This window comes from Apiospora hydei, assembly GCF_038363865.1.
Source record: "Apiospora hydei strain CBS 114990 chromosome Unknown utg000004l_segment0_segment0, whole genome shotgun sequence".
Classification (NCBI taxonomy): Eukaryota; Fungi; Ascomycota; class Sordariomycetes; order Amphisphaeriales; family Apiosporaceae; genus Apiospora; species Apiospora hydei.
The window spans coordinates 7,910,102-8,364,734 of NW_027117363.1; the positions used below are offsets into that span (position 1 = coordinate 7,910,102).

General features: G+C 53.2%; 128 protein-coding genes across 128 annotated transcripts; 61 read left to right on the forward strand and 67 right to left on the reverse strand.

Moving 5' to 3' along the window:
* Positions 1 to 898: 898 nt before the first annotated feature.
* PG997_004988 (uncharacterized protein) lies at positions 899 to 2,926 on the forward strand (the record flags this gene model as incomplete). Its single annotated transcript, XM_066809303.1, has 6 exons — positions 899 to 1,435; positions 1,505 to 1,652; positions 1,726 to 1,958; positions 2,003 to 2,073; positions 2,226 to 2,425; positions 2,496 to 2,926. 6 exons carry the CDS (start codon positions 899 to 901, stop codon positions 2,924 to 2,926), a joined length of 1,620 nt encoding a protein of 539 aa, XP_066672921.1.
* Positions 2,927 to 4,778: 1,852 nt separating this feature from the next.
* On the forward strand, positions 4,779 to 5,156 carry PG997_004989 (cryparin; the record flags this gene model as incomplete). Its single annotated transcript, XM_066809304.1, has 1 exon — positions 4,779 to 5,156. The coding sequence occupies one exon, from the start codon at positions 4,779 to 4,781 to the stop codon at positions 5,154 to 5,156; it is 378 nt and encodes a 125-aa protein (XP_066672922.1).
* Positions 5,157 to 5,750: 594 nt separating this feature from the next.
* On the forward strand, positions 5,751 to 6,377 carry PG997_004990 (uncharacterized protein; the record flags this gene model as incomplete). Its single annotated transcript, XM_066809305.1, has 3 exons — positions 5,751 to 6,041; positions 6,099 to 6,198; positions 6,304 to 6,377. The coding sequence occupies 3 exons, from the start codon at positions 5,751 to 5,753 to the stop codon at positions 6,375 to 6,377; spliced, it is 465 nt and encodes a 154-aa protein (XP_066672923.1).
* Positions 6,378 to 6,504: 127 nt separating this feature from the next.
* Positions 6,505 to 8,775, reverse strand: PG997_004991 (Helicase associated domain-containing protein; the record flags this gene model as incomplete). The annotated part of the gene is made up of 1 exon (XM_066809306.1): positions 6,505 to 8,775. The coding sequence occupies one exon, from the start codon at positions 8,773 to 8,775 to the stop codon at positions 6,505 to 6,507; it is 2,271 nt and encodes a 756-aa protein (XP_066672924.1).
* Positions 8,776 to 9,533: 758 nt separating this feature from the next.
* On the reverse strand, positions 9,534 to 11,032 carry PG997_004992 (synaptosomal-associated protein- 23kDa; the record flags this gene model as incomplete). Its single annotated transcript, XM_066809307.1, has 5 exons — positions 9,534 to 9,593; positions 9,646 to 10,221; positions 10,277 to 10,357; positions 10,426 to 10,868; positions 10,933 to 11,032. 5 exons carry the CDS (start codon positions 11,030 to 11,032, stop codon positions 9,534 to 9,536), a joined length of 1,260 nt encoding a protein of 419 aa, XP_066672925.1.
* A 1,380-nt stretch (positions 11,033 to 12,412) lies between these two features.
* PG997_004993 (GTP-binding protein) lies at positions 12,413 to 15,599 on the forward strand (the record flags this gene model as incomplete). Its single annotated transcript, XM_066809308.1, has 3 exons — positions 12,413 to 12,434; positions 12,906 to 12,984; positions 13,043 to 15,599. 3 exons carry the CDS (start codon positions 12,413 to 12,415, stop codon positions 15,597 to 15,599), a joined length of 2,658 nt encoding a protein of 885 aa, XP_066672926.1.
* A 355-nt stretch (positions 15,600 to 15,954) lies between these two features.
* PG997_004994 (uncharacterized protein) lies at positions 15,955 to 16,557 on the reverse strand (the record flags this gene model as incomplete). Its single annotated transcript, XM_066809309.1, has 2 exons — positions 15,955 to 16,245; positions 16,492 to 16,557. The coding sequence occupies 2 exons, from the start codon at positions 16,555 to 16,557 to the stop codon at positions 15,955 to 15,957; spliced, it is 357 nt and encodes a 118-aa protein (XP_066672927.1).
* Positions 16,558 to 18,283: 1,726 nt separating this feature from the next.
* Positions 18,284 to 20,530, forward strand: PG997_004995 (uncharacterized protein; the record flags this gene model as incomplete). The annotated part of the gene is made up of 5 exons (XM_066809310.1): positions 18,284 to 18,347; positions 18,458 to 18,669; positions 18,735 to 19,213; positions 19,297 to 19,724; positions 19,779 to 20,530. 5 exons carry the CDS (start codon positions 18,284 to 18,286, stop codon positions 20,528 to 20,530), a joined length of 1,935 nt encoding a protein of 644 aa, XP_066672928.1.
* Positions 20,531 to 21,623: 1,093 nt separating this feature from the next.
* Positions 21,624 to 22,477, forward strand: PG997_004996 (proliferating cell nuclear antigen; the record flags this gene model as incomplete). Its single annotated transcript, XM_066809311.1, has 3 exons — positions 21,624 to 22,005; positions 22,094 to 22,392; positions 22,460 to 22,477. 3 exons carry the CDS (start codon positions 21,624 to 21,626, stop codon positions 22,475 to 22,477), a joined length of 699 nt encoding a protein of 232 aa, XP_066672929.1.
* An 866-nt stretch (positions 22,478 to 23,343) lies between these two features.
* On the forward strand, positions 23,344 to 24,502 carry PG997_004997 (pyridoxine kinase; the record flags this gene model as incomplete). The annotated part of the gene is made up of 4 exons (XM_066809312.1): positions 23,344 to 23,408; positions 23,552 to 23,631; positions 23,719 to 24,049; positions 24,094 to 24,502. The coding sequence occupies 4 exons, from the start codon at positions 23,344 to 23,346 to the stop codon at positions 24,500 to 24,502; spliced, it is 885 nt and encodes a 294-aa protein (XP_066672930.1).
* Positions 24,503 to 26,301: 1,799 nt separating this feature from the next.
* On the forward strand, positions 26,302 to 29,307 carry PG997_004998 (nop14-like family protein; the record flags this gene model as incomplete). Its single annotated transcript, XM_066809313.1, has 5 exons — positions 26,302 to 26,316; positions 26,629 to 26,724; positions 26,775 to 27,750; positions 27,798 to 28,523; positions 28,598 to 29,307. 5 exons carry the CDS (start codon positions 26,302 to 26,304, stop codon positions 29,305 to 29,307), a joined length of 2,523 nt encoding a protein of 840 aa, XP_066672931.1.
* Positions 29,308 to 31,186: 1,879 nt separating this feature from the next.
* PG997_004999 (uncharacterized protein) lies at positions 31,187 to 34,228 on the forward strand (the record flags this gene model as incomplete). Its single annotated transcript, XM_066809314.1, has 6 exons — positions 31,187 to 31,444; positions 31,521 to 31,682; positions 31,757 to 32,065; positions 32,121 to 32,561; positions 32,874 to 33,649; positions 33,703 to 34,228. 6 exons carry the CDS (start codon positions 31,187 to 31,189, stop codon positions 34,226 to 34,228), a joined length of 2,472 nt encoding a protein of 823 aa, XP_066672932.1.
* A 643-nt stretch (positions 34,229 to 34,871) lies between these two features.
* PG997_005000 (uncharacterized protein) lies at positions 34,872 to 36,171 on the reverse strand (the record flags this gene model as incomplete). The annotated part of the gene is made up of 4 exons (XM_066809315.1): positions 34,872 to 35,302; positions 35,428 to 35,679; positions 35,750 to 36,065; positions 36,133 to 36,171. The coding sequence occupies 4 exons, from the start codon at positions 36,169 to 36,171 to the stop codon at positions 34,872 to 34,874; spliced, it is 1,038 nt and encodes a 345-aa protein (XP_066672933.1).
* Positions 36,172 to 38,426: 2,255 nt separating this feature from the next.
* Positions 38,427 to 39,757, forward strand: PG997_005001 (uncharacterized protein; the record flags this gene model as incomplete). The annotated part of the gene is made up of 2 exons (XM_066809316.1): positions 38,427 to 38,744; positions 38,846 to 39,757. The coding sequence occupies 2 exons, from the start codon at positions 38,427 to 38,429 to the stop codon at positions 39,755 to 39,757; spliced, it is 1,230 nt and encodes a 409-aa protein (XP_066672934.1).
* A 1,444-nt stretch (positions 39,758 to 41,201) lies between these two features.
* On the forward strand, positions 41,202 to 42,236 carry PG997_005002 (uncharacterized protein; the record flags this gene model as incomplete). Its single annotated transcript, XM_066809317.1, has 2 exons — positions 41,202 to 41,362; positions 41,456 to 42,236. 2 exons carry the CDS (start codon positions 41,202 to 41,204, stop codon positions 42,234 to 42,236), a joined length of 942 nt encoding a protein of 313 aa, XP_066672935.1.
* A 3,675-nt stretch (positions 42,237 to 45,911) lies between these two features.
* On the reverse strand, positions 45,912 to 47,017 carry PG997_005003 (CORD and CS domain-containing protein; the record flags this gene model as incomplete). Its single annotated transcript, XM_066809318.1, has 2 exons — positions 45,912 to 46,804; positions 46,912 to 47,017. 2 exons carry the CDS (start codon positions 47,015 to 47,017, stop codon positions 45,912 to 45,914), a joined length of 999 nt encoding a protein of 332 aa, XP_066672936.1.
* A 441-nt stretch (positions 47,018 to 47,458) lies between these two features.
* PG997_005004 (uncharacterized protein) lies at positions 47,459 to 47,842 on the forward strand (the record flags this gene model as incomplete). The annotated part of the gene is made up of 2 exons (XM_066809319.1): positions 47,459 to 47,659; positions 47,717 to 47,842. The coding sequence occupies 2 exons, from the start codon at positions 47,459 to 47,461 to the stop codon at positions 47,840 to 47,842; spliced, it is 327 nt and encodes a 108-aa protein (XP_066672937.1).
* A 225-nt stretch (positions 47,843 to 48,067) lies between these two features.
* On the reverse strand, positions 48,068 to 49,642 carry PG997_005005 (HpcH/HpaI aldolase/citrate lyase family protein; the record flags this gene model as incomplete). The annotated part of the gene is made up of 5 exons (XM_066809320.1): positions 48,068 to 48,601; positions 48,657 to 48,682; positions 48,744 to 48,836; positions 48,941 to 49,190; positions 49,571 to 49,642. The coding sequence occupies 5 exons, from the start codon at positions 49,640 to 49,642 to the stop codon at positions 48,068 to 48,070; spliced, it is 975 nt and encodes a 324-aa protein (XP_066672938.1).
* Positions 49,643 to 50,543: 901 nt separating this feature from the next.
* PG997_005006 (uncharacterized protein) lies at positions 50,544 to 52,401 on the reverse strand (the record flags this gene model as incomplete). The annotated part of the gene is made up of 4 exons (XM_066809321.1): positions 50,544 to 51,420; positions 51,469 to 51,989; positions 52,046 to 52,074; positions 52,179 to 52,401. The coding sequence occupies 4 exons, from the start codon at positions 52,399 to 52,401 to the stop codon at positions 50,544 to 50,546; spliced, it is 1,650 nt and encodes a 549-aa protein (XP_066672939.1).
* A 1,267-nt stretch (positions 52,402 to 53,668) lies between these two features.
* On the reverse strand, positions 53,669 to 53,914 carry PG997_005007 (uncharacterized protein; the record flags this gene model as incomplete). Its single annotated transcript, XM_066809322.1, has 1 exon — positions 53,669 to 53,914. The coding sequence occupies one exon, from the start codon at positions 53,912 to 53,914 to the stop codon at positions 53,669 to 53,671; it is 246 nt and encodes an 81-aa protein (XP_066672940.1).
* Positions 53,915 to 55,877: 1,963 nt separating this feature from the next.
* Positions 55,878 to 61,873, reverse strand: PG997_005008 (uncharacterized protein; the record flags this gene model as incomplete). Its single annotated transcript, XM_066809323.1, has 4 exons — positions 55,878 to 56,254; positions 56,797 to 58,447; positions 59,950 to 60,542; positions 60,619 to 61,873. The coding sequence occupies 4 exons, from the start codon at positions 61,871 to 61,873 to the stop codon at positions 55,878 to 55,880; spliced, it is 3,876 nt and encodes a 1,291-aa protein (XP_066672941.1).
* Positions 61,874 to 61,925: 52 nt separating this feature from the next.
* Positions 61,926 to 62,456, reverse strand: PG997_005009 (MOSC N-terminal beta barrel domain-containing protein; the record flags this gene model as incomplete). The annotated part of the gene is made up of 2 exons (XM_066809324.1): positions 61,926 to 62,326; positions 62,381 to 62,456. The coding sequence occupies 2 exons, from the start codon at positions 62,454 to 62,456 to the stop codon at positions 61,926 to 61,928; spliced, it is 477 nt and encodes a 158-aa protein (XP_066672942.1).
* A 705-nt stretch (positions 62,457 to 63,161) lies between these two features.
* On the forward strand, positions 63,162 to 65,082 carry PG997_005010 (cell division control protein 18; the record flags this gene model as incomplete). Its single annotated transcript, XM_066809325.1, has 3 exons — positions 63,162 to 63,216; positions 63,273 to 64,873; positions 64,927 to 65,082. The coding sequence occupies 3 exons, from the start codon at positions 63,162 to 63,164 to the stop codon at positions 65,080 to 65,082; spliced, it is 1,812 nt and encodes a 603-aa protein (XP_066672943.1).
* Positions 65,083 to 67,438: 2,356 nt separating this feature from the next.
* On the forward strand, positions 67,439 to 70,008 carry PG997_005011 (uncharacterized protein; the record flags this gene model as incomplete). Its single annotated transcript, XM_066809326.1, has 2 exons — positions 67,439 to 67,909; positions 67,966 to 70,008. 2 exons carry the CDS (start codon positions 67,439 to 67,441, stop codon positions 70,006 to 70,008), a joined length of 2,514 nt encoding a protein of 837 aa, XP_066672944.1.
* Positions 70,009 to 70,483: 475 nt separating this feature from the next.
* PG997_005012 (uncharacterized protein) lies at positions 70,484 to 72,746 on the reverse strand (the record flags this gene model as incomplete). Its single annotated transcript, XM_066809327.1, has 4 exons — positions 70,484 to 70,758; positions 70,835 to 72,176; positions 72,233 to 72,488; positions 72,712 to 72,746. The coding sequence occupies 4 exons, from the start codon at positions 72,744 to 72,746 to the stop codon at positions 70,484 to 70,486; spliced, it is 1,908 nt and encodes a 635-aa protein (XP_066672945.1).
* Positions 72,747 to 75,092: 2,346 nt separating this feature from the next.
* On the forward strand, positions 75,093 to 76,040 carry PG997_005013 (Alpha/Beta hydrolase protein; the record flags this gene model as incomplete). Its single annotated transcript, XM_066809328.1, has 1 exon — positions 75,093 to 76,040. One exon carries the CDS (start codon positions 75,093 to 75,095, stop codon positions 76,038 to 76,040), a length of 948 nt encoding a protein of 315 aa, XP_066672946.1.
* Positions 76,041 to 76,257: 217 nt separating this feature from the next.
* On the reverse strand, positions 76,258 to 77,325 carry PG997_005014 (uncharacterized protein; the record flags this gene model as incomplete). The annotated part of the gene is made up of 1 exon (XM_066809329.1): positions 76,258 to 77,325. The coding sequence occupies one exon, from the start codon at positions 77,323 to 77,325 to the stop codon at positions 76,258 to 76,260; it is 1,068 nt and encodes a 355-aa protein (XP_066672947.1).
* Positions 77,326 to 79,225: 1,900 nt separating this feature from the next.
* On the forward strand, positions 79,226 to 82,158 carry PG997_005015 (uncharacterized protein; the record flags this gene model as incomplete). The annotated part of the gene is made up of 3 exons (XM_066809330.1): positions 79,226 to 80,942; positions 80,998 to 81,829; positions 81,867 to 82,158. 3 exons carry the CDS (start codon positions 79,226 to 79,228, stop codon positions 82,156 to 82,158), a joined length of 2,841 nt encoding a protein of 946 aa, XP_066672948.1.
* Positions 82,159 to 83,346: 1,188 nt separating this feature from the next.
* PG997_005016 (uncharacterized protein) lies at positions 83,347 to 84,165 on the reverse strand (the record flags this gene model as incomplete). The annotated part of the gene is made up of 1 exon (XM_066809331.1): positions 83,347 to 84,165. The coding sequence occupies one exon, from the start codon at positions 84,163 to 84,165 to the stop codon at positions 83,347 to 83,349; it is 819 nt and encodes a 272-aa protein (XP_066672949.1).
* Positions 84,166 to 88,399: 4,234 nt separating this feature from the next.
* PG997_005017 (uncharacterized protein) lies at positions 88,400 to 89,928 on the reverse strand (the record flags this gene model as incomplete). Its single annotated transcript, XM_066809332.1, has 3 exons — positions 88,400 to 88,988; positions 89,089 to 89,389; positions 89,439 to 89,928. 3 exons carry the CDS (start codon positions 89,926 to 89,928, stop codon positions 88,400 to 88,402), a joined length of 1,380 nt encoding a protein of 459 aa, XP_066672950.1.
* A 1,471-nt stretch (positions 89,929 to 91,399) lies between these two features.
* PG997_005018 (uncharacterized protein) lies at positions 91,400 to 95,266 on the reverse strand (the record flags this gene model as incomplete). The annotated part of the gene is made up of 2 exons (XM_066809333.1): positions 91,400 to 94,043; positions 94,212 to 95,266. 2 exons carry the CDS (start codon positions 95,264 to 95,266, stop codon positions 91,400 to 91,402), a joined length of 3,699 nt encoding a protein of 1,232 aa, XP_066672951.1.
* A 7,993-nt stretch (positions 95,267 to 103,259) lies between these two features.
* On the forward strand, positions 103,260 to 106,718 carry PG997_005019 (uncharacterized protein; the record flags this gene model as incomplete). The annotated part of the gene is made up of 1 exon (XM_066809334.1): positions 103,260 to 106,718. The coding sequence occupies one exon, from the start codon at positions 103,260 to 103,262 to the stop codon at positions 106,716 to 106,718; it is 3,459 nt and encodes a 1,152-aa protein (XP_066672952.1).
* An 848-nt stretch (positions 106,719 to 107,566) lies between these two features.
* On the reverse strand, positions 107,567 to 108,621 carry PG997_005020 (uncharacterized protein; the record flags this gene model as incomplete). Its single annotated transcript, XM_066809335.1, has 2 exons — positions 107,567 to 108,087; positions 108,162 to 108,621. The coding sequence occupies 2 exons, from the start codon at positions 108,619 to 108,621 to the stop codon at positions 107,567 to 107,569; spliced, it is 981 nt and encodes a 326-aa protein (XP_066672953.1).
* Positions 108,622 to 109,944: 1,323 nt separating this feature from the next.
* Positions 109,945 to 110,637, reverse strand: PG997_005021 (uncharacterized protein; the record flags this gene model as incomplete). The annotated part of the gene is made up of 1 exon (XM_066809336.1): positions 109,945 to 110,637. The coding sequence occupies one exon, from the start codon at positions 110,635 to 110,637 to the stop codon at positions 109,945 to 109,947; it is 693 nt and encodes a 230-aa protein (XP_066672954.1).
* Positions 110,638 to 128,487: 17,850 nt separating this feature from the next.
* Positions 128,488 to 129,906, forward strand: PG997_005022 (uncharacterized protein; the record flags this gene model as incomplete). Its single annotated transcript, XM_066809337.1, has 3 exons — positions 128,488 to 128,566; positions 128,633 to 129,125; positions 129,216 to 129,906. 3 exons carry the CDS (start codon positions 128,488 to 128,490, stop codon positions 129,904 to 129,906), a joined length of 1,263 nt encoding a protein of 420 aa, XP_066672955.1.
* A 2,460-nt stretch (positions 129,907 to 132,366) lies between these two features.
* Positions 132,367 to 133,784, forward strand: PG997_005023 (uncharacterized protein; the record flags this gene model as incomplete). The annotated part of the gene is made up of 4 exons (XM_066809338.1): positions 132,367 to 132,767; positions 132,857 to 132,991; positions 133,072 to 133,190; positions 133,318 to 133,784. The coding sequence occupies 4 exons, from the start codon at positions 132,367 to 132,369 to the stop codon at positions 133,782 to 133,784; spliced, it is 1,122 nt and encodes a 373-aa protein (XP_066672956.1).
* Positions 133,785 to 134,338: 554 nt separating this feature from the next.
* Positions 134,339 to 137,361, reverse strand: PG997_005024 (RNB-domain-containing protein; the record flags this gene model as incomplete). Its single annotated transcript, XM_066809339.1, has 3 exons — positions 134,339 to 136,453; positions 136,476 to 137,107; positions 137,166 to 137,361. The coding sequence occupies 3 exons, from the start codon at positions 137,359 to 137,361 to the stop codon at positions 134,339 to 134,341; spliced, it is 2,943 nt and encodes a 980-aa protein (XP_066672957.1).
* Positions 137,362 to 139,136: 1,775 nt separating this feature from the next.
* PG997_005025 (uncharacterized protein) lies at positions 139,137 to 139,518 on the reverse strand (the record flags this gene model as incomplete). Its single annotated transcript, XM_066809340.1, has 2 exons — positions 139,137 to 139,272; positions 139,433 to 139,518. The coding sequence occupies 2 exons, from the start codon at positions 139,516 to 139,518 to the stop codon at positions 139,137 to 139,139; spliced, it is 222 nt and encodes a 73-aa protein (XP_066672958.1).
* Positions 139,519 to 147,231: 7,713 nt separating this feature from the next.
* On the forward strand, positions 147,232 to 150,241 carry PG997_005026 (uncharacterized protein; the record flags this gene model as incomplete). The annotated part of the gene is made up of 4 exons (XM_066809341.1): positions 147,232 to 147,310; positions 147,964 to 148,056; positions 148,411 to 150,024; positions 150,075 to 150,241. 4 exons carry the CDS (start codon positions 147,232 to 147,234, stop codon positions 150,239 to 150,241), a joined length of 1,953 nt encoding a protein of 650 aa, XP_066672959.1.
* A 4,740-nt stretch (positions 150,242 to 154,981) lies between these two features.
* On the reverse strand, positions 154,982 to 155,500 carry PG997_005027 (uncharacterized protein; the record flags this gene model as incomplete). The annotated part of the gene is made up of 1 exon (XM_066809342.1): positions 154,982 to 155,500. The coding sequence occupies one exon, from the start codon at positions 155,498 to 155,500 to the stop codon at positions 154,982 to 154,984; it is 519 nt and encodes a 172-aa protein (XP_066672960.1).
* A 528-nt stretch (positions 155,501 to 156,028) lies between these two features.
* Positions 156,029 to 156,886, reverse strand: PG997_005028 (uncharacterized protein; the record flags this gene model as incomplete). The annotated part of the gene is made up of 1 exon (XM_066809343.1): positions 156,029 to 156,886. One exon carries the CDS (start codon positions 156,884 to 156,886, stop codon positions 156,029 to 156,031), a length of 858 nt encoding a protein of 285 aa, XP_066672961.1.
* Positions 156,887 to 159,520: 2,634 nt separating this feature from the next.
* Positions 159,521 to 160,739, reverse strand: PG997_005029 (uncharacterized protein; the record flags this gene model as incomplete). The annotated part of the gene is made up of 2 exons (XM_066809344.1): positions 159,521 to 159,901; positions 159,969 to 160,739. The coding sequence occupies 2 exons, from the start codon at positions 160,737 to 160,739 to the stop codon at positions 159,521 to 159,523; spliced, it is 1,152 nt and encodes a 383-aa protein (XP_066672962.1).
* A 1,040-nt stretch (positions 160,740 to 161,779) lies between these two features.
* Positions 161,780 to 163,345, forward strand: PG997_005030 (Zinc finger CCCH domain-containing protein; the record flags this gene model as incomplete). The annotated part of the gene is made up of 6 exons (XM_066809345.1): positions 161,780 to 162,410; positions 162,468 to 162,579; positions 162,627 to 162,682; positions 162,735 to 162,745; positions 162,835 to 163,104; positions 163,166 to 163,345. The coding sequence occupies 6 exons, from the start codon at positions 161,780 to 161,782 to the stop codon at positions 163,343 to 163,345; spliced, it is 1,260 nt and encodes a 419-aa protein (XP_066672963.1).
* A 1,072-nt stretch (positions 163,346 to 164,417) lies between these two features.
* On the reverse strand, positions 164,418 to 166,512 carry PG997_005031 (uncharacterized protein; the record flags this gene model as incomplete). Its single annotated transcript, XM_066809346.1, has 5 exons — positions 164,418 to 165,290; positions 165,358 to 165,663; positions 165,829 to 166,147; positions 166,218 to 166,348; positions 166,438 to 166,512. The coding sequence occupies 5 exons, from the start codon at positions 166,510 to 166,512 to the stop codon at positions 164,418 to 164,420; spliced, it is 1,704 nt and encodes a 567-aa protein (XP_066672964.1).
* A 900-nt stretch (positions 166,513 to 167,412) lies between these two features.
* PG997_005032 (uncharacterized protein) lies at positions 167,413 to 169,155 on the reverse strand (the record flags this gene model as incomplete). Its single annotated transcript, XM_066809347.1, has 3 exons — positions 167,413 to 168,399; positions 168,464 to 168,722; positions 169,145 to 169,155. 3 exons carry the CDS (start codon positions 169,153 to 169,155, stop codon positions 167,413 to 167,415), a joined length of 1,257 nt encoding a protein of 418 aa, XP_066672965.1.
* Positions 169,156 to 170,373: 1,218 nt separating this feature from the next.
* Positions 170,374 to 171,542, forward strand: PG997_005033 (uncharacterized protein; the record flags this gene model as incomplete). The annotated part of the gene is made up of 3 exons (XM_066809348.1): positions 170,374 to 170,776; positions 170,835 to 170,946; positions 170,999 to 171,542. Coding segments are annotated over 3 exons (1,059 nt in total), but the record flags the coding sequence as incomplete, so codon positions are not given.
* A 1,458-nt stretch (positions 171,543 to 173,000) lies between these two features.
* On the reverse strand, positions 173,001 to 174,542 carry PG997_005034 (uncharacterized protein; the record flags this gene model as incomplete). The annotated part of the gene is made up of 4 exons (XM_066809349.1): positions 173,001 to 173,315; positions 174,188 to 174,258; positions 174,324 to 174,348; positions 174,504 to 174,542. The coding sequence occupies 4 exons, from the start codon at positions 174,540 to 174,542 to the stop codon at positions 173,001 to 173,003; spliced, it is 450 nt and encodes a 149-aa protein (XP_066672967.1).
* A 564-nt stretch (positions 174,543 to 175,106) lies between these two features.
* PG997_005035 (uncharacterized protein) lies at positions 175,107 to 176,497 on the reverse strand (the record flags this gene model as incomplete). The annotated part of the gene is made up of 3 exons (XM_066809350.1): positions 175,107 to 176,291; positions 176,346 to 176,405; positions 176,459 to 176,497. The coding sequence occupies 3 exons, from the start codon at positions 176,495 to 176,497 to the stop codon at positions 175,107 to 175,109; spliced, it is 1,284 nt and encodes a 427-aa protein (XP_066672968.1).
* Positions 176,498 to 177,174: 677 nt separating this feature from the next.
* Positions 177,175 to 178,819, forward strand: PG997_005036 (uncharacterized protein; the record flags this gene model as incomplete). Its single annotated transcript, XM_066809351.1, has 2 exons — positions 177,175 to 177,673; positions 177,726 to 178,819. The coding sequence occupies 2 exons, from the start codon at positions 177,175 to 177,177 to the stop codon at positions 178,817 to 178,819; spliced, it is 1,593 nt and encodes a 530-aa protein (XP_066672969.1).
* A 4,243-nt stretch (positions 178,820 to 183,062) lies between these two features.
* PG997_005037 (adenylate cyclase) lies at positions 183,063 to 190,339 on the forward strand (the record flags this gene model as incomplete). Its single annotated transcript, XM_066809352.1, has 6 exons — positions 183,063 to 183,253; positions 183,810 to 184,177; positions 184,434 to 184,722; positions 184,794 to 187,026; positions 187,151 to 190,066; positions 190,136 to 190,339. 6 exons carry the CDS (start codon positions 183,063 to 183,065, stop codon positions 190,337 to 190,339), a joined length of 6,201 nt encoding a protein of 2,066 aa, XP_066672970.1.
* A 1,225-nt stretch (positions 190,340 to 191,564) lies between these two features.
* PG997_005038 (uncharacterized protein) lies at positions 191,565 to 192,362 on the forward strand (the record flags this gene model as incomplete). The annotated part of the gene is made up of 1 exon (XM_066809353.1): positions 191,565 to 192,362. The coding sequence occupies one exon, from the start codon at positions 191,565 to 191,567 to the stop codon at positions 192,360 to 192,362; it is 798 nt and encodes a 265-aa protein (XP_066672971.1).
* Positions 192,363 to 193,020: 658 nt separating this feature from the next.
* On the forward strand, positions 193,021 to 193,740 carry PG997_005039 (uncharacterized protein; the record flags this gene model as incomplete). The annotated part of the gene is made up of 1 exon (XM_066809354.1): positions 193,021 to 193,740. One exon carries the CDS (start codon positions 193,021 to 193,023, stop codon positions 193,738 to 193,740), a length of 720 nt encoding a protein of 239 aa, XP_066672972.1.
* A 1,421-nt stretch (positions 193,741 to 195,161) lies between these two features.
* Positions 195,162 to 196,076, reverse strand: PG997_005040 (translation initiation factor eIF3 subunit; the record flags this gene model as incomplete). The annotated part of the gene is made up of 2 exons (XM_066809355.1): positions 195,162 to 195,875; positions 195,936 to 196,076. 2 exons carry the CDS (start codon positions 196,074 to 196,076, stop codon positions 195,162 to 195,164), a joined length of 855 nt encoding a protein of 284 aa, XP_066672973.1.
* A 4,018-nt stretch (positions 196,077 to 200,094) lies between these two features.
* On the forward strand, positions 200,095 to 201,431 carry PG997_005041 (Alternative oxidase; the record flags this gene model as incomplete). Its single annotated transcript, XM_066809356.1, has 3 exons — positions 200,095 to 200,130; positions 200,477 to 200,940; positions 201,002 to 201,431. The coding sequence occupies 3 exons, from the start codon at positions 200,095 to 200,097 to the stop codon at positions 201,429 to 201,431; spliced, it is 930 nt and encodes a 309-aa protein (XP_066672974.1).
* Positions 201,432 to 206,301: 4,870 nt separating this feature from the next.
* On the forward strand, positions 206,302 to 211,053 carry PG997_005042 (uncharacterized protein; the record flags this gene model as incomplete). Its single annotated transcript, XM_066809357.1, has 8 exons — positions 206,302 to 207,459; positions 207,515 to 207,737; positions 207,779 to 207,926; positions 207,989 to 208,477; positions 209,663 to 209,992; positions 210,125 to 210,258; positions 210,353 to 210,966; positions 211,015 to 211,053. 8 exons carry the CDS (start codon positions 206,302 to 206,304, stop codon positions 211,051 to 211,053), a joined length of 3,135 nt encoding a protein of 1,044 aa, XP_066672975.1.
* Positions 211,054 to 215,753: 4,700 nt separating this feature from the next.
* Positions 215,754 to 221,505, forward strand: PG997_005043 (uncharacterized protein; the record flags this gene model as incomplete). The annotated part of the gene is made up of 6 exons (XM_066809358.1): positions 215,754 to 217,562; positions 217,652 to 217,960; positions 218,008 to 219,122; positions 219,164 to 219,375; positions 219,430 to 221,137; positions 221,208 to 221,505. The coding sequence occupies 6 exons, from the start codon at positions 215,754 to 215,756 to the stop codon at positions 221,503 to 221,505; spliced, it is 5,451 nt and encodes a 1,816-aa protein (XP_066672976.1).
* A 1,245-nt stretch (positions 221,506 to 222,750) lies between these two features.
* PG997_005044 (quinoprotein amine dehydrogenase beta chain-like protein) lies at positions 222,751 to 223,767 on the reverse strand (the record flags this gene model as incomplete). The annotated part of the gene is made up of 1 exon (XM_066809359.1): positions 222,751 to 223,767. The coding sequence occupies one exon, from the start codon at positions 223,765 to 223,767 to the stop codon at positions 222,751 to 222,753; it is 1,017 nt and encodes a 338-aa protein (XP_066672977.1).
* A 1,134-nt stretch (positions 223,768 to 224,901) lies between these two features.
* Positions 224,902 to 225,192, reverse strand: PG997_005045 (uncharacterized protein; the record flags this gene model as incomplete). Its single annotated transcript, XM_066809360.1, has 1 exon — positions 224,902 to 225,192. The coding sequence occupies one exon, from the start codon at positions 225,190 to 225,192 to the stop codon at positions 224,902 to 224,904; it is 291 nt and encodes a 96-aa protein (XP_066672978.1).
* Positions 225,193 to 225,500: 308 nt separating this feature from the next.
* PG997_005046 (uncharacterized protein) lies at positions 225,501 to 227,706 on the reverse strand (the record flags this gene model as incomplete). Its single annotated transcript, XM_066809361.1, has 4 exons — positions 225,501 to 225,851; positions 225,917 to 226,273; positions 226,425 to 227,352; positions 227,477 to 227,706. The coding sequence occupies 4 exons, from the start codon at positions 227,704 to 227,706 to the stop codon at positions 225,501 to 225,503; spliced, it is 1,866 nt and encodes a 621-aa protein (XP_066672979.1).
* Positions 227,707 to 228,382: 676 nt separating this feature from the next.
* On the forward strand, positions 228,383 to 229,250 carry PG997_005047 (uncharacterized protein; the record flags this gene model as incomplete). The annotated part of the gene is made up of 2 exons (XM_066809362.1): positions 228,383 to 228,515; positions 228,643 to 229,250. The coding sequence occupies 2 exons, from the start codon at positions 228,383 to 228,385 to the stop codon at positions 229,248 to 229,250; spliced, it is 741 nt and encodes a 246-aa protein (XP_066672980.1).
* A 634-nt stretch (positions 229,251 to 229,884) lies between these two features.
* Positions 229,885 to 230,673, forward strand: PG997_005048 (uncharacterized protein; the record flags this gene model as incomplete). Its single annotated transcript, XM_066809363.1, has 1 exon — positions 229,885 to 230,673. The coding sequence occupies one exon, from the start codon at positions 229,885 to 229,887 to the stop codon at positions 230,671 to 230,673; it is 789 nt and encodes a 262-aa protein (XP_066672981.1).
* Positions 230,674 to 232,681: 2,008 nt separating this feature from the next.
* PG997_005049 (uncharacterized protein) lies at positions 232,682 to 235,854 on the reverse strand (the record flags this gene model as incomplete). The annotated part of the gene is made up of 4 exons (XM_066809364.1): positions 232,682 to 233,811; positions 233,867 to 234,899; positions 234,951 to 235,186; positions 235,233 to 235,854. The coding sequence occupies 4 exons, from the start codon at positions 235,852 to 235,854 to the stop codon at positions 232,682 to 232,684; spliced, it is 3,021 nt and encodes a 1,006-aa protein (XP_066672982.1).
* A 737-nt stretch (positions 235,855 to 236,591) lies between these two features.
* On the reverse strand, positions 236,592 to 237,109 carry PG997_005050 (uncharacterized protein; the record flags this gene model as incomplete). The annotated part of the gene is made up of 2 exons (XM_066809365.1): positions 236,592 to 236,976; positions 237,054 to 237,109. 2 exons carry the CDS (start codon positions 237,107 to 237,109, stop codon positions 236,592 to 236,594), a joined length of 441 nt encoding a protein of 146 aa, XP_066672983.1.
* A 721-nt stretch (positions 237,110 to 237,830) lies between these two features.
* PG997_005051 (uncharacterized protein) lies at positions 237,831 to 238,091 on the reverse strand (the record flags this gene model as incomplete). The annotated part of the gene is made up of 1 exon (XM_066809366.1): positions 237,831 to 238,091. The coding sequence occupies one exon, from the start codon at positions 238,089 to 238,091 to the stop codon at positions 237,831 to 237,833; it is 261 nt and encodes an 86-aa protein (XP_066672984.1).
* Positions 238,092 to 240,376: 2,285 nt separating this feature from the next.
* On the forward strand, positions 240,377 to 241,074 carry PG997_005052 (uncharacterized protein; the record flags this gene model as incomplete). Its single annotated transcript, XM_066809367.1, has 2 exons — positions 240,377 to 240,545; positions 240,614 to 241,074. 2 exons carry the CDS (start codon positions 240,377 to 240,379, stop codon positions 241,072 to 241,074), a joined length of 630 nt encoding a protein of 209 aa, XP_066672985.1.
* Positions 241,075 to 241,274: 200 nt separating this feature from the next.
* PG997_005053 (methylthioribulose-1-phosphate dehydratase) lies at positions 241,275 to 242,292 on the reverse strand (the record flags this gene model as incomplete). The annotated part of the gene is made up of 3 exons (XM_066809368.1): positions 241,275 to 241,371; positions 241,426 to 241,938; positions 242,072 to 242,292. The coding sequence occupies 3 exons, from the start codon at positions 242,290 to 242,292 to the stop codon at positions 241,275 to 241,277; spliced, it is 831 nt and encodes a 276-aa protein (XP_066672986.1).
* A 1,596-nt stretch (positions 242,293 to 243,888) lies between these two features.
* PG997_005054 (uncharacterized protein) lies at positions 243,889 to 245,864 on the forward strand (the record flags this gene model as incomplete). The annotated part of the gene is made up of 5 exons (XM_066809369.1): positions 243,889 to 244,041; positions 244,170 to 244,461; positions 244,521 to 244,810; positions 244,861 to 245,304; positions 245,361 to 245,864. The coding sequence occupies 5 exons, from the start codon at positions 243,889 to 243,891 to the stop codon at positions 245,862 to 245,864; spliced, it is 1,683 nt and encodes a 560-aa protein (XP_066672987.1).
* Positions 245,865 to 246,344: 480 nt separating this feature from the next.
* Positions 246,345 to 247,420, reverse strand: PG997_005055 (uncharacterized protein; the record flags this gene model as incomplete). The annotated part of the gene is made up of 3 exons (XM_066809370.1): positions 246,345 to 246,989; positions 247,049 to 247,232; positions 247,299 to 247,420. 3 exons carry the CDS (start codon positions 247,418 to 247,420, stop codon positions 246,345 to 246,347), a joined length of 951 nt encoding a protein of 316 aa, XP_066672988.1.
* Positions 247,421 to 249,325: 1,905 nt separating this feature from the next.
* On the forward strand, positions 249,326 to 251,067 carry PG997_005056 (uncharacterized protein; the record flags this gene model as incomplete). The annotated part of the gene is made up of 2 exons (XM_066809371.1): positions 249,326 to 249,600; positions 249,657 to 251,067. The coding sequence occupies 2 exons, from the start codon at positions 249,326 to 249,328 to the stop codon at positions 251,065 to 251,067; spliced, it is 1,686 nt and encodes a 561-aa protein (XP_066672989.1).
* Positions 251,068 to 251,578: 511 nt separating this feature from the next.
* Positions 251,579 to 251,818, reverse strand: PG997_005057 (uncharacterized protein; the record flags this gene model as incomplete). Its single annotated transcript, XM_066809372.1, has 1 exon — positions 251,579 to 251,818. The coding sequence occupies one exon, from the start codon at positions 251,816 to 251,818 to the stop codon at positions 251,579 to 251,581; it is 240 nt and encodes a 79-aa protein (XP_066672990.1).
* A 3,603-nt stretch (positions 251,819 to 255,421) lies between these two features.
* Positions 255,422 to 257,279, forward strand: PG997_005058 (uncharacterized protein; the record flags this gene model as incomplete). Its single annotated transcript, XM_066809373.1, has 4 exons — positions 255,422 to 255,665; positions 255,762 to 256,664; positions 256,724 to 256,870; positions 256,921 to 257,279. 4 exons carry the CDS (start codon positions 255,422 to 255,424, stop codon positions 257,277 to 257,279), a joined length of 1,653 nt encoding a protein of 550 aa, XP_066672991.1.
* Positions 257,280 to 258,954: 1,675 nt separating this feature from the next.
* On the reverse strand, positions 258,955 to 259,774 carry PG997_005059 (60S ribosomal protein uL29; the record flags this gene model as incomplete). Its single annotated transcript, XM_066809374.1, has 3 exons — positions 258,955 to 258,966; positions 259,078 to 259,443; positions 259,772 to 259,774. The coding sequence occupies 3 exons, from the start codon at positions 259,772 to 259,774 to the stop codon at positions 258,955 to 258,957; spliced, it is 381 nt and encodes a 126-aa protein (XP_066672992.1).
* An 858-nt stretch (positions 259,775 to 260,632) lies between these two features.
* On the forward strand, positions 260,633 to 261,378 carry PG997_005060 (uncharacterized protein; the record flags this gene model as incomplete). Its single annotated transcript, XM_066809375.1, has 2 exons — positions 260,633 to 260,701; positions 260,767 to 261,378. 2 exons carry the CDS (start codon positions 260,633 to 260,635, stop codon positions 261,376 to 261,378), a joined length of 681 nt encoding a protein of 226 aa, XP_066672993.1.
* A 784-nt stretch (positions 261,379 to 262,162) lies between these two features.
* On the reverse strand, positions 262,163 to 263,330 carry PG997_005061 (uncharacterized protein; the record flags this gene model as incomplete). Its single annotated transcript, XM_066809376.1, has 2 exons — positions 262,163 to 262,781; positions 262,891 to 263,330. 2 exons carry the CDS (start codon positions 263,328 to 263,330, stop codon positions 262,163 to 262,165), a joined length of 1,059 nt encoding a protein of 352 aa, XP_066672994.1.
* Positions 263,331 to 263,969: 639 nt separating this feature from the next.
* On the forward strand, positions 263,970 to 265,589 carry PG997_005062 (2-oxoacid dehydrogenases acyltransferase-domain-containing protein; the record flags this gene model as incomplete). Its single annotated transcript, XM_066809377.1, has 2 exons — positions 263,970 to 264,153; positions 264,238 to 265,589. 2 exons carry the CDS (start codon positions 263,970 to 263,972, stop codon positions 265,587 to 265,589), a joined length of 1,536 nt encoding a protein of 511 aa, XP_066672995.1.
* A 2,084-nt stretch (positions 265,590 to 267,673) lies between these two features.
* PG997_005063 (thermoresistant gluconokinase) lies at positions 267,674 to 268,439 on the reverse strand (the record flags this gene model as incomplete). Its single annotated transcript, XM_066809378.1, has 2 exons — positions 267,674 to 268,108; positions 268,167 to 268,439. 2 exons carry the CDS (start codon positions 268,437 to 268,439, stop codon positions 267,674 to 267,676), a joined length of 708 nt encoding a protein of 235 aa, XP_066672996.1.
* A 4,058-nt stretch (positions 268,440 to 272,497) lies between these two features.
* On the forward strand, positions 272,498 to 274,789 carry PG997_005064 (dipeptidyl peptidase 3; the record flags this gene model as incomplete). Its single annotated transcript, XM_066809379.1, is given in 4 exon segments — positions 272,498 to 272,622; positions 272,722 to 273,761; positions 273,827 to 274,122; positions 274,139 to 274,789. 4 exon segments carry the CDS (start codon positions 272,498 to 272,500, stop codon positions 274,787 to 274,789), a joined length of 2,112 nt encoding a protein of 703 aa, XP_066672997.1.
* Positions 274,790 to 275,411: 622 nt separating this feature from the next.
* PG997_005065 (60S ribosomal protein eL6) lies at positions 275,412 to 276,426 on the reverse strand (the record flags this gene model as incomplete). Its single annotated transcript, XM_066809380.1, has 3 exons — positions 275,412 to 275,564; positions 275,622 to 275,957; positions 276,316 to 276,426. 3 exons carry the CDS (start codon positions 276,424 to 276,426, stop codon positions 275,412 to 275,414), a joined length of 600 nt encoding a protein of 199 aa, XP_066672998.1.
* Positions 276,427 to 277,005: 579 nt separating this feature from the next.
* PG997_005066 (proteasome complex subunit Rpn13 ubiquitin receptor-domain-containing protein) lies at positions 277,006 to 278,479 on the forward strand (the record flags this gene model as incomplete). The annotated part of the gene is made up of 4 exons (XM_066809381.1): positions 277,006 to 277,056; positions 277,116 to 277,185; positions 277,244 to 277,742; positions 277,969 to 278,479. The coding sequence occupies 4 exons, from the start codon at positions 277,006 to 277,008 to the stop codon at positions 278,477 to 278,479; spliced, it is 1,131 nt and encodes a 376-aa protein (XP_066672999.1).
* A 2,448-nt stretch (positions 278,480 to 280,927) lies between these two features.
* Positions 280,928 to 281,823, forward strand: PG997_005067 (uncharacterized protein; the record flags this gene model as incomplete). The annotated part of the gene is made up of 2 exons (XM_066809382.1): positions 280,928 to 281,394; positions 281,457 to 281,823. The coding sequence occupies 2 exons, from the start codon at positions 280,928 to 280,930 to the stop codon at positions 281,821 to 281,823; spliced, it is 834 nt and encodes a 277-aa protein (XP_066673000.1).
* Positions 281,824 to 282,530: 707 nt separating this feature from the next.
* PG997_005068 (uncharacterized protein) lies at positions 282,531 to 283,658 on the forward strand (the record flags this gene model as incomplete). The annotated part of the gene is made up of 1 exon (XM_066809383.1): positions 282,531 to 283,658. The coding sequence occupies one exon, from the start codon at positions 282,531 to 282,533 to the stop codon at positions 283,656 to 283,658; it is 1,128 nt and encodes a 375-aa protein (XP_066673001.1).
* A 2,144-nt stretch (positions 283,659 to 285,802) lies between these two features.
* Positions 285,803 to 288,412, forward strand: PG997_005069 (uncharacterized protein; the record flags this gene model as incomplete). The annotated part of the gene is given in 4 exon segments (XM_066809384.1): positions 285,803 to 285,937; positions 285,955 to 286,215; positions 286,311 to 288,275; positions 288,341 to 288,412. 4 exon segments carry the CDS (start codon positions 285,803 to 285,805, stop codon positions 288,410 to 288,412), a joined length of 2,433 nt encoding a protein of 810 aa, XP_066673002.1.
* A 1,063-nt stretch (positions 288,413 to 289,475) lies between these two features.
* PG997_005070 (glycine cleavage system t protein) lies at positions 289,476 to 290,915 on the reverse strand (the record flags this gene model as incomplete). Its single annotated transcript, XM_066809385.1, has 1 exon — positions 289,476 to 290,915. One exon carries the CDS (start codon positions 290,913 to 290,915, stop codon positions 289,476 to 289,478), a length of 1,440 nt encoding a protein of 479 aa, XP_066673003.1.
* Positions 290,916 to 291,770: 855 nt separating this feature from the next.
* On the reverse strand, positions 291,771 to 292,672 carry PG997_005071 (ADP-ribosylation factor GTPase of the ras superfamily). The gene is made up of 4 exons (XM_066809386.1): positions 292,445 to 292,672; positions 292,106 to 292,350; positions 291,974 to 292,039; positions 291,771 to 291,919 (listed from the first exon to the last, which is right to left on the reverse strand). Exons 1-4 carry the CDS (start codon positions 292,590 to 292,592, stop codon positions 291,827 to 291,829), a joined length of 552 nt encoding a protein of 183 aa, XP_066673004.1. The 5' UTR covers positions 292,593 to 292,672; the 3' UTR covers positions 291,771 to 291,826.
* A 2,039-nt stretch (positions 292,673 to 294,711) lies between these two features.
* PG997_005072 (EMP24 component of the COPII-coated vesicle) lies at positions 294,712 to 295,479 on the forward strand (the record flags this gene model as incomplete). The annotated part of the gene is made up of 3 exons (XM_066809387.1): positions 294,712 to 294,909; positions 295,005 to 295,212; positions 295,274 to 295,479. 3 exons carry the CDS (start codon positions 294,712 to 294,714, stop codon positions 295,477 to 295,479), a joined length of 612 nt encoding a protein of 203 aa, XP_066673005.1.
* A 1,697-nt stretch (positions 295,480 to 297,176) lies between these two features.
* PG997_005073 (uncharacterized protein) lies at positions 297,177 to 297,431 on the reverse strand (the record flags this gene model as incomplete). Its single annotated transcript, XM_066809388.1, has 1 exon — positions 297,177 to 297,431. One exon carries the CDS (start codon positions 297,429 to 297,431, stop codon positions 297,177 to 297,179), a length of 255 nt encoding a protein of 84 aa, XP_066673006.1.
* A 4,384-nt stretch (positions 297,432 to 301,815) lies between these two features.
* On the forward strand, positions 301,816 to 304,508 carry PG997_005074 (uncharacterized protein; the record flags this gene model as incomplete). Its single annotated transcript, XM_066809389.1, has 4 exons — positions 301,816 to 302,486; positions 302,553 to 302,825; positions 302,882 to 303,772; positions 303,824 to 304,508. 4 exons carry the CDS (start codon positions 301,816 to 301,818, stop codon positions 304,506 to 304,508), a joined length of 2,520 nt encoding a protein of 839 aa, XP_066673007.1.
* A 4,747-nt stretch (positions 304,509 to 309,255) lies between these two features.
* Positions 309,256 to 310,939, forward strand: PG997_005075 (uncharacterized protein; the record flags this gene model as incomplete). Its single annotated transcript, XM_066809390.1, has 2 exons — positions 309,256 to 310,076; positions 310,192 to 310,939. The coding sequence occupies 2 exons, from the start codon at positions 309,256 to 309,258 to the stop codon at positions 310,937 to 310,939; spliced, it is 1,569 nt and encodes a 522-aa protein (XP_066673008.1).
* A 2,618-nt stretch (positions 310,940 to 313,557) lies between these two features.
* On the reverse strand, positions 313,558 to 316,724 carry PG997_005076 (uncharacterized protein; the record flags this gene model as incomplete). Its single annotated transcript, XM_066809391.1, has 4 exons — positions 313,558 to 314,427; positions 314,490 to 316,102; positions 316,144 to 316,159; positions 316,218 to 316,724. The coding sequence occupies 4 exons, from the start codon at positions 316,722 to 316,724 to the stop codon at positions 313,558 to 313,560; spliced, it is 3,006 nt and encodes a 1,001-aa protein (XP_066673009.1).
* A 973-nt stretch (positions 316,725 to 317,697) lies between these two features.
* Positions 317,698 to 319,466, reverse strand: PG997_005077 (cytochrome P450; the record flags this gene model as incomplete). Its single annotated transcript, XM_066809392.1, has 5 exons — positions 317,698 to 317,897; positions 317,923 to 318,180; positions 318,290 to 318,438; positions 318,495 to 319,006; positions 319,047 to 319,466. 5 exons carry the CDS (start codon positions 319,464 to 319,466, stop codon positions 317,698 to 317,700), a joined length of 1,539 nt encoding a protein of 512 aa, XP_066673010.1.
* Positions 319,467 to 319,971: 505 nt separating this feature from the next.
* On the forward strand, positions 319,972 to 323,376 carry PG997_005078 (uncharacterized protein; the record flags this gene model as incomplete). Its single annotated transcript, XM_066809393.1, has 5 exons — positions 319,972 to 321,527; positions 321,704 to 322,385; positions 322,484 to 322,804; positions 322,876 to 322,937; positions 323,064 to 323,376. The coding sequence occupies 5 exons, from the start codon at positions 319,972 to 319,974 to the stop codon at positions 323,374 to 323,376; spliced, it is 2,934 nt and encodes a 977-aa protein (XP_066673011.1).
* Positions 323,377 to 327,130: 3,754 nt separating this feature from the next.
* On the forward strand, positions 327,131 to 329,463 carry PG997_005079 (uncharacterized protein; the record flags this gene model as incomplete). Its single annotated transcript, XM_066809394.1, has 8 exons — positions 327,131 to 327,177; positions 327,227 to 327,313; positions 327,387 to 327,738; positions 327,804 to 328,026; positions 328,080 to 328,142; positions 328,223 to 328,309; positions 328,369 to 328,927; positions 328,968 to 329,463. 8 exons carry the CDS (start codon positions 327,131 to 327,133, stop codon positions 329,461 to 329,463), a joined length of 1,914 nt encoding a protein of 637 aa, XP_066673012.1.
* A 2,011-nt stretch (positions 329,464 to 331,474) lies between these two features.
* Positions 331,475 to 333,272, forward strand: PG997_005080 (kelch repeat protein; the record flags this gene model as incomplete). Its single annotated transcript, XM_066809395.1, has 3 exons — positions 331,475 to 331,960; positions 331,987 to 332,541; positions 332,583 to 333,272. 3 exons carry the CDS (start codon positions 331,475 to 331,477, stop codon positions 333,270 to 333,272), a joined length of 1,731 nt encoding a protein of 576 aa, XP_066673013.1.
* A 456-nt stretch (positions 333,273 to 333,728) lies between these two features.
* PG997_005081 (NADH-ubiquinone oxidoreductase 24 kDa subunit- mitochondrial) lies at positions 333,729 to 334,812 on the reverse strand (the record flags this gene model as incomplete). The annotated part of the gene is made up of 4 exons (XM_066809396.1): positions 333,729 to 334,100; positions 334,233 to 334,301; positions 334,334 to 334,666; positions 334,690 to 334,812. 4 exons carry the CDS (start codon positions 334,810 to 334,812, stop codon positions 333,729 to 333,731), a joined length of 897 nt encoding a protein of 298 aa, XP_066673014.1.
* Positions 334,813 to 335,460: 648 nt separating this feature from the next.
* PG997_005082 (uncharacterized protein) lies at positions 335,461 to 336,359 on the reverse strand (the record flags this gene model as incomplete). Its single annotated transcript, XM_066809397.1, has 2 exons — positions 335,461 to 335,918; positions 336,047 to 336,359. 2 exons carry the CDS (start codon positions 336,357 to 336,359, stop codon positions 335,461 to 335,463), a joined length of 771 nt encoding a protein of 256 aa, XP_066673015.1.
* A 2,385-nt stretch (positions 336,360 to 338,744) lies between these two features.
* Positions 338,745 to 339,158, reverse strand: PG997_005083 (uncharacterized protein; the record flags this gene model as incomplete). Its single annotated transcript, XM_066809398.1, has 2 exons — positions 338,745 to 339,065; positions 339,138 to 339,158. The coding sequence occupies 2 exons, from the start codon at positions 339,156 to 339,158 to the stop codon at positions 338,745 to 338,747; spliced, it is 342 nt and encodes a 113-aa protein (XP_066673016.1).
* A 492-nt stretch (positions 339,159 to 339,650) lies between these two features.
* Positions 339,651 to 341,764, reverse strand: PG997_005084 (major facilitator superfamily domain-containing protein; the record flags this gene model as incomplete). The annotated part of the gene is made up of 9 exons (XM_066809399.1): positions 339,651 to 339,856; positions 339,935 to 340,073; positions 340,140 to 340,418; positions 340,526 to 340,918; positions 340,981 to 341,085; positions 341,142 to 341,217; positions 341,271 to 341,296; positions 341,358 to 341,433; positions 341,499 to 341,764. 9 exons carry the CDS (start codon positions 341,762 to 341,764, stop codon positions 339,651 to 339,653), a joined length of 1,566 nt encoding a protein of 521 aa, XP_066673017.1.
* A 3,549-nt stretch (positions 341,765 to 345,313) lies between these two features.
* PG997_005085 (cmp deaminase) lies at positions 345,314 to 346,052 on the reverse strand (the record flags this gene model as incomplete). The annotated part of the gene is made up of 2 exons (XM_066809400.1): positions 345,314 to 345,541; positions 345,681 to 346,052. The coding sequence occupies 2 exons, from the start codon at positions 346,050 to 346,052 to the stop codon at positions 345,314 to 345,316; spliced, it is 600 nt and encodes a 199-aa protein (XP_066673018.1).
* Positions 346,053 to 346,626: 574 nt separating this feature from the next.
* On the reverse strand, positions 346,627 to 347,802 carry PG997_005086 (mrna capping enzyme alpha protein; the record flags this gene model as incomplete). Its single annotated transcript, XM_066809401.1, has 1 exon — positions 346,627 to 347,802. The coding sequence occupies one exon, from the start codon at positions 347,800 to 347,802 to the stop codon at positions 346,627 to 346,629; it is 1,176 nt and encodes a 391-aa protein (XP_066673019.1).
* A 755-nt stretch (positions 347,803 to 348,557) lies between these two features.
* On the reverse strand, positions 348,558 to 350,149 carry PG997_005087 (uncharacterized protein; the record flags this gene model as incomplete). The annotated part of the gene is made up of 3 exons (XM_066809402.1): positions 348,558 to 349,568; positions 349,635 to 349,712; positions 349,829 to 350,149. 3 exons carry the CDS (start codon positions 350,147 to 350,149, stop codon positions 348,558 to 348,560), a joined length of 1,410 nt encoding a protein of 469 aa, XP_066673020.1.
* Positions 350,150 to 353,098: 2,949 nt separating this feature from the next.
* PG997_005088 (secreted lipase) lies at positions 353,099 to 354,298 on the reverse strand (the record flags this gene model as incomplete). The annotated part of the gene is made up of 1 exon (XM_066809403.1): positions 353,099 to 354,298. The coding sequence occupies one exon, from the start codon at positions 354,296 to 354,298 to the stop codon at positions 353,099 to 353,101; it is 1,200 nt and encodes a 399-aa protein (XP_066673021.1).
* A 3,220-nt stretch (positions 354,299 to 357,518) lies between these two features.
* Positions 357,519 to 362,265, forward strand: PG997_005089 (uncharacterized protein; the record flags this gene model as incomplete). Its single annotated transcript, XM_066809404.1, has 2 exons — positions 357,519 to 357,857; positions 357,925 to 362,265. 2 exons carry the CDS (start codon positions 357,519 to 357,521, stop codon positions 362,263 to 362,265), a joined length of 4,680 nt encoding a protein of 1,559 aa, XP_066673022.1.
* Positions 362,266 to 364,997: 2,732 nt separating this feature from the next.
* On the forward strand, positions 364,998 to 367,473 carry PG997_005090 (uncharacterized protein; the record flags this gene model as incomplete). Its single annotated transcript, XM_066809405.1, has 3 exons — positions 364,998 to 365,121; positions 365,362 to 366,067; positions 366,168 to 367,473. The coding sequence occupies 3 exons, from the start codon at positions 364,998 to 365,000 to the stop codon at positions 367,471 to 367,473; spliced, it is 2,136 nt and encodes a 711-aa protein (XP_066673023.1).
* Positions 367,474 to 368,487: 1,014 nt separating this feature from the next.
* PG997_005091 (uncharacterized protein) lies at positions 368,488 to 370,438 on the forward strand (the record flags this gene model as incomplete). The annotated part of the gene is made up of 6 exons (XM_066809406.1): positions 368,488 to 368,553; positions 368,630 to 368,973; positions 369,039 to 369,212; positions 369,286 to 369,575; positions 369,657 to 369,938; positions 370,092 to 370,438. The coding sequence occupies 6 exons, from the start codon at positions 368,488 to 368,490 to the stop codon at positions 370,436 to 370,438; spliced, it is 1,503 nt and encodes a 500-aa protein (XP_066673024.1).
* Positions 370,439 to 371,117: 679 nt separating this feature from the next.
* Positions 371,118 to 376,634, reverse strand: PG997_005092 (BP28CT domain-containing protein; the record flags this gene model as incomplete). Its single annotated transcript, XM_066809407.1, has 4 exons — positions 371,118 to 371,435; positions 371,479 to 372,027; positions 372,081 to 376,197; positions 376,258 to 376,634. 4 exons carry the CDS (start codon positions 376,632 to 376,634, stop codon positions 371,118 to 371,120), a joined length of 5,361 nt encoding a protein of 1,786 aa, XP_066673025.1.
* Positions 376,635 to 379,237: 2,603 nt separating this feature from the next.
* Positions 379,238 to 381,162, forward strand: PG997_005093 (ubiquitin carboxyl-terminal hydrolase 19; the record flags this gene model as incomplete). Its single annotated transcript, XM_066809408.1, has 3 exons — positions 379,238 to 379,430; positions 379,482 to 379,976; positions 380,015 to 381,162. The coding sequence occupies 3 exons, from the start codon at positions 379,238 to 379,240 to the stop codon at positions 381,160 to 381,162; spliced, it is 1,836 nt and encodes a 611-aa protein (XP_066673026.1).
* A 460-nt stretch (positions 381,163 to 381,622) lies between these two features.
* PG997_005094 (Hydroxyethylthiazole kinase) lies at positions 381,623 to 383,486 on the forward strand (the record flags this gene model as incomplete). Its single annotated transcript, XM_066809409.1, has 4 exons — positions 381,623 to 381,908; positions 382,052 to 382,187; positions 382,277 to 382,864; positions 382,925 to 383,486. 4 exons carry the CDS (start codon positions 381,623 to 381,625, stop codon positions 383,484 to 383,486), a joined length of 1,572 nt encoding a protein of 523 aa, XP_066673027.1.
* A 539-nt stretch (positions 383,487 to 384,025) lies between these two features.
* PG997_005095 (Hydroxyethylthiazole kinase family-domain-containing protein) lies at positions 384,026 to 384,968 on the forward strand (the record flags this gene model as incomplete). Its single annotated transcript, XM_066809410.1, has 4 exons — positions 384,026 to 384,059; positions 384,127 to 384,175; positions 384,250 to 384,303; positions 384,446 to 384,968. 4 exons carry the CDS (start codon positions 384,026 to 384,028, stop codon positions 384,966 to 384,968), a joined length of 660 nt encoding a protein of 219 aa, XP_066673028.1.
* Positions 384,969 to 385,466: 498 nt separating this feature from the next.
* Positions 385,467 to 385,853, reverse strand: PG997_005096 (uncharacterized protein; the record flags this gene model as incomplete). The annotated part of the gene is made up of 1 exon (XM_066809411.1): positions 385,467 to 385,853. The coding sequence occupies one exon, from the start codon at positions 385,851 to 385,853 to the stop codon at positions 385,467 to 385,469; it is 387 nt and encodes a 128-aa protein (XP_066673029.1).
* Positions 385,854 to 386,092: 239 nt separating this feature from the next.
* PG997_005097 (uncharacterized protein) lies at positions 386,093 to 387,923 on the reverse strand (the record flags this gene model as incomplete). Its single annotated transcript, XM_066809412.1, has 5 exons — positions 386,093 to 386,824; positions 386,863 to 387,146; positions 387,247 to 387,437; positions 387,502 to 387,757; positions 387,824 to 387,923. 5 exons carry the CDS (start codon positions 387,921 to 387,923, stop codon positions 386,093 to 386,095), a joined length of 1,563 nt encoding a protein of 520 aa, XP_066673030.1.
* A 2,932-nt stretch (positions 387,924 to 390,855) lies between these two features.
* Positions 390,856 to 392,764, forward strand: PG997_005098 (5-aminolevulinate synthase; the record flags this gene model as incomplete). Its single annotated transcript, XM_066809413.1, has 2 exons — positions 390,856 to 391,177; positions 391,245 to 392,764. The coding sequence occupies 2 exons, from the start codon at positions 390,856 to 390,858 to the stop codon at positions 392,762 to 392,764; spliced, it is 1,842 nt and encodes a 613-aa protein (XP_066673031.1).
* Positions 392,765 to 393,922: 1,158 nt separating this feature from the next.
* PG997_005099 (uncharacterized protein) lies at positions 393,923 to 394,183 on the reverse strand (the record flags this gene model as incomplete). Its single annotated transcript, XM_066809414.1, has 1 exon — positions 393,923 to 394,183. One exon carries the CDS (start codon positions 394,181 to 394,183, stop codon positions 393,923 to 393,925), a length of 261 nt encoding a protein of 86 aa, XP_066673032.1.
* Positions 394,184 to 395,334: 1,151 nt separating this feature from the next.
* PG997_005100 (uncharacterized protein) lies at positions 395,335 to 397,077 on the forward strand (the record flags this gene model as incomplete). Its single annotated transcript, XM_066809415.1, has 3 exons — positions 395,335 to 396,011; positions 396,098 to 396,207; positions 396,296 to 397,077. The coding sequence occupies 3 exons, from the start codon at positions 395,335 to 395,337 to the stop codon at positions 397,075 to 397,077; spliced, it is 1,569 nt and encodes a 522-aa protein (XP_066673033.1).
* A 369-nt stretch (positions 397,078 to 397,446) lies between these two features.
* Positions 397,447 to 399,708, reverse strand: PG997_005101 (uncharacterized protein; the record flags this gene model as incomplete). Its single annotated transcript, XM_066809416.1, has 2 exons — positions 397,447 to 399,371; positions 399,570 to 399,708. 2 exons carry the CDS (start codon positions 399,706 to 399,708, stop codon positions 397,447 to 397,449), a joined length of 2,064 nt encoding a protein of 687 aa, XP_066673034.1.
* Positions 399,709 to 401,400: 1,692 nt separating this feature from the next.
* On the forward strand, positions 401,401 to 405,084 carry PG997_005102 (DNA polymerase family A; the record flags this gene model as incomplete). The annotated part of the gene is made up of 3 exons (XM_066809417.1): positions 401,401 to 401,715; positions 401,775 to 402,944; positions 403,006 to 405,084. The coding sequence occupies 3 exons, from the start codon at positions 401,401 to 401,403 to the stop codon at positions 405,082 to 405,084; spliced, it is 3,564 nt and encodes a 1,187-aa protein (XP_066673035.1).
* Positions 405,085 to 406,038: 954 nt separating this feature from the next.
* PG997_005103 (uncharacterized protein) lies at positions 406,039 to 406,566 on the reverse strand (the record flags this gene model as incomplete). The annotated part of the gene is made up of 1 exon (XM_066809418.1): positions 406,039 to 406,566. The coding sequence occupies one exon, from the start codon at positions 406,564 to 406,566 to the stop codon at positions 406,039 to 406,041; it is 528 nt and encodes a 175-aa protein (XP_066673036.1).
* Positions 406,567 to 409,651: 3,085 nt separating this feature from the next.
* Positions 409,652 to 411,888, reverse strand: PG997_005104 (uncharacterized protein; the record flags this gene model as incomplete). The annotated part of the gene is made up of 5 exons (XM_066809419.1): positions 409,652 to 410,054; positions 410,087 to 410,958; positions 411,028 to 411,265; positions 411,334 to 411,703; positions 411,768 to 411,888. 5 exons carry the CDS (start codon positions 411,886 to 411,888, stop codon positions 409,652 to 409,654), a joined length of 2,004 nt encoding a protein of 667 aa, XP_066673037.1.
* A 575-nt stretch (positions 411,889 to 412,463) lies between these two features.
* On the reverse strand, positions 412,464 to 414,145 carry PG997_005105 (uncharacterized protein; the record flags this gene model as incomplete). The annotated part of the gene is made up of 8 exons (XM_066809420.1): positions 412,464 to 412,632; positions 412,713 to 413,014; positions 413,121 to 413,145; positions 413,204 to 413,355; positions 413,388 to 413,498; positions 413,572 to 413,704; positions 413,766 to 413,853; positions 413,911 to 414,145. 8 exons carry the CDS (start codon positions 414,143 to 414,145, stop codon positions 412,464 to 412,466), a joined length of 1,215 nt encoding a protein of 404 aa, XP_066673038.1.
* A 932-nt stretch (positions 414,146 to 415,077) lies between these two features.
* Positions 415,078 to 415,347, reverse strand: PG997_005106 (uncharacterized protein; the record flags this gene model as incomplete). The annotated part of the gene is made up of 1 exon (XM_066809421.1): positions 415,078 to 415,347. One exon carries the CDS (start codon positions 415,345 to 415,347, stop codon positions 415,078 to 415,080), a length of 270 nt encoding a protein of 89 aa, XP_066673039.1.
* Positions 415,348 to 415,442: 95 nt separating this feature from the next.
* On the reverse strand, positions 415,443 to 416,535 carry PG997_005107 (uncharacterized protein; the record flags this gene model as incomplete). The annotated part of the gene is made up of 2 exons (XM_066809422.1): positions 415,443 to 415,787; positions 415,942 to 416,535. The coding sequence occupies 2 exons, from the start codon at positions 416,533 to 416,535 to the stop codon at positions 415,443 to 415,445; spliced, it is 939 nt and encodes a 312-aa protein (XP_066673040.1).
* A 4,284-nt stretch (positions 416,536 to 420,819) lies between these two features.
* PG997_005108 (uncharacterized protein) lies at positions 420,820 to 421,860 on the forward strand (the record flags this gene model as incomplete). The annotated part of the gene is made up of 1 exon (XM_066809423.1): positions 420,820 to 421,860. One exon carries the CDS (start codon positions 420,820 to 420,822, stop codon positions 421,858 to 421,860), a length of 1,041 nt encoding a protein of 346 aa, XP_066673041.1.
* Positions 421,861 to 421,946: 86 nt separating this feature from the next.
* Positions 421,947 to 422,693, forward strand: PG997_005109 (uncharacterized protein; the record flags this gene model as incomplete). The annotated part of the gene is made up of 1 exon (XM_066809424.1): positions 421,947 to 422,693. One exon carries the CDS (start codon positions 421,947 to 421,949, stop codon positions 422,691 to 422,693), a length of 747 nt encoding a protein of 248 aa, XP_066673042.1.
* Positions 422,694 to 423,838: 1,145 nt separating this feature from the next.
* Positions 423,839 to 426,684, reverse strand: PG997_005110 (uncharacterized protein; the record flags this gene model as incomplete). The annotated part of the gene is made up of 3 exons (XM_066809425.1): positions 423,839 to 423,913; positions 423,964 to 425,606; positions 425,679 to 426,684. 3 exons carry the CDS (start codon positions 426,682 to 426,684, stop codon positions 423,839 to 423,841), a joined length of 2,724 nt encoding a protein of 907 aa, XP_066673043.1.
* A 456-nt stretch (positions 426,685 to 427,140) lies between these two features.
* On the forward strand, positions 427,141 to 429,204 carry PG997_005111 (uncharacterized protein; the record flags this gene model as incomplete). The annotated part of the gene is made up of 3 exons (XM_066809426.1): positions 427,141 to 427,544; positions 427,597 to 427,903; positions 427,960 to 429,204. 3 exons carry the CDS (start codon positions 427,141 to 427,143, stop codon positions 429,202 to 429,204), a joined length of 1,956 nt encoding a protein of 651 aa, XP_066673044.1.
* Positions 429,205 to 430,037: 833 nt separating this feature from the next.
* On the reverse strand, positions 430,038 to 432,291 carry PG997_005112 (amino acid permease; the record flags this gene model as incomplete). The annotated part of the gene is given in 4 exon segments (XM_066809427.1): positions 430,038 to 430,175; positions 430,192 to 431,080; positions 431,150 to 431,443; positions 431,849 to 432,291. 4 exon segments carry the CDS (start codon positions 432,289 to 432,291, stop codon positions 430,038 to 430,040), a joined length of 1,764 nt encoding a protein of 587 aa, XP_066673045.1.
* A 1,194-nt stretch (positions 432,292 to 433,485) lies between these two features.
* PG997_005113 (uncharacterized protein) lies at positions 433,486 to 438,817 on the reverse strand (the record flags this gene model as incomplete). Its single annotated transcript, XM_066809428.1, has 6 exons — positions 433,486 to 433,542; positions 433,654 to 434,081; positions 434,139 to 436,156; positions 436,203 to 437,886; positions 437,948 to 438,547; positions 438,616 to 438,817. The coding sequence occupies 6 exons, from the start codon at positions 438,815 to 438,817 to the stop codon at positions 433,486 to 433,488; spliced, it is 4,989 nt and encodes a 1,662-aa protein (XP_066673046.1).
* A 921-nt stretch (positions 438,818 to 439,738) lies between these two features.
* Positions 439,739 to 448,935, forward strand: PG997_005114 (Serine/threonine-protein kinase TEL1; the record flags this gene model as incomplete). The annotated part of the gene is made up of 11 exons (XM_066809429.1): positions 439,739 to 439,787; positions 439,855 to 439,902; positions 439,967 to 440,009; positions 440,061 to 441,452; positions 441,506 to 441,846; positions 441,900 to 444,117; positions 444,635 to 446,365; positions 446,415 to 446,489; positions 446,639 to 447,872; positions 447,920 to 448,841; positions 448,916 to 448,935. 11 exons carry the CDS (start codon positions 439,739 to 439,741, stop codon positions 448,933 to 448,935), a joined length of 8,073 nt encoding a protein of 2,690 aa, XP_066673047.1.
* Positions 448,936 to 449,408: 473 nt separating this feature from the next.
* On the reverse strand, positions 449,409 to 450,077 carry PG997_005115 (uncharacterized protein; the record flags this gene model as incomplete). Its single annotated transcript, XM_066809430.1, has 1 exon — positions 449,409 to 450,077. The coding sequence occupies one exon, from the start codon at positions 450,075 to 450,077 to the stop codon at positions 449,409 to 449,411; it is 669 nt and encodes a 222-aa protein (XP_066673048.1).
* Between the last annotated feature and the right edge of the window lie 4,556 nt (positions 450,078 to 454,633).

Below are 454,633 nucleotides of genomic sequence, written 5' to 3' on the forward strand. Positions count from 1 at the left end.
CTACCTACCTACGGGTTATAGTTGAGATGCATGCATGCCAGCCATCAACCTCCGGATCTCTTCATCGCTTTGCACCCCCTCCCCGCGCGCGGGCACGGAAAAAGAGAGACAGGCACTCTTATCTTGCTTACCTATGGTGAATACATACACCTATGCATGCAAGCTAAAACTCTCGGCCCGCTTTCAGCTTTCTCAGCAGCGCCGCCTGTGATTTGCCCGTGCCAGACAAAAAGGTCTTGGCTTGGCTGTGGGGTCGATAGTCTCTGGTTGGACCGTTTACGAATTCGACTCGAACCTCTACATGCTGCGAACCTCATTCCGCCGAATCCCCCGACCGCCATTGGTTGCGGTTGGGCTCATCTACCAGGATCTAGGTTGTCTTGTCGTATTCACAGCCAGGCATGGCAGCAATCCGGTCTACCTAGTTGGCTGCGCACGGAAAGATATGCACTTCCTTTCTTTCCCTCGTGTGGAGATAAGCGAATATCCGGCCGGGCTCGGGTGCGGGCCAAGGTATGTATGTAGGTATGGATGGGTGCGGGCTGGCCATGCTCATTAGGTGAGCAATATACCTAGTGAGGGAAAAAGGAAGACAATGCGAGGCATGTGTCTTCGTAAGGATTTCGCCGCCGTACGTCGATCCTTGCACCGCATACACGCACCCAGCAGGACTATGTGACTGCAGGCTGTCATGGTAGGTTGATATACGTGATTGCCCCGGCTGTAGACTGGGCCCGATTCATATCGCATGTTTGCCTTGTGTTCAACATGGCACAGGCCCATGCCGCGATGTTCCTCCTTCAGAATCCCAGCTCGGACTATAAGAGTCCCAAGTATCTTGCGATGGGTTCCTCCCCTTGATTCAGAGAGCACACATTCGCAACATCCTCCGCCTGCCATGACCCGCCACAGAGTATCCCATTACGCCAATGGCACCTCCAACGGAGCTACGTCTCAAACGGCAAAGGCCCCTTACGCCGTCGTCGAGAAACCTCTCGGCAGTACCAAGCACGTTCGCATCGTGGGCATCGGTGCCGGACCCAGCGGGCTTAACCTGATCCGAACCCTGCGGAAGCAACTGACCAACTACGAACTCGTCATCTACGATAAGAATCATGACGTCGGCGGCACCTGGTTCGAGAATCGCTACCCAGGGTGTCGATGCGACGTCCCCAGCCACAACTATCAGTTCTCGTGGCGACCGAATCCGGAATGGTCCAACTTTTTCGCGCCCGCCGAGGAGATCCGGCAATATCTCTGCCGCATCTGTGACGAAGAGAACATGAGGGATTCCATCAAGACGCAGCACCGGGTATCAGGGGCTTGGTGGGACGAAGCGAGAGGGATGTGGGACCTCACTATTCTGAATGTGGTGACTGGGCAGGAGTTTCGGGATGAAGCAAACTTCATCATCGACGGTTCCGGCATTCTGGAAGTAGGTCCCCCCGCCCGGCAAGGGCTGGTTTGACCACAAACTGACAACACGAAACGCAGTAACTGGAAGTGGCCCGATATTGAGGGCCTGCAGACATTCCAAGGACAGCTAATCCATACTGCCAGCTGGCCAGAGAACTTCGACCATGCTGGCAAGACTGTTGCAGTTATCGGCAATGGTTCTTCCGGTGTCCAGCTTGTGCCTGCAATACAGCCAGGTATGTCCTCCGCACATCGCTACACCAAGAGGGGGCTCAGTAGCACTGATGCTGACAACGCGTGCCACTCTAGATGTGAAGAAACTATACCACTGCGTCCGTACCCCCACGTGGATCATCCCGCCACGGATCATGACTATGAAGGTCTTGGGAGGCCCGGTGATGAAGTCCGTTTTGGGAGAGGTTGAGATGGACGACAAGGAGAATTTCAGCCAGGCTCAGATCGAGAAGTTCAGGTCGCAACCTGAGCTCTACAAGCGTTTTGTCAAGGCTGTGGAGAAGGACATCAACGGAGCGTTCCCAATCGTGAGGACCACCATGCCCATTTTCGATTTACTTGCCGCGTGCAGCCTAACATGACCAAACTCCAGGTTCTGAACGGGGGGAAGATGCAGGCTTTTTCGACCGAGAAAGTTGTGCAGTATATGACAGCGTGTCTTGGCGGCGACAAACAGCTATGCGAAACGTTAATACCCAAGTTCCCCTTGGCACGCGAAGAATCACGCCGGCGCCAGGCTATCTCGAGTCTCTACGGGCCCCGAACGTCGAGCTACTCTATAACAACATCTCCAGGATCGTGCCCGAGGGCATCGAGCTGAACACGGGAGAAGTGATCAAGGTAGACGCCATCATCTGCGCTACAGGCTTCGATAACTCGTTCTGCCCCCGGTTTCCTGTCGTCGGAAGGGCCGGTAACCTCCAAGACCGGCTAAGGACGGAGACACCCAAAGGATACATGTCGTGTGCTCTACCAGGCGTACCCAACTACTTCAGTAAGTACCCTACATAATCCCGATCAGATTGTTACACGAACTGTCATGACTAACGCAATGACTCCTAAAGCTTTCCTTGGGCCGAACGGACCAATCGGACACGGAAGCGTCTTCACCCTGACCGAGCACATCGCCAAGTACATCACCAAGGTCATCCTGAAGTGCCAAAGGGAGGGCATCAAGGCCATCGCGCCCTCGGACGCGGCCGTAGACGACTACAACCAGCACATCGCCGCGTTCATGCCGCGGACGGCCTGGCAGTCGTCGGGGCGCTCCTGGTTCAAGAACGGCCGCGAGGACGGGCCCGTGACCGCCCTCCATCCGGGCAGCCGTATCCACTTCTTCCACATGCTGGGGCAGGTCCGCGGTGAGGACTGGGACTACGTCTACGACACCCCTTCGCAGAACCGGTTTGCATACTTGGGCAATGGGTTCTCCACCAAGGAGTTGGACCCGGAGTTCGACTCGACCTGGTATCTCGATGAACCGGATAAGCTCTGATTTTGTACATACCTATGCTATTGCATATACTACTAATACGGCCGGCATACGGTGGGAATAGGAGCGACGGTGTTGGGTTGGTGGCTACACTCCATATCATTACCTGCAAATAGGCGCAAGGTAGCACGCTCTCGCAATACATAACGACCTGATGACCCGACCCTCTCTCTTACTGATTTTTCAAGTAAAAGCCATCCATTACCCCTCAAGGAAGTCTGGGGGTGCCCTTTTGGTCGTAGATTGGTCGGCTTACTTCTACTGTCGCTCAACGGCGTAGGACCATGCTTGGTGACACATGTCGAGTGCAAGCATGCATAAGTAGGTTATATAGCATACGTGTATCAAAGCCTCAGCTTACTTGTCAAGAACCGCCACGTACAATACACGGTGCCACCCCGTACATGGATAGACCCGACTATGTGCATGCGTTTATGTGCTACACCCTTCGGCTTTCATTGCCGACTTGCCCATATGGCGTACGCAAGTGGCGTTTTACAACAAACTACTACTCGCTGCGTGTATAAACTTGGCTCCCATCATAAAGGGGGCTGTCTCAAATTTGCCTCCAGGCAGGCTGAGTTGCATGTACATACGCTTGGTCTAAGTAAGCCCACCTGGGGCCTGGAGATGGTGCAATGACTGGCCATGCCCGATCGTCCCAGAGCCTCACATCAGATTTGACATTGTTACCGGATCTGACGTGCACTGCTACCTTTCTTTCTTACCAGCTGGTGATGAGGCCACACCTTCTGATTGGCCCTTGCCATTCCTCGGAATCTGCGATCAGCCACCACACCATTATGCCCATTGCATTCAGCTCTGTCTGCACTTTGCAGATATGACGAAGTCGGCCGAGCGCGATGTGCTTACCCAGCATCTCTGCATGCACGTGTAATTGCCATTGATCGAATCTCGAGGGGGAAAAACCTGGTCGTCGACTTTGCGAATGCAACATCGAGCGGGCCAAGCTCACAACCTACGCCGTCTCGGGGGCCGCTATTGAGGATACCCCTGCCGATATGCGGCCGCATGATATAGGTGACGCAGCGCCTCGAGCCGGCGAGCTTTTCCGGCGATTACAAGTGTAATTACAAGTGCAGCCATCTTAATGCAAGGGCGAAGTTACGCTCAGTGATGTGGCTTATCTCTTCTTTCGGCTGGATGTCGAATTGATTGGTACCGCAGGGTGAATCGATGGACGGGGTTGAAGTTGATCGTGTAGTTCATCCCGTGCCTGGGAACACACTCGTTTTATATAACCAGGTCCTGGTGCCTAATTCCTTATGCCCAGGGGCATTCCCTCCGCAGACCATGACCGAGTTGCGTTACTATCGTGTGCCAAGACAATATCGTCTTTTCATCGTCAGTCATCGATCTATCATACGATAAAGGGGGGATGATCTCGAGAACTCCGGTATGCAAGGGGTGATATTCGATGAAGTCATACTGCCCTCGGCGCGTAAAAGATGCCATCGTTATCTCAGCCCTCGCTCAATCGGGCTCCCAGCTCCGGCTCGGGCCCCGGCAATGCGACAACGGCCGTCTACTATCGGTATGCATGACCGGCTGAGCCAGTAGCCCACCTATGATAATTGATCGATCTTGCCTTGATACCCGTGGGGGTGGGTTGCATTTGCGGGTGTTCACAGAATCGCTGGCGCCAATCTTCATGCCCTGGGAAGAAAAAGCTGTACTTCTAGCAGCCTGGAGCACTGTGATACGTAGTGTATATAAACACCAGATCTCAGCCCATATTTCCTATCGTGTTGGTGTTGAGGGAGGCATCAGCGACCCGAAGAACCAACATCAACAACATCATTTACCTACCAAACCCCCAGCTACCACCATCACAATGAAGTTCTTCGCCGTCGCCGCCACTGTTTTCGCCGGCCTCGCCCTTGCCGCCCTTGCCGCCCCGGCCGCTGAGCAGCAGCTCGACTCCCGCCAGGCGTATGTCCCTTGTTCCGGCCTGTATGGCAGCCAGCAATGCTGCGCTACCGACGTCCTGGGCGTTGCTGACCTGGATTGCGGCTCGCGTAAGAACCCTAACCCTAACCCTGACTCATTTCTCCGAAGTTACGAGGGAGCAAGCCTTGTTGAAGAATACCACATGCTGACTGATCCGGGTTGTTCGTCGCAGCTCCCAACCCGTTCGAGACCGCCGATGAGTTCAGTGAAGTCTGTGCCGCCATCGGCCAGCGCGCTCGCTGCTGCGTCCTACCTATCGTGAGCTTCCCCTCTCCTCCCCTTTACGTCGCTTGTGCAAGGGGTCAGTATATTAACATGATGATCAGCTCGGCCTCGGTGTCCTGTGCCAGACGCCTTCTGGCGTTCAGGGTTGAAGGGGGAGATTTATCGTAACGGGCAGTGATGGCGCAACGTTGTGAGATATTTCTACCCCGGGATGGAGGAATATAACAAAGAGATACCTTTTTACGAATTACACACATTATTGAAATCGGATTTTGTACTTTACCACACATCAAGTAGTAAAGGCTGCATTAAGTTGGCCAAAGAATCGCTCATTGATGTTGATGACATTACAGTGCGTACGTGATACTGTTGAGTATAAACACTGTGCCGTAACTGACCCACCCGATCGTTGACTTGCCGAAAACATGCTGATCTCATTCATCCATAGCGATTGTTACACACAGTACGGGGTCTCATGCATGTGAGAGCAACATCCAACAAGTCGTATAATCTTCTAACATTATACACCTAACTCGAGCCGTATTATACATAACACTTATACCCACACACCCATCTCAACCCCTCAGAAACGAGTTGAGGTATCATAACCGACGCACACCAACCAGCAAACATGAGACCCTCAATACGGACCCTCGCCCAAGCCGCCTCAGCCCCCGGCGGCGCCAGCGCCGCCAACGCCCTGCGGCCCGCGCCCATGATGGCCCTGCTGCCGCCCATCCCCCTGTACCGCCGCCTGCTGCGCGCGCACCGGCACCACCTGCCCCCGGAGATGCGGCTCCTGGGCGACGAGTACATCAAGGCCGAGTTCCGCGCGCACCGGAACGTCGACAACCCGGCACACATGGTATGGCGCCCCCCTTCCCCTACCCCTAAAACCAGAGACGGAATCGTTTGTGTGTGTGTATGTGTGAGGATAGGTGAGGTACACATGGCTAATCGTAGAATATGGTATATATAGATTGGGTTCCTGACGGAGTGGCAACTCTACGCACAGAAAGTCGAAGGCGACGCCTGGAAGGGCGAGAAGATCGATCCGGCCAAGGTGGAGAAGATGAGTGGTATGTCCTTCCCCTTTTTCAAGTAGTCTCTTCTCTCCTCTCCTATCTGGTCCAACGGTTCGATCATCGCTTTGCTAATGAGTCTCGACTAATCCCCGAGAACAGACCAGCAGATCGGACAGATGTATGAGCTGATGATGGCCATAAAGAAACAGAATGAGAGTGATGATGGACAGTAGGAGGGCAGGGCACATCAAAGTATAATATCAAGTTACCAGTGTACTTCATTGTAAATGCATCCGATGTATCTATAGTCCACTACTTGTAGAGTAATCCCATGTATTAGTTTATCCCATGTACCGGCGTCTACTTTGTCAACGCCTGAACAACCCAGTCCGCCTGAATAGCGCTGACCTTCTTAGCATAATTCTTTTGCGTAAACACATGCTCCAAAAACATAATCGCCTCCTTTTTCTGCCCATGCAGCACGCTGGATGGGTGGATGGCGACCAGGTGCTTTCCGTGTGTCGTGACGTAGCTGCTGTCCGGTGCGAGAAGAGCACACTTGGTAACGAATCCAGTCAGAAAGCACTTCAGCAGGGCCTCGGCTTTCTCAGGGGACAGGGGCTCGAAAGGCTGCGGATCAGGTGGCGGCTTCTCCTTCAGTAACTTCTCCTTGAGGCACATTCCGCGAAGCTGGGTCCGAATGTTGAGCGCCTGCTTCATGTTACGCATGTTGATCTTGCGCTTCATGCACCACTCGACGCGGTCCGCGTGTTCCGCCGTATATCGTTGCATTGCCGTAAGATACGTAAGAATATCACCCTCCCGACGGTAGAGCTCCTTACGAAGCTCCTCAACCTCTTCGTGCCCCTCATCCATCTGCAATTGGTAGAAGATGCTCTCGCCCGAAGTGATGCAAGAAATGATGTCGATCACTTCTAGAAGACAGTCATACTGCGGTTCGCACGCTGCCAAAAGTACTCTCCCGTATTGCGCTGATACAGGAAACAGAGCGAGTTTTCGACCAATCTCGGTAATCGATCCGTCGTCAGCTATCGCATCCAGGAAATGGAGCTGTACCAGTGCTTTCTCAACCGAGTCGATATCAGGAAAGTCCATCAACGGGAACGAGAACACGTCGTTGATACCGCGAGCCTTCATGGTCAGAATCGCTCCAAGAACGTCATTCCGTAAAATCTCGGGGAGATCAGCTTCGGTGAGCGATTCGTAGGCTTCCGCCGTGAACAATCTGAAGCATTTGCCGGGACCTTCACGACCAGCACGACCAGTTCTCTGGGTGGCTGACGATTTCGAGATGGGCTTGACGAGAAGAGACTCCATGCCCAAACGCGAGCGGAACTGCTTGACTTTGGCTTTTCCAGAATCAATAACAAAACGGACCCCAGGCACGGTAACCGAAGTCTCGGCAATATTGGTTGACAAAATGACCTTGCGTGTGAATTTCGGCGCAGGTCGGAACGCGGCCTGCTGCGCTTGCATCGATAGTTGACCATACAAAGGGCATGGCAAGAGCTTGGGGACATTGGAAGCAAGACTGGCGGCATAGTCTTCAATTAGTCGTTGCAGAGCCTCGATATCTTCTTGTCCACTTAGAAACGCGAGGATATCGCCCGGAAGAGGTTCTCCCTCGTGGATCTGAGTAATCTGTTTGTAAAGCGCGTCGCGGATATTTGGCACAGGCCGTTCCGTGTGCTTGATCTCGACCGGATACTGGCGTCCTTTGATCCGAAGAAGCTGTACGGACTGCTTTGACTCGTCTGAATCAAAGAACTCTTGTATTCGTTCAACATCTGCCGTGGCGCTCATGATGACGACCTTCAGTGGGATACCTCCACGTCCCTCCTTGTTTCCAGCAACAATCTGCTTGAGGAAACCGGCAATCATGTCCACATCGACGCTCCTCTCATGGATTTCGTCGACAACGACAGCGCTGTATTGCCTTAAATTGGGGTCGCGCAAAAGCTCCTGTAGGAGCATACCTTCGGTGAGGAACTTGATCTTGGTGCCCTTCGGCACGTTGTGATCGAAACGCACCGAGTAACCGACAGATCCCTCCTTGACTCCTGGCGCAAGAGGGGTGCCCATTTCGCGGGCCACGCGATTAGCCAAAGTCGTAGCTGCGACTCGTCGCGGCTGGGTGATCGCAATCATGCCACCCACGTTCACGGGATCGTTCTGGCCCGCGATCTTGACCTTCTTCCGGCGGCACCAGTCCTCGTTGCAGAGGAACTGCGGCACTTGGGTACTCTTTCCGGAACCCGTCTCTCCCATGATCATGAGCACATCTTGGTTGCCTCCGATACTTGAGAGGATCTCCTTCTGATGGGCCCAGATGGGCAACGCTTTCCGCGCCTTCAGCAACGGCGTGTCCTGCTGAGCCTTGGGCTTGCCACCATTGCGTTTCTTCGTGTTGGTGCCATTCTTGTCGACCTTGGGCTCCTCCGGCGGCGGCTGTTGCTGCTCATCCTCCTGCTTGGGTGTGGGTGTTGGCGCTGGCGCTAGTTGAGTTTTCACTTTGTTAAAACCAAAGTCCACCATTCTGCCCCCAATGTTAATGAGCCCATTTTCACTTCCATTTTGCTTCCGCCGCTTGGGCGGCCTTTCCTGTGCCATTTTGCGTGTGTTGTGAGAATGAAGTTCTGATGCGCAGGCTTGAAGAAAAATGGTACCCAGAATAGATTTGAGTTTAGCGTCTTGTTCCTGGATCGCTGGTGGAGCCGCACAGGCTACAGCTGCTCACCTCTAAGTAGTAAGCGACGCCGAACGACCTCAGCCAGGCCACTCAACGCCCCGACTCCCCAACTCACCTCTGGGCAAAAGTTATGCCTGACATATTCCTACATATTCGATGGGAGGCTGCCAGGGATATGTATAGTGTCGCTCAGCTTCTGTCGGATCTGGAACCTATTACGATCATCAAGGCTGCGCCCAAAGCGGCAGAAGCTGAACGATACTCGGGGGTAGTTTACATGCACTTGATCCGGGAAGTAATAGGACAATGATTATACCGCGTACTCCTTGCCGGCACGAGATAACTTGGCGACGGGGTAGCTATCGATACTTGGTAATAAATAATGTAGCTCAGAGGCACGAAAGAAATTGTGTATTCATCTCAACGCTTTAGTTACGAAGAACTGGTCTGAGATGTCCCAAGTCCGGTCTATTTGAGCAGCAAAACACACAAGTCGAAAATGCAAGTGACGCCTTCATTGTATCAATCTCATCGTCTATGGCCAGGACCCAGCTATCCAATGGTATAGCTGCGGATACTAGTCCTAACCGAACCATGTGCCATATTCTAAACCCAGAGAGAAGCCTCCAACTGGGGCACATGCTTTGCTGACACCTGCTAAAACGCCTGGTCCTCGTACTTAACGGATGCGCTTCAGTCTCTCCGTATTGAGCCTGGCAGCGTCGTCGAGACGGACACTCTATGTGGTTGTTAGCATATATTCGTCCATAGGCTTTCGTATAATGACGTACCTTGTCACCCAGTCGGTCTATGAGGTTGTTCTGACCCTCAATCTCCTTGCCCATCAGCTTGGCCACGCTGTTCAAGGTCGAGACGTGACCAGCAGTTCGCTCCATAGCGTCATCAATACGGTCCTCGTTCTGGTCGTCCTCCGAATCATCTTCAAATGCATACTTGGACTTCTCCGCTTTGCTGGACCGCGACCACTTGTCCGTGCTTCGTTGGGCCTTGTCAATCTCCTTGAAGCCCTGTTCCATGTGCGCGTTCGCGTCATATCCAGCCTTACGAGTGGCATCGCGCATATCTCGGTCGGCCCGGTGCTGTTCCAAGGTGCGTGCCTCCATCTCCGCGGTACGTTTGCTTGATGTGAACGGGTTGTTGACGTGCACAGCGAACATGCTTCGGTTCAGACTCTTGAGCTTCTTCGTTGAGGCATCGGCCTCGCGTGTAGATGTGCTGGCCTTGTCAAGGAGCGTCTCGGTGTAGTTGAGGCGCTCGTGCTGAGCGCCAAGTCTAGCGTAAGTGCCCAAGGCCGTTTCGACGGCTTGCGCGGCGATACGTTCCGAGTTCTCGGCAGAGTTGGCAGACTAGGATGATCAGCTAATGCGGCCAGTAGTAGTAGACTCCATGGTTTCAACTTACCGCCATCTTGGTCTCTTTGATCTGGCGCTTAACATCTTGGACCTCCTCCTCTTCTTGTTCCTCCGCCGTCAATTCACGGTGCTATTTTCCAAGACGTTGTTAGCACGCACTATCCTCTGGTGCCATGGAGCGAGGGATTTGATGCTTACCTGGCCGTAGCCTCCGTAGCTGGTACTGGGAGTTCCGTAATCTCCAGCCCCAGGTGCAGCAGATGGTTGCTGTTGCCTCTGGTCGGCGCGCTCTCGTGCCCCTGAAAAGAGAGCATCTCTGGTGGAGTCCGCATCGCCGCCGCCGAGGCCACCGTAGCCCCCGGGTCCTCTAGCGCCCCTGCCCGCACCTCCGGAGTCGTACCGCGAGCTGCCATAGCCGCCAGCTGAACCGAACTTCTCGTTCGAGTATCCGCCCGAGGGTTGTTGGTTGTTGCTGTATGGAGGTGGAGCAGTCTCGTTCGATGCGGAACTTCCGTTGCGATTGAGCGAAGGTGCTCCGCCACGTGGTCCTCCCGGAAGACCACCTGGGGCGCCACGGGGACCGCCAGGCAAACCGCCGCCGACCGGTTGGTTCTTGTATTGATTGTATGTCGCCTGGGCACCTGTAGTAGGATGTCAATATACACGGACAAGCCGCCGGCAAGGGAGGAAGTCGGTCGGCATTACCTGTCATTGGCGTCGCGTAAGGGTCGTTTCCTCCTCTGGCGTAGGGGTTTTCCGAGCCCTTCTTGTCATCGTCCTTCTTGCCAAAGCCAAATCGCCCCATGTTGTAAGATTTTTGGATCTTCGAGCTGGAACTAATCGCGTGGGGTGGGGGAGAGAATAATCGATGCAAATGCAGTCGTCGCAGCACGGATGTCTCTGAATTCGAGTTGTTGTGAAGAGAAAGCAGTAATGTTTGCGCGAGTGAGCGGAATGGGTATTAGGTAAAAGGCGATATTGTTGTTGTCCAAGTATCCGTCCGCTTGCTTTATCAAAGGGGGGTGAGCTGGGCTGGGCCGACTTTAAAGGGTAATGGTGGGGCTTGAAAGGTGGTTTTGGTTTGTCTTAGGTGCGTTTCGCAAGAAGCACCACAGGCACCCTCCAGCAAAGCCTGATCCACTGATCACCCAAACCGCCTTCTCCAGTCCCCTTTTTCAGGGTTCTCGCTTGCACGTTGGGCGCTTCGCTAGCCGGCACACACACCTGCAACAGTTGGAACATGCAAGTCAGTGTCAGTGTCAGTGTCAGTGTCCCTGACTTCCCCTTCTCAAATCTTTCGATGCTGCTACAAATCAAATGATTCTTTTTCTGTTTCCCTTTGTTCATTCATACCTAAGAAGGCCACTTGCTCCTTTCCTCGACATTCAACGTGCGATGTACGTACATATTGGATGCGTACATAGTTCTAAGCCACCTTGTGGTCGTCAGGCACCTAAATTTACATCCCTCTTGACCGGGGTACGGTGTATGTGCTAAGGTACGATACGATACGATGTATGTAAGGCAGACGTTTTCTGGAGGTCGTGTCTGGTGGTGGCAAGGCCGAACCACATGCTAGACTAAAGCTCAGCCACGGGAGCCAAAAGGCGATTTCAGCAGCAAAGCCCCCACTATTGGGATTCTGGAATACGGGGTGCATGCCCATGCCTTCCATTGAAGTGGTGTAAGAGGACCGATCGGTAGTGGCACGCATTGATACGTCTTTCCCAACCCGAATTTAAGAAAGCAATTGATTTATTTCAATTGAAGATTGAACAGAAATTAAGGCCAGATATCAGAAGTGACCACTTCATCCCCTAAAAATACCCAATTTCAATTGGAAGGGTTCTACGGAAGGCCATCCATTGCCTTGTAATTTCCAATGCGATTGCAATATTCATTCGATTTGCCGATACACATTTGCTGGGGCCAGCCAGTTTGTTGTACCCATTGATGTAAGCATAGGGGATAGAAGAGAGGGAACCTTGCTGCAGAAAGATGCATTGCCACCTGCATGCACATAAGGTGGTCTGTCTCCTCATCGGTATAGGGGACAATATCCATCAATAGGAAGTTATGTGCCTTGCTGCTGTGCCTTGCTGCTGTGACTACCAATCGTGGGAATCTCAACATCGAAAATAGAGAAATGGGTGATTGAAGCACCAAACTCGGATGCTTTTCAGAAATGGGGTTCAAAGAATCGGCCGGTGTGACTGGCTCACCGTTACTGCCCCATCCCCAGCGAGCGAGTGACGTGGTACCTCCCCTGCATGTTATACTCTGGCACTTCCGGCCGTTGCTCTTTCCTGATTGCTTACTTACATCCAACCCGGAGTCGGAGCTATCACGTCGACTCATCTCTGAAGTGTCCGGTTTATTGTTTGGCTTTTAGATGCTTGGACTTGCGAGCTTTGCTTGATTGCGTCGCATTCATTCTTATATACCGCCCTTACACTGGCGACCTCACTCCCAATTGTTCACTTCCCGAGATTATGCTTACCAACTTCTCTGCATAATTGATACAGCCCAATTTCTCCAATCCCTTGAAGTTCCCAGGAAACGTCGAGGCTATTTAAGATTCAGCATCCCATTGCCTGAAAATGATAACTCGTATAGCACAGTGCCTTACTGCAATAAGAAACAACCCAAAAAGATATATTTTCTGAACGGCGTAACAGTCTCATTTGGGATTGGAGCGACCCAATCGGTACTGGCCTGGAAGGAACTTTTGGTATTCCGGAATAACGACGGGTATCGGTAAGGGAGTCCCGTGACAAGATGGCTTCTATCTTTACATTCGACCCGAACCCCCTAGGGTGTCATCGCCTTGGCTAAGGACTGAGGAGTCTGCAAGGAACTCGGGGACGGGTGGCTCATCTCCTAGCAGCCATGATGAGTCGAACCAGGCTGGTGAGACGGTCATCGACCACCTGGATGCAGAGCCGCAGGAGGGCCCTATCGAATACAAACTCCATCTTCTGCTGCGCGGGCGTAGAAAATACGAGGTGATGAGCACCAGTATCAAAGCATCTGGTTCCCGGTCGAAACCTTCACAGCAACCGGCAGCGAATAAGAGTCAAACCCGGCAGACAAGGCTGCAGCAGCTCACAACACAACTACTATGGAGGCTACAGCAGTCCGCGCCGTATCATGCAAAAAATAGGGGCGAGCTGATCATTCCCAAACTACCCGAAGACCACGAAAACCTTGAAGTCTTTAAAAAGCCGCAAAGACTACTTCCTGGATTGGAGGAGTCGAATGGTGCACTGTATGAGATAGGGGTGGCCGATGATGGCGCGCTCATCGGGCTTACCAATGATGAGATGGATGAGAGTATGACGACACTGAAGATCATTGCGGCAAGCTTAGGTTGCCGAGTCGAGGTGCAGCGGATGAAGGTTGTGGGCAATTGCGAGTGGATCGAGCAGCAATTACCAGATAACGAGTCGCCGGAGGAAGAGATTCGACACCACGACGACCTCTGGGTAGCTGAGGCATTGGTCATGCCTATACTCGAGCCTCAAAAGGACCTCAGTGACGACGGTGACCAAGCGCATGAGCAACAAGGCTCCTTGGTGTCTCCTGCAAAAGATGCGTCGCAAACAGAACAACTCCGCGTCTCGATTATTGGGCCGACTACATCCGGGAAGACAACACTACTTGGTACGCTCGCAAATGGGACGCTCGACAATGGTCGCGGGAGCAGCCGAATCAATTTATTAAAACACCGGCACGAACGTGTTTCCGGCCAGACATCGTCAGTTGCTCAGGAGTTGATTGGCTACAAGGACCGAGATATCTTCAATTACGCCAGTGTTGACATCGAGGCGTGGACAGACATCCACGACCACTCCGAAACTGGTCGTATGGTTTTCTTCTCTGACTCTGCCGGCCATCTGCGTTTTCGCAGGACCATCATGCGAGGCCTGGTTGGGTGGGCGCCTCACTGGACGTTCCTCTGCATCACGGCAAACGGTGGAAGTGTTTCAGCACGCGGACCTCATTCCTTGTCTGGCACGACCGATGATCTAGGCGACATGGCGGACAGCCTTAACCTCGCGTTGACTCATTTGGATCTCTGTCTACTATTGGAGATCCCGATGGTCATCGTAGTAACCAAATATGATGTTGCTGTCAAAGATGCTTTGAAAAGTAACCTCAACCAGGTCTTTTCCAAGATCAAGAATGCTGGCCGAACGCCAAAGCTGCTGATGCCAAAGGCAGCCAGCGGCAGCGTGCTCACCGAGATCCCAGTCTCCAGCCAGCAGCAAGTTCTGAACGAAGTGGTAGAACCAATTTCCAAAGCTACGAGTCTGTTGTCCATAGTGCCTGTTGTCCTGGCAAGCGCAGTGAAAGGACAAGGCATCGATTTGGTCCACGCGCTGCTAGCGAGTCTTCCCATGCCACCTCCACCAACAGCACGAGACTATGTTCCCCTAGCCTTAAACCCCGAACAACCAACGGCACTCTTCCACATTGATGACAAATACGAGTTAGAGTCGCGTGTCGTACAAACATCGACCCGTGCCTCTGATGGAAAGGCCATTGTGGTTGCTGGCTATCTGCGCTTCGGTCGGATGTCGGTTGGAGATCGAGTGGTGATAGGGCCTTTCCCAGCAGAGGACGATGAAGCCCGTGGCCAGATCCCACGCGATCATCCTACTCCAGGTTACGGCTTGTCTATATCAAACCCTTCATCCAGCGAGCTTGCACGAATAGCCTCGCGAAATACAGTTCCAGCTTCAGCCGTCAAGGGAGAGTGGCATAATGCTAAAGTGGTCAACATCCGTAACCTACGGCTCCCAGTACGAACCATGGGCCCTGGGCAAGCTGGCACGATACAGATCGTATTAGACGACGTTGACGCCCCCGCAGATCGCGATTCCGAAGTCGAACAAGTGAGGGCATTCTGTGGTCTTATTCGGAAAGGCCAGATTCTGGCGATTCCTAGCCAGCACATGCTAGACACTGGACTTTCCTTACAGGCAGCTTCGGGTTTCACTGCCGTCTTCAAGGACCCTAGAGTCGCCAAATTCACAGGGGGCGGTGGTACACTCGTCAACGTCTATGTTGCTACTGTTCGGACAGCTGCGCGCATTGTACGAGTATCGAGTCAGCTACCCGACAGAGCTAGCCAAGCAGATGGAGAGGCAGACGACGTCTTCAACATGGCCGACAGTATCGAACTCGACCCTGCTCATAGCGGCAAAGACGACTTGGACAATTCGACCTCGCCCGAATATAGCGTCATGTTAGACCTTCTGTCGAGTAGGGAATGGATAGAAATGGGGTCTCAGGTGGTTTTAATGGAAGGAGGGAATAGCCCGGGCCTGGAGGGTTATGTTGGGAAGGTCATCGAAATCGCCGAGTAACATCACATACCATGAAAATGGCGAGTTCTTACAAATAGCGATTTCCTTTAGTATAAGCATCTTGGTTACCAGTCAGTTTAGAATAGTAGAATACCAGCGAGCCATCACTCTGTCAGCATTCCCTTTGCGAGCTTCCTCCTGGCTCCTATCAAAAATCAAAGTCATGTAAAAGTATAATAGTCAGTACTATAGTTGATCGCCTGCCAGGTTAGAGTGACATAAATTACGAGCAATGGACATTTCTTTTGGTGTTTCTTTCTATATTTTAACCAAGTATGCTACCGTTTCCGGTGCTATAATCATGTCAAGAAACATCCTTGAACACCCAAGCCAATGACTCAATTCCGATTCTTTTTTAAGCCCTCACTAGACCGTAAAATAATGTCCATGTCAAGATATAGCCAGCCAGTCCACCGAAGACACCGCCGGCCCAGAACTCGTATTGAGTTCGGAAATATCTGCTAGTATCGAAAGCTCCCAGGCCGGACTTGAGTGACGTGGGGGCCACGCGGAAGGTGTAGAAGAGTATCGTCGTCAGGATGGTGAAGATGAAGTAGAACAGGAAGCCGCTGTAGGATTCAAGGCCCAGGATGCCGGCCGCGACGCCGAAGATGGAGGCTGTGAGGGACTGTAGGTTCGAAAGCGCCTGCGCACACGAGGACGATGATGTCAGTAACCAGTGCTAGTACAGTTGCTTCTCTCTCTCTCTCTCTCTCTCTCTGTTCTTCCTGTTTGCGACGACAGGTGCGACAGTGGCTGCGCCGCTGTCTTCGGGTCTGTGTTTTGGTCGTCTGCTCGTTTTCGTTCTCGTTTCGGCCAGCTCTTTCACGGCCCTCGTTTCATGCTCGGCCACACCACAGAGAGGGATGTGAAACAAAAAGAAAGGCCTTACCTTTGTGTTGTGCATCACCGATTCCGGCACAATCGGCGCGACCTGGAATTCCCGCTCAGTAGGCATGTTGGCTGTAGTTGCGCTTTCGTTTCGCCTGGTTCTATGCTGGGGGGTTGGCTGTTGGCTGCTGGTCGCTTGCTGCTCTCGATCTTGACGTTGGGCCGTTAGTTGGTCGCGGCTCAATCGGAGAGGGCCCGGGCTGAGTGGGCGGGCGGGCGCTTTCAGTGGTGCAGGGTGCTGCTATTGGTGGGATGTTAGGAGGCCTGGCCGCCTGTGGAGGGTCTCAGCCACGCCGCAAAGGCCTGCGATTTTGGGAAGTTTAAGGACAGGCTGGCAAACGCTGAGGCTGACGAGGGGGCCGGGAATTACTGTAAGACTAATAGGGTGCAGCTATTGGAACTCTGTGATGATCTCATTTGGAATTTGGGTTAATTGACAGATTGACAGTCACCTTTGGCGCCGGTCCCTAGCTTTCTAGTGCAAATGACGGCAGCAATACCTACCAAGTACGTGTAGTACTAGCTGACTTTGACAAGCGATGAAGCAATAGTCGACGTGTTGGGGAAGAGGCTTGAGCCCGGAACCGCTTTTGCTAAGGCCGGGCCGTGGACGTGCGCCCCATTTTGGGACATACGACTTTATGAAGGTGCCGAGCGTGCACAGCGAAGATGCTTGCACCTCCTGGCGATGTGCCGCGCCTGACATATGTTAGCAGCAGCAGCCAGTGGCCCAGTGCCAGCCACGGAACGGCAAATAACCTTGCAGATTAGGTGTACAGTAGTCGACGAATGCGGGCAGGGCTCAGCTCGGTACGTTTCAGGCTTCCAGCAAGATGAGATAGGGCAAAAGAAACGAAAGGGCGGCCGCCTATCAATCGGAATGCTCAGCTTCACATGCAGTCCATGCCCCGAAGGAAAAGACAGTGCTTCGTAAGCCGAGGGGAGGAAGGGTGCTGGAAAGGGTCTCGTGATCCCCACCGGCAGGAAACAGCAATTTGCTGTCATTGGACATAATTTTAGGACTTCTCCAAGTATCCGGGTACGGCCCTGGCATCATCAATGGATCTCGCGGATCATCATCCATGATCCAAAGTAACATGGCAACGATGGTAGCTACATAACTCGTGCGCCTCCCCCTACTGCAGCGGCCTGGCCTAAGCCGTACCCAGTAAGGGGCCCCGAGCACCTGAGCACCGAGTTTCCAGAACGTCGATGATTCGACTTCGCCCTGCGCGCGCTAGGCCAGCCGTCGTTAATGAGTCGCTCGGTGGGTAGCATGGGGAAGGTTGGTCCTCCACGGCTTTTCCTTACTCGAACAGGAGGCTCATCTCGGACACTTTAAGATGAAGCTGGTGACATGCCTGCACGGTTAGCCTCCTCCCTCCATAATACCTACATGTACAATGCAACATATCCACCGCGACGGTCTGTTGAATAAACAATCAACCCATTTCACCCTTTTCCCGCCGGCCCAGCAATCGACAATACCCTTTCAACCCTAATCCTAGTGCCGGTGCTCTGTCTTGCCTGTCAAAGGGATCGACAATCCCATCTAACCCCAATACATACCGCAGCTTTCTTGTGTGAATATCTCAGCAGCTGTCCCGGGCTCCGTGACTGCAAACCCTCTACGGCCAGGACCAGGCACACCCACGGCATCCCCTCTCCCTCCGCCACAACGACGACGAATCTCGAGCGCCCATGGTAGCGAACCCCCGTGCCACATTTCGATTTATCCCCCGTAAGATTGCTGCGACACATGGACCACAGCGATCGTGCAACCTCGCAATTACATGGAGACCTCTTATGAGCCGGGCGGTCCTCACGACGAGTACCAAACCTCTTTTGAGGGTCAAGGTATGATAGCGATACCATGGCTCTAGATTTAGCCCGTTCCATGAGCCTGCGCCAGCGCGCCCTCAGGAATCATATGGCCTGCAGACGTCTAACACTACCCGAATATCTAGGCCATGGCGTCGTAGACACCGATCACGAGTCCTCCGACGACCACGCCTCGAGGGAGCAATCGCCGGACTTCGAGATATCACCGGCGACGAGCCCGAAGCCGAGCTTCGCCCCCAGCGGCCAGGCGAAACCGATACGGAGATTCAAGAATAGGATACCCAGCCCTCTGAATTTGGACATACCGAAGTTGGACAAATTTCAGCATGCGTACACGGTAAGGAAAAAGGTCCCCTTCTTGCGAGATGCGTTCGTCGCGACTGAGACAAGTCATGTTTTTAGAAAGCAGTGAAAACCACGGTGGACGGTCATGGCAGCCGCAAATTCCTCGAGCAACTTCAATGGATCATCAACTCGTCGCAACTCCTCGATACGCACACGTTACCAGCATTCGCCTCGACGCCTCTCCCGGTCGATATACCCGTGCCCGACGCACGCGAGGGCAGTCGACCATGGTCATCGGAAGGCGCCATCGTGGCAGCGGCGCTTGGCATAGGGACGGCCTCTCTCGTTCGCTGGTTCTACATTGGGGGCGTCTTTACCTTCACACTCACGCGGCTGGTGGTGGCGGTGGTTTCTCTGTGCTCGGTGGTTTTTGGCTTCAGTGTGTACATGCGCCGGCAGTGGCTCAAGTACATACATGTGCAGACGCTATCTCAGGTCAAATTGTTCATCCAGAACTCGGCCGAGCTGGATAGTATGGCTGGGGCAGCTATAGGCTTCATCACCGAGGTCGAACTTATTGCGCGTGGCTACCGTCTGTAAGTTGCACTTTCGATATGATCTTCATCTGGGGTCCGCCAGTCTAACCAAGGATACAGGTCACTACCTCTCCCCCTATCAGCCGGATAGAGGGCAACGGGCAGAGCGTCAAGAGCGTCAAAATCAGGCGGGAACTGAATGCTCAGATGCTCAAGATAATGAATCGATATTTCACGACAGCTCGCGCGATCAGGGAATTCAGCAACCAAGATCTCCTGCGTTTCCACGAGCAAGGGAAACAATGCGACCCCGAAAGCATAGGCGCTGCTCTTGATGACTTCAGGAACACAAACCCCGCCGTTTCTCAATTTACCAGCAAGCTCAAGGAGTCATATGTCACTGTTCAAGGACTCCGCAAGATGTTTCTGCTCAGTCTGTTCTGCCTCGAGCCGCAAGATGCAAGCAGCGATTATCTGCGCTTCACCACGGCACTGGAAGGTCTCCGGCTCTGCAACGACGTAACGGAGAGCGCCACTGCGCAAATCCAGAGAGCGCTGATGGCCGAAGAGAGTAAGTTGCAACACCAGTGATATCATACACCAGAGCTGAGCTAATATGTGGCAGCATTCAACCTCAAGAGCCCGGGTATGCCCCTTAGCCCAGACCGCGAGAAATGGAAGCATCAAGTGAGGAAGATAGGATTATTGAACAATAGTATCCGAGGTCTTCAAGCAAAAATGGTCCTCTTAGCTGAGGAATCCAACAAAGTCATCGACGACGAACATGGCGACATGTCACATCTTGGATCCACGTTCATGAGCCAGTACGAAATGATCGGGAAGGACCTGAAGGCTCTGATGGAAGCATGGGAGACTGGGAAGGCAGCAGTGGCTTCGGCTATCAACCGGAATGAGAAGAAACGAGTTTCGTCTGCCAGCATGCTGTCTCCAGTAACTTCCGTGAGCGAACTCGCATCGGTCTCGGAGGAGAGTGATGGTCCGGATGCAGCCCTCAGGAGACTCAATGGCGACCACTCGCCGCCGACAGAGCCCGGTAGCCCGGCCAACTTTACGACCGACCCTGTGGAATATGAGGCGATAGCAGAAACTGCCACTAAGCCGAGAAGCACAATGACCCGCGAGGAAAGGATAAAGTCGATGCAAGAGGAACGGGCATCCAAGATCCTGGCTCGAGAGAAGGCGATGGAGAGCGGGTGGTTCATGGGCGAACTCAAGAGCGTCTTGCAACACCGTGGCGAGGATACCCTGAGTGCCGGCAACAACCGCAACAGCAAACGGAGGAGTATCGGTGCCTCGGGGACAGGGGATGGTACGAGGCCATTAACCTTGTCCGCCATTTTACCTTCGCAAGGCTAGCATTGCCTCTCCCGCTTGTGACTCCGTGAGAGGGGGTTGGTTCGTCTTCCTTGTGACTTTTTCATGACCACACATTAATTACGCCCTGAGCTGTTTCGGGGCGTACGAAACGCATTATGACCTGTGATTTTTATACGGGCTGCATCAAGGAGTTGGATTAGACAGCAGACTGTTGCAAGCCTCGTACGACGACGGCGGACTTGTTTTTCATTTTTTCTCTCTCACATCTTTTTCTCTCTTACTTGACGAGTTCTGGCGCTGGCAGGGGCATTTTGAGCAAGCAAGGTATATGCATTCGCTCTGGGTCGAACAAAAAATAACCAACTTATCCGATCGTTTGAATTTTATTATGTCGATTTTTGTATATAGTTCCTATGCAACAGTATCTACATACTTATAGCCAGCCATTACATACTCAGATAGACTATAATGTTTCAGAAGCATGCATAATACAAAAACAAACAATGCTGAGGAGTCTTGAGACAGTTGCTGGGGAAGGACCGTTTGCTAGGTCTTGGATAAGAACCTAGGTGATTTACTCACTCTTTAGCTCTCGGTCAGGTTGCTGAGAGATGTTTTCAGCAGGACATGCAGCCAAGAACTCAAGGGGTACGGGTATCTACCTAAAGTACATGGCATGTAGCGTAGGTGGCCTAAAGGAGGCGCGGGTGCTTTACGCGAAAAGGGAGGCTAGGGCAATCGAGCGCGTCTGAGCCAGGCAGTCAATTAAGCATTCAACGCGTAAAAAGCCCACTTGGGACGCGTCGGGCCCCAGCAATCCCACCCACCTCTGGGAAATATCGTCTGCCTGCTACTCGCTTTCCAGACCGAAAGCTGAAGCTGCCACAACCACCAACCTCAACCACCCCAATCTCAACCGCATTTGACGCGACGTTTCTTGATACCCATCTACTTCACTGTTTCATTCACCCTGCAACGTCCATTGCAAGGCTTCTTTATTTCTCTTTCTAGAATACCTAATTCATTCACATCACCGCCATCATGTTGGAAGCCAGACTCGAGCAGGCTATGCTGCTGAAGAAGGTGGTGGACGCCATCAAGGACCTGGTGCAGGACTGCAACTTCGACTGCAATGACTCTGGCATTGCGCTGCAGGCCATGGACAACTCCCCATGTCGCCCTCGTCTCCATGATGTTCAAGGCCGACGCCTTCAGCCCCTACCGATGCGACCGCAACATCGCTCTCGGTGTCAACCTGGTCTCGCTGACCAAGGTTCTGCGCGCCGCCCAGAACGACGATGTCCTGACCCTCAAGGCCGAGGATGCCCCCGACTCCCTCAACCTGCTCCTCGAGAGCGTCGAGGCCGACCGCATCAGCGAGTACGACCTGAAGCTCATGGACATTGACCAGGAGCATCTCGGTATCCCTGAGACCGAGTACGCGGCAACCATCCAGATGCCCAGTGCTGAGTTCAAGCGTATCTGCACAGATCTGATGGCTATGTCCGAGTCCGGTAAGCATTTTTAAACTCTTCCCGGCTACCCTCCGGTAACACCACAACTACACTTGGTTCATATATACTGATGCGCAAATCTTCACAGTAACAATCGAGGCAAACAAGGATGGCATCAAGTTCGCGGCAAACGGTGATATTGGCAACGGTTCCGTAACACTTCGATCACACAGCAACGTCGACAAGCCCGCCCAGAATGTCGACATTGAGCTGACCGAGCCCGTCACCCTTACCTTCTCCCTGAAGTACCTGGTCAACTTCTGCAAGGCCCAGCCCCTTTCCGAACGGGTCCGAATCTCCCTCTCTAGCGAGGTTCCTCTGTTGGTGGAGTACTTGTTGAGCAACGACAAGAACAGCGGTCACCTGCGATTCTACCTGGCACCCAAGGTATGCCACTTCAACCCTATAGCCTATAGTGCTGTGCTGTATACAGTTTTGCTAACCATCTCTCTAGATTGGCGACGATGAGTAAAGAAAAGGAAAAAAAGAGCGTTCCAGAGTTAGTGACGAGGATCATGAGATAATACCATTTGGTTGGCAACAAGGCGTAGGTTAGACTGTTGAACCCATGCTGCCAATGCAGTCTAATATGAAGAGCATTGGTTGGTATACGAGCTATGGATTCAAATTTTGGGAGTTTTTGTGTGTCACATGGGATTGACCAGGTGTCTTCACTACCTACCTCAGCTACCCCAACACTCGGCATGCCCAGGTCTGTTTACCGGCAGGATGGATGGTCGAAACCTGGCGGTTGGGTCGCAGAGATGATGCAGGGGAAACGCACATACGACTGGGGCTCGAGGCTGTCTTGGGACATAGATATGCACCTCGATGCCGAATAATGCCAACCCAATTCCACCCACCACAGCCTTACAATGAATTCACAGCGCATACGAAGACTTGACACACTATGCTGAGTATGATGTTATTCCGATTTGGATTTTATCTCTGTCTGTCGCAAATGCGTTCGCGTTGGCTACGAGACACAAAATACTGTCTACAGTTGCATATCGTAACATTAACCCTCCTCTTCCAGATGTTAGTAATGCGGGGCATTTGCATGGCGGGGTATTCGGAAAGTCACCTGGAGCCATAGGGAATTTTCGAGTCATCGTCCATGCTCTGGGCTGATAACGGTTTAAAACGGCCTTGTCTAATTGTATTTCCACCTGTAATTCTTGCTTGAGACAAATTAAAGAGCATTTCAAGCATCTCAACTACGAGAACCAACCGTGAAGCCTAGAGGAACAGCTGCAGGCTACGACCAAGGCTACCCAAACGTTACGTCAGACAGTATACACCGGTAAAAAGACGGCCGCATCAAGGGCAGTTTAAAGAATGAATTCAGAACCGCCGGTGCCGGAGACGAGTGTTCTGGCTGTCGCAAGTCATGTAGGGGAACAGTTCGTCCACTCACAAACGTCGTGAAGCCGTAGCTAATCTCGTCGCGAAGGTTGTCTCGGGGTAAGTCCCTCCTCCATGCTATCATGACTGCTGCTGCCACTAGCCTCGCGCGTAGCCGCTGCTGACAGATCTATCTGCACAGTAACGTTGGAAACAAGATCGCCGTCTTCGTCCTGCAGTCGCTGGGCTGTGACGTCGCGGCCTTGAACACGGTACAATTCAGTGAGCGCGCCCACCGTCCTCGCACCCCCTTATACAGACATACATGTCTCCTTAGCTACACTAACTAACCGCGTTTCGCGCCGAAAGGCAACCATACCGGATACAGACAATGGAAGGGCACCCGAGTCACGGCGGAGGAGATCACGGAGCTGTGGGATGGCTTGAAACAGTCGTACCTCGACCGATTCGACATGATGCTGTCCGGATATGTCCCTGGCGCCGCCGCCGTGGAAGCTGTGGGTAACATCGCCAAGGAGCTGAAGAAGAAGTCGCAGGCGAAGCCGGGGAGCTTCTTCTGGGTCCTCGATCCCGTCATGGGCGACAACGGAAAGCTGTACGTGGCGGACGATGTGGTGCCGGCATACCGGGGCCTGGTTCACCACGCGGATCTGATATTGCCCAACCAGTTTGAGGCAGAGTACATCGCCGTCGCATCCCCATCGCCGTTGATTTTACTAACAGGCGCCATGCTAGGTTGCTCTCTGAAGTCAAGATTACCGATTTTGCCTCGCTCCGTACAGCCGTCGAAACCCTGCACTCCAGATACAACCTTCCGCATATCGTCATCACATCCGTATCGCTACCCCTGGATTCTCACAAGGCCTCGCCGGACGGCTCGTCTCCCTCGCGCACCATGTCCGTGGTCGGCTCCACACGTACATCGACTGGCAAGTCGCGCCTGTTCAGCATCACCTTCCCCGTTTTCGACGCCTACTTCAGCGGCACAGGCGACATGTTTGCGGCGCTCATGGTGGTCCGGATGCGCGAGGCCGTCGCCTCGTCCTGCTTGAAGGATAAAGCCAGCTGGCTCAGCGAGGATGACGTGGACGCGCTGGAGCTTCCCTCGCTAAGGCCGCGGAGAAGGTGCTAGCGAGCATGCACGAGGTACTGAGTCGCACATGCGAGGCCATGGAAGCGGAGTTGAGCGCGGAGCCGGCGAAGGAGGAGGGACTGAACGAGGAAGAGCGTGCCAAGAAGACGCATTTGCTAAAGTCTAGAGCGGCGGAGCTGAGGTTGGCTAGAAACTGGGGGTGCCTACGGGGTCCTACCATTGAATATCGTGCGGTGAAATTGGAATAGACTGAGGTCCAAAGGAAAGGCATGTGTATCATTGCATCAGCACTGGACCGGCTTACTAGAAGGCAAAGGGGCTAGACCAAGACTACGGCGGGTTAGACACTGGATTGCATTCACGGATAGTTGGGTGTATTTTCTTTTTGCATTTACTTTGGCAATTGTTAGCTCATTTTATGATTTATTGGCCACCTCCTATATGGCAATGCTGACTTTAGTCATCATCGCTGTCTAAACCTCTATCCTCGGTCTTGAGGTTCCATGTCCGGGCTATCGACCCTTTTTATGAAAAGAGGTTTCGGCGCTCTATACGCCTCACATGGTCTTCTAGCATAGTATTCTCATCCATTGTCGTTACACTTCGCCTCGGGAGCCAGAGCGATTGCTCAGCTCAACCGAGAACATGGCTCCAAGCCCCCGATGGAAGGAAGCGAATTTGCGTCGCCTTGTCTCCTTTCCCGAGAGCTGGTAGGGGCTAATATGTCCTTCTTATTGTACGTGCATCCGGGTCCATGTTTTCGGGTTCCGGAAGCTGACAAGAGGAAACGAAAGCAGCAGGGCAGCACCTTAGTTGGCGCCGGTGCTGCCGAAGCCGCCGGCGCCGCGGACGCTCTCCTCGAGCTCGGCGACCTCGACGACCTCGGGGGTGTAGATGCGCTCGATGACGAGCTGGGCGACGCGGTCGCCCTCGGCGATGGCGAAGTCGGCGTCGGCGTGGTTGAAGAGCAGGACCTTGACCTGGCCGCGGTAGTCGGCGTCGATGACGCCGGCGCCCGTGTCGATGAAGTTCTTGGCGGCGAGGCCGCTGCGGGGGGCGATGCGGCCGTCTGGGTTGGGTTGCGTGGGTTAGTAAGAGGCATTGAGGGGCAAAGGGGAAAGGGGAATGGGGAATGGGTAAGGGGGATAGGATGGGGGTGCGTACAGGTACCGGCGGGCACGGCGATGGAGATGTCAGTGTCGACGAGGGCCTTGCCGCGCGCGGGGATCGTCGTGGCCTTGGCGGCGTACAGGTCGTAGCCGGCGGCGAAGGCGCTGCCGCGCGTGGGCAGCTTGGCCTTGTCCGAGAGCTTCTTGATCAGCAGGGGCGGCTCCTGGGCGAGGGTGGGCACGGCGGTGCCGTTGTTGCTGGTCTCGGGGGCGGCGGCGGACGACATGGTGGCGGCGATGCTCTTGTCGTCGGCGGTGGTGCTGGCGTCGGTGGTCTTGACTCGCTTCGCGGGAGGGGAGGTGGGTGGGGAGGTTGCGCTGGGGACGGTGCTCATGTTCCTGCTTGTCTTGGGTTGCTGGACTCGGTGGTTGATGCTTGTGATTATACTGGTCCTGGGATAAATGGAGGGCGAGGACACGGGGAGGGTAAAGAATGGGATTGGGATAGTAGAGGGTACTACTGCTGCTACAGTGTGGGCTGGAGGGGCAGCAACGATCTGGGTTAAGGCGGTCAACACAGATTGTTGCTTCTGCGCGAGGAGACGCGTCGGGACGCGGGGCATCTTCCGGCAGTCAATTGAGTTTCAAAGCTGCGTCAATTGGGAATAGTTTTACTCATTCGTTCAGCTATATGGTCTCTCGGCTAAACAGAATTCTTTCATCGCTAATATGCCACTTCGTCCAGTACACAATCGTGCTTTTCCACCGTTGCCCCCCAGACACGTCGATGCCAAGCCTGGCAAGTTTAAGTGGTTTTTCAGATTTACAGCTTGGGCCCAAGACCCCTGCTATTTGCCCCACCCGCATCTGCGATAAGATAAGACTAAAAAAGTTCAATGCAATAGAATACTCCATCCAGTCTTGTACAGTTTGAGAAGCAGGCCAACGACGGACTGTTGCCCAAACTCCAAAACACCGACTTCAAGATGGCCGGGTCTCAGCTCAAGAGGCTTAAAGCCTCCTTGCACAAGGAGGGCCTGATTGGCCCTCAAAAAGTCCAAGAAGGACAAGAAGCGCGATTCCAAGTCCGGTGTCAAACGCATGGACAAGAGGGCTGCACTGGAAGGCATCCGAGAACAGTTCAACCCCTTCGTACGTTGCCCTTGGCTATACAGCAGTTACCTCGGCTAATAGGCAAATAGGACCTCAAGCACAACGTCAGGGGACCCAAGTTCGATGTGACGAGTAACCGGCCAACAAATAAAGCAATCCATGGCCGCCCGATGGAAGCCAAGACTGCAAGCGAAGAGAGGCGTCGGCAGACGTTGACGGTCGACGAACAGCGGAAGAATAAGGTTGGAGGAATTGTCGATCGCCGTTTTGGAGAGAACGACCCGACGCTGGCCCCTGAGGAGCGCATGCTCGAGCGTTTCGCGCGGGAGACTCAGTCGCGCCACAAGAAGAGCTCCATGTTCGATCTGGAAGATGACGAACCCGCCTTCGACCTTACACATGGAGGCAAAGCGCTGTCGCTGGACGGACCTGCTTTGGTGGACGACTTCCAGGAGGACATGGGAGGCCTTTCCGACGAAGACGAAGATAGTGAGGGGCGGAGAGCCTACCTCAAGCGGAAGGCGCTTACAGAGGGTGAAGACGTCGATGTCGACGATGCCCAGCCGGAGAGGAAGAAGACGAAGCAGGAGATCTACAGCGAGATTATGGCCAAGTCGAAAGCTCACAAGGCCGCCCGACAAGAGGCTAAAGAGGAGGACGAGGATATTCGAGAGGAACTCAACAAGGAGCTTAACAACATAAAAGAACTCTTGTTCAGGACCAAGGATCCTCGAAACAATGAGCCTCTCGACAAGGCCGCCGAGGACGCCGAGCGAGTGAAAATGGAAAAGGAGTACGACTTACGGGTGAGGCAAATGCTTCAGGACCGAAGGGCGCAACCGACAGAGCGAACCAAGACGGATGAGGAGCAGGCTGCCGAAGCTTCTGAGAGGTTGCAGAAGCTTGAGGAGAAGCGACAAAAGCGCATGCGAGGCGAGCAGGAGAGCGAGAGCGAGGACGAGAAGGAAAAGGATACAGAAGAGGCAGAGCCCACTGCTGATTATATGGAAGAGGACGAAGAGGACGAATTCGGTCTCGGCGCTGGCATTGCTGAGAAGTCAAAAAGTCGAAGATTCGACCTACTGCAACGGAATTGGGCTTCGATGACGAAGACGACTTCTTCATTGAAGACGACATCGTAGCCAGCGGCTCTGAGCTTTCACTCGAGGAAGAGGAGGATGAGGACGAATCCGATGAAGATGGCGAGGACGACGATGAGTTCACAAAGGGTCTGCTGGGCGAGACTGGGCAGAAAGACCCAGCGTTCAGCAGCATGGCCTCAAATACGGGTTCTAAGCACGATCCGGAAGGAGTACCGTACTCTTTTGCGTCCTGCCCAGAAACCCATCAGGAGTTCCTGGATGCTATCAAGAATGTGCCGGTCGAGAAGCTACATGTCGTGATTGTGAGGATCCGTACGATCTTCCACGCGCAACTGGACTCCCAGAACAAGGCGAAGCTTGGCAAGTTCACTCTGGCCTTGATCCATCACTTACCATACTTGGCTTCCCAGCCGAAACTGCCGCCTTTCAGTGTCTTTGAGCAGCTTATACGACACATCCACTCCTTAGCGAAGACATATCCGATCGAGGTTGCTTGCGAGTTCAGGTCTCATCTTGAGGACTTCGCAAAGACGAGGCCGCTCGACCCTAACTTGGGCGACCTCATCATCTTCACGGCCATTGGCACAGTATTTCCCCCCCTCGGACCACTTTCATCAAGTGGTAACGCCGGCGCAGCTCGAGATTGCACGGTTCCTGGGGCAGAAAATACCAAAGCAGCTATCAGATCTTGCCAGAGGCGTCTACCTGTCAATCTTGATCCTCCAGTATCAGCAGGTCAGCAAGAGGTACATGCCCGAGCTCATCAACTTCAACCTCAACACACTCCTGGCTTTGGCACCCCAATCTAGGAAAAACGTCCCATTCCCCCGTTCACGAATTACCTGGTGGCCTTCGTGTGAGCAATGCCCAGGCAACAGAGATTCGTAAACTGAACTGCTACGACTGTGTGGAAAGCGAACGGTCGGCCAAGGAACAAAACGCCTTCAAGATCGCCATCATTGATTCGACAGTCAAGGTGCTTGAAGCCGCGGCAATGCTGTGGGCGGACAAGACATCTTTCTTGGAGACTTTTGAGCCGTTCAAGCAAATCCTCGAGCATTTGGCGTCGAAGTCGTGCCGGACGCATTTCCCCGAGGCCCTGAGAGTCCGCATGCGTAAAGTGCAAACAAAGATAGACCAGATGCTCAAGCTTGCCCAGATTCAACGGAAACCTCTTGAACTGCATCATCATCGTCCCTTAGCGATCAAGAGCAGCATGCCCAAGTTCGAGGACAGCTTTGATCCCAACAAGCACTACGATCCCGACCGCGAGCGAGCCGAGGCGGCCAAGCTCCGCGCCGAGTTCAAGAACGAGCGCAAGGGCGCCATGCGCGAGCTCCGGAAGGATGCCAACTTCATGGCGAGAGAGAAGCTGCGGGTCAAGAAGGCCAAGGACGAGGCGTACGAGAAGAAGTACAAGAGGCTCGTGGCAGAGATCCAGGGCGAGGAGGGCCGGGAGTCCAACGCGTATGCGCGCGAAAAGGAGGCCCGCAAGAAGGCGGCCAAGAGGAACAAATAGGTTACTTGAATTATGTATTATTGCTAGGAAGGCCCTGGCCAATATATACCACCGTGGCGTTCAGGTGCTACGTATTTTCTTCTGTGCTCAGAGCCGCTTCGTCTTAGTTGCTTCATCATGATGTCTTCTTGTTTGCGAATATGCCTAACGATGACAAGCTCGTGGGGCAAGGAGCAAACACCAGCTCGTTTGATCTTCTCGTGCATGTACATACCTCATACTTACACATGTCCCCCTGAGCGATTAGAACTTGATTGGATACGATATACAGTACCCACGCTGCGATCTGTGTATTGGAGAGTCTTGGAAATTCCAGCCCTTCAACATCCCATGTAATTTGTCCGGCTGATAGATGGTAGAACCTGGGTAGTCCGTTTATATTTAAGATATGGTATGCATTAATTGACGATAGGCATGTATTCAATGCCGAAACGGCTATATAGGATGTTGCGACGACTTCCATATTGGAAAGAGAGCCAAGTGCACATGCTCAGTGTGCAGGCGGTATGCATCTAGGATGCAGGCAAAGAAAGGCAATAGCAAACGGAATGCTTCAAGCACGGCGATTGTCCAAAGGCTAATGCTCACGTGATAGGATGTTCATGATATTCAGATATTCGTGCAGCCTTTGATGTGCGCTTCATTCGAATAGCCTTATCTCCAGACAGGATCATGGGCTGCATCGACGACGAGTATATCTCCAGAAATCATTATCCCCCTCCTCTCAGGGCCAGAAGGAACCGCCTAACGTCAGACCAAGACCAAAACAATCGACTGTCATAGCGCCGTAGCTTTCTTCTTTCTATGAATGGACCGTGAAGATTCCGTCTCGGTGGTGAAAAACTTTGGTCTGCCCCAACAGCAATGCATGACAATCGGCGAGCACTACAATAGTACAATACGCGTTATACACTCACATCTCCTTTGAGCACGTCCTTGTGGCTCTGTACCAACTTCCTTCCCTCTTTCCTTGACCACTACCTCTCCAAGTCTGTACAGCGGACGTGCCGAATAATCCGCGAAGTCCTACAGTACTTATTCTATTCCCCAACAACACTCCTATTACATGTCGGCACTGTCCTATCTACGAGCCTCACGCACTTCCCTACAGAAGCTACAGCTCATCTCAACTCTCACCAGGTACCTCATACCGGTTCTTTGCCAGCCTGCTGCTGCCAGATCGCGGCGACACTACTGCTACACCTGAGTAAACATTCTGGTGCTCAAGGCGCTCACGTCGTCTGTGGTATCGAGGTAAGTTGGTTTCTTGAACATTAGCAATGCCCCATATCGTTGCCTCCTCCCCATCACATCATCACTTTATATGTCGGTAAGTTATTGCCTAGAGGCTTGGTCTCAAAGAGATGTAAGCCTTCGCCTTAACCAATCAAGCGACGAACGTGCCTTACATATTCCCTGGAGCGCAGCTTCCTCCTATGCTTTTACTCATGAATGGAGACAACAGCACAGGCAGTTCAAGGTGAATCTTCGCGTCGGTTTTCTGGAGTCCTTATAGGAAGCCGACCGAGTTGAGCTGTTCATCGCCGTCAAGCACGCTACTGGCTCTTGCATTTACCTGCAGCTCGTATCGTGTTTGTCCCGGTGGGACCTGCCTCTTTCTATTCACCGCCGACGCGCCTGCATTTTCATTATTCGTATTGCTGTTGTGGCCTATAAAGCCTCTCCAGAAAGGAATACGAAGCTCACCTTTCCTTCAACACAGGCACAAATCAATCTTCACCATCTTACATCCACCAACCCGATACGCACATTCTATCAGTGGTTTACAGCCCACTACCAACTAACGAAGCTTCCTGCCAGGCGACATCTCACTCATTCTGCCTTTGGATGATTCGCAGCTTCGAGCCAGCTGCCAGCCATGTCGGTCTTTACTGACACGGCGTCGGTCGTGCCCAATCCCAATGCCCTTCGGACAATGAGAAGGTACTTCCCAGAGTGGACAGAACAAAACCTCACAGCTCCACAAGAGGTTCCTCATCGCGGATCCTCGCAAGCAGAGTCGATCAGCGCAAGCGGAAATCGTCACGGATACCAAGAATTCCTTCTCTCAAGCAATTGGGTTCTTCGCCCTGATGGTCTTCGAGAGTTCTTCTCCGAATTCACGAAACGTTCCCTGGTAAGTTGCTGCCCACGCCAGGGAGCCTCCAACAATACATTTGAGATCCCCACTGCTGTACTGACTGCAAATGTAGAACTCGGAAATCACCTGGGATGCCACGTTGGGCTGTTTCCGAGTCAGATTAATCTCGAGAGAAAGTCTCGATTTTATGACTGCCGTCCGAGAGATCTTGGACTATATTGTGCAGCCGGAGATCGACAATGTGCCAGAGTCGGAAAGATATGGCGCATTTGGCGTGAGTTTGCCTAGCCCACCCTCGTTGCCTTTTTCGCTAACCCGTGCCAGGGGAAATCGAGCTACAAAATCCAGCATGTCACCGACTGGAGAACTGCCGCGTTTGGCGAAGATGAGTTGAAAGCATATGATAAGTTTTCGTATCCTCGGGAGCTCATGGAGCTGGGACACCAGGACACTTGGCATATGCCCACTGGTCAAGTCAACGCCGGTGTGACTATTGCCCGTCTTCTGCCGACGAACCGACTCATGGACGAGCTTCAGAAGTCTTCTCGTTGCACCGTGATGGTCGGAATGGATGGCAAATCTCTCCAGGTTGGCGGGATGACTGAGAATGATGTCGAAGTCGCCAAAAAGAAGATGGATAGATTGTCGAAGTATTATGTGAGTCGCAGAGTTGAACATGAAACTGACGAATAGAAGGTTGACCATGTCGCAGGGATTGACCTCCGACTCAGACATGCCGGGTCGGCATGTCCTTTACGCAGGCAGCGATGTGGCCTACATGGCCGAGATGCGTTACCTATTCCATGTCAACGAGGGCCTGCTATCCACGATCTTTCTAGATCGTACAAGGTGCCTCATTAAGCCAGGAAAGACAACCTATAGCAGGGTTTTCTCCAGGGGTAGCGTGGTGACCAAAGCGCTCTATGACTATGCCTCGAAAGGGTACCAGTCGATGCCACAACCCAACATCACTCCCGCTTTCGAGAAGAGCAAGGCCGCATCAGCGTTCATCCCTTTCAAAGGATATAGATACTCGGCCAAGACCAGCACCTGGGTTCCTGACGACTTGTCCGCTACTGCTTCTCAGCCATCAAGTGCTGTAGTGGCCGACTTTTCTAGCGTCAACCCCCAACTTTGCACCCAATGTTGCCCCGTGGGCAGAGAAAATAGTTCTCGCGAACGGTAGAGATGAGAACTCCCCAATGCCTACGAACAACCCATCGCAAGCGTCCCAAGGTCCGAATTCACGAGGAGAGGCGAAGTGGGGTGGTGCTCATGAGATCGATCCCTTCAGCACGCACAGCTCAGTGACTGCAAGTCCCCAGACAACTAACGCAAGCAGCTTGCAGAAGAAAGCACCCCTTCGAGATCTTCTCGATAGTAGTCCCATGCGTACACCGCAACACGCTGGGCTAGACAAGGCAAATATATGTCTCTATAGTGAGGGTGACAAGCGCCTTATCAGTTTTTCGCCCGAGAAAGACAGTGCGGCCGCGCACGTGTCATGGCGGATGCAGCCCCTTTGCCCTCAACACGGATCATCGATGGTGAGCAACAGTCCAGAGAATTCCACGCTACGATGGAGCAACGGGCACCATCCAAAAAACCACCGATGCGTCAGACTCAGGGTTCGACTGCCCAGAGACCGGACCCTAGCCCGGACGTGATTGGAAAGGTCTCTAACAAGTTGGTGAAGATCCTGGAGCCCTTGAGAATGTTTCAAGGTGCCGTCTCACTAAAGGCTGAACTGGGTCGCTTCATCTTTACTAATATGAATCCTGCACACGTCAGCTTGCCGCATGATGTCACTGGGCCCCCACGGTACAAATCCCCGGACGAGATGGAGATGAGTCTGGAGCGTCACTCTAATACCCAAGCTCTTCTTTTCACCAGAGTAATCAGCTTGTCTGGAGGGGACATGAACTACATTGCGGACCTGCGAGAGCCCGGAGATGAGTCGTCTCGTGTGTGGATGCCGTCGCGAAGGTCCGTTATATATGAGTTCAGATGCCAAACATCGACTGTGGATAAGAAGTCCAGGAACTGCTTCATTGTTGACGTCAACTCTGAGAATTTTTCGTTTCGTCTTCGCCCTGACCCTGCAGAGGGCAGTAAAGGTGGTGCCTTCATGCACTGCTTGGGCCGAACGTTCGACATCCAATTCACGGTTGACACCGCTCCGAACCTGACGGAAGACTGTAGCTATTTCGCCCAGGAACTGGTAGAGTCGTTGACTGTCAAGTAAGTCTTATCATGAAGCCTGGTAATACATGAGACTAACCGTTAATTCACAGGACCAACGGCACCGGTGTTCCGCAGCTATCCTTCATCAACCATGGAGACTGGCATGCCATGGTTCGCTCGGTCAGAATCCGACGCGCAGCGGTTTATTCCAACAGCAAACACCAATGTGAACTGGAGATCACCCAAGTGACAGATATGAGCCACAGAGTAGACTCTGTCAAGAACAAGGTCAACTACCTCGTTGCGGAAGAGGGCGGAGCATCTCCGACCCTAGGTATATTCCCCGTTTTCTACGAGGCCTGCATCAAGTCAACAAAGGCCGAGCGGGCCTTTGCCGAGAACAAGTCCCTGGAATTTGCCGAAGAGGCAGGATGGTCCGGGAAAGACCTGAAGGCCGCCGGCGTCTTCAAAGACCTGATCTCGTCGGCCACCAGTCTGGTGAAGCGAATGGACAGCATCGGCTATTGGTGCGACAACCAACAGAAGGCCATGCTCCATGGAAGACCTCCCATGAGCACTGCGGAGGTGGGCCAGCGAGCAAGCGATCAAGCTCCTCCCCAATACAACTTTTGGTGAGGGCGGACAGAAATCCTGTTCCATGGTATCAAGAATTGTGTACATCCTTTGGTGGAACTTGCGATGGATTTCATGCATCACATTCATAACCTCTACCTTTTGCGGCCAGTCAGGTAGCCATGCGCATCATGTAGGACTTTTACAGCGACGAATTAATTGACAGAATCTCCTCACTATGGACTTGCTGCTACTTCGAATTGACATTGTTCGTGAAAGTTTCCAGTTTGCTGACTGGGATAGTTATAGTATCATATTTATTCTCATTGATCTCATATAACTATGTACAATCCCAGCCCACTCACTATTCCGCTTCCCATCGCCGTTGGCCGAGTCTTTGACCAGTTTCCACAGCGCAAGCATCGAATCGTCCGCAAGGTAGCAGTCCGATGTCGTGGGGGGTTCTCTCACTACCGAAACAAAAACAGCCTTTCTTCATCCAGCTCGGGGGCATATCACCAGTGGCCGCAATTTTGGCCGGCCATTGGCTCGTTCCCCCTCCCCTCACCCTGACTTAATTCCTCTTCGCCTTGGTCCCCCTTCGCCAGAAGTTCAGGCCCGAACCCTCGGTCTGGCCTCTCTTCCTCGAAATCACCTCCGCGGCTGAACCCTGGTTCCCATGGTTGCGATCGCGATTGCTGCCCGCCTAGAGCATACTGAGATCCAACGGGACGCTGCTGCCGCGCCCGGCGCGGTACTTCTTGGCGCCGCCCTGGAACGGCCGCGGCTTGGGCAGCGTGGCCTCGTCGACGAACCTCCAGCGGTTGTCAGTGATAATGATGCGCTCGCCGCCGCCGCGGGGTGTGGCGGTCCCGCTGCCGGCCGTCGTGTTGGACCGCGTGGGCGAGGGGCTCTTGTTGCCGTTGTGCGAGATCGTGTAGGCCGAGGGGTCGAGCAGCGAGGTCCGCAGGTTCGAGGGCGCGCGGGACCGGCTCGGCGGTGCCGATGGGGGCGGCGCGGGTGGTGAAGGAGCCGATGATGGCGGTGGAGGCGGGGGTGCGGGCGGAGCTCCTGACGGTGATGAAGAGCGCCCGGCCTGCAGGGGCCGCTTGCATGGCAATATTTGGGGCCGGAGCGCTGCCTGATGGTGCCGCCGGGGAGGTCTCGGGGCCGACGATGGAGGCGGCGGCGGTGGTGCCGGAGGTAGTGACGGAGCCGATGACGCCGGTGGTGGAGGGCTCGGGGCGCGGTTGAGGGCTTACGCGAGCTCGGCAGTGGTGGCGGTTTCTTGCCGATCGGCGGTGGTGGTCCTTTCATGGATGCTGATGAGCTGGGCCGAGGCACAGTGCTGGGTGTCTTTCGGAGGCTCGCCACCGACGGAACCGAAGGAATGGAGCGCCCTGGTACAGCTGGCGCAGCGCCGGGCGGGGGCCTCGGCGCCGACGGTGGTTTGGGAGCAGATGATCGACTTGATGAGGACTCGGTATCCGAGAGATATGAGGCACCCGAATCAGCTGCGCGTGGTGATCACCCAGTCAGTTGCCAGAATCCACGGTAGGCTTCGATATCCACTCGATAACTTACCTCCTGTGTCTACTCCGCCCCGTTTCTTCAATTTGGGCATGCCCCCTGCGAACAAGCCGCCCAGTTGCGGTGCCGGGTCTGCGGGAGCTGCGGCATTCTGACCGCCGTGGTCACTGTTGCTCCTCAATCTGTTGGCACCTGGGACTGGCGGAGCACCAAGACCCGGGACTGGAGGCGCACCTCCCGGGATTGGGGGCGCGCCACTGACGGGGGCAGCGCCGCCCCCTGCCGGTTTCCCTACTACGGGTGCCGATCGGTCGTTTGTTACGGCTTTCTTGAGAGCCTTGCCCTTTGTGATGTCGGTGAGCAGAGCGCCCTATATGGGTAAACAGTCAGCCAAGCCAGCTCGTCTTGTAGGTCCCGGGGTAGTTTTGGCAGCGTACTCGCCCAGCGCCGGTCTTTGGTGGCTTGAAGCCTCCCATTGGGGGAGGGGAGGGCCTCCTGCGCCTGGCGGAGGCGGCGGCGGCGGCGGTGGAGGAGGCATGTCGGCGGTGTGGTTCTCGTTCTCTTTATCTAATGAGCGTCGTCTCTGCCGCGTTTCGTTCCGGGCGAGTTGTCGCAGGAAAGGATGTCGGTGCCAGTGCCACGCAGGCGGCTTTTCGAGTAGGGTGTGTACTGTACTGTATACGGGTCGGGTCGTACGGGTTATTTGGCTAGCGAGAAATTACCCAAAACGAGTGGAGTCAAGGTCGATTTGATGAATGGAATCAGATACTTGACTTGGAAAAAAGGGACAGGAATGAATTAACGAGAACTACGATATGGACCTGTCTGTACGTAATAGCGTGGGTTGCCAAAGCGAAGAAGAAGAACTGGAATAGACCGCAGATCAACAGACAATTGATACTCATGCGTCATCCAGCAAATCGAGGCCTGACGTTGCGGTTGCGGTGGAATGGTGGTTCGGTCGAATTGCAGCCTGGCCCATCCAGCCGCCAGCCCCAGCCTTACCTAACTTGCGCTCTTACGTACATGTACTTACGCGTTTCCATGTTCTCGAATGCGGCTGTGCACACTCTTGGAAAGTCAGTGCTCCTTTCAATTGGCAAGGCAGTCGCAGTGAGCGAGTACTTGAGTACATGCGCCTAATGGTCCAGTTGGGCGCTGATCCGCGGCCCCGTCGATTTACTGGGGCCCGTGGGGGGATAGCGCCGGCAGACTGGTCAGTGGTGACTGGGCTGCAACTTGCAAGTGCAGGGGGAGGGTGGCTGTCAAGACTTCTCCATCTACTGCTGCCTGAATGCCACCTGATACCAACTTCGTTTATACTCAGCTCTTCTTAACAGGCAGGATGCATTTCATGGGTTCGACCATTGCCATTAATGCCTTCACAGTTATAGAACAGTTACACCTAGCGGCTTTGGAGGCTGGGGGTACCCTTCCTATGCGGGTTTGACCTGAACATCGTTCTGGGCGGTCCATTCAGTCATCCTGTCTATGGTTATCCTCGTCTTGCCTGCCACGACATGGATCGTTACGATAAAACCATGGGGCGTTTCCCCCAGATCCTCCCTCCCCTCTTGTAGTCAATGCGCAGAGACACAAGTGGAAGGAAGTGAGTGAATCACCAAGAATAGGACTAAACGATAACACAGGAAGCGATGATTGGCCCGAGGTGGTTATCCGTGTGAGACACACTTGAACACAGATATCGGTTTCACGACATTCAAATGACGGGCAGATATCTACATCTGTCTGCTGTACGCAGTGGCAAAAACTGTGTTTTCCTTGTCGGGTTCGGTGTCGTCGATCGATTCCAGCCCTGAACTCAAAGGTCAGCGTTTGTTTGCTCTTGGCTGTTATGAGACGAGCAGCTTCCAAGCATCGATCCGTCCATCTCTCACTGATGACCGGGAGACGACGTGGTGTTTGCGCCAAGAAAAACACCAAGACTCTGAGCCGCCACTACTAGGTTTATTGTTTTCGTGGCCCAAGACAAGAGTCATCCATCGAGAACCGCTACTGACGTCCGCGGGCTTGGCCCGAACTTGGCAAATTTACAGGACAATTGCTTTTTTACGCCTACAGAGAAAAGACACATTCCATGTGAACGAGTAGTCGGGTGGGATCGCTCCTATTCTCTCCGCACCGCTTCCGCATCATTGGTATCAGTCTTGGGCTATGGAGAATAATCGAGGGGCCCAAAAGTCTGTGGAAGTCGATAGCATCTAACCAGGAGGGCAGTTGTGGTTGCTTTTCTCTTGCTATACTCACCAAACAGGTGAATTACCATTTGATCTATTCAGCAAGAAGTATCATTGACTGCCTTAGAAACACACACACATCACAAGTAGATATAACAGATATAATAGATGGCACGATGATGTTGAACCATTGGTTGTAACCCCTGTTAATGAATGGATGGAATATTTGGGCGATCTTGCTACGCTAAAGTTGGGGCGGGCAGGTGGGACACGAAATTCGGAGCAAAAAGAAAGAGCGCCGATCCACTCGCAGCGCACTTCGCGTGCTCCAAGCACCAAGCACCAATCTAATGCTGGCGATGCCGACGTCAAGCATCAAGTCTGTTGCTGCTCAGTAAACACTCGACCCAGCATCCATCCAACACCGCAACTTGCTCACTCATGTGACCGCGCACATCCCGAGCCAAGCGTTTGCAGGACGTCCGGTCCAACAGAAACAGAGCAATGCCTCGACCCCTCCGTATTTGCCAGCTATGCGATGCCGTCGCAACTCGTCGCATGAGAACGACCAAGGCCGCCTTCACTGCGCCAACCCCCTCAAGTCCCGGGGAGTTCTGCTTGGAGCCAGCCGCGGCATTGCGACAAGAGCGAGCACGCCAGCCAACTCGTCATGGCAAGCGTCTGCCGTCACCAAGAGCCCCAAAGGCAGCAAGACGCCCGTCGCGTCTGAGTCAAATGCAAACTCTGCGCGCCTTGGCAGCAGAGGGACGCCATCGAATTCCCGTGCGTCGAGAGCGGAGCTGTCATCCCTCACCGATATGATGGCGTATCTGGAGAACAGCAAAGTCAAGGTTACTGGGCACGACAATAGAATACCCCCGAGGCCGACGTAAGTGCGGCTTTGCAAGCTTGCCGCGTCGTGGCAGACTACATCACGGATGAATCGGTACAGCCTCAAATCAATCACATGGTGACAGAGTTGGACTCGACCGCGGCCAACCTGCTCTCGCTGGATGGAAACGAGCGCAAGTCGGGCGCCCCGGTGCCGTCCTCCCGCTCCAATACGGGCGCTGTGGACGGAAACATCTCCACACAAGTTAGGCAGATGATCGACAAGATATCAGCTGCGGCATATGCGACTGTAGCTCACCCAACCGTCTTCATCACGCCAAGCCTGCTGCGACAGTATGTCGAAGTTCAGACTGTCCTGGGCAAACCTGAGACCCTGCCCAAAGTTTTCCAGCTCTATGCTTCCAAACCTGTGCCAAGCGAGGCCTCTGGCTCTGTCAGCTACACGAAGCAAAACCCCAACAAGGCGTCCAATGCCATAGACCCAGAGGTAATCGAAACAGCGCTTGACACGGCGGTGGAGGCCAAAAATCTGGACGCTGCAGTGGGCATCATTGAAAACAGCTACACTACCCCGGCTTTTATCCGAGCAAAATTGCTTCGAAAGGCCCTGGTCCCATGTTCTGCGCTGGCCGCCACACCCCTCGCCGCGTATGGCTTGGCGTCCAACTTCTCCATCTTGCAGAATGCCATGGACCCAGCTATGGCCACCAAAGTAGCCTTTACTGGCATTCTGGCCTACGTCGGGTTCACTGCCTCCATCGGAGTGGTAGCCATGGCCACTGCCAACGATCAAATGAAGCGCGTCACGTGGGCCCCGGGTATTCCCCTGCGTATGCGCTGGGTCAGGGAAGAAGAAAGAGCGGCGCTGGACAAGGTGGCCTGTGCATGGGGGTTTCAAGAGCAATGGCGTCAAGGTGAAGAGGAAGGTACCGAGTGGGAATCCCTCCGTGAGTATATTGGGCAAAAGGGCATGGTTCTCGACAGGACCGAGTTGATGGAGGGAATGGATTAGTCCCCGGGCCCCGAGGCGGGAAAGGAAAATAAAGAATAAAAACACCCCGGGTTTGATGGGCGCCTATCCAGAACGGTTCCACTCAACTGAAGTTAGCACAGTTGTGAGTCGAGTTGAGTTGAATCGAGCCGTGGCTGAGTCAAGCCTAGTCCGGCCAGTTCGGCCGAATCGGAATTTTATTCCGAGTTGCTGTTGACTATGTGTAGGTAGCTAAAGATCGGTAGGTCCCTACATTCTGACATTCTGGTAATATCTCTGGCTTTGTCGTGATGATGATGATAGAGAATACGTACGTATGCTACCCGTCTGTACTCTCTACTCTGACCTGTGGGTTTGGTCAGCATCTACTCAGCAGCAGTACAGTGGTTGAAATGCTGACCTGCCCGAGTGTAGCGACTTCCCGCCATCTAGTCAGTAGATGTTTGACAATGTGGTTTCTACCTAGCCACACCAATGGATACCAATGGATACCAATGGATCTGTCGGTTTCAATGTATACCTTGGACGAACGTGATTGGCTTGCATTAGGCGAGTGACGTACTGAGAAGGCACGTCTAAGTGCGAGCATCGTCACTAGGATCTTGGGGATCCACCAGGATGCACTCGGGGCAAGCCAGGGCCCCCAAGAAGAAATATGCAATGCTACTCCGATGGGAGTTGGGTAGAGATCTCTTGGCGCTGCTTGCATACTACGACGAGCGACGGCATCCCATCCCCGCCAAGGCCAGGATCAGCAACATTGTCCCACTCATCCTCAGCCGCCAAGCAACGACATGTCAAGTCTGAAAGGGGATAATGTCACACAGTCGGTAATCCGAACTCTATCTGCCCTGGACCTGGTCTTCCACCTGCCGCCAACACCATCAGATGCGGCTATCCACTTGGCAGCTCGGAGCGTCTGGGCGTTTGGTCCGGGCAAGCCACCGGCTTCCTTGGCTTCCCCCTTGCCCTTGGGCCCTCCTTGGGGCCCTACGAGCTGCTCTTTCCTCTGGCTCTGCATACGGTTTGATGAGTGAGCAGGTAAACCCACTATAAGGTTTCACCCAACCAAGGGTCCTGGTAGGCACGCCTGTTCTGTGAAGATACTACGTGCGGCCCTCCGCCTCCATCGCGCCAAGGACGCCCCCGGGGATGACATGAACGAAGTACATTCTTTTCCTCGTCGCTGGGAGGATGGGTCTCACCCCAGGATTGCAGTCTTCCCTGGTACTATATACATGGGCCTGTATCCCACACTTTTTCCCCGATGTTGCTTCTGGGTCTGTATCCAGTGTTCTAGAAGGTGTCGACGACACAAACAGCAAAGACCAAACGGTTTCCCAACGAGCTGCTTGCACTTAACTTAAATATCACTCTTTATTTATCTCTCTCACTCTCTCCATCTCTCCCTCTCCGCATCGCTCGCCCGCTCTAGAAGAGCGTTCCGCCTCTCAACGACGACGAAATGGCTGGCCACGGCGGTTTCCAACCCTACGACCCCGGTCGATGTAACCACTACGCCAGGTTCGCCTCGCACCTCGATCGAGTCCATTTCGAAGGGCTGTATTGGGTTATGTTCGTCCTCGTCATATTCCTCTTGTTTCTTGCATCTTGGATTTACCAATGGTACGTTAGTCTAAACGAGGGTGCTCTCTCGCCGCTGGAGCTGGCCAATATCCCCCACTAGGAATGCCCGATGCTGATAACGCTTCTTCTTAGGACGATGTGGTACAAGGAAAAGCCCAACGCCGACATGGACGTGTATCGGCAAAAATTGAAGCGCGCCCTGGTGGCCTGCATCTTCATCTTTCTAGTTTCTGCTGCTACCATCGTCATCGAAACGTTCTGCCTCCTCGCCCTCCAATTCTGTGACGGAGAGGATCTCATGTCGTTGTACTGGTCGACCTGGACCATGATGCAGGTTGGCTCCCAGATCGCTATCGGTGGCGTCGTGCTGGCACTCTGGCATACCATTTGGAACGTGAAGCACCCCATATGGGCACTTGCCATGGGTACACCGGTTCTGGTGGTTGCTGGCCTCGGCCATGTTGTCTCCCTCTGCCTGCACAAGTTGTACAAGAAGGCCAAGGCGAAGCACCAGGCGCACAGCACACGCGGTACTTCTATCAAGGAGCCTGAAGGATCCGAGAAGGCTGCTGCGAAGGATGGGGCTGCCGCGGAAGAGAACAGTGGCGGAACCACCCTCAACGGGGATGCGGATGTAGAAGAAGGCGGCCAGCGGTCAATCTACCGGAACTCGCATCGCCCCAGTCTTATCAGCACCATTGGCGGCGAGGAGCGCTTCTTCTTCGAAATCGACGTCGGGGCCGGCAACGCTGAAGTGATTCGGCAGTGGCCCAGCTTCGTGAGCATGAGCGAGGGCCGCGCCTTAATACAAGCCGTCCTTATGCGCCCCGGCAGCGATCCATATCTCGACAGCCGCCCCTGGTCACCACAGATGCCAATGTCACCACAGAGCCGTAAGGGCTTGTTGGGTTGAGCAAGTCGCAAACAAGCCGAGGAGGATTTGCTATTTGTCGCCTTTGCTTTTGCTTTTCCTTGAGCTTGGGCTATGGGAGTTCGCCTTTGTTTACTGTTGGTGCTGCCCAACTCTTGTCCCTCGCTTTTGATGAGATCGAGTATTAGGGCATTACCTACTTGAGAGGGGAGGATCCATTGGACCCCTGGGTTCGTCGTTCGCTTGTCTATATCGTAGGGATACTTCACAGATTCACGGATCAGGGAGCGTTGGGTAACAAATCCCGAAGAGCAGGAGTCATGAGCACGTTTATTCGTTATGACTTATGGGACATGGCATTTACTGGGAGCGAAACATTGCCACATGTGTTATTCTGGCACGGGAAATCATTGATTAAAGGATTATTTTTTTGTTTTTATTATTATACCTGTTCCGCCAACAGCGCGTTGAACATGCGGTGGTAGTCAATATTGAGGATGAGGGCAAGGGGACACAGAGAGGGCTTGTCCGAGCATGGAATGAACATGACAGAAGAGATAAAATACAATCTTAACACTACTCGCTCATGATGTTTTTCGTGTTTTGCGAAGTGTTTCGCCCAGGCTGACGAAACAAACGACCTAGAGCCTGGTGACGAACACCAGGGGGATCGAGGAACCAATTGCCACCAAAAGACGTGACGTGCACGAGTCAGCAAATTGTTCAACAACAGCCCGTCATCTCCTTTCCCGGCCCATTGGCATTCTTCAAGAGAGAAAGAGAGATAGATAGCGATATGACTGGCATGATGTCGGGGATATTGACCAACCGCAGCACCCGGGATTCCCAACACAGCCGCCTCATATCGGGAAAATTGTTCTCAGGAGAAAAAGAAAGCATGCACCTGGGATATAGCGGAAGGGGCCATCCACGTGCAGAATGAGGCGCAACTGTGAGCTACCGTGAGGAACCAATGATTCGTGGGCCCAGTACCACGGGTCTGTTAATCTGGTGCCCGACATATGTGTGCTCCTGCATGACATGGACATCCAGGCCTGGTTCTCGTCTCGTCCCAACTCCCAGGCGTCCGCGGTGCCGGGTTACTGGCCGCCTCCTGGCTATTGTCGATGAAGGCCCAATGGGTTCTAGATCGGTCCAAAGTATGTACGCTCTCTATATCTGGTTGTAGATATACATCCCTTGATACTCGAATCACCACACAAAACCAAATTGCTATAGCTCCCGGGCCCCGACTGGATAGATGGCTGGATAGAAGCTGAATGCGACACAGTTTCTTCCGGCTTCTTCCTGCTCGGAGACCACGGGCCGTCATTTCCTCAATGACGATCGTATACGCAGGACGTGCGCATACATGATAATACAATTTTTTTTGCTCTTACTGGGCATTAGGTATGTACCCGACTGGACTTCTTCGTCGTCGTCGTCGTCATGGGTGTTTAGACGCGCCTTGGCGACTCACTTACAGCACTGCACAGCCTCCACCAGGTAACGCACACACTAATCTCTCTTATCTACCGGTATGTCTCTGCCTCTTTGGCCTTGGCGGTGGGTGTGTGGTGGTGCAGCGTAAGATAAGTAGGTAGGTAAGAAGGTCCTGGGATGCAGTGCGATAAGAGGGTGCAGATGACGAAACGCCCACGATCTGTCAGCTCCCTTCTCTCTCTCCCACATTTACACGCTCACACACTCGCACGCCTGTCGGCTTGCCTGCCTGGGCTGGGGTAAGCACACATATGCTTCAGCAGCCGTACGCAAGCGGCCGCACGTACTGGAAGTCTGTCTTTTGCATCACACACCGAGTATGCAGATCGCAAAAGGCCCAGCCGAAGCCCAGCCCAGCCCAGCCCCAAACGAAACAAAACGGGCTCGTGGAACCACACGATTTGGTCCGAACGCCATCACCCATCTGTAAATACTCAAGCTTACAGTACATACTTACTTTTACCAATGATAAGCCCAAATTTTTCCATGTTTTTATTTTTATTCTGGTTGTGTCTTGTGGGAGCGCCTGTGCCGTTGTTGTTCAACGTGATACCAAAAGGAAGCACATACGTAAATCTTCGGTAGTGGCTTATGATTAGAAAGAAAACAAAAGCCAAGAGAAGACAGCCCCTTGTTCTCCTTATGCTTCCTTTTTTGGCTCCCTTTGCCAAGGGGCTAGATAAAACCATGGCGAAATTATCCGGGTGTGATTGCGTTGGTTGTTCGATGAATGGGAAACACCATCCGGGCAGGCAAATCACAATCGATGGTGCAAATCGAAGAAACAAGGCTGCGAGGGAGAGAGCGGAGCGAGATCGAGAAACAACAGAAAAGAGGCTTAGAGACATACAGAAAGCCATGCAGATTCTAGACCACTTCCATGATCTCCCCAAGCCATCAAAAAAACGGACGGGATGTAACAACGGGAGGGACATCCACACACACACACACCATTCCCCAATGGATTTGATTTGATCCCAGTCTCGTTTACCCCCTGCCCCCCTCCCCTTTTTCAACCTAACCGCGCATTACTTGTGACTAACAACCTTAACTCTAAATGCTTAAGTAATAGAGAGTTTCAATTCTGAGGCTCACAGCTGGAGGTTACATGGGTACTACTGTAGGTGTACGTACATCTTGCTGCCGGACCGTCAGAAAAATGCCTGCCCACCATCCAATTGGCATCCGCTATTTAGCGAGTGAGCTCGGCCGGCACCCCGGTACCACTGCCGAGCGAAAATCTCACGACCCGGTATGTAAGAATGAAAAAAAAGAAACATAAGGAACGAATAGTAATCAATTCCGCGAGGGGCACGTGTTGCGGATTTTCAGCAAAGAGAAAGAGACGTGGCTGTCCGCTCATGGTGTCGCTCTGTCAGGTCACATGTATACTTCGTATGCCGGTCCTCTCCTTGGCCTTGGCAATTTCTTTACCTTGGCCTGGTCAGATAAGGGAGTCCCTCACTCCAGGGTAAGTCGCGGCACCGACGGCCGCAGCATCAAACACGTCCCCGCATTATTGATTACAGAGGTCCGGCTCCAACTCCGGCGGTGCAATGTCCCCTGAGTGGCAAAGAAGCGTTGCGCTCACCAGGATACTCCGTGCTGTATATTAGATCTATGGTTTAATTAGGTAAACCGGCTTGTCGGTTATTCATGGTAGGTTAACGAAAAGCTGCACTTTCGCCATCAAGGGGATACGTTCATCTCAAGTGACTCATTTTTATTCTTTTCTTCAGAAAGGATACACACAAAGGTGCATGTTCGCTAGTTCCGATTCATGACCGTTCGCTGGCGGATCTAATCCATGACCACAGCCTGAAGATGTAGACTAAAACATAACATAAGCTTCTACTGATGCACCGTCTATCGCGGTTGTGCACAGCCTCAAAGAGCACATGACGATCATCGCAATGGCGTCGGTCATCCACCGACTAGTTGATGATCGTTTTGTAACGCGAGTTTGCTAGGTTGCCCATAAGCGCTGCCAAGCCACCGTATTCCAGCAGCTTCACGGGTCATTGCTGTCATGTCGGCCCAAGATCTGCAACGGTCCTACGCCCAAGAGTCCAAGACAATAGTTTGTTGCACAACCAGCATCTCAAGACTCGCCAAGACGGCTTCGGGTGTTTTGTTCATCTCTGTTTTGTTTGTTCCGTCTTTTTGTTCTTCGGATGAAGAGCGTCGCAATGCACTTCGTCATCCAGGACTCGCTTACACTCGCCCGGCACGGCCAACCTGCAGAATTTCGCCAGTCGTCCGGTCATCGCTGCGGAGAACAGGCCAGCTTGCGCCATCGGCTTTGTACAGACTGACTTCGAGCTTGGTGCCCAGGATCTTGAAGCTGCTCTTTTCCATGTCGATCGCGCCGTAAAGCGGGACCGTAGTCTTGTATCGCTTGGGCACCGCATCGCTCGTGACCAGGTCCAGCACCAGGCCCTTCTCCTCAAACTTGACCGTCGCTGCGTCCTTGTCGATCTTCTTGAGGAAGAACGACGCTATCACTGTAGAGGGGGTCTGGTAAAAGTCGTTTCGTACCGTCTCCAAGGACTCCTCGCCGCCAGATTGGGATTGTCCGCCACTGCCATTGCCCTTCTTCTTGTCCTGGCCGGAGCCGATGAACAAATGTCGCGGGGACGTCTTGCAGCCCTCGAGTTTCATGAACTGGTCGAATTCCAGTACGCGCCGCTTGCAGCAGCTGTAACCTTTGCTTCCCTCGTGGAAGATGGGGGCGCCGGGGTGATGAACACATTGCTCCTCGTCCGATCGAGTCTGGCCCTTTTTGTAAGTGGAGTGGCAGCCCTTGCGTCGGCACTCTTTGCCTTCGGGGATCTCCAGAGACGGCTCGTCGTCTTCGGACTCGGGCGGTGGGGGCGGGGCCGTTGGTGCCGGCTGGGGCGCGAGCGGAGCACGTGTAGGCAGATCTGTCGGGACCTCGGCCAGCTTGGATGAGAGAGACTGGTCCAGAGCGCCTGCGGGCACGTCCCCGACCGCCTTCTTTTCTATCTCCGGCGGCAGATCGGTAGTGCTGTGCTTGCCTTGGGTGCAGGGCGGGATCTCCAGGAATTCGTCAAAGGTCAGGACCCTGGGCTTGCAGCATTTCCACCCTAGTGGATCGTATATGTTTCAGTAAAAGAAGAAAATGTATACGGTATACGTGAAGGCGCCATCAAGGTTCGCCTTCGGGCATTGGATGCAACCGCTGCCTACTCACCTTTCTGCCCCTCATGGAAAACGGGCGGGCCCGGATGGTAATTGCAGACCTCCTCCGGGTCGGAGTACTCCTTGCCGCAGCCCTTGTGGACGCACTTTTGGGCCATGGTGTTGTCGGTATATGGATACTGAGTATGCCAATTCCAATGTACCAAAGAAGAAGATGGCTCAAGCTTGCCGTAGATCTATTGGGGAATTTTTGGGATGGAAGTGAAGGAATGCCATAGAAACAAACAACAATATTGTTCAATTGTTGGAGGGCAGCCTCACCGCCTTCCGATATTGGGCGTAATTGGGCGATGACGCCGTAGCGATAGGGATTAAGCTGGCAAATGGCTTGTCAATTGCCAACTGCCGCCCCTGCTACGGACTGGTTTCGGGGGCTCCACCTTCGATCAGGAGATCCCATATGCAAGGCACAACCAACTTTACAGTACCTACCTAGCTTTAGGCACTATCTCTTCACTGCACGCTGCCACCGACTATTCAAACACCTATTTACACTTGTGCAGCCTCGTCTTCCCAGGCACCCCCAGACAGCCGGCAGTATGCGTGCCACTACCAGATTGTTTCAACACGCGACTCGCATCACGCTGTTTACGCGTGACAATTGCGGTCTCTGCGTCAAAGCCAAGTCCATTCTGTCCGAGGTGAAGGCATCCCGCCCATTTGAGTATGCCGAGGTCGACATCATCAAAGACGAGTCCATTCCTCGCTGGAGAGACCTATACGAGTTCGATGTTCCGGTGGTACGTAGATGGCCATGAACTAGCAACTCGTCGAAACACTAATCCCCAGGTGTGTAGATACACGTGAGCAAGGCTACCGCACCGAAGGAAGACCCTAAGTCAGCCTCCAAGGCGTTGAAGCTTATGCATCACCTCAATGCTGTAGATGTTCAAAAGAAGATGGATGAAGCCGAAGCGGCTTGAATCCTCCCTGGTTAATCTACATACAAAGTTTCCCCCTAAGCCTGTCCGTTGCCTCTTACATCGTCCTTGAGAAGCTCCCCAAACGGTACTCAGTATGGGCAATGTCGCGACTAACACATGACTGTATCTACACATACTTCAACTGCTAATGGAACCGGTCCTTGGCAAAATCCAAGCGATGGTGCGCATTGGTGCAGTGCTCCAACTATCAAGTTGTCATCCCTCCTAGTATCTGCCTTCTGCTGATGGTGCGTCAAGACCACGAGCCGAGTTCAAAGACACAGACATTGTTTGCTGCAAGGCAGTTGCATCCAATGCGACGCTGATCATATCAAAGCCTTTGTCCGCATACTTCTTGGCCTGTGGTCCACTCGTCGCGAAGAAGGCGGCTTTCTTACCAGCTACGTGGGCTACCGCCAGAATACGATCAATGGCCTCTTCCAGACCAGGTTCCATCACGCCGTCGAGTATGGGCAGACCAATGTTGTTACCCAAGTCAAACGGTCCAACAAAGAGCAAGTCAACGCCCGGGACGGCTGCAATCTCCTCGACAGCTTCGAGCGCCTCCTTGGTCTCTATCTGCACCATGGTGAGAAGAGAATCGTTGGCAGTCTGGAGATATTCCGTCATGGTTGGAACCGGCGTGAAACGCTCCATTGCGAAAGGGGAGCCCAGACCGCGCTGGCCCACTGGCGGAAATTTGGCCGCGGCCACGACCTTCCTGGCCTCTTCAGCTGACCGTAGCAATGGTATCAAGATCTACATCCACTGTTAGCCGTCGTTTCGCACTTGTTCGGGCTATTTATTGACTGACACCATGAGCTCCCGCGTCAAGTGCGCCTGGTACCCGCTCGCAGTTAGATCACAAGACGACAACCTTTCTGTTCTTGGATGAACATACGCTTGATCATCCAGCCCTGCATGTCCGGCAGTCTCACTAAGGGACTAACTCCACAGCTCGCGATAGCTGGAACGGCTTCATGCATTGCAGCATCTGGACGTTTCCTTGTCAGTGACATTATACCGATTCCAATGAGACTGCGGCCTCACAGAGAGAAAAGGGGGAGAGAGGGAGAACGCGGGCCATGCTTGGCTTACCGTCGATGTTGCCATGCTCGCAGTCGACCATGACCCAGTCGATACCATCAGATCGCGCCAAGGTTCTTGAGATGTTGGCACCGGGGAAGGTTTGCCAGAGCCCCAGCGACGCGCCGTCGCTGTTGGCTAGGGCCTCCCTCGCCTTGCAACCCTGGAGCATGTTATTGCTGAGAGCTCGTGTCTGAAACTGCCTGAAAGGGACTCGTTTAGGCACAAGTGAAGGCAATCTCAAGCTCGTTGACAGCAAGCGCTGCGACAGAAGTATACAGGGATTCATAGGACAAGGTCTGGCTGGCAGTCCAGACGTCTGCGATGTTCTCTCTTCTCCTCATCCCAATACAACCATGTCATGTCTCCTCATCGAGGTTCGGGGCAATTATCTCCGCAAGTTCGGATGTACCGACTAGAGGAAGACAACCCCCACGTTGGGGGACCCTTGGCATGCCACTCCCCGCAACGTGGGGGATAGTGCCGGGAATGTGGCTGTTGTTATCTCCAGCGACCTGGGCGAAACGCACGAGTCATCTATGTATATAATTTCATAAAACGGCTCTCGTTTCACTGCTTGGACATTGGGAGAAAGAATCGCAGGTTTCCCTAAATGCCAAGATTGCCCTCTGTAACACTTACGCGGAAGAGTGACTGCGGTGCTCGAAGTGCGTATCCATGCACAGACGTTGTGTCCTGGGATGGGAGGGCCATTTCCGTTTCACGAGCCCCCAGTTTTCAGAAACCACGACTTGTTTTGGCGCCCTGTATTTATTACCTGACGTCGACTATGAAAATAGCCTCGGTACTCGGTTGTCTTGTGGTCGCGCCGGCGGCGTCTCCGTCGAGGGGGGCCTCCCGATGCGGAGTTGGACTGCAGGGACGCCGACACCCGCGGATGATTCTCAACAAGCATATGGACCGGGTCACTTCGATACCCCTGCCCGCCAAGATCCCCCCTTTTTATGACGGTTCGCCTCGTCTGGGGTTTGCAGCATATTTGGGCCATACTCAGGTGGCTCTGCTGTTTCGGGTTCATCAAGTCGAGAGGTCGCCCAGCCGCCCAGCCGCCGGGCCGTTCAGCCTTGGGTGTTGATGTCAGATTTCTTGTTTCCATTGATGTCACCCGATGTGCCGACGGGTCCCCGACGTGATCGGATGGCAGAGAGAACGGAAGCCCCGTGCCCTTTGTGCAGGCCGGTTAGGCTTACTTGGTGATTGATGTGTGTGCTTATCGTGAGTACAGGATAATATCCCGAGTTTGGTGGTAGTTTGACCGACTACTGGGTACGGCATGAGGCCGGGCCAGTCACTAAGACGATAGGCAGGTACAGAGGACGAGTGTGATTCGGCGCGCAATCGTTTGGGGCATCTTGCAAGTATATTCTCAATGTCTTGGGACTCCCTATTGTACACTATCTTACACTACCCAACCGGGTAGAAACAACAGGGGGTATAGAATCTAAACGAAAACTCGAATGGATGGAAGTAACGCCCGACACCTTTAAAAAGCAATATATGACACCTGTTGTGTCCATTTCCTGTAGCCCATTGACCGAAAAACTCCATAGATGTACATGTATATAACTCCTGAGCTGCGCGCAGCGCCTTACCTTCACTCCTTCGATGGCAGGCACCAAGCGTGCAAGTGCCGCCCGGTGAAGTAGGGCACCAGGCAGTCGCGCCACGCCAGGTCGCTGGCCGTGGTGCGGTCGAGCCGGAGGTCGAAGGTGCGCAGCATGGTCGAGAGCAGGATGTACATCTCGCACCACGCGAGGTTCTTGCCGGGGCAGCTGCGGGGGCCGCGGCTGAAGGCGACGAACCACTGGTCGAGGTTGTCCTGCTTGCTGGGCTTGTCGTCTTGTGGTTGTTGGAGCCACCGGTCCGGGTCGAAGTGCTCCGGGTTCGCGAACAGGGCCGCGTTGTGGTGCACGTGGTAGATGGACATGCCGACGGTGGCGCCGGCGGGGACGCCGCGGCCGGCGATGACGGCGCCCGAGGCGGGGGTGACGCGGAAGAGGGGCGAGGCGATGCCGGGGGCCATGCGGAGGGACTCCTTGATGGTCGCGGTGAGCAAGGGCAGGGTCTCGAGGACCTCGAGGCGCGGCGCGTTGTCGGAGTCGGAGTCGGAGTCGGAGTCGGGCCAGACGCTCCGGATCTCGGCGAGGAGGCGCGCGTGCAAGGCCGGGTTGCTCAGGATGTGGAAGAGGCCGAACATGGTCGGGTCGGCGACGGTGTGGGTCGCCTCGAACATGAGCGTGTTGGCCTCGTCGAAGAGGACGGCGGCCGGGTGCGCGTGCTGCTGCGCTTCGGGGTCCAGGAGGCGGTGGTACACGGTCGCGTGCGGTTGGGACTTGAGGATCTCGGGGTGCGCGATCACGTTGGCGACTTGCTGCCGGACCATTTCCTGCGTCCGGGGAGGCCTACTAGGTCGGGGTAGAGGGTGCCGATGAGCCTGGACAGTGGTGGTAGGATGGTCAGTTTCCTTGTGCCTGTGGATTTACAACGAGGCAAGGGAGGGATAAGTTGCAGAAACTCACCAGGAGGGTAGGTGCAGGGCGATCTTGCGCAGGAGCGGGAAGTGCTTCATTACGACGAAGCCCGGCAGTGCGGCGTCCATGGCTACGAGCAAGGGCGCCTTGAACTCGGGGACTTCGAGGGCGTCGAGGGAGGTGCCGAAGCAGAAGTCCGTTGCGGCGTCGAGGGCCATGCACCGGAACGCCATGAGCAGGTCCGAGGACTTGCCCTCTTCGTTGCGCTTCTTCAAGACTTGGACGAGGTGGTCCACCTGTGTGTAAAATAGGTCAGTACGTGGGGCCTCGTTGGAAGAGACAAGGAAACGAGGACGAACCTTTCGTCGGACCAAGCCCTGTAGGTTCGAGACTGCCCGGTGGGAGAAGAGGGACTTGAGGACGGCCTTCCTCTGTTTGGCCTCCTCGTACGGGATCAGGCTGACCATGGAGTGGTCGGCGCCCACGGACTCGTATTGGACGCGGTCCTTGTCCCATCGCGCGGACGGGTTGTAGATGTCATGGTACGCGTTGGCGGACGAGAAGTGAAGCTAGGATTGGGTTAATTTCTCTTCCTCTGAACACAATACTGGAAGGTTCAACATACCTCGTTTGGCCTTATCCGAACCACATCGCCTGTGTACATCAATGTGGTCAGCCTTCCTCCCGAAACACTTCGTTGATAGCCCAACCACGAAGCGAGCCCGTCTAGAACTCTCGACCGCCCATGGCATACGTACCATATTGCTGGTGCAACTTCTGGAGAAGGTGTACAGGCGACTCTTGTCGAAACACCTCCATGTACAGCTTCCACCCATTGCTAGCCCGAGCCGCCAGCGGGCCGGGGAACCTCCTCAGCGGATGGAAGTAGACATTGTACACGGCCGTGAACAGCGCGTAGAGGATCCAGCCGAGCAGACCCAGCTCGATCAGGGTGACGACGTCCACCAATCCTGATAACATGTTTGCAACAACCATAAACCTCGCTCTCGGGAAATGTACCAAGTAAGAGTAAGAAAGAACTCTGGTTGAAAAACGAGAATGACGAGAACAATGACAATGACAATGACAGTAGCGTTAGTCGTAGTGAGTAGGAATGCTGAGGCAACCAGGCCATAAAGACAAGTAGGATCCTCGGACAGGATTTATATAGCCTCCATTACCATAATGGAAACACAATAATAGGCAGATGCTCTGCTGCCCCCTGCCTGCCCCTGCGCCCCCCGTCAGACTTATACATCGTTGGTCACCTGATAAAAAGAGAAACCGAGTCACCACAGCCGCCTCTCGACACAACAACACACACTCCCCTCACCCCCGGCATGGCCTGTCCGGGTAGCCAGCCCATTTGCGGGGGGTCATAGGGTCGGGGTTGGGGTTGGGAGGAAAGAGGGCAGTATTGGGGTTGGGCTTGGCGGCCATGACCGAAGATCAATAGAACCAGCAATCGGATCCTTCACTATGCAGGCGGCATCACAATGTATACCCGCCCTTGTGTTTTTTTCTCTTCGGGTCTTGCCCGTATACGATGTTCATCCCATTTTGTCTGGAGGGATAAATTAGCAAGCAGTCGTTCCATGGAAAATTGTCCGCCCAATGTAGCACCAAAAAACGCCACAAGGGCCTCATGATGATAATGTCGGTATGTCAACATGCAGCTCCCATGTCCAGATCCAAATACGCAAGTTCGGAGAAAAGAGGAGAGAGATCTCACATTGCGATCTACGATTTGTTTTCTCGCTCAGTTCCGGACTCAAGTTATTCGTGTACCAGGTATTCTACGCAAATAGCAACTTACTCACCACCCCTCCTCCGTAAGCGCTAAGTTGAACTTCCGGAAACAGCAACCTTCCTGATAGCAACCCAACATCATCATCATCGTCGTCGTTTTCGCGCTTCTAATCGTTTGGCTTCTACGACAGTTTGCTCAGCTGTGCTATTCCAGAGAAGGTAACCTCACCTCACATCATATACGAGGGGGCACCGCCTCCTGCTTCTGCATTTGGAGTCCACGGCCGGAGTGGGCTTGAACGTGACTGGTCCGTAGTCGCGATATGTGTGTCTGCGTCAGACAGGGCGGGTGACTCGATTGGACGGACCTGACTGTGCTGATCGAACCTACCAGGCACACACGCACAGGGCTGCTGTCAGCTACCCTCCATTCGGTGACAAAAAAAACGTGGTTTATTTTAACACACCCACACCCACACTCACATCTTGCAGCAGTTGGTCACTCCACAGACTGCATCCGACCAGGGATCGCAGATACGCCATCGGTCGTCGCCGAAGCCCCTCGTCGACTATCGGACACACAATGGTCAGCATCGTCACTCGTTTGCTTGCTTGCTTGCTTTGCTGCATACTTTCCATCCAGCCAGCCTTTGGCGTTGGGCTCGGAAGTGGCGCCCAGCTCGCTGCCGACAAGACTTTTGGAGTCGCAGTCGCAGTCGCCGCGCGCACAGTTCAGCCCGGTCATAGGGTACCAGCTGAGCGGCTCGCGAATCAAAAATTCGCCTTATGGCTTGCAGGGGTTTCGGCTGGGCGGTTGTGCAATGTCAGCAAGCAAACACGTTTTCTTTCTTCCTCTCCGTTGACCAGGGGGAGGGGGGCTTTTGTACCACCCCATCTACGTAACAATATGAGTGCATCGAGGCTGTCGATTATCGGGCATTAGCGAGGATGCCAGGCCAGAGCCGAGCCCTTCAGCAGCCAAACAATAATAGGCATTTCTGTGCAACATGCACCCCGGTTGGAGAAAAAAAGCCCGGCGTAAAGTAGGGGTAAGGGGGGAAGCGAGATGGTGCTGCACACCACACACCCTTGTATTTAGGATGTGGCTTCCCACCCATCCCCCTGCCAATGAAGATCTCACATTATCCCGCAGCCTTGGGGGCCGATCCCACGTTTCTTTTCCAACCTACTACTACTGCCTGCCTGCTTGGTGGAAACCACCAATGCGGCTTGACCTGACGGGCCGGGATTGGATTGGAGCTGAGAGCAAACAGTGAGCGAGAGAGAGAGAGGCTAACGTACAGCCATAGCTAAACTTGGAACATCCAAGGCGCACATGGGCTCGTAATTCGGGACCGCGAGAAATAAAAGGAGAGAGAAGGCAGACACAAACAGGGCGACGACACCTCAGCTGATCTTCTCGAGGCGCTGCAGGCTATGGGATAAGAAACGAAAATATTGAAATCGGAAGACAACAGGTTACAAGTAGGTAATGTCTTCTTTTCAGCGCGTAGCCACGTATCGGAACGCATACGTATCGAGTGCAAAGCCGAGCAAGCTCAGCCAGCCAAGAGCCAATGGCTCCATCTAGCACATGATGCTGTTGGTGATAAGTCCTCTGCTTATTTGCTTCCCTATCCCAGGCAAGTGAAAATGAAGCGTAGGGCGCACCAAAGACCCTGATCGGGCCAAGCCGCCGCCCTACCAGGGGCCCGGGTAGGGCTGGCTGGCTGGCTGGGCCTCTGTCCGGGGTAGCACCAACGAAGGGACAAAAAAGCAACATTGAATGGGGGCGCGTGTTTGGTTCGGTAATCGCGACCAGAATGACGTTACCAATAATACTCGATGGAACTCCATCCCCGTGATCATGGACTAGTTCTATGTGATCAGCTGATGGCACACAGCACAGCCTACGGAAAGCGAACATGAAGAAACAAACCCTGATCCCGAAAAGCCGTGGCCGCTTTATTCATCCATACCTGCGTGTTCCGGCGAAATCGCCGAAGACGCCAGGAAATGCACCTTGCCAACACCCATACCCCCAACACGAAGTTGGTCCATGGCCTCCTTTATCTTCAAGGCATCTTTACCTACGGTAGCCTTTGCATAATTATCCATCCCTGGTATTTCGTTACGGCCCGCAGCAATGCTTCATACAAGGCTCACCTGAAGCAATCTGCACCACCGCAGCTGCAGCCGTTGTCTAACACGGTATCAATATGTTGGACCCATACATGATGCTACCCATCAAGGCCTATTGGGTATGCGGCAATCTATTCAAGACAGGATGAGATGCAGTCACAGTCATGCCGCCGACTAGAGCTCAATCAACGTCGAATGAAGTTGGTGTTGATTTATTAGCAGACGAGACACCCAATTTCTTTAATTACAGAATTCGAACATTTCCTTCTATCGGATTCGACCCAAGGCCGACCTTCCAATTTTTTGTTGTTTTGCTTTCTTGATATGGTTGACTGATCAGTGTTGTATGAGACGCTGGCGGGAAGGGTTCAAACAGATTCCGTGTTCTGATCTTGAGCCGCAAAGCACTCAGGTTTGCCACACTCTCGCCAAGCGCATGTGTTGTGCTCTTGCCGTTCCCATCTATATTATCCCTTCAAGAGGGTGCGCAGGAAACGTTCCGGTGCTTAGGAACTCTATGTGCGCGGAGTCAATCGCGCCCGGACCCGGGGAGATGGTGGAGTTGATCAGGATCCCGGCTGGGGGCGTCCGTTCCGGCCACCCTTCTTCCCCGGAGCGCCGAATCGATCATTCAGGAATTGATTCCGAAGCCTTCGGATTTCGTCCGGGTCAGCTTCAGAGGTGACACCGGGACTACTACTGCTGCCAGCTCCGCTCGCACCTGCACTAGTAGTCGTCATGGGCGCTTCGGGCGTATAAGCAGAAGACGGGGAGGACGTCTCTTTTGTGTTCGCCGAGGCGGAACCCTGCGTCCCGCCGACTGTTCGGCTTTCTGAGGCTAGACGGGTCGGGGCGCGTGGCGCGGAGCCCTTGTGGTCGGAAGCAGGCTCTGAAAGAAGGCGGAGATTGAATCGGCCATCTTTGGCTACTTCAAATCGTCGACCTGGCTAAGTGATAAGGTCCCGATGGGTCTGCAGATGTTGATCGTTGTAGCTGCAGTTGTTTCTCAGCGGCCAGGTAGATCTAAGTTGCGAGTGCTAGTAACAGGCGAACAAGGCCGAATCTTCAACGACTGCAAGATGTCTGAAGCAGTACCGTGCAATGAACGAAGAGACCGACTGAACTGACCGAGCGACTGCTGTTGATTGTTATGTCGAAGTGGGATGGCGGCACAGTGGCCACTAGCGAAATTGCAGCCTGCTTACAGCCCCCGCCAAGGCATCCATCGCGTCCTAGGCAGACACGGTTGCCTTGCAATCATGCGAGCCAAAAGCAAGTTGTGGCGCCGAAAGCACTGCCGCGGCTAAACTGCAAAGATTCCCTATACAGTTGGATAGTGCGATCTTGCTGGCCTAGATCTTGATAGTAGGGTATCGGCATACTAATCCTTCGAGATGTATGATTATCTGGGTAATCTTTCAGGTCTAGTCGGATTGAACGTCTGAATTACCCCCCAACGCCGTTCATATTAGGTTTGGAGCATACGTAGAGCACTGCCCCCATGCTTTGGGAACTGCTTAACCCCCAATGACGCGTGTAAGCCCTGTTTGTCACGTCCAATGTGGACATAATCACAGAGTAAATACATTCCGGACCTCAGTCGACTTGAGGGTACAGGTAGATCCAGCAGATCCATCAGCATCGGCTGGTTTGCCTGGTTTGGCGAGGCCACGGTCCTCTCCACAAAGGCCAGCAGTACCTGTGCAGTATCATCATCAGAAGATGTTGCCTCTCCGTTGGGAGACGGATCGATTGAGTTGAACATCCGCGTGAGCACCTCAATGTGCGACAAGACTTGCTCGCTTCCACGGTTCGGGTCGCTTGGGGTTTCTTCGTCCAGGTCGGCACCCCAGATCTCGGGAGGAATCGTCTCGCCCTCGTGCAAGGCAACCATGACCGGCCATTGCAACCGAGGCCACCACTCCTCGTCGTCGGGGTCAAAGAACGAGACAATGCCCATGACTTCGCGACGGGCGACACCTTTCAACCACCATACCCCGCTGTCCAGAACTTTGAGCAGCCCGAAGAAGGTGGCAAGGATGACCAGTGCTCGAGGTCGTTTCGCTTGCAGGAGTTCGACATAGCGCTTGGAAACGGTGGCGAGGAACACCATGGGCGCCCCGGTGCGCGGTACTTTGTGAGCCCAGTTTAGGACGGCAACCGCATGCTGATAGGCCTGCCGGGTTAGCGTACGCGAATGTGCGTCAGGTTCGAGGGTGTCCAGTTCTTGATCGAGCCCGTCCAGGAGGTGGCCAAAGAAAGTCGACTTGGTGGCGCTAAGGTTAAGGTTCAAAGAAGGCTGAGACTGGATAATGGGTATTACTATCCCGCTGGTCCGCAACCACTGCCAGCTCGTGGCCACAATCGTCTTGACACCTTGAAAGGCGTGGAACCACGAGATGGGCAGGACATAGCCGTCGCTTCGCTCGCGGACGTCGCCGCCATCGTCCCGGGTGAATATGCGCGAGGCTGTAGACTGAAAGGCAATCAGGGCTGCGGTCAAGAACAAGGCTTCGGCGTTCGACTGGTTGATGCCTTTGCTCAGTGCAGCACTGTACTCGGAGAGACTGGCGGCCATGTATGAGTGGCTCGCACGAATGAGCTCACGGTCGTTGGGCGACTTGAGGCGGAGGTGCAGGGCCGAAACGGCAAGGAGACCATCCGCTAGGAAGCTGGCGCCAGAGAAGGCGAGGTGCGGAACCGTATCCCTCCAAACCGCCTCGATGTCCGGATTCGCGAGAGACAGTGTTTTGGATGTGATGGTAGTATAGTTATGCAGGAGCCTCAACTCCATCATGCGATTGTTCTGCGAGGCTGGACTGATTGGCGGCGGATCTGGATTTCGGTATAGGGCGATCGGTCTAGGATGTAGTGACGGGCTCGTATGGCGTGAAGAGGTAGGTATAGAAATGGGGATGTCGGGAAAGCTAGGCGAAGCAGCGGCCGTGAAGACGGGCGAGGACGTTCCCAGGGAGGAAAGAACGGGCGAAAGGCCCATGGACGAAGGATCAGGGGAAGCAGCCGAGGTAACAGGCGTGTCTGGCACGACCAGAGACTCTGCAATGTCTGGGTTCTCGAAGTCGCAAAGAACGCCATGCTTGAGGCAGTTGCCGCAGCGTGGGTGTATTTCGTCGCACTATTAGAGCGACGGTTAGCAAGATATGCGAAAGACGGCATGATGGTGGTTCCAGGGTGGTGCTGGGAGGTTCAGGTAACGTGCTTTGATCTTGCGACTCTTACAACGGCGGCAACCTCTCCTCGACTTCTTGTGCGATCTCCGTGGCGGCATTCTCTGACGTTGTTTTTATAAGTTTGCCGAGTTGTTGCTGTTTCTCCTGCGATTCCGTATCGAAAGCTGATTTGCGATCCATTCAAAGGCGGGCCATGATCAGAGAGCCGTAGGGAATCAGTGCAGGGTTTCGGGCAAAGCGGGTATGCCCATGTCAACGTCGCTTGGACGTTCGTTCCGTTGACCCAGATTGACCCAGACCCTACTGAACAACGGTATGTGGTGGTTTATTATTCTCCAGCAAGAGCGTAGTGCAGTGTAACATAGCGAAGGAATAGGCTGAGAAGGGTTCGGGAGTTCAGTAACAAGTAAGTAGGGGAAGGAAAGAGGTGCAAGTGCAGTAGTGTAGGACGTGCAGTGCAGTTCGCTTCTTCACCGTTCATCGCGGCATTGGAAACCCAATCACGGGCAGGCTAATTCGCAAAAGTACCCTGATTGACGTGCCAATCCCCATCAATCAATCGACGGATCGTGGGTGGATTGATTGGACTTGGACTGGACGCCTAACCTTTCCTACCTGCCTGCCTGTGGTGTGGCTGAGCGCTGGCGGCCGTCAAGGCAAGACATTCCAGCAACCGTAACTTTGATTCAGCGATGGCAACCCCCGTTTCGACGTCCCATAATAGGCACTTCGGACGCTAGAAAGCACCCCCGACGCGTGGATGCTCGGAGGCTAGGCCGCATTGGAGGTGTCGAGTGGGGTGCGTTCGTCTTCGGGTTCGATTTTCGATCTGCTGCAGAATGGGTTATGCCGGTCGAATGGCAGCCAATATGTGCTTGAAGCTATACCTAAAAGCAGAGTAGGTAGCTAACGTGTTTGGCCGGGAGCCCGTTGGAGATCTCGGGGCTGGCCACCCATCAGCATATGTTGTTGTTGGTGTTGCTCAGGTCGATGGTGGTGGACACCCAGCCGGCAGCTGTAGACTGCACAGGCCTTCAACCCCCGCCGCATTTGGGTGGTCAAGGTGGTACGGTACATATGGCAGACAGCCCTGGGCATTTGTTCATTGAATGATTGGTCTGTGATATGCTCGTCGGTACAACTACATACATCGTACTTTGCTCCTCCTTCCCAACGTCTCGATCTGGCAACAGACTTTCAGTGCGCAATACCTTCACCACGTCACGGCTATGAAGTCAAACACACAGCCAGTATTCTGAGCATATCTTGTCGGGTAAAACCCTCTAACTGTTTTTCCATAATTCAAGGGCCGGGCGACTCGTATTGCACGCCAAGGATCGGATATGGCCTGGTTGTTTAATATATGGGATGCTTTCTATCTTGTTAAGCAGGTTAGCCTGCCATGGGGCAGCCTACATGTATATGATCAGCAGCAATCAACCGATACTTTGTCGCCAATCCTTATCGTTGGGGCCAGAGCCAGAGCCCTGGCATCGTTGGCAGCGCCATCGTAGCACATGTGTGTGCCGAAGAAGACCTTGCCGTTGAATCTTCTGGTTTTGCTTAGCGTCGCGAATGGCTCTTCGCTCTTGACTGCGGTGTCTTGGTGGATGCAGACCATGTGACATCTGCGGCAGGAGCCGAGCATTTGGAACCGATGGTTCCCTATTTTCAAAGAGGACCAATGATCCTCTGTGTACGCAAGCATATCATCTTTTTGATCAGACGAGTCTAGAACTATATTGGCCCGGAATACATCTGCAGAGACTCCTTCACCACCCTGTTTCCGTATCTCCGTGTTCAATGCTCTGAGGCTGGCTGTATTGACAGCAAGGAGCGGGCTCTCATTCGAGAGCAACATCCGTCGTTGGTCAACCTCGGAGTCGGAGTCTGGTGGTGTATCTATCGCTGTCGGAAAGGCGCCGGGCACTCGCCGTTTCGTTTTGTGATATCCTGCTTGATGGTGCTGGAGCTGAGCCTTGACATGGCGCATGCTCTGGCCTTGGCCGCCTGAGGGGAATCGAGCCAGAATGCACGGCACTTCAAGGATTTCAGAGAAGTAGGTGTTGATCTTGGCCGATGTATACGCGCAAGCAACAATCTCCTCGCCGCAAACCCGCGATGTGCGCCATTTTGTGTCGCAAGACTCGAAGTAAGCTGGGTCTGACGACAAAGGTACTGTAATCTTCAAAGGGGAGGTGTTTGGGTGTCTCGCCGGTATAGGATATCTCTAGAACACCCTTTTCAAAGTCAATGCATGGCCGCAAGAGAGCCATGCGTGGGTAGCGCTTCTGGCTCAAGGCTTGACTCGTGCCGAGGTGAAGTAAGCACCATTCTCGATCCCACGCTAAGCCTTCTGGTTTGACCTCCCATGGCTGCTCTTCTGGGATATGGAAACCGCCACAGCTCTTTATGGGAAATACTGTGATGCTGGCTACCACGAGATCAGCTGCCGTGGTGGACCTGGACTCGCCCCTAGCTTGGTTGAACATTGTCCCATCTGAGGATCGATAGAACTCGTAAATGAAAGCCACAAATCTGTCCACGTCGGAGACTGTGCTTATGGCCCCAAGGCTGACGCGAATGGTGCCAGTAGGTTTTCCACCCAAGACATCATTGTCATCCCCGCACCGGAATCCAGAAGAGAAGTTTTTCTTCATCTCCCATGGCTTGAGATCCAAGGCAGCCGCGACACCCCCCGGATTACAGAGCCCGCCTGTTCGTATGTGGAATCCTTTGAGCACTGCCGTTTTCTCAAATTCGGTCAAGCTGATCCAAGCACCACCTTCATCTCGGATATTGAAAGTTACGATGGGCCCAGAAACCGCTGATCCAGCAACGTGCTTGACTGCCGGAGAGTAGACTTTGCAGACACGTCGTCCATTGCCATGCCGCATACCATCCAGCTTGTCGTGCAAGCGTTGTGCTAGATAAGACGTGTGCAGCGATATGTCAGCCATGGTACCAAATAGACGTCGATGAACTCCCAGGGCAATTCCCAATGCCACTATGCTGTGGATAGGTAATGTGCCGTCCTCAAGAGCTTCATGTAGGTTTTGACTCTTAGGGGCGTGCCACTGTTCTCCCACGCAGACGACCATATCAACGGTGCCGCCTCCAAAATATTTTCGATGCTGGAAGACCGGCATTGCATCCTTCCGGACCACCAATGCCCCCAAGTCCGGAAAGCCAAATATCTTATTAAAGCTCAGGGCTGTGAAATCAGGGGCGTTCTTTTGGTCTCCGAGATCGAGGGGGGCGGTTGTCACATAGGCGGCGGCATCAAGCAATGTATAAAATCCAAAGGAAGTAGTATTCTTTTGACGCCGCAACTTATGAGACCAATCGAGTGGAAGCCGCGCCCCATCCATATTGGATTGTGCAGGGTATCCAAATAATAAGGGGGCTCCAGCAGACACTATCTCATTCGGGGAGAGGGGCGCCATCGACCAAGTTCTGCACCGTGTCGGTATCGACACAGGAGCTGGCTCTGGATTCTTGCCGAACACCCACCAAGCTGGTATGACAAGCTTGGTGATACATGAAAGAGAACCCGCCAGGTGCGGATCGTAGGGCCTCTGCAACTAGTTTGATCCCTGCGGTGGCGTTTGCAACAAAGACGACATCGAATTCTGTCGGATCTGCATTAAGCAGCTGCAGAACCTGAACTCGAACATCGTCAATGCGAGCCGTGGATGACTGCGATGAACTGCTTGCAGAGTGCGGGTTCCCGTAGAGGTTCGTAGTCATATCCACAGCAAACTCGTCAACGAGAGACTTTGCATACAAGGTTGTCCCGGCATGATCAAGATAAATATTATCATCTGCGGCGGCAGGTCAGTTTGGAGCCCGCGGCGGGATGCGGAGGGTGGACTCACCTTTCAGCATGGGGTATTCCTTTTCTCGAAGCGCTTCAATGCGACCATTATAGGCCGAACCGTCCTCGTCTGCCATCCTGGTCATCCTGGCGCAACAGAAGAAATCCCGCCTAGCAACGTGGATCTTTGTTCAGCAAGCATACTGCGAGGTATGTTCGCATGATAGCTATTTATCCCAACATATTCAAACTGGCCATTCGTGAGGTTGCCTACTCAAATGCGGACGAGGTGAGGAGTGGCGACGTCAGACTTGACTGGGAATGGAATGATAAGGGAAGTGGATTCTGACACCGCAATCCAGCATAAGCCGAGCGCCCGGTTGACCGCGGGAGACAATTCCACTCTCGGAGGTCGCCCTGTTCCATTCTCCAGCTCAATGCTTCGGGTACATGCACTCAGGGGTCAGGCGCCATAGAAGCTTGGACCGAGAAGTGGCGCGTCTGAAGAGGCTAGAGAGGTGCACGTGCCGCGCATCGGGTGCAAAGGGCTAGCGTGACGCGGTCCTGGGAAAACCACTTTAAACCCGACGCGTTGATCGCGGATGGCCCGAGACCTGGACGCGCTGCACCGCGCTTTCTCGTTTTTACTTAATAGAACGCTAGCATCTTGAGACAGCCAGCCTAGTACTTGCTCCCCTTTCACATACATTGGGTGTAACTTACAATCCTGCACATTCACGACCATCTGCCTCCTTCCTTCCTGCCCAATTGTACTTTATAGAGTCGCTGTACGTTCCTTACACACGCATACACACACACACACACACACACACACATAAACGATGGCACGTAGTGTACTTGGAAAGAGGACCCGAGCCTCAAGAGAGCCTGGAAATGGTAAGCGCAGTCGACAATTGTTCATTGCACCAACCCGTTACTGACACCCAACACAGATGTCGAGCTTTCCGCAAAGAGAATCACACGCCAGACTCGCAGCCTCCTGATCAATGACGAGAACTCAGACCCGACGACGGTCAGCATTGCAGAAGACTCGCAGGACGCAGAATCAACAGGAGTGGTGGAAATCACGGAGGAGTCTCTCGCCCGCACGCCTTCCTCCAAGGAACCCACTTGCCCACCACCAGCGAGTACGAAAAGCCAGAAGGGCGACCGCAACCCCCTCACACCAAGCACGCCTCGATTCCGCGATGCACTTGCCAAGGCGCCTGTCACCCCTCGTCACCGTGTGATGTCCGTGGGGAAATTCTCCAAACGACTTACTCCCCAAACACCTTCCACGCCAACCTCGCAACAAACAATCTACCATCTTGCGCGCCAACTATTCTCCCGCAGCTCCGATCCGGGTCAGTTGGTTGGAAGGGACGATGAGCGCCACCAACTGAGGGAATTCATCGGCCGATGCTCGACAGCCAAGCCAAGTGGGTGCATCTATGTTAGCGGACCTCCAGGTACCGGCAAGAGCGCAATGGTGAACGAGATCACCCAAGAAGTGGTCAAATCTCACAGCGTGAAGAAGGCCTACATCAACTGCATGAGCATCAAATCTTCCAAGGACCTGTATGCGACTCTCCTGGATCTGCTCTGCGACGAGGCCGATGCTGCAGAGGCCGATGCGGCTGCCACCCTACAAAAACTCTTCGTCCCCCGCAAGAAGACCTCCGATGTCTATCTGATCGTCTTGGATGAGATCGACCATATTCTGACGCTGGACTTGGAAAGTCTCTACCGAGTTTTCGAATGGTCGATGGGGAAGAACTCGCGACTTATGCTGGTCGGGATTGCCAATGCCCTAGACCTCACGGATCGATTCCTGCCCCGCCTCAAGTCCCGAAACCTAAAGCCTGAGCTTCTTCCGTTTCTCCCATACACCGCCCTACAAATCAAAACCATCATCACGGCGCGGCTGAGATCCTTGGTGCCGGAGGGAGCTCCGCTGCCCTTTATCCACCCAGCGGCGATTGAGCTGTGTTCGCGCAAGGTATCAAGCCAGACGGGGGATCTGCGCAAGGCATTCGAGATCTGCCGCCGAGCCATTGATCTTGTGGAAATGGAAACCAAGCAGAAACACGAGTCGGACATTCGGGAGAAGATTCTCCTGGCCAGCCCCTCGCGCAAAGTCTTGGGAGAAAACATCAACCTGTCATCGCCATCTAAAGGCACACCACGAAAGGGCCATGCGGAGTCTCTGCTTGCCTCGTTGAAGGAACTTACCGTGGAAACAGCCCCTCGAGTCACAATTTCTCATCTCAATAAAATAACCGCAGCGGCATTCAGCAACGGAACCAACCAGCGACTCAAGACCCTCAATCTCCAGCAAAAGGCAGCATTGTGCTCCCTGGTGGTTTTGGAAAAGCGCAATCGGGCATCCAAGGCGTCTGTTCTGACAACTCCGTCCAAGCAACATGTTACCGCTCCCAGCATCAAAACACTGTACGACGCATACTGTCTTTTATGCACACAGGACTCTGTGCTCCATCCCCTCTCCAGCTCCGAGTTCCGGGAAGTGATGAGCAGCTTGGAGACTCTGTCGTTGGTGAGCGCTGTGGATGGCAAGACGGGATCTTTTATTGGGACACAAACCCCGAGCAAAGGGGGAAGAAGGCAGCATTCGGTGCCAGTGCCGGACTTGCTGACGAGAAACGGGTAGCTAGCTGTGTCGGCGAGAAGGAGATGGAGCAGGCAGTGGAGGGTATCGGTGCTGGCATTTTGCAAAGCATATTGAGCGGGGAGGCGTTAAACTAGACTTGACGGTTCGGTCTACGTTGTTTGATTAGATGGGTGCTTTCAGCGCGGCGTTCTGGCTAGTTCTTGTCATTGAAGCATGGTGGGAGCTTTGCATATAGACGTGTACGTCCTTGTATCACGGATCGGAGTTTGGCGTTTTGATACTGAAGAGGGGATGCTTGTATAAGGCAGTACATAGTGTAATACTGGAACAACCAACCGGCCCTTGATTCAAATGGCCATTTAGATTTTCTCACGTTTTATGCCCCTGGCTAACTGGGACTCCTTGCGTGAAAAACGTACCAAGCTTTGCCAAGCTGAACATCGCCAACGGGGCTTGCGCCATCATGCCGGTTGCGTGTTACACTAAACTTAAGGGTTCTTCTCCTGAAAGCCACAAGACGGGAGGGGCAAGCAAAAGGATTCCAATTGATACTTCAATGCAGGGTCTTGTGAGACCAAATATTTACTAAGGATTATGTTCATCGATTGTATCAAAGCGAAACCAAACGCCTCCAGGCAGCTAGTAATCCCGCTTAGGCCTTCCTTCCTGCTTACGGGCTGCTTATGGCTTACGGGCCATCTCCGCCGCTTCTGATTCGCCGTTTGGGTTTTGCAGATGTAAGACTGCGAGCTGCCTATGTTTCTCTGCGTCTACAAATATTGTGACAATTCAAAAAGCGTACAACACTTGATGAGGCGAAGTTGCGTTGGACTGTATTTGCACCTGTCATCTTGGCTTTCTGTCCTGGACCAAGGCTTTCTTTACAATATGCACTTGACTGAATGCCCGACTAATACAACGTTTCATACCGAAAGATGCAGGCGCACCCGCAGATGGACAGGAAGTCTGGCTTTACTGTCAGCAGCCAAACATCAACACAACACATCCGGAGCTTTGCGACGGGAATAAGACAAACAGACTACATAAGCATGGACACCCATCAATCCGCTGCTGGAACAACTCTCAGTCGTGAGCTGTGAAAAGCAATGACGGAAAACCAGTTGCAGTCTTCTTCTTACCCACCCACATCCCAACCTGCTGCGTTTCATCTCCTCTACCAGCATCCACTCCGGTCCCTTCTTCAGCTAGGTAGATCCTGCTCGGTGCATCAGTGTATGTCATGTCATGTACTTGCATCGGTACCCAAACGCGTCAGATACTCATGTTCGTAGATATCAGTGGTGGTGAATACGTTCTTTAGTAACACCTGTCAAATAACACATTGCAGAGGTGTAGCGTATCACCAAAGCAGCCATCTGGTGGGTAATCCGGAAAGTTACTGGAAGCTTGCATCGCTGAGTTGCAAACTGCAGCCAGGCAGCAAGCCGATGCTTTTCTTGTGGCACCTCGCCAACTATCTGATGCATGGTCTAACCACCGTTAGACGGTCCTAGTTCGACCCGACGGGGACACCATCGTGCTACCTATTTATTTTAGGTACACGCTACCAGCCATATCGTCCGATTTGCAGCAGAGAGAGAGAGAAAGGAAAAACCAGGGCGGCACCTTTCCCCAACGGAGAGGTACGAGTAATACTGCCCTGATCCCACGTGCTGTTCAACGCCCGTACCAGATGATGGGCATTTGTTTTCGACAGACCACAACTGGACGATGTGACGATGCTTTACAAGCATTGCTTCTTGTCTCTCGGGCCCAACATACATGTCTGCACGCTGGGAATAGGCCGGGATTAGGCGGGCGAGAGCAGAATCTCCGGATTCTCGTAAGGTTGTTCCGACCGCTTGGCTATATGTACCAGCCAAGTACCCGAAACGTGTGGTGACAAGCGCCAGGCGTGGATTTTCCTGGCCCCCGCGATTGCACGTCCAGGCAAGATGTGAGAAAGCCCGAAGGCCCCCCCAGAAGCCAGAACCCCTCGAGTTATTAATACCTAAGCTGATGGCTCTATCTCTTGGCACCCGCTGCCCAGTCTTTCTTACCAAGACCCTCCTACAGCTTGGCACATGCAACACCCAAGCCCTTGTGAACCCGAACTGATCCAAGAGATAATTGAATCAATCAACTGATTCTCGGCATTTTTCTGCCCGCCGGCTGTTCTTGTCCCCTCGACCAATTCCCTCCCTCTGGCCGTCTCGCTGTCGCTGTCGGCGTCGCTGCCTTGACTGCGCGCGCAGCCTCTCCTTTCGGCCGGGTTCGCTCACCCCAAAGGTGGCCCAGCCCATCGCCAGAACGCCCGTCCCCGACCGAGTCAGACGCGTGGCCCCCCCAGGAATGGTCGCGCGACAACATCTCCAGCGCACCAACGACGACTCCATTTAGAACGAAGCGCGAAACGAACGACGACGACAGACCTCGTGTGGTGTCATGTGTGGCACGCACATCGTCATCCGGGTAATAGAATCAGCATAGATGGGTGCTACCGTCGACCGTACTGCCGACCTGCCGCTTGAAGATCAGCCGTCAAAGGCCTCGTCGTTCTTCTCGCGCTGGACCCTGCCCCTTCGCTCCCGAACCCGCAACCTCGCCGACTTTCATGTCCGACCCGACGAGCCGCATCGCCAATACTCGGCCGGCGACCATGTCACGGGCTCCATCGTCCTGACCGTCATCAAACCCGTTCGCATCACACACCTCACGGTCGCCCTGCATGGCTTCGTCCGCGTCTTCAAAAATGCCGGGGCCGCCGCCCAGCTGGCCCCCATCAATCCAGCTCACATACCCCACGACGGAAACAAGAACTTCCGGTACTACGGCAATGGGCAGGCCTCTCTCTTCCAGGACGAGCAGGTACTTTGCGGCGAGGGCAGGTTGGCGGCAAGGAAATGGGAATTCAAATTCGATCTCATCTTTCCATACAAAGGACTGCCAAGCAGTATTGATGTAGGTTCCTCTTTTGCACCCCTCACAATTTTGGCTTGTTTGCTCATCGCTGGTAGTTTGAACGGGGTACAATATCATATATGATTACTGCCACATTAACGCGGCCAACCACCATGGCACCGACAACAAGTGTTGAAAGGAAAATCTCACTGATAGAAAAAGTTGACATCGGTTTGCTGTCGCCGCCGCGAGAGAGGAACGTAACAATGCAAGCAATGCATAAGCGGGCGAAACGGAAGCGAACCGCCAACTCGGCGGCAACAGGGACAAACCAAAGAGACTCCGCCTCGACGGATACTCCCGAGCCAGCTTCTGACATGGACTCGACAAGGGCCAACGAAAACTCGAATGACGGTTCGGCCACAGTTGATGATCATTCCCGGCCGTTGTATGACGGGTTAGGCTTACCACGCAGCCCCATTCAAAGTGACATGCAGAGCGAGATCAGCGGGGAGAGCGCTGCTAGCAACGCTAGCAACTACTTCAGGGGGACCGATGTCAGCGCCGGGTCAGTCAACGGTAGCAAGTACTCGGGACCCGTGGCAGAGGTTGCAGGTCGCGAGATTACCGCAACCGTGGAGCTCCTCAAGGGTGGTTGCTTGCCCGGGGATTTGCTACCCGTTAGGATCAAGATCCACCACAACCGTCGCATCAAGAGCCTCCACGGCATCATCGTCACATTCTACAGACAGGGGCGCGTCGACTATGCACCGCCGGCATCCATGTTCAAAGAACTTTCCGAGGAAGATGCAAAGCGTCTCGAGCGTGAAGAGTATTATCCTAAATCTAAGACAGGCTTAGGTGGCCTTTCTCTATCATCCGCAGGATCTTGCAGCGTGTTCCGGAAAGACTTGTCCCAGTCAGTTGCACCTCTGATTATCGATCCGACTAGTTTGTCAGCCAATATCACAACGTCAGTGAGGGTACCGGAGGATGTCTTTCCAAGCATAAGAGGTGTTCCGGGTGGCTTGATTAGTTTCAAGTACTATGTGGAAGTGGTGATCGACTTGGGCGGAAGGCTAGCTGGTCAGACCCAGCTTGGCTCGCAGCCGCCGGGTCGTATGGGGTCTGTTTCTGTGCCCGCCGGGCCTGCTTCTCCTTTGGTAGGCTCTCACGAGAACAACATAAGCAGGCTGGCGAACTGGAACGGGACCATCGTCGATACGGACCACATTCGTCGTGAGAAGGGTGTCATCTACGTTCCGATCGAAGTCGTGGTGGGCAGCGTTGACAGCAATCGAACACGGGGTAAGGCCGTGGCACGGCCTACTCTGACTTTGGAGTCTCCCTCCAACCAGGGGTTTGCCCCTGAATCGGATCAACCAGACTATACTTGGCAAAACGCCCCCGAGGACGAGTATTACGACGAGACGGGAGAGTACATATCCCCGTTCGAGGATACACATAGTTACTTCCCCTCTCCACATACACAGCCAACATCATACCATGATCTCCATCGGCAAGAGTCACATCGGAGAGACTCGCAAGAACCGCAAGCGCCGGCTTATGTAGCACCGCCGCAAATGCCGGACCAAACGGCGTTGACCGACAAGGAACGAGTACGACAAGCCGAGATGCGCCTGTTACCCAGTCAGCCCCCTCTCGCGGGGTCGGAGTCTACGGCTGGGCCCTCCCGTCCCTCAGCACCATCAGCACCAGGAGACCACTCATCGTCTACTGCCGGAGCAACAGGGCCGTCTTTCTTGCCACCTATAGACCTTGGCGACAGTCTAGATGGCCCTTCAGCGCCTACCCTGACAGACCTATCGCTAGTAGCTTCTTCCCACCCGACAGAGGACAAGCAGGAGATGGAGAGGCGCCGCCTGCTGGAAGAGGCCAGTGCGCCCCCAGACGTGCCGGAGGAGTATACCAATGGCGGGCCCTCGGCGCCGGTCATGGATGCGGCAGGTCCTTCTGGAAGCCATGAACACGAGCCTTCGGCACCTAATTTCGACGAGGGAGGCTCATATGGCTCACACGACATCCTCGGCAATATCGCGGGCCCTTCCAACGGCCACCCCCTTATAGGAATAATCATGGGAGGGAACCGCTGCCAAAGTATGAACGATGATTTGATGCCTGGGCGTTGTTGGGCGTAATAGACTTCATGGAATTTAGCATAGCGATAGTTGATACCTCGGGGCTGCGGTTTTTTATAAGCAGCAAGCATGCACAAATCTTGTTTTTACAAAAACGGAGTTGTATTTAGTAGTAGCATATCTTGCATGGCATGAAGCGGAGGAAAGATCTCCTCCACGGTTGGACACCGAATGGATGGGACAACAAGACGATTCTTGTTCATGGGTCACCTTCGAGTGTAGAGAAGAGAATAGATGCTTATCTGTCTACCTATGTACTCATACTTCAAACATTGATGACGCATCCGGTTGCTTCCTCTGGCAATTGTAGAGCAAGTCAAGTTTAGAAGGCTGACCCCAGAGCATTCCTGCAACCCCCATCCGATCAGTCTCCTCAGCCAGATTCGCTGCTTGAAGCCAGTGCTCTCGGTCCATGAAGACGCGTGTCTGTCCAGCGAGTCTGATCCTCATCGTCGTTGTCTGTTCCCTTGTTGATTCAAGGCATCCAGGGACCATGCGCCTCTTTGTCCTCGTCGTCGTCATCGTCAATGACAGCCCGTATCCTCCTCCTCCTCTTCGGCAAAGGGGGAAGCCTGCCCATGGCCCGCCAGGCGTACTTCTTCGAGGTCTCGTGGTTGGTCGCCACGACGAAGAAGCGCGGGCCTCGGAAGTCGGTCACGAGGTGCTCGAGGCCGCTGCCGCGGAGGAGGGCGCAGGCGCCGGGGCGGTAGGGGACTTTGAGGCCGAGTTGGGGGAGGCAGAGGTTGCCGCCTTTATAAGGAAAGGGGAAACGTGGCGTTAGCAGTTAATAAAGTAAATGCGGGCGTCGGAGACAAGCCATTCTTACCTGTATAATTCCCCAAAGTCACCAGTCCCGCCAGGCCTCCCTTGACATCGCCGGTGTCGCGGTGCCGCTGGGTGTGGGCATTGACGCCCAACACGAATAAACTGCAGAAGTCCTGCTCGTTCGTCGCCGTCTTGGCGGAGTCCGGGAGCGCCGCGAAGAGGTCGCGGCACTCCTGGTAGTGGACCGGGTCCAGGGGCTGGAGGAGGAAGCGGACGAGGTCCGACGCGGTGCCGAAGATGGCGCGCATGAAGCGCGGGATCAGCTGGGCGCACCGCTCGTTGTCGAAGCAGCGGCCGGCTCGCGTGTCCTTGGTCTGGTAGATGTCGCGGCCGTGCCAGTCGCCTTTCAGGGCCCAGCAGCCGTAGTGCGCGACGCCCATCTTGGCGTTGGGCAGGGTATGGATGGTGGCGCGGCCCGGGTCGAGCTCGGGGTGCCGGTGCGTCAGGAGGTGCCGGTCGAGGGCGTGACGCTTGGTCTCGGGGCGGGGGATGGGCCGGTAGAAGGTCATGAGGTCGATGGCGCGGATGAGCTTGTCGAACACGTCGTTGCCGTACAGGGACTGGACTAGGCCCTCGCGGTTGACGAAGACTGGCCGGCGGTTCTGGTCGAGCACGATGAACAGGTCATCCTCCACCAGTTTCCACACGGACTCGGAGGCGGATGAGTCGACGAGGTAGCTCCTGAAATAATCAGTGTCGTAGCGCCCATTGTTCCATGTTGGTTTCCAGTTCGCCCTGATGACACTGAGCACAGACTCCAGCTCGGGATGGTCCTGTCGTAGCTCTGCAAGGTCCCTAATGTATTGTCGCTGTTCTACATTCAGGCGCAGCCAGAAGTGCTCTTGCGATACGGAGCGCAGTGTAGCGAGAATACCACGACCGGAAAACCCCTCGAAACTGCTTGTGGAATCGCTCTGCTCGGAATCTTTTTGGCCACGGTCCGGTACCAGTCCGGGAAACTCCCGGCGTTTCTCGAGATACAGCCGTGCCATGAGAATTTGTTGCTCGGTAATGCTCATAACGGGCTCGGTGAGGACTTGCTTTGTCCGCGAAGCAGATGATTTGGCCCTTCTGGCATCGTCGTAACTCTTCTCGTTGTCCACATCCAGGTCTTTGGCCCACAATATTCTTGTTCTCTTGGAATCCAAGGAGAAGCAGAGCTCGAGCGATTCGGCTGTATCCTCAATCACTTCGTAGTCCCCATCGTCCGCTACTTTTTCGGCGAGCGTGACGGGATCGGTATTCGGAACTTGCGACAAGAATGCAGCGAGGCGGGAGATTTCCGCCGAGCGCAGCCTTGCAGCCGAGACGAGATCCTCAAAGATTGGCTTCAGGACTTCAGTCTGGAAACTCTGCGTTAGCACTCCTGTCATATTTCACATCAAACAGAAGGGCTTACCATATCCGAATCTAGCTGGTGCGAAACATTACCTGTCCACGAGGAGAGGACGCCGTACGGGTCCCCTTGGATGACGTCCGTCCGCTTGCTGAGTCGAACCAGTCCGGTCCGCTCACGCTCTTCATCGGTTAGCTCCTGGTAGGTTTTGGTCTTTGCAGCAGACTTGCTGCTATTGTCCACTTCTCCCAAGAGCCACTCGATGGTCTCGCCTTCGGGGATGTGAGGCGGCGCCTCGGCCTCAAGATATGGCACTGCACTGGGAAGCAAGTCGCAACGCGTACGAAGCTTGTGAAGATGAAGCAAAATGGAAGAAGATCAAGTCAAATCGAACAGATGGGCCTACCACTTTAGTAGATAAGGGGGCAGGCAGTAGAATGCCCCAGATGCAGTACAAACAAGCATATCTAGTCGTTTGCAGGTAATCATATGTATGTTTGTCCCCATCACAAACTAAAAATTGTTGTTACGAATTTGCGTACTGTTGCTGAGGAGGGGAGAGTAATTCGAACTGCATGCCGTTAGAGGCTTGGATAGGATATACGACGATGTAAATTCACTCGCAAAGTAACCATATGAGGAGCATGTTGGCTTTTTCTATTTTCACACTTGCCAGCCACATTCCATCTTCTGATATACCGCTGGACTTGGTGTAACTTCAGCCAAGGCTTGGTCCCGGAGATTCTTCCTATAGAGTGCAATGTTATTGTCTACATTTCGCTGGAAGTAGCACTCATACAAGTGACAAGGACTATAGCAGCTTGAAACCCAGTTGCTGAAATTCTTGGAGTTGTCAGTGTTCAAAGAACTGCACACCTACATTATAATGTACATTTCCTATACTGTTGTAAAGCTAATACAAGGCCTATAGATAAACCTAATGCTATGGGTTCCAGGTAAGACGAGGTTATAGAGTTAGATTGCAAATCATATATAATTAATGGTGTTGGTTTTATGGAATGACTATGACTTTTGTCTAGTGTTGTGTAGTAATGTATAATTTTGCAAATAATTGTTTTATTAACAACGTCTCTATAGCATAACCAAATTAGTAGATTCCTACGACAAACACGAACAACCAATGACAATACAAAGCCCACCGCCTGGCCAGTCTTGATATATCGCTGTCCTCCCTACTCAGCCATGTCAATATCTTCGCCCAGAACGAGTTCTGATGCTTCCTCTGGTTTGGAGAGCAACCTCCATGCTGCTTTCCGCTGTAGGCTTCACGGCATCACATCAAGCAGTCTGAATCGGAAAGAACCAGGAGACTTGATGTCTAAGTCCCAGCTCTGGTCATCCACTGAAGGATGTCTCAGTACCGGCGTTTCCTTGCTTGTTTTGTTTTATATAATGACGTATGCCCCTTTGCAAACCTTGATATCAACCGCAATCAGCGGTGTGCAAAGCAAGCCATCAGGATGGAAAGGGGGTTTCTCAAGATCGAAAGTATGTATCATATGCAGCCATTTCGTCATCGTCTACTTGTAAAAGAACCGAAAGCGCCATTGATGATGCTTCCATAGGGATATTCTCATCTCCCTGTGGCCCTGACATCTACACATGGTGATGGTGTAACAACGTAAGGGAGAACTTAGTGGTAACTGATATAAATAAAACCAAGTATCGCTATCATTACATACCAAGGGGGAGAGCGCGGAAATGCCGAAATCTCGGCTGTTAACGGTTCGTTGCCTAACTTAGGCTATACGGGTCGTTACATATCTCACGGCGTACAGACATAGGCATATATGATATCAGTCAGCCTCATTGTCCATCTCATCTCACACAAGCCGCCTAGGTATAAACAAAGGGATGAAGTTTGCTTTTTCCCCCTCTCTCTTCACCGATCCGACTTGTGGCTGAAGTATAATTACCGGGAATCAGGATTATACGTCTGTGCAGACACCCTTACTAGTCCCGACATACCCTTGTGCCCAACCAATCAACAAAACAAACCCCCTGTCAGATTCGCCCTGCCCTGCCCGTCAATCGCCGCTTACCGGGCAATTCCCCCGAGCAGAGGGATACGCACTCGGATTGCTATACCCGCCGGCCTGGCTCCCAGTCTGCGTGCCGAGAAACCCTAGTCGAAACAAGCGATGCCGAGTATAGGACAAATAGTCACGAGTGCCGGCGGCCGACTCCACCGGCGCTAAGAATAGGAACACATGATTATCCCTTGCATGCCAGGAGAGATACACGAAGGTTTCTGAGAAATGACAGGAATGGACTCCCTGGATCACGAGATCGATCCTTGGTTTTCAATTTGTTTCCTTTTTCTCCCCTTCCCCCTAGTCCAATCTGCAGTTCGTTCGGGAGTTCCCATGCTTTCCCATATGCGGGTTCCTGTCGTTGTAGTGTGTGGCCAACCGGTCAATTGCTCTGCAGGCCATGATAAGCTTGCACTTGCACACACCACCACACACCATGCAGCCAGCCGCCATGACAACCTATAGTAGTCGTCGCCCGCCGGTGGTGGCACAGGCTCGAGACCATGCAACAGACAAGATGGGTGGCCATGTATATCCGACAATAACATCATCTCGAGTCATCTTTGCTTCGCGAAGGTCGTGCCGCCGTGCAACCCGTGCAACAGAGCTAGTAATTTCTTTTTGGATGCCGTCCCGCCAGGCGACCAGGCGAGAAGCAGGAGCCACCCGCCGTTACACGACTCGCCTTATTTTTTTTGGCAATATCGAAACAGCAAACCTTAAAAAGGCACGCCACTTCCGCAGAATTTTCACGCGTCTGGAATCCATCGATTTACCCGCCTCTTTCCCTCGTTTGAACTTCCGGATGGTCTTCCTATCCTCCTCGTCGTCCTCCAGCTATCCTCACAACAAACGCAAACGCCGCAAATATGCCGGGCCCCCAGCTGCTCCAAGCGTTTCAGGAGGAATTCGACAGGCAGGAGCGGTGTGCATGCTGGCCGCGAGAGTATACAGACGCCGTACTCCATCTTCGACAACCCCGGGAGCGAGGGGCACGGGAGGCCAGAGAGTGCCTCATGAAGGCACGGAGTGAAGGCAGGGTCACGGTCGAGGAGGCATCCTTCTCCCGCTCAGCGCCAAGGACGGGCGTCATCAAGGTCACGGCCGTATACCCCAGTGGCAATGGCGACCCCAACAGACCTTGCATAGTCTTTTGTCACGGCGGAGCCATGGCCGGGTCAGATCGTTACGTGGGGCTTCACGTAAACGGTCCCAAATGGGCCGAAGCGCTGGGCGCCGTCACTGTGAGCGTCGAGTATGAACGAGCCCCTGAAAACCAGGGTGTGGGTCTGGCCAGAGACTGCTACGAAGCTCTGGTATGGTGCTGGGAAAACATCGAATTCGACCACGGCCGGTTGCTTCTATATGGGGCCTCAGCAGGTGGTGCACTTGCTGCCGGGGCCGCCTTGACCTTGGTCCACGAGCAAAAGACAAAAACCGGCTTGCCCGAGCTGTGCGGCCTGTTTTTGGAGGCCCCGATGCTGGACTGGAGATGTGACACGGCTTCCATGCACCGCCTAAGCCAGAACGGGCCGTTCTTCAACCGGGAAGCGTGCGCCTTTGCATGGCAGTCGGTAATACAGGGCAAACAAGTCGAGTTTTCCGACGTTGTGTCCCCCCGCAGAAGCAAGGAAGAACGACATTGCCAAACTTCCTCCAACAGCCGCCTATGTCGGGGATATGGACCCGTTACACGACGAGGTGGTTTGCTTCATGGAAAGATCCGGAAGACAAGACTTCACACACCGCGTATTTCAGGGGGTGCCTCACGGTTTCGACGCCATGTTACCCACAGAGCCTATCTCAGTCCAGGCTAAGGACTGGAGGCTGCAGTGGATCAGAACCAGGTTCGGAATCAGCTGATACTTGGGACATCTGCTCCTGTTGAGCTTGTACAATAACCCGTTTTGGTCTGGATTCTTCCGAGTTCATTGAGCCTGGAGTTTCGGTGTAATTATTGCTTTACATCCCCATGTACCACCAACCATCATAGACTATATATTTCACCCGAGAGGCCAGGTAATATTAGGAGAATCAAATTTGTGGCGATGGCTTGCAAATCGCTGCTTTCAAGGCCCGATAATCATCTTCGTTCCACGTTCGTAGTTGTTCGTACCACGGCTGCGGACATGGTAAGCACGGGGAACGGTACCCGGGGGAATAGCCCATGACCTTGAGCCTGAATTGTTGGAGATTGGCGAGGTGGCGCTCCAGCACATCCTTGCGCAGCCAGTCCCATAACTCCCCCGGCTTGACGGGATGTGAACCGGCGACGGTCACATTGAGGTCCAGCTGTTCCAGTCTCGGGAACAGCTTCTGAAGACTGCGTACTGCTTGCTCGAACGACTCCTGTTCCTGTGGCGACTCCCACCCTTGCCAGCCTACGACGAGGCCGACGTGGACGTACCGGACGAGTCCCAGCCCCTCGGGACTCGCGTTCCGGCCGAAGTAGCGCAGCATCTCGGCGCCGATGAGCGAGATGGTGTTCTCACCATACAGGCGGTGCAGCAAGTCGTCGTAAACCGTATGGCAGGTGCGCATCAGCTTGGAATAACAAGGCGCCCTGAACCAAGTCCACGGCACACCGTAGCGCGAAAATCGCTCCAAATCGTGTCTGCCGCCGTCGGGACACCACCACTTTTTCGAGTACAGCAGCCCGAAGGCGCGCACGTCGAGGACGGTGCGCACCTCGTCGCCCTCCGGCTCCTCATCGTCGTCCCGGATGCGCTGGCCGGGCCGCCAATTGCAGGGCTGTGGGTGCCACTCGGGTTTGCCTAGGTGCGGCTCGACGAGGCACGGCTCGCCGAGCGCAAGGTCGTAGATCTGGAGCCGGAGCTCCAGCGGCAGGTGCAGGAAGGACGCAGGACTTGATGCGGCGAGGCCGTTCTTCTGCTGCTGCGTCTTGGCGATGGGCTTGCGCTTGGGGATCTTGCGATTCTTGATGCGGTGTCGGCGCCAGGCTACGCTGATCTTCCCTGGGGTCCTCTTGGCGTGTTTGGCGCACAGATACAGGCCGCGGAGTGGATAGTATATGGAGTAACAGCAGCATTGGGCGGGCCATAGCCACAATGCTTCTTTCCATCCTTTCGCGCGGATTGGCATGGTTGAGGGCGCGCTCGACTGCTGCTTGATTGAACAAGACTTGTGGATAGAAGACGTCAAGGCGACGGCGAAGGCAGTCCCGGACAAAGTTGGGTGAGTGATTGCAAAGAACCGATCGAAAAAGAAGTTGAGTTCTCTCAATGATACAATGTATGTGCTTGCTCCCCAGGTTTCAACGTTGGAAGGCGGACTGTTTTATATGGTGTAAGTGTAAGTAATTGAGGAGGTGGAATTGACAAGTTCTACTCAGCCGCGAAGGATCCTGGCTGTTGTAGGACGCCACACAAGAACCCGGGGCCTTCGTCCTAGAGATTTGGCTTGGCATTTGTTACTTTGACTTTCCTGGACTCCAAGTAAGTTGCTAGTCGCAGTAGCACTGCAGCAGTAGATCGTCCGTGGCAATGGCAAGAACCCGCGGAACGGTCCCTTGAAGCTTCAATGTTGGTTACCATCTAGAAGTCCTGGATCATGACCACGAACATATTTTCTAGGCTTTCGTACAAGACTTCCCGTGGCTGATCAACAGGCCACTCTACCTATCCAACTGGACGCTATCATATCCAGTGGAAGAGATGTTTTCGAACGATGTGCAACTGGCACCATCTTATTCCTGGTCTGTAACTACAGTACAGCCTAACCTGGTGCATTGTTGGTGGAAGCAGCGCTTTCGCCAGTAAGGGGATACCAGTAGGAAAACCAGGGTTTGCACACACATGATTGGCCCTCCTGTATACCTACCAAGGTAATATTAACCCTCCTTCGAGTTTATATAGCATCAACGTCTTTTCCCGAAGACCAAGATGCGGCCTGGCTATGAGTGCTGCCCCGAAGCTACTTATCTAAGCCGATGATGCCTTGCGGGTCTACTCCTCTGGACCTGGAGTCCTAGAAGGATATGCCGAACTCTGGATGGTTATGATTGATTCATTGCCCGAGTTTCTTGACCACACTCGTATGAAACAGACTTGAAATCCGGGCAGCACGTGACAGACAAGCCTCAGGGGCGGGAAAGGGCACTGACAGCTATTGGCCCCCTGGGGGTTAAGCCGATCAATTGGATAAGTGACAGGACTTGGCGATCTAGGACGCGACTTGCATACAAACAATTGATTCCCCACACTTGGCTTCGGTCCTGGAGATTGTGTGCAATGAAGTTGGGCCAAGCTGGCGTGCTCCCCTCGAAGAATGGCAGTTGTTGGGAGTTGGTTGCGAGCATTCCCGAAGTGCGAAAAAGTCAGTCGATGTTGGAAGGTTTGGCCAGCACCTGCATTCTCGGCCAAGGAAACTCTTTCGAGCTACAGGCGTATGGTCGAGTTTGTTGGTGTAACAGGACCGGCTCAAGTACTCCGGACTGCCCAACCCAACTCCATGGTGAAGAATTCTGGATGAGTTCCCTTCGTTCGGTGATTCTCCTCGACAAGCCGCTGTCGTTTCTGAAGATGTTGCGCTTATATCAATGGAAAGTCGCGTTGAGGCTCGTTCGATGGTTTGATGATGTGAGAGCCGAGTCGTGACGTGACGTCTCTTCCGAGGAATAACCGCCCAAACAGCAACTCTGTTAGCTTCAGGGTGTGACGGTACCCCGGTTTGCAGGCCCAAGTGCAAGCTTTTGAGCTTTTGGCAGGTAGCGGGCTATCCACCGTGTAACAGGCCAGGGGGCCAAAACTTGCTGCTAAGCTAATACTCCTCCTGCTCACCCACCCACCACCTTATCTCTGCCCAGCCAGTCCTGAGTCCTGAGTCCTGACGTCGGCGACGGAACTCTTTGAGCACCGTTCAACCGGCGAAATCATCTCTCTTCTCACCGGCCCATCCTCACTAACCTGGGGAAATTGTTACCACCCGGCCCAGTCCCAGTCCAGTCCAGTGCTTCGGGAGACTGAGCTCCATTTGCTCCGCCATGGACGAGCACCAAATTGATCCTCGACTGCGCGAGGACTCAATTGTCGTCACTAACCCGACCGATGCACAGCAACCGCCCTTGCAACCGCCACCTGCTCCTGCTGCTGCGGCTGCTGCTGCGGCCGCTCACCAACACCAACACCATCACCAGCATCACCAGCACCCGCAGCAACAAATATACCAGCCGTCGCAGCCGCCTAGTAATAACCACAGCTATGCAAGCCAGCCACCTGCAGACGTCGCCGCTTCAATCATCGAATCCCCTAGTGAAGGCCCATCCCCCGTAGGGCCTCCGTCCGCCCAGACCTACGGTGGACCTCAGACTCCTCTGACACCCACCGCATCGCATTTGGCGCTGAACCATGAAACTCCCGGCACCGATCCGAACGGCGGGAACCCCAACGATCCCAACGATCCCAAGCGCCCGCGCGCATGCGAAGCCTGCCGCGGATTGAAGGTCAAATGCGAGCCCGATCCGGCCAACCCCGAGGGGCCCTGCAAGAGATGTGCCAAAGCCGGTCGCAATTGTGTCGTCACTCAGCCTACGCGCAAACGCCAAAAGAAGACGGACAGCCGGGTCGCTGAACTGGAGAAGAAGATCGATGCCCTGACGGCCAGCTTGCAGGCCACGCGCGGAGGCGTCCCCGGAGGTCCGGCTCATCAACCATCGCCCGAGGAACAGAACGGGTTCATAAATGCGCAGTACCAAACTGCCCAGCGCTCATGGGGACCACCTCCGGCGCAGAATCCGGCACACCAATATGCGACAGAGAAACATGACCACATATTTACTCCGCCGGCCGCAGCTGGTCAGAAACGGAAGTTCGCCGAATCAAGAGACCATTCTTTCGATGTCGCGCGGGATTCCCCTGGGCGATCTTCGAAGGGTCACGACTACTTCAACCCCGATGTTGTCGATCGCGGGGTCCTAACAATGGACCAGGCCGATGCCTACTTCGCCCGCTACAACGACCACATGATAGCGCATCTGCCTGCCGTGGTTTTCCCTCGCGAGATGACTGCTGCGGATTTGCGAAAGTCCAAGCCGCTCCTTTTCTTATCCGTTATGGCAGCGGCGTCTTCAGAGGTGTACTCGGTTCAGCGACCCTTGGTCAAGGAGCTGACCCAAATATTTGCCGAAAAGGTCATAATCAATGGTGAGAAGAGCTTAGAGATGGTCCAGGCTCTGCAAGTCTCTGTTATCTGGTACTACCCTCCTGAACATTTCGAGGAACTCAAGTTCTATCAGATGGTTCACGTTGGCGCGGTCATGGCCATCGATGTTGGATTAGGGAGACGGCGCAACAACCCGAAATCGAGGTTTGTGCCCTACACATGGCAGAACCACCCGCTAAGGAAGGACCCCCTTCCGGACCCGTCGGCCATTGAGTGTCGACGAGCCTGGCTGGCCTGTTATTTCCTAGCTTCCAACGTAGCTATGGCTCTACACAGGCCCAACCTCGTCAGATGGACGTCGTTCATGACGGAGTGTATGGATATTCTGGAGTCCTCGCCAGAGGCTGCTCCCACCGACAAATATCTCTGCCATCTGGTATGGACTCATCGTCTCGCCGAAGAGGTCGGCATTCAGTTCTCAATGGACGATCCCAATGCTATCGTGAATGTCGCGGAGCCCAAAGTGCAGTATGCACTACGAGGTTTCGAACGAGACTTGGCCAAGTACAGCGAGAATATTCCACAGTCGGCAAAACAACGTAAGTTGAAACACGAGTTCCCCCGTACAAAAAGTCTGAAGCTGACCACTTATAGCTTCCTTATCACTAAGCTTCCATGTTCTGAGCCTCTATATGCACGAGATTGCCCTTTACGTGGAGAAGCCGAACGAAGGAATGCAAAACTTCAACTCCGACTCCTTACAAGACCCCGTACCGGGCCTTAACGAGACGCTGACGGCCGCTCATATCGGAGCCCTCTCGTCTTGTCTGACGGCCATTGACGGGATTTTCGAATCCTTCCTCTCCATGGATGTGCAAAGCATACGGTGCCTCCCTGTCTTCAACTTTGTGCGGGTTGCTTACGCGGTTGTTGTTCTTATCAAGATGTACTTCAGCGCCAGCACACCCAATTCAGAGCTTGGCAAAGTGATTAATAAAGACCATATGAAAGTGGAGGAGTACATCGAGAAGCTCCTCGACAAATTCCGCGATACGGCCACGCACGAAAAGTCCCGCCCCGCGGGCAAGTTCCTCGTCGTGCTGGTCATGCTTCGGAGTTGGTTCCAGAAGCAAGGGAAAAGCGACCAGGTGAAACGGGAGCAGCTGGCAACGGATGCTGGCAACAGCAACAGGCCGAATGAGAATGCGGCCTCTCTTCCCCAGCAACAGCAGCAGCAGCAGCACCAAGCACAACAACAAAACCAGCAGCAGCACACCCCACAGCAACAGCATGCAACACCACAACAGCAACCGCCCAACCAGTATAATCCTGCCAACACACCATTACAACTACTTTCCGAGATCGCCACCGGCAACCAGAACAACAACAGCACCAGCAACAATAATAACGGAGCCGCCAACACGACAACGCCAACCAACCTCCCGCCCTGGCTGACGGGCGGCACGAGCGGCCCGCAGCCCTTCATGTACGACCCGGCCACGACGGCGGCGGCAGCCGGGCAGCCGGGGGGGCCCCGCCGTCGAACATGACCCCAACTTCGTCCTCGGCATGCAGAACGTCATGCCCTACCTCAACAATACGCTGACGTCGGACTTTGACTACAACTCGCTCGGCGACGGCTTCGAGCAGGCCATGGACCTCACCTTTGGCGGCTTCAACACGGGCGCCGCCCCGGACGACTACATGCGCTGGGACACGCTCATCGGATCCATGACCGGCGAGGGTCTACCGGGGGCCGGCGGCAACGGTGGTGGCGGCGGCGGCGGTCCCGCTGTACCTTTTCACTTTGGATAGAGTAGTCATGGGCGGCGAAACTGCGCCCTCCTGCCCCTGTCTCTCCTCCTTCTACCTGCGTGGCGTGTAACATCGACACGTTAGTGGCATCAGGGAGAGAGTATTGTACGAACAAGGCTTGCCACGGGCTCCGAGCGAAGTGTACGTGAATGTAGTTGAGAGCGAAGAGTTCGCGTGGAATATTATTAGATGTGGGGTTTCCTTGTGGGAATATTCAACGCCCTGTTGGCGTGGATATCCTGGGCGTTTGACATCCAAGCAAGACGTGGTACATTATGTGGGTGCATGGAAGAACGGATGTCTACTTTTATTATCACATTACATTGGTTTGTAGCACGGAGTTGATGGAAATCGGCCTTACCTCTCATATCTCAACGGTAGCAACAACACTCTTATCAAGGCCATTGATGTCCCAAGCCAACCCATCCGCATTCGCATTCGTTTCACGGAACTCGCAGGCGTGGTTTTCATTACACAGTGACTCGGTTCTGAAACCATGGCTTTTGCCATTCATTTCTATTCGTAACCCAGCGAAATGTTCATGCCCTTCTCGAGTACCCTTGATTCAACTTGATAACATCCGGTCTTCCGTATCATACAAAGCTTCGCTGGAACATACTTGGCCCATCCTCCTTTTAGCCTAGAGCATAACGCCACAAACATGTAACCATTTTGCGAAGAATCAACTCTGCTTTGTTCGGCGTCTTCTACGCGTTGAAAGCAAAGTGCGATGCATGCCTCTGACCGATCGTCTTGCAAGTTCTCGTTCTCTCAATCGATCCAATCTGAAACCGCACGAGTCATCTATAGACACAGCGTGTTTAAGGCGGTTGTGTGTTGCCAAGGTTTCTTGGCTTGTGCAGCGAGACTGCTAATTGTGTTCCTGCATAGACCATCCATAGTCCAACGCCAGAGGTCATTATTGAAGCGAATGACGTCAGTGAAAGGGGCGTGAAACAGAAACGACAAAGGCGAAATATCTGCAGGCTGGATTGCAAGGGCAAACGGCTTGCCGTCTGTTGCAGAGTATTTTGATATTGCATCGTGCCTTTGCATTGAGGTGTTGAGGAGTATAGGCTGTCGATGGCATTTTCAGCCACTGAGTTTTTCTTTTTCCCTTTTTTCCGTTGATTATTCAAGCGACGAGCACAATTGAAAGCGCTGGCGCTTGTGACTGATGATGCCTCATCAGTCCATGTAAAAGTCGCCCTTGAGGATGCGCTCCTGCATGGCGTCAGGCTTGCGCGGGGGAGGCTTCGGCTTCACCGCGGCTGCTTGCTGGGGCGGGGCCGGCATGTCGGAAATGGACTTGGCTCGGTCATGGAAATTGTTGCTTGCCCGAGGCGGCGAGCCATTGCCGGTGGATGCAAAGGAGGGGCGAGCGCCCGATACGCTGGACTCAGCGCGAGATCTAAGTTGCTCGGACCAGTTGTAGCCTTGGTCTAGACGAGCAGCAAGAATCATGTCAGAAGGGGTTCTTGCATGTAAAACAATGCTTGCCTGTGTACTGCTTCTTCGGCCGACCGACATCGGAGCCGAAGTGGACAGTGACGGACGAACATTGCCACCAGAAGAACATCTCGCTAGGTTGGGCCTACCAGTAGAGCCGGGGCTTGTGCCACCAGGCGTACGCATCGAACGCATTGCTTGTGCACCAAAACTCATACGACGAGTAAAAGGAGTGGTGGGAGCGGTGCGGGATGACTCATCGTCCTCGACGGCGTTCTCGTCAATCGAGTCTGAACCGTTGGTGGAGATGCTTCCACGTCGCAGGGTTGCGAATGGCGTAGAGCCCGGAGCAGGACCAGTGCCTGAAAGACCAATTGTGGTGACAGACAGGCGCCGGTTCTGATCTCTGTTTATTGCCATGGGGGCGGTACCGCCGTTGGTGGATTGAGACACAGAGCCACTGCGTTGGAAGAGGTTGGAGAAGGCTGTCGAGGTGACCGACGGTCGACGGTTACGAACAGCCTCATGGGGAGGGCTGCTGTCTCTGTCGTGGGACATGATGGCGGGATTGCAATCGCAGCAGGAGAAATTGATAGAGTAATAGTTTCCGCGGTTGTACGAGATTGCGGTGTGATGGCTTTGGTTGTGCAATAGATGGAAGAGGTGTGTAGGAGGTAGGAGGTAAGAGGGAGGGAATCAGAAGATGGGAATCCCAAAGCTGATATGTATGTGATTCAGAGGATTATGTCGAGAGTAGAGAGCGAGTCCGAGCTCCCGACTAACGAGGTGCAGTGGACAGAAACCCAGGGTAAGAGGTAGCAAAGTAGCCGGTACAAAGTCGATCAAAGGGACCTGGACGAATCAAAGAGCTGACGTGCCCCCTAGTCGCTTTGTCGAAGTCTACTTTGTAGCAGGTACTGCTACTACTACTCACTACCCGCGGAGGCAGTAAGTGTGTATGTATTGGAATGCAAGTCAGGTAAGACACCCCCAACACATTCGAATTCGACCCCCCTCTAGGTCAAGCAGAAGATCAGACGTCGGATGGTTCTTGGGAAAACCAAACAAGCCTCGTCTGCACCGGCAGCGAAACGAAGCCGTAGCAGTTAAAGGCCAGGCCAAGTCCCAGTCCCTAACCTGTAGGGAGTGCGTGTAAACGAACGGGCTTGGTGGACGTCTGAAGGGGCAGGGGGAGTGAGGCCAGGGAGAGAGGCGGGGGTAGGGGTAGGTAGAGTGCTGCAATCCGTGGTACTCGTCTGCACTTCTGCGCCGCGTGATTCCAGAGGACGAACCAACGACTTGGGCTGGACACACTAGGATGGACCTCAAGTGGCCAAGTATGTCAGAATGAAGACTGGAATGGGTTGATGATGATGATGGTGATGAGAGAGAGAGAGAGAGAGGAAAAGATCGAGAAGATGAGAAAACCAAAATGCAATTCCAAGTCGGAATTAATAGCAACCTCCAAGAAACGATATTGCCTGTTCGAAATGCCATCCCACTGCCGTTCGATTGCTGCGTAGAAGGGCCGGTCTGTAGGCCATTCTGCTACAATGAATCACATCAATGGGCTGATGCTGGGCTCATTCATGATGCTTGTTCGGGAGAGATGGGGCATCTACGAGGGGGTCCACAATCTTCAGAAATGCGCCAATCACAGAGGCCGGAGGCGCATCATGGCCGGTGCTGCAGCAGGGGACCTTCCAGTGGGTGCACGCTAAGCTGCTAAGCAATGGTTCTTGTAGCAGTACCTGTTAGCGATTCCGGTGCGGAAGACAGCGTTTCCCCTATCAGCCAAGGCCCTATTGGCAGCGCCAAGGGTGCCAAACGAGCCAGACGAGCGAGCTAGTAGTAGGCAGCACCAGTCGCTGCCCTCCCCCGTGTCCCCTAGCCTCCCACCTCCCTTGCTAGCGACCGGTGTCCCTGACTCGCCGAGTCGTGGCTCGCCCTCCGCCCCCCTTGGCTTTTGCTGGGCCTGTCTCTGGCTCTTGGCTTGCAGCGACGTCACCTCCCCAGTGAATAGGCTAGTAGCTAAGGTACCGCTACACGCTGCATCCCCAATCCACCTGTGCCAATGGATCTCACGCCTAATCTCGCTGGCCCTCACTAGTCAAATGCGGGGAGACGCGCTAGTCAGTACCCAGTACCTTCCACATACCTAAGTTTCTCGATGCTGATAACGAACAGAGCAAGTGCGGGTTGACGTCTAATCATTATCAGTCCCCTTCCTGATGAAATTCTAATTAATGCTGATCACCGACCCGCTTGCATCATATTCCCACCACGCCCCTCGCTCCCATTCGCCGTCTCCTGAAGCCACGCTTGCGATCAGCGAGAACCGTTGCTCATCAGTCTCCTGCCCTATCCTCACTTGGGCCCTTCTAGCCATTCTAGACGGTTAGACTTCCAGCTCCGTCATGCCTTCTTCTTCTTTCGCCTTGCGCTTCTTGCCAAGATAAATGCACCATTGATTGCATTATCTGTTGCCTACCTACCACTACGCTTTTCAGCACAGCACCCTCGAGAAAAACATGGACTATTACCTCGCACTATACCCTTTCTTGCCTTTTATTCCCGATCTTCCTCGAAGGCTGCTCGAAACTCAACCTTGTTCTATCTTTGTTCTCGCGAATCTGCGATAGCTCTTGCAACTTAAAAAAGCGGTACAGTAGCTGGATGATAAGGTATGCACAGGGACCCTGCTATTCGAGGTGTGTGCACAAGGGTTTATCTTCTGGAGGAGCCAGAGAGGCGCTTGATTGTGCTGGCTCGTTTGCTTACGTTTATCAATGTCAAACTGTCTTCTAAGACATACAGACAATTCATCGCTGATCCGGCCCATGACATGACTGGAGCACAAAGACCGGAGCGCACCCCCTTAGTTAGGCCACTTACCCCAGATTTGACCCTCCCCTCCGCTCCACTCACACTCCCACTCCCACTCCCACTCAACTTCACACGCTCTCTCGCAAGAAGGTCCGCTCCCTTGCAAGGAAAAGGGGAAGGTGACATTAGGCTGGACTGCTGGACCTCCAACACGCTTGTTGGCGGCTCGCCGCTCGACACCATACCATGGCTTTGTTGCCAACTCTATTTAAGTTATGCCCTCTGAACGCCAATACATGCGAAGCAACCGTACTACTAGTCTCGCGGCTAGACAACCTGGCTGCAGGACGAGTATTGGACAAGCTCGTATATTCTGGCTAGGGCACCGTCATCATCCCCCCCCCTACCCCTCTGGCGACAACAATACCCCGGAACACGTTGCCGCGTGTGGAGGCATCGCGTGCAGGACGTGGCCACCATCTGAAGCTACATACGTAGTTATTCAAAGCCCGCCCATATCAAGCATAAGGGTGCGATGCGGCAATGCCGTGGGAAACTGGAGAAAAGCTGGGGAAAAGATGGAGACGACGGAGGCCGGTCCAGCTTCCAACAGGCTCGCTGTCTTGCAGTGGTGTTTTATGTGCGAAGTATGTAGGTAGCAGGTAACCTGCAGCCTGCAGCCTGCATATCGTACTTGCCCGCATTGGGTTCGCTCCATGCCCGTGGGCTATTTTTCGCAGCTCTGAATCCGGGGAAGCAGTTCCATGTCGTGCCTGGACTGTGTCTGCTCGTGTTCAGGACACGAATATACTCGCTCTCGCTGGGGGAGCAATGGAGTATAAAATCAAACCCCTTGTTTCATCACGACACACCATACCGTCCGGCGTTCTCAGGGCCCCGAACCCCGCATACCACTAAGCCACCCGTTCCATCCATCCATCCATCCATCCCATGAGCTTTTGCGAAGTCGTCAAAGTATGCGGGAGGCGCGGCCAGCGGGCAGTAGGCATCGGGTGTGAGTTGGAGTAGCGCAACACCTTGCCATTACCACCATAGCCAAGTATGCTGCAATCTGCTTAGGACGGACGTCTCGTGGGCTGCTCTCCTGCAGGCCTGTACTGCAATTCTGCCGATCACTGACGTGTTCCCTATACTTCCATTGCGATCAACCGCACATATTCTCGGGGGCGGCCAAATGCCCGCGAACTGTCTCACTCTCAGCTTGCAGTTTGAGACACGAGTGCAGATGCGTTGACCTTAATAATGTGTACTGTTGTGCTGACTGCTGGTCTTTTTTCATTTCAGCCCAACAGTATCAATATTGACCTTCCGATACGCGTAGCATTCACCAGACACGACACGATGAGGATATTTCCCAAGGATATTTCCCGGTCGATGACCTCATTGGTGAAACGGGTGTCTGGGTGTTGTCGATGATATACCAGTGTCTTCTACACAACCTCTCCGTCATGTTCTCTTCTTTGCCCCTGTTTGACATGGAAGACCGGATTGATGCTCCATTATCGAGCATGTTCTCCTCCCTGGGTACGTATAAAATACCCATCACGAATCCCCATGTAAGGTCCTTAGTAAGGTCGAATGTTACGTCGGGTCAGGGTCACGCGACATGTCAGACAGACCCTACTGCATGCTGTGCGTGCTTGCGGATGCCGAGTTCGCATCCAGCTCACTTGCAGACTCCGTAGCGTGACCGGCATCCAACGGCTTATCAAAATATGGCAGGAATGGTTGTCTGTGTATTTGGGGTGAAAACAAGGGAGAACGTACCCTTCTATAACCGTCTAAGTGTCCGAAGGGCAGAAGGACAAGAAAAAGAAGCGAAGAAAAGATGAAGAGTGAACCCCCCTGTGCCCATCATAGTTGAACGTCGTCGCAATCCCAGGCCGAGAACTGTCATCCAAACTGATGGCTGGGTTACATGTAAGTCAAAGCATGCCCACCCTACCTATCCCCGGAAGAAGGCCTGTACCACGTCAGCCACCTCGCAGCTCTGGGTGATGGGCAGCTCATGTCCAGCAGCCAGCACGGCATACTCCACCCCGTCCCTCCCCAGCACGGCCACCGCGTCCTCGATGGTCTCCTCGGGCACGATGACCGGGTCTTCCGCGCCCAGCACGAGCAGCACCTTCCCCTTGACGAGGCCTCCCTCTTCACCGTCGTCTGTCTTTGTCTTTGTCTCCGTCTTCTCCTGTTGACTCCTTCCCATCGTCGCCATCGTGGTAACCTGTTGTCGTCGTCCCCTCCGCGCCCCGGCGAGCAGCTCCCGCAGCACGACCCAGTCCCCCTGCGGCGCGTAGATGGGCGCGTGCCGCATCGTGCTCGCGAAGGCGTGCACGAAGCCCGCGTGCGCGTCGAGCTGGTGCGCCACCACGTCCGCCACGCTCACGCCCGGCCGCCGCCGCGAGATGGGCGCGCTGTCGAAGCCCTGGCCGCCGTTGGCGTCGCCGCCGGTCGACGACGGCGACGACGACTTGCTCTCGGCGGCCATGACGTCGGTTTGGGATGATGAGGTGTCGGGGCGGATGCGGCGGCGGCTGTGGGGTGTTGTTGTGTGGGGTCAGCTTGCGGCGGGCCACTAGATGTTTGGGAGGGAGGAAAGGAGCGGCAGGCAGGAGCAGGAGGAGAGAGACTTACACGATCCACTTGACCAGCGCCTCGGGCAGCAGCCCCGACTGATACAGCAGCCATCCCTTCCAGTCGACGTGGTGCGGGCGGATCAGGCCCGCACCCGCGATAAGCGTGAGCGACACGACGCGGCGCGGGAGGTAGCGGGTAAAAGCAACGGCCAGGCAGCCGCCGAGCGAGTAGCCGACGAGGTGGAAGCTGTCCCAGTTCAGCTGTGACGACGCCAGCATGAGCAGGATCTGCGTCATGTAGAGCCGGGCGCCGTAGTCGACGTCGGCGGGGGCGTCGGAGTAGCCTCTGCCGAAGTAGTCTGTGTTCAAACGATGCAGCGGCCGACGTTCAGCAAACAGGGTACTCACCTTCTGAATTCCAGGAGAAGGAAAAGGGGGACAACTCACCAAACAACATGACTCGGTACCCCCGCTCGCTCATCTCCCACGCCAGGTCCCCCAGCGAGATGGTAGGCGTGCTGATGCCCGCGATAAGGAGCACGCGCTCGCCATCCTCGGGTCCCCACTCATAGACCCGGACGGAGCCGTACGGCGTCGCGACGTCGCGGGCGCCAGGCAGGGCGCCGTCGGGCGGGTAAGGGAGAGCATCGCGCTCGGCCTGCGACATTCCCCTCAGGGCCGCCGAGGTCCGGGGCGAGAGGATGATGTTGCCGCTGCTACCACCCTCGGTTTGCACGAAGAGCAGCCGTCGCAGCCAGGGTCGTGCCAGCAGGGCACAGAAACAGCAGCACAGCACGGTGCCGCCTGGGAACAGCTGACTTGATGGCGAGGAGGGCAGCCATGTCGAGAAAAGGCTGCTCAGTGGGCCGGCGAGCGGGGTTCGGCTGCTGTGTATCATGATTCTAGATCTGGATCTGTGGTTGGGGGAGTTGCCTCAAGATGGTAATGAGAAGGACGTAGTAGAATACTCGTTTGTTTGCTGAGCTGTGGAAGGATATCAACTCATCATACCATGGGATCGCGTGGTCATTATATACACATGCACGCACACACATCAACAGCTACCAGCCTTTCCCTCAAAAGATAACGCAAACTATTATTCAGCTGTACGTACGTCGATCCCGAAGCCTCATTGTTAAGGGGCTGACGTGTGTGTTGGGGAGGCGGCGGCTTGTCCTTCCTCTCCCGCTGTTTCTCGAAGTTGTTGTTGCTGGCGCGAGTGGGGGCAAGAATAAGCGCATCCGTTAAGCCGCCGTCCCGCCGCTCACCGGGGCCGGCCCGAACGGTATACATATCACGTACTACGTATTACGTACGTTACGGCCGCACAGCCCCCTATCGAATATTGCAAGCGAGAAAGGGAAGATAGTGCGATGGTGCTGTTAATAATGCTCTGATGATTCGTCATGTGCAAGACGCTGTCTGCCCAAATGGAACGGCCGTAGCCCTATATGCACAAAACTTAGATTACGCCTTGTCAGCCCAGATGTGGTGGTACACATGGTGCCGTCAGACTCCCGCGGCACATCCACAAGGCGCTTTTCGTACATCACAGCGGCTCAAGGGTCCAAGACACAGACAGGAAAGGTACAAAGGTCAAAAGGTGGTGAAGTTCATGATGCTTTCTTTATATTCAGACAATTCCAATTGCCGGGGCTCGGGCTCAGAACACCGCGAGCCTGCAATCGAGTTCAGGCTATGTACAGGCTAGATTCGTTTTCCTCGACCCGTCAGGCCGCGAACCGAACGCCGTTGAACGTGAATCATAGTTCTCCCTCGCAGATGTTTCGCCAAGCGCTGTGCAACATGTCGCATAATAAGCTCAAATCCAAGCTGTCGTAAAAAAATAAGTGCCACCCAACGCCCAAAATCCGACTTCCGCTCATTTTTAGTGTACATCGAGTGCCGGGGAATCGCTGCTCGCCAGAAGGAAAGAAAAGAATAGACTGCCTTTGCCGTATCACCCTCGGCATCGACACTCATCTTTCAGTGCGTCCCGGCGTGTGAGACCCCTTGCTCGAACCCGTCACTAATGGGATGCTCTACCCTGCTTTTTGTGTGTCTAGCCAGGTCCGCACTTTCTCATATTAGACAATAGGAAACGACGCCACCACCTCTCCCAGTACACACGGAAACTCTGAGTAAGGACAGTTGGCCATTCCAGATCAAGGAAATCCCGATAAATGCTCGCCGATAGATGGTATTCGGACGTGGGTATGGAAAATAAAAGGAAAGAAGAAGAAAAAAGCATGGGATATCTCCGCCGAAATAGTGTTCATCGAGTCGAGTCGGATATTCTCGACGGTATATAAAGTGAAAAATTGTCCTCTCCTCAGGTACGCGTGAACGCCACGCGATCTTGTTCACGCTTACATCCGGGTCTCGTCACGCAGACGGCTTTTTGATCCTTGATGGTTGAGCATGTTGTTCATCATCAGAGAACTCTCTCTTCGCTTCGTCTTGGCAACGAAGTTTTGTTCGTAGCCAGCCTGAGGCTGCTCGTATGGCACTGGATAGAGCGGTCTGTCATATGCAGGAGCTTGTTTACTCATCGCAGCAGGCTCATAGGTCGCTGGCAGTCCGTAGCCATTGCCCTCGTAGGCAGGGCGGGCAGTGCTGTTGTAGAGGTGCGCACCGGTTTGCTGTGCCAGGTATTGCGGGTCGTACATATTCGGACGTTGAGCTGGCTGTGCCTGATTCGAACGAGCTGGCGGAGGAGTTGGCGTTGAGCGCTGCTGCTGCTGCACATCTCCTACGCGCCTGTGAGGAGACGCTGCTGCTCCGCCAGTACCGGTGGATGGCCGCCGAGACTGGGGCTCGACTGAACGCGTGTCCGATTCGGAAGCAGGGGACGGGAGTTCGTACTCTTCGGGGTCCATGCCAAAAATGCCCTCGTAGTTCTGCAGAAGCAGAGCGAAGACTGGAGCAGGTATGTTGAGTGTTGGCGAAAACACGATTCCGACATTTCTGACCGTCATCTTGTTCACGTCGGAGTTGTTGATGATCTTGATGAGGAAGGCGATCAGGTACCGGAGCAGGGTGCCATTCGCTTGTGGAAGGTGCTGCACCAGTTCAGCCAGTGCCGCGATCTTCTCCGGGTGGCTCGACATTTCTGTAACGGACAGGAACTGTAGATGCAGATCTCTCGTCAATATCGTCGTGGGAAGCTCCCGCAGATACAGCTTCAACAGAGAAGCTACTGCGTGGATGTCGTAGTATGTTTCGTCCGTCAGGAGATTGACATCCCCCTCGACATTGAAACGCTCACGAAGCCCCTTGATAACGACATTCGACCCGCTGAGTCGGAAAATACCCTCTTCCAGGATGGCGTTCTTGGCATCGAGGTATTGAATGCATCGGAATACGACCGAGGGCAAGGGTACGTTGACATCGACGGGGCTGCTGAACCTGACGGCGTCGCCAAGCGACGAACCAAATACCTGATGCTGATTGATTCCACGAAGCTCAACACCTTGGACAGAGGATCCAACGCTAGACCCGAAGAGCGATTCTTGGTCGTCAGTCGATGTCCGTTGCTTGGGGCCAAAGCCGAAGAAACTTCGCTTCCTCTGCTTCTTCTCTTCCAGGGTTGGTCCAGGCGCGCCAAGCGAAGACTTCGACGGCATCTCTCGCGGTGCAGGCATTCCTCTTGCGGGAGGTCCCATCCGCTCCGGAGGGTCAGGCGTGGCGGAGGTCTTCCGTCGCATGGAAGTAGCGCTATCAGGAGGAGCATCGGCTTGCTTGGTGCCTTCATAGCTGATTCCAATCACGTCTTCTTGGCTGGAAGTGCGCACAGCCTGGGGCTTTGAAGTACTGCTCCTCGATTTCTTCCCGCCGTTCGAAGCACTACCGCGCCTGTCTGTATGGCTGGTCTCAGTCTCAGGGTCACGGTAGTCGATCCAGCGCAACAACGTGTCGACCCACTGATCGCGCTCACTGTCACTCTCGGCGCAAAGCACATGTTTGACGTGGCTGGTAGAGTCCTTCTTCTTCGGCTCTAGCACCAGGAAGGCATGTCGATATTGGTTATCGAGCTCCTCATTGTTGGGACCGCGAGCCGGGGATCCATCTTGATTTTGCTGCTGCGACTGTTGCTTTCCGATCTGGGCTTTCTGTAATTTGATGGTACCTAAATGGGCGCCACCGGGAGTCTCGTAGTACTTCAGAAGAGGCCCATCAAGAACAAAGAACCGGGCTTTCCAGCCACCAAAGTTCTTGCCTCGTTTAGTCAGATAACCGGTCTTAAACGGCCGTCCGCCTGCGCCCGTCTTCTGGGCGCTTGTGTCGACCTTCGCCTCGGCAACGGATCCGGTGTCATCCGAATTTGGAGGCAAGATGTTAGTGGATAGATATTTGCACAGTTCCAGCGCAGTCGGCGTATCCAATGGTGTGTTCAACGCCTCCTCGAGATACAAGTCCAAGGCAATGCGCCTGGCATCCAGCTTAGCAGGGGCGTGTCCTGTGAACAAGGAACGATCTGGTGTTCTGCTGGTGAAGGCCTGGCAAGTCTTCAGTCGCGAATCAAGCTTGCCGAGCGACGCAATGTCCTTCTCGACGCGCCAAAGCTCACCTCCTTCTGACCGTAAGAAGACAGCCAAGGTGAATACAGGGTCCTCCTCCAGCTGAGTGAGCGAGATCAGACTGGCTCTGGATGGCTTCATGCGAGATGAAGCAACCTTTACAGTAATAGAAGGAAGTGCATTCGGAGGCAAGAGAAGATCCGGGTACTCCTCAGTCACGAATCCCTTGTAGACCTTAGTCCGCGTTGGGCTATCCAAACCTGCCGTAGGGCTGGTTTGGACTGGCTCAATCCTCAGCTTCGATACACTCAGCGGAGCAGGCACAGACCCGGGCGAAATGGACTGATTAGAGCCAGACGTGTGGGGCGGGAGAGGAATCGGTTGCCGAGGGGCGCGTGGCGAAAGGTGGCCCGCCGACCCTCCAGCCGACAGAGTAGGCGACTGGAGTCTATCTGGCCGAGGACTGGCGGGAAGTCCAGGACTCGGTAGAGGGCTGTTAGGAGGAAGTTTTTCTGCTCATCTCCACTCAGCATACCAGCAAGAGAGACGGGTGCTTGGCTGGGAGGAGCGAGTCCCGCCGTATTATTTGCGGGCGCTTCGGATTCGGCCTCCTGTGGAATCCCTTTTTGGCTCCCCTTCTTGCTCTTCTTTGACAAGCTACGCCTCTCGGCCTCTTGTAAAGCCAACATCTCCCCTTACTCTGTCGTCTTCCTCTCTCGTGCGCCTTCGTCCGCGCTTCTCGGGAATGGGCAACTCGTCCACCTCCAATAAAGAGTCGAAATCCGAATCTGTATCATTCTCTCCTTCTGGCGAGATGGAAACTGGCATGTTACCCTTCTTCAGTGTTAACGGCGCTGGCGGAGGCTTGCGTGGAGGCGGGGCAGATGGCGGGAAGTGCTCAAGAAGAGGGCTTCCCGCAACCTTGGAAGACTTTACCGGCGGGGCAGGAGGCGGCATGCTCGGCGGATCGCTCGGTGGGCTTCGCGCAGGAGGCAAGCCCACGCTCAAGGGGATATCCTCTCTTTCCTCCACAGCCTTCTTTGCCGCGTTTGCTGCGTCGGCCACGCGATCCTCCTCTTCGTGATCAAAGTTGCCGAGAGCGTGTTCCGATGGCTTAGGCATCGCATGTGACGGGTTGAGGAGCTCGCCGACGGCCGATGTAGGCCCATTGGACAGCTGGTCAGCAGGTGGTGTGATTGGGTACGGCGCCATGGCCATGTCAATAGGAGAGTGCTTGACGCTGTCCGAGTCCAGGTTAGAGGGCGAGGCTGGCACTTCAGCAGTTTCTTGAACAGGAACGGCATTGACGTCCAAGCGAGGGATCACAGGCGCCTTCGATGAAGACGATGCTGGAGGTGCATCGTACGTGGAGCTCGAAGCAGCCATCACCTCCTTCATCTTCTTTCGGTACTTCTCCTTGTCTTTCAGGGCCCGCTCGAGGTCCTTGTTCAAGCCCAGAATCATGGCTCTCTGCTTGTCGACTAGCCGCCAGAGCTGAGCGTTCTGTTGCGATTGCGATTGCTTCTCCTTGAGCAAATACTGAATCAAGGCTTCAGGGCTGCCTGCTGTTTTGATTAGATTGGCGACCTCAGCCGGCCCGGGTAGGGCGTCGGTTGGGACTTTGGAGGACATGGTCGACGCTGACGAGTCGATAGAAGCCGTCCGCGGCGGTCCTTGGATCTTTTCGACCTGGGCGGAACTTGAGCCACCCGCCATGGTAGGCAGCGAATTGGCGGGATGGCCAAGGAAAGGCGTCGCGGTCACAATAGGCTCGGAGAGGCTACTGGTGTCATTCGGGAGAAACGGTGCGTGAATCGATCTGTAGATGTTGCCCTATGTTAGACTATCCGCGTATACTAGTGTGGTGCACCTAGTATAGTGTGTGATTCGGCTCAACCCAAATCTCTGGGCCCCATCGCATAATAAAAAAAAACAGTGAAGAACAAGTACGAACCCTGAGAAAGGTGAGATTGGCGTCGCTGGAGGAGATAGTTGCCCCTGTGAGAAAGAGGAATTCTCGAATGTGCGAGACCGCTTGAGGTTGAGATGCCCTATACGGGCAACGGCTGTTTGTTGCGCTGGCCCTCTGAATTCCTGCGTTCCTGGCGATTGCGGGAACGAATCATGGATAAGTGGTGAAAAGGCTGGTCGGTTTGGGCCTGCGCTAGGTGGGGGGAGAGATGGCGAAGTTGGTATTTAGAGGACTGGGTGCGGCTCTTCGTTGCGATCTGGTGGAAGGCGGGGAATCCGTGTGTCAGCGGTTGATATCTCTCGAAAGAATGCACCGGTTGGTATTTGCTTCTTCGTCCCACTGACTGGGCCGGAAGATTGTCAGGTTGGGCTGGGGCGGGTTGCACAGGTCTGGCCGGTTGCAAGTACAGCAGCAGCGCCCAAAGGGAGTGGGGGAGAGAGAGAAAGAAGCTGCCTGGGGACGGCGTATAACTCGAGCCCTCCAAACGAATCAAAGAAAACGGGTTTACTGTCACGCAGCCTGTGTCGCGAATAAGGAAGAGAAAAGCAGACAAGCTGTGGAATGGGAGAAAAACAGAAAGAAAAGACTGGCCGAAGAAGCAACCGGGTTATGCGGGTCGCAGGCCAGGTACAGCAGCAGTGCAGGAGCAGGGTATAGGGAGGGTAGTGTGTAATGTAGGAGGAGTGCCAGTGGGAGTGCAGTTGCTTGGTTGCAGACAGCCCGGACTGGACTGCAGTGCAGGACAGGGTGATGGAGCCTCTGATTGATGACAGGATGGGTGGATGAACGAATGGATGGCTGGACGGCTGGATGGATCTGGATGTAGCTTACTTTGTGCCCAACGGCGATACTAACGGCGAATGGCTGTCAAGGTCGAGGGCGAGAGGGTCGGGAAGCACGAGGTTCACCTGCTGAACTCTACCAATGGTCGGGCTGTCCTGGTCGGGAAAGTACGTCGAGTAGCGACGAGTGTCGTGGTCCGGGAAATAAGTCGAGTAGCGACGAAGTTGAGAGGGCGATGGGTGGCCATCGCTACAATGGAGCGCATGCTGCGACATGGTCCACAATGCCGCTCTCTCTCTGCCCAGGGGACAGAAGCCTCCGACAACCAATTAATGATGCGGAATGTTTGAGGGTCAGAGCTCGGCTCTTGCAAGGGGGTTTGAGACGTCCAACGGCCCTCTCCAAGGTGGGCGGCCCTGCTCTCAGCGTCGCATGTATTTTAAAATCGCCTGCTGCACGATGCCGCAACTTCACACACGACTGGCAGCACAGGTCGGTCAACAGCTCGAGGTATAAGAGAAGGAACCGAGCTTAATAAGGATAAGGTAAGGAGCATATGACGAAGGATTAAAAGAGTGAACGAATGGAGTGCCACTCAGCAGCTTATTCCAGCTTGTGCCCGAGTCTTTTCGTTTGGCTGGAAGACGAAGGCTTGTAGCAAGCAAGCAATCAAGCAATACCTAGAGGCGGCGGGCGATCCGACTCGGTTGGTACTGTACTGGGGGCTTGGGGGCGTGGGAGAAAAACACACACACACACACAGGACCCCTATAAAACAGCCGCGACTCTCTTACACTGGAACTCACGAGCAAAAAGAATGATGATGTTAAAAGAAAGAACAGAACCGTTTTCTCCCAAGAGGATCTCAGGGTCCTCTTCAACAGTTATGAGAATCCATCTTGAACACCAGTTCTGCCATCGCCGTCGTACTATTGTTGCCAATCGACCGAGCCCGTGGCTAGGTAATTGCATGAGGTTTAGCTGCAGCGCAGATACACAGGCGGCGCCACTAAAAGCAGATTGCTCCCAGCACCGGGCTCGATTGGCAGGACGGATGTGGCCTAGCTCGTTTGCGTGATCCGTCACGATACCTAAGCGTCCCTCATGAACTCATCAATTCCGCAATTGCGCACTGACCGGCTGGGGGAGGAGAATGATAACACCAAACCTTCAAGCGTTGATGGGAGTGTCAGAATATGCTTCATGTACCTGTGCGAGCGACGGCATGCACGTGTAGTCCGCTGCCATTCCCTGACGCCAATCCCAATGACAGGCGGTCGGTGGCAAGTGTTAATGTAAGCCTTATACCAGTGCGCTGGCTGGCATATGGTTAATCTAGATCCAGCACCAAAGAAACTTTTGTCAAACAGCAGCACACGGACTTCCCAGGCAAAGCGAGGGCCTAGGGGCGCCACAAAATGGAGGTTAGCAACTTGCACCAAGTATAGCAAACATCCAGGATCAATACGATTCCGTCTTCAGCTTATTAACCTACGACGCGATGCATTTGCGTGCATGACTTATACCCAGACTGAACAACCAATGCCGGCCGAGTATGTCCGTATCTATCGTGGCTTACAGAAGACAAAAAGCGGTCCGGAGTGGGTTGCATTGTGCATGCATTTGGCTGAGCAGGAAGGACTGAGAGCTGAGACTGGCTGATGAGGATGAGAGACAGTTTCTCCATTTTCCCAGATTGTCGCTGTGCTATATTAGTTGCGCGCTTCGCAATACACTTTAACGGTCGGCACCTGGGGAGTCTGGACTCGTCCCTGATGTTTAATTAACCTTCTTATTTGCCAGATCACGGACAAGCCGTTCGTTTCTCTCAACGCGCAAGTGTCGCGCCTCCTAAGTGAGTAGGTAGGCAGTGGTGCGAGTACGTTAGGTAAGGTAAGGTACATGATGTAGCCACTGATCAATCGATTTGAGGCGGAGAGCTCGACCACAATAAACTGGCATGGGGCTCCTTGCGCCTGCAGGAAGCTATTTTTGACGGGCTCAGATTGATATGCACATTTGAATTTCCAGCATGGAGCGCAGGGGTAAGGCTAGGGGAACCCGACAAGGTCTGGAAAGCACCTAGTTTGCCCAGGACCGATCTCAATCTGCGCATGTGCAAGACAGGCGGCCTATGTATGTAGCATGATACTGTCGGTCTCGCCAATAACTCTACCTCGTCTTCGCGATTGCGGTCTTCTGGGTAACGTTACTCGTATCAGATGAAGGAATGAATTGGCAACTCTGGTACCGTACACCCAAGTGCATGCATCATCCCCCGCATCTCGCATCTAAGCCCGCGAAAGCCGAAAGCGTACCTGCAGAAGCAGCCGCCTTGGCCACCCACCCGTGATGCGGTCTAATCATTATGCAGGGGAACGGGGATTTCTCTGCCGGGCCTGGCGGCTTGACCAACAAGACCACATTGCGCATGCTTGGCTTGCTCAGTTGATCGTGTCACCCGTCTTGCGATCCGGATCTTCGCGGTTGAATATGTGTGCGTGTCTGTGTTAGTATCTTCCAAAAGAAGCTAAAGAAAGGACCATGTCACGTCACTCACCAATCGTAGGGAGGGAAAAGCTCGGATTTCCTGAGATTCATCACATCAGTTTCCGTACGATGTCACCCCCAAAACTCCTAAAAATCCTCCGAGAGACCGAGGAGGCCTTCCCTGTCCTCTGGCCAATACTTGGCCCTGCCACCTACTGAGGCTGGTTCGCTACTCTCTCTCTCCCCCAGCCCCGAAATGTCTTGGGAGAGCCATTGCTTGTTACTACCACTCAGCGACTATGTACCTGCCAAATGCTGGGATGATGCCCGTCTGTCGATCATATCTCGAAGATGCACGGGGTAGATTGCGAAATCAAAGGAAGACCCCACTGGACTGGGTGGATGCTATGTATTACCAAGAAACCAATCTACTGCTATTCTGGGCTACTGTGCTGAGCGGCTCAGCTCGATGATTCGCGCAAATAATCAATCCTTTGAAGAAAAAGCACGGGGCCCCGAGTCTGCATTGTACCGGTATCACATCCCATAGCTATATCTGGCCGAGGGCGACGAATCAGGAAATAGCCGCCGGGCGCAACCTGGGGAGCAAGGGAGCCGGCATTCGCTGACACCGGCCAATCACGACTCAGCCGACTGAACAGGCGGGAGAAGGCGGTGTGATGGAAGTTAGAAGTTGAACGAAACCCCCTTACAAATACCACGATATTGCCCGTGTTCTGCAAGCCTGGTTTTCTGTCCTGGACGAGACTTGCGGGATCGAATGTCACGCTCAAGATTACTGTGCTGCAACAGTCCGGGTCCGTCGTAACAATTACTATTTTAGCACTAGGCTAGCCAGGCCCTCACTACTTATAGTCCCATTATAGTGATCATGCGCCTGTATCTGTAGGGGACCATAGCGTCGACCCTTACTCAAGGGTGGGCCTTTTTCAGCCTACAGAATTCAGGGCCATAGCATTTTAATATCTCATGTAAGTAGGTAAGTTAAGTAATTACTAAGGGAAGAAACACGCGCCGTCGCACGCGCATACACACACACACACACGCACACAAACGCGCAAATAACGGAAGCCTGTGCGCGTTGCTCGTCAACGCCGCCGCCGTCGTGCGACGCTTGACTCTGTCAGTTGGCGAGCGTCCGGACGGATAGGCTGGCGAACGACTGGAGAAGTGGCTGCGAGATGCCGGCAGATCTACCACATAAGCAGCCAGCCCGGGACCCTTTTTGCTTGGCCCTTTGCCCCTTTCTGATAAGCCAGGCCTGCTGAGAGCCAATCAGCGCTGGTGGGTAATCCCCCTTCAAACCAAGAGGGTTCGCTCCATAGCCATAAGCGACGTAAAAGTAAAATCTCCTTTCCTCCTCCGCATTTCTCTCGGGGGACCCTGAATGGAGACGGAGAAAATGGTCTCCGTGTTATATCCGCGAGGCAGCTGGTTCAGTGACATGGCGATCTGCAAGAACCCTCCCTCAGCCTTGCTCTCTCACTTTGCACCGCATCGGGACAGAGAGTGGTCACCGGTCGCAGCGTATTACAAGCAGATGCCAATCACCCCCCAGCCTCGCGGAAGCATCTTGGGCCTCCTCTCCGCCAGCCTTGGGGAGGGGGATAATGCTAAGGAATATTTCCCGTAGATTCGATACGCCCGGAGCACGGGTGTTAAACGTCCCCAGTCTGAGGTACGCTTTTGTAAACACACACAGGGAAGAGGGCGCGCGCAGAGCTGAGAGGGGACATCAGCCCATCCCACCTGCCAGCTCTAACAGGCAATCAGACACACTCTCCATCGCCGGTCTTGTCGAACCCCATCATCCATGGCAGCCTTCCCGAGGGCTGTTCAGCGCAGCTCGAACGGTTTGCGGCCCTGGGATGGAGTTTTGCCAAGCTGAGGTTGCTTGCAAGACCCCCTGGCTGTTTGGAACGGCGAAATGTGTGCACGGCTGCTATAGTTATTTTAGCGAGAGGGCTCTCTCTCTCCCTCTCAATACCACCTCCCCATACCACCCACTCACTACTTAGTACTCAACAGCCAGAAGCAACCACAACCAGCCAGCCATCGGGCATGGGCAGGCGGCGCATTGCTACAAGCTTCAAACCAGCGGGGATGATCATCGAGAGCGGAGGCGTATTGTTTTACCAAGGCCATTGGAAATGTTCATGCGAATATCAGATGACACCTCCCAAGAAAAGAATATGTGGGCGGCAGCACAGAGCCAGAGGAACGGGGACGGGGACGGGGGCGGGTTGGCAAGCTGCTCAGTGCTCACCTGGTTCAGACCTGCCTCACCGGCAGGTCGCTTCAGCCGCGGGCCCGCCAGCCCGCCACACGAGCTAGACGGGCAGAGCAAACCAGGAGCCAGCCTACCACGGGCGGGTTGGTAGTTGGGGCTGCTTGCATTGAATTCTTCATGGGGAGGCTAAGGTAGCATGCGTTCATGAAACGGCGAAACAAAAATGGAAAACGCCTCATGACGAACTGGCAAAACCCGACGTACGGTTTCGGGTTGGTTTCAGGAGCGGACAACCCCAGCTTGGGCCAGCATGCCGTCATGTCCTGCACACCTGCACACCTGCGTCTGCATCGCCAATTGGCTGCTGCGACGCAAGCATAGCATACACGTACATAAGCGATATGCAAAACACTTGTGGTGATATGGACCATTATGCTTTTGGGGAGTGCCGTCCGTCGTCGGTATCTGCACTGCACTGCACTGCACTATGGGCCCTACTACATATCGTTTGCAGACGCTGCTGCACTGCAACTGGATTCGAATGGGGGCCCGTTTTCCCGAACTGTCGCGCAAATCTTGGCACCTGCAAATGGCTCATGGGCCCGGATAGACGAAGGCCCCGACCATGAACGACGACATCTGGCCTAACAACAGGCAGAGAGAAGAGAGAAGCAAGGTGAACCTTTCGACCCGACCGACCTGTCGTCCGATTCGTGCGGCCGGAATGGAGGGGTTCCGCTCCGCATCGCCCATGTAGGAAAGGAAGGTATCAATCGTGTATGATCCATGATCCCATCCCATTCACTCACTGCTGTTCCCGTGATCCCGACCGCCCTCGACCTCTCTGCTCGAGCCAGGCCTATTGGGTTATGTAGAATGCTACCGTCCATAGCATAGCGTGTTGATTTGCAAAAAATGGCACGATCTGTCATCTGGCGGTCAAAATAGGCCTACCCAGGTCCCAGTTGTCGGCAAATCCACCCCTGACCAGCCTGACCATCGAAGTAACGGACCCTTCCCGTCTAAACTTCCGGGTCATGCTACCTTATCTGAATCGCGAGTTTAAAGTTTGGATTTTGGGCGGTGCGATGGGCCACTTAAGCTTTCGGGCCACAAGTCAAGATGATATTCAGGTTCTGGCCAGGAACGCGACAAACTCAGAAAAAAGAAGAAAAACCACATGCGATTAGCTGTCTGGTGCTCGTCTTATCAAGGAGCTGGCGATCATCGTGCCGTTCGCTCTGGAAACGGTCGGCTCGACGAACTAGGTTACGAGTTTCGGCGCGGTTAGGATTGCTTGCTCGGTTTCTTGTAGAGATGAGATAGACAAGTCTGTGTTTGAGCAACATCGAGCAAGATATACTGGCTTACACTTCCATGTCTGACCGAAAAAGGCTCTTAGTTCGAACATGAGCGGCCAGCATTACGGCTCAGTAATAAATCGCAAACTGACAAATGAAGTAAAACCTGTCTACTATCTCTGCATCCGGGTGACACTTTTCTCCGTTCTATCGAAGTGATATGCCCATTCTTGTCTTGGACTGATTATGTTGTTTCGGCCGAGTCTTGCTTCCCCTTAATATTTGCACACTTGCCTCCATCGTGAACCCCATACTCTTGCCACCCCTTTTTCCATCCATCCCCTTGAGCGAAACCTGGGATCTCACGTCCTTCCTGGCTTATTCCAGGATGCATTATGGATTCTCTATCCCGGGTTGGTAAGCAAACCTTCTTCGCTTCAGTGCCGTCCTTCTGCCAGTGAGTACGAGATGGACTTCGCACAGATGATGACTCCGTATCGACAAAAACAAGTCATCGTTTCCTGTGAGCCAACTCTTGTCCTATTCTATCACATACGAGAATAAACGGAGGTCAGTGGCGGTCGTCATGGATTGCAACTGTGGTTCAGAGAAAAGCCGTAACTGCGAACCGTGAAAATCCGAGAGCATATATACCCAAATAGACTACCTAACCTCAATGGATACCTACAAATGAGTCAGATATGGTATTGGAAGTATAAATCCTCTTTAGATTTCCAGTTGCCCACTGCCAAAGCCTTTCGGAGAAAAGTCGAAAAGGGCTTTTCTGAAGGCAATAAAAGCAGCGCAACTGCAGGCAATGTACGTTAGTTAGAGTAGACAGCAGAGAATGCAATATTCGTCTTGACTTTTCAGAGACCATTCAGAGAGCAGCACTCCCCATTAGCAGCAATAATGAACGGATCACCGAGACGAACGACCGGGATGGCGCATCAACCGCTCACCGGGTATCGCTACACCATCGTGGGGAACTTCCACGACCTCAAGTCGAAGCCGCGGATCGTCATCGAGCCAATCGAAGGTCGCCACCCCCGTGGCGTCGACTCCGGTGTCCTGGCCGTCGAGACCATCCGGCTCGAGCGCATAATCCAGGATGAAATTGACCAGATCAACGAAGAACGGAGGAAAAAGAACATTTGGTTCGACTCCCAGTATGAATGGAACCCGCAGGAACAGGCGTACACAAAACAGCCAGATGCCATGCGCCCGATACTGACCAAAAGGCCTATTACTCTTGTGCGAGCACCTGGCCAGAAGCAGCAAGGGGCAGAGGCAAAACCGGCAGAAGCGAAGCCAGTAGAGGAGACCGTACGACAGGTGAAGAGTGACAATGCTCTGCACAAGCAGGAGGATAAGCAACACCCAACCACAATTAGAAGGGTTCGCACTCACGAACACCCACTGCACAACCACCACCGAGGGCATGGACACAGACCTGCACATGGACATCACTCCAGACACGTCCAACCACAGCACACTCACGGCCACCAAGCCCAACCCCATCATCAACCTCATCGTCAACCCCTTCATCAACCCCTTCATCAACCCCTTCATCAACCCCTTCATCATCAAAACCAGGCTTGCCACCGAGAACACCATCATACGCATGGGGAGGGGACCCAAAATCAACACCACCATCAGAGCAACAACATGCTGCAAGTTGCTCAACGAGCAGGGCTCCCAGATGTACACCGTGAGCCCGAGTTTTATATGGAAGACTTGTTCCCTGAGGACGACGACCTTTCTCGCTTCATGATCTTCGATGACAAGGGCGCTCCGCTCCACAAGATTCCCCCAGGAGACAAGCCTGCCCTACAGCGCCGGCCTGCCCAAAGGCCTCCCATCCATCGGGTACACTCCTCGAAAGGCAAGCTTGCTCGTCACAACCCACCACGCCCACCGCTGCGGCCGATCTTGCGTCGCACGGAAACGTATGTTGAACTTCTCTCCAAACATGGTGCCAAGCATCGCGTCAAGAAAGCTGTCAAGTTCGGGCCGTCACCACCTCATAAAGGGGACGACAGCGGGCATCCCACAATCACCACTGGCCCTCATGAGAGGGAAGCAAGAACAGATAGAGACAGCCGGTCCGAAACGAAAGCTTCAGACCATGGTGACCCAGAGACGCCGCAGCGCGAAGTCAAGCCGAGCCCTTCTCGTAACGAGGCTATCCAATCTACCAACCCAGACGAACGCCCTCCAGTTGCCCGTGGTAGAAGACCAGCTTCACGTAGGTCGACATTTGTCGTCGGACCTGCCAGCTCAAGCCCTCCTTCCGACTCTGGAACTCCTCGCGCTGCTGCCGCAATTACCACTGATAGCCAAGAGATGCTGCAACATAAAGCCCAGGCCAGTCCTTCTCGCGACGAGGCTACGATGCAGTCTCTCAACCCAGACGCTCTCCCTTCAGTTGCCTGTGGTAGAACTCGAGCCCGACGTAGGTCGTCATTCGTGATCGGTCCTGAGAGCCCCAGCACTGCTTCCGATTCCGGAACTCCTCGCGCCGCCGCCACCGCCATCATCGCCGATAGGAGTATCGGTACCGAAGCCACCGGCAACCCACAGCGGGAACCAACCGCTGCTGCCGCTACCGGTCAAGGAGAAGGGGGCGAGGATCTTGACATAGCGGAACGTCTTCGTCGTGATATGATGGCCGCAAACAACGAAGACGTCGTCTGTTCCTCACCCTCCTGTTCGGACGCCGAAGAGAAAATGCAGATGAACAAGGAGAGAAACCGGAAGTTTCAAGCACCTCTACATCTACAGCATGTTCCACCACCTCGTCCTACAACCGAGCCCAACAGTGGTGGTAATCCACAGCCCCCTGATGATACCCCTAACCACAAAGATGACGAAGAGCCCAAGCTCGATATAGAAGAGCGGATGCGTCGTGAGATCATGGCCGAGGACAACGAAGACGCCGTCGGTTCTTCCTCGTCCTGCTCCGGCGTCGACGAGAAAATCGAGTGGAACAAGAAAAGAAACCGGAACCGATTCCAAGGACCACTTCAGCTTGTTCAACCTCGTCGCCCCTCCGCTCAGCCCCGATGCAGTCGCCCACGGCAACCATATACCGCTTGGAAATTCGGCAAGGACCGTCTTGACTTAAAGGAGCGACTGCATCGCGATGTAATCCCCGAGGAGAACGAGACAGACGAGGAAGCCAACACGAAGGCGCAACCCCCAGAGCATCAATGCCAGGAAGTCTCACCCCCATCGCCTCCTCCGAGTTCGTCCAAGACTGAGATCCCACCGGAACCCTCTGCCGCCCACCAAGCCAGCAAGAAAGAAGAAGAGGAAGGAGAAGACCTTAACCCCAAAGAGCTGCTTCGGCGCGCCATCATGAGCGAGGACAACGCACAGGCCGTTGGCTCATATGACAGCGAGACTGACGACGAGGAGACTCCCAGAGCGCACCCTCCACCACTAGGTCTGCAACGGCACCAGAAGCAACGAGAGCTGTCTGGTCCCTCAAGCAAGTCCAAGGCCGGCAAGCAAGAGGACGTGAGACAGCGACTCCTGCACTCCATCGCCGACACCGCCAAGGGGGGCAACGAGCAGCCCACCGTCCAGGAGGAGAAGGAGGAGAAGAAGAAGGAAGATGACAAGGGGAAGGCAGCGGAACGGGCTATTCCTGCTCGCAACGCCTCTCATGTCTCCGAAGGGGAGACCAAACCCAGCTCTCTCCTGACGCAAGGCCTCATGGCCCAGCGAGCCGCCGCCGCCTCCGCCTCCCCTGCCCATGTTCCTGCCCCTGCCCCTGCCCCTGCCCATCACAACATCAACGAAGGCCCCATCTGGCTGCCCTCCCGCCACCTCCTCCCCCACGAGCCGGGCTACGTCCCCCTCACAGTCACCATGCAAGTCCATCCCGAAAACGCGGCCCGGCGGGGCATCCCCGAAGTCATCACCCAGGTCGTCCAGGACGTGCCCGCCATGCTGGAGGCGCAGCAGCAGCAGACGCACCAGGCGCAGCAGCAGATGGCGTGCTACACCCGGATGGGCCGACGGCCGCTCATCCCGGTTCGGCGGATCGAGGACGTGGACGACCGGCGGAAGGAGGCGTACGAGCAGACGAAGCGGGAAGAGGAGGCCAAGAAGAGGCAGGCGCTCGCGCAGAAAGGCGGCAAGAAAGGGTGGAAGGCCGCAGCGGCACCACCACCGGCGGTAGTGACGGACTTTGCGGTGGCGGCTGCCGATTCGGCGGCTGCTGCCGCTGTGGCTGGTGGTGGTTGTGGGCCCACTCGGCCTCCGCACAGGGCCTACTGTACCGGCAATTACGTATCGGATCATCGATACGATGACCTGCGCTCAGAGCCGCTGCCGAACATGGGTTGGAGTATTCACTGGTAAAAGAGGGGGTAGAGAGATTATCTCGTGTGGGATACTGGCTGTGTGGAGTACCGACCGGGTTTCTATCTCGCCAATGTAGGTTGGCGAGTCTCCTCCTTTCAGTCCAGGGCGAGCAGTAACGGAGCCATGGGTCAAAGGTCGATAGGTGTTAGATGCCTCACTCGGCTTGTTTTGATTTTGAGGTGTTGGAGTTTGGATGGATAGACAAGGTAGATGATACCCTTTGCTTTCACCGAGGAGCTATTGGCGCATATGGAGCTGGAACGATTGGATTACGACACTTGCTGGAACCACCATGTGGGATAAATAGCGAGTCAACCTGAAGAATGTAGTAATGATATAACTACATATCATAAATATTCCTCCCCTTCTTAATGCAGCGTGACATAATATGCCCAAGGGAAGGGGGAAAAAAGATATAGAAAAGAAAATACCGGACGTAAGAACACCGGCACAAGAGACAGGTGAGTTCTTCGGGAAGCAGCATTTAAGCACGAGCATGGCAGACATCAAACAGGAGAACCCATGAAGTAGACATCTCGCACACAGTGCATGTAGTTTAATATATACATCGTATTGTATGTGCATCGTAATGACTATCAACAAGTGAATCGCGAAAGTGTCGCATCAGGGGGTATAATTCTCGTCTCAGTAGTAAACAGCATTCATGCTAAACGCCTCTTCCTTGGGCTCCAAAATCCATAGTCCGCGGCTGAACCATTGCTCAAGTAGGTTCGCCTATAATACATAATAAAACTCCCAATTTCATTTTGCCATTATCCTTGGCACTCCTCCTGTCTTCATATCCTCGTATCTTCGTATCCTGTTTCCTCCGCTCCTCCCCATTTTCAGTGCCACTGGAGGCGGTTGGGGTTGGGGTTGGACTTAAAGGACTTGCGTCCATGTCGATTGCCACGGAAGAAGCGCTTCTTCGTAACGCCACCGTTGTTTCGTCCTCTTCCCATCTCGACCGTGGGCTCGACCTTGTTGGCTGTGGCCCGGATGGCGCGAGCATACTCCTCGCCCTCAGGCGTCTTGACGTACGACTGGAAGACCGTGTGGCGGACCAGCTTGGGTGCGACGGCCTCGCCGGCATCGTAGAGCATCTTCCACAGGGCGGCATGCCACTCGTGGCGGTTGGCGAGCTTGACAGCGCGGATCAGAGAGGCAAGGTGGGCGCGCTCGTCCACGCGCTCCTGGCTCTCGGGAAGGGTGATGAAGTGTTGCGTGAGTTGTTTGGTGACGGATGCGGCCTTGGCGGCAGCGATGTCCTTCATGGCGTCGATGCCGAAGTGGTGGCCGATCAGCCAGATCTTGACGCAAGAGAGGTAGGACATGTGGAGCTCCCATGCATTTTCGCGAGTCCAGGCTGTACGGTCATTTAGTTAGTAACTAGGTCACAAGAGTATGACTTGTTGTTTTTGCTGGGATCAGATTACTTACCACCGCTGTAGCAAACCTCCAGGGTGGCGTAGAAAACCTCGGGCGTGTCACATTCGGAGAAGGTGGACACGCTGACGACCTCGGGTTGCGGGCAGTTCACTTGAGATTGTGAAGCCTCGTAGTCTTGCAGAAGATTGCTGAAGACCTTGGACCCTCGCATGAGCGTATGGGTGTTGCAAGGGTACTCCATGTTTTTGTATTCCAGAACGACATCGTCGATGTCGGTAGGATCAACTTCATCCTGGGCAGAGACCTCATCGTCGACAATGGCCGTAGCGGTTGCCTCAGCATCACCGTCCGTACCAAGGTCGAGATCGAGGTCCATGTCGATATCGATGTCGATATTTGTGTCGATGTTTGTGTCGATGTGGTCGTTGAGGTCAATGCCGTACTCGTCCAAAATCGTGGCCGCGTCCTTGACGACGAAGGCGTTGAAGGGGTGCTCGCTGGGCTCGTACATGGCGATTTGTTTTAATGTCCGTGAAGATGATGGAGATGGAGATGTTTGTTTCTCCTGGACAGATGGGATGTGCGACTAGGACAAGCAATGTTCGCAAAGACGAAGGAGGTGACGATGTTTGTTCCTCCCTCTGAACAGATGGAATGTATGAATAAATAGGACGAATGATATTCGTGATGATGATGAAGGCGTTGGTTTTTCACCTTCGTAACAGGTCGAATGTGGTGAGGTCGAATGCTCGAATGAGGTACGATGATGTTTTGGTTCTGGTTTGGTCGATGATGGATATGATGAGTGGAGGGAAAGTGAGGGAGGGAAAGAGGGATTAATTTATAGGTTTGTCAAGAACCCGAGAAGATGGATTGGTGCAGGTTACAATCACCGAGTTCGAGTGGGAACAGGTCAAGTAGAAATAAAAAAAATCAGGACGACAAGACGTTTCTCCGTTGGGAGTCTGATTGTTGTCCCACTTCGTCGTCAAGTGATCGGTAGGTTGGTGACAATCCAGGTTGTGGACGAGGGAAAGGTACTCGTTGCAAAGCATAAACCGAACTGAATTACAGTACGTCGTCGTAAGAAGCGGACCTGATTGATACGACAATCAAAACAGGAGAAAATCCTACTCGAGTCGAACTTCTCACTTTCTTACTTCCAAGACGTGCTGGGTCCTTCTCAAGCCCCTTGGCATATTTCTGCATGCTTTTCTTAATGATATTCGACCTTTTCTGCTCTGCCTGTTTCTCATATCTATTTTACAGAAACTAGAAACGACATATCCAGAAAGCCTTCTACGCAGCAAATTGTTGACACAGGTGAATGTGGTTGAGCATCATGTGTTGGTGGATGAACCATCACCGAGATTGAGACGACGATGCATCACAGTCCTATTGACCAAGCTAGGCTTACCAAATCCTACTTGATGGCACTACAAATACGCCCGATTCGTCCAGTGTCACAAATGCTATCTTGTCATTTGGCACTCCAGAGTCAGGACAGTAGAAGCATTGAAGTGAGAGTCAGATATGTTCATGTAGATTCATGCTACCAATAGATATGCCCATATAAAATAATTCCATGCAAACATACGCTTGCTCGACTGAATAATAATGGTCGACCTCATGATGTACGACCTCATCACCACATCTAGAACATGTATCAAATCAAACATCGCCTCCCCAGGTCGTCTCCAAAAATACCGCGATACGCCGTCAAACTCCATGCTTCCCTAGTTGTCCAATTTCCCACACAATATGAAATCCCTTTCCAAAACATAAGACTCATGAAAACATAACAACATAATCCACCCGACAGGCAGGTCACCATCTAGTCGTGGTGGTAGTAGCGTCTCCGCCGCCTGTCCTCGACGACAATCTCCCGCTCCTCGCTCCGCCGGCGGGGCTCGTAGCGACGAGGCGCGTCCACGTAGCGGAACGTCTCGTACTCGGGCTCGGCCGGGACCGGGACGGGGTAAGGCACGGGCACGCGGACGGGGACGAGCTTCTCGCGCTCGATGTAGACCTCGCGCTCGCGGCTGTCGTAGCGGTCATGGCTGTGGCCCCGGCTGTGACTGTGGCTGTGGCTGCTGTGCGACGACGCCTTGCTCTTGGCCTTGTGCGACTTCTTGCTGCGCGGCTTCGAGTGCGACGGCTCCACGTCGACGGCGATGACCTCGATCTGGTCGCAGTCCGGCGACGGCGAGCGGCACGGCGGTGGTGGTGGCGGCGGCAGCGGCTCAGGCTCAGGCTCACATGGTGCCGGGGGTGGAGGTGGTGGAGGTGGAGCAGGAACGACGATCGGCGCTGGTTCTGGCTCGGGCAGGCAGGGTGGTGGAGGCGGAGGGGGCGGGGGACAGTAATGTCGCGGAGGAGAGTAATGGCGTGGGGGAGGAGAGGGTGCAGGGACAATAGTGGTGACCCTCTGCCTGACGGTCTTGCTGCCGTTGAAGGGAGGCTCGAGGTACAGCACCTTCTTGTGCTTGTGGTGCCTCTCCCTCCGGGGCGCTTCAGTGGTATACATGGTCAGAATGATGAACCTGATTGATGTTTGCGTGTCTGATGGTAAAGAGGGAAGTATGTAGGTAGTTGAAGAGATGCGGAGCGGAGGGGGTTATGCAAAGTAAAGAAGCGGCTGGGAAGGTTATTATGCACACACCTGTTGAAATATAATAACAGAGCATGTCGGTCTCGGCAGTCTGCAGTTACGAATCCAAGGTTTTGGCTTGGTGGTCGGACCGTTTACGTCACCGTCTTGTCGGGGGGCTTGGACGGGGGCTCAGGCGCTAGAGATGCGCTGCAGGGACCGGGGTCTGAAAGAAAAACACGAGAAAAGGTAACGAGGGAATGCTCGAAAACTTGATGGAGGACGTGGTCAAGCAAGGGAAATCTTGAAGTTGTCGCTAGATGTCCATGCGAAAAGACCACAGTGGCGATGGAATTCGTCGTTGTTGTGTGCCAGCTTTCATCAAACCAGTAGAAAAACGACCGAAATCGACTCGGGGAGACAGGAGGCCTATATATGTATGTGCAGGTAGACTCGTCGACAGCCTGCCTGCTGCGCATCTCCCGAGTCGAGGGCGACAAAGTTGGATAGAATGGAACCCCATGCTGATATCTGCACCCGACCACCCCACACTGACTGCAACAGCCAAAAGCATGTCCGCATGTCTTAGACCTTGACCCCGAATGCCCTCTCGAGCGCGACTTGAGGCCATCACGGCCAACATGCCCTGCCCTGCCCCGGTGGGGTGAATTGGGCAGAGCGGCCATTGGCCCAAACGGGCAATCAGGAGGGTCGCTAAAAAGAGGCTGGAACCCTGGAACTGCGAAGGGTGCCACTTTGACCACTCGGGACTGCGATCTTGACCAGATGACGTTGGGCCCGCATGACCCCAACAAACGACCAAACCCTCCCTCCCTCCCTGCGATCAAAATGCCTTCGATTCTTTCGAACCTTCCAACCGCCCTCGGCTCCTGCCGTTGGCCGGCAACTGCACAGGCCCGCTGATCTTGACCTGTCCCCCCGAATACACCCAGTCACAGCGAAACATTTCCGGCGATTTGGGCGAGGCTGATATCTGGCACATGTCACACCCTGGACCCTGAACTGCACGACATGGTCCGGCCTGGTTCGTTGGGTGATGTGGCAGCAATCACTACAGGCAATTTGGCGATCGCGCCCTTTGCCGATATCCACCCTGCGCTCCCTTGGAGTTGCCTTGAAGTTGCCTTCAAGTCTCGATCTACCAGGAAGGACCTTGAACCAATGATCGAGCCCAATTGCCAATCCTTTGCGGTAAGGCTGCAAAATACATTGATGGCGGTACTGCTGCTGCTGCTGCTGCTGCTGTCGCTCAAATGAAAAATAATACGTCTAGAGATAACAATACTTTTTGTCGGTCCCGTCCTGCCACCGTCGTCAGCTTGTCCGACGTGGTACGCGTAGCACTCGAGCAAGCCGTCGTATCTGCAGCTGCAAGCACACCGGAGAGCGGAACCTCTAGATCCCCGTAAGGATTTCTTCTTCAACGCCAGCACATACCAGTATACCGAGGACAGAGGCTTGGCATAGCCGGCGAAGAGGCTGTGGTGGCATCTTCCTCGCACCCGGTGGCGATATATGGGCATTAACGCAGCGGCCTGCGACCCCGTCCACATAACCCAACCAGATGCGTCTCTGGCACCGATGCTTACACGGTAGCACGGTAGAATGCTTCCAGAGTATACACAGCTGCATATACAGGAGAGGTATCTCCCGGTTTACTATACTGCATGACTCGCGTTCGCGGGCAATAATTCTCTTGACGCGTAACAGTCTCCGTCGCTTTTGATGCCGTTGCTGCCCAAATATCTAGAATCGTATGGTATGGCTATAGCACGTGAGACGCAAAGTCATGCTTGACTTGAATTTCCATCTGTTTCTTTAGTGATCTAGAGTTGCGACAGAACTCCCGGTCTCCGCTAGGCTATAGAAACTCGGGCACGGGGCCCTCCAGACTCCGTAAGGGCCCGCGGCAGCGGTCGCATCCGTGGAGGCCACGTCGGCGGAAGTAAACAGGCTGCTTTTGGGCTGCGATGATTCCAGAAGGATCTGTTCGTAGATGGCGCTCTGCTGATGGACACGTTGTATTGCTTATTCCAGTGCGAAAAGGACTTTGCAGCTGGAAACGACCATCCACTACGTTCAGTATACGTTCACAGCGGCAGCTCGAATTTGGGCCAGGTAGATCACTCCAGCCTAATAGTACACAATGAAACCGTGAGGGTAGCAGTGCATCTCTGGCTCTATCTTCATCGTTGTTTGTAGCTTGTTTGCGAAGTTATCACCTCCCCGCATCATCTGCCGTTGCTTCAGGGGTTCGCGGTGACGTCGACCTGCTTGCTTGCTGTAGACTCGATCCAGGTGGTTCCCTGTCAATCAGGGGTTCGTCCGCCCTTGCCACGTCACAGAGTCTTCCACTCCCGTGGAGATAGGGGGCTGTCATTGGCGAGGAAAGAGGTCCTCGCCAATGATACCTTCAGGGTCTCTCACGCCCAGGATGTCTGTGGTAGCACTTGACTGGTGCGGCCGCAGGACCTACCTTACACAAGCTGGGTAGGGGTTCTGAAAATCCTGATCGAGGGGATCTTGATCTCTCGCCCTACGCAGAGAAGACGGCCATCGATCGAACTGCGTGGGTGTCGCATATGATAGCGTGTCATGGAAGTTGGTCATTGCTCGAAGCTTCGCTGAGTTGAACTGATGCATGCCAGCAAAGTGAGTGGCAAATTTATTCTACACTGCCTGCACAGAATTATCTTCACCATATCGATCGTGTCTCGCAGACGGGCATTGCTGGCACTAGCTAATTCGCCAGGCCGCCAGTTATTCCTCGCTCGATGCCCTACTGTAACTCCGTGTTGATGTGGTGATGCCTTCTCAGTGTATACCAAACGTAGACGGATGAGTATGAAGAAGGCTCTTGTCAGACTTCAACACGTCGATGTCTCTGGTCCCCATACTCTAGGCATCGATGCTCGATCCTCTGTATCTGGCTGCCACGCAGGACCCTTCTTCTTTGCAGCCTGGTATCTGCCGCATATGTATACAACCCTTCCAGGTGAAACCACAGCGTAGTCGAATCAGCTGACGGGTGACGTCGTCATGCGTTCCTCTTCCGTCCTTTGATTGACCAGCCTTTGCCGGGCTATATATGCTGTTCGATGGCATGAGTCATGCCATCGAGGGAACGAAGGACGGGAAGAAACACGTTACACCCCTAGGGGGAGCTCAGGTTCATCATGACGGAGGTGGTCGATGTCCGCTGGGTTCCACCAGGGGGCTACATGCTACAGTCCTGGCTCTCACCGATACGAGAGCTAAGAGTAGTTCGCAGTGAGTAGCTTGCTCGATACCATCAGGAAGGTTGCGACAGCCAACTTGCTGCAGTTTGACGTCGAGCGGCTCAATCAGCCAGCCACAATATCACCCATAGCCGTCCGGCCGTCATCATTTCGATCTTCATGTCCATTTGCTGCAGCAGTAGCCTCGTCTCATGGTTGATGGAGTCTTCTTATCCTCCTCGAGGCAAGAATAATCAGCCTCGGATCTCCCCAAAGTTCTCCAGTAGGCGTGGCAAATTCAGATAGCCGTAGTGCAGAACCTCTTCACAATGAATCCGTGCTGCCACATGTTGACTGTGATGAAATGCTCGGGCAAAAGGCGCCGTAGGCCCCGGGTATGATTGGTCGGGGCCGTAGCGCCCGTCCTGGGCTTTTCGCGATCAGCCCCTGAGCTGTGACGACCCCTTTCCGATCATGAAGACCAAGCTCTAACACTGAACAAAGGCATTCTCAATTTCGATTTCGCCAATAAATAAACTGTTTATGTTTCATCCCACGTGGTTCTGCTCGAGACCACAGTGTTGTCTATCTCTAGGCATTGGAAGCTGCCACTGCCACCTGGGTCTAGCATGCGAGGACGCTGTTAGTTCCAAGTCCCCGTAGCGCGCAACTGACTTTCACAAGCTCTTATTGGACTACCACGGCCCAATTCAATCGTAATACTGTAGTTCCAAGCGTCTTACAAAGATGCTTTAGCGTACCGACCCGACACCAACGAGATACCCTCCCGGGGCCGCAAGGCGCGGTGCTGGGGCCAGACTGTATCACCCTTCCGGGAACCCTCTCACCCGCTGCTCCCTGGTGTCCGTAGGGTGTCCAGGTACGAGTATAAATCAGGCCAGCTCGATGCTAAAGCAAAGTCTGTCCTGTCGCAGCCTTCAATCGAACATGACGGCGCGATAAATTAACGGGTAGATATGCTGACATCCAAGCCAATGCATGACCGAGGCGGCTTTACCGGCGTACATAGTCTCTCGCATGGCGGCAGTTGTCGCTAATGTTTATAACGCTGTAACATCATGGCTCTTGGCTTTGAATGTCACATCATTTACCTCCTAACATCGAGTGGTCTCAGACTAGTTAGTGCTATAAATCAAGCTGGAAAGACTAATATCACCGGATCGCTGAGTGTAGCTTAAGCGCTGTCCTCGTCGAGCCCACCAGAATCATAGACCATCCCCAAGGGACCAAGATACGGAGGAAAAGGAGTCCCTCTTTCTCCTTCTTCTTGCTTGCGTGCGACCGTCTGCTTGGAGTCAGCATAGCCAGCCAAGGTTCGAATATGTAACGATAGTCCGGGAAGCCCTCACGTTGAAATGAACAAGCATAGCCTGCCTACCTAGCAGTTGGGCATTGTGATAAATTAGACACGCCCTAGGGATTGAGGGTAAAACCAACAATATCATCGGCGGTGCCCAAGGCTATGATATTCCTTTACTGTAACGCTGCCCTCTAATACAAAACCCGTATTGTACAGACCATGGAGAATTGAATACGACCGGGACTACGTTTTAAACGTTCGACTTGATAGGTACGATATCTTATTGGACATTCTGACCTCGACACGGCTCGTGCGGGTCCGTCTATCATTACCACGAAGTGTTGTACGGAGGGCAATATTACCGTTTTGAAGGGAATAGGGGGTCGACAGGCGTCTGGGATTGGAGTACGACGTGCCTGAGCTACCTATTCGCGAGAAGCGCACGAAGTCACCTGGTCGTTCCGGGCCACTGAATGCCAAGCCCACGACTCCTCAATGTGGTACCGATCATGCACTCATTGAAGCCCTCAAGCTCTAACGGGAGACAGTACCGTCTGGGGAGAGTCGCTGGGCGCTGGCCACAGAGACTAAATTTAGGCATCGACTGGGTCTGCCTTCGTGGCTCTCATTGCTGGATAAACAAGAAACACGACATGCAAAAGCAAGAACATCTGGAACGTGCATCCATGTGCGAAGATGCGTTACCGTTGGTATACCCCGGCAGCATCTTATGGGCACCGATGATGACCAAAAGAGAGGCCTCTCTCCCTGATGCCTCATCACACGCCAGGGTCAAGTCGGCACTGCAGAAAAAGAACTGGGATTCCAAACGGGCAAAATTACGTCCGAGGATAGCTCGCTCACGCTTCCTGCTGCAAGGTGGATTGCTGTGCCGTCCTTCATCCCAGGTTCGACGAACAGTGATCTCGGTTTCTACATGCAGAGGTCAAGGGGCAGGTGGCTGGGGTTCACTGCCCGTATGGACTTCGTAACATCACGCCGCATTTGCCGGTTGCGAAACACAGAAACGCCAGAGCCTCTTCTCTACGCCGGATCCATTCCGTCTATCCACTGAGTGTATATTGATCCGTGGCGGTGATCCTAACCAAACACATGCAATGGGCACAGACAGCACGGGGTTGGGTGGGTGTGTTGTGTCGGGGCCGACACCTGTTCATCTAAGTGATACGTTTTGTAGAGCCCGCCCACAGCGACGTCTCGAGAAGGAATATGTCGTGCAGACTCTATTTTTCCCATCTTTGGTAAAGGCAGCGAGTGACAGTGGCCTCCACTTGATGAGTGTACTCGCGGGGGAGGCACAGGAACAACTTTGTTCATATTTCACCTTGGTTCTGAACATCGTCGGTCTTCGAAACTCGATTTAGCTGATGGATCCGTCCCCTTTCGAGGGCCGTGTAGGAAAAAGAAAAGACCGTTTCCACATGGCTACATGGATAGCCTTCTCAGTTAGGCAGGGACAACAGTTTGTGCGAAGGGCCTGCGTACTTCGAAGCAATAGCCGCATACTCTTCTTACCAAAAGCACTCACCTACGTATGCACGACTTACATGCCATCGACCAAGGCAGACGCAAATGGGCTCTCTGGGAAGGGGAACTTTCAGATCTAGACCCGATTATCTTGGGAAGATGGGCTGGGCTAGAACATGCATGCTTGATATTTGTCGCCAGCTGTGCCACGTAAGGTCGATTATCAATACCTAGATCGTGGCCGTGGCCAGTAGAGAGAGGCGCAGAGCTCGTGGGATTCAGGGGTCGACTCTATCACGGCATTATCACTCACGCCGCTTTTGCGGTTCATGGTGAATGCTGCTGCTGGCTGCTGCTGCTTTGATCCCCTGCTCGTGCGGGTCACGGGGTTCGTTTCTCCGCCAGAAGGAGCATGCGAATTCCGGGCCTGGGAGTTTGAACAAGGTCGCTCGCGGCTCCGCATAGCTACAGCAGCAACTCGCCGAGGAAAGACAGACCAGGCCAAGATGATGACGAGAGCGTCCGCCACAATAGAGACGGGAGTGGTGTGGAGGTTAGAGAAAAGGGGGCTCGGGCCCCTCGACTCTTTACCAGCCACCACTACACACATCTGTACACCCACCCGCGTGCAGCCTTCCCGTAGATGACCAATAACAAAGCAATGGTCACTTTCGGGTAGCCATTATCGCCATCTTCACTGTCGGTCGTTGGTTTACGGGTTGAACTACTACTAAACTAACGAACTGCCCACCCTGGCCGCATACGTGAACCACAAATATCCGTTAAAGCCAAGGGGAGATGAAAGGGCCTTCTCGAACGTGGGCAAAAACCTTGGTCAGTTACCCTGTCAATAACATGCCGCTATAGCAGAAATCCAATTTCGAAGATGGGTGGTCCAATCCCCATCCAGTTTGGCAGAGAGGAGGAAGTAGGCAGACAGGAGGACTAGGAGGAGTGGGATATAAGCGGGTAATCGCGGTATCCTCCTGTTCTTTCTCGCACACGCCTTTTCCCTGCGTGTCGTATCTGGGGCCGAGATGCCAAAGCTGCAGTGCTACGATGCGATGCTTGGCAGGCAAATACCAGTTTCATGATACCCAACAATAGCAGATTGTTGGTCGCGATTTCTCCCCATCCATCCCCAACGTTCAAAGTTGGCTAGCGTCGGCAATATCAGTGTCTCATTATCTACCAGGACACACTTTACTTTGCAAGCACGCAATATGAGTATCTTGGATTTGCGACTGCTCTACGTATAAAGTTGTTTTCGGCAGCTCGAAACCGCATGGAAATGGATGCAATTTGCAGATTCGAAACCACGTGTTGTAACTTGAAGGGGGAGATTAGGTTCTGTCATCAGCGTCAGGGATAGCACGAGCCAATGGGTTGGTTGCACCGGAGAATTATCACCGTCCACGAAAGGACAATGACACCCTCCCATATCGAGAGACGGCATATTCCGAAAGCCAGCATTCTCCCTTCACTTCACATCGTTGCAGCGTATGGTAGCAGTCACGCCTCGACATGGTCGCTCGGTCCAGCTGTTCTCATTCATGTCGAGAACCCCCGAAGGATACCTACCTACCTACATTATGTACGTGTAGTGATGATGAGCCGGCATATCCGTGAAAAGAAGGCCCTGCCTGGAGATTAGGACCCTTGGGGCGTGGGTTCGTCATTTTCGATTTTTCTTCAAGGCTTCGAGAAAGTGCGGGTAAATGCGCAGAACGATTTCCTGGAGACTGCCAATTGCACCATTGGCGACAGGGTGCTTGGGTCGAACCACTGTCAAATGATCTGCGGGAACAGTTGAAGAATTCGACTGCAGCCTCGCTCGCCGAGAGGCCCGTCCGCTGGAACTGGATCTACGATGGCTTTGGTTAACCCTCCGAAGCCTTGTACCAGCAACGATCAAAGATTGGACGAGCCAATTTACACATACAATGCATAATGCCGCCAATACTGCTTAAGACACGGACTATACTGCTCAACTGAATTTCCTCGCGGGGGTCCAGTCGCATTCGAAGACGATGGTTTCCAAGTTCCAAGGCAATCCGACGTTGTTACTGTGTCATACTCACAACAACTTCAATTGGCGAGAGTGGCGTTTGGCTCTTCAATTTGAAGGCAGTGACCTAAAGAGACGAGCCGATGTCAATGGCCAGATGATTCGTCAGATACGACGAAGCCAAAATAATAACCGATTCATAACCGACTCTGATATGGCCACCTCTGACGATACCGGGGCTCTCGGCGTCCCGTAGGCGAGTGCTCTTCGGTGTTTCCTGTAATTACTTGCAAGAAATGGAGAATAACCATGTCTCCCCAGGCTCTCACCAGTGACTGAGTCAACACCTGCTTTGAGGTATTGATGTGACAAGTCAGTAGCCGTTATCTTTCAAGTCTGCCAAAAGCGGCAGCGCCCTTAACCCGTCCGCAACTGCACCAACGATGCAGGGGGTTCGTCCTCATCAGAAGGATGGACCTGTAGCTGAACCTGACTTGCTGATCCCAACTGCCGTGGTTTCGGTGACCAAACGCCACCACACTAGATAGCGAGCGAGGTGCAAACACATGACGGCGGTGCGGCCTAAAATGAACTTCGTAGCTTCGGAAGAGAGAGAGTTAGCTGAGCCATTATCGAAGCTTATCGTCCCCTACGGAGCAGTAGGGTCGCACTGCTGCAGAGTGTGATCATCAAAGCTGACGAGGCGGATGTCTATACACCAGCGATGCTCAATGCAATAGCAATTGAACAAGCTGATTGGCTCCCCGGATCAAACGCGATGGCGGCATGCCCTCCCCCTCCCCTCCCCTCCGGGTAATCCAGAGCAGTTAATGCAGAACTGCCGAAAGATCATACTTGCATCCTATCTTCAGCTATGCGGCTGAAATGGATTTGACACACCAACTTGCACCTGCTGATGCTTTCAAAAGCCTGAGGACGGACATGACAACATAATAGTCAATCCTCCGTGCCTCTTGAACCGGGGTAAAAGCACGCTTCGGCGCCATCGCTCGCGCCTAGTTACCCACTCTAGCGACAGGGCTTGCAGCAACCTGTCATTCCCGTCGGGGTTGACACCGCATTTGGAGCAAGTCTTCTTTCGGTAGCTTGAAAACGTAGCCAACGCGGCGAAGACTCGCGGAAGGCAGCTTGGGTAGCCCACGGCTGGGTTCGCACAGGGTAAACGATACAAGATAGTAACCGCCTGCGACCATCCATCCATCCTCTACACTGGCCCTTTTTTAGGCCGTCGGTCCAAGACCTGGGTACTTGTGCTCCCCTCCACACCACCAACTGGCATCGGCCAGCTTGGCCAAGGAAGGGGCGTGGTAGTGGTGGACACACGAGAGAGGTTTGCTCCGGGGGGGGGGTCAGACCTCGCCCTCATTTCGATTGTTGCCAGTAGCGCAATGTCAAGCTGAATTGCCTCTCTCTTTGTCTGCCACCTGCCTGTGTCTGTCTCGAAAGTGGCGGTGAGTTGTGCTAAACATGGGAGCCTGGGCTGCCCAGCCCAGGAGTCTGGAGACACTCATCGGTTAGCGGGCCTTGTTTTCTTCTTCCTGCTGCAAGAAACCTGCCAAGGCTAGAGCTCGTACGATTAAACTAGTTTTAACTTAATACCACACCGCTTTAAGCTGCTTATTAGTATATTATTAGTAATATTTTTATTAATTGATTAAATAATAACACATTAGTGTATTTTTTAATGTTTTCTTTTTTCGAGTTTATTTTTTAAGCGCTTTTAAACGATGTAAATTTCGTGTATTAATTGTAACGTTAATATAAATACGGCGAAGGGTTAAATATATTATAATGCCTTACGCCGAGTTAAAATAAAAGGGATAGTAAAGTTTTTTAATTATTATAACCTTTTTAATAAAAGAGTTTAATAAGTAATTAAAAGAGACGTTTTTAATTATTTTAATATTAAAAATATAACGTGGTTTACTAGTAAGCGGGATATATTACATACCGGGACACTTTTTCCACTTTTCGACACTTTTATATAAGTTTATTTAACTATAACGCGCTTTATTAATTAAATTCACTCGCTATCCGATTCGCTACTCGATTTTATATCCTTTTCACATGTTCGCGTATTATAGCCTGTCTCGCCGCAGATCCCACAGCGCCTGCCGCCCGTCGCGCGCCTCTTCGATAAACCACCATTTTCGCCTTCATCAGTCGCTGGCCGCTTCCTTTTGCCTTTTCGTCCTGCAGCCTTCGAGATTCCTTAATTGTAAGGGCTCCTCCAAGCTGGACTCGCGATTTTTTAGCTCTCCGGCGCTTTGAAAAGGCTAAATTGGCCTTTGTAATATGCGTATTTAATTCTTTATAAGGGTTATTTTATGCACGATTATATATATACCCTTCGTTATTTAGTTCACCGTTTTTAAAATTAGTGTTAGGGAGCTTTTTTAATAGGTAAACACCCTTTTTTTAATAAAAAAGAGTGCTTAATTATTTATTAAAGGTTAAACGGCGTTTAAAAGTTATAAGTGCTAGCCGTCCCCGAACGCGACGGGCTAAGTGTAAGTATTTAAAGACGCATATTTAGCTTATTAATTACCTCGTTAAGGTTATAAGGTACTAAACTAAATACGCTAAATCTAGATTTAATATTAATTTCTATAAAAATAGTAAAATACGCGGCCTTAAACGCGATAAAAAAACTCGAGCTTCGTAATATAATTAATCGAGGTTTTAATAAATAGCTCGATTTTCTTCGAATACGCGCGCTTTAAAAGCGAATAAAATACTATATTTAATAGTTAAAATAGATAAGAAAAGTAAAGAGGCATACTAAGCGTAATAATGCCGTTATTTTTATAGTATACCTCGAATTCGATTAAAATATAACTTTCGTGGCCGTCGAGGATTAAAAAGCGATATAAACTTTTTATTCGCGACTTAGTATACTTATCGAAATATTTAATTTAATTTAAGCCTATTTTATTATTTATTTAATTATTCGAAGTCGGTTTAATTACTTAGTTACCCGGTAAATCGTATTTAATAGCTTAGTTCGCTAGGTAATATTAGCCTTAAATAATTAAAAACGGCGAGATATATTAGCTTTATAAATTAATGCATTTAATCGCCGTTAACTATTCCCGATTACTAAGCTAAACCGATTTCGCCTTCTCACGCCGATCGGCGCGTATTACGACGAGGGTTAACCTGATTATGCTTATTATAAAGCCGGTTTTATCGAAATTATACATGTCTTTATTAACGATGCCGTATTTAACCTTAATATTCGCGACTAGCTTAAACTAGCCGGAAATAACGTTTAAATCCTCGTAAAAGGCCCTTTAGTAATCGTATCGACGATTTATTCTAGTTTTAAAGTCTAGGTTACGGTTAATAAATCGCTTAACCTAGTGCTTGCCAACGCGTTCGCCGCCGCGCGACGCGGTAAAGAGATTAGCTATATTTTTTACACTAAGTATATTAAGAGGTATCCCTCGGGTATCTAAATTAATTATATAATTATAAAGCACCTCTTTTTTAATCGGATTTAATTTTCGTCGAAAGTGTCCGATTTCGCGTTGTGAAGGTCGGCCGTAAAATCGGTAGTTTAAAGAAGTTCGTGAGATATTAAAGGCTTTCGTAGCAGCTCTTTAACTAATATGCTTTACGGGGTTTCGCGTCGTTTAAATCGCTAAATCGATCCGTTCTTCTAATAAAAGATTAAGTATTATAATTATAGAATTAAAACGTGTTAAAATTTAAAAAGTATAGTCGGTCGGAAAAGTATCCCGGTATATAATATATCCCGCTTACTAATAAACCACGTTACTAGTTATATTATTATTAAATTTAAGTTTAAAGTAAATAATTTAATTAAAAAGGACTTAGTTTTTAATTATAAAAATACCTTTACGGTTTAATATTATTTTAACCTCAATTCTTATACTTTTTATAATAATTTTTAAAAGAGGAAGAATTCTTAAGGCTTTTAATAAAGTATTATTAAAAGGATTATAAATCGCTTATTTACTCTTAAAAAGGTTTAATTAATCGATTAATATATAAAGGATATTAAGTAAACCGGTATTATTAATTAAATATATAACTTAATATATTAATCGTAGCTTAAAATCATTATTAATATTAACGTATATATAAAAACGAGCGAGTAAACTATTAGTAAAAAGGTAACTAAATATTTTAAGTAGTATAATCGATTCGAAAAAAAGAAAGATAATTAAGATGAGAAGGCGAGAAAAATGCGATAAAATTAAGCTATATAAAAGTATTAAAATTAAAAGTGGTAATTAAAAAGCTAAAAAACTATATAATTATCCTTAATAAATAACATTTTAATTACCTTAAAGAGCTAGTTAACCGCGTTAAAAAAAACCGTAGTATATTAATCGGCTTTAAATTATAATAAAATAAACTTAATATTAAAAAACGTTATTTTTATAGCCGCGTAAAAAGAGGTGTTTAAAAAAAAGTTTATTAATACTAATAAACTAATAAAAAAAGGAAATTAATTAATAAAGAGGATTTTTAAAAAAGTAACCCTTATAATATTAACGTTTTTATATATTAATTACTATTAATTATAATTTTAAGTTTAACCTTTAACTTTACCACGTTAATTTAAATAATAACGGGAAAATAAATAATAGCACGTATATAGAGGCTTTATAAAAAGTTTTTAAAGAAGTTAATATTTAGTTCGACTTTATTAAGTATATATTATAAAAAGATAAAGATAATTCGTATTAATTAAAAAAAATAACGTGAAAAGAGAAATATTACATCGAATTATATTAAAATATACCTTAATGCCTTAAAACTAGTTTAATCGAGAATTAAAGCGTTATAATAATAATAAAATATTACATTAAAAGATAATTAATAATATCGAGTAAAATAATAAAAGTAATTAAAAAAGAATAAAGTAATATTAAATAGTATTTTATTAAGTAAGTTTATAATAATATACTATAAAAAGAAAAAGACTTAAAGTTAATAAAAAAAGTAGAATTAATAAGTAAATAAATTAATAAATATATTAAAACACTAGAAATTAACTTAAAATAGCTTAAAATAAACTTAAAAAAAGCTTTATATAAGTGCATAATAATGCGTTATACATTAGTATAAAATAGGCTGGTTAATATATTATGGTGTTGCTAAGACTAGTTTATTTTTACGAGGGGTAGCAAGGTTAACAGCTGTCGCCCAATAGGGCAAGTAATAAGTAACGACTCGCTCGTGCTGCCTTGTGCCCTGTGTGTTGTGCCGCGTTCTGGGTCAAACCAAAACACCATGACGGCTTGTTAGAAGACATGCGAGGAACTACTTTGACTTATGGTTGACGGGCGCGCATTACTTACTGTACTCCTAGTCGCTCCTAATAACGTCTCCTAACAACCGTTAATGGTGATGATTTCTCCAGCTCCACCCGCCTACCCACAGCAGTTGGGTTTCGGCACGAGGTGCGATCCGAACATGGGATTCCCCTGCAGGCAAGTCCCCATATAAAATTCTCCATACTCGTTTCGCATAGATGAAAATCCTCAGTGTTGGTCGGGAACTACTCCGTACCTCATAGTCATCAATAGATCGATCTACTACTTACCGGTAACATAAGGCGGGCGGCAGCGATACACATACATAATTATTACCTGGCCGCTCCGTGAAGCGAGTGATCAATTGACCCGCGCATTATTTACCTACCTACCTAGTTAGTAGGTTGTATTGTGATGCAGGCAAGCGCTGCCCTGTCTTTCTGCATTTCGCTTCTGCGCCGGCGGCCGGCTGCTGTTACAGCGATGCGGATGGTGGCGTGCATACCATTGTCTTGGGAGTTCTTTTTTTGGACCAAGAACCGCACCTCTAGACGCCGTGACCGCCTCGACAACGCCGATGATGCCGGCCGATCTTCAATGATACGCACTGCAATTCCATCCTGTCTGTCCGGGGTAATAACGCATGTCTTTTCTCGAGCATTTGCGTACAGCCACTGCCCGAATGCGACGGCTAGGCCAGCCACTTCTGGGCAGAGGATTATAAGACACACACACACACACACAATGATATGGTTCTCTCCGATGCTCTCTGTCCCTGTCATACTTCAGTAGCGCAAGAATGCATGCATGGGCAGTCATGTGGCAGTAACCTCCACACCATCAGCGTCGCTAGTAATACGGAATCGCAACCTCCATCACGAAGTCGTGATTACCGGGGCGTGAAGTCTTTCATGAGACACGCTGTCCGCGTCGATGCTAATAAACATCTACCCATGAGTGTCTCAACCTTCGAGATGGTGGGATGAAGAGAGACAGGAAGAAAAGAAGGAATAAGAAAGAGACAGCAACTCAATGTTCGTTAGTACGTATGTAAGTATGCATAGCCTGGCCGTCCGTGATAGGCTGGTGTGCTATATGCAACACGCTGTAACGGGTTAAAGTGGGTGCATCGTCTTCTGCACCGCGGTGCCATATTCGGAAACAAGACTGATCAGACCTCAATTGGGAGTCGTGCGGCTGTATGGTATTGCAGTGTACACACTTCGCTGATCACAAACATAGGCGCTCGCGGCGCGCTCGGCTGATTCCTTATCTGGGTTGCTATCCAGGTGTGCGCGCATCTGCATGCAATTCTAGCACGATCACATACCCTTGTTTATCCCTTCGCGTGTCCTTCATACTCGGGTTCCTGATACCCGACAGTGAGTGGTGAGAATGGCTGGTAGCGACGCAATAGTTGGCGATGGTTAGTCATAGTTACTCTATTGGTACATCTATATGAACGATGTGCTAAGATGCCCACCTGCAGAGGGTGACTAGCAGTGGCCAGCCGAGTTAATCTGCGTTGCATATCATCTTGCATATTTCTTGAAGACATCTTATCTTATCCAGCCACCTGCCACATGTCAGAAGTCGTGATTGACTTATTACTGTAAGACAAAGCAGAGGCTTTCACAGACACACAGACAGGTACGGGTTCGGGATCTGGAGGTCGGTTGCTGCAAGCCGAACATCAATGACCCAAAACAGCCGAAAAAGTCTTGGCGAGGTCGAACTTTTTGGGTAGCACTGCCCGTCGATCACGAGGGTCGGCTGGGCTGACAGGGGTTGGGAAGTCAGGAAATTACCTACCCAGTCAGGGTGGCAGGTGGTCGTGACGATGATGAGATGGTCGATTTGCCTTTTTTTCTTTTGCTTATTTCTGTGCGTGATGTGTTACAATCTATCGGAGATGGACCGTTGAACGGTTCTGGGCTCTCTCTTGACGAAATTCAATGCAATTGGTAGCACACCACGTTCGGTGATGTTATCGTACACCGTAACTCTGCCAGCCACCACCCCCAGCAGCAAGCCCGGTTGGGTTTGATGCAGGTCTGACTCTGGTCGGCCATGTGTGTTGTCAGGTACCTTGCAGCAGCGCCATCTAGGTAGGTATCTCGTAAGCCTCCTCAAATTGACACACGATCGGAGGTGGCTTGAAGAGGTGAGACTTGCTCGGCCGGGAGAAGGAAGCCATCCACGCGTTGGACCCAATCGCGGTTGTCCACGCCGAACATCTGACAGGCTTCCTTCATGCAACTTGGTGTGCGGTGAGATCACGACGATTGTCGGTAAGTTTCAAGGTCAAGCAAACGCAGATCACCCAGAGACAAAAACAACAACACGGCAACAACAGCGATTGACTGGCCGTGGATCCAAGAAAAGACGCAACACGGTACGATGTTAGGTTACAGAGCTACACAATGCCATGCCATGTCATGCTAGGTACATAACATAGGTTCGCAGATTTTGGGCGTGGGCATGCGAGTCTCATGCACACCAATGTAACTCTCGATTCGTGTGTGGTGGCATCTCGGGGCAGTCCGATTCCGAGCTTCTAGGCCTAACTACTTCCTATACTAGGCAAATGTAAGATATCGACCTCAGATCATCTTGACGACGATGATGTGAGTGGTATCCATTAGGGCCATCCGCGATCTGTTGTCCCAGGAAGCAGAGCAGCCCAACTGACGGGCTAGTGGCCTCGGATAATTATGCTTATGAGAGATGTTAATATCGCGAACTTATCGATAGGTACTGTATCAGTAATCCAGGCACGAACCATTGCAGCCGATGGGCGCTGGCCGTGTTTCGAACCGGATGGGAAAAGCCATTCCATCGTTGTCATTCGCCAGGACCCTCCTCTTCGCTGAAGCTACTGCTAGCTTGCCGGCCACCCCTACCAGCCCAGCAGCCCAGCAGCCCAGCAGCCTAGCAGCCTAGCATCCCAACATCCCTGCCAGCCAGCTATTTTCTCACGCCTCCCACCCCACCACAATATGCAAGTCAGTAAAGTCACTAACGAGCAAAAGCTGCTCTTGCAGCTCCCATTCGTTCCTGGCCCTTCCAAGCCTCTGGTTTCTGTGCCTGGCCTCTGGCGAATCGACGCCCATGGCCTGAGGCTCGCAGGCTCGGATGTGACAAAACACCTGGCACCGTCCAAACCTTGTACACGATGACTGGTCCTTCGACTGGTTCGACTGCTTCCTTGGGTTCCTTGGGTTCCCTGGAAGCAGAGCTGAGCCCCGGCCATCACGTTAGGGTTGGTCCTAGAAAGGACACGCAAAGGACCGGACTCATCGCGACAGGCATGCCACGCATGTCGCACCGCACAGGCTCTGCTGCTGCTGCTCAGCACTAGCAGTAGCATACGAATAGCAACATGTCTGCATGTCCTACCTTTCAAGGTTGGGCGAAGTGAACCACTCCCTAGCCGAACGCGCTCCCCACCTTCAAGCTTCTCCCGCTTCGTGGTGGTCCTCCTCAGGCACAGGCACCGAATCTGCACTGGACAGGCTGGCCCACGAGGAAGATGGGGCAGACATCCCTGGGCCACCTTGTATATGCGGATACAACCCTGTCCATGTTTAATGTTGCTTCTGTCATTGAATGTCCGATCACACCGCAGTGATCGCCCGCAGCTCTTCGGTCAGGGATGCCTCTGCCAGGTCATTCATAATCAGCTTGGGTTCCGCCCAATGGGCAAGCCTCGTGAAGAATGCTTCGAAACAAGCCACCACCCCAGGGCTCCATCGTGGTGCTTTAGCATTATTTCGACCAAGCACCCTCCTTGGACACTTTAAGTGAATCCTCCCCCCAGCTATTTCTGTGCCGCACGAACAAGAGCTCTTCCATCGTCCGAAACTGGGAATCTCGAGCTCTGGTTCAACCAATCCCCTAGCCAAGGCCAAACAACGGCTACAACTGCCGTCCCTCCCAGCCAAGGAAAACCGCGCTTCCGTCACACATTACCTACCTACCTACTCACACTCGAGCTGCGGGCAAGCTCTCGTCGGCTCGCTCCACTGCTGCTATCGAGCTAGCCCGTTCGACTTATAATGCAGAGGACGCCTGCCCTTCCTTTCATCACAGGAGTACGGTCCTTGCGGCGCCCAGTTTCACCACGGGCTCCATAGAGAACCGACAAGTCTGCAATTCTCGCCATCCTCTTCGATCCTATAGCCTAAAGCTTTATGAACCATACTGTTAGTTGACCCCAGTGTTTCCTTTGTGACTTCACCATCGCGATTTTCAGGCAGGCCCTTCCCCTACCTATGTCCGCAGGGAATGACCCTCGTGGTTTTTCTATTTCTACTTTGAGCTGCCGTTTCTCCCCGTTCACACGCAACCTGTTACGACCATCTGCCTTGATGGCATGACGTCTACTTGGGACGACTTGTGAAGGTCAACTCAAAGCGAGTCATGGCAGTGTTCTCACTGTTCTCAGCAGGCGTCGTCGAACGGGCTTCGGCTACGGAATACTACCACGGCGGCGATCATGGTCTGTATAACTGATAGCAGCGGAGCGGTCATACTGCTTGTGGACTATATACTAACTGTTCTGAAGGACACCGAACCAATATTACGGCCAAAGTCTTACCTGGAGGTGCTGGAGGCCCAGGTAGACCAGGCTCGAGACCAAGACCAGGATTAGCCTCACCAGTCATCAACCCGGCTCCAGATAGGCCGCCGCCGCCTTCGCCGCCACTACCATCACCAATCAAAGTTGTCGGAAAGACGACTACATCGCCCAAGGCTACGACGACGGTGGTGCAGGAAACTCAGTCGTTGACACAGGTGACGACGACTCCATTTGGAACAACGACGCAAATCACTCTGACTACTGCCGAGCCCGCTTCTTCTACAGTACTCATTGCATCGCCACCTTTGTATATTTCTACTGGGTTTTCGTCCACGACTGGACTCGTGACATCTGCGTCACTTTTATCAACCTCAACTTCTATTTCGTCCACGGCTCTGGGGAGATCTGCTTCGCCGTCAGAGTCGCCAGTATCTGATCCTATGGCAGCAGACAACGATAATGCGGCCAACGACCGCACGTTGGTGATTACCCTTAGTACGGTCCTGTCGGTAGTGGGGGTTGCCGTGATAGCGATAGCGTTGTATTTTTTCCTACGGAATCGACGCAGACGCTCACCGCTGTTCAACCGCGGTATTACGCCCATTCACGACGATGAGATTGCGACCTGGAAAATCAACAGGACTGCGAGTGAAAAGAGTGCAGGACGTTACACGACGCGAAACTCGACGACACAGGACTCGACGGGGCATACGCACAAGAAAACCCCCAGCCAGACTCCAAGTCTCATCCAATATCAACAACCTCTTGGGAAACAATCCTTCGATTCGATAGCCCAATCACCAAGGTCGTTCATCCAAAGGCAGAGCATGGACCTGCCCCAATCGCCGCAAAGTGTTATCTTAGCCAAAGCTCCCAATGCCAGATCCGGGTTGACGGATCAGGCAATCCCGGGAGATGACCCGTTTCTACCGGCCCCCAAACGGCAACCGTCAAGGCTACACAAGCTCCCAAGCGCGCCGCCACCCACCAGTGGTAACATGCGGACACGGAGCTCCAGAAGCAACAGCATGCGGAGCTTTGGCGATGTATGGCACGGCGACAACACGGGAATTCCACGGTCACCGCGACCATCAACTGAGGCCCATAACACCATCACCAGGACCACGTCGTCTAGGATATATTCGTCATCGACAATACCGCCCCGGATGTCATTGAGCAACCTTAACGAACCAGATCATTTCAACGGGCTCTCGCCCCCTCCTCTGCATAGTACTGAGATAGGGCGGGCCATCGGTTGAGATGCATCTGCACCCAATTTCCTTTTGTATTTAAGATGACTGCGGGGAACAATGATTACAATTGTTTCATACCTGGGGATTGCGGCTCAGCATGTAACCCCCGGGAATTACGGCCATTTAGCCATGCTTTTCTGGCTGGCCCCGGTCCGATTCAGGCCCGTGCCACTCCTTGAAACACCTCAACCCGGTTCACTAGAACGGTTGGAAGGTGAACAGGGGATTTTCTAGATTCTGGGCAACGAAACCTCCGGGCATGACGGCTGCTTGACGAACGACCTCGATGACAGACCCGAAACGACCTACCTTCATACCGTTTTCCTTCACCAAGGCGGACAAGCCTGCCACAGATTCGACCCGTTAGGCCCTGAGGGACCTTTTCCCTTTTTATTTCTCAAGCAACCATTCCCCCTTGGACTTGCGCGATAGTACTAGACAGTACATACAGACACCTCTTACCACCACTCTTCTTCTTATATACTACACTAGGGATTTCAATGGAGTTGCAAAGGACCAAATTACGATTTGAGTTGCATAGGAGGATATACCCCACATTTTCTTACTGTCTTTATATGTTTTATTTTTTTGCCACCACTTACTTCACTCAGTACCTTCTTCGTGAGGTCTCGGAACTTTCTTTGCTGTTGACACAGGAGCTGGAACGAAAGAAGCTTATATTCTTGGAGGATTGCCATGTCCGGGCTTGCTGGACCAAGGGAGCGATCATGTTAGATACAGTCCTGGTGGGGGAGAAAACCCATTCTTACTTACTCAAGTACTTGCTTACTTACTTACACGGCATGGATGATGACATATTGTTCCATAGTCAATGAAAAGGGAGACGAGGTGACGCACTTGCGATCTGCCGCTCCCAATTACCACTTCATATATTGGGCCCTCCCGGTGTACTTTCCCATTTGTGCTTGTGAAAGATCCATTACTGACGATACGGACGGGGCCATCCGTCAGTGATATCAAAGCCCAACTCCAAATTACGGGACGAGAAATCAGGCACGAAGGAAGAAATTTGGACCCCGGTATTTAGTAGAGATGTGCAGAATACACCAAGACGTGGGTATGAAACGCAAGGCGAAACAGCTAGATATGAGAGATAAGCTTACACTTTCTCTTCTCGGTATCCAACAGACAAGCGAGGCAGCCCAGGGTCGCAGGGTCCCATGCGGCAGAAGACGGGAACGATCAAGCCTTGCATAAGATTCCGTGCATATCTACCCGGATTCTGGGAAACAACCCCCCCTCCCTTTCCCCTCTCACCGAGACCAGGGGTGGTGCCACTCCCTTTGCCAAGTGAGGTCAGAAAGGGGACCAAATGGAACGATGGGCAAAACGCAGCGGGTTCGAGATGGATAGAGAGAGAGAAAGAGGCAGTTTGCTTGCCGCGCTGGACGAGCGAGGTTACATATATTACATACCTCTCCGGGGCTCCGCCGTACCAGAAACCGGGGCGGGTCTCGGGGACCCTGAAAATGCTGGACGTGCGCGCGAGCTGCGTGCGACTTGGTCAGGAGCTTGCGTTTTTCCTTCCCGCTTGGCTCGGCTCTTGAGAATAATTGAGTTGTTGTAAATATTTGCGTCATCAGAGAGGGCCCCTCAAGGTGCGAAATGCATGTAGATGGTGAACTCTGCGATGAGATATACGGCAGTTGTCGAGATCCTCGGCCACTGGAGCATCATGTCTTGAGAGTTGTAGGTGTAACACGCTTCATGCCGGATATAACATAATCGGGGGTGTTTAGATTGTATGTAATGACCAAAAGATGTATCTTGAACAGACATTGCCTAGGGTTGGACTAGAGATCAACCTAAAGCGTGCATCTTTTGGTTCCTGCACGTTTTGAGGAACCAAAACGTGCATTCTCAAGCAGGGCATATTCTGTTCAAGTAACCTATTAACGCGTCCAGCTCTTCTCCTGTAAGTCGAGACGCGTCTGCCCCGCGTTTTTGGTTAAATGGATTTTGAGGCAAGTACCTGCCGCGCCGTACGCATACGGAAAGTACATCAATGATGCATGTGGGCAGGAGCAAGAAAAAGCACTTGAGAGGCTAAGAGGTACTTGCCAAAACCCAACGTCGTACGAAAAAGAAAACCGTCCAACAAATGATCAATTCGCCCTTGCCGTCTGTCACAAAATATGCAGTTGAAAAATTCATAGCCCCTCGACGACAGGACTCACGATCAGACAGACATCCACACGATTGCATATCCAATTCTGACTGTATTTCAACGACAACCAGTTTGAGACTTCCATCGTACGGGTGCAGGTGTATGTACACTCGTCTTCGTCTCCACCATTCGTTTCCTGACTTGGGAATAACCCAGCAAAGCTCGACATCGTGATTGGCTCCGGATCCGCAACGCGACCGACCTAAGTCTTTTTTCCCAGGGCCTGGGCTTGGTCACGTCAGGTACTTTATCCACCCTCTTGCGCTTCTCTCGACGCCATGCCGCGTAAAAGCGATCCCCGTTCTTCTGCTGCTACTAGACGGAACGAGAACGTGTCTCTGGCCACGTTCGTCCTCGCCGACGACCACCAAGACGCAGCAGCAGCAGCACAAGAGCCGACGCCGAACTCGTTCCAACACGGAATCCAACCGCCCTTTGCCCACACCATTCCCGCCCCAGCAACAGCAGCTCGCACACCGACACCCAAATTCCACCCCATGTTCGCCCCGGCCGCCGCTCCGAACACCATGGCATCGTCAGCAACGCCAGTAGAGGAGATGGACACGGACCGGCCGAGCGAGTCGGCGCCGCCCTCGGACAAGAAAGGAGGAGCCGACAGTAGTAAAGATACTATCGCTATCGAGGTACGACTTTCCTGGAATGCCCTGGGCCTTGCCCCGTTCCACCACTTGCGAGCCGAACGAGGAAGGAAGAAAATGTAACCAAACTACCGAGAGCAAGAAGAGGGTACTGACCGAGCTTAAACAGGACCTCAACCTTCCGGAAATCCATCATCACGCGCCTGGCCAAGGGCGTGCTTCCGCCCAATACGCAGATCCAGGCCAATGCCATATTAGCCATGACCAAGAGCGCGACCGTCTTCATCAACCACCTAGCAAGCGCGTACGTACAGCCTGGTGTGCCGAAAGATTTGGATTATAGCTATCGTGCGTGTGATGTGTACTGACGTTGCTTTCGCGCAGCGCAAACGAACAAACCCTGCATTCAGGCAAGAAGACCATACTGCCAGACGATGTCTTCGAGGCCCTGGACCAGATCGAATATGGTCAATTCCGCGATCGGCTGCAAGCTGAGTTCAAGAGTACGCCCTCCTCGTCATTTCTACTGCCGCTACATAACACCCTCTACTCCTTGGTGGAGAAGAGGAACAGGGAGAAATCGTGTCCGTGGAGCAATGTCATTAACATGTAGGGGAAAACCCCTAACAGAATTCAACGAAACGCGCACCACAAAACGTAACACTTATCGCCGCCGCGTAGCCGCCGCCAAGAAAGGTCTGCCTCTCCCAGCCGACCCCAACGCCTCAATGGTGTCCAATGCAACGTCGGAAGGCGTCACGGATGTAGGCGACATCTCCACGGCCTCTGCTGCTGGCGCCGCCGGTGCCGGAGAGGCGGGCTCTTCCGACCAACAGCCGCGGTCTAAGAAGGCCAAGACGGGCGGTGCGCCCGGCGAGGACTCCCAGATGGACATGGACGATGAGGCCGGTGGTCACACGGAGCCCGAGGATGAGGTGGATGAAGAGGACGAGGAAGAAGACGGGGACGAGGCGAACCAGGACGAGGAGGAGGGAGACGAGGACTCCGAGGAAGAGATGCAAGATGCGATGGAGGAGCGCGAAAATGCCGGCGAGGACGACGAGGCGCTGGATAACGGCGACGACTCCGATGCTTGAAGAGGATGAAAATAATCCCAGGCACGCGAAACAACAAAAATCACACAATATCAGAAAGGCGACTAAACCTGGCTTGGTGCGTGTGCAATTTATGGCCCCGGGCGGTGAAGAGAACTCTGCCCCTTAGGGTCCTGGAACGGAAGATTATAGGGGTCCCAGAAGGCTTTCAAGAAGGGAGTGCAAAGAGCCCCTGAGCATGGTTCTCCCGCTGTCACACGTCTGCGTCTCTACAAGCGACTACAACGTGGCATCAGGAACCAGGCAACTAGAAAACATATTCCAGCGCACCTTCCAGGCCCAAGCGACGACCAGGGACAAATATTGATGGACTCCGGTTGATCTCAATGGACTCGGAGATAGCCATCTGGTGGAAACAGCGCGAATTGTCATGACCAGTGTTTTGTAGTTCTAGCGAGACTCGGTTGTTGAATAATGAGAAACAACTCAAATGGTACCATATAACGGCCCATAGCATGAATACATTTTTTAAATACCCTATCTAATTCCTTAAAACCTCGCATCATTACTTAAGTGCGAAGTCCGTCCATTCAATCTCAGCCTATAACCTTGACCAACACCATCTTGGCCCCTCTCTTGCCCGTCGCCTCGTCCTTGGCGTCGCTGATGCGCACGACGACCTTCTGGAAGAGCTCGACCGACAGCTCGCGGCTGCCCGACGTCTTGAGGACGTAGTTCTCGGCGTCAAAGGTGCTCTCGGGCTCGGGCTCGGCGAGGTCGCGGAGGCGGATGACGGACTCGATGCCGAAGCGGGGCACGAGCACGACGAAGCCGTTGCTGAAGATCTTCATGACGAACCCTTCCTCGTCGGCGACGCGGCCCTTGAGGGCCTGGCCGACGTAGTACGCGATCGAGGCGCGGCCCGCGAGCTGCGCGTTGCGGTGGCGCACGTTGATGTTCTTGCAGACGGCCTCGAGCTTGCCGCGCGACCGCACGGCCGGGTGCATGGGCTCGTAGTCGATGGCGGCGGCGAGCTGGCGGTGGGCCACCAGGTCGGCGTACCGGCGGATGGGCGAGGTGAAGTGCGTGTAAATCTCCGAGGCCAAACCGTAATGCCGGAACTCCGGGTAGGCCTGGGTGCCGGCGCAGAAGTACTCGGCGCTCATCATGCAGCGCGTCGCCATGATGCGGATCAACGTGTTGAAGAAGGGCTCCTTGGGGTCGGTGCAGGCGTCGAGCGAGTCGGCCAGCGCGCGGGACGAGTCGCAGCGCAGCTCCAGCCCGCGCTTGATCTTGAGCTGGTTGGACAGCTCGTCAAAGTTGGTCTTGGGCGGCGCGCCATGGCGGCGCAGAATCGCCGTCTGCGGGAACGACTGGTAGATCTTATCCGCCACGCTGATGTTGGCGAGCAACATGAACTCCTCGACCAGGGAGTTGGTGTCCAGCAGCTCCTTGGTCTTCACGTCAATCGGGTCCGAGGTCTCGGACTCCATCTGAACCTTGACTTCAGGCGAGGATAGACTCAGAGCACCGGCGTCCATGCGCTTCTGCTTTAACTTCTTGGACAACATGAGCAAGGTCCGCATGCCTTGAGTCAATTCGTCTTGTTGGGACGCATCGTCAATACGCAATTGCGCCTGTTCGTAGCTGAAAGCCTCCCGAGACTTGATGACCGACTTGGTGAAACGCACATTCACAATATCGGCGTCGGGGTTTAGTTCCCAGAGAGTGGAGAAAGCGTACCGCTCGACGTAGGGCTTCAGGGAGCAAAGGTCTGTTCCCAGGAGCATCGGCAACATATCAATACGCTTGTCCACAAGATAAACTGTCGTTCCACGAATGCTAGCCTCATGGTCCATGGCGTTGCTCGGCTTGACGAAATGCGAGACATCGGCAATGTGAACGCCGACTTCGTAATTACCGTTCGGTAAAGGCCTTGCGTGTAGAGCGTCGTCGATATCTTGGCAGCCAACAGGATCGATACTGCAGATGAGGAGAGGACGAAGGTCCTCTCGGCCTCTCCAGCCCGGATCATCTGTGCTTGCCGGTACTTTCCAGTCATGTCCTTCTTTGGGGAGACAGTCCAACACTGTCTTAGGGAACGGACGGTATTGGACATCATATTCGAGCAACAACGCCTCGGTCTCGGCTGCCTTGGTCTCTAGCTCTCCCAACGAGCGTACGAAATGGCCTATCGGGTGTCTTGAATCTCGGTCCCATGAATCTATGGTAACGAGAATTCGCTTCCCCAGAAGCTCTCCAGCTTGCCTCGTCCGGATTCGGATCTTGGGGATCTTCTTGTCCATAGGGACCAAGAAGACAGACTCTTGTTTCCGGCCCTGCTTTGCGGATTGGCTGACTGAGGACTGGTCGACGTGGCCCACATACTGGCGCCAGTTGCGCTTGATCACACCGACGACCTTTGCTGTTGGCTGTGCCCGTCCTTCGGTACTTGTGCTGTGTGTCTTCTTGACCTCTTCCTGGAGAGCGCGTCGCTCCTTCTCTGTCACAAGGTCTTCGCCTTCGTCGCCATCCGCATTCTCGTTCTTGGTCACAGTCTCTTCCTCGATGATCTTAGTGGAAGGCTCCTTCCACTGGTCCTTTGGTAAGACTTCCACTACAACCACGTCACCGTCGACAGCCCGGTTGATGTTGTCTCTGCCAAGGACAATTAGCGCCTTGGGGAACGCCGGGACCTTGATAGAGCCCCTCTAGATAGTTATATGGTGACACGTTGAAGATGCCCTGGTGGAGCATGCCGTTCTTGACACCCGTCATCATTTTAGACAGGCTGAAGTGCTCAGGATAAAGGAAGTCTCCAGCCTTCTTATCTCTGGAAATTCCCTTCTCCTGAGACTCGGCAATCATATCTAGTAGTCGTTCCCCATTCTCTAGGCCGCCAACATAGTCTCGAAGACGGGTAGCCGGGGTTTTCTCTGCCTGGGCCTTCTCGATGTTGCCTCTGTCGTCGGTGAGCATGACCACGGTAGGCAGCTTTTTGCTCTTCGTTTGCGCCAAGTGCGAGTTGTACCACTGCACCGCGCGCCGCACGGCTCTGTCGTTGCGGTCATTGATGCTCTCGCCCTCCTCCCGGGTAACGTAGGTCTCGAGTCTGAACTCGTTGAAAAAAACGTAGAAGCGCTTGTCCTCGCTCTTGGTCAAGCCGATGAGACGGTTGTAGAGAGGCAATGACCTGTTGCGCAGCTCTTCCAGGACGGTCTGCAGGATAATGACATCATAGAAGGCGGTGCTCTGCTCAAACAAATCCATAGCATTCAGCAAGGCATTGGTGTCTGGCACCAGATAATGGCCCTGAGGATACTCCTTGGTTCCTGCAGGCTTATCGGACAGCACGAACGGGCTCACTATGACGGCGTTAGATGGGTTTAACGGACAAGCAGGTGAAGGGTGAAAAGAACTTACCGACGCCAGCAGCGTTGGCGGGAGCCGTGTTTCGACATTTCGAGCATATCTTGGACGAGCAGGGGATATCTTGTCGTAGGTAGACCTCGCGGACAATCTTCTGGACCTTGCCGCTCTTGGTCGAGCGGACGTAGACCTTGCTGGAGAAATTCGCAGAGTCCTGCTCGGACTCCAACGATCTCTTGAGACTGGTCATTTTGGGCGATATCAAATGACCACAATCAAGGCTATCCGACGTCGTGCTCTATATTACGTTGACCCTGCGATTCGGGTCGATTAATCAATGCAGGTGAAGCTCTAGACGCCTGAAAAATGGTCTTTGATGCGACAGAAGGTTGAAAACGCGTCAAACCCACGAATCAGAGACCCGCATTGGAGAAGTGGAAACATTCAAAACTGAGCTCTTATCAGCCGCCACCCGCTATCAGTACCTAATCAATCAGTAAAGTACGTACCGCTTACCTGCTAACGCCTAGGTAAGCAGCAGCTAAGCAGCAGCAGTCAGCAATTTACCCTTCTGCGGGGTTGATTTTGGGTGTGACGCCACCCACCACCAGGCGGGCAACTTGAGGAGTTGGTCCTCGTTAAAGGCAATGTACTCTTCATCTACTCTAAGCTGAATACTGGAGTACATCCAACATAAAAGTACATACTTGACTCACTGTGAATCCCGATATTCTGGGCCAAGGGAGCCCTAGGACCTTATAGTAAGGTATTATCAATTAACTATCGAATACCAGAGTGCTTGTTTGCTCACCTATACTAGCCACTGCATATAAACCACAGCAGGGACCCGTATATCCACCGCATACCTTTTCAAGTGCATCTATCTCTCTGTCCCGTCCATACAGCCATTTCATGTTCCTAGATGCTGTGCCTAACGGGATGTATGTAGTACCCAACGCTTTGCGACCTTATTATCTACTCCGAGGCACATATGTACGTACAGAAATCTGACACTCCACACACCAGCAGCACAAACATATGAGTAATACATAGCCCAAGCCTAGCGGATGATCCCATGCATGTCGTGATACGACGCGATATTCGAGCCGCTTCGACCGACACAATGACATCTTCATAGGAATGCATGTTTCAAACCTGTGAACCCCAGCCCCCATGTGATCTGCGCGTACCTCGCACTTCTGCCGGCCAATTCACCCATATTGCCCATCTGTCATCTTTGCACACGAGACGAGAGTCCGTGTTTATTCCCATAGCAAACCAAAACAAGCCCTGCGAAGATCGGATCGGCTGAAAGCAGTCGCTTGCCAAAAATAGAGTAGTATGTATATAGGTTTACATAGCAACACAGCACCGGGCGAGTTTATTTAAGCGACAAACTCAGGTAAGAAGCATAGTCAGCGATAATAGTCTCTGAGACACTCGACATTTTTGGTAATTCCGAGGGCAATCAAGGTCCCAAGGTTCACGCACTTCAGATAATCAAGGTGTCTAGCGTGTACTAGCTTATCCTCTACCCAGGTAGGGATTTGCCCGGTATGCTAACCTGCCAAGGCCCAGGTTGACTAGACCGCCAAACGCCAGTTAAGTATCATGCGCTTGCTTCTTAGATGGACAAGCGGGCCGAAGGTGCTGTACGATAAGAGAGCCCACAGAGGGTCGATCCGGTGACGGACATACTAACTTGGCAGTAGCATCTCGAACCGAGATCAGATGCATATGTCAGTTAACCGTCATGTCAACGTCTGCAGTTAGGCGCGACATGCCAATCGTACCAGAGCACTCCCAAGTTCGTAGCATCTCTGGCTATACCCACTCGCAAGCTTGCAGTGCGTGTACAAGTAGGCGCAGGTAAGGGGGCGCTCCGAAGTTCGCATGCTGGTATTCCGAATGTCTTTCCTTGGTTACCTAGAAAACTGGTTTCCGCTAGTCGGCAGTCTTGCCGTGTATCACTCACACAAGGTTGAAACTTCGAAGACTGTCGCTAATCTTCAGACTATGTTGTGTTCAAGTCAACTGGATCTTTCCGAATGCCGTGTCACCCTTCAACGAGGCGTAGCGGCTGAGGAACCCAAAAAGGCTCCAGAGCTGCTTCCGGGCATCGTCACTGACCTTAAACCTCGGCGCATCACGCGGTGGCCGCCTGCGATGTGCGGATGGGGTCAAGGTGCACCGGTTCATCTAAACAACGTATGTCTTTCCCCGCCTACAATATGTACGGTTTGGTATATCCCCAAGCGCACAAGCCAGACGGGTGGCGACATCGGAATATAGCGAGGAGATGTGGGCAAGGCGAAACATACCTTATATCGTAGGCTGCAGAGTGGCCAATGTGACGCAGCAACACCTGCAAGAGCGGGTAACAAGGGGTCTCCCGCATGGCGCGCATGGTAACGGGCAAAGCAGAGTTGGCAGGCTGCCTGGCGTTCACAGAGGAAGCTGAGGGGTGGTGGAGCGGTCTCCGATCGAAGTGAATGGGCGAGCAAGACCGGGGAGGCCTGTGAATGGAATCACGGCACTTTCTGGTTATCAGCCAGCACTGACCCGACTCTGAGTGCTTATGTGGCTAGCCGTCTCGCCATGGAGTGGTGGCCTACCAATGGGCCTGGCCCGTTCCGACTTGAGGCTGGCCAACCCACCCATTCAGAGGTTGAGGATGCACCGAGCACCGAGCACCAACGCAAGCCACACTGCCTCCCGTCAGCACAGGGCAAGCGGGGAAGGGAAGGGAAGGGTTACTTTGTGGGGAGGTGGGAGGCAGGCCACGCTGTAGGCGGCCGGGCCTTGCGTGCTTTGGGTGCGTGCAGTGCCAGATCGGTCGGCCATGGGCAATATTTAGAATCTGGGCAAAGGGGGTCCCTCGCAGCGCAGCAGCCAAGCGAGCGGCACAAGAGGGAGGGATGCCATGCTCTGGCCACGCCCTCCATCGAAACGAAGATGCTGCGACCCCTGGTCGGGTTTTAGTCGAAGGGGAACAGGAACAGGGGGAGAGCAGGGAAACAAGTCGCATCTGGGAATGCTCTCCTGTCAAGCGGGTTTATTGGGCGAGATGGGCGCTTGGGCGGGACCCGCAGATTGCAGATGGGGCCAACGGCTTCCCATGATTTGCAGATGGAGTCTGTGCCATTTCAAGTCAGCTGGATGGGCTCCAATGACCCACCGACAGGGGGCTACAGCCTACAGGGTGGGCTACAGGGCCTCCAGAGGGCTAGAGAGGGGGGGCTACAGGGGCACTACAGGCTGTACAGGGGGCGCAGAGGCCAATGGCGGGCCAGGTAGCCTGCAAGTAGTCGATTGCTCAAAGTGACCTCCAAGGCAGCTCCCAGAGCTCCTCCCCAAATGTCTGTCATCGACCCCAGTCTTCTGCCCCGTCCGCGGCCTTCACACCCACTCTCAACCCATCTCAGGTAGCAGCGGCAGCGGCAGCAGCATGTCTATTTCCATTTCACCCAACAGCCAACCTGATCCTTTACCTAACTCTGCTGCACATCTGTCTTGGACTCTACGGCCTCCTATTGATGAATCAGAGGCCTTCTGAGTCACATGGGCACGTCGCACTGGTCATCTGTGGATTGAGCTTGTTAGCATACCAGTTCGTGGCCTGGTACTACCTCCCGTGGACTCCATCGGTAGCTGCTGCCGCGCAGTTGCAGTAGCGGTTCTGTAGGTATAGACCTGTCCAGGGTCGGTTGGAGAGGGGATAAACCGCGAGACGGCTGCTAAGGTGCCGTCGACTCTCCATTTCAGTGCTCCCCTCCCCGAGTGAGCTCCGCTGCCCTCCAGAGTCCCCTCCTCGGTCTGGTTTGTGACATGCAAGTCCAGCACCCAGTCCAGTCCAGTCCAGTCTGGTGAGCTCGACTCTGACCCGAGCAAGCAATCAAGCTGAAACAATGTTTGTCTTCATCCGCCGCGACAGGCGGGTCACGCTTCATTGCCAAATTATCGCGGCAAGATCGCATTCCACTGCTAAATGCGCGGCCGGCCGGCCTCGAAGGTACGTGCATTTCCAAACACCTGAGCTGGTGGTTTCTTATCGCTACGGTAGTCTCGAACTCTATGCGCCAGTTGATGTCCTGATCCGGTGAGCAGTTCGGTGCGGTTAGTCTTAGCATCCTGATCTTTTGGCCCGATTGAGACCGAGTTTCAGCTGTGGCGTTTCGTCATGTAAAATTCGGAGCCGGGATTGCCGCCCTGAAGCCAATCATGTCTTGCATGCTGGTCTTCCCAGTCCATGGGATACAGTCAGCTTCCTCCAGCAGCCAACGCGTCCTGATTGGCCATGACGTTTGATGACGCTCGAGGCTCGGGGCTCTGCCAGCTTGATCGAGCATCTCCTCCGGAGTCGTGAAACCTGCGCAAGGCCGAGTTGGATCTGGAAATCCCTTTTTATCACGAGCAAAGACGTGACGCCAGTAGACCGGCCGGTGAGTAATAAGGTAGCAGTTTTGGTGTTCCCACGCCCTCGGATCTTGATTTGAAGCCCCCACTTGTCGCTGTTATATCACGAGAAGAAAACGCTCACGTTGAAGAAAAAATGAAGAATGGAAAATAAGAGACTCGCGTATGCAGATGTAACCCGCCCTGGTTAGACCCGTGATACCCAGCTTATTAGCCATCGCGTATGATAGTAGTGGATAAGGGTCATAGATTGTCGTTTTAAGCAGCGGCCGAGACTTGGGGCCCTACGACTATGCTAGTCTGCCTCAACAAGGGAACTCGCAAGTGGCACGCTTCTGCATCTCGACAAATAGGTGAGACTCAGGCTTGGCTGCAGCATCGTGCAGACAGTATTTACCAACACCGTGCTACCTGACCGTTTTGGTCAGTATCACATAGTCATAGTAACGTGCCACAAGCAGCGAGCCTTCTTTTACCTGCGATACGGACGGGCAGTCAGTTATTGGATGTACATCTTCCTACCAAGCCTTCTCCTCACCCAAGCAGAACCTGTAATAGGAGGGTAGATTATACGAGTGATACTGCGCCAGGCTCCACGGCGCAAGTGACTGACTGGCGAAAACCCGTGCTGGGCCTAAGGGGTAATCCAGTGTGAGTCAACGACCGCCCAGGCTTCCAGGCCGGTCAGATCGCGCCGCGCCGTCGGTAATCATGGCTCCATCGTAGTACTTACACCCAGATTCCCCATAATGTATCAAGAATAGATAGATCCGGCAGCGATGATGTGGAATGCTGTAAGTAAGAAAATATCATGAACGAAAGCTGTTCACCGGTTGAAGAGGGAGCCCGGTTTAGGTTAGTTCGCCGAGGATTCGTAGGTGATACGCGTGTCCGCTTCCTGTACTTGCATCGGCATTCGAAATATTATCCACCTTTCGCCGTGCTCGGAAGTACGACAGGACAGCGTGTATCGAAAAAAAGAAAGAAAAAGAAAAAAACAACACAAAGGCCTCAGGGGAAGACACGGCCTGAAATCACTGGTTGACACTGTGTCAACATGGTCGCGCAGCCCGACCGCTGTCCGTCCTTCGCGAGTCTCCGGCTGTGTGGTTTCGGGCATTGAACAATATGCTGACCGGGGAATAAGGGGTCGTAACAGGTGGTATCGAAGTGCTTCAGATAGGTGCTATAGTCGACGTCTTGATGACTTTCATGCAGTTGGCCTCGGTAATAGCGTCGCAAGCTTGGCTCGGTAACTATTCCATAGAACATGTACATACGCAGATACAGGTGACGGTTGCGAAGATTCTACGAAGCCTAAACCATAGTTCGATATCCAGCTGCCCAACACTCCTGCGCATGTACTTCAGAATTCGATGGTGGTCTCCCATGAACAGGACATAGCTGTGTACAATCTCATAGGTCGCTGTAATGATACATCTGTATCTCCATTGGCATGTGTTCATGTCAAGCTGTACCCAGGTAGAGAAATCCGTGTCTGAGGATGATAAGGAAGCGAGGTTTCCAAACAACCAAGTTGCTTCTTGGATCATGGCACATTTTGACAAGTTGGAGTGTTATCAAAAGAAGCAACTTCATGTTCCTTTGGCAGTCATCATGCAACCGCTGGTACTAACCTAGTGTTTGCCCTGCGCATTCGCGTTGGTTGGTCGATATCTCGCATTAGCGCTAACAAACCAGACTTGCCCTTGGCTTTCAGTGAGTGAGGCCTGAGAGTGAGAGTCGCAGACTCTCCGGGGAGGAACACGACATCAAACATATTGACCTGTACTTTGATCAGCTTACAGCAGCAGCCTAATTGCCATGATTATTTATCATTCTTGTCGTTGGGTATCTACTCCTTCGGGTGCGGGCAGCTCGGTAGGGACACGCATTGGAGCGCCTGTAGATCAGGCTTACTACCTACTTACTGTACTCTTACATGACGAAGTGGCGCGGTCTTATAGGCACCGCAAACTCAGGGCGTCAGCTGAGAAATTGCAGAGGAGAAAGAAGAAGGAAGATACTGTGAGTACGGATGACAGGCATGATCCGACATAGCGTTTCCGCATGCTGCGAGGCAGTCAAGCAGTGTTTCGCTCCGGGCGCTCGTTACTTGCCTCCCGTACTTAGGCAACAACCTTGTGATACATCCTCAACCGTCTCGAACTTGAGTTCGGCTACCGCTCCTCTCAGTACGAGTAGCTATTCGCAAACAGGTTCATCAGTGCTCATCAGCACGGCAATGCAGCACGCAAAGTCGGTCCTTTCTCAGCAGTGTTCGCCATCGGCCGAGCATCTGCATCTGGGCAGCTAAGAAGTGCTTGATACGACCTTCCACAAATAGATACGCTTCTGTCTTCAAGCGAGTGAGCCCGCCACAGAGATCCAACCCCACAGCCACCTGGGGATCTTCTTACTTTTCCTTTCTCCAACAAGCAGCGCGGCGAGACACTGCTCTGATGTGCCAAGGGGTAGCAGCTCGAGACTGTTGGTGGGCACCAGGAAGCCTCCTGCATGCCATGCCCCCTTATTTTCCATCGCCGGTAGTTGGAGAAAGGCCGAGCATCTCGGTACGATGAAGAGGGTTTCTCTCTTTCTTTCAGAGGTCTCTCATAAGGCAGATCTAAGGTTCGATATTGGCCATTAGGTCCGCGAGGGTGGCTATTAGATTGTAGACACTGTATGAACATTGCACTGAACTGAACTGAATTTAGGCGGGTCAATGATCGCTGGGCTTCCCGCGCTCTCCACTTTCAACCGGCCGCAAAGATCACCAACTCCTCTCTGCAAGTACCTGCCGTTTCAAAAGTACATCCAGCGCTACATTCGCCAATTTCCAATGGTCAAATTGATCCACCAAAATCCCATCAAATCCCATCTCATGCCCCCAGGCGGAGCCTTACATACATGCGCCTCTGTACGTACATTGTAGATACGCAGAAATCGATATATGTAAGATGAAATACAACGGATAAAGAAGAAGAAAAATGCATCATTCAAATGACTGTAAAAAACAGACCAAGTGGCTCTAAATTCCAGTCTGCCATGAACATGAATGAATATGTAGATGGATAGGTACGATAGCAAAGTTTGCCCGATCCACTTGGAGACAGACAATAAGGCGGACAACGGGAGTATAATCCTCCTACACTACACCTGATAGAGTGTGTCTTGTCGTGGTATGGTCTTGCCATTTTCCGGATCAGGCAAGCTGCTTGGCTTCAAAGTATCTCAATCACCTCAATGCGCAAGAGATACTCGGCGCAAGCTCGTATTGCCCATGCGAGACAAAATCATTCAACCGAAATCTTCATGAAATGGCTGATGATCATCAATATTCGCCAGCTCTTGCTTGCTTTGGCTTTCATCCATCCCGCTCAGGTATGCCGCTTACTGCCTGATCAGGACTGGCCGCGCCCGTCTATTGCTTTATTTATCTCACTTATATACCTTTGGTACTTTGGCTTGATCCCTTTCCTTGTTGGAACGCCCCCGGCAAGCTCGGTGAGTGCGTACTGCGTTCGTGTCAGTACTTCAGCTGTCCCGGACTCGCCCCCCCAAAATGCCGAGGCCGCAGGTATCTGCAGGCCAAGGCTACTTATCGTACAGATATCTGCCTGCTCCCCTTGACCTTTACCTTGCCTCAATAATGCCACCAAACCGGCGGGGTTAGTTCTATCGAATAACGCAACATCTCTTGATGCCCTGGTCCAGCATCAAACCAGTCAGAGTCGCCGTCTACAACCCCGGCCTCTTCCTCACGTTGTTGCGGACGTGCGGTCGCGCATCGAGCATTACATGAGAATCTGCGAAAAGGCGCTTTCGTTCAACCTCTGTTTTCCCTATCAGCCAGAAAGTTCTGGGACTCCTGAGTGGAACAGCAAGTCGCGTTGTCATCTCCGTCATCATCAGGACATATCACACCAACCGCGGCCGTCAACAGACTGGACTGCGCCGACCTGTTTTCACCCAGGCAGATACGACGCGCCCCGAAGACGACGATTTCTACTCTTTGAGGAACCCTCCTCTCGACCTGGACAAATCCCGGGAGGCGCCCTCCTGTTTTTTTGCTGATCGATTTCGCAAGTTGACCCCCCTGCGCGGCCCAGTTCTACCCTGGTCCCTGTTGCTCGTGTGGGCTTGATCCCAGTCAGCTCGTTCTGCCCAGAAGCTAGAAACGGGGTCACTGTTCGGCGTTGCGGCGCTGCCTTTCCATCTTCTGTCCATCGCGCATCAGCTTGCAGTCAGTGAGCGCGCGCGCTTTCCGACTGACAGTCCTGAGTCCGGTATCTCTCCTCCCTTCTTCCCTCGGCTGCTGCGGGGCTTTTCTTTAAAAAAGCCCACGGCTGTGCGTGCAAAGTCCTGGAGTGCAAAGATAACGAACGCCCACTGCACTGCATCTGTTCTGGCTGGCAGCCTAGGACGCGGCATCTCCAAAAAGAACTACTCCCTCCGCGTGTGTCACGACGACTCCAACTTCCCTGAACGACTGAAAGTGGGTTTCGTCGTGAGGCGCCGTCATACATGACATGCGAAACTTGCAAAGTAACTTAACCACAGCTGCAGAAAAAAGAGGATCAACCAGCCGGATATCAATAGCAAGATATACATACCTACCACACACCCAGCAACCTTAACTGACTGGCATATCCGTCCAACCCATTCCCAAACGGACGCATCCCAAGACGCAGGCAACCCAGGAGATCTGCCAGACAGACGCAAGCAACCACCCATCAGATGTGTCTACCCTATCCTAAGCACTCGGGTCATTCAAGATAGCTCGGTAGCCTCCACCATCTTGGAGCTACCCGTCCATCCACACACACCTCTTCCACTTACATAGTTGCCGTCGTCACGCATTCACGTCCAATCCTTTCCTCGTCTCATCACCATCCCACCCACCTCATCATCGTCGCTCCGTTTGCTGTTGACTGCAATCCACTGCCGGCCTTCTATCGTGGCAGAGATCCCGGATTGAAAGTTGCTACAAACTCGAGCTGCCCCAAGGTCGCGACAACGCGCGCCATCACACACACAATCGCCGTTGCCTGCCTGCCTGGTCTTGCCTTCCCGACCAGTCATAACTGCCTCCGCGGCTCGAGAAACCCTTTTTCCTGTTCCGCTGGGCCAGCACCTGGCCACCCCAACCCGTCCCTCCCCCCGCCGCATGTGTGCAGAGGGAGTACCATTGCCTCTCATAAGTACTACGCTCGGCGCATAGAGAAGGAAAAAAGAATTCACACGGAAATAGTTGACTGGGATATAGAGAGGGGCCTTATTAGCAGGTCTGCCCTGATACGCCACAGCCTCTTCCCTCCCCCCCTCGTGTTAAGAGACAAGTTCAGATCGCAGCCTCTTTGAGATTGGCTCACTTCACTATCCAGCAACTTTGTTTCGGGCAAGGTAGTGATTAACTCCCAGCCTTGAGCGACGCTACCAGCCCATATGCATGAATAATCCTGCCTGCATCACACATTACATACATACCTACGCTACCTACCATACCCTTTCTCGGAACCGCGAGATCAACAGTCGCCTCTTTCCCCTTTTCTGCGCGCTTCGCCCATCAGCTTCTTTTATCTAGTCCAACTATATCAAGACACGTCGTCCTGCAGGCACCAAGCTTCTCCACGCTCAACACGATCCTCCCCCGTTCCGCTGCTCTTGCAGAACGTGTGGCCATCGTCGCCTGGCCGCCCGAATGTATTCTACGCAGCCTAATGGCGCTGAGGGTGCGACCATCAATCCCGCGACCATCAACCCTGCCGCCCTTAACTCTGGTAAGTTGCGCCTTGCGTCGTTGTCACTTTTTTATTGCTTGTTCCTGTCTTTAAGGAGTTTATGCGACCGTCATGCGTCCACGACCAGCCCAGATCGCAACGATCCCAGTGGATCCGAGCTTTCAAAAGAAACGCGCATGCTATGGCTCTCCCCGCGCAAAGACTGTTGTAAGCGCATCCATCGGCGGCGCGCGCACTCGTTCGCTCGCTCGCTCGCTCAATCAATCAATCAATCGCCTTCACCAAATCATATGAGACCATCGCGAGTGATGTCCGTCATGGACCGCAATTACGCACACGCACACCCATACTCATACACACAAACACAAACCAAGCTTTCCCTATACATATGATACTCGAGCAGACAGAGAGAGAGAGACAGCGCTGCGGCAACACGGCGGCTGGCTGCATACAGTTGCAATGCAAATGTAATGCTGCTGTCATGAATGAAGCTATATGTTTTCTATGGGGCCTGCTACTCCGTCGTGATCCATCATTGCTATCATATCACCATCGTGCACTCTCATTCGGCCGGCTGTTGGCCTGATCTTTTCTTCTTTTTCGCTGGTTTTCTAAGCCGGCGAGGAGCTTCTGAATCTTATCCCGAGCTTGTCGGTCAGCAATATACTAATGTACGACTCATGATTGCACAGAACTGGTCAATCCCAACGCACGTGGACTGAAGCGCAGCCGGTCGCCAGAACCCTATCAAGACACACAGGCTTCTGGAACGCCTGGGGATGATGGTAAGTTACGCTGAACTCTTTCCCTTCCTTCCTCATAATACCCGGGCCTCTAGAGCACCTTTGTGTTGCAGCGGTGGGGCCGCGGCTTACTTAGCGGCCCTTCGCGATTCCACTGTGATTTCACTCGCAAGAGTCATGGACGGGCACGAAACGAGCTCCCGTTGATAAGCAACCGCTCAACTTCACGTTACATGGGTGCTTGCCAACTTCTTGCCGTGCAACCGCCACTTGTCGCATCGGCTGCAACCGTCCAGACTCCCTCGCGCGCTCCATCCCCGGCGCGTCCTTCATCTTCCGCCGGTCCAAACTGCAGACAGCTTTGCTAACCAGCGCATTTTCTTTGTCGCGTCACAGGTGTCGACAACCCGCGCAAGCGTGGACGACCGATGAAACCGCGAACTTCTGGTGGACTCCCCGAACCGCAATCCCGCCACCCGTCATCGCATATTCTACCGCCCAACATGTCGCACCAAATGGCGCAACAATCGCCCATGCCGCCACACACGCCGCAGTCGCAGAACGCGCCGCTGCCCGGCCAGAACTACACCCCTGGCCCGCAGTCGTCTCCGCCGCCCAAGACCACGCCTACCAAGACCACGCTCAAGGCGCTGCCCACCGTGCGCGACCACACGACGGACCAACTTGGCCCCGGCGGCGACGAGTACATCCCGCGCGAAATCGACGAAGCCGGCGAGAAGAAGGTCATGCCCAATGGACAGCTGCTGGGCAATCGCGAGTATAGGTGCAGAACCTTCTTGGTCCCTAACCGGGGAGACAAGCTCTTCATGCTGGCAACCGAATGCGCCAGAGTTCTGGGGTACCGAGACTCCTACCTCCTTTTCAACAAGAACCGGTCCCTATTCAAGATCATCGCGAACCAGGTCGAGAAGGATGATCTGGTGCAACAAGAAATCCTCCCCTTCTCCTACCGGTCGCGCCAAATTGCCATCGTCACCGCGCGTTCCATGTTCCGCCAGTTCGGCAGCAGGGTGATTGTCAACGGTCGCCGGGTGCGAGATGACTACTGGGAAGGCAAAGCGCGCAAGCAGGGCTTTACGGAAGCCGATCTCGCTGGTGAGAAGAGACCAGGTGCCGCCAAGGCTAGGGAGGCAGCCGCGGAGGCCAACAACAACCCTCCACCCATGGTCGGGGGTCCTCATGGCGAAATCGTCTACGCCAACACACCCCAGTTTGGTGGTGCTCCCCAGCCCCAACTCGTTCAACCAGGTATGATAGGAGCACCGCCAGGAAGCACGACGAGAATTCCCATGATAACATCAGGACCAGATATGAGTGACAATCGAACACGCGACTATAACAACTTCATCAAAGGCGGACCACGCCAGGAGATCGCAGGATCAGCGTATCAGGACAGAACCCAGTCAAGTCCGGTAACCGAAATCCACGCACAGGCTCACCATGCTGCCGAGTTCAATCGCTCCGTCAACCAACAGCGTGAAATCCGCGCCGACTATATGCAAGGCATCTGGCGCCGAAACCACGAACAGCCACAGGCGGCCCAGCCACCTGTTGGCTCGAACGACGGCTCGTTGCCATCAACCACCCGGGCGGGACAGTCACCCCATGCAGCCCCGGCAAGTGTCCAGCAGTCGTCTGGTATGGTTCCGAACCAGAGCCCCCAGATGATGATGACGGCTGCCCCGTACTCCCAGTCGCTCCATTCGCAACAGCCCATGAACCCGACGCCGATGCGCGGGATGTCGCAGGCACCCACGCCCAAGCAGTCCAGGGCGCCCAGCCTACCTTCGGGTACTCCTGCAAACATCCCCCAATCCGCCGCCCCCTCGTACAACTATGGTAATCAGAACAACAACATGTGGAGTCACCACCAAGCAGCAGCAGCGGCACCGCAGACACCTCAGCATTACCCGGGCTACACCACCCAGAACCAGCAGCCAGCTCACCCGCAGCAGTCGCCTGCTCCCCAATTACGGCATCCTTCAGGCGGTACCCCCAGATGCCGCAGCCGAACACCATGCAATATCCTGGCATGCCAGGTCTCAACCAAGGTTACGCAAACCCCACCCAGGGCATGTATCCCCCAGAGCAGACGCCTCGGCAGTTCTTGCCACAAAACCCCGGCGGAGCGCCGGCCGTCACGCAAGGCTGGTCCAACCCGCAAACCTCGTCAACTGGCAACTGGTGGGCAAACCAGCCTCAATAGGATACCTTAGGTCCCCCACAACGCGACTAGCATGCTTACAATCGTCGTGTTGCTGTGATGACTCCAAGCTACTTCATATGCGCAGGAATCTAACAGCCTGCTTATCGTATGTTACAAGCTGAGACTTCGGCACAACCTGCTGGGGTCTCTTCTTTACTTTGTTTCTTTGGCCTCGATGTGTGGCGACGGTAGGCAGCCATTCAGGCTTGGAGATGGTACCTGTCACACAGCTGGCGAACGAATTCCCCAATTCCCGCGCTGGTCTTCGCTGTGGCAAGCCCATCGCTTACTCCTCCGTCCCTGAAGTGGCATATATATTTGGCATTACGTCGTACCTACCTATCGTTCGGCCAGCTCTCCCACGGCATACGCAGCCGCCACCCGAGATTGAGGCGACATGGAACCGCTGCTCTGGGACGACATGGAACCGCTGCTCTGGGACGACTGTCGTATCTTGCGATGACGTCTCCCAGTAGCTGCTAAGGAGGCATGGAAGAATCATTCGTTGTTTGTTTCGTACCAAGAGATACCCCGGCTTCGGCACATACACACCCTTTCCCAAGTTCGAGACGCGCACCTATCAATCGCCCACGGAGCGTATTTCAGGCACAGAATACCGGCTTAGTCATGACAATGATGATGCCAGTCGGCCGACTCTGCTGCACTGAGAATGCCCCATTCGAACACGTATATTAAGATTTTAGGATCTGCTTCTTCGTATTATATTTTGATGATGCCTCTGAACTTGCATGCATTGCTGGGCGAGAGGCATTCGTGTACTTGGTTTTTGCTCATAGTTGTTTTCCTTTTCTACCTTGTTTTCTTGCATTCTTAAACCAATGATTTCTCCTCTAATCCTGTTTTCGCTCTTGACTTCGACTGGGGCACCCCATACGCGCGCACTTAGGGCTTTGCATTGGGGGAGTTTCTTCTGATTTTATCGAACGAGGCTCTGAGACTACGACCTTGGCCCGCCGCGTTTTCTTTACCTCGCAGATCGGGCATTGTATTTTGGTTTCGAAGGCCGCGTGGGCCTCTCCGCCTGTGGAGATTTATTCTACTCATTGAATGAGTTAGAAGTTGTACAGGCCGCCTCTTTTCCGGCTATTTTGGGGTTTTCGGCGGCTTTCCCATGAGTATACGGGATACGGGGGAAGGGAGGAAAGGGGCTTTGCATACTGGGTTCAGGATCGGAATACCTCCCACACACACACACACATACACATCCCATCACCGCCCTGTTTCTTGTTCGAGGGGAGGATGGTGGGTGTGGAGATCTACGTTGCTTCATTGTTGTCACTTCATTCTGTTGCTGCTGTTGTTAGTGTTAGTCATTGTTGATAGGGTACAAATATCTCCAACCCTCAGTTTTTCCATCATTGCGCGCTTCATCCCCACCTCCGCTGGAAGTTTAATACCATATGTTCTCTGTTTCTTTCTTACACTGAGACGAGACCTCCCTGCAAGTGAATCGTCTTATCGTGAGAAAGCGTGACTTTTGTCTACGGACGATTGCGAGAAGGTTGAGAGAAGTTGGTCATAGATAGGGGGTACGGCTTTTGGGCCTCCTATTCCACGTGGATGGATACTGTATGTACTTGGCTTCGCCACGATAGAGCGGGCACATGTTAACATAGTGAGCCAGTCGAATGGCTCTGGCTGACTACTTCTACGATACAGTTGAGTGCATACATAAACAGTCCATTTTTAGTTTACTGTCTTGGTTCCAGGAGCCTATCTACTAGATCAGAGCCACGATCGGGTTCTAAAAGAGAGCCATCGCATGCCTTTTGGAGGCGGTGGACAGGTACTTGCTCGTCGTCCCTGAAAAGAACGAAGGAGAGATGGGTGACGTGACCTGTTTTCCAGGGACAAGGAGACGGAAACTGCTCCGCGTAAGCTGTGTGGTTGGAGTTGGAGGCGACGGCAACGGCAAAGGAAGTCTTGCTATCCGACGGCAAACCTCGGGCTCGGGGGGTTTTGTCTTGTGGCTTACAACGGCGGGCTGCAGAAATGCACGGCTCTCACTTCTATGTCCGGACATTCTTGGCGTATTCTCGTCCCTTCTGCCATTACAGGCAGGCAGATAGATGGGTAAGCAGGCGGGCAGGCATCCGAGCCATGATGAAGAAAACAATTACTCCTTGGCTAGTAAGCATTTGTCAGCCACTGTTTTGCGATAAACGATGAGGTATTCGCCCGCTGGATGTGTGTATAGAAGCAACACAAGCCACGACGCCCCCCTTAGCAGCGGTCCAATATCGTTCGTTCATTCATTCATTCATTGCCTTGTTTCGTTCTCCAATCCGTTTTGGGGAAGTGGTATCAGGGGCAGAGGGCTGGTTCGTTCCGCTGTGGGGTTTGATTACATATTCGCTTACTTACCAGTTGTCAACGTTGCAACGACATTCGGCCACCACCAACCAACCATCCTTATGCGCAGCGTGAGACAATGCCTACCTACATGAATAAATGGTGGTGTGTAAAGGCAGCAAGCAGTAAGCGGCAGGCAGCGTACTTTTCTTGCTGACACAGGAAACGTGGTGAGCAGGGATCTTTCCAACATGGGGCCATGTCAGGGTTGTCGTTATGGTTGGCAGCACTGTTGTTGTTGTTGTTGTGGTTTTGTCATGGCTCGGTCATCGTTGAAGGCAATTGGTTGGGCGCGTTCAACTCGCATTGCATCCTCCTACAGCAGCATGAATGCAGTGTTATAGCATGTACTTCGCATACATTACCCATTGGCCTGCCTGAGTCAGATATTACTGCATCAGAAAATGTGCCGGTGGAGAGAGGCTGGATGCTCACGACTTGCTCCTGCAGTAAGTGGCGTTCTTGATCCCTACAGGTATTATTAGAGGTATGTAATATAAATTACTTATATATATGTGTGTACTTATTCTTGCAGATATGTATGTCGGGTTGGAGGATGTACATTATGCATGTCAGATACACACAAAGTTCCTCCCCAGGCCAGACCAGCCAGTCATGGTACCTGCCTACCCCAAGGCGTTGTGATTGTGGGGAACCATCGTGGCCTTGTTCTAAAGATAGCAGCCAACGACTGGACCCTTCTACGTAGGACGCTTCGGGTCTATCGGATGAGCGAAGTGAGCTTGACGGGTCGTAGCGTGGGGGCCACAGGAACGTGTTTGGCCTCCGTTGGTTGGCATCATTATCCTCATGTCCCATCTTGAGCCGCTGTTTTTGGTTTTCGATCCACCACCCCAGGGAAGTAAGCAGTAAAGCGGAACAGAGAAACCGTGAGAGAAAAGAAGATCGTACGCCGGGAGAAATGAGAGAGGGTGTAGGAACCGGCCAGTCGGTAGAACGACGCTATCGACAGGGTTCGGGAGATTCCTCCGAGAGGCGTCGACTACATCCGCATACGCTCATGTAAGCACTTGGGACGAAGAAGAAGAAGAGGGAGTAGGAGGAAGAGTATGATGGTGTCGTACAACTCTGAACGTGCCGTCAGCTTTGCATGCTGACTCGTCCCACTCGTGTAGTCGAGAATAAGATGGGCCCTATCAGCCTCCCCCAGGCTGGCTCCATGCTGACATGCAGTTGCTATGTATCCCGTGATAGCACGACGTTTTCCAATAGCTTCCGAAGTAAACATAAACATGGACAAAATGTCCCTTTCTGGTCTGTCCTGCTTAGCCTCCAGAGTAGGCCTTACCGAGTTCCTCCAGGAGTAAGAGGTAGTGCTTATCTCTTTCCACGTCCTGACATACGAAAGCCTCCGGGCTGGCGTTGACACAGCCGAGTCTTCCGGCTTCTTCTAGGCTTCGACGTATGGATTGGGAGACCAGGTGACTCAGTTAGTGCGCGACTGAACCCATGTCTCCGTAGTCGACACGTTTGTCTTCACCGAGAAGCAGCTTGATCCGCGAGAACGAACGTGGCAAGTTGTGTCTTCTCACATGACCTTCAGTATCAAAGGCCATCGGCGAAAGTTATCCAAGCTAACGGCATCGCCGTCTCCCACAAAAGCGGCGTTGCGTGAGGACTATGGTTGGATATCGGGGTTATGATAATATCAGCGACAGTACTGGCAGTAAGTACCAAGCCGACAAGGCAGCAGGGCGAGGTGGATGTAGATAGGTAGATATCCATCATCAGGTTTTCATCACCCCGAGCGTACCTATTTTCGGTTTTAACCACGAATCGTGTTGGCCAAAGGCTGGTTACTGCTTGATAAGACAATACAGCGAGAGCGAGATAAGGCGATAGACAGCCCGTCCCTCTATGTACCTACTAATCTCTATCAGTTACAACACCGATGCCTGGCCCTCATATATGCTTCAAGGTTCAGCGTCATCCCTTGAGTAGGAATATGAATATACGATGCTTTGGCAGAACTTCAAGCCATATTTCTCAATAAAACTAATATGTGGACATGCGTGAAACGAAAGATAGTAACAATGCGGGTTATTCCAAATTCCTCTAATACACCCGGCTTCGGTATCTTTGAGACCTGAGGTTCCTAGTCCGAAATAGTCACAGCTGTGTCTGGCGATATATTCCACGATACAAGTTCCTTGTTTAACAGCTCCTGCGATAACCTCTGCGTTATGAGACAGCCCAACGCGTTCCTCCAATATGCCATAGTCGCCAGTCCCAATATTCCAATATGGTTCACCAACAAAGCGCCCCTGAGATGCGCGAGGTCCCAATGACAGCAACAAGCAAGCTCGCCGCGTGCAGCTTTTCCCTTCCCAAAGTGGCCCCCCTGGCCTATGTCATATACAGTTTCGAGTCTTTCTGCTCCTTCCTTTTCCTCAAGAACTCCTTCGCCAGGCTGCCATCCTCCCCGTCCTTGCTACCCCCATCCTCCACCGTACTAACCGTCGCCTCCGTCATGGCCGAGTCGATCGTGTGCATAGACGTCGCCGAGACGGGACTGGACTTGAGCGACACGCCCTCGTCGTCGCTACTAAAGGGCACATCGATCCCCACGTCCTCGAGGATGGCGCGACACCGCTCGTCGGCCCCGATGAGCGTCTGCTTCGAGACCGAGATGATGTCCTTGGCGCGCCGCAGCCGCTTGTCCAGCTTGTCCGTCTGGCCCCGGCAGGCCGCGCACTGGCCCTCGACCTTGACCGTCGCCAGCGGGTGCCCGCGCGCCGTGTCGCACGGCTCCGCGCCGGGGCGGCCGGCCACGAAGTCGCGCTGCGCTTGGCACTCGCGCGTGGGCTGGGCGGACCACTGGGAGTGGTTGCATTGGCTGTAGGTTGCGCGTTTGTAGTAGCACATCGTTTGGTTTCTTTTCTTGCTTTCTGATATTTGGGGGCGAGTCACGGAGTCGCTACTAAATCGTGCAGGTTGCCGTGAGGAGTTGGGTGTGTATTTTCCGAGCTTTTGGATCCGATGATGGTGATGTCCTGATACTGTGGACTTTGGTCCGTGTGCCGTCTCGTCTTGGGTGCTTTTGGGTAGACATATATCCCGAACCCGGGCGCGGTACAGTTTGCAATATACTCAACATATGCGCTGTAGTCTTTCAAAGAACCGCCTCATTGTTGCCTTTGTGGACGGTTTAGCACCATACAAAACACTCGCTTTGTACAGTCGAATCGTTCTGGAAGTGACCCCCTGGTGGCGCTCCTTTGTGGTAAGTCGGGTCAGTTTACAAGCATGGAGTGCTCCTTTACATGATGGGAGACGAACGCGATGTAGAAAGCCACATGTGTGTGTGTAGCAAAACTCGTTCCGAAAAGTTCGTCGGGATATTTACAATCGGACTGGTGGAGAAAAGTCCCATTAATATTGTCTTTCGCAAGTTCATAGCTTGAACGCGTCATGTTTCTCGACATCGTTGTAATTAGATGCCCAGGAGAGGTGGTTGTCTTTGGCTCCCGTGTCAGTGCTATGAGACACCTTCTTCCCAATCCGCTCCAATGTTTTGAGCAGGGTTGAGTCTTCCTTATCCGAAATTACGATGCCGTAGTCCGCTCTAAGCAAACACTCGAGGTCCGTGATCGAGTCCCCGAAGTAGAAAGACGGCCTCCCCTGAAGTGTCTCGGCCTGCTGCTGCAGAACCGCGTCCACCACCGCCAGCTTGTCGCAGGAATTCGTCAGGTTCCTGTGCTCAGCGCCAGCACCACTTTGATTCAGAATGTCCGGTCCCGATATGGAGCCGTCGCTGCGCACCGTGTTGGCGATGACAGTGATCTCCGGGCAGCCCAGGGCGCCGGCAATGAACGCAGCCGACCAATTGACCGAAACAACCCAAAGCTTCCACCCCTCCGCCACCCTCGCGCGCGCAAACTCCCGGAATCCGGGCCGCAGCTGCACCGTCCCGTCCTCCTCCACCGCCCGCCGCCCTGCCTCGTAGAAGCGCTCCGGGGCGATGTCCCGAAAGACGCCGCACTGGCGTATGCGGCCGAGGGACCGGAGCTCGACCGTCTTCATCTCGCGCAGAAAGCCCACCTCGTCCTCGGCGCAGACGCGCCGGGCCTCTTCGACGCGGTACCCGTCCACGTGGCCCCGGTAGTCGTCCATGTAGGACCGGACGACGCCGTGCCAGGCTTGGGACAGGTCCTCGCCCTCGTCGGCACGGACCCGCAGGGCGAAGTTGGCGACTTCGCTGATGGTGTCCTGGACGGTGATGGTGCCGTCGAAGTCTAGGAAGATACTCATTTTGGGCGCTTCCAATGGCTGAACCGAAGATGTTTGGGTTGTGATTTTTTCGCAAGTTCCTGACCGGGAGTGGTGGGGGGTATCGAAGGGACAAGCAAGATTGCGGGGAGTTTTCCCAGAGATGACTCCACTGGATGGTTTCCCAAACGGGCAGGATGAGTCGTGAGAGGCCAATCAATGATTGTGCGTCTTAAGGACGGATTTGCGCAACGGTCGAGAGAACCTGGCCAATTCAAGTCACAATGGAAGTACACAACTGACATTGACAGCACCTTCTGTAACTGACTGTATTACATATAATGACGTCACAGTGGGAGGTGACTTCGAATTCGTTTGCTACGTTCGGCTAATTACCAGCAAACCTTAGACTATATACAGATATTCTTCTCCTATGCACAATCATGATAAACAACGGCTCTTAATTGGAACCTACCGCAGGTGTGCTTCTCCGAGCTCGAGCTCATTCATGCCTTAGGCAGTCTAATGCTCGTACGTTACATACAGGCCACATGACATAATGCCAGCAAGGTTAAAAGGGGGACTGGCCGGTTGCCATTCTCCTGGTAGTTGTCCTACCTCATCACAGGGCTTGCTTGCTCAAGGCTACTCTTACCTTTGTGTAATTTATGATGTCTACTACTGTCTGTTTTGAATTTTGGACATCGGAATATCTGAAATTCGAATTTGAAGCACAAAGGCTCTTGGTACAGGGTCTTGTCAGCATCCATCCCGATGGTAGGCATTCTTATTGGCGTTCCGGTCCGTATGCAACAATAACTGTAGGGAGGTCCATATCAGGAGTGGTCAGGCGCTATGCGCATCCTGGTCGCCAGACTCAACCGCAAGGCCTCAATGATGATGATAAAGAGTTGCTCTAGCTGTCTTGACTCCATTGAACAAGGATGCTTATGTTTGCTCAAACACCCAACATGACATGTCGTTAAGCAAGCGAGAGATGCCGATGATGGTGCGTAGCATAAGTCCTCGATACAACTTCAATTCGCCTCTTAAAGACACTGATTGACTTAGCCGAGCCAAAGGCTTTACTGCGTGGAAGGCTCTGCTCGCAGCGACGGACGAGCGATTCGTTCTTTGAACTTTCGTTAGGGATCCTGGATATCCCAGATACTGTTGCCTCGGTGTGTTTCAACATCATACAACGGGTAACAGCCCCCTAATGAAGTTGTTTGCTAGATGCTGGACAGGCCACAGGAGGAAAATTTACTCGTGATCAACATGAGATGGCGACCAGCGACAGCATTTTCCTCAGCTTCCCACACGCCTCATCTGGTGCCTGAGCTAGAAGTGAGGGTATCATGAATTATTTGTGTGCAGTATTTCAGCCGGCATACTCGCCCTTTGGTACAAGTGAAGATAGAACATGGCACAGCGTGTATGTAATTTGAGCTCTTCACGAGTTCTGTTGCCCTGAAAAAAAGAAAAAAAGTTGGTGGTCAAGGGCAGGGGTTGAACACACCTGCTTTGTGAGATGGTGTTGAGTCCCGGGAGTACCTCGAGAAAGCACCATAGGAGATGTGAACAATACCACTCGACCACCGTTACCAGAACAGCCTGTTAACTGAAATTATTAACCCACCCCGTCCCTCCTTCCTAGGCATGCTACAACTGTTGTCCCCCACCCCTATTGTTGTACTTGCTGCTATGAGGTTTGCTAAGAAATGACTTGATAACTCCCACCTATTCAGAATTGTCGTACTCGTGGGCCATGTGGCCTGTCACCTGTAACCGCGGGACTCCCCTAAGACAGCCTTTCCCAGCTCACAGGGACTGGGGTTGTTCGCTCTTCATACACCATCCCAAGCCACCAGGAGTCCATTACTACGACCTGCCGGCCGACCACTGATCTTCGGCCATTACTCTTCTTCCCTTGCCGCCTCCTTCCCTGCATTGTTGGGGATTAGGTTACATCAGAATGGCCATCACTAGCCGACGGAGAACCATAAAGCAAGTGAAAGCAGCTGTCCCACCCTCTCCTGGCATGCCGCCGAGGGCGTTTCTGCCGTGTCTTACAACGGTGAGCTCGCGACGCCGTCTGCGGACAACCAACCGGCTATTGTTATCCACGTTCCGTATGGCGTGGGCGTAACGTGTACGCTCCTCGCTACCGAAATCCCATTGCTCTCGAATGGACGGCTTGCAAAGCTCCGTCCCACGTTAGTGGCCGTCCGCTCGCCTCTCGGACGACTCTCAAGTAGACTCAATATTTCCTCGGCGGTATACATACGACTGGACGTGGTCCAGGAAGCCCGGCTGCCAGGCCGGTTTTGCTTGGGTTGTTAGCAAAAACGACACGCGGACTTTCAGGAGAGTATCCTCGACGCGCAGGGTGTAGAAAGTACATAACCCCAACGATTCTCACATGCACATGGAATCTGGGCCCTCGAGAACCCTGCTGGTTCTGTGTAATTTGTTATGCAGACTTGCACCAAATATTGCCCCAAGTTGGTGGCATTGCATGCTTAGGGTATCTTTCTGCTATTCCTATATCTACAAACCCCGATCCGAGGTGCCACTTCCAAAACGCCGTAACCCCTGTTTGCAGCAAGCAAACAGAGCAAAACAAATACTGTCTCAATACATGTACCCAAATTTACCGAAGCGACGAATACTTTCCTATGAGATCGCTGGTACGTCTTCCATCTGAATGTTCTCGTCGTCGTCGTCCCCGTCCATATCGGACTCATCGCCACCCAAGTCGCCAGGCGCAGCACCTGATTGAGCCACGTCGCCACTGATCGCCACGATACTCTTGTAGACGTCGGTGAGCTCCCAATGGTTTGCGAAAGGGCCGCTCTTGTGCAGTGTGGCAACACCTTCGAGGTTCTCGCGCAACCAAGCCTCGGGTTGGTTGAGCTGTTGCTTGAATGCCTTCATAGTCCAGTAACGCCACTTCCTGAAGCAAGCAGTAAGTGCATCCATGAGCGAGGCCTTGTCCAAGCGGGCAGCTCTCTCCGGTGCTGCTTTCCTGGCCTTCTCCTTGCTCTTGGCGGTTTGCTGTATCCTATAGTTAGCATCCTTCTCGAACCGTGTGGGGAAAGAAAAGCCATATGGAAATACTCACGATGAAGCCCGGTCCTCTTCCGCCAGCCGGCGCTGCGCCGGCATTGAGGATGTTCTTCGTCATGGCCCTGGTTCCTGACATTCCCGACATCATGCTGGTTGTGGCCTTGGGCTTCAGAGCGTCGCTCGCCCGCATGGCTAGGATGTGGCGCGTCTCCGGTGTGTCGGCAGGCTGGCAATTCAGCTCGTACTTGAATCTGCCGGCGAGGACTGTTTTCTTGGGGATGGCCTTTCGGTAGTATGGCTGGTATCGCTTGCGCCCTCCTTCCGGCTTGTTGTTGCTGTTATCTTTGTTGGCATTATCCCGTTGCCTGTTCCGTAGATGGTGGGGAATGTTGCTGTTGGCGCCCTGCGACTTGGACTTGAAGCCAGGTAGGTCTTGCTCGGTGAACAAGAAGGTGTTGAGTAGGTTGTTGTCGCGCATCTCGAAATTGTACTCCTTGGGTATGGTCTGATGGGCGGGATTTTGCACGTCGAGCAGCATGGCCATGCGCTCGCGCTTCTCGCCGTTTTTGTCGGTTTCGATCCAGCGTCTGACTCTTCCAACCTCGACCTCCTCTTCCTCCTTCAACTGGGCCCATTGGTCGTAGAGGTACTTGGGCACGTGGGTAAGAAAGAGATTGGCACTGGGGTCGTTTGGCGAAGTTGAGTTGTAGAATTCGAGGTCGCCGGCATCTTCGTAGAGTTCGTCGTCCGACATGACAGCAGGCGAGACGGGTGCATCTTCAGGCTCGGGCTTGACGCCTGGCTCGGGCTTGACGGAGGAAGCCATGGTAAATAATAATTATGCAATCGGAAACACTTGGAAGAGTGTCAACGTCTACTGCAGAGCTCGAGCCTGGGTCCTCGACGGCAACGAAGAAAAGAAGTCGGTGTGGCTACCGTGGTAAAGAAAATAAAATAAAGACGTCGCAATGGTCGAAGGGAGCACCGACTGCAGGCAGGAATGATGTAGCTGAGCTGAGCTTAGCAGTCGATAGGCGAGCCAGTGGAATCACTAGAATCACTGGAATCAAGGTAGCTGCAACCGTACTAGCCTCGACCGCTGATTGGACTAAAACGACAGCCATGGCATTATGTAAGCGTTGGTGCCCACTAAAATCACGTGGTACTGAGGTACGCGCCTTACCTAATGTTGAAGGTACCAATTATCAATGCAAGTCTCCATACCAAACCTACCTCGTCTCGACTTTGCCTCCGATCTTCAACTTCACCACTCAACGCAACGTTCTGCTTCTCCGATAGAGCAAGTCTTCTTCGTGTTGATTTATTTCTGCCTGCAGATTAATCCTGTCTGCCGATCATCCTTTCGCTTTTGGGGAAGCCCCTAGGAACTTTGCTCTGTGGCGATACAAAAGAAAGCGATTTCTTTGTCACCCCGCCACTATCCGTTCAAAGAATCCGACGGTCACCACCACCAATCTGGACAAAAAGGTAAGACCACCTGTGTCAAGGAGAAGGTCCTTTCGAGTCACCGCAGACTTTGGCAGCGAGCAGCACATTTACTGCGACTGCTGCGTGGCGCAACAAGCGAACTAGAAGAAGGCATCATCTGGACCTAAGATCCCTGTCTGTTCCCGTCTACCTGCGCTGCCAATTGGTGCATGAGCTTTTGTAAAAGCCGTGTGTGGTGGTGGAAATCCCAGGAATCGACGACCTGATCTCCTCCATAAATTCAATCTCAACCTCCCATGCCGAAGACATTCTACGCCATCTCCTCGAACCATCTACCCTAAACCATTTCCTGCACCTGCATTCTTCCCCGCATCATCACACATCTAGGTCTGAAATATCCAGTTTCCAGTAGCCAACATGTCGACGGCCGAAGAACAAGAGCTCATGGCTCAAATCAGCAGTCTTGCTGGCCGCATCAATCGCCACAAGGCACAGCAGACCGGCCATTCAGGACATCCCAACCGTGAGTCATCTGTAACCCAAGAACGCCGACGTCATGATGCTAATTCCATCCAACAAGATGCGACGCATCCAACCCGAGGCGCTTTTCGAGTTGCTCCGTATCCTCATGGCAATTACCGAGGCGGTCGCGGAGGACGTGCACCTGCTTACCGGAATAAAACTCTGGTTCTTAATGGACAAGCTCGACCTGTCGCTACTTCTGACGACTCGACCCCGACACCGACCACCCCGAATGGTTCGTCATGGGTCACCAAGACCGATCGCCATTTGCAGTTGATCAACACCAACGTCTTCGAGAAGGAATCCCAGAACCGCGCCAATGCTATCGAACAGACCCAACGCAACAAGCAGCTTCAAAAGAACCATGTCGAGAAAGCTCGTCTCATGAACTATTTGGGCAAGGAATCTATGACCAGCGTTACCCCCACCTCCAATACAGCTGCGACCCCCTCGAGCTACGAGGTCACTGTAGACGGCATCCGCTTCCATGTCACCAGACAGGGCAGTAAGCTTGTCCGTGCTACTGGTAGGTTATGGCAACTGCATGCAATCTTGGCCAGGCCTTGCGCTGAAAACACGATAGGCGATCAAAACCCTCCCTCGGCAACCCCGAGAGTAACAACTATTGGCGGGGTCAAATTCTTCCGTACCAAAAATGGCAATCTCATACGACACGGCGTTGCCAAAGCCCAGCGGTATGTCTTCCCGCTCGGTTTTGAGCGTATATTAACATTTTCGACAGATTGGCTTGTGGTGTCAAGAAGGTTGACGAGCTATGCAAAACCTTCTCATGGACCGGTATTTTCTCTTCCAACAAATTTATCAAACTGCCGACTTGCAGCGTTTGCAGGCTGTGCTGTGGTAAGCACCCCAAAGGGCACAAACTAACTCAGTCTCTTAGGTTCTTGTGCGAAGGGCCCCGATGTCGATATGTTCACGACCCCTCCAAGGTGGCCATCTGCCGCGACTGGTTATTGAAGGGCCAATGCCAGAAGGGCGATGCCTGTGACCTTTCCCACGATATTGCCGAAGAGCGCGTACCTCTTTGTATGCATTTTGCCAACGGAAACTGCAGGAACGAGAAATGTTCCTACCTCCATGTTGAGCACTCCCAAACTGACCTAGTCTGCCGTGCTTTCGGCTTCTGTGGCTGGTGTGACAAGGGAGCTAGCTGTGCTGAGCGCCACGTTTTCGAATGTCCTGATTTCAGTAACACTGGCGTTTGTAAGACGAAGGGCTGTAAGCATCTTCACCGGGAGCGGGCAAGTATGCTCCCGCAAGGCCGGCAACAAAGATAACGCGGCCCAAGAGGGGGAAATTAGTGACTTGTCGAGTGACGACGATGATGACGGCGCTAGCAACGACCTAGACTCCGACGAAGTAGAAGAGTTCATTGGAAAAGACGATGAGGTCCAGGACCTGGACTTTGCTGCCCAGAAGGACTTCATCGGCTTTGCATGACCTTCGTCTACTAACCACCCATTTAGGAAATGATGCGACACATCGACGGGCTAGCACCCGCCTTCGAACGCAGCCCTCCAGATCAAAACATGCCATCGTGCGTTGTTTGCCGCGTATCCCGTTGCGTTAGTTTGGATGGAGTTTAAGGAGATCGTGCTTTACAACGGCTGTTTGGGCGTATTAAAAGTAAAGCTGTATTCGTTCAGCAACTTTCGTGATACCCCCTCCTAGGAGATTCGATTCTTTTCGGTTGCCAGCGTTCTAGCGAAGATGAGAACCGGACTGGCAATGTAGAAGAAGAAAAAGCAAAAAGTACATATGGTGCAGCAAGACAGTTAATAGAGAAATAACCTGAACAACTTAAGTCTGATTACATGTGTCTTATTCTATACCGGATATATATACGAAGCCCACTATTCCACCTTGGTTGAATGCTTTTTCGAGTCAACAGGGGACAGGTCCTTTACAGGACATTGTCAAAGCAAGTTACGCTGCGAAGGTTTGCTGTTGGTCATACAAAGACCATATGGTTATTGGAAGGGCTAGATGCCCTGTATTTGGAGGGTACAGGTTGATAATGGCTTGTTACCAGGTAGGCGTGTTGATTCTTCAACTCTGTAAACACTGCATATGCAGCACCGACACCAGCAGCGACATTATCTAGCCTGCCATCCACTCGGTCGGCTCTTTACTCGATCCTTGTCATAGGTTGTCCCGGGAAGAGAGCGACAGGACTTGTGGCTACCCATCGTCTGCGGCGTGTGCATGCATGCCGGATGACAGGGTAGAATTATGTATCCTCATGAACCAACCGCCAGTCGATTGAGCAGAGTTGTTGCTCTCACTCACTCTGATTTGACGACTTTCTCGACTCCTTCGGCGACAGAGCACTTAGCTCTAGCAACCGGGGGTCCAGTTCATTCAGGGGTCCCGTGCTCAACCTTCTCCCGACCCGAACAGTCTGTCCCAAGCCAGCCGCGGCGTAGTTCGACGTGGTGGTCGTGGGTGAAGGGGTCGGGTTGGGAGTGCGGTAGGTGGCAGAAGATGGAAGCGTAATGGCCGAGCGCGTCCTCTATCCGCTTCCACTCGCACCACTCGCGTTCTCGCCTGCATTTACACCTACACCCACACCCACGCCGCTGCTGCCGCTCCCACCGAGCACGAAGGGACCCACCACCGCGTTCCGATTCCGCGACCGGAAGTTTTGGTTCGACGTGGTGCGGTGGTAGTACGGATCCCGATCCTCGCCGTTGTGGTCCAGGAGGCCGCTCTCGGCGCCCATGGCGGCGGCGGTGGTAGCACTCGCCTTGCGCCGGAGCCCGCCCGCCTTGAGGGAGCGCGCGCGCTGGTACGAGCGCTCAATCTCGTACTCGACGGCGCAGCGGATCTTGAGGGCGCAGACGGCCGGCCAGACGGAGCGCTCGCCGCGGAGGATCCAGTAGTCGAGCGTCTCGCGCGTGGGTGTCTCGAGGAGGCGGAAGAAGTCGCCAAAGGTGACCTTGGGGACCAACGTCATGCTGGCGCTGGGCACCTCCTCGTCCACGAGGAACCGGCGGATGCTGGCCGGGAGGAGGCGCAGCGTGTCGAGCTGGCGCAGGCGGTGGCGGATCTCGAGGCCGACCATGCGGATGATGTGGCCAGCGGCTTGGTTACGCTTGTGGCGAGCCGTGAAGAGAGAGGGGCCGTGCATGTCGGACTCGAGAAAGGGAATCAGGTAGGGGCGCGCCTGCGAGACGATGAAATGGTTCACGTTGAACAGCTGGGCGATGCGCGACAACGGCGACTTATGGTCTTTGTCCGAAGCACTAGTCCAGTGGCGGAAGGTATCGGCCGGCGCCCATGGCACGATGTTGCCGTGGACGTCTTTGCAGAGTACAGTTGTAGCCCTGCTTCCGTAGAGCGAAGGTGTCGAAGCATTAGAGGCTACGGCGGCAGTCCAGATCAACTAATACGGGGTTGTGTGAGCCAATGTGCCAGTGGGGAACAAGGCGAATTATAAAAGGGTGACCTACCACATTGGGAGCGGTAATGTAGTTGAGTAGAGTAGGCACTCCGCCCTGGCTCTCAGTAGCCACTGTGATGTTAAGGACTCGTTTGCTGCGGTTGTACGCTTCTTCAAATGTCAGATCGCCAACATTGTCCTTGACACAATCCTCGAGAACTTTTACGTCAAGGAAATAACCCTCCCTCCAGAACCTCTTGATCCGTCGTATCAAAGTCTCCGCGGTCTCCCAACCGTAACCCACTTCGGATTTCCCCTTCGTGTGATGTTCCTGGTGAGAATGCGCCTCGAAGGCCGAGAGGTTGATACCCTCCCCCTAAGCACATCTGGTAGTTCGTCTTCGGTATGTATAGCGACGAGACTCGCAATAAGAGCACCGGTCGCAGTGCCAGTAATGATACGCGGTAGAAGTCCACGCAGGAAAAGCGCCTTCACCACGCCCAGGTGACACAGGCCGAAAATCGCTCCACCCCTGCAGCACCAGGGTGGTGCGGCCGAACGCCTGTCGCGTGTCATGCAGGAAGTCCAGCTTGCGTTGTGTCCCTAGGTCGGTGCTGTGGTTGATGTCTTCGATAGAGCCTGCTACTTGTGCGATATACTCTTCGATCAGGTATTTGGTGCCCGCAAAGGACCGGTTGAACAGCCGTGGGTGTGTGATGTTCCCAAGATTGCGCACCAAGCCGGACTGCACCAGATCGAGTTGCGCCTGCAGATCCGCCTCCTCACGAGCCGTGATGATGGTGTCGAGGCGCTGGTTTATCAAGCCCCAGTCATAGGAGCGCGATGATGGGTCGTTGCGCCTGGTATGGGGGATTGGACGGTCAGCAAGTGTGTAAGGTGCTCGGTTAGGGGAGCTCGTGGAGTGCACACCATAGGTTCAGTTCCTTGATGTTATCAAGCTGAAGCGCCGCAAGCTCCCACTGTTCGAAGTCCAATGCATGCCGCAGCTCGTCCAGCCACTCATCGACGGGATTTTTTGCCCTCCACCAACCGCCAAGTTTCTATAGCAGTCTTGTGTCAGCGTCTTTCCTTTATAGTACCTATATTAGGTAAATGGATGGAATTGCATTGTCATGGTGGACTCGCGTACTTTGAACCAGAACAGAATCACTTCGACGAATAATGCACAGACAGCCCATACAAAACCAAAGAGGGAAGTTGCCATGATGGCGGTAGCGAAACCCTCCCCCAGGGCATTCGATTGATGAGATGAGGAGGGTGTTCGATATGCGCTGGCCAGAGAAGAAAATATAGCTTCGTACGTTGCTAAAAAGGTAATGGAGAGAACGAGCTAGAGTCCGGGCCCGGGTGACGCCATCGTTTTGTGCCAGCGTCGGGGGTACTCGCAGTGGTTCGTTCGGCAAGAGCGTGTGAGATTGTCTCATTCCAGCCCGAACATCAAATTGCACAACGTATCACACAGTCGAAGGCCGTGGTTGCGCCGCGCCGGATCAGCGACAGCTCAGGTGGTCCTACCAGACGGAAGCTAAATTTAAGAGGTACGATATACTCAATAGGCGATTGTCCAAGAGCAGCCGTTGCACGTTGTAACCATTGAGTTCTTGATGCTTAAAAAGTGTAGCGTGCGAGGGCCGGTTCGATGTTAATAAGTGTGTTCCGTTGGCATGTGAAAGCAGGTTAACCTTAGGTACTGTGCTTGTTGGGGATGGACGGTAGGTAGGTAGTTTGTACATGTACGGAGCCTCTCCACCGCCCTGCGCCCAAATAGGCGACTGATCCTTGCAAGCCATGCACCACCACCACCCAATACTTACACTGCCTAATAAGCATTGGCTGTATCCGTGCTGCTTGCCCACCCGCATCCGCTTCGGTCGACTCTATTTAACGGATATGCTGGTCAACTGGCCGGCCGTATGGGACCGAAATGCTTGGCTGAGACCTCTCTCTATGAATTCACTATCCGGGCTTTGCCATGTAGCCAACCCATGTGGTCGGTCTGTAAGGGCAGTGATTTAGAACGGCTACCGCATGACGATTCTCAATAGTATACAGAAATGGTGTTATTATATCGTTCCGGAACGCATCCCTTGCTCCTTCCGCAAGATCACTCGCTGTCATCGTCTACTATCTGGCGTCTACGGCTTCGGTCCGCAGCAGGGGCTGCGCCGACCTCATCGGGGTCCGCATCCGCGTCAGCATCATCATCCTCCACAGTCCGTTGCCGCTTGCGTCGTGGGGCTTCTTCTTCCTCTTCGTCGTCGTCGAGCAGGTCATCCACGTCTTCCTCGATGTCGCTCGCGCCTTCATCGTCGCTGGGCGCGATGAAGTCGTCTTCGCGGTCGTATTCGTCACCGCGACCGCGGCCGGCCGGAAGATCATCATCCGAGTCATACTCAGGCTTTCGCCTCTTAGCCCGCGAGGCTCCTGGCTGTCCCCGCTTGCGACCGCTGGCCCCTGGTCTGCGACCGCCCTCGAGGTCGCCAATCGACAGCCCTGCACTTCGGTAACCCCCAGTGCGAGTCTCGAGTTTGGCAGCTGCGTTCTCACGTCGGCGCTGCGCCTTCATCCGCTCCTTCTCGGCCATCTCCGCTTCTTTGCGCTGCAGCTCGGGATCTTTGGTGGCGGTGAAGATTTTGTCGGCTCCTTGGGCTTTGCCGCGAGCTACTTCGGCCATTCGGCTGGCGAACACGGCCAGGGCGTCGTCTTGCATGTTTCTGTTGGGCTGAACCGTATACTGCTCCGTTACATGTCCTACTGTCAGGAATAGGTTACTAGATACCAGGGCCGAAGCTCCGTAATAATGCGCATCCTGTCGTTCCTGGTAGGGCTTGTCCAGAGCAGGGGCCATCTGCTTCTTCGTGATTTCGTAATGTTCCGAACCAACTGAAAGGGTCATGGACCCATCGCTCCATCTGTAAATGACGGCATTGCTCTTCATTTTGCCGGTAGAGGCATCTCTCTGGTGTCTGATCTTGACCTTGGGGTTCTCGCTCTTGGCGTTGTCTAGCTCATCTTGAGTGACCTCGAATGTGTCTGGGTCGTAGGTTTCGGCCGCGACTCGGAGGAAGCTGGGAACTTTGAGAGATTGCAACTAGTGGATTCGTCAGTGGGCAAATTCATGGGCTTCTCCCAAGCTTGAAGTGCTGTCAACTTACTGTTCCGTCTTTACTTCGTGGCGTGCGATGCCGATACATTGGCGTCGTCATTATTAGGCGGTTTCGCACTTGCTCTGGCTGCGCGTCCATATCCACATCGGCATCCTCCCGTCCGCTCTGCTCATCAGCTTCCTCGTCCGAGGCAAGGTCTTTCTCGCTCACGACGCGACCGTTGCCAGCCTCCGACTGGAGGTCGTCATCGAGATCTCCATCGCCGAAAAGGTCGTCGCCGCCTTCGTCGGCAAGATCGAGGGGTCTTCTACGTCAGACATGATGGCGTTTGTGACGCACAACAGAAGCGCGCTTGGGGACCGCGAGAAGAGAAGCGTAGGGTATGAAGCTGCTCAACTTCGTAAATGAGAGGTGCAAAAGTCCTGGCCAAGACTGCTTGCTGTTTAAAGTTGAAAAACTGCGATTGATCAGTCGTGCTAGATCAACACGCGAAAAAAAAAAAATTCAGGTGTTGTAATCAATGGGGAGAGCTTCCAGATGGATGGATCTGCAACGCGAGGCTGAGGCTGGCTGGTGCTGGAGGGCGGTCGTGAAATGGGTTAGCAGCTACCTAACCAAAAGCACCACCTGCACCTGGCATTCAATTGCAGCAAGTACCTACCTGAGGTACCTACTGGAAGGATACAGACTACCTACAGCAGGTACAGCCCGTCTTATCGATAAGCGTACAGCGTACCCATGTCCAGAATTCCCCGGCTCAAGCTCCTCCCTCATCTCCTTCACGGAGTCGACCAAAACCTGACACTGAGGCTCTACAGGCCCGTGCACTGGGCGATCTGTCTCGGAGCAGTCTAGCGCCGCCGTCCCTTTGCACCTCCTTTCTGTGCCCTTGGGCGGTTTGAACCAACTCGAGGATCATCGGGCTCACAATATCAGGAACCCTCTCACCCCTCCATCCGCCTCCTAAGATTCCTCCAATCTCTCCTAGATCTGGCCCTCATCTTCTGGGCGTCGCACTGATCTGTCCGGTCACACGCAAGACGCTGCACCCCCCGTAACGCCGACCTCCGGGCTGCTATCCTGCCTTGGTCTCTGTCTCTGTCTCTCCGCTCATTACCGCGCCGCCCTTCTGGTCCTCGCGAGCGAAAATGTCGAACCTCTTTTCTGGGATGTAAGTAGTACAAATGTTTCATAGTCTTTTCATATCCGAGGCCATTGCCTGGCCAGTCGGCTCAGGTGCATGGTGGCCTCCCACCGGCCTATCCTGTATTTTATGCCGTTTCCGCTTCTTGGTCCCCTAGTGCGAAGTGGGGGATGGGCTGCTTGCCTGCTTCAAGTGAGGCGAGGGCGAGGCAATGGATGCTCGTTGTGTCGCCGGGTCGCTTTCCATCCTCCGTTCCAGTGCCCATATTTCCCTGCTGGCATGCCGTCCAGCCTCTAAGACTGGTTCCGCTACTCGATCAGCGTTACTTGACACCATACCCGCCCGTCCTATTGACGGCCCCCTTGGGTCCAGCAGCTTCCAGGGTCGCTCCCATCACGTGAGCACCGGGGGTGAACCACCCAGCAACCAGCAGTGGGGGAGAGTCAGTGCTTGTCTCCCAGAATCCGAATCCCTTTTAATATCACAAGCGTTTCTCATCCAGCCCGAGTTTTGTTGACTGGCGATACCTCTGGACTTGCTTCTGGACAAGTCACCGTTGTCACCGGACTCCATTACCCCTCAGTTGCTTCTCCATATCGAACCCATTCTTACGACGCCACCTCATTGGCGCCAACAGGCTGCCAGAGTCAAAATCGTACAAGGGGCATAGGCTAGACTAGGTCGTCAGCTGCCTTTTTTCCCCTTCTTCTTCTTCTGCTGCTCCAAGGTGTTGTTATAGCAACACTCCATCGCAAGTACGTCAAGTGACAAGGCTACCAACTTGCTACGTGCTTTCGACAGGCCACTTCGGTAGCAACGCCCAAGTCACCATACTGACATTCTCGCCTCAGTAACGCCCGCTTCAGGGGGGACTTCGAAGGCTCCATCAGGTTCAGGTCAGAAGAGCTCCGTTTCCAGCAACAGCGGTCAACCCATCTCTCCCGTCACCACTCCTCAAAGCAGCCAGTCTTCCACCAGTCTAGCACCCAAGATTCCTCCACTCCAAAGCTCACCGTCCTTAGCAATGGGCATGGATGACAGTACAGTGGGCTCCAACGGCGCGGGTGGCGATGATGTCTTGAGCGCATACCATCTGCCTCGCCCTCTGCCCTTGTGGCTGAATCCCGGTTACGCGAAGCACATTGTCAAAGGCAACTTTATGACACTGAGTGCACGCCCCAAGACCGTCGACCAAGGAGAATGGATTGCTCACCAAGGTAAGTCTTTCTGACGCTTGACTGATTCGAAGAGCCCGTTACCAACAACCCGATATAGTCGTCGAGCACTACAGAAATCTCTGGAATTTCGTGCGAGTTATCCATGAGAAGGAGGAAGACGGTAACACTATTTGCAATGCTAAGACATGCCCTCGGATGTCTGCCGGCGCGTATGTCATGATGAACTCCCCTGAACTATACTCCAGTTGCTGATGTTCGTAGAAACCATTCATTTACTTGGCTCAACAAGGAGCGGGAGCCCGTTGAGCTCCCTGCCTATGAGTATATCACGCTTATGCAGCGCTGGATCTCGGGGAAAATCGATGATACCAACATCTTCCCCACGGATGTCAGCGGCGTCTCCTTTGCACACAACCCCTCCATCACTACTACGCCACTATCACAGCTGACCAACCCTGGTGAACGGGATTGGGTTGGCAAGCGAAGTGGCTTCCCGGAAAACTTCGTCGATGTCTGCCAGACTATCTTTAGACAGATGTTCCGGGTTTATGCTCACCTCTACTGGGCTCACTTCATTGATCCCTTCTATCACCTCAACCTCGAGAAGCAGCTCAACAGCTGTTTCTCTCACTTTGTCCTGACAGCTTGCGCTCTTGATATGCTTAAGCCGCAGGAGTTGGAGCCTATGCAGCCCATGATCGACTTGTGGGCGGCTAACGGGACATTCCCTGCCGGGTCCAAGGCTTACGAGTACGCCAACCACAGGGCTGGCGATCGCTTGATGCAGCTAGGCAATGCGTCTTGAGTCTTTTCATGAGACCCGTTGAATAAAAACGACATTTTCAAGATAAAACATCGCATGTCTGGATATTTGGATCGCTTTAAGTTGAGGGGCAAGGTGAAGAAGATCTGGTGCTTGCAAAGCAACGTGCTCAAAGAAAGGCATAAAGATTTACTTTAGATTCTTGCTCCTGACCGCAGCTGCCATACTTTTTGTACGACGTGCGCAGTCCCCTCGACCGGCCTCCTGTTTTTTGGAGCAAAGAACCAGGCAAACAAGTTCGCAATTTGCTCTAATGCTCATTGCAAAGATGCTACGATCGTTCGCAAATTGATCTCTCTTCTTCCCGGATGAATAGAAGCAGGGCGCACGACTAGACAGATAGATGCTCAAAATAATACTGAGATGAAAATCAAGCTACTTGATCCCATTTCGAGGACTATTTGTGCTCTGTATGCCGTGACAATTCACGATCTGGATACCGGTTACCACTCACAATACTTACTCAATCTCAAAGACATCACAACCGAAAAGCACCTACCTGTCGAAGATTGAGAGTATGCGTTATACATTTCTTTGGAGCTTATATCTTTGTGGTGAGGTACAGCGAATTCACGTCTCGGCGAGTAGATCATTTGAATTCTCAATCAGAGGTACAGCTTTCCTTTTGATAAGTGATGTGGTCTTCGCAATTTGCATTCAGGTCCTCAGATTATCATATTCTTCTAGTCTTAACGATAAGCACCCCATGAGGCTCCCCAGTCTCCCTGATGGCCAATGGCAGGTGAGACGAGTTGGACTAGGCGTCGATATCGCAAATGATCTTTACTTGCCACGGCTACTATATGGTGCCAGGTGGCTCTGAAATTTCCAAAGCCGACATTGAACTCCAAAGCTTCCTTTAAACCCAGCCAATCTTTGAGTGTATCAGAGACCCCGCAACACCGAACGAGAGCCGTTGTACCTGCATAGAACATCCACCCCAGATCTTCCACTGTACAGCACCCATTTGCTCTTTCAAAGATGGGATGCGAGTACAAGTGTCTGCTGCAGGAGTCCATGCCAATTCAATCGCAAACCGCCTTCTACAGCACAAGCTGTGCCGACTCATGGTCCTTGTCGAGCACATGTGTCCAGCAATGAGCGCGCTTTGAATAAGGTTATGCAAATCGGCCATGCAAATCGGCCACGTATGCGTCATCCAGAGGCCGGCGTCTGTGTCCAGAAACTAGACAGTTCTTTAATGAGGCCGGTGGGCAGCTTTTGGAGCATGAGGTCTTTTGGTTGGCCTCAAGTACAACCGCTGCAGAACAAATGCAATCGCGTGACAAGTGTTCGCCATGCAGCCAAACCAGGAACCGTATGAGGAATGCAAAAGATCGACGAAAATCAAAGCATTGACACAATATGGACCACGAGAGACGTTGATTGCCAGGAAATAAATAATATTGATAGGGTATGATCCGGCAAACTCGGTGATAGTCACCCAGAACTAACAGGAGGAATGATAGCCACCTCGTCGCCTTCTTCTATGGTCACTTGGTCGGAATCGTCGTCCTTTTTGGGTATGTCGACATAATTCAGGTTCACAGTCACAAGGCAGGAGTCGAGAATCTTGGCGTTGATGCCTGGGTGCTTCTCTTCCAAGGTCTCGAAAAGTTTACGCAGAGGGAGGGGTGCCGGCAAAGATTCGCTCTCCATGGAAGTGAAGGAGCTTGCACTGGCAAAGTAGAGAACATTGAAATGTCCCATTGGCGGTTTTGGAACCATATCGAATACAAGAGCAGGGACAGGTGACTAGACTTTGGAACAGTTAGCTTGAGTCCCAATATTTGTGTATCAATAAAAGTGGTGTTGGAGGGGTTGTTTGTCAGAGATCTTGGTGATAAAATATTACATCAGGTAGTCAGGTAATACATGCTATTTTTATGCATCATAACAACGGTGAAGAGATGAAGAGGGGATTGTTTGACTTACCAATTGTTGTCCAGAGCTGTTTGATGGTTGGAGTGAAGTGAAGTTGAAGTTGAGTGAAAGAATTTGGGACAGAAAAAGTTCTTTTCAAGCTCGGCCGGAGATCCGCAAACACGTGACACACAAGATTGCACCGATTTGCTGTGACTTATCGTGATTTTTTGATATGGCAACCTAGGAATGACCCATTGCGATACCGTAGCTCACTCGAGCCTGCCATTGCTGGACCCAGCCCGTCCTTGCACATGCAACAAATCGAGAAGTGTGGCGTTTCACGTAATCGTCGGATTCGTCGCGTGAATGTTGTCTGATTTTTGTCTTCAGAATGCCCCTAGAGCCAGATGACGCCCTACCAAAAGTGATGCGCAAAAATGCAGTACCATACTGCAATGATGGGACAGACTTTTCCGAAGCCTAATAGAACAGATCCTTCTCAGACGCCCATTGTCCCCAACCACCGATTTTCCTTGCTTATCGGAGTCTGCGAGCCTCACGCTCGGATTCGAGCAGGCACAGGATGTCGTTCTCACGAACTACAGAGTCATTTGGTCAGTATCGCTCTCGCTTGGTACTTTTGGTGCGCAGTTCGAGATCTGCTCGTAGGAATGTTCATACCGGGTCCCTTGACCTAGAAGGAGAAAGACAAGTTAGTCAGGCGCTCAGAAGAAATACCAGGTATAACAAAGGGTACATACGTTACGGATAATGCTTCGGGTCTGGTCGTCCATGAACTCAACACGGACCTGGGTGACACCACCACGAGAACCTATTGCGTTTTAGTAATTCCGATCGTTCACGCCGTTTCAATTTTCTGCGGGGTTCGATTCGTACCGGTACGGCCGAGGACTCGGGTCACCTAAATGAAAGAGGCCATCGTTAGCAAGATTCCGTGGTTTCGGTGGTGGTTGAATGCGACGGTTTGGGCAGGTCCAAAATTCCATCTAGTTGTGTGTGCGATGGTGCGGATTTTCGCAGTTTCGATGTGCGGTCGAGGACAGAATGGGCGCTTACCTTGACGAGCTTGACGGGTTGCTTGGAAGAGGCATCCATTTTTGCGATTTGGACAGCAGGTCTGTTCTGAGTCTAGGAGGATCGGTGGGATATGGATGTCGTCGACGAGGAGTGTAGTCGTGGAATTATGTCAAAGTCGGTAGTATGGTATGGAGGGACTTCACTGACCGGGGTCGCACTTGGGAAAGGGTAATTTTTCGCCCACCAAAAAATTTACTGCCAATTGGAAATACCAAATCCAGCAGCCCCACCTTTCTGAATGTCAGCCAGCTGGAGGGCACTTGCACCTAAAGTATCCTAGCTAAGGTTAGTCATCGGCAAGGTAGAAGGTTCACTAGCCATCAATTGATTCCATCATTGATGGATTGGATGCTATCAGGTATCAACAAGAGATCCATCAGTCGAATTGATCCAGCATTCAAATGCAACCTTTCTTGCTTCAGAATACCTACTGGACATGCAATGCAAAAAGAGGACATTGTGATCACATTCTTCTTGTCGGCGTCGTGAAATGGATTAATTTATAATTCGGTCAAAGTTGAGGGTATCAGGCATTCATTCTCTGTATCAGCTTCAATGCAGCCAGGCCGAAAAGCCAACCAATTACGACGATAACTTGGCCATCTTCGCTTCTAGATCCTTCACCCAGCCCTCCACCACCTTCATGTTAGACTCCATAGCGCCATCGCCTTCCCGCATAGCACCCTCAATCTTCTCAAGCCCACTTCTCCATTGCTGGATTTCCGAGGCCATTTCGCCCTGCGAGGTCTCAATACGCTCAAGTGTTTCGCTTGCCACCGCGGCGTCCGCGTGAATGGCACGGAGTGACCGCAGTCTATCTAAAAGAGGCGGCAGTAGCGGGCTGAGGCTCTCGATTGTAGGCAGGGTGCCGTACAGTGCATTGACTTTGGCCGTCTGCTCCGAGCTGTCGGATTCCAAGGGCTCAGCAGGACCACCTCCTGGGGACACAAGTGCTTCTTGAGCATCCTTTGCTGCTCTTCTATTCTTGGCCAGTTGCTCAGCATCCAATGCAAGGGTTCGGACCCGTCTGCTGATGCTATCGAGAGAAGTAGTCGACGCCTCTGACAATGTGAAGATCTGCTTCTGCAGTGTATCCAGAGTCGGCATTATAGCACGCGGCATGCGACTGTCTTCGGCGTCAGGCAAAGCAGACGAAGCAATGCCAATGGCCTTCTCTAGGAGAACGAGACGTCGATCAAAGTCCGCCGCCTTGGCCAGCGCATGGCTTTGCTCGTAGTCGGGCGCGTAAGTAATGGTGTAAGTAGCTCCGTTGGCGCTGGACATGGCTTCCGAAGCCGTCTCCGCTGGTTTTGTTGTTGCGGGCACAGCCGTTGGAGTGGTTCTTTTCGTAGGCGCCGTAGACATCTCATCCAAAGCTCGGCTTAGAGAAGCCAAGTCTTCCTCTTGTACGCCCCCATCGCCACTCGATTGCTCCTGCTGCTGTTTGCTGTACTCTTCTTTGGCTTCCTCAATTTCGCGCTTGAGCCGCGCGAGCTTTCGTTCCAGGTCTTCGCTCTCGTCTTCGTCGCTCAGATCGCCAATCTGCTGTGTGCCATCTTCAAGGACCTTCTGGCGGCGGCTGGAGATTTTGTAGGATTTCCGTTTGGTGTTCAGGCGGTCTGAGAAGTCCACGTCGCGGGCATCGACTCGTGCGGGCAAGAATCGTGACCGGGCTTGATCTATGCGAAGGCGCGAGCGAGAGATGCCGTCTGTATCGTCATCATCGTCGTCAAACTCCTCGTCGGAATGGGAGCGTCCTGTAGTTGTCTAAGATGATTTAGAATAAAGCAATGACGTGTTGATATTTCTGCCGCAACCTACCGGGACAGTAGAATTGTCGTCTGTGAGCTCTGGCGTTTCGTAAATGTCCGGAGCAGTGTCCTGAAGCTCGTCAGTCGCTTGATTCAGGGGCGAGGCGAATGTTGCTAACTCACTAGATCCGGAAGGGCAGAGTATTTGCGATTGAGGGCCATTGCGATATATCGGCACCAACTTGTGTATTTGTTCGAACCCAAATGCAATACGTAGAGGCAGATGGCATGTATGCGCTACCGCAGTGTGAGTGAGAGGTAGCTTGTCTTTCGCTTGGCTGCTTCTAATTCAGTGTGTTGATGTTGGCGTTGGCGATGACTAGCAAACGCCAGGAACTCAATGTCGGGTTGCAGGGATGATGATTGGGGGTTGTCAGAGCACGGAGTTTCCCGCTAGAGGCCCTGTCGCGTCGCGCGCTGCACTTGCAGTGCCAGTACCGATAAACCTCCCGCTTATATCATCTGTAAGTACATACTTTGCATGCACTACAACATATCAATCAGATTGTTTGGACCTGACTGGGCCCCGGCCAATACCTGCACAGTGGAATATATGGTATTGGACTTCCCAATCCATCATTGATACCAATTTCCAAGGAGTCTGTGGTGTTGAATTGGTCAATTGCGTACCTTCCTCCGATATCTGGACTTCTCCCTCTTCATCGGTCCTTCCTCCCAACTTGAATCTCACATGTCCTTCGCCCACATTTTTCCAACTATCTTGCATTGATCACTGCACGCTTTAACTGCCAGAGCTGATTTCCGATTGTCTGGATGAGTTCATCTTGATGGATTAGTGCTGTGATTTCGGACTTCTCTTCATCTCGGTGGTCGCTACGATGAGCCGACGAGTCGGACTTACTAGGGAAGTCGAGGGTTCTTTACTCTCGACTTTCAATGGAAAGCCAGAACCCAAGGTGGAGGACGCGGAAGACATAGAAGATATAACTGCCCCGCCACTATCCAGCGATGATGAGTCGGAAGCGGCGCCGAAGGTTAAGTGCCAAGGTTCGGATTCAGACGACAGCCCGCCGAGGAAGAATGAAATGAAAAAGACCAACTTTCAAGAGAGGAAGCGAAGTCGATCCTCTGAGCCTGGCGTGCAAAGAAACGTACGGGCTAGAACCGCTGCATCTGCAACACGCGGGGCCAGAGGGAGGGCACACATCCGGGCACCGAAACTTGCCGGGCGCCCAAGAACATCCACAGAAAAGACTGAGGGGAAGCACTTCGAAGACCAGTCTGGCTTTGTGAAGAATTCCAAACCCAATAAGACATTTGGGAAAAGCTCTCGACGGTCGTCGCAGAACTCGGCGCCAAACTCGTCTGCACCGCAAGGTCTGTTGCATGGGTTGCCTCTTAAAGCACGATATAACTAACGCCATAATAGAATCGTCTAAAAGGGCCGAGTTTCAAAGGCCTAGCCTTTCCGAATCTCCCAGTGCCTCCCCTGAGAAGGCAGTTCCATCAAGGCCCAAGTTGATTACGCACACCATAGAGTCTCCATCTTCGAGTCCTGACAAAGCTTCCTCCAAACACAAGCCAAAGCAGCGACCTTCTTTTAGAAAGCCACCCGTGGCTGATGACTCCGATGGAATCAATTCGGACTCGGATGATGGGATGACGCCAAAGGGCCGCAATGAGGACAACACCTCCAAAGTCGAAGCAGAGAAGCTTCGAAAACGGCCTGCGTTCAAGGTCCCCCAACTTGACGGACTTGACTCGATAGCTGATACAATGGAAGGAACCGAAGTTCTCAGTACTCAGCGGCTAGGTTTCATGGACGATGGATTATTAGATGAGGGGCTGAAGTCGGAACTTAGTAGCGACGATGATTTACTTGGAAACATCGATCGACAACAGCCTTCACTCATCGCGCATTGCCCAATGTGTGGCCAGACAGTGGACTCCAAGCTACTGAAAAGATACACCAACCGTGGCAGGATGACCATTAGGCAGCAAACCACATTCTGTCTGTCACATAAGCGCAGAGAGGCCGAGGAAACCCGGAAGACCAACAAATACCCCGAAGTCGATTGGGGTGGGCTTGAAGCTCGCTTCACGGAACACAAGGATTTCATTAAAGGTGTTTTGGAGGGCAAGAGGTCATCACACTTCGCTTCTCTACTTAGCAACAAGGTTGAAACCGGGAAGGATAGGACGTTGCTCAAGACTGATGAGAGCCTTACGCCAGGATACTACGGACCGCGGGGGCTGCGGCTAATGACGGATTTCATCTTGCACTCTTTCTCGGACACTGTACGGAAACGCGCGATCGAGGATCACTTGGTCGCTGCTAGAACATACACGGGATACGTACAGTCTGTCCTCGTTCCAGAGTTGGCAGTCCGCTTGATTATGGAAGATATGGATGTCGACGAAGAAGACGCGAGAAAGATCATGCAAGAGAGTAGCGGCTTGGGCGATGTTCTGCACGAGGAAACCAAAGACGTCGTTGTCAGGGGCAGCGATGACGAAGACTGAATGATACCACTCAGGCCATACGATACTTGCCCTCTAGAGCGTGGCAAGTTTGCTTAGTAGAACTGCATCCGTTATATAGGAAGCATTCCATTTGCTATCCTAGAGTTGTGGAGCGTCTTTGTCTGGTGGCGCAGTCGGCCGATATAGTATACATACGTTGAAGTCAACATACATCCATTACATAGCCAAATTAGGAACCTAGCTTCTAGAGAGGTAAGTTTGTAGTCTGACAACAATATAAAGCTCCGAGTTGAGTTCCACTTTCTGACGAGGAACCTGGCCTTGACAATGGCATTTAAGACGTAAACAAACTGTGGGAAGCATTTCTAGTTCCGAAGGCCATGCCTGCCTAGTGTTTGAACGTCGGTCGACCAACTGTTCCGCATTGCCAGAGCCTGCTGGCCGAGTTCTGGAGCATCGGCGCCATCGTCGGATCCCCAAACAATATTTGCACGCACATCGAACACACTCTGCAGCAGATAGGCGCCGGCTTGCCCCGTATAGGGAAAAACATCGTTTCAACTCTTCTCGTGGCCATAGACAAGCACAGATCACATACCTTTGGTCCGGGGCATAGTTTTGTTACCGTCACTAGGTCGGCTTATGCTCATCTGTGTGTAACTGGAAGTGGATGCAATCTTGCAGTGATGGCTTGGCAGGACGGGTAGCCGCCGTGCCGAACGGGCCTCGAGTTCTTGTTGAGGTTAAAGCTCTATCAATATGAGAATTTGGCAGTTCACATAGTACATATGCCAGCATCTCCTTAACCTTTAGGACGGGGACTAGCGAGGCAGACTGCGGCGGCGAAATGGAGCCGCCAGTAGACATTTTGGTTTCCTGTCAATCAAGCACCGATCGTTGGGATGGAACAACAACACCATCCTATGTTTTTGTCGGATTATGGGGCCGAATTCGAGGTGAGAAAAAGAAAAAGAAAGTTTCTTTTCGCCAAAGAAATATCAGGCACAATGCTTTGTTCCAAGCTACCAAGGTATTGCCAGTGTATTGGCACGGTTTTGCTGACCCAGATGCCGGTTCTAATGCATGTGTAGCTCATGAATCTGGTTGTTGATGACGCACAGGTCGATCCTATTTGATGTCCAAATCCAATGTAACGCTTAAATCCTGGGTGCGCGATGGGGGATCGGCAATGGCCCCAGCATGGACCAACTCATGCGTGACCGCGCCGGCGATTTGTATGAGTCGAAAACCCGCGACCCCATGAGCAGTGTAAGTGAGAAATGTAGAGTCTGCATGTATGTATGCAAGGAGACAGGAATAGGGAGGAAAAGGAAGCACGGGGCAAAACCAAGCCGTCTACAAACGAAGCTTCCTCGATGACTCCCGATATGATCGATTGGATAGATCGATGAGACCTTGGACATCGCATTACTGGTAGTGGTGTGTAAGACAGCACATGTATCCATCCAGTAGCAGTGTCGTTTGGTCCGATGTCATATAGAATACAGAATATGCAGATGTGATGTGGCTTACATAGGTACGTGATACGGACCACCGGAATCTTGGAGGTTGGAGGTTGCCCTATTCGGATACCGAGAAGCGGGAGCGCCTTTTGTGTGCGGGATGTGCCCGCATGGCATGCAGCGCAAGCGTGGACGGCCAGAAGGGAGGAGCAGCAGCGATTGGCACCGGGGCAAGGGCTTTCTCGCTGCCAACACATCACATCACGTCTGAGAATAACTAGCACGAGACGGCATCTTCAGCCAGTCAGTGCCATGTGTGGCTGCCATCTCTCGTCTTTTACCTTTCTATGGTCGTGTCTACTGATTCGGGTTCGCTCTTAGCTATTCCTTCTTTGTTTGTATTGTTTATAACAGAACGATTCAGGCCAAACCCAGGTTGTCGGTATCCCAAGCTGTTTAGTGGTTGGGTATACGACACGACGTATACCTAGCCGGTAGCTATGTAGCTCGATAGTACCTCCCGCCTATACGCCTATATCGAGGGAAATAAATAAATATGCAGCCCGAGGAAGGCAAGCACGTGTACTTGAAGAGGTATACACAGCTGGATTTCGTGCAGAATGCCCAGCGCATGTTGAATACTGCTAGAGCATCTGACAGCTCACAGCAATTTAGGCCATGGCATGGCCTTGTCGCGTCGTGACAGGCTTCCAGACTCGTCAGCAAGACCCAGCCTAGGTAGACTCTTGCGCCACGCAGGCTAGGCACTTTCTGCATCAAGGGGCCGTGGTGTCCGTACTCTGAAGATTCTACGTTCTAAGCTGCTGTTGTCGGCGACCAATTTGAACAGATCGCATTGTGGTTTTAATTGCCCTCGGATGTATGGTACACTACGGAGTATTGGAGGTGCTACTGTACGATTTGTGTCCACCATCCATCAAACCACTGAGGGACCCCTCAAGCTGGGTTCCAGAGTGGAGGTCATTTCTGCGGGTTCTGCGGGAGTAAGACCCGGCAGCTAAGAGGGCAAGGACACCGGACTGGCCCATGCTCGATTTGTCTCGAGATGCAAATGTTGTTATGTGTGTCTCGTCTCGCGGCCCGCCAAGCCTCGTGGGGTACCGATCAATCGATGGCAGCCAGCATCAGTTGATGGACGACACAGCCAGCCCTGGCAAGACAAGACGGGCAACGCGTCAACATCCGTAGTCAACGTTGACTGAAGAGCATCTGGACTCCGGAGTCGCATTGAACTTCTTGACAGCAGGAGCTGCATCGACATCCGCATGCAACAAGTTTGGTTCAAGCTTTTCCGGAGAGGGTCCCAGCCTCCCGTTGGCTTAAGACTTTTTGGGTTTACGTTTACCGTTGGACAGAATTGTGACGGAACCCAGGCGCCAGGTGCGAGGCAAGGCGCCTCTTAGACTCTCGGACTCCATCCTAGTAGTGGGCACATATTCATCTGCCTTGGAATAATAGAGTTTCGTATCCTTTGAACATGACCGACCCATCCAAGTCGCGTTGATTTGATAGATGCCACTGCAGTCAACCCGGTGAGCCGACAAATTTTCTCTCTCTGATCGTCTCCCAGGGCTGATCGCCCGCAACACTTGGAAGCCATTGCACCTCGCGCATCCACCCCTGCACACCAGTTTGCAATGGACATAGGTTAAGGTGGATTGGTGACATTTGTGGGTGAACATGCCCCTCCATCCAATTGGCCTCCATGGGTCTCGACGCTCGTCAGCTTGGTGGTACCTCGCCAGCAGCACCAATCAGACGCCTTCCCGGACGCCTCTCATCGAAGTTCCAATCTGCGAAATCCCACTGCGCAACGAGACCTGCCTCCCACCTCATAGGCTGGCTAGGCTTCAAGAGACGGGACGCCAACAAGTCTACGTTGAGGCAAAGCGCAAAGCATAGATGGGACGGACAACCAACCAACACACGACGAGCCTGGGTGCGAATGCTTGTCTCGAGCGGCCTGGGTGTGGTTTCTTGTGTCCCAACGTAGGATAGCTAGCTATTTGATGTCAGTATGTAGCATCTATAGACAAGCTGTAGGTATATCTCATGCAGGCGTCTCCATTCACAAGTATACCTACAGAGTCGCGCCGGGTCAAAAGATCAACCACTAGGTTGTAATTGTCTTAGTTGTCATGTGTACATTATCCAACCCCGTACCAATCATGCCCCCATATATGGTTTATCTAGACCGAATCAATTTAATTGCTCAAGTCACTCAAATCTACTGAGGAGCTAAAAGCGCAAAAGCGCTGGAGGTGCATTTGCTGTATGTTAGGTAGAGAGAGGTACAGGGCATATACCAACAGCAAACTTCTGTCTGCTGTTGCGCTTGCACACATCACTTCCCAAAAGCCGGCCTCCATGCCTATCACTACTACCACCACCACCGCCACTACCACCACCACCACCACTACTACATTACTAACCTTACATGCCTTCACATTAGTGTAACCCAGCTGCTCGCTCGTCGCATTTACATACCTCACACTTGCCCGCCGTCCACACTCACCCTACATAACTACTTACTTAGTTACCCAAGGCCATATTGTCTAGCCGCCGCTTATTGTGCAAAACTCACCTCACCTCACCCACCACACACACCCACGCTCACCCACAACAGTTCCCAGCGATTGATTGCGCGCGACATTCGCCCACGACACCAATTCCCCGGAGCGATGACTCTAGCTAGCCCGAACCGCCCTCACTACCATTGATGGCGTCTCCTTCCTAGTGGAGCCCCCCCATGAGGTTTTGGCGACACGGTCTGAGAGTCTGGTCCCAGTCCGACGACAATGACGAGAGATGATAGCCAGGCGCGAATCACCTCGTTCGCGAGCTCCAGCAGCGGGCGATCGAGCATGACGCTGAGGGCCGGTGCAGGAAATGAATCGCCCGCCCCCAGTCGTTCGGCATCCGTCTCAGCAGTCTCCAAGAAGGCCACGCCGAAACCGTTGCGAGTTAATGAGAATGGCAAGACCATCAGGTGGGTCAATTGTGTTTCCTTTGCGCTACAGTCCAGTACACCACCATCTCCAGTCTTTCGGGGGGCCCTGTGTCCATGCCTAGTAGGTTCATGTCTGTGTCGAGTCTACTACGTATTGATTCCCTATATGTCATTTCTGTCAGAAGTAATCAAGGACGGCGCCGTGACTGCTGCTCCTCTTTTTTTCTCTCTTTTCTTTTTGGATGTTACAGTCGCTATTTCCTTGCGCTCGCCACCAGTTCGGGGGAGGATAAGGCGGCCCTTGCATTCTTTCTTCTTCTCCATACCCAAACCCTATATTCCTGGAATTTCCGGCCAAAGGGCCTCTCTGTCTCGCTTACTCTGGACCAATTGCCCATTGCGCCGTTTCATGGACGGACAAAGAAAGAAGAAGCAAACGAGCGTGTTATGATCTACATTATCCCTACGACTGTCAGACGTTTGCGCGCATGAATCATCGACTGGGCCGATGAAGAGCTGCTGGCGCTGCTACTATATACGAGTGTAATGAATGTCCTCAGGAACTGACAGCTTCCCTGCCTCGGCTCCCGTCTAGGCCGTTTAAAGAAGATTCGCAGATCTCGCCGACCTCAACCACCGGAAGCCGTACCACCCTTTCGCCTGCGTCTACGGCCTCGAGCAATTCCTTCTTCGATTCGCGCCGCAGAAGCGACCTCACCAATTACCGTCGCGACCTCGCCGTGTTAGATCCCGCTGGCGGCCGAGTTCCGCAAATACAAAAAGATTCGCCTTCAGCAAGCCCGACACATAATAGCATCCCACCGTGGCTGTCCATGCCGGGCAACGGTGCTGCGACGTCCAATCCGCCCACGGGCTTCTTTGGGACGACCTTCTACAACGACTCGAGCGATGCGCTATCGACGGCCTCGCAATTGTCTCCAGCCTTCCGACAGGGCCCGGGAGGTATTGGGGGTGCAATTTCGCCACGAACAACAAATCCGGGCCAGCCGTCGGGAACGTCAAGTTACGAGTTGCCAGAAGGTGCTTTCAGCGACGACCGAAGACCCTCTGTAGCGAGCACAACCACTGCTAGCAGCCAGGGATCCAAAGCTAGTGGCACTAGAGGTGGATTAAGGAAATTGCAGGGATTCTTTGGGGGAAGAGTTTCCTGGTCGCGATGGATCAGAGACGAGCCTGCCTGCTAATGCCACCTCCAAAGACGGCCAACGTTCCTACTCCTTCAATCGACCGCATCGCGAAAGGAACTACTCAAACGCCACAGACCACACCCGAGACGCGTCGCCGTCTTCGTCACGCCCCCGCACACCCGTTCCATCGAGCGATGTAGTGCCATTTCTTTATCAGGAGGCCAACGATATCGCCAAATACGGCGAAGCACCCGTCCGCGATATGCTCGCCGGACCCGACAAAGAGCGCTATGCGGACAACGCCGCAGGCCAGATACCACCCAAAAAACCTCGTCGTCGTCACGATCCGGTCACTCGATAGTGCACCTACCCGGGCACCACCGGCACAACAAGAGTAATGAGGATGCAAACTCCCTGAGGCCCGTGAACAGTCGAGACGATTCCATCACGGGCAATTACGCTATGAAAGACCGCGCTGGCTCCGCGGGTCAACCCTCGCGGCAGAGAGCCCAAAGCCCAACACCCAGCACAAGCAGCAGGCTTGCTTCGGTCGATGGCCAGACGTCCCCTGGCTCCAGCCATCACCAAGGCAAGCGGGGCATCTTTGACCGATTCCGAGGGCACAAGAAGCAAAAGGATGACACTGCCCCGTCCCGGCTCAGAGAGTTACCACAATCCAGCCGCTCTTTAGTATCTGGTTCTTCGCGTACAGATTTAACGCTGGGAGAGCAGACGCCCTACAATAATAACAACAAACCCTTACCTCCTATTAACCAATTCGACCAATTGCAGGGGGATCAGCAGCAGATACAGTATCAGCAGCAGCAACAGCAACTATTACAACAGCAGCAGCAGCTGATGCTACAACAACAAAGTCCGCAACAGCAGCAACTGCAACAGTCACCAATGTCTCAGCCGCCGTCAACGCAAATGCCACCGAGCTCCCGGCCGTACCAAAATAACCGAAACGCGACCTTCAACAACAAATTCCCCTTTTCCAAGAAGAATCGTGCGCATAGGCCATACGACGACCAAGATGAGTACATTGGGCCGACCGATAGAAATGATCCAGGCAAGGTGTTCCACCTCGACACGAATTTGAGCGACATGGAGGGTATTCTCGCACACCCTCCGCCTCTGACCCCTATGGATCCCACCCTTTTCCTGAAAGAGCCGGAAAGAGCACCCGAGGTTGACCGGTCTCGAGGCGGTGCATGGAATGCACCGGACAGCTGGGCTGTCCGGAAGAATGCCGATGATCAAGCTGCACATGCGGAAGATATAGACCAATCCGTCACCTTGCCTCGACCCGAAGAGAAAAAGGCCAACCATTGCATCCGTGTATTCCGTGCCGATGGAACATTTGCGACCATTCAGTTACCACTCGACTCTACGGTATCCGAGGTCATGGCACACGTCGTTAAGAAGACGTATGTTCAAGATGGCCTCGAAAACTACCACATCGTTCTGAAGAAGCACGATCAGGTCCGAGTACTTGCGGCTGTCGAACGCCCGCTGCTGATTCAAAAGCGTCTGCTGCAGCAGGTTGGCTACGAAGAGAAGGATCGCTTAGAGGATATCGGCCGGGAAGACAACAGTTATCTTTGCCGCTTTCTATTTCTGTCGGCAAGAGACAGTGACTTCACTGTTGCTCCTCATGATCTTGGGCTCGGTAGGACCACCAAGTTCAACCACGTCGACCTCTCTGGGCGTAACCTTATCACGATACCAATCACGCTGTATTCCAAGACCGGCGATATCATCTCGCTCAACCTGTCGCGCAACCTCTCATTGGACCTGCCCCGGGATTTCATCCAGGCGTGCCCTCAGCTTAGGGACATCAAGTTTTCCAGCAACGAGGCCAGGAAATTGCCAATAAGTATAGGAAGAGCGAGCCGGCTCACATACCTTGATGTGTCCAATAACCGCTTGGAAGAAATACAGCATGCCGAACTACATCACCTGAGTGGCTTGCTGAAACTGAGCCTGGCCAACAACCGCCTGAACAACCTTCCTACCTACTTCTCTGGCTTCAGGTCATTGCGGTCACTGAATCTGTCATCGAACTTTCTGGACAAGCTTCCACCGTTCCTTTGCGAACTTGAGAGCTTAGTTGACATTGATGTCAGTTTCAACTCGATTGCAACGCTTCCAGAGGAGATCGGAATGTTGAGGAACCTGGAAAAGTTTGTCATGACGAACAACAGACTGGCCAACACGCTGCCCTCCACTTTCAGCCAGTTAACAAACCTTCGCGAGCTGGATCTAAAGTACAATACTCTCACATCGATCGATGTTATATCAGAATTACCGAAGCTGGAGATCCTTTCAGCCGATCACAACATGATATCACAGTTCATCGGTACCTTTGAGAGGGTGCGAAGCCTCAAACTCAACTCCAACCCCATCACCAAGTTCGATATTTCCAGCCCTGTTCCAACGTTGAAGATGTTGAATCTCTCAAACGCTCAACTCGCCAGCATTGATGGCTCGTTCAACAACATGCCGAACTTGGAGCGACTGGTTTTGGACAGGAACTATTTTGTCTCCCTGCCCAACACCATTGGCAACCTGAGGAAGTTGGAACATTTCAGCATTGCAAACAACTCGGTGGGCGAGTTACCTCCTGAGATTGGCTGCATGAATGAGCTGAGAATCCTAGATGTAAGAGGCAACAATATCCGGAAGCTCCCGAACGAAATTTGGTGGGCAAACAGGCTGGAATTTTTTGAATGCTTCGTCGAACGTGCTTGACGTTTTCCCCAAACCTGCTTCACGTCCGCCACAGGCGCCCGGAGAGCCACAAAACCCGAATGCGTTCACCAATAATAAAGGTGCGAACGGCCTTCTCTCGGCGGGTTCTAGCACGGAGGAGCTTCTTATGCCTGATGGATCCAGGCGGCCAAGCCAAGCATCAAGCACATTGCTCAGCGTGGGTCCGTCGCCGGTTCCTGGCGGGGGAGACCGCAAGAGTTCTGTAGTTTCTGTGTACGGAAAGGGTGGCCGTAAGACATCTGTCGTGTCGCGAAGTACAACGGGTGCGTCGAGTAACACCACGGTCGCTCCTTCAATGGCCTCCAGGAAAGATTCTGGACTTTCTGCAAGGCTAACAAACACCTTTGCTGGGTCGTTGCGCAACCTCTACCTCGCAGACAACCAGCTTGACGATGATGTCTTCGATCAGATCACCTTATTGGGGGAGTTGCGTGTTCTAAACCTGTCCTACAATGACCTCAGCGACATGCCTCAAAGAACCGTCAAGAGTTGGCCGCAGCTTGTTGAACTGTACCTGTCTGGCAACGACATGACTAGTCTGCCGGCAGATGATCTAGAGGAGTACAGCTTGCTCCAGACCCTCCACCTCAACGGCAACAAGTTCACAAACCTGCCGGCCGATTTCTCACGGGCCAAGAAGCTCGCAGTGCTCGACTGTGGAAACAACTCCCTCAAATACAACATCTCCAATGTGCCCTACGACTGGAACTGGAACCTCAACCCCAATTTGCGGTATCTCAATTTGTCCGGCAACAAACGTCTAGAGATCAAGCAGACCGGCTTTGGGACGGGCCTACAGAACCGCGAGCAGTATACCGATTTCAGCAGGCTCCAGAACCTTCGTGTTCTTGGCTTGATGGACGTCACCCTTACGCAACCGAGCATCCCGGACCAGAGCGAGGATAGGCGTGTTCGAACTTCTGGGTCGTTGGCTGGTCACCTTCCTTATGGTATGGCGGACACGCTGGGTAGAAATGAACACTTATCTACAATCGACCTTGTTGTTCCCCGGTTCAACTCATCAGACTCGGAAACCCTTCTGGGACTTTTCGATGGCCAGGCTCTAAGCAGTGGCGGCTCCAAGATCGCCAAGTACCTACATGAGAACTTCGGCCACATCTTTGCCACAGAGCTCAAGGCTCTGAAAACCCGGCAAAACGAGACCCCCAGTGACGCCCTCCGTCGGGCATTCTTGGCTCTGAACAAAGACCTCGTCACCATAGCTTACCAGCACACTGAAGAGCGGCCTTCAACCGCCCATCGTGGGTCTGCAGCCCCTTTGGTCCTAAGCAAGGAAGATCTGAATTCCGGCGGCGTCGCCACAGTTGTCTACCTGCAAGCACAAGAGTTGTACGTCGCCAATGTCGGTGACGCGCAAGCCATGGCCATCCAGTCAGATGGTTCGCACAGGATATTGACAAGGAAGCACGACCCAGCCGAGCCGGCAGAACGTCAACGCATCCGGGATGCTGGCGGATGGGTGTCCCGACAAGGTCGACTCAATGATCTCCTTGAAGTATCGCGAGCATTCGGCTATGTAGACCTGATGCCTGCTGTTCAAGCGGCACCCCACGTCGCCAAGATGAACATCACGCCACAGGACGAAATGGTCTTGATTGCTACAAAGGAACTGTGGGAGTACCTGACGCCTGGTTTGATAGTGGATGTAGCTCGATCTGAGCGAGGTGATCTTATGCGCGCCTCACAAAAGTTGCGCGATCTCGCCATGGCATATGGTTCGAACGGAAAGATCATGGTCATGATGATCAGTGTCTCGGATCTGAAGCGCCGGCAAGAACGGTCCGCACGCCTGCATAGGGGCCAGAGCATGTCACTGTACCCATCCGGCATCCCAGACGACTTCCAATACCCTGCCAAGCGAGGCAAGCGAACCAAGGGAGAGGTCCAAGACTCGACGCTACATCGACTGGAAGCAGAAGTCCCTGCTCCTACTGGAAAGCCATCTATCGTCTTCACTGATATCAAGAACTCGACTAACCTGTGGGAGATGTACCCCTCTGCCATGAGATCGGCCATCAAGCTGCACAACGAAGTAATGCGTCGGCAATTACGCCGGATCGGTGGTTACGAAGTGAAGACTGAAGGTGACGCCTTCATGGTGTCCTTCCCCACCGCGACATCGGCTCTCCTTTGGTGTTTCTCGATACAAACTCAGCTTCTCGAGGTCAACTGGCCATCGGAGATTCTGAATTCCGTCTCGTGCCAAGAAGTTTTCGACAATGATAAGAACCCAATCTTCAAGGGATTGTCAGTCAGAATGGGTATTCATTATGGTGAACCTGTCGCTGAGATAGACCCTGTCACGCGACGTATGGATTACTTCGGTCCCATGGTCAACAAAGCGTCCCGAATCTCGTCGGTTGCCGATGGTGGTCAAATCACGGTGTCGGCCGATTTCATTTCCGAGATTCAGCGCTGCCTAGAAACGTATCAAGAAAAGGGCAACGGGGCTAGCGGTACCGAAGACGCTTTTGACGACGACGCTGTTGCAGCTCAAATCCGTCGCGAGCTCAAATCATTGAGTTCGCAAGGTTTCGAAGTTAAGGAGATGGGCGAGAAGAAGCTGAAGGGTCTTGAGAATCCGGAATACATCTATTCGCTCTATCCCCACTCCCTTGCTGGCCGAATCGAATACCACAACCAGGATGTTCGTGCGGCCGAGGCTCCTGCCCTAAAACCGGCGACGCTCGAAGCCGGCAGTGAGCTCGGATTCGATCCCGAGATGATCTGGTCGCTATGGAAGGTCAGTCTGCGCCTCGAGATGTTATGCAGTACTTTGGAGGAGGTTTCTGGTAGGGGCCTCCAGCCTCCCGAAACGGAGCTCCTGGAGCGGATGAAGCAACGCGGCGGCGAAGTCACCGAACGGTTCTTATTCAATTTTATGGAACACCAAGTAAGCCGTATCGAGGTAAGTTGCATTTGTCCCCCCCACCCCTTTGATATGACTTGTTTGTCAATTACTAACAAATGAAAACAGACTTGCGTCACGACCCTGTCGGTGCGACATATCGCAGCTGGTGGAGGGACGATCACGAAGCTGGATGATCTCAGGACGCCCATGCCAGAAGTTCTGGATGATCTTGCGAAACAACTCAAGCTCCTTGAAATGTACAAGGCCAGATACGGCCCCCTCAGCGATATGGAGGACGAGGGTATCGACACGGAAGAGGAGATGATCTGATTCCGTGCTTGGCTCACGTCGCCATCTGGCTTCTTCGTCACACACGCTCACACCTATGCATATATATACTATACTCAACCTTGGCGGAACCCCTAACCTACGCTCTTCTCCAATTTCTTACATTCTGCATACACTCGTCGTTTTGCCTCTTCGCATTACCATTTTTGCAGCGGACATTCGGATACACCTATATACCTACCGACCTTTGTAATGCGTCACGAAACATTTTTGCTACTGGGAGGCATACCTGCATTTCGAAAGCTTGGGAGGGGGCTGGCTTGTTTTGCCACTGATACCATGGGACATTGGGAGATGGTTCTTGTTTTTCTAGGCGCGTTGTTTATTGCCGCTTGGGCCAGTCATGGAGGCCCGTGTCACCGCCACACCAAAAAACCGCCCATTGGTCTTTCGGGTTGGCAACATTAGGTTACTTTTTTACCACTACTACAACACTATGTAATCCGTGGAGAGGGGGAAGAAGGTAAAAGATATTGCCTATCTCGGCGTTCTGACGGAGGAAAGTCTGGCTGGTTAGACTAGGTAGCGGTGGTGGTGATGGTGGTAGGTGGCAAGCGAGGAGGATTCAAAAGGGGAGACAAAAGGAAGAGACACCCGCGAGACGAGGGCTCTCCTCCTCTCTCTCGGCTCTCTTGATCGAGCACGATATAATCTGGCTTGGCGGGCGGTCGGCGACTTCAAGGTCGAGGAGGCTGTTTATTATCACCCCTTGGTCATCCAGTGTGTGGATCAGCTGGACAAGGGGGAGGCAAGGGAAATGGCGCTCCGTGACATGGAGGGCAACAACGAGACAGGCAGCCGGTCGTCTGCTGGGGTGGCTGGGTCATGTAGATACATAAGGCCACGGGTCACAGTGGCGGGCTATTATGACCGAAGACGTAATTGATCGTATTCAAAGTGAAGTTGCTTATTTGATGTGTGTGCATGTATGTGAACCGCCCTTACTTTACCTTGCCTTGATTGATTACCCTGGATATTTGAGTGTTGCAGACTCATGGCTGCCTGCCTGGTCATAAAACCCTTACCCCCTTTCATTGGCTGGAATGGAGTGCCATTGCATATGTCGGCTTATCAGCCGACAACTGTGGTCGCTCGTTCTTCGCAATTCATCAGCATTCACATTTTATCACCTTCTACTGATAACCTGTAAGCAAACGCAAGATGAGACTGCTAAATACAAGGACGCTCCAACTTAAGAGCTTCATTGATGAGAGGACGGCTCCCCGGTACGCTATCCTGTCACATACATGGGGGGGATGACGAGGTTCTCTTCGAAGACATCAAGAACGGCGACTTGAGCGGCTGGGCTCACAAGAAGGGAGCCCGGAAGGTGCGAAAGAGCGCCGAACAGGCATTCTTCGATGGTCTGGATTGGATATGGATTGACACTCTCTGCATTGACAAGAGCAGCAGCGCTGAGCTTTCTGAAGCTATCAACTCCATGTTCAAATGGTACAATTGCTCCGCGTTATGCTACGCCTATCTCTTTGACGTTCGCGGCAAGAAGGGTAGTAGCATCAAAGGCTGTAGATGGCTCAGCAGGGGCTGGACGTTGCAGGAGCTGATAGCCCCTGAAAGCGTCCACTTCTATGATGAGCATTGGCGCTTTATAGGTACCCGCAACGACTTGGCGGGAGAAATCGAGTCAATCACGGGGATTGACCACGTTTTACTATACAACTACGATGACGAAAATGAGGGCAAATCTGACAGCTCCTTCAGACCGACGCCTTCTCGCCCCAAGACGGCGGTACAGGACATTTTGGCTTCCCTAAGCGTTGCCAGTCGCATGTTCTGGGCTTCGAGTCGTCAAACAACGCGTTCCGAAGATGCTGCCTACTGCCTCATGGGACTCTTCAACGTCAACATGCCCCTGTTGTACGGAGAAGGCAAGAAGTCTTTCGCGCGGCTGCAGGATGAGATAATCAAGGTTTCTACGGATACTTCCATTCTCGCATTCACTGCCTCCACTCGTAGGCTAAGGAGTGTACTGGTAAGCGACTAGTCTGGTCCATATCTTCCTATTTCCGCATACCCGGATGTTGGAGTATGGGGCTTCATTGTAGCATTCCCTACTTCCCCTCCAGAGACATGTGTTTCTCTTACCGAAAGGACACTAATGACATCGAAAGTGAATCAGGCACCGAGCCCTGCAGCCTTCGGTCTCAAGCTACCGGCGGTATGGGAGTGGAACGTCGAGCGTCCACGCATGCTGCTAGAAAACGATCGGATCAGCTTGGAGGTGATTTTGTGTGCCACGTCTTATTGGGAAGACGGGTCTGATGAAACATACGCCAACGAATTTTCGATTTTCGATTATGGTGACCCGGAGGAGGTAAAGAGGTATTATTATGCTGTGCTTCATGGCTCATTCGAAGAGGCCTATCTGGCTCGTCCCGCGATCCTCGTGCGCCGGGAGCATGGCTCTGTGTACAGACGGACGAATCATCATATGCTCTATGGTGTATATACCGGTGCTCTTGCGGAGTATAACCCCAAAGTCGCGCATTCTTCCGAGAGTTGGCCTGGTCTGCGACCACCATTTCAAGGTTGGTAGCTATTCCCATCGCACTATGTTGCTCAAGACGCCCAAGACTCTTCCTCGTCTCCGATAGCTGTTTGAACTTGGCGCGCTATTAGGACGTGTAACGAAGAGTACTAACATGCATACAGTTGTGGTAGGGGATGCAAAACGTGAACGCATTACCCTGGAGCCGGCTCCATGGCTATTTGATTGCCGCCAGACGCGGCAAGCCTTGCGTCTGATGGACACAGACAAGTCTTCCCTGCCTCAAGACGAAGAAGTAACGTATTACGTTACTACATCTTGGCCGCCGCTGCGAGACGGTGTCATATTACATCAGCCATCCGAGCTGGACGAGAGGCCCCGCGCCGACGGTTTCATCGGCCTCTCCCTAAAATCGACGAGCCTCAGGGAGCCGAAGAGGAGAGGGGCTACTATGATAATATCGTGGGGTACCACGCCAAGAAACAAGCCGTTTAGCCGCCCCTGGTGCAAGATCTGGACCCTGCTCGACCTGCAAAACTTGCTATCCAGCCTTGATTTTCCAGATGGCGCGTATGTGCCAAGGGCTCTCCGAGACTTGGCACGAGCCGGTCCGGAACTAAGGGCCCAGGTCGTTTACGACAGCTTCCACGAGCTGGATGGCGACCTGATCCCCTCGGCCAACCAAAATAAGCCCACAGAAACGGTGCTGATAGAAGACCACCAGGCCGGGTCGAAGCTGACGCATAGGCTCACCGTGTCAATCGAAAGTATAACTTTCTTGGAAAGAACCATGTTGGAGATGCGGATAGGAATCGAGAAGATGAAAGACGATACCGGTGGTCAGTCCCAGGAACAGTGTGTTATCCTGGAGTAGAGCAGTCAGTATACACCTGTGGCGACATGACTAGGGAGAAAAGAACAGGGAAGAGGCTGTTGTTACTGTTGTTGTATTCTTTAACGTCTGGGGAGTAGTGAAGCCGCTCCGACCTCCCGGGGGGTATAGGACGTGCTGCCTATCCATCTAGCTATCCAGTTCCAAATAGTCTACATGTGATCTTGAGATCAAAGGTGCATTTTATGCCTACTGCTCGACTTCTATAGCTTTCATCACAGGGAAGAGGTGAGCGAGCGTACGGGCATGTTTCCTAAATTATGAAGTCAAAATGATCCAGGGAGAACACGGACCAGACGATTGGGACTCTATGGCGAGGATGCCATTCTTTTATGTGCTATACAAATCAATTGGAATACTATCAATCTCTATCTACAGACCTATGCCCAGTCTCCGAAAGCCCCATGCTATCCACATGCACCATAGAGAGCATATACCAATATCTGCCCGGCACTTCGAACGGCTGTATAATGGACCAAATGAAGAACTTGCCCTCTAACATATCTGGCAGGTCTTAGACGAAGACTACGACTCAGAACCATGGCTGCTGGGTAGAAGGGCGTACTATTGTAAAGAAGACTAGCAAATGATAGGGCTGCCACACAGCCGTATTATGATGCGCTACATATCATTAATGTTTTGGCGAAGAGCTACCTAAAGATGCTACAACTGGGAAGGTCGAGGTGACTTACCCCTTTTCCATTGGGTTGGTCTATACCTCCGTATTACATGCCTCAGGGAGGCTCGCAACCGTCAACTTGAACTTCAGTTTCTTTCATTTCTTCTTCTTCTTTGATATACCACACATGACGTCTGTCCAGATTTGTGATATTCCAAAAGAGCAGACCGTTCATCACAGTAGGAATGGCCTAGGGACGTTTGCAAAATATATGAGGTAACAGCTCATGTCTATTCTTAACTCTATACGCTCGCCCAAGTCAGACTATGTATTAAAGCAGAAATGCAGAATCGCGCAACCCCCCCAGATGCCCCCGATGCATTCGTCCCACTCAGACTAGCAACGCGAATGCCTAAAACACCTCCATAGCGCAGGTCCTTTTCCCGCGAGCGACGGGTTGCTGGAGCCTACCCCCGCCAGGGGGAGATACCGAAGGCCTTGCGCGTTCGATGGGACTAAAGCCGACTTTAGGTCCCATTTCCTTGGCATGCCCGCATCTATAGCCTGATGAAGTGACTCTCGTGCACGTCTCTGTAAGGCCACACCAGCCATATTGGGCTTAGGCATATGCAGAATCCAAGCGTTTCGGGGGCACAAGTTCACCCCGGAAGCGTCGCTTATAGAGCCCCCATGGAGCAATGTCCAGTGAAAGATAGAACTTGAGGAGCCTTTCACATGAAGTCATCACTGAAAAATATTGTCAGTATTCAAGGTCCTCAGCGGGTTAGGATTGTATAGTGATAACGTACTCGCCGAAGTCGTCCTCATAGGTCGTAGTGTCGGCGGCAGGGTTGGATCTGCCGACCACGACGCTGGTCTTGGTCTTCTGGGCCTTGCTCTTCTTGCCGCTCTTATCGGCAGCCTTCTCCTCCTTCATCTTCTCGTTGCTGAGGGCAGTCAGGGTGCTGGCGATCTTCTTGATCTGGTCGCTAGGCAGATCCTTGGCCAGCTGCTTGGAGAACTCTTGCAGGAACAGAGTGTAGTGCGCCTTCTTGGAGTTGCCGCCAATGATGGGGACGAGAACGTTGCGCATGTTCTCAAACTGCAGCTTGGTTTGCGGGTTCAACAGAGGCAGTGTGCCCAAGTTGACAGTCTTGGTGGGATCCTTGGGGTCAATGGGGATGGCAGCGCCGGCGGTCACAGCCTTGCGGTTGGCACTGACACCAATGCCACCGAAGAGATCGGCGGCGTGGTTCAAGTCAGACTCCAGCTCGGTGCGCTTGAGACGCTCGCGGCGTTCGGCCTCGGTCTCTTCGTCTTCACTGTCACCTTCGGCGAGCTGCTTGGCCCGCTCGGCTCGGAGTTCCTCAATGCGTTGCTTCTTGGACTTCTTGTTGGCAGCGGCCTCAGCGTCGGCCTTGGCCTTAACCTCGGCGGCCTTCTTGGCCTTCTCACGCTCGACTTCGGAGTCCTCGGCAGCATCCCACGACTCTAGCACCTGGAGAAGGGGTTTTAGTATGTCGCAAACCGCATGGGATTGTTATTGGGGCCAGCATACATCGCTATCATCCTCTTCGTCATCGAACTTGCGACGACCAGCGGCAATGGCAGCCGCGGTAGCCGGGGAGCTAGAACTGCTGGAGTCGGACTCCTCCTCTTCGTCTAGAATCCAGGAGAACAGTCGGTCAGCAGAGTCCATACATAGCCGAGAAGCTGCATGATCCAAATGCACCAGAGCTACACAGGGACATCGCGTATCGAGCCATACAGAGAGGCAGCTGAGATCCCTTGTCGAGTCCTGTCCGTCATTCTCTGTTGCAAGCGCCCTGGAGATGCCGACAACGCGACAGAGAAGCACGCAGCGTGATGACAGGATCTCGGCGATGTGGCCATTTGCTCGCGCGTGTGCATACTGTGTGCGCCTTGTACATTTGCGACCATTTGGCTAGGAGGGGTACATGTCGATGTTTAACTTACCCCACTGCTTCTTGGGGGCATTTTGACGGCGAAAGTGGTTTATCGGGGAGAATGCGACGTGGCGATTTTTTTGCTGGATTTGCGAGGAAGAGAACTGGTGTACAGTCTCTGTACCTTTTTATCGGCGTGTAAGGGGAGAAGGAGTCGGTCGGTGTTGTACGAGATTTGGGAGGGAAGAAGAAAACAATGGAATGGTCTGGCTGGTCTTCACGAGCCCTGGGGAAGAATTGTCAGATTTTTGGAGGGGTCGTTCGTCGGTTGGGCACACACACACCCCGCCTAAAAAATTCGTCCACCACCACCCTATCTACGAAAAGGCCGGATCGGATTTCTTCAGGACTAGAAAGACTTTAGCTAGAACAGGGGAAGCCTGAAAGCCACTCCATATGTGCCTGAGCCAATGATACAAGTGACATCACTTTCCTGGACCAGGTTGAACCAATCCCTGCCAAAAGTATGTACACATGTGAATGCATTACCCGGCTCACGAATAACCAAGTGCTGGACAACAACAATTCAGGATGAGCGAGACTGCATGGTGCCCACCAGTAGCCAAACCAAAAATTTGGACTGAAATTGAAGCGAAAGCCGTAGTCATTACGACTTCCCCAGAATGCACATATAAGCAAAATAGGGGTAGCTCGTATATTTTTTCCGACACCACTTCGAATTTCCCCTTGGACATGTTAATCTGATGTCTCTTCTGCTTTGGTATCAAACTCGAGACCATCACTGATGCAAGCAACCCCGCGATACTGCTGGCCCATGGGGGCGGGGCATTCTTTCCCAAGTGTACGGGGCGCCGTTTAAAGGGGGTCTTGCTGGACAAATCGACTATTCTCAGCACCGGAAACGACCTCTGGTTCTTCATCACCCGCAATGAAGTAGTAATCAACTCACGGTTCGAATCTGGAAACAGTCTTCAGTCAACCTAGCGGGAATGGCCTTGTTGGCTGCTTACACCACCTGGATGTAGTCCGCAATCCACGGCGTAACGACTCATTTTAAACCACCGGTATTTCTCCCTTCTTCACTCGCCCCGGCATGTATTTCGACTGGACTCCATGCGCCCATGCTCGCTAGGCTCAGTCGCTTAGAAACGATAGCTCCAAGGCATCCCGGGTCTATGCCGCCATATTCTAGTTGACCGTGGTCCCATCACGGCACCGCTCACCGAAGTAGAAGAACAGCCGTTGGGTTACCGAGTGCGGAACCAGCTGACCCTGACACCATATACTAGTTTGTCCCTGACGAAACTGAGTTCGGGTACCGCAGCTCTACCACTTCAACCAAGAGACGCATACGCAGATCCTCCAAAAACTTGGCCAACACGACGGACCTGACCACCGTGTTCTTATGACCCCTCTCCACGGCCGCGGAGAAGACCCTGCCAGGGTCTGAAATCTCGAGGGCGGTCTTCGAGGCCTTGTACTCCTGGTTTCGCGGATCCAATGGCTGGGCGTCGATGCTGGCTCAGACGCTCCTCCTGGAACAGGCAGGGCCGAACCAGGGCATGGGCCGACTGAAGGTGCCTCACCACATACGGCACCTTCGTCGAGATCCTAAAACGTCCAATACGGCCACCGCGTCGTAGGTAACGGCGGCATGCCCGTCGACCTTTACGAACGCCACCACTACAGCGCCGCCGCCAGTCTTTCTGCTATTGAGTGCTGCGTGGAGGGTTGGGAGAGAGGCAAGGAATAGTTGGTGGCTAAGTTTTCTGGCACCTTTGTTCATATCCCCTTAATGGCGAGAACGCTGCTTTTAGCATTGCTTTCTATGAATGACCAACTGATTCCCGATCTATCCGATTAAGCATTACATCCATTTTAAGACAGCCTAGGTATTATATTCGAATAAATACTTACTTAACCATTATATTTAATAAAATAAACATTATGCCAGTAATATAAACAATTATTAGTCTATACAGTACGGCATAAACGGTGGAAGCAGCGCTGTCGCCATTAAGGGGATAAAAGAATGAAAAGGGCTAAATCTTGCTTGGTTATATATGGATTCTATCTGAATCCTTTCCAAGGCCTGGATATCGGGACAGACGACTGTGTCTCTGCTGCACATAACTCTTCGCCGCATGCCCATGAGCAGCCGTGGCCTTCAACCTATGAGATATTTCATGTAGGTTTCACAAGGAGAATGCCGTTGGCAGCGTTGACCGCCAGATCTTGGCCAAGCGCGCCACACAGCCTCTTGAGCGATGAAATCCTCACTGGTGCCGACATTTTCACCCGCCACCTCCTCGTCGGTTCGCAATCGGTTCGCATCCTGCCCATGCTATGTGCTTGCTACTTACTCAGAATGAGATTGTATAGAAAGGAAGGAGTGTTTCGGCGAGGTCAGCCAGTCCCCTGCTTACGTTAGATGTGTTTGGTCGAATATTGGCTTGGTCAGGGCCTGGGCCTGAGCAAAGCAACCAGTTGAGAGCAGGCCACAAGAGACGCTGCCCGAGATACTCAATGCCTCGTAGCACTGCTGCTATGTAAAGGCTAGGTATATAGCAAGGCTACACTGTGAAGCGGGAAGGTTTCTCTCCTCGTGCTCCGTTTTATGCACAAGACACCGAAGAGCTCCGAATCCACCAAGTGCATGTCCTACCTTTATAACGTGCTCACCTTAGGTATAGCGTAAGAATCTTACAGAGCAGGCGCCAGGTGGGTGACAAAAATAAAAAGACCGCGAACGCATTTAAGCTATTCCAGAAACGATAACACTACCTAAAGAACACTTAAAAATCTTAGAAGAAATTCGTTACGGCTATTCAAGTAAAAGAGTGCATTTCGATGATTTTTTCTGATTTTTAAAAGCGTTGTTTCTGCTGGTGAGTAGTCGTCGAAATAGAGGGACAATTCAGGGGTACTTCGATACACGCCCTTTGCAGTCTTTTTATTTTTGTCACCCACCTACGCCGCCAGCAATGCGTGCAATCATTCATATGGATCACTGCAGCCAGCTGTGCTTATTATATGGAGGCCTAGACTTACAAGGAGAGAGGCAATTGCAGCAATCGGATTGGAGGAGACACAGTCAGCCCCACGCAGGTGGCTTCCAGTCGGGTCATCATCAAGGCCGTGTGACCTCGGAATTGGACAACTCTCTTGAGGAATAAACCCGCGAAGTAGGAAAGAAAAAGAAGAAAAGTACCTACCGGTGTTTGGTTTCACGAGAAATTGGCGACAATAACCAGGCAGGAGCTAGCAGTTTGTTGCCTCAGCTCGCCGACGAAAATGGGCCGGAAGGGGCCTTTGTGTGGGCATTTCCAGCACTTGGGCATTTCCTCCCCGTTAGCTCCCGAGAATCTCAGATTCCAGATCCCGTGGCTGACTCACCACTGTTCCTTCGTATTTTCGAAATAAATGCTTTCAACTTGCAGTTTTTTATATCCAAGATAATTGAAGCAGATAACATGTGGTTGTTGGACTGAGCGAGACGACACGTTCAGAATGACTCGCATCAGGGGTAGAATCCAGTTGCCCGGGAAGGCGGGAACCCAATATAAAAGTTGCGGCTGACCCGAGTTCCCGGAAGCAGTATTACGGCGTTTGCTTGCCCCTGGCGCTTGTGAGGCTAAGACATTGGCAGCGGTCCGACTGCCCCAAACTTCCAGTTTTTTTTCTTACTCTACGAGTCACCAGACCCATTCCTGAATTTCAGCAGTCCGGGTTGACAAGGCGCATGGCATTGGCTTTGCCGATTCAGATTCGTCCAGTACGTATCTCGTCATGGACCACCAAGCTAAGGGCGCCTTTGGCTCTCGTGTAAGACAATATAAATCCCCGGGCACCTCAGGCAACATCCTTTGTTTGCCACCATGATCCCGACCCAGAGTCAACACAAAGACACATCACTCACCTTGATAAACATCCTCATTGCCTTGTTGAGAGCCCACCTCTACAGCATCCCGAACTCTCTACTCTAATTTGTTCCTCATGTTGTCAGCAAGAGTTCAACCAAAGCTCTGTACGCCGAACCAGGCCCTTCAGCTATCCAAGGTCATAGCTCCCCTTCTTCACAACTCCAGCCTTGGGTACAGTGCCGGCCTGAGAGGCACCACAATATGTATCCAGCAGCGAAGTAACTCGAGGGCCTTCTCCACGACCCCAGACCGCAAACTTCGCGACTTCTTCCCCCGTCAAGGAGACGGAGCACATCCGCCAAACACTGCCAGCATGGCCTCATCACGGATACACCGAACAGGAGATGCTCGATGTCGTCCCTGACCACAGACCCCCTCAGACCACGGGCGAGTGGGTGGCCTGGAAGTTCATGCGCTTCTGCCGCTGGGGCATGGACTTCAGCACCGGCATGCAGAAAGAGCAGAAGGTCGACAAGGCCAACCCCACGACGGCCGTAACGGCGCTCAAGCCCCTGACCGAGGCCCAGTGGATGATCCGCTTCCTGTTCCTCGAATCGATAGCCGGCGTCCCCGGCATGGTGGCCGGCATGCTGAGGCACCTCCACAGCATCCGACGGCTCAAGCGTGATAACGGGTGGATCGAAACGCTCCTGGAAGAATCCTACAACGAGCGGATGCACTTGTTGACATTCATGAAGATGTGTGAACCAGGGTTAGTATCTCCTAATAATCTCCTCCCTGGAGTGTTTCTTCGTTTGCTGACAGTGGCCTAGATGGTTCATGAAATCGTTCATCGTCGTAGCCCAGGGCGTCTACTTCAACTCCCTTTTCCTGTCCTACCTTATATCGCCCAAGATCACGCACAGATTCGTCGGCTACCTGGAAGAGGAGGCCGTCCATACCTACACCATGTGCATCAAGCAGATGGACGAGGGACAGCTGCCCAAGTGGACCGACCCCAACTTCAAGATCCCCGAGATTGCCGTCAAGTACTGGCAGATGCCCGAAGGCAAGCGATCGATGCGAGACCTGATCATGTACATCCGGGCCGACGAAGCCTGTCACCGTGGCGTCAACCACACTCTTAGCAACCTCAACCAAAAGGATGACCCGAACCCGTTCGTCAGCGAGTACAAGAGCGGCCGGGCACCACCGCGGCCTGCCATCAGACCGCAAGGATATGAGCGAGCCGAGGTCATGTGATGATGGGATGGCTGCGGAAAACAATAATTAGCTGTTAAGAGACAGCTGGGTGTTGGACTGAAAAGACCCCCGGAATGGGTTGGCTTTCCTTCCCGTCGTCTCGCATTTCTAGAATACGAGGGTGTTGGGGTTAATTTTGCATGGCGTTTTTGGGCGTTTGGGCCGTATCCCTAGATACCTCTCAACTCTGGCGTGATTGTTTTTTCTTGGTTGGCGGGCTTTGCGGGATTCCCAGGCGCCCTCCGATAGACAAACAGATAGACCGAGATATTTTGATCCTCGCAAAGAGTTATTCCTAGAATAGTTTATGCATGACCGGACCTAGGTCCATCAGTCAAGCCAAGGGAGAGAGAAGAATGCGTGATTTGAGAAGGCGATCGTCGCCGAACCTATCGACTCCGCCCGCAATGCCGTAATGCGGTATGACTCGAGGAAACATTTTTTTCGTCCACAAGTTCGCCTAAAGATAACCAACCCCTACGCAGATCGAGCGCTTGAACGTGAGTTGGAAGGGGAACGTATGAATGAGATGACTTCATGGTGCCACGAAGATCGTGGCTCATCATGCCGGCCGCGCTTGTCAAGGTGGTGTTGACAGGTTAGTTCATGTAGGTAGGGGTTGAGATCCAAAAATAGGCATTTTAGCCTTTTTTCACAGCCGCCGACAGCCACAATACCCCACGCAAAATAAACGCGCTGATGTTCGTTGTCGTTCTTGCGTTGCCTTTCAATTAGAAGGGGGAGGAGGGAGGGGGGAGGGCTGTGCTAACGCACACTGTTGCAATGGCCACGAAATCCCATCCCCACACACCAATCCGGCTCGCCGGGCTCCGAGAAGGGAATCGAAACCACCATTGATCGAATAGTACGATACCTCCGGGCTATAGTAGTATTGATAGCTTCTCTTGCGCGGTATAATCTCTCTATTTGCTACACAACCTGCTTTTGCAGATGGGTAGCATCTTGTGCTTGCGTATGCCAGTGAGTGGATGACGTGTATCAGATAGAAGAAAGAACGACATCGTGGATATTCATTTTGCTGTCCGTGAGTCCGTGTGTGTCTGGTATCTGGTGCGAGGGGCAGAAGGAACTTCGGTATCTCTCTCTCCCCAGCTCCTCTAACCCACGGGCCACGCACAAGACAGCCAATCAGTCACTGCATGTCACCACAGCTGCCTCGAAAGAGCAAGTTTCTGTCATCGTGGACACTCCGCCGAGGCCCTGTACACGTTTCGGATGCACTAGATGCACGAGTCGAGCGTACATACGTCGTTGTACCTGACGAGCCTCCTGCTTGCCTGCCCATCCCCATCCCTTGCTCCCTTGCTCCCTTGCTTGCTGGATTGCTCCGGTGGGGTATACCCATGGGACAGAATACATATGTAGGCGACCTAACGATTCGGCTCATCGATGTAGCTAAGAGTCTGGCCAGGCGGACGGACTGGCACTGCGGGCCTGCTGCAGGGAGTGACGACTTTGCTGTAGAGGTGCTGGGTGCCGACCCAAAGAGAACTGGTGGGTTTCAAAGGACCCGACGTTTCAAGGATCCAGGCAAACCAAAGATTTGTCAACCTCTCGCAGATAGAGACGCCCCGAAATGGAGATAAAACTCGATTTCATTTTGTGTGTGTGCGCGCGCGTGTGGTATGTTATGCATCGATCGTACTATCGTCAGCCCCCATTATTCACGGTCTGGACTTCTTGTTCAGTGATATCTGTGCAGGGTAGATGCAGCAAGTTGATCCGAACACAGCGTATAGAACCCAGTCTATGAAAACGATATATCCCATCCCGGCCAACTGTCCTGGCCAATAAATGTACTTGCTATGGGCTCATACAGTGCATATACTCGACCTTTACAGGCTGGCAAGCAGTTGGTGACATTGTAACATCTTGGGTGCGATTAAAACTCCGAAGTCGTGGGTGATCTGCGAAAGCTGAGTCGCATCCTTTCCGGAGTCTCGCGCAAGTTGTGGGTTATGCCGTCAATGCGCGCGATACTACTCTTTCTTTTTTTTCTCTGCCCATGTTTGACGACTTCCCTCTCTCAGACTAAGGAGACAGACTTCTTCTAGAAGGGTGTGATACGGGGAGGATACCGCGGCGGTCATGGGGGAAACCGGCCTCGACTGGGCCAAAATGTCACGTCGAAACTTGTACTTCTACGACGCGACCCGATCTCGATCGTCTCAAGCTCGTCTCATTTTCACGTATCGAGATAGGACCGTACACAGTCCCGAATCTTGGCGATCAAGCGCTGTGACAATTTCTCTCTATCTCTTCTCTGCCTTCCGGAGTTTGGATCAGTGGATTCTGGTCGGGCGTCAAGAGGGACGAACGAAGGAAGTGACGATAGTCGGGTTTGTGCGCTAGATACCTAATGCAGACAGACCCTAGCATCTGTGTTTCGTGGCAGTGCCGGAAGTCTACTGGTACTCGTCTAGTTTGCAGCGGCGTCGGTCACTGTCAACCCGCATCCTCCTCCAGAAGGGCGGAGATATGGGATGGTCGACCAGTAGGGTACCCCTTCGGTTAGATCTCCGTTGAGAGGAGACTTGACCCTGACACCTGCCAACGCGTTAAAGGACCTGTGTGCGAGTCGTGATGGGCAGAAAATAGAGCGGAAGCATTAGCGGAAGCAAGCGTGTGTGCGTGTGCGTGTGCTGGGCGCATTACGGTAGGGTTTAGCGTCTCAATTCCAAATGCTACAGGTACCTGCCTCTGGTGTAGTCGGCTGTAGCAGCAGGTACTCGGGGGTAAGCGCCCGCGACTCCACGGCCGACTGGTAGGTAGCCAACTTTATCGTTCCGACTGGAAGCAGATCGTGGGAAATCCTTGCTGGTGTTGTCATATTGCGAGTACGGTGCAGAATACGGTCCAGTCCGGTACCGCATTCTTCATTTTGTCTACTGGCGATGCTTGGGGAGAGTGACTGACATCTCCTCACGGCCGTCAATTACCCCAGTTTTCATCTTACTCTTGTGCGTGGCCGGTATTAGCCGTCTGACATACATGCGTGTGATGTAGGCGACTATTGGTATAATTAATGATTAGCCAAAGGCTTGTCTACGACACAAATACATACCATATTGTGGCCAATAGATCTGCTCTCTGTATCTAATATGTGTGCTTGCAGTAATGTACGTACGGTGATCAGGGGTGCTGCTTGACGGGCAAATTGGTCTTTGGCAACAGTCCTGAGCCCATCTCACTCCCTCCCGTAATCCAAGCCATGGTTGTCTACTTGAGCCATCCGGTGTTACACTTGTCCAAACTACTACCAAACAGAACTTCACATGCTCCGAACCTGCATAGCTGTATCATATGTGAAAGACACACAGGTAACCTGTCATTTGCTTTTGACTTTGACTTTCCGAGTAATAACTCACTCTCACCGTCGACCAAGTCCGGCCAACCGGGAGGGCCCATTGATGAGCGTTCTGCAGCCATTCAGGTTCGGGCATCTGCCTTAGGCTTACATGGAGGGGTTAGGAAAAAAGAAGATCAGGTCGGTCGGTTTCTAACATTAGACAGCAGAGACCCGCCCGAGGTCAATCTAACAACGACTTGCTGGTCCTTCTGGCTTAGCGCTGGTGGACCAACCCCCTCTCTGGCAGTCGCTGGCTCGGCCCTGGGCTACAGCATCGTGAACCGGCCAATACATGCGCACCTGCTATCATACGAGGGCCTGATTAGGCGAGTGCTAGCCGGCCAGAATAGGTGCTGCCTACCTACCTACCTAGGACTTGACTGCAATTGATGGAGGAGTACCGAACAGACGGGCCCCCATCATGCCATGGCTAATGCTGCTGCGAGTACCTGCTTTTGCTGTACTCGACTGTTATCCGGTGTACCGCGCGTATCAAGTTGGGTGTTCAACCGAAGTAGGCAGGCAGGCAGGCAGTGCAGAAACCCCTCCTCGACGAATCTGATGGCGCGCCTGCGACCGAACACGTCAAAGACGCTTGATTTTCTTCACCCTGCAAGTCAAGGACCCAGTCCATATCATCGTATCCCCACGTCATGTTCCGCCGGGGTCTTCCTTACCTCTTTGGTGTGCTGGGTTGTAGGTACAGTAGGTACTGTCGGGAGAGAATCAATCACCTTGTCGTGTCCCCCGGGCAAGACAGCCGCTCTCGCTCGGTTTTCCGAGGGGGTGAACAAGACGCTTGTGGAGAAGACAAGACGAGTTTGGATCACCCTGAAAAGTCCACTGCATCGTGCCAAGGCGCAAAACCCTTGACAGGCCGTCTGGCGCTGCGATGTAGACACGCAGCGGCGGGCGGTGGTGCAGGTACTTACCTTCAGTGGAGAGCACAACCCCTACTTCCTACTGGGGGTCGCTTCTGGTGGATTGGGCACTTGGAAACAGGCACTAACCTAGGACTAGGACTGGGCGCACCACTCCCACTCTCAGTCTCCCACTCTCTCGCCCACTAGGTACTTGCTCTTGGGCTGATGGGTTTGGGGGGGTTATCCTCCCCTCATCACACTCACACACACACACCCTACCTACTTTAGAAGTCCCGAAAGTGTGATGAGACGAGCTGTCTTCCTCTTTCCCCCCCTTCCCCCAATTGCGACTTTTCATCGCATAACATGACTTGAGACAGCGGCCGGCCAGTCTACAACCTACGCGCAACGTCTCGCATACGTAACTCTACAGCAACCCATTCGTCTCCTCCAATACCCCCCAGGCGCATTCTCCTTCCAAGGGCCAATCCCAGCGCTCGTCTCACGCTAGAGGGATCGCGCACTTTCGGGGCTGTGCCCGTTGCATCGCCACGGTGCCAGCGTGCCTGAAAGGCTGACTGGCGATTCTGCCTCGCGACACAACGTCTGCTTCCGTTCTTAGAAACATCGCGCCGCCATGGATCAACAAGCTGCACAAGCTGCCCATGCGGCTCGTGGCCGGTCCCCATCTGCCGGCCACCAGCAGCAGCCTCATATAAGAAATAGTCATTCTCCTTCGCCTCATCCCTACCCGTCTTCCGATGCCACTATCGGTCTCGGACTTGGCCTCGACAACTCCACCGCGACAAACATCCAGCAGCAACCGCAGTTCGCTCCCGCCGACTTCAACAACTACAACACCACTGCCGCAGGAAATCAGTTCCTTGATCCGACGCAGGGCTTGGCTGACACATCCTCCTTCGACACGACCTTCCCTACCCAGTCCCAGGCCGGCTTCAACCAGAACCTGCTTACTCCCGACTTCAACGGAGGCGGAGACTTCTCCCTCTTCCCACCCACCACCCAGGGCGACCAGTTCAACAGTCCCCTATTCGGTGGTAGCGCGCCCTCTGGAACCCCAGATATCAACAACATGACCTCGCCCCAGATCCATCACTCCCCTACGCCTCCTCACCATCTCAAGCCCGACCCCCACCAACCTGGTTCCGCACACCAGTCGCCGGCCTTCAACCAGCACCACTTCGCCTCGCCCTCTCCCGGCCAGCACTCGAGGAACGCCTCCCTTGGCCCCGAAGCTGCGCTCTTAGGAAACCAAGTCGATTGGTCTGCTGCGCAATTCCAAGGGCACCGTCGCTCCCCCTCCGAGTACTCGGACGTCTCCTCGGCACAGCACTCGCCCGCCCTGATTGCGCAGGACAGCTTCGATAACGCCCACTCCGAACACGGTCACTCCCCAATGCAGCGGGCACAGGACGGGTTCTACGACGGCGTGAGCGCCGGGCTGGGCAACTTCACCATCTCTGATCCCCATCACATGGCGCAGGGCCGGAGCCCCTCACACAGCCCTGCCATGTCCCCGCGCATCCCTCCGCAGCAGATGCCAGACATGGGCCAACACAACCACAACTACGCCCTGGGCGGTCAGTCTCAGGGATACGTGAGCGCGCCGACGATTAGCTATCCGGAAGCCTTCCCTTCACTTCCTGCCGATGTTGGCATGAGTGGTCAGATGCAGCCTCCTGCCATCAACATTGACTTTGCGCCCAATGCCAGGCAGGGTGGCGAGATGCCCAAACAAACCATGGACCAGACGTCACTTACACCCCTGACCGAGGTATGTTGTACTCTTCGCCTCCTATTTGAACTCACGATGACTAACCCAAGTGCAGGTCGAGCCCGGGGTCGTCAACGAGCGGTTACTGACCCATATAACAGTGGCGGTCCTGGCATATCTCGGACAGGAACGCCAGGGAGCATGTCCAACCACCTGGGGGCTGACCTGGTCTCGCGCAGCCGCTCAGGATCCGAGTCCTCACGGTCTATTTCACCTTCGCTATCACCCAGTGACCGCTCAGGCAGTGCGAGTGCTGCCTCTAGAAGGCGGCAGTCGATGTCAGCGGTTCCTAACAACGTCATTGCTCTGCGGCTCGCAGACCCCGAGTACCAGGCTACACAAGAGAGTGGCAACTCCAAGCGCGTCCAAAAGCACCCGGCTACCTTCCAGTGCACCCTTTGCCCCAAGCGATTTACGCGCGCATACAATCTGCGATCGCATCTGCGTACTCACACCGACGAAAGACCGTTTGTTTGCACGGTGTGCGGGAAGGCCTTTGCCAGACAGCATGATAGGAAGCGTCACGAAGGCCTTCATTCCGAGAGAAGAAGTTCGTCTGCAAAGGTGACCTCAAGGCCGGCGGGCAATGGGGTTGCGGCCGACGCTTCGCGCGTGCCGATGCTTTGGGCCGGCATTTCCGGTCAGAAGCTGGCCGGATATGCATCAAGCCCCTCCTCGACGAGGAGATGCTTGAGCGTCAACGGGTTTGGCAGGAGCAGCGGATGCACAACATGGCTCAGAACATGGCAGCGCAGCAAGCCATGATGGATCCCAACGCATATCCACCACCCATGGACCCCAGTGGCTTTGCTTTGCCAGCCTCTTTGCTAGCACAGTATCCTGCACTGGCTCAGATGAACTGGCAAACCCAAGATATTGGTGGGGTGGAAGATGAGCTTAGTGGGCGTTCTAGCTTCGACGCGTCGGACTACGATGAAGGAGAAGACAACGGCTACGTGAGCGGTCCAGGGACGGGATTCGGTGAGGGCGGCATGCAGCAAAACTTTGGAGAGATAGGGTATGTGAGCGACTTTGGCGGTCGGTAGAAAAAGGGGGTTGGTTGGTTGACCTTCCTTCATTCTTGGGTTTTTGTGGTTTCATCATTTTTTTGTTATATCTTGGGTTTTATACCGGGTTTTGGGGGAGCAAACAAGATCTGCGGGCTTGTGAATTCTTGCTTCCCAAGAGCGTGGATTGACGACATGGACAGCGATTTTGGAAAGGATCTATTACTCTTCAACGGCTGAGGATATTTACACGACGGGGCTTTTGTCGTGTGGGTGGAGGTGGCCTCCTTTTTTTTGTTCTTTTTCTCGATTCTGTTCAGATCACGATATGACTAGACGGCATTATTTTAGATACCAACACGGAGTTGCTCTGTTTTCTGATTTTCAGAATATCCATTATTAGCAATGTTTTCTTCATGTAAGCCCGTCCGCGCGTCTTCTTAGCCTTGTTATCCGTAGAAGGGGGCACAAGCACAAGCACAGGCGATAATACTCTTTCGATGAAGAAATGATGGCGGGGTTAGATATCTGGGAATGAACGATCCAACGCGGGGTCTTGGATCAGATCAATCTGATCCCACATTTCGGGTTAGGTAAGGGGACTTTGGCCACATGGTAGTTTATACAGACGGTATTAGTTGAACACATTCCTAGTGGGACATGCCTCGAATACTCGATGCAGTCGTGTCCTTCTACGTACTACGATTTGCAGTATACTCGAATGTGGCCTTCTGAATGCACCCACCGCCGGCTGTCTCACTCACATGCGGCTGCCTTGAATCCATTCCAGAATCTAAGGCATAGTAAAGGCGGAGCCCCCGGTTCGGCCCATTAGCTCATCAATGATACATGGATCTCAAGTTGTCGTGTACTTCTACTTACCTAGTACTTGCTAAATCGGGAAGGTTGTCTTATCACGAGGCATCATGCGCGTAACAGCAAGCGAACTGCCAATGACCCTTGCTTAACTTCATTCACTCCTTCGTGCTTTTTGATAGCGTTGGAGACCAAACCATCAAGCATAAGTATTCAGCTTTAAGAAGTACAACAGCAAATAATTCATCGTAATTACGTACGTATCTAACGTGAGTGTGGTATAGCACCACCATCCATCCAGCTATAGCTTCATATCATCCCCGCTCCACCTCAACACCGCAACAATGCTAATGTAATAACAGCACCCTTATCTGAAATAGCCAGTACGAGCCACTGCACACTCTACCTACATACCTAGTCCAGTCCAACCTCATGGCCACCCCCACCACCATCAAGGCCCTCGTGGTCGCCGACAAGGGCAAAGCCGAGGTCCGGGACGTCGCCATGCCGCGCCTCCGCGACGAGTACGTCCTCGTCAAGGTCAAGGCCGTCGGCCTCAACCCGACGGACTGGAAGCACATCGACTTCGGCCTCGCGCCGCCGGGCGCCCACGTCGGCTGCGATTATGCGGGCGTGGTGGAGGAGGTCGGGCCGGGGGTGACGAAGGGGTTCGAGAGGGGGGATCGGATTGCGGGGGTGGTGCATGGATGGTGAGTTGTTTGGTCTTTGGGGTTAAAGGGTTTCTTGTCTTTTTCGTGTCGCGTAACGATATGTGATATGGGGCATGCGAAGGGGTCAGCCAGGGGAAATGGACATGGGAGATGCTGACTCGCGGTATGCAGCGATGCTACGCAGCTCGAGAACGGCGCTTTCGCCGAGTACATCGTAGCCAAGGGCGATCTCCAGATCAAGATCCCGAATAACCTCAGCGACGAGGAGGCCGCCACGCTCGGGGTCTCCATCTGCACTGTCGTATGTATACCTCTCCTCCCTTCTCTGTCTGAGTACCCTGCTTATACATGGATCTCGTTCCCCCAAAACAGGGCCAAGGCCTCTACCGCTCCCTCCAGCTCCCCCTCCCCCCGCCTCTTTCCTCGTCAAGCAACGAATCCTCATCTACGGCGGCAGCACCGCGACCGGCCTCCTCGGAATCCAATTCGCCCGCCTCTCGGGCCTCTCCGTGCTCGCGACCAGCTCGCCGCACAACTTCGACCTCCTCCGCTCCCTCGGCGCGCGCTGGACCTTCGACCACAACGCCGGCCCCGCGTCCTGCGCCGCCGACATCCGGCGCGCGACCTCTGGCTCCCTACCGCTGGCCTGGGACTGCACCGGCCTGGGCGCCGAGACCTGCGCCGCCGCGCTCTCGACCGACGCCGAGCGCGACCGGCCGACGTACGGCACCATCGTGCCCGTTGAGCGCGCGGTGCTGGACCGGGTCAACGCCGCGGTGCGGGGGCCGCGCGAGACGCTCACGTACTCCGTGTTCGGGGAGCGGTTCGTCAAGGGCGGCAAGGAGACGCCCGCCGACCCGGAGGAGTACGCGTTCGCCAAGGACTTCTGGGAGCTGGCGCGGGGGTTCCTCGAGAGCGGCGACGTCAAGCCGGTCGTGCCCGATGTCAACCGTGGCGGGAAGGGCGGGCTCGAGGGGGTGCTTGTTGGGTTGGACGAGCTCAGGGCTGGGAAGGTTAGTGGGACTAAGCTGGTGTACACGCTCTGAGAGATGAGCGTGCAGGCGAGAAAGGAGCTTGGTGATTTTGACCGCTGCATTTAGTCTACTTTGTATGAAGAAACCATACTGTACGATCCCAAGCATGGACTATCTCACAACTTGTTTGCATTGCCTCGTGATGGTAGAGATCATTGGAGCTGTCTTCCCGTACAAAAAAGGGCATCATAACGACTCTTGTCCGCTCGTTGACCTGGTACATTTATAGCACTCGCGGCTGTTCAAGAATGTACGGTGTTCTGATGTCGCCAGCTAGAAACCGCCAGACTGTTTGTCTATCCGGTTAGCTGTCAATTCACAGATGATGTGCAACTCCCAAAATGGTAGCCGCGCTGTGCCCATAGTTCTCTACAATATCTGCCATTTACAAAGCACACTGAATGCGCCGGACAGCCCTAGCATAAGGCGTAGCTGCGGCTGCCGATCTGTCAGCCCTTTTTCAGGGGGCTTCGAGCGTCGCCCACCAGCCTACACGCAATCACCCACAAACGACAGATCGCTAGGACAGTCTCAGTAAGTCGCGCTGATTAGGTGAGATGAACTGTCCGAAGCTGCGGCCGGGATGTTCTCCTTCATGCCCAATATAGGACACGTGGGATAGTCGAACAGTCCCGGCAGGTCTAGGTTGACGTGCATCATCGTCCCGATACCCTTGCCCCTGGTTACGGTCAGCTCTAGATCGGGACACACACCACACACACACACCTGTCAACAGCCCTCGTCCCGCTAAAGCTTAGGGCCCGTTAGGGTGACCCGTTGATGCTGGGCTGGCAGGTTGGCAGGCAGGCTTGCCACAGACCCGGGGGGCAGGGGGCGCGCTGACCACCTGACGGGGTTTATCCCCGCTGGTTCGAGCTTCTGGGGGCGCCTGGGTTCGTCATACAAGCTTTTGCCAGAATAAGTAAAAAAAGACTGAGCGAGCGAGCAAGCAGACGCTGCCGTAACATAGCCATAGCTTGTCTGTTAGCAATACTACCTCAGAAAGGCACCTAGTAAGTCAGTCAGCTGAAAAGAGTGCCGCTGCGGCGGCTCACTCGCTTGCTCATCTGCTGCATCTAATGAGATGACGATCTGTGTTGTATCTTCTTCCATCTACCCTCGCGCATGTCTCACCGTCGCCCACAGTGGCGGGCTGGCTGGGGTAGTGCGGAGGGACCTGTGCGTCGGCCATCGTTTTTTTTTTTTTTTTTTCTTACCTGAAGCTTGTTCCGTCAGACGGTCCCAGCAACAACGGAGCACGAGCACTTGCAACGCACGCAGAGAAGAAGAACAGAGAAACTGCGCCTTTCCGGTCGTTTGCTACTGACTTGTTCCACGGCCTTTCCGGGACGATGGCGGAGATTATGTAGGGCGGTTTGCGTAGTTCCCGTCCGCTTCGTCTCACCGGTTCATCTCAATTGGTCATAGGAAAATTGCGCCGTCCGAATCGGCGTGCAGCCTCGTCATTCAGGCCTATGCGCATGCCCACTTACACGCAACCCGACACAGTCGGAGTGGTGTCTGTTGGGTATGAATGGACGACGCCATGCTAAACGTCATGCTAATGGCATCGCCATATCAACCTGCATCATATCATGCGTGAGGCATAAGGGCCTTTTATGAGGCTATTCGTCCATTTCAACTTGCGGTCTGCGAGAAGGAGTGCCCGTACTGTAGCGCACTTCGTGTCAGAGATAGAACAGCCTCGTTTTTGGGGGGTCGCCAGGCCATTGCATAGTGGGATTTGCCGAAGTCGAACAAGACGGACGGAATAGGTTGTCACTTGGACCTGACAGTCGGCAAGACTTGTAAGGATCGATGCACTGTTGCTGTTGCTGTGGGTGTTATTTATTGTCAATTATCATGTGTGACAACCGAAGAGGACCCCAACCTGTTGGAGACCGAACGGGATCCGCCCCCATTCAGACCAGAATAGAAGGGCGGGAGGGGCCAGGAGGAGGAGTGATACGTAAAAACGGATGGAATGGCCTCGACGCGTCGTCAGGAAGGCTGCGCGAGCTGCATTTGTCTCGTTTCGCATTTGAAAATTTTCCACTGGTTCTCGATGCTTGGTCGTGTACAAATCAGCGTCCACTTTTTCGTAGTCGGCTGTTGTTTGGGCTGAAGTTCGTCGAGTCGCCCCGAGCCTCGTCCTGCAGCTTGTTGGAAGCGGTGTAGATGCGACGATGCCTATTTCGGCCAAATGGGTGCGAAGGCGCATCAGAGATCTGCCCCTACCTGCCTGTCTACCGGCTAACCACTGGCCACCACCAGGACCAAGACGTCTCGGGCAGAGAGGAGTGTCGATAGACATACAACTCGCATCAGTTACCGATGCCACGCGAGCGAAGAATTTACCCGTTCGTCCACTGCAGCTCGGCAGACAGCCCAAAGGTATTACTGTACCTGGAATTACAACCTTGGAATTGAGGGCTATGATATGCCAATGGGCCCAGGTACAATACGAGTAGACGCTCTTGGTGCCTCGATCCTCTCCACCGTTGGATGGGGTATCGAACAACGTGGACAGGCATCGATCCAGAGAATCGGTTGGGAGCGGGCAAGATACAAGTACAAGCTTGCAGGCCGCATCGCTGCCCAGCTGTCATGTATCGCTACTACTTGTGTACTTGCCGTACTGGGTGCGCAGTGCATTGCAGCCGGGCAGCATCTCTCTCAATGCAATTGTGCCAGTAGCAGGCAAGCAAGCTGGCGATTTGGAGGGGGAGCCGCTTGCTGCGCGTGGACGAGGACACGCGCAAGGCCAGTCTGGATGAATGGAGGGGGGACCGGCCATGCAGCATCGTATGCACGCGCGCCTTTACTTACTAGACGACCCCTCCTAAAAGCTGTGCCTGCGTACACATATCTGGAGCGATTGTCCCCATCCACAGCAATGTTTGCGGTTTCTTTCTGGACATTCCCACGGTACTGTATCCTGTATCCCGTACTCATCTCAGCTCTTCTCAGACATCTGCTGTTTCTGTCTGCCGGTCGGATAAGGGCAAACAGAGAGAGAGAGAGCAGGGACCCGTTGATAAGGGTAGTATTCACACGAAGCGAAATGAGAAATGATTGGAATAAAATAAAACGAGTCCGTTCCTGAGCGTCGAATCTTCCAATTTTTGACAAAGAGGAGGGGTTCAACGAGATGTCTCATAGAAATTTCCGAGGTGGTTGGGCTGCCGGGGCGGGTTGCCTATGATGTCGGTCGATTTTTATTAGCCAGGGTGCTACTTCCCGTACCATCTGCGCGCTAGACTCGCCTTCCTTTCCACGCTCGACTGAGGCAGTCAACGATTTCGACCGTAAGCCGGGGCGAGGAGAGGGAGCAGAGGGAGCAGAGCTCCAGAGGCCCCTCCGTTCTCGACGGACGGACTTGATATATCAGGCGCAAGTGCAGTTGCAGTTGCATGTTGCATGCACCACAGTACGTACACGCTTGGGAGCTCTGGAGCTTTGGAGCTCTGGAGGGGGGGCCGGTACTTCGGTGAATCAGTTAGTCAGTGGCAGAGGCCCAGAGGGGAGGGGGAGGAGTGCGAGCAGTGTTAGTTGTGGGTGGTAGTGGGTTGGAGTGTCGCCAAGGGCGCGGCCAATCAGGCGGGCGATCGACCCTCCGCCACCCCAATTTGCTATCTACGCACACCCTCTCCCGGGCCTGTGTGTTTCGTTCCCTGACCTTCTGACCATTCACACGGCTACGGTCATTGTGCATGACCCTGCAGACAAGTCCCATACTCCTACATAAGACCAATAGACTACCCTTTCTCCCCATGAATCTGGTGTTTATGCCCCCGTTGCATACGCGAGACGACTGACTGACTGATTGAGCAATGAGAGGTGGTTCGACTCTGCTAAAGTCGACATCGCCGCGTCTTTTTCAATGATTTGATCTGCGCCCGCCCCGCGCGTAGCACTGGCCTAGCAACCGGCTCACTTCCAGCTAGCCATTCGCCTGCTTCATTGGATCTCCGGCACGACCCAATAAGAGGAGAGAGGACGTAGGAAAAGAAGACACCACGAAGGAAAAGGAAAATCACAGCAAAGGTGTTTGTGAGACGGGCAATTCTGTACTAATCCAGGCAGGTCCCTTTGCGCATTGCGAGAATTAATCTTTTAGGCAACCCGGGAGAGAAGTGGAAGAGTCGACAATACTAGGTTCTTCGTCTCGGTCTGTCGCCATATCGGTATATCGATTTGCCCACGATCGACTCCACGGACTCGACTTCGGCGTCTGTCCAAGACTTGCCGCGGCCAATGGTTCATTCACCCCTTCACTACCAGTCGAGCTTCATCCGCCAGAATGGCTACTCCCGAGCTTGCGACTGTCTGCGGAAGCTGGATAGGAAGCGCATCTGGCTCGCCAACGACCCTGCCTTCGACGACCTCGACTCTGTGGGATGATCTGGATATCCAAGTGCGATTGAATCTCATTGCTAGAGCATGGCAACTCGAGCAGAAGAACGCGGTATGTTACCCACCCAGGCTCTCTTCGAATCACGGCGCCGGTTCTCAAGGTGTGCTTTGGCGAAGCTCTCAAACAGCCGGCGCCAAAGTTAATCTTCGCCCCAAATTTGGAGCGACGAGATGGATATTGTGCTCAATTGGGAAATGTTGGCCCAAGTATATCTATGTAAGCCCAGAGACTAATGTAGCGCTTCGGGAGCAGAACAACCCCTCACCACCACTACGGCAGCATGTAATCTTTAAGCCATTAATCGTTCCCAACGCCAACCCTAAACGATCTCGGCTTTCGGCGCAATGCGATGTTCCGGAATCCGTCGACGACACTGCTTGACCCGTCCCGGACGGATCAAGGTGCTTGCCAACGGGCTCCGATTCCAGAGGAGAACGCACCTGCACCCGCCGACCCAGAAACAAGGCGCCATCGCAGTCGGGAAGACTCCATATTTCGAGATCCCTCCATGGACGTCCAAGTCGACTTTTCGTCCGAAGAAGGCTTTTCCCAATTTGCCAAGAAAAAGAAGAAAGCCGCAGCACCAGCTGCGTTCAACTGGGGCGATGAGCTCGGCAAAGCTGGACAAGGCACCAATGGTGACGACGGCAACGGAGGAGATCAGAATGGGGGTGGTGGTGATACAGGGGCCGGCGGTGGCGGTGATGCTGGTGGAGGTGGAAGCGGGGGCGGCGATGGTGATAAGGACAAAGACAAGGATAAGGACAAGAAGGACGAACCGGCACCAGAGGATCCATGGGGCGCATTAGAGGCGGCCGGTGCGAAGAAGAAGGGGAAGAAAGGCGCCGAACCAGAACCTGCCCCCGAAGTTTTCGATGACGTCAAGCTGGACGACCCAGGGCCAGCCAAGAAAGAAACCAAGACCGGCGTCTTCGCCTCATGGGGTTCCAGCTGGCTCACGGGTGGATCTGGCGACAATGGGGGATCTAGCTGGCTTGGAGCTGGGTCCAAACCTGCCGAACCTCCTCCGAAAGTAGAAGAGAAAAAGGAGGAGGACCCATGGAGCATCACTCGGCCTAAACCTAAGAAAGGGACATCAGCGTCGTTCATCTACGGCGACACCGACGAACCTGAGCCCAAACCCGAGAAGCCGAAAGAGCCAGAACCAGCACCCGTGGATGACTTCTGGGGCGCCACTGTTTCCAAAAAGAAGGGCAAGAAGAGCAAGGCTGTAGTCGAAGAAGTACCGCCTCCGCCTCCGCCGGCCCCAGAACCGCCTGCCGACCCTGAACCAGGCGACGACGATATCTGGGGATGGGGCGGCAAAAAGGACAAGAAGAAGAAGGCGGAGGAGCCACCACCACCGCCTCCGGAGCCAGTCAAAGAAGAGCCAGCTGTGGACGACTTTTGGGGGGGGCTACTGTCTCCAAGAGCAAGAAAAAAGAAGAAGGGGGCTGTGGAGGAGGTTGTGCCGGAACCTGTGCCGGAACCAGAACCAGAACCAGAACCAAAGCACGCAGCTGATGAGATGTTCCCCTCATTCATTGGCACTGGCAAGAAGGACAAGAAAAAGAAGAAGGGCGTCGTCGAGGAGCCCCCTAGAGAGCCCACTCCAGAGCCGGAGCCCGAACCTGAGCCGGAGCCCGAACCGGAACCCGAGAAAAAGGAGGATGACATCTGGTCGTTCGGTCTCCTGTCTAAGAAAGACAAGAAAAAGAAGAAAGGCGCCGTGGTTGAAGAGAAGAAGCCTGAACCCGAGCCCGAGCCCGAGCCGGAACCGGAACCCCCCCAAGGAGGAGAAACCTCCTGTAGAGGATATTTGGGCCTCAATCACCACGTCGAAGAAGGACAAGAAAAGAAGAAGGGCGCCATCGTGGAAGAGCCGCCAAAAGAACCCGAACCCGAGCCTGAGCCCGAACCCGAACCACCGAAGGAGGAGAAGAAGGAAGACGATGACTGGATGAACTGGGGTGTTCCCTCCAAAAAAGATAAGGACAAGAAAAAGAAGAAGGGCGCCGTTGTAGAAGAGCCACCCAAGGACCCAGAGCCTGAACCTGAACCCGAGCCTGAGCCTGAGCCAGAACCGGTTACGGCACAGAACGATGACGATATATGGGGTCTAAGTCTGGGCAAAAAAGATAAGAAGAAGAAGGGCATCGTAGAGGAGCCGCCAAAGGAACCAGAGCCCTCACCAGAGCCGGAGAAAAAGCCAGAGGACGACTTTTTCACCTCTATGGGGTCTAGCAGCAAAAAGGACAAGAAGAAAAGAAGAAAGGCGCCGAGGAACCTCCCCCACCGCCACCGGAACCTGAACCTGAACCGGAGCCCGAGCCCGAGCCTGCGCCTGAGCCTGAGCCTGAGCCCGCGCCAGAACCTGTCAAGGAAGAAAGCAGCATTTGGAGTTTCTGGGGCGCCACAAAGAAGGTGGTCGCTCCTAAGATTAAGGCGGCAGCCAGCAAGACTAGCAGTGCACTGGTTGAACTGGAGAAGGCGCCCGAGCCTGCGCCAGCTCCTCCTGCAGTCCCGGAAGCTGATGAATACGGCGGCGAGGGGGCGGTGGGCTGTGGGACGACTTCGCCGGCGCAAAGACTGACAAGAAAAAGAAAAAGAACGCCGACGGCAGTCTCAAACCTGACTCGATTGAGGAGCCCAAGACCGACGATATCTGGGGCCTCACCACCTCAAAGAAGAGCAAATCCAACAAGAATGCACCAGTCGAGGTCGATGGTTCCTATTTCGATGCAGTCAAACCGGATTCAGTAGAGGAGGACAAGGCTATCGAGGATGATTGGGCATGGGGAGCTTCCTCGAAGAAGAAGAAGAAGTCCAAGAAAGACGAACTCGCTGAGCCTCCACCTCCAGCCCCGACTCCTCCATCTCTGGACATGGATGAGCCGGCAAACGAGCTCGAGACCAATGTTTGGGGTGAGGAGGTTCCATCTTCGAAGAAATCCTCCAAATCCAAGGACAAGGAGGAGAAGAAGTCCAAGGAAAAGGAGCCCAAGCTTAGCAAAAAGGAGCTCGAGAAGCTTGAGAAGGAAAAAAGGAAGGCAGAGAAGGAACGCGCAAAGCAGGAAGCTCGGGAAGCCGAAGAGCGTGCAGCTCAAGAAGCCTTGGAGGCCGAAGAGCGCGCGGCCGAGGAAGCTCGGGAAGCTGAAGAACAGGCTGCCCGGGAGGCCGAGGAAGAGGCCGCCCGCGAGGCAGAAGAACAGGCCGCCCGCGAAGCTGAAGAGGCTGCCAAAGCTGAAGCTGAAGCTGCCGAGATTGAGCAGGAGCAGAGGGAGTTAGTTTTACTGAAAGCTAAGCAGGCAAGGCGCAGGCTTCCCAAGAAGGATCAGGACAGGTTTGATCACTTGACCGAGAAGGCGAATCGCCGTGCGGCAGAGCAAGCCGACAAAGAGGCCGAGGAGCAAGCCGAACGCCAACGCATTGAAGCTGAAGAACAAACTGCTCGAGAAGCCGAGGAAGAGGCTGCCCGAGAGGCCGAGGAGGAAGCTGCCCGAAAGGCTGAGGAGGAAGCTGCCCGAGAGGCTGAGGAAGAAGCTGCTCGTGAGGCCGAGGAGCAGGCTGAACGCGAACGTATTGAAGCCGAAGAAGCCGAAGAAGCTGCCAAAAAGAAGTCGAAGAAGAGCTCGTCCAAATCCGAGGACAAGAAGTCCAAGTCTAGCAAAGAGAAGTCGTCCAAGGACAAGGAAAAGGAGAAGGAGAAGGAGAAGAAGTCATCCAAAGAAAAGAGGGAGAAGGAAAAGAAAGGGAAAGGGAAAAGGAAAAGGAAGAGAAAGAGAAGGAGAAGGAAAAAGAAGAGGAAGAGTATCCGGATCCAGGTGACTTTGATGATATGGACTTCGACGGCATCGACCTAGATCCTGCAGAAGTCGAGGAGCTCTTGTCTCCAACACTCCCAGCTATCACAACGACTAGGGAAAAGCCGGACCCATTTTCATTCTGGGGTGCAGCAACCAAGAAAAAAGGTACGTCGCCTCAATTTACTGCGCAGCAGAATTCCAAGGCTAACCCATCCCCAGCGTCGCCTGAGCCTGAGCCATCCAAGATTGTGGAAGACGCAGCCGACGAACCGCCTGCAGTGCCATATTCCAAGAGGAAATCCAAGATTCTTGACAAGCTCAAAGCGTTTGAACCCGTTGATGAGCCAGAAGAAGAAGAAGACGACGAAGAAGACTTCATGGATGCCTTACCCGCACCTCCCCCACCACCCCCAGCGCCAGCGCCGCCCAAAGAGGAGAAGAAGAAGTCCAAATCGTCCAGAAGGGACAAATTGGCCATGGAGGATGAGGCTGCTCCACCTAGGAAGAGCAAAAAGGACCCACCTGGATCTTTCCCTATGGACAATTCTGAGGACGAGATTGTTGAGATTGTTGACATGGCCCCAAAGAAGTCCAAGTCCAGCAAGAAGAGCAGAAGAGCCAAGGAGGATGAGTACGTACCACCACCACCAGAGGTACCTATGGCGCCTCCAGCGGTGCCTGATGTTCCCATGGCTCCACCCGATGGAAGTTCCCCGAGGAAGGACCGTGTCAAGATCAACCGGGAGGGGGCCTCATCATGGGGCATGTGGGGTTCCAAGGAAGAAAAGAACAAGTCTTCCAAGTCTAGACACGAAGAAAAGCGGTCACGATCCGATCGCAAGGACAGGGAAGAAAAGTCCTCGAAAGGGTCTTCGTCCGACAAGGCTGAACCACCTCTCAAAGCTACATCATCTTCTAAACCTCGGGGTAGTATGTTTCAAAGCACCCCACCGCTGTCGCGGTCTATGTCGACACGCGATAAGCGACATGGTGGAAAGTCGAGCTCGCGTCGGCACTCATTCGATATGTCTGGTGGTCTCGGCTCGCCACCTCAGGAGGAGGTTGCGCAAATGTCATCCAAAGCCGCCAAGGTCTTGGGCGTCGACAAGAATCGGAAGAGCAGATACCGCCGCCACGAAGGCGACGATGACGCCGTCATCCCTGACCCTTTCGAAGCAGCTCCTGGTCCAGACAAGTCTGCGCGAAGGAGGCAGCGTACGAAACATGAGGACGACGTGTTCGTGACCGATGCTGGTGGCCCTCCCGAACCTCCCCCAATGAAGCGTAGTGTTTCAAACGCCAAGAAAGGCTTTTCCAGTCTCTTCGGCGGGCTCAAATCGGCTGCCAAACCGGACCCCCGTCCTGATGAGCGGCCAGAACCTCCACGCCGTCGACACACAATGCACACAGCTCACCCTGAAGATGAGGCCAGAGCCGGTAAGAGGACGAAACGGTCCTCGCGGGAGGAGGCAGACGCAGCCATGACGGACGCTGAGCACGAGGCTCGCCGGGCAGCGCGACGCGCCAGACGAGCTGAAGAGAAGGCTGCCGAGGAAGCCCGTCGGACCAAAGATTCATCTAAACGCGACCGGCGTAAACGGCAAGATGATGAGGAAGCGCGCCGGCACGAGGAGCGCGAGGCGAGGCGTGCCGAACGACGTGCCGCGCGGCAGGCAGAAGAGGAGCGCCGTGCTGCCGAGGAACACGAGGCGCGGGAAGCTGCCCGAGCTGAGCGCAAACGCCAGAAAAGGTCGGGTGGAGACGACAGAGATGCACACCGCCACCGATCGGCGCGAGATGAGCCTCGGCGATCTCGTCACGCCGCCGAAGTACCAGATGAAGACGAGGAACGCAGAAAGAGACGCGAGGCAAGACGTGCTGCCCGCGCCGAGGCCGCAGCCGCCGCAGAAAGGAGCGAACGCCACCGGTCCTCCCCCGCAAAAAGATTATATCTTTTCGTCCAAGTCCAGACATCACACCGATGACGAACGGCATAGAAGCAAACGACCAGCCTGGCCGCACTCGGGAACCGATTCTTGGGTGAAAGAAACTTCCGATGCTGGGCCGCCACCTGACGATGGCCCCGCGGCGCACGCGCCGCCTCCCATGAATGACGATGAAGCCCGTCGTGCCGCGCGAAGAGCCCGTCGTGAGCGCCGAGAAAATGGTGACCGTGAACGACCACGCGTCGCATCCGACGGCAGCGGCGGTGGTGCGCCGCCGCCACCGCCACCACCACAACCTGATTACGACGCCACGCCTCGCAGCAGTTGGTGGCGCAAGATTACTGGATAAACGAACCCGGAGGCTATCTGTCTCATGTTGGCGGTGGTTAGATATGAAGATTGTGTTACTATTTGATTGAACAGCGGTATGATTATAATGATGGGCATTTTCACTGGCATAGGAAGCAAGTGTGAGCAATAAGTGGCATGAAGGAATGAATTGTAACGTCTTCTTACCTGGGTTTGGGTGGTGTCTTTTCTTTTTGCTGTATGTACCCTTTCTCGCGGGGGCGTTTGCAAGATGCAACGACCGGCGGCGGGTGGGGATGTTTATGATGTTACGGGATCTAGAGGGTCAAGGCCCGTGTTTGTTGTTCAATGATGTTGATGATATACCCCCTCCTACCTAGACACACGAATACACAAGTGTTTCTACTGTTCAAAGTCAGTTCCAGTGCATCCCGTGGTTGTTCCCCAGTGGCCAGTAAAGTACCTAAGTAGGTAGGGACAGGTGTAGCCTCGTGGGATGAGGGTCCTGCAGGAGGACAACGTACCTTGGGTGGTGTCCAACATTACAGTAGTAAATCACCAGCAAAGACCACCTGCAATGGTCAGGTACCTACATGTAGGTAAAGATGAATCCATTGATAATCTGTGTTGTAAGTGCGTCAAGTTCTCAGTGAACAGGTGGGGCGGGCACCCGTCCTCTTGAGGCAGAGAGGGTGATTGATTCCCAAGGCCGTCACCTTGCCCGGGCAAGAGCCACCACACATCCATGGAAGGTACGTACGGTAAAGGGAAGCTGCATATCAAACGGATCCATATCAATCATAATGAGCCCTGGTTTCAATAACGAACCAAAGGCCTCTTCTACAGCACCCGTGGCGTAGTAGTTAACGTACTCCTCCCCCATTTCTGGAAAAGGAGTGACCCGGGTGCAAATCCCGGCGAGTGCATCAGATCGAATCTGGGCGTGTGCAATTATTTTTTTTCTTTCCTTGTTCTCTTTCTTTTTATTATACCTTTTCCAAGATCTGTAGATTATTCAAAGCAATAGACGCTGCTCATGTTGCTCGAGGCGTAGTAATGCCTTTCCTGTTTCACATGTGTGATAACCGTTTGCTTCGCCCGTTTGATACATCACATCACTGACCCTCATCACCCAACCCCATGGCAGTTGCTACGAGTACTCGTACTCGACTCGGGGGGTTTTGCACACAGCATTGGAAAGTGACCCAGGAAGTACTTGATATTGATTGCCTAGTGATTATCCCAAGATATTGTGTCTATTGTCTCCGCTTAATCGACGGCCCATTTACCAGCGATACTTGGACGTGTCGATGGCCACCACCTTGCCCGGCCTGCTTGCAGTAACATAAAGCACATGCCTATCCTGTTCCGTCCGGCCAAACGCAGCAGCCGTGTCCCCGCTCACCACCGTCGAGTCCGCAGACCCCAGCACGGGCACGACGGCCTTCCCGTCCGGGCTGATCGCGTACACGGTGTGGCCCTTGTTGCTGGCCGCCCAGACGGTCCCGTCCGCGCCGATGGCGAAGTCGTCCAGGAAAGTCTCGCCCTTGATGGTCGCCACGGTTTCCACTGTCGCCCCGTCGGCCGCCGCACCGTCCGGGGTGATCTTGAGCCGGTAGATGCTGACGGTGAAGCCGTTGCTGAAGTAGAGGTGCCCGTCGTGGACCTTGACGCCGTTGATGCCGACGCTGGTGTTGCTCTGGGGGTCCCTCTTCATCTCGGGCACTTGGATCGGGACGTCGTAGTGCCCGGTGCGGCCGTCGACGCGGAAGACCTGGCCCAGGAAGGAGTCGGCGACCAGCACCACCTCATGACCGCGGCCGGGCAGGGCGGCGACGCCGTTGAGCACGAGGCCTTCGGTGATGTTGGTGACGAGGCGGGTGGAAGGAGTAGCCGGGGCTTTGTTGTTGTTGAAGTCGACCTCGAACACGGCGGAGGCGTTGGGCTGACCGGACAGGCTGGACCCCGCCACCAGGAATGTATCCGGCTTGGTCTCGGCGATGCCGAGCAGGCCCTCGACTCCGTCGCCGAAGCTGTGCACGAGCGACACCGACGGGCTGTCGGAATGGGGGTCCTGGATGAGGTGCAGCTGCGCCGCGGGGGCGAGGAGCGTGACGAGCAGGTCGCCGTTCTGGCGGACGGCGATGTTCTCGATATAGTTTAAGTCGTTGCTGAACTGGTAGACCTCCCTGTACGGGAGGGAGAGGGAAGAAGCACCACCCTGCGCTGTTGGATATGTTGCTGCCATGGTCGAACCGAGAGTCAGGCCCAGGCAGGCGAAGCGCGTGAAGTTGGCGGGCATTTGAGTAGTCTGCGAGCAGTCTTTTGCCTGATCCTCTTCTTATGGGGTGTTGATCTTAAGAGTTGTGGCTTGCTTTGATGCACATGAGCCTCCAACCCCGACAGGCACCATGCCAACCAAGCGTTTATATACCCTTGCTTCAAGGTGTTGTGTGCTAAATTGGACTCCTGGTCACCGAAGCGGCTCACCGTACCGCGTCTGACACAACGTAAGCAAGTCATTCTTTCCATTACATTTCAGGATTACCTAAGCCCCATGCTGTTCGAGTGGCTTCAACCTACTAGCGAGCGTATCCGGACCCGCGGAATAGAGTCGTGTTAAATGTAAGCTTTCTAGTTGGATATCTGTGCAACTCCGGGGCTCTCGGAGTATCAGCGTAGAGCCTCATCGGCGAGCCTGATTAGGAAGTGATCAGGCGGTATGACTCGCCGGGGGTTCGTTATATGTTATTAGCAGTGAGATCGGGTAACGGCGGAGATATAAGCATGTTGTATCTAGTGTATGGCGTGCCGATTTCGATAAAAGCGCGATATTTACCTGAGCGACTCCCTTGGCTTGGTTGTTTAGTACGAACACTAGGGTGACTCGGTCTGACGCATCTTATTATCAGGATCTCATTGCCATCATGCTTGCTGCCTCATCAATATTTGTGTATTGACGTTGCTTTAGATCATTGCTACATGCTGCCATTCTTTTCGCCGCCTGTGATCAGTGACAGGCCATGTTTTGCAATATTAAGTCATCAGAGGAAAGATGTTTCTCTACTATCTACCAGGCATCGGATCTCCTAGACGCAGAGCCCAAAAGCATGCCCTCAGTAATTCGCCATGCTCAGGAGAGTGTAATGAACGCCTACTCAGGCAACTCGACTCCTTAGGACTATGAACTGACGCCATTGGCCAAAGAACGACAAAGGCCGGCCACCAGTCTTTGTCCCACTGGGTCTCCTTACTTTGAATCCGAGGCCTTACACTCGAGGACCGAAAACAATGAAATTGCCATGCTTGCAGTACATTAATAGAGCGCAACCCCCTTTCCTTTTCTGTAGTACGTTCCCTTGCCGAAGCGTTATGTCGAGTATCACATGACCCAGAAGAAAAGTAACAAGAAGGATAAATGTGCTATTCAGAAGAACTAACCACCGTCTGCTCCGAGTGCCGCACCACTCCCACGCGCAAGCCCCAGCTCCTCCGGCACCGATGCTTCGACGTGCTCAAACACAAGAGGCGCTACGGCGCGTGCGGGCGGGCTGCGGACCGGCCGTTCACGACCATCGTCCGCAGCGGCGTGTGTAGGGGCTGCCGGAGCGGGAAGCCACCGCCCGATCCTCTCGAGCCATACCGGTATCATGACGAGGACCCCCTGCGTCAGAGAAAGAAGCAGCAGCAGCGAGCAGCGAGCACTTCCCGCCGAGAGTTCGTGCATAAAGAGCCGAAGAAGAAGAGTTGGCTGAGAAGGATACTACGGCCGTTTTGCTGTTGCTTTGGATGACGTTAGATACTCGACTCGCTTAGGTCTGTCTAACCACACACATAGAAGCCACAAGAAAGAATTGAATCAATGATGACCGTTACACACATTTCAATATCATGCACAGTTGTATATGCCGTCTACCTGGTGAAGAACAAAACGTGCGTCATACCATCGCAAGATTACCCGATAGTAAATAGTAACCCGTAAAATCCCAACCTGACCCTAACCCAACCCGTCAACCCCTTCCATATCCCACTCATTCAGTCATCCTGTCCATCTTCCTCATCGTTTTTCCGATTAAGCACCTTATTCCACAACGCCCTAGGCCAGCCCGAGATCGCCTCGGCCCACTCGTCCAGTATATCACTGAAGAACATGAGCAGCCTACTGAAGAAGAACAGGCTCAGGAACGAAATGGTCGCGACCACGGCGAACGTGTACCAGTACGTGTTGCCGTTCCACCACTTGTACAGGTCCTCGATCTGGATCGAGAAGTAGCTTGTGATGAAGCTGATGGGCAGGAAGAAGACGCTGAGCTTGGCCAGCAGCGTCGCGCTCCGCGTCAGGCGCGCCGTCGCCGACGAGTCCTTCTGCTGGGTTAGGTTGAAGTACTGGGTTTGTCTGCTGTTAGAAAGGCTTTGCACTCCACGGAATTACTCTAGAATCTTGAACTTACGGTATTTGACAGAGCGTTAATCTCCTCGATATAGCCTTCGATAGTATTGAGCATGAGCCAGCGCAGGCGGTCCGCCAGACGGTCGAACCGGTTCATGGCAGACTCGGCCAGAAACACCTTTCTGTTCTTCATATCCAACCTCCGCTGGTAATCCGCCGTCGTATCATTCTCGGATATCATCGTGTTCATCCTGCTGAGACGCGGGTTTGTGGACTCGTTGTTATTGTCGCTCGTCCGCATGATCTTGCTGATGAGATATCGATACCCTTCAAACAGATGCTTCAGTTCGCGGAGGTCCTTGCTTAGGTAGTGCAGCACAGGGATGATATCGGTGGCCTTGGTTTTGCTTTTACGGGTCTGTCACTGTCAGTATCCTGCTATGGGCATTGATGGCGGCACATCCTCATATGACTTACTGCACTAAGCAAAATCTTCGGCGTCTGATATTGAAGTCAGCAAACACAGCCTCCATGATGATATATTACAGCAATTGACTTGGGGAACTTACAATATCCACCAATCTCTTGGCGCATATCCTCAGGGGTACTGCTGCCACATAGTCCTCAAAGAGGTAGTAAAACAAGTTGCTGGTCCCTTCAGCAGCCATGTCCGAATGTAGCATGGAGGCCTCTCCTTGCTCGCGCGGGTGCGACATGGTCTGCAAGGCTTGGCGGACCGCCGCCTGGGCAAGCGGTTGGTCCTCAAATCTCTTGAACCCAAGCGCGGATAACTGAATCAAGACCGTGGACGTGTTGGATCTCATGCTCTTGATCTCGGCTGCCCGCCAAGCGTCTTCGCCCTCGGGCGCTTCACAAGTAGGCTGGTCATGTATCGATATCACCGTGTCTGTCACCATATTAGTATCAACTACGGTATTCCCAGGAGGTATGCTCCTTACTGTCACAACACAAGGCCAGCCAACGGTAATGTCGAGGGGGTATGATGCTGTTCTTGTCTGGGTGCACGTCGGCCGACGGCTCTTCCAGCTTGGGCCGGTTATGCAGCCAATGTGCACCGATGCAGAGAGCTTCATGTCAGGTGTCAGCCTGGAGTCCTCGAGCCAGAAGCCTGCAATGTTTTTACCTTTCGGGTTCAGATCGATATCGGAGTAATTCACTGTATTCTTCATCATCATGAAGAAATCCTGGTCCTCGTTACCGCCGGCCGCGGAGGCAGAGGACGGGTTCTTCGCCGAGTTGCCGGGCAGCGGCAGCTTCTCCAGCCGGATGGCCTTGTCTGGGCCACCGAGTCCTTGCTCAACATCGTTGGCTTTGCGTGTGGCTTTAACCCCTGGGTCTTTTCCCTTCGGCTGGGACACGGCAGGCTTCTTGCGAGGCCGGGTCATGAGACTTGTCAATCGTCTTGACAGGCCATAGTGTTCCCCGAGGCGCACAGTGAGTGCCCTATTTTGTTCATCGTTCGCCGTCCAAATATTGCTGATGGCGACATGTTAGAGGTGCTTGAACTATACAAATGGGTGATGCCAAGTACCGTGGTGAAGTTGTGTGCTAAGCTTTTGAAACACCCTCCCGGGAAAATAGAGAGAGCGCGCGCACTTACATCCAGCGAATGGGATACTCATCTTCGCGATTCGCGCCAAGGCGTTCCTCAATATCCGAGTCTTCCAGATTGTAGGCGATGCGCGCATGGTTGGGCCCGAACTCTACCATGAAATTCTTGCAGCCTTCTGCTGTCGCATACTTCTCAGCATGGTCGAAGGCGGCCTGCTCATCCAGGTCGGAGAAATCAACGCTCCGCCTAGAGGATGAGCTGGATGATGCAATTTCCATCGTCGCGAACGGGTTTCCCTCTTTCCCTGATTCTTCTGCCTTCCATCAAAAAAAAAGGAGGAACCGAGAATGAAATACGTTTCTCCAATGGCAAAATCGGACAAGAGACACGGCAAGGCTGTCATACAATAAATAAAAGACATATTGGTGTTCAGCTGGGCGCAGGCAGCTGTCCCCAGCGGCTGGGGGGTTCAGTCTCAAAGAGGGCTAGCCTTTGGGTATTCTGCATCTGGCTATATGCAGTTGGCGATTCCCGCATCACACTAACGAGCATGGGGAGCTGCTATTTCGGGCATATGATTATTTTGGTAGCTCGTCAACTCGTCCAGCCTCCAACGTCCCCGGCGCTTCTGCAATGGACCGATCCTCCCGACCGCCTCCAGTACAGTCACTGATTTGCGTACAGGGCATATTTGGGGGCGGAAACCGGACCTCGGGTGACTGACTCTTCAGCACTTTCCCAGTTCTACTTAGCAACTTCGCGAAATCCAGACAATGTGACTCATGCACACGCTATATATAATGCAAACTTTCCGTAGCCTATACCCAAGTTAAATTTAGCAGAAGCTATAGCCCCTCATATTTCCAAAAGAATGTAGGGTCGTGACTATAGTGACTCCACCTCAGTCGCATACCAAGCTTTTACAAGTGCCTTGACTACATCTCTAGACGCACCATGACCGACTCCAACAACCACCGCGTGGGCGATTGGGCCATCGAACCGATCCCACCCAACGACGCCGGCCGGGCCTTCTATCTGGCAGAGTACAAGCCCTTCCGCCTTGCAGCATTGAAGCAAGATCCCGAAGGTAAGTTCACGAAAAGCGAGAAGACCAAGGAAGAAACGTGACACCGAAACACATGCACATGCACATGCACTGCATATATGTGTGAGCCCTTTATTTCAACTTACGTGCAACTGACTGCAAATCGAAGCCTTCGGGTCAACCTACGCGAGGGAGGCCGCCTTCCCCGACGAGACCTGGCTCCAGCGGCTAAGCAACCCTCGCATAAAGACGTTCGTCGCAGTGCGCCGGCATGACCGACGCATCCTCTCGGCCGTGTCGCTGGTCGGGCCCATGCCCCACGCGGGGCAGACGGTGTCAAATCCCACCCAGGCCCTCCTGTCTCAAACGGCACCGTCCGGCCATGGTAGCAGCAGCACCACCAGCGACGGTCGCAAGGAAAGCGGAGAGGCAAAGCTAAGAGAAGGAATAAAAGAAGGCGAGCATCGGCATGCTAACGTTGACGATGATGCACCGTTACTTCTCTACCAGAATACGGGCGTCTACACCCGACCCGAGGCGCGCGGCAAGGGACTCGGGCTCAAGCTCATGGCCACGGCCATCGAGTGCGCGCGCCAAGAGGCCCGGCGAACCAAGCAGCAGTGCCAGCTCGGGGTCGAAGTCTACACGACCAACCAGGCCGCCATCAACTTCTACAGTAAATGCGGCTTCGAGGTGAAGGGGTCCAAGGCGGCCGAGTCGGAGGACGACAAGAACCGACCCGAGTTTTGCATGTATTACAAGAATCTCCTCTTCTAGTGATCCATCAGCATCGACGACGGAGCGCTTGCAGGCATGGTGATGCAATTCGGTAAGCGGTAGCGAGCGGCCGGGTCAATTGATTGCCTGCCGGGTCGAATAAACGACGACGAACGGACGAAACACAAGCACTGGCCAAAGAAACACGCCTGTACATAGCTCCTGGCCCTGCTTGTCGAGTTCAAGAAGTTGGCGGGCGGTGCTTGGCCTGCTGCTTGGCGATGGACGGGCAGCCCACAGTGGTTGGCTGGTTCCATGGTCTCCTTTGGTGCTGCGGTGTTTCATCCTGGGATCTTTACCCCTCCGGAACAGTAGTGACAGCGTCGATCAAACGTTTCCCCAACTCGAACAGGTTCGGTTCGCTCAGGATGCCGACTGAACAATACCTGCTGTGGATTTTCCCTTGGTTTGCTTGGCTCATGTAGTTTCTTTTCTTTGGCTTCTTGTCTTGTCGGTCATCCCAAATTTTATAGTTCTTACCCATGCTTTCATCCGGAAGTTTGCGCCATCATCATCCTATTATTCTATCGCGGTAGCTGGACCCCTACCTGAGCTCTGGTTAGCCCATTTATCTACTTCCTACTATTCTCTACTATTTTTAAATAAAAATCCCCCGAAAAAAAAGAAAGAAGCAATGGTAATATTACGAAACCGCTGGCTGCCGATCGCCGTCGCCATCGTCTCCTTCTGGTCGGCCCAGCAGGCCGAGGCCGCCGGTCTCCTGTCCCTCCCCCTTCTGCGTCGCCAACTGCGTGCAAAAGTCGTCCACCTGCAAGGCCACCGACACCAAGTGCCTCTGCACGGCGGCCCGCGAGGAGGAAAAGTTCCTGCCCGACGTCGCCAGGTGCATCCGCGACGAGTGCGAGAGCCACCTGTCCCTGGGCACGCTGCTCATCCCCTGCGGGCCAGCTGCCTCGTGCTCGGCAAGCCGATCCCCAACTCGGCGATCCGCGACGGCAACGCCGTGCTCAAGGACCCCGTCTCGTCGTCGTCGACTACTGCCAAGAGCAGTTCCAGCACGGCTACTTCGACGGCCAAGGCTACTACTGCTACTACTACTACATCGGCTCAGCGCACCACCACGGCCATTCCCACGGCACCGCCCTTGACGACGGCCATCCCCACGTTACCGTCGTCAACCACCACCGCCGCCGCCGCCACCAGCATCACCAGCGCTGCCTCGCCACCACCCGAACAGACGTCAGCGTCGTCGCTGAGCACGTCGACGCGCGTGGCGCCCTCCAGCAGCCCTGCCCTCGACAGCAGCAAGGGAGACGACAAGGGGTCAGGCTTGCCCACCGACCCGTTCGCGGCCCCCGTAGAGAAGGGCAGCAGCAGCCGCGTAGGACGACAAGCGCCCATGTTCACCGGTGCACTGATGTCGTCGGCGACTGTTGTGCTGATCGTTTTCGCTTGGAGCTAGTGGGTGAAGCAAGAGTCAGGGGTGATGCTTCCCGCATGGCTCACCCGTAGCCCAGGATATACACACGCAATCAGTAGTTGTATAATGTTTGGTTTCGCATACGTAACATGATACCCGATACACGCTTTTGCCATTTCTCATGGGTTTTCCGCCGGGCAACCAACAATCAGGGATGAGGAGAAGAATGTTTTAATTTCAGTAATCATTAAACAAAGTTATATACTCGTAAGATACATGCCATTCGAGCAGCCTGCACTTCTGCACCTTTCTGTATGTCCTGCATTGGCCATCGTCTGTGACTCTAGAGCAAACCCTCCAAAAGTTGTTGGCAACGCGAGCCCCATTTTCTTGACTTTGCGCCTGGTTCATCGAGTGGTGAGCTTTCGGTTGCCCTTATGTAGCGGAATATCACACCGTATCAGATTGCGCCCCTTCTCTCCCCAGACCTGGCCGGTCCCGCGACACGTATTCACATCTCATAAGAACAAAGTGAACGCGACACCGAGCCCGACGACCGAGACCAGCCCACCGGCAACGGCCGCCTTGATCGCATGTCCAGCTGCCTGGACAGGAGGACTGGTACTGTTGCCGCCGGTTCTAGTGACGTTGCTAGATCCGGAGCCGGAACCGGTGCATGAACAATTGCAAGGTCCAGAACTTGATCCCGAGCCGGTTCCTCCGCCGAAGAGAGTTCCACCCGCCTTGGTTGAGTTGCCTAAAAGGGGGGTTGGTCAGATACTACCGCCACAATAAACTCCCTTCCTGTGAGTTTTCAGACACGGGGGCGATATGGATGTTAGTCCTCACCTCGTGATTTGCCTCCCGTTGTCGAGTTGCGAGCAATCGTTGAGTTGCCAAGAGCTGTGGAATTGCCACTTATTGTTGAATTAACACGACTTATCGAGTTGTCCTTTGCACAAGGTACGGCACGCTCGCGGACTAAGGCCGGAGTGTAGATTTGCTTGCGGCGATCCCTGTTAGCATTACTCGTATATGCCTTGAAGGATGTAGGAGAAGCAACCCACCTGGGAGTAAGCAGTGATAAAGGCCATGGCCAAAAGAAAGATAGTAGTGAACTGCATGCTGATGTGTGTGTGCCTGGGCTCTGCCTTCTACTCTAACTCCTCGTTTCGCAGTATTATACGCCGAGTCCTTCTATGAAGCAAGACAACGATGGCCTCAGAAGGATATGATATGCCATACCGAGCAATCTTGGATTATCAACCACTAGGCCATAGTGTATTGTATATATATGCCGCCGTGAAGAGAAATATTGACGGAGGAGGACTGGATGTCCATGGCCTCCCGTCATCGGAGAATGTCAACAGCATCGGACTGGAAGGTGTCTACGTAATCTACCTTACGTTCCCTCTTGGCGATCGAACCGGGTCCAGCAACGTTGTCATGTGAGGTCCGTCGCAGGACGTGCCATTGCACATCGAGAAGACTTTATTGAATGCTCACCAAAGCGCTGCAGAACCCATCGAGAGGTTCAAGGAGCACATACAATCTCTGCCAAAACAGGTGCCCGCACGACTCAATGAATCTGCCAGCCCTAAGCTCAGACCACAGGAAAGTATAACTGACTCGAAAGAATCAACTGTCAGTCTTGTAGGACGCTCGGCCGACGCATTGTCATTTCGACCGCTGCTGTCACCTCCTGCTGCGACATGACAAGTTGTAAACGAACCTACCAGCTACCTATCACGAACACAAGCAAAAATAGCACACCAATGGAATCAGCTCAGGCTAGTCAGGTCATCAACATAGTGGGCGCACTGGCCCTGAAACGTCTCTGGAACGGACCTTAGAATATAGTCGTGCCATGCCGCTCTGAAACACCTACAAAAGCCAATACCATAGTGCATAACTCTCATAATCTCCGTCTTCCAGCCGACTTAACCAGCCAGAAAATTGGAAGCAAATCAATCCATAGAGCCACGCGCTACATCGAAGCACATCCTTCAGGGCGACCGAATTATCGCGCAAGTCGCTCATCAAACTAGCATCACATACTGGTAGAACTCGAAGCCCCCGAGCCGAGTATCTGCTCAAGCATGGCTCGATATTTACCGCCGGTTCTCTGCATCCGCCCTCCTGATCGTACTGCTTCAATTTCTTGCTCCAGAAAAGCACGAGCAACGCCTTCTGCCTTTTCTAGCCTCGAGGTTTCCGCGTCAGACAGCTTGGAACATGCTGCTTCCAGGTCTTCATTGCGAGCGAGAAGCAGAACAATGGACTCTGCCCTTTCCACAACAGTCTCGTCAATGCCGTTCATCGCTGCGCAAACGGTACCGAAACTAGACATACTTCGTCCTGGGATCATCTTGAAAAGGTACGTCACCTGGTCCTCAGGTGCCGTTGCGTCGAAATCGATGCGGACATCCATATGAGCAAAGGCTAGCTCAGGACTTTCTGTGAGAAAGGCATTCTCGAATATCTCATGAAAGTGAGTAGCGGCAAGCACCTTGGGTCTTTCGGATTCCAGTCCCGTGAAGTGGCTCAACAATGCGGTGAGTAAACCAGCACCATCCTGACTATTGGTGCCTTTTCCAAATTCGTCAATAAGAACGAGGCTTCGTCTTGTCGCGAAGTTCATCGCAAAAGCCGCTTGACGTAAGTCTATGGCGAAGGCACTCTCTTGCCTCGTTACACTTTCGCGAGTAGCAATGCGCGTCAGAATCCGATCTGTGATCCCGACGAGTGCTCGATCAGCGGGCACAAAACATCCCAGGTGTGCCAGGTAGACGATCAATGCTATCTGCTTGAGGTATATGCTTTTTCCAGAGTGATTAGGCCCTGTCAGTATCAAAGTAGTCGGTAGGTCGACAGATGAAGATGCAGACGCGGTTTCGTCAGATGGGTTGCTGTCCTGTTCATCCCCACTGCCACCCGCCAACCCACAGTCATTTGAAATGAAGGAGGGAACCACGAGCTCTTGCAGTGGATGCCGGCCACCTTCGATACGTAGGATATTCTCGGGTACAACTCTTGGGGCAACCCATCCGTATTTACCTGATCCAACAGCCATTGCCAAGAGGCTGTCGAGTTCGCCTATGACGTCTGATGCGTCGCGAATGGCATCCTGGTGACTTAGAACAAGGACTGAAAGCTCATGTAATATTTCAATCTCTCGGTCTAAACGACGTTTAGTAAATATTTAGTCACAAAGGGGTTAGTTTGAAGTTCTTACCAATGATCATGCAGTAGGTATCGCCACAGTGCTCGTCCATTTCTTTCATTCGGCGGTTTTTACAGTATACCTCACCATCAGTGACGAACATCTGCTCCCACGCGTCGTTCAGACCCTCTCCTTCGTAGTTGGGCTTCCCAGTCTGCTCATTCAGCGAGACAACCGTAAGAAATCCAAGTTGAGGGAGGAAAACGCAGTTGTGTACGTAATGTTGAGCCCATTCAGGGATGTCGCCTCGCATCTTCTCACTCACTTCAGTAAGGAGGTGCTCCATGCCGTCGTATTGTCGCTTCATCTCGTCGAGATTGGCATCGACGCCTCTCTTCACCGCCGTTCTCTCCCTCTCGCTAGACTGTTCGAAATCGATGGTTCTGCTGATGGCCTCGCCGACATCGACCAAGGGCCCGGGACGTACTCGCTCTAAAATACGCATGATCACGGGGATGGTTTCAGCGGCCATCATTTGTGAGAGAGCATCACGTATTCTTAGGGCATAGAGGGCAAAACGCTGGAGAGATGCCCACACGCCGTTTCGTACGGAGACATTACGCCCTGGGCTGTCCACACCTCTCTCTAGATAGGCGATAGTTGCACGCATATTCTTGACTTTTCGGAGATCCTTGCCGAGTTGCATGACCGTCTCCGAATTCCCAGGGCGTAGGAAAAAGGCGATCGCCCTTTGGCGCGTTCGAATCAGGTCAATGTCGATGCTTGGTCGCATGAAAGCCTGTCGCAATCTGTGCCTCCCCTGAGGCGTACAAGCTAGGTAGTGAAATAGCCCATAGACTGACAGGTTCTCCTTTGCCCCTGAGCTGGATTTATCTGGCCCACGCATTTGACCGTTGGGATGATACTCGGGCTGAATGATCTGTAGAGATATCATTGTATCTGCGTTTACAAACATCGAGTCGAATAGTGTAAACATTGCAACCGATCTCACCGAAAATGCAACCAGCGCATCGGGGTCATTCGGTAGATACTGAGTGGTTCTTCTGCGGTGAAGATCCCCGAGCACAGCGCCAGCGCAGCCAATCTAGTTGATGGATTAATTACATATTTTTAAATGCATCGGAGCAATACTTACGGCGAGTCGGCTTTCAATATTGATAATTGTGCCAAGTCTCATGCGCGACTCTTGTGAGTGCCCATACTGGTGATCGAGAATTTCTCGATCAAGCCGTACATCCTCCATCGGGCCATGGTGCATGTCGTGAAAAGCAGCCACCTGGCCTTGAACACCGAGAAGCTTGTCCACCCCAGCATCGTAGTGGAAATCTGTCGACTTGAGGGTGCGTAAGATGTACGCTCCTTGCACACCATCTATCGAGTGTCAGTACTTCCTTGCCAACTACGGCATACTCCTTACCTTGAATGCTCCCACCCTCGCTGTGGGCTCCACGCTGGAGTTTGTCATGTGCCTCCTGAGAAATACGTGGTGGCACCATGATGGTTGTTGGCTTCGCATGAAGAAGCAAAGTCTCAACGATTTCCAGACCAGCCATTGAGACATCTTCCATCAGGAAGAGTGTCTCTTCGGAAGCAACATAATATGCGCAGCCGAGATTCCCATTTTTCTTCATATCCAGAGCCAGAATGACCTCGTTCAGTGCGTCTGCATCATCGACACCGAACCGATCATCACCTTGATCTTGCCCGTCGTTGTTACCCTCAGAAGACAGACTGCGATCTGAGGAGGAGGATGCCCGAAGTGACGATGGCCGCAATGATAAGCGTGGTCTTCCAGGATGCGGTGGTAGTTGAGGAGAGTAAGCCGATGCGCGAGACACGGCAGCAGGACTCGGGCGGGACCTTGAGCCTGGGATGAATAGACTCGATGAGCTGGTATATCGTCGGCCACCATCCTGCGGGGTCGAACTGGAGGATCTTGATCCGCGTACCAATACAGGCAGAGGGGGCGTGCTGGCAATGGCCCCTGGAGGGAATTGGGAGGGTGCCCCCTGATATGGGGTCGCACGCCTGGGTTGCATACTGTCGTTATCGAATTCTTGAGGTCGATAGTATGCGAGAGCGACTCTGGCCAAATCCGAGCAGGAGGCTTCCACAAATCAGGATAGAGAAGGCGCCACTACTGTCTGCAGAATGGCTAGATTTATATTCGTGAATAGCCCACTACACGATCAAGAAGAGATGACTCGAGATCAACCACCATGAAACAGATTGACAAGTTCGACAAGACCTGCATGTGTAAGGACTTGTTTAATTTGAAGATAGTTGGAGTTTTACGTGGTCTTTTCTCGTGCTTGCCTACATTTTAAGTAAGTTATTTGGTCATTTCCCTGTTGAAGTTGCAGTACTTGAGGAAGCTGCGAACCCCAGTGTCCTCTACCCCATATATCTTTGAGGTCGCACTTGCCCACATTGCACACCAGCCAAGTCGAGTAAATACAGAGACTTGGTGTCAGCTTCCATTGAAAGCAACGAGTGATTGCAGGCAGATGTAAGTGGACGTCGTACGAGTCCGTCCGGCATATTGGGCCGTTTCCAAACTTTCATTGCCTACGGGATTCAGTGTAGACAGCGCTGATTACACTCGTGAGACAGCATTCGCCCAAAGGAGGTAATCTCAGCCATAGATCCATGGCTCAAGAGCCTGCGTTGCGTCTGTTGCAACGATTGATGTATAGTGCTGCGCCCAACATGCCGCCCATATCCGCCATTTTCTTTCGTAGACAAAAAGCGCCATTCAACACAAGCTTCCTTCTCCTCATTGCTGCTTCACCCATTCCGCGAACTCCTTGCGCTGCTTGCGGATGTCCACGAAGCCCGGCCGACTCTCGAGCAGCTTGAACGGGTTGCCCACAAAGTCCTTGTCGATCTCGCCGCTGCTGTTCCGGGCACCCTCCTCGCCCGCGCGCTCGATCTGGCCCGCCCAGACGCGCCACTGGATCGGCCGCAGCTTCGCCGTGTTCAGCACGAGGCCCAGGGTGATGATGACGGTCGCGACGATGGTCTCGAGGCTGATGTCGAGGGGCAACGAAGAGGATGCCGCGGCTTGTTGCGTGGTGGCGCTCAGGGACGAGAGGGACGCTGCGCGGTGGGACTGCAGTGCCGAATGCTCGTAGGCAGAGTAGCAGCTGGAAGACGGGCACCTATGTGTCAGTACAATGCTGCGGAAAGAGGGCCGGCGAGGGTGATGGCAGTGGTGGGGGGAATGTTTGTAGCTTACGCGTGGGCCAAAAGCAGGAACCCGAAGGTCGTCGTTGATTTTGAGAACCAGGTCATTTTCGGAATTGTTCGACGTTTTGCGTGGAAGTTGTCGTTCTTTGCTTCGGTCGCAATTCAAGAGCTGGTCTCGAGGTTGACGTCGATTTGATGATACCTTGGCCTTGTAGCTCTTGCGGTGGTTGCGGGCCTAAGCTTTAGATCTAGCATCCCCAATTGAACAGCCGAAGTTTCCCCATCGTACATGTTCGTCCAATCAAGATCATCAGCTGAGGGCAGCGATAGTTTGGGTCAACCAACTAAATAACATCTATCTTTTTTATATTTAATTTTCTATCTCTTTGCTCTATGAAGAATTCGGCTCATATGGCGCTTCTATGATTGCCGAGTAGTTCGCTATCCATAGCTTGGTTTGTTGACCTCCTGTTAGATGGTTTCCACGTCCTATAACTTCCAACAGCTGGTCCCCCTTCAAACTGATGGACTAACTTCGTATCAACTTGAAGATGAAAAGGAGAAAAGATCTCCTGAAGACTCCTATCTGCATCCCTTATGGTCTCGGACTGATGATCTCATTCCCTCGAGCCTCTGCTGCACGGTATTTGTGTCTACGACAACCCCCTTCCATGTATTGCATATCTAAGCCAGACAGTAAAAACATCGTCAGTACACCTTGAATAGCGATGAAATATCGGTTCGAGTAAGAATTGGTTTCCTAACCTCTTACCAGAACTGAACTGCTTACTACGAAATACATAAATACCTGTTTATGTAACCCGTTTCAAATAATGCAGCACTCTGGGCCTGGAGGGCAATTCTCCACGTTCTGCGGCCAATCGCAGCTTTGGAGCTCTTGGTTCCATAACAGGCCATGACGGCATTCCAGCTGATATGGCACCCCGGACATGCACTCATAAAAGCCGTTGCACTTGGCGCTGCAGGGGTCGCTGACAAACAGGTATATGTCGTCTTCTTCGGGGCAGACGAGGCCGCAGACATCAGCATCGTCGGTATCGTCTTGGCGGTTGTCAAGTCGGGCCATGGCTGCGGCCGCCACTGCTGCCGTGTGGAAAGCGGTGATGACCCAAAGCCGAGGCAACACGGTAGCAATGATAAGTAGAGTAATGGTCTGTGGCAGATCACGGATTTGGGTATTCGTATTGTTGTTATCTGATGCGATGCTGTATTGACTAAGTAACTCCGTTGTCGGTCTGCATGGCTTCCCTTCGCGTTATATACAATTATTCTTATCTCGAAGATGCATGCCAAAGAGCATCTATTACATCACTTAAGATGTTCGAGTCCGCTGTCGATTGCTGTACGTGTCTAGCCACTTCGTCCGGCGTGAAGGAGAGGATACGTCGGAATGCTGAAGGTTGGCGCATTGAGATGTTCTAGAATACGTATGCCCTTATCTCCTCAGCTGATGGACTGATATCGGCCGTAATGTAAAGAGATTGGATACCCAGTCCCCGGATTCCTCCACATTACTTGGCAGCGGCCGGTATATACCCAACAGGGGGTAGAATGGCTGCAAATGTCTCACACCCCAACAGATTCGGGAGCGATGCGGGCCGCAAAAATGTCCTAGTCAGTGAAGATCTCGATCCGATCCGAAAATCAGATAAGCCCGTACCATAAGATTGGAATGAGACTGTCAAGCTTCTCTTTGGGGGTAGAAAACCGTTAGGGAGTGCTGGGTAGCGAGACTTTCCGCTCCGGCTGGTGTGGTGAGTCTCTGAGACCACCTGCCTCATCCTGACATGGCACCTGGCAGCGTCATCGTTGTCAACAAACATGAAAATGAGGTTTCCAGTGGCACCCATATAGCTTTTTGTATGAGACAAATGTCGTCGCGATCCTATCAAGATTGGAGAGTCATCGCGCCGTCCGGGGTTGGGTTGAACTCACATCCTTCCAGCCCGGTTAGTTTCCCGACTGGTAAATATTGGCCACTCGGATATCGGACGACTGCGTAGTATTCGCGATAGAAATGATGTTTACAGGGAATCGACGCCGATATTTTGAGCAATAAGTGCAGAACATATCGTGGTCGTGAGTCAGAGGTAGGCATGTTTGGAAACCGAAGTTCCCGGGATATCAGGAAAGACTCGTGTAAAAACAGATCGTGTGATCATCAACCACGAATACTTTGACTACCATTATATTGCAATCCAGCAGTTGCATTTGTTTATGTTCGGCTCTAGGCGACACGGTGCGTCCCGCGTTGCTCAGGAGGCAAGGGGTTATTAGTTAGTTCGCTCCTCCTGAAATTAGCCTTCTCAGGTGGCTCTGAGCCGCTGATATCATGGCGAACTCAAAAAGATCGTGCCGGGTTTCCAGGGCGATCACTGATGGCCCTGAACACGAAAGCTTATTCGGAAAGTTCGGAAAACAGAAGGTCGTAAGTGGCTGTATTCACGCTGATATCGGGATGCTGGTCTGAATTGCCGTGTCTGCCAGCTATCCAAAGCCTACCTCTGTTGTTCGATCATACAGTCATCTAGCCATGCACAAATTAGATATGAAGGCAAGTATGGTGACGACTTCAGCACACCAACTCCCATGATATGTCAACCCAGGTCACCGCACAGCCTTGTACCCTGCGTATGCCCTTGCATTCAGAAAGTCTCTCGATCAGACTCAAATCGGCCACCTGATCTCCCCACAGGTCATTGAAACGGACGTATTTCCTGCTAGGCTGTGCCTAAAATGGCAACGGGCTGCATTACATCTAACTTCGTTAGTCCAGCTTGGCTTCTGTATACAGTGGCTTGCATAGTCTGGTCCTGGACAATACTCATCTTTCTGGCCCCCCTTCCGTGTAATATGCATGCCGATACGAATCTATACAGCTCGCCTGTATTATCCATCACATAGAGACACGTCCAGGTGCCAGTATGACTCTAGGTTTTGGGCTGATATTGTTGCCCCAGCTGACCAACCGAGACACCATGCTCCAACCAACTCGGCCTACAACAGAGCAGCGCACGAAGCATGCATGGACACGAGGCTGGAAACTTGGGAGGCCAAAACATGTCCTCTAAGCCTCCGTGTGTTCCGTAGTACAATTTTGAGCGACCAGAAGCGCTGCTTGGACGCCGTTAGTTTCTCTTTCCCATCCCCTGCTTGGTGTAGTGTCGGAGCTGGGCCGTGTGGCTTCTTGTTTATATAAGGAGTCGCCCCCAGAGAGTACATATGATCTCCTTTGCCAAGAAGTATAGCATCTCCAGCAAGCAATATCTCTTCGGTTTATTTTCTTCTTCTTCTCTTCTGTAACATTCTCTCTATTCACATCCTGTTAATTTTCTGAATAACCCTGTCAAGATGCAGCTCAACTCTCTTCTGTTCGCGGGTATGCTCGCCCTTACTGCCAGCGCGGCCGATTCGTCGTCAAAGGATGTGAAGGAGACGAAGTCCACACCCACTGCCCCTACCACCACGGTGGCTGCTCTGACTCCGGAGCAGTCCGCGATCACTGCTTGTCTCGATGCTTGTAAGTTTGGGAACCTCCCGTAACAATAATAAGCACACTCAGGCGGGCGCTTACCTCTCTCGAAACAGGCAAGGCTGGCGACGTGGACTGCCAGTCCAAGTGCATTGCGGTTCCCAGCCCGAACACGCAGCAGGTAAACGCGACCAACAACTGCGTCGCGGCTTGCCCCGTCGGCAAGGGAACCGCCGGCGACAACAAGGCCTACCAAGAGTGCGTCAACGACTGCATCGGGAGATACTACTACACGTCGACGGGCACCCCCGCCCTGACCACCAAGCCCGCCAAGGTCGATAGCAGCGCCGCGCCGAGTCCCAGCGACGTCGACATCGTGTCGACCGTGACCAGCGGTGACGCAACATTCACGACGACCTTCCACTCCAAAGCCGCTGAGAACACGGACACGCCCACTGATTCGGCCGCCGCTGCTTCTGCTACCCATAAGAACGCCGCCCAGGCTATGAACAAACTCGCTCCCGTTGGGTCTGGCATTGGTTTGCTGGGCTTCCTGGCTGCATTCTTTGCTCTGTAGTCGATAGGTGGATGATTTGGACAGACTGGGTCTGTGGAGGGTTATACTTTATCTTATGTTGCATTGATTATTATGTTTTTGCACAATATCACTTGAATATCCTGGGTATAGGGAGCGCGGGCTCGTTTGTAATACAGTCTCATAATAAACATACATTTTAGGGCAAACCTGGAGTCTTAGCACTAGAATCGTTCTTCTACCTATCTTCCGGAGGATGTGACCACTTTGGAGACGTTGCTGATCCACGGAAGACCAAGTTGCTTCATCTCGACAGCCAACTGGAACAGATAGTCAAGACTACACTTGTGATTAGCATACTACTTATACGCGGCCGTACGAGACCTGACTTACCTCTCGCACATGGTCTTGGCCTTGTGGACGTTGTCTCCCCAGACGTAGACGCCATGTCTCCGAACAAGGACGGCATACGTATCCGGGTATTTCTCCATGGCCTCCTCGAGGAACTCGGTAAGGTCCTCTTCGTGAGACGTGTTCTCGATGACCGGAATGCGCAGCGTATCATGGTAGTCCAGGTTGCCTTGCTTCGTGTGGCCTCGGCCGAACCCCTTGACCTGCTCGATGTTGTTGATCTCGAAGACCTTGTCTTTTTCAGGGCCCTGGCTCTCCAGGATCAAGGTCACCAGCACGGCCCAGTGAGAGTGCGTGTGGATGCAGCACCCGGCTCCGCGCTTGGTGAAGGCGGCCATGAAAGGGGGGGTGCACTGCGAGGGCCGGCCGGCCGGCGGCTTGTGCAGGTAGACCCGGTTCTTGGGGTCCGTCTGCTGGGCGACCGAGAGCACGAACAGGTCCGAACTCTTCATGAGCTCCTTCTGAACGCCCGAAGGCGCTACCCAGACCAGATCGCTACCGATGCAAAGTCAGCAACAGTTCCCGCCTGGCAAGACACGATATGACTGCTTGGTCCATGAGCCAAGGACAGCGACATGGCTGGGCAACATTCAATGATAAAATAGGAAAGGAGGGGAAATTGGCCTACTCATCACGGATCGAGCAACCACCGCCAGTGCCTGTAACCCATCCCAGGGTCCAGAACTTGGCACACAGGGAGGGGATGAGGTTTGCTGGGTGGTCATGGTCATGCGGCTCGGGGTGGACTAAGTGGGCGTTATCGCCATTTTCCGAAATTTCAAGACGGCGACGCTTCTGGTCGGCATCCGGCATTTGGGAATCCAGCGCTCCTTCGGGCCTCTTGCTCATCTTGACACGTAGCTAGATTTCTCTCTCTCTTGCTCGCTCGGAACCCGGTAGCTGACAATTGATTTGATTATGACTATGCGGTCAATAATTGAACGACACCTCGGCTCTGGCAGTTTACCAAGACCGTTTTCAAACTGGGCTCGAGGCTAAATTCGACAGACGTTGTATGCTTAGGGTGATCCACCCTGAAACCCAGGCTTGCGGGGGGCTGTGATTGGCTCGGAATGAGACGACGCGATCTCCAAATAACCAAACCATCACCGGCAGAAGCCCCGTGCATAAGAGACGTCCTGGAGGAAATCACTTATTCGTGTGGTTGCACCTGCATACCTGTTCACTTTGGCGATGCCGTCAAGTCCCGGGCATATGGACAAGTGGCCAGTACACACTGTGCACACTTGCCAAGTTGTCAGGACTGTAATTGAGTTTTGTCGAGGCCAATGAGGAAGATAAAATTCGAAGCAAACCCACTCGTAATAATACATCATATTAAACGCATTCAATGGTGTAACACGCCTTGGTGGATAATTTTGGAAGATGATGGAATTGAGGGTATTGGGGGGTATGCCTGGCTGAATGTCTTCTAGGGAAATGATCTGGGGTTATACCGGGATATGTACGACTGACAAACATAGAAAAAGCACCCCCAGTATTCATCACCCGTCTGCTTGTGACCCGTGGCATCGGATATCCTGCAATTGAATGTCTACACACCCCATTGGTAGCTTTCCGCACATGTATGTACATCGATGTAGTTTCTCAGTGCCCAAGCTGCATGAGGGCTGCTCAGCGACTAGTGCAAAGAAAGTTCAACCCCGATTGGTATGCCCATAGTAAGCAGCACTTGTACACACTTGCGTAGATAAGAATAAGCCAAGCACCTCAGCCTACCTGTGTTATGTGTACACAAGAAATATCGTTGATACAACATACATGAATTTGCCAATGGCCTGGGGCATCTTGAATGAATTGATCAATTGAATGAGGATTGAACCAACGTGACAAGGCGTGGTGCAGGTATCTCGTATTATCAACGGCCGATGAGCGAAGGGCTGGCCGTGAATGAATTCATCAAAGTGGATATCGGCAGGATCCCCGCACCAGACGTGAGCTTTTAGTGGGGCACGGGCCAACCGCAGGCAGTGCAGTAGGCTTCTGGGTAGGCCCAACTGAGCCGGCCCTAGGCTGTTTCCATTGAATACAGCTCCTGCTAGTGAGGACGTGGGGCCCGACGGAAGCTCTCAGAAGGGGACCAATCTGGCCACGTTGTTGCAAACTGCCATCCATTCACTGAAGCCGGCAGCAGATAAAGCTACTTATTTGCGATTACCACAACTTCAGGAAAACTTTCACCACTTTTTCCTCCTCTCCCGTCATCAAACATCCCTTTGATCGTCGAGCGCTGGGAGCATTTCATATTCCTTTTCCCATCCAAGGAGAAGTCGATCGTCCTCAATCCAGCTTGTCTGTTTCAGCCCCATCTGACCTGACAAGCTCCCCGCTGGGACAGCTACAAGCTCGCTGGTCAAATCCTCTTGCTTTGCTCCCTTCCAATTGTTGTTTCACCACCCAACAACATCTCACACAAACTTCACCATGAAGTTCAGCCCAGCCACCATTGCTTGGGCGGCTGCCTTCTTCTTTGGCGCTGCCCTCGCCGACGACACCCAGAAGGTGCTGAAGGATGAGAGCTCCTCTGTCGCCGAGGCTGCCTCGACCGCAGCCGCAGCTAGCCTGCCCACATTCACTGTGAGTATCAATCCTATGTCCTCAGCGATTATTATATTTCTCGCCGACCTGTCGATCTGCTCGGCGATGTTCCAACTTTTTTTTTTTTTGGTTTTCATATTTGAAGCTAACCGCACTTTTTCATGCAGCCCACAAAGCTCAAGGCTCCCTTCCTTGAGCAATTCACCGACGACTGGGAAAAGCGATGGAAGCCGTCGCATGCCAAGAAGGACATGAAGGGCGCCGAGAACGCCGAGGAGGAGTGGGCGTACGTTGGCGAGTGGGCTGTCGAGGAGCCTACTGTCTACAAGGGCATGGAGGGTGATAAGGGTCTTGTAGTCAAGAACCCCGCTGCTCACCACGCCATCTCCGCAAAGTTCCCCAAGAAGATTGACAACAAGGGCAAGACTCTTGTCGTCCAGTACGAGGTTAAGCTTCAGAGTAAGTTGGCCACATACCACGCAATGCCACTGTCCATACTAACCTATTTTCCACCATAGACGGCCTCGAGTGCGGTGGTGCTTACCTCAAGCTCCTTCGCGAGAACAAGGCTCTCCACCAGGATGAGTTTGCCAACACGACTCCTTATGTCATCATGTTCGGCCCCGACAAGTGCGGCCACACCAATAAGGTGCATTTCATCTTCAACCACAAGAACCCCAAGACTGGGGAGTACGAGGAGAAGCATCTCAAGAGCCCTCCCACTGCTCGTATCGCGAAGACGACTGAGCTTTACACCCTCATCGTCCACCCCAACCAGACCTATGCTATCAAGCAGAACAACGAGCAGGTCAAGGAGGGCAGCCTCTTTGAGGACTTTGCCCCTCCGTCAACCCCGAGAAGGAGATTGACGACCCCAAGGACACCAAGCCTGCGGACTGGGTTGATGAAGCCCGTATCCCCGACCCCGAGGCCAAGAAGCCTGAGGACTGGGATGAGGATGCCCCTTACGAGATCGTCGATGAGGAGGCGACCATGCCTGAGGACTGGCTTGAGAGCGAGCCCCTCACCGTTCCCGACCCTGAGGCTCAGAAGCCCGAAGACTGGGATGATGAGGAGGATGGTGATTGGATTCCCCCTACCGTCCCCAACCCCAAGTGTGCCGAAGCCTCTGGTTGCGGCCCCTGGACCAAGCCCATGATCAAGAACCCCGCCTACAAGGGCAAGTGGACCGCTCCCTATGTCGAGAACCCCGCCTACAAGGGTGTCTGGGCTCCCCGCAAGATCAAGAACCCCGACTACTTCGACGACAAGACCCCTGCCAACTTTGAGCCTATGGGTGCTGTAAGTTACTGTTCTATACCTAAACAACCGATTTGTGTTACTGACTTCTTTCACAGATTGGATTCGAGATCTGGACCATGCAGAACGACATTCTGTTCGACAACATCTACATTGGCCACTCGGTTGAGGATGCCAACAAGCTTGCCGAGGAGTCCTTCGGTCTCAAGCACCCCCAGGAGCAGCTTCTCGAGCTTGCTGACAAGCCCAAGGCCGATGATAAGCCCAAGTCTCCTTCTGACCTGAAGTTCTTGGACGACCCCGTTTTCTTCATCAAGGAGAAGTGGGATCTCTTCGTCACCATTGCCCAGAACGACCCCATTGAGGCTATGAAGTTCGTCCCCGAGGTTCCTACCGCCATTGGTGGTCTCCTTGTTACCATCATTGCCCTCATCGGAGCCCTGTCCATGGGTGGATCTGCCCCGGCTCCCGTCAAGAAGGCTGCCGGTGACGCTAAGGAGAAGGCCAAGGATGCCAAGGACAAGGCCGCTGAGGCCGTTGCCACTGGCGCTCAGAACGTTAAGAACGAGGCCAACAAGCGCAACACACGCAGCCAGTCGTAGGCAACAAGGACCAGGACAGCGGGTGTATTTGGCATGAAAAGAAAAATGCGTTCACAGCAAGCTGCGATTTCATAGTTTAGCTATGCTTGCTACTATATCAGGCGTTGTGATTTTCCTCAGTTAGTTGTGATTTCGGTTCACTCGCATGGCGCAGGTGTACTCTAGGCCAACAAAATAAATGACAAACAGTTTTGGTAATTGACATTTGTCCCTGTTGTCTAAGTGAAATGCGATGGTCTATTTGCGTGCCGTATCATATCATATATACTCATCCCAGCAGAGGCGTTGCCCAAGATCGAATTGTCCTGCAAGTTTCTTTGAGAGTGATTCGGTCTGAGACTCCCTCGCCCGTGATACCTTCAGCCTGTTGTCAACTGTCTTGTAGAAACTCAGCTGGCTGGCGTATATATGTGACCAAGCCAGTCTTCTGACAATTATTTACACAAGTAGCCGATGAGGACTTCCCTTTTATGTTGTGATTTAAACTGTCTTCTTCTTCCGCTTGTCCATCCCCTCGGAGAGGGCTTCGGCCACGTCCTCGACGGTGGTGCCCCTCTTCCGCTTCCCGATTTTCTCGTTGCCGAGCTCGGAGTCGGCCACGGCCTGGAAGACCTTGGCGGCGCCCTGGAAGGAGTCGGGCGCGAAGCCGCCGTCCTCCTCGAACGTGAGGGCGATCTCCTCCATCTCCCGGACCCAGCGGTACGCCTTGGGCGCCATGGCGGTGACGCTGCCGGCCGCCCGGTCCCAGGCGCCGCGGTCCGAGAGCTCCTGCTTCAGCTCGTCGAGCACCCCGAGCTTCTGAGCCGTCGTGAAGGATTGGATCGCGAGGGCGGTGAAGCCTTTCGTCGTGCTCGCGAAGCACATTTTTAGACCGCTGGCGGCGCCGATCTCGGGGGAGATGTGCCGGGTGTGCAGGGTTGTGGCGAGAGCCTCGCCGTAGACGGGGATATCGGACAGCTTGTGCGGGCCGGAGGTTGGGATGCCGGGGCGGCTCCAGGACTTGCTGATGTCTTTATCCTTGTCGGTGTCCGCATCCGCGGAAGAAGGGCCCTCGTCGGGCTTCTTCTTGAGCGAAGGGGGCCACCCAAGATGCATCCGTCCACGAACCGGATGGGCGCCCGCGACCTGGTGATGAGCTCCGCGGTCTGGCGCGCCGTCGAGGGCGCGACGGCGTTGAGGTCCACGAAGTAGAGGGGGCCCGCGGCCCGCTGCGAGACGCCGACGAGGGACTCGACGACCCGGGTCGCGGTGGCCAGGGCGTCGCGCGGAGGCACGACGGAGAGGATGACGGAGCAGGCGTCTGTGAGCTCGACGTCGGACTTGAGGACCTCGACGTTGGCTGCTTGGCAGCGGTCGATGGTCTCTTGGCTGTAGGATATTTGTTATTTTTCTCTACTTTTCAATGTTGCTTTTTCTATAGGTATAATAACCTACCTGCGGCCTTTGCAGTTGGTCGCTACGGCGAACCCGTTCGCGAGCAGGAGCTTGGCTATGCCCATGCCCATGTCGCCGATGGACAGGATGCCGATCTTGGCCATGGGTGCGGGCGCTGGCATCTTGACTGGCTGGTGTGGTGTAGAGTATTGTAGTGTCGTAGATGGGGGATTGTAGGAGTCAAATGTAGTTGAATTAAGGGAGTTTTACGAAACTCGTTTGACTACTTGCTGATCACTAGAATTGCCTAACGGTTGAACGTCGTGAAGCGATTCAGGTATTGACTCGCCCCAGGCGCATCACGGATTTGTCATCCGGTAAAGCTACGTGTACAATCATATCCGCAGTTTCATTTTCTATCATGATACTATTCCGGAACATGGTACAAAATTCTTTAATGTGTAGATCTATATTCTGCTAAATGCGTGGCATCGATCACATGTGTATTTGCGGTGTCCCTATTGTTGATATATTGGCTGACTTGCTTGGGGACAGATGTCTCTCGGGGCTAGACATCACCGTGCGCCTTCTGCAAGTTGCCGGCAGCCGTTCCGAGCGACAGATGCCTGTACTGTACCGTAGGATTGACTCGACGCCCTTTTTGAAACACGCCCATGATACATAAACGTCCATGTGGCTGGCAGAACACCAAATGTGTCCTTTTCTAATCTCCCCCATCCTTCATTGATGATTCCCCTCCAGTTCGGGGGCATGGCGGGGTACCTCCCGTATGACCGCTTTCGCTATCGCGTTCGGGTGAGACAGTTGCGCCCGCCGCTATACGCTTGATTATGTAAAATTTGAAGTTGACAGGTCAGTCCGCACCTAATCACGATTTTATTTTCCCGTCTTGGGCCCAATTCCACAATCGAACCTACCAAGGCTACTTGCTTGCCTAGAACTAGACTTTGTCGCGAACGAGCTGCATATTCGCAACCCCCACCCGCTGCACCCGGGCCTGGCTGGGTCTTGGACTCTTGTCTTGGGTCGCCCCGTCTCGTCTCCAGCGGGCTACATACAGCGTGTTTCCCCATTTGGCAAGGAAATCGCTAGCCCCTGGCGCCCTAGCACTTCACCTAAACGTCCCTTCTGACCATCGCTTTGATCTCATTGGCTTGCCGAGTCTTACCTTGGCGAAACAAAATGGTTTCTTTTGCTACCTCGTCCTGATTTGGGTATACTCGTCGTCCTTGGAACCCCACGGCAGATTTTGCTTGGACGGACTGTGATAACGACAATGAATGAGGATGGGAACACGGCAGATGTTGCTTGCTGCCTTGCGCAAAGCTCGATATGTAGATGCTCGCACTTCCTGCTCTACCACCAATGCGCTTGAAGCTCGATGATCGCCTCGCCAGGGACACGTCTCGAAGGCCTCGTTGTCTAATTATCATGACGCAGCACCGAGCCACACAAGTGCAAGGCAGGCGTAGGGTGTATGAACCAAATGAACTATTTGGATCCTATGTCACACTAGTTGCGAGTGGATGCCTAGGCAGTAGGCAGGCCACGCTACGTGGGGGGCTCTCTCTCAGCTTGTCGAATGGTATGTAACGCAAGCATCGCCTCCCACCCCAGTGCCAGTACCAATGCCAGTGAGATTGGTCGAGCCAGAGACAAAGCCCGTGGATTCCGGTCGATGCACATATAACCTCCTCTCCTGCTACTTGCTGAAACCTCTTGGTTATCATAAGTACATTACCCTTCTAGGATCACGTCGGCTCGTTTGGTCTGGTTAGCCGCCTTCAGCTTTCAGGGGTGTTGTTTTATCCACACTTCTAATCACAATAGTCTAACACGACAAGCTTTACGGGAGCTGTTTCGGATAGCTAAATTTACTATAGTCCGGTTACGACAACGGCCGACCCATCAGGCCGGGACGATCTGCTGAAGATTCGCGCCCCCACGATCGACTTAACCTTTATACACCTGCCTTCTTTCTTGCTGAGGCACACTCCCCCATATCCTCATCTGTTTCCATCCGTTTGTCTATTTTCGGAAGCTGGCTCCGCCCGGGATTTGACGATATGGCACTGGCTTGGCGGCCTCTGACGGCCGCGGCTGCGGTGATTGCGTACACATTGGTGTCACGCCAGACCGAATGGTCCTATTCGGAGTTTGTTAGGAAATTCTGCGGCCTTTGGTTCTCCGGACTTTCCCTCTATGTTGTTTGGATCGTTATTCTCTACCCCAAACTCTTCTCGCCCCTGCGCTACCTCCCCAGTCCTCCCGGCGGCTCGTTTTGGAATGGCCATTTCGACGCTATTAACAAGCATCCCACCGGGATTCCAATGAGAGAATGGTATATTCATACTTCGCTATATCATCACGAACTTCGAAAACACTAACTCAGGTCAGGATTAACACCGTACCAAACAATGGTCTTATCCGGTACGCGGGTATCTTCAACCAGGAGCGCATCATGCCAACTTCTCCCAAGGCGCTGGCAGATGTCCTTGTCACGCGGAGCTATGACTTTGAGAAGCCCTCTCAGATCAGGAACTCGATCGGGCGAATCCTGGGCATAGGAGTTCTCTTGGCTGAGGGAGATCAGCATAAGGTTCAACGTAAAAACCTCATGCCTGCGTTCGCGTTCCGGCATATCAAGGACCTGTATCCGGTTTTCTGGCAAAAGAGCCGGGAAGCAATTCAGGCCATGACACAGGAGCTCACCGAAGGAGTTAGCAAGCTGGCGGCCGCCCAGAATGGCGGCGCGGGCGTTAAATCATCGATACGAAAGGGCTGGGCTTCTTTCGAAGTCAGCGATTGGGCATCAAGAGCCACTCTTGACATTGTTGGCGTGGCCGGACTTGGTCGAGATTTCGGTGCTATCCACAATCCTGATAACGAGCTGAGTTCGCGTTACCGGGTTCTCTTCCGGCCATCGAAGCAGGCTCGTATGCTCGGCATCCTCGGATTGATCATGCCGGCCTGGATTACTAACCGCATTCCGGTCAAACGCAACAACGATATCGCTCTGGCTGCGAGAACCATTCGTGCGGTATGCCAGGATCTTATCAAGGAAAAGCGAGAGAAGCTAGCACGGAAGGAGCTCACGGACGTGGACATCTTGTCTGTCGCTATCGAGTCCGGCAGCTTCTCCGACTCGGAACTTATTGACCAACTGATGACTTTCCTGGCCGCCGGCCACGAGACGACGGCTTCTGCGATGACCTGGGCCATCTATATGCTCTGCCTGCATCCAGAAGTCCAAACCCGTCTACGACAGGAAATCCGGGAGAATCTGCCGTCCATGGATTCCGACAGCACCGTCTCCAGCATCGACATCGACCGCCTAGAGTACCTGGGCGCCGTCATCAACGAAGTTCTACGATACTACGCCCCCGTACCCCTGACGATCCGGGAGCCCCGGGTGGACACGGTGATCAACGGCGAGCACGTGCCCAAGGGAACCCGCGTCATCATCTGCCCGTGGGCCATCAACTACAGCACGGAGCTCTGGGGCGAGGACGCGGGCGTCTTCCGGCCGGAGCGCTGGCTGGCCAAGGACGAGCACGACAAGAAGAAGGCGGCGAGCGCGAGCAACTACGCCTTCCTGACGTTCCTGCACGGGCCCCGCAGCTGCATCGGGCAGGCCTTCTCCAAGGCCGAGTTCGCGTGCCTGCTGGCGGGCTGGGTCGGCCGCTTCGAGTTCGAGCTCAGGAACAAGGAGGAGTACGATGAGAAGAATATGCTCATCAAGGGAGGGATTACGGCGAGGCCGGCGAGGGGGCTGCATGTGCATGCTACGGTGGTGGAGGGGTGGTAGGTAGGTAGTTTGGTAGTTTGGGTGTATATATTATGTATAAGGTTACATGTCTTGACTTGATCAAACCATGGTTGCGCGAATGTGACCATCCTTCCGAATATCCAGATCACTCTGACTTTGTCCTTCTTGCCACAGCATTCGTACACAGATGGCTCCGGGGAATCCGTTGAGCTCGATGAGAAGCTCTGGCGAATTGGCGATATCCTCCTTCCTGGCTACCGGCTCGTTGATATCCCGAGTCGCGAACACGAACTTGTTGTGGCAACAGGAACTCGGCCTCCTAGCTTGCAGCCCACACGAGGAAATGGGCGGGCATGTTTGCTATTCTCATTAAGGTCAGCAGGCAGTCACTGATTGGTTAGGTAATTAAGTAGCCAAAGAACCTTGTTGTCCGTTCCTGAGTGATACATATCAAGTAGACAATAGCCATCAAGGTCGAATTGGGACTGGAGGAGAAGGTGGTAAAGGGGCAAATCGTACTTTCACCCTCTTCCAAACAACACTACTCTCCTTAACCCATCGTATACTCGCCCTCCGTCCCCGGCACAATACCCGGGTGCACCGCCAAGGCGCGCGGAATACTTGGGTCCGTCTTGACGAAGACGCGTGCTAAGCCGGCATCAGCCGTGACATCGACCGCGAAGGTGGGTGAGAATCCGAGAGGACCTCTTGCTGCTGTTTCAGCTCTGTCGCCGCTGCGGTCAGCATAATCCTCGCGCATGCACGTCGGGACGGGCTGGGATTCGCCCATGATCGGGACCGTCTTGCCGGCGACGGAGAGGGGCAGTTGCGTTCGTGGGGGTCGAGGCGCGGGTTGGGGGGCGTTGGGGGGTGGTGTTGGTGAGTGACATGGTGGTGGGTTTTGCGTGGCAGTTGAGGAAGCGATGCCTAGGGGTAGGAATCTACGAAGGTGTATGCGAGGATGATTAGCTGTGAGGACGAATTGGGATGACCCCCCTTGAGCTCTACGGAAAGGGGGTTTCGTTTCGCTGACTACCTATGTACACCGTACTTTCCCTCCTACCTATGCCCCTCTTACCTTTTCCCTCTTCACTTCCGTAAGAGCATTACTATGCGCCCTTGTTGTGGTGACATGGTCAGCAGCATCCATTCCGCCTATCATCACCTGCTATACAGCATTGGTCATCAAATCTACGCGTCGTATTCCCAGTGTGTAAGGCTGTTGATGTAATCTGGTTCGTAGACCATATCTTGGTTTACTCAAGCAATCGCCCCCTTTGCCAGAGTGCATGGAATTAGCTCGGCTGGCTGAAGGATGGATCAACAGAGTGGCATGTCTTATCCGGCTTGTTTCTTCATTAGGGCACGATGAGTGCCCCTAGGGTTCATTGTTTGAAGAAACGATGTGGCAATATATGACATATGAACTTCTGTGTGAACCACTGCTTGCCTACTTACCACTATTTGCAAGTCTCGGGGAGTCCGGTAGCATGATACTAAGTGACAGAGACGGCATTATTTACGGAGACGTAGACTCGTTCAGTTGTTGGGTGGCGAGTTATCTCGCCACTGGGTAGTCCTCGCGTCCGGAAACTGAACAGCTAGGTATCGACCGAGAACCCAGTTCCAACAGATGTGTACAACACTTGACGATTCTCAGAATGATATCAAGGATCTCAAATTCGAATGGTAGCTTTTAAACTACAAGCCACGTTCAGATAAAGTTAGCGAGGCATGTAGATACGACTTCCCAATGCATACACCTATATACACCGTCATTTCTCCTCCTTACCGCTCCGCTATGGGATGCCGTTCGACCCGGCGGGGGAAAACAATAAACAAACGCATACAAGCGAATTATATCTCGAGTATCTCGATGATAGGGAGGGGTTGGTCATCTACAAGCGAGAAAGTGATACAATCGGGCCGGTCTCTTCCCCGCAACCCTCAAGATTAGAGGCAAAGGTTAATCTTTCCATGTGCTTGGAAAAGAGGCGTCAGCCAGATGGCAACCCCTCGAAGCCAGATCATAGGGACGAGGTAAGATAGAAGAATGCATAATGGATATGATAAGGGAATAACATGACTATCAGCCACTCTGGCTGCTTGAAAGAAGTATTTCTTTCGATCTATACCGCCGTTTCTAGACGACCTCGTGTTCACTTGCAGAACCAAGTCTCAGGGCTAAACTTCACACGGACCGATTGGTATAGCCCGAAACTCCAATTTAGAGTTGACGAGATCTTTGGGAATGCTGCGTTTATATTCATTGGTGATATATATGCATCTTCGTCGGCGATACAAATGACCGAATCGAATCTCATGAGTGGTCGGATTAGCCCTCGCTACTATACCATATCGATATCAACGAAGGGCGGTGGATGAAACCTGGGATGGTCAAACTTAAGGCCGGTAGCGTGGCGTGCATATATGTATGCTCATTCCGTCTCTGCCGGTCTAGATCAGTGGAGGTTGCGCGGGGAAACAGTCAATACGAACCCAACCAGTTCTTTTGCGCCGTGGACGGCTTGCCTCTTGTTATGCAACGGCCCGCACCAGCAAACATCCGCGTCCGGGTCCGGTGTAGCCACGAACCATGCCAAGGGTCCCGGCACAACGTGTCATCACCGGATAATACCCATTATAGTGCGGCTTCATCTGATATCGAGGAGGGTATAGACTCGTATAGTTGTTCGTGACGGCGTGGCTGAAATATGAACCGCTAGCCGGGGAGGGGTCTTGTCGAACGCTCGAAAGCTCGAAAGCTAAGAAGCAGCATCCAGCCTAGTCAGGAACAAATAGCACCGAGATGCGAACCACTCCAAATATCTTGGTTCCTCTGATCTCATCTTGCCCTGAGATCTGGATACTAGTCGTAGCACCTAGGCGGGAGGCAATAACAATAATGTACTACGATAAGACCGAGATGCCAAGCCCGCCCTTGGGATGGCAGGCGGATCGATAGGCGGATGATTGGATGACCCTCCAACTGCAGGGACATACTTACAAACTCAGTCAACCTTAAGACAACCTTAGCCGAGTTGTGCCTTGTGTAATGGCTCACCAATCTCCTCACCAACCACGTGTGTGGCTGGCTCAATCTTGACCGCCTCCGATGAATTTCTCCGAGTTATACTCCTTCGACCTGATTGCAATCTGCCTTGGTGCTTGGGGAGGTGGCGTGAGGCGGGTTTGTGTACATACAGCACTAACCTTAATAGCTGGGGGTGGGAACGGCCCAGCGGCTCAGTAGCTCTCAGCTGGAGCTCCGTAGAAGCTCCAGCAGCTCCAGCAGCTCTCAGTAAGTACCTAAGCTCCAGCGACCTCGGCGCCTGTGCAACTGGCTGACAGCTGCTGCTTAGGAGGGAGCCTTGGAGCCTTGGAGCCTTGCAGCAAAGAAAGTTGGCACCTGCAGACTGCAGACCCTTTTTGTGCTTAGCGGCGGCAGTTTCCATTTGCCAGAAGCGGGCGCATAAAACCAACTCCCTCGAATCCATTTTCCTGCCGACATTTGAGGACCTTGATGGCCAGCAACCTGAGCCAAGAGAGAAAAGCACCAACGAAAACACACACCAGAGGCTGCATCGCAGGTGAACAGCTCCGCACCACCGCTGATTGACTGTATCTGCTCCATTATAATAATGTTCGATGCTCATTCATTGCATGCGGCACCCATCTGACACACGCTGACACTGGACGACAGAGTACGTACAACAACAGAAACAAAACCCTACAAACTCCCACTTATGATGCAATGGTAGATGGGGGGGGGTCTAGGGTCTTCTCGCCGTTCAACTCTCTTGCCCGCCACAAGTCGCATGCCCACCCAGATTGCGCCTTGGCGTTAGCTCTTGAAGACTGGAGACTTGCGAACCGGCCTCAGTCTGGCAAGATGGATGGTTGATGTTTTTTAGCGACGGACAAAGCGGCCATCAAGGTTCTCGTTTTTGCGGTCCCCTGGCGAGTCTACCAGTCTACCAGCCTATCAGCCAACCTGCCGGTACCTAAGTAGATTGCTCATTTTTGAGCACTCCATCGTTGGTGGGATTCGGCCATTGACGCAAGTAACCCGATTCTTCCCATCTTCAACTGGAAGGGAGCCCCTCGCAGACGCTCAGACCAGACCCGTCTTCTTCATTGAGGCTGAAAACGAACCCGTCGCTAAACTTTGCGGCGCTCCAGATCCAGAGAAAATCTGGGGGACCACAAACACTGTCGCTTTATAGGGATATAAACTGCCCCTCGGCCCGCCGTCCAGAGCCCATCTGTACGGGCCCAAGAAGCAAATATAATCCTCGTCCTGCCCGGCTTCGACTTGTCTCAGCAGCTGCCTCTCCACCGCTTATAACATCCATCTTATACATCCATACATATATGGCCAAGGTGTGCAGATATGAACGACCCTATAGATTCTCTCGATTCTTACTATGGCCTCGATCCCTTGTCGTCCGACCTGAAGAGTCGGTTCGACTACGCCGGCACCACCACTAATGACGATACGTTGATGGTAGGCGAATTCTCGCTCGACTTGAACTCCTTCGGCAGCACCGACTACGGCTACGGCACCAGCCATCCCCACGACGATGGTTGCACTATCCGTTGCCCGGAAGATTCGATCGCTTCCTCGCAGTACAGAGGTGCGCCTCCTCATATGTCATCTTACGCCAAAGCTCGCGCTGCCTCGATCTCATTTCCGCCTTACTCATATGGGGCTGACTCGCACTTTTATCCAGGCAACGGCCAGCTAGGGTTTGAGCAGATGATGGGCTTGGGTTGGCCCTGCCAGGATCCCAAACAAGAGTCGGACGATGGGCTCAAATTCTTCCCAGGTTATGGGGCGGAGTGCTCAGCGGCAGGTTGCCCAGACGCATTCTGTCCCAGCTCGTGTACTATCCCGCAGTGTACCAGGGCAAATCAAGAATGCGCTACCGAGGATCAATGCAGCTCAATATCTTGCCTGGAAGGCGACCATTGTACTCCGCCTTGCGACGTTGAGGACTGTGCCGAAACAGGCTCTCCCTGCAACGACCCTCATTGCCTGGATCCCACCGACGAGACGGCACCCCTTGGTACTATGTGGGATCACCATGAGCAATGGCGTGATTTTGGATACCTGCCACCAGACCAACTCTCCATGCATGGCCAACAGTGCAACCATACAAATACGGAGCATAGCGTAGCCCTTACGTTAGGACACCTGCGCGATCCTGGGCCACAAGACCAGCCGCAGGATCCCAATCTGGTACAATTTGGTTGTCCTATTTTCGGTCAGAGTGGTTCACTCGAGAAACTGTGCGGAGTGACCTCGTCGATTCCGTCGATACCCGAGCCCCCTCCGCTTTGCCCAGATACAGCCGACGACAGCCCGGGTACTCTTACAGATTCATCTCCCAAGTCTGGAAAACAATGCCCAACAGACAACAGATGCAGATGGAAGATTGGAGGCGGGAGCATAAAGTGCGACCGGGTATTCAATACTTCCGATGAATTGAATAGCCATGTTTGTGATGATCACGTCAATCATCGCACGGCCAAAGATGGGTATCTGTGTCGATGGCATGGGTGTCCCCGAGATCCAAACCGCCCTTTTGCTTCCAAGAACAAGTTGCGACGACACGTTACAACACATACGAACTGTCAGTATATCCTCTGGAGCTGGGGCTTTGTACTGTACCTGCTGCTGACAATCTTCTAGATAAGCCGTTCGAATGCCATGAGTGTGGAGAAGGCTTCTCGGCCCGACAAGCCTTGGAACAGCATCAGAGATGTCATTCCGGGGATAAGCCATATATGTGCGATAAGCCCGGCTGCGGCAAGGCGTTCAAGCAGAAGAGTGCTCTGAGTACGTTTACCGTCCGCTCCATAATTCCCCCTACTGACCTTTCTTCTTAGCTATGCACAAACGCACGCACACTGGTGAAAAGCCACTCATCTGCGCAGTATGCAATAAGGCGTTTGGCGAGTCCTCCAATCTTTCCAAACATCGCAAGATACACAACACGGACTCAAAGTTGACATGTGACGAACCCAACTGTGGCAAGCAGTTCATTCGAGCCGACCAACTTCGTCGCCACCAAGAAACTCATCAAAGGAGAAGAGACGCGCAGCAAAAGAAAAGCAAGGCTCGCAACAAGGCTGCCATAAACCAAGACAATGCCGTGAGAGCTGCCACCATGGTTTCGGAACAGTATCAGTTCCCCTTGCCCATCCATGGTGTGCCACAAAATAATGGAGTGCCACCGAATACATGAGCAGAAAGCTCCAGCCGTCCAGGCAGTCCTAAGTTTGCGTGGACGTTGGGAGGCAAGCCTGAACATGCTCGTCTCTTGTTGAAGACAAGAACTCGTCTCCTGGGGCGAGCAGCACCTACGGCAGACGTAGGAAGGGACATGGTGTCCAGAGTCTGTTGAAGATGTGGTCATGACACTTTGCACACTGGCGAGTGAGTAATGGAGTATAGGGGAGTGTTTTGTTTTCGGTCATAGATACCCCTCACGCCAAAAAGGCGTCATGTCATTGCAACTACATGTTACATTATGAGAATGGATTGGAAAAGAGAGCAAGAGAAAAAAAGGGGGTGGGGAGGAGAGAGACATCACCCGAGAGGTGATCAGCACGATGCCTATGAGACATATTCGAAGATATATCACGCGGTCAAGATGACGGTGATCTAAAGGAAGGGGGCAAAAGATGGACATGGAGCACGATAGTTGTATGCAGGCGGTGGTGATGTTGGTGAAATTACGATGAGCTTTTTGGAAATGGTACAGTAAAGGAGCAAACTTTTTTAGTATACTTGTTCTGACACCCTGAACCCTGACTGAGTATCTTGTCAAATAAGTGATCTTGAAAGCAACCGAGTGTCCAACGAAACTGTCTGGACTTTCTCGAAATACTATCGCCCCAGTTTGAAGGCGCTACTTGAAGACATGTATGTCATAGATAGAGCCAAATGTCCGCCGCAATGGTGGGATGCCAGGGAGACTTGGTCCATGAATGCACAGCGTTCCCGGCTATCGGTTACAACCGCCTTCGCGAATCCCTACAGCAGCAATTCCTTGTCCTCCCCCTCAGACATCAGGCATGCGTGCGGCATCTCTTCTCAACGAGATGGGTGATCTGATCTTCATCCCCTAGATGAGCATACTACACCCGTTTCCAAAGGACTGGATCCTATTACACTACGGCTAGGGACAGTCCAGGATGGCTGCTCTCGCTGTCCCTTTCGAGCCGGACTGCGTACTTACGTCATTCATGCTCCTGGGAAATTAATTATATTACTGGCTTGGAGAAGGTTGCGGCGTATGGGGCCGGTAACACATGTGTAATAGGAGATCTCACCTCGACATTTGCGGTCATACAGGAAGTGGTTTAGTTGTATACTGCTGGAGGCGTCATGATGGTCATCGTACAGGGGGGACAGTAGTGATATCGCCAGGTAGGAGCCGGACTTTGTCATCGACGTCCAGCCTAGCACCAGTCCTAGCAATCGTCGCACCAACCCCTTTAATGCGCACGTTTGACCTTCTGCAGAATCCGGGTTCGACATGATATGGCCAAACTGAGATATCGGCGTTGGTGTTGTAGGCATGAGTTCGGATGTCACGCCTCGAGTCACCAAATCGGGAAGCATCGTGTACGGCCAACGAGACATACTTCATAACGCAAATTATGCGCAATTCATTTTGCAGCTATAAATTTGCTGCGTAGAATCGACCTCATAACACCGTGACCATTGTTTGATGAACCGAAAAGCCGTGTGATGCCATGCAAAGATCAGATATTCCCTTTTTGTCGAGGACAAGGATACTATTCGTTCCCCGTTTGCCCCGTATCATCCATCTATAGCCGGCCGCGCCTCCATCACCTAGCACGTACAAGCATCAGAATACCCCGTCGCTACCGTTTTACCCCAAAGTCATTCGTTTATGCGGAGGCCTGCGATTTGGTCAAGTTAGCCCACCTGGTCCGACACACTGATAAAAGCTTCGCCAGTACGAAGCTTCTACCCATAGAAGGAGAATAGAAGAAAATAGAGTGACCACATACCTTGACGGCGTACTTGCGTTGAGGGAAGTGCGTGTTGCGCTTCTTGGTCTTCTCCAGGATGGCGCCCTTCTCCTCAGGCGACAACCGGCGGCGGATGGCGCGGGTCTGCTTGGGGCGGAGGTTGAGAGGCAGGTACTTCTTGTTCTTGTAGAACAGACGGAGCTGGTTGCGTTGCTTGATGTTGATGACGGTCAAGACGCGGGCGATGGACTTGCGGAGATCGTGGATGCGGTTGAGCTTGGTGCCGGAGGAGGCGATCTTCTGGATGCGCAGCTGGCCGAGCTCGGTCTTGAGCTCACCGAGCTGCTTCACCAGCTCGTCCTTGTTCTTGGACCACAGGGTACCGGCCTTAACCTTGGAGGTAGACTGTGAGGAGAGAAAACATTTTGGTTAGCCCCATAATGCCCCATACAGAAATTCTTCAAGATGTGTTTCATCGGTGATTGTGGTGGTGGTGACGGTGACGGTCATGGTGCTGCTTTTGAGTGGTGGTACGAGGCGAGGTGTCAAGTTGTGGTTTGACAGCAGCAGTCCGTGAAAATCGGGACGGGCATGTCGAATTTTGTCTTTTTCTTCTTCATCTTGGTCGTCCGTCCGTCGTCTGCTTGTACCGATTGATTTGTATGGCGCGTGCGTATACCGAGGGACAGAGCATAGGTGCATGGGATCAGGGCAAAAATGATAATCGACTTACCATTTTGAGTCGTCGCTGCTGGAGTTAGTTAACAAAGGACTGAGGTTGTTGCTGTGATGCAGGAATTGACGGTCTCCTCCTCGTCGGTTTGGATTTCAGAATTGACGATTCCTCCTAGTTCGAATGGAAAAAAATCGGGGGTCAGCCAATTCGGGTGCTGGGGGCCGGCCAAATTGTGCTTTCTGGTGCGGAAAACGAACTTAGGGTTGTGTGTGTGGTGCAGCGCTCCAAAAACTGCACGGCAATCAGCTGCAATCAGTTTATCTGGTATCTTGGTGGGGGGTGGATGTGCCCAGCCACATCTGGCTGGTTTATGTAAGATGCTAAGCCACACCCTGGCAACCTGCCTAGCAGCCGCCAGTGAGTGAGTGACGCTGCCTTGTTTCAAGCGTCGGCATTACGGCGTTTCAATGTTACCCAAAGTCCATGCCATTGACGCACTACGACAGCTGCTCTCGCTTCCCAGGACGGGGTGCTTGGACAGCTCCCTATTGACTGCACTATTGATTCCATGTTCGCATGGACAGGCTTCACAGTACCAACAACTTCAATGACTGATCCATCAACTTTCTCTACCCTTGCTACTCCCAACTAGTCGGTCGGACTGCGTCTCGACGTGGACATTGGATGAAAGAGAAATAGCAACCGTGTTTCAATGTCTCCATTATCCGCGCCCAATTAGTACATACCAACCAAATCAACAACTATCCACCTTTAGCCTAGAGCTCGACGCATGTGAACCTGTCCAGACTGGCATGTCATTGACTGGCCCAGTAGAAACTACACTGCAGTGCTCGAGCATCAACTTATTCTAATCAACCAATTCGCTCCTCGAGGCGACAACTCATACACCCTTACACGATGGCGGCCTCTGCAGGAAACCCGGGCTGGGCCCAGTTGCGACAGCAAGCCCGAGCATTAGAATCCCAAGTAAGAAGCGCCAAGGAGACCTTGTCGCATCCGAGGAACCATCCATACTAATCTGATAATCAAAGACCGAGACCCTCTTCCACACATATTCGCAGTATGCCCAAGTCACCAACATACCGCCGAAGCCGACCCCCGAGGAGCGCGAGACGGAGGCGAAGCTGGAGGACGTGATCGAGCGGCGCGAGGGCGTCGTGGCCCAGCTGGCGCGGCTGCTGGACTCGGAGATGGGCGCGTCGGCGCTCAAGCAGAACAACCTGTCGCTGCTGCGCGAAAAGCTGATGGAGCACCGGCGCGACCTGGGCCGGCTGCGGAGCAACCTGGCCGAGGCGCGCAACCGCGCCAACCTGCTGTCCAACGTCCGGTCCGACATCGACGCCTACCACGCCAGCAATCCCGAGGCCGCCGAGGCCGAGTACATGCTCGACGAGCGCGCGCGCGTGGACAACAGCCACAACATGGTCGATAGTGTCTTGAGCCAGGCTTACGCCACCCAGGAGAGCTTCCACCTGCAGCGCGAGACGTTCGCCAACATTAACCGCCGCATCACCCTGGCTGCCAACCAGGTGCCCGGGCTCAACTCCCTCATTGGCAAGATCTCGGCCCGGAAGCGAAGGGACGGTATTATCATGGGCTCCTTCATCGCATTCTGTTTCTTGGTGTTCTGGTTCGCTCTGTAAAGGGGGACAAAGTGTATTTTGGATTTACTGGCAACGGTCATCGTGATGGCGACGGTGGCGATGATAGTCGTGGCTCCCCCCTCTGCTGCCCTTCGTCGTGCGGAACCAAACCAGGTTCTGGTGGAGGGGGTGATGGTGAGAGTGATGGCCGTGAAGAAGAAAGAGATATCGATACATCTGGTCTTGCGGTTTGCATAGGTACTGGCGTGGCATGGCGTTCCGGTTTCATAAGGGCAACAGAACAGGTTGTATTGTAGGCTATAAAGGCAGGATACAGTGATGGGATCTCTCTACCAGCCCCTCTGTATATTGTTTGTTTTTCAAGTCGTCCAGACCAGCTTCGGCAGTGGACAGTAGCATGGGAGCCCTGAAGCTTCGATATTGTGCTCAAGCAAATGTAGTTGGGTATTTACCTGCCTACGGGCTGGGTGTTCCCCAGTGACTGGCTGACTTGGAGGTCAGTAATACACTTCTCTGATTTATCCCCCATACCCTCGAGTGCGTCGTAAGAATGTGAGAGGTAGTATGACCCAGCAACGAGCTCACTACCCCAGCTATCTTATTTTTGCTTCCCTGTCCTTTTCTTTATCTATATTCTCTTCACGGCCCCTGTACGGGCAGACTCTTCTCATAGTATACTCGAACTCACAAAAGCACAATATGTGTGTATGGAAAGGTGGGTATCTTTTTTTCTATAAGAACATGTGACCATGCTGGTCGGGCATGCTTGTGTGTTACGTGTTTTTATACATAATTGAGTCGTTTTGCTGGTTGTCATCTATCTTCAAGATGACCTCTTCCTCTCTTCGTCAATCAACCTCTGCAGCCCCTTGACCAAGCCCTCCCGCTCCTCATCGTTGGCCTCACCACTGCCGGCCCAGCGGATCCGGCAGAGGCTGTCCACCAAATACACGTAGCCGACCTTGCCGTTCAGCAGGCCGACGTTCTCGCGGATCTCGTCCGAGAGCGGGTTCTTGACGATGAAGTACTTGTCCCAGTTGGCCTCGCCCACCTGCTGGCGGATGCCGCCGAGGAACAGGCGGATGAGCATGTGCTTGAGCCGGTCCGTCTCGACGTTGATGTTCACGTGCTGCGCGACGTCGCCGTTGTCCTCGAGCAGCTTGGCCAGGGCCGGGTTCTGCGCGGCGCCGGCAAACGACTTGGCCTGGTTCTCGGCCCAGGTGCCGCTGAAGACGGAGATGATGGACGTCTTGCCCTCGAGCGTGGGCGTCGTGTCGCGCTGGGGGCTGCCGCGGCCCTTGAGCAGGGTCCGGCCGTACAGGTTCGGGAAGTAGAGCGAGACGTCGCCCTTGAAGAGGCGTGGTGGGGGGTAGAATGTCTTGCCCTTGTGGAACTGCAGGTTGCCCCAGTCGCGGAAATAGGGGCGGCGGAACTTCTCCTTCCTGTGCAAGATTGGGAGGTCAGTATTCTGTGATTTGGCTCCTGCCAAGGTCGGTTTTTGGTTGAGTGCGGCCATGCAGATAGGAGGGGAGGTCTTTGGTGGTGACGTACAGCTCTTCTCTCCTCTCCAGATGCTGGGACCAGCGGGCCGAGCTGGACATGGTCGAGAACTCCTTGCGGCGCTGGTTCCACGTCCTCTCGTCGATACCGGTGTTTTGCCCCTCTTCCGGGGGGTACGCCATGCCAATCGGCCGACTCAGCGGGACGGGCGTGAACTCCTCGACGCGCTTGCCATAGCCGCGGGGTGCAGCGGCGAACTGCTCCGAGGGCGGCGGCACGACCTGCCTCAATGGCGCTTGTGCGGCGGCAGCAGCAGCAGCAGCTGGCTTGGAGGGGCCGCCCGTCGGAGCGGCGGCGGCGGCAGCTTTCTTGGTGGCGGCAGGTTGCTCTGCGGCGAGCCACCGGTAGGATGTGCTGAAGGACCGGCTTTGGCACAGCCGGCAGAGCAATTGGCGCCGGGGCGCGAGCGACATGGCTCTGCTGTTTAGCATCTCGGGCGACGAGGGGCGGGCGGACAAAAATTATAACTGCGCAGCTTCTTCTATGCAAAAGTCCCCTGCATGAGATGGCAATTGAACAATTTACATATTTCGAGCTAGGATGGAGCTGTTATCGGGTACGTCACGCTAAGATAAGGTCGTATCTTCTGGAGCACCCCTGTACCCTGCCAGTTCCCCATCATTGATGCCATTGGCGTGCCATCGTCGATTAGTCTCGAGTTCAATTGTCCCAATCCCGAGGTCACGGTAGTCCATATTGATGGGACTTATACAAGCAGATGGAGTTATTCATTGATAACGAAAATATTGCAATACAGAAGGTGCCATCCAAACTAAGCCGAGACCCAGGATCTGCAGGAACACGCTAACGTCACAGGGCATCACAAGGCCGAACAGCGCCGGCTCTCAGCGGCAGAACCCCAGATTCGGCTAACTACGGCCCCTCGCGGGGTTGGTTGGCTCTTTCCCCAGCGCCGCCCGTCATTCCCCTGGGCATTTCAATTTCCACCGCCAGAGACAGGGCGGTGCTTAGAATCAATGATTAAAGGCGTTTTTTCTCAGTTCCTCCCTTCGTTTCTCCTTGAAGATTATATAGAGAGCATATAGAGAGATCTCTAATACATATGCACCATGTTTCTCCAGCGAAGTTCCCGCGCAATCCGCCGTCAATGGCACTTATACAAGGGTCTGAACCAGGCCGTCGTCGGTGGTGCTTACGGCCAGCGGCAACAACACCTGTCATGGGCGAAGGGATTCCATTCCGCGACACGGATGCAGGTGGTGAAGCCCGTATTGCTGGCAGATATTGGTGAAGGTATGTAATCATTACCTGTTCTCTTTCCGACACTCAATTGGCATTGGAAGCCATCACTTACACGTTTTCCGCTTTACGTAACAGGCATCGTGGAGTGCGAGATCATTCAATGGTTCGTCGAACCCGAAGCCCGAGTCGAGGAGTTCTCCCCACTCTGCGAGGTCCAAAGCGACAAGGCATCCGTCGAAATCACCAGTCGGTTCAGCGGCGTGGTGAAAAGGCTACACTATGAGGCCGGTGATATGGCCAAGGTCGGCAAGCCGTTTGTGGACATCGACATCCAAGGCGACATCAAGAAAGAAGACTTGGAAGCATTGACAGTCCCCGAGCCATCAAAACGAGAAGAGGCGGGCGCATTAGTGCCCTCAAATGAGGAGTTAACAAGCAGCCCGCCTGCCGAAAAACAGAAAGCAGCAACTCCGGCACCCACGGAAGCTTCGTCGACCAAAGGCAATGGCCAGTCTAGAACGTCCAAGAATAACGGCACGTATGGCGCGTTGGCAACGCCGGCGGTGCGCCATCTTTCCAAGGAGTTGGCGGTCGATATCACCGAGGTACAAGGGACAGGAAAAGACGGGCGCGTACTGAAGGAGGACGTCTACAAGTTCGCCGAGGGCCGCACAGCAACGGGGGCGACGACGCCGCCCCAAGCGCCCGTAAACCCATCATCGCCTGCCTTTTCTTATCCTCAGATACCGACGGACACCGCACAGGTAGAGACGCCGACACCACTCACCAATGTGCAAGCGCAGATGTTCAAAGCCATGACCCGGTCCCTGAGCATCCCGCACTTCATCTACGCCGACGAGATTGACTTTTCCCAGTTGCACAACTTGCGCAGTCGACTGAACGAGAATTTGGTCAAGGAAAAGGGCGCCTTGGCCAAGGTCTCCTATCTGCCGTTCATCATCAAGGCGGTGTCCATGGCTTTGTACCAGTATCCCATCCTCAATGCGCGGGTCGATATCGATAGCAGCACTGATAAGCCGAGCCTCGTGATGCGTAGCCAGCACAATATTGGCATCGCCATGGACACGCCGTCAGGTCTGCTCGTGCCCGTTATTAAGAATGTCGGGTCGCTGAACGTGTACGCGATTGCGACCGAACTCGTGCGTCTGCAGAACCTCGCAACAACCGGACGGCTATCAGTCCAGGATCTTAGTGGTGGTACCATCACCGTCTCCAATATCGGCAACATTGGCGGTACCTACCTGGCTCCCGTCATTGTCGACAAGGCCGTTGCCATCTTGGGTGTCGGTCGTATGCGCGAGGTGCCCGGCTTCGATGAGCAAGATAATGTGGTCAAGAAGCAGATCTGCAACTTCAGTTGGAGCGCTGACCATCGCGTCGTCGATGGCGCCACCATGGCCCGGGCCGCCGATGTGGTTAGGAGGTTGGTCGAGCATCCAGACCAGATGATTCTGCATCTTCGGTAAAACTCGACTCGTCTCTAGTATCGATGGCCAGCACATACATACGATACCACCCTCGAAACCCCTTCCTCTCCTGCATCGTTCTCCGGAGGGTCTTTTGCCGGCCTGGTCATGCCTGTGTCGGAGCCAACGCACTGCATTGCAGCGCTCGGACCCGTGTGCCATTCTATGATACAAGGCAGCCAGGGTTCTGGCATGGGCGGCACCGGATACAAATACTGCATGTTGTCTGCAATAGATGTCTGCAATAGAGAGCATGTGCATGCGTTCCACGCGGGGATGATCTGACCAAACCTGGTCTGTCAGCCATGGAGTCTTAAGAGACATTATTATGCATGAGAGCATTTACGTAGAACAGAGAACCGGATGCCACCAAAAGGAGGAGAGCGAGGTGGTCGGTTGGTCACATGGACGACCGGACATATGCTGGCCCAACGCATGGGGAGGGGGAGTCTCTTGTCTATTAATTAAGCCCGTAGATTGTAGTCGTAGACAAAAACTGCCAATGGGGATCCATCCGGATATATCTTCAATTGTTTGCTTGCTGGCGATGGCTGTAAGCCAGTCGCGTTTCATGTTCTTGTCTAAACCGTACATGTCAATGCAATGTTTACACGTCATAAAGGGGAACGACGTGACACACGTGCAACCCAGAAGCTGCAAGTACTCCAATAAAGCCATCTGCCATCTATCTCAGTAGGCATCTTTGCTATTTCTGTCATTTCTGCAAGATTCGACAAACGCGGCAAGGCAAACAGTCACAAAAAAGTGAGGAAATGGCTCATGGCTCTCTCACCGAGCTTATACCACATTGGTATATGACACCCCCCTGCATGCTTGGGCAGTCTACACCGGTTCAAAAAGGTGTGGTAGGATTGACGAGCGCGCGGTACCGAGCAGCTAAGGGGGCAGGCAGTTTTGGCGCGCTTAGCTACTTACATACCTACATGTACCTACCTTACCTTGACTTACATATACGATGCCAGCGGATGGATACCTATGTACCCCCCCTCGTTCGCTCCTGTCTGCACGCTGCACCGGCTTCTAGGTCCGTCGGCTCTTGATTGGCTTCCCGTATTTTTTCTGCTGGGTGAGTGAGGGGGAAGGGTAATCTCCTCTTGTCCCATTCCCGCTCCCTCTATGGATGGATGTGGGAAGAGGTATTATCCAAAAGTAGATACGTAATCCACAGAAGCATACAAGACCGGTATACATCCGAGTGACGGGGCTCTCCGGCCGATATGGGCGTGCGTGGGAGGTCCTTTTCAGGGTGGTGGTGCACGTAAAGGTAAGCGGCAAATCTAGCGGCTGAAGTCCGTTTTGGGACCACTGGATGATCGACTTGGCACCAGGTCGATCACTGAAATGACTCAGTCGCCAGGCTACCTGGGCAGCACAATAGAGTGAGTGTTAGGTAGGTAATTTGGATATCAATTGTCTTTCATGATAGAAATAGCAAATGCTGCAAGCATTTTTATATACGCCTTCCCTCCATCTCAACTCCACCGATATTTCTGGCCTTGACGCTGCCTTGGGGGACAGAAAACACTCATCATCAAAGGGGAAGGGCGATGCCGCCTGGGAGCATTGTCCAATTCCAATGCAGGCGCCAAAACCGTCAGACCAATGACGTGGGAGAACCCGCCGTGGGATCGTGCTCATGCGAGGCAGCATGTCATTGGTGCGGAAAAGGAACCCAAAAAGTCCTCCTCTAACCTCCACGCCCAAAAGGCAAAAACTGCCATGGGCAAATCAAACCGAACTCCGTGAACGCCTGGTATGCCTGCCATGTTGGGGCCCGGAGCGCCGTGCAGATTCGCCAGTCGTGTATTCTGTTCGTATTCGTCTCCTAACTTGCTTGCTTGCTGAACCAAAAGAGAAAAAAGACGCAAGTCCCGGAGACTTCCCTCCACCGTCTCCTGCCCCGGGGGATTTCTACGCTGTCTAGAACGCCGGCTAAACTTTGCGCCACGACTGCTTGGGAGATGCACCGGTCGCACAGGCAAGGAAGTGGAGTTGTGCAGTCGTTGCCGCAGTAGTCCCGTTCTACCCATGCTATCTGATCTCATGCAGGAGAAGGTGTTTGCTTATGCAGCCTCGTCGATCGTGTGAAGCACCTTGTCCAACGTTTCCCTCTGCACTTCGGCCATGCTCTGGCTCACGTCAATGCTGATCACATCCGTCTCTTCGGCACTGGGCGGTTCCAGTATCTTGAACTGGCTCTCCACCATGCTCGCGCCGAAGTAATGGCCTTGCCGTGCTGCCACCCGCTTTTGCAGCACATCCGCTGGAGCATGCAGATAGATGAAGTGTAGCAATACATCGTGCGAATAGTAGGGCGCGACGCGGATGACGTCGCGGTATTTGCGCTTCAGTGCAGAACATGTCAGTACCACACTTTCGTTGCCTTTGGCCAGCTGCCGGAGCGACTCCTCACGCAGTAGCGTCAGCCAGTCCCATCGGTCAGCGTCTGTAAGTGGGATGCCATTGCGCATCTTTTCAACATTTGCGGGTGGGTGAAACTATGCCACTCGCGTTAGCCATGTGTTGAAAATGTTCCGACATCGGTGCACGACCTACCTCATCCCCTTCTATGTAAGGTACGCTGAGGGTCTCTGCGATGTGCTCCGCAACGGTGCTCTTGCCACAGCCGGCAGGGCCTGTGACGAGCCAGATGTGGTGGTGCCTTGGTGCGGGCTGGCCATTGCTTGCAGCATTGGATACATTGGGAGTCATAATGGTGTTCAGCGGCTTGGGGTCGGGGCCCAAAGAGTTCATGTTGGAAGCCATGTTCGGGTGGGTAGGTGTGGGAGCCCCATTCAGTGAAGAAATCTTATGGTCGTAGGAAAGCATCGTGCCTCGGGAATCAAGAGCCGATGTGTTTGTTTGTGTGTGTGTGTGTGTGTGTTGATATAATATTCTAGAGCATGCGCTGGCAACACCACGTTCGGTGAACTAGTAAACGCCCGCCAAGCCAAAGGAGGGAGCTATTGGGGAAGCTCGGTGTAACAGCAATCAACTCGTCTTGTTATTCAGTGGACAGCAAAGAGGAAAACGGAACGGCGGCGGTCTCTATGTGTAGCGTAAGACTGGTTCCGGAAATACAAGATTTATGTATGTAGTCAGGATCATACAAAACGAAGAAGGGCAAACTGTTTGGATGGGAGAGAAAAGGAGAAACAGGAGGAAACTTCGCGGTAATATTGAGTTGGGCAACAGAGGGTGGAGCTTGGAGGGCGCAAGGATGGTGTTATATGTATAGTTGATGTCAGAACCTAACAGCCGGTTCTTCCCCAGCACCAAGCGCTCGCTAGCCCCTGGGTGGATGGCCATAAAATTTTGCGGGAGCCATGGAATACGGAGAATGGGGGGTGTGTGTGTGCATGTGTGTGCACATGTGGTTTGGCGCATGCAGATTGGGACCGCTAGATGCTGCTAGAACAGCGTCCCCATGGGCGACGGTCCGTAGAGTCGTAGTGGCAGCGTACCTGGAACTACCAGCTCCGCCAAGTTTGTTGGGCTTGGGAAGGGGAAGGGGAGGAGAGAATTGGAAGCCTGACCGGAAGCCTGGCAGGTGGGAAAAGCACCTCACTGGGCTAGCGTCGTGGTATGCACGTCAAAGATGGCAACTCCCAGGGTCCGCCGGCGAATCAGATGGGCGGGCAGGACGACAGCTGGCCCAGTAAAGAGCTTCTGCGTATCAAGGGGAAGGGCGAGGGAGGGATGCAGTTGATTGCAGCATGACATGACGGCATCTTTCCCGGTAGGATCGTCTCAAATTTAGACCCGGCCCCGTGTTGCCGCCTGCGCTGCGCACACTTGGATGGAGTCCAAGTGGGCTGCTAAGCAAGTCCAGTCCAACACGAACAGCCAGAAGAAGCAAGAAGCAAGAAGCCCAGCCTGCCAGCCGAGCTCTAAAGCCGCAACTGACAGTACCCAAGGTACTTACATCCATCTTGCATAGCCCGGCCAGTGACAGCCGGCCACGAAGTTGACCCAAGGCATGTAAGAAAGTAAGCACACGCGCTTGGGATAGACGAGGGAGATTGAGCAGGCAGAGCCTTTGGCCTCTGCTGTTTGTTGCGCGTGTGACCAGAGGGCATGGGGTGACGGGGCACAGGTAGGGATCGAATTAATCAATACGGTTGCACTGACCGGGATCGCATCCTTAAATCACATAAAACATGCCAGGGGGTGTTTTCTGGAATTCTTCGAATGGGACGGATTCCCCGGGCAGGCTCGTTGGCTCGTCAGGGCAGCCTCGGGGCAGCGCAGGGCAGCGGGCAAGACTCCGACGGAAACAGGGAGACTTAGCGAGCAACCGGCCTAGCGTGAACTCCTCACCTCAGCCGATGGGGATTCCGAGAATTGGAATTCAGGTTTGGACATGTCGATGGAAATGGGGGTTGGCGTGGGGGATACTTTCATGATATGATGACCGGTGGATGAGCGGCTTGGAGAGGCGATCGATCAACCAAACGAGAGAGCCGTGAGGGAGAACTTCAAGTAAGGCATGCACAGTCATCCAAGGCCAGTGCCAGTGTCGGTACAGTAAGTAAGTAATCTGCCTTGCTCGTCGAGGCCACATTGAGCAGTCTCGCGCGTGCGTGCGTGCTTGAAGCTCCCCAATTCCATCGTGTTTCGTGGTGGAGGACAAAACGTGGTCAGTGGGGGGCGCCTAACTGGACTTGCCTAAATTAGCCGTCGAGCTACCTGCGTGACACCGAGCCAGTCAGAGAGGGCCCTGACGGGCAAATTAAAATGACGTCTCGTGTGCGATTTTTTCCCACGATCCCTCACAAACCTTACCTCCCATATCAATCTCCGATTTACGGGGAGGAGAATGCGACCCTGGAAAGTCAGTCAGTCAGTCCAGTCAGCATTGCCCCGCCTGGAATTGATTGATTGAGGTAGGTAAAGTATTCTCGTGCACGCGGCTTTATAGGCAGGGCAAGTGCCGGCAAGCCCGCGATGCAACGTTCGGTTTTGTTTGCTGGCCACTACCACAATGTACCTTCGGGGTCGCATGACCACCAGCAGATGCAGCATCCTAGATTGCGTGGGCGGCCTCTGGCAAATCGCAAGCCTGCCGGTAATACAATTTGACATCATAAACTTCATCATCGAGAATGTGTAACGTACCCGTCCTATCAAGCTGTCTTTGGCAGCTTGGTTTCTTCTAGCCGTTCGATCCCGTCGCTCAGAGCTTGTCGCAGATGCAGGTAGGGTACCCCCAACCTGGGGTTGGTGGTTGCATCACATCTCGGTTCTCATGCGGACCAAGCTCGGGCTGCGCAAAATGGCCGATGGCCCAAGTAGTATCCTATAGGCCTGCGATTGTCGCAACCGGCGTGGGTTTCTTGATTGTTTCCAAGACCCGTACGGTATTTTATTTAACCTTTGAGATACTTTCGGCCACTATGTACTCTTGTCGTCATCCCGTCGGGTGATCTATTATATGCTTAGACTTCCAAGGTTGTTTATCCCGAAAGTTTTTTAGAGAGTGGATGCTGTTTTTATACACCAGATAGACTGAGGTCGCTATTACAGCTTTGGTGCTGGGAACATGCAACACACACACCAGCCGGTATTCGCGATGCTACGGCTGGTTGTAGAGTGTTTTATGTAAGGATCGCTGGTGTGTGCCCCTGTGGATAATCCTAACGAAAGATACAATGGCTTCCCAGCACTAATACCACCTACATACATGTATTCAAGCCAAACATCCTCCTATATTGGCTACTTGGCCACTGTCACATTGCGACTTGAGTGCCGCTTAAGTATTCTTCCACCTGAGACTTGGCATGCGTTACCCAGCTCCATTGGGCATAAAAGGGCCAGTCCATGCGAACATATGTATCTATGCGTCTGCACCGTTGTGCAATACTCTTTAGAGAATCTAGATTCTGCACAGCGGTCGCAAAGCAAGCATGTTTACGGTCGCCAGACAGGCACGGATTCATCTTTTGCCCCCGGAGACCGGGAGCTGCATGTTTTGCATAAACGCCTTCTCGATTTCAGGAGGAAGCCACGAGATTTTGCGGTTGGCACCGAACACCGAATTGAGGACTCATGCCCTCGAGAAACTCATATCCGCCCCGTACGAGGACCTTGGGTACCAGCCACCCCATACTACGAGTACCATGCAAAGGGTCAGATCCGAGCAAGGTATCCCCTATCGATGAAGGCCAGGCTCCTTGCTTGACCTTTCACTGCGGTCGAGTTGGCCAAATAAGTCGGTCTTGGACTTGGACTGGCCATGGCTGACTCATCATCAGTCTGTGGCACACCCCAGCTCTTGTTGTTTCTGCCAGGCTTATCAATGTCGATTGTGGCTGATACGGGTTCTTAGTGTGCTTGGGTCCTGGGTCTTGACCATTACACCAATAGATCTAGACCGTTCAAAGGCCGGTGCTCTTACGAAGCTGATTTGGCGATTGGGCACCGTTTCATGAGTGATTCGCAATTGACAGTTAATACCTAAGAAGTCGAACAAACAACGCACCTGAAAGGACCAGAAACATCAATCAATCAGACGGCTTAGCGCTGCTGCAGCTTACGTGTGTGACTAAAAGCCAGCTGCACGTAGTCGGCCTGCGGAGAATTCGGCGCAGAAAGCTTATTGGGCCCCGGCTCAGCCTATGTGAAGAAGGCATTGCATCAAAGTGGAAAGAAACCTTAGGCGGCGGCTACGGCAAACGACGGCGCGCCGACTTCCCCTCTCCCGTTCCTCAATGACCATTTCAACCTTTCCGCGAAGTCTTCTGAGACAAGGCCTTTCGAGATCTAGATTCCTCACTACTGCTGGCAGTTTGCACCCCGCCTCACGTCTCACTGCCGCCGCATCCCAACCCTTGAAATACCAGAACAAGCAGCATCTTTGGGCCCGAGCCTACGCAACGCCCTCGAAAATGCACGCCGACGATCTGAAACACTACCTGGCCGACTCGCCTCCCAGCATCGTCAGGCTGGAGATCGAGAAGCACTTCGACGCCTTGAGCGACCAGCAGAAGCGATATGCTCACTTCATCAGCCAGTAAGCCCGTCAACGTCTACTACCTACCCCCGTACACACGTGACAAGTGGATCGTGCAGGTGTGCCTCTCACAGACGTAACACTGACACACCCCTAAAGAGCTTCGTTCGCAGGCACAAGGATCGTGTTACGGCAGATCTCGCCGGAATCTGAGGCAATCTACGACTTCATCGTAGCACTGCATAAGAGCACCGGGGGCGACTGGAAGGCTCTGCAGTCCAAGGCCGGCATTTCGGACGAGGAACTGCAGCTGTTCCTGGAGTACAGCGCCCAGTTCCTTGGTAACAACGGCAACTACAAGAGCTTCGGAGACTCCAAGTTCATCCCAAGATGCTCCGAGGTTTCGGTCGCGGCCCTCGCGTCCACTTCCCCGGAAGCAAAGAACTCCTTCGCAGCCACCAACGGCGATATCTTCTCGTCAGACAAGCCCGGGCTCATGCATCTGGGATATCCGGAGGAGGGTCACATGACCACCTACTATCCCGAGTCGTCAGACATCACTAAGGACGAAATTGACGCTGTCGCTGCTTGGATGGGTGACAAGGGTCTACTGCCCGAGAATACAAGACTCGCCAAGAAGAACGGCGGCAAGATTTTCGAGATTTTGATTGCTTCTGCAGACACCAGTATCCCCAAAGAAGGTGGTGACATCGGCAAGGAGACCGAGTTCCAAGTCAGCGACGGCCCGCTGGCAGGGAAGACCATCAAGCTCGTCTACGGCGACCATTCTAAGGAGATGTTCGCAATCACCCACAGCATCAAAAAGGCTGCCGAAAATGGCTCCAATGAGACCCAGAGAGACATGTACAATGCGTATGCCAAGTCCTTCAAGGACGGTTCGCTTCTTTCTTTCAAGGATAGCCAACGCTTCTGGATTCGGGATAAGGGTCCCGCGGTGGAGAGCAACATTGGCTTCATTGAGACTTACAGAGATCCGGCTGGAATCAGGGGCGAATGGGAAGGATTTGCTGCCGTCGTAAACCAGGAGCGGACCAGGGCTTTCGGCGCTCTGGTTGATGCTGCCCCGAGTCTCATTCCCCTCTTGCCGTGGGACAAGTCTTTCGAGAAGGACAAGTTCCTCGCGCCCGACTTCACCTCGCTTGAGGTTATGACTTTTGCTGGATCGGGCATCCCTGCCGGTAAGTGCCTGCCAAGCCTCCGGTTCGCAGGGGCTATTGCAGAATTGACCGCTGACATCTGCTAGGCATTAACATTCCCAACTACGACGACATCCGACAATCTGAGGGTTTCAAGAACGTATCTCTTGGTAATGTATTGTCTGCCAAGGCACCCAACGAGAAGGTTCCCTTCATCGCAGACAAGGACCTGGACCTGTACAAGAAGTACAGAGATGCATCGTTCGAGGTTCAGGTCGGTCTGCACGAACTGACTGGACACGGATGCGGAAAGCTGCTGCAGGAAACCTCCAAGGGCGAATACAACTTCGACAAGGGAAAACCCGCCGGTCTCCCCGTTGACCGGCAAGCCCGTCACTACTTGGTACAAGCCTGGCCAGACTTGGGGCTCTGTTTTCGGTAGCATAGCCGGTGCCTACGAGGAGTGCCGAGCAGAGCTGGTAGCCATGTTCCTTAGCTGCGAGTTCCCCGTGCTTAAGATCTTCGGCTTTGGCGACGGTTCCGTCGATATGGATGGCGAAGCTGGTGATATTCTATACACCTCTTACCTGTCGATGGCTAGAGCCGGCCTGGTTTCTCTGGAGATGTTCGACCCCAAGAGCCGCAAGTGGGGACAGCCTCACTCTCAGGCTCGATTCTCGATCTTGCAGTGCTTCCTGCAGGCCGGCGACGACTTCTGCAAGCTGGAGTACTCCGGCGACGACGTGCGCGACCTCAAGATCCAAATCGACCGCTCCAAGATCCTGACCACCGGCCGCAAGGCAGTGGGCGACTACCTCCAGAAGCTGCACATCTACAAGGCCACGGCGGACGTCGAGACCGGCATCAAGTTCTTCAATGAGATGTCGGGCGTCGACGCCGACTACTGGGGCAAGAAGGTCCGCGACGAGGTCGTCCGCAACAAGCAGCCCCGCAAGGTGTTTGTCCAGGCCAACTCGTCCTTGGACGAGGCCAGTGGCAAGGTCACGATCAAGCATTACGATGCTACCCTCGAGGGTATGATCCAGAGCTGGGCGGAGCGCGAGACTTGAATCTCTAAAGCACCAACCACCCTTATGAGATCCGGAACGGCGAGACTCCTGACCCACGAGATGAACAAGTATATGTTACCTCTCTTGATTATGTTATTCGCAATAAGCTAGAGAAAATCATCAGGCAATTAGATGTTTCATGGGATGGCGGACCTAAAAAGCTCAGGCTTATCATGTTATTCGTGATTATTTTGATTGACGTCACATATGTCCGCAATACAAACAGGTCTGCGACGATATGGATTACGGAAGCACCGCATGGTCGGTCATAGAGCATTCTAGCCCAAAGCATAGGTGTACCATGGATCACATGTTCCCATTCCTCATTGAATAACGCCATATGCTGTGTAGTCATTGTATAACAGCCAGAACCGACCAGAGATTTGTCATATGCTCTCTTTTTGTTTGTTGACTGTAAACCTCATTACGGACGCCAGAATCAATGTGACCGAATGACCATGACCTTCAACGTCCAGATGCAATTGACAAGCCCGCCCACATTCCGCAAGCCTGTTCATCGCGACCTTTCTAGTTGCCTTTCGCCCCTAAAGTAACAAATCATCCCATGCGACGAAAGCTCGCGAGTTCTCCGAATCCGTGCCGTTGTAGACAAAGTGGGTATCTACCACTTCATCTCGTGGGGCTTGTCACCCTTGCGCAGGCTGAAAGAGCTGGCAAGGTAGCTGGCGAGCATATCGACCTTCTTGATGCTGGCAATCAGAGCCTTGTCGACAGTCTTCTGGTCTGCCGCGCGGCTGCTGCTGATCTCCTTCTTCTGTAGGCACTTTATTAGTCCCTGTCCCGTCCGTATCATGGCAGAATCCAAACATACCTGTGGCTTCTCTCCCTGCTTGAAGAAAGCCTCCTCACCGGCCTTCTCCGCGGTACGGTCGCGGGCGAAGTACTTCTCGGAAGCGATCTCGTCAACCTTCTTGCTGTCGAGGCCGGACAGGTCGATCTTGTAGGAGGTGGCGATGACGTATCGGGAGTTGACGCGGCGCAGAGGAACACCGTTGATCTTGAACGGGCCAGTGACCAGGAGGACACCCTGCTCGAGGTTCTTGAGCAGGACAACGCGCTTGCCACGGAAGCGGCCAGCGAGCAGGATCAGAACGGTACCGGGCTGGAGGGTGGAGCGGGGAGCCCAGGCGCGAACAGCCTTGCGGACCTATTGAAAAGCCAGTCAGTCATGATGTCCCATGAGGAAGCATGCAGGTTGTTCCATCGCGTATCGAATTGGCATGGAATCTTGTCCCGCTGGCTCCTTGAAGATATCCCACTCCATGCTTGCTGTGGGAATTGCGCTCTCTCGGCTCAGATGCAAGCCCCGAACCAAGTGTCCAGGGCTTCCAGCTGAGCATGAGATGTGCCCAATCCTTTCCTTCCCTTCCTCCCATGCGCTATAACCGAGCCCAGTGTCGTAAAGTCGTATGCCCCTCGGAGCGGCGGGGAATGTTCAAGAGCCATGTGCCAATTCGATATCGTAGAAACAAGTCATGCTGTCGGAGGATCGCAATAAAACTCACCGACTTGGGCTGAGCCTCGTCATCGGCAGGGTACCACTTCTGGGCCTTCTGGGAGTGGTGAGGGACCTCCCGGGTCGACTTGCCAAATTGCTTGCTGGTAGGAGCCGACATTTTGACGATTTGGTCGATTTGTCGTCGTGGGGGAGAGGATGGTTGACCGAAGGGAAGAAAAGAAAAATAAAGAGAAGAACCGAAGTCTCTCTGTCCTACCTGTCGACGATTTGGTGTTTGCGGGTGTTGCTGCGATCGTGGATGATAGACCAAATGACTTTCTTTGGCCCTCCTCAAAAAATCGGCAAAATGCTGCTTTGTGGGTGCCCTTTTTCGGCGTCTTCCACGCCAGCCCTGAGCGAAATCATGGTCCGTGCTGTTTTTGATAAGATAGGCCGGCTTAAGGAAAATCTTCGGGACCGACCTCAGCCACAAGGCACTGATAGTGGGGCTTGGGGGGACCTCGAGCACTTATGTCATCGGGGCGCGTTTGGGGCCCAAGCTCCGACCCTTGCATTGAAGGAAGTCGTTCGTAGCCGTGGCAGCCTTGTAGCTAACCCAGAACTGCATTGCGATATCTGGACAAACAACATTACAGGCCCGACAGACTTGAAGAAAGTCGACATCTTCACCCAACACACCTACCAGCTCTACCTTTAATCTGCTCCGTTTCCGATCATCGGCTCCAATCTGCCCAACATGTCCATCAGCCCCATCATAACCTTCAAGGCTGGCATATGCGACATTGATGTAAGCTGTCCCATGTCCTCGACGCCAACGGACAATTTGGCCGCTAACATCCCAACCAGTCTTCGCAGAAGCCCTACAAGGTTACAGCAAAGCCCGAGCCGGGCTATGTCTATCTCTACTCTGAAGATGGTACGTTGAAACATTGCCTCACTCCCGGAAACTAGGCCTGGTCCTCTGACTATCGCAGATCTTATCCATTTCTGCTGGAGAAAGCGAAGTGATCCGTTAGACAACCCCGAACTCGACCTGGTTATGGTGCCAACCGATGGCCATTTCGTTCCCCATGAATCCGACAAGCAAACACATGCGTCTTCCAAGACCAACGGCCGGGTCTTCGTCCTCAAGTTCATGTCCTCGTCTCAACGTCACATCTTCTGGCTCCAGTCAAAAGCCCAAGGTCGCGATGGCAATGCAAGCTACTTCAGCCCAAGGGATCTGAAGATTGGGCAGATCGTTGATGCCCTGCTCCAGGGAGAAGAGGTCAATGTGAATGCCGAGCTTGCATCGATCAACAACAGCCGGCCATCGCGTCCTGATGATGATGATGAGATGATGGAGGATATCGAGGGGCCTGGCGACGCCTCCCAGGGCGGCGGTGCTGGCGGCGCTGGCCCGGGAGCTACCGGTGGCGATGTACGAGAAGAGGGCGAGGGTTCTAGAGAAGGTGGCGCTGATGGAGCAAGAGCGTAGGTACAATCTCATTCGAGCGAGTCATGGCGTTGCGGTGCGAATACAGGAAGACAGTCACGAGGGGAACCTTGTGTGGCACATGAGATCAGGGGGTTGGAAGCACGACCTAAGGGGCGGATATTTGTATTTGTAGAGCTTGGTGCTAAATCAGCAACCACAACATGAATTTGCTCAGGATTCAAGACCAGTACTGCCAGAACTCAGCTAACTTCAATGTTATAGTGCTGCTGGTGGTTCCACTGATGCTGCTACCGCCGTAAGAAACTTCCTCGATTCGCTGAAAGGAGGATCCGGAGCTGGGGGTGCCAGTCAGGGGGAGGGCAACTCCTTCCCGCTCCTGTCAGATCTCCTGCCCCCTCCCGCAACCGTCCCTATGGCAAGGCAGGCTTCCGAGCAGGATATTGATAATCTGCTGAGTTTCCTGCCGCCGGCAGTGCTGGTACTTGCCCAACAACCCGATGCCGGCGACAGCTCCGCGGAGCCCACGCCAGCTGCGATCGAGGCGGCCAAGCAAGCCATGAGCCTTGGCCAGAAGAAGGCTCTATTGGAGAAGGTGCTACGGAGTCCCCAGTTCCACCAGAGTCTCACGAGTCTGACCATGGCTATTCGCGATGGTGGTCTGCCCAGTATCGCCGATGCGCTGTCAATCAAGGTCGAGAACGGAGGCTACATGAAGGGGGCAGCATGCCGCTCGGCGGAGGTGATGCCGTCGAGGCTTTCGTGGAGGGCGTGAAGAAGACCGTGGAGGAGAAGAAGTAAATTTGCTTCAATCGGGTATTCTCTCCATGTACCATACATGCACCAGCCCCCGTCAGCCCTGGATCGCCACAGGGGCTCAATAGTAACGACAACAAGCGATGATTATCTCACACCCTGAAGCTGAGATCACATACCGGGCCACAACTACTTCGAAGTGCAACTACGTGAAACGACACTCTTAGAATTAATGGCGACTTCAGTGCTATATGCTACTCTGTGACTGTGCCAACCTCCATAAACGCTTGATAGACTCTTGATATGCCTCTCAACGGCTGGTTAGAGAGTCATGGGGTTCTGAACTATTTTTTTTCTCTTTCTGACAGCCAGGTCTACTGGACCTTCCCCGGGGCACAAGGACAGGGTAAGTACGATTTCCGCGGAAACGGGGTGTGATGTGCCCGACCGACCGAATATGCTGTGAATATGGGCAAGTTTGAGCCAATGAGCCAAGTGAGGTCGTATTCATTAATATGTGGCATGATCTTGCAGCACCTAGACTCTGGGCTGGTCACCATAAGGACCAATGCTCCCGAGCTGAAACCTCAAGACTTACTCGACAATCCAGGGTGCGGGAACCGTGTCTATCTTTACACGAAACCCAAGGGAACTTCCACGCCCATCATCAGTTTGATGTTCAAGACACAGTTGGTTGCATTAGATGGGACGTGTCTGTCCAAATCGGCAGATCCGCCCTTGTTATCATGCCTGCTGCGTCCAGGCTCCAGTCGGTCTAGCCTCTGTGTATCTTAAACACCTTATTATATTGAAGTCGAACCACAACAGACACGACCCCGCCAAAGCGGAATGCGGGGCAACCACGATATGCCGGCTATAAACCAGGCTATTCCCCATGGAGGAACCCGCCTCTTTTCCGCCAAGACTTCCCCGGCGTGCCCGCATATTCTTGTCTCGTATCATGTATGGGAAGAGTAAAGCACAACTAGTTGACCTCGACTTTACTCAAGCAGTAGGACCTAGGTAGGTAACTGGAACAGATGTAACAACGGCCAGAGAAATTTACCTAGTTATCACACTTATCCGAGCTTTTATTCGAGGACCCAAGTTCTTGGCCATTCTTTTCGAGTATTGTCTGGTGCAAGTGTCGGCAACAGAAACAGCTCTTGGTCAGTCCGGAGTTGAGTCCAGGGCAGGGCTGGCACGTCTGGTCAGCTGAGGTTTCGAAGTATCGGTGACCAGATTCGACCCTCGGCTATTGGTCGCACTATTTCATCACTTTTGGGTGGTACCGCTCATTCCTATACCCATTGCTACGTCAGGTATGCAGTGCGCAATGCAACTGGCACTGCAGCTGCAACAACGGTTCTCCTGACTGACTTGACTTGACTAGACCCCCACCTACCTACATATGTACCTACCGACTTACCCTCCTTACTAACCTCCAGCTACCAATGCCCGCTTTACTTACGTCTTGTCGTATACTCTTGTCAGCGCTGGTATCTGCTTAGCAGATCCTCCCGGGGGTGGCTACTAATGATCGAGATATGCCTTTTGCTATGCTGTCATGATATCCACCTCGTACGCAATTCCAATTCAGCTCCCCCGAGAGCGATGGGCTGAGCACCACCCAAGAGAAACGAAAAGTATCGTCGGTCCTCCCGCGTATCACCTGCCTGGGGTTGGCGCTGGTTGCAGTGTCACATAACAGATGGGCCGGACAACCTTGCCCGAAGCGACTATTGTGTCCAATCGAGGAACGATGCAGACCTGCTTTGCGGCCTTACAACTTCCCACGTCGCCAGGTGTCCCAGCTTCATCCAGCACAGCGCACAGCGGTAAGTAGCAGCTGTCCAAGGGTGGGGAGGAGCCGATTGCGGCAGCAAGCATCCAGTAGGAAGCCTCGCGTGTCCAGTCCGGAGCCGTGTTTCGAAGAATCCTTTCCCCAGAAAGGGACGGCTAGTGGTAGTAGTCAGTTGACTTCCTGAATCAATTGATGCAGCCGACGTCAACCCTGCGATCCCGTCCGGGTTTCCATACCTACCTTACGTATCTACCTAACGTTACCTATCCCTACTGCCTACTACTCACCCACGCAGGGTCCACGACTTGTTGGGTTCAGCCAGACAGACGGCTTTTGACTCCAGAAATCCCTAAGAGAATAAGAACACCACGATACCCCTCCCTCTCGTCAGCTAGTTTTATTCCGTCTTTTCTACACACATCACATTCCTTTGCAACACGCCTAAGATCACCCAAAGGCTTTAGACTCAAGGTTTGATACACTCAGTCAGTTGCTTCCTTCTTCAAAGGACCCTCTACCGCCCACACGAACCCCCCTCACCCGGACAAGTCCTTCCCATCACGTCTAGTGCAGACCAACCTGCCTTGCTTCTGGACAGGAAAGCATTCCTGGCATACACAAACACACATAGGCTCGCTCTTCACTGTCTGCCTCTGACGTGCCATGTCTCTCTCATACACACATACGGGCCACGTCCCTTCGAGCTCCATGGTCGAGGTGACCAAAGGCAGCGAGGATGGGCTCACCATCAGCGTCTCTCTCAGACAAGATCCCCTTTCTGTCACGCTGGACGGACCAGCCATCTTCACTCTGGCGATCAGTCTGATTCTTAGTTTGCATTTCTTGCAGCCTTCTATCATTGTCACACTTATCGGCCTAGTGCCCGTGGCCCTCTACATCCGCAACGATTACTATAACTACCTGAAGCTGGGACCCGGAGGAACGCCAGCCACTGTCCAAGGCTATCTCCGCATCAACTGGTTCAAGCTTTGGGCGTTACGGGACCCTCTTGAGCCGCTCCAGGAAGACCCAACGATAGAGCCGGCCGCAGGGATTCTCAGGAAATCTCCTCTCTCCCTTACCGGTGCGGCCCCCGCCCCGATGTCGTCGGCATCGCACCCCAACGACAGGTGAACCAGCCGGGCTCGCAAGAATGCTACTTGAAGCTTCGGAAGATTCTGGAACAGCACAGCCGCGAGAACAATGCGAGCATTGGGATCGGTACGTCTTGCTTTGAGAAGCACGGCATGGGTCTATTTTCACGGTTCCCCTTCAACAAGACGTGCCAAGGCGAGATCTGCCATGTTCACGACACAGACTATGCTATGCATATGAACCTTCACCCGAACGACGTGAAGGAGGTTCTCGAGAAGGGCTGGGGCCAACGCCACCCACTGGCATGTGAGACGTGGCTTAGAATGCCCGTACCGAGACAGTTCATGTTGGTGTATGCGCCAAGGAACATGGACGAGCTGAAAATAGTTTGCAAGATAGTAGAGGCGGCGGAGTGGTGGGTCATGGCGAAAGAATATGAGATTGACACCTTGGAAGACTCCTGAGCTGAGAGGTCCAGGTCCAAGTCCAGGTCCACGAAGCCCCGGCAGACTGAGCGACTGTCTCGCCAATGCATTCTGTCATATACCCCCATGAGTTTTGAATAAACCACTTATGTATACCTACTTGTTATGTGATTTGGTCACGGTGACTTGGAAGCTTCACGGCTTTCTGTGAAACCCGTCAGGTGGTATTTGTTGCTAGCACCGATGGTATTTCCGGGTGACGGGACGCTTTTCTATCATTATGTCGTAAGTTGACTTACACCGAACTGAGATGGTGGGGCACAGAGCAGTGTATATATGTACAGACGCCACAGTGGCACAGCTACCGTCCGGGAAACAACAACAATAGGTATTTCCTGTCGATGACCGACTCCGAAGTGCTGAAGATCGGTTTTCAAGTTACTATTCAAGAATACTGAAGATAACCTTAGCTATGAGGCTTCTTAGAAGAAGATCAATACAAATAGAGGGGGTATTTACGACTTACCTTGATGCATGTGTGCATTTTATTTGGAGAGCGCAAGGCGGGCCTGCATTGAGTGTGGGGCCAAGATCCTAGGCAGGTACTTGCCAAGAGCTTGGAAGCAATTCCGCTCTATCTTCAAAGTTCCATGGACTGAGCTCAGCTTTACTTTTCAGTATTATCACTGTACCTACAAGTAAACATCTTTTCCACATGCTGGGGAATTTTCACAACAGAGAAAAACATGGCGACAGAGGCACCTCCGAGCTTGTCGTTCCCGATCGATCCCCAAGAATTCGATAGCGACGAGCGCATCTCATTCTCAAGGACTGACAATAAATTCATCGCGGTCCAGGATGACGGAACCGAGTTTGAGTTCGACTCGCAGCTGAAGCGCTGGATCCCCATATTCGACGAAGAGCTTATCGCGCAACAACAACAAGCCTACGGCACAAATGCTGATCCTGCCGACGATGAGATCACAGCACAACCGAGTCGGAAACGGAAGAACGGCGGCGGCAAGAGCGATCGGCCCCCGAAAAAGCCCAGGCAAAATACGGCCGTCTACGTCACCGGCCTGCCACTAGATGTGACCATAGACGAGGTGCACGATGCCTTTTCGCGGAAATGCGGCGTCATCGCTGAAGAGATTGACAGCGGGCGCCCGCGCATCAAGCTCTATACCGACGACAGCGGCAACTTCAAGGGCGACGCGCTGGTCGTCTTCTTCAAACCGCAAAGTGTAGAGATGGCCATCATGCTTTTGGACGACACCGACTTCCGCTACTCGGCGTCGGGGCTTCCGAGCGGCAAGATGCGCGTCCAGGCGGCCGACTCCAGTTACAAGAAGACGCAGCAAGAGACGGAAGCCGAGCGGGACGCCAAGGCGGCCGCGGAGGAGGGGGACAAAGTCGTCCTGACCAAGCCGAGGGACAGGGCGCGCGAGCAGGACAAGCAAAAGATCATCAAGAGGACGCAGAAGCTGGACGCGAAGCTGGCCGACTGGGATGACGACGACCCCTACGGCGGCCAGCTCGAGACGAACGCGCGCAAGGAACGGCTGGTGATACTACGGCACATGTTCACGCTCAAGGAGCTCGAGGAGGACCCGGCCGCGCTCCTGGACATCAAAGAAGACATCCGCGAGGAGTGCTCGCGGCTGGGGCAGGTGACCAACGTGGTGCTGTACGACCTCGAGGAGGACGGCGTCGTGAGCGTCAAGTTCAAGACGCCCGAGGCGGCGGAGGCTTGCGTGGAGATGATGGATGGCCGCGCCTTTGATGGGCGGACGGTGAGGGCGACGGTGGCTTCGGGCCGGGAGAGGTACCGGAGGTCCGGGAAGGGGCAAGACGAGGAAGCGGCCGACGCGTGAACGGCAGGAGAGAGATCAGCTCCTTGTATTAATTGGATGCGGTCTGGAATCGGACCACGCAGTTTTTGTACTCTATATACCTGCCTCCTTAGACGCGGCAAGCATTGCGCGCTCGAGGCTGATTGCCTTTTCTTTTTTTGCACCGGCCAGTGGAGGATGCCCACCGTCGGCGATAGGCGACTTGAGATAAGTAAACCTACGACCTTGAGATAGGCAATCATAGCATTGCTATCTTAGCCATTTCCACGCGATTTTGGGCTTGAGCTTCCCTGCACTTGGCTTCAATGTTCTAAGGAATTGGCGAGACTCAGTACCTGTCGCATATACACACTACGCTACGTTACGAGTCGGTGGAGGCCAATGCCCACGGGACACTCGACTCATCTGCTAAGGCGATGCGTAAATAGTTCTGGGGATACATCAAATGAAACCGACATACGAACAGTTCAACATATCCGGGCGGTGGCAGTGTGTCGTAACAAGACAGCTTACATTGATATCGGACTGCAACCCATACATGTTCGCGATCCCTACTAACACAAGGCGTGGCTCGTACTAGTAGATTGGAATGTTCTGGGCCTGAGGTTGGATCCAGGTGGTAAGGTTATCTAGGAATAGATTAAGGTATTTTGGCAGTGTCGTTCCCGCGAGCCGCACCGTCCAGAACCCTCTGGTGGTCTGGTGTGTCTTTTTTTTCTTCTAATGATTAGCGAGGAGGAGGATCGTCGTCAGAAGAGAAGATCATTATAGCGCCAGTGGGTTTATCTTAATAGGATATAAATTATAATTCCTACGTCGAAACAAGGCCAAATCTGAACTAGCTGAGTAGTGCGAGTCGTAAGCTACAGTACTTTTTTCCCTTGCATTGATGTAATTCTCCAGTTTGTTGCACCCACCTGGTATTGTTGTGTTGTACTTGACACATACCAGCTTCATCTCAAACGTGCGAGTTGCCCATGCGTAGATCGGTGTTGACAATGTAAGGGGGACTCGAAGCTCGAATTCGGGTTCCCGTCCCGTCTTGTACCGCCATTACTTTTTGGTGCATGTCAATGGTATTTTCATCGGCTGGTCGGCAGCAAGCAGCAGCTGAAGAACAGCACAACAAATCGGCGTAAGGGTTGCTCCTGACAACTGCGCCAAAGGGGGGTGACGACAACCTAGTGGGCGCCAAGAAGGCTATCTGGACCGTGACAGGCTGGAAGCGCATCGCTGCCCAGATAAACCAAGATCCACAGCCATGCCCATTGGCCGGGCGATGTTGTCCATGCTTTGCCCATGCTTGCTCGTCAGTCAATTGGGAAAGGGCTTGCTGGTTGGTCGGTTGGTTATGTCATGCCGTAGGTGCATTTGATGGCGCCAGGTCCCAGATCCCAGGCCCCAGGTGGGCGAGGGAGAGAGAGAGAGAGAGAGAAAGAGGATCCTCGTCTGTCGTATGAAGCGTGTTCCTGTCCCTGTCCCTCTTCTTCTTCCTTTTTCAGTACCTTCACTCTTCAGTTCGTGTCCATTCTTTGCGATCGGTCTGAAACTGGTTCAACGGGAAGACGCATCGGCACCGACTTCGTGACTCGAAAGACGAAGACCGAGGAAGAACAGCGTCCGGTCGCGTCGCATCAACTACTCGCTCAACCGCCCAATTGTGAAACAGCAGTCGTCAATAAGTGACGTGCCGCCTGTCGGACAAGGGCCTCTTTTATTTGTGGACTGCAACTCAACGACTCGAGACATCGACAAACCGGGCCAGTTTGTCTAATAAGATTGGTCTCAATCTTCGGACGGTTCTGCAGTAACCTTTCTGCCCCCTGCCATCCCGTCTTCCATCTGCGCTCTAGTTCGCGAATATACTTCCAACGGCCCTAATTGTTTGTTGTTCGCTGTTGATCGACCCGACGGGCATGATTGTCGCGATTACAACTAAGAGCTTTGGATCTTGACTTTTTTTTTCTCCAAAGGCAGAGAGCTTTTTAATACACAGGTATGCGACGCAATACTTTCCCTGGCCTGCAATGGCTGCAATCACCCGGGCGTGACGTGTAGGGCGGTTGAAAACTAACATAGTACGCATACACATAGGAACGATCCTAAAGTGTAATTGGATCATCACACCCGCCGCTCTCAGTCCCTCTCTGTCCCAGACACGCCCCATGGGAGGTCTCTCCCTAAACCCGTTGCGCTCGCGCGACGTAAAATCAAAACTTCCAGTCTACGAGAACCTCAACTCCAAAGAGCGCGATTCCAACGACTGGACAGATGAATCCGACTACGAAGAGGGCTACTCCGTCACTAATTCTCCCAGCACCGGCAATTCGAGGGTCACTTCGACTTCGACCTCCCTGCCCTCCTCCCAAACGCCCATAATGGCGAAACGAACTTTTCCCTGCCGCGGCGGCCAGGCAGGACCATGGGCTACCGGTTACCGAACAAGGTGGTGCGGTACATGTGCTTCGGCTTGGTGTCGACCATACTCCTTTTCATGTTCAGCCTCATCCGCGCAAGCCAGAACGACAACCGGAGGTTAACGAGCGGCCTGATCTCGAAACGACCGCCGCCGCCGCCGGTATGGGAGAAATACCCCTTTCTGACGAGGTACTATGGTGGTGTGAGGAACATGGTATCCTTCCAAAAGAACGAGCCCGAATACCCCCCCCCCAGGACGAACCGCCGATTGACAAGTTGGCATTTGTCAACTTCACCTACTCGGACCCCAACGCGGAGGAGTCACAAGGAAAGGGGCCGGATTTGGCCTCCAGGGACCTACCTTCGAGTAAGGAGTTCGAAAAACACCCCAAGAGCATTTTCAACATGAAGCCCGAGGAGATCAACGAGTGTTTCTTGGACAAGGAGAAGAAGATGCGCGTACCTGCTATTCGATACCTGGACGGAAGACCGAATGGATTCCCGGAAGCCGTGCTTGGTTCCTACGACTTGTTGAACTTTAGCGAGGACATCTGCTACGAACGCTACGGTCGTTATTCCCCCTACGGAATGGGCTACTCGCAACGAACTGGTGGTCTCGGCGTGGGCGAAAACGGTGAAAAGGAAGGCATGGACATGACCTGGGAGAAGACCCCTAAAGTCGACTGGCGCAACGTGGACTGGGCTGATGCTCAGAAACGCTGCTACCAAGCCAATGCCCCCAGATACAGCCCTGTGCCCAAGAGAATTTCTAGGCCGCATGGCTTCCATATTATGGATGGTGTTACCGAGCTTCCGGATATTGCTGCGAAGGTTAATTCGACGCTTGCTACGCGAGATGCCAGCCCCGAGTTGGCTTCAGCTGAGGACAAGCCTACCCTGGATAAGCCAGCCGGCGATGCGAAGAAAAAGGAGAACGCCTCCAACAAGATCTCTCGTACGGCTGTTGTTGTGCGCTGCTGGGACGAGTATAACTGGCGCGAGGAAGACATCATGTACATGCGCTCCCTTATCACCGAAGTCTCTTTGGCCTCCGGCGGCCGTTATGATGTGCATCTACTTGTTCAGGTGAAGAACGAGGCAAAGTACCCTGTCTGGGCCGACGCTGCAACTTATGAGCAAAGGATCAAGGATGCTATTCCTCAAGAGTTCCAGGGTCTTGCTACGCTCTGGAGTGAGACGCAAATGCTGTCTCTGTATCAAGGAATCCACGATCTCTTCACTCGCGGACCCGACTTGCCCGTTCACGGAGTCTATCGTGGTCTATCCATGGCTTTGCAATACTTCGCCGACCAACATCCCGAGTACGACTACTTCTGGCAATGGGAGATGGACATCAGATATACCGGTCACTACTATGATTTCTTCACCAAGGTCGAGAATTGGTCGAAGGAGCAACCCAGAAAGGGGCTGTGGGAACGCAATGGCCGTTACTACGTTCCCTCCGTCCACGGAACCTGGGAAGACTTCAAGCAGATGGCACGTGTACAGGCCGAGATGGGAACCACTGACCCCAACAACATGTGGGAGGGCGTACTTGGTAACAAGAAGGGCAAGGGAAAGCAGCCAGCTCAACAAAACAGCCTGGTGTGGGGACCGTTGCGTTCGAACGATCCCGAAGATTGGTTTGAGCCCGACAACGATCCTCAGCCGCCGACCTCGATGGAGAGAGACAAGTATGTCTGGGGTGTTGGCGAGGAGGCTGACTACATCACTTTCAACCCTCTGTTCGACCCCGAAGGTACCACTTGGCTCCTGGCAGACGACATCACCGGTTACAAGGAGAGGCCCCCACGACGCGCACAGATCATCACGGCTTCCCGTCTCTCGCGGAAACTACTTATGACTATGCACCGCGAGACAGCCTTTAAAAAGCACTTCGCCTTCCCCGAGATGTGGCCCGGCACCGTGGCGCTGCAGCACGGCTACAAGGGCGTGTTCGTCCCGCACCCGCTGTACGTGGACCGCGAGTGGCCTACGGCCGTCCTGGCGAGCACGCTCAACAACGGCAAGAACTCGGCGACGGGTGGTGCGCGCACCTCGGTCTTCGGCCAGCGCGAGCACAACCTCCGTGGTATCACGTGGTTCTATGACTCCGGCTTCGCGCCCAACCTGTACCGGCGCTGGCTCGGCCTCAAGGTCAACAATGACGGCGGCGAGGAGTTCGAACTGACCGAGGACAAGAGCAAGAACGGTGCTACCGTCGGCGATATGCGTGGCGGCGAGGGTCGCATGTGCCTGCCCCCATGCTGCTCCACCCTATCAAGGATGTCGAGCTGCCGGTCGAGGCGGTCGTGGTTGAGGGTACCGAGTTCCCCGAGTCGAATCCTAACGCTTAATATGGGTTAAAATAGTTGTTGTGTATATTGTTGCCGTGCTTGTTGTATAATGGCTGGGTCGCGCGCGTGTGTGCGTGCGGAGCGAAGCGGCTTTTTTATTCCAAAAAACGAAGCGACTGGGGTCGCTTTCTGACGAAGAAGATTATGATGTGATGATCTCTTGCTGCTTTCCTAGATAGGGGGAAAGGGCCGTATATAACACAGTAGTAGTGGTTACTTCACCTTTCATCTCACAAGGAGGAAGGGAAGAGGGAAGAAGGCATCATCGGGTATGGCGGTGTTTCGCATATTCCTCACATGAGGCGTGCATGTATGCATACCTGATGATGACGATGGCGTTTGGGGGCTGGGATGTTTGATGAAAGCTGGTTCGATAGCAAGCAAAATAGGAGGGTTGCATATCTTCAGATCTTGCCTACACTTGAGATGTCCTCACTATGTGATATTTTCTGTGATCCCTTGCGAGGTGTTGAATGATGATATGGTATGCGTTTGTGTGTATGTATAAAAATATCTACGTCGTGTTAATGAGGGATAGTTGGTTGGCAGACCACCTGAGTAATGAGAGTACGGATGTAATATACCTCGATATTGCGTGGCAGACATGAATGGGATGCAAGACTTGAGTTTTTGCCATTTCGTTCCTCGTTTTCTCTGATAGATGATGGCCACATATCTCGCGTTTCAATGTGCTCGGGATAACTTCACGTGGAGTAAGTGTGGCACGAATTCGTAAAGAAAGACGGCGGGAGTCGATCGAAAAAATCGTGATATTGCCCGTTGAGGGATCAATAAACGACCATATGCCTAATGTATATGTACGTTATGACTTGCTGTAAAAATGAACGCCTTCAAGGTTGAACTCCTTAGCCCACCCGCCCCAACCGACCAGAACAATGCTGATTCCCAATAGCAACAACAATCTCATCCACCCTGTATTTGTATTTCATATATTGTACCCTCTACCTTGCTGCCTTCGGGGTTAATCAATGGTGGATTTGCGTCTCTAGGCGCCCCCTCCTCTGCCTCTTTCCCTTTCAGATATATCCATAGATACACAAGTTTAAGCAGGCGCAGTCCCCTTCCAGTATTTGCTCGGCACAAACGGCATCTTGGTGACGACGGCCTTGCGCTTGCGGCCGCGCACGAGGACCTCGAGCTCGGTGCCGGCCTTGTGGGAGCCGTCGGCGACGTAGCCCATGGCGATGTTCTTGCCGAGCGTGGGGCTCGGGCAGCCGCTGGTGACGACGCCGATCTTCTGGCCGTCGGGGCCGACGATCTCGGCGCCCTCGCGGGCCGGGGCGCCCTCGACCACGAGGCCGATGCGGCGGCGCGAGACGCCGGCGCCGCCTTTGCTCTTGGGCGTCAGCTGGGGCAGGATCACTTCGGCGCCGTGGAAGGGGTTGGCGGACTTTGGGTCCCGGCGGTCTTTGCCAATGACCCAGGACAGGGCGCCCTCGACGGGCGTCGTGGTATCGTCAAGATCGTGGCCATACAAACACATACCCGCCTCGAGACGCAGACTGTCGCGCGCGCCCAGGCCCGCAAACTGGAGCTTCTCGGGCCCCGCCGCCTCGAGCAGCGCCTCCGTCACCGCGACCGTGTCGGCCGGCGGGATCGAGATCTCGAACCCGTCCTCGCCCGTGTAGCCGCCGCGCGAGACCAGGATGGGCTGCGACAGCGCGCCGCCGCGCGTCTTGACCATGACGGGCCGGCACTGGCCGAAGTAGAGCTCGCGCAGCTTGGACTCCTCGGGCGCCACGAGGATGGCGCTCAGGATCTCCTCGGACAGGGGACCCTGCAGGGCGACGAGGCCCCAGCCGTCGAGCACCTCGTGTTCGAGCTTGGCGTTCTCGTTGCTGTTGTTGTTATTCTTCTTCCACTCGGCCAGCTGCTCGCCGAGGTACTTGAGGTCCTTGTCGCGGCAGGCGGCGTTGGTGACCACGTAGAACGCGTCGTCGGCGAGCTTGGTGATAATGGTATCGTCGACGATGCCGCCCGTGCCGGGCCAGAGCAGCGTGCTCAGGGTGCTGCTGCGGACGGGCAAGGGGCCGAGCGAGGCGGGCGTGATGCGCTCGAGGAAGGCCGCGGCGCCGGGGCCCGAGAACCGGTGCTGCACCATGTGGCCGACGTCGAACAGCGAGGCGTGCGAGCGCGTGAAGTGGTGCGAGGCCGAGACCGACAGGGACGAGTACTGCACCGGCATCTGGAAGCCGCCAAAGGGCACCATCTTGGCGCCGTGCGCCAGGTGCAGGTCGTACAGCGGCGTCTGCTTGAGGGGCTCGTCGGCGGCGAGGGAGGAGCCATGTCGCCGACTGGCTCTGGACGACGACGATGTGAGGGCAATCCGTGGTGAGTGTTGCTGTGGTGCGACTGCTGAACCCGGCGATGTAGCGGCGGCGGCAGAGAGGGGCCGCGATAACAGGGCAATTGAGCGGGCTGGCTGCGATTGGAGGCTGGGGACGGCCTTCCGGCCTCGTTGCAGAGCTCGTACCAGCTTCATCTTGGCCAATTGATCCGAATGTGACTGAGAGAGAACGAATTGCAACTTCCTGCAACGACCGAAAACAATAGTGAAGGAATTGAAGGAAGCTCCCCAAGAATAATAATAATTGTTGGCGGGGTGCTGCTATGCTATGCTACCAAAGTCCGGTAGTACAAACTGACGGCAGTAACCGGCGAGCCGATGGATGCCGATAGCGGACCTGTCGACCGATTGGTCAGTGATAAAGCGATTGGCAAGTAACGTGGATACTCAGCCGTAAAATACATACGTAAAGCTGAGGCAGGAAAACAATGAACCTTGAATCGTGCGAGTTCAGCCTGCACCAGGGATTGATACCAGGGAGGGAGAGAGAGAATAGATACACCAAGCCAGAGAGCAAGGGAAATCCTCGTTTATGCATAAGTATGCTGAGATCGCAGAAACTCAATTCGAGGTGAACCCCTAAAATCAGTAGGTAGGTTCAATGTTGGCAGGCAACGTACAACGTACAACGCAGTAGGGGTGGTCAAATTTTGGTCACAGGCCGTCATCGAGTCAGTCAGTCAGCCAGTCAGGGTATCGCAAAAAAGGCAGAAAAGCCGTCTTCTCATTTTGTGCTTCCCATAATATCAATTCGTACATAAGCCATCCCGGTACGCCCCTTTCCTCATTCTTCCGAAAATCATACTTCCGCAATTCATGATAGACCAGGAGAGCGTTACCAGAATAATCACCAGAGGATGGATGGGCTTTTCCGGGAAAAGAGGGAGAAATGCGTCATTGATGGACTGCGTCGATTGCACCCAAGGCGGCGGAGAAACGACTTAGTGCTTAGATGCAACCGACCGTGAAATTATCGAGGGAGGCGGAGTTGGGCCCGCGAAACATGAGCCATACCCATACCAAGCTTGTCTTCTACTACCCCAACTCTACTGGTGTCCGGCCTTGCGGAGGGTAGTGGCCAACCACTCGAGACCCTCGTAGAGACCATCACCCGACGTGGCGCAGGTGGATTGGATGTACTGTACATCACATTAGCATTTACATGTAACAGTATCTTCAGGGGGGGAACATACCCAGGCGCGCTGTCTCAGGCTGTGGAGGCCAAGCTTATCTGTGATCTCGGCAGCGTTCATGGCGTTCTGTGATTTGGTTGGTTAGCTCAACTGCACATGTAGTAGCTATGGGAAATCAAGTGCGCAACATACGGGCAAATCCTGCTTGTTGGCGAACACCAGGAGAATGGCGTCGCGGAGCTCATCCTCGTTCAGCATGCGCTGCAGCTCTTCACGAGCCTCGACGATACGGTCACGATCGTTGCTATCGACGACGAAGATGATACCCTGGGTGTTCTGGAAGTAATGTCTCCACAGAGGTCGGATCTTGTCCTGACCACCGACATCCCACACGGTGAACTGGATGTTCTTGTACTCGACGGTCTCGACGTTGAAGCCTGGATGTCGCGAAACAAAATTAGCGCATATAACGGGGAAGGCATCGGCGACGTTGGGAGAAGAGGCGCCGCGCGGATTCTGGGAGCGGCATACCAATGGTGGGGATGGTCGTGACGATCTCGCCGAGCTTGAGCTTGTAGAGAATGGTGGTCTTTCCGGCAGCATCAAGACCAACCATCAGAATTCTCATCTCCTTCTTTCCCCAGAGCTTGTCGAACAGCTTTGAAATGTTGAGACCCATGTTGGCGGTGTTCGGTAGCGAAATGCGATACAAGTCTATGTGGATGTTAATTAAGCTCGATGGGAGCGTTCTGTCTAAGAGAACGAGTTAGAACAAAAGGCCAATGTCCAGCCGCCTTTGTTTGGGATGAGGTATGATGAAAGTAGATGGAGGGGGAGAGCGTAGGTTCTGCGACAGGCCAAGCAATTGTTTCCGACGGACAAGCTGGAATGGGGCAGAATGGAAGGGGGATTTGTGCAGTGATAAATATAATCTCGAGGTTGGGGAAGTGCTGGATGCGGAAGTGAGGACAGATGGACAATTTTCTGCGACGCGGGCGCTATGATTCCAAGGTGCCTCCTCTGGTCGAGTCTGTTCCCAGGCTGCCACTATTAGGGGGACCCCAGGTTCAGGAACGACAGGTTTAGAGGGAGACCAGTCAGAGGGGTGTGCGTGTGCGGGGTGGGCCAGCGAGTTGGGATGTAGACGATGGACAGAAGGCAGAGGCAATTCCAAGGCTGATGTGAACCGTCTTGGTGTTTGAGTTGGTCGCCATCGAGGGTTGTGCAGACTGGTTCGGGATGGGCACGCGCAGGTTGCGATATGCCAGCTTTTTTCGTGTCTGGTGTCCTAGTCCACTGGACTGGCCTGCTGAAGCACAGCGCGTGGAAACAGCATGGCACAGCATGCGATCGAGGCGGGCAAAAGGCGGCGGAGGGCGAGGCAAATGGCACTTACAGTATTTCTCGAGTCGATATGGCAACGAGACCTGCTCCGAATGAAGAGAAGAGGTCTATTGCGATGCTGCGATACGATGAGATGGAGAGGGTCGTGTCGTCGTAAAGGGGGGCAAGTTGGGTTGTTGTCGGTGAAGACAGATCAAGAATGCCGGGTGGGAAAGTAAGAGAGGCGGCTGGACTCTGAGTGGATTGTTTAAGGTTGAGTTAAAGTGGCAGTGGGCCGAGCGAGGAAACACACACAAAAAAAGTGTTCAGGTTCTCTCTCCCTCTCTCGTCTAGTCTCTCTCTCCTTGGGTCCTTTGGGTCTTTGGGTCCTTGGCTCCTTGGGCGGGCTGGCTGGCAAGGCAATGGCAATTGGGATTGGGGGGCCAGTGGGAGCCGGTGGGAGGCCGCGAGAAAAGGCCACCTGGAACTGTACGGCGGCGATTGGCTGCTGCTGCTGCGGAATTGTGGATGCTGCTAAACATGTTCCATCTCCTTAAAATACTACTGCCTATTCCAGGTTTATTATTATTACGAGTCCCAGTCCGTCAGCCAGTAAGTGCGTACACTCGCAGTTGAACGACTGACAGGCACTTGAAGCTTCGATTGCATCAGAGAATGCATCTACATCCATCCGTCCATCCATTGCACATCAATCAGGTAGCATGCAATTACGTGCCTTTGAAACCCCAGATGCGAGACGGCGTTCGCGCAATCCCCCAAGCCTACCAGCCTAAACCATACCTACTTTAAACTGCATGTACCCAGCATTGAATGCCGAACACGATTTGGTAGTGCTCGCAACAAGTCCCAATCCATATCTGTTAGCCATATCACATCACATGTAGATAGCATCTCTACCTGACCCTTTCGAACTACGGATAATGAAAGGTGGAGGCCAGAGTGGGTGTAGATGACGAGACCAGACCGGAACTTGGCAGATCAATTCCACGAGCCCAGGAGAGATCCAGTCTGCTGCTACATCGGATTTGCAGCAGCCTGTTGATAAAGGCAGCGCTAGTCGAGCTTGCGTAGGGAAAACCAGGGGCTAGTTTTGGAGCACGAGGGGAGGCCGCTTGACGCTGAACGCTGGAGGCCCGTCCGCCACAGAAAGCATGCCCAGCTCCCAGTAGCAGCCACGCTGTACAGTGGCCCTTGGGCGAAACAGCACGTAAACTAAACTCCACTAATCCCTCGAAAACGCGCTAAGCCGCCTCGAGCCTCAAACACCCAATGCAACCCTTGTTTGGCAAAGTGTCAACTCCAACATTTCGAGCTTGTGAGCCACAGCTGCGTGTGCATACGAAGGAACGACCTCGACGACGACGACCGACGATTAGGCTGCACCTTTTCGCCTGTTTGTTTCGCTTTTAATTTCCTACTAATCTACGGTCGCTGGGCTAGCTTAGGCAACAGCAATGCAAATCCTCTCCGCCGCAGCTTTGCTGCTGTCCGCCAGCTTCTTCCCAGCTGTGCTAGGCCACAACATTCAGCTCCCTGCCCATGGCCGCGAATGCTTCCACGAGGAGCTCCACCGGGACGACAAGATGACCGTCACCTTCCAGGTCGGCGATCGCGAGTTCGGCAGCGCTGGGAACTTGGACATCGACTTCTGGGTACGTCTGCTCTTTGCTTCCGGCCAGGTCTTACGGGGGGCGCAAATATGGTTACGATGGCTAACAGGCAGCCCTGTTTTGTTTCTTCTCTGCAGATCTCGAACCCCTCGGGCCAGTACGAGACCTTCCAGAAGGACGTCTCTAACGGAGACTACTCTTTCGATGCCAAGCACGATGGCAAGTATCTCTACTGCTTCGGCAACGAGCACTGGGGCGCCAACACCAAGGAGGTCTCCTTCAACGTCCACGGTATAGTATACGTCTCTGAGCACGAGGCCGAGAAGGATCCTCTTGAGAACGAAGGTATGCTGTTTCCGGGATAATGGGGCGTATGTCCTACGCACAATACTAACGGTTGACCCAGTCCGCAAACTCTCTGATCTCCTGAACTCCGTCAAGGATGAGCAGTCATATATCGTCCTGCGAGAGCGAACCCACCGCAACACGGCCGAGAGCACCAACAGCAGAGTCAAGTGGTGGAACCTGTTTGTCATTGGTGTTGTCATTGGCGAGTCCGTCTTCCAGGTCTGGTGGCTCCGAAGATTCTTCGAGGTCAAGCGCGTGGTATAAAGGGGAATGAGGTTGCGACTATTCGGAGAATATTTTTGGCGTCAGGTCAGGGATCTGGAAAAGTGGTCACACGAGGCATGAACAACACTGTATTTTGTACTCCCAATCAGAAGAATGGCGTTCGGATGCACGTCGGGCAACTTCCCACGTTGTTTGGCATCCATCCGCGTTGGCTGCATATGTATACCAGCGATTTGCGGTCGATTAGGGTCGACTCAGTCTCATGATCTTGTGTGGGGAAAATTGTCCATGATGGCCTACCATTTCCTGCTGGTTTTACTCATACCCGAAACAAAACATTCCCTACAACTTTCAAACTCGTCTACACACAGGGGGTCTTCAAAAGTAGACGGAGGCTCCTTCGTTCCACTTCCGAGTGATGCGCTTGTGATATGTACGTATTGTGAGACTTCATCCATGTGCGAGTAACCGAACAGCCCTATCGCCCGGGGAAGTCTTAAGATCTTCACCGCTGCCTGGGCAACTTTCGACGATGCTCTTTGGACAGCGCATGGTCGCAGAATTCCCGCGGCTTGCTAGGTCAAACACTCGTGAGGACACACAAGGGGGTTAATGGGATCGTGCAGTGGTGTTGTAACGCCATTGGCAATATAATTTTCACTAATGCATAGTAGTTAGCTTCGCAGACTCCAAGTCCAGATACTAATACTGATTACCCGTTGGCAAACCACCCCGGTGGAATGAGCCGCCTTATCTAGTTCCATAAAGCCCCTTCGACTCCTAGCCTAATTGATTTCGGGCTGGTATAAGGGTCTTATATGCTCTCAACATCAGAAAGTTTCTGAATTCTCGACTGAGTGAACTCAGGTCCTGCTAAAGTGTGACCCAAGGAATATCAAACTCTTGGGACCGGATACTGGCATATATACCAGTAATGACAACCCAGAGACTCTATCTAAACCTTTGTCATGCTGCGATAGGTTCTGGCATGCACGAAGTGTTGTGCCATGTAGAACAAGCCAGATGGCTTGATATATATAGAAGGCATTATTCGCTTGCTTCAATACATAGCGCGATTGTCTTCAAGCAGATTTATCTTATACTACTTGATGCTAACTCGCTTCGTACAACCACGTCATCATCAATCAGACGCTGTGATTCTTCAATTGCAGAAAAGCCAAAACGCCAGGCAAACAATCCGATAGTAAAAGACTTTTTCTCCTTCAAGATTGACGAATGGGTGCTCAACCGATTGGTCGGTCTCACCGCTCCCCCCTTTTCTTTCTCCTGAACGACGTGGACCAACGAACCACCACCGATGCACGACACACGCATGGAAGTCCGCCGGGGAAATCTTCCGAAAACAGAACAGAAAATCAAAAGCCTGCAACGCCGACGCATTTAGAAAAATCCTCAACAACTTTTTTTTTGGTGTTGGTCAACAACCGCAGTGGAACCTGTCCAAACCCCCGAATGTGACGGTCCCCCCTTTTCCCAACGCCCGGTTGAGGACGGTGAAGGGCGACGAGCTACCGTCACCGGTGAACTAGGGACATGAGGAAACCCTTCATGCTCTCAGCCCAGTGACGGCTACGCACCTCATCCTGAAACGGGTAACCCACTCTTTTCCATGAAGCCATCTTGAGAGTCTTGCTTCCCCCGCTCTGCCCCCCTCAAAAGGGGGGCCGGGCCGGTCCCGAGGATCATGGATTGGGTCTGGGGAAAAGACTCCTAACCTAATGACATCGCCTATGCTGGGTCGCGTAGCCATAGGGGTTCTGGTGGTGGTGCTGCTGCTGCCCATACCCCCGGCTGCTGGCGATGGCCGAGGCGCAACCGTCGCAGAGCTGGCCGTGCTGCCGCCACGAGTTGCGCAAAACCTTGACGCCCAAGCACTCGTGGTTCGGGTCGTTGCGAGCGAAGTGGCAGTACGACTTCAGGCGGACGACGGAGTGCTCGCAGTCAAAGAGGAACTCTTCGTAGTCGCACATCTTTCTTCGTTTGCTCTTGTCTCTTTGTCTTTGCGAAGTGCGAGCGTGATGTAGACGATTAGTGTCGTGCTCCAAGCAAGGAGGATACGGTTTTGGTAGAAGAAAGCGTGAGTAGATAGAGGGAACAGGTGAAGACAGTAGGCCAGTCTCGACAGCACCTGTATTGATGAATGGTGTATGTATGCAAGTGTGTTCTCGATAGCTTGCTTGTGTGTACTATGATGGCGGATTAGCTGTAATAACATGAAGACTGTCACCTCAAAGAGCCTTGGAAGACACTGAAGAATCCGGCAGCGGTTTAAATACTTCGATCTTTGCAATCGTCTTCCACAAGATTGTTGATTGCTACGTCTGATGTGTCCCTTCCTGATCCGGAGACGCGTACAGAGATATCCTGGCAGGTGGGAGGAAGTGCAAGGAAGATAGATGCAAGCCCATGCTTATGCCCATCCAGCGGCGACTGGACTTACCTTCCGGGTGATGACAACAATGCAAGTCACTACCAATACAGCGAGGCCCGCTGCTAGCCTCACCACCAGCAAGCAGGGCTAGAACCGGCCGGTAGGCCTTTCTTAACGCAATACCAAGGGTCTCTCTCTTGTGCTTGCTTGCTCTCCTAACCCCGGATGCAAGAGATGGTAGATCATCTACGTCTTGCTACAACATGGGGGGTTTCTCGTCCAATAGCCCTCCATTGATAATAACCGCTCTGTAGCCACATCTGAAGATGGAATCTACTGCAGGATGATAAGTCACATACCTACAAGGGAGCGAGAGGTTTTCTGCTTCGCCGAACGCCCGAAGGAGGCCGAGACATGCAAATGGGGGCAGTGGGGGTCTGTATATTGTTTCCGGAGGATATGGCGCGGCCAGAGGCTCCTCCTTCTAGCTGAACTAGGATCTATGTACGGTCTGACCCTACAGGTGTTCGCCAAAATGAGAGGGGGAAGTAGGACCTAAATGGCCTCTTCTATGAGTGACTGGCTTTCTCTACTACTTATATATGCAAATTGTCACATCCAGGTAGACCTTCACAGGAGCATGGGGGAATGACTTTTCGGAAGCTCAAGTAATGAAAGTGCACATATTTCGAAGCATGGCATTGTTCAAGGATATCTCGATCACCTTCGATCCAAATATGATATCAGAAACGATTACGCCGATGAACGAGACCAGTATCGAGATCCGAGCAACATGGCGGCATACTCGGCTCAAACCCTTTGCTGCAACCCGGACAGACTTCAACCGGGGAAGAGCCTGCCCTGGACCCGAGTACCAGGTAGGGTCTGCTGGAATCTTCACCAGCATGAATGAGCTGGGCGGCGCATATGCAGCCGAAAAGACCAGGGAGGTGATGAAGAAACGGAGCAATCAGCTAATTACAGCGGCGCGGACCGGGTCTGGACAGAGACAAACATGCATGAGCGAACTGAAACTATTGACGATCCCTGGACGACGCTTGCATGAAGAGGGAGCGAGCATCCGGGCTTCAGAATCAATACCCAGCTATATACTTCATGATGTCACACCGAGAGGGCTACCAAACTTGATAGTTACAGTGCAGTTGCCAGCCAGGCACCGGTGAATTTGTATCACATCTAATGCCCATATCTCCCCAGCTTATGACGCGCCCGTTGTGTTTGGTGTTTAAATGCTACATATAAATCCCTGACAGGGTCCTGTGAAAACTCCTGTATGCAGCTTGCCTTGACAATCTGGTTTATTTGCTCTTGCAGCCGCAGTATCCAGGAAGGACTGACAGAGGCAGGTTGCCGGAGTCAGGGGTAATCGCAGACAGCGGACCACCCGGAACGCTCAATCTTGACAATTATCCATGTAGTGGTCGTCTATTAAACAGTGTGACTGACGTTGTGCATTGCTGTTGCGGCCGGCAAGAAACGTGAGATCTCAGTCTGCCCCGACCAGGAACACGATGCGACACTCGTGGGCGTTGAGTATAAGTAACCATGCGGCTGACCAAGAGGTCCTGAGCTAGAGAGCAAATTATGGAATTTCTATGTACCTAATGTCTACTAGAGAGCATATGTCTATAACATGGGCTTTTAGAGCGGCGTAGCACGGACTGTTGACGATGCCGCCCGTTGCGTGGGCTCTGTGAAGGCGAGAGGAAATTCACAGTGTACCTCACTACATGTTCGATTAGACATCTGAAGTAGCAATCAACAAGGGACACACACACATAAAAACACAGTAGCAGCAGAGAATCGTTCGTACTATCCGGCACTCGCACGCCTGCAGGCTCATTGGTAATTTCTTGGCAAATTACTCGTCAGATATGGCGTAGATAAACGCACATTGCGAGTTATGTGACAGATAGAGAGGTTCGTCATCAATCTCGATCAAAGAGGAAATGATGAAAGTTCAATATAGAGTGCGTTTTTGATGAAGCAGTCAAGAGTATTTTTGGATTACTTAATCTGTAGCACGAGCACACACATCCGTGTTGCCGCTGCTGTCAAGTGAAGCCGAGAGAGACAACTTTAAGCGCAAGCTGGATGGATGTATACAGAACGGATCGGAAGCAGCACGACAGTAGCCTGACAAACTTGTCGTTCAAGGTGATTGAACGAGCCATTGTACAATCTGTCTCTCTTGCGCACAGGATACAGGTCATACCTGTAATATGAGAACATAGACTGTGCGGAGTGGTGGACGGGACATTGTAGGGTTAATGAGTGCATCTACGGATCTCAACCGCCAAGGCCCCCCACGTGGCAAGTGAAGCCAGAGAACGATCGGGGACACAATTCGGCGGCGCCGGCGTGCTACGAATAGGTAGGTCGTGGAAAGGTATCACTGGTTCTACCAGACGTCGAGTGTTTGCTTGCTTGTATGGATTGGAGAGATTCGACCTCAATAAATGTTCCAAGACTTACAAGTACAGTTGCGAATGTGTCGCGGTGCTTGACCCATGTAGGTGAATCGGTGCGCTGCGGCAACAGATTGGAGAGGCACTTGAGGCACGTTTGAGGCACACAGGCTAATTCGACAGGGCTGTCGCCTCTTTTCCTTTCCCCTTTCTTTTTTTCACATGGTCGCGATGAGCCGCAACCCGGATCTCGATGATAACAAATCAGTTGCCAAATAGGCCAGGCGAAACAAGCGGCAGATGTGCCCTCACTGAGGCCGGTTTGAAGATGAGGCCCATTGCATGTGTAAATGGGCCTCATTGGGCCTTCGGAACTTCAGAGCAGAAGATAGGAATTGATGAGATGCAGCATACATGTCATGTAGTCTCGGGGGCTTGGGAGCAGAATGAGCCGTCGTTGATTGGCTCTGCTCTTGTCCGACTTGCCATCAAATGACTATGGGCGTGGACGGGGATGGGCACACAAGACGCCACGAAATAAGGCAACCAAATCTCCTCTGCCTCACTTTTTCTTCATGCTGGTTGCCTTACTGACTTTGCGACTGCGCCCCGTTGCGGTGCGGTTGAGACGGCGAGAGACAGACCGGAATCGACAGCACAGCGAACAATAGCCATTCTCTCAAAAAGCATCAAATCTCACCCTGCCACGTCATGTCCGTTTGAAGGACTCTGATTTGACGTTTTTCTTGATTTCCGTCCCATCATTGGTTATTATTGGGGTGGGTGCGAAGCAATTGATTGATGGTCCATCGTCCATCCTGTCTTGCCCGCCTCTTGTCTCTGTTTGCCCTCCGAGAGTTGCAGTGTGCCTACCTACCTAAGCCTAACCTAGTGCCGCTCTTCCTCGTCTGCCTAATCGGATCCGACCTGGACCTCAATTCTCGCAATTGCGCAATTGCGTTTTCCAACGAGACGAGCCTCGACAGTGCCATTCAATCAACTGCACATATGCTGACTGCATGAGTTCAATCAATCAATCCCAATCTCTATGATATTGAATCAAAATTCGATTTACACGTGTGTTTGTCCTCGTCGCGGCAAGCAAACAGCCAGCAAGTCTGAAGATCCGAAGCTGCTTACTTCATTGAAATGTCAGTTAGCCTCATAGTGTCAATTACCTACCTGTCTACCTACCTCTCTGCCCATCCATCCTCTTTTTCCCCTCTTGGCCACACCCAGTAGAAGAGACGGGCGGCGATACGAATAAGGCAGATCCAGCCCCAAACTAACACGCTTAGCCCGCCATAGAGCGCCTCGCGGATTTGCCTTTGAACGCCCTTGCAAATTGCAGTCGCGCAGCCACTCTATCTACTCATTGACCTTGAACTTAGCCGACCGTGTCATCACCTGACTAGGAAGCACTGCCGTATTACCAGGCTGCAACAGATCCCGGGTCACCCAGCTGGTCCGCACTATACAGCTAGTCTCTGCTCCGGAAATCCATCGGATCTTAGGCACCAGCAAACCTCGTCTGATATGGATGACCGTCCCGGCATGGGCCCCGCCCCCGGCATAAGCGGCTCTGCGGGGCCCGTGGATACACAGATGTTCCCCCGGACTAGCCATCCGAGGAGTTTGTCCGAAGTTGAGATGAGCCTCCTGACCTCCTCGTATAATACCAGCAGCCCGGACCTGCTCGGCGCCTTTGCCCATCCTCGGAACATGCCCGCCCAGAATGCCCTGGCGCATTGGTACACGACCAACGATGGCCCGTGGATCCCGAAAGACCTCGCCCTTCCGGAGGATGATGACCGTAGTCCGTCTCGCATCCATACCATGAACCTGCAGGGACACCCTATGGGATTCCCCGGACAGTACCGCGAGAGATATGTGCCGTCGGAATGCGAGACTACTCCGCCAGGCATGGCGCCCTCTGACTCGGGCTATGGGAGCCACGCTGCTAAACAGAGCGTGACAGCCACATCCCTCTATGATGAACCTATGGATCGGAACACAGAGACACAGAGTTTGGCTGGGCACCTCTCCGAATTCCATTTCCCCTCCTCGTATGGACATGGGATGGAGTATATGACCAAAAACACGTCACCGGGAGACTGGGTAATGCCGCCACAACAACCTCTTCAACAGCAAGCCCGCCACTTTGAAGGCAAGGGGATTATATGCGAGACTTGCAAGAAGGCGGTCAAGACCAATTCGGAGCTCAAGTAAGCGAGGCCAAGCAAAGATACCCCTGCGTCGACTCCAAATAGGTCGACTAACATGCCCTTTAGAAAACACAGGCAAAGACATACCAAGCCTTTCACCTGTAACGTGCCTGGTTGCGGTCGAACCGAAGGGTTCAGTACACCAAACGATCTTGATCGGCACAAGAGGAGTGTGCACCCTGAAGAAAGTCCTGTTGGCAGTCGCTTTCAATGCCCTCATGGCCCTTGCAAAAACAAGGACAAGATCTGGCCTAGAGCAGACAACTTTCGAGCCCACCTCAAACGTGTCCATCGAATTGAAAAAGTCAAGGACGAAGACTTGGAGGGAAGCATATACCAGTACGTTCATTGCGGACATGTCATGGTTTCTATTATATTGACTAAAACCATGATAGGCCACAAGTCCATCCCCCTCCTCAGACCCAGGACATGCTGTCAGATCTTGCAGTCGTACCTGAACAGTCTGGAGGCTACGATGACTTTGAAATCAGCCCAAGTCTAGAGACGGGGCAGCCACAATACTGGTCCCATGACGAGAACCATAGTACAGAGGACGGCCTGCACCACAACGAGTCCGCTCAAGCAGACTATTCCCGGTCCCAGTTGGATGACACAAACATGGCGCTGGGTCATATGACCGGTGGGACTGGTGCATCGAATGAAATGGTAGAGCCGGCGTCTGAGGATGAGCAACTCGGCATGTCGGATCCTCTACAGGCAATTGGGCCCATCCAGACCAAACTAAGCCAATCGTTGCGACCATCGATACAAAATGACCCTGAGCGACCAGAGTTTGAGCAAAGCAATTCGCAATTCATCTCACCGGAGGATCTTAGACAAGAACAACGGCCTCCAAACAGCTCAAGCGTTTCTAGTGCTACCGGCACAGAGACCTCTCTGAGCTCTACGTCACACGAAGGAGACGAACCTCAATCTCCCGAGGCAGAAGCAAAAGTCTCAACCTACGATGGGAGCATGAACCCCAAGTCTAAGAGTGAGCGTGAGAAGCAGGGAGTAGATATATCGACTGCACAGGAACCACCAGTCATTTCAGTATCGGACATATCATCGCTACAACTAGAGCTGAAAGACCCAGAAAAACGTAGGAAGCTGGTCGAGGCACTCCAAATGCACGGCATCTTTGAGCAACTTGGGTTCAAAAAAGAAAGCTCTCCCGTCGTCGAGACAAGACCGGAAGATATCTCACAGGGTGGGAAGCCTGAGAACTACCACGCTTGCACCGAGACAGGATGCGATAAGAAGTTTCAGCGCCCGTGTGAATTGAAGTAAGTTGTCTGTTTCTTGAGCAGCCCCTTCGATTCGCTGACAGTTTATAGAAAACACTTGAAGCGCCACTCAAAACCTTATGGCTGCACATTTCAGAATTGCTCCAAGAGATTTGGGAGCAAGAATGACTGGAAGAGGCATGAGAATAGCCAACACTTCCTCCATGAAGCGTGGAGATGTGACATGCAGCGAAATAATGGCAGGTCTGCCGAAGTTTGCGGCAAGCTGAGCCATCGACGTGAGACTTTCAAGGAGCATCTGTCAAAGAACCATAGCCTCCAGGGAGAAGAGCTTGAGATGAAGCTCGAGCATTGTCGCGTAGGTCGAAACTGCGAGGCAAGGTTCTGGTGCGGTTTCTGCGAGCGAATCATCGAGATTGAGCGAAAAGGACTGGGGGCCTTTACTGAACGCTTCAATCATATCGATGACCACTTCTCCGGGCGCGAAGGGTTACCTAAGAAGCAGATTGACGATTGGAAGGACGTCGACCCAGACGCACCGCCAGTGGAAGCTCTGAGCTCCGATTCAGAGGACGGTGACTCGGCGCCCCGATCGCAGCCAGTACCCCTATTTGCACCATCGCGTCCAGCAAGGAAGGAACCCCCAAGGAGCAGCATAGCCACCTTGCGGGCCCCAAAAAGCGAAAGCGCGATGACGAAGATGTCGCCGTTCATCAAGGAAAGCGGGCCAAAGCTCCTCCCTCCACGCTCGTGGGGGTTGTCATGCGATGTGTAAGTCCTAAGATGTGACTATTTTTATCATCACCGAGAGATCGACTGACAGCGGTGTACAGTGCCAATGCGGCGAAGGGAACAGTAGACAGATGAGCCCCCAGTGTGTCAGTAGTACATGTCAGCATCGGCTTTGCAGCAACTGTGAATGAGCGAAACGAATGTTTTGGATACCCAGATGGATACATAATTACAGGGATTGGAATTGATATTGGGGTTTGGTTGGGGTTAGCTGGCGTCGCGGTGTTACGTTCCATTTCTTCTCTTTCATCGTTCACCATGGATTCAGGAGACGAGTTCCGATTTCTAACTAGTATCATGGCTAGGCGTCTATCACGTGTATGAAAATAGAAACACTAGCAGCTGTACTAGCTTCTTCGAATGTTGAGTAACTACATCATAGAACTATCACAAAACCCCATTGGGGTCTAAATTTGGGGGTTGATCGATAGCTGCCATCAGTCCCTACGGCCGAGGTGGCTGATGGCTTGATGGGTGACCGAGTTGCCGAGAAGGAAGGTTTTTCTTTTCGTCACGGAATCAAGATTGTCGGGATCTTCTACATGGCTTTCTAGAAGTGCCATGACGGAACTGTATGCATAAGGCTTTTTTTGTTATTGTTGTGCTCGAGTTCTGGGGAGGCTGTGCCACAAGCATAGCTGAGCATGTAGGTCTTACCTTAGGTGCGTTTTTGGATCTTGATTTGAGCCCTTGGAAGGGCCAGGGAAGGGAAAAAAACAAACTCACCCATCCACCCGACGTCCCGTTGTCATAGAAGCAGAGGTGGGTGGTGGGCACACCACCACCTACCTACTTCTCAAGGTGGCTCAGTGCCCCTGCGGAAAGCTGCAGTTGGACGGTCGGGCTGGGCAATGCTTTGCCTCCAACTCGCTTGCTGTGTTTCTTCTAGAATGAAAGGGGAGAAAAGAAAAATCTCCTTGATGAGATTTTTCGTTGCAACAGGACCGATAAGGATGCGCGACGATCACCGGAGAAAGCAGATTTCGGGTTCATGGGTCTTGCTTACTGCAGTGAACATGTTTGGAGATGGAGAGGCACAGCGGTAGCGATTGTAACGGCAAAGATGATGCCAAGACACCGAGTTTGACGATACATACTTATGGCGATGATGCCCGAGAGCAACGCTGTCGATGATGCCGAAAGCAACATTACCGATTCCTTGTCCTTGTCCTTGTCCTTGTCCTTGCCCTTGCCCTTGCTAGATCATGCTACGATTTGCTCGAGATGTTTCGGTCAAGGACAGACACCTCGGCTCTGCCCTGCCGCACACACGAGATGGTGGTGATGAAGGTGGACAATGGCGGCATTTCACCATTCAGGGGGGGGCTGAGTTCGCTAGTCGTGATATCGAGAGGGCCAGCACATTATTTACATTAGACGGATATTGGATTGAAGTCGATTGCACTTGATTTGACCCGATAGTAGACATGGTTGTAGCAAGTATACTATACCTAAAGTATCTATCTGCCTATCTGCGGTGGCGCCTGCATGTCGTCCGTCCGCGGCAGGCAACGAAGTTGGAAGGCTTATGCATAACACATCACTGCAGCGAAACATCTGGAGCGGGTAGATAACGTAACGCAGTTATGTAAATTCGCAGTTGGAGAGACAGCATAGCCTGGAAAGAACAATGCATGAGTGAAAGGCAGTGGGTGCATAAGCAGTGAGAAAAGAAAAAAGAAAAAAGTAAGGCAACAACTACACTTCCATATTAACGAGAGATAGTGGATGGTCTTCACACTTGTGCCTGTGTTGTAAAGGGGGTGGGCCTGGATTGAGAGAGGTCGGCGGCCAAGGTCGCACACATCTGGAGGTAGGGAATATAAATCAATTGCTTCAATGATCGTCTTACTCATTCCAGTATACTACTCGGCTCGAATTAACTAATCAATCAAGCAAGCCCATCATACATGAAGTCATCACAGCACACGAGATTGATTGATGGACACATACTTCGGTGAACCAAGATGATCGTCCCTGCCTGTTGGACAAGTGACAAGCGGGAGTTGGAGACGTCAAGTCCAGTTGGAACGGGAAGGTGGGCCTGCCAACTTCAGACTGCACCTGCACCTGCTTGACCTGTCCCAAGCCGTGCCAGCTTCCAAGCCCGAAATATACACTGCATGTCAGAAATTAGGACGGAAAGGCAAGCAAACAAAACCTTTCTGCTCCAGTCTGAGAACCCAATTATCACCCTCGTACGACATAATCGGCCGCCCATCCACCATCCCAGAGAGGCCCCCAAGCCTCCAGGCCCCCCAGCAGAACCCCCAGGCCCCTCCAGGTCCCTCCAGGTCCCTCCAGGTCCCGCGACCGCCTTAGGACGCCTTCAAATCACAGGCTGGATTAGCGCTTTCGTAACATCTCACACATGCATTCCTTCTTCCACCCCCCAACCGAATGAACCCCTGCTCCGCGCACCCTGATTAATTACCTAGACCTAGATAAAATGCTACCTACCTGAGTATAAGGCATCAATCCTCCCACTTTTACCTGCACTTCGTCCACATGGAATGATACGCTACGCTTACATATTCTCGCTCCAAGCCGGATGGATGGTGGAGCGGATGGACAAAAAGGAAAGCCACTGATGAAAAGCTGATGCTCACCCAATGGTTAATCGGCCGTCAGATGCGTCACCAACAGCTCCAGGTCTTACCTTCATCTGCCCAAAGGGAACGGGGGCAGAGAAGCAAGAGCCGCAACCGGTACTGGGGGTTGGGCGAGAGGTATCTCTACCCTCGATCCTATGGAGATCAATACCAGCAGGTCGGTATTGTACCTCGAGTAGGTATGCATGTACTGCCCGCCGCCCTTCCCAATTAGGGCAATGCATTTTGTGCATTTTTGGCGCCTCACGGCACACATTTCTTCATCTAGCTATCTATCTGCAAGCATGCGATTCAGCTCAGCTCTATCAAATCCTGGGCGCCCAGGGTTCCCATTTGTTAACCGGGGGGCTGGATAGAAGCAGTTCAGGACAAGAGGAAACTCCACATTGGCCTTTACGTTGGGGGCCGTTTCGATCGATTGCTCCATGCTACGAGCTACGACGTTACGTCTTTCCATCTAGCAAACGTCCTGGGTTGCTGACGCGACGCCTTACGAGAAAGCGATTGAGATTTGATCCAATAATCCGGTTGGGTAGTAGGTAACGGGTAAGATGTGATTCCGAGGACTACCTAGGGTCATCAGAAAGTACCATGGGGAAAAAGGAAAACATGGGGGGCCGTTGCCCGCGGCCCCTCCTGCCTCCTGCCCTACCCATGCCGGCACAGGTGATTGGCCCGAACATGAATGCTCGAATTCTATTAGTACTGACTTTCACATACAATACCACCACAGCTGGGCGTCCTCTTCGACATGGTAAGGTTGAAAAGGGGGGGCAGCAACGTCGCAACACCAGAAGAAAAACCTACCACCCGGTTCGATTGGAGATCGGACGTTGTTCTTGCCCAGCTTGGCTGCCAAGATAGAGCTAAGTCCTAGAGTCGAGAACCGAGGCATATTCTGGGCGCTCATCTCGGCCTGGCAGGGCAGACGCCCCGTTTTTTTCACCCTTGTTCCTCGCTATGCTGCTGCACGATGGTCCTCTCGTTTCGACCGGAGTGGGATTCATGAGGACTGGGTAGTTACCGACGATACTACGATACGTACTTACCAGCACCTTGTTGAGCCTCCTCCCCTTCCCGGACACCAGCTATTTCATACACCCATGGATTGGGAACTATTACGCCTTTTCCCATATCACGTTCACTCCACATCAGCATCCTACATCTATGGGGGATTGACCGCAAGACTGACCATCTGCAGTATAGCGTCCGAATTGGATTCTGAAGGGTCATGCTTCTCCGTATGTCAGATCCTTACTCTCCCTTCGACCCGGAAAAGAAACGACAAAATGAAGGCGAGAAGAAAAGAACGAAAGAATTTGGGGTCCAAATGGGTGGGTGGTTCGCGGACCACAAACAAATCGGAAGCTACCACTACGGCTGTTCCAGTGTAAGCAGCTGGTAGAAAGCGTGCACCGGTACGTACTACCCAACACCGAACAGTTGTATGGGGGCCATGGTGTATACTCTTTCTGTACTAGATCACCGACTTACAGCTTTCTTTCTTTTCTTTTTTGGGGGAGGACTTGACAGGGGCTGTGGTACTTACACACTGCTGAAGATCTCTTTTAGTTGCTCCGTCAGCCGCTTCGTTGGCTCGAAACAACGGTACTGTGACGTCCAATCAAAGAGAGCGACCTCTCTAAGCGCGGTACCGATGTACAAGTTTGCGGCTCCGCGTGGAGTCGAAGGCCTCGATGGGAGGAGGAAGAGAGAGAGAGGGTGGGCGAAGCCGAGGACTATCCAGGGGAGGTCAGATTCGAAGACCCCCATGATGTTAATGTCTTTATTAAGATAAGTTTATCCCCATGTCAATATCTTTGTCAATGCAAGATGATTCCATCCAAACAAAGCTTCGCCTCCTTGATGCCTATAACTATTCTTTCCCTTCCCACCTTCGAAGACTTCTCTGTTGGCCTGTGGGGCCACTTATATGTTATACCAAGCTTTCGGTTGAATCCCAACTGCGATATGCGAAGACGCACATAACGGTCTCATATATGGTCACTTTCCATTGCCTTGATCGCCAACCCTCGCTACCGCAGAGTAACAGCTGCCTCTGACTCCGGATAAAGAAACGACACTCTGATCTGCTTAACTTGGATCAAGTACCACGAGATGGCGTACGACACGTTCTCGTTCTCCAACACACAGGCGGTCTATCCCTCAGCCGACCACTTGGTGGGTGAGATGATAGACCCGGGTCTGAAATATTCAAACCTTGCAGCCCTTGAGCCAACTCAATGGTATCCCTACAGTTTCCCGCGCGCCCTAATGGCCCCAAACAGCACGCAGTACTTCACGGCTCCTGCCTACACTGGCCGCCAGTCTGATGGAATGACTACCCCAATACCCTCTCTACCAGCTCCTATGCATGCCCGTCAGGAAACCCCCTCAGAGCACTCGGCAAGCAGCAGCGATTTGAGCTCTGGAAGCAGTGACCATATACCTTCAACACCACCTGACGAGGCAGCTTACCCTTTCCAAAACCATTATGACCCATGGAGCGCACAGTCGCCATCGCAAATGGTGGAAATGACTGGCATGTCAGACGGAGTCAAGCTGGGCGATGTCAACTCTCTTGACGACGAGGTCTTCCAAGGATTCCACGAGGAGAAGACAACCGAATTACCCCTCCGGAGCTATACTATGTCGAGCATGGGAAGCAGCTTCGAGATGGACCCGATGGGCCACCACGAACCCATCCATTTCATGCGGCAAACCAGTCCTACGGCGATGACTCCCCACGTCAAGGAAGAAATTTGCATCCCAAACAACTACCCGCCCCCTGAGCCTGAAGACGACGACAACACAAGCATGGATGAAAATGAGCCAGTCCTTCAGCCCATCCAGGATGACGAAGATGACGAGGACTACAAGCCGAAGACCTACCAGAGGCGGGGCTCAAATGCGAAGCGCAGCCCCCCGGGGTCGGAAGCGTAGCAACGCAGGCCAGCCAACTCAGCAGCTAAAGAGGATTAAGGCCGAGCCTCGCACATTGGGCAACAAGAACAAATTGGCAGACAAATCAGCGATTTCAGGGTCGTTGTCCAGTTATCCTTGTTCCGAATGCCACGACGTTACCTTCAAGGACGAGACTGGACTTCAGAATCACATCAAGAAACAGCATACGAGGCCCTTCACCTGCCTCTTTGCTTTTGCGGGGTGCCACTCAACCTTCGCCGCCAAGAATGAGTGGAAGCGGCATGTCGCCTCGCAACATTTGTTGCTATTCTACTGGCTCTGCAGCCAAGGAACGTGCACGAAAGTCTCCAACTCCTCGTCGTCCTCGATTCGCTCTCCTCACGCGCCCAACCTGCCCAACGGCGCCATCTTCAACCGGAAAGACCTCTATACCCAGCACGTCCGACGCATGCATGTGCCCCTGAACATCAAGAAGCAGCTCAAGCAGAAGAACACAGTACCGGAATGGGAAGATTCCGTCCAGTGCTTTCAGAAAGAAGCCCACAAGCCCCGCTGCAGCTTGCCCGAGTACATGACCTGCCCAGCCGCCGGGTGCGCGCATGTGTTCAACGGGGCCAGCGCCTGGGACGAGCATATGGAACACCTGGCGAAGCACCTCGAGAAGGCGGCTAGCGGCATAGAGCAGCGCATCGTCTTCAACGGCGAGAACCACCCAACGCTGGTTGCATGGGCGTCGCGCCCCGACGTCGCCATCATCGTCCCGGACAGGAACGGGAGCTGGATCCTGAACAACCCCTTAAGCCGGAGAAGAACAGCAAGGCCCCTCGCGCTGCCCGACAGTATGACGATGAGGACGAGGATGCGGAGGGTGAGGTAGTCGACGACTATTAGACATGGCATGATGCTCGTGTCTACTCTTTACGTTTTCATACTATGGACTTCAGTGGATGATGTGCGAACCCCTTTTCTTCACCTTCTTTTCTTGGCGCATATCCTGTTTCGGGACGGGCGGGTATCTAGGGATTTTGAGATACCTTTTGAGACAGTGTATTCTACCTTGGTACATATGATATCACACACCGTTGTGGGCGTTCTGTTGTGCTGGGAGTAATACGTATCATGATTACGTAGATCCTGGATATATAAACACGGTCATGAAATGAAGTTCACGATTTCATACAATATGCCCCCTTTTTCGGGCTGCTCAGTATCCTTGGTGTTGGCGCTGCTACTTTGACTTGCCAATACACTGTTTCCACGAAGACACGGTCTATGCATCTCACAAGCACTAAACATCCTTCCGAGAGCTGCTCAGCACTATCCAAGGGGTTCAACCAGGTGGATCCTCGTCATCTCGCTGTAAAGCCCGATCTGCAACATCTTGAACCTCACGGCTTCCCATCCATGCCCCCATCGTGGGCTTGGTGTTACTACGCATCGTACGATTTCTATAGGTCAGGCAGCAACGAATCATCCAGCCCGACAGGCGATTTTCGTTTTGAATAGGGCAGACAGTGGAGAGGATCCAATCCTAGCGGGTGTGCATCATGCGGGCTGACCGGCCCTTTGGGTTCGTTTCGTTCCTTGCCTTTCTCCACGTAGCTCGGGATTCCTTACCGGGACTGGATACAGATTTGGATTAGCCGTGGTGGATGAGCCTCGTGGCAGTGTGTGTGGGCTTACTTGGATCTATGCAGGAGTAGAAGGATAGGCAAGTAGGTAATCAGGTACACATATTATCGTATGCGTACACGAAAAGCAACGCAAGGAGAGGAAAGAGATCGGCGGCAATGTGGCAGTCTGGCATATATCCTCGCGCCAGAAGATCGTTAAATCGCGCCACCCATGTGAAGAAGCAAAAAAACGCCAAATTGCCCCCAGCCCCCTTCTCTCTCTCTGTGCAGCCCCCCTTCTGGAGCCCAATTAGTTAGCAGATGCATACGTGCTGTATAGTAGTACGCTCAGCCCTACCTCGCCTTTCTTGTTGTCCACTTAATTTACAGAACCGCTTCTGGCCGCTGCGCCACCACCATCTGTACTGCATGATTGCCTTGACGATCTGGACCAAAGAGAGAGAGAAGGGGGGAGAAGGGGTAGGGTTGGAGAAAAGGCAGATGGGCGTATGCATCATGACCATGATACGCATGGCGTGTCTTGCCTTGTCTTGACCTGAAGATGGTGAGTGGATAGGCTTTTCGAAACCAAGCCACCGCCGGTCAACAAATAGGACGGACAGGGTCCTCGAGGGATACCACTGACCAGTTAGGCGGGCGCGCTTGGCGTGAAGAAGAAACAAGACACCAAAATGGAGCAAATATCGAGAAAGCCTTACCGGAATCTTTCTTTTCTCCGGTCGAACGAGACCGACGGAACGGGGCGAAGAAGCAAGCAAGCAACTACAACCTCCCCTCCCTCCCTTACCTCTCCCCCCATCGCTATTTTTGGTTCGACTCCATACATACATTAACAAGAAACAGTGGCACGCTGAACGGACAAGATCGAGAACAGGAAATTCGACCCGGGTCGGTCCTTTCAGCTCTCCCCATCTATTGCTGACCACCTCGTGTTAACCCCTCTCATAGTCCTACATATTCCTGTCGTCATCCCCCTTCACCATATTTGCTGCCCAATTATAACCAGATACGGGAGTCTAAGCCCGATGCGCCAGCTAGTATACTTACGCAACTTAAGCGCCGTCCGTTATATGCCTCCCCTTGCTCAATGTCCAATCGGGTTCCCGAGCGAACGAAGTTCCCTTCCTTCCTTGCTTCGACGTCACGTCACGTTGCGGTGCGAGATAAGCGATCGTCTGGCGGGTCTGCTGGTTGGTTGTTTCGCAACCTGGGTTGCTTCTGCGGCCGCAGCAAGCCGGACTGGGCCTGCTCCTGCCTCTACCAGTACCGATGCCCCGACCGCGTTCTTGTTTCAGTTGACAGGTACGTTGACTCGATGTCACCAGTGAGCAAAGAGCATGTAGCCTGGTTGAGCGAGTTTCCGCATTTAAATTATCAATTTATATGTATTGATTATGTATGTACATAGACGGAACCACAAAATTATATGCAGTCAGATATCAACCCCCACCCCCTTTTCCCCAGGCTCATGCTCTCTCGTCCTTCGACGTTTGACGAAAACAACCCTGCGACTTTGACGTAAGTCCCTAAGCCGCAGGGGGGCCTTTGTGAGAAGAAAATAACAAATGGGAGTCTCTCCAGGGAAAGGCGCCAATGATAGAGGCATGCTCACCGGTCCGCCCTTTGTGATCAGGGCGATGCAACTAGCCAGAAAGGGGGTTTGGCTGGGAAATTCCTACCAGGAAAACCATGATTTCTGCCAGCCAGACCTCAGTTTATTAACCAGATCTGTTCTAGTGACCAGAAAAAGAATATACAGGCTGCCAGGTTCTCCACCTCGGTGTGGCGGCCGTCGGTAAGCAAGCACCAGATCCTAACCCCCACTCCCCTGGATCGTCTGCCTTTCCATCATCATGGGATTCTAAGCACCCCCCACCCTTTCCGCTAACGAGTCTACCTTCTTATCCAGGTCTTTGTTGAAAACATGCCGGACGCCCAGACCGTGCCCGCCAACCCGGGGTATGTCGCGCTTCAGCTGCCTACACAGCTCCAACGCCTCCGCGAGCTTCCCCTGTTTCTCCAGGCACTGGACTAGCGACCATACATGGAAGATCCTTTCTGGATGCTCTCCATCGTCACCAGCTGCTTTCCGGTACTTCTCTCGATCGCAGGACTCCCTGAAGTAGCGTTCCGCCAGGTCGAGCTTCCCTCTCTGCATCAGCACCTCACCATACCATTTCTTGCCAGCCATAAGTCCGATGTGGTCGTCGCCTAACACCAGCAGAGCCGTTTTTAGTGTGTCTTTCATCAACTGCTCCGCCTCTTCCAGGCGTCCTCGAGCAGCTATAATACGCCCCTGGTATGCCTTTGCCAGCAGGGTGAAGGGGTGGCTCTCGCTCCCCAGCTCCTTGCGCCGCCTGACAACAAGCTGTATTAGATCTTCGGCCTCTGTGAGGTCCTTCTCGGAATCCTCAAGGTCTCGGGATCCAGTACAAGCATTCGCCAGGGACATGGCGAGGTCTTCTTTGATCTCGAGTATCTCTGGTTCTGACAAGGCGTCTACGGCATCGCCAGGAGGACCCCCCACTGCACTTTGTAGTGCCTCCCGATGCCATTGGACAGATATTGGATACTCGAACTTGAAACTATATATCTTTCCTATCAGGGTCACGCACTTGATAGTCTTTCTGTGATGTTCGCCGAAAGCCTCCCTCAGGCCCCCCAAAGCCCCTTTACACATTTCGAGAGTGTGTGAACCTTCCTTGTGCAAGAATCCCCTCAGCGTGCTGAACTATGGTGTCTAGTGTCCTAGGATGGTTTGGGCCGTATAGGGCTTCCCCTCGAGTCGTGAACCTCAGATAGCAGTTTCTCAGAATCGTTGCGCCGCGTGTGATGGTAGAGTGCTACTGCAAGACCAGTTTTCGCGAGGTGTGTCAAGTGATCATCTGGCCCAAAGCGTCTGATCAAGTGGTCGTGAACCTCTGACAAGAGATTCCCGGCTTCCTCATAGTTGGCGCATTCCATGTAGACTTTGCCAAAGCGAGCTTTCTCGCCCAGCTGCATCTGCCCATACCACGGCCAGAACCAGGCATCTGACAATGAAGACAGACGCCATTTCACCCATGCTACAGTGAAACAAGTATTTTCCTTGCGCTTGGAATTCCGTTCCATAATATGGGCCTGGAGACTTTTCAAGCACACCCGTACTTCTTCGATGTGCGGCTTCATTTCGCAGCGCAACGTTATGTCTTCCTCGCTATCGCCCCCAACTAGAGGAATGCAGCTGGCGAGCACGCCCGATGCCATCTGGCAGTATAATACCTGCTCAGACACTCGTAGAGCCGGACGATCTCTCACCCACTTGTGGACGAGTGGGTGCATCTTGTAGCGCTCGACCAGTGGCCGGTCATCATCTACGAGGTTCCAGTCATGCCCTTCACCAGAAGTGACTTTATTGACCAGTGATCTCGACACCAGAATTCTCAGGGCGCTGCGTAAGCGTTGTGATACTCTCCCTTTCATATGATAAGAGTCGAAGTTGCCAGGATTCTTCAGCATATCGGGCAGAAGGGCCGGGAAGAAGGAGCGAGATGCTAAGTCACGAACGTTCGACTTAAAATATGACTGCGGGGGCTCAGTCTGCAACCCAAGTCGGTTGACAATTTCATTCTCCCTGCTCTCAAGCTTATTTTGGTCCGCTCTCTCACGTATAGGATGAATGGAAGCATTGACAAGCATGTCAAAGCGAATATTGTCGAAGTGCATGAAAGAGAAGATCTGGAGAAGCTGAAGGGCGTCCGAAACTGCCTCCTTATCCGTAGCTGTTTCTTGGAGTTGTCGAAGCATCAACTCGAAAGTAGCGTGTACTGACATATGCTCGTAGCCGTCAGGGCCGCCTTGGCGGCCATTTAGCTCGCTTGTGGTGCTTCTCCTATCCCGGAATCTTGACCATGCCTCGCGTATGCGCGCCGCTTCCTTGTCAAAGTAGTCAATATACTGCGACAAACGAAGGCCATAATGATGTATAGCCTTGCCAGCATGTACAAGAGCTAATGGAAGGTAGTAGAGGTGCTCGCAGCTACGTGAAGCATACTTCAGGATGCTCTCTGTGCGCCGAGGTTCTTCAGCAGCGTTCAAGAGCAGTTCGTTGGCATCTTGATTTTTCATCTTATCCAACGCGAGAAACCTGCGGCCAGAGTTTCCATACGCAATCTGCGCTGGATTTCGGGTAGTCACAAGTATAGCGCCTCTGTGTCCTGTCGGTGAGAGCTCTTCCAGAGACAGATCGTGATCATCCGCATTGTCGATGATCAAAAGCCACGGGTGTATAAGCTCACGACTCAACAGAAACTGTTTCGCTGCTTGCTCAGTGAGATTCTCCCCGAATTCCTTGGCAAGTGTGATGTATGACTGTGTTGCTGTGTCCCGACTACTCGCATCGATCCAAAACACCCCCAGTAGTATGCCTTGTGTTCGATAGCATATCGTAGTGCGAGCTCAGTCTTACCCGAGCCAGACTGTCCCTGTATGACAAAGCGCTTCTGTATAGGGAGAGTCAGAGGTTGCTTGATCTAAAGCAACCTCTAGGTCCTTCAACTGATCCTTGTGGCCAACATAGTCATTGGCATGTGCCCTATCGGGGAAATGTCTGTTCCTAGACATAGCACGCCAAGCCTGGTACATCTGCTGTGCGTGCTGCACGGCTTCGTCTTTATCCGCATCAAGTGAATTGAGCTCGGTCTGGCCGCTGCTGTAGCCGAGGCGACTGATTTTGCCTCTCAAATGATGGGCAACTTTATGAGCCTCAAGTAGCGCTCCCTTGTCGGAACTCATGGCATTCCTGAACGATGAAAGCATAATGGCAGTTTGAAGCAAAGATAAAACTTCAACCTGAGGACGGACATCCCGAATGATGTGCTCGTAGGTAGCCAATAAATGCAGAATTTGTTCCAGAATCGGGACCTTGGACGACAAAGTGCTGCCCAGTATCGGCTTGTTGCGTAGTATACCGTTAAGGCCATCGTGAAGAGGGTCTGAGGTCTCAGACAAGCATCGATCAGCCACTTTCTGAACACTGGCCCAGAGCATTTCAGATAAATTCCCACGCCTCGACGAATTTCAGGACACTTCGGTAATATCTCTGGTCTGTAAACCGTGGCAAATGTCCCGCAACTGCTCAAACAACTTGTGCAGGGTGAAGCAATCCTTGGGTGGTCTCTCCGAGCCAGATTTATTACTGATCTCATCTAGACATCGCAGTATGTCGGTAGCCGTGTAAGCCAATACGTCCAAAGTGGCCCGCAGCTCTGCGTCCATGTATCCGTTGTTGGCAACCGTCGAAGGGATTGATATGGTAAGGGTTTCCGCGGAGGATAGCCCAGGTGACTGCTCGTCTCTATTCATGGTTTGATTCAATGGGGCTGAAGGGAACTTGCTGGACGACTATCGGCTTCTGAAGGGCTTCTGGAATGCCACACAGTCATACCATGGAGCGCGGTCAGGTTATAAGGAGGGGCTGGGTGACTAAGAAAAAAACAGATTGGATGGATCTGTAGGGGTATAGAGTGAGAACATGATATGGGTAGTGGCTGGCCTCGGCTGGCCCAACTGAGTGGCAGCTTCCTTCCTTGAGTGTAGCTGATGTACCTGTACTCGAACTATACCAGGCTGGTGTTCAAGATGGATGCTATGCTGCCAATGTGCGACATGGGTTGTCCCCCCTCCTGTTCATTCAAGTGGCTGCATAACTACATCCGATGCAACACAAAGTTTGGGTCGTATGCCCAACCTGTACCCTGAATGGTGTATTTCTTGCTGACCGGCTTGAGGTATGTTACGTGTGCAAGAGTTGGATACCGCCCTGTTTGGATGATGCTCATGTATGTAGCTAACTCAGGTGTGTACCTAATCTACTGGTGCATACAAAATTAATGGCAGCGCTTTAAGTAAGGAAGGAACGGCCTTAGGTAAGACTGCCTAGCATGCAGTGCACGTACTTCCTTCCATTGATCATATATCAAGGGCCTCAAACTTTTCGACGTCCACGAATTAGGTAGGTAGGTTATTCCAAAAGTACCTTTGTACCTTCTGCACTGGTCAGAACGATACTCAAGTGCTGTCGCTCTTCCCCGACTGGCAAATTTGGAATGTTAGGGGGTAGTCTGATGTTCGGATATTTTTGCAGTATCCTGACAATTGCGTAGCTAGACTCCATAAGAGCATAATCCTCTGCGGGTTCCCCCCATATCAGCTGCAAGTCTCCTAAACATCATGATAGAATAATTACTACCCAGGCACACTCGCGGGCCGGCGTGAAAGTCCAGGAAACCGCCTATCCCGGCACGCCGCTGCAGTTCGCCGTCTTCCCAGCGACTCGGTCGATAAACCCTAGCGTCTGGGCCGTAGACGGACTCGTTGCGGTGCAAGTGGTATGATGACCAGCCCAGGCCCGCGCCCGGACGCAACAGCACTGGCGATTCGCCGTCTGGGCCGCCACCCCGGGGAGCATCGTCATCCGCTTGGCAAACCTGACATTGACAAGGAGCTGCGGATATAATCGAAGAGCTTGTTTTGCATGACATGTTAGCCGGTGCCCCCTTGAACAGCAACTGATACTGGCAGACAGCGGGACAGAGACCAGTATTGTTACATACTCTCATTCAGACAACACCGCAAGAAGGGGAGCTGCTGGATGTGCTTTCGGGTTATCTCTTCAGATGCTTGGGGTACCACCTCAGCTATATCTGCTTTCAGTCGTTCAATCAACTCTGGATTGCGGACGAGATGGAAGCTGTCATCGGGACTTTGTAAGTAAATAGCTCCGAGGCCATATGTTCTGGGATATTTGTCTTTGCTCACAATGTCCAACTCAACAAGCACGCCGTGGTGTCTCTCCCTGCAATCAAGACGTGCAACAGCTGGTCTCTAACCATGTCCCGATTTTTCATATCGCGCCACAGATCGATAATGAACGCATACTTCTCCATGGCGGCCTCTTCGCCGTACTGATCCATGTAGCTGAGTGCCTTGTCGGTGAAAAACGATGCCCAGTCGCGGACACCTTTGCATGCGTCATGGAGTTTCCGCGGTTGATAGAGCCAGCAAACGTCTGCCAAGCGCAGGCGTATCGCCGAGACATAGCTAGCATACTCAAAGTTGTCTCTTAGAGCCTTTCGTTCAGATACGGGTAGGCTATTGTGAGGCTCGCCGAACAGGAGTTGTGTTGTTGTGCTCAAGGTGTATTCAAAAAAGTGAGGTTGCAAGTCGACGACACCTTCGCTGTTGGCTTGAGCTTCATGCGAGATTGCTTCAAGCAAACTATCAGCGTGCTCTCCTAGGGCAGACAGGCCTAGTTCGCGAATTCGGGAGAACTGGCGACGAAGTAGTTCACGGGAATGCCGCCAGGCAGACCCATCCTGTACGAAAATACCCTCGCCCAGGGAGAGGCAGCAATCCCATACGACGCGGCCCTAGCTCAAAGTCTTCGAAGCGGCTGTTCAAGATCGCTTCGATGTTGACTGGGTCATGGACCATATAGCCCTCGCCCAGTATGTCAATGCGAATGGTTGGCGCCGCGCCCAAGTAACGCGTCTGAAACTCGAGCATACGTTGCTTGGGAAGTGCATCATACTGCTGCTTGAGGAGGTCCAAAGCGAATGGCCATTTGTAGGGTACTGTCGCCTCCACGGGCTTGCAGCCGTGCTGTGCAGCGAAAGCTTCCTCTTCTTGCTTTGCGAGTCGGCGCTTACGGTACCATCGTGCGCACACTGATAGCAGTGCAACTATCCCCAAAGTCCGAAACAAGAGCCAGAAGTTTACACTGGCGCTCATGCTTGCGATAGTCTGAGATGAGATTTGATTGCAGAAGACCCGGATCAGGAACAAGTCGAATTGTATGTGTAGATGAGAATCCGGCGTGAAAAGAACGCGACATCTTGCGAAAAGGATCAGGCTGTGGATAGAGCACGCTGGCGCTTCAAAATACTGTCTCGCCAGTACAGCGGAGGGGTGTTGTATGTGTACACACGGCTTGGCCGACGGTACTTGTATGGTGACGACTGGGCAAACATGGATATTGTCAATGGATGTGGCTTGCCAATAACGCGCGCCCAGGTTACATTATATGCATGCTGATTGTCAGAACATCCGAATCCAATGATGCCTGCCTCTCAGGTTACACAAACGGACTCTCACACCACACTCGAGTCGACTGGGGGGCTTCGGATTCCCAAACCTGAAGATTCGAGACTGAGGCATACACAGAAAATTATTATAATTCACGGACTATGCTAATACCATTCCGCAGCACAATGCATTCTTTCGCGTTCTTATCGCCATGTCTTCCAATGACTCTGATGGACTATCGGCAAGTGACATAATCACCTATGTTGGAGTACCCCTAGCTGTGGCTGGTATACTGCCTATCACCTACAGTGCTACATCAACTTTGGTATATCGGGCCAAGGTTAGGAAAAAGCTTGAGCAATCACAGTCTGGGGGTAGGATCCGTTCTGCCGAGATTTTCAATCGCGTTGTCGAGGTACAGTTTCCAAGATATCGTCTCGCAGCACCTGACCCAGTTGATGGCTCCTCTAGATGTGGAATCCAGCAAGTTCAGGTTTACCCGAGAAGCGGGCTCCCTGGTGGTACCTGGACATTTCTGACTTGGAACCGCCAAGAGATCGGTACGAAGGCCCAAAGATTGACACCGGGAGACGAGCCCGTCCAGCCTCAAGCTGAGATACGATTCTATGAGTTGATCGAGTGTCTTTACAGGTTGGGGGCCGAGGCAGATCCTTCTGGGTGGGAAGAATTGCGCACTCGTGGGACCTGGGCTCCAAGAGGACTTGTTTTGATGCGATTCGGTTCCTCAGATGCTCTGCTTATAATTGCGTCAGACGAGCCGGATGGGTCTCTGGCATTGCAACTCGGCGCTGATGTGGACTGGCCTAGCCACCAGATACAACAAAGAACCGCGAGTTCAGATGCAGATTCCGTTTTCCTACGCCCGGTTGCATCGAAAGAGCATTCAAGTAGACTCGCTAAGGGGAGAGGGCCTCAGGACGCCAGTCTCGCGAGTGGCCCAGGGGGTAAAGACTCGCCACTATCAGATCTGAAGGAAACTCAGAAAGGCCCTTCAGAACAAGGCGAGTCTCGCACCGGGACAGTCCATACCTTAGCCATACTTTGCCGATTCTCGAGCGAAGGACTTGCACAAAGTGAATGGCACGCAACATCCAGAGAGGACAAACCCACTAGCCTGAGTGCTATTGATACCTCCCATCTATGCTCGGGTGAAGGAGGCTCGAATCAGGCCATGTGGTTTGCCAGCTGTGCGACCGCTGTCCAGGCAACAAAAGGCCAGCCGATAATATGTTTCCGTATCCCGGACGATATTTGTCGGTTTGCCCGAACCAATAGATTGCCCTGCGGCGTTCTCGAAATCCTGGACATGCTCGAGCCCAGCAACATTGGCTCTCGTGAAAACAAGACCAAGACGGGACAGGCGAGCAGAGACATCGCAAATTCCATAGAGGAGAAAACGCTCACTACTCCTCGTTGGCCTATCCAAAGAGTCGCCGACTGCAGTCTTCGCTGGCTCCAGGGATTCCATCCCGAGCTGGCCGATCTCAGCCTGCAAGACGTCGTGGTCACCGTGCTCTACCAAATGGTCGTAGACCCGCCGTTTGCGGCGTCTATCTGCGGGATGCTCAACCAATGGCGCGAATGGACAGGCATTGGGCACATGCGGTTCGAGGACATGCGCGCGGTGAGGGAGTTCCAGGAAATATTTGCCGAGGCGAGCCTGCTTCTCGCTCTCATTGACAGATTAGCATCCGACCCACGAGAGTATGCTCTGTTCAATGTGCAGAGCTGCATAGAGACTTTCAAGTATGTGAAGTTAGGTTAGACTATATATAGCAATGAATGGCAGACTCGATGCAAGTATACGTTGGACGTGTTCTGTTTCGGCATCCCTCCTATAACGTAAGAAGCCAGTGCAGGTAACAAGTCGAAGTAGAAGTGTGTTCGTGCCGTCCCAGCACAAGATGCTGCGAAGGATGCAGGCAGTTTGGTTTCCTTGCGAACGGCGGGGTAGCCGGACCAATGATAGGGGGCGCGCCCAAGCCGCCTGACTGCAGCAAAGCCCGCGAGGCAATCAATCCAGGCCGACTGCAACCACCGACTGCAGCCGTCAACCAAACACCTGCTACCCAACCACCATTCCAATTTCGGTCGCCCGTTCGCGAAATGCTGGCCGCAGCCGCCGCAGAACCAGACACTACTACTATGGACCACGCCCCGGATGTGGAGGAGGTGCAGGCGGAGCCGCCCCAGGAACCGATAGTGGGTAGTAGTGCTTCTGGGGAAGTGGATCAGATTGCGACAACGGGGCCTTCTGCTGGGTCCGAGGACGAACTACCACCGCCGTCGCCGTCGCCGCCCCCGGATGATAGTTCCAGCGCGGGGGAGCAATCTGTAGAACTATCTCCGGCTGATACGGACGCTACCAGCACCACCACTACTACTACTGTCACTGGTGATGCAACGAGTGTTCCTCTTCCGCCGCCAACAGAGGAGGAAGTGGAGGTGCCGCCCGCGCCTCTGCCCCAACCTCAACCAGTACAGCCCGGCGACCCTCGTTGGGCGTACTCGTCTGACCGGCCGCCTGCGAAGCTGCCTATCTACTTCCACGATGCGGTGGGGCGGAATTATACCTTTCCCTGGGAGAAGGTGAAGACATGGGAGGTAAGTTGACTTCTTCTCCGGTTGTCCAGGTTATAGCTTTTACCAGAACTCCAAGAGCCAAACCGTGTCTAACATCCGCCCCTCCACACTCTTCACAGGGCATGGAGCGCCTCATACGCGCCTGCTTCGCGCATGTGACACCTGTCACGTGGTGGGTGAATGAGGGCCGCTACGATCTCAAGGTGGTCGAGCCCAACTCGGCGGAGGCCTCGATGGCCGGCGCGGCGCCGATGACGGGCATCGCCTCGCAGATGTTCACGACGGTACCAGCGCCGCCGCCGCCGCCGCCGCCGCCGGGCGTTGGTACCAACACGTCCGCTGGGGTAGGGGATGGTACCGGTCTGCAGACGCAGCCGCTGCCGGTGACGCCCCAACAGCAGCCCGCGGCCGGGACTGGGGCGCCGTTTCTACAGACAGTGGTGGGTTTGACTTGCCCTCATTCCGAGGGATTAGTTGGCGAAGTTTCACACTCATATTAATGGGGTCATAGATACTACCGGAGCTATGGGATGAGCTCGTCGTGCCGGGCATGACGGTGACGATGACGATGTGGTAAGTTCTCCGCCGATACCCATCTCGACTACACACGAACTGGACGATTCCCCAATCTCTGCTGGCTATCAACACTGCATATACCTGAGACTCCCTATGACCGAAGTCCTTATACACGCAACGTAGGAATAAGCAAAGAGTGGAGAAACTGACCAGAAGAAAACAAACAGGCCAAAGCAATCTTATTATGACACCCTCCCGCCTCCGCCGCCTCCACCACCACCGATTTCATACCCTCAACCGGCCCCTCCTCCGCCGCCGCATCCTGGACTGTATGGCCCAGGGGTCGGGCGCGGGTTCGGACGCGGAGGGGTCCCGATGGGGATGGGGAGAGGGCGTGGGGCACCGGCCAGCACCAGATGGTCGTCGTCGTCGAGGTCACCGTCTCCGCCTCCACCGCGGCCCAAGACGCGGAAACGACAGGGTGCTGTTTGAGTGAGAGAGGAGTATCATACCACATGCCAACATCTCGGTGTGTTACCTAAACACGCTTCCGGATTTTCCCCTGCCTTCACCACGGGCTAGTGAGCGAGCGAGCGAAAACATCACCTTGTACGGAACCGAGTTGTTCATCTTAAGGGCGAGGATTATGCATTTGCTATTGAAGAAAACCTGATCTGTTCGCAACTTGTTACTAGCCTCCTGTCGCTATTGAAGATACGGTATGAGCCGAGAAGTGAGGTACATATACTCGAAGATACCAAATTTGGTTGGCAGAGAGCCTCGTAGAGACTTTAGAGACGACACAAAGGATGGTGAGGAAGAGCGAATGATGTTTTGCTTTTACTATTTCTCTTGTTTCGGGGCGTTGAGACCCTGTGTGCAGATCATGAACTCTCCAAGTTTGATAATTGCTCGTCCAAATCAAACATACTTTATACCTTGCCCCTTGGTTGCCAACCACGGTTAGCAGTGTGTGCGGCCGTTTACGTCAATCAGGTATTTGGAGGTGAGAATAAGAGTTTACGCCGCGGAACATATATCTTGCTCAGGTCGCAGCATACGACGCTGCTGGACTTACTCTAACTCCCATTGCCAAGTATCTCTGATAGAGTACCCAGAACTGAACATCGCCATCCAGGTTTATATTCGAAAACACCCTCTCTTCCTCCAATCTTACTGGCTACTAGCCGTAGATCGCGGTTAGCAACCAAGCGGATACTCTCCACGTACATTATGCACGAGTTAATCTAGACCAAAGCAGGGGAGTAAGAGAATACGACAGGACGCGAGACCAGAGTGACTCAATACGTGAGGCTGAGTGTAGCATTTGAATCATTCCGTGCAGCTCAGACCCTTCCAGACCCGAGCTGCCCGCAAGGTACAGCAAGGCCGCGGGCGGGCTCTTGGACGCTGGGATGAGTTAGAATTGCCACCAGCAACCTAGACATTAATCAGGTGGTATGAGACGGCACGATCTAGGTCGTCTCTTTCTTTTTCATTTCTGAACGAATGAGGAAACATGATAGTATCCCTTTACTGTAAACGAGATCGATCATGTGATGCTGGATTCTTCCCTGTGGCATCCAATGGGCATGTACATGTATGTTGATTGGCCACTATGGCCGCGGCAACTACAGGCCTCGGCGAGTTTGGCGGCTCAACTCAAACTTTCATCGTATCCATCGCTTCCAATTACGGCTGACTTGCCTGGTTTGTCAATCACTGCTTTTTTGTCTTCCCACGTTGTGTCCCTGCAGGAGATACGACCCTGAGTTACCCTGAGATTGACATTGTACAGCTTGCATACATAACACATCGTTTCTGGTTCGGAACAAGCAATTAATATTGGGCTCTTACCAACTGGAAGGATAGGTCCCATGTACGGTCGAGGGTAAATCATGACCGGGTTCGAACGTCGTGTGTGTGTATGTTTGTGTGGGTGGGTGGCTGCGGAAGGGAACGGGAAGAGAGAGAAAGACAGACAGACAGACAGACGGGTGAGTTTTGCGGGTTATCGGCACCCATTGCCATCGCTCATGCATCCATCATGCGCTGCGCGCTGCAAGTTGCAACTGCGACTACACCGTATCGTAAGGAGTCCGCCCTCGGCTGATTGGCCAATTTACTTGCTAGGAGTCATGGGGTAGCGTGAGCAGATGCGGAGGTTTCCAGCTTTCAGGGCTGGGGTAATCAATCATTGCTGAATCCGCTTTAACCCTGGGGAAGGAAGTGGGCCGATGCAAGAAAAATACAACGCAGGTAGTCAACCTGTTTGTGGCCGTTCATTCTACAATGCTTTCAGTCATCGAACAGATCCAGTTATGCTAGATGATCAGTGGGTATCATCCCTCAGATTTATTATTGGGGATAGTTCTAGCATATACTTGATACTACTACAGGTATGTTACATGATGATATCGAGAACCATCGATCCTCTCTCGTCCCTATCACGAGTCCTCGGGTCGTTCAATCAACTTCTCGTTAATCTACACAGCACACAACAGAGGCCATCAGCTGTCACAGTCACACAAGCTCCTCTCCTTCATGACGTGCCCTGCGGGGTCTGCCGAGCGAATTAGTGCTGGTGGGAACGCTTGATACGCTCCCGACATCCATACCCGAGCCCGCTACACGCCACAAGCTTGGGAGCCTTGTCGAATGAGTCTATCAGCAGTAATGGCGGGATCGGCAAAACAAACACCCAATATGAGGGTGCCAAGCTTGAAAAAGAACGGGTCCATGACCAAGGTTTTGCCCGACGGCACAGCGAGCTGACGATTCACGAAGATCCCCCCCTGTTCCCCCCCCCTCCATTTTGCTACCCCAGGTCGGGGGCTTTGGAAAAATTTGGAGCCCCCTTGCTCCAGTTTCTAAGGTTGAAAACTTGGGGGAGAAATGCGGAGGTCTTCACAAAGAGACGTTCGTCGACTCGTCGAAAAGCAAGCTGGCACAACCAGTCAGCCATGCCTATTGATTAGATGGAAAGCCCGCCGCGAATGGCTGCAAGCCCGCCGCAGAGCCGCAAATAATTCAGACTACACCCGTCCACAATGGCTGGCTTAGGGCGTACAAAGGAGACGGCACAGCTTCCTCTTCCTGTCAGAACTTCTTAGTAAGAGTAGCATGCAGCTCAAGCGGCAAAGATGGTAAGCGATGGCGCCGAATCCAAAGCCATCTAATCTCCCCCGGCAACGGCACAGAGGCAAAGGGCTCCGCAAAGAGACAGCCCCCCAGTGCCCAGCCAAGAAATACTTACCCAAGAGTGGAGCTACGAACTTGGCGGGCTTGTCCTTCTTGCCGTCCAAGACAGCCAAGACGTCCAAGTAGAAACCGCCCAGGCCAACCGTTGGTCGTCGGAGCTTGCCCACGCACTGATGTGAGAGGTTTACCATTACTACAGTACAGTCTACAGACCAGTACTAGAGCCTAGAACAGCCTGGGATGTGCGGAGAAATGTCCCTCGAGTGGAGCGGGATAGCTGCAAATCGATCCTCTTGGCCTAGGATACATGATGAGAAGAGTGCGTGCGTGCTTCAAAAGGGTGGACGAACTAGCACCCACCCCCGGCCCGCCACGGATTTGGGACGACAGACAGACGAAGCTTCGGCCTGTCCATCCATTCACGCATCACCAGCATCCCTCACCCCAGTCGACCTCGATACTTATGGGGTCATGGGGGAGCAGTATTAGCTCTCGTTTGTTTGCTTTCAGTATGGTGGTGTGGGTTCTCGCTGTTGAGACCTTGCATACTGTACCGGCTGGGTGGCATATGCGGTTGGCAGGCAGTGTACAACTTTACCTAGCTGCCTCGCCTCTATATTCCGTGTACATAATGGATTCCGAGCCAAGTGATAAGTGCCAGGCAAGGAAACTAACGGTCAGCGGGAGACTAGGTAGTCGGGTAAGTGAGTAAATACGAGCAGGACTGACTGGCCTGCCTGGTCTAGGTAGGTCCTTTTCGCCTTTTCTTTATAAACGGCTTCCCCGGAGAGCTCGGTTCAGAAACAGTCTCCCCTCCCCTTCTCTCTTGCTGCGGTATCCAATTCACACATCCAGGTTCGCGTGAATTTCTCTGGGTGACACAATCAATCTCCCCGTGTCGTATATCTAAGACCCAGTTTCGTTGAGAGCGAAGCTTTTCCCAAGAGCGAGACCAAGCTCATCGCCAGGAATAACAAGCTGCCCAAGCTTTCTCTTGTCCTCAAGCCACCTCGCAGACAAGATCTTGGCCTTGGCGCGTTCCCGCAAAAATGGCCGAGAAGCCTGAGAGGATCGACTCGGCCGCCTCGACCGACATGTGGGTAGCGTAACTCCAATATCGTATGCCAATTTTACTAACCGAACAGCAGCCCGTCGAAGAGAGTGGACGCCCATATTGAAGATAGCACCCACCCAGTCGTCGACGATGCCGTCAACACGAACCTCGAAGCCAAGTGAGCAAACCCTTTTCAATGTTTTTGTCAATCTCACGAAAACCCGGGTGTGGTCTTCTAACATCTGGCTCAGGATTAAGAACCCTCTGAAGGGGGTTCCTTATGACCAGCTGATGCGCGATGTCGACGCCTTCGCTGAGGAGAAGGGACTGACCGAGCACGTCGCACTCCTGCGAAAGGGGGCACTGGTTGCTCAGGACCCAACCCAATTTGGCGAGAATCTCACGGGCGAACATGCGCTGGACGAAGCTGAGATCAAAGCGTTACGGGAGGAAGCCACTCACAAATGGCGACTCCCGGCCAAGCTTTACCTGACCATCGCGACTTGTTCCATCGGCGCAGCGGTGCAAGGCTGGGACCAGACTGGATCCAACGGTGCTACAATCTGGTTTCCCACGTACTATAACATTGCGCATAACGAACTTGTAAGTGGAAGAATACTGGACTGCATGAGTAAATCAAGGCATACTCTAACATTTACACCTCGCAGCTGGTGGGTATGATCAACGCCGGTCCCTACATTGGATGCGCCCTGCTCGGCTGTTGGCTTTCGGATCCTGCAAACAACTACCTTGGTCGTCGTGGTGTTATCTTCCTCTCCGGTCACTTGTGTCTATGGCCTGTTATCGGCTCTGCGTTCTGCGAGACATGGCAACAGCAGTTCGCGTGCCGTCTACTCATGGGTGTCGGAATGGGCATCAAAGCTTCTACAGGTTTGTTTTGGGTTCTGACCATCGCTAAACCCCCATGATCTGACATGATATAGTACCGATCTACGCTGCGGAGAACTCACCTGCGTCCATTCGAGGTGCTCTCGTCATGTCTTGGCGTAAGTCCTACCACTTATGCACACACCAATCAGCATAATACACAAAAGTGAGCGAGGTCATCATACTAACATTCGACTAGAAATGTGGACTGCCTTCGGCATCATGCTTGGAACGGCTGTTAACTTGGCATGCTTTTACCACGTACACAACTGGAGACTTATGCTTGGTAAATTTCCCTTTGAGTGCAATATTCTGTGATGAATGAAGACTGACCTGTCATGATAGGCGCCCCCTTTATCCCGGCCGTTCCTCTTGTGTTCTTGATTTACTTTTGCCCAGAGTCTCCCCGTTGGTTGATGAAGAAGAACCGTTATCCCAAGGCCTGGGTTAACTTGTTGGTGCTTCGAAATCATCCTATCCAAGTCGCACGAGATCTCTACTACATCCACGCACAGCTCAGCATCGAGCAACTGATCACGAAAAAGAGCAATTACCTCACCCGAGCCGGTCAGCTCTTCACTATCCCGCGAGTCCGACGTGCCAACATTGCGGCTTTTACGGTCATGCTTGCCCAGCAAATGTGCGGAATCAACATTATCGCCTTCTACTCGACGACCGTCTTCAAAGCTGCTGGCTCCACCGAGTTCATTGCCATGGTCAGCTCTTTCGGCTTTGGCATGGTCAACTTCCTGTTCGCCTTCCCAGCTTTCTGGACTATCGACACGTTCGGACGACGATCCCTCCTGCTGTTCACATTCCCGAACATGATGTGGTCGCTTCTGGCTGCTGGTCTTTGCACGCTGTTGCCTGACCATCATCCTGCCAAGACCGCACTAGTCGCAGTGTTTGTGTATATATTTGCCGCCTTTTACTCCCCGGTGAAGGTCCCGTGCCATTTACGTACTCGGCCGAGGTCTACCCCTCTCTCACCGTGAAGTCGGTATGGGCTTCGCCGTGGCCACCTGCCTGGGATTTGCCGCCGTTCTCGGCATCACCTTCCCTCTGATCCTCGAGTCGCTCGGCACCGCCGGCGCGTTCGGGCTCTACGCCGGCTTCAACTTTGTGGCCTTCTGGCTCATCTTCTTCCTGGTGCCCGAGACGAAGCAGCGGACGCTGGAGGAGCTGGACTACGTCTTCGGCGTGCCAATGGGCAAGTTTGCGGCCTATCAGGTGACCAAGGCGACGCCCTGGTGGTTCAAGCGCTACGTCTTCTTCCAGAAGGACGCCGTGCTCGAGCCGCTCTACCACGTCGAGAACGACGAGCACGACTCGGACCGCGCGGACCAGCACCACAGTACCTTGCGCAGCAGCCCGGCGGAGCTGGACGTTGAGAAGAGTGCGCGTCCGGTGCCGGAAGTAGAGGGCGATAGGAAGATCTGAACCATAGAACGACTCATGTTCGATCGCTCTGATGGTCGACTATGGGGCAAGGCATTCTTTGGAAGCTTCACGACTTTGTACGATTTGGGTTGCGGACGAAGGAGAGCCCTTTCTATTGTTAGCGAGCGGTTTTGAGCTGCAAAGCTGGGATCGCTCTTTTATGATTTTATAGTTGACCGTGTCTACGGATATTTTGGTCAGAGAAATATACCCCCGCCGCTTGGCTATCGCTCTTTTGAAATGTACAAATCTTTCTCCCCATTTCGAGACCTGGAGGCAGGCATGCTTGATATCATTACTGCTGATGGACGATAGAAGCACAGATGAGTTCAATATTATACCAAGTCTATACTATCTTCTGAGGAGTATACCGAGACGGACCTAGTGAATGGTTTGCTGCTTTTCACCTTCACGTAACTTGAGTATAGTTGCTGAGGATTCTCTTCGAGTGGCGAACATTGCGCATAGCTCACTGGAGCTACCACGTACGATCATCGCACCACTAGATGCAGGGTTGCTCTGGCTTGCTTTCCGGGGTCACAATGTTTACCGGTGCTTGAGGGCCGGATGAGAAATTCACGATGCTGGTTGCGGCCACTTCTGCGGGAGAAGGTCCGCCTAATAAGGTAACGTTGGCGCCTGAGAACGTGGCTGCGCCTGGGTCGTAACGCTTCATCAAGTTGACACTTGGACATTAGTGGTGGATCTATTTTCTTCCTCAGCTCTCTGGAGGTCGATGAAGGCGTAGACCTGACCGCGACTAGACCAAATATTAACGATAGCGTTCAGGTAAAACACGGTCGAGTATACTAGAAAGCATTTTCAATCTTTCTTATCTACACATCGTGGAATGGCTTCCAGATGCGTCGCGTTGTGAATATTGGTGAATCTCGATGGAAACCTTGTGGATGGAGGCAGGCGGGGCATATCAACCTGTATCGAATGGTCAACCGCCGAGTCCCAAACTGCCATGGCGGAAGGTTCGGAAGCCAGGTGAGTTGAGCCAATATTTGAAGCAGGCGCGAAAGACATAGGGGCATCGTATCGCATCCATCAGCGTTTGAGGTAGCAAAGTACGGTAGCTTGGACCAGCCCACCGGGAACAAGTCACCTGCAGACAGAGGTCCAATTGATCTGCATCTATAATTGGGAGCACACACCACCGACCAAACCACATCTTCTCGATCTCCCGCAGCAACTGCACAATCATCCTAGCCTCGTTTTTGTTTCGATATGAACAACACAGAAATTGCAGCATAAGGCCTCAAATGGAAGAAACGAGACCAGCCAACGCGGGCATCGACGGCCAGGCGCTAGGTAATGCTTGCTTACTGCGCCTTTTCCACGTGCTTGGGCGGGCTATGATGTGTTCAGCGAGGCTTATTGTCCTGCTGCAGGGGTATCGACCCCGCTAAACACGCGTGCTTGGGGGGCACTTGGGGGCACTCGGAGGCACTTGGGACGATCCAGGCATCCAGACCAGCAACAAGCTCGAACCGTTAGTAACATTAAACCGGGCAACACATCACGATGGGGGGTTGTAGCTGGACCCTGCCCCAAGCAAGTATATTTAGAAGCGGTGCTCTCTTCAATACCTCGTATTCAAGCACCTCGCAGCCTCTGTCACGAGTCGGATCAATTGGTGTCCATCATATATATATCATTGGGTTTGTTTCCTGCAGCTTCCCGGGCCTTGGAAACAAAAGAAGTTGTCGAACTGGTGGTGCCCCTCCGGCTTACTGAAATAGAAACAACAGCTCCCGCCCTTGCAATCTTACGTCACACGGTGGTCGATTAGACAACGACAGGCAACAAGGGAATCCACAGCAACACATCTCTACGCAATACACGACAGCTGCTGAACAAGCCCCTACCTAACCTATACTAGCGGTTCTTCTCATTACTCCGTTCCTTTCTTTGTTCACTTCTCCAGGAACGGGGTCACTTCTTTACTTCCCAACATCAACCATCCAGAATCCCCGAATCTCGATCATTGAACCATTCGCCCACGATGGAGTCGTTCGCAAAGCTGAAGCGTCGTACGACCGATCTCATGGAATCCATTCCCAAGAATATGCCCGCCATGCCTCAAATGCCAAACATGCCCCAGATGCCAAACATGCCTCAGATGCCCAACATGCCACAAATGTCGATGCCCCAGATGCCAAATATGCACCTCAAACAATCTGGGGCCTCAGGGCCCTCAATGAAGGGCACCTGGCAACATATCGAGCTTCCTCCTCTGCCGCGCTCGTCTCATTCCCTCAATGTCGTCGGCGGCTCGGCCTACATCTTTGGCGGCGAGGCTGAGCCCAACAAGCCCCTCGACAACGAGATGCACATCGTCACTTTACCCTTCAGCAGCGCCCCGGCCGACTACTACTCGGTGCCCGCCCAGGTCTCCGCCAAGACGCAAATGCCCGAGACTCCCCTCAATACGGTGGGCGAGGTCGAGGAGTCCGCCGCCGCCGCCGAGCTGCGAGAGCCCCTCACCGACGTACCGCTCTCCTCCTCGCCCCCGAGGTCGAGACGCCCGCATCGTCCGAGGCCAACCCTCTGAGCCCGACCGCCGCCGAGAAGGGCAAGGCCAAAGGCCTCACCCACACCGAGGTGCCCGCCCCGCGCATTGGGCACGCCACGGCCGTTATCGGGACCCGCATTTTCCTGTTCGGTGGGCGCGCCGACACCTCGCAAGAATCGACACTCGACGAGGGCGGCCGGGTCTGGGTGTTTGAGACCAAAACGCACACCTGGTCGTGCCTCCTGCCGGCGTCCATCACCGGCGGCATCACCACAGACCCCAGCACGGTGCCTGCGCCGCGGGCGTACCATGCGGCTGCTGCGACGGATAAGCCGCGCGAGTTCGTAGGTATCAAGCCCCTGCGGCGAGCCGAGTCATGGAAGGATTGGGCCGAGGGCGACAGCGCGGCCGTCGGCATCCCGCAGCGGCCCATACCCGGCCACATCGCCGAGAACGCTCGGGACGAGGAGGACCTGGACGCCGGGTTCGGCACGCTCTTCATCCACGGCGGATGCCTGGCTGATGGCAGCCGCACCAGCGATGTCTGGGCCTTCGATGTGCATAGCCGCATCTGGAAGCAGCTCCCCGCAGCGCCCAGCCCCGCCCCGGAGGCGGCGCCGCCCTCGCCGTGGCCAAGAGCCGCCTATACCGCTTCGGCGGGTTCGATGGCGAGTCCGAGCTGGGCGGCCAGCTGGACGTGCTCGAGCTCGGCGTCGACCAGTTTGATGACCGCGTGAGCCGCGGCGAGGTCAGCGTCGTGGCGCGCGGGGACTGGGTCAGCCTTGTGCCTCCCACGTCCCCGACCCTTCAGGGCAACACGGCCCCAGCCGAGACCAGCACGCCGCTTGTGCCCACGCAAGATCCCCATCCCTGGCCCGGTGCCCGCTCTGTGGCGGGGCTCCAGCTCGTCCTGGGCTCTCAGGGCCGCGAGTATTTGCTGCTCCTGCTCGGTGAGCGCGCGCCCACCGCAGAGGGCCACGAGGCCGCGGGGGCTTTCTGGGACGATGTCTGGGCCTACCAGGTGCCGCCTCAGGGCATGACGGCTGCCAGCCTCGCCGACGCCGCGTGGCGCCTCGCCGGCCGCAAGACGGGCGAGGGCCGCTGGACCCGCGTCACTCCAGGGCCCTACGACGACGAGGTGGACATGGACCACCAGGGACCTGGTGCCCGCGGCTGGTTCGCCGCCGCTAACATGGGCGATTTGGAAGAGGGCGGTGTCGTCCTGTTCGGTGGCAAGGACGAAGCGAATCGGCGGTTGGGTGATGGGTGGATCTTCCGACTTGGATAAAAAGGGAATTTAATTCTCCTTGTATACGATTACGATGAACTATGCTATGTATGGTTTTCTTGGTTTTATTTCGGAGTTACTTATGAGGGATCAATTGGGAAATGAACGAATATATAAGCGTGTGTTCTGGGCATACTGAAGTAGTACAGCAAGAACGGTTCTGCCATGGTATTTACTCAAACCACAAGAATGCCATTTTCAATTCAACGAGCATAAGGTCTTGTTCCATCGTGAAATCTGAGTTCAATCAATACACATACGGATCTTATGTACAAATGCGCCGGCATCCCTCTGATGTGATGCTTGTTCTTGCTTCTCTGTACCATGGGGCGGCTGATAAAACGCTCGCCCCAGCAGCTGTATTGAGTTTCCGCTTTCTTCTTCTCCCTCCCCCGTATGCACTATACCGAACTCCGTGCCGTCTCTGCCATTGGGTTTTTCGTTAAGCTCTTTTTCTTACAAATCCGACCGCGTGGTCTCGGTACCCCAGGGCTCGCTCGTCAGGTTGGTGGGGCCGGCGCTGTTCTCGCACGTCTGGCGGCCGCTGAGGGGGCCGGGGGCGGGGACCTTGAGGGTGGTGTTGCCGCCGCCGGAGGCGGACGCCTTGAGGGCCTGGAGGAGCTGCTTGGTGGTCTCGGGGGTGAGGTCCTCGTAGTAGTCGTCGTTGATCTGGACCATGGGCGCGTTGACGCAGGCGCCGAGGCACTCGACCTCGACGAAGGTGAAGAGGCCGTCGGGGGTGGTCTCGCCGCCGTGGGAGACGCCGAGCTCCTCCTTGATGGTCTTGACGATGATGTCGCTGCCGCAACCGCCGAGTTGGCAGGGGGTCTGGAGATTGGGGATGTCAGCTGTTTGCTTTTTTTTGTGTTTGCTTCGCCAGTAACCAGACATTCGTCCTCCTCTTTCGTCTGTAGATAGCCACTGCTGCTGTAGAGAACCGCTGCTTTGATACAGACTTACCGTGGTGCAGACCTGGACGTGGTACTTGCCGACGGGCGTGCGGTTGTACATGGTGTAGAAGGAGGCGACCTCGTAGACGCGCATGGGGGCATCTCGAGGACGCGGGCGACCTCGTTCATGACGCTAATGGAGCAGAAGCCGTGCTGGCGCTGGCCGAGGTCGAGCAGCGGCATCACGGCCGCCTTCTTGTACTGCGGCGGGTAGCGCTTCAGGATCTCGGTCAGGATGGCCTCGTTCTGCGCCGTGAACTTGAAGGGGAGCTCGGGGTTGTTGTCGGGGTGTTGCGGTGCTGTTTGGTTCGTCGAGAAAGACACGATTAGCTTTCCATGGTATCCTTCGTAGCTTTTCGGCATTGAAATGTCCCCAGTATTCAACACGGGAGAGACAGGAGATTTTGCCTCCCGTATGCCCAATCCATCGTTTGCCTCGAGTGTCTGGGCTGCTGTCATCAACTTACCACCGAGAGGGCATCACTCCTTCGCACCGCGGCGGCAGTGAAAGCCCGGAATTGCGTTCGGGGAGCTCGGGGGGCCGCGCGGATGGCTGTGCGGAGCAGCATGGGGCAGAGTTTGGACGCCATGGTGCCGTTGTGGAAGCTCAATGGCGAGGAGGGAATCGGGGGAGAGAGATCTGGGGAAATCAATGTCGTCGTCGGTTTCAATGCCTCAAAGATTCCGCCCCGAACGACTGGACCGAAAGGTCAATTGCTTGATTAGAATCGACGTGATTGGTCAGGTTGTGGGGTACCCGGGGAATCTTCGGGGCTAGCGAGAATCCGGAACTACCTACTTCTGCTTCAATGGTGAAGTGAAGTGAGACGAGATCGCTTAACCCAAATTTGACTTATCTCATGAGCAATATGTCAATTGAATGTCGCTTGGATGATTCACTACTCATTTCGAGTCTTATAGTCAATCAAATGAAGGGTGCACCGTCGGGGCTACGGTGAGGTGCAGCCGTCGTTGATGAGCCAGCGTCTCAAGCGACAGCAGTCAATTGATGAAGCTACACTACATATGAACAGACTTGTCCAATTGTTTCCCTTTTGGTTGCAAAAGCTGAATCCCCCTAAATGACCCAACGCCCTCATATACGTTTACTTTCCCTGCACAGAATGAAATAAGGAGATCCGTCGCCGTCAGTCAGGATACGAGACTCTTTGCCCCTCCCGTAGCATACTAAGTACTAATCCAACACTCGACCTATTATAATAAAACCCTGCAGGTGGTTAACTGGCAGTCTCCTTCTCCTTAATGGCTTCCTCCGTCTTCTCTTCGGCGACAGGATCGCCATTGGTCAGCGTGGCCTCTTCCACCGGCTTCACGGCCGTCTCGGGCTCTTCTTCCTTGGTCTCGGCTTCAGCAGGCGCAGCAGATTCTCCGCCGGCGGCAACCAGTTCCTTTACGGCATCTACGGTCGCGGCGGGACCGCCGGGCTGCGCGAGGAGAACCTTTCCGGTCTTATCAATGGCGAACACGCCGCGGGTCGTACCCTTGGGCGCCTTCTTGAGGCCGATGGCGCCGATGAGCGTGGCACCAGGGTCGCACAAAAGTGGGTAGGGCAGCTTCTGCTTTTCCTTGAAGGTGGTGTTGGCCTTGGGCGAGTCCGTGGAGAGGCCGTAGATGGCCAGGCCGTCCTTGGTGAAGGGCTCGTAGTTGTCGCGGAACATGCAGGCTTGGTTTGTGCCTTGATATCACAAACTTTGGTCAGAAGCCAGCGCATTGTAGGTAGGACTGTGGACACTGCGCAACACGGGAGAACAAAACGACATCGAACCACAGGTAGGAATCGGGAAAAAAGAAGGTTCTACTCACAGCCAGGCGTGCTCGCCTTAGGATAAGTAAATAGGACGACGCCCGACTTGCTCTCGGCGACGAGGGCCTTCAGGGTGGTCTTTTCACCGTCGTTGGTCTCAATCTCGCCGCCGAAGCCGTCGAGGGTGATAACGTCGCCGACGACGGGCTTCGCGGCGGTCTTGGACGCACCATTGGCCTTTTCCGGGGCAGCAGGCTTGCCGGCGACCGTCTCCTTGACCTTTGCGACGGCCTTGGAGACCTTGGAGGTCTTTTTAGCCGGCGGCTCTGGCGCGGGCGGAGGAGCTTTGCGCTTGCGCAGCTCGACGGGCATGGTGACGGTGACGGTGATAGAAGGGTATATAAGTGGGCAAAATAGCAGTTTAAAGGTGTATTAGGGGTCGCGAAGGTATAGCGACGGCGGTAGATACGAAATCGGGACGGGCTGGATCGAGGGTGGATGGAAAGGGAAGAGGGACGTTGGTGGGAGGTGGTGAGCTTGAGGTCGGCAGAGGTCGCAGGTAAACAGGAGGTTGTCCAGGGCGCTGGCCAATAGAAAGGCGCCGTGACGGGAGCTTCCTTCTATGAGCAGGGATTAGACTGCTTCGATGATATCGGCCCCCGGAGTATGTGGAGGTGCAGCAGGAATGGGTGGAGGTGGGAGGTAGGAGGTGGAGGGTGCACTCACATTCCCCTTCGTCTTCTTCCTCTTCTTCCTCTTCTTCTGCGAGTATACGACGGCCAAGCAGTACAGTAGAACACCTGAAAAGGGCAACAAGAAAAAAAAAAAAAGAAACGAAATATACGTTGATCATCGTCACCATCATCAAGAATGTCAACAGCCTCCCTCCCTCGTATCAATGTGTCAATGTCCGTCCCTGTGCAAAACTTAAGCGCTTACATCACACATTGGTTGTTTTGAGCCAGCCACCACCGGACGAACCTGAGAGGCCCCGTTCCCCCTTGCTCTTCTTCCTTTTGCCAGGCTTGCCTGCTACACCTCCCTGCTGCTGCTGCATTGCTCGGATCGCACGTCGCAAGCAAAGTTCCAGGAGGTGGGAGCCGGCAGTAATGATTGCGTGTGCTTCTACACGTTCCTACCGTTGACAGGTACTGCCCCCAGCACATTGGCGAACAATTTGTGGGGGCGCTGCACCTAATCTTTAGTGGTCCGTCTTCTAATTGCGACCTTGCCCGTTCGTTTCCCACGTTGCATCTGCTTTGAATCTCACAGCACCTGGAGCTGGCCATCGGGGCCTCCTCATGCTGAGCTCAGAGTACAGACTTGACATATTCCGCCCGCATTTCTCAAAGAGCCTTCAGGTTTTTGGCAACGGAAAGACTCATAAATGATACATAATGCCTCACTCTTCAGAGACAATTGTTTTAAAGTAGATCGGTTTTAATCTCAAGAAAGAAGAAGGGGAGTAGCCGTTGCTGTCTCAACCCGAACCGCTGGTTAGGGATCTGAAATTGCATCTTTAGCCGTTGAGCTTACCTAATCCATGCCGCTGAACCAGTTCCCAGGTAGGGCTTGGCACCTGTAATAATGTGCTGCTGTTAATGGACATTGACCATTTTGAGCCAGCAAACTGCACACCTCCTTACCAGTCGCAGCACATAAGCCGCAGCAGACTCGTAAATGTAAGTATCTTGTCATTGGTGTTTTCTTGTCTCGATCAAACCTCGGATTTCGATTATCGTCTCTTCGCGTTCGTTACCCTGTTGGGCTGATCTCGCGATGGATTTTTTGTCCACCATGATGGAGCAAAAGAGGGCCGCATCAAGCATACCTCTTGAGTCTCTCGAAATATAAAATGCACATGCACTTACTATACTTAAAACTCAAAAGATAGAAATATGTTCTATGGTATTCTTGCGAGCCTGAGATCGCTCAATCAGCATAAAAACGATGGTTGTGCGCGGAGCAAGAACGGCCAACTACTACGAGTCTTCATGATATACTCAGTGCGTAATACTGCATATTCGATAAAGAGGAAGATGCATTACGGTTACGCTTATGAATCATGAGCCGCGGCCGATCTATTATACCGTCGATATCTCTGGATAGTCGATACAAGTTCAAAAAGTGGTAGACGCAAAGATACCTTCGGGACCGCGAAGATGTACGGCCCGAGACCAAGTTCCTGTTCAATCGAGATGCAGAAAGTAGGTAGGCCGACACTACAAGGTGTATGGATGACATCCAGTCAGGTGCTACTCAGCTTCCTATATATAGAAGGAGCATGCGCTGCAGGTAGGCATGTTAATCTATCTTCTCGAACCACGGTGCCCGGTGACAGATGCACGTCATCGTTTTCAGGTTTGAATAGAGATACGTACGATACGAATACCATACCGAACTGGTTGGCTCCTGCAGCCGCTGAAAGGGCGCTCGCTCCCTTGAAACATGTATGTTCGCCGTTCGTCTTTGTTTCTCTCTCTTCAGCAGTAGGCAGGCTCCCGTTTGCCCGCTGCCTCATCCCTAACGGCGGGTGCGCCAGCAAGTCAGTCTAGTCGGTCGTACAGGACCCAGCCGGCCACCAAGGAAACTTGTTTGCTGTGTAATCCGTAAGAGCCTTGCCGTCATCGGGATTGGTATCGTGTCACTTTGGGCCGAGCGAGAAGAGGCCTCGAGAAACTCGGTGTCTATGGAGTTGGTATTCTTCTCTTTTCTTTTCTCTCTCTCCCTACATTCGATGATCGAGAGGCTGGTCGACTACTTCAAAGTCTCCTGGCAGTTCGAAACCTCATTCACCACCGAAGCCGTTGCAGTAGGTTGAACTTCCGCGTCCTCTGGGATATCACATGCCAGCAGCATGCCAGACCACTCGTTGTCTCTTCGAATCCACTTCCCACATGTGCAACGACGCCAACAGGCCTCGGCGGAGCCCGTCCCGTCTTCGTCAAACCAGCCAGACTCGGTAGCTATACCAGCGGCAACAATACATACTCCGTCAACGACTGCCGAAAGAGTCGTATTCATCTTCTGCATGGTCTGCTTCAGGATGACCGAGACGATGTCGAAGCTGGCAGTCGTCTACGTTATGTTGTCGATTGGGGCCGAAAAGTCCTCGAGCCGTCCACCGACGAGACTACATATGCGACTTACAGGGTCGAGCAGGCCGGACATATCAATAGCCTGGCACAAGGACAGGAAGTAACTTGGACAGACGATCAACTCCCGCGCGGGAAATTTGAGGGAACAGATAAGGGGTCCTAAAGTCACAGAGTTAACTCTTATACGAGAATCTATCAACATATACGGCGGTCTTATCGCTAAGAGCAAGGGCATGATGTGGAGTTTATCGAAGCATGCTTTTACGGAGAGGGCATGTAATACTGCGCTGGCGCTGCTCCTCGCTATCAGAAACCAAGATCACACAAACATGGGCATGGAAGCATCAGAGAATGGCATGACAGGAGAAATTATATACCCAAAGTACCACCCCTTGAATAACATGTTCTTGTCTATATATTACATATATACGTGATATAATGTATGGCAATAACATTACTATTACCACTCAGGTGTTCTTTAGTCTCCATAAACCGAAGCTCTCGGCTATATGACCACATCTCACAGCCCCTATACAATTGCCGAACCATCGTCAAGAACACATCACTACACCTTGAATCTGAATCCATGCTGAGCAGCCTCGCCAGGCAACGCATTGATGGCACCCTCCACGAAAATCCCCTGCTCGAGTTTCCTGTTCAGCCGCACGAGCATGAACCGCATCACCATCGCGGCCACGATGGCCATGAACGAGGTGGCGCAGTTGACCGACATGGCAATGACGTAGCCTGGCGCCGCACTCTTCGGGTACACTGGAAAGGGAAAGCGGTTAGCTTCTGTCCCGAAAATGGAAAAATGCAGGTGTTCGGGGCAAGCATTGGTGCACTTACTGTAGGAGGCGTAGATCGACGAGCTGTTCGAGACAGCATTGATGAAAGCCAAAGCAGCGGCTCGTTTGGCTGGCGGCCTGGGCAGCGTGTTGCTGATCCACGCCAAGGCGACGACGAAGGCACTATACACGGTGGGGACCTGCGTGGCAACGTATCAGTTAACAATTGTTCTGCGCGGTACATACATGCGGGGAAGCCCACTTACCATCAACATCATGGACAGGTACCGCGGCCCAAGGGACGTCGTCGTAGCGGCAATGATGTTGGCCGCCATGTTGATGACGAGGGGCAGGACGATGTGCCAGAACCGCTCCCCGGTGCGGTCCGCGTGCCAGGCGTTGAGCATGGAGGCGATGACCGTCAGGACGTAGGGCGGGGCCGTCAGCAGGAGCGAGTTGACGTTGTTGTAGCCCAGCGTGGACACGACGGTCGGGAAGAAGTTGGTGACGGAGCCACTCGCGACGATGCCGAATAGGAGCACAAGCTATATCATCGGGAGCAGGTAAGCAAGGTATTTTGTTCAAGTGGAAGCAAGGGATGTTGGTTTTCCTTCCCCTGGTTCAGAGAGTCCAGGAAATAACAACAACGTACCAGAACATAAGTCTTGACATCCGCAAACGCCTGCTTAGCCCCGCGCCAGAACGTCTGCTGCTCGCTGTCGACCCAGTCGTCCTCGCCGATGTCCTCCTCGAGCCGCCAGACGGCGAGGGCCTTTTCCTCCTCGCTCAGCCAGCTCGTCGTGCGCGGGAAGTTGGGCAGGAGCGGGAACGCGAGGAAGGCGATGAAGATGGTGGCCGCGCCCTCGATGATGAAGAGCCAGCGCCACGCGCTCAGGCCCCGGGCGCCGTCCATGTTGCCCGTGATGCCGGCCGAGATCAGGCCCGAGAAGGCGCCCGAGATGAGGGCGCCCGAGTACAGGAACGCGGTGCGGAGGCCGAGCTCCTTTCGGGTGTACCAGCAACTCAGGTAGTAAAGGCATCCTGGCTATAGGTTGTTTGTTAGTCTAACAAGATCCAGATTTCCTGTTGCTGCTGATGGTGTCTCACAAAGTAAGCAGCCTCGACAAAACCCAGGAAGAACCGGATTGCCAGTAAGCCGCCAAAGTTCTTAGCTTCAGCCGTGGCGGTCGAGATGACACCCCAAATGATCATCTTAAGATGTGTCAGTATGTGTTGCCGCAATGGTTTGGGTCTTTTGGTTTACTTACACAGATTGGCAGATACAGCGCGGGCTTGCCGATCTTGTTAAGAAGCAAGTTGGATGGGATCTGCATCAGAAGATAACTACAACATGATCAATACCGATAACCTCAAAAGAGACACATTTAAGCACCTACCCAACGAAGAGAATGCTGACGGTGGTCTTGGGGTGAGAAGTTAGCCAACCAGCCTCGCCGTCTCGAGAAGATGTTTCATTGACTTACCTGGAACTGTGTCGAATCTTCGGGCATGTTCAGGTCCTTTTCGATATGGGCAAGCTTTGCGGCCGCAATGTTGTTCCTATAATTGCATGAGTATCTTAGCCCTATCTTCCCATGAGAGGTAGAGTTATGTGCACGACTCACCGATCAATGTAGTTCATGATATACATCAAGACTATCATGGGCAACAGGCGCCAGTCGATCTTCCTGACCAGATGCTTCTCCAGATCCGCGCGCTGCTCGGGCGACATCATCGCGATGATGGCCGGCGGCTGGAGCAGTCGCCTCTGCGCGGCCTCGAGGCTTGTCTTGGCGCCGATCGCCTCGGCGGGCGTCTTGTGGTCGCCATGGTACTCGTTGGACGAGGTATGCTCGACCTCGATCTTCTGGTCTGCCGGGTCCGACGACATGGTGGGAGGCAGTGATTAAGGTTCAAGATGTGTGTAAGTCGTGTACTTCTGGATCTGGGAAGGCCGAGCGGGAATAAATCGAAAGAGGAGAGACCAACAAGCTGTCCAATTCAGACGAAATACGAGTAGTGGACACGACAGAAGTCACGACCCTGTTCTCCTCAACTGGCGATAAAATTGCGAAGGATTCGCCCCTTGGCGTTTGTGCAGGAGCAGCCCTTATCTACCTGCCTACCTACCTACTTATTTAGCACACTCGTTCTATATGCGATGTGACATTGCTGGGGGACTGCCATACCCGGCTGCAAGCGCAGCGATGCCGCAGGGTGGCGGATGCGGTTCCATGCCGTGACAGTAGGCATCGCGCATCGTATCGCATACCTAGGCAACGCCGAACCCCGTCATGGCGAGGGCTATACATACGTAATAGAACTTGGGTCCGTCGTGCGGACAAATATGTACCGATAGGAAAGCGGCCCAGCCCTCAACTCCCTTTCGCCCATTGGCTCCGGGTAATACTATGCAACGTTGGGGAAGAGTCTGAAACCCACCCAAGCAGGAAGCCCGATACCCACGAATACCCCCCGGCCGACTAGTCTGAGTGGCTTGCCTTGGCTCTGCCTAACCGCCTGCCGCGCTTTCTCATTTGCGGGGGAGGTTGTCTGGGGGTGGGAAGGGGGGGTATGCGGGGACGGCTCCTCTTGGCTGCGGTACCAAGTATAATGTCGCTCTATTGAGCAGGGGGTGTGGGATGACGATCCTTCTTCGAAAATTATCAACCAAACAACTGTCCCTCGGTCCTTCTTTTTCTCAGCAGCTTGCTCCAGCTCGGTTCCGATCCAAGCAGCTAGCTGCAAGAGGGGCTATTGGAGTATAGTGTATGGAAGGTGTAACGGCATTTAGATATGCACGTGGGGTTGCAGTATACATGTATAGAAGAAGTAGGCTGAGAAGGTTGCCCGACTTTAGGCGAGTCTCCCGGATGGGCAATTAACACACCCCCTATCAGTATACGCAGGTCCGGGAAAATGATTAGCATGAAGCCTCTCGCCTTGGTTCTTGCAAAGGTATACTTGGAATACAGATCTCAGAAGATGGTAGGTACGATTAAGCTCTTTCGTGGTAATGATTGGCGCTGTTATTAGTGAACGAGAACGATGCACTAATGACTACCGATATGTAGGACTATCCACCCCGCGATTCTTGACTCGCGCCAATGCTGTGGCCGCGTCTCGGGGTGGTGGATGCCAGGGCCGCCTCAGCTGACCGGTATATCATTACACGTACATTTTCCTTGCAGAAGCCGAACTTGTTCCCGGTTTCTTCCAAGCTAGACATATGCGGGATCGTGTGGGAATCATGAGCCTTGCCGTATTCCCGGTTCTCTCTACCCGCCGCCCCTTCAACGGCACGATTCCTCTCGCGACATTAGTGTTCATTTGTCAACGTGGTGATACACGGGCAATGTCAAGTTCACTTGTCCGGTTCTGGGATTGTTTGGCTAGATGGAATTGCAGCAGTTTAACCCAAACCGAGTTAGGGTTCTGACGGTAATGGGATGACACTATTTCCAGGAGTCAGGCTTATTTGCGACTTCTGCCCGTGCGCGCGTCGTGGCCGTTTCTACACCACTGTATTAACACGCTCACTTTTGCCAGAGACATGACACGAGATGGAGTGGTTATCGCTGACTCTCTTTTTGAAGAGCTCCCGTCCCAGTGACTAGCAATAGGCTCGACAAATTTTCTGCCAGCTTCTTGGATAGATGGCCTGTTGAAACCCGGGACAAGAGGGCGCCAATGGGACATGGAAACCCTCAGGCGGCGAGACCACTAGCTCTGCAATACTCAGTGTAACTGATGAGCCGACATTCATGATTACTGATCACTGATCAAAATTACGGTCATCTTCTTCGTGTATGGCCAGGCAGGCGACTCAGGGCCGACTCCGTGACGCTCCGTCACACGCAAATGCTGGGGATCTAATATTCACCTTGACATTATGGACAGCATCAAAACAATGGATAACAAGAAACATATAGGGCCAATATTCTAATTTCAGACATCGTCGTTCAGTACGTAGCCAAGCTTCATAGCTTATCAATATCTAGATAGATCCATAGCTAAGTGATAATGCATAAGTGTGCTCTCGGATTCCATAACTATTGGCGAACCAGACCTCATTGCCGCACCTCAATTATCATGGGATAAATCAGAAGCTTGATCCGGCATTTCCTTTCGTAACCTGTAGGCTCATCTGCTTTCCGGTGAATAGTTCTGCAGCCCCCAGACCGCCCAGTATCTTCTAGGGGTCCAGTACCAACAGCCTCAAACGTCCCCTGGCAAGGTAAAGGACCTAAGCTGCAATGAGCTCGAGATCCTTCACTCTGCTGAACCGGCACAGGTCTTTGAGTATGCGCATTATTGACCAGGACGCCTCCGGATGATAGACCATCTGAGTGGTGTTGGGAGAAGGTGTTTCCTCGGGGGCGAAAATTCGCTTACACGATTGCGTTTGATCCGATAGCCGGAGGCGAGGTGATCGAGGAAGCTTAGTGAGCCAGTCTCTGACACGGAGCCTGTCCTGGGAACAGGCCTTCAATCGATAGAACTTGGTGTTTCTGCGTCGCTGTACACGTATTTCCAACGCGCCATAATTCGGACTCATTGGAGACTCTCTCATGAGCGAGATGATGTGGCCGATCCAGCAAAAGGGGTGGGGTGCCTCGGGAATGCGGTTGACCATGGTACGCCCAGAATGGAAACTCGGACGTCCAGATTCACATATAGTAACCCCGATCTCATCCTTCACCATGTTCATATACACATATCCACTGTGTTTTCCCAGCTGATGGTTCTTTTGTACAGAGGTTTTGATGCAGAAGGGGCCTTCCTGATCACTGCAAGGGAGATAGAAGTACAGTTCTGGATGCCAAACGTTGTGGTCCCGACATTTTTGACTTGGTGGGTATGCCATAACCTTCAGTTTCACGTTATAGAAGGCCAGAGCAGCCTTGCGGCTCTCCAAGCTGGTGACGAGGAAAGGTGACACCAAGTCTTTTCCGTGAAAACGATCATACCTGGTAAACAACTCGATATAGCGGGTCGTGCTCGCTATCTCAACCGCGTATTTCCACTATGGCACCCACGTCAATGAACTGTTGGTGCTTTGCAGCTTGAATATTGAACGAGATAGTCTGGGTGTGTGGTATATGATTGCTTACAATCAGGTCGCGCAACTCCGGTGGGAGCTTCGGGAAGTTGGTGAACGTCGACATGGCGTCATAGCTAGTTGGGTACAATCTGCCAGGCAAATATAGAAGTTGGTTAGACGGGGGGTGAAACTTGGGGAGGAGAGTTGATGATGTTTGATAGACGGTGGAGTTTAGTAGGCCGTTTCTTCACTGAGCCATGTATAAATAGGGCTTGAACGGGTGCCTAGCTAGCTGGCCCAGATGTGCCTGGGCAACGAACAGAGCGACTTATCCGACCTGTGTACTAAGTTGACCAGCCAGCTCGCTCCAAGGCATTACTCAGCCCCTGGCATCTTCTAGCCTGAAGACCTCCTTGTCGTGCTCCAGTACTTGTCACTTTCCTCCACCACGATCTTTCCCTCCGCCTCCAGCGGCCCAATCACTTCGATATCCTTCTGCGGACACCCCTTCAACACATCTCTCGTATGCCAGTCCATTGTGAAATTCTCTTTGTTCCCAGGCCCGGTCAACTCATACAGCTGATCATTGCTGCCCGCAAACACGATCCGGCCAATATGCGCCCACTGTGATCCCTCTGTTATCAGCACTGCATCTTACCACACCACACACCCCAGGCGACAAGCCTCGTTATTGCTCCCACTCGGGCCTGGGACGGCCAACACCTCAGAAACAAGAAGGAGAAGAAGGAGAAAGAGAGCTCACGTAGATAGTAGCCGTACACATCCCACAAGGCTCCCAAGTACTAACCAACGAGCACCGCCAAAGAAACGCCTTATCGTAGTGGCAGTACGCGAGCCGCGCCAGGGAGCTCTCGGCATGGTTGACCTGGTCGACGGACTGGTGCGACAGCAGCACCGTCTCGTTATCGGGCGCCAGCAGCACCGCGGCGAACGGCCGCTTCCCAAACGCCACGGCGCGCCGCTGCACCGCCAGCGCCGCCCCGACGCCCGCCGCGAGCTGCGCGGGCGTCACCGGGGTCCGCTCCGGGAACAGGGAGGGGAGCAGGGCGGCGGCGGACGAGCCTTCACCGCCGCCATTGCCGCTCACTCCGGAAGGCCCGTTGTTGGTAGACATGGCTATTATACAAAACTGAACGGGGGTTATTCGCCGTTGTCGTCTGTAGATACGTTTATAGATGTTGGAGGCGGGCGTGGCCGTTTATGTCCGGGACCACTTTTTGCATCATTGGGAGATAACGGAGCTTTTCTGTTGGGTAGCTGTGTAAGTCGGACACTCCCGAGTCTATCTTGGGTAACAAAGGGTACAGCGGAACAACAAGCGACGACTCTCTGGTAGTAATTGCAGTGTTATACAACTATTACAATCAATGTACTATAACCAAGTGAGTTGACAGAATAGTTGGCTGGTGGAATAACTGGCGGCAATTGCTAGCAACTGATATAATCACATAGAAAAACCAAGTGATCAACGACTAGAATACCAGATCACATCATGTCACCAAAGATCCATAGTCAAGTCCTGTAATGGGAAAGTCGCAGCTATGCAATTGTCACAGCAGTCGATGCTATTCCGTAAAAGCATAAATCAGTCCTGGATATCATGTCCCGTCCAAAAACGCCATGCCCTGAGGTACCCACTAATGCTACACCTAGGTCGCTCCTGTATTCTGAATGACATTGCTCGCCCCCTATCCGCGGCGAGATTGCGCCTGCTGTCGCTCCTTCCAAGCATCTCTGATCCCCTTGGCAGCCCCGAGGAGCTCCTCCTTCGTGACGCCGTCCTCGATGCTCTCCAAGACCGACTTGATGACCGAGATGTGGTTGCCGTTCGGCTTGTCGTCTCGGAAGCGGTAGAACCGCCAGCGCTTCTGCTCGTCCATGTACGCCTCGACGATCCGTTCATCCATCGGCTCGTTCAAGGCCTTCAGCTCCTCCCATTCCTCCTCCGTCATGTACATCTCGCCGAAGGGTCGGTAGGAGTCGGGACCGTTGCCGCCGTGATAGGCCAGGATCTGGATCTGCGGGACGTCGTGGTAGAGCTTATAGGGCTCGGTCCAGCCCTCGGCAAGGTCCTCCTCGTCGGGCTGCAAGAGGGGCCAATCGAGCTTCCAGCGGAAATCGACCGTGTTCTCGTCTGCCGCCTTCCACTTCAGGATGTGGGGATCGGTGCCTGGCTTGTACTCGCTGCCGAGGCAGGTGAAGATCAGGCCGTCGTTGCCGTGTCTCAGGTTCTTGATGACCTCGCGGAACATCATCTCGATGCCGTAGGCGACCTGCATCTCCTTCATGCCCAGGACGTAGGCCTGGAAGGGCCTCTCGGTCGGGTATTTCTTGTAGAGGGCCTTGTAGGGGTTGTAGATCCACTCCTTGAAGTAGCCGAGGCGCTTCGGCAGCTCGCGCGACATGAGGTTTTGCCCGTCGAGCGCGAGGCAGTCGAACACGAGGTAGGTCGGTTCCTTGCGGCCGTCGCCGACGTCGTCCATGACGAGCTCGCCGTCGAGGAGGGTGTTGACGTGGAAGCCTTCTTCGGCCTTGGTGGTCGGTATGTGGGTGCTGCCGGTACTCACGTACCAGTAGTCGTTGCGTCGGTCGATCATGAAGTGCGCCTCGGCGCCGCTAGGGTCGACGGTGAGGTAGAGGAGGTATCGTATGCCGTCCGACTTCTCGCAGACGTAGTAGTCCTTGGATCGCAGCTCTTTCAGGTGGTGACGCGCGAAACTGACGGGCTGCGCGCCCGGAAAGTCCCAGCGCTCCCTGCCCAGCAGGCGCTGCACGTCCTGGCGCAGACCGGCGGCCTCTTCATTGGGCAGCTTGATGCCGGGAGCGTCGATGGACTGCAAAGGTCCGCTGTTGTCCGAGGCCATGGTGATCGATCGCAGGAGCGGCCAGATTATTTTTTGTTGGATTGGGATTGAGAAGATGGAGGTGGATCGGCGAGCTGCAAGCTTAGATCATGAGCAGACATGCACCTACTTAGAGTGGGGCCGCCGCTGCTTCTATTCAAAGGGAGGCACTTAGCCAGCACAATTGAACGCTGGCCAATCCAGTATATTCACTGGATGTTGTAATGTCTAGTCCAATTTAAAACACGCAAAGTCCCGTTCAGTTGGGTTTAATATATAGTGCAGTCCTAGTAAAGTAAACTTCCGGTATAATTGGTGGTGATGGGATAACTGGCTGTCAATGGAATAGCTGATGGTAGTTACTGCATGTGATTCGTGGGTGGAAACCGTGGTGCTTCCAGGCCGTAACACATATGGGGCAGTGAACCTGTGGGTGTATTCAAGTTATTATACGAGTGCTAGGGAATACGACACAATTTCTAGTGAGTACCTAGGGATGTAGGTTATGGGTGACTCGCAGCGCTTGGAAGCTGCTTTCCTCTGTCTAGTGGTTACCTGATGCATCAATCTTTGGTTACCTATTATACATGACATTTTCACAGGGAAACAGGTTGCCCCCAAACGGGGGGTTTCCTTTGTGTGAGGTCTTGAAAGGACGGGGGGATATGCAATCCAAAAAATATATAAGTATATATGTAAAAGGGGGTATATATTCGCTAAGTAATCTCTCATGACAAAGGAATGAAACAGCACAGTCTGGTGCTGCATATAGTCTTTTAATGGTCGTCCTCCAGTCCAGTTACAAATCGTTTATCATAACCCTTAACCGGCTTACCCTCCCCTTCCTCCAGCAAAGATGGGCTCGCGGCCGAATATCGCACATTGAATTCGTGCGTCGTAAATATCTTCATCTCCACTGGTCCTCCGGCTCCTCCGGCTCCTCCCCCTAAGTCGTCATTTATGGGTTTGAGGATTTCCTCCACCGATTCGGAATATTTGTGTTTTTGCGTTGATGATATTGTTGTGCCCGTCTCCTTGTCGTCGTCCCGTCCCGTCTTGATCGTGGTGCCGTGGCCGTATAAGCGGCTACTGCCTGACTTTGCATAATCTCCGTCACGGATGTTGTTATAGCTGCCATTCCCATGGCTTCTGCCGGAGCGTTCCGAGCGGCCACGTCCGCCCATGCGGGTGACGGCGTCCCTCCAGGCGCCGGCCAACCAGGCGTCGAGGATGGGGAGGTTGATGGTGATGATGCCGATGGCGACGTCCAAAGAGGTCCATATGAGCAGTTCCGCGTAGTCCCAGGTGAGGTCGCTGGTGAAGTCGGCACGGATGAGGCGCATGAGTCCGCACAGGACCGCAATGCCGCCGCTGGCCCAGATGATGAAGAGGCGCGCCTTCTTGGTTCGGTCCATGCGGACGCGCCACAGGATGATGACGGGGGATGACAGCAGCAGCACTCCTTGCACCACGTGCGTGATGTTGAAGAATTTGCCTTGGATCCCCACATTGTAGCATACGGGCGGTTTCTCCAGCTGGCCGCTGTACAGCTGGTCCCATTGCGACTGGAAGGGCGCGCAGGAAAGCACGTTCCAGAAGACGGCGAGGCCAATGTAGACAACAAGGGTGAAGATGAAGAGGTCGCAGAACCATCGCCAAAATACCGAAATGTTTTTCGAGAGGCGGCGTATGAATAACGCGAGTGACAGTTTGACGAAGCCGACGGTTATGAAGAACATCCACTTGTCGATCGTTCCGTAGTATACGAATTCATTATAATCCTCATACTGTCCCGGAATCGTTAGTCAGAAGGACCAATGACAAATATGTTTTTGTTTTCCCGTCCAACGTACCGTATTGTCCCATATGTGCTTCCCGCCACCTCTGAGCACCATTTTTAATTGACATATAGTGTACGTCAAGCCGAAAGCCTAATGGAGAGAGAAGATCCAAGTCAGCTTCGTTATATACGGGGAATCAAAGCCAATATAGAAACCAAACACGGCACATGTTCAATAGCAGGGGCTGCTTGATGATGTAAACTTACAGCAGCAGCAATGGTTGCCCAGTCATCCGTCCCAAACCGCATCTGGCTCATTGACACTCGAAGAGCCAACCTCGACACCGTAACCACGGTGATGGCGACTATGATGATGATGAGGCCGGTGATGATACCAGGCTGCTTCGAGGCATATTCATAGCCGGCATGGGGTGGCTGGGCGGCCCGGGTGTAGCCCAGGGCGGGATCAACATTGCCCATGCGAGCGGCACGGAGAAAGCCCCTAACGATATAGTAGTCTCGTTCGGTATTGGGCGGTTGGCCAACGAAGGCCGAAGGGCCATCGTCTTGGAAGGCGGGCAGCGACATGATGGTTGCCGTGGCCGTCGGCCGGTACCGAAACCCGACCTATAATACCGTTGTTCGTACGTTATTGTAAGCGTTGTTGGTTGTTTCCTTTTCGGGAGGATGTCGCCATCGAGCCTCCACACGGAGGAAGGACCGCAGATCACAATGATATTGCTTGTGATCTATCACCATCAACCTTCCGGTCAGGTTGGCAAGGTTGGGTAGGGCCGTGGAGTAAAGAGAGACAAAGCAAATAGCCCGTTAGAATACGAAAGTAATGAATGACATAGGACTCTGAGCCCGGTAGAAACCAGGGATCTGCCACTTGGGGCAACGTTGACGGTCGATCCTCTTGATATAACAGAAAAAACGGATAAACATTTCTCGCAAGCTTGCCTGACTTGACCGGTAGTGCACCTGCAAGCGCGATCTTTCATTACCGAAGGACCCTAGGCACCCAGAGCATGGCAGTGCCTGGGATAGCTGACTCGGCCAATCTGAGACGGGCGGTCACGATGTCTCGGAGGGAATCTCTGGAGCAGAAACTGGAGACACGACAGGCGGACAGGGAGCGGCTCGTCATGCCATGCCATGCACGCCGCTGCAGGTACATTCAGGTGTCCCATCTCTTCCCAGTCCCATCTAAGCCGCTTCTGGGGACCCTCCTGGTTTTAGCCATGGGAATACGGAGGATTGCCCTACAAGGTATTTGGGCAGCAGCACCTTTGAGTGCTAGTTGTTAGTTGCGGACGACTGTGGCTCTCCTGCATCCTGCAAGGTTCTGCGAGCTGAGAGGGCAAAGAGGCCCTGCCACGATTATACCTCGTCTGGGATAGATGGATGCTGGCAGGCCTCGCTTGAGCCCTGATTGGGTGGAGCCGGGCATGCCAAGGTTGTTCCTCGTAGGGTTTTGTTTGCACAAGGAAGAACCCTGTTTCAGATCTTAGGTGGCATTTGTTCTGGAACGACGAGAAAAAAGTTGATCGAGCCCTTCGGACAGTGTGCCACAAACATCACTTCGTCCGGCGATTCGTCCGATTTGGCACGCGATAATAACATGGTTATGGTTCGCGTGACATCGCGGCCCTTGTCTCCTTCCCTTTCCACTCTACTGGCCGGAGCAGAAAGGCGGGCAAGGTTAGACTAGGATTACTAAGTAGACCTCGTTCCTGCAGTCCCAATTTTAAAGTTCACATTATCCAAGTGCCGTGGCTGAATATTGGATTCACTTTTATTTATTTATTCTGAAGCTGGCGGACCGCGGACGCGCCGCCGCACGCCAGCCGGCAGTTCGTCTTAGATCGAGATACGATAAGTCCGATACGCCGCCCTCTTCAATCCAATGGTATGCAGGTCCAAGATGTGCAGCGAACAGCAAGTGCCAGGTTGCCGGGTTTCTGTCTGTAGGTTCTCCCGATCGAGCGATCGGATGGGTTGTTGCGTCTGAAGATCACTACCCATTTGGCAGTTTCATCCCGCTGTAAAAGGTCGGGCACGAGACCCGACAACCTAAAAGTAGCATCGAGAAAAAATAAACCCATGTCGTATATGCAATCCAAACCTGTCGATTGTCGGCCGCCACGATTCTGCACGAGAGACAGCATGAATTTCCCAGCTGTCCCAAAGATCCCCGGCCCCGGCTGCCAGTGCCACTGACACAATAACACCTCAACTATGAAACTCGCGGCCAGGGTTCGTTTGGAAGAACGGGCTGGACGCTGGAAGGTGTGGTTCTGTTATTTTACTCTAGACATCTCAATACTCCTTCCAAGGTAGAGAATGCTACCTCCGGTGCCGCCATTTCACCAGTAGTAGTATGCAAAAACATCATCCCTGAGTGGGACACCGGCGGATGGAAGACGCTTCCTCCTGCATCTTTCGATGTGCTCGTTAGAGTATCGGTGTAATCTCCTTTTCCTTTGCCCAGGATGTATCCCACGATGCCTGTACCCTCCCTTCTCCTTGGATCCATTACTCGGGCGATGCTCTTCTGATGCGAATTGCGGGTCTGGATCGACTGAAACCATCTGCACCTGGGCGGCCAGAAACGGGCAATAATACGAAAGGACCAGTGGCACGTAATAACTTAGGCATCGTGTTTTTTTCTCGGTGCCTCGTACTAGAAACAACTGGAGGGAAAACTCCTTCATGGAAAAATAGGGCTTCACTTTTCTGTTTCTGGCTGGGCGTGTTTGAATTGCCGTGAGGCTCCAAAACTTTTGTGTCGATGCCCTTTGATGACGAAGGGGGCAATCGGCCCCTTAGGGATGCGCCAACAGACTAGCTCATGGCGCCGTCGTACGGAAGCCCGTGTAACCCGTCGCACAAGATGGGTTCGCTTAGATCTTAGTTTCGAGACAGAAACTTGTTTCTCTGGACGCCGCCAGGAGCACTACGTGGTAGCAATGCGATACACAGTACGCCTTACGAACACGCGCGCAGCAGACCTGACTGCTGGAACCAGCACATACATGCGAACATTGAATTCGCCATTGTCTCACGGCTGGATCGTGGGCATATGGCGTATGCAGGAACACGTGGGGATCAGCCACATATGCGTTGGTGATGCAAGCCCGAACTCAGTTTGGGCGCGTTCAGGAGCGCGCTGTTACGGACGGGGCTGGGTTGCTATGGTTCGGTTGCTTTGTTTTAGACCACTCCAGCCTCGCCACAGGAGAAAGCATCTTCTCGCCTTGTCTGATCGAGATGATAAACCTGCGCATACTGACTCTCGGGTGCTGTTTTTGACGTTTCCGGCGGGAAGCGGACAGGCACTACTGCCTTAGTGAGACGGAAAGAAAAGTGACAAGTAGTTCCGGTCCTTAGACTGTTTTATAGACGCGAATCTTATTATATCGTACGTGTAGCCTACTCATGTGTGTATATATCGTCCAAGTCTATTAAGTCATAGGGCTCATATGCACAAGGAAATTAGTTGCCGATTGGCTTATTCTATCTAGCCTTTGAGACCTACAGGTTCTTCTTCGCGTCCTGCTCCTTGATCCAGCCCTCCACGACCGCGGCAATTTCCATGTTGTTCTTCTCCAGGTGCCCGAAGTGGCCATTGCCGTGGATGCCCACGTCGGCGAGCTTGATCCAGTCGGGATTCCCGCCGGCCTGTTTCAGGAACTCGATGACGCAGTGGTCGTACGTCGCGTGCACGCTGGCCTCGCCCGTGGTGCAGAGGTACGGCACGCTGGCGATGTTGGGCAGCTTGCGCGCGGGCTCGGCCTGCAGGTGGCAGTTGCGTAGCGCCAGCGTGTCCTCACCGACCACCTCGACCTTCAGCTCCGAGGGGTCAGACACGGGCGGGTCGTAGGTCAGGGGAGTGTTGGCGAGGCCCCAGGCGCGCGCGGCCGAGCCCGAGTCCACCGTCGAGCCGTAGTTCCAGAACGGCTGCGTCGAGTGCTCCAGGTTGATGTTGCCGGCCACCAGCTCGGGGCAGTCGTTCGAGACCAGGATCGGGTACTGCGCGCCCGAGGAGTGCGAGATGAGGTACGAGGCGCCGACCATCGACAGCATGCTGCAGATCGAGGCGCGCATCGCCGTCTCGCCCGCCACCAGGCTTGTGGTGTAGGGGACGGTGGCGTGGGCGAAGGCCTCGAAGATGGGGTCACCGATTTGTCCGGTGCCAGGCCATTGCGTATGCAGTGTCGCTTGCGGGTAAGTTGGCGCAAGTTCCGGTGCGCTGAAACCGCCTTGGACAACCTGCACCGTCGTGCCGTTGGCCAGGGCGAAGTCGGTGGTGTCTTGCTGGGCAGAACGTCCAGTGGCGATCTGATCAACGAGATAGACCATGTACCCCTTCTGGATGAAGTACGAGGCGAACCCCTTCCGGTTATCGGGGGTGTTGAGCCAAGTCACCGCCGAGCCGGCGCCTCCGTGGAAGAAGACGAGCGGGTGAGGGTGTTTGACACCGCAGGTCGGGGTCAGCTTCTCGACGTAGACCTGGTCCGCGAGGATGTTTCCGCCACCGCTGGGGACCGAGCGGCCGCCGACGTAGAAGACGTCTCGGAAGTACTTGGTTTCCGAGGACCGGCACTTGGGGCTGATGGCGTGGACCCCAGTACAGTCGACAGACGAATTTGTCGCTGCTGCTGTCGGCGGCAGCACATATGCACTGACAGCGCCTGCAAGGCCGAGAGCAGAGAATACCGTGGGATACCGCATTATGTCGCTGGTTTTCGATGAGCACCGCTTCCAAGGGCAGCACAATCGGTTCAAATGAGTGACGAAGAGTTAGACAATTAATGTTTGATTAAGTGGTAAAAGAGAGGAAGACGGGGATATCCACGTCTATAAGTGTATAAGTTTATCCAGTCGCAGCCACGTGCAGCGGTGAGGATCTCTAGATATTTCTTATCGCAGAAGGGCCGGTTCCTGCTTACTCACTAGACCATGAAGCAATTTAGGTATTCTTCTCGTGTTTGTAGGGATTCATAGCCTCGCATAGTGGACAGGCTGCCGGGGTGAGCTGTTCGCCCGTCGGCAGATTGTCCGCAACGGGGCCTAGTCTTGTAGGCATTGGGACGGGCCCCTGCTAGCTGAGCAAATTAGCATATAGAGCATGCCTAGCACATATACATCGCTGCCAGCATTCGCAACTCGGAGACCGTGGCGTAGGTGATATAGACTGGTTTGACGGGACGGGATGAAGACGTCGTGTTTTACTGCCCTGTTAGCATAGCAGTCGGGTGCCCCTTCCAGAAGCATTCCGCTCCCTCAGCCGTCAGAGGAGGTTCGATCCAAGGCGTTATGCTAACATGGACCCCTGAAATTTGACCCGACGCGACACAAGCCCCGATGCGGGGCGGCCGTTGGTGGGGTCCATCTCATCTAGGGACGATGGATCACTGATCATAGTACGATTCTGCCCTCACGCCGCGGTCTACAGTTGCGCTGCCAGCAGATTACTAACAAAGCAACCATCCTTGCCTAGTCTGCTGCTCTTGCGGATGGGTTTCCGATATTGTGAGCCCACTACTGGTAGGTGAGCAACCTAGATTCTGCAGCTGCCTTGGCCGGAGCCATTGGTGAGGACGGCTAGTTCCGGTTTGCGCAGTTTGTAGGTAAGGGCACGGAATTGCTGTGAGTCCTGGCAAATAAGAATATTGCGGTTCTTCCCGATTGACTTCGATAAACTATTCGCATCTGTCAAGCATGAGAAGTACAAATGGCGGTGATCCGTCGGCTTTAGTGGTCTAGATAAAAAATCAATATTGAGTAAAAGGGTCATTTACATGAACGAGGCAGTCAAAAGATAGCTTGAAAGCCGGGTTTGTGGACGAACTCCCCGAACTTGATGACGCCGGGGGTTTATTTCCATCATGTCCTTGTTGAAAAACGTGGTTACCATGTAAGATTAGGCCCGGGTACCAGAACGGTGTTGGAGAAAGATATCATCAGACACCAGTTCCATGGTTCAGCCAGTTTGCTTTCGACTCCAGACCTATATATAGTGAGCTCAAGGTTGAACATCCTGAGATAGTATACTCTTTCTTGGATAGACCCGAATCAGCTATAAAGTGGTCGTGGAAACACCTGCGAGGCGCTGGGGAGTAAATTATATAAGCCAAGTAGGCTCCTCTACAAGCCAAAGCTACCTACTCAGTATAGGAGGGTTTGAAATTGCCTTCCAGTAGGTTAGTAAGTCTTGCGACTCCTTTTCCCGGGAGGCTTTGATGTATCTCCTGGGGTTTGACTTCATGGCTCCATGGTATTTACACCGAGATCAGGCCTGACTCGTAGGCGCCATGCATTGGAGTATATAGCATAATTCCTAGTACCACATCTGGGGACCGATAAGAGTTAATGCAATATGGTCTCTGGGTACTAGAGATATAGCCAGGCTTGGGCAAATCTCAAGAATGAGCAGGTTTGAAGTCCATTTGCCTATAGTCACTCGCACTTGGCTCGCACGCCGTAAGATAGAATCCACGTATGCATATATATTCCCTAAGGACCGAAGTTCGTCTTCGGTGTTCTCTTTGAGACTCGAAAAATAAAGTATGTTCTGTCGTTATATAGCACTATTAGGTTGAACTTAATTTTTCCAGCTCGGACGGACATTGATGGCTGACGTTGGATAGCACTCACTGAGTGTCTCTTACTGTGTAAGGTATCGTTCTTCTCCTGGGTATGGCATGGGGATCTTGAATACTAGAATGAACACAAACCAAGTGCCCAGGCAGATAAATATCGCGTGAGGCAAACGAAAAGACCTCGAATAATTTATCCCCACCCAAGCAGGTGGGAGGCGTGAGTTACCGGCGGGCGGGTTTGCCAAGATTACGGCCAGGGTCAGTTGGACGCTGTACTGGCAAACAGAACGCGTCGCCTATGTTGATGAGTCTCAATATCGAGCCGAGACAGTCCTTGAGAGTAAAGTTGTGATTCTCGAATATATTTCTAGAAGTGTCATTTTCCTCAATGCAAAGGAGACGATTAATCATCTAATATCCAGCGTTGAAAAGAGAATAAGTGCATGTGGGCATGTACACGTAGAAGCCTGTGGTGTTTGTGCAGTGTGCCTGCCAAGACTTGTTGGCTACTGTATTCACAGATGGGACGAAGATTATACAATTCAATTGATGCACGCGGTTCACATAGTACCCACGAGAGCTCTGTGTCTCTGGTGCACGCAACGTGGATTGTGCAGTAACCAGCGTGAACGAAACCACGGCTAGGCGTTTGTTCACGATCGCGACATGAAGCTCTCACGAAGATAATCCGAGCTGAATCATGAAGCTACATCAGTGTTAGGTAAGAACATCAAATATAGCGGCATAGCTTTGAAGCTTGGGCCATTTCCTTACCTACCGTTGACGTTTCCAATGATCAAAGGGGAGCTAGAGCTGGGTGGGACTAATCTGATCGCGTAAAGACAGTCGTCCTGCCCCTACCTCACTCTCACTCTCCAAGCACAGGCTATTGGACCAACAACGCGTGGACCAATGATCCCACGCCAATCGACCCGAGACGCCAATCGAAAGTCGCGTAGTACACCTTTCCATCGTCAAATCATCACCCAACGCCTAATGCGCCGCTGGCTCTAGATTCATTTACTCTTTGGTATCGCCGGTCCCGAGCCTCCCAGCCACTTGCCGAGTAACCAGTATTCACTTTCGCAAGTATTTGCGCAGATAAGATTGATACCTTCCATACATGCACAACCTTTCTCTGCATGCTTTGACCCAGCAACAGCAACTTGCAGGCGGCTAAGTTGTCGGAGCTGTCACGTCCCGCCTCGGATTTTCCCTTCGACGCCTCCCCGCGCACCAACCAAGACACAGCTTCCCGCTTCCTCTACCATCGCCCACGCTAGAGAATCACGTCAATCATTCACCACGCGACCCAGTCGCCCCTACCTACGACCAAGCCTACCGACACCATGGCGCGTACGAGGGACCAGGAGCCCGAAGAGGACGAGCAGATGGAGGATGAAGAATTGGTCGACTTGCAGTTCAACGAGACGTTAACATGGAGAGCGGGCAAGCCCATCGCTACGAGCGAGCTCTTGCGCCGACTCGAAAAACTGTCCAAGGAATTGGTCGATATGGAGCAAGACACAGTCAACAAGGAATCGCTTCATGATGTTTCGAAGCAGCTTGCGTCGCACAACCTGCTGGCGCATAAAGAGGCAGGCGTCAAGGCTTACACCGCATCTTGCCTGGTCGATATCCTGAAGCTTTGCGCTCCAGACGCGCCATTCACACCATCACAGCTGAAGGTTTGTTTGGCCCTTCCCTTTCGCGTTGCATTGGCCGGGCGGTCTCTAACTGGTAGGCAATTTTTAGGAAATCTTCAACCTTTTTATCAAGGTCGTCCTTCCCGCGCTGTGGGACCCAACACACCCCTACAACAAGCAACACAAATATGTCCTTATGTCCCTGGCCGATGTGAAGAGTATTCTACTCGTCAACGACTTACCTAATGCCGAGGATCTCCTGCTTTTCCTCTTCTCGTCAGTCTTTGACGGCATATCGGGGGCCGCAAAGTCTACCTCGGGCGAGCAAGTAGCAAAAGATGTCGAGTATCATATGACCGAGATCCTCGTGACCTTGGTCGATGAAGGCCAAGGACTGCCGCCGACCGTATTGGATGTGATAATGGCACAGTTCTTGCGGGCGGCTCCTCCAGGTGGTGCTAAGAACAAGTCGGAGCTGAATGGGAACCAGACAACACTTCTACCGAAGCAGGAACCTGAGGCTTATGTTGTGGCAAAGACCATTTGCAATTCTTGCCAGGATAAAATGGCGCGATACGTGAGCCAGTACTTCAGCGACGTGATCATGGATGTGACTACTGGCAAGGCGGCTACCAATGGTAACGACGACGAGGGCGGATCAGAAGACGATGAGCCCGCTGGTCCATCCGAGGCCGACTTCAGAGAGTTACGAAAGGCACATCTCCTTCTCCGGGAGCTGTGGCGTGCAGCCCCTACCGTGCTCCAGAATGTGGTGCCGCAGATCGATGCTGAATTGTCTGCCGATAACATCCAACTCCGTTTGTTAGCCACAGAAACACTTGGAGACATGATATCGGGGATTGGCGCTGCTGGCCCGCCTCCCGCGCCTGCGCTGGATCCAGCGGCGTACCCGCCTCTAGGGCTGGATGACGACGGCCCAGAACATCCCGAACTCAGCATCCTGAACACACCTATATCGCCTTTGTCCTTCACGCAGACTCATCCTCAGGCCTTCCACAGCTTCACTGGTCGACGGAATGATAAGTCGCCACTCATTCGTGCCGCCTGGACTACTGCAGCAGGCTACATTGTCTCGACATCAGCTGGTGGCATTGGCCTAAGCCGAGAAGACGAATCGACATTCCTCAACGGTCTACGCGACCGATTAAACGACAACGATGAAAAGGTCAGGTTGGCCGCTGTCAGATCCATTGAAGTGTTCAACTTCAGAGACATTGTGATGAAGTTGGGATCAAGTGGAGGTGTGGACAAGACTGAATCGTTGCTCTCGACCCTCACCGATCGATGCCGTGACAAGCGACCCGCGATCCGAGTCGAGGCCATGGCATTGATTGGCAAGCTCTGGGCTGTTGCTACTGGCGAGCTCATGGCCGGGAACGAGATAGCCAATGTTCTCTCGAGCGTGCCGACTTACGTTCTCAATGCATTCTATGCCAACGACCCGGAACTCAACCTGTTGCTGGAACGGGTTATATTCGACTGTCTTGTTCCATTGTCCTATCCTCCAGCCAAGGGCAAAGGCTTTAAAGCTAACGGCAACTCTCAGTCGCAAGCGCAGTCGCAGTTGGCAGATCAAGCTTATGACCCCGATAAGATTCGAGCCGAACGAATCCTGCTTCTTGTAAAATGCATGAGTGACAAGGCGCGCCGAGCCTTCTTCGCGATCCAGACGCGGCAGCCTCAGTTCGCACTGGTCGTTGAAAACTACGTCCGTCAATGCGAGGCGTGGAACGGTGGCACCCCCGAACGGAATGCAGAAATGACGAAGCAGAATCTCAAGAAGACGATACACTACATCTGCTCCTTCTTCCCTGATCAGCCCAAGGTGGAAACCGACTTGTACAACTTCGCAAGTCTGAACGATCGTCGAAGCTATCAGCTAATCAAGTTCGTTATAAGCCTTGAAAGCGATTTTAAGACAATGTACCGAGCTATCAAGGAGTTCAACAAGAGGGTACAAGGCTCTACCAAACCACAGATCCTGGACACCATGGTCCCTCTGCTCTACCGTTCTGCGTACATCATGTTCAACAAGAGTCATCTGTCAACTTTCATTGAATGCTCAAAGAATGACAAGAATGGTCTGGGTCCTGCTGCCCAGCAAATTACAAATGAGATTTCGCAGCACCTCCCGGATCTGTTCAAAACACATATTGGAGAACTGTGCAAAGATTTGATCGAGTCTGCCCCGACCGCCACCAAAGAAAACGATGTCAGTGTGGTCGAAACCTTGAAGGCATGCTCCTCGTATTCGCGCAAGTACCCCGAAAACTTGCCCGAAGACAGGAAGTTCATCCAAGCGTTGACAAACTACGCTCTCTATGGCCAACCTCCCAAAGCTGCCAAGTATGCTGTGAACATCCTGATGGCTCGGAAGAATGACAAGAGTATGGTGGCTGCTACGGACCTACTCGGTCGGATTACCAAGGACTGGGGTCCAGGAAAGCCTCATTTTCTGAATAAGCTGGCTGCAGTGAGCCAACTAGAACTTCTTGCGCCAAAGGTTGCTGCGGATGCCAATGACCAGATCATGGATATGGTACTCCAGAACGTCCTGCAGAAAGTACGAACAGAGGCAACAGAATCCGACCCGGAGTGGGTAAGCGATAGTGATATGGATGAGGAATGCCAAGAGAAGTGTTATGCGGTTAAAGTCATCGTTAACCGGCTTCGCGGCATCCAAGAACCTAGTGAGGCGAAAGACGTAACACTCATGACATTCAAGCTTCTCCGTACATTAACCAAGAGAGACGGGGACCTCTGCAAGACCACAGACACACCTGCGCATCACAGATCGCGACTTCGATTACTTGCAGGGCAATCAGTCCTCAAACTTTGTACTGCAAAGCAGTTCGAAGAACTCTTCTCCCATTCGGAGTTCAACAGGCTGTCGATCCTAACACAGGACCAATGTGCGGAAGTACGTCGCGGGTTTGTTACCAAACTCCAGAAATACCTCGTCAATGGCAAGTTAAGGCCACGGTTCTACACCATGATCTTCTTGACCGCTTTTGAGCCTTCGACCGAGTTCCGGCAACAAATCGAGACTTGGATCCGCTCTCGAGCGCGTCATTTCCAGGAGAACAAACAGACTGTTATGGAGGCTACAATGGGCAGGCTTGTCTCCCTCCTGGCACACCATCCAGACTACAATTGTGATGCAAACGACCTTATGGATCATGCTAGGTATTTGGTCTACTACTTGAGTAATGTGTCCACCGAGCAAAACTTCGGCATGATCTTCAAGTATGCGGAGCGTGTAAAACAAACACGGGATGGTATCAATGCTGCCGAAAGTGAGAAACTCTACGTAGTCAGTGACCTGGCAACGGCAGTCTTGCGAAAGTGGCAGGAGCGCAGGAATTGGAGCTTCCAAGCCTACGCTGGCAAGGTTGGGCTTCCTGTGGGATTGTACGCCGCGCTGCCCGATCATGATACCGCTCAGAAGATTGCCGAGAAACAATATCTACCTGAAGGCACTGACGAGCGTTTGGATGAACTACTACGGTCTCTGGACAAGAAGAAGGTACGCCGCTCACAACTACCTCCTCATAACCCTTTCCTACAATTTGTTCTCAGAGTTGACATCATCGGTCCACAGAAGCGCAAAGGCATCGATGAACGTGGCGACGGTAACCAGTCCGCCAAGAAGACAAAACTCACCCAGTCAAGGACCCCCAGAACAAAGTCCACCAAATCAGCAAGGACTCCTACGACGAAGAGGTCAGCGGCCAAGGCCAAATCGTCGGGCCGGTCGAGGAAGGCTGCTTCCTCCTCGTCCCCTGGGCCTGAGTCGGGTGAGCGCCGCCGCAGTGGCCGTAGCAAGGCAAACTCGTCATACATCGAACGCGACTCGGACCAAGACGACGAAGACATGCTTGAGGGTGTTTCGAAATGGGAGTACTACGACAAGACCGGTAACAAGGTCGGAGGTGATGACGATAGCGATTCAGAATCTACTCTTACCGAGGTCGAGGAAGAAGGAACAGAGCCGGAGCCGATGGAAGAAGACGGCGAAGATGACCAAGCCGAAGCTGATTCGAAGGCACCAGGCAAAGACGCCGCCGAGGACAGCGATCTGAGTGAACCGCCCGCAGAAGATCCCGAAGATGAGGTAGAACAAGTTGAGCCGGAGGCCGAGGCTGAAGATGAGGCTGGAGATGAGGATGAGGCAGAGGCAGAGGATGCGGAAGAGGAGGTGGAAGAAGAGGAGGAAGAGCCTCAGCCTCAACCTCGAGCCAGTGCACGGAAGGGTAGAAGTGCTGCTTCAGCAAAGTCGAAGACCCCGCCAGCCAAGCCAGCCAAGCCAGCACCCAAAGCAGCAGCGGCTAAGGGGAAAAGCGCAGCTGCCAGCAAAGCCAAGCCCCAGCCTGTCGCCTCTGGCCGTGCCACTCGAAGTCGGAGGGCTGCGGCCGATGATGCGGAATAGTGTAGTCAAGTAAGATGAGGTCTGGCTGGAATTGGTCCTGTCACTCCCTTTCGTCGACGGTTTCATAGGTGGCAGTTCTTGATGAGAATGATGATTTCAAATTTTTGGAAGTGGGCATTTATTGATTCTTTGGGGGACAAAACATACTTACCCAAGAGTGATATCCTCTGCATCAGTCTACACACAATGGTTACCTCCTCGACCTTTCTTGGTCTAGGCGGAGCAACAGCAAGCTTGTGGATGGAAGTGCTTATGGCGACGAAGGCTCGAGGGGCTCTTGAGCCCGAGGCCGTTCTTAAAAGTGTATGTATTACGATTATACCCTTTTCGTGTGTGCTATTTTACCTCACTCATTAACAAGTCATCCTGTATATAACTGTTGTGATATTTTATGCATTCATATGTGATTTCGAGTAGGAGCATGGTGTCAAGTTCTTGCTGCATTGGTGCGCAACCCAACCATCCAACGTCTTCACCGAATTTGCCGACTTCGCGGGCCATGCTAGAGCCTCTTGAATTGGCACGTCCCCGGGTTCTAGGTCGGCAGCTGCTCCTCATTCGTCCCTCAACCCTTTTGCAGATCCGGCGCATCTGATTTCATTTCATAGCAGGCGCGCGGGTGGTGCTGTCCCATTTATCGGTTGATCATTGTCAGCGAAGCAGGAGGAACAGAGGGGGCGGTCGAACATCAAGAATACGGCTATTTCTTTCGTTGCAGGTGGCCAAGTGGTAGAACAGTCCGGTCATGCACCGTCTCAGAGATCTTCGATACAGCTCTTCGATTTGCCTACATAGTAATCCCACACCTACCGAGAGGTCTTCGGATGTATCCCCATACCCCGAAAGCATTTCATCAAGGAGCATGGGACTTAATATGATCAGCGATACGCGCACTACCCTATTTTTCCTCTTCTTGTTTTCTTCTGGGTTTTTCTTCTTCGCTTTCCCTCCCTTTCTTTTAACTCGGTCGAGTCGGGATATGTTGAGGAAACAGACACTGATGGACCGAGGATAATTGTACGAGTCGGTAGCAGTGACAAGATACGCGAATAGAAAAGGGTTATATATTTGTGCTGGTAATTTGGATAAAAGTGAAGTTATTCGCGATGGGGGAGGGAGAGTGTTCGGTCGGCAAGACATGTTGCCATGTCAGTAGGGAAAAGACAGCTACGGCCTTGCGACATCACCGCACAGTTAGAGAAGAGGGGGAGAAGGAGTCAGAGAAGCAAGGCTCTGAGATTTGAAGCTTTTCTACGATGGGCTTTTTTTTTAGAAACAACTCGAATAGATATGGCCCCTGATGGCGAGTGCTGAACTTTGTATTGCATGTATGATGTGAATGCAGCAGTACTTCATGTCTAGTTCTGCCTGGTCTTCTTCTTCATCATGAGTCATTGGCCGATTCCACTTCATTTTTATTGTATTTTAATACTTGGGTGCATGTATGGAATGGTCGTGTTAGATGCCATGGTGGTCACATGGCGATGTAGCCTCTCTGATGTCACTTGCCAGCCACTGGTATCATGTTGACTGCTTGAACATCAAAGTAGCAATTCAATGCATGCCATAGATTGGGATGGTATCTAGGTTACGGGTCATCGCATGAAGAAAGGTAGTTTGGACATCAAAGAGACAGCCGGTGATTGACAGGGCGGCCGCATTTCTCCTGGCCAGAAACCAGGTGATACCACTCATGATTCGTGGGAGGACATCAGCAATTATCGAAGTTAGGGATTTTGCCATGTCGTTATGGAGATTCTGCTCCGTCAAAGTGGCAATGGATGGTTAGATGCTATGGCAATTTTGGAGGGAACTGCCCTTTCTCACCTGCTGGTCCTCCTGCAACTGATATTCAGGGGCTATCATATCAGGAAGCGTGTTTTGAGAGGCACCCATTGGGACCAGTTGTACAGAGGATTTCGAAATCAGCATTATAGATTCGAATCAACAGAACCAGCTGTGTTAGAGAGGTCATCTTACCCTAGGTACAGGTACCTACCTCCCAATGCTGCTGATCTTGACAGAGTGGACCCATCACTTTTGAGGCATCCAGAGTGACCACCAACAGATCACTCTTCATTCACATGAGGTGCCTGAGGACAATCAATTTTTTATTTTATTCTTGCCCTTGACCGAGCCCCACTGATCTTGGTGTTTCCCTTCTTGGTCTGCAGCACATAAAAGACCAATTTTCCTGCCAACCCTCCTTCTCACCAACCACACCGTCCACCACAATCGTTTCTCCCTCCATCACCCACCCCATTCACTCGTTTGGATTCACTCGTCAGGACTCGCGTTGTTAGGATCTCTGTATTCCTATCGTAGATTCACTTTCTTCTTCATCTAATAATCTGCCATTCGTTACTTGCACTCGGCATCCATTTGACAAGGTATGTACACATCCTCTTCCCACACAGCCTGCCCCCTTGCCCTTCTCCCAAGTCATCATCTCGTCAAGAGGAAAACCCTTTCCCCTCTGGTAGGCGACCAAGAAGCATCATTGACAGAATAATTCTTTTCTGTATTCTCGAAGCTGTTGGTCCACGCCTGACAATCTCGAGTTCCACCTCCTCCTCACCCTGCCTAACCTGTCATTTTGGCACTTCACTTCGCCCACTTTCTTCTTTTCCACCTTCGACTCCCACACCCACCCAAAACCACATTCATTTGTTTTCATTTCACTCGTTACTAACTCGCAACCCTCAGCAATTCTACAACATCAACTTGTGACAATGCCCTTCTTCGCAGCCCGCGAGACTGTCCTCCCTCCCAACATCAAGGAGGGAGCTGACAGCTCCTTCTACAGCGATGGCAACACGCTCACCACCGGCAGCAATGGCAGCAAGAAGCAGCGCAGTAAGTTTTTTTCTTCTTTCCTCTTTCCCCTCACATTTGTAATTTGACTTCGAAGTGATCCTGGTCCTTACTGATTTTCCAACTTCAGTCCCTCGCAGCACCCCTGTCCTGCTCACTGTCATCCTGGCACTTGTGACCATTGGCGTGTCTGTCGCAGCCGGCATCTGCTTCGTTCTGCACATGCGTAAGTAATTCCTATCCTGTGACTTTCGAGACCAGCCCTTCTCACTATTTTTCCAGGTCTGGTTGACAATGTCGACAACTTGATTGCTGGCGAGAAGATCCCCATCGCTTCCAGCAACACCCAGATGGGTGGCCTGGGCAAGCGGGCTTACTCATACGGTTATCATACGACCGCTAACACGACCTTGACTGTCTCGTCCACTGAGTCTGATTATTCGACTGTCTCGTCTTCGACTGAGTCTTCCGAGTCTACTGAGACCTCGACTGTCACTGTCAGCTCGTCGGCCTCTACCACTGAGACTGTCAGTGTTCCCGCCACTGTGACTGAGACTGAGACTGCTACGTCGTCCTCTCATGCCAACTCGACAGCTTCTGTCACTGTCACCTCGTCGGCTCACACCACCGAGACTGTCAGTGTCCCTGCCACGGTGACTGATACTGCTACACACTCTCATCACGTCACTTCCACCATTACCATCTGGTACAATGGCACTTTCGTTGCTACCGCAACCAAAAATGGAACTACGTCGACTGTTTCTGGTAGCTCTCTCACGACCGAGACCCTAGCGGGCCCGTCTACTGTGGTTGTCACTGTGACCATGACTCCTCCTGGTGCCCAGTCTGCGACTGTGATCACTAGTTCCGCCCTGGAGTCTAGCACCGCTACCTCTACAACTGAGTCTACGTCTGGTAGTTCATCTACGCTCTCTTCGTCGTCCTCGAGTTCTACTCCTGGTGCTACCACCTTTACGTCCACCCTTACGTCCGCCTTGGTCGTCGGCAACTCGACGATTTCCACTGTGACCATGACAAGGCAAGCATAAACTATTCCCGGTAACTTTGAACCATGCTAACATTACCAGTGTTGATGCTGTCAATGCTACCAGTTCCACCACTTGCACTGAGGAGACCAGCGAAAGTACCACCAGCTCTGTCAGCACCTCGAGCAGCACTCCCAGCGTGTACACAAGCGTCTTCACTACCCGAACCACCGGGCTCCCTACGCGGACTATCACCACGTTCATTACCCCCACGGTTTCTGCTACCGCCTCTGAGGCGTCCACAAGCATCAGCACTTACACCCTCAGCTCCGGTGCTGTTGAGACGGTCACTGTGGTAGTTACCAAGACTGCCTCCGGCTCCGATTCTTCTTCTATGGAGGAGTTCACGAGCACCAGCACCTATACTGTCAGCTCTGATACTGTTGAGACTGTCACTGTCGTGGTCACCGAGACTGCCTCTGAGTCATCGGCCGAGGAGTTCACAAGCACCAGTACATACATTCTTAGTTCCGGTGCTGTCGAGACGGCCACCGTAGTGGTTACCGAGACCGCCTCCGATTCTTCTGTGGAGGAGTTCACAAGCACTACTACTTATACTGGCAGCGCTGATACTGTCGAGACCGTCACTGTCGTGGTCACTGCAACTGCATCGGAGACTACTGCATCAGAGTCCACTGAAGTTGTCACCGAGACAGGTGTTGCGACTGTCACTGCTTTTGTCACCCAGACTGCTCTTGTCACTGTGACACTGACGGCTGAGGGTACTTGTGGTCAGAGCAACACCACTGTGACTGATACCGTTGTGCCGGTCCCTGCCAGTACATCATCGGCTGCAGTTGTTGCACAGGGCGGTGCTACCGATTCCTCGACGGAAACTATTCCAACCACGGTCTCTGCCTCGTATCTCAGTGTACCTCTTGTTACGATCGGACCTAGCACCACTGCTCTTGTTACTGCCAGATTTGATCACGACATTCACTGCAGCGAAAGCACAAATGATACCACTGTCACCTCGACGACCGAAGGTGCTGATGGTGCAACCGCTTCGTCCTCGGCTTCGGACTCCAGCACACTGCTGTCGCATAGCATCTCCGACTTGACCTCTTCCTTCTCGACTGCTGATACCACCACGACTGTTATGCCAACTGCCATGAACATGACCTCGTCGGTTGTTGGCACAGGTGATTACCCTGGCACCGTTGCTTCAAGCACTATTACCGTCTCCGTCAATGCCAGCAGCAGCGTCACCAACACGCCGACTCCTCCTGTTGTCACCTCGGGCTCCGACAAGAAGCCTGGTGTCCTGTACTGGGGTAGCAACAATGGCGGCGGCTCTGCCACCTGCGCCGTCATGCTGGTGACTATTATCGCCCTTCTCTTCACCTAAGAAGCAGGCTGTTTCTTGTTCCTGTCTCATGCCCCGATTGACACTGTTCATGACCAATCAGGTTTGGACTATGGGTTGACTGGTTGGTGAGACTGGGGAACCGGAAAAGACGCAACGATGGTTGATAACACTGATGTCTGCGGAGGAATTCCACACGATCTCAACTAGATTCAGTCGTGGACATTTTCTCATTCAATTGCACATTGGGGTTTTCATTTGATGTAGGATAGATCGAGATGCCCAACCAATTGGGGGCCATAATACCAGATTCACTTGTTCATAGATGCCATGTTTTCTTCTGACTGTGCAATGTGCTTTGTGGTGGTGCTGCGTTGGGTTGGTAGCAGTTCCAAACATGTAGAGAAGGCAGGCTTACGGCGGCGAGGAATTGGTCCGTCTCCGTCGGAGCCGGAGACTTCCAAGTTCCAACATGGGTTCTCGAAGGAAGGCAGCTGCGGCTGAGCAACTTCCTTCAATTGCTTACTTGCATGCAGGCAACGAAAATCCGAATAACTTTTGCAAAAATGCAAGAGAACAAGTTGGAAATGTTTGCATTTGCTCATTTGGTGTTTTCATGAAGTTACTCGCATTCAGGGCGCCCATAATCAATCATCCAGTCGGTTCAATGGACTCGAGAGCATTACAGCAGAGGAAGACGGGCCCGCGGGCTTGTCTGACCTGCGCCAAGGCCAAGGCTAGATGCATCCCGTGTAACAACCCTCTGAAGTGCGAAAGGTGAGAATATATATATATATTGGGAGTGATATTCTTGTTCCTACTGTGACAGCACCGATCACTACTAACTTGGAGGCGTGCAGGTGTGATCGCCTGAAGAAGCAATGCGTCAAGCAGACCCCGGCTCCGCCCAAAGCACGAAGGGATGCCAAAACCCTCGCGAGAGTGGCGGAATCTAGGAGTGCGCCCGTGGTTGTCAACACTCCAACGGAAGCAGAATGTCTGCCGGCTCAAAGCACAATACCTTGTGGTGGGAGGATACCACATGGAATGTTGGTCATGTTTCCCGAAGACGCCTCCCCCGAAAGCGTAAACCACGAGGACGGAGCCTCACCTGAATGGCCTGTAGGTTGAAGTCGGATTGACTTGACCCTGACCCACCCCCTATTATTGCCGCCTCGGAAGCTGATTCTTGGACCAGGAATTCGCTGGGGACACCACCAGCCAGTCTGATGAAGGAGCTCGAACTGCGGGCCCATCCGCCTGGCCACAAGGGGAGGAAGGTGAAAGGCTACTCAAAGAATACCGGACTAACACGATGCATGTATTCCCATTCGTCATAGTGCCACCATATATGTCAGCTGCACAGTTGCGCAGCGAGCGGCCGGTTCTCTGGAAGGCTGTCATGCTCCAGGCTTGCTTCCTCGAGGGCAAACGGCAAGTCTACATGGGTCGAAAGCTGCTCCAGGAGTTGAGCGAGGCACTATTGACGAAGCCGAGGAAAGGGTTGGATGTCCTCCAAGGGTTGCTGCTATATATTGGCTGGTAAGGAGACCTGGCCTCTTTACCGCAAATGATGGGTTGTTCAGTTGCTGATTTGTCGTTCTTAGGTTCCATTATGCTTTGAGCACCTTCCAGGTCACCAATCTGTTGGGCCTCGCGCGCTCGTTATGCACCAGTCTTGGCTTCAACGAGAACAAGACCGAGATGGGACCTCACGAATACGGATCTGAGCAGCTCGACCAGATGCGCGCCTTTGCAGGCACTTATTACTTGAGTACATAGTAAGGAAGAAGGCACCCCTGAAGGATAGGCTGTTGTATCATTTAGGATCTTTGCTGATATTTGGATGCGCAGTACTTTCTTGACGAGCAAAATGCCGGATGCACTTGGCAATACGGCCTATCTGCAGGTTGTGTCGCGCATCATTGGAGCCAAGGCCGAGTATCCGACCGACGCCATGCTTGTGCATATGCTCGAGATACAGCAGATTGCTCATTCGATATCCCTCGCCTTTGTAGATGGTAGCAACAGTCTGATGAGCCCAAAGTTTTCCACGCTTCCGTTGATCATGATCGTGAAGGGGTTCCAAGCCCAGATCGAGAACTTCAAGTCGAAATTGCCTGTCGGGTACCTCGAAGAGAATGGTAAGTCATGATTTTGCAATTTCCTTGGTCGACTCTCCAGCGTTTACGGCATCATCTACTAATACCCAACTCTTCTGGCAGCTGTCCTTATGGCCCACGTTCAGGTCGCCGAGATCCTGCTGTACGAGGTCGGCATACAGGAAGGCTTGTGCGAAGCCGGGAATCTGTCCTGCATGGACAGAATCGAGCTCCTCTGGACTCTCCACAGCACATGCAAGGCCTTCCTCACGCTGCGGCTACAGTCGACGCCGCACTTTGAGCCCCGATTTCTCTGTATCGCGAGCTACGACTTTATGTACGGCTTCATCACCTGCCTGAAGCTGACAAACCTGAACGAAGCTGCCCGGCTGGGACCTCGAACACGTCCGGCGGGATCTGCGCTTGGAGGAGTTGATCGAGCAGCTCACGGGCCAGATGCAGAGCATGATAGCGCGCCGCGAAAAGGGCGGCTTTCACTACTGGTCGCCTGAGGAGGACCCCTACCGCCGACTTATTGATCTGCTCCATGGCTTGAAGGGGTTGCTGGCTACAGTGGCCTCGACACCGACAAAACACCCGCCGCCGTCACAACCACAACGCCTTCAGCAAAGGCTGCAGCAGAATGTACGACAAGAGGAGGAGCAAGGGATGGGGAATATTTCGCAAATACCAACGCCCCGGCCCAGGATACCGTGCAGGATACTATTTTTGATGAGTCCTTCGGCGTGGAGGCAGTAGCAATAGAGGAGGACATGGGTAGTAGCGACGTGATGCAGACATGGGAAGAGGCCTGGAGTGACATGGTGTTTAGCGTAGACGACTGGGGTCAGTCGACATCTTTTGCTCAAGACCCTCTTCTGCCCTTTGGCTTCCTGCCAAGCTGAGAGTGTATATATATTGCAGTACAAATGTTGTTGTCGCCCTGTAGCAGCTGTCAACTCCCTTTACTGGATGCTTTGCTACAGGGTTAGCTACAGGGTAACTAAACACAGGAAAAAGCAAAGGATAAAAGGGTATAAAAAAACATTACACCACACACCATAATCGTACAAAGTATGCCGACGTGCGTACTCGAACATGTGCCCTGGTACAGTACAAACACGTTTAGTCATACATACCAACGAGCCATCGGCCCGTTGGCGAGAGAAATGAGACGTATTTATCGTTATGACGGTAGATCATCTGATGTTTTGCTTGCTATATTCACGTGGGATGACTTGACAGTACTGTATGGAGACCAGGGCACATACATAGTCTTGGTGGACATTACCTAGCTTACCTATGGCTTATACGTTTGGGGGACTCCCCGCCCTTTTTCAGGTTTACATTGGCGGAGTTCCGGGATCGACAGGCCGCGTGCATAGCTAATACTCAAGTAGACGATGATGAGGTCAGCACCATAACGAGGAGATACATGCACACGAGATTCTTCCAACACGCCTGAGTGTATGTCGAGTGTGTATTATATAGTAACGCTTTCCCTTTTTTTATATGACCGAGTCTGTCTGTATATCTAGAACCAGACTTTATAAACAAACAATTGTATCGTGAATCTCTAATTATTTACTGCAACATGGCATCGAGAGATTCGCCCAGAATCTCCTCGATACCCACGATCCATCGCTGCGTCTCCCTCTCGACCTCCTCGTCGTCATCTTCCTGCAGCTCGCTGATGTAGGGCAACATCTCGGGCAGCATGGCGAGCCAGTCCTCGCCCAGGCGTTGCGTGAGGCTTTGCTCGGCCTTGACGGCGGCGAGGCGCACCGCGGCGGTCTCGGAGCGCAGGTGCTTGAGTAGGGAGCCGTTGAGCTCCTTCTGGTGCTCCTGGGAGTCGGCCGCAGCCGCGAGCTCGACCACGGCGGGGACGAGGTACGTCTGGAGCTCGTGGCCCGGAGTAGGGCAGGGCGAACTGGGCGGCGAGGACGGGGCAGGCCTCGTTGAAGTGCGAGGGCGCCTGCCAGAAGTCGTCCTGGTCGTGCTCGAACGACTTGGTCAGGGTCTGCAGGACCTTGCGCCAGAGGTCGCGCTGCTGCTCCAGGTTCTGGGCGTTGGTGCCCTTGAGCACCTCGACGGAGGGCTCGAGGACGTACGAGGCGTAACTCGTGACGATGGAGCCGAAGCGGTCGAAGAAGGCGTACAAGAAGTTGTAGACGCTCTGGAGACGGAGGTTACGGCCGACGACATCCGACTTGGGAAGATCCGAGGAGGCCCAGACCAAAAGCTTGGAGAAAACGGGTCGGAAGGCAGCATCGTTCAGCTTCATGATCATGCGAATTGCAACGGCATTGACATGTTCCTCGACCCGCGCCAAACCGGAGTTGCTAGAGTTGGCGTTATCCTCAGCGTTCTTCACCCGGCGCAGATCGAGAGCAGCCATGAAGATGCTGGAAAGTGAGCCAACACTCTTGGAAATCTCGGCCTTGGTATGCTTCTCAATGGCCATCCCGAGGATGTCGAGATACTCCCTGATTGCCTAGTAAATGTTAGCAATTGTTTGTAATGATCATCGAACAGATATGCACTTACAGTGAAGCCAGTCTTTGACGCCACGCTCCAGTTGGTCTCAAGCGCAGTGAACATAGTCTTGCTATCAACACGCTTGGCGATAAACTGAAGACACTCTTGCCGCGTGTCGTTGGTTTCGGAATCCAGCTTGGCTTCAGCAGAAGCGCTGGAGATAGCAAGGACTTGTCGGAGATACTGCGTGGAGATCACGTAAGGGAGGTGCTCAGCGAGCGCGGTGATGAGCCTATAGGTTGCGCTGTGGAGTTTGGTGTTGCTTTCGGACTCCGAGATGCTCTCCTTCATATAAGCCAGACACTTGGAGAAGGCCGTGGGCAGAACCTCCAACATGCCATCTTGCAAAACATCCACGATAGATGCCAGGCACAAGAGTGCCATTTCGCGAAGCTTGTTGTCAGACTGGCCAAGACACTGATCGCCGGCGATGATCGCTGCAGCCGCAGTAACAGCCTCGGGATCCTTCTTGCCGTACTTCTCCGAGATCTTGTCAACACATTCCACAGCGACATACTTGTAGAGAATATCGTCGGTGGTACGGATGATGGCAGTGAGCTGCGGCAGGAATGCGAGTATCGCGGTTCTGGAGTTGGCATTCGCCTGGCTCTCTTGGTCGATTCGTACCTCGACAGCTCGGAGGACCTTGCGTCGGATGACAATGTCCGGCCGATCCAGCAGGTTCTCAACCGCCTTGATGAATTCTCCGATTGGAAGAAGGTTGAGAAGCTTGGGAAGGGTGTCGCCGCAACGCACATGCAGAGCTTGATGGGGTTTCAAGTTCTCCGCCAACGACAACAAATCTTCTAAAAGGGTGGAATACAGCTCACGAACCCTGGCGGCATCCATGTCGTCTGCTTCAGTGACTTTTCGGATCTGAGCAATCAATTTCTTGCTGGACAAGAGCTGAGGGGGGAGATCAAGCAGCGAGGCAGCGATCTTCTGGGGGTCCCGGTTGCTCTCCTCGCCGATTCCAAGAAGAGAAGCCGACAGACCGGGCTTCGGTTTGAACAAGTCGCCAATGAGATTGAGAAGCTTGATAAGCGAATGGAGCCCGATCTCAACAGAGAAGTTGTTGAAGATTCCAGTAGAAAAGGACAAAACGTCGGCAGTCGAGCCATACTTGTCTGATAGCATCGCCAGCAGCGCGAACAGGAAATCCTCCGCTCCAAGCGTCTCGAGCAGGGATATAAACAACCCGAGCCTCCTATGAGTGGGGATATGCTCATAAGCAGTGACAAAGCTGAGAAGGAGCTCCGAAGCACCTGCGATGGGGCTTTTCTTTCCCTTCCGGAGAGACTGGATCAGTGGGGGCACAACCTCCTTGACAATTTCATTAATGACATGTGCTGAGTAGTTGTCGTTGTTTCGGAGGGTAGAGCTCCCCATGAATGTGAAGATGGGCATAACGCTGTGGAGAACCAAGTTGGGGGCAATCTTGGCGAGGCTTGCGACCAGAAGAAGAGCCTTGTTTTGGACAGCAGGGCTGGATGATCTCTGGATGCAGTTGACCAGAAGGTCGCCATGGCCTCCGGAGCTGTCGATCTTGAGGTCCTTGCTGTCTTTGTGCGCTTCGAGGATAGAGAGCAAACTTTGGAGCACAAGGCTTTGCAGGTAACCGAGCTCTGAGCCCAAGATGGCTCGATATTGCTGCAGCTGCGACAACGTGTTGAAGAGAGGGTTGAGCAGAGACGGGTGCTTTCCAGCTTCTGAACCATCCACAAGTTGGAGGACAAAGGTAACTTGCTTCAATGCCAGGCTCAAGTCCGGCACTGGATGGTTACCCCTGGCGTCTGAAGTCGAGCTTGCGCGTCGTCGCTTGTTAGCCGGGGGTTCCGTTACCAATTTGTCAGTACTGTGCAATGTGTCCAAGAAGTGATGCAGAACCTCGGTTGGCAGCTCCACAGTTCTCAACAGATTGGCAGCCTCGGTGGTGATGACACTTCGCTCGTCCGAGGGAGCTTCTTGGGCAAGAGCCAGTAGTTTCTCGGCGGCAGCGTGCTTGGCATCAGACTTCATCGCAGGCCACATCTTCTGTATACGCTCAAACAAAACCTGGACGAGACCCTCTCGTGTGCATAGCTCTGGGTTGTTGATGGCCTCGAACAAGAAGTCCAAACCAGCATCGTCGTTCGCTACTACGATTTCGGCAACAGCTTTATCAAATGCCTGGGCATCAATATGCTCAACTTGGCAAAGGCCATTTGCAGCATCTGTCGACAGTGAAACCCACCATTGCAGAATGGGAAGTAGCATTTCTGTTCGGCTAGTACCCGAAACACCCTTCACTTGATTCAAAGACCGCAGGAGACGTGACTTGACGAGTAAAATAGGCGTTTGGATGACATGGCCGGCCAGACAGGCCATGACGGATAGTCTTGTGTTCTGTGACAAGTGTGCTTTCTTATCCTTGGAAGCTCCATCAGACGTCCTTGACTTGCTGCTGTTGAGGCTTGTTTGAATGACAGCGTTTACATGATCCGCGTTAAGGACACATTCTTCCAGTGTTGGGATTAAGACGCCCTGCAAAAACTTGCGGCTTGTTTCTGACGACATCCACTCGATCGCACTTGTAGACTCGTACAGCTTGTTGCCTCCCCATCGAGTCAACGTTGTGGTATCATTTTGGCCGTAGTGCTCATCAATGACCGCCAGAAGATCTGCAGCTGCGCGTCGTACCTTTCTAGCTGGGTCGTTGAGAGCGACAAGAGAATACGGTATAAGCGCCTGCGGATCATACTTTTCACACTCTGGGGACTTTAGGCGGTTCTTGACCATTTCCAAAGCGTTCACTCGTGCCAGTGCTGGGTAAGGACCACACCACATTCGCATGAAGAAAGTGAAAAAGAACGGGTTTGAGTGCGCTTCACCGTGCTGCAAGGGAGCCACCTCCTCGAACTTTGCTAAATGCTCTGGGCTTGTGACCGCAGTCATGTACACAGAGCAAATGTCAGCGAAAACGTCGGGGGGCGAAGACAGCAAGCAAGAAGCTGTTGATCCTGCTCCTGCTTGGTTGAGGCGGTTAAAGCCGGTTTCGAAATCCTCAGAAGGCGCAGACACCTGCTTGTCTCCATCACCATCCATTTGTACATCCTCGTCAGGCTGTGCGGTGATAGCTTTGGGCCTAATCTCCACATCAAGTTTCATTTCGAGCTCCTCGATGTCGACCTCGAGGTCTGCGATAGCCTTTGTGAAAACTTCACCATTGCTGCCGCCAGTGTGCGACAGCCTAACAATGGTTGAAGCGAGAGCATGCCGTGCTTGAACTTGCTCATCAGTTTCGCCATTGATCCTATGCGCGACCAACAGAAGCGACTTGAAGATAACACCGCGCTGCAAATCACTCAGGAGATCTTTCAAGATGATGGATTCAATAAGGGGAAGTCCACGGATCTCTGCCTTCTTCCATATCCGTTCAACTGCAGCGACGCAGAACCCATTGCATAGCCTCTCTGTATTGCATTCGCTAGGGAGCTCGTCAAGCATCTTTGGGAGGTCGTCGATGTCGAGTAAAGCCTTTGTCACTTTTCGTGACAGCTGCTTTGAGGATCGGTATTGCGCCAGAACGGATAGGGTCGCGAGACCTGGCCGGACAGTTTTGTTGGTCCACCCAATCACGAGCTGCTCCATCAAGGCAGTGATTGCTTGGTCTTGGAGGTTGCCCTTTGCCGCTAGAACGTACACCACGGTGTAGCACGCAACCTGTATCTCTGGAACGGCTTTCATTACCAATGCTTCACTCAAGATGGGCCCAATTTGGTGCATCAAATCCTGGTCGTTGGTCAGCTGAATGCTGCGCCGGCCAGAGCGCATCTTGTCCAGCATTCCATTGACAGCCTGGGTCATGAGATCCCGCCACAGGTTGATCAAGGCAACATGATGCTGCTGATGTCTGCATGCCTCCAAAGTGTATTCTGAGATCGATGCGAGAAATTCGGATTGGTTCGTCGCCTGAAGTACCAAGACAGCTTTTGGGGGCGCTGCCCTTGTGCGTACGTAGGGGTCCAAGAACCGGTACTGATTCGGCAAGTTTGCGGGAAGTATGGTCAGGAGCTTGACAAAGAACAGTTCGGTGTGGTATGGGAGGAAGGTGGTGATGAGGGAAACGGTATTATATTCGTGGATCCTGAAGAAGTTAGTATGATCCAAGTAAACAACATGGTCAACACAGGCGGGAGGTTCCTACTTGAATCTCCGTACTAGCCATTCGACGGAATAAATAGCAGGACTGATGCGAAGTCTTCCGCCAACGAGACGAAGGAACGAGTCGATCTTCCTGTCCAATTCTGCGTTTTCATCCGTGGTCATTTGCGTGCGATCCTCATCCCGGCTTTGCTCGCTGAAAAGAGTAGTGCTGAAAGCAAGAAACCGGCCATCAATTCGACATAACTCGTCGTATTCTTGGCGGCACTTGGTGTAGAGCTCCTGGAAGTTCTGGGAAGCTGCCTCTCGTGCACCGGATATCAGGGACTTCGCATGGGCTGCCTTTTGCGCCTTCACGTCGAGTGTCGCCTTGGAGCTGGCAGCTATCTGCTGCAGCTGGGCTGCAAGAGAAGTCGCCATGTTGCTGGCCTTCGTCTAGCAGCAAGTCACTTAACAAGTCGTCGTGATCATCGAGACAGTAATAGGAGGTAGGCGGTAGGGCGACGGAGCGACGATGCGACAAAGTTTAGAAAAGATCAGATAGTACTTTGCGCTGGCTTCACTATCTGCACTTACAGCCTTGACTTCCGCTTATCCAGGAACTTTTTTTTTGTTATCGAGATTTTGTCGGCCATCAAGTTTCACCGACCATGGCCCACTCCTAAGCTGATTGGCCTTTTATGTTCTTCTGATAAAATACCCCTGCTTCATTGCCCCACGTTCTGCCCCTCCAGGAGCCCATTATTTGGTACTAACAGCTGTGAGCTGCATGTTGTCAGAGCTTATTGCAGCATTTTGATGGAGGCTTCCTATTCCTAGGCGGCTTCTTCACGATCCTCGAAATGAAATGCACAAAGCAGACCGGCCGCAAGTTGGGAAAAATCAGCTTTCAATTTCGCAGGTAAACCAGACTTCAGTATACAAGTATACACAAGTAAATCGGAGAACATCTGTGTGCATTTTCGTTTGAGGCGTCCGAGCTTCTTCAAGTAGGAAAGGCCCTGTATGTTGGAGTGTGCTTCGATCAGGATCAGCCTATCCAATGAAGCATGGGAAGGCTTGTGATCAGTGAATGTTGAGTTCGTTCAAGTGCGTCAGGCAGATTATCAACTCTTATTCACTGAGGGACGGCGCCACCCCAGTCCCAATTCATTGCTAAACTCTCTCCAGTCGAATGCCTTGTCGTGATGCTCTAGTGCTGGCTTGTAAGAGCAGTCACAGCATTATGTCCTGACCATCAATCTGGGTAGGGTACTTTCTCTGCTAACAGACAGTACCTAGGTATGTAGTTAGTTACCTACATCACCATTGATTCCAGTTAAAGGAATAGCCAGCTGCAGCTGTAATTTTATTTAGATCGAACCTACAGTTTTGGTTCAAACAAACTAAGACGTTAAAGCCGTGCCAATTGCTGCCAAAACTTGACTGGCAGATCAAGCCTTTTTCAAGGTGGTTTTAGCAGCCAGTCCGACTGTGCCCATGCAAGTTGGAATATGGGCGGGCGGCGATAGTGGACTGGCTTCATGGCTGAAGTATCGCTTTCCTTCCACTTTAAGGACTTGACTGCTGATCTCGAGTGAATCCCTGCGCTTGGAGACAAATAAAGGAAGGCATTGGATCAATGTCAGAAGACAGACAGAAGGCGGCAGAACTATTTATGACCCTCCAGAGATATCGAAAACATGTGCCTCTAATAGATCCCTGCACACTGGGGAATTCCCAGGCAGACAGGCCTATGCACCTCGACTAGATTAATGGATATCAATGAGGTAAGTCCATGCCTCTCTCCGAGTACCGCTTCTCCAATTTTGTCTGGCTGGCGCATGGAGTGCGACCTGCCTCTGCCAGTCTATTCGCCCGGGAGCCGTAAGGTTCTATTACCGGTACGTCGTCCTGCTAGCGACAGTACTTGCCTCCTCCAATGTTCGGTGGTTCAGCACTGCCCAGCGCCCTTGGCATCAAATGTACCCTGGACCTGACTGTGCTCCCTCGAAATGACAACAGCCTTCCCCGTCAAAGCAACCGCAGCGACTCCGTGAACTTGAATTTGGTCCTCCGAACCACTACATCCATTATCAATAATCTTCTTGTTCCTGCTCTCCCCCAAACGTGTGTTTGTATTAATATTCTGCTCAGCACCCAACACCCAACCCTCTCGACTTGGCCTCTCTCCCACTTCGTTTGCCTTCGAAAGCGTCCGCCCAGCCAACTAACTCCATCCCACTTCTTGCCCGATTCCTCATTCCATCTGCCTCGCCAACCAGCCCCGGCACGCCCCTCGAACCCATTCACGCCCATTGTCCAACTTGGAACATTCACCGCGACATCTATCTTTGCAGATACGCCCGTAGCAGCCCTTCGCCTCCGGGAAAAAAAAGAGAGAGAGCGCGCTTTCCATCGTTGCACCGTAGCGTAGACTACTCTTGATTACAACTTCCAATATTCTCGTGCTGTGTGCCACACAGTAGTCCGAACACCCACCTTTCTACACCCAACACATCGCCCGCTGCCAGCTATCGCTTTCGAAAAAATAATACTGGTCACAGCAAAGGAACTGTTCTACTGACGCCCATCTTGACGATTCTATAAAACACGCTCGATCTACACTGCCTCGAGGCCAGCGCTCTGGTTTGATCTTCGGTGGTTTACATCACGTATTACCAGTTACTACATACGAGTACATTCCAGACGTTCAGCAGGCATCGTCGCTCAAGACCGAAGGGTCTTCTGCGATGAGGCGGAGGCGGTGGTCCTCATTCAAGGCTTCAAAAGATTGAGGTTGTACCAGTGATCAAGAATTGAAGGACTGCTACTGCTTGCGACAACTTCGGCAATCACAGCATTCTGCGCCGTTGGATGGGCCTTGGACCTGCACTCACGCCAGCTCAGCGCTCTGAATTAGCCATTGTGAAACCCCTTGACCCGGCGATCCAATCTAGCCAACGTCGACCAACGTACCCTGCCTGACCGAGTTAAGGGGCCAACACTTCCAGAAGATATTTGGCTCACTCTGGGGGTCGGGCATGGATTCTCGGTTCCCTGTCTCTCGTGAAGAATTATATAGTGTGCAGATGGACGTGAAACAACTACATCTGGTGCAGAACAGCCATGCCGAGAGACTTCAGCGTCTTGAGAAGCGCCAGGCTGACGATGCTGCTCTGAAGTCCGTCTGGAACTCGCCCTTTCCCAGCGCCCTTGGCGGAACCCCGCAACACGGTGCGTACCATTCTAAATACAGAGACGTCACATCTGACCTTAAAGCTGTAGGGCCCATGCAAATGCCGACAAATGATCTGTTTGACGACTTCGAAGAGCAGGGTCAAAACTTGTTGGGCAGCCTGCATCTAGACGCGGAGGACGAGCCGGCCAGACGGGGCGCGGCTTCCCGAGCCAATAGCGTCCGCTTCGACGAGAGCGCCTTGCAAAGCTCCAGCTGGGCACAGAATGGACGGCACTCGGGCGACTTTGGCCCAATCCGCCCCGGAAGCGGCATGGGAAATATGATGGAGCGAACCCTTTCGCACAAGTCAGATGGACGACATAGCTCGGCTGGCCATTCCGTTCACTCAGTACATTCCCATCATTCCATGGCTTCAGGTCACGCCAGCAGCCTTGGGCTGGATACCACGTTTGCCACAACGGGAACTGACGAGGACTCCCCGTTGGCGTACCCGAACTCCCTCCCGGCTTCATGTTTCTGGGCTCGGTGCCATCCATTGTACGCTGCTGGCTTACCCCTAACTTCGCTCATGACACACTTCTGTATGCCGTTGTGTGTTCCGGCTCTCAGCACTCGTCAGTGGAGTACTCCCTTGTCAAGGAGTTGGATCTCCTTGATGAGATACACCGTGATCTAGATGGTGTACAGCGTCTTCGACTGCCAGTTTATCTGGCCGAAGCCACGGTTACCCAACCTAATTCGAGAGCCACAAGCCCAGGACCTCAGATGCCGGAAGTACCCAGTCTGATGGCGAATTTCGAGGTCATCGGCTCAGATCAAGCCGACAACACAGAGACGAAAAAGGGCATCCAGATCTTCATTGGCAGTGAGAACTTGAGAGAGCACTCGGCCGATATCCTCCTTTCACAGAATCGGATGGTTCTGTATGGCTCTGACCGCGAGAAGCTGTCGGTGCCTTTTGTTCGGCCTGAAGATAATGGTGTTTTCAAACACATCCGTACCTTGGCGGTATTCCCAGAGAAGCCCAAACTGAACGCCACTGCACGACCATTCGTTTTTGCCGAGCCCAAGCAAGGCGCCTCGGAGGTCGGAACGTCAAACGATGCTGATAAGGATGCCTCTACGGGCCCTGACTCCCAGGGATTGGCGTCTCCGGCTTCGGAACCGCCAAAGAAATCTGGCGGTATTCAGGGCGTCAGCACAGCCTCGGACAGTGGGACTGAAAGTGATCGACAGGCCAAGGAGGTCGGCTTGAGCCAAGGTAGGCAACAAGAGGGAGCCAATGATAGCCAGTCGGAATCTCATAGTGAGAGCCATCGGCGGGAGTCTACTGCAGGTGGTATTTGGTCATCATGGAGACAGGGTACCTCGGCCAACGGAAGTGATTCGAAGGAGAACATGCCACTGAGTGGGTACCAGCCACCTGGCCGAGCCAGGAACATGAAAGTCCTCAAGCCGAGTAAGTCGGGCACGTCCTCCTCGGCGAGAACGGGTGCTGCGTATGAGCCGCCTAGACCGAGCAGTGATCGACGGAAGAGCCAACCGTTGGGAGAGGGTGCCTCGGCGGGCACGGTTCGATGGAAGCCGGACCGGGCAGACCGGGCTGTTAGCATTAGTGGACTCGATTCGAAACAGATGGGCGCGACAACGCCACGAGAGAACCGAAATGTGTCTGGCGCACCTCGAACTGCAGCCAATCCGGTCGGTGGTGCTTCGGCGTTTGCTTGGATGAGCAGACCCAAGACACCTGCTACGGCCACGGAGTAAGGCCTGAGTGTTGTTTCGGTGGGATGTCTATCCCTTCTGTCGCTGGGCCCTCATAATAGGCCATGGACGCTACCCCCTATAATAATAGCACAAGAAAAATAAATCAAACTCGGCTTTGAAGCTAAGAATCAATACAAAAGAATAAATTGATAGGAGAGCTCATCTATTTACGGGCATCCGCAATATAGGTGTGGAATAGCTGGTCGAAATGACGTATCCAAAGCTGAATGTTTGAGCAATCAGGGCGTCCTATGAGAGGCCCATGAGAGAGGCCCAATTGAGGGGGTGGGGCTTTCTATGGCCATTAACCCCGATAGTAAAGCGTAAGTCGTACCAGTTGTGACTGAGTCTACGACTAGTAGTCAACCCACTCACACTACATATACTACACGGCTCCATCGTCACTCGTATACTTCATTGTTGCCCACCCGCAGAGAATCGGGGCGAAGAACTAGGAACCATGCGCAAGCAAGACGTGGACTACTCCCTCTACCTGGTGACGGACTCGACCCCGGCCATCCTCGGGACCAAGGATATATGCCAGCTCGTCGAGGCCGCGCTGAAGGGCGGCGTGACATGTGTGCAGTTTCGGGACAAGAAGAGCGAGACCGGCGCCTTGATCGAGACGGCGCGCAAGCTGCACGCCATCACCAAGAAATACCATGTGCCTCTGCTGATCAACGACCGCGTGGATGTCGCCTTGGCTGTTGAGTGCGAAGGCGTGCATATCGGTCAGGATGATATGAGTAAGACTTCTTTTCCCTCCTTTCCCCTCTCTGAGATGCAGGTATAACAAGATGGTCGTGAAGTGGTCTGGGCTATAGCAGTGGTACGGGTAGGAGAGAACCTAGTATGTGTGAAACAAAACCTAACGTATCATCTGGACCAGCGTTGGCAACTGCACGGAAGAGTTTAGGCCCAGACGCCATTATCGGCGTTACAGTGAGCACTATCGAGGAGCTGGACACGGCATGCCGTGGCGGCGCCGACTACGTGGGAATCGGAACCGTATTTGCTACGCCTACGTGAGACTTCCGCCCCTCCCCCTTTCTATGAGTGCCCCCCTCCCCTCGCGTGCGGAGACTGACTGAGCATTCATGTATGACGAGAATAGGAAAGATGATACCAAGCATATCATCGGCATAGAGGGCGTCCAGCGAATGCTGTTCTACCTCTCCTCGTCCCGATCCAAGGTCAAGTCCGTCTGCATCGGCGGCATCAACGCCGCCAACGCGTCGCAGGTCATGTGGCAGAGCATGGCCAAGCAGAAGACGCTGGACGGCGTCGCGGTCGTGAGCGCCATCGTGGCGGCCGAGGACCCGGAGGCGGCGGCCAAGGACCTGACGCGGCTCATCAAGACGCCGCCGGCGTTCGCGGCCAACGTCAAGGCCGAGGAGCAGTACCGTTCGGCCGAGATTCTCGAGCTCGTGCCCGGGATCATCAAGGCGGTGCACAAGAAGAAGCCGCTGTCGCACAATATGACCAACCTGGTCGTCCAGAACATGGCTGCCAATGTTGCGCTCAATGTTGGCGCGAGTCCCATTATGGCTAACTACGCTGAGGAGGCCAACGATCTGGCGGCTCTAGGCGGTGCGCTCGTTGTCAATATGGGTACGGTTACGCCCGAGGGGCTGGAGAACTATCTCAAGGCTCTCAAGGCGTACAATGATGCTGGGCAGCCTGTGGTGTACGACCCAGTTGGGTAAGCCTTGCTATCGTTACTACTGCATCTTATTCACAAATACACTAATGGATATTTCAGAGCCGGCGCGACTGAGGTCCGCCGTTCCGCTACCAAGCGCATCCTGGGCGCGGGCTACATCGACGTGATCAAGGGCAACCAGTCCGAGATCGTGTCGTGCACGCCCGACGGCGCCAAGCTGCAGCAGCGCGGCGTCGACAGCGGGCCGACAGGGACCGATTACGACGTGGCGAAGCTGAGCGGCGTGGTGCGGGACCTGGCGACGCTGCGCAAGAACGTCGTGGTCATGACGGGCACGACCGACTACGTGAGCAATGGCAAGACCGTCTACGCTGTCGGCAACGGGCACGAGTACCTCGGCATGGTCACGGGCACGGGCTGCTGCCTGGGGACGACCATCTCGGCCATGGTCGCGGCGTACCCGCGGGACAAGCTGGCGGCCACGATTGCGGGCCTGCTGTACTACGAGATTGCCGCCGAGCTGGCGGCCGAGCGGGACGATGTTCAGGGCCCGGGCACGTTCGTCCCGGCGTTCCTGGACGAGCTGTACCGGATCCGCATGGCTACGGTGCAGGGGGATCTGGCTTGGCTGAAGCGGGCCAACCTTTGGGTCGTTACTTGATTCTTGGGGCAAAAATGAAACGTTATAGTGATACTAGTGCTCGAGCGCAGGTAGCCATGGTAACAGATGCTTGAAATAGTACGGAGTATACCTACTGTGACAATAATATATCGTATTCACAAGCTACATGTATTAAGTGACCTGGCCTGTAGGAAACATCCCCACTTGATGCAGACCATGGCGTTCTATCTGTAACCTGTAACCTGTAACCCCACCACCCGCTAACCCGCCGCGACCCCTCCATCATCCACTCCATCATTCACTCCATCATCCACTCCCGTTCGGCGTCTCTCCGACCTCAGCTTTGCTTCGCGTCTTTCTTCAATCTTAGTAAGGTTGATAAGAACACTGTGTGACTCTTAGCAAAACTTGAAAACAATAAGAAGGAACAGGTTATGATATTCTCGAGGTGCATACGACCTTTGATCCGTACTCCTAGCCAGCAACTCTCTTCAGTTGTTCGCCAGCATCGCATCCCGATCCCCATAAGCCGTTTCCAGTGCAGCAGCAGCATCAGATATTCGTCATCTTCCACCACAATGACAGACACCGTCACTCCGAGTCGGCGCATGAGTAAGTTCTTCTTTGCCCGTTGAAAACCTTCATGGTTGTATTGGTATGCTAACACATGTGTCCGAAGAGCGGCCCGCTATCTTGTCAGTCACCGTTACTCCCACCCTCAACGGAGAGTTCCATACGAGCCACTCACACACCCATGGCTGCTTTGGAATGCTGCTTCAAGTGCTGACCCATAGTTTCCCAGCGTATGCGACTTGCAGGACAAATTCCGCAACGCCATCTGGCAGTTCGATAAAATGTAAAGAGACCCAACATTCGCTCTTCTTCTGTCCGCATGCTTGAGGGCGGGGTGGGAAACATGTCACCTTGCCTGGATTATCCCGGCATGGATGAAAATTCTCTCTCACTAATGGGCGGGCCCCCGGCTAACGGTATAATAGTCTCCTGACCACGCAAAAAGTCCTCCGCGCGGCCGAGGTCCTCCAGATCCCCGTCTACGCGACGACACAGAGCGCCGCCAAGCTTGGCAGGACCGTGGCGGAGCTGGAGCCGCTGCTGAAGTCGGCCGTGTGCATCGAGGACAAGACGCGCTTCAGCATGTGGACGCCCGAGGTGCAGCGGCACTTTTCCGTCGAGCAGCAGCAGGACACGGGCAAGTCCGACGTCGTGCTCGTGGGCATCGAGAGCCACATCTGCATCACGCAGACCACGCTCGACCTGCTGGCCGAGGGCCACCGCGTCTACGTCCTGGCCGACGGCGTGAGCAGCTGCAACCCGCAGGAGGTGCCGGTGGCGCTGGATCGGTTGCGCGCGGCGGGCGCGGTGGTCACGACGAGCGAGAGCTGGTTGTACGAGTGCATGGGGGACGCGGCTATACCCGAGTTCCGCGATATTGCCAAGGTGGTTAAGGAGACGGGGCCGGATACCAAGGCGGCGCTGGGTGGGCTGCTGAGCCGGATGTAACTGTGTGTCTGTATATCAATACCAAAGGAAATAGAGGGGGTAGATGGACATATGGATAGAAGGGATGGTGGGATCGACCGATCATGATATCTGTTCGTTTACGTAAAGCAACTTTCCCACACGATTACACAGTGGCATGTGGTAGACGCCATATGCTTGGCCAATATGCCAACATAGACACCTGACGGCTCAGGCTGGTAGATGCGAATGATACATACCGAGCACAAATCTCCAGCCAGGGGCAAATTATTTTACGGGTGTGAATATAGATGATGACGCTGTTCAGGGGTAATCATAACCGCTGAAACGTTGCGTTTCTTGACACCCGCTGTTTTGCCTGTGATGTTAATCCCATTGATTATGACGACGCTTAGATACAGGCGTGGAATAGTGGGACAGGGAATCGTTGTTTATTCATATGGAATAATGGTTAGTATAGTGCTTAATTTTCAGTATGATATACCAGCCAAGTAACCGACTATTCCATACCTGCTGTTGCTACGACACCACCTTTACCGCTAACACCCCAACTACTGCTGCTGTTGTCACGAACTTGCTGCCCGGCGGGGCCGTCCACGCGCCATATCTCGTCTCCGACTTCTTTTTACTAACGCGCACCTCTCGTGCGGTGCTGGGAGACCGCTTGCATACTTCCCACATCGCACATATCAGGTTCTGCATGTTAACATCCCCTTTGCATTCTCTTGCCGCAACATCCACAGAGCTCTCGCCGCCGATTGCAGACTCTTCGTCCACTGTCTCGAGAGGTCCTGCTGCAGTACTCGTTATGCCCGGTGGGTAGTATGTCAATTCACCCTCCACCTCGTGGACGCCATAGCACAGGCCGTACGGGACGGTCCACGCCCCATACTCGCCCGAGAACATCATATATACCGGCACTCGCCATATCCAAACCTCGTAAATGCTATGGCACAGGCCGCGCAAGAAGCCGAGAACCCGGTAATTACCAACGACGACCACGAGGTCGTATACTTTCTATACAACCAAAGCACGACTTCCCGTCGATCTTAGCAAGAAACGACTGAAATTAGTAACGATTAAATAGGAACGACTTTCAAGTTTTCTCCATTATTGCCTTGTGTTTATATTACTATTTTACGAGGTCACTGCATAGTCACATCGCCATCTTCGCCGTCGTCGTCATCAACTTCCTCGTCTAATGGCAGTCTGCGAGCGCCAAAGCGCCGCTCCCACCATAATGAAGGGTCCCGGTCATCCACGAAGCCGCTAGCCCAGCGGCCGAGCTCGCCGGCTAAGCAGAGCTGCTCCAACACGGTGCCGTCCGCGCAGATGAGCACGACCCAGTCGTCGTCGCCCCTGCTGCCACCACGCCGTGGCATGATGTTAATCATACCGTTGTCCGTCACCCATGGTTTCCGGATGAATCGGGGCCGGCCACCGTCGCCTCCCTCCCGTGGGGTGCCGGAGATGCCGAAGTCGACGTCGGCGCCGGAGTCCACCAGTGACCCGACCTTCACGCCGTACTTGTGGCTTTGGACAGCGCGCCGGCGGGCAACGGTGCCTTCTTGGGGCTGCGCCAAGGTCATTAGGATGGCGAGGCGGTCTTCGATGTTGTCCGGATGGATACCGAGAAGCTCTTGCCTGATTTTGTAGGCACATATCGCTATGTCCTGGGTCCGGGCCGGCGCGAGCCGGGGCGGGCCGTCCTCTGGCCAGACGGTCGTTTCGGGACGTACGATTTGCCGGATGGTACGAGCGGTCACGGCCAGGTCCATGGACATATTGCCGAAGTAGTCGGGGGCACCAGTCCGTCGGAATCCTTCCGGCGCAGGTCGACGGTGGTGGTGAACATGGCGGTCTTCCAGTGGTCCTTGCTGTTGAACCGGGTGTGGCGGGCGCGGAGAAGGGACACCCACATCAGGGCGGAGAGCACGTCAACGGAGCTGATGTAAGGGTTCGCCGAGTCTTTCAATCCCCCGACGAGCACTGCAAGACATGCGTCCTTTAGTTCGGCGATGACCTTGGCGGGGAACTTGATGAGGCGGCAACGGCCACTGTGGGGGTATGGGTAGACCGGTTTGCTCTTGTCGAAATCCATTTCCGGGAAGAGGCCCTCATCCCACAGGCCTTCCATCGCTTCTATGTCGAAGTCGCAGCTCTGAGCTAGGTCTTGAGGTTGGACGTATTCTTTGACATCTGCCTCGGAAGTTAGCATGGAATGAATCCTAGGTAGTGACCAGCTAGCTAGAGCATCAAAAGACGTTACCAGCGTAGCCAGTGGAAGTATACTACTTACTATGGATGGCGTTTGGGTCTCGAGTGCCCTTGGCAAACGTTTCGATGAACATGGAGATGGATTGGCCATCCACGAGTGAGTTGTGAAAGGCGAAGCAGAGCACCAAGCCGCCCGAGCCGAGGAAGGTGGCCTTGAGGGTCATGGCCGGAACGCACTCGTCGTTCTCCCCAGGAGATAGGGGCAAGGCAAAACTCCTCCATCTTCCAGTGAGAGACGGGCATGTTCATCTGACAAAGCTCTGGGTAACTATAGTACTCATCGGCCTTCTTGCGGCAGCTGGCCTGGAAAATGCCATCGGTGATTTCGCGAGTAGCATCCGTATCTCCGTATCGGAGTGTGAGGCGATTGAGATCCAGGGGTAGGTCTCTGTCCGGTCCCACGTGGCCCGTCAGGTGCGGGTATGCCTTGAAGGCGGTCTTGAGCCCATGGCGCAGTGCGGAAGTGGCCTGGACACGTTTTGTCCTGTCCGGGAAGTCGAAGATGTACATCCTTCGGACATAATCCCTGGGCGCTATTGATCGTGTACATGTTAGCTAGGTGCGATCACGCGGTCGGGGGTGTGAGCAGAATAACTTACCGGACTGGTCCATGTCGGACAGGTGATGGACCAGCTTCAGCTGCTCCTCTGGCGTGCTGGGCATCTCCGTGCCTCCCATATTGCTGTCTGTTCCAGACATTCTCGATAACGATATTGGTGTGGCAGAGGTGTTCAATCGCGCCCAAGTCTGTCAACTGGTTGTTTTACGCTGCGCCAGGGACTATCCAACTTCACGAAGGCTAACACAGGCACACAGGGCTCGTACCGACCTGTCTTTAGCCGAGGGCGATCTTGGTGTTAGTCCCAGCGACCGATTCCGACGTCAAAGAGTCAAAAAGAGTCGGTTTTGTGCGGCGCAGAAGTATGTGCTGGGGGTTGGTGGATGCGATGTGTTCTGGTCTCGACGCCTTCAGCTCTGGCGGAGGAGAATAATTCAGAACTTGCTCATCAGACGGATTGCATTCACGGGCGGTGATGGGGTCAATTAACAACAGGAAACTGGGAGGCACGGTTGTGAACATTGAATTCAAGCAGAATCTGGGTTTATATAAGTGACGACTGTAGTAGCAATCGTCGATTGCATTCAATGTTTTGATGCCAGTGTTGCTCACCTTTGCCTAAATGTCGCTTGTATTCCATACACAAACAATGGGCAAAGAGAGAAGTGTCGACTTTTTGATTGTATCCGGTTCCAACACCGAAGGGAGAATTGGTCTTCCATATAGCTTCCTCTTATTTATAGTATCTTGGATTGCACCATCGTGGATCATGGGGTTTCAGTGCAGCAGGCACTTGTCGTCTGATATAATTGCTTGTACGAACCTGAATGACAGGAAAATGAGTAAACTTCAATCTCTGTACAATTCCATTTCTGCTGACCGTTATCTGACACCCGGTGACTACTTGCATTCTCACAGAAGCAGTCGTCGCTTCCATCATGCGTAATTGGGTTCCTGCACTGCTTGAACTGCCGACTCGATTCCTAACTGAAGCCATTTTACCCTTAATTATGACGGCAGGTCACTGGTAATAGGGGACTCAGTAGTATGCAGTTTGCGTGTAGCTCCCAAGCGTCCCCCGAAGTTTGTCATTAAAGGGGTTGCTAGTAGTCACCCTTGCGATGATTCAATGATGAGAACTGCTGTCAATCCCACCGACTTATCAAAATGCATTCCATTTATATCCATGCAAGCATCTTTCAGACTCTGATCAGACCCAGCCCAGTCTGGATGACTACTCGACTGAATGACATCAATTGCTATCCTCTGCAAACATTTGGCGACAGAATAGCTGGCGATGGAGATTAGCTGGTGACGCAACACTGATCAAAGTAGAAGGAGTGATGAGATACCAAGCGATGGAATCACTGTGTAGCAATGGCATAACCAGAGGCATTCTTGGTTGGTGGTATCTTCACCAAAACGCTACTTTGGCATCTTGAGCAGAGTGGTAGCAAAATGGTGACCGCCTGCTCCAGATATCCCAACCTCAGATAGGGCAATTCCCGGTGAAGCCAAATCTACTCGGATCTTTCGCACCCGAGGACTATTGAATATACAGGCAAAGTTTTTACATAGCATGCCGAGTAGCTGGGACGTATAGAGTTGCTGTTGCAGGTCTGCTCTCAGGGCTGGGTATTAAACTCTGCCCAATTGCTGCATTTACCGCATGTCATATGACATCTCTCGGAACCACCCTGCTGGCTCCCTTCGTGCAGAACTAGAGAACGTGGCCCCAAAGTCTATCTAAGCTTCAGACGCTCGCTCAGACGCTCGCTCTCATCTTAATTAGGTCCAGGCATGTACGTTGCAGTCGCAATCAATAGTCTGGCGAATCCATCGCCAAGAGCAGCATCATATCATGTAATGCATCACGCGGTCGCGATGCCTTTTTCTAAGGGACCGAATGGATCGGGATTTGAAAATGGGTGGTGACAATTGGATACGGGCGCTATGCAGGTCAACGCAAGAAGGGACTGCGGGCTGGGTGGCGCAACAGCAGCATTTTGTTTGGCCTGCCAGGACTCAGCGCAGCGGCGGTGACAAATTGTTCGGGGGCTAGGTCGCAGCTACCGATATAGGCGGCCTTAGTGTTGCAGGGGGGTTCTGCTTTAGGTAAGACGGAGGCAGGCTGGCCAATGGCGGACGGGGCAATTACCAGAGCGTGGCATGATGATGGTGCTGTTGGTTCGGCTTTTAGGGGAGTTGGGGACCATTGGCGACCCCTAGGGAGAACCCTAGGGACATTTCTGGACATTTCGGCCACCACTGCGACGGTAGATGCGTGCAAACTGTGGGACAGCAGGCCATGTTCCTGGTCCCTACCTGCCTACAGCGAGAAAAGCAGACGCCGAGAGTCCGAGGACATCCACTGCTGGATTGTCTGGCATGTAACTTACATCTTCTTACCTAGTACCGGCTAGCTTGGTTGTGCGACCTTCTACCGCCCCCGATCTAGATTTCATCTACCTACTTGTACCTACATTATGTACATACATGCCACACTACCTGACTTGCGATGGCATTGGATTGTGTAGCACATTAAACCTTCCGAGGCCTAACAAAAGTGTAATCTTCCCATTCAGCTGATGGTCTGAATTATTCAGCCCGGCATTGGACCTGCATGTAGTCGGCCTGGGCAGGTTAGAAAATTTCGAGAATGCTACTCGTAGAGGCGTAGAGAACCCGACCGCGAGTAGGATTGTGTGTCGCGGCGAGCGTCTTCATTCGCTCCTTCGGCCGATCTTGTCTGCATGTACTTTCATCAGAAACACCATCCCCATCTTCCGCGGCCCAGCCTCAAGTCAGCGAGCCAACAGGCGAAAAAGCCCCTCAACCCACCACCCCGGTCGCTTTAGTACTTTGGTGCTTTTTGGTCGTCGTTTTCCCCCACCGACCGGCCAGTTTCCCACGTCGCCGGCTAATAATAAGTAATACCATCAAACCGTCATCCGCTCACTGGTTTTTCTCTTTTGCTTCATACACACTCACACTTTCTCACTAAGAAGGGTTTTTCCAAAAGAGAAGCCACCCGTACCGAACCTGATCCTGAACCCTGCACATTGCCCCACCATGGATACTGTTCTTCGACAGTCCAAGGCCATGTGCCCTTTCCTGAAGAAGACGTCGACCACAACTCTCCGGGCTCTGTCCACCTCGACCCGTCCCCAGGCCTCGCCATGCGGCGGTACCATCTCCAAGCTGCAGCTGCTTGGTCAGCGCTGCCCCGTCATGGGCAAGGCGCTCGCCATTCAGTCCTCGCGCGTCGGTGTTACCGCTCCCACTGCTGTCGCTGGAATGCGCAGCTTCTCTGGCCACACCAAGTCGGGCAAGGCAAAGATTCACACCAGTCGCCCCAACGAGGCCAGGGCCGTCGAGGCTCCCCTCTTGACCGGTAAGTATATCCAAAAGGATATCTACCCCTTATCAATTGACCTGGCTAACAAAGTTGTTTCGCAAAGACCAATTCCCACCAGCTGCGCCTGCGCAGAAGCATGGTAACTCGAATCTACCCGGCCAACCCGCCAGCGACGATGCCAAGTTCAACTACGAAGGCTTCTACCAGGCCGAACTCGACAAGAAGCACAAGGACAGATCCTACCGCTACTTCAACAACATCAATCGCTTGGCCAGGGAGTTCCCCCGCGCCCACATGGCGAACAAGGAGGAGCGCGTAACTGTTTGGTGCGCCAACGACTACCTCGGCATGGGGCGGAACTCCCAGGTCATCAAGGCGATGCACGAGACCCTGGATGAGTATGGCGCAGGTGCTGGAGGTACGCGCAACATCTCAGGCCACAACAAGCATGCTGTAGAACTGGAGGGCACCGTTGCCAAGTTGCACGCTAAGGAGGCCGCTTTGGTCTTCAGCTCGTGCTACGTTGCCAACGATGCGACCCTTGCGACGCTCGGTAGCAAACTGCCCGACTGTGTGATTCTGTCAGACAGCCTCAACCACGCCTCGATGATTCAGGGTATCCGTCATTCCGGTACCAAGAAGATCGTCTTCAAGCACAATGATCTCGAGGATCTGGAGGCCAAGCTGGCCTCCCTACCCCTGCATGTGCCTAAAATCATTGCTTTCGAATCGGTATACAGCATGTGCGGCTCCATTGGCCCAATCGAGGCGATCTGCGACCTTGCTGACAAGTACGGCGCCATCACTTTCCTCGATGAAGTCCATGCCGTCGGCATGTACGGGCCAACCGGTGCCGGTGTCGCCGAGCACCTGGATTTCGAAGCGCATCAACAAGGCAAGCCCAAGGGAACCATCATGGACCGAATTGACATCATCACCGGAACTTTGGGCAAGGCGTACGGCTGTGTAGGTGGCTACATCGCCGGAAGTGCGAAGTTCATCGATGTGATCCGGTCCCTGGCCCCTGGCTTCATCTTCACCACCTCTCTCCCTCCCGCGACAATGGCTGGCGCAAAGGCCGCCATTGAATACCAGATGGAGTACACAGGCGACCGAAGGCTCCAGCAGCTTCACACGCGTGCCGTGAAGGAGGCTCTGGGTGCCCGTGATATCCCCGTCATCCCCAACCCGTCGCACATTATCCCTGTCCTCGTAGGCAATGCCGAGCTTGCCAAGCAAGCGTCTGACATGCTCCTTGAGGACTACCAGATTTACGTGCAATCCATCAACTACCCTACTGTTCCCGTTGGCCAAGAGCGCCTCCGCATCACGCCTACCCCTGGCCACAAGAAGGAATACCGCGACCACCTCGTCAACGCTATTGACGAGATCTGGACCAAGCTCGGCATCAAGCGCACCTCAGAGTGGGCAGCCGAGGGTGGCTTCATCGGCGTCGGCGAAAGCAACGCCGCTGCCGAGGAGCCCCTCTGGACTGATGAGCAACTCGGCATCAGCCAGCAAGTCGCAAAGGAGATCAACGAGTCTAAGCCAGCTGGCCAAGGCTTCATCAACACTCTGCTTGAGCGCGAGACTCAGCAGGCGGCCGTGAGCGCCGCTGCCTGAAACTCTTCCAATCCAACTAATCGCAACCTTGGCCTGGAGAAGAGTACGGGAGGGGAGCTCAGCGGACCCGAAACCACGTTCATTAGAGCGATGGGCCTTGTGTAACTGCAAACGTTCGAGTGATTGATCTTCGTTTCGACACAGACAGCCCTCAAAGTCGCACTATTGTCGACTCGGGCTTAGAAAGTAAATTCAAACTTAGCATGGGGCCAAGAAGCTACCATTACCTGAGATATTAGCAATAGAATCAGCGGAGCCTCCTCTTCTGGGGAACGGCTTCTGCCCATTCATCTGCACACTTGCTGTCTCCCATGTGTATAACAGTGATTCGTGATGCCTCGTTTTGATGTGATGTTCTAGTTGAGAATTGCCCGCCAGTTCAATCGGGGGACCGGTCTGTTGTTAAGGTAGGCTCCAGCAATGTTCTGCACTGATCATATGGTTCCATAGCCTGTCCATGGTCGTATGTTCCCAGCTGAGTGAGCTTGGATATATGAGACCGGCAAGTTATTGAACTCCATATTGACCTTGATTTAGTCTAGACATTTGCACGTTGAGATAATATTACTATAATCTCGAACTGCTAGATGGTTTGGCTCATGTCATTGTGCAGGATGATCCACTCCATGAGCTGAAGTCATAGCGAGCTCCAGAGGCCGCATACTTAACCAGCGAGTATTGTTATAGGTATTATTTTATATCAAGAGAGAAACAATTCTGGTTTTCTTTTATTCCATGTATAAAAAAAGAGGAAGAGGAGGCAAAAAAGGAAAAGAAAAAAAAGATACTCACAGTGCGGGATCGAAAAGTGACCGCAGAGGGAGTTGAACCCTCTTGCCTCTAAGTATAGGAATAAGACTACTACCGCTAGGCTGCCCCGGCCCGGTCAAGGAATCTAGGTATCATTACGATTTCTAAACCTCTCTGGAGATGGCAGAGTGCGTGTGTGTGGCGTGGGTTTGGTGTTTTAAGTTCTTGTATTGTTTGGGTTGAGGGTGAACTTAAACTTCAGGGGAACCAACCCCTTTTTTGTCAACCTCCAGCTTTTGGCTGCTGCTACCTTCTTCGCCCTGTGGTCTGCGCATATACGCCCTGGTATTCAATATATTATGTAGGTATTGATCATGGCTAAGGGGTCCGCCTTCTCCCGTCATCCCCTTATACCAAGGCCGGCATTCCTGCCTGACACCATTCCGCAAAGGGGATCAACGGTACAGGCACCAACAGGTTTCCCGACGAGCACCGCCGCGTGCGATGCGCCTCCTTTGTAGAGGTAGAATGGTCTTGCTGTATATTGAAGTCGAAGCCAAGGGCAATGCATATCGAATTGGTGATGACGAACATGCCGCGGTCCTGGACGTTGTGCTGATTCAACACGTGTAGGTCCGTGAGACCGCTCTTGAACTTGTCCTCCTCCATCTGACCCCCGACCGGCGCTCCGAAGTCGTACTCATCACATCCTGTACCGACCCGCGGAGGCCGACTTCTTCGACTACCAAATCAGCGACTTCGTGAAGTACCGCTCGATCGCGAGTGTCTATAAAGCCCACTGGGAGGATGGTAGCGTAGTGTGGTAGGGTTGTCTCTTCTATGTAGATGGGACAGGGCTCGACGGGAACCAGTCTCTTGGAAAGATCAAGCTAAATAATAGTAGTGATTTAATAAGAAAATTAGCTTACGGGCCTGATATGCTCGAGGTGTAATATACGGCTCTCCGTTAATAATAGCATGAAATATCCGGTGATTCCAGTGTCTATTTGCCATAATCAATATTGCGCGTCACTAGACTCAACGTCTTTAGAGCTGATTAATCCATAATTAATTATCCGATTATTTATAAATACAACATACTCTAGTTTACAACGGGATCAAGCACACGCAGTCCATTATAAACAAAAATATAAGAAAACAGCCTCGATTATCAAGAATCCGGCCCCCAGGAGAGGCGTCTTCAATGATTATACGGAGATGCAAGATGCAAAGAAAGAACAACGTATCGCGTCGCGATTTACTTCAGGCGGAGAGAAAATACAGTAAGCCTGGCGGGACACGGGATGGGACAAGCTGCCGATCTTTACTTCATAATTCTGGAGTCATATAAGCCAAGAAGAAGCTGTCAGAAATAGTAAGCTAATACTCTCTAAGCCCTGGTACAGTTCGGCAGCTGTGATATTTTGACATGCTATAGTAAGAGGCGTGGCTATAAGCCGAGCGGGTATCGGTCGGTGTGGCAACCCATTGGCCCATCGGTTTGCAGATCGCCCGTAGGGCTGTTGTCAGCCGACGATCACTACTCTCCGTAGCAAGGATTACAAGATATAGGATCTGGAAAGGGACCACCCACGTAATACGGCTTGGATACGGGACGCCGAGAACATGCCAACACCACCAATCTCGATAGGGCAATTGGAAGACGGTGGCATGATCAGATAGTGAAATCAGAAGTTCAGAGAATTCAAATTATTTAAGTCGTGTGTCCTCGGCTGCTGAACCGCAGAACATAAGCCAACAAACCATCACATCCGGCTACAAGCACAATGCATCCATCTATACACATCGTCTCTCTAGCCCTGTTGGGCCTGCCCCAAGCCTCCAGGCCAATCCCGGATAACAACAAGAATGTAAATGCCAAACGCGCCACGCAGACCCTGAAAATAGACACTACAAAACCCACGGACACCTTCACCGTCCCAGCCGACTTCGTCGGCTTCGGCATCGAGTCCGCCTTCCTCAACAACTTCCACAACGACTTCTCGGCCAACCTCGTATCCTCGCTGCGGCAGCGCATGAGCCAGCCGCCCGTGATCCGCGTCGGCGGCACGAGCGGCGACAAGTTCATCTTCGACCCGGACCAGAAGGAGGTCAAGAAGTGCGTCGCCGGCGACTGTCCCCAGGGGTCGGACGCGACGTACCGGCTGGGCCCGTCGTTCTGCGAGGGGTACAAGGCGTTTCCCAATGCTCGTATTTCGATCCAGGCGCCCATGCAGGAGAGCCCGACTCCGATGAACAACACGTTGGCGTTTGTGCGTTGCGCGTGGGATGCTCGCGGTGGTGATGCGAGTAAAGTGGCCGCTATCGCGCTGGGCAATGAGCCTAACTTCTACAAGGACACCACGGCGGCTGACTACGCCAAGGAGGCGCTCAGGGTGCAGAAGGCCGTCATCGATGAACTGGGTCTAAAAGGAGACGGCAGGAAGTTCTTCGAGGTGGCTAACACAGCATCGAGTCAGGACGCCAAGTTTGGCGTGTAAGTGATCAATAACTTTCCTCCATATGTTTCCCTGTTTTATTTAGAGAGTCGTGACGCAGTCCTTCGTACTGACCCTGACACAGAGCCGACGTCTTGAAAGCCGGTATCAATGAAAACAAGCTGTCCAACTCAGCTGCCGACCACTACTACCAAATCGCCGGAAAGCATGACTGGACCGATGAAGAGATGCAGAGTAAGTATGCCCTCTTTCTTCCCGTCTCCTCCCTTATATCCACCCTGGAACATAGGCAGTTCCATGAACAAGAGCTGACAATTTCCAGACCTAATGCTCAGCCACCGCGCCATAACCGACCGCCTCCAAAACCGCTACGCCGCCTCCATTGCGGCCTCGCGCGCCGCCGGCCTGCCCTACATCATGTCGGAGACAGCCGCGGTCCTCGGCGGTGCCCCGCTGACCTTCATGTCCGGCTTCGGGTACGGCCTGTGGGCGGTGGACTTCGGTCTCGCGTGCATGGCGCACGGCGTGTCGCGGGTCATGAACCTCGCGGGCCGGCCCGTCGCGGGGCGCACCTTCTGGGTCCCCGACCCGACGGGCGGGGACAAGAGCCCGGGGCCACAGGTCCGGGCGCCGTATCCTGGGGCTATTTTTCTCACTGATTTTGTCGGCAAGGGTGAGGGTCTGGGCGCCGTCAAGGAGTTGGATCTAGGCGTCACCGAGCATCCGTTCTTGAGCGCGTATGCGATGTACGATGCGCAACAAGGCGGGGAGCTGCAACGGGTCGCGTTGGTCAACCTGAGGCTCTACAACGGGACGCGGACCCCGAACGATCAGAGGGGCGTGGAGACGTTCCGGGTCCCGGTGCCTCAGGGGGTACAATCGATCAAGGTCCGTCGACTACACGCGGATCGTGGAGCCGCGGCCATGGGTTTTGACTTTGGTGGGATGGAGCACAATGTTACCTGGGCCGGTCAGCAGTGGTCGTACTCGATCGACCAGGGCAAGGGCCACGGCAATGTTGCGGAGGACAAGGTCCAGGTTCAGAATGGGATCGCGGCTGTGAACGTCCTGGACAGCGAGGCTGTTATAGTCTTCGTGAAATAACACTACATATAGAAAGGGGCGGTGGCTGCTGATTTAGATGGGGCATTCGCTGCAATAGCTCACCAGAGGCAGCTCATCAATATATACGGACAAAATCATACCAGGCATTCCATGGCGCGATATCCGCACACTCTCCTCCATAGTTGTGGCCGATGAGAAGGGGACCTCCCGCGTTAAAACATTCATCTGAAAGAAGAATGCGTGTGGAATGTAATGAACTGTTGGCAGATTGCTGGCGTATTGATTCTCTAAAGTACCCTGACAATTATTCCAACACACAATGACCCCAGACGTCCCTTTATCCGTACTCGGCTTCTATAAACCGTGGGGTATCATATCTTCAGTTGCATGCAAAAGCAGTCAGCTCACTCATTCATTCAAGGAGCCAAATTGACCTCTCAGGAACTCCTGGACCCTCTTATTCCCGCCCAGTCCCGTCTCCAGGCCAGCAACGTCTCCTTCGACCTTAAGCCCCTCGAGTCCAGTAGCTCGGGATAGCGCCACGTAGACCTGGCCAACCTCGAACGTCTTCGACAGATCAACGATGACGCGCTCCAGAGTTAGGCTCTGGCTCTTGTGGATTGTCATGGCCCACGCGGGCGCCAGGGGAATCTGCGTCCGCGACAGTAGCGAGTATGGCCCGTCGTCTCCCAATTCGTTTATGGAGCAGTCGGCATGGATGACACGTGTGACGCCGTTGTGGAACTTGACGACGGGCCACACTGGTTGTCCGGCGCCGGGGCCCTCGATGTAGGACTTTACCTCACGTTGCTTAAATACGGCGCGTTCGCCAGGATAATTGTGCAGCTTGTCTTTGTCGTACGACTTGAAACCGCAGACGATGCCCTGGCTGCCGTTGCAGAGCCCATCAGACAAGCTGAGGTTGGTAAGCAGCACCACTAACATCCCCTTCTTGAGCTCAACGTATTGATCAAACCGGTGATCATCCAAAGCCTGAAGGGGTTCCTCACCCTTGGGCCCAACCGCTTTGCGCCTGGCTTTCCAGCCCAGGGTTGGATGAATCTTCTGCTGCCACTCAAACGTATCGCGTGCCCAGTAGGTATACTTCTCGCTCTTAAGCTTTTCGAAGTGCTGCCGATTCACCCGTGCAACCTCATCACGGGTGGCGAAGAGTTTGGTCGCGTGGTGCACATTGAAGGGGTGGTCCATCAAGATCCGCTTCTCGCTCTCAGTAAGTGCCTCGCCGATTCGACATTTGTTCAGAATCCGGATGAATTTGAGATCGTTCTGACGATGAATTGTTTTCAAGTTGACATGGACAAAGTTGCATTCATCCCACGCGTCGCTTGCGAACGCCCACTTGTCCTCATCGCGCCACACCGGATGGCGAGGGTTTGGGCAAGAGTAGGACGGTTCGCCGCGGTGATAGCCTTCGATGAGCTCTTTCCCACATTCCATGCAGTGTTGAAATGGTCGGACTGGTGGCAGTTGGCAGAAGTCACCGGTTACCACAATTTGAACGCCCCCAAAAGCCTTCTGCACATCCAATTTCGGATCAAATAGTGCGTGCTTCATTATTTGATTTAACCTTTCAAAATGCAGGTTTTCGACCATACTGATCTCGTCAATGACAATCACATCTGTTGCGTCAAATCTCTTCCACACTAACTTGCCATGCGCCCTGTCCTGGAGTTCATGTAGGGGTCTCTTATGGGAATCTGGGGTCCACCCTGCGTATGTCCATGTGGTAGTTCCGTTGACCTGCAATGCAGCACGACCAGTTGGAGCGAGAATATGGACCTTCTTGCCCATGTCCCTTAAACGTTTGGTGAATGCCCTTAGAACTGTCGATTTTCCGCACCCAGCAGATCCTGTGTAGAAGACATTGCGTCCAGAGCAGATGAGATCGACCAAAGCGGCCTGCTCAGGACAAAGGGCCGGCTCGGTAGTTGCCGGCGGTGGCGGCGGCGGCTCCTTTGAAGGAGACTGGGGTGCAGAAGGGCCCTGAATTTCGCCCTGTGTCGGCGCCCTGGGCGGGCTTGATGATTGTGGAAACCCAGTTCCCTTCGTGTCGCGGCTGCCGGACTTATTCTCTGCAGAAGATGGTGGCGGCAGCGGCTCAGGCGACAAAGAACGAGACCTAACACGTTCTTGAAATCCGGCTCCGGTCTGTTTCGCTCTGAGCAATGCTGCTGATGGTGAAATGTACACGGGCTTTTTCGTGTCGCGGCGACCGGACTTATACTCTGCAGAAGTTGTAGCAGCGCTAGTTGATGCCTCCGCAGGAAGCAGTGCCTCGGGTTGGTCATGGCGGAAGCCTGATGGAGCAGAACCTGGAGCAACATCTAGCCGCCTTCTTAGGGGTAGACGGCGACGGCGCGTTCCTTTTGGTTTTGCGTGAAGCTTTGACGGTGGCGGGCGTTAGTGCTTGCGCGTGCGTAGGGAGTTGATGGTGACCAGTCAAGTCTTGCCCGACTGGAGACTGTGGGAACTGCATTGGATGCAGAGGTAAGAAAGAACATTCTCCATACCCTTGGCATGAATCCAGTACAGGTGCTGGAATGGGTGGCCAGACGGAGGCCAAAGGGCCTGACGTAGCCGGGGTATAGAACGTCTGATTATGTTGAGCCGGCCGCTGGCCAGACCTTGGGTGATGCTGTGAGACATCATTGTGCGGCGGCTGTACGGGCGAACCCAAAATAACAACTTGATCCTCCTCCTCTAAGTCGGGAATGGGGCTAGAAGACATGGTAAGCAAGACGAGAATGGAGATGAGCTACATGTGTGACGCTCAGCGACGGTCCGTTTGTTAGTGTTTCTCGAAACGGGCTGGATGGATTCTAGATTCGCGTACCTGGCGCCGCAGCCGCAGCCGCGTCTTGTCGTGCCCCTGTAGGTTAAAGAGGATAAGGACCCTTGCCTCGGGTGCACAGGCACAGGCACAGGGCACAGGCACCCCGCTTCTTCCTCGAACGACCCCCCACTGCCCACACTCCTCAAGGTCTTCAAAATGGAAAGATACACTTGACACTTTGAACCTCCTTTGATTACTTGATATTTCAACATGGTAGCTGCCAGAGGGACAATGACCTCCAGTCGTCAAGGCAAATTGGCTCCTGCGCCGCATACAGCCAGTTCGAACTGCCACAAGTAGCGACGCAGGGACCGGAACGTAAGCTCAACATGTCGAATCGTATGTAGAGCATTTTTCGCAGATGCGATAGCGTCTAGCAAACTATTGATCTTCGCCGCTGCCGTTAGCAGGCCGGCCACTGAGACCGTGATACTCAGCGGGTCCATTGGAAGGCAATCATAGGGCAAACTATTCATCGTGGACAATTACTGCCGCCGACCGTCGCAATTTATGTAGATGTGAGGATATTTGGGGGCTGTGGCAACGCCATCCAGCTCAGCCTGGTAATGTAAGCTGTTCTGCTGCCCCCTACTTCACATCGCCTATCTTTACATCTCTGCACCTGCATCACGGCTTGATGGAGACTTCAAACCGCCGGCGTGTAGCATATGCGGAGGGAATGACCTATTTGCGAGAAGCTGGCAAGGTAGAGCATTCCTTAATGTACCCCCTGAATGACGAGAGCGTTTAACCCACCTTATCATGACATTCATGCCATATATACTGCACGAATTAAGAGATCCCTCAGTGCCATTGGCATGATATTAATCTTGATAGATAATGCCTGATTTGATAAACGGCATGTCGATTACCCAAGGACAGTGATATCTAAAGCAGCGTTCTTGCATTAAGAGGAAACAGGCACCATCTCCGTTGCAGCATATTGCTCTCAACAAACTGCCGCCGCAGCCCGAACTTGCAGCAGATAGTGGCTGGACGAAGTTGACAGTCCGTCCAATACAGATGCACAATGCCCATAGAGTCCCAGCCAAGAATATGTATTACTATCGGAACTGACTATGTAGAGTAGAATTGGGGATTTCACTCTTATAAGTGAATGTCAAATTGGTCAATTGATCAATGGATCAGTGGTATCGGCGCTTACCCCGAAACGCTTAGCTTGTATTTCAGCTTCAATGCCCCCATATTTCCAGCGAAGTGGGGTAAAAGCAGCGACGGTCCCTCACTCTAGGTAGAAAAAAACCGACAGGGAAAATGCGACTGCGATGCTGTGCGTGCCGTAGTAGTAGTAGCAGCAGCAGCAGCAGCAGTAGTCCCTGGTGCTTGCCATTAGACTACCTATTGTTATCAACCTCGTCATACATTGATGCTTTCGCCAAAAACTCTAGTCCACGTCCCCCTCGACTGATTCTCCGCGCCAACATTCTGGACTCCAGAGTAACAGTCAAACCGGCATCGGCCGCCATGTTTTTTGCTTCACGGTAGCCATGCTGAATCCTGCACGGAGCCATGTACGGGGCGCATCTGCGACTGCGAGTTTCGTGCGCCTTGCTCGGCATAGAGCCCAGTGCCACCGTCCGCGGCAGTCGCAATTAGTGTCGCGGCCGATTCTTCAAAGGTGGCAGTCGACAGCCGCCGCCACTGCGCAACGACCCTCCAATGATGCGCATGACCAAATACAACCTGCGACGCTTGCCATCCCGTCCAAAGCCCGCTTCAACGAGATTGACGTGCAGCACCTAAGTGAACATATCTACGACCAGGTGTTTACTGAAGGCAGCAAGCCGCCGCCGGAAGAGTTGGTAAAGCTATCGAGGGACCATCTGCGCCGGCACAATTTACTGGGAAAGAACACCGACAGCAACCCCCAATCGCCTTCGACTTGCCTCCTCTCCAGGGAAAGACACTCGACGAACACTTTCACAAGCTGGGCGTAGACAGCGCCGAGCCTTTCCTGACACACGCGAAGCAATTCGCTCAAGAAAATGTACCGACGCCGCCGAGAAACTGGGTGCACCAGAGTGGCTGGACAAAATACTATTCCAACGGCGAAACGGAAAAGGTCGAATTCCCCGACGAGACCATGTTGTGTTTTGACACGGAAGTGTTGTGGAAGGAAAGCGCCTTCGCTGTCATGGCATGCGCTGCGAGTCCCACGGCCTGGTATGCCTGGCTGTCACCCTGGTTGCTGGGCGAGTCAGAATCAGACAAACACTTGATCCCCCTAGGGGATCCGACAAAGGAGCGCATCATAGTTGGGCATAATATAGGATACGACCGCGCACGGATATTGGAAGAGTACGACTTGAAGCAGAGCAGAAACTCCTTCCTGGATACGATGTCTCTTCATGTTGCGGTTAATGGCATGTGTTCACAGCAGCGACCGACTTGGATGAAACACAAAAAGAACAGGGAACTGCGTGAGAAGATAGCCAATGGCACGGATAGTGTTGAGGTGGCAAGATTCGTGGCCAATGGTGATTATGGGGACGAAGAGGAGGAGTTGTGGGTTGAAAGAAGCTCGGTCAACTCCCTAAGGGATGTTGCCCATTTTCACTTGGATGTCACGTTGGATAAGGCGATTCGCGACGAATTTAGTGTGCTCGACCGCAACGGTGTCGTGGCAAAGCTGGATGACCTGCTCACTTACTGCGCAGCCGACGTGAAGGTCACACATCGCGTTTACAAGGTCGTGTTTCCCAACTTCTTGGAAACCTGCCCACATCCTGTCAGTTTCGCGGCCCTGAGGCATTTGGCTACAGTCATGTTGCCTGTTGACCAGTCGTGGGACGCCTATCTTCACAATGCCGAAACCACGTATAAGAAGCTCTCGGATGCAATTCAAGATCGATTAATAGGATTGACGGAGAAGGCGCTCGAGATCAAGGACGACGCTGAGCAATGGGGCAACGATCCTTGGTTGAAGCAACTGGACTGGTCAGGGCAAGAAATCAGAATGGTCAAGGGCAAGAAGAAGAATGATCCACCAAGACCCGATTCTCGGCAAAAAAATGCCTGGCATGCCCAAGTGGTACAAGGCTCTCTTTCCAAAAGCACCAAAAGTCATAGTAGAAGAGACTGGAGAAGAAAAGGCCGGAGAAGCCACAGCCGGAGAAGCCACAGCCGAAGCAACGGCAGAAGAAGCAGCGGCAGCACAAAAGGCGGCGGAAGAAAAAGCGGCAGAAGAAAAGGCCGCAAAAGAAAAAGCCGCGATTAAAGATGCCATTGCCCTAACGGTGCGAACACGGGTAGCACCTCTTCTGTTACGATTAGCTTGGGATGGGTATCCTCTTGTTTGGTCTGACAAATACGGGTGGACATTCCGAGTTCCAACATCAGATGCCGAAAAATACAGCACGACGCAGTTGGTTCGCTGCGATATGTCAGACGAGTCGGTTGAGGCCTTGCAAGAGGACAGGGAAGCAATCTACATCAAGCTACCTCACAAGGACGGCCCTAACTCGCGCTGTACGAACCCCCTAGCAAAGAGTTACCTGGTATACTTCGACAACGGAACGCTTTCATCCGAATACGCCTATGCCAAGGAAGCTCTAGAGATGAATGCATCGTGCTCCTATTGGATTAGTGCCAGAGACCGAATTATGTCGCAAATGGTAGTGTATGAGGATGAAAAGCCACCAGTCCCGGAGATGGGAAGTAGTGATGGGGGACACAACAGGCCAGGGTATATCCTTCCGCAGGTGATTCCGATGGGCACCATCACACGGAGAGCGGTCGAGAACACATGGTTGACTGCCAGCAACGCGAAGAAAAACCGCGTTGGTTCTGAACTGAAAGCAATGGTAAGAGCTCCGCCCGGGTACTGCTTTGTCGGAGCAGACGTCGATTCGGAGGAGCTGTGGATTGCTAGTGTCATCGGGGATGCCATCTTCAAGCTCCATGGCGGCAACGCCATTGGGTTCATGACACTCGAAGGTACCAAGGCTGCTGGCACAGACCTGCATTCACGAACAGCGGGCATCCTGGGTATAACAAGAAATGCCGCAAAGGTCTTCAACTACGGACGTATCTATGGTGCTGGACTCAAATTTGCTGGAACCCTTCTTCGGCAGTTTAACCCAAGTCTGTCGGAGCAGGAGACACTCGACATCACTAGCAAACTCTACGCGGAGACCAAGGGCACCAAAACAAACCGCAAACCGCTAAGCAAACGTCCCTTCTGGCGCGGCGGAACCGAGTCGTTCGTCTTCAACAAGCTGGAGGAATTTGCAGAGCAGGAGCGGCCACGAACTCCCGTCTTGGGCGCTGGAATCACCGAGGCCCTGATGGGACGCTACATCAACAAGGGAGGATATCTGACCAGCCGCATCAACTGGGCCATCCAGTCCAGTGGAGTCGACTACTTGCACCTGCTGGTCGTCAGTATGGACTACCTGACGCGGCGCTTCAATATCGACGCGCGACTCTCCATCACCGTCCACGACGAGATCCGCTACCTCGTCAAGAACGAGGACAAGTACCGCGCCGCCATGGCTCTGCAAGTCGCCAATCTCTGGACCCGGGCCATGTTCGCACAGCAAGTGGGCATCAACGACCTACCACAATCGTGCGCGTATTTCTCGGCTGTGGACATCGACAACGTCCTGCGAAAGGAGGTTGACATGGACTGCATCACCCCGAGCCACTCAACCCCGATCCCCCATGGCGAGAGCATCGACATCATGCAGCTCTTGGCTAAGGGCCCCGAAGCGTTCCTGGACCCGGCCATCGTGCCGGCCCGGAACGCGCCGAACCTCGACGGCATCGAGTACACGCCCCGCATCCCCGTTATGGAGACCCTAAATAAGCAAGCCGTCGACCTGAAGTACTTCCTCCGGGCCCAGATCACCAGCGACGACGCCGAGCTGCGCGAGATCTTGCGCGAGCAGAGAGAAGAGTACAAGGCAGCAGTGTCGGGTATCGGCGGCACTGGCAGCAGCAGTAGCGGAGGTGGCTTAGTAGGTGGAAGTGGTACTGACCAGCCGCGCAAGAGGGGTCCAAGGAAGCTGGTCCCGTGCAGCAGCCAGACCAAGATGATGCCGCATTTCTACCAGCCATTCGAGACGCCCAAGTTCAGTAAGCAGAAGTACCAGGGGAGCACCAATGCCCAGTGGGGCGATTGGGAGCCGATGCCGCCCAAGACCTCGCCATCCAAGTCTTCCTGGCCGTGAATGTAAACACGACGTTTGTGTCGCAACGATATCATTGATATCCTCGACACATCTCCTGGGAGCATCACTTCTCAACTTTTTTGTTTCTTATGTTTGTACTGTAACTGTAACCCAATCTGCATAGTTAGCGTGGGGCATTGCTGGGATACCGGGAGTGGAAGGGGCTAGGGGTGAGGGACGGAAGGCAGGCTATCGTGTGCTGGCGTCAGGTGGCATGGTTTCGTTTTTCTACAGGTTTGGATACTGGACAGACGCTTTTGTTGTATGTATGATGATGTATACGTCAATCCGTGGACAAAACAAAAATCAAGGGGATGATGGAACATAAATCAGGTTATTTACAATGAATTAGAGTCTGTGTATGTACAATTGGGCTATCTTGCAAGGATGAGGTGCGTATCACACTCATGATTATTGCCCTTGTGACGCTTTGCGTCTGTCTTCGTAGTCTTTCGTGAATCGTAATCCTTCATCAACATCAGATCTTTGTCTTCTCCCCGTACCTTCGACATTTTGACCTATACCTCACACCCAGAATGAATGACCAACAAAATCCCGAAATCCCCCCTTTTCGCCTTCAATGTCAACTGACACTCCAAGTGCAATCCACAATGCAAAAAGCCTTGCCAAAAGCAGTAGCCAATTGCCCCTTGACCGCCAACGCCAAATGCTGGATTGAACAAAAGAGCAGCCCAGAGAGTGGAAAACGCCACAAGTCAGCCAGTAGCTGTCGTCATATATCAGAAACAGCAAACCAACCAAAGTGTTTGCGTGTCTGACAAGAGGTAGAAGAGGTGAATAGGGGGAAAGAACACGCCCCCAATGAAAAACCAACACTCTTTCCTTCCTTATTTGACGTGAACTCCGAACCGAAACAGGAAATGAAAAAGTACAATGAAGGAAAACGATTATGAAGAAGTCATCGCCATCATGTCCCGTCCCGTCGACAAGAAATTAAGATGAGACCCCAGCAGCAGTACGAGTAGAGGAAGCACTGGCGGTAGCCTGTTCGGCCACGGCATCTTCTTCCTCGTGCACCAGGCGCAGTGTAGCGCTGAGTTCGCTCAGCAGGCGCGCATGTCCGCGGTTTCCGTTGGGCCTTCCCCGGGTATTGGTGGAGTTATATGGCGTTGCAAACGTCTGCTGCTGTTGCATCTTGATATTCTTCTCTTCTTGGTTTACCAACTTCGACTGTTGCTCCTGCTGAGCCTTTATGTTCTCACTGTCCTTGTGGTCGGCGGAATAGGAGTCATCAACACTCGCAGACGATGTAGACGCGGATTCGAGAGACTCCATGGTGTCTACGCTGGGCAAGCACTGCGAGCTGGCGTAACTGGGCGGCAGGCGTTGCTGACTGGGAGTAGAAGGGTTGGCAGAAGAAGAGAGTATGCCGGCGCGGCCACCACGGATCGGCGAAGAGAAGGAAGAAACTCCGAGTAAGAACTGAGAGCGCCGTTTCGAAGGCGATGGGGAAAAGCGCATGCTGGACAGAGAAGATCGCTTCCTCGCACCCATGGCACCCGACGCGACGGGCAAGTGAGGCTTGCTTCCGATCTTGTAGCCGGCTTCGAGAGAGCGCCGGTGTGAAGCCGAGATGGGGATGCGTGAGGGAAGCACGGGGAGCGGTCGTTTCGGTGGTGAGCCAGCGGGAGGGGGACCAGAGGGCGGCGGTGTTGGGGTGTTGCGAGTCACCGTTGCGACTTTTTCCTTGCTCTTGCTAGCATCTCCTGATACAGGCAAGGTAGTGCTAATAAGCTGCGACTGTTTTTTGTTTTTCTTGCTTTCTGTATGCTTAGCCGGGCGAAAGTTGTTGCTGTTTCCTCCATCGCGGCGCTCTTGGAGGGCTGACGAAGTCTCGACCGTTGAAGGCGGCGTTGGGATACCTATGTACAGGGAAAAGAAAGAATGTAAGAGTCAGTGAAACGACCGCCACTCCATCTCGGACAACCAAAAGGGCCTCGAGTCTTCGCTGGTTCGGGAACGTGAGTCTGAACGCCGGAAGGGGGATTCTGAGCGCGAGGGGCTGTCTGTCGCCGCTGTCCCGTTCTCGGATTGTGTGGCAGGGGGCATCAAGACGACAGGAGGCGGCAAGATTTGGGGGCTTGGACAGGGGTTGGTGGTGTTGGAAAGGAACGATGTCTGGACTGCGTACGTAGACGTGTTGGTATACTTCCGCAGTTCAAAGGGCGAGGGGAAGGAATCATCATATGAGGACTTACCTGTACTCTCTTCAACGGGGGTAGTGGAAGTGGTTCTGTCCGCCAAAATTGTGGGAGTGGCCGATTCGCTGTCACTGAGATGGCTGCGGTTTACCGGTGGGTTGCTGGCCGAGCGGCGCAATCTCGTCTTGTCGATGCCATATCGTGAACTCAGGCTATTGGCCTCAGCAGAGGTTTCGCGGACAGAGTTGCGCTTGGTAACGGCCAGTGGCTGAGGAACCAAGTCGGGATGAGAGGGATTTGCACGCATAGGTGACAGGTCCGGACGAAGAGACAACACCGAGTTTCGACGCATGAGGGCCTTGGCCTTCATAGAGACCCTCCTTGTCAAGCTTCTCTCGCCGCGTTCGCTGGGGTTCTCTTCGTGTACTACGACTGCGATTTGATCCGTGGATTTCTTGCCGGGCGTATCGAAAGGCGAAGCGTCAAGGCCTGTCGACTCCTCATGGATCGTACTGGGCGGTTTGTACGATACTGATGTTTCGCCCGACTCAACGGACTGGTGGGATGCCGCTCGCCCACGTGAGTACTGTGTATGCTGCAATCCAAGGGCAGCACGAGGTAGTGTACCCTGCAAAGTATTTCCCGAGAGAGGTCGCGGTTCAACAGGGGAAAAGCTGCGGAACCCAATAGGAGTTGGAGTAATAGGGTCGTTGGGACTTCCACTTCGCATCATACCTCTCAGGGCGGGTGGAAAGTGCAGGCTTGGCTGGGGTGGGTTGAGCTCTGCATTTGCGCCGTCTCTTGCTGCGGTACAAAGTCAGTCAGTGCATGTGTATGAAAGAAATAGAAATCGGAATATGAGGAGGTCCTGAAGGCGATGGAGTAAACTTTTCGAATGGATCGTAATGAATCGTGGTCGCCATCAACTTGGAGATCGATCCCATGTGCTGCGCAGAAGTAATTGGTTATGGGGGCTTGTAACTTACACCAGAGTGAATCTCTCTTGCTTGCTATCGTCTCCATTTCCTTCACGCGCTCCAGTCCATTCTGAAGCTCGCCCTTCATTGCATCCACCTCGGCTTGACTGGACTTCAAATCCTGTAGCATGGTGCCCACCTGCTCGACGTCGGCCTTCTTGACGCGATTCTTACGTTGACGGTAGCAGAGGAACGCACACGCGCCTAAAGCTATGCAGAGGAGCGGGAGAAGTACGGCAAGAACCAGTTTCAAGTGTCGATGCCGTCGGTGTTGGCAGCGGGATCCGCCGCCGCACCGGTGTCGGACATTGTAGGTGATGAGGATGGGGGTGTAGCAGAAGAGGATGGTGCGAATATTGTTGTCGATGGCCGAGAGAGAGTCACAACGCTTTCTGTAGTCTGAGTAGGCCTTGTACTGAACTGTGTAAGAGAGTCCGTAGGGGAGTCTGTAGGTGTGGGCGTGTAGGTCCTGTGAGCACCGACGTCAGCGTGGTCTCCACGCGCCACCAGGGCTGGAGAATATATATGTGTGGTGGTCGACATGGTGCGGGTTGTTTTTTTGTTTATTTCTTTTGACCGTTGAAATCATGGCGGGGAACATAAAAATAGGCGGAGTGGAAGTACCAGAATATGGCTATTTCTGCGAAATGTAAAAGTGTTTACTTACGGTGAGTACAAGCGAGCCTCAAGTAATGAAAAGCAATAATCCGTCAAGTGTCCGCAGGTTGTTGCTTGCTGATCCTAAGCCGTCGTTAGTGATTCATATTTTTGGGCGTGATTTGGCAGAGCATCGCGAAGGGGAAGGGGTGAGTGAAGAATGGATGAGAACAGGTATGTACTTGCAAAGTAAACAAACGTACCAGTCAAAATATCAACACCTCAAAAAACGCATCCGTGAGGCGTTTTGAATGAGAAACTAAACGAACGAAATGCCAATCTGCAAGGCAATGGTCAAAATAAAAGGCCAAGCGAGCGAGCGCAAACGAGGGTGGGTGAAGAGGAAGATGCCAGGAGAAAGATGGACGCGCGAAATGTAAACAAAACAACTCCGCAAATAAATGCCAGGTCTCTCGATTAGGGATTCACTCTGGCATCAAAAAGTCGATTTTGCAAGAGCTTGGTAGCTGCGACAGCGTGCTGCAAGTCAAATCGAGTCCCTAAAGCTGGCCAAAAGATTGGGGCTTCAGGTGGAATAGGGGGGAGGGCGACCAGAAGCTTGTTGCCCTGCCTACAGCTTCTTCAGAATTCTTGCAGCTCCCAGAACCTTACAAAAGGAACGGTAAAATTCATTGGTTGGGTCAATCTCTTTCAATCAATTTTGCAATTGAGTACATTCGTGAATTATTGCTAATAAATGTACCTAAATGACAGATGTCGTCGTCCCCTGCTCGTACTCCAACATTGCTACATCCCGCCACTGGCGAGACCTCAGTGTGTGTAGTAGTCCAGCCCCAGACCCAAAGACTCACACTGCGGCAACTCCCCGAATGGTCGCTGATGGCTCGGCCATTGCAGCGTCCGCGTCGTCATGGCCCCCTTCGTCGCCGGAGCCCACCGTCCCGCCATCTGCATCTGCCTGATCGTGTGCGCGTACCCGCGCGCCCGGAGGAACCCCAGATCCGGGTTCGGGTCATGCGTCCGCGCGAACGCGGCGAACGAGTCCAGCACGAACTGCTCAAACGGCAGGTCGTGCTCGTCCCGCAGCGGCAGGCCCTGGCGCGCCAGGTTACCGAAGACGTAGTCGAGCTCCCCCGAGTGGCACTTCCAGTACTCCCGATCCGGGTCCCCGTGCGGGTGCGCCGGCGTCGCGGGCGGCGCGCAGACGTCGTGCCTGCCCCCTTCGGCCCGCCGCGGGCCTGGTACGTGCGGTTGAACTCGTAGAAGTACACCTCGGGGACCGCGAAGCGATCGTTCTGCAGGCCGGCGTAGACGATGGCTTGGTCGTTGCAGCGGAAGATGCCGTCGGTGGCGAGCCGGGAGGTCATGTTGAAGAGCGCGAGCTTCTTGTCCGCCATGTCGGGGATGGAGAAGAGGTGAGACGGGGGAATCGGGAACCCCAAGGACTCGAGATATGCAGACTTCTTTGTGGACCACGGGTAGTGTATGAAAGAAGCTCCCTCGTCGCGGACAATTCCCATCATGAGCCTCACCGGAAGGGGAGGTCCTTTGAGTTGCAGCCTGTCCGATGTCAAATAAGTACCATCTACCACAAGGTACCGCGCCACCGGGCCAAGGTTTGCCAGTGTCCTCACCGGTACCTCACGCAAGCAATCAACCCGAGAAGCGGCGTGTGTACAGTGGGTGGCTCTCAGGATATCGTTGCCCACGTCCTTCATTTCCTGGTCAATTGTCCAATACTTGGAGAAGGATGTGCCGTTACTAATACCTCCTGGGCTGGACAGGGGAATAGCTCCTGCGAACTTGCCCACGGCCTTTGGCGATGCTATTAGTGCCCGGACGCTCCCAGCTCCCGCCGACTGGCCGAATAGAGTGATCCTGTCCGGGTCGCCACCAAAGTCTCTGATGTTCGCCCTCACCCAGTCAAGGGCTGTGACTTGGTCTGCGAGCCCAAAGTTCCCCTTGGTCTTACCGTCATCGAGGGCCAAGAATCCCAGGGTCCCCAGCCTGTAATTGATCGCCACGACGACCACGTCGCCCCTCGAGGCCAGATTACCACCATCAAATATAGCTTCATTGGCTGTCCCACCAGCAAGCGCCCCGCCGTGGATCCAGAACTAGGTGATTGTGAGTAAGCAGATACTCAATGACGCTGTTACCCGCCCTGATTGGTATATGCCGCTTACCATGACAGGTCTTAGGCCGGATTTCAAGGACTCAGGTCTGGACTTCGGTAAGAAGCTTGTCCAGATGTTCAGAAACAAGCAGTCCTCCGAACCCAGATTTCCCTGGACGCACTGCGATCCGTACTCGAGAGCAGAAACCTTGCCCCCTTTCCCGATGTGGGGAGTCGAGTGGGTGAAGCGTTTCGGCTTCGGCGCATAGCGGATACCAAGGAAGCGGAAACTGTACCGGTCTCGAAAGCTGTTCTGTCGGTAAGACACTATGATGCGGTCTATATGGTAAAACATGGAAATATGCTTGCTGCTTACCCAGTAAGCACCTCATTGTTGGAGTGAACTGTCACATGCCACCTGCCGCTGGTGTCTTGGTGGGTCTCACTGGAGAAGGGGGCAGTCTGTGTGCAGAGGACTGGTAATTTGGAAGCAGAGTCTGACGCGGAGACTTCACCATCGACATTGATGGCACGAGCGTCTGACTCGTTGGACGCAATCCAGTGCTTCGGAACCTCCTTGTCTCTACCAGCGAACTTCAGGTATTCGAGGTTGGGCTGTATGCCGGCGGTCCTGTGCTTAGGTGACCACAGCTTCTCTCCCAAAGCCTTGCAAGCACTCTTGGCCTCTTTCAACGGACGCGCTCCTAGTATAATGACTCCAGAGTCTGCCGCTGGGCTCCCAGCTCCTTCATTCAGAGAAATAGGTTAGTAAAGAGGGCACCTAACAATCATAAGGGTAATTCTCGGTACCTTGCAGATCATTGTGAATATTGATAGCGATATCCGAGTTCAGGCTCTTCGGAGATGGCGCTGTTGCTTGGCCAGCAGTGACCAGGAGAAGGGTTGCAAAGGAGGACAGGAAGGTAACCATCGTGGCGAGAGGGGAAAACGGAGGCTCGCCTCGACTTGGCAGAAAGGCCAAACGGGTTGAGTGCTGCACATTACATACTAGAAGCCCTCGACGCCAAGAACCTTCTGCTCTTTATGGGCTCCACCCTTTTGTGCCTCCATGACGAGACACAGCGCAGTCATGCTATACTACCGGCGCTTGTTATCCGTCAATGAGTATTATCCTGTCGCGTGGTATTCTCTTCCCAGGCTCGCTCGGCTTTCCGGCTTGTCGGACATGCAGATTCTAGGTTCATGTTACCCAGTCTTACTTTGCTGTGGCATCATTATAGATAACTTGTGAGGTAACAAATACGTAAGTCTACAGCAGCGTCCAACATGACGCAATCCGACGAAAAAATGAAAAAGAAGGGAACCATTGGGCTGGAAGATGGTGGTAATGAGTTGCTATACTGTGCAACTGCTGATGATATCTGCTATAAAGGTAGGTCAATGACTCCTGAGAAGAGACAACTGTTTTTCATGCAGTAGAACTACTGGTCCATGAGGAACACATTGTTCTCCAGAGGGCGAGCATTAATCCATAAAGCCAGTCAGTTAGTACTTCAACACGGTGTCAAATTGTGTCGGTAAACGTACTAAGTTTCGGGGGACCTTCTTCAAGTCCGTAACACCGGCCTGGGCCGCGTCGTGCACAATCTCCGTCTTGAGGATCTGAATGAGCTTCTCGACGCCCTCGGTGCCGTAGCAGTTAGCGTACATGAAGCTGTTTATTTCCAAGTCAATTAGCTTTTGCTCGTCCATCGTCACCCAGCACGGGCAAGGGATGCATCGATCATAACTCACGGTCTCCCCAACCCCACCATCTTCACCCCCAGCGCCAACAGCTTGACCACGTCCGTGCCGTACCGCACGCCGCTGTCGGCCATGACCTCGACCTGCTGGAAAACCTGCGGCGCGTTGCGGTAGATCTCGTAGGCGACCTCGAGCGGAGAGGGCGAGTACTCGACCTGGCGGCCGCCGTGGTTGGACAGGTAGATGGCGGGCGCACCCTTCTCGACAGCCAACAGCGCATCTTCGACCGTCACGATTCCCTTGGGGATGACGGGGAGAGAGGTGCGAGATTTGATTTCGTCGTAGAGATCCCACTGTAGGTATAATTAGTTGTTGTTCGGATTACTTCACATCAAAAAAACAACAAGAAGGGTATCCAAGGGGCCGATTGATAGGGGCGCGAGAGCGAGAGGATCTTACGGTCAGAGCCGAAGTGACAGCGTTGCTGTGCATGAAGTTAGCCAAACCACCGAATTGGCCAGTGAGCTCGAAATAGGACCTACGCATTCGTGGTGTCATAGCGGGCAGCACGGTGTCGGGTCGAGTCACCAGGTGCGTCAATGGTCCAGACAAAGGCCTTGGCACCGGCAGCCTCGGCACGCTTCATGGCATCCCACGTCACTGAGAGGTTGACGTTGGTGTAGATCTGGACGTGCTGTTAGATGAGGACGGGAACTTCGCGTAGACGTTTAGGAGGGAAAGACATGCCTGCTGGAACATGACTTGCGGTCCGTTCATAGTTTCGTTGTGTTTCTGGGCTGCCAGTTCCTCGATAGTCTTGCTGGCGTATAGGGCAGCCTGTCGACGCAGGATATGTCAGCTTCTGGTATCTTCGGTGGTTTTAGCAATGCGAGAATCAGGTATCACGGACTGTGTACAAGATGTTCTCCTTGGCCGCGGCGTCGACAAAGTTCAGCTCGGCTCTCTCGGGGTTGGCGTAGCCACCGCGGGCAGCCGGAGCAATGAAGATAGGAGCGCTGAAGTTATAGCCCATGAATGTCACTCTGTCTATTGTCAGAATGGCCCAAGGCCTTGGAGATGGTCACACGGGGAACAAATACTCACGGCAGAGTCTCGTTCAACTTGGAGACATCATGCAGATGGCGCGGGCGAAGCATGACCTTCTTCCACACATCCAGGTTGTTCCGGTAACCTGGTTGTAGTACGGGTCAGACTCATATGTATGGTACAACAAGCCGGTGCAACTCACTCCACTCGCCGCCGGCCGCTGTGCGGTAAAAGGAGTACTTCTGGTTGTCCAGGAACTGGCGGGCCGCGTAGTCAAAATCCATCACCGCACGCATGTCCTTGAGCAGCGGCAGATGTCCCTCGGTGTAGTTGGTGCTGAAGAGGTAGTCGGTCAGACCGGTGTCCACCTCGTTGATCCACTGCTCGGCCGCGAAGGCCACGGCGGCCAAAGAGCAGGCATAAGCGAAGGGACGCATCTTGGGTTAGTTGTGGATGAAGATGCCGGGGGACTAGGTAGTCACAACAAGGGAGCTAGCATGGCGAGTAGCTGGTGGTGAAGAAGAGGTAGAGCTGGTCTTCGTGCCGGGCATGATGGTGTGCGTTCTTATACGAACTCCTGTGACGGGCTTACCCCAGTCTGATCGCCCGTCAAAATATGTGCGCAATCCTTGATACGGATACAACGTCAAGCCAGGCCCCAGACATCTTGCAGAACGCCATTGGGATGAGGCCGTGACCCCGACGAGGTCAGGGAACGAACTGGGCGATTGGCGGCATTGACCGGCACTCCGTCAAAATGCAGCGATGCCCGTGGAGTTTCGCTTCGCGTTCCTGGGCCATTTGCCTTGGCCTACATGTGCCTGCAGCGTGCCGACAGTGTGCTTTCTGCAGCGATGTGCCCTGTTCATCGCTGGCCGAGCGGCATCGCAGTAGTATAGCCCCCGCTGCATATCCACTTTTCTCCATCCTCGGCTGTATGCCAAGAAGTGCAATTTGCCCTATGCCCCGAGGGGAACATGGCCAGGCTCCATACTCGGAGCCGGGGAACAAATTGGGTCAAGTCGGCCGGCAGCTGCAGAAGGGGAGTACCCGGGCAGACGGCCTTGTCTCCTGATTTGTCATTCATTGGTCAGCAGGAAACGTTTTGATCTATTCCGCCCCATGTAACCTTTTATACAGCTGCCTACATACTTACATCCCTTGAACCATATCTGCTTATATCAGCAGTATATTAGTGAAATATCAACACGCATCATAGGAAAGATCCTGCGTCATATGGAAAAGGGAAGGGGGCAGCTTACGTCAAGCTTTTCTTATGTTCTTCGCTGAAGACAGGCTGATCTCTCGATGCAGGCCGAATTCTCAAACCGCTCAATACTCGTGGCCCTGGTGCTTATTCTTGTCCTACTCAAAAGTACTGATGCTCTGGTTTTTGCTGTTCTACTTTCCATTCAGCTGCGCTGATATCTGGCACCTTGGTTCCGAATCCGGCATCCAGAATCGCCTGGTTGGCCATTTCCAGGACTTCCAGCTCGTGTAGCCGTTCGCCGTCTTCATACTCCCATTCGTACTTTTCATCCACCAGGACGAGCTCGACTTTGCACAAGGCCACCGGATCATCACCCTCCCCCTCCTCCCACCTGCGTTTGTACGCAGCGGCCAAGTTCGAAAACTCCATGGCCCAGTCTCTGGCATCTTCGATACTGTAATACATCCAGCTTTGTTCCTTGTACTTCGCGCACAGTTCGATGGTCAAAACCCGCAGGGTCGGAGTCAGCCAGAGCCGGCACGCGTCTGCCGGGCGGGGGATGCCAGGAAGGCGATGGCCAACGTCTCCAACGCGCCGAAATCGTGGACGTCGAACTCGTCGAACCCATCCTGCCGACCCATCTGGCCGATGGCTAAGTGCCTCAGCGTCTTCTTGCTGGGCTGGAGCACGCTGGACAACAGTGGGTAGTTCCAGACGCATAGGTTCGCGTGCAGGTCATCAAGCAGCATTTCCCAGCTGAAGTCTGCCACAGCCAGCTCATCAACGGTAAACACCTCCAACTGGGCCGGCCAAGTCAGGAAGCTCCGTAAGGTGTGCGGGTTTCCTTTCTCGAAAGCCCGGATGTGTAGCTCCGTGAAGGAAGCTGTTCCTTGATCATACTTCAAGCTTCTTTGAGTTACTTTGGACTTTCATGCTTGATTGAGAAGACGGAGACAAAAGAGAGAGAAAAAAAAGAAGAAAACAGAAAAGTGAAACGAGAGACGTCCTATGTGAGGTGCCTACCGGTGTTGACAGAGGCTCTTCGTCCGTCTCACTAATTCTAAAGTTTTCGTCGTCCACGTTGACTTTGAATTGATTCTCATAATCAATGAGTTCCCATGAGGTGACGCTGTACACTCCGCAGAGTTCCAGGCACCTCATGTTTGGGAAACGCTTGGCCAGAGATATGGCATTGCCGAAAGGGGGCCGGGAGGTCCAGTCGAGGTCGATGGTGAGCGAAGTGACGAGGCTGGTGAGAGCTGGGTTGGAGCGGAAGGTCCTCTCGAGTCGTAGCGCGCGGCGCTTGATGATCTCCAGCACCTCCTTCGACTGTCTCCTGAGGCGGCGTCCCGGTTTCATGTCAAGGACGTGGATTTCCATTCGCGCATATAGGAATCTCTGGGCCAGGCCACATAATCTCTTGTTCGCGAGACAGAGACCTAGCAGAGCCTTACTGGTGGTCATGTCGTTCATGTCTTCATCTTCCTCCATGATCATTTCCACACACCGAAGCAGGATCTCATTAGGCATCGTCATGAGGAACGATGGACCCTCCACCAGAGGCTGGTTGCCAAAATACCGCGAGCCTCTGTAAGTCGGTGGCCGGACAACAGTCATGTCTGGCAATGCCATCGTATATGCGTCCTTGTAATCGATAGAATAACTGTTTGGTATATTCTCGCTAAGCCGTAACATGCGAAACATTGACGCGAAGGAATACTAGCTATCCCAAGGACTCCAGCGGGGTCCCAACCACCAACATCATACTTGCGTGCATGCTAGGTACGTAAGTTGCCTGACTTGCATTATCGTGCAGCTGCGATGTTCCGCCATTGCTCGATCCTACACTCCCGAAGCTTAAGAATGGACAATCATCTGAAAACAGGCTAGATTGAATATCATTAATCGAAAATTGCAGTTCCGATATCTGAAAATGCTTGAATACCAAACCGACGTTCTTTGGCTGTAGATACGCTTGAAGCAAATTCAAATTCTCAACACTTGACCACTGTTCATTCCGAAATATTATTAATAAATATTAACAGGTCTGTTTGGGGAAGCCTGGGTGAGGTTTGGGTACCTGTACGTGTGCATCTAATCTTGAGGGGCCTAAGACAGCCAACATGAGTCGACTTCTCGCTCTTGTCCTGATGATTTGTGGTAGAGGCGTTCGAACAAGAGAAAATATCCACGGTAGCGGAAGGCCCGGATAACCCTGATGGGCCAAGTTGCCGTAGACGTGACGGTGTTGCGCGCGTGTTCCCAATAAGGAGTCAAGCCTGCTCCGAAATCCAGCTTAAATCACGGCATGTTGGAAAAGTTGAGCATATGTACTAGGAAGCACGTAATCGTAATGAGGCCGCGAGGCAATTGTCGATTGCTAACTCTATCAGTTAGTTCTGTAGTCGGACCGCCACCTCGTTTTTGTATTTTACTAGAGGTCTGCCTGTCATACAGCGCTTTATATTGATACCAGTACAGCGAGTGGTTGGGCATTAGCCTTCATCTAGTGGAAGCACTCAGGCCACGCAGCTCAGGTCGTCAGGGTCGACATGTTGGGCCTGACAGGGAACCAAGTCGCGAACGGTAGTCGGTCATCATTGCTTCTCATCTTTCTCATCCCGAAAGGTCCAGACTTTTGAACGATGATGGGCTGGCAAGAGGCAGCTTATTCTTCGCTTCTTATACTTACTCCGGTCTGCCGCCACTAAGCCGGAAATAGGAGCCACCCAGGCAAGAACCGGTTAGAGTTGCTGACAAGGTGGACATATGCCGCATAGCACGGCGGTCATGTGAGAAACCCATACGACGAACAGGATTCCCAAAGCGACTCTGCTGTAGGCGGAGGAAGTGCCGTGGAGAAGCATAGCTCAGTACGTGGGATGATGACTTCGTTGATGGGGTGCGCTGGCCCTGAAGCTCCGCCGTTGTTGGGCGGAGCTCAAACTCCGATGCTGTCCAGTCGCAACGTTGTAAATGACAAGAGAGATGTCCTTTCGGGTTCTCCTGACTGTCGACTCCGATCGTTGGGAAGCTCTTTCTCCCATGAAAGTGTCTTGTTTTGTGATGGTTTCTTGGGGACCAAAAGGTGATAGTGGGAAGACGGGAGTGTCGGAGTTCTTCCGATCTGTGGTGGCGACCTAGCAGTGCTGATACTTTCCAACCGGGCGCTCATAAGCCGGAGGAACTTCCGTAACCAACAGTTCCCCAGGCCAAATTCGAGATTATGCGCTCCCTTTTCTTCCTTCTGGACTGAATTTATACGCATTTATGAGAATGATATAAATGTGTGCGATTTTTACTGTTGGGCCGATAGAAACAGGACAGCCATACTCCCAGGGGCCGGGGCCAATCCGGCGACCACCGATGCGGAAAGCGACCCGCCCATGACCACGAGATTTTCAGAATGGCGCTACTGCAAAAGTGCATAGGAGGCAATCAAAAGGATGCCGGCGGATCAAACAATGTGTGTGACTGGTAAGAATTTTGGAGGAATGATCATCTCCGATGGACGAGGGTGGTTGCAGAGGCACCGTGACACCACCGCATGTACGTACATGCACGATGCAGTTTCGAGAATGGCAATGTTTCGGTGCAAACGCAAGCGAACTGTTCTTTCTCAAATCGTGGCACTCGCTAGCAGAAACGGCCAAGACTCATTTGATGGGAGGTGGTAAGAGGTACATCCTGCAGGGCATTTTGAGAAGCATATAGGCCCACCACCGTCAGCAGTTGGCGGGAGACGATGGCTCGGAGCCGAGTCTGCCTGGTCAGCTGTAGGAGAGAGAAAGAGAGAGAGAAAGCGAGCCTTACGATTGGATATGAGGGCCGGCAATAGCCTTGATCATGTATAGTATTAGAGCCCACTTTGCGACTGACGATATACGACGTATCGCGACCAGACAGACGACCGAGGGCCGACCTTGTTGGTTCGGGATAGGTCCCGCCTATCATGTGGCCGGTTGACAGCAGAATGCAATAAGACAGGAAGGTCATACTTGACCTGTTCTATCGTATACGAAAGCCACTCACCTCTTTCTTTGTTTGTTTGATCACTGTGCAGCCGGCGGCGGTGGAAGGATTCAGTTTCGTGGCGTTGTTCCGGGACAGGATATTGGCCCTGGGCAAAGCCGTGATCGCCTGCTGAGCCGAAGATGCATTGTCCCTTAAATCTCGCAGAGGCGCGGCCGCTGATTGGCTCGTCCGCTGTTCCGTGCAGCAATTCTGTACGAATTAGGCAATTAGTAAAAAGCCCCAAATACGGCACTCATCCCAGCCAGTCACCCACTGAGGAAGCTCATCATGATACGACAGACGATACAAGAGCCGGCACCCCCATTGGTGTAGTACAAACCATAGCACCGTATTCGGTAAAAAAATGTACCTTTCCTCGCCTCTGCCCTTCCACCCCCCTTCTTTCTTTTTGGCCTCACTCACTCCCAGACAAGCTGACTGAGAGACAGGCCGGCAAGCGCGGTGGGGTCGCAAGAGTAGGTACTTTTCGACGTGGACGGCAGGATCAAGCACCTTGAATTGAGCAATGTAGGAGTCGCAAAAGTACCTGGCTGCTGAGCTTGATCGGCTTACATTGATCTCGGAAAGACGTCCATAGCTTGCGAGCCTAATTTATCTATCCCATGCGCCATGCGCCATGCCGTCCATGACTGCACCACCCTTGGTTGAGCCCGTCATATGCAGAGAACCAGTACGGGCGAGGATATATGCGACGGTTTTTGGACTCAAATACAAGTACAATTCCCCTCACATCCAGAAGCCTATGGCAGCCATTACTTGCTGTGCTGAACGGGACCGCATGCACACCACCCACATCCAATATATGCCCACAGGTGATACCACAGTCACGCATACGCAGAGGCCATCATCGTTGAGGCCAATAGCCCTCCTGCTTGCATTACAGCACTTCTTTGCCTTACCTACATAGTGTCTCCTGTGCATCTGTGCGTGTGCGCGCATCTGCGTTCTGTACCTCGTCCATCCTTAGCGGTTTGCGCCAGCCGAGTTTTCCACTCGGGAAGCTCCTTGGGATAAAGCAATAATAATAACACACATCCGCCTCCCGCTCTCTCGCTATTCTGTTTCCCCCTCAGAGCCCAGCCCAGCCCAGCCAGCGTTCAAAAGCCAGGGCTTCTTCTTCCCCGCCATGATCGAGAGCCTTGAGCCTTTGCCATTCGACCGCCCTTCCAGGCCAACAGCTGATTGCATCGGATACAAGGCGCCTCCACCCCGGAGCAGCATACATACCTACGTGGCTGCTGGTTGCGAACAAGCGATATATCCGTTGGAAGAATTTGGGAGGATCGGAACCTTGGAACCTTGCGGGAGAAAGGGACCGGACGCGGCCCAACAGCCTTCAGCACACATTGATCCATTGCCTGGCCATTGCTCATCCGCACCCACCGCGCAAGGAGTCAAGTAGCCTAGGTTTAGGTAGGTAAAGGATAGGTAGGCACAGGCGCCCCGGGAACCAGCTCAGTAGACGATCAATGGGCGAGGCAAAGGCAGTTGCGATTCAATGGCGAACTTTCTCAATTTAGTCAATGGCTTTCCGGCTCCAAGTAAGTCAAGTTCAATTGAATAAAGTGTATTCATTCGAGTTAGCACCGCCGACCGATGCGTTGAATGCCATGGCATTCAAGTCTTCTCCTTCCTGAGCTGTCTGTCCTCTGCCAGAGTGATTATTCCTCCTCATCGCTATAAAACGAAAATCACACACTCGCCTCTTTACCACTTTACCTATGCCCGTCTACTACTATGCAAGGAGCTGCTCGCCAATAGCCTGCCTGACAAGACTCTTGTGATCCTATTATAGACAACCTCTTAGTGGGCGAAGACATCACCAGCCCTATCGGCGGCGACGACGAGAGAATCTTTACTTCAGCAATGGGAAGCTACCTGGGGCCCGGCGGCTATTTCCACACTGCCTCGATCCCTTTTACAAACGCCGACGCCGACGTGGACTTCACCTTCCCGACGAGATTAGTAGACACAGACAACAACTACTACGCAAGCAGAAACAACAGCAGCAACAACAACAACGACAATTTGCCATCATTCCCCGACACGTTTGGGCCAACAACAGCTACCACTACTGACTCGAACATTGGCCACCTGGACTTCTCAGCCCAAGTGCCGTACTCCTCCGGATATTCCCTGGTGTTGGATCCGCTATACCAATACCGCGACTTTGCGGAAACACAGACCGCGCAATTCCAGCAGCCGCCATTGCCTCTGCCCCTACCCAACTCCAATTTCGGCGGCGGCAACACCCATTCTTTCTGTGGCGGATTTGGGCCATCTGATGAGTCGCCGTCGCCTGATTATTCTTCGTCGGGGGTACTCAACGTGAATCTGAACCGGCTTGCCAACCAAGGCTTCCACCATCCTCTGTCTTCCGCATCCGCATCAGCATCAGTATCAGCACCAGCCTTTTTGCCCAACCCAGCGTTCGAGCAGCCAAATCCAGTCGTCTCAGGCCAAGGGCAAAGTCAAGTGCAGCAGCAGTGTGCATGCGCCCCACATCGGCCTCAGGACTCAAATGATCCGCCCGCTCACTCGCACTCACCTGCACCTGCACCTGCACCTCCCTCACACTCGTTCGACAACACCATCGACTTTGGCAGCAGCAGCAGCAATAGCAATAGCGACGTCTGGCATCTCCACCCCTTCAATCACAACCACAACCACAGCCATCAACCCCCGCTATCTCCGACACCCTCCTACTGCCTGCCCCCCAGCCACTACCACCACAACCACAACAACCTTCGCTCGCTACCCAGAACAACAACAACTTCAATTCAATTAATTCCGCCAACATTCCTTCTGCAACCACTACCGCATCTGGCCAGGAGCCAGCGAGCGACGATTATTACATCTCTGCTCTCGCCTCGGCTAACTTCTCGTCACCCTCACTTCCGCCACTGAACAGCAGCCCATTTGCTGCAGCCCGCACGCAGACAACCCAGCTCACGGAACCCTCTTCATTTCCGCAGCCCAACTTTGGAAGCGAAATGCCTGGTGCTACGGCTTCGTCGACCGCACCGCCGCGGCGGTCACGGCGATTAAGTCAAGTTGTGGACTTGACCAAGGAATCCCCAAATCGAGCCGACACACTATCGTCCTCCTCGCCCGTTCCCATGGGACCGCCCGCAGCCACCAATACGCGAAAACGCCGCCGGTCGTCTGCTGCCAATGCATCCGCCAGTGGCCGCCGGGCCTCAACAGCATCCACCCCAGCGCGACCTTCACGACGCCGGGCACCAGCACGACTTGCATCACCAGGCGGTTCGGTATTTGGCGAGTCCTCGCCTCCTCCAATGATGGCAAAGAAGGAAGAAGACGATCTCGAGGTGCTGGATCTATCAAAAGCCGATGAGGTGCCCAAAGAGTTGCAGAAGCCCGCAATCGACAAACGGATCAAACTGTCCAAGTTCCAGTGCGTCATCTGCATGGACGACGTGTCGAATTTGACCGTTACACATTGTGGTAAGTGCAGCTTCATTCTCTGCTCTTTGCTCAAGGAGCACCCGCACCACCCGTTATTGTACTTAAGTGCTAACATGCTATTCCTAGGTCATCTCTTCTGCTCTGAATGTCTGCACTCGGCTCTGCACATCGACAGCAACAAGAAGTGCTGCCCCGTCTGCCGCTCAAAGGTCGAAATCAGGACCGCGGGCAAGAACCTGAAATCATACTACCACCTCGAGCTGAAGGTCATGACAGCAACACGCAAGGGGAAGCAGCCCGTTGGACGATAGGGTCCCCTTCCGCCCCCACACCGAGGGACACCCGCATCACAATATCCCGACACGAATGTGGTGAAGACATCGTAACGGAGTGATGATGATTGTATATTAGGAGACGTGGGCTGTGGACCGCAGGTACACAGGGAGCCCCACCAATACGGCCAGCACATAATCGATTGCTGCCTCACCAGCAAAGGATCCGCAGATGCTGGTCACACGAAAGTCATGATTTTACGGACAGGAAGGGATCTCATTGCATCGCATGGGGAGTTTTTGGTTTTGCGAGAAGGAGAAAGAACAACATGATACCCCGATATTGCAGCATTTCGACGGACGGTTCGTTGCATTACATTCTCGTTGTGTGCTTTTCTCACACGAATAAGCACAGTTCACTACAGGACGCAGGAAATCGTCAACGCTTTGGTCAGGGAGGTTGGTGGCGCGAGCATTAGCTTGTGGCTGGAAGGTGTCCTAAACTAAAAGAGACGATGACGACAATGGAATTGCTCTAGCCTTTGGTTTCTCAAAGGGTAATGTAATGAGACATTCGATTGAGCATATTATAGTGCCTGGTGATATTGGTGATATGTTGGTGACGGTCCGACTATGTGCTGTTTATTGGTTTTCGCCTGTCATTGGTAAGGCTGGCCATTTATGCTGCGTGTGGTGTAAATTTGGTGTACAACTGAGTGGTTGGAAAGTATCATTCCAAGATAAGTGCTGGGACTGACAATGGAGGTAAGTTAAGAAGGTAGCTATGCTTTTCTGTGACAATGAGTAGAAACTTGTGAGCCCCCTGAACAACAAAAGTCGAGAGCATTTCGTCCGGATTTTGGGGTTTGGTGCTGCACATTTCCAGTTCGTTCCAAGAAAGCAGCAGGAAGCACTCACCCAATATGGGCAGAGGTGGCAGGGGCGAAAAGTCATAGCTTGGGATTGCAATATTCGCAACTTGTCAGGGCCGTTTGGTTCGTTAAACTGTTGGAAAGAGGTTGTTGGTATTTGTCCTGCTTGGGTCGAGGTTTGTTTACAGGACGATATGCTTCCATCTCTCGAGTCCATATCATACGCAAGCAACATGAACACATCGAAGATAAAAAGACTTTTTGGTAATATGAATCCCATTCTATATAAATTCCAATCGCTTATCTCTATTATTATAACACAACCACCCTAGGCGACCTGACCCCGACATCCCCATCATCGCCACCGCCATCATCCCCGTCGTCGAGCTCATCCTCATCCGCACTATCCCTTCCCCCAACAGCCCGCGCTCCTCGACCCCGTCGCCCATCTCGCGCGTGCGGTCGCCGACCACGAGCCCGTCCCCGTTCTGGGCGGAGCCGCCGCCGGCCGTGCGGCGCGTCTCCTCGGCGCCGTTGAGGACGTACCAGCAGTCCTTCTTGGTGAGGACGCCGACGAGGGAGCCGCGCTCGACGAAGAGGACGTAGCGGACGCCGAGCTTCTGAAAGTAGCTGACGGCCAGGTGGAGGCTGGAGCGGGACGGGAGGGTGAGCGGGGTCTGGTCCATCCAGGGGCGGAGGTCGAGGGTGGTGACGGGGTCGGCGAGGGGCTGATGGCTGAAAAAGGCCTCGGCCTCGGGCGGGAGCGAGCGGGGCGGCTGCACCGCGCTCGCGAGGTTGTAGGCCAGCTCGGCGCGGGAGATGTAGCCCAGTAACAAAGCGTCGCGGGGGTCGCGGACGACGGGGAAGCCGCGGTAGTCGCACGAGTCGAGGATGCGGCGCAGGGAGCTGACGGTGTGGCCCGTCGCCGTGAGCACGACGAGGTCCTCGATGCGCGTCATGATCTGGCCCGCGGGGATGTCGGGGACGTGCAGGCGGCCCGCGCCGTCGTCGCCGTTGTCGAGGAAGGGGTACCCGTTGAAGTGGATCCAGGACTCGTAGATGCCGCGGCGCGAGAAGGCGTCGCCGACCCACTTGGCCAGCATCACGGCCACCATGATGGGGAGCACGTAGGTCAGGGCGCCCGTCAGCTCAAAGGTGATGACGACGATGGAGACGGTGAGCCGGGTGACGCCGGCGAGCGTGGCGGCGGCGCCGATGATGGCGTAGGTCCCCGGCGTGATGCAGGGGATGTCGGGTTCGCAGGAGGCGAATGCTATGAAGCCTGGATGATTGTGCTGCCAGATCTCCATAATGATGCCGACAGCGCGCCCTGTGAGAGCACCAATGGCCATGGAGGGGAGAATAATTCCAGCTGGTATCTGCAGACCGAAAGTGATTGCGGCCAAGAAGAAGCCGAGTACGGCGGCAAAAAGGAGTAGGATGATGGTGCCTGCAGTTGCAGCACCTGTCTTGCAAAGCCCAAATTGGTCATCGAGCATCTGCGAGCATTGAGAAAAGAGTTGGGATACCAGATCAGAATTCTGAGCTCGCATATATAGGTTTGGATAGTTGATCAGGGCTGTTAGGAGCGCCACAATGCCAACTTGGACGAGAGGGCCAGGTAAAGGTATGTTTGTAGACTTCTTCCACTGCTGTACGCGCATGTTGGCCTTGATGAAGAGGCCGCCATAGATGCCACCAATAACACCAAGGATGGCAAAGGGGAGAATCTCGAAGCCGTGCCAATGTGACGTATACTTGACCTGGTACAAAACCAGCTTCCCTGACCGAAAGGGGTCAATCGCTTGTACCATGACCGCAGCGGTCATGGCGCAGACGAAAGATTGCCACATGGTCTTGTCCGGGAAGTAGTATGATAGCTGCTCGAGGGAGAAGAGCACACCGCCGATCGGCGATCCGAAGGCGACAGAGATGCCTGAGGCCGCGGCTGCCGAGAGGATCTCGCGCTTGCGAGCTTCATTATTGTTGATATTGGGGAAGAGCTTGATAAAGAGGTTTGCGCAACAACAAGCGACGTGAACAAGAGGACCCTCCTTTCCTAGCCACATGCCAGATCCGACTGCGAGGATCTACTCGAGAGTTAGCGAGTCATGAGTACAGTAAGTAGTGAGAGCTTCCTCCCCCAACTTACAAGGCCCAAAGACTTGGTGATCAGGGTCCAAACCCCCAAGAAATCGTTTTATGATGAATCCACCCAAAACCGTCTTGATTTCTGGGATACCACTATGTTTTGCGTAGATGCCGTACTCCTGTACCAGAATGCTAGAGAAGAGAGCGAAGGTCACCGCAAATAGCAGGTAGAAGAAATACCCGATAAACCATCTCCCGCCCGCATTGCCTACACCGAGAGCAGTCGCCCAGGGTTTCCATCCAAGACACTTTTCGCCTTGGTCGTACCCCAAGCAGCAGAAGTCTTTGTTGAGGTAGAAGGCACCGCCGTCCTTTCCCGATGAGCAATAACCAATCTTGACGTCTCCAAGCCAATCGGTGGTGACGCCAATGCCTGCTGCCAGAGCCCCGACCGCAAGACCAGTCAAGACCAATACGACCCAGACCTGGCTTGCGTCGAGCAGCTGTTGTACGTATCCGACCACACCCGAGGCGCTCGAGTATAGCACCCGTAGTCGCTGTCGCTCTTTCGTATATTCGAAGATCCAATCGATGGCCGTCATGTCCTCGTAGCCAACGCGCCGCCCGGGCCCCTCGACGTACCAATCGACCGGTATCCCATCTTTCGGAGACGTCTTTCCGTGCCCATTTTCGGTTCTTATAGGGTCGAGCCCGTGTGAGCGTGTGGGCGTGTTGGTGCCGGACAAGGAGTGCGGCGATCGCGCCGTCGACTGGGTGCTGCCAAGACGGTTGCCTGTTATCGCCGACAGCATGCGCGCGGGCTTGGCGAGGATGCTCTGCTTCTGCTTCCGCTTGAAGCTGATGGGCTCCTCCCCATCGAGAGGGTCGTTCTCGAAGACGCCCGTGTCTTCGTCGGCGTCGAGGAAGTCGATATCGTCGTTCTCTTCGTCGTCGCTGTCGAAGTTGTCGTGCTGCTGGTGCAGGGGGGACCGGGGGAGGTTGTTGGAGGAGGATGTAGAAGGGGCCGCGGCCTCGGGCTCTCCGCTGATTAGGATCCTGCTAGCCATCGTCGGAAGCTGGAAGAGTATCCAGCCATGTCGCGATTGAAGAGTGGCGGTTTTTGTTTTTTTGTTTCTAAGATGGACTCGGCTCCGTGGCTAGCTGAGAGGCTGGATGGCTGTCTCCGGTTGCGACAAGGCTATGGAACAAGGGTCTCATGTTCGGGGTGGTGATTGACGGGATCCACAGAGACGGTTACATTGGGACTGGGTGGGCTTGGACTGTTGTTACCCGACTCCCTGCCTAGCGTGTGACCGTCACAGTCTCTGCATTTTGCAACCTGCCTGAAGGTACTTGCGTAAACTTCTAGAAGAATGGCAAGCTGCTCCACCAAAGGCGACGACAACCTCGCAAGAGCATATCAGATCGGGTTTTTTCTTCTTTGCATTTCTCTTGCTTTACTGGAAATGTTTTAAGATTTCGGAAGCTGATCTGCCGCATGTGCATAACCGAAAGTCAAAGCCATGGATGCGCAAAGTAAACCTTCGGAAAGCCACGATAATGGTCCCGCAACCAACCCGCCTCAGACTGAGCAGGTTGAGAAGATCCAGCAGCTTCTGAGGGCAAAAGACGACACTTCCAGATTTGTTGGTTTGGCGTTGCTAAAGTCAACGCTGGACAACTCGGAGGATATCCGAGGGGATAAAGAGGTCATTGTGGCGCTATGGGACTCTATATCCGTCAAGTTCCTCGACCGTCTGCTGAAAACCGGCGCAAAGCCAGGTTCCAAGCAAAGTGATGCCAAAGAGATGCTGGATCTCGCCACCAATGTCATCTACACTTTCACAGTGCTCCTCCCAGCTGATGCCGTCACAAATTCCAAGCTGGTCGGGCGGATACCCAGACTGGTGGAGGCGGTCCTGTGCAGGTTCGTTGCATCTCTAAGCCCGTGTGAAAGAATCAAAGCTAACGGTTTGCAGCCCCGGAGAGACCACAGATGTCATACTTAAGACACTGCTTACACTAACGAGCAATCCTGAAGGTGGGAGGGTGTTCGCTGAAGCTGAAGACTGGAGTTCCTTAATAGAGATTGCCCCGAAGCAACCATATGCATTGGCTATCCTGTCCTGGTCATGGCTGCATGCTGCATCCAGTACAAAAGATCGATCTAGTCTCAGAGACAGGATTGACAAGACGATATCGGCTCTCATTGCATCATACAAGGGAACAGATGCTGTTACCCTCCTTGATTTCATTGACAAAGCTCTCGGTCGTCTAGATGATGATGTAAGTTATTCTATGTCATCCCCTTCAGTTGTTGCCACGGCTGACCCCTATCCTAGCTGATCCCCGTGAACCCACAATGGCTCGGGCCCTTGATAGAACTCATAAGGAACCTCGCCACTGCCAGGCCCACTGCCGCAGGTCGAGAGGCCTATACTAACTGCACTGCACGCCTTCTAATAACCTACTCAGACTCTGTTCCCAGACTCTTGTTCAGGGATACGTCCGGTTCCGAAAACCCCTTTTCGTACCTTTTCATCAGCCTGATCATCGTAGACCTCAAGGCCACCCTCCCTTCCCTGCTGTCTAAGCTCAATACTCCCGAATACCCGTCAATATCGACCCGACTGACATCTGGGCTTTTGATTCTGTCATATTTCATCAGTTTCCTGCTGCAACAGATGGACGCACAGATCAATGCTGGCAGCGACGCCTCCAGTTTCAAAGATGCGTTCCAGATGCCACCAAACCTCTTACTGAAGCTCAATCGGTCCATCTCCGAAACACTCTCGATTATCATGGAGTACCTGAGGGATCGCTGGGACGCCGCTGTGGCGGGAGCCCTGGGGCTACACCCGGAGACCCGATATGGAAAGTCCCATACTGCTGCTGGATCTCACCTTACTCTTGCCTGGGATCAGCAGAACGAGTCCCCCGCCGAGGACCCCCTGCTCCTCGCGGCGCTCCGCGTGCTCGGGGAATGGATCCGAGAGGATGACGGGGAGGTATTGCGAACCGAAGCCATCAGCCTCATGGACTTGCTGGTGGAGCTCTACCAAACGAGTTCGGGCCCGAGCAGCAGTATTGGATACCGCGCGCTCGTCCTCGGCGTACTACAAGGCGTGACGCAGACGGAAGACGGTATCCGGGTGCTACTGGAACACGGGGGCTGGTCGACTCTCAGCAAAGATCTGCTGGCGACGCTGAACCGCACCTCGTCGGCGCAAACGGGCATTGATCTTCACGAGTGCGAGCTCGGATCGCAGGTAGCCCTGTTGTTGATGACCCTGACGGAGAACCAACAAGCCACTTCGGAGGAGTGGCTGGACCTGGTTACGGGAATCGCTGCCTACGACGTCCCGAGTATCGGAGAAGCCCCCGAGCCTCTGCAGCGCTTCTGGGCCGACGTGCTTCAGCTCGCTGCCGATCTCTTGGCCAATACGTCGCCGGGCGTGAAACGGAGGTATGAGCATACTGCCGGGTCGATTCGCGGTATTGCCGCGACTGTGGAGGGCAGAATCACGTCCCCGGAGATCCAAAAGCATTTAGGAGAAGCACTATCGACACTGCGCAGCGACTTTTGATATATTGACTAGTAACTGGCCATAGGAATAACTCCCCTGAAAAAGCTACCTAGGTATAAAATGATTAAATGGCATTTAAATGCTAATACCATGTTTTTTCTACTACAGATTTGCTACAAATTCTGTTGTCCCCTGCATACTGATGCCTGGATATACATTCACTTCCAGAGAATTCCAAATATCCAGTTTGAGCTGATATACAGAACACCTGCGCGGATTAATACAACGACGCAGTAGACAAGTGCCTCTAAATGTGCGCAACCTGCTACCTATCTACTTGGCATGGACATATGTCGGCCCCGAGGGCGCCGATAAGCGTGCTCGTCCAGGAAGCTCAATCAATCTCCAGCTTGTCACGCGCCTCAGCACAACCTTGCTACAAGCGGAACTGCCGCCGCTGAAAGTTAGGGAAAGCGAGAGGCGTTCGTTGGCGCAAAAGCCAAAGACCGACGGCCCGCCCCTCGCAAAAACCGTGCCTTCTCTAGTATGTAGCTAGGGGTGCCTCCTGAATTCAACCTTACCAATTAGCCTGGCTAAGTACGCTGTTTCTATAAGGACTCAAAGGCACGATACATTTCTATTATCACAAACTACGTAGCGGAGGGTATGCACGGCAAATGGAAAATTGACAGAGTGTAAGAAATGTTCATTTTATATCTCGTCGTATAGTTCATCTCTCTTCATGGTGATAAGTAAGATATGCAGCTGGGTTGTTACATTTATAGATAGTATTCAACAAATATGTGCTGCTATCCCAGCTTAACAAATAATATATAAAGCCGAGTGCTTATTCCAAAACCATTGGCTAATATCATGCATACACATCAATCTCTCTAGAAGAGCCAAGACACGAATCGCCTGTAGAACTTGCCGCCGGCATCGGGGCCCCTTTCGGCCTCGCGAGCTGCCTTGGCCGCCAGGAAAGCCTCCTCCTCGCGGTCGATGACGTCCTTGCCTGTGTAGAAGTCGGCCTCGTGTGGGGGAGACGCCCTTGGGCCAGGCGACGCGGCCGCTTTTAATGTAGAGGTAGGTCTTGTGGCCGAAGATGGCGATCAGGTAGACGGGAATGCCGAGGTAGCCCGTGATGAAGGTCGGGTACTTGGTCTTGAAGTCGCCCACGAACACGTCGTAGTTCTTGGTCAAGGCGATCAGGATGCACATGAACAGGGCGCCGTACGAGCCGTAGATGCCGAGGGGCGCAACATAGGGGAGCTGCGAGTTCTTCAAGCCCTGGGCCTGACGAGCGCGACACCACCAGATGTGCGTGACGAGGATGGAGATCCACGTCATTAGGCCGAAGATGGTGGTCAAGTTGACGAAGTAGCCAAACACCGTGGCCGAGTTGCTGGACACGTTCATGAAGCCCAGGAAGCCGAAGCAGGCCGATAGGGCAAGAGCGGGAACGGGTACGCCGTTCTTGTTGGTCTTGCGGAAGATGGCAGGGGCTGAACCGTCCGAGGCCAGACCGTACAGTGTTCGGCTGGCAATGTACAGATCCGAGTTGGCGGCGGAAAAGACAAAGACCAGAATGCAGGCATTCAGAATGTGGTCCAGGGCCTGGATCTTGGCGTTCTGGATAGCCACGACGAAAGGCGATGCAGCAGCACTGTTAGCCTGGGAGTTGGCGAAGACGAGATCCTTGGAGTTGTAGGGTACGCACATGCCAATCAGGAGGACGGAAATGACGTAGAAGAAGAGGATTCGGTAGAAGGTCAACTTGATGGCACGGGGAACCGTCTTGCGAGGGTTCTGGGCCTCTCCGACCGTCACACCAACCAACTCCGTGCCGAGGTAGGCAAATGTGGCCGTGACCATGGTGCTCCAGAAACCGAGGAAGCGGCCAGCAGAGCCATCCTTGATATACGGCTTGAATGCACTATTCGATTCGTATAGGTTAGTCAAGATTGGAACATAGCAATGGAGATCTCCGTTGGTTGGTACTCACCCAGGGTCTTGCCAGTAGCGGAAGCCTCTTCGGTCATGGTCCGGAGCACCGCCAAGGGCAATGACGAGAGTCAGGATCATAACGCCAATAACGACAATGACCTTGAAACTGGACAGCCAGAACTCGAATTCACCGAAGAAACGGATTCCAAAGTAGTTGATGCAAACAATGATGACGAGGAATACGGCAATCCATACTCCCGGATTGACCTTGTCGCGAGGGAGCCAGTACTGAATGACCAAAGCAGCGGCGGTAAGCTGGTTGGGCGTGACGATGATGTACTTGAACCAGTAACTGCTCACGTAAGTTCAATTAGCCAAGGGTTTTTTTTTTCACCCGCCTTTTTCAGTCTTTCTCTCCTCGTCCTCCGTCTCTCCCCTTTTCGCAATTTGCCGATCTCATTACAAGTAAAAGGCTTGGTTTTTGCGGAGGTTGAATTCGTTACATAACTGTATGCAAATAACAGACCGTTTTGGGGCCATTTGGGGGCCTAACGCCCGTAGTGCTTCCCCACGGTGGGGTGGAAATGACAGTCTGGGGTAGCGCATAGGCCTGGGCCAAGGCGCTGGGACTGGCACTTGCACCGAACCACTGGCCGCGACAAAGGGAGAACCCGGGGAAGCTGGGGAGAAAAGAACAAGTGATCGCGGGGAAGAGGGAAAACTTTTCTTTTCGGGGGACTGCGCCACTAAAACGTACCTCCAGCCAAGAGCGAAGCCAAGCGACGGATCGCAAAACCGGGAAGCGTAACCAGTGAAACCAGCAGACATGGGCAGCCACGCCGCCATCTCGCCCAGCGCGGCCATCACCAAGAAGACGATGAAGCCCACGATGGTGTATGAGATGAAGACTGAGCCGGGTCCAGCCTGCGCAAGTGCTTTGCCAGTACCGATAATCAGCCCTGTACCAATAGCACCGCCGATGGCGATCATGGTGATGTGGCGGGCTTTGAGTCCTCGGTGCAGCGAGGTCTCTGCCGAGGTCTCAATGCCGCGGATGTGCCCGATGGGCTGCTCGACTCCGTAGCCGTGGTCATGGTTGCTCTCGCCGTAGGGCGCACCGCCCTTTTCCGTGTCGTACGCGTTGTTGTGGGAGGCCGGCTTCCCGTCGTTGGACGACGAGGAACGGTGAATGACGGCCATGCCTTTTGCCCGCCTTGTTTCTCTGCTGTCTTCTCGAAAGCCAAGCCTTTGCCAAATCGACGAGTTGTCGGTTAGGTTGCTTAGCAGCGGCTTGGTCTTCTTCTTATCTCTTGTCTTTTCCCTCTTGGCTTACCTGTCCTCGCAAGCAGAATGGACGGAAGCGACGGCAGAGGAAAGTGAAGAGGAGGGAGGAGGTAGCGGTAAATAAAGAAGGAAAGAAACAAGAGGCTGAGAGACGGTATACCTGATATAAGACACGGCACAACAGGCACACGGCCGGCTACCTACCTAGGTACTCAGCTATCAGCTCGGCATAAGCAATAATCTTCTGTCAAGACATGGCGCCAAGACTCGGCTGATTGTCGTACTGGGCTCAGCTGGAATGCCTGGCCCGTTTGCCCACCCGTTATCAGTCACCGAGCAAGTGGCCGCGGGTGGGAAATCTACCAGTGGCATGGAATGCCAGGGAGGTGCAGGTCAATATCCACCTCGAGTGCGTGCATTGTCTCTCGGCTCCATTACTGGGCGGACTGCCCCCAGACCTCTGTCGGGCGAACCAATGCCGTTCCCAGGGTAGGTTGACCAGAACGCCTTGCAATGCCCAGATGCCTCCCGGCGTGAGCTTCTACATTGAGCAAGGCGTTCTCCTCCCTTGTGCGAGCCTATCGTCGAGAATGAATTGCGCCAAGGCATGCCAAGATCTGCCAAGCCAGCTAGAGCTCCACCGTGCATGCCTCTGGCCAATAGCCGACGATGCGGATATCGCAGCAAAAGATACAAACAATACCTAACGACAATTATTACCAAACCCCAGCTTGTCACCATGTTCTAATCCGTTCACTCTCTGCTCGACTTTCCTCGTTGGGTCTAACGGCTTTTCAACATGGCCGATCGTCTCTTTTTCCTTGCACACATTTCACACAATGGTACGTACCTAGTACCATGTTGGCCCATTTTGGTGTTTGGTCTCATCCAGTGGCGACAAAATCTTGGACAGGTAAATCCCCGTCGACATCCTTATTCGTCCGGAGAAGCCCGTAGAAGCAACGCCGATGCGTATCATTAAGTAACAGAACCATGATCACCCATTTTCCTCGCTTGACTATGCGTGTACAAGCCTAAAATGATCCCTTCTATCCAGGCTGGCGTATAAGTGCTCTTGCAACTTGCAGCATTTCTTCCCATCAAGACAAACTAGTGAAAAATAACGGCACTGGGCTTCTGTTGTGTCTGAGTTGCACCCTCTTCGTACTATAGTAGGCCCATGTTAGTTTCCGTGCAGTCAGGTAGGTAGATAGGTAGGTCGCGTGCCAAACAGGGCGCCACGCGAATGCGGCTCTCCGGGGATACGGGCACACTTACATCAATAAACCCTGTCCGTAACATCAAAACCATGAACGCTTCGGCCAGTTCCTCGATCTTCTCGTCCAATTGGGCATCGGTCTTACTGCCGCTAGCGCCAATGCCCTGAGACCTCTTCAGAACGTGAGTTACAAGCATTCTATGCTCTGTCAGGAAGCGTCTGCCCTGCAGCACATTGTGCGAACCCCGGCTGACAATGGCAGCCCCAATAATGCGCATGACCTGAACCAGGAGAGTATAGTGGTTCTCCAGCACCCGTGGATCCGATGAGTTGACTTGCAGTTCAGGGTCTGCAGCAAACAGCCCCGACTGGTCGATAGCGCGGAAGAGGTTGCTGTGTAGTACATGTTTGGCACCGTCACGTGTCTGGCACAATTGGAGTAAGAGTGCCAGCTTGGCGTTTTCGTACAGCTTCAGCTCATCGTTCCCTAAATTACGTATTAGCTCGCGGTTCCAAAGTGCATATAGATTGAACGATTGCGTACCGGAACGATGGATCTCTACCCAATCGTCCATAACGTTGCGTAACGAGTCAACGAGAACACCAATGAAGTTGAGGCGGTTCAACATCTCCACAATATAGTTGTCGGATTCGTGTTTGCCAAGGTTGACCAGAGCACCTAACAGCACTAAAGCTGCAGTTTGGCACCCGGCGTTGCCACTGTAGGCGTCGTCGCAGATCACATTGATGAGTCTCTCACCGTAGGCCTGGATTGACTTTGCAGCATCCTGGTTGCCGGAAAGAATGTCCTTTCCGTGGTCCACAAGCGTCGTGATATATCGGAAACAGATGCTGTAGTAGATCGTTCGTAACTCCGGAGTTCCTGTCCATTTTGCTATAGCATCGAGGCATATTTGCAAGAGCTGGAACAGCTTGTCGCTGACCAGGCTTCCAATGGCCCGACTCTGCTTGTCGTTGTGTGCAATGGACGTGAAATCCAAAGTGAAGAGCAACACTTTCGCCAGGCTTGCCAGCTCATATGCGGCCTCCGGTAGTTCAGAACCATACAGCTCCAGGCTGGGCAGAATGGCCTGTAAAGTCTGCAAAATAAACGAGACCCGATTCGTGCCTTTCAGATCATTTGATTCGGCCATGACCATTAGCAGCTTGGTCCAAGCCTGGAGGATTTTGTGGTTGAAGAATTTGACCTGCTTGAAGCGATTGAGCCAGGCTACATATGTTTGTATCATGGCTTCTTCTGTTTCGATCGGGGCCAGTTCTTGTTGAGGTACTACCTGGCCCGAAAGACGTGTTTGGTTTCGCTTCAAAAGCAAAATCTCTTTCACTTTGCCGAGGCTATAGGCCTGGTTTCCATCGTCATCCTCCTCCAGGCAAGGACGCAAGTCAATGTCTGCGTAGGCTGTAAGTACCGGAGCAGGAGTATAGAAGTCGGCCTCCTTCGAAAGTACATCGTTAAAGTCGAATACCGAAGGAACTTGAAGGGTCTCGCCATTGTCCATGGGAATTTGTCCCCCTAGAGCATCGAAAATGCGGCGCTTTAGAGCAGGGAGATGACTTTGGGCAACGCTGCAGAGCTCGTATGCAATATACTCCAAAGCCATGGCTCGCATCGAGAGGTAATCAACATATCCAGGTGCTCCTGGTAGTACCAGAAAATCAGCCCCAAGGGATGTCTCTGTACCATCCCAGATAGCTTCGGGCTGGACCACGAACCCTGCTACCAGCAAGTGGAAAAGAAGCTCGTTGGCCCTAAGCTGCTCAAGAACAAAACTTGCGGACAAACGGGAGCTCCAGAGAGCCTGAAGAACCTTCATCGCCTTGTGCTTCAAGCTTATGAGCCAGCCTTGCATGCCATCCTCATCACTAATAGGTACTTCGGTAACAATACCCACCAAATGATGGAATAACGAGGCACCTTGGTCAAATGCGCTTTCAGGCCTGATACTTAAGGATTCAACCCCACAACTGAACCCAAGGAGAAGATGAGCCACAGTTGGTCGGCCTGGATTGGCCCGGATAGTTGAGGAGAGGAAATCGAGTATGAACATCTTGCTTTGGTAGTTGGACGCCTCGCTTTTCTGGAAATGGTCGAACGGCACATCTAGCTCTGCCATGAATGAACCGGCGATGGTATCGGCGTCGCCATTCTCTTCGAGGGCTACGATGGCTATGTTGCGACGAATTTGGCGGCCAGGGCCCATTTGCCACGCAGAAATGATCCTTGGTGAAGTTGAGATCTTTTCTAGCAACTTCAAGCTTGCATTGGTAAGATCAGAGTTGCCAAGACCGCAGTAATGTCCGAGATCAGAGACGATATTTAGATTTGTCATGATACCATCCTCAATGGTAGCGAAGGCTGCGTTGGATGTTGGAATTGCCATCGATCGGCTCGAGTGCTTGGCCTGTGGTTTGACAATAGACCGAACAACGTCAAGATAAGTCGATTGGAGGTCCAGCACCTTGAGTATCACTTCGATGCCACGGAGGATACTCAGCATGAGGGGAGAGTCAGGCGCAGCCTTTGCCAATATCATCAGATTCCTGATGGATAGTGCTCATAAGAGCCTTGACGAAATGGCTGTCATACATCCACTCCATCACCCGTGCAAATGGGTGCAATGTGACGTAAGATCTGAGATCCGAAGTTGATATAGCGGCATCAACCGGAATATGGGTCTCATTGCCAAATACGATTAAATCTTCATTGAAAGTCGAGAGGCACGTCAGTGCGAGTTCGAGGCATTCGTACCGCAGTATCCTCTGTTGGACCACATCCGAGGTTTCCTGCGATTTTATTCCAAACACATGACCAAGAGAATAGTCGAGGTATGGGTCAACCCCGGCACGCGTTCGGAAAGTTGCACCAAGGTCTTCCGGGAATGGCAGGGTGTCGTTTAGAAATTCATAGCCTTCTGGTAGACGGAGTAGACCGCCAAGGAGTTGCATGAAAGACAGAACCTCCTCAAAGCGAGGGCTCATGTCCTCGAACATAGCCTCCATGAAGTACGATGGGATTGGGGCATTTGATGACGGAGATTGTGCCTTGAGCATTGAGGGTGACATGAAATAGCCGCTCATGCAAGAATCAAGATACTCCCACATATGCCTGCTTTCTACGAGCGTCTTGCGGGCCAACAGGGCATTCACGACCTGGAAGGCACATGCCCTTAGACGGAACGAAACAGGGCTACTGATAAGTTGGAACAGCAACTCCAACAGCTTGGGCTTTTCTGACTCCAGTAAAAACAATCGCGCTGGTTCGCTTTGGCGAGCGAGTGTAGTCATCAGTCGCAAATAACATTCGAGCATCATGTAGAACTCGGGTTCGGTCTCCGCCTGCTCGTCGTGGTATTTTCCGGCCTTGTAGGCCTGGTTTTGTGTTGTTGCCGTGGGCTTTTCTCTGATCTTGTGCGTGTAAAACTCCAGTTCCTTGAGGATCTGCGACCAGCTGAGCGATGAGCTCTTCCTCATTTTGCCGGTAGCGTGATGTGCGTCATCCAGAAGGAATTCGTGAGCTGCAGTTGCGCATTCGGCATCCTCGGACAAAGACAGAAGCATCTCGCAGAAGGCGCTCACTAACGGGGTGGATGCTCTTCGAGAAGCCCATTGCAAGAACCCTGCGAGATTGCTGTCAGGGTCCGCCCAGAATTCGGCTGCCGCATCGGGGCGACCTTCGTAAGCGTATGCAATGATCAAAAGGAATCTTTCCAGATCCAAGTCTTGTTCTTGCCCATGCTTCATCTGGCGTTGCTCATCTTCCTCCGTGCGAAGCTTCCGGAGAATATCAGGCAGGTTTGATATTGAAGCGTCCACAAAAACTTCAATCTGCGTCGCAAGGCAGGTTTGGAAAACCTCAGAGAAAGGGACTGTATCAACAGGAAGGGAAGGCGATTTCCTCTGCAACCACTGACGAATGCCTACCCGAGCAGGATCTTGCCAGTCGGAAGACTTTACGTCGGCCGTCACAGCTAGTATCATGTCAAGAGCCCCGTCTTTCAAGGATTCCATGAAGAGCTTTGATCTTTGGGTTTCTTCTCTGTCGATAACATCGACTGGCAGGTTAGCACTGTGGGTGGCATCAACATACCAGCCACTGTACTCGGCGAGCCACCATGCCTTGACAGCAGCTTGCAGACACACAAAGGTTCGAGAGTCATCTTCTGACGTTTGACACACAATGTCATTGAGCTGTCTAGCAGTAGTCAAGTCGCCATTGCCTTCTGTAGAACCAAAAACGCTGATGTATGCGCCCAAAACGGGGAAAAGATGGACTATGATAACATGTTAGGAGCAATCCGTACAGCTTTGAGCAAGAAATCTGAGGGAACGTACCTGTTGAGTAGTCATACCTGTCGATCTTTCTCAGCGCGCCTACAAATTCGGTGAAGTCCTGGGCGGTAGCCACGCGTCGGTCAATGCAGTGACAGGCAATCACGGCAAGCAGCTCGTGCTGCTGAACAAGGCTGTATCGTGAGTATTCGATCATCTCACGGAACTCTTCCTGGCCAGCACTTCCGCGGACCTGAGCTCCAACCACCGTATCAAATATTCTTTGGAGCCAGGCTCGGATGTCGCGCATTGCCGTCATACAACGCGGTAGGAGCTTTTGCGTCTTGGTTGAAGGGCCAACTCCGACAATAAGCTCGTCCACATTGGAGCCTAACCAGTCCTCGATTTCCTCGGGAACCTCTCCAAGCCTTGACAGATCTAGTAGCAGCCTGATGATGTTGAGGATAAACATTCGCTGTCGATGGAATCGGATGATGGCGCATAGTCGTCGGGATCGTCCGTTTGTCGCTTCATCCCTCTCTGAGTCCAATAGGATCTGGGCAGCCTCCAGCTCGTCCAGGTCGAGCTCGTCGGCAACCTGCAACACCATCTCCTGGAAACGCTCGTTGAAGGCATACTCCGTCCCATGAATCTCGACGCGGCCTGTTTTTGGTCACCAGTAATCAGCCACCGCCTCATTCTGTTTGTTGCTTAAAAGTCATCCGACCTACCTGATAGTATTCCATCGCGGCTGGCTTTACTTCTTGCTGGCTTGTCCAAAAACCCCTTGAACACGCCCCCCAACTCTTCGAGCGACGGGCCAATTAATTGTGGTAGATCGAGCCGTTCCTCTTTGGGACGCGATTGTAGCGACAACAGATTTCTTTGGAAAGCATCCAGGGCTTCCAACAGCCCGCGGCCGGTATCAGCCATTGTCGGGTGCGGCTTCTTATTGTAACATGGCGCAATCGCCCAGGTCGGAAGAGAGCTGCCCCTCTGGAATCAGTGGAGACAGGTGTTCGCCGCGAACACTCAGGGCGAATGGGTATTAGTTCGGTCTTTGTAGGGTCGGGTCTCAAATCGCGGTCGAATGATGGTACAGACGAGTTCTGGCGCTGCGTCGTCGTTCTGTTTTTCTCTTCGTTGCGAAGTAGGCCGAGCAGTGACGCAGGTTGCACAAGGGAAGGAAATAGACGTGTTGAAGCTACGGTCAGTTCTTCAGTTGCGCCAGGTGATGATTGGTTCAATAAATTTTTGGCAGGGGTCAAGCTGTCTAGCGCAGCTCTTTCCGCCCGAAAGTCAACAAAGAGGCTACTTGATTGGGGAGGCGGTGAGGGTTCTGCCGCGACTTTCCCAAGCATGCAGCGGCAATTGCAATCCAAGAGGCAAGAAGAAGAGGCTAGAGGCAACCTGAGGCTAGAGGCCCGGGCTGAATTTCACGTTGCTTGGGTGCTAGGTTGGGATTTAAATAAAGTTATCAGCAGATGGAAGGTTCGTCTCGCAGTTTAGGATACGAGATGCTCCTGCTTATATCATAACCTGCACTCTTCGATGAATGAGCCAGGCCTAAGCCTTATTAGCAGTATCTGATGAGCCTCTTTTGCCAAGCCTAACCTAGGATCTCACTCACATCAATCATTGATCTTTGGTCAGTGGGCTGCAACCAACAAACATCAACTTCAAGTACTGGAGGCCCAACTGTAAATGTGCATAGCCTTCTTTAATACTGCACTACATCTCTTCTCATTTCACGCCGAAAGGAGCCTCTCATAATTACATAAGTATCAACAATGCAATGCGGCAGCCCGAAACAATTGGTCCCATTCTCTTTCAATTGTTTTGAAGCCAGCCATTATGGCTCCCTCCACTAGGGTCCGGGGAGAAAGCATAGAAGATGTTCGGCGTAAGTTACACACCTATGTTGCGGTGAGATTGGCATAAGTATTGCATACTAACACCATGCGATTCAGAAACAATCGACAATGGAAATCTTAAAGACCGTCAAGCAGCTCTAGATGGTGAGTTCGTTCTGGCAAACAGAGACAGCCTAAAGAGACGCGCCACTTATTGATGACCTTGTAGATCTCATCTTCTTCTTCAGTAAGAAGACCAAGGCAGCAGACTTGTAGGTTCAACTAGCGATCCCCACGACACATCCAACTACTGACCAAGGCAGATCTGCTCTCAACGACAAACACTATCACCAGATCCTTGACACCCTTTTCCGGTGTGCCCTTTCCGAGAAGCAGTCTTTCCTAGGGGCGAAAAAGACAGCTCGAGCAAGTGCTCCGGCAAAGCTGGCAAAATGTGCCGAAGCCCTACGAGTTGTCATCGAGTCTGGGGCTTCCAGGCTCAAGAGGAAGACTCTAGTAGCAATCATTGACCACATCACCCAGACACTCCCTGGTCCTGATGCAGACCTGGTAGAGCCTCTTCTACAAGGTTACATCAAGGCCCTCATGGCTTTGCTGAGCCATCCGGCCAACGTGGAACTTCTGGCAACGTACGACGCCGAAGGCTGGTATGACTGCGTCGACTTCAGCTTGCAGACCATTACACGTTATATAGATGCTGGAGACACAGATTCTGACCCCTACCGATCATCACCAGCCCCCACCGCGCAGACCTTTTCCATGACATTCTCGACTCCACGGTCCAGTGCAATATCATCACAACAACGCAACACTAGCCACATGGAAAAGAGCCGGCTCCACGACCTTCTGAACTGTCTCTTGTCGTTAATCTCGGCTGCTAATGCACCGCTGCAGAAACGGGTAAAAGACATATCGTCCATCGGTATCCAGGTACTCAAGCTGCCGTCATCTGGTGTGGCCGCGAGCCTCCAGGTTGCCTTCTCGGTCATCAATGTGGCTCTTTCTTATGCCCAAACGGACGACGTCGAATACGCAGGATCGATAGCGGCTGAGCTGGTTCCCCTGATCGGTCGTTGGTGGCAAGCCAAAATTGCCTCGAAAGATGATGCTCTGCTCAACAATTTGCAAGTCGAGATGCTCAAGGCACTATATAGTATGCATATGCAGCTGGAAAGTTTGGTGCAAAAGAATGATTCGACAATACTCGCCAGCGTCGAAGATTTGTGTGACTTACTCTGGTCAGCATACACCCGCAGAGATAGCCGCAGCCAGCTACAGCAGGACGATTTGTCCTATTCAACAGTCCCCCGACATCAACATTCATTGGCCACCCATGTGTTCGGTCTCCGTCTCCATAACATCGAGGCGGAAAGAAGATGGGCTGTCGTACATACCCTATCGCTCATGGAAGCCACATTGTGGAGAGCATCTCACTTGACACATACCCGAGATGAGGATGAACAAGATCAGCCACGGAAAAAGCGACGCATGGCATCAGGCTATACTCGCCTTCGGCAAAGGTTGTTATCCCCTGACCTCAATGTACAACTTGCCGCTTTGCAAGTAGTTCCTTTCTTTATTGCCAATGTTCGGGTTGCCGAGGCTTTCACGGTCGAAACCCTATCGTCGTTGGTCAATCTGACAGCCCATAAGAACGCAAATATCTCAGTCTGGGCCATGATCGCCACTGCGAGGTAAGTTCGCACATACTGACATTAGCATAATCGGACCATCTAACATGGGATAGTATTGCTCAAACTGAGCATGCCAAGGGCGAGGCCTTGGCCGCATCGTGGAAGCAGTTGTGGTTCATCGCTTCTCGCAATCTAAGCATTCAAGGGACGTGCCGTGCTGCTTGTCTTCTGTTACACATGATAGTGTCTCGGGACCTTGTTCAGTTCCATGACATCTCAGATGATGTTCACAATATTGTGACAGCAGCTGACGTCAACGGTCCTGCTATAATGGTGGACTCCTCTGTTATATTGATGACCAAACTACTTCAACTAACAAACCACCATTTACCGAGCACCAGCTTTGCAACATGCAGCCATGTAGTGCGCTGGCTTTTCCTCAGATGGGACCCAGGTAAGACCTTCTGCGAGACGACGGTACGGCAATGCAAGCGCTAACTAATGTAGCCGATTCGATCTTCACTTCGTTCTATTCTACACTTATTGAACCGATAGAAATTATCAATCTACTTCGAGTCGCTTGTGGGGTTTCTCATATGATTCTTACTTGCTTGCCTCAGTCCGTAGTAGGACCGCTTGGCGAAGCTTGGGGCCTGCTACAGGAGCGCAAAGACATCATTCGATACCTCCTTCTATTGCCAGATGACGACAAAGCTACCTCTGAAGCACAGAAGCTGCAATATTTCGAGGCAGCCCCAACTTCCCGGGCTGCCCAGACGTCCGACACATATGCCGTCAGAAAACTTATTGCGGAACTGCTCTACCCTAGATTTCAGGAGCTAGTAGCTCTATGTGCAACTTGGAATGCACGCGGCGATGGCTCATCACACATTTCACCAGAAAAATTGGAGAGTGTGATGGGTTTCGTGACTGCCAGCTTCTTTTGTCTTCCGCTCCTGACAGAAGCGCACGTACAGCAGACACAGAATCTAGAGGCATCGTTATTCGATCTGTTAAAGAATACCTTGATTGCTGCCTCACTATCTGCCGATAGTCGGTTTTTGCATGAGAGGGTACTGCGAATCATACGGCCTTATATTCCCAGTTGTCGAGAGTGCGACATTAGTAGTTTTGCGAAAGAATCACCTCAAGCTCTCAACTTCTTTTCCAAACTCTCAGACGAATATCAGCAATTGGAGAAGCAGACAAGCGGGCATGACGAGGATGGAATGGATTTGGATGACGAGTTTGGTTCCCAAGAAAGTCGTTCAACCACCATGACCAAGGGACTAGAAATCTCGCGACGGGAGACTGTCATGCTCGATGCGAATTCATTTCATACTGACACAAAGCAGAGACTACACCTCCTGAAAATCCTTCGAGATGATACTGGGCAAGTTGGACTCGTTCCCCAGTTATTCCTTGAGAGTTTTCTGGCGTTGTCAGACGAAGAACTCTTGTTGAGTAAGCAACTTGGCCGCGAGTTACTCACGGGGGATGCTGTGATTAGCCCAGATGACCAGAAACTGCTTATCGAACGATTTGGGACTATCATGGCAAGCAGCACATATTCCAGTTGTGAGACGGCCCTTGCGCTGGTGCTGGATGTCATTGAAGGGCTCATGCCGAGCTGGACTGACAAGCGAAGTGGTATCTGCGATGAAGTCGGTGACTTCTACCGGTTCTTCGTCAAGAACGCTCTACCCAACAACCTCCTATCGGACAGGATTCAGACTGTGCTTGCACGTCTCATGTTGAGCTTGACCATGATAGATGAGAAGTATCCGGAGGCGTTGGGGATCCCAAATACGATTGAGTCCGTACTTGGTATACTAGAGCTCGGCTCGGTACCTGTCAAATTCTACATCGCCAATAGGCTTCCTGTGGTATTTGGCCGCTTCGTCCTCAAAGCACACGACGATGTTTTCGCCGAGTCTATACTACATAATCTACCCACGGAGCCCGACTTCCCGGAAGGCATTTCCTTCAGACTCTATGTACTGGCAGAGCTGGCTCAGAATTGGCCTACCTTGCTACGTCGTTGCGTCTATCACCTCTTTGAGACGGCAGGTCAGATTCACGACTCTGCAAAACATGCCAGCTACTGCCTCCGGAAGATTGCCACATCACTCCAGCTCGAAAGTTCTCGAAACCTTTTCAAGCTGTTTGCTCCACAGCTACTCTATACCTGGCTCAGCGAAGATTCGATTGAAAACATTCCCTTCGAGATTTTCGGTTACGCTAGCCTCGAGGAGCTTCTCAAGCATGCGCAGTCAGAAGCAGCGGCCATCATGATGATGCGCGGGCACGACCAAGAGTTAGCATCCCTCGCCAGGCATCTTGGCCTAGATCCTGTGCAGTTGGTGCAGAGATCATTCTCTAAGGTTTTAGCTTTCGGAATATCTTACGATCTCAGCACGCGCCAACCCGAGAATGCGCAGAAAGCCGAGAGCCGGATTCGCAAGCTGATGGGAAGAGAGTCGTATCTTGAGAACGTGTATATCAACTTCGTTGACACCATTGGGCAGTTTTTCCTTCTCATAGATCAAGAAGGCCCAGTGGAGCATTCTTGGTCTAAAGATGAAAGTCTTGTCTACGCCGCTGAAGCAATGGCCGAGATCAAGGGGTTTGGTCATTCAGAGGTCGAACTAGCCCCCAACCAGCAGCCCACATTCAAAGCCAAGCACTTGAGCAGAGAATTGGCGCTCCTCTGCAGCCGAACAGAGTACGAATTATCGTCGTTATGGACCCCTGCGCTTGTTGTTTCAGTCGCAAGAACTCTTTTCAACTTGGTACATTCGGCACTTGGTCCCTTACACACTTGTTCTGTAATCAGAAGAGTGCGTGTGTTAGTTTGTCTTGCTGGCTCGCATGCATGGGATCCATATCCTTTGCAGATGCTGTTGCAGACGCTGCGGCCATTTCTGGTTGACCCGGAATGTGCTGATGATTCCCTTGGGATAACGCAATACCTACTCGTGCATGGACTACAGGCACTGACCGAGTCGCCATCATTTCTTGCTGGTTATGCTCTGTCAACCTTGGCATCTCTCCGAGTATTCCTGGAGTCCAGTCAAGCGAGTACCACCCAGGAAAGTCAATTCAAGGCAACGATGAGTAAAGCTCAAAAATTCCATTCGTGGTTCACAAAGTACTTGGAACAGTATCAATCGCCACTGCTTGAACATGGTCAGCAAACGGACGCGTTCAAGGCCATAACATCATGCGGCTGCTCATGTCAGATCATCAGGCAACGCCGAACGGGACACCCATGAGAGCAACCTTCTGCTCGAGATCCTGCGCGACGAGGGAAACAAAAACCAGCTGCTTAGCGAAACATCTCGAAAAATTGCTCTCGGCATATTATGCAAGGACTTTCACGTCCCCGACTCGTTTAGAAGCGATGCAGTGAATTCAGATGACGACGCAACTGCCATCTCAACTGCCGTTTGGAAGAGCTCGTCTCAAGCACAATATACAGGAGACGACTATCTGGTATGGGCGGCACGCGTCATTGGCAGAAGCTTTTCTGCTTCTGGGAACATCGATTTGACCCTCCTGCGTGAATCCCATTTAACAGACTACCTACAGAGGTCATCTGGTGGGTCCAGTTCTGAACAAGGTCTGCTGGATTTAATGCAGTCTCTTACTGGCGATATTCACTGCTTCACTGCTGGTATTGTAGAATCCTCCCTGCGGACGATCGTGTCAGAGGCTGCCGCACAGGAAGACAATGACTTGCTAGAGGCTTGCGGGAGGGTTCTGTCACAGGAACTTTTGGCAGCTTCAGACTGGCTTCCCTACCGAACACCTCCTTCGGATAATAGTCCCGCAGAAGCTCGCCTAGACAGCGTCGTGTTTTCTCCAGAGGCGCTTGAAGACCCTGCGTGGGCCCAACATGTGACAATTCATCTTATCCAGTCAGTACCTGGGTGCATCATCTTGGATGCCATGCCCCAGGTCTTAGAGCATGTTCAAAACTTTGCAGAAGCAGCGTTCCCCTTTATCGTTCATCTGGTACTCCTTGCCGAGCATGGCCAGCGACAGTCTGCAAAGAAGTCCTTCTCCGCGGCCTTGAGGGAATGGCTGAAGCTAACATCGTCCAAAGCCAAGGATAATTTGAGTCTCATCATCAACATGCTCCTCTTTCTAAGAACTCAGAAGTTTCCTGGTGAAAGTTCGATAGCCGACCGGTCGCAGTGGTTGGACATTGATCTCACAGATGTCGCTTCAGCTGCTGCAAGGTGTGGTATGCATAAAACTGCTCTTCTTTTTGTAGAGTCTTCTGCAAACGAGGGCGCTCGGCAGTCTCGACGCTCCTCTGCCGTCCGGGCTCAGGATTCCACGGACGTCTTGTTGGACATATTCGAGAATATAGACGATCCCGACGCATATTATGGGCTGCCTACCAGCGCAAGCCTGGAAAACGTACTAGCCCGGCTGGATTACGAAAAGAACGGCAGCAAAAGCCTTGCTTTCCGTGGAGCACATCTTGACAGCCATATTCGTAAGAAAGACCCAACGGCTACTTCGGATGGGAGACACCTCGTCAACACCTTGAGTAATCTCGGCCTCGCGGGATTGTCCCACTCTCTTTTGCAAAGCCAGCAGAATCTCCATCCCGATTCCACGTCTGTTGATAATATGTTTGATAATGCCAGACGACTTGAAATATGGAACATCCCGGCGCCGCCTCTTACGAACAACCCATCGGCCATACTATACAAGGCATATCAAGGTTGTTACCAGGCAGTCGATATGAACATTGCCCGGCAGTCCATTTACAGTGGATTGAAATCTATCATGGAAAATGCTATCAGTCGTGACATTAGAAAAGCCAATGTTCGTCACAATGTAGCTGTTCTAGCTGCTTTGACCGAGATGGATGATATACTCCACGTGGCTGATGCGACGGAACTCGATGACCTTCTGGCTTCGTTTGAGGCTCGCTCACATTGGATGAAAAGTGGAAGGTAAATTCATCAACATATTCTACATGACCAGTTTGGCTAATTGTGACAGGTACGAGGATGTCATGCAGATTTTATCCTGCAGAGAAACTACATTGAGCATGCTCGGCCATACTCTGCCAATCCGGTCTGTCGGAACGTTTAGCAAACCTGAGACGAGGCTAGCAGAAGTGAAGTCCATGTTGCTATCATCCAATATTTATCGTTTCCACCGCGCAACTCAGGAGTCGCTCAATATTGCGACCATGCTTAATGGTCTCATATCACCGAGTTCAGAACTCGGCCTCGTCGTGATGCGGCTGCGAGATTAGAAGGCGCAAATGCATTGTGGGATCATCAAGAAATGGTTTCCTCGATCCGCATGCTTCAGAGCATCGAGGCGACCTCGGACCTGAAGAAGCAGACCGTCCTTGTCCAACGAAGTGATCTTCTTGCAAAGATCGGCCACCAAGTGTCTGTCGCCAAGCTAGAGAAACCAGACAATATCCAGAAGAACTATCTACAGCCTGCTTTGAAGGAACTCCGAGGTCGAATCGATGGGCAAGAAGCTGGCAAAGTATATCACCAATTCGCCATGTTCTGTGACGAGCAGCTTCAGAACACGGACAGTCTCAAGGACCTTTCCCGCTTGCGACACCTTCGAGAGGGCAAGAATGATGAGGTTGTGCAACTGAAGGGTCTTGTTGCTAGTGCAAAGGAATCGCAGATGAGAAACCGCTACCAGATTCACTTGGCAAAGGCGAAGCAATGGCTGGACCTTGATGACCAGGAGCTTCGTCGCGTTGAGCAGAGCAGAAGCGAATTCGTTCGCTTGAGTTTGGAAAATTACCTTCTTTCGTTAACTGCCTCGGACGAACACAATAATGATGCCCTGCGTTTTACGGCCCTTTGGCTTGAACGCTCCGGCGAGGATATGACGAATGAAGCAGTCAAGCGCTATATCGACAAGGTTCCGACGCGAAAGTTTGCCGCCCTGATGAACCAGCTCAGTTCCCGGCTGGTTGACCAAAGTCACCAATTCCAGAGGTTGCTCATTGAGCTTGTGTATCGCATCTCTATTGATCACCCTTACCATGGAATGTATCAGATCTGGTCTGGTATGAGATCTCGTACGAATAACAAAGACGACGTCGCCGTTCTGCGCCAGAGAGCCACAGAGAAGGTGGGAAAGAAGCTTGGTCAAACACCGACCGTATCGACTATCTGGACTTCGATCGACAAGACTAGCAAGTCGTACCATATGCTGGCTACCGAACGCGATACTTCGCGCTATAAGGCAGGGCAGAAGATTGCGATCAAAGAGTCCAGTGCAGGGTTACGTCTTCTCCAGGATCTAACAAAGTACCAAATCCCACCACCTACGATGCAGATAGAGCTTTCCGCCGACAAAGACTATTCGCGGATTCCATATGTCACCAAGTTGGAAGATTCCATGAGCATTGCCTCGGGCGTAAGCGCCCCGAAAATCATTACTCTGGTCGGCAGTAATGGCAAGCGGTTCAAGCAATTGGTAAAGGGGGTTCGGATGATCTTCGCCAAGATGCTATCATGGAGCAGGTGTTCGCAGCTGCTTCCTCGGTACTTAAGCTACATAGGTCCACGCAGCAACGGAACTTGGGAATCAGGACATACAAGGTGCTGCCTCTAACAGCATCATCTGGCCTGATCGAATTCGTCCCAAACACGATCCCGTTCCATGAATATCTGATGCCAGCGCACGAGCGCTACCACCCGAAGGACTACAAGGGATCTCAATGCCGAAAGGAGATCTCGCAGGTTCAAAACAAATCAGTAGAGACCAGAGTGGCCACCTACAAGAAGGTGACTGACCGCTTCCAGCCTGTTATGCGATACTTCTTTATGGAGAACTTCTCTGATCCGGATGAGTGGTATGCCAAACGTACGGCATACACGCGTACCACAGCAGCTATATCAATTCTTGGGCATGTGCTGGGTCTTGGCGATCGCCACGGGCACAACATCTTGCTGGACTCGGTGAGTGGTGAGGTTGTCCACATCGATCTTGGTGTCGCCTTTGAGATGGGTCGGATTCTTCCAGTCCCAGAACTTGTCCCCTTCCGGCTGACACGTGACATTGTCGATGGTATGGGCATAACCAAAACCGAAGGTGCATTCCGTCGCTGCTGTGAGTTCACCTTGGATGCTCTGCGGGAAGAAACATACACGATTATGACAATCCTGGATGTGTTGCGTTACGATCCGCTGTACTCGTGGTCGATCAGCCCAGTCCGCATGGCAAAACTCCAAACCCCCAGGACCGACGAGGGAGAGGAAGGGCCGACCGATGCCGAGATTGACTCTCGGAAGAAGAGGGGTGTCGTGAACGAGCCCAGTGAAGCAGACCGCGCCCTCGAGGTGGTCAGAAAGAAGCTGAGCAAGACGTTGAGCGTCAGCGCTACCGTCAACGACCTGATTAATCAAGCAACTGATGAAAGGAACCTGGCAGTGTTGTATTCTGGTAAGTTCCCTTCCTCCTTTCCCCCTAATTCGAAAATACATCTACCTGGATTCCCATGCTAACATCCAACGCAGGTTGGGCTGCATACGCGTGAAACTTGACATATTTATAGCTTGATACCCCCTGTATTTGTAGATGGTGTTTAGATGTTTATAGAAGGGTTTGAATTGTCGGAGGGCTATGGTGTACATCTCTTGTACCTAAGTTATGTTGATCATTACTGGCTTCTATTTGGGACCGTGCTATATAAGAATTGCAAGGGATGCGGGATTGCAATGCATACATACATACATGCATACATGTAATTAAAAATGACAATTTACACAATTTGCTCCATCAAGAATCTTGGGTGGCCACAATTATACCATTAACATATAGGACCCTTCTATCTCACTTCTTGTCGAGGGAGGCAAGGATAAGACCATGGTATAAACGGCTATGATGGGGGCCATGTGATTGTGGCATCTCGAGGTAACGGTTATTGATGCACTACGCATATTTGGATGGTTGATCGTGGGGGAAGAAAACAGTATTTTTGTACAAGGAGTTAACGGGGATTGCTTCGTATCAGACTGTAATCTCCTCCTTGCTTGTCACATCCTCCGACTTCTTCGCGGCGGCCTCGGCCTTGGCCCGCTTCTTGCGCGCCCTCCGGACCTCGATTTCCACCTGGGCCATCTCGGCGTTTATGCTGACCAGTTTGGGCACAATGTCCTCGACAGCCTGGACGCTTTGTGCTTGCGCCTGTCGCAGCGGCATCGGCGTGATGAGGCCGAACCAACACAAGGGGTCTTTGGTCTTCTTCGCCTTCGGTTCCGACGACCTTGGTTTCGTTTCTTCTGCCAAGGAATCCTTTACCTCCTCCTCCTCCTTCTTGTTTCCATCTTCCTCCCTCCTGGTGCTCTGTACCTCGCTGACGACAGCCTCGTCGTTTTTCGAAACAGACGCCTCCGCAGCATCCGCAGTGCCTGGCTCCTCTACTTTGACCACCTCGAAGGTAGCGCAGGCAGGGGAGGAGGATGAGGGGAGCGCGACGACCCTTCGCGACGCTTGCATGCGGTCATCGTACTGATCCTGGCCGTAGCGCATCCCTCGCTCGGCCGCGAAGTTTGCGCGGGCGAGGTTCTGGTAGAGGCCCGCCTGCAGCTTGTTCAGCTCGGCGCGCAGGCTGGTGTACTCATGGAGGAGGTGGAGGTACCGCTCCAGGAGGTGGTCTATGTCCGCCCTCTCTTCCATTTTCTCGGTTTGAGGGGGTTTCGTTCACACTTGGATGTCTCCAGTGTTGGGAGGGAGCCGGTTGCTTGATGAGACGCAGTTTGTCACGTGAATGTTGGGTTGTATTGCAATGCAACAGTGATGCGATGACTTGCCCGACCCTATGAAGTTCAATGTAATGTTGAATTGGAGGTCTACTCCACCCTGCAAGGTGAAGCCACATAATGGTTGTGGCTCATGATTCGGCGATGTAGAAACTGGCACAAAACGAAACCCAGCTATTCCATTTGCATTGCTTATTCAATCGTTTGTACGTATTTATTAATTATAATGTACGAGATTCATGGCGTATTATTTAATGTTTGAGTAAATTATATATTGGAATGATATACCTTTTCTAGTGATGTTGGAATTTGTATAGTCCGGAGTCTTCATGTTCAAGGCACCTCTGGACGAACCTCACAGCCACACCATGCTGTCATTCCTCGTGTGGTCACCTTTCATTATCAATGGGATTTGGGCTGTGAGCACATTAGTTTCGCTTCTATTTTAATCAGACGAATCCGATCACATCCGGGTGTGCAAACATTTGCGTGTGACAAATCTCATTTGACGCCTTTCAGGAACAATGTAAGGGTCACAAATTGATAGGGGGCACAGATCAGCCACCGAACCGAGATGCGCAGGTACACTGGGCTTGCTTGTTTTGGGGGGGTATTCGTTTCAGGAGCCTGTAGAAAACTACACTGGATTGACTGACGAGATCCCGAAGGCGATCCTAAAGGCGTGGGCGGTAGGGATTGGAAGGGTTGTCAACGTCACTCTCGTCCGTTTTTCTTCAGCATTCCCTCACATTCCCGATCACACAGGTTGGGCCTCTACCTACCGCGTCAATGAGTCGCCCCGGCGGCTTGACTGGACTCTCCTGAGAGGTGCAGCAGGGCAGGCCCTGTGTGCTACGTAATTCGATCGCGAGGGTGCAACGGAATGCTGCTGTCGTAGCACAAATGACATCGCCTCCCCCTCTCGCCCAGTTGGACCAACGCCTTGAGGTTGCCTTGCAGATGGTCTGAGTTGTCCGGCATGTGTCAGGCAGGCAGGCAGGCATGCAATATCGAAGACTTCTTCTTGTCGGGAGCCTGCACAACCTTCTACACCGGGCAAACGTCAGCCGCGTGTTGGAGGATACCCCTGGGCCCTGGCAGAGATACCCCTAGGGTCAACGTCTAGTGCTACTCCCTCACCATGCCTCCGGATCGCAGCTATGAGCAATGGCGATGATGCAAGAGCGCGCCATGAATCATGTACGGCAGTGCTGGCTGGCGGCCCCAGGCTGCCAGGCAGCGTCCTAAAAGCCTAACTTGGGATGGAGAAACGCCCGTACTTCACTAAGCCGTCTGATGTTGCCGCCAAATTGGCAAATGACTGTAGTCTGTGGCTGTCAACCAGTCAGCTCCTGCAGTGCAGTGCAGTGGTGATGGAAGGGTCCCTTCTTGTCGGTAACGGCATCCGTCGTCTGATCCCATGTGCCAATTGCAACACAACCTGCAAGGACTGAGCTCTGGACATGCGCAAGCCAACTTTTGCCAACCTCACACCTCGCACCTAACGGGGCCGGGGTTGGACGGATTGGGGCAGAACACTGAGAAGTTAGAACTGAGCAGAACAAGCTCTGCCAATCCAATGACAGACAGACACAGTCAATTCCCCGGGTATGTGACGAGGCTACGCCGGACGAATTCTAAAAATCCGATCAATTATTAACAACGTCGCGGATGTTTGGCTGGCCAGCCTTTCTGAATGGTCTTGTTGGCCAGCGACCATCTTTTTTAGCTTTGGCAAAGGCTAAAATAGAAAAAGAGCGACGTGCTGATCACCCGCCAACAGTGAACCAATCGCTTGACTCGGCCCCGTACAGTACTAACGAGGGAACGGCGAGACTCAGAAACGGAGAGACGGACGAGAGACCTCAAGGATGTGCATTTCATACCCATGTCTATGCCCATGTGTCTTTGAAATAAGGAAGGATTGAGTGCAAAGCAGGGCTCAGCAGAAGGCCCTGCGCTCCGCGATAATGCAGTCTTTGTGTCTCATTTCGAGTCCTTCCCGCTAGTATCTTTCTATCGATGGTATATTTCCGAATGGAGATCAATAGGTTAGGGGAATTACTAGCGACCATATTGGTCAGGTAAACGGCTATCATCCGCGGGATAGGGGACCCTGCCAGCGTCCCTCTATCTGCCTTGGTACCTAGGTCTACGTGTGCAGTAGCAGCTTGCAGGCAGTGGTGAGAGAGATACCTTGTCGGGGTGGTTGAGAGGGTTTGAGAAGTTGAGAGGACATTGCGAGATGTTCTTGAACAAGCAAGGTCGGGACCCCGGGGCCACATGCAACTCAGACGTCCGGGCTTCGTTCTTTTTCCCTCTCTCGTTATTTTAATTTTTCCTTCGTTCGCGACTCCTGACCAGGTCTTGGCCCTTTCGAGCAGGTTGGGAACGCCTCCCACCATCCCGAAATTTCCTTTTCTGACAGCTTGCACTTCTGGCATGTGGTTGTCTGTCCCTACCTACACCTACCATACCTTCAAATTGACAGGTACTTAATCCAAGCTGCCACAGGGGTGCAAGCACCAGACTAGACTACCTGGGGATAAGATTTTATCACGGTGGCTGCAAACCACACCCCCGCCTACAGTCCTGCACTCTTGCCGTTATGTAGGTAGGCGTGCAATGGGCATCGAAGCATATGTCATACATGCAGAGACGAGGAGTATGATCTGATGATTCCTGTTTTCTTCACGTTGTCAACAATATATCCCGCGCTTACCCGTATGCTCTTTGAGGGAAAAAGCTGCAGTAGGTAATATTGTGAGGATGAAATTGTGTGTGTAAGTGGTCTTGACGCGTTTTCTCGGGCGGCATGTGCCGGGAACGCGATCTTGGAACCACACAGCCCGGATCGGGACCCTATTTGTACACGGGATAGAAGTATGTATGTATACCAACACGACGAAGCACAGCACAGCACAGGATATATAAATAACCCATTTGCATATACATAAAGCCGCCGAGGTCACAGTGGGTAGGCTTACTCTGGTGTCAAACGGGAGCCAGATACGAGACGTTGCTGGGTCTCTTCACCGACACATTGCCAAAAAGATATAGTACGGTTCTCGTTCTGGGTGAGTGACGGCGAACTAATAACTGCAGTCTGGTGCAGTGTGCTGCAATTCATTATTGACTGAAGCTGCCTGCAGCAGCATGCGATAGATACCTGGGCCATGTACTGACAGGACTTTCCAAACAACAGCAGTTTCCCGATCCGAGTGGGCGGGAAAGAAGTCAATCTAGCGAGGCTGAGCCAGCATCTTGCAGGACTATGCAAAATCTTGCGTCTTGAGACTGGAATTGTCGTCATCCTCTCATCCCAAGTTGGTCCCCTGATTTTTGGCTTCCCACCACCCCCTCTTTGACACGACTGCTGGTGCCACCTTGAATCTACATCGACCAAGCCGCGGGCTCTGACTGACCTTCTCATGTGTTTGCTGTCCCACTAAACAACAACCCATCCAAGATTTGATTTGACTGATCCATTTCATCGACCTGCCTGTCTCGCCAGGGAAGATTACCGTGCTGCGGCAACTAGGGTGTATGTACATAGACTCACTACAGTACATACATACACTGCACTGCACCAGCAATTGATAATAAAACCCTCCCAGCCGGCCGACTTACAGGTTGCAGGAGGTGAAGGTGGATATCTAGGTGTCTGTCCGTCTGACTGTCTGACTGACTGTCTGTCTGTCTGGACGGTACATGAAATACATTGATGCATTCTGATGCACACTGCACTGCACACTACCTGCACTACACGTTGACGATTGATTCCCAGCCTGCCTACTTCTCACATCCAACCTGCCTGCCTGCCTGCCTGCTCGACTCCTAGGCTAGCTTCAATCCGCACGCACGCACGCACGCACACCTCCTGTGGTCCTCCTGTACTCTCTTCCACCTAACCCACTACCTAACACCACTAACCCACTCGCGCATCCAGTCCCGTCCTGCCTAGGCCTAGGTACTCTCGGGACTTCCCTAATTGAATGGGATACTTGATGTACCTAACTGGCTGTACTCGCCCTCTGTCTGCCTCCCTTTCCTCTTGTCCGTCCCTTCTCTTGGTTCGCATTACAACACCAACCGCAACGCCTGATTGACAAGTGTGCACTGGCTTACTACCCGTCCTAATTGTGACATTGCCTGCTACCGTCCATTTTCTCCTCCCCCCTTCCCTCTCGTTGCACCTCGAAAACCACAGTGCTGCTTCGGTTCGAGCGAGGGACTTTTTCTGCTGCTACTGCTGCTGCTGCTGCTGCCAATACGACCATCCTCTTCTCCTTCACCTACAATCATTTCTGGCTTTATTATTCCCTAGGTACCACCGCCCTCGACCAGTCTCCGTGACAAGACAACTACGTACTCCCAGCCTTTCGACGGTCTGAGACAACGGGCGCGAGAGGACCCCCCTCTTGAAGGAATTGTTTCTCTGCTCCGCAAAGCGACTTGGGCCAACCCAGCACC

What these genes read in the sequence shown, in the direction of transcription:
- PG997_005071 (XM_066809386.1), bottom strand. Translation starts at nt 292,592, where the DNA reads ATGGGTCTCAACATTTCAAAGCTGTTCGACAAGCTCTGGGGAAAGAAG. An exon ending in CACGACCATCCCCACCATTG is followed by an intron (nt 292,351 to 292,444) that starts GTATGCCGCTCC and finishes CGCGACATCCAG; the next exon opens with GCTTCAACGTCGAGACCGTC. An exon ending in GCCTGAGACAGCGCGCCTGG is followed by an intron (nt 291,920 to 291,973) that starts GTATGTTCCCCC and finishes TGTGATGTACAG; the next exon opens with TACATCCAATCCACCTGCGC.